This window comes from Tachyglossus aculeatus, chromosome 1, assembly GCF_015852505.1.
Source record: "Tachyglossus aculeatus isolate mTacAcu1 chromosome 1, mTacAcu1.pri, whole genome shotgun sequence".
Classification (NCBI taxonomy): domain Eukaryota; kingdom Metazoa; phylum Chordata; class Mammalia; order Monotremata; family Tachyglossidae; genus Tachyglossus; species Tachyglossus aculeatus.
The window spans coordinates 91250501-91827216 of NC_052066.1; the positions used below are offsets into that span (position 1 = coordinate 91250501).

Here is a 576716-nt window from a genome sequence, read left to right on the forward strand (position 1 = left end):
AGGAAGAAAAAAGTTTTAATGCCCATTTTACAGATGAGGAAACTGTAGTGTAGGGATATTCAGTGACTCCTCCAAGGTAACAGTAATAATAATAATGATAACAATAATAATAATAATAATAATGGTATTTATTAAGTGCTTGCTATGTGCCCGGCACTGTACTGAGCACTGGGGTGGATACAAGCAAATTGAGTTGGACACAGTCTCTGTCCCATATGGGGCTCACAGTCTCAATTCCAATTTTATAGATGAGGTAACTGAGGCCCAGAGAAGTGAAGTGACTTGCCCAAGGTCACACAGCAGACAAGTGGCAGAGCCGGGATTAGAACCCATGACCTTCTCACTCCCAGACCCGTGCTCTATCCATTACACCATGCTGCTTTTTTGTAGGCAAATGGCTGAGTTAGAATCAGAACCAGGATCTCCTGACTCTAAGCCTCATATTTCATTTTCCTGCAAGAGCACTTCCAGACCATGTTATTCATTTAGAGGAGCAGCGTGGCTCAGTGGAAAGAGCCCGGGCTTGGGAATCAGAGGTCATTGGTTCAAATCCCGGCTCTGCCAATTGTCAGCCGTGTGACTTTGGTAAGTCACTTAACTTCTCTGTGCCTCAGTTACTTCATCTGGAAAACGGGGATTAAGACTGTGAGACCCACATGGGACAACCTGATCACCTTGCATCCCCCCAGTGCCTAGAACAGTGCTTTGCACATAGTAAGTGTTTTACAAATGCCATTATTATTATTATTATTTATTCATTCATTCAGTCAGTCATATTTATTGAGAGCTCACTGTGTGCAAAGCACTGTACTAAGAGCTTGGGAGAGTACAGTATAAAAGCAGACACATTCCTGCCCATAATGAGCTCACAGTCTAGAGGGGGAGACAGACATTAATATAAACAAGTAAATAGATCACTAAATTGATTACAGATATATATGGAAATGTGCTATGGGGTTGGGACGGAGGAGTAAGTAAGAGCAGAGCAGAAGGCAGTGGGATAAGTGGAGAGGAAAGGAGGGCTTAGTCGGGGAAGGCTTCTCGGAGGAAATGTGCCTTCAATAAGGTTTTGAAGTTGGGGAGAGCAATTATCCATCGGATATGAGGAGGGATGGTGTTCCAGGCCAGAGGCAGGATGAGGGCAAGGGGTTGGCAGCGATATAGACAAGATTGAGACACTGTGAGAAGCTTAGCACTAGAGAAACAAGGGGCTGGATTGCAGTAGGAGAGGAGCGAGGTGAGTTAGGATGGGGCAAGGTGACTAAGTACTTTAAAGCTAATGGTGAGGAGTTTTTGTTTAATGCAGAGGTGGATGGGCAACCACTGGAGTTTCTATGGGATCTTATAGGATGGGAAGCCGACCATTTTATGCTGCTTATGGGAAGCAGGATGGTGTAGTGGATAGAGCTTGGGCCCGGGTGTCAGAAGGTCATGGGTTCTCATCCTGGCTTCACCACTTGTCTGCTGTATGACCTTAGGCACATCACTTAACTTCTCTGTGCCTCAGTTACCTCATCTGTGAAAAACGGGGACTAAGAGTGTGAGCCCAATGTGGGACAGGGACTGTTTCCAAACTTAATTACTTGCATCTACACCCGTACTTAGTACAGTGTTTGGCACATAGTAAGCATTTAACAATTACCATTATTATTATTATTATCTTATTTAGCCCAATGGAGCATGTACAATACTGAAAGAGTCCATGTAACTTGCCAAAGTCCTTTCTTACCCTATACTCAAGGAGAAGCTTAAATATCCTGAGAAATTAGTTTATTAAGTGGGTTACAATGGTAAACTATGCTAGAGCATTAAAACTTTGAACATTTTGAACCTCCTGAAATCTTGGCACAATACCTAAAAGCAAAGACCTTGGCTATCTCGTACTCGGGAATATTCTACCTGGTTTAAATATTGGGGAAACTTCCAACTGTCTTGCCACTCAAAATCGGACACCTGCATTTGAAAATGACATAAGCATTGATGAGTATGTAAAGCCCGTCAACCCCTCAGTAAATAAGGACACATAGTGTTGCCTTTGATTAACATGACTATTAGATAAATGTGGACTCTTAGATAAACTGGGGAAATCAAATACAGTAGATCCTTTTCTATCTATTATCACCTTGCTCAAATGTTTCAGAAGCAATTGAGTTGGCTTTTCTGCTAAATGGGAATTAACAAAATTGCAACCACCTTTAACATAGCTGATCTTGCATGATCTTGCATGATCTGATCTTTAACATAGCTTATCTTGCATGAAATAAAAAAGGAAGAACCTGGGATATTTTGCAAAAGTTGTACATAGTGACATGTTTTGCCTGTAAAAATGTTCCCCTAATGACATAGCTCGATTTCCAGAGGTGTTCTTTCCCACTGTGATGTATTCCTTTCTTGTTTTGAGCTGTTCCACCCAGTAGCAAGATATTGATATTCTGGATTTTGAATCTGAAACCTCAATTTTAGGGTATGAACAGAATGTACTGTGCCAATCTCCCTTCCCCTAAACCATCTTCCCTGAGATCATAGTTCCTTTTATTTCCTGAACTTAAATTACCAAGTTCTTTGGTTATAATATAGAAGATGGATTGACCTTCCTGTTGTTGATGATGATTTTATGATTATTCAAAAGTTGTACTTAGTTTTGTGGATGGAATATTGCAGCGAGTCACAGTTTCTTAGATTGTAGTGGTGAAGGGAGTGCCCTATTGGGAGCACTCAGTCTAAATTCATGACATTTTGGTGGAACTAAATTCACACATTTATTTCTTCTATTACCCTCTTCTACCTGTAGTCATCTTGATGTATTCTCTAGGTTATTCATCCACAATGTGGGCTTTTACCTTCTCTTTTAAAATGTCTTTCATTTCTCTCAGTGATGTTGAACTTTGTATTTCTTCCAGGGAAGGAAAAATGAATGATAGCTTAATTTTTTAAGAACTTATGCACATTTATAAAGATTATATAAAGGAATTAAGTGTGCCTATAAACTCAGTCTGCTGCACTTGCTTTGCTGCTGGGTCTCTGCTCACATATATTCAAGGGGCACTTAAATGAATTTGATTTGCTGGAATTAGTAAAACTTAAGTGGTCACAAGTAGCAAAAGGTTGACTGATTTAATAACTTAGACATTAGTGGTATTTGGGTGGCAAGCCCTGGGAGCCCAAAAACGAATCCTATATATTGATTTCCCTACTCAAATAACTTTATTTTCACATTCCATGATGCACCAGATATCACATAGCAAGGACACTAAGAGCTATAAGTGCTGAAAGGATATTAAATTAAGGTCACCAATGACCTCCTTCTTGCCAAATCCAATGGCTCTATCCTAATCCTCCTCGAGCTCCCAGATGCCTTCGACACTGTGGACCACCCCCTTCTCCTCAAGACGCTATCCAACCTTGGCTTCACAGACTCCGTCCTCCCTTGGTTCTCCTCTTATCTCTCCGGCCGTTCATTCTCAGTCTCCTTTGCGGGCTCTTCCTCCCCCTCCCATCCCCTTACTGTAGGGGTTCCTCAAGGGTCAGTTCTTGGTCCCCTTCTGTTCTCTATCTAAACTCACTCCCTTGGTGAACTCATTCGCTCCCACGGCTTCAACTATCATCTCTACGCTGATGACACCCAAATCTACATCTCTGCCCCTGCTCTCTCTCCCTCCCTTCAGGCTCGTGTCTCCTCCTGACTTCAGGACATCTCCATCTGGATGTCTGCCCATCTTGGAATATGTCCAAGACTGAACTCCTTATCTTCCCTCCCAAACCCTGTCCTCTCCCTGACTTTCCCATCACTGTAGACGGCACTACCATCCTCCCCATCTCACAAGCCCACAATCTTGGTGCCATCCTCGACTCTGCTCTCTTGTTCACCCCTCACATCCAGTCTGTCTCCAAAATCTGCCAGTCTCACTTCCTCAATATTGCCAAGATCTGCCCTTTCCTCTCCATCCAAAACGCTACCTTGCTGGTTCAGTCTCTCATCTTATCCCAACTGGATTACTGCATCAGCCTCCTCTCTCATCTCCCATCCTTCTGTCTCTCCCCACTTTGGTCATCTTTGTGCAGAAACACTCTGGGCATGTTACTCCCCTCCTCAAAAATCTCCAGTGGCTGCCTGTCAACCTACGCATCAAGCAAAAACTCCTCACTCTTGGCTTCAAGGCTTTCCATCACCTCGCCCCCTCCTACCTCACCTCCCTTATGTCCTTCTACATCCCAGCCCACACCCCCCGCTCCTCTGCCGCTAACCTCCTCACTGTACCTTGTCCTCGCCTGTCCCGCCGTCGACCCCCAGCCCACATCCGCCCCCCCCCCCCCCCCCCCGGCCTGGAATGCCCTCCTTCCACAGATCCACCAAGCTAGCTCTCTTCATCCCTTCAAAGCCCTACTGAGAACTCACCTCCTCCAAGAGGCCTTCCCTGACTGAGCCCCCCTTTTTCTCTCCTCCTCCCCATCCCCCCAGCCCTACCTCCTTCCCCTCCTGAAGCACTTGTATATACGTTTATACAGATTTATTACTCTATTTAATTTTACTTGTACATATTTACTATTCCATTTATTTTGTTAATGGTGTGCATTTAGCTTTAATTCTATTTGTTCTGACGACTTGACAACTGTCCACATGTTTTGTTTTGTTGTCTGTCTCCCCCTTCTAGACTGGGAGCCCGTTGTTGGGTAGGGACCTTCTCTATGTGTTGCCAACTTGTACTTCCCAAGTGCTTAGTACAGTGCTCTGCACACAGTAAGCACTCAATAAATACGATTGAATGAATGAATGAAATTACTAAATCTAATTACTAAATCTTGCAGATGTCACTGCAGATGGTTCGGCTGAGGAAATAAACTAATGACATATAGCTATTGTCATTTCTAAGCCATTGTTGTGAATGAATGAATGAATGAGGATTGCCAACCGTTATTATTTTTAATAAAATGAGTTGAGGATTCCTAGTTCTTTCCAGAGTCCAGAGACTTCATAAGGAACTGAAATTACCAGCCATGCAAGCCTCAGTTGGATCAGAATCTGTTTATTCATTAAACATTAATGATTTCTATTTGAACACCAACATATACCTCCTTCCCCTCCCCACAGCACCTGTATATATGTATATATGTTTGTACGTATTTATTACTCTATTTATTGATTTTATTTGTACATGTTTATTCTATTTATTTTATTTTGTTAATATGTTTTGTTTTGTTCTCTGTCTCCCCCTTCTAGACTGTGAGCCCACTGTTGGGTAGGAACCGTTTCTATATGTTGCCAACTTGTACTTCCCAAGCACTTAGTACAGTGCTCTGCACACAGTAAGTGCTCAATAAATACGATTGAATGAATGAATGAATGAAAGGTGGGAGAGGGATAATGTTTTTTCCCCAGGAAAATTGTTCAACTACCTCATAAGCAGAAATGGTTTTTTTTCACAGGTATCACCAGATCTGTACAATAAAGCTTGGGTTAGAAGGTCCAGCTCAGAGTTGATGAAAACATTTTTTTTTTACTTCTTCCATATAGAATAGGTCTCCAAACAATCAATCAATGATATTTTTGAGCATTTACCGTGTGCACAACACTGTACTAAGTGCTTGGGAGAGTACAGTATAACAATATAACAGAGTTGGTAGACAAGGTCCCAGCCCACAGTGAACTTACAGGCTAGCCAGTGTCAGTGTTGATTAATTGTACCAGGGGAAGCATTGGCATGGTTAGAGATAGAGACCAACAGAATTGAAACTGAAACCTGAACACGAGAGCAGATAAAAGGCCTCAGGGGACCAGAAAGCTAGCTTCAGGTGAATGAAATCAATGCTGTCTTTATGAACCAAGAAGGGGAAATGAGAGATAGGAAGCATAGAGAGATCAGGGAAACTGCCAGGGCTTTTGTCCTTTGGAATTTGGGGGGAAATCAAAAAAGCCATTACGGTTTCTGCCTTAGGTATATCCTTAGGATGTGATAGTAATGATATCTCTGATAAGCAATGCCAGCTCTGGGTTATCATTCATTCAATCGTATTTATTGAGCCCTTACTGTGTGCAGAACACTGTACTAAGTGCTTGGGAAGTACAAATTGGCAACATATGCAGCCGAGGATTCTGTCTCAAGCAGGAAAAATGGAATGCTAGGAGGAAGAAGGTGGTGTTAATCTTCCTGGACCCACCTCTTCATAGCTAAGGACGTCCTTTCCAAAATCCACACCGTTTCCCTCTAACAACACAAGTCATTTAACTTCTCTGTGCCTCAGTTACCTCAACTGTAAAGTGAAGATTGAGACTGTGAGCCCCATGTGGGACAGGGACTGTACCAATCCAATTAGCTTGTATTCACCCCAGCGTTTAGTACTGTGCCTGGCACACAGTAAGTGCTTAACAAATACCAGAATTAGTACTAATATTATCTGTGAAGCTCTTTCCACATGACTTTTTCATGCATTCTAATGGGGAAAGACGGAGAGAAATGTTTTAGCTAAGACCTGAGAGATGTTTTGAACTCTCTTGGAGAAGAGGACAGATTGGATTTTCATCTAACTTCGGCTGCTTCCATTCATTCATTCATTCATTCAATCGTATTTATTGAGCGTCTACTGTGTGCAGAGCACTGAACTAAGCACTTGGGAAGTACAAGTTGGCAACATATAGAGATGGTTCCTACCCAACAACGTGCTCAGAGTCTAGAAGGGGGAGACAGACATCAAAACAATTATCTATATAGTCTATTTCTCCTCTTCTAAAGGGCAAAGTGTTCTGCTCCCGTTGTTAGATGGGACTTTGGTATTTCTTACTGCGACCTCCTGCAGTTCCTGCAACTTTTGTCAGATCTAAAGATAGCAATTTCCCTGGGCCAGAGCGCTAGATGGAGAAAGCTGTTTGTAGGTCTCCCACCAGAGATAATCATGCGGCTTTCTGAATTAGGCACTGGCTTTACACAAAAGTAAAAAGAACGAACAATGCTCATGTGTTTCCAATTTTCTCCTAAAGGAGACTTTTCTATGGATGGTCGGAAGGAAAAAGTCCATTGAGAAAGGTCCCTTGTTTACTTCACCGTGACTACTGAGGTAACCTGGGGAGTTAGTGATGAGCTGGGTTTTTGTTCTTTATTCCTAACGGGACTTCTGGAGGAGAATTGACAGAATATCAAGAAGTGGAACTCAGTGAATAGTGTTTCGGACAAAAGAGGATATTCTGGGTGGATAGATGAGTGGGTTGTAAGAGAGTCCTGAATTAATAATAATAATGGTATTTGTTGAGCACTTACTGTGTGCCAGGCACTGTACTTAGCACTGGGGTGGATACAACCAGATCGGCTTGGAAACAGTCCTAGTCCCACGAAGGGGTCGCAGTCTCAATCCCCATTTTACAGATGAGGTAACTGAGGCCCAGACTAGTGAAGTGACTTGCTTCACAAAGTGGATAAATGGAAGAGCTGGGATGAGAACCCACAACCTTCTAACTGCCAGGCCTGTGCTCTATCCACTACTCCATGTTGCTCCCCTGAACTGGGAAGAACATTCTTCTTATGTGGCTCCCAAGGCTTATCCCAATGTCACCTTCCTCAAGACCCTGAAAAAATCCTCTCTACTTCTCTGCTTTGCAAGCAGTGGACTTCTAGACTGTGAGCCCACTGTTGGATAGGGACTGTCTCTATATGTTGCCGACTTGTACTTCCCAAGCGCTTAGTACAGTGCTCTGCACACAGTAAGCGCTCAATAAATACGATTGATTGATTGATTGACTCTAAAGCTACATGGCTAAGTGGAAAGACCATGGCCCTGGGAGTCAGTGGGCCTGGGTTCTATGCCCAGCTTTGCCAGTTGCCCACTGGGTGACTTAAGGAAATCATCCAACTTCTCCGTGTCTCAGTTTTCGCATTTGCAAGATGGGGATTCAATACCTGTTCTCTCTTCTATTTTGACTGTGAGCCCAATGTGGGATAGGGACTGTGTCCATCCAACCACATACATTTTTATAATAACAATAATTTTATTTATTAAGCACTTACTATGTCCCAAGCACTGTACTAAGAGCAGGGGTGGATACAACCAAATTGGTTTGGGCACAGTCCCTGTCCCACATGGGGCTCACAGTCTCAATCCCCATGTTACAGATGATGTAACTGAGGCCCAGAGAAGTGAAGTGACTTGCCCAAGGTCACACACAGGAGACAAGTGGCAGAGCGGGGATTAGAATCCATGACCTTCTGACTCTCAGACACGTGCTCTAGCCACTACATCATGCTGCTTCTCTTACACTGTGCTATATCTACCCCAGTGCTTAGTAAAGTGCTTGGCACATAGTAAATGCTTAAAAATATCATTCATTCATTCAATCGTACTTATTGAGCACTTACAGTGTGCAGAGCACTGTACTAAGCGTTTGGGAAGTACAAGTTGGCAACATATAGAGACGGTCCCTACCCAACAACGGGCTCACAGTCTAGAATGGGCTCACGGTCTAGTCTATCACAGTCACAGTCTATTATTTATTATTTATTATTATTACTATTATTATTATTATTATTATCCTCAGGGAAGTAGCCTAGTGGAGAGAGCACGGCATTGGTAGCCAGGAGATATGGGTTCTAGATTCAGTTCCACCACCTGCCTGCTAAATTGTCTTGAGCAAGGCATTTAACTTCTCTGTGCCTCAGTTCCCTCATCTGTAAAATAGGATAAAATAGCTCTTCTCCCTTCTTATTCTGTGAGATCCATATGGGACAAGAGAATATGTCTAATAATAATTATTATCATTATAATCATGGTATTTGTTAAGTGCATATTATGTGCAAGACGCTGTACTAAGTGCTGGAGTGGATAGAAGCTAATCGAGTTGGACACAGTCCCTGTCCCACGTGGGGCTCACAGTCTCAAATCTCCATTTTACAGATGAGTTAACTCAGCCACAAAGAAATGAAGTGACTTGCCCAAGGTCACACAGCAGACAAGTGGCAGAGCCAGGATTAGAACCCATGACCTTCTCACTCCCAGACCTGTGCTCTGTCCGTTACACCATGCTGCTTCTCATAATAATAATTGTGGTATTTATTCAGCACTTACTATATGCCAAGCACTGTACTAAATGCTGGGGTAGGTGCTTGTAGATGTAGACCGACAGGAACCAAATCCTGTCAGTCCCACCTTCACAACATCGCTAAAATCCACCCTTTCCTCTCCATCCAAACTGCTACCACGTTAATACGATCACTCATCGTATCCCGTCCGGATTACTGCATCAGTCTTCTTGCTGACCTCCAAGACTCCTATCTGTTCCCACTCCAGTCCCGATCATTTTTCTACAAAAATGCCCAGGACGTGTTTCCCCACTCCTCAAGAAACTCCAGTGGTTCCCCATCCACATCCATATTAAATAAAAAATCCTCACCGCTGGCTTTAAAACACTCAATCACCTTGCCCCCGCCACTACCACCTCACCTTACCCCTCTCCCACTGCAACCCAGCCCGCACACACTAATGCTAACCTTCTCACTGTGCCTCAATCTCAACTATCTGGCCTCCAACCCCTCACCCACGTTCATTCAATCGTATTTATTGAGCGCTTACTGTGTGCAGAGCACTGTACTAAGCGCTTGGGAAGTACAACTTGGCAACATATAGAGACAGTACCTACCCAACAACGGGCTCACACTCTAGAAGGGGGAGGCAGACAACAAAACATGTACACAGGTGTCAAAATCGTCAGAACAAATAGAATTAAAGCTATATGCACATCATTAATAAAATAAATAGAATAGTAAATATGTACAAGTAAAATAGAGTAATAAATCTGTACAAATATATATACAAATGCTGTGGGGAGGGGAAAGAGGTAGGGTGAGGGGGTGGGGAGGAGGAGAGGAAAAAGGGGGCTCCGCCTGGGAAGGCTCCCTGGAGGAGGTCATTCATTCATTCAATCGTATTTATTGAGTGCTTACTGTGTGCAGAGCAATCAATCAATCAATCAATTTATTGAGTGCTTACTGTGTGCAGAGCACTGTACTAAGTGCTTAGGAAGTACAAGTTGGCAACATATAGAGACAGTCCCTACCCAACAGTGGGCTCACAGTCTAAAAGGGGGAGACAGAGAGCAAAACCAAACATACTAACAAAATAAAATAAATAGAATAGATATGTACAAGTAAAATAAATAAATAGAGTAATAAATATGTACAAACATATATACATATATACAGGTGCTGTGGGGAAGAGAAAGAGGTAAGATGGGGGGGATGGAGAGGGGGACGAGGGCCTGGAACGCGTTCCCTCCTCAAATCCCACAGACAATTACTCTTCCCCATCTTCTTCGCTGACCAAGTCCCCCCTTTCCTCTTCTCCCACTCCCTTCTGCGTCACCCTGACTTGCTCCCTTCGTTCATCCCACTTGCCAGCCCATAGCACTTATGTACATATCTATAATTTACTTGTTTGTACTGATGTCTCTCTCTCCCCTTTAGACTATAAGCTCGACGTGGGCAGGGAATATGTCTGTTTATTGTATTGTTTGCTCCCAAGGGCTTAGTACAGTGCTCTGCATATAGTAAGCACTCAATAAATATAGTTGAATGAATGAATGAGCACCTTGGCCAAAACAAAGTCAAATTGATTCTGACAGAGTAGGACTGAATTCATATTTAGCAACAACAGAGCTTCACTACAAAATAAACTGAAATAAAATTGCTTGGGAAAGGGTCAGATATAGGAAAATCATCCCCAACTTCTGAATCACCAGCAGCTTGTTTCTTAGCATTGTTTTACGTTTTCTTTGTTAAACTTAGTGAAACTGGAGATTGACGAAAATCTCATGATGTGGCTACAGGGGATGTGTTCAATATGGTGGCCATGTTAACAGATGTTTCCCATACTGTATTGTGAAATGTTAGATATTAGACATCAGTGCGCATTGATAAACAAGCTCTGAACATCACAAACCTGAAACTCTATCAGAGTAGGACTGAATTCATATTTAGCAACAACAGAGCTTCACTACAAAATAAACTGAAATAAAATTGCTTAGGAAAGGGTCAGATATAGGAAAATCATCCCCAACTTCTGAATCACCAGCAGCTTGTTCCTTAGCATTGTTTTACGTTTTCTTTGTTAAATTTAGTGAAACTGGAGATTGATGAAAATCTCATGAAGTGGCTACAGGGGATGTGTTCAATATGGTGGCCATGTTAACAGATGTTTCCCATATTGTATTGTGAAATGTTAGATATTAGACATCAGTACGCATTGATAAACAAGCTCTCAATATCACAAACCTGAAACTCTATCAGTGTCCTGGTGGGAAAAATTTCCGGCAGAGTTAATAAAAGCATAATAACTACAGGCAAAATCTAACTCAACAGTTGATAAAGACCATAATATAAAACTTAGAATAGCCATTGAGCAATTATATTTTTTATTATCTGGACTCCTGCCGATCCCTTGTGGAGTTATGGTGCATAGAATATGTAGGCCCAGTGAGGCAGAACATAATTCTAATAAACTGCCTGCTCTGATTTTTCTACTGATCCCCTAAAGAATAGACTGTATAGTTTAGGTGAATTATAAAAACAGGCTTTGGTGTAGAAAGAGAGCAGTGATACAAGAGGTGAAAATTGTTTTAAACCTGTTCCTGGGCCCAGTAATTTACATTTAGTGAAGTAGCATGGCATAGTGGATAGAGCATGGGCCTGGGAATCGGAAGATCATGGTTCTAATCCCGGCTCTGCCACTTATCTGCTATGTGACCTTAGGCAAGTCACTTCACCTCTCTTTGCCTCAGTTACCTCATCCGTAAAATGGGGAATAAGGCTGTGAACCCTACGCAGGACAGGGACTGTGTCCAACCGGATTTGCTTGTATCCACCCCAGCGCTTAGTACAGTGCCTGTCACACAGTAAGCACTGAATACCATAATTATTATTATTATTATTACATAGTAACACTTAAGAAAAAGAGACACCAGATTGGACATATTATAAAAACCAACTGATTGGGTAGTGTACAGTACTATAATTCCCAGACTAAGCCCTCCTTTTCCTCTGCTTCTCCTCCCCTCCCCTTTGCCCTGACTTGCTCCCTTTGCTCTACCCCCCTTCCCATCCCACAGCACTTATATTTATTTATATTAACGATGCATATATATCAATGATTCTATGCATTTATATTGATGCTACCCATGCCTGTTTACTTGTTTTGTTGTTTGTCTCCCCGCTTCTAGACTGTGAGCTTGTTGTGGGCAGGGGTTGTCTCTATTTGTTGCTGAATTGTACTTCCTAAGCACTAAGTACAGTGCTCTGCACGCAGTAAGTGCTCAATAAATACGACTGAATGAACGATCTCCCTGAATGCAGGGATCATGTCTACTATTTCTATTATACTCTCCCAAGCATTTAGTACAGTGCTCTACACACACAATAGCTGCTCAGAACTATTGATCAGCAGTCGACATAAACTCTTTCCCCCCTTCATGTCACCAAGACACACTCAACTTTTCCTTCAAAGCTATCCTACATAGCTACCTCCTCCAGGAAGAATTTCCCTGATTAATTCCCCCACCTCACTGGTCATACCAACCCAACAATCACTTCAGCACTCAAGTAATAATAATAATAATAATAATAAATAACTGCGGTATTTGTTAAGTGCTTACTATGTGCACTGTACTAAGTGCTGAGGTAATAATAATTAATAATTATGGTATTTGTTACTTACTATGTGCCAAGCACTGTTGTAAGCGCTGGGGTAGACACAAGGTAATCAGGTTGTCCCACATGGGGCTCACAGTCTTCATCCCCATTTTACAGATGCGGTAACTGAGGCACCGAGAACATAAGTGACTTACCCAAAGTCACACAGATGACAAATGGCAGAGCTGGAATTAGAACCCACGACCCCTGACTCCCAAGCCTGTGCTCTTTCCTCTCAGCCACACTGCTTCTCTGCAGCATAGACACAAGATAATCTCTGCAGGGTGGATACAAGATAATCAGGTCCCACATGGCTTACAGTCTAACTAGGAGGGAGAACAGGTACTGAATCCCCACTTTTGCAGATGAGGAATCTGCAACGCAGAGAAGTTGCTTGAGTTGTTCACGGTCATTCAGCAGGTAAGTGGCAGAGCCAGGACTGGAACACAAATTCTCTAACTCCCAGGACTGTGCTCTTTCCACCAAGCCGCATGGATTCTCAGTAGTTATGTTTATTTGTTAATTGGTTTCTTTTCCGGGCCTATTTTCTCCCTTTACTGTGCATTAATCACTTTTTGCCCATGCTCCACCCAATAAATTGTAAGTGCCTCAAAGACAGGATTGTGCCCTTTTATGCTGGTTTTGTTCTCAAGGCCCTTACCTAATACAATGTTCTACACCCAGTTGGGAATCAATTATATTGTTGCTACTTCTACACACATGCAAACAACCAGGACGGCAGGTGTGATTCATTTCTGATGATGATGCTTCTGACCATGAGATGTTACGAGTGTCTAATTAGAAGATGGCTAAAGAACAATTCATTCCAATTGCTATACACATAAAGATTTCCCTTTGCCATCCATCTCCCAATGTTTCCAAGCAATGTCTTTCCTTACATCCATCTCCCAATGTTTCCAAGCAACATCTTTCCTTACTGTTCAATCAATCAATCGTATTTATTGAGCTCTTACTATGTGCAGAGCACTTTACTAAGCGCTTGGGAAGTACAAATTGGCAACATATAGAGACAGTCCCTACCCAACAGTGGGCTCACAGTCTAAAAGTCTGTTCCATTCCGTGCTAGTCTGTCCCCTGGAGTTGTTCCCACTGGGTGGCCATGCGCTTTGCACCTAGTAAGTGCTTAATAAATGCTATTATTATTATTATTATTAATGAATCAATCAATGGTATTTATTGAACACCGCATGCTGAACACTGTACAAAGCACTTGGGAGAGTATAGTACGATAGAGTTGGTAGACAAGTTTCCTGCCCACAAAGAGCTTACAGTCTGAAGGCATAAGATATCTGATAATGGGGTTCTTTGTGTCTTTAAAATTTGTGTTGCTCAACCTGATTTTGTGTCCCATTTTTTAATCTCAACATTCTAAAACTATAGCATTTCCTTCTAATGATCTTGACCATCAATCAATCAATCAATCGGATTTATTGAGCACTTACTGTGTGCAGAGCACTGTACTAAGCGCTTGGGAAGTACAAGTTGGCAACATATAGAGACGGTCCCTACCCAACAGCGCGCTCACAGTCTAGAAGGGGGAGGCAGAGAACAAAACAATACATATTAACAAAATAAAATAAATAGAATAGATATGTACAAGTAAAATAAATAAATAAATAAATAATATGGACAAACATATATACATATATACAGGTGCTGTGGGGAAGGGAAGGAGGTAAGGCGGGGGGTGGAGAGGGGGAGGATGGGATCCTAAATAAAATAAATAGAATAGATGTGTACAAGTAAAATAAATGAATAACTAGAGTAATGAATATGTACAAACATATATACATATGTACAGGTGCTGTGGGGAAGAGAAGTGGGTAAGGCGGGGGGGTGGAGAGAGGGAGAAAGGGGTCCTGCCAGGCCAAGTTGTGTTGTGATCAGCATTATCTTTCTTTCACGGTATTTCATAAGCACTTACTTTGTGCCAGGTGTTGTACTAATCACTGGGGTGAGCACAAGCTAATCAGGTTGAACACAGTCCACGTCCCACGTGGGGCTCACAGTCTCAATCCCCATTTTACAGATGAGGTAACTGAGGCACAGAGAAGTGAAGTGACTTGCCCAGGATCACACAGTAGACAAACGGCAGAGCCGGCATTAGAACTCAGATCCGTTTGACTCCTAGACCGGAGCTGTATGTGGTAAGGCTGCACTGCTTCTTCAAGTGTTCAGGAAATAATAATGGCATTTTAAATGCTTACTATGTACCGGGCACTAAACTAAGCACTGGGGTAGATACAAGCTAATCAGGTTGAACACAGTCCCTGTCCCACTTGGGGCTCACAGTCTCAATCCCCATTTCACAGATGAGGTAACGGTGGCCCAGAGAAGTGAAATGACTTGCCCAAAGTCACACAGCTGACAAGTGGTGGAGCCGGGATTTGAACCCACGACCTCTGATTCCCAGGCCCCTGCTCTATCCACTATACCATGCTGCTTCTCTTTGTGGATGTTGTGTGGTTTCTAAGTGACACTGAGGAAGCCAGAGAAGCAGTGTGGCTCAGCGGCAAGAGCCCGGGCTTTGGAGTCAGAGGTCATGGGTTCAAATCCCGGCTCCGCCACTTGTCAGCTGTGTGACTTTGGGCAAGTCATTTCACTTCTCTAGGCCTCTGTTCCCTCATCTGTAAAATGGGGAAGACGACTGTGAGCCCCCCGTGGGACAACCTGATCACCTTGTATCTCCCCCAGTGCTTAGAACATTCATTCAATTGTATTTATTGAGCACTTACTGTGTGCAGGGCACTGTACTAAGAACAGTGCCTTGCACATAGTAAGCACTTAATAAATGCCATTATTATTATTATTATCTGAGAAGGCGAGCTAGGAACCACTGAACACGTAGCTACAGGAGGAAATGGAATCTGCTGCTGGAATCTGCTGGAATCTGCTGGAAGTGGAATCTGCTGCTGAAGCAGCAGCGTGCCTCAGTGGAAAGAGCACGGGCTTTGGAGTCAGAGGTCATGGGTTCGAATTCTGACTCTGCCACATGTCTGCTGTGTGACCTTGGGCAAGCCACTTAACTTATCTGGGCCTCAGTTACCTCACATGTAAAATGGGGATGAAGACTGTGAGCCCCACGTGGGACAACCTGATCACCTTGTATCCCCCCCAGCGCTTCGAACAGTGCTCTGCACATAGTAAGCGCTTAACAAATACCATCATTATTATTATTATTATTATCTGATCCTACCTGCTTTCAGGGGGATTAATGACATCTCTTCTTCATAAAAACTACAAAGCAATGTCCCGATTACTATGTGCTCTGCACGTAGTAAGTGCTCAATAAATATGATTGATGATTCATCTCTTTGACAGTTCACCGTCTGCTACGTTCCTCGTTTTCTCTCTTTAGTATGTTTTCGAAGATTTGTAAATCTAGCATCAGTAACTTGGCACGTTGACGGTATCCAGGAGAATCGGGCTATGGGCTTGGCCCAAGACTAGGGATGGCTGAGGATACCGAGGAGAGAGGAGCGTATCCTCACCAGAGACACTTTACTTGGGGTCTCGAGGCTGCAACTGAAATTTGGGGTTGGTTCTCTCTCCCCTCCACCTCCCTTAGCAGTACTGCCTAGGACTGTGACCCCGCTGTTGGGTAGGGACCGTCTCTATATGTCGCCGACTTGTACTTCCCAAGCACTTAGTACAGTGCTCTGCACACAGTAAGCCCTCAATAAATACGAGTGAATGAATGAATGAATGGAAAGAAGCTGGATCTTGGAGTCGGAGGAAGTGAGTTCTAATCCTGACTCTGCCACCTGCCTGCTGGGTGACCTTGGGCAAGTCACTTAACTTCTCTGTGCCTAAATTTCCTTATCTGTAAAATGGGGATTAAATCGTATTTATTACTCTATTTATTTATTTTACTTGTACATATCTATTCTATTTATTTCATTTTGTTAATATGTTTTGTTTTGTTCTCTTTCTCCCCCTTCTAGACTGTGAGCCCACTGTTGGGTAGGGACCGTCTCTATATGCTGCCAACTTGTACATCCCAAGTGCTTAGTACAGTGCTCTGCACACAGTAAGCCCTCAATAAATACGAGTGAATGAATGAATGAATGGAAAGAAGCTGGATCTGGGAGTTGGAAGAAGTGACTTCTAATCCTGACCCTGCCACCTGCCTGCTGGGTGACCTTGGGCAAGTCACTTAACTTCTCTGTGCCTAAATTTCATTATCTGTAAAATGGGGATAAAATGGTATTTATTACTGTATTTATTTATTTATTTTACTTGTACATATCTATTCTATTTATTTTATTTTGTTGATATGTTTTGTTTTGTTCTCTATCTCCCCCTTCTAGACTGTGAGCCCACTGTTGGGTAGGGACTGTCTCTATATGCTGCCAACTTGTACTTCCCAAGCGCTTAGTACAGTGCTCTGCACACAGTAAGCGCTCAATAAATACGACTGATTAATTGATTGATTGATGTTCATCCTCCCCCTTGGACTGTGAGCCCCCGGGGGGCGGGGGTGGGGGGGGGTAGGGGCAGGAGAGACATGAACTGCGTGTGACCGTATTTTCTTGTATCTACCCCAGTGCTTAGCCCATAGTAAGTGCTTAAAAATAGCACAGTTATCATTCATGTAATGTCCCAAGCTTCTGCTGGATAAAAGGAACCCAGTCATAAGCACCTGTATATATGTATATATGTTTGTACATATTTATTACTCTATTTATTTATTAATTTACTTGTACATATCTATTCTATTTATTTCATTTTGTTAGTATGTTTGGTTTTGTTCTCTATCTCCCCATTTGAGACTGTGAGCCCACTGTTGGGTAGGGACCGTCTCTATATGTTGCCAACTTGTATTTCCCAAGCGCTTAGTACAGTGCTCTGCACACTGTAAGCGCTCAATATATACGATTGATGGATTGATTGATTGATAAGTTTTGGGGAAGAAGGGAAAATAGGAGGGGTTTCTTCGAATGCTTTCGGAACTCTTTAAGAGAGATTTTCAGACGCTCCTATTTTTAAAATGGAACTTGCCATAAGTCATTCTCTAAAATATAGCTGTAGTTTATTTATTATGTCTGTAATTTATTTATGTACATTAACATCTGTCTCCCCCCTCTAGACTGTGAGCTCGTTGTGGGCAGGGAACGTGTCTGTTTGTTGTTATATTGTACTCTCCCAAAATCTTGGTACAATGCTTTGCACACAGTAAGTGCTCAATAAATATGATTGAATGAATGAATAAAAATCAAAATAAAAACAGCCCAAAATGCCTGCTAGAACGTAATCAGTCAATCAATCCATTGTATTTATTGAGCACTTACTAGGTGCAGAGCATTGTACTAAGCACTTGGGATAGTATAATACAACAGAATGTCCCCTGCCTATAGCAAGCTTAAAGCAGCGTGGCTCAGTGGAAAGAGCACGGGCTTTGGAGTCAGAGGTCATGGGTTCAAATCCCGGCTCTGCCAATTGTCAGCTGTGTGACTTTGGGCAAGTCACTTGCCTTCTCTGGGCCTCAGTTCCCTCATCTGTAAAATGGGGATGAAGACTGTGAGTCCTCCGTGGGATAACCTGATCATCTTGTAACCTCCCCAGAGCTTAGAACAGTGCTTTGCACATTGGAAGCGCTTAATAAATGCCATCATTATTAAAAACAAGAAGGGATGAGAATGCTTGCTGCAGGAAGGTTCGGTCCAAGCCAGGTGTTTGTTTCCAGTAGCCCTGGACTCCCATGAAGAGTTTCTTTGATTCAATCAATCAGTCGCTGGTATTTATTGAGTGATAACTGTGGGCAGACCGCTTTATTAATTGATCCATTTCATAGGCTCTAAAGTTCGTTTTAATCCAAACCAATTTGGAGTTGACTAGAAAGCGCTTAACAAATGCCATCATCATCATTATTATTATTGTTTTGAAAAGATCCTGCCACCAGGTAGCCATCAGTGGGCCCGCGACCGGGGATGCTGAGGCAGGAGGGCAGCCCAGGCAACACTTGGTGCTCAGGCCTTTCCCGTTCCCCCTTACCGCCTCTCCCCATGAGAAGCAGCGTGGCTCAGTGGAAAGAGCCAGGACTTTGGAGTCAGAGGTCATGGGTTCAAATCCCTGCTCTGCCAATTGTCAGCTGTGTGACTTTGGGCAAGTCACTTCACTTCTCTGGGCCTTAGTTCCCTCACCTGTAAAACGGGGATGAAGACTGTGAGCCCCATGAGGGACAACCTGATCACCTTGTAACCTCCCCGGCGCTTAGAACAGTGGTTTGCACATAGTAAGCGCTTAATAAATACCATCATTATTAAAAACAAGAAGGGATGAGAATGCTTGCTGAAGGAAGGTTTGGTCAAGCCAGGTGTTTGTTTCCAGTAGCCCTGGATTCCCATGAAGAGTTTCTTTGATTCAGTCAATCAGTCACTGGTATTTATTGAGTGATAACTGTGGGCAGACTGCTTTATTAATTGATCCATTTCATAGGCTCTAAAGTTCGTTTTCATCCAAACCAACTTGGAGTTGACTAGTAAGCGCTTAACAAATGCCATTTTTATTATTATTATTATTGTTATTGTTATTATTATTATTTTGAAAAGATCCTGCCTCCAGGTAGCCATCAGTGGGCCTGCGACCGGGGATGCTGAGGCAGGAGGGCAGCCCAGGCAACACTTGGTGCTCAGGCCTTTCCCGCTCCCCCTTACCGCCTCTCCCCAATCCATCAATTGATCGATCAGTGGTATTTATTGGGCGCTCAGTGTGCACAGATTGGTGTACTGAGCGCTTGGGAGAGGACAAAACTGGTAGATGCCATCCCTGCCCTCAAGGCGCTGACAAGTTTCAGTGTCTCTCTCTCTGTGTCCTGGCCCAGGTTCCCACACCCTGGCCTCCCGGCCCCCATGAAGGGTCTCCTCATGGAGTGAGCAGCGTCGCCCACTCTCCTTCCCGACCCCCGTCCTTCCCTCCCTCCACGGCTCCCTCCCCTTGTCCTTTTCACAGCCCCTCGCCTCGTGCCCCCCTCACCACCATGCCCTTTCCCCACCGGTCGCCCTCTCTCCTCCTCCCCGCCCTTCTCTTCGGTCCCCCTCCCCACTCCTCCCTCCTGCCCCCTGCCCCCATTCATTCATTGAGAAGCAGCGTGGTTCAGTGGAAAGAGCTCGGGCTTTGGAGTCAGGGGTCATGGGTTCGAATCCCAGCTCCGCCACTTGTCAGCTGTTAGACTGTGAGCCCACTGTTGGGTAGGGACTGTCTCTATATGTTGCCAACTTGTACTTCCCAAGTGCTTAGTACAGTGCTCTGCACAAAGTAAGCGCTCAATAAATACAACTGATTGATTGATTGTGACTTTGGGCAAGCCACTTAACATCTCTGTGCCTCAGTTCTCTCATCTGTAAAATAGGGATGAAGACTGTGAGCACCACGTGGGACAACCTGATCACCTTGTATTTACCCCTGCGCTTCGAACTGTGCTTTGCACATAGTAAGCGCTTAATAAATGCCATCATTATTATTCATTCATTCAATCGTATTTATTGAGCACTTACTGTGTGCAGAACACTGTACTAAGTGCTTGGGAAGTACAAGTCGGCAACATAGAGAGACGGTCCCTACCCAACAACGGGCTCACAGTCTAGAAGGGGGAGACAACAAAACAAAACCTGTGGACAGGTGTCAAAATCGTCAGAACAAATAGCATTAAAGCTAGAAGCACATCATTAACAGAATAAGTAGAATAGTAAATATGTACAAGTAAAATAGAGTAATAAATCTGTACAAATACATATATATATACATATATATTCAAGTGCTGTGGGGAGCTCCACCCCCCTGCCCCCAGCTCCTCCCCCCAGGTCCCCCCTTCTCCCAGCTCCTCCTCCTTCCCAGCTCATTCATTCATTCATTCAATTGTATTTATTGAGTGCTTACTGGGTGCAGAGCACTGTACTAAGCGCTTGGGAAGTACAATTTGGCAACATATAGAGACGGTCCCTACCCAACAGTGGGCTCACAGTCTAGAAGGGGGAGACGAAGAACAAAACAAAACATATTAACAGAATAAAATAAATGGAATAAATCTGTACAAGTAAAATAAATAAATAAGTTAAATAAATTAAATAAATAGTAAAATAAATAAATAAGCAAAATAAATAAAGAAATAGTAAAATAAATAATCAAATAAGTAAAATAAATAAATAAGCAAAATAAATAAATTAATTAATAAAATATGTACAAGTAAAATAAAGAGTAATAACTATGTACAAACATATATACATATATACAGGTATGAAGCAGAGTGGCTCAGTGGAAAGAGCACGGGCTTTGGAGTCAGAGGCCATGGATTCAAATCCTGGCCCCGCCACTTGTCAGCTGTGTGACCTTGGGCAAGTCACTTCACTTCTCTGGGCCTCAGTTCCCCCATCCGCAAAGTGGGGATGAAGACTGTGAGCCCCCCGTGGGACAACCCGATCACCTTGTATCCATCCCAGTGCCTAGAACAGGGCCTTGCACACAGCAAGCACCCAACAAACACCAACATTATTATTATTATTATTATTATTATTATTAAATAATAATACTGTAAATAATATTATTATTTTACAGTTGAGGAAACTGAGGCCTGGAGAAGTGAGGTGACTTGCCCAAGGTCACAAAGCAGCTAGGCGGTGGAGGTGGGATTAGAACCCCTGACCTTCTGTCTCCCAGGCCTGGGCTGTAGCCACTAGGCCAAGATGCTGCTCACAGAAGGGTGATCTTGAGGGAGAGGGATGGAGAGGCACCCCCCTTGCCCCCCGACCCACCCTGGACCCCCAGCAGCCCCCCACCGACCCTCACCGGGCCTCATCCTTGGGCTGTCTGGGGGCCGGGGCAACGATCTTTTAGACTGTGAGCCCACTGTTGGGTAGGGACTGTCTCTATATGTTGCCAACTTGTACTTCCCAAGCGCTTAGTACAGTGCTCTGCACACAGTAAGCGCTCAATAAATACGATTGATTGATTGATCCGGGGCTGGGCGGTCAGCACCACCTCCCCCAGGCTGGCCTCCACCATGATGTTCCGGATGATGTTCTCCAGCAGTGATTCCAACAGCTTCCCGAAGGCCGGCATCCCCTGCCCCCCCAGCTCCTCCCCCCAGATCCCCCCGTCCCCCAGCTTCTCCTCCCTTTCCTCCCAGCACCTCCCCCCAGCTCTACCTCCCCCTCACCCCAGCACCTCAATCAATCAATCAATCAATCAATTGTATTTATTGAGCACTTACTGTGTGCACAGCACTGTACTAAGTGCTTGGGAAGTACAAGTTGTCAACACATAGAGATGGCCCCTACCCAACAGTGGGCTCACAGTCTAGAAGGGGGAGACAGAGAACAAAACAAAACATATTAACAAAATAAATAGAATAGATATGTACAAGTAAAATAGAGTAATAAATACGTACAAACATATATACATATATATACAGGTGCTGTGGGGAAGGGAAGGAGGTAAGGCGGGGGGTGGAGAGGAGGAGGAGGGGGAGAGGAAGGAGGGGGCTCAGTCTGGGAAGGCCTCCTGGAGGAGGTGAGCTTTCAGTAGGGCCTTGAAGGGAGGAAGAGAGCTAGTTTGGCAGATGTGGGGAGGGAGGGCATTCCAGGCCAGGGGGAGGACGTGGGCCGGGGGTCGACGGCGGGATAGGCGAGAACGAGGCACGGTGAGGAGATTAGCGGCAGAGGAGCAGAGGGTGAGGGCTGGGCTGGAGAAGGAGAGAAGGGAGGTGAGGTAGGAGGGGGCGAGGTGATGGACAGCCTTGAAGCCCAGGGTGAGGAGTTTCTGCCTGACGCGCAGATTTGATTGGTAGCCACTGGAGATTTTTGAGGAGGGGAGTAATATGCCCAGAGCATTTCTGGACAAAGACAATCCGGGCAGCGGCATGAAGTATGGATTGAAGTGGGGAGAGACAAGAGGATGGGAGATCGGAGGGGAGGCTGATACAGTAGTCCAGACGGGATAGGATGAGAGCTTAAATGAGCGGGGTAGCGGTTTGGATGGAGAGGAAAGGGCGGATCTTGGCAATGTTGAGGAGCTGAGACCGGCAGGTTTTGGTCACGGCTTGGATGTGAGGGGTGAATGAGAGAGCGGAGTCGAGGATGACACCAAGGTTGCGGGCTTGTGAGACGGGAAGGATGGTAGTGCCGTCAACAGTGATGGGAAAGTCAGGGAGAGGGCAGGGTTTGGGAGGGAAGACAACGAGTTCAGTCTTGGACATGTTGAGTTTTAGGTGGCGGGCAGACATCCAGATGGAGATGTCCTGAAGGCAGAAGGAGGTGCGAGCCTGGAGAGAGGGGGAGAGAGCAGGGGCAGAGATGTAGATCTGGGTGTCATCAGCATAGAGATGATAGTTGAAGCTGTGGGAGTGAATGAGGTCACCAAGGGAGTGAGTGTAGATCGAGAACAGAAGGGGACCAAGCACTGAACCTTGGGGAACCCCCACAGTGGAAGAATGGGAGGGGGAGGAGGAGCCTGCAAAAGAGACTGAGAATGAACCACCGGAGAGATAAGAGGAGAACCAGGAGAGGACGGAGTCTGTGAAGCCAAGGTCAGATAGCGTGTTGAGGAGAAGGGGGTGGTCCATAATGTCGAAGGCAGCTGAGAGGTCGAGGAGGATTAGGACAGAGTATGAGCCGTTGGATTTGGCAAGCAGGAGGTCATTGGTGACATTTGAGAGGGCGGTTTCCGTGGAATGAAGGGGACGGAAGCCAGAGTGGAGGGGGTCGAGGAGAGAGTTGGTGTGAGGAATTCGAGGCAGCGCGTGTAGCCGACTCGTTCAAGGAGTTTGGAAAGTAATGGTAGGAGGGAGATGGGGCGATAACTAGGTGAGGTGGGGTCGAGATGGTTTTTTAAGAATGGGAGTGACATGGGCATGTTTGAAGGCAGAGGGGAAGGAACCAGTGGAGAGTGAGCGGTTGAAGATGGAAGTTAAGGAGGGGAGGAGGGACAGAGTGAGAGATTTCATGAGATGAGAGGGAATGGGGTCAGAAGCACAGGTGGCCAGAGTAGCACTTGAGAGGAGGGAGGAGAGCTCCTCTGAGGATACTGCTGGGAAGGATGGGAGAGTAGCAGAGAGCGTTGAGAGCCGGGGGGTTGGAGAAGGGGGTGGGGGAGTGACTTTGGGGAGGTCGGACCTGATGGATTTGATTTTATTAATGAAGTAGGAGGCCAGATCGTTGGGGGTGAGGGAAGGAGGAGGGGGAGGAACCGGGGGCCTGAGAAGGGAGTTGAATGTATGGAAGAGCTGACTGGGATGATGGGTATGGGTGTCAGTAAGGGAGGAGAAATAGTTTTGTCTGGCAGAGGAGAGGGCTGAGTCGAGGCAGGAAAGGATAAACCTGAAGTGAACGAGGTTGGCATGGCGTTTAGACTTTCGCCAGCAGCGTTCGGCAGCTCTAGCATAAGAGTGAAGGAGGCAGACAGTGGCAGCGATCCAGGGCTGTGGGTCAGTGGTACGAGAGCGGCGAAGGGAAAGGAGAGCGAGTGAGTCTAGCTGAGTAGAAAGGGTAGAGTTGAGAGCAGTAAACTGATCATCAAGACTGGGCAGAGAGGAGAGGGAGGCGAGGTGGGGTGTGAGGCGCTCAGAAAGACGGATGGGGTCAAGAGAGTGGAGATCTCTGTGAGGGAGTAATATGGATTTACAGGGGAAAGGAGTGTGAGTGAGGAGGCAGGTGAGAAGATTATGATCAGAGAGAGGGATTTCAGAGTTGGTGAGGGTGGACACAGGGCAGCGGTAGGAGATGATGAGGTCGAGGGTATGACCAAGTTGGTGAGTGGGTGAGGTGGGGTGGAGCAAGAGGTCGGCAGCGTTGAGGAGAGATAGAAGGCGGGCGGCAGAGGAGTCATCAGGGATATCCATGTGGATGTTGAAGTCTCCGAGGATCAGAGTGGACATGGAAAAGGAGAGAAGGAAGGCGAGGAAGGGGTCAAAATCGTTAAAGAAGTTGGAGGTGGGGCTGATAGATGAGGGCTACAAGAATCTGGAGGGGGTGGTAGAGGCGAATAATGTGGGCTTCAAAGGAAGGGAAGAAAAGGGAAGGGGGAGGAGGGATAGTGCAAAAGCGACATTGGGGGGTGAGAAGGAAACCGACACCTTCTCCTTTTCCTGTGAGTCTGGGGGAGTGGGAGAAGAAGGAGAGGCCTCCTCTGGAGAGAGCAGCAGAAGAGACCGTGTCGTCCGGAGACAGCCGTGTTTCAGTTAGGGTGAGGAGGAGGAGGAGGAGGAGGAGGAGGAGGAGGAGGAAGAGGAGGAGGAGGAGTAGAGAGCTGGAAAGGAATAGGTCCAGGATGAAAGGGAGCTTACTTAGAACGGAGAGGGGGGCGGGGGGGGCTCCCCCTCCCCCCCAGCTCTGCCCCCCTCCTCCCCCTGCCCCCAGCTCCTCCCCCTGCCCCCAGCTCCCCCCTTCCCTCAGCTCCTGTCCCCAGCACTTCCTCCCCCTCCCCCCAGCTCCCCTTCCCCTCAGCTTCTCCCCCTGTCCCCAGCACCTCCTCCCCCTCCCCCAGCCCCCCTCCCCTTAGTTCCCCCCTTCCCTCAGCTCCTCCCCCCCCGCTCCTCCTTCCGCTCCCCCAGGTCCTCCTCCCCCTCCCAAGAGCTCCCCCCACCAGCACCTCCTCCCCCTCCCCCCAGCTCCCCCGTTCCCTCAGCTCCTCCTCCTCCCCCCAGCTCCCCCATTCCCTCAGCTCCTCCCCCTTCCCTCAGATCCCCCCAGCTCCCCATTCCCTCAGCTCCTCCCCTTCCCTCAGATCCTCCCAGCTTCCCCTTCCCTCCTCCCCCCAAGCTCCCCCCTTCCCTCAGCTCCTCCCCTTCCCTCAGATCCTCCCAGCTTCCCCTTCCCTCCTCCCCCCAAGCTCCCCCCTTCCCTCAGCTCCTCCCCTTCCCTCAGATCCTCCCAGCTCCCCCTTCCCTCCTCCCCCCCAGCTCCCCCTTCCCTCAGATCCTCCCCCTGCCCCCAGCTCCCCCTCCCCCCCAGCTCCTCCCCCTCCCCCAGCTCCTCCTCCCCCTAGTTCCCCGTTCCCTCAGCTCCTCCCCCTCGCACCTCTTCCCCCTGCTCCCCCGCTCCTCCTTCTGCTCCCCCCAGCTCCCCCTCCCCCAGCTCCTTCCCCTCCCCCCAGCTCCCCCTTCCCTCAGCTCCCCCTTCCCTCAGCTCCCCCTTCCCTCCTCTCCCTCCCCCCAGCTCCCCCGTTCCCTCAGCTCCTCCCCCTCCCCCTAGTTCCCCCTTCCCTCAGCTCCTCCCCCTCGCACCTCTTCCCCCTGCTCCCCCGCTCCTCCTTCTGCTCCCCCCAGCTCCCCCATTCCCTCAGCTCCTCCCCCTTCCCTCAGATCCCCCCTTCCCTCAGCTCCCCCCTCCTCCCAGCTCCCCCTTCCCTCAGCTCCCCCTTCCCTCCTCTCCCTCCCCCAGCTCCCCCGTTCCCTCAGCTCCTCCCCCTCCCCCTAGTTCCCCCTTCCCTCAGCTCCTCCCCCTCGCACCTCTTCCCCCTGCTCCCCCGCTCCTCCTTCTGCTCCCCCAGCTCCCCCTTCCTTCAGCTCCTCCCCCTCGCACCTCTTCCCCCTGCTCCCCCGCTCCCCCTTCTGCTCCCCCAGCTCCCCCTTCCCTCAGCTCCTCCCCCTCACACCTCTTCCCCCTGCTCACCGGCTCTTCCTTCTGCTCCCCCAGCTCCCCCTTCCCTCAGCTCCTCCCCTTCGCATCTCTTCCCCCTGCTCCCCCGCTCCCCCTTCCCTCCTCCCCTTTTCCCCAGCTCCCCCGTTCCCTCAGCTCCTCCCCCAGCTCCCCCTCCCCCTAGTTCCCCCTTCCCTCAGCTCCTCCCTCTCCCCCAGCTCCTCCTCCCCCTCCTCCCAGCTCCCCATTCCCTCAGCTCCCCCTTCCCCCCTCCCCCTCAGCTCCCCCGTTCCCTCAGCTCCTCCCCCTCCCCCAGCTCCCCCCTTCCCCCAGCTCCCCCTTCCCTCAGCTCCCCCCCTTCCCCCAGCCCCCCCCTTCCCCCAGCTCCCCCCCCCGCCCCAGCCCCTCCTCAATCCATCAATCCATCCATCCATCAACCGCATTTATTGAGCGCCTACTGCGCGCGGAGCGCCGTACTGAGCGCTGGGGAAGTCCAAGCCGGCACCACAGAGAGACGGTCCCTACCCCCCAGCGGGCTCACAGTCTAAACGGGGGAGACGGAGAACAAAACCACACGCACCAACGGAATGAAATAAATAGAATAGGTAGGTGCGAGTAAAATAAATAAATAATAGAGTAATAAATCGGTACAAACATCTACACAGCTGCTGTGGGGAAGGGAAGATGGGGGGGGGGGATGGAGAGGGGGATCAGCCCCTCCCCCCGCCCGTCCTCGCGCTCCCTGCTCCGCGCAGGCGCGTCCCCTCAGCCCGGCGCGCGCCCCCCTCTCCCCCTCCCACGCGGCAGGCGGGCGGCGTCGGGGCCTCGCGCGCATGCGCGCGCATCGCGTGGCCGCCGGGGCGGGCCGCCATCTCGGCCGGCTGAGGGGAGCTGGGTCCCGGCCGGCAGCCGGACCGACGGCCCGCCGCGACAACGACAGCGACAACGACAAGGCCGCCGCCATCGCCGCCGCCGCCATGAGCTACGAGCGCCGGCACGGCTGGGGCCGCCGGGGAGGGTCCGGGCCGGGGGCCGGACCGGAGCCGGGCCCGGGCCCGGGCCCAACGGCCGGCGGGGGCCGGGGCGGCGGGGGCCGCGGCCGCCATCCCGGCCACCTCAAGGGCCGCGAGATCGGGCTGTGGTACGCCAGGAAGCAGGGCCAGAAGACCAGGGAGGCCGACAGGCAGGAGGTAACCCTCATCATTCTCATTATTATTAGTCGTTATTATTAGTCAAGCAGCGTGGATCGGTGGAAATCAATCAATCAATCGTATTTATCGAGCGCTTCCTGTGTGCAGAGCGCCGTACTAAGCGCTTGGGAAGTCCAAGTCGGCGACGCGTAGAGACGGTCCCTCCCCGACAGCGGGCTCACAGGCTAGAAGGGGGAGACAAGGAACAAAACCCAACATACTGACAAGATAAAATAAATAGAATAGATATCATCATCATCAGTCGTATTTATTGAGCGCTTACTATGTGCAGAGCACTGTACTAAGCGCTTGGGAAGTCCAAATTGGCAACATGTAGAGACAGTCCCTACCCAACAGTGGGCTCACAGTCTAGAAGGGGGAGACAAGGAACAAAACCAAACATACTGACAAGATAAAATAAATAGAATAGATATGTACAAGTCATCATCATTCATTATTATTAGGGAAGCAGCGTGACTCGGTGGAAATCAATCAATCGTATTTATTGAGCGCTTACTGTGTGCAGAGTGCCGTACTAAGCGCCTGGGAAGCACAAGTCGGCAACACGTAGAGACCGTCCCTACCCGACAGCGGGCCCACAGTCTAGAAGGGGGAGACGGAGAACAAAACCAAACATACTGACAAGATAAAATAAATGGAATAGATATCATCATCATCAATCGTATTTATTGAGCGCTTACTATGTGCAGAGCACTGTACTAAGCGCTTGGGAAGCCCAAATTGGCAACATATAGAGACAGTCCCTACCCAACAGTGGGCTCACAGTCTAAAAGGGGGAGACAGAGAACAAAACCAAACATACTAACAAAATAAAATGAATAGAATAGATAGGTACAAGTAAGATAAATAAATAGAGTAATAAATATGTACAAACATGTATACGTAGATACAGGTGCTGTGGGGAAGGGGAGGAGGTAAGGTGGGGTGGGGGGGAGGGGGAGAGGAAGGAAGGAGCTCAGTCTGGGAAGGCCGGAGAAGCAGCGTAGCCTAGGGGTTGGAGTTCAGGCCTGGGAGCCGGAAGGACCCGGGTTCTGATTCCGCCTCGGCCCCTTGTCTGCCTGGGCAAGTCACTTCTCCAGGCTTTGGAGTCCGAGGTCGTGGGTTCGAATTCCGGCCCCGCCACCTGTCGGCTGTGTGACCTTGGGCAAGTCGCTTCACTCCTCTGAGCCTCGGTGCCCTCATCTGGAAAATGGGGATGAAGACTGTGAGCCCCCGTGGGACAACCTGATCACCCTGAAACCGCCCCAGCTGTTAGAACAGTGCTTTGCACACAGTAAGCGCTTAATAAATCCCATCATCATCATCATCATTATTATTATTATTATTATTATTATTCTCCACGTGGTTACTCTTACGGTCTCTCCTTCTCCAGCCCAGCCCGCACCCTCCACTCCTCTGCCGCTAATCTCCTCACCGTGCCTGGTTCTCGCCTGTCCCGCCATCAAACCCTGGCCCACGTCCTCCCCCTGGCCTGGAATAATAAAAATGGCATTTATTAAGCGCTTACTATGTGCAGAGCACTGTTCTAAGCGCTGGGGAATTTACAAGGTGATCAGGTTGTCCCACGTGGGGCTCACAGTCTTCATCCCCATTTTACAGATGAGGGAACTGAGGGCCAGAGAAGTTAAGTGACTTGCCCAAAGTCACACAGTTGACAAGTGGTGGAGCCGGGATTTGAACCCTTGACCTCGGACTCCAAAGCCCGGGCTTTTTCCACTGAGCCATGCTGCTTCTCTCAAATGGAATGCCCTCCCTCTGCCCATCCGCCAAGCTAGCTCTCTTCCTCCCTTCAAGGCCCTACTGTGAGCTCACCTCCTCCAGGAGGCCTTCCCACACTGAGCCCCCTCCTTCCTCTCCCCCTCGTCCCCCTCTCCATCCCCCCATCTTACCTCCTTCCCTTCCCCACATCACCTGTATATACGTATATATGTTTGTACATATCTATTACTCTATTTATTTTACTTGTACCTATCTATTCTATTTATTTTATTTTGTTAGTATGTTTGGTTTTGTTATCTGTCTCCCCCTTTTAGACTGTGAGCCCACTGTTGGGTAGGGACTGTCTCTATATGTTGCCAACTTGTACTTTCTAAGCGCTTAGTACAGTGTTCTGCACACAGTAAGTGCTCAATAAATACGATTGATTGGTTGATATTTATTACTCTATTTTACTTGTACATATCTATTCCATTTATTTTATTGTGTTAGTATGTTTGGTTTTGTTCTCTGTCTCCCCCTTTTAGACTGTGAGCCCACTGTTGGGTAGGGACTGTCTCTATATGTTGCCGACTTATACTTCCCAAGCGCTTAATACAGTGCTCTGCACACAGTAAGCGCTCAATAAATACGATTGATTGATTGCTATTTATTGCTCTATTTATTTATTTTACTTGTACATATCTATTCCATTTATTTTATTTTGTTAGTATGTTTGGTTTTGTTCTCTGTCTCCCCCTTTTAGACTGTGAGCCCACTGTTGGGTAGGGACCAGCTCTACATGTTGCCAACTTGTACTTCCCAAGCGCCTAGTACAGTGCTCTGCCCACAGTAAGCGCTCAATAAATACGATTGATTGATTTATTATGGTCGTTACCATTGTGGGGAGCAGCGTGGGTCGGCGGAAAGAGCCAGGGCTTTGGAGTCGGACAGGTCGTGGGTTCAAATCGCAACTCGCACTTCCCGAACACTTGGCACAGTCCTGTGCGCACAGTAAAGCGCTCAGTAAATACGATCGAATGAATGAATGAAGGAATCCCTTCTCCGCCACTTCGCTGTGTGACTTTGGGCAGGCCACTTCACTTCTCTGGGCCTCGGTTCCCTCATCTGTAAAATAATAATAACGATGGCATTTCTTAAGCGCTTACCATTTTCATTCATCCATTCAATCGTACTTATTGAGCACTTACTGTGTGCAGAGTACTGTACTAAAGCTCTTGGGAAGAACAAGTTGGCAACATCTAGAGACGGTCCCTACCCAATAGCAGGCTCACAGTCTAGAAGGGGGAGACAGAGAACAATGTGCAGAGCGCTGTTCATTCATCCATTCAATCGCATTTATTGAGCACTTACTGTGTGCAGAGCACTGGACTAAGGGCTTGGGAACAACAAGTTGGCAACACATTCATTTATTCAATCGTATTGAGCGCTTACTGTGTGCAGAGCACTGTACTAAGCGCTTGGTAAGAACAAGTTGGCAACACATTCATTCATTCATTTATTCAATCGTATTGAGCGCTTACTGTGTGCAGAGCACTGTACTAAGCTCTTGGGAAGAACAAGTTGGCAACACATTCATTCAATCGTATTTTTTGAGCACTTACTGTGTGCAGAGCACTGTCCGAAGCACTTGGGAAGAACAAGTTGGCAACATTCATTCATTCATTCAATCATATTTATTGAGCGCTTACTGTGTGCAGAGCACTGGACTAAGCACTTGGGAAGGACAAGTTGGCAACATATAGAGACGGTCCCTACCCAACAGCAGGCTCACAGTCTAGAAGGGGGAGACAGACAACAAAACCAAACTTATTAATAAAATAAGTAGAATAAATATGTACAAGTAAAATAGAGTAATAAATATGTACAACCATATATACATTCATTCAATCGTATTTATTGAATGTTTATTGTGTGCAGAGCACTGTACTAAGCGCTTGGGTAGTACAAGTCGGCAACATATAGAGACGGTCCCTACCCAACAGCGGGCTCACAGTCTAGAAGGGGGAGACAGACAACAAAACAAAACATATTAACAAAATAAAATAAATAGAAAAAATATGTACAAGTAAAATAAATAGAGTGATAAATATGTACAAACATGCATTTATTCATTCAGTCATATTTATTGAGCGCTTACTGGGTGCAGAGCACTGTACTAAGCACTTGGGAAGTACAAGTTGGCAACAGATAGAGACGGTCCCTGCCCAACAGTGGGCTCACAGTCTAGAAGAAGGAGTGGAGATGCCGGGATTGAACCCGGGGCCTCGTACATGCGAAGCATGCGCTTACCACTGAGCTACATCCCCCCCGTTATTATTATTGGTGTTATGAAGCATTGTGGCTCAGTGGAAAGAGCCCGGGCTTTGGAGTTAGAGGTCATGGGTTCAAATCCCGGCTCCGCCAATTGTCAGCTGTGTGACTTTGGGTAAGTCACTTCTCTGGGCTTCAGTTACCTCATCTGTAAAATGGGAATGAATAATAATAATAATGACGGTATTTTTAAGCGCTTACTATGTGCAAAGCACTGTTCTAAGCTCTGGGGCGGTTCCAAGGTGATCAGGTTGTCCCACAGGGGGCTCACAGTCTTAATCCCCATTTTACAGATGAGGTAACTGAGGCACAGAGAAGTGACTTGACCCTAAGCCGCACAGTTGGCAATTGGCAGAGCCGGGATTTGAACCCATGACCTCTGACTCTTTTCCACTGAGCCATGAAGACTGTGAGCCCCCGTTGGACAACCTGATCACCTTGTAACCGCCCCAGCGCTTAGAACAGTGCTTTGCACATAGTAAGCACTTAATAAATGCCATCTTTATTATTATTATTATTATTATTATGATCGTTATTGTTGTGGGAAGCAGCGTGGCTCAGCAGAAGGAGCCCGGGCTTTGGAGTCAGAGGTCGTGGGTTCAAATCCCGGCTCTGCCACTTAGCCGTGTGACCTTGGGCGAGTCATTTCACTTCTCTGGGCCTCAGTTACCTCATCTGTAAAATAATAATAAATAACGATGGCATTTATTAAGCGCTTACTATGTGCAAAGCACTATTCATTCATTCATTCAATCGTATTTATTGAGCGCTTACTGTATGCAGAGCACTGTACTAAGCGCTTGGGAAGAACAAGTTGGCAATACATTCATTCCTTCAATCGTATTTATTGAGCGCTTACTGTGTGCCGAGCACTGTACTAAGCACTTGGGGAGAACAAGTTGGCAACACATTCATTCATTCAATCGTATTTATTGAGCGCTTACTGTGTGCAGAGCACTGTACTAAGCGCTTGGGAAGAACAAGTTGGCAACATATAGAAACGGTCCCTACCCAACAGCGGGCTCACAGTCCAGAAGGGGGAGACAGACAACAAAACAAAACATACTAACAAAGTAAAATAAATAGAATAGTAAATATGTACAAGTAAAATAAATAGAGAAATAAATATGTATCAAACATATATGCATATATACAGGTGCTGTGGGGAAGGGAAGGAGGTAAGGCGGGGTGGGGAAGGGGAGAGGAAGGAAGGGGCTCAGTGTGGGAAGGCCTCCTGGAGGAGGTGAGCTCTCAGTAGGGCCTTGAAGGGAGGAAGAGAGATAGTTTGGTGGATGGGCGGAGGGAGGGCATTCCGGGCCCGGGGGAGGACGTGGGCCGGGGGTCGATGGCGGGACAGGCGAGAGCGAGGTACGGTGAGGAGATCAGCGGCGGAGGAGCGGAGGGTGCGGGCTGGGCTGGAGAAGGAGAGAAGGGAGGTGAGGTAGGAGGGGGCGAGGTGATGGACAGCCTTGAAGCCGAGGGTGAGGAGTTTTTGCCTGAGTTTTTGTCCCAGGTCGTGGGGTCAAATCCCGGCTCTGCCACTTAGCTGTGTGACCTTGGGCAAGGCATTTCACTTTCCTGGGCCTCAGTTCCCTCATCTGTAAAATAATAATAATAATAATGATGATGGCATTTCTTAAGCACTTAAAATGTGCAAAGCACTGTTATAAGCGCTGGGGGGGTTCCAAGGTGATCAGGTTGTCCCACGGGGGGCTCACAGTCTTAATCCCCATTTTACAGATGAGGTAACTGAGGCACAGAGAAGTGAAGTGACTTGCCCGAAGTCACTCAGCTGACAATTGGCGGAGGGGATTAAGACCCTGAGCCCCATGTGGGGCAACCTCATTACCTTGTAACCTCCCCAGCGCTTGGAACAGTGCTTGGCACATAGTAAGTGCTTAACAAATGCCATTATTATTATTATTATTATGTGTACTAATCCTGTTGTATTCTCCCAAGCACTTAGCCCAGCGCTCTGAACAAAGTAAGTGTTAAAATTAATGCTAATCATTGGTTAACACTTAGAGCACTGTACTGAGATTTTGGGGAGAGAACAATACAATAGAATTAGTAGTGACGGCATTTATTAGACATGATCGCTGCCCTCATCATCATCAATCGTATTTATTGAGCGCTTACTATGTGCAGAGCACTGTACTAAGCACTTGGGAAGTACAAATTGGCAACATATAGAGACAGTCCCTACCCAACAGTGGGCTCACAGTCTAGAAGAGGAGATGGATATTAAAGACAGACAACCTTATCACCTTGTAGACTCCCCAGTTCTTAGAACAGTGCTTTGCACATAGTAAGCACTTAATAAATGCCATTATTATAATTATTATTGTTACCCCCGCTCCTCGCCATCCATCCGCCCGCTGGGCCTCGGCTCGGGCGTGGCCCAGGAGCAAGAGCCCGGCTTGGGAGTCAAAGGGCGTGGGTTCTGATCCTGTCTCCTCCACTTCATCATCATAATAATAATAATTTTGGTATTAGGCGCTTACTCTGTGCCAAGCACTGTTCCAAGCGCAGGGGACAATACAGGGTAATCAGGTGGTCCCACGCGGGGCTCACACTGGTAATCCCCATTTTCCAGATGACGTCACTGAGGCGTTGAAGTGACGTCCCCAAGGTCACACAGCAGACAAATGGCAGAGCCGGGATTAATAAGAATGATTTTGGTATTTGTTAAGCTCTGGGGGAGATATAAGGTGATCAGGTTGTCCCACGTGGGGCTCACAGTCTTCATCCCCGTTTTCCAGATGAGGTCACTGAGGCACAGAAAAATGAAGTGACGTGCCCAAAGTCACACAGCAGACAAGGGGCGGAGGCAGGATTAATAATAATAATTTCGGTATTTGTTAAGAGCTCACTATGTTCCAAGCCCTGTTCTAAGCGCTGGGGGTGGTACAAGGTAATCAGGTTGTCCCACATGGGGCTCACACTTTTAACCCCTATTTTACAGATGAGGTAACTGAGGCACAGAGAAGCACAGTGACGTGCCCAAGGTCACACAGCAGACGAGTGGCGGAGGTGGAATTAGAACCCACGTCCTCTGACTCCCAAGCCTGCGCTCTTGCCACTAAGCCACTTAGCAGCCGACTGACGGGTCGGTATGTGTTAAGCAGTTACTATGTGCCAAGCACTGCTCTAAGCGCTGGGGGAGATCCACGGTCATCAGGTTGTCCCACGTGGGGGTCTCGGCCTTCATTGGAAGCAGCGTGGCTCAGTGGGAAGAGCGCGGGCTTGGGAGTCAGGGGTCGTGGGTTCTAATCCCGGCTCAGCTGTGTGACGTTGGGCAAGTCACTTCATTTCTCTGGGCCTCAGTTATCTCATCTGGAAAATGGGGGTGAAGACTGGGAGCCCCACGTGGGACAACCTGATCACCTTGTGTCATCCCCCCCCTCCCAGTGCTTAGAACAGTGCTTGGCACATAGTAAGTGCTTAGCAAATAACATGATTATTATTGCTATTATTATTTTACATCATTTTACATCATTCATTTTACATCCCCACTTTACAGATGAGGTAATCTCCATCTGTAAAATGAGGATGAAGACTGAGCCCCAACAGCACTTAACAGATACCATCATTATGATTACTACCTTGAGCCCCAGGGGCCAAATTAACCTGAGGGCCACCCACCCCAGGGAAGGATCATGGGCAGCCCCCGGGGGAGGGCCGGGACACCCCCCCAAACCCCCCTTGCCTGCCTTTGCAGTAATAATAATAATAATAATAATAATGGTATTTGTGAAGCACTTATTATGTGCAAAGCACTGTTCTAAGCGCTGGGGTTGATACAGGGTAATCAGCTTGTCCCACGTGGGGCTCACAATCTTCAGTCCCGTTTTACAGATGAGGGAACTGAGGTACAGATTAGCTAATCGGCTTGCCCAAGGTCACACAACAGACGAGTGGTGGAGCAGGGATTAGAACCCACATCCTCTGACTCATTCATTCAGTCGTATTTATTGAGCGCTTACTGTGTGCAGAGCACTGTACTAAGCACTTGGGAAGTACAATTCAGTGACAGATAGAGACGGTCCCTACCCAACAACGGGCTCACAGTCTAGATGGGGGGAGATGGACAATACATCAAGTAGACCAGCAGCAATAGCATCAAAATAGATAAGTAGAATTATATTTACATCATTAATAAAATAAATAGACTAATAAATCTGTACATATATACCCAAGTGCTGTGGGGTGGGGAAGGGGGTAGAGCAGAGGGAGGGAGTCGGGGCGATGGGGGCGGAGAGGAGCAGAGGGAAGCCGGGCCGGGGGGGAGGCTCAGTCTGGGAAGGCCTCCTGGAGGAGGTGAGCTCTCAGTAAGGCTTTGAAGGGAGGAAGAGAGCTAGTTTGGCGGATGGGCGGAGGGAGGGCATTCCGGGCCCGGGGGAGGACGTGGGCTGGGGGTCGATGGCGGGGCAGGCGAGAACGAGGCACGGTGAGGAGATTGTGAGCCTGCTGTTGGGTAGGGACTGTCTCTGTGTTGCCGACTTGCACTTCCCAAGCGCTTAGTACAGTGCTCTGCACACAGTAAGTGCTCAATAAATATGATTGATTGGTTGATTAGCGTCGGCAGAGGAGCGGAGTGTGCGGGCTGGACTGGAGAAGGAGAGAAGGGAGGTGAGGTAGGAAGGGGCGATGGGATGGAGAGCTCTGAAGCCAAGAGTGAGGAGTCCAAGCCCGTGCTCTTGCCACTGAGCCACGTTCTCTCCTTGTTTTGGGGTAGTGTCTCGTCCTTCAGTCGGAGAAGTGTTTTGGAATTTCTGGCCAGCCACATCATGCCATCATGCACTGCATTTATTCATCCCGCCCAATCCCAGCTCCGCCACTCGTCTGCTGGGAGATCTTGGGCACGTCCCTTCACTTTTCTGGGCCTCAGTTCCCGCCATCGACCCCTGGCCCACGTCATCCCCCGGGCCTGGAATGCCCTCCCTCTGCCCATCCGCCAAGCTAGCTCTCTTCCTCCCTTCAAGGCCCTACTGAGAGCTCACCTCCTCCAGGAGGCCTTCCCAGACTGAGCCCCTTCCTTCCTCTCCCCCTTGCCCCCCTCTCCATCCCCCTCATCTTACCTCCTTCCCTTTCCCACAGCACCGATATATATGTATATATGTTTGTACATATTTATTACTCTTTTTATTTATTTATTTTACTTGTCCATATCTATTCTATTTATTTTATTTTGTTAGTATGTTTGGTTTTGTTCTCTGTCTCCCCCTTTTAGACTGTGAGCCCACTGTTGGGTTGGGACTGTCTCCAACTTGTACTTCCCAAGAGCTTAGTACAGTGCTCTGCACACAGTAAGCGCTCAATAAATACGATTGATGATACTATGTGCCAAGCACTGTTCTAAGCACTGGGATAGATACAAGGTAATCATGTTGGGCTCACAGTCTTCATCTCCATTTTATGGATGAGGTAGTTGAGGCAGAGAGAAGTGAAGCGGTTTGCCCAAGGTCACACAGCAGACAGGTGGCGGAGGCGAGATTAGAACTCACGTCCTCTGACTCCCAAGCCCGTGCTCTCTCCACCTAAGCCACGCTGCTTCTACAGCGTGCGGATTGAGACTGGGAGCCCAACGTGGGATGGGGACGGTGTCCAACCCGATTTGCTTGGGTCCAGTGCCTGGCACACATTAAACGCTTGATGAATACCACTGTGATTGTTACTATTCATTCAGTTGTTTTTATTGAGCACTTACTGGGTACAGAGCACTGTGCTAAGTGCTTGGGAGAGCATGATACAACAATAAAAAGACACATTCCCTGCCCACAACGAGTTTACAGTTTAGAGGGGGGGAGAGTGTAATAATGATAATAAGGATGGTATTTCTTAAGCGCTGACTATCAATCAGTTGTATTTATCGAGCGCCTACTGTGTGCAGAGCACTGTACTAAGTGCTTGTGTGTGCCAAGTATTGTACTAAGCGCCGGCACATAGTTTCGTGTTCCCAAGCTCCTCGTGTCTGTTACTTCATGCCATCTGCACAACAGTTTTGTGACTTAGAGAAGCAGCGTGGCTCAGTGGAAAGAGCACGGACTTTGGAGTCAGAGGTCATGGGTTCAAATTCTGGCTCCGCCACTTGTCAGCTGTGTGACCGTGGGCTCTGTTGGGGTACAGGATAGATTTTCAGGAAATGGGTGTTTGGAAGAGCGAGAAGATGAGAAGCTTGTAGTTGGGTAGATGATAATACAATTCACATTGAGTTTCCTGCTTTTAGCCTAGTTGTGCCCATTATTTATCCTTATTAAGCCCCCTTCTTTCTGTAGTTACTAGTAATTGTGCCTGGGTTTGAATCAGCACGATTTGAAAAAGTGATTGAGTCTTCATCACAAGTATCAAATAGTTTTACCATTTTGGCCTATTTGCTAAGCCTATGGTATGGCATGGTCATACCATTGTTGATGAGCTTGATACTCCGTGGCCCTCTTGAAATCCTTGGGAGACCTCTGGTGCCCGCAACTGTCTCCAGACTAGATTTGTTTAATCACAGTAAATAACTGCACTCTTCATCTTGACTCCTAAATCCACACCTCCTGCTAACTTTCCCTTCACATAGTAATAATGAGGATGGTGATGGCATTTATTAAGCGCTTACTATGTGCAAAGCACTGTTCTAAGCGCTGGGGTGGTTACAAGGTGATCAGGTTGTCCCCCGGGGGGCTCACAGTCTTAATCCCCATTTTACAGATGAGATAACGGAGGCCCAGAGAAGTGAAGTGACTTGCCCAAAGTCACACAGCTGACAATTGGCGGAGCTGGGATTAGAACCCATGACCTAACTCCAAAGCCACTCTTTCCACTGAGCCACGCTGCTTCTCTGTTCACATTCGAAAACACCTCCATCATTCCTGCCTGGAAAACAAGGAGCCTTAATATCATCCCTGACTCTTCATCCCCTCTCAGTTCTCACCCGCAACCAGTTCCTAAATCCTGCTGATCTTTCCTTCACAACATGTCCCAGCTCTGTCCCTTCTGTCCCACCCAAAAGGCTACCACCCCGATTCAGGAGCTTGTCATATCCCTGCTAGCCTCCTCACTGGTTTCCCTGTCTCCAGCTGCTCCCTTCACCAGTCCTCTCTTCACTCTGTTGCCTGGGTCATTTTTCTAAAGCATTCCTCTCACAAAATCCACAATGCGTAATCATTCCTCCTGGCCTCAAGCAGCAGTTCTTGACCATTGGCTTCGAGGCATTCCAGCCCTCTTACCCATCAGTTCTCTTCGCCACAGCTCACACTTTTCATATCTCCCTAGCTAAGCTCATCAATAAATGTGATTGATGATGATGACTCTGCTTTGTTTCTGGTTGATCCTCCCCTGACCCCTTGTTCACCCCTTTTCTTCTATTTGGAACATCTCATTCAAGACCATCTACCAGGCTGTAGCTGTTCAAGGAACTCCTAAAATCTCACCTCCACCAGGAGGCATTCCCTGATTAACTTTCTATTTCAGGGTCACATCTTTCCAGCTACCACCTCAACACTTTGTCACTCACAGAAACATGTACCGCTGTTGTGCGTTTATAGATTTTACATTCTCTATCATTCCAGCACTTACTTAATCATCTGTTTATCTTTCCTGCCTAGTTCTGTGTCTTTCTCCCCTGTTGGATTGTAAGCTCCTCGAGGGCAGGGATGGCACCTCCTACCCATCCCTTATTCTCTCAAGTGAGCCCTGCTGTTGGTCCCATAGAAAGAGCACTGCTTTGGGAATCAAAAGGCCTGGGCTCTGTTCCCAGTTCTACTTGGAGCTGGGTAACGTGAATGAAAATCACACAAAACACTTGCCCATCTTGCTGTCCTCCTGACTGCCTTTTTATTGCATGCCGTGCCCCAGGGGGACCAGATAGGGGAGAGAGAGTGTCAGTGGTGATGATTGAGATGATGGAATTTGTACATATTTATTACTCTATTTATTTTACTTGTACATAGCTATTCTATTTATTTTATTTTGTTAGTATGTTTGGTTTTGTTCTCTGTCTCCCCCTTTTAGACTGTGAGGTAGGGACTGTCTCTATGTGTTGCCAGTTTGTACTTCCCAAGCACTTAGTACAGTGCTCTGCACATAGTAAGCGCTCAGTAAATACGATTGATGATGATGATGATGATGATGATGGAGTGCCTTAAAGCCAATGGTACAGAAAGGAATGGACAACCAAGGCGGGTTTTGTGCGAGTGGGAAGGAGTGGGAAGAATTGCATTTTAGAAAAACGATCTGGGCACCAGCGAGAAGTGAAGTACTCCTAATAATTGTAGTAATTGGTAAGGGCATACTATGTGCCAAGCACTGTATTAAGGGCTGGTGTAGATACAAGATAATCATTGGACACAGTCCCTGTCCAACGTGGGACTCACAGTGGAAGGGAAAACAGGTATTTCGAGTCCCAATTTTACCGAGACACGGAGAAGTTCATTCATTCAATCGTATTTATTGAGTGCTTACTGTGTGCAGAGCACTGTACTAAGCGCTTGGGAAGTACAAGTTGGCAACATATAGAGACGCTCCCTACCCAACAGTAGGCTCACGGTCTAGAAGGGGGAGACAGAGAACAGAACAAAACTTATTAACAAAATAAAATAAATAGAATAAATTTGTACAAATAAAATAGAGTAATAAATACGTACATACATGCATGTATATACATATATACATGCATGTATGTACGTATTTATTACTCTGTACACATGTATATATTGATATATACAATATATAAAATATGCACAAACGTATATATTTTACCATGGGTAAAATTGTATTTAGGAAGAATGAATTATTATTGTTAATACTTTATCAAAATCAATTGACAGGCTTTTACAATTTTTATATTGTGTTTACTTTTGGAAGCTATTTTTCTTTATTCCTAGATAGGTTGAATCAAGTAGGTTTTGTGGAGAAGTTAAGTGGCTTGCCCACAGTCATACAGCAGACAAGCAGCAGAGCTGGGATTCGAACCCAGGTCCCTTGACACTTGATGATGATGACGACGATGGCATTTGTTAAGCACTTAGTATGTGCAAAGCACTGTTCTAAGCACTGGGGGAGGTTACAAGGTGATCAAGTTGTCCCACAGGGGGCTCACAGTTTTAATCCCCATTTCACAGATGAGGTAACTGAGGCACAGGGAAGTGAAGTGACTTGCCCAAAGTCACACAGCTAACAGTTGGCAGAGCCGGGATTTGAACCCATGATCTCTTGACTCCAAAGCCCGTGCTCTTTCCACTGAGCCACGACACTTCCCATTGGGCTACACTGCCTCTGTTTAAAGTGATACACAAAAGGATTCTGTCGAAGTTAGTGGCACCAGCCTGTATTGTTGAGTTTGTTGCCATGTGGGGTGCCGTCTCCACCCCCACTGACAGTCCGGCTCCTGAGCCTTTGCATTCCCCACTCAGATTCCTGTAAAACACGGATGCCGCTTCCGAGCCGGGGGACTTGGAGGCAGGAAGCAAGGAAGAAGAAGACGGGGTGTTTAAAAATACAATCCCAGATATAAAGACATCGGGTACTGTCCGCGCTACACAGCGGACAGACTGGGCCATCTGAAATCTGGACTGTTGGGTATAGATCAGACACGAATGGCCACCCTCGTCGGGGGCAGGCACCATGCCATATAGTTCTGTCTGCTTTTTCATTAATTAAAAAAAATATTTCATACACTCCAGCTTCCCTATGTCTAGCTCTCACTACGTTGATCTGCAAAATCCTTCAGCCATGCCAGTCCCTTTGCTTGTGGACCTACCTTGTCCTTCTGTTGTTCAGTTTCTTCCTCAAAAGCCTTAAAAACCTTTCTTGGTTCGCTGAAATCCCCCTGCTGTTAATTACACGCTACAAAAGATTTTAGTCATCAATCTGCGTTACCATTTTCTTTTTTCAAGAATATTTCAGTTCTGCTTCTTGTCTTTAATATTTTATCCATCTTTTTAATGATAAAGGCTGGCCAGTAGCTGCTTACATCTGAGCACCGTCGTCATTATTGGTGTGTGATAGACGATTACTTTTCGATCAGTGTCATCTATCGAGTGCTGCTGTGTGCAGGGCACTGTATACTAAGTGCTTGGGAGAGTGCAGTACAATAGAGTTGGTGGATGCGATCCCTGCCCATAAAAGAAGCTTTCAGTCCAGCGTAGTGGCCGTGCATGATTCGTAAAATGCTTAATTTGTTTTTCTCGTGGGAAAATCGACCCTCTACAGCTGAGTGGGTAGGTATCTTCCAGACCTTAATATGATTCTCTAATAATGGTGAAACTGGAGAATTTCATTCTAAAAGTTGAGCCTCTCTGGATTACTGACAGTGAAGAGCAGGATGAAAGGCAGCCTTCTGTGGAGGAGAGAATGTTTTTCATCTCAAACTGCATATATAATCAAAGTAAAAATAGTCATTTTCCGTAGTTTAAAGAAATGATTTCAAGGCACTTTTTATTTTCCCCTTTCCTTCAATTAGAGAGCTGTTGTGCGCATGGATGAACGTCGCGAAGAACAGATTGTACAGCTCCTGAACGCAGTCCAAACCAGAAATGATAATGACACCCAGCCGCCAATATCCTGGTTTTCCCCTGAAGACCACGGGTAAAATTGTATTTAGGAAGAATGAATTATTATTGTTAAGAATGCATCAAAATCAATTGACGGGCTTTTACAATTTTTGTATTGTGTTTTCTTTTGGAAGCTATTTTTCTTTTTTCCTAGATAGGTTGAATCAAGTAGGGTTTGTGGAGGCTGAGGAATGTGTGCGTGTGTGTATACGTATGTGTATGCTCGGCGCTTAGTGTGTACAGAGTACTGTACTAAGTGCTTGGAAAAGTACAACAATATAACAGACATATTCCCTTCCCACCAGAGCCTTCAGTCTAGAGAGGGAAACAGACTTTAATATAAATAAATTACGGACATGTACATAAGTGCCGTGGGGCTGGTGGGAGGGCGGTGGTGAATAAAGAGGAGCAAATCAGGGTGACACAGAAGGGAGTTAAGAGAAGAGGAAATGAGGGTATAGTCAGGAAAGTCCTCTTGGAAGAGGCGTGCCTTCAAATAAGGCTTTGAAGATAGGGAGAGTAATTCTCAATTATGAAATGGGAGGCCATTCCAGGTCAGAGGCAGGACATGGGCAACAGGTCAGCTGTGAAATGGATGAGACTGTGGTACAGCCTGTGGGTTGGTATTAAAGGAGGGAAGCGTGTGGGCTTAGTTATAGTAGTAGATTAATGAGGTGAGGTAAGAGGGGGCAAGGTGATTTGAGTGCTTTAAAGCCAAGGAATTTCTGTTTGATACGGAGGTGGATATGGGCACTGTACTGGAGATTCTTTCTCAAACATGGGCTGAAGGTTTTTGAATACGAGTGTAGTTATTGTATGTGTATTCCTGTATTGTATAGGTGTATGGATGGATATATGTGTGTGTATTCTTTCCATAACGGAGCAATAATTGTGTTATTTTTTAAGTGCTTACTATATTCCAAGCGTTGTACTAAGCACTGGGGTAGGTACGGTTGGATCAGGCACGGCCTCTGTTCCACATGGGGAAAATAGGAGTGGGTTGTGAGGGAGGGGAGAATTCTGGGGAGATGAATTAAGAATAAGACCCAGGAAATAAGTGTTTCTATTTGAGGCTTTCTGATTACTGGCCTCGTGCCCAAAGGAAATCCAAGTCTTCCTCACATCTCTGCGTTTTAAAAGGCGACCTCACCTATGGTTTAAATGGTCCTTTGAGAGAATTGGGGGTCCTCTGAGAGAATTGGGGGTCCTGTGTTGTAGGTATGGTGCTAATGTTCCTGTCCAAAGCAAACCAACCTCAGAGAAGAAGCTTGGGGACCAAGAAACGAAATTTGTGGACCGAGAAAAGAAAGTCATAGACCGAAGAAACCTGTTCACGGACCAGGGGAAGTCATTCTTAGACCGGGATTCTGAATATCTCTTGCAAGAAAATGAGCCAGATACTGATTTAGACCAGCAACTTAAAGATGACCTGCGAAGGAAGAAATCTGAGCCCCGATATATTGAAATGCAGGTAATAGAAAATAAGCCAAGATTATTTCTTTTGAATCGGATGCTCTTGTTAAAAGTAGATAAAAACAAGACATGGAGGGATTTCATTCAAATGAGCACAATTGTGGCTGAATTATGAATCATTTTAGACATTTTTATGAGAAACACAGCTGTAAGAGTCTCAAAACAATCAAGAATGTCTTGCTTCTGATACCAATATACACAAGTTAACATTTGGAAGCTAATTTTTTGGCCAACACCTCCATATAAATGCTGTCATTCTAATATTTGCATATTATAATAATGATGACATTTATTAAGCACTTACTATGTGCAAAGCACTGTTCTAAGCACTGGGGAGGTGACAAGGTGATCAGGTTGTCCCACGGGGGGCTCACAACATTAATCCCCATTTTACAGGTGAGGTAACTGAGGCCCAGAGAAGTTAAGTGACTTGCCCAAAGTCACACAGCTGACAATTGGCGGAGCCGGAATTCGAACCCACGAACTCTGACTCCAAAGCCTGTGCTCTTTCCACTGAGCCATGCTTCTTCCCTGTTCTCATGCCATGTTCTCATGCAAGTTTGTAGGCTAGATGGGAATAGTAGGAAGTTCAGGAGTAAAAATAAGGAACGGTATGCGTGGTAGGTTTTTCCTAGAATGTTCTCATATTTCTGTTTGTACCTAGATTTATGTTTCCTTGGTTATATTGGCTATATTTTTAAAATTTCTCCTTTAAAAAACTGCAAAAATCAATGTCACCTTTCTTTTAGAGATTCCGGGAGAAGCTGCCTTCATATAGAATGCAAAAGGTAATCTGTATTATGCACATATGAATCCTTATATGAGTGATTTTGTAAACCAACTCAACCTATATGCCCAGTAATTAGGAAGAGCATTGTTTTTTAGGTACAGGTCCTGAGCAAGAAACACAATAGACATTTTTTTTTCAGATAATATAAATGTTTCATGGGTTTCCATTAGACTTGCACTATTGGCCTAAATGTCGCGTTGACCTCATGTGCAACCAAAGTAAAAATTCCTATGTGAACACTAGATTTGAGATGTCTTGGTCCGAAACAGCTTCCTCGTATAAAGTGACTGCACACAGTAAGCTCTCAGCCAATACTATTGACTGGTTTCAATCAATCAATCAATCGTATTTATTGAGCGCTTACTATGTGCAGAGCACTGTACTAAGCGCTTGGGAAGTACAAATTGGCATCACATAGAGACAGTCCCTACCCAACAGTGGGCTCACAGTCTAAAAGATTTCGATTTGGGGGAAATACATCCTGTATTCTGGATTTAGGATTAGGGTATTCGGTCAGGTATTTTAATACTACATTGTAATGTTTTAAAACGGTTTGTCCTTGAATTAAATGAACTTCAGCTTGAGGTAGAATTTTAAGTGTATTAGAACAACATTTTTGGATTTTTCAGTCAGATACTCTGAATTTTGTTTAACGGTGTGTTTTATTGCCCCCCCCCCACCCCATCCCATCCCCCATTTGATATAGGAATTGGTGAACTTAATAAATAGTAATCAAGTTACTGTAATAAGTGGTGAGACTGGTTGTGGGAAAACTACCCAGGTGACTCAGTTCATTCTGGATGACTATATCGAGAGAGGAAAAGGGTCGGCCTGCAGGATTGTGTGTACCCAGCCAAGGAGGATCAGTGCGATTTCGGTAAGTGAAATTTTACTTTTTACATTTCCTCCTTTTGAGACTAGGTGGAGATAGCATGGCCTACTGGAAAGAGCCCGGGCCTGGCATCCAGCGCTTAGAACAGTGCTTGTCACATAGTTATTATTATTATTCAGATGACCCAAGTTCTAATCCCAGCTCTGCCACTTGTGTGCTGTGTGGGCTTGGGCAAATCGCTTCACCTCTCTGTGTTTCCGTTACCTCATGTAAAATGGGGATTGAGACAGTGAGCCCCATGTGGGACAGGGACTGCGTCTAATCTCATTAGTTTGTATCTACCCCAGTGTTTAATGTAGTGCCTAGCCTACTGAAAGAGCTTAAAAATACCATTGAAAAATAGTATTTCTCTTTCAAAGACTTGGCAGGATTTGTCCAGATGCTTGTAATCGTGACTACAGAGTAGAAGTAAGCTTGTTGTGGGCAGGGAATGTGTCGGTTCTTACATTTCACTCTCCCAAGCGCTAGGACAGTGCTCTGCACAAAGGAAGTGCTCAATAAATGCAATTGAATGAATGAATACAAAAATGGCCCCATTTGCCTCAATCAGCCATCTGATTATTTGAGTCTCTACCAACAAAATGCGTAATATCTGTTTTCTTCAAAAATGTCATTTTTCTGCATTTTTAAAAATCTTCTTGGATTCATTCAATTTGCCATTATTAGCCTGCTTTAAAGAACTGTAAATGCAGCAAAATGTTTTTGAAGACTGTTTAAATGATTGATTCAGTATTTATTGAACCTCTACTGTGTGTAGAGCACTGTACTCGGAAAAGTACAATAAAAATAAGATGTGGTCCTTGACTTCAAGGAGGTTACAGTCTAATATCAGCACTTTGTCAAATGCTTTCAATGTATGTATCCAAATGCTAGCAAATATGGGTCAGAAGACAGTTGCCCGGAGGAAATAAGGCTAGGACTAAGGTACTGGTTATATAATAATTTTAAGGGATGTGATAACTCAATCCGCATACTTTATGTCTCTGATTCATAGCTATTAGATGCATTAAGTTTGGGAAGGCTTGGAATGTTTTTGTGGGACTTGAATACACATTTTTAAAATGTGTCTCCAGCTATACGTATTTTAACCCTGTCCACCCATAAGCCACATATCCATACATCTCCATTCATTCCCCAATAGCTCTAACTGCAGTTTACTTTTGACTTTAAGGTTGCAGAGAGAGTGGCAGCAGAAAGGGCAGAATCTTGTGGTAATGGCAACAGCACAGGATATCAAATTCGTCTCCAGAGGTAAAGAGGGTTATCCTATTTGGGTTGATTTTAGGAAATTAATTTCTGCGAGTGGGTAAAAAAAAATAGACTTTGAAAGTGTTACATATATTGATTTTCCCCATACCCCTATGAAGCAATTGCATTTTTTAATTACTGTAACCAAGAATTGTAGAGGCTGATATTGTGAACAGGTTCAAAAAGGGGTTTGGTAGATTCAGAGCCAGTGGATATTTGGAGGGGGAAATTATGCTTATTTAGAGGGAACGTTTGCAAGTATGGAGGGAAGGAGAGCGTCGTTTTTACATTTTCTTCCCAACATTTTTATGCGCACAGAGATAAGACTGTGCTGAATGGACTGGCATTTGTCAATCCTCTAGGAGTTTAGCACAAACACCTAATCACATCCACTTTCTACACCACCTCTGTGTTGGAGATTTTCAAGTTAAAAAAGTGAAGTGAAGTGAAAATTGTAGTTGCAGATTTAGATTTATCATTAAAAATATATGAAGTGATATTCTGCTTTGAAGCTTTCAGAGGACTCAGTGAATTGTGAAAAAGTTCAAGAATTCGTAATGCGTGTCTTTTCATTCATAGTCGGTTACCAAGGAAACAAGGCTCTATTTTGTACTGTACAACAGGAATCATCCTTCAGTGGCTCCAGTCAGACCCGTAAGTATGTTTCTATTAAGAAAAATTAGTGAATGTGTCCTTTACCGAAAGATTAAATGAGTGAACCAAGCTTTACTAATTATTACTTAACTTTCAGAGTCTTCATTTTCATAATGTGGTGTTCAGCTGAAGATGTTTTGCCCTTCTTTTTAGGCAATTATCCAGTGTTAGTCATGTTGTACTTGATGAAATCCACGAAAGAAATCTGCAGTCAGATGTTTTAATGACCGTTATTAAAGATCTCCTGGACTTTCGACCCGACCTGAAAGTAATTCTGATGAGTGCAACTTTGAATGCTGAGAAGTTTTCGGAATATTTTGGTGGGTGAGATATTTTTGGTATTGTGTAATAAAAGCCCACCTTTAATTGAGATTTTTAGAACCAAGGCCCTCCATCAGCCCTCTTCATTTCACACATCAGGTCTCTACACCCTCAATCAATCAATCAATCGTATTTATTGAGCGCTTACTGTGTGCAGAGCACTGTACTAAGCGCTTGGGAAGTACAAGGTGGCAACATATAGAGGCAGTCCCTACCCAACAGTGGGCTCACAGTCTAGAAGGGGGAGACAGAGAACAAAACCAAACATATTAACAAAATAAAATAAATAGAATAGATATGTACACGTAAAATAAATAGAGTAATAAATATGTACAAACATATTCCCAGCTCCCACCCTTCTCCCTTCTGAAATTCTCCTCTTAACTACCTCCCTCTCAGCTCACCTGCCTCGAATCCACTTGCTCAAAGCTGCCTCTTCCCTTCTTCCCTCCCTTGTCAGATTGCAGCCCTCCCCATCTTCAAAGCCTTCCTAAATTCCTTTTTCCTCCATTTTTTCTCTGTCACCTCAACAGCTGTGTCCAGCTCTTGTATGCTTTTCCCACTATCATTTCTTTGAGCCTTCAAGTTATTCTGATTCCACTGTATGTAAAGATTTTTAGGTATGTTTCCCTTGTGAGTGAACAGCATGTCTTTTGCTCCTTTTGTACTCCACAAAGACTTGGTACAGTGCATTGTGCTCAAGACTGTGAGGCTTGACTGAGCTCATTGTGGGCAGGGATCATCACTGTTTATTGTTTCCCAAGTGCTTAGTACAGTGCTGTGCACACAGTGAGCACTCAATAAATACAGTTGAATGAATGACTTTCAGTAATTACCATTACTAAGTTCTGTGGTCAAGGAATGTGTCTGTGTCCAAGCGCTGTACACAGGACACAGTGCTCTGTACACATGAAGCGCTCAATACTGCTGATCGATTACTAAAGGTAGAGTACTTTGGTTGAATTGGGTGGTCTCTTGAAATGCACAAAACACTTTCTAGAATTACAAGTTGCCTTTTCTAAAACATTCATAGATGATTAGCTGTGAGATAGGGGGGTGTTTGGAAATATAGCCCCTTATATTTCCAGGTCTGGGAAACAAGGAGTCGTCTCGATGATATTCCTAAAAACAGACAAGTACAAATCAAAACTTCAGGTCGTGATAAATATAATTCCATTCAGGGCTTTTCTGATAAAGTATAGTGAAGGATATCCAGCATCCCGAGTAAACACCACTTAATGCCTGCATTCAGTAATGTTTTTTAAGGATTTTTGTGTATGCAGAACTCATTCTAAACCCTTGGGCAAGTATGAAAAAAGTTAAAAAAAGTCCCCACCCTCGAGGAGTTTATATTTTCCACAATTATCTTGTCACTGTTTAATGATTCAAAAGTCTTGAGGAATTCGTTTTTAAGCAGTCTTTGTAATAGCAATAGTAAAAAAAACAATTGGCTGTTTACACCACTGGTATTGTCCAAAGGATGGGGCAACAGTGTTTATAGGAACCTAGGTCTGGATGTGAAATGTCATAGGATTTTCTTTAATAATTATTATAAATTGTTGCATTAATTGCTTATTCTTGTGCTGGGGCTGGGATAGGTTTAAGGTAATCAGATAAGATGCAGTCCTTGTCCCACATACGGCTCACAGTCTTTGTTTTATGCTTTTTTTTATATAAGGAAATTTTGGATACAGCATCCTTTTTGACTGTCCTTAGAAACACTGTGATTTCCTTTACGTTGCCCTCCAGAAAAACTTTGTAAGTTTTGCATTTCTTTTGGCAACTGCTCCAGCATTGACATGAAAATGGGATACATTGGACACAGGACAATAAATTAACTTGCACCTCCGTAGAGACATGCTGTACTGCCATTGGCCAGGCTGGGACATGTATCTACTAGGGCATTATGTACTGGAGAAGCAGCGTGGCCTAGTGGAAAGATCACAAGCCTGGGAGTCAGAAGGACCTGGGTTCTAAACCTGCTTCCATTGCTTGTCTGCTGTGTGACCTTGGGCAAGTCACTTCACTTCTCTGTGCCTCATTTGTAAAACGGGGATTAAGACTGTGACCCCCTTGTGGGACATGAACTGTGTCCAATCTGATTATCTTGTATCTACCACAGTGCTTAGTCTGGTACCCGACACACAGAAGGCACTTTCAGCAGATACCATAAAATTGCTGTCAATTAGGAAATGAAATAGGAGATAAAATTGAATGCATAGGTATGATTCTTTCCTTCAAAGCAAATCAGCCTCTATATTTTTCCCCACTGTACTAGATGAACACAAATCAAATCAGTGGTATGATAGTTCTTGGGAAAATACAATAGAAGCAACTGAATCTGTTGTATTATACTCTCCCAAGTGCTTATTACAGTGTTCTGCACATAAGTGCTCAAATACCAATGATTGACTGCAGATATTCATTCAGTCATATATTCATTCCCTGCCTTCAAGACACTTATAATCTAAAGGTGGAGGCAAGCTGTTTACAAAGTGTGCAAGAGGCTATAACTGGACGTGGTTTGAGCGTATATAGGTGAAGTGAAATAGTTGGATGGGAAAAGATAAAATATATATGAAAGTACTTAGATGGGGAAGGTAAATGAAATACGTTGGTGCTAAGGATGTTCCCTCTAGGTCTTATTCCTCCAGTTACCACCTAGGCATTTCTGCATCAATATCAATCAATCAGTGGTATTTATTGAGCACTTACTAAGTGCAGAGCACTGTACTAAGCTTTTGGGAGAGTACAGTATAACAAAATTAGTAGACATGATCCTTTCCCACCGCTTACAGTCTAGAGTCAATAGTGCATCCCCCACCCCCACCCCTGCCTGCACATAATGATGAACAAAGACTAAAATTCAAGCACCGACATCTATGTATTCATTTATCCTTTCTTTCCTTTTGTCGCAAAATTAATTCGTCTTCGCTACTACTCTGTACTCAGAGCTCTGCCCACAGTAAGCACTCAAGTACCATTAACTTTTAGGTTGGTGCAATTAGGGTATTGTGAATTAATCACAGAAGCATTCCTCTCGGAGGGATGATTTTAAGAGGGCCTTGAAGGTGGGCTGAGCAGTGATATGGCAGATTGGAGGAGAGAGTTTCAGGCTGGCGAATAGCAGGGGTGAGAGGAGACAGAGTCAAGCGGTGCACAGTTATGAGGTGAACTTAGAAGGAATGAGGAGTGTGAACACGTTTTTCTTCTCTCCAAGTCACATCCTCTCTACGGTCAATTCAGCCCTTTGCTTCTCCCTTACAGCTTATGTTGTCAGTCAGTTGTATTTATTGAGCGCTTACTGTGTGCAGAGCACTGTACTAATCCATTGGGAGAGTTTGATATAGCAATATAACAGACAAATTCCGTGCACTCATTTTATACATTTTCTTTTACCTGCTCTACTGTCTACTGCTCCTATTGGTAAATCATTTTATGAATCAATCAATCAATCGTATTTATTGAGCGCTTACTGTGTGCAGAGCACTGTACTAAGCGCTTGGGAAGTACAAGTTGGCAACATATAGAGACAGTCCCTACCCAACAGTGGGCTCACAGTCTAGAAGGGGGAGACAGAGAACAAAACCAAACATATTAACAAAATAAAATAAATAGAATAGATATGTACAAGTAAAATAAATAGAGTAATAAATTTGTACAAACATATATATAGGGGGCCTGGGGCTCAGGGCTGGTAATTTCTCAGTTCATCATCATCAATCGTATTTATTGAGCGCTTACTATGCGCAGAGCACTGTAGTAAGCGCTTGGGAAGTACAAATTGGCAACATATAGAGACAGTCCCTACCCAACAGTGCGCTCACAGTCTAAAAGGGGGAGACAGAGAACAAGACCAAACATACTAACAAAATAAAATAAATAGAATAGATATGTACAAATAAAATAAATAAATAAATAAATAGAGTAATAAATATGTACAACCATGTATGCATATATACAGGTCCTGTGGGGAAGGGAAGGAGGTAAGATGGGGGGGATGGAGAGGGGGACGAGGGGGAGAGGAAGAAATGCCTCCCCTACTAGAATTGTAAACTCCAGGTATCATATTGTCTTCTATTATACCCTTCCAAGTCATTTGCTTGATTGGGAGTAGCAGATAGAATGTGTAGCTGATAGACTGTGACTATCTTGCATCTCCTCCAGCGCTTAGCATAGTGCTTGGTGTACTAGGTGCTTACCATTATTGCTATTAGGGAGAGCTGATGTGTAGAAGGGAGAGGTGGTGCAGCACCTCGCTGTTACATTCTGTACATTCTGTAAGCTTTGTGGTGTTACAGTACCTGGCCAATTCCATGGTACAAAGTTGACTCTTAAGAACGGCTGTGGATTTTGTGAGAGGGTGGCAAGCATCTGTGTAGCATTAGGAACTCACTCTGGAGCAGCTGGAGCTGTGAGGTTTGTCTAAGGGTGACTTTTGGCTTCCTCAGATTGGCAGGCGGTCAGTCTTTTCATTCATTCATTCATTCAATTGTATTTATTGAGCACTTACTGTGTGCAGAGCACTCTGCTAAGCACTTGGAAAGTACAAGTTGGCAACATATAGAGACAGTCCCTACCCAACAGCGGGCTCACAGTCTAGGAGGGGGAGACAGACAACAAAACAACACATATTAACAAAATAAAATAAATAGAATAGTAAATATGTACAGGTAAAATAAATAGAGTAATAAGTCTGTACAGACATATATACAGGTGCTGTGGGGAGGGAAAGGAGGTAGGGCGGGAGGAGGGGGAGAGGAAGGAGGGGGCTCAGTCTGGGAAGGCCTCCTGGAGGAGGTGAGCTCTCAGTAGGGCTTTGAAGGGAGGAAGAGAGATAGCTTGGCGGATGTGTGGAGGGAGGGCATTCCAGGCCAGGGGGAGGACGTGGGCCGGGGGTCGGCGGCGGGACAGGCGAGAGCGAGGCCCGGTGAGGAGATTAGCGGCAGAGGAGCGGAGGGTGCGGGCTGGGCAGTAGAAGGAGAGAAGGGAGGTGAGGTAGGAGGGGGCGAGGGGATGGACAGCCTTGAAGCCCAGGGTGAGGAGTTTTTGCCTGATGCATAGGTTGATTGGTAGCCACTGGAGATTTTTGAGGAGGGGAGTAACATGCCCAGAGCGTTTCTGGACAAAGATGATCCGGGCAGCAGCGTGAAGTATAGATTGAAGTGGGGAGAGACAGGAGGATGGGAGATCAGAGAGGAGGCTGATGCAGTAATCCAGTCGGGATAGGATGAGAGATTGAACCAGCAGGGTAGCGGTTTGGATGGAGAGGAAAGGGCAGATCTTGGCGATGTTGCGGAGGTGAGACTGGCAGGTTTTGGTGACGGATGGGATGTAAGGGGTGAATGAGAGAGCAGAGTCGAGGATGACACCAAGGTTGCGGGCTTGCATTTTTCATTGCAAGTGGTTGACGTAGCTCCTCGAGATCTGAAAACTAGTGCTTTTAGTCCTTGGGAGGTGGCATATGCTTGGTTAGGGCACTCTTCGCTATCTTGTGATGTTGAAAGTTGCCAAAACATTTTTTGGCACTTTGGAGCCTGACCTAAGAGTAGAGCCAAGGTAGTTAGTTACCATCTCATCTGAGACCTTGAGAACATTTTGCCCAGGGTTTTAGAAGTGGGAAAGTGGTGTGGCCAGAATAAAGGCAGAGTTTTCTCATTTTCACCTTGAATGTACAAAATCGCTTTTTTACGCTAGCAGGTATGTCTTGGGACAGATGAGCTCTGGCATAATGGGGTGGAACTAAAAATGGACCATATTTTTCTCTCAGATTACATTAGAGAATAAAGATCCTTCTGTAGGATGAAGTGTCCTTAACACACCCATAGTTTGTGGTTTTTGTTTTTTTTTTATTTTGGGGGTGGGGACAATTTTTGGTGACTTCTTTTTTTTCCCCTCTACAGATCACAGTCCAATGATACATATTCCTGGTTTTACTTTCCCTGTTGTTGAATATCTTTTGGAAGATGTAATTGAAAAAATAAAGTGAGTAGAATTCAGAATATGTTGACATGGGATTTAAAAGAAAACCAAGTGTTACATTGTGTAATTTGATCACTGGAAATCAAGAAGATGCAAACCCCTTTAGATATGTTTTGGGAGTGTTTGTAAAAAATGGGTGCTCCGTGGGAGGTTGTGAATTTAACACTAAACACATTAACACACTAAAACTGTTTTTGCAAACTTTAGTTTTCTAAAATTTAAGATGAAAAGTCTTACTCTTTCATGTTCAGGGTGTTAAAGCAGTAGTAAGAAGTGGTCTTTTATGTTTCATTTTTAATTACCAGAAATACTTGCTCCTGTCAAATGACTCCTATATGTTGTCATTTTCAAAGTGGCAATACTTCTTTTAGTATTGTGGATGGATTTTACCAATATTTAGGGCTCTGCCTTTTGATAGTCCAGCTATTTTTAGATGGAATTAAAGTTTGTTTGTTTATGTTGTAGGTACACTCCAGAAAATACAGATCGCAGACCCCAGTTTAAAAGGGGTTTTATGCAAGGGCATATAAGTAGGCCAGAGAAAGAAGAAAAAGAAGCCATCTATAAAGAGCAATGGCCAGATTATGTACGGCAGTTGCGAGGAAGGTAAGTAGTATTTTTGTTACTCTGTATCCTATCCTCTCAAATGCTTAATACGGTGATCTGCACGCAGGAAGTGCCATTGGCTGATAGCACTTTGTCGTGGCATATTAGGCAAAGCAGGAGAATGATTGCTTTTTAAAATTCATGTCAGAGTTGAAGCTCAGCTGTGAAATACACTTGGGCCACCTGGATACTACTCCTGTTTGCCAGTTGCCACCACCCGTGTTGTCCAGAGAGTTGGGACAGAAGCAGCCTAAGAACTACCCTCCCTGAACCAGGGAAGAAGTTTCATGGGGCTTTTACACATCCTCAGAACACACTAGATGATTTCATTTACAGTTAGCCCTTGGGAAACATCTAGAGGTTCCTGCGATGTAACATCTACATATAGGTAACCTCAAAGCTGTAATTTGCTTTTCCCACCATAGAATAATGTGATAAGCCGTGTTATACTATTAAAGGGCAAGGACAAGGGTTGCATCTTATATTTCTCCTCTGGGTTCCCCAAGCGCTTTGTATATATTGTTCCACGCACAGAGGTTCAGTAAATACTATTGATAAGGCCTTTAACAAAACATATTATTCCCGGTGTTCTTTTTTGAATTAAATATAATTGAAGGATTTTTTATCTCAAATATTGCTAGGTATTCTGCAAGTACCATTGATGTTTTGGAAACGATAGATGATGAAAAGGTTGATCTGAATTTAATAGCTGCACTTATCCGACACATTGTTTTAGAAGAGGAGGTAAGTTTCTGTAGAAGTAATGGGCTGAGTCCAAACCTACTGTCTTGGGTTTGAGCGTCTTGTGGGACAGGGATCATGTCTGAACATGTCTTTGTGTAATCACTCCAGCACTTAGGACTTTATACATTGTAAGTGGTTAGGAAATGTTTATATTGAAAATTGGAAAGATGGTAGCAATGAAATTAATTGGCAGTGAAATTGTATATAAGCTTACATCTTGAAAGTGGAGAAAGTTGATACATTCTTTTAAAGAACAGTGTTTGGGGCAGTGGAATTTTAACGGCAAAGGAGTGTCATGCTTTTTTGGTAGTAGAGGTCAAACTGCCTTCCAAATCAATGCAGACGCATGCTGCATTTCAAAGGCCTACCGTAATCAGTGTGTTGGAGTGGGGAAAGGACAGAATAGGCTAGGCGCCTGCAGGTTAGCTGAGTTATGGAGTCCTTCTTCTGCCATGTTTGGCAATAAAAATCTTACAGGATATACTGAAAAACGGAAAAAAGTAAAAGAAGAAGTGATGATCAGGCACAGTGATAAAGGACAGATAGCTGCAGTGCCCTGGGGTGCAGCAGGAAAAGCCAAATGGTAATCAATCAATCAATCAATCATATTTATTGAGCGCTTACTGTGTGCAGAGCACTGTACTAAGCGCTTGGGAAGTACAAGTTGGCAACATATAGAGACGGTCCCTACCCACCAGTGGGCTCACTGTCACTTGAGGTGCGCTTAAGGAGCCTAATTTATTGTGGCATGTTCCCTTCCAGATTTCACTGGGCTCCCCACAAGTTATAAGCCTCTGTGGAGCTGAACCTGCATAGAGCTCTGCCCCTGGATAATTATAATGGTGGCTTTTCCTCTGCTCATTTTGCTGAGGCACGTTCTGGTATTAAAAAGGGCAATGGGACTGAGATTCAGGGCGTGAGGGTTTGGGCCCAAGTTCTGCACTGACTGTCAGTTCCTCCATCAGGGAAATGGTCCAGTTTACATGTTCTACCTTTCACTGGGTGAAACAATGTGAAAGATTTCTGATGTCTTTGAAAGAAAATTGTGGTAACAGTGTAAGACAGCAGTAGTTGGACAGGAGGTCCTTCTAAGCAGATGTTTGATTGTCTAAAATGTGGTCAGACGAAGTGTGTGCAGCCTAAACTGTGGTATGTTCAAGTTCACACTGATCTTTTGTTACCCTTCGTGGACGGTTCTCACTGCATGTTTTACAGGTTGGGATGAAGTGGCCTCATCCTATTGCTTCTGAGGTCATTCTCTAATTCAGAGAGTTCAGTTCATGTTAGCCTGGATACTGGAAATTAAATTGTAATTTCTGGAGAATAATGAATGGGGTTTCTTTAGAATGAAGGGGATTTGTATTTTAAGGTAATGCTTTCCCTTAAATGTATGCTGATGTGAAGAGAATTAAGGCAACTACTCATTACTTGTTGAAATTTTATCATTTTATAATGAGAGCTTCTTTTTTCATCAATACAGGATGGTGCAATTCTGGTTTTTCTCCCAGGATGGGACAACATTAGCACTTTACATGATCTTTTGATGTCACAGGTCATGTTTAAATCAGGTATTGTGTATTTATCTATTCATATTAATGTCTGTCTTCCCCCTCTACGCTGTAGGCTCACTATGGGCAGGGACTGTGTCTGCTGATTCTGTTGTATTGTACTCTCCCCAGCACTTAGTACAGTGCTCTGCACATAGTAAGCACTCAATAAATGCAGTTGATTTTTATGTCGAAAGCATTTCTGGGAGCAGCATTTGAATCCTGCCAGCAAAGGCAATGACAGTAGGCTCGCTATTTTTAAGAGCTTTTCTGTGTATGCTCAAAATGTACTACGGAGACGGGTAGAAATAAACTAGCATTGTATTTGTAAAGATTTTTGTAGGTCCCACAAAGGCACATAGCCGGAGGAGACAACTGTGCATGTGTTCCACAAGCTACTGTAACTTGGTGGTTTGACTCCTTTGAAATTTATCTTGCAAAGCTTTTTAATCTCTCAAACAAGCTGTGACTTACATGATGCAGGTATTATGTTTTTCTGGATCTTTCTCTTCAAGGAACACCTCATAAAATTATTCAAGTTTTATATATTAACTGAGTTTTTTAATGAGGGAGGGTATTTACAGAAGATTTATACTGTGAACTCTTGTTATTACTGGATTCTGGCTTTTTAAGATCTAAAAAAACAGATTGAGGTTTCACTTTTTCTGTTTAATGGTTTTTCTGCCAAGGGAGTGAGGTAGGAAAGGACACCAATGCACTGTACCTGAAGGGGCACGTTGAGGGATGTTGATAGGGATTGGGCCGTGTGGTGGGTGGGATTCTGCAGCTTGGTCTCTCTGGTAGATGACCCTCCTATGTCAGGGGAGTGGCAGGAAAGAATGGGAGGCTCTGCCGAACACTTCCTTCCCTCTTCCTTCCGTGTCTGTCTATCCCCCATGCACATCTCTAATCTCCCTGTCCCCTCCCTAAACGCGTGCTCACGTTCCCTCCCTCCCTCCCTCCCGGGGTTGCTCCTTTAATAGCCTCTGAGTCAGGACAGTGGGGAATGGAAGCAGGATATTTGGAGTGGAGAGAAGAGTGGAGGATGGAGAGTCAGGCATAAGGAGCAGTGGCAAGCAACAGAAGCAGCAAATTATTTAATGAGTGCTTACTGTGGGCAGAGCACTGTACTAAATGGAAGAGAACAATGTTCAGGGCATGTCACCCCCCCTCCTCAAAAATCTCCTGTGGTTGCCCGTCCACCTCTGTATCAAACGCAAACTCCTCACCATTAGTTTTAAAGCTCTCCATCACCTTGCCCCCTCCTACCTCACCTCCCTCTCTCCTGCAGCCCAGCCCTCACACTTCGCTCCTCTGGTGCTAACCTTCTCACTAGGCCTCCATCTTGCCAGTCTCATTGCCGACCTCTGGCCCACGTCCTGCCTCTGGCCCGGAACGCCCTCCCTCCTCAAATCCACCAGACCATTATTCTTCCCCACTTTAAAGCCTTACTGAAGGCACATATCCTCCAAGAGGCCTTCCCCAGACAGAGTCCCACTTTTCCTCAACTCCTACTCCCTTCTGCGTCACCCTGACTTGCTCCCTTTGCTCTCCCACCTGCACCACAGCACTTACGACTGTATCTGCAATTTTTTTTATATTGATGTCTTTTTACTTGTGTTGATGTCTGTCTCCTCCCCCCACCTCAAGATTGTGAGCTCCTTGTGGGCAGGGATTAGTACAGTGTACCAATTAGTACAGTGCTCTGCACACAGCACTCAATAAATACAGTTGACTGAATGAATTAATATAATACAACAGACTTAGCAGGCATGGTCCCTGCCCATCATGAGCTCACAATCTAGAGGAGAAGATAGACATTTAATATGAGTAAGTGTTTTATAATATAAAATCCCAGAACTCGGGGGGTTTAACATGAATTTTTAAAACCAGCCAGAATAAAATTCTGGGTAAAGCCTGAAAAATCCATACCCTGGCTGAAACAAAATACCAGAGTGATGAAAAGGTATTTTCAAGAATTTATGTAATATACTTTATACACATTTCAAGGATTTTTAGTCACACATATGCTTGCCTCTGAGTCACTTCTCATTTCTGGTGATGGAAGGAAGTAGTTGAGTTGCCATGCAGTTCAGAGGCCAGAATGTTTGGCTCTCCTTTGCTTGGTTATGCCAGAAAATTAGACTGTAAAATAATATGTTGGATATTATCAATTTGGGCATTGGGCGCGGTAAATGAAGTCTTGGGTGGTGTTGTGGCCATTTGCTTAAAGTTCCGTTTTTGCTGTTTAATTTCAGATCGGTTCATTATCATACCGTTGCATTCATTGATGCCTACTGTTAACCAGACACAGGTGCGTTCTGGTTCTGCACTGTTCATGGGTCCAGGTATAGTACGTGTGAAGTGCAATTACCAATCCAGTCTGGTCTATAATTTGCAGTTGGAAGATGGTATTGGGGATGTGGTGGTCACTGCCAGTGGTGTTTCCACCACATGGTGATGTACTGTGACTGCCCCACGTCTTTGCAGCTCAGTTGCCCACAGGTCATAGGGCAGTTACAGCTTTTGTGCGTGAGAACCACGGTCACCTGTAGGAAGTAAGGGATTTTGTTTGTGGGATTTTGCCGATTGGCCTCGGGAGGGTGGAAAGAACTCTTAGGAATGGAGAGCCGTTGAGCTAAGGTTAATTAGTAACATTCTCAATATTTAAAAGGCTGAGAATCTTGGTTCAGATTGATATTCCCTACCTACAAGTTAAGGCCCAAGGAATTTCAGTAGGAAAATTCTTACCATGAGGCCTAGAATTCTTAGGGTGCTTTGTGCTTAAAATTTTTTTAAAAAGTTACCTATTTCCTGAGTTTGTAACTAAATTTTCCTTTCCATCTTTCTCCCAACATCTAGAGGAAGCAGCATAGACTTTTCAGGCTTTACACAGAATTTTATTCTGGCCGTTTTAAAAAAATTCACGTTAAACCCCCATAGAAAGAGCATGGGCCCCACTAATCCCGGCTCCACCACCTTTCTGCTGTACCTTGAGCAAGCCATTTAACTTCTGTGCCTCACTTACCTCATTTAAGTGGGGATTAAATCCTATTCTGTCCTAGTTAGACTGTGAGCCCCATGTGGGACAGGGAGTATGTCCAACCGTATTGTCCTTTATCTACTCCAGTACTTAATACAGTGCATGGCCCGTAGTGAGCACTTACAGATATGATTATTATCTAGTGATCAGTATTTCCATCATTTGGTCTTTTTAAGCCTGCTCACTTTTAGCAAGGGATGCAGGATAAATTCAAGTTATCACAACTAGCTCTGTTTTGTTTTGCTATCAGTTGATGCTACTGAGAATGATTTGCCGACAATTGGAAGGCCTTTCGAATAGACCAATTTTTTGAAATATTGGAAATTTTAAGAGTGTAAGATAGTTGGAAAATGTCAACTCAAAAGTTAGTTGGTGGTTTCAGAAAGACTGGGTGAGAAATGTGTCCAAATTTTTGTAAATGTTGATTTTGATTAATTATTCTTATAGGTTTTCAAAAAAACCCCTCCTGGTGTTCGGAAAATAGTAATTGCTACCAATATTGCAGAGACTAGGTAAAGTTGTTTTTCATGTTTATTACAAAACAGAAACATTTGTGGATGCCCAAAAGTTCATACCTAAGCAACTCATAAAAGTTATGAACAGCTAGAACAGTGACTGTCTTCAATCTGGTTTTTAAATCCTTGAATTTGAATGTGTGGATATAAAATGTTTGTAGTGGAATGTAATTTCTGAAAGTTGGCTCCTCTCTTGGTGAAGCTGCTTAGACAGGCAAAATAATCTTTGTTTCTGTTCCTTGAGCCATGAATTCTCTATCTAAATAAGGTGATTTCTGCCCCTTTTTATTCATTTGGAAGAGGGCCTTCTGTACCATTCAAATCTGAGAGCATTCTGGTGGAAGATAACCCACATGCACACAAATTGGCCCAGGCTCACAAATTGCACCCCTCACAGAAAATCGGTGAGTTCTAAAAAGAACAAGACAGCAAACGTAGAACTGAAAATCCATTCAAATGACACTGAACTGCTCACGGTCACTGACCATGCCGCGAATGCATTTAGTTTGTTACTCTAAAAACCCGAGTGAGGTAAAATGTAATCATAAAGTTAAAAAAAAAAACCCGGAACATGGCTTTTGTATGTGACTAGGATAGCATTAGTGATTGATTGTTGGCTTTGGCATGTTTATAACTTTTTTCTACAGCATTACTATAGATGATGTAGTTCATGTGATTGATGGAGGAAAAATTAAAGAGACCCACTTCGATACCCAGAACAACATCAGCACAATGGCAGCAGAATGGGTTAGCAAAGCTAATGCCAAACAACGAAAAGGCCGTGCAGGAAGGTAAGATGTTGGTTTAACGATGGGGACTTATGTTTAGAAACTTTTCCCCACTGGAAACTTAAAATCATTTTTCTTCCCTCACTGTGGTTCCCTTCACTGATTCTTTTTCATCTGGAGCAATAGCTAATATGGTACTGATCTGGCATTTGGTTTCTTCTCCCCCAAGTTAATGGAGCTTATTTTCTGTAGAACCCAGTCCCCATGGGTTAGCAGCATCTTGTGAAACCATTGGGATTGACTACAGTTTTATATTGGTTATGATTCACTGAACAGAAAGGGAAAGACAGGCACATAGACAGCAAAATTGAGTGGGGTTATAGAGTGGTGAGAAGGAGAACTGAGGCTAATATGGAGTTGTTTTCTTTTGTTACTGTAACAGGAAAAATGTAGCATGTCAGGGTATCCTGTAGACCAGTTGACAATTGACCCTAAAGTTCAGGAATCATGGTATTAGTATTGGGTGCACTGGGGAAGTGTAGAATGAAGAAATGATGCATTCTGTGCCCACAAGGAACTTAGACTCAAAGAGGGGAGACAGACCTAAAAATATTTACCAGGAAACAAGTCAAAATAAATAGAATGTACAGTAATTGCTCAATAAATACCATTGATTGAATAAACTTTTGAGAGACAGGTAAGGAAGGGTGTGCATAAGTGCCTAAATGCTAGAATTGGCAGATAGGCTCTTAGTTATGAGGAAATAATCAGGGAAGACTTGGAGTAAGGTATTAAAAATACTTTAGTCTGAAAGTATCCCCCTTCTAGACTGTGAGCCAGTTGTTAGGTAGGAACCGTCTCTATATGTTGCCAACTTGTACTTCCCAAGTGCTTAGTACAGTGCTCTGCACACAGTAAGTGCTCAATAAATACGATTGAATGAATGAAGAAAAGGTTTTCCTTGCTTAGCTGGATATTTGTCTTATTGTCAATTTAATTTGGCTAGTGATAACATGACTATTGTTGGACTGTAGTGGGAGGTTAGCGAGTTAAGATGGGGAGACCTAATTGAATGCCTTCAGGATTTTCTCTTTGATGTGGAGATGGATGGGCAACTATTGATTTTTTTTTTTTTTTTTTTTAGCTGTGGGGAAATGTGAACTGAATTTTTTTTAAGGAAATTATCCGGGCAGCAGAGTGAAGTGTGGACTGGAGTAGTCAGAGGCTGGTGTAGTAGTCAAGTGTTGGATCAACAGAAGCAGCTTGGCTCAGTGGAAAGAGCGCAGGCTTTGGAGTCAGAGGTCTTGGGTTCAAATCCCAGCTCCGCCAATTGTCAGTTGTGTGACTTTGGGCAAGTCACTTAACTTCTCTGTGCCTCAGTTGCCTCATCTGTAAAATGGGGATGATGACTGTGAGCCCCACGTGGGACAACCTGGTCACCTTGTAACCTCCCCAGCACTTAGAACAGTGCTTGGCACATAGTTAAGTGCTTAATAAATGCCATTATTATTATTATTATTATTATTATTATTATTATTATTATTATTATTAGAGGAAGTGGCGGATTCTGGAGACATTATGAAGGAAGAACCTGAGAAGCAGCATGACCTAGTGGAAATGGTACAGGCGAGGGAGTCAAAGGACCTGGTTCTAATTCCAGCTTTTCTTCAGCTGTAAGATGGGGATTCAAAACCCATTCTCCCTTCTGATCAGACTGTAAGCTCCATGCTTGACAGAGAGACAGTGTTCAAACTGATTAATTGTTTCTATCCCAGCACTTATACAAAGAATGCTTGACACATAGTAAGTGTTTAACAAATAGCATTTAAAAGGAAACAAAAAACGTAGTATTTGGTGACAGCCTGACTGTGAGTTAAATGAGAGTGGTGAGTCCAGGAAAATGCCAGGATTATGGACTTAGAGGTCAGGGCTGGAAATGTAGATCAGGAATCATCCACATAGGGATGGTGCGTGAAACCACTGGAGCAAATGCTTTCTCCAGCGGGATGGGAGTAGATGGAGAATAGAACGGGACCAAAAACTGACTCTGAAGGGACTCTTCAGTTAAAGAGTAGGAGACAGAGGAGGAGCCTCTAGACTGTGAGCTTCTTGTAGGCAGGGTACATGTGTACCAACTCTGTTATATTGTACTCTGGGGAAGCAGCGTGGCTCAGTGGAAAGAGCCCGGGCTTTGGAGTCAGAGGTCATCAGTTCAAATCCCGGCTCCGCCACTTGTCAGATGTGTGACTTCGGGCAAGTCACTTCAATCAATCAATCAATCAATCAATCGTATTTATTGAGCGCTTACTGTGTGCAGAGCACTTTACTAAGCGCTTGGGAAGTACAAGTCGGCAACACATAGAGACAGTCCCTACCCAACAGCGGGCTCATAGTCTAGTCTTCACTTCTCTGGGCTTCAGTTCCCTCGTCTGTAAAATGTGGATTAAGACTGTGAGCCCCCCGTGGGACAACCTGATCACCTTGTAACCTCCCCAGCTCTTAGAACAGTGCTTTGTACATAGTAAGCGCTTAATAAATGCCATCATTATTTATTATTATTATTACTCTCCCAAGAACTCTACACACAGTTGCCACCCAATAAATATGATTGATTAAGCCTGTGAAAGGCTAAGAATGAGTGACCAGAGAGATAGAAGAACCAGGAGAGGACAGTGTCAGTGGAGCCAAGTTTGGGTAATGCTTCCAAGAGAGGGTGGTGGTCTACCTCAAAGGCAGTTGAGGTAAAAGAGGATTTTTGGGGCAGTAAAGGCCACTGTATCTGGCAAGTAGATCATTGCTAACCTTGTGGCTAAGCTATGGTTTCGGTGGAGTCGAGTGAGGCAGGCAGAAACCAGATTGCAAGGTGTCAAGGAGAGAATTGGAGGAGAGGTAGTGGAGGCAGCGGGTGTAGACAGATTTGCTCAAGGAGTTTGGAGAGAATGGTAAGGGGGAGATAGGGTGATAACTGGATGGACCTGTGGGGTCAGCAGAAGGGTTATTAGACAAGGGGTTGCATGAGCAGGTTTGAAAGCAGTGGAGGAGGAAAACCTGGAAAGTGAAGAGCATTGAGTATGGTGGTCAGGAGAGAAGAACAGCGGTGTCGATCTTCATAAAAGTGCAAGGGGATGGGGTGGAGTTGCAGGTCTTGGAAGGGGTAGATTTTTGAGAGGCGGCAGGAGATCTCTTGAGCAGCATGGCTTAGTGGGACGAGCACGGGCTTGGGATTCAGAGGTCGTGGGCTCTAATTCCGGTTCTGCCACTTGTCTGCTGTGTGACCTTGGGCAAGTCATTTAACTTCTCTGTGCCTCAGGTACCTCATCTGTAAAATGGGGGTGAAGACTGTGAGCCCATGTGGGACAACTTGATAACCTTGTATCTACCCCAGCGCTTAGAACACTGCTTGGCACATAGCAAATGGCGCTTAACAAATGCCACTATTATTATTATTATTGAGATACTGCTGGGAAGACGTAAAAAGAATGTCCATAAGTGTATCCGAAAGTAGACCTTTTTTGAAAATAAACTTCCTTTAGCAAAGCACTTAATTTTACCTCTCTTTTTCTATCCCCCTTTTTCAAATGTATTTCAGAGTGCAACCAGGTCACTGCTATCATTTATATAATGGTCTTCGAGCAAGCCTCCTGGATGATTATCAGTTGCCAGAAATTTTGAGAACTCCTTTGGAAGAGCTGTGTTTGCAAATAAAGGTAAACTATTTGGGTGGATTTCTCAAAGTTGTGTGGTTGTTTCGGTGTGAAGTTAATTTTTCAGTGAAAGAGGAACAGTTCCAACTCTTAATATTTAAAATGTATCCACATGGATCCAAAATTGTCACTAAGTGCAGTTTCAGCTGTTTTGTACTGTATAAAAAAGTAAAACCTAATTCTTTTAGCAGTAATGGTTGCAAAAGTTACGGTGTTAAGTATTTTAATCACTGTCTTTAATGAAAAAAAAGTAATTCAGTATTAACCTCTTGGCTATATTATCATTATCTTCTTTCTTGAATATAAAAGGGTACATAGACCCTGAAGATTAAATGATCATTTAAATTCTCATTTCATTTTATGGGATTTGAAATAAGACTGCAGCCATCGTGAAGAGGGATGGAGGGAGAAACGGTCATGTTATTGAGCCCTGGATATTTCCTGTTGAAGTAACACGTTCATCAGTGCGACCCTCTTGTTTTTCCCTTTTCCTTCTCTACCTCCTTTTCCCTTTCTCTCCTATCTTCCTGTATGAGAGCACACTTATATGCAACAATTAATTGCATTAAAAATATTTTTTTCTTTCAGATTTTAAGATTGGGTGGAATTGCTTATTTTCTCAGCAGATTAATGGATCCACCATCTCGTGAAGCAGTGATGTTATCCATAAACCATCTAATGGAACTGGTAAATTGATACTTGAATTTGGTGTCCCAAGCTTTTGGTTTACATGTGAACCATTATGCCTTGCACTTAACTAACCAAAATACAGCTGGGCCTGGATTATGTGGACTTCTTTAGTATACTTTAACCATTATGCTCTGCATGTCATATGTCTGTAAAAAAAATAATAAAATAGTTGGGGAAACTTATATTTATGCATATAAACTGACAAGTTTAGCAGAGTACTGTGGTAAGGTGGGTCAGCATACTCTCAGTTCAACTTTCGGGAGGCATCAGCAATACTCACCTTAGTTCCCCACACTTATGTCCAAGCCCTTTTATTCTACCATTTCCCCTATCTCTAATGTTTTAATGTCTGTCTCCCCTGTAGGTATCAGCTTTTTGTGGCCAAGGATTGCATCTGCCATCTCTGTTGTACGGTTCTTTCCCAAACGCTTGCACACAGTAAATGCTCAAAAACCATGGCCGATGGAAAGGCAGTGCATCCTCTAAATTCTACCTAGGGGATTGGGGAATGGAGGGTATTCCCACCTCTCACGTCGCTCCTGGTTGATCCTGCGCCTTCCATTTCAGAACGCTTTGGACAAGCAAGAGGAACTGACCCCTCTTGGAGTTCACTTGGCCCGATTGCCCGTGGAGCCACATATCGGAAAAATGATTCTCTTTGGAGCTCTCTTCTGTTGCTTAGAGCCGGTGCTCACCATCGCAGCCAGCCTCAGCTTCAAAGACCCCTTCGTCATTCCCTTGGTAAGAGATTTCCAGGGAAAAGTAATTAGCTTTTTGGGAAGGCAAATCATACTTATAGGGGAAGATGCTTCAAATTTGCCCGTTTTGACGGCATGCTTTTCCTCAATGCTGGGTCTTTGAAACGTTTGCAAGGTTTTCCAAGGGCCTTTAACCTCTGCCGCTGGGTTGTAGCGAAGAAAAGGAATGGAGAGAAATAAAGTAGCCCTGTGGCTTGTTTTTAAAGTCCAGTGAAATGCTGATGAGTGTATGTTTTTGCTTCTAGGGCAAGGAAAAAATAGCAGATGCAAGAAGAAAGGAATTATCCAAAAATACAAAAAGCGATCACCTGACAGTTGTGAATGCCTTTGAGGTAATGCCATTCTGTGTACAAGGGATCCAGTAGTAATTGACTAGGAAAAGTGGGGAGTGGAGAACAGCTGTGGGCAAAGCACCCCTTTGAAATTTGATTGACATCCCAAAGTACCTCCTTTCTGAAACTCTGTCAGTCAGAGGTAAATAATTGAATTCACATTTAGGAAGTTGTGACCTGCCACTGGCTAAGCAATTACTATTTCATTATCTCACTTACTATTTGTGTCTGCCATTTATAAAAGTTCTAGGAAATTGTCTTGCTTCTAAAAAAAAGGTAACTTTGAGACCAAATTTTTCTCCCTCTGTCTTCTAGGGATGGGAAGAAGCCAGGCGCCGAGGCTTCCGATTTGAAAAGGACTACTGCTGGGAGTATTTTCTGTCCTCAAATACCCTCCAGGTAACTAGTACTTGTGGTACATCAAGTGGTAGAGTTGAGTTGAGAGCCTCTTGTGTGCAGGGTGCTTGAAAAAGTACAATAGAGAAAGACACAATCCCTGTCCTCAAGGAGCTTATAGTATAGCAAGGGAGGCACGTGGTGTCATTCAGATGGAAAAGAAAAATAGATATGCAGGTGAGAAAGTGCTTAAATAGCAGAGCATATAAGTTGTTATGTGCAGAAGTGTGGAAGAGGTAGTTATCAGTCAGTGGTATTTTTCGAGCACTTAACTGTGCAAGGTTACTGTACTGGTGTGTGGATTTGGGGGTTATGACCTAGGGAGAAGAAAAATTAATCGGGAAAGGCTGCTTGGAGGTATGATTTCGGAAGGATCTTGGCAATAGGTAGCGCTTTGTTAATGATAATGATATTTGTTAAGCACTTTTTGCTAAGCACTGTTCTAAGCACAAGGGTATATACAAGGTTATCAGGTTGGACTCAGTCCCTGTCCCAAGGGGGCTCACAGTCTTAATTCCCATTTTACAGATGAGGTAACTGAGGCAAAGAGAATTAAGTAACTTGTCCATGGTCACATCAAAGATAAGTGGCGGAGCCTGGATTAGAAGCCAAATCCTTCTGGCTCCCAGGCCGTACTCTGTCGTCATCAATCGTATTTATTGAGCGCTTGCTCTATCCACTACACCACCCTGCTGAAACCAGAATAAATAAACTATTCCTTTGAAATATGCACACAAAGTGCTGAGTGTCTTGCAGGAGTAATGACAGTTCCTTGCCTCCAGAGCTTACATTTTAGGGAGGAGATAGGTTGACACTGACAATCCATCCTTCATCCTAGAAGTCATGGGTTCAAATCCCCGCTCTGCCAGTTGTCAGCTGTGTGACCTTGGGCAAGTCACTTAACTTCTCTGTGCCTCAGTTACCTCATCTGTAAAATGGGGATTAAGACTGTGAGCCCCATGTGGGACAACCTGATCACCTTGTAACCTCCCCAGCGCTTAGAACAGTGCTTTGCACATAGTAAGTGCTTAATTAATGTCATTATTATTATTATTATTATTATTATTATCCTTGCCCTTCTCCCACCAATGCTGCAACTCCCGCCCTTAGAGGTCTCAGTGTCAAAGACAGTATTTCCTTTAATGAGGGGTTGGTTTTTGGGGAAGGTAAAACTGGTTTAACCTCATTTGTTGCTTCCCTTTGTAACTTAGATGCTGCATAATATGAAAGGGCAGTTTGCTGAACATCTACTTGCAGCTGGTTTTGTGAGCAGTAAAAATCCTAAAGACCCCAAGTCAAATATAAATTCAGGTAATTCAGTAAAATGTGAATCAGTGACCAACTGAAGGTTTACTGTCATGTAGTATTTACTTTGCTTATTCTTCCTCACAGATAATGAGAAGATCATTAAGGCTGTCATCTGTGCGGGCTTATATCCAAAAGTTGCCAAAATCCGACCAAGTTTTAGCAAGAAGAGAAAAATGTAAGAATTAATAATTGAGGTTCATTAATTCAGTTCATTCATTCATATATATTGAGTGCTTACTGTGTGCAGAGCACTGTACTAAGCGTATGGAAAGTACAGTACAGCAGTAAAGAGAGGTAACCCCTGCCCACAATGAGCTTAATCTAGAGTCTTGAGCCAACAACTAGTTGGTTCAAAGTGGCTTTCATTGCAGTCAGGCATTCAGCAATGTTTCCAAATATTGTATCGTTTGTAGCTCTGGGCTGTCAAATATTATTTATTTTCTATTTTGCAAAGTCTTCCTTAGTCCCAAGCCCATCTTTTTCCTATATCTATTCTGTAGAGTCGTTTTGGGAAATAAGAGCGATTAAAATGATGGTGTTTTCCTGTCACTCATTTTCTACAAAAAAAGTCATTCTTTTTACCTTGTACCTTGTTATTCTTTTTACCTTTAGGCTAAATTATACAAAGCCAGGTTTCAGGATTCCTTTCCTAGGTAAAGTCAGTCACTCAATTGTATTTATTGAGCACTTACTGTATGCAAAGCACAAATTGGGAAAGTACGAGTTGTTAATATTATTCCTGTCCTAGACTGTGAGCCCACTGTTGGGTAGGGACTGTCTCTATATATTGCCAATTTGTACTTCCCAGGCGCTTAGTACAGTGCTGTGCACATAGTAAGCGCTCAATAAATACGATTGAGGATGATGATGAGTTTACATTCTACAGGGGAAGACAGACATTAGAATAAATTAGAGATAGAAATAGAGTATAAGAATATTCACCCAAGTTCTGGGGCTGGGATGAGTATTCAAGTCCTTAAGAGAAGCAGTGTGGCTCAGTGGAAAGAGCATGGGCTTTGGAGTCAGAGGTCTTGGGTTTGAATCCTGACTCCGCCACATGTCTGCTGTGTGACCTTGGGCAAGTCACTTAACTTCTCAGAGCCTCAGTTACCTCATCTGTAAAATGGGGATTAAGACCGTGAGACCCACGTGGGACAATCTGAGCACCTTGTATGTCCCCCCTGAGCGCTTAGACCAGTGCTTTGCACATAGTAAGAGCTTAACAAATGCCATCATTATTATTATTAAGGGGGTACACAGAAATCCTTAGACAAAGGATATCTTGAATTTTAAATAGGCAGAGGGTAGAGAGTGCTATTAAGCAGAAGTAGTTTAATAGATGCCACATAGAGGGCCTTTACCAGTTTTCTAAAGTTTAAGAAGTAGTTTGGGTAATCTGTGGCAAATGTCCAAAGGATTTGCAATTAAGACCAAGTTAAGGGTTTCATTTATTACTTGTTTTTCTTAGGGTGAAAGTCTGCACCAAAACAGACGGAACAGTCAACATTCATCCGAAATCCGTTAATGTGGAAGAATTCCAGTTCCATTATAACTGGCTTATTTATCACCTCAAGATGAGAACCAGTAGCGTAAGTGAAAACTTGCAGTGATTCCCAAACCTGTGTGCTAATAGGAAAGATCTCTTGAAAATTGGTTGCATCCTCATCTTTTTTTTTTTTTTTTATGAGTCAGGCTCAAAAATGAAATGGATTTAAATTTAAGATATTTTTTCCACTCAGTACTTCTTCTTGAAGCTTACGTCTGCTTGCTGAGTAAAGCTCCGAATCACAACACGTGTTCCCCCAGCGTGTAGGGGAATAACTTGGTGGGGGAACTCCTCTCCTAATGCCCTTTACTAGTTTTGGGCTGGGGAGCCACTGGGTCCTTGTTGTCCATGAGTGGGACTGGGACCAGGCCCATGCCTGGTGTTCAAAACCTGATGCAGCACAGAGTTGAATTATTCCCCTAACCTTTTCAACAATCTCTTCCATGTAGTCTCCCATTTAACTGAGTACTCCCCAAGGCTGTTTTGACCAGCTTTTGCTGCCCATTTTCACATCATTAATAAGCAGTTGGCCCGCTGTCTTCGCTCCCTACTGCATTGTTTGTTAACAGGAACCGAAGCCTTTGAAATCCGAGTGACCTCTCTGAGTCACAGATTCGGTGTAGCTTATTTGGAACAGGGTCTGTGTGTCTTCCGGGGCTTTTGGGTTGGCGGCGGGGGAACGGGCTCATCTCGGTGAGCCACTCTGCTTTGGGGATGCCAGTAATTGCATTGTTAAGGCCAACATGTTGGGATTTTTGGATCAAAAATAGCTTCCTGCCGCAGTCCGCAGCAACAAATTGACTTTTGCAGATCTACCTGTATGACTGCACAGAGGTCTCTCCGTATTGCCTCTTGTTCTTCGGTGGCGATATTTCCATCCAGAAAGACAAAGATCAGGACACCATTGCTGTTGACGAATGGATTGTCTTTCAGTCTCCGGCAAGAATCGCCCATCTCGTTAAGGTGACCATCCGCTTGAATGCTTTTTGTGTTTTGGTGTTTGGGCTTTGTTTGTGAGGGGCTGATACAGGCTGGCACTCCCAGTTGTACCCGCCCAGGGGCTACCAGCCAGCCGCTGGTGTAGACTGGCAAGACGGTACCCATCAATGTCAGTATCTCCAGCAGCCTGGGGAAAACGGCACCCAGGCAAGCGATTACTCAGTTGCTCTGGCCAGAATAGTTTTGCTCAGTGGAGTGGAAGCCCGTGTGCTTAGGGATATGATGCATTCCCAAGCTAACACACCAGAGCATGGTAATGTGGTCCTTGAGAGGCAAAGATAGTTGACAGAATTCATTACAAGTATCATCATCATCATCATCAATCGTATTTATTGAGCGCTTACTGTGTGCAGAGCACTGTACAAAGCGCTTGGGAAGTACAAGTTGGCAACATATAGAGACAGTCCCTACCCAACAGTGGGCTCACAGTCTAAAAGATGGTGCCTTTGGCACAGCAGTAGCTCCAGGTGCTTGCCTCCTTTGTGACACGAATGGTTTTAGATGCACCTTTCCTAAGTTTTCACATTTTTCCAATCTTAGGAATTAAGGAAAGAACTAGATGTCCTTCTCCAGGAAAAGATCGAAAATCCACACCCAGTGGACTGGAAAGACACTCAGTCCAGAGACTGTGCTGTGCTGACAGCAATTCTCGACTTGATCAAAACCCAGGAGAACGAAACGGCCAGGAACTTTGCCCCCCGCTTCCAGGATGACTATTACAGTTGACGACTCCCTGCGGTTGTACAACAAGAGAGCGTGGTAACAATCTTCTGCTCCGACCTCTGTTTTGGGGTTGAGAATGGACTAAATACCGTGCGGAGTGGAGAAACGTTCAGTAGATAGAAGTGACGATGTGCATGATGTCTAGTGTTAGTTGTAGCGCTTCAATGTTCCATGAACTGCAGTCGCATTTGAGACAGTGCTTTCTGTATTTTGCTGTTGTCTAAACTTTTGGGTTGCCGATGAAGCAGGTTAGATTTAATATGTATTGCTAAAATTGTGCTTTCACAGTTAGGAATTAGCCTTGTCCTAAGACGTTGACCCTGCACTGTCTTATTTTTTACAGCCTTGCCAGAGAGATGGTAATTTAATTGAATGTGTGAGAGCACATAATGAAATAAAGTGTACAGTGGAGTACTTAGCCCTCACTTGTAGCTAACTTGTTTCATGTTCTTTCCACCAAACTGTTCTTGGGTAAGAAGCCGACAGCTGGCCTTTCACCCGTCTTTTATGTCCTTGAACTAAAGGTAAAAGTCAGTGCCCCACTGGAGACCACCTAGAAGAAAGGGGAGTGTGGGGAGAAGCTGAGGAGCTCCCCGTATTTCTTCCCTCTTGGAGAGGATCCATGCACCAAGCGGGCTGGAGCTAAGGTCAGAGCAGGATAAAATTCCCTTTTCCTTCTGCCCTCCGATTAGTTGTCGTCTCACGTAAGAAGCAAAGACAAATAAGGTAGTGTGCTGCCACTACACGTAGGTGTCCAGGGCTTATAATCAAATGATGAAATTCAGCTCCATCTCCCTCTCTGGGATATGGTATGGGTCTAGGCATTGGGGTAAGATTCGTCTGGGTTTTTTTTTTTAATGTAGACTATGTGCAGATAGTTCTCAGTTCATGGGTTCTTTGAAATAACCTTTTCCTCACTTCTGAACAAGAAGAGGTGGGTGCCATTTCCTTGGGAAGATCACAGGAGTGTGCAGCTGCCTGGCCCCCTTCATCTTCGAATCCTTCTGAAAATCCACTTCCTCTGAGAGGCATCTCACCTGGTCCTTATTTCCCTTATAAAGAGAAACAGAGAAGCAGTGTGGCTCAGTGGAAAGAGTCCGGGCTTGGGAGTCAGAGGTCATGGGTTCGTATCCCGGCTCTGCCACATGTCTGCCGTGTGATCTTGGGCAAGTCACTTCACTTCTCTGAGCCTCAGTTACCTCACCTGTAAGATGGGGATTAAGATTGTGAGCCCCATCTGGGACAACCTGATCACCCTGTATTCCCCCCCTCAGCACTTAGAAGAGTGATTTGCACATAGTAAGCGCTTAACAAATGCCATTATTATTATTATAACTTTATGCCCGGTGCTGTACGTAAACCATCACTCACTGCTAGGACCCTCCAGTTCTTCGGCTGAGAGCAGCCATACTATATCGTCAGTGTTTACAGAGCACCCGAGGACATGTTCCTGCTTTAGAGAAGTTGCAGTGTACAGAGGGAGGCAAGCAGATACAAACTACGTTTTAAGAGAAGGGAAGAAAATATTTAACTTTAAATGACACTTCACACAAAGTTGAAGATCAGTTAGGCTGTTGGACTGCCCTACTTTCTGTGTGGCTAGAAGAGCTGGACCTACTCCAGAAAATACATCCAGCAGTCACACCAGCTTCACTTGCGAACTCACGCGCGGCATTAAACGACAGGGCAAGATGACCAACAGTGAGGCTGTACAATGCAGTCAGCTCACCAGCACCGAAGCGGTACCCACAGCAGCACAGCTCTGCTGTGTGAAAAGGATGGACAACAGCAGGATAGCCAGGCATCTGCTCTGCGGTAAGCTGGAAGGGGGTGTATGCAAGCTGGGAGGGCAGAAGAAACGACATAAAGACAGAGTTCAGCCTTCCCAATGGGAGATAGACCCTGAAGCAGGGAGACCAGCCCGCTGGACTGCATTTGGGAAATGGGTTTCACTCTCCTCGAGAGCGATGGCTGTGTGATGCTCGAGATCCCAAAAGGCAGGCTCAAAAGCGGACTGTAGGAGGGGGTCAGTGTAATTAGCCCAGCAAGGATCTATCCTGAAATTAATCCCTCGAGGGCCTTTCAGCCAAACACTAAAATCCACACATGGAAAGGATCTTATTGTCAGTTGTTAGGATTGCTGCAAAGGTGAACGAACAAGCAGTGTGGCTCAGTGGAAAAGAGCCCGGGCTTTGGAGTCAAAGGTCATGGGTTCAAATCCCAGCTCCGCCGATTGTCAGCTGTGTGACTTTGGGCAAGTCACTTCTCTGGGCCTCAGTTACCTCATCTGTCAAATGGGGATGAAGACTGTGAGCCCCCCGCGGGACAATCTGATTACCTTGTAACCTCCCCAGCGCTTAGAACAGTGCTTTGCACATAGGAAGCGCTTAATAAATGCCATCATCATCATCATCATCATCAAATCCCAGCTCTGCCGATTGTCAGCTGTGTGACTTTGGGCAAGTCACTTCTCTGGGCCTCAGTTACCTCATCTGTCAAATGGGGATGAAGACTGTGAGCCCCCCGCGGGACAATCTGATTACCTTGTAACCTCCCCAGCGCTTAGAACAGTGCTTTGCACATAGGAAGCGCTTAATAAATGCCATCATCATCATCAACAAGCAACAATACTACTACTACTACTAATACCAATACTACTAAGACTGAGCCCCACCTGGGACAACCTGATCACCTTGTATCCCTCCCAGCGCTTAGCACATAGTACGTGCTTAACAAATGCCATCATTATTAATTATGGTGTTTGTTAAATGCTTCCTATGTGCCTGGCACTGAACTAAGAGGTGCAAGCAAATCGAGTTGGACACAGTCCGTCGTGCACAGGGCTCATGGTCTTCATCCCCATTTTCCACATGAGGTAACTGAGGCAGAGAGCGTGGCTCAATGGAAAGAGCACGGGCTTTGGAGTCAGAGGTCATGGGTTCAAATCCCGGCTCTGCCAATTGTCAGCTGTGTGACCTTGGGCAAGTCACTTCACTTCTCTGGGCCTCAGTTACCTCATCTGTAAAATGGGGATGAAGACTGTGAGCCCCCAGTGGGACAACCTGATCACCTTGTATCCCCCCAGTGCTTAGAACAGTGCTTTGCACATAGTAAGCGCTTAACAAATGCCATTATTATTATTATTATTAAGGTCATACAGCAGACAAGTGGCAGAATTAGATTCCATGACCATCTGACTCCCAGAACCGTGCCATCTCCACCATACCAAACTGCTTCTTGAGACATGGCATGTGGGAAGCTTTTTCCTACCTGTCACTGGGTTGATCAATCAATCAATCGTATTTATTGAGTGCTTACTGTGTGCAGAGCACTGTACTAAGCGCTTGGGAAGTACAAGTTGGCAACATACAGAGTAATAATTTTGGTATTTGTTAGGCACTTACTGTGGGCAAAGCACTGTACTAAGCCCTGGGGGTAGATGCAAGAGTTAGATTGGGCATTGTCCCTGTCCCACATGGGGTTCACGCTCTTCATAGGAGGTAAACTATGTGTTGAATCCCCATTTTGCAGATGGGAAAACTGAGGTACTAAGAAGTCAAGCGGCCTGCCCGAGGTCACACAGCTAGGATTAGAACCTAGACTTCCACACCTGTGGCTCTGTCCGCTAAGCCACGTGGCTTTTCTAGATTAGGAGTCTATAAAATCGCTAAAATTGCCAGGAGGAAGAGCCCTGGACCCCAGGGCTGGATGACTACAGTTTTTCCTTCCGTCTATTCCTGGTACACCAGGACGTCGGTCGGCAGTGAGATCATCATCATCATCAATCAATCGTATTTATTGAGCGCTTACTGTGTGCCGAGCACTGTACTAAGCGCTTGGGAAATACAAATTGGCAACATGTAGAGACAGTCCCTACCCAACAGCGGGCTCACAGTCTAAAAGGGGGAGAGGTCACAGCAGTTAGCACCTTCCGCACTATGAAAGTCGGAATTGCTAGATCAGAGCCGAACAGCCAGCAGTTAACGTTGTACTGGCCGGACTGCAGTAATGGGGACCACAGGAATGACTGCCCACCACTGAGAATAAAGTAAAACTTTACAGTAATGGAGAGACAATCTGAAGTTAAGAATAATAGAAAACATCATCGATGTTCTGGTAATAACGTAGTGCCTTCCCTTAGTGTAATGGTTTCTGTTGAGACCATTTCTGTTCTGTTGTCTCTATATATTGCCCATTTGTACTTCCCAAGCGCTTAGTACAGTGCTCTGCACATAGTAAGCGCTCAGTAAATACGATTGATGATGATGTTGAGGCTTTTTAGACTGTGAGCCCACTGTTGGGTAGGGACTGTCTCTATATGTTGCCAATCTGTACTTCCCAAGCGCTTAGTACAGTGCTCTGCACATAGTAAGTGCTCAATACGATTGATGATGATGCTGAGGCTTGACATTCCCGAACAGCAGTAGTATGAGCCCAAAGAGGCAGTGCAGCCTAGTGGGAGGAGTGCTGCCTTAAGCATCAGATGACCTGGGTTCTAAGCAGTAGCAGAATGGCTTAGTAAATAGCACATGGGCGTAGGAATCAAAAGGTCCTGGGTTCTAATCCTCACTCCACCACACGTCTGCTGTGTGACCTTGAGCAAGTCACTTCTAGTATAGTAAGGGCTTAGGTGGCTCAGTGGAAAGAGCCCGGGCTTTGGAGTCAGAGGTCATAGGTTCGAATCCTGGCTCCGCCACATGTCTGCTGTGTGACCTTGGGCAAGTCACTTAACTTCCCTGAGCCTCAGTTCCCTCATCTGTAAAATGGGGATGAAGACTGTGAGCCCTACGGGGGGACAACCTGATCACTTTGTAGCCCCCCCCCCAGTGCTTAGAACAGTGCTTCGCACATAGTAAGCGCTTACAAATGCCAACTTCTCTGGGCCTATTATCTGTAAAATGGGGATAAGAGTGTGAGGCCCATGTGCACCAGGGACTGTGTCCTACCTGACTAACTTGTATTTATCCCAGTGTTTAGAACAGCGCTTGGCACCTAGACTTTAATAAGTACCATAATTTTTACAATTACTAATATCAATAATCCCAGCTCTGCCAATTGCTTTCTTGGGTAACTTTGGTGAGCAAGTCACATAACTTCTCTGTGCCTCAGTCTCCTCAATTGTAGGCTAGGGCTGTTCCCCTTCCCTCCTAGATTGTGAACCCCCTGTGGGACAGGGACACTGTCCAACCTAATAAATTTATATCCACCCCAGTGCTTAGAACATAGTAAGTGCTTAACGTAAAATAATAATGATAATCTTAGTTATATCAACAGCTGAAGGGGCTCCTCCCCACCTCCAAATTGGTGAGAAACATGTCCTAAAGTCCCCTCGAACCCACTTGACGGGATACATAAGCCGGGAGCTGTTTCTCCAAGTAGGAGCTTGTTGATTTAGCACGAGTGCGGTAACAGAGGCTGCACAAAGCACTTACCTTATCTAGGTCTTTTCTCTCGAATCGAAATGGGATGAGACATTTATTACTCTATATATTTATTTTGCTTGTCCATTTCTATTCTATTTATTTTGTCAGTATGTTTGGTTTTGTTCTCTGTCTCCCCCTTTTAGACTGTGAGCCCGCTGTTGGGTAGGGACTGTCTCTATAGGTTGCCGACTTGTACTTCCCAAGCGCTTAGTACAGTGCTCTGCACAAAGTAAGCGCTCAATAAATACGATTGATTGATTGATTGATTGGAAAGGGGAACTCACGTTTGCCTGATGCGCCTGCTCCGTCGTCCGCTTGAAAGTGGAAGTTTTCCTCTTCAAGATGAGGGTTGATGAGCATCAACTGCATCCATTTCACTCGATTCCTCCTCTTCGTTGTGTTCTTCTGGCATGAAATCAATATGCCCGCCTACCCCCATCTCCTTCGGGGTGTCAGGGAACCACTTCCTCTCACCCGGTGCAGGACCTTTCCCAGCTCCTCTGGTCACCCAAAAGGGAATTCCTTTGCCAGGTCAGCACCTCCCTGGAGACTGTAAATTCCTTGTGAAGCAGCGTGGCTCAGTGGAAAGAGCCCGGGCTTTGGAGTCAGAGGTCATCGGTTCGAATCCCTGCCCCGCCCCATGTCTGCTGTGTGACCTTGGGCGAGTCACTTAACTTCTCTGTGCCTCACCTCATCTGTAAAAGGGGGATTAAGACTGTGAGCCCCCCGTGGGACAACCTGATCACCTTGGAACCTCCTCAGCGCTTAGAACAGTGCTTGGCACATAGTAAGCGCTTAATAAATGCCATCATCATCATTGTGGGCAGCCATCATGTCTGCCGACTCTATGTATTTTCCCAAGTGCTTATCTTCAGTATTCTGCAGCCAGTTAACACTTAAACATACCATTTATTGTTAGGAAAGAGAGGAGCCTAACTCGGAGCAGACAGATAATCTTTAGACCAGCAGTTTCTTGTTCCTCAGCACCTTCTCATTTTTTTTTTTGGTTTGTTTTTTATGGTATTTAATAATTCTGGTAGTCGTTAAGCACTTACCGTGTGCCAGGCACTGATGATGATATTTGTTAAGTGCTTACTGTGTGGCAACGGATATAAGCATAGTGGGTTGGCCACAGTCCCTGCCCCCACATTCTGCTCATAGTCTCAAATTCCCATTTTACAGATGTGGAAACTGAGGCCCAGAGAAGTGAAGTGGAAAGAGCCCGGGCTTGGGAGTCGGAGGCCATGGGTTCTAATCCTGGCTCTGCCACTTGTCAGCTGTGTGGCTTTGGGCAAGTCCCTTAACTTCTCTATGCCTCAATTACTTCATCTGTAAAATGGGGAATAAGACTGTGAACCCCACGAGGAACAACCTGATTACCTTATAATAATAATAATGTTGATATATGTTATTACCTTATAATAATAATAATGTTGGTATTTGTTAAGCGCTTACTATGTGCCAAGCACTCTTCTAAGCACTGGGATAGATACAAGGTAATCAGGTTGTCCCACATGGCCCCATTTTACAGATTAACTGAGGCACAGATAAGTTAAGTGACTTGCCCACAGTCACACAGCAGTCATGTGGCAGAGGCAGGATTAGAACCCATGACCTTCGCCTCCCAAGCCCATGCTCTTTCCACTAAGCCATGCTGCTTCCACGTACTGCGTGCCAAACACTGTTCTTAGCACAGAGGTAGATGCGAAGTAACCAGGTTGGACGGACACAGTCCATGGCCAACATGGGGCTCACAGTCTTAATTCCCATTTTATAGATGAGGTAACTGAGGCACAAGACAAGTGAACTTACAGACTGTGAGCCCATTGTGGGCAGGGACTGTCTCTGTTGCTGAATTGTACTTTCCAAGCGCTTAGTACAGTGCTCTGCACACAGTAAGTACTCAATAAATACGATTGAATGAATGAATTGCCCAAGGTTACACAGCGGACAAGTGGAGGAGCGGGATTAGAGCCCAGGTCCATCCCTCAGGCTCTACCCTCAACCAAGCTTTTTGTGGGAAGGGAATGTGTCTGTTGTATTGTACTAAGCGCTCCCAAGCGCTTAGTACAGTGCTCTGCACACAGTAAGTGCTCAATAAATACAAATGCCCCCGAGGCCTTGCTCCACACTGCTGTGCGCAGGTGTGGTGGCCAATGCCTCATTTCCCACCTGGGCCTCATATCCACCTCAGCCCCTACTACAGTGCCTGGCACACAGTAAGCGCTTAACGAATACCATAATAATAATGGCATTTATTAAGCGCTTACTATGTGCAAAGCACTGTTTTAAGCGCTGGGGAGGTTACAAGGGGATTAGGTTGTCCCACGGGGGGCTCCCAGTCACTCCCCGTTTTACAGATGAGGTAACTGAGGCACAGAGAAGTTAAGTGACTAGCCCAAAGTGACGCAGCTAATTGGCAGAGCTGAGATTTGAACCCATGACCACTGACTCCAAACTGGGGAGGTTACAAGGGGATTAGGTTGTCCCATGGGGGGCTCCCAGTCACTCCCCGTTTTACAGATGAGGTAACTGAGGCACAGAGAAGTTAAGTGACTAGCCCAAAGTCACGCAGCTAAGTGGCAGAGCTGAGATTTGAACCCATGACCACTGACTCCAAACTGGGGAGGTTACAAGGGGATTAGGTTGTCCCATGGGGGGCTCTCAGTCACTCCCCGTTTTACAGATGAGGTAACTGAGGCACAGAGAAGTTAAGTGACTAGCCCAAAGTCACGCAGCTAAGTGGCAGAGCTGAGATTTGAACCCATGACCACTGACTCCAAACTGGGGAGGTTACAAGGGGATTACGTGGTCCCACGGGGGGCTCCCAGTCACTCCCCGTTTTACAGATGAGGTAACTGAGGCACAGAGAAGGTAAGTGACTAGCCCAAAGTCACGCAGCTAAGTGGCAGAACTGAGATTTGAACCCATGACCACTGACTCCAGAGCCCACGCTCTTTCCACGGAGCCACGCTGCATTGTTATTATTACTAGGACCAAGCAGTGGCCCCACCGAGGTCCCAGCTCTCGCTCCTGTTCTTCAGACACCAAGGAGGCCGTCCAGCATCCCCTCCGCTTTCCCTCCACCCCGGGGCCTATGGCTAGTTACCCCCATCATCAATCGTATTTATTGAGCGCTTACTCTGTGCAGAGCACTGTACTAAGCGCTTGGGAAGTACAAATTGGCAACATATAGAGACGGTCCCTACCCAACGGTGGGCCCCAGACCAGTCTAAGTGCGCGATGAAAAACCCATCAGCTCGCCCGAAGTCCACCAGCAGTGAGCACCTCCCTGAGTCCGACCGAGGTTCCTCCCGGCCGCGTGTCCTGCCTCCAACGTTGGCGATGGCGGGACAGGCCGGACAGCCCGAGGAGGTTTCCGTCCTGAGGTGCCCGTTCTTTGTGAAAAGCTGCTTCTTTGTGCCGTCTCCCTCCCACTTAGCCTGTCCATGGAGGACAGGGACTGTGTCAGCGCCTAATCGACCTGTGTCTACCCAGAACAGTGCTTTGCACATGGTGAGTGCTTAAAAATGCCATTATTATTATTATTATTATTTATTATTATCATTATCATTATTATCATTATTATTATTACCCCAGCACTTAGAACAGTGTTCGACACGTTAGGAGGCCTTCCCAGACTGAGCCCCCTCCTTCTTCTCCCCCTCCTCCGCCTCTCCATCCCCCCCGCCTTACCTCCTTCCCTTCCCCACAGCACCTGTATATATGTTTGTAAGGATTTATTACTCTATTTATTGATTTATTTTACTTGTACGTATTTATTCTACTTATTTTATTTTGTTAATATGTTTTGTTCTCTGTCTCCCCCTTCTAGACTGTGAGCCCCCTGTTGGGTAGGGACCGTCTCTAGGTGTTGCCAACTTGGACTTCCCAAGCGCTTAGTACAGTGCTCTGCACACAGTAAGCGCTCAATAAATATGATTCATTGATTGATTGATTGCTCTGCACACAGTAAGCACTCAATAAATACGATTGAATGAATGAAAAAAGCGCATTCTTCCCGAAGCATTACCTTTGCAATTGGACTGAGTGCAGTCTTTGAGGAAGGCCAATTGTGGCTTTAATAGTAAGCACCAGTCAATCAAATGTATTAAGCACTGTACTAAGCACTTGGGAGGGTACAATAACTGAATTAGCAGGCGTGTCCCCTCCCCATAACGAGTTTACAGTCTAGAGGGGGAGACAGGCTTTAATCCACATAGTCCTTAGGCTTCTGCTGCCAGGGAACATCTCCCAGCAAACGTGTCTATCAACTCCGTTATAGTGTTATACTGTACTTTTCCAATCAATCAATTGTATTTATTGAGCGCTTACTGTGTGCAGAGCACTGTACTAAGCGCTTGGGAAGTACAAGTTGGCAACATATAGAGACAGTCCCTACCCAACAGTGGGCTCACAGTCTAAAAGTTCCAAGCACTTAGTACAGCGTTCTGCACACAGTAATTGCTCAATAAGTATGATCATCATCATCATCATCATCAATCGTATTTATTGAGCGCTTACTGTGTGCAGAGCACTGTACTAAGCGCTTGGGAAGTACAAATTGGCAACATATAGAGACAGTCCCTACCCAACAGTGGGCTCACAGTCTAAAAGGGGGAGACGGAGAACAAAACCAAACCTACTAACAAAATAAAATAAATAGAATAGATATGTACAAGTAAAATAGAGTAATAAATATGTACAAACATATATACATATATACAGGTGATCAGTTGATTGATTGAAAAGCCCTTCTGTGTTAGCGTGAATGGAGGAAGGAGCAGCACTGACTTACCTTCCCAAAAGTCTGATTCAATATCCCTGCAGTCATCATCCTAAGGAAATAACAGGAATTGAATCCCGTAACACAGATGAGGAAGCTGAGGTCCAGAGAAGTTAAGTGACTTGGCCACAGTCATAGCAGGCAAGTGATAGTGCTGGAATTAGAACCCGGATCCTCTGATTCCTAGGCCGGTCCTCTTTCCACTAGGCTACACTCCCATAGCAAGCCCCAGCCCTAAAACGGCTTGGTTCAGAACAGGTGCTCAGCAGACAGAATTATCACATCTGCATTCCAGGCCCCTTAGATAATGACCGCAACATCACAAAACCCACAAAGCCAATTCTATCCCAACAAGGCCTCTTGCAAAGAAAATCATGCTAAAAGGAGAGCTTTGTATATTCAGGACGTGAAAGCAAATGTTTAATATTGCTCTTTTCATTTCATTGTTCCCCACTGGATTTGTTTATTGACAAACACCAAAAACGCATAGGGATCTTGTACAGCAGGTGAGAAATGAACACAACAAAAGTCCGGCTCATGTTCTATGAAGAGGATTTTACAGTTCCGTCTATTGATCCATAAAGGCGTCATAGAGTGCTTTAGCGCATCTTTGATGAAACTTGTCTACCCACTTTCAAAGGGAGGGCATCAAAGCGTAACTGAATGAGTCACAACTTACCTCCTCTCAGGGGCAGTTTTTCCTTGCTCCCCGGAACGGGGGGAATATAGCCGTGACTCCTTTCTGGGGCAAATTTAGACCCAATATGAATGCACAGATTTGGGGGCTTCATCTTTGTTTCAGCAGGTCATCGCTACCACATTGGGTGATAAAGTCAGAGTGGTTCAAGCCTGAGGTGGAGCAGACAGAGCCCGGTGCTACCTGGTACCTGATCCAAGCTCAGCCAATTTGGATGATAGCCCGAACTCCTGTAAGTCAAGCAGATCAGAGGCTGCCTGCATGTTTGGGTCTGGGTTATGATTGATGATGATGATGATGGGTTGGCAGTTCCCCAGGAGACCGAGAAGGGGGTCACACCGAGCGAACTCCCCGCAGCCTATGTGGGGCGGTGGTCTTAAGAGACACCGAGAGACCATAAGCGACCTCAAATGTGAACGGATGGGAGCTCCCTTCCACCCCAGTTAGTCTTCTAATAAACCATCTGGCTCACAGCACACCACCCATGCTAGGCTGTACGTCAATGTCACTGGCAAGTTTGCCCTCTTCAGTAGAAGTGGGCTTAGCTAAAAAAAAAAAAAAAAAAAACACAAAAAATCAACTTGTTAGCAAAAATGGACAGTCGTGTTATGGAAAGAGTCCTCTGCCTGCAGGTGGATTTAGAAAGAAAAGCCTAGAAAGAAAGAAAAAAATTAGAAAGAAAAATCTGTCTGCCCCTTTGGGAAACTGACCTGGCCTGGGAGACTGCAGCTTCTGCCTGGAGGAAGCACGGATCGGGTCTGGCGGCCTTGCACGTGACAGTGGATTTTGTTTTGCTTCTGTACAACTGGGTGGGGAGTTCAGAAAACATGTTTGAAATACACAGAGTCCATCTCATTGCTAGCTAGGTATAAAAAGATACACAGTAGCACTTTAAAACTATACAGCATTCGTAGCTTGATGTATATACATTAAGTTATGGTATTACGCACCTGCCAGTACAACAATGCACCTTTGTTAGAATTAGCAGTACTTCAGACTGTTAAAAAGGACTGTTTTTCACCATCTATGAATTTTCATTACCACAAGTCTACATATAAATTAATTCACAGGATTCACATTACCGCTTTCTAGCTTCCGTCGTTTGGCTGGCTTGTCCTAATCTCGTTATGAAGCTGAGAACTTCAATCCCGTTTATCAACAGTGCGGCTGAAATATATTAGTCGGCAACCTCTCCTCCACAAATACGGCGACCTCATTTTCAGCCAGAGGCCTTCTCCCACTCCGCTGACCGCTGGGCCGATCTGGTGCGCGGTGATTTATAGCGCTCCCAGAATTTTCTGACTCAACCTCATTTGCTGAGAAATTTCAGTTTGGCTAATGAGGCAGGAACGGGGCCTGGAGGCCCTCCTGCTGAGCCTCCCGCCGCTTCTGGCCAGTACGGCCTCTGGTCACTGATCAGCAGCGCTGAACCACCGAGAGAGGCAAGGCACAAGTGTGGCTGGGTTGGTTGTGAGCAGGGAATGTGTCTATTTATTGTTGTATTATACTCTCCCAGGCGCTTAGTACCAGTGCTCTGCACACATTAAGCACTCAATAAGACAATGAATGAATGGGAGCTTAGCCAGAAGACTGGCCACCCCCCTCCTGAGTAGCATGGGAGAAGAAAAATAAAATTCCTCCCTGTCCCCTAAACAGCTTCCATCCCTGGTATCATAAGACTGACTGAATGAATGGGAGCTTAGCCAGAAGACTGGTCACCCCCCTCCAGAGTAGCATGGGAGAAGAAAAATAAAATTCCTCCCTGTCCCCTAAACAGCTTCCATCCCTGGCATCATGAGGTTCCAGGAAAAATAAACCCCAAAGTGTTTTTAACTGACTTCCCGTTTCCCTCTGAAACTTCCATTAGGCAGGGGTAGTTCTTGGGCAGGAACGCTTCTGACTTCCAAATTCAACCAGCCGAGCTCTTTGTGCCCGTGGAACTGAGCCCTGTTTGGGACAAGGACTGTGTTCAACCTGATTTCCTTGTGTTCACCCCACCGCCGAGAGCAGTTCCTGGCTGGCCCATAGTAAGTGCTTAACAAATACACAATTATTTATACGTTAATACGTCAATGTAAGGCTTGGGCATTCCACATCTCCAACAGGATCCTTTGGGTCCCGATTGCTTTTAGACTGTGAGCCCACTGTTGGGTAGGGACTGTCTCTATATGTTGCCAATTTGTACTTCCCAAGCATTTAGTACAGTGCTCTGCACATAGTAAGTGCTCAATAAATACGATTGATGATGATTGCCCTTCCCTGGTTCCTGCAGGGGGAGGATTTTCATCATGAGGGGATGTTGACAAAATGAGCAAACCCTTTAATTGGGAGGCTCAAACTTGTCCCCTCGATACCCTCTTTGCGGGGGCGGGGGGTGGATGTGGAGCCAATTTCTGCGGAGCAAGGAGACACAGACTGGGATGCAGAACCCCATCTAACTGGCTACTCACTAGAGAAGCAACGTGGCTCAGTGGGAAAGAGCCCGGGCTTTGGAGTCAGAGGTCATGGGTTCAAATCCCAGCTCTGCCAATTAGCTGTGTGACTTTGGGCAAGTCACTTAACTTCTCTGTGCCTCAGTTACCTCATCTGTAAAATGAGGAGTAAGACTGTGAGCCCCCCCGTGGGGCAACCTGATCACCTTGTAACCTCCCCAGCTCTTAGACCAGTGCTTTGCACATAGTAAGCACTTAATAAATGCCATCATTATTATTATTATTATTACCATCAATTGTGCTCAATGCACAGCGCTGAGTCTTATTCAGAGATAAATCCAGCCCTGCTCAGAAGGATGCCAGGAACCCAACATCCTAGAAACTCCTTCTGCACTTTTCCTCTTGGGCAAATCCCCGACACTTCATCCCTTCTCCCATCTGGCCGTCCCCTGGACCGCCTCTGCTTTACCTTGAGATTCGGCAGGATTAAAATCATGTTTTAATCAAAGTTAAAATGTCCACCTGCGGCCTCCCTGATGCAGAGGCCGGATCAGAGGGCAGGGAGGGCACAACAGAAGCGGGAAGGTTGGCTGACGCTCCCTGGTAGGACATGGCTCAGGCAGGAGAGAGGCTGAAGAGGAGAGAAGGAAAGAGAGTAGCCAGGCGTTTGCTGTCGTTTGTAGGCATAACGTGCTGCCCAAGGACAGCACGCGTTCCCCCAGTGTACACCATGTGTGCACAGGGGACATCGCGTGCACTGCCTTACCCTGGGCTACACACACCCCGCTAGTCTCCTGAGAGAACACAGCAGCTTTTTACAGAAAACGGACTTCTGTTTTATTGTCGGTCAATAAAATAGGCCGAATTTTAAGAAGCCAAGAATCAGTCCCGGCCACAGCCCAACCCAGCCCGACACTGGGCTGCGGTGTAGATGTCACTGGCGAGGTTGGGGCGTTAAGAGGGGAGAGCCCGAGGGGGCTACACGTTGGTTTCGAGTCCGAGCAACCGTCCCATCCGCTCCATGTTCTTGTCTATGGTGGCGCGGCAGGTGATCTCCTTGGCGCATTCTGTGGGAAACCAGCCCCGCTCTCCATCTCGCAGCCGCTCCCCTTCATACCAGCCTGGGAGGGAAAGGAAGCAGAGCAACGTCATGCCCGCCCACGTGCCCTCCGTGAGTTCCAGCGCAGTGTGCGGGGAAGGAGACATGCCCGTTGGCCCACCCCCAGCCCCCCACCCCGAGACTCGACTATTCCCAAGCTCCCTCTGGGCCAAGGGTAAGGAGCAGGTAATAATAATAATTATGGTATTTGTTAAACACTTCCTATGTGCCCGGCACTGTACTAAGCACTGGGGTGGTTACGAGCAAACGGGGTTGGACGCAGTCCCTGCCCCACATGGGGCTCACAGTCTCAATCCTCATTTTACAGATGAGGAAACTGAGGCACAGAGAGGAGTGAAGTGACTTGCCAAAGGTCACACAGCAGACAAGTGGCAGAGCCGGGATTAGAATCCATGCCCTTCTGACTCATCATCATCATCATCAATCGTATTTATTGAGCGCTTACTGTGTGCAGAGCACTGTACTAAGCGCTTGGGAAGTACAAGTTGGCAACATATAGAGACAGTCCCTACCCAACAGTGGGCTCACAGTCTAAAAGGGGGAGACAGAGAACAAAACCAAACATACTAACAAAATAAAATAAATAGAATAGATATGTACAAGTAAAATAAATAAATAAATAAATAGAGTAACAAATATGTACAAACATATATACATATATACAGGTACTCCCAAGCCTGTGCTCTACCCACGACACAATCAAGGGACCATCTCTACATGTTGCCGACTTGTACTTCCCAAGCGCTTAGTACAGTGCTCTGCACACAGTAAGCGCTCAATAAATACGACTGAATGAATCAGCTCTGCCCTAATCTTTGCAGGGCACAGGTCCTAAACCGTCAGCTCCTGGTTGGCAGGGACGGCGCCTACCAACTATGTTGTAGTGTACTTTCCCAAGTACTTAGTACAGTGTTCTCCACACAGTTGACACTTAATAAATCTACTGACTGTTAATACATCTACTGACTGAGACGGGCAGCCCATATGAGGAACACAGACAGCCTCTGGGTTCAAAAACGCGTCCACCAGCCGGACATCGAGTTTCTACCCGAAACAATCTACCCACCCTCGGCTGGACACACTCCAAAAGCAATTACTTAGCAATCAGCATCATCATCAATCGTATTTATTGAGCGCTTACTATGTGCAGAGCACTGTACTAAGCGCTTGGGAAGTACAAATTGGCAACACAATCAGCAGGGCCAATCATGACCATGAGCAGACCGGTTTTGAGCTCCAAGCTGCGATTTGCGAGGCCCATATTATGAGAGCAGCGAGCAGGAGACCTCCTCCTCCTCCTCCTTGTACTGCCTGGCCGGCTGGGGACCTGGGCCGCTACCGAGAACGCTCACTCACCGTCGCTTACTCGCTGATAAACGAGTACCACGTCAGCCATCTGGAGAGACAGCTCGTCTGGCTGTTTGGCAGTGTATGTTCTGATGATTTCCACCTGAGTCAACGCTGAGGAGGAAAAGGAACACACCACTTCAAGGAGCAGCAGAGGACGGAAGAGTTATTTATATTTTTAGGAAATCAACACTGTCACCCTCACATCTTTGGCGGATTTCAGGGCCTACGTATCGGAAGAGTTATTTATAGTTTTAGAAGATCAACACTGTCATTCTCACATCTTTGGCAGTTACATATACATATATGTATATATGTCTAATAATAATAATAATAATGTTGGCATTTGTTAAGCGCTTACTATGTGCGAAGCACTGTTCTAAGCACTTGGGGGGATACAAAGTGATCAGGTTGTCCCACGTGGGGCTCACAGTCTTAATCCCCATTTTACAGATGAGGACACTGAGGCTCAGAGAAGTTAAGTGACTTGCCCAAGGTCACACAGCAGACATGTGGCAGAGCCGGGATTCGAACCCATGACCTCTGACTCCAAAGCCCGTGCTCTTTCTACTGAGCCACGCTGCTTCTCTACATATACATATACATATATGTCTACATACAGCAAACTCTGTGAACAAGACTCGGGAGATCCTCAGGAGAGCATTTGTCAACTTGAAAATTTGTCATAATGAAAACGGTTTGACTAATACGTGGTATAGGTTGAGCACTTACTGTGTGCAGAGCCCTGTACCTTTAAGCACTTGGGGGAGTGCAACAATAGAATTGGTAGATACAATCCCTGTCCTCAAGGAGCTTACAGTCTAGAGGGGAGATAGGCATTAAAATACATTACAGGGAGGGGAAGTGACAGGCTAAAAGGATACACACATAAGTGCTGTGAGGCTAAGGGTTGGGTGGATATCACACAGATCCATGAGCAAAGGGAATGTAGAACATCATCATTTGGAAGTGTTTCTAACAATGGTGAAGCTAGGCTGGGTGTGACACATGAAGAGAATGTAACAACAGGATAAAACAACTGCCGTACGGGGAGCTGAAACGGGGAAATTAAAGGCAAGGAGGGCAGAGGAAGCGTTCTAAGGATACGGCAAAACAAAGCCACAGACTCCGCTGCACCCCGGCTGAAAACCGGCAGTCAATTGTGGAGGACAGACGTTGACCCCCTAGCCATTTTTTGCACCTCTCCCGAGACTTTGCAACACTAAGTCGATGACACAGCAGCTAGGCTAGTGAAATCACCGGAGGATTGGCTCTTTCCCAGCCAAAGCTCTGTAGGGAACGAAAGACGGGGAGGTAAAAGAGAAAAGAGCCCAGGTGCTGCCAACATTAAGCACAACAACCCAAGGGATGGACAGCCTTCTTGGGTGCTGCGGCTGTGGGTCTTGCGTTGGCTTCTACGGTCACACGTGAACTCAGAGGTGAAGTTCTTGCAGACCAAGGATATCTACATAGAACAATGGATGGCTTGTCTTTGTGGTATTTCTTAACACGGGAGTTATTAACTCTACAGTGAAAAATGCTGGGCAAGGAGCCAGTTTTCCCCAAGTGCAGCAAACCTGTTTGTGAGTAGCAAAACCACAATGAACCACAACCCCTTCTAGACTGTGAGCCCACTGCTGGGTAGGGACCGTCTCCATATGTTGCCAACTTGTACTTCCCAAGCGCTTAGTACAGTGCTCTGCACCCAGTAAGCACTCAATAAATACAATTGATTGATTGATTGAGAGATACGAAACTCAGACTGGACTTCTAAAAAGTCTTAGAAAATGCTTTTTAAACCCACTTCTGGAAACAGATGAAACTACATCAGAAGCTCACTGAGGAGGCTTCCTAAATACGAGGATTTCGTCTCCAATCTGAGTTGTGGATCCATTCAGACCCTTCCCTTCAAAAGGATGCTCATGTTACAAAATGAAGTTACACAAGGTCGGACTGTGATTGACATCACGTATCTACTCCATCACTTAGTACACGATTTGGCACAGAGCAAGCCCTTAGCAGATAACACAATATTATGAATTTCCCAAACTATATCGCAGATCCAGGATACTCAGTTCCCTGCTAGTGTTCCATAGGAACAAGGGCATGTCCTAAAAACTCTGCTACCCATTCGGGATTCTTGGGAGACGTACAGGCTCACAGTCAGTGAATTAGAGAGGCATCCAGCCACAGCACTGTAGCCATGCAATCCTGAAGAATCCAATTCACCGCCACAGTTTCCATTTTTAATCAATCAATGGCATTTATTGTACTTTATGATACTTACTGTGCTCAGCACACAGTACTAAGCGCTTGGGAGAGTCCAATACAGCAGGGTAAACAAAAACCATGGCCTCAGGGAGCTTACGACCGATCAATGGTATTTATTGAGGGCTTACTGTGTGCAGAGCACAGTACTAAGCGCTTGAGAGAGTCCAATATGACAGAGTAGGCAAAAACTGTGGCCTCAGGGAGCTTATGACCAATCAATGGTATTTACTGAGGGCTTACTGTGTGCAGAGCACTGTACTAAGCGCTTGGGAGAGTCCAATATGACAGAGTAAGCAAACGAAAACCCTGGCCTCAAGGATCTTATGATAAACCATGGTTTTTACTGAGGGTTTTCTGTGTGCAGAGCATTGTACTAAGCACTTGGGAGAGTCACATTCAACAGAGAAAGTAGGCATTATCTCTGCCTGCAAGGAGTTTATAATCTAGTGGGGAGCTAATGTTTGTCTAATGGGTGGAAGAAATGAACTTGAAGGATACTGAATGAATGAAGAGTTTGGGTATTGAGAAAATGGGGCATGCACCAGGACCAAGGTAATGAAAATGAGTTAAGGATAAAAGATCACGCATTTTAAAATGAAGCGTCTTTGCCGGGGAAATCGCACAAGCCGTTAACGAAGCGATGTTTCAGCGGTCCTGGAAAGTTCTTGTACTCACTTGTTCGGTCTGTGTCCTGTCTGTCACTGCTCTGCCCCAGGGCAGTTATCCAGCGGGCACGTTCATTCCTGGAAGCCAAAAGGGAGATTTCGAAAATGACCTGTGACCCTTGGACTATGGGCTAGAAACTCTGGCTCATTAAACAAAAAAAAGAGGTACGTCATTGCTGCTAAACACTGTTTTCCCCGGCAGCTGAAAACCTTCATAGTCCTCCCCTCCCCACGTCTCATTCAGCCCACCTGGTACTTTTCAGGCTGGTAGGCCCCAGGGTAGGCACTGATCTTCGAAGTCCAAATACAATGAGGAGCCCTGAATGATCCTACAATTTCTACAGTCCTCCCTCCCACCATCACCCCAATCCATCCCTGGCTTCCCCCTCACGTCCCCACAACTCTCCACAATCCTCAGATAATAATAATAATAATAATAATAATAATAATAATGGCATTTATTAAGCGCTTACTATGTGCAAAGCACTGTTCTAAGCGCTCGTTCTCGCCTGTCCCGCCATCGACCCCCAGCCCACGTCATCCCCCGGGCCTGGAATGCCCTCCCTCTGCCCATCCACCAAGCTAGCTCTCTTCCTCCCTCCAAGGCCCTACTGAGAGCTCACCTCCTCCAGGAGGCCTTCCCAGACTGAGCCCCTTCCTTCCTTTCCCCCTCGTCCCCCTCTCCATCCCCCCCATCTTACCTCCTTCCCTTCCCCACAGCACCTGTATATATGTATATATGTTTGTACATATTTATTACTCTATTTATTTATTTATTTTACTTGTACATATCTATTCTATTTATTTTATTTTGTTAGTATGTTTCGTTTTGTTCTCTGTCTCCCCCTTTTAGACTGTGAGCCCACTGTTGGGTAGGGACTGTCTCTATATGTTGCCAACTTGTACTTCCCAAGCGCTTAGTACAGTGCTCTGCACACAGTAAGCACTCAATAAATACAATTGATTGATTGATTGATTGATTGATTGGGGAGGTTACAAGGTGATCAGGTTGTCCCACGGGGGGCTCACAGTCTTACTCCCCATTTTACAGATGAGGTAACTGAGGCACAGAGAAGTTAAGTGACTTGCCCAAAGTCACACAGCTGACATTTGGCGGAGCCAGGGTATGTACCCATGACCTCTGACTCCAAAGCCCGTGCTCTTTCCACTGAGCCACGCTGCTTCTCAGATCACCCCCACCAATTGTCATCATGGTATTTTTGGTTCCCATTTTGTTTAAAGCACCGTATGAGCTCCTGAAAGGGAAAGATAATACAAGCTTCCTGCCCGGAAGGACCTTACAGTCCGAAGTCCTATCTATATCTCCCTGTTCCCAACTGTTTTTTATTCCTCTGCTCCTTGCCCCGAGAGGGTAGGAAGAAGGGCACTGAGCTTCTCCCCTGCGGAGAACACGAACACCAAACCCTCCTCCCCCAATATATCCCGGGGGTGAGTGAGGGGACGGCAACTGAGGCACAGGAGTTAAGTGACTTGTCCAAGTTCACACAGCAGACAACTGGTGGAGCACCTGACAGTACCTGAACAGCAGCTTGACCTGAAAGGAAGCTGATGAAACACAAACATCGCTTGCCCATCTTTCCTCTCTCTGGAAAACAGAACTTTATATCTTTCCACCCAAACCCTGGCCTTTCCCTGGCTTTTCCATCACTGTAGACAGGACCACCATCCTTCCTGTCTCACAAGCTCATAACCTTGGCATCATCCGTGACTGCTGTCTCTCATTCAACCCACATATTCAGACAACCTCTAAATTATGTTGGTAAAACCTACACAACATCACTAAAATCCATCCCGACCTCTCCATCCAAACTGCTACCACATTAATCCAATGTACTTATCCCATCTCATGTACTGGATAGAACCCAGGCCTGGGAATCAGAAGACATGGCTCCACCGCTTGTAGGCCATGTGGCCTTGGAAAAGTCACTTCACTTCTCTGTGCCTCCGTTCCCTCATCTGCAAAATGGGCATTGAGACTGTGAGCCCCATGGGGGATAGGAACTGTGTGCAACCTGATTTCCTTGTCTCCATCCCAGCCTGGCACAGAGTAAGCGCTTAAAAAATACCACAATTATTATTATTATTATTCCGAATTGATTACTGTTTCAGTCTCCTAGATGATCTCCCTGCCTCATGTCTCTCGTCACTCCAGTCCATACTTCACTCTCCTGCCCGGATCATTTTTCTACAAAAAATGTTCAGTCCATGTTTCCCAACTCCTCAAGAACTGCCTAGCTTCTGAGAAGTGAACTTTTATTCCTCCATTCATTCAATCGTATTTATTGAGTGCTTACTGTGTGCAGAGCACTGTACTAAGCGCTTGGGAAGTACAAGTTGGCAACATATAGAGACGGTCCCTACCCAACAACGGGCTCACAGTCTAGAAGGGGGAGACAGACAACAAAACACGTGGACAGGTGTCAAGTCATCGGAATAAATAGAAGTAAAGCTAGATGCACATCATTAACAAAATAAATAGGATAGTAAATATGTACAAGTAAAATAAACAGAGTAATAAATCTGTACAGCTAGACTGCAAGCTGCTTCTGCGTAGGGAATGTGTTTACCAACTCTGTTCTGTATATATATATATAATTTTATGATATTTATTAAGCACTTATTATGTGCTAGGCACTGTACTAAATGCTGGGGTAGACTCAAACTAATCAGGTTGGACACGGTCCCTGTCCTATCTGCTATTAAGCAATCTCTACGCATAGGAAGGGGACTTCTCCTGACTTTTTCTTTTTAAATGGTATTTGTTAAGGGCTTATTATGTGCCAGGTACTGTACTAAGCACTGGGGCAGAACAAGCTAATCAGGTTGGACACAGTCTATGCCCCATGTGGTGCTCATAGTCTCAACCCCCATTTTACAGAAGAGGTAACTAAGATACAGAGAAATTAAGTGACTTGTCCAAGGTCACGCAGCATTATGTGTTAGTGAAGCAGCGTGGCTCAGTGGAAAAAGCATGGGCTTTGGAGTCAGAGGTCATAGGTTCAAATCCCGGCTCCACCACTTGTCAGCTGTGTGACTTTGGGCAAGTCACTTAACTCCTCTGGACCTCAGTTCCCTCATCTGTAAAATGGGGATGAAGACTGTGAGCCCCACGTGGGACAACCTGATCACCTTGTAAATTCCCCAGCGCTTAGAACAGTGCTCTGCACATAGTAAGTGCTTAATAAATGCCATTATTATTATTATTATTATAGTCTCCTTAGACTTTAGTACAGTGCTCTGCGCCATTCATTCATTCAATCGTATTTACTGAGCACTTACAGTGTGCAGAACACTAAGTGTTCAATAGATGCCATTGATTGATAGGCTATCAACATGTAGCGATGTGGCTTCCTTGATGACCAAGGGGCGGTCGTCACCTCCTCCATCCTCAACTGCGCCGGCTGAGGAGAAACACCAAGGGAACAGGGGGGTTCATGCCGCCTTAATAATAATAATAATAATAATGATGGCATTTATTAAGCGCTTACTATGTGCAAAGCACTGTTCTAAGCACCAGGGAAGTTACAAGGCGATCAGGTTGTCCCTCAGGGGGCTCACAGTCTTAATTCCCATTTTACAGATGAGGTAACTGAGGCACAGAGAAATTAAGTGACTTGCCCAAAGTCACACAGCTGACAATTGGCAGAGGCGGGATTTGAACCCATGACCTCTGACTCCAAAGCCCGGGCTCTTTCCACTGAGCCACGCTGCTTCTCTAGGGCCCCTTCCGCACGGGCCCTTCCTCCACCAGTGAGGCAGCCTGCTACCGGAGCCCCAGGCGGACTGGGAGGACGCTAGCGATCAGCCGGTTATTTGCTGCTGCGTCGGCAGGAGTTTATCACTTTCATCACTGTTTTCCATTCTCTCTTTTGCAATAGTTCACACAACAAAACTAGAACTGCAACCTGATAGAACGGATAGAACTGAGAAGCAGCGTGGCTCAATGGCAAGAGCCCGGGCTTTGGGGTCAGAGGTCATGGGTTCAAATCCCGGCCCCGCTGTCAGCTGTGTGACTTTGGGCAAGTCACTTCTCTGGGCCTCCGTTCCCTCATCTGGAAAATGGGGATGAAGACTGAGCCCCCCGTGGGACAACCTGATCACCTTGTATCCTCCCCAGAGCTTAGAACAGTGCTTTGCACATAGTAAGCGCTTAATAAATGCCATTATTATTATTATTATTATTATAGATAGTCTGTATCCTTGAGGGCCCAGGATGTGGGATGTCACAGAATGTGTCACCTTTTATCCCCCCCCAGCACATAGAACACTGCTTTGCACCAAGTAAGCGCTTAACAAATATCATCATTGTTACTATTATTATCATTGTTATTATTTATCATTTCGATTTGGTATGGGGCCCTCGTTAGGAAGACCTCACAGCACGTTCATGGCTCACTTTTTCTTCACAGAAGCGGGGAGGCAGGGAGACGGCAGGGAACTTCCCCCTTTTTAGAGAAAGGGAAACTGTGGCAAAGTAGCATGGCCTAGTGGGTGAAGCATGGGCCTGGGAATCAGAAGGACCTGAGCTTTAATCCTGGTTTCGCCACTTGTCTGCTGTTTAACCTTGGGCAAGTCACTTAACTTCTCTGTGCCTCAGTTACTTCATCTGTAAAATGGGGATTGGGAGAGTGAGCCCCATGTATATATGTATATATATACATATATACCTGTATATATATGTATATACGTTTGTACATATTTATTACTCTATTTATTTATTTTGCTTGTACATATCTATTCTATTTATTTTATTTTGTTAGTATGTTTGGTTTTGTTCTCTGTCTTCCCCTTTTAGACCGTGAGCCCACTGTTGCATAGGGACTGTCTTTATATGTTGCCAATTTGTACTTCCCAAGTGCTTAGTACAGTGCTCTGCACATAGTAAGCGCTCAATAAATACGATTGATGATGATGATGATGTGGGACATGGACACTGACCGCTTTGGTTATCTAGAGAAGCAGCGTGGCTTAGTGAAAAGAGCACAGGCTTGGGAGTCAGAGGTCATGGGTTCTAGTCCTGGCTCTGCCACTTGCCAGCTGTATGACTTTGGACAAGTCACTTAACTTCTCTGGGCCTCAGTTACCTCATCTGTAAAATGGGGATTAAGACTGTGAGCCCCACATGGGCAACCTGATAACCTTGTATCTACCCCAGCTCTTAGAATAGTGCTTGGCACACAGTAAGCTCTTAACAAATACCATCATCATCATCATCTTGTACCTACCCCATTGCTTAGTACAGTAGCTGGCACATAGTAAACAATTAGTAAATGGCATAAAAAAAAAAGATGGTCAGTTGCCAAGCTCACAATATGTTTTTCCATTCCTCAAACAACCAGAACTGTTCCCCAGTTCCACACAGAAACCCCAGGTGCTCCTCACTATGACTTTAACACACTTATCAGCTCTATTTCATATTTATCTGCTCTCTGCCCGCTACACTCCAGCTCCCCCGTTCATTCTTCTTAAACCAATCGGTAGTATTAATGGACACCTACTCTAATGATGGCATTTGCTAAGCACTTACTATGTGCAAAGCACTGTTCTAAGCGCTGGGGGGGATACAATGTGATCAAGTTGTCCCACGTGGGGCTCACAGTCTTAATCCCCCTTTTTACAGATGAGGTAACTGAGGCTCAGAGAAGTGAAGTGACTTGCCTAAGGTCACACAGCAGACTTGTGGTGGAGCCGGGATTCGAACCCATGACCTCTGACTCCAAAGCCAGGGCTCTTTCCACTGTGCCACGCTGCTTCTCTACTCTGTGCAAAACACTACAACAAGCACTTGAGAGAGTATAATAGAATTAGTAGTTGTAATCCCTGCACTCAATAATAATAATGATGGTATTTATTAAGCGCTTACTATGTGCAAAGCACTGTTCTAAGCACTGGGGAGGTTACAAGGTGATCATGTTGTCCCACGGGGGGCTCACAGTCTTAATCCCCATTTTACAGATGAGGTCACTGAGGCCCAGAGAAGTTAAGTGACTTGCCCAAAGTCACACAGCTGACAATTGGCAGAGCCAGGATTTGAACCCATGACCTCTGACTCCAAAGCCCGGGCTCTTTCCCACTGAGCGACACTGTTTCTCTACATTATAGTGGGAGATATAAGAAGCAGCGTGGCTCAGTGGAAAGATCACGGGCTTTGGTGTCAGAGGTCAGGGGTTCAAATCCTGGCTCCGCCAATTGTCAGCTGTGTGACTCTGGGCAAGTCACTTCACTTCTCTGGGCCTCAGTTCCCTCATCTGTAAAATGGGGATTAAGACTGTGAGCCCTCGTGGGACAACCTGATCGCCCTGTAACCTCCCCAGCGCTTAGAACGGTGCTTTGCACATAGTAAGTGCTTAATAAATGCCATCGTTATTATATAAGACCCTAAAATAAATTTCAGGTAGGAGGAAAAAGAGGAGGAATCCCAGTGGCCCACGTTCTCAACTTTCTAGCCTCTGACCTTCTGCTCTCGCCCCTCCCACTGCCTGGGAGCCCTCCCGCTTCAAATCCCGCACACACTCCTCTGTCACAGGAGAGCAAAATGTCCCCTTTCAGCCCTCCCACCATAGCTGAGGACCTCCCTGAAGGTCCCCAGCCCAATGTGTGAGCGCTAGAACATGGATAAAAGCTGCTGCTTCGCCTTCTCATCACCTCTTCACCTTCAGAGCTAAACAGAACATCTGACATTTGAGGCCTCGCCTTCCTGGCTGCTCTCGGCTTCCCTCACCACGGCCGAACTAATCGGCTGCCCTCCCTGACACCAGCTCCCTTCCGCACCATCAAGGAGACCCCATTCTATTTACTATTTGCTATAAATGCTATTCTATTTATCTTGTTAATCATCAATCGTATTTATTGAGCGCTTACTATGTGCAGAGCACTGTACTAAGCGCTTGGGAAGTACAAATTGGCAACATATAGAGACAGTCCCTACCCAACAGTGGGCTTACAGTCTAAAAGATGTTAATGATGTGCATCTAGCTTTACTTCTATTTATTCTGATGACTTGACACCTGTCCACATGTTTTGTCGCCTGTCTCCCCCTTCTAGACTGTGATCCCGCTGTTGGGTAGGGACCGTCTCTATATGTACTTCCCAAGCGCTTAGTACAGTGCTCTGCACACAGTAAGCGCTCAATAAATACGATTGAATGAATCCCATCTTGTTTTGCATCGGCCCGGTGGGAACGAGAACGGTGCTTGCAGCACGAGGCCTCAGAGAACCTCCAAAGTGCTAGTGGCCTCAGTAACAGTTCCTGAGGACTCTGAATCATGAGGAAAATTTCAGTTCCTCTAGTCACAGCTCCCTACTGACTTTTGGTTTTATTTTTTGTATTGTGTATTTGTCATTGTCCCTCATGCTGTTTCTATTGATTTATTCATTCAAACACATTTACTGAGGGCTTAGAGGAGAAATGTGGCTTAGAAAAAAAAAGAGCACAAGCTTGGGAGTCAGAGGACATGGGTTCTAATCCCGGCTGTGTCACTTGTCTGCTGTGTGAAGTTGGGCAAGTCACTTCACTTCTCTGTGTCTCAGTTACCTCATCTGCAAAATAGGGATTAAGACTGTGAGCCCCATGTGGGGCAACATGATTATCTTGTATCTACTCCAGTGTTTAAGAACAGTGTTTGGCACACAGTAAGCCCCTGGCAAATACCATAATTATTATTATTACTGTGTGCAGCACTCTTGGGAGAGTACAATGCAACAATCAGTAGAGACATTTCCTGCCCACCTTGAGCTTACATGATGCTTTAGTGTTCACTACTCTCAATGTGTCATTCATTCATTCACTCATTCAATCGTATTTATTGAACGTTTACTGTGTGCAGAGCACTGTACTAAGCGCTGGGGAAGTACAATTTGGCAACATACAGAAACGGTCCCTACCCAACAGTGGGCTCTCAGTCTAGAAGGGGGAGACAGAGAACAAAACAAAACAAAACAGTGTCCATCTCTAGTTCTCCTCAACACCTTCATTTAAAGATTGAGAGTCCCTTGAGAGACAGGGACCATGTCTCATTTCCAGATATATACTCTTTCTCAACATTCATCACAGTGCTCTGCACACAAGTATTTTAATGCAATTACTACTAGCACTACTATGGCTCTCACCATTTTCAATTGCCCTTCTGAAATCCCATCACCCCTCTCTGGCCCCTTGTGATTTTCTTCTCCCTAGATCACACCCTCCCAAACACCCCAGGTCTGATCATTAATTTACTGGTAGTCCTCAATCAATCAATCATATTTATCAGTACAGAGCACTGTACTAAGCACTTGGGAGTCGGTAGACACATTCCTGCCCACAGAGAACTTGCAGTCCTCGACTGACATCTTTAGAGTTGCCATCAACAACACGGAGGACATCTACCCATTTACCCTGTTTTCCCAGACTGATGACACCAGCCCAGATTTATCGACATCAGGCCCATTTAGTTTGTAAAACAGGTAATTCCGCCCCCTCCTCTCCAGCTTTTCTGTCCTCCTCTCTGCACACTCCTGTGAGATCATAATAATGACGATATTTGTTAAATACTGTTGGTATTTGTTAAGCGCTTACTGTGTGCCAAGCACTGTTCTAAGCACTGGGGTAGATACAAAGTAATCTTCTAGACTGTGAGCCCCCTGTTGGGTAGGGACCGTCTCTATATGTTGCCAACTTGTACTTCCCAAGCGCTTAGTACAGTGCTCTGCACACAGTAAGTGCTCAATAAATGCGATTGATTGATTGATTGATCAGGTTGTCCCATGTGGGGCTCACAGTCTTCATCCCCATTTTGCAGATGAGGGAACTGAGGCCCAGAGAAGTTAAGTGACTTGCCCAAGGTCACACAGCAGATAAGTGGCAGAGTCGGGATTTGAACCCACGACCTCTGACTCCAAAGCCTGGGCTCTTTCCACTGAGTCATGAAATCAATCAATCAATCAATCAATCGTATTTATTGAGCACTTACTTTGTGCAGAGCACTGTACTAAGCGCTTGGGAAGTACAAGTTGGCAACATATAGAGACAGTCCCTACCCAACAGTGGGCTCACAGTCTAAAAGGGAGAGACAGAGAACAAAACCAAACATACTAACAAAATAAAATAAATGGAATAGATATGTACAAGTAAAATAAATAAATAGGATAATAAATACGTACAAACATATATACATATATACAGGTGCTGTGGGGAAGGGAAGGAGGTAAGATGGGGGGGGCGGTGGAGAGGGGGATGAATGTGCCAAGTACTGTACTAAGTGCTGGGGTGACTACAAACAAATCAGATGATTGGACACAGTCCCACTGGGGACTCACAGTCTCAATCCCCCTCTTACAGATGAGGCAACTGAGGCCCAGAGAAGTGAAATGACTTGTCCAAGGTCACACAACAGACAGAGCGAGGGTATGAACCTTGTCCTTCTGACGCCCAGGCTCGTGCTCTGTCCACTTTGCCTTACTGCTTCTCATCTGTTGACCATGTTGGTGCTGAGGGCTCCTCTGGGGCCTGTGGTTCCCACCTTCTGGGGTAACAAAGGCCAGGGGCTGGAGGGGCAGGAAGGGGAAGGGGACCAGTGATAGTGATTGCAGGAGCAACCGAAGCAGCAGCTGTGGGGCGTGATCGGGACACTCTTCTCCTCTCCTTCCCCATCACGGTAGCACACAACCCCCTCTCTCCTCTTTGCTGACAACCTCATTACTCAATCAATCAATCAATCAATTGTATTTATTGAGCAATTACTGTGTGCACAGCACTGTACTAAACGCTTGGGAAGTACAAGCTGGCAACATATAGAGACAGTCCCTACCCAACAGCGGGCTCGCAGTCTAGAAGGGGGAGACAGAGAACAAAACCAAACATACTAACAAAATAAAATAAATAGAATAGATAGGTACAAGTAAAATAAATAGAGTAATAAATATGTACAAACATATATACATATATACAGGTGCTGTGGGGAAGGGAAGGAGGTAAGATACGGGGAATGGAGAGGGGGACGAGGGGGAGAGGAAGGAAGGGGCTCAGTCTGGGAAGGCCTCCTGGAGGAGATGAGCTCTCAGTAGGGCCTTGAAGGGAGGAACAGGCTACTCCTGTTTAAAGCGCTCACTCAGCTCTCTCCCTCACCCCTTACCTCTCTGATAATAATAATAATAATGGCATTTATTAAGCGCTTACTATGTGCAAATCACTGCTCTAAATGCTGGGAAGGTTACAGGGTGATCAGGTTGTCCCACGGGGGGGCTCACAGTCTTCATCCCCATTTTACAGATGAAGTAACTGAGGCACAGAGAAGTTAAGTGACAATAATAATAATGATGGTGTTTGGAAAGCACTTACTATGTGCAAAGCACTGTTCTAAGCACTGGGGGGATACAAAGTGATCAGGTTGTCCCATGTGGGACTCACAGTCTTAATCCCCATTTTGCAGATGAGGTAACTGAGGCACAGAGAAGTGAAGTGACTTGCCCAAAGTCACGTAGCTGACAACGGGCAGAGTCGGAATTTGAACCCATGACCTCTGACTCCAAAGCTCGGGCTCTTTACACTGAGCCTCATTGCTTCTCCAACTGATCTACTACAGCCTGGCTGGCACACTTGGCTCCTCTGGTGCCCGCCTGCTCACTGTACTCCCATCTTGTCTGTCTTGCTCTCAACCCCTTTCTCGCATCTTCCCTGCGGCCTGGAACTCCGAATACACCAGATCACCACTCTCCTTACCTTCAAAGCCTTATTAAGATCACATCTCCGTACTTCCCAAGCTCTTAGTACAGTGCTCTGCACAGAGTAAGCGCTCAATAAATACGATTGATTGATTGATTGATCTCCTCCAAGAGGTTCTCCCCAGTTAAGCCCCCTTTCTCTGATTCCCTCTCCCTTCAGCATCATCTATGCACTTGGGTCCATACCCTTCGGTTATTTGGTATTCACTCCACCCTCAACCCCACAGCATTTAGACAACTATCCATAAATTATTTATTAATATTAACGCCTGTCTCCCCCACTAGACTGTAGCTCATTGTGGGCAAGGATCAAGTCTATCAATTCTGTTGTACTGTACTCTTCCAAGTGTTAGACTAGGGCTCTGCACAGAGAAAGTGTTCACTAAATACCATTGATTGACTGATCTTTGATTGAGTACACAAATCTGGGAAACTGGTAAAAATTAGCAAGGAAACCTAGCAAAAAAAGAAAGCAGCATGTCCCAGTGGAGAGAACACAGGGTTGGGAGTCTGGAGACCTGGGTTCTAATCCTGGCTCTGCCTTTTTCCTGCTGTGTGACTTTGACTAAGTCACCTGACTTCCCTGTGTCTCAGATTCCTCATCTGTAAAATGGGGATTAAATACATATTCTCCCTCCCCCAAGGACTGTGAGCCCCATGTGATAAAGGGACTGTGTTTCAGTTGAAGACATATCTACACAGGACTTTGCACAGTACTTGGTGCATTGTAAGCACTTACTGCTATACCACAGTTACTGCTAAATATATAATACCAAACCCTTGCTCAGGAGCCAATCCCCAAGCTAAGGCGTTGTTCCTTATGGGAAAATTTATTCCACATTACAACATTTTAAGATTAGGTTACAGGAGCCAGTTGTATCACAGATTGGAGGAAGACCTTTATTCCACCTGTCCATCTGCCCAATCTCTTTTTCCTATTGGAAATTCATTCTGTGCCTGCCTCCCTTACTGAAGGCACATCTCCTCCAAGAAGCCTTCCCTAAGCCCTTCTTTTCTCTTCTTCCACTCCCTTCTGAGCTGCTCTTACTTGCTCCTTCATTCATCCCCCGTCTTATACCCACAGTAGATATAGCCGTATATAGCTGTTATTTATTTATTTATATTGTATCTGTCTCCCCCTCTAGAACGTGAGCTCGTTGTGGGCAGGAACGTGTCTGTTTGTTGTTATATTGTACTTGCCCAAGCTCTTAGTACAGTGCTTTGCACACAGTAATCGGTCAATGCAACGATTGAATGAATTAATTAATTTGACTGCAGTAGCACTTCTAACATTCCCCCAAGTGCTGAGCGTACAGTGCTGGGCGTGTAGCAGAGTTCAATCAACAATACTAAAAAAATTAGGCACCCAAATTTGGAGGTGATCCCGGCCCCTGCTTTCCCCCACTCCAGCCTCCGCTCTTTCCAGCACATGGTGATTGAGGGTTGCTCCACGCTGGATTTCGATCAGGAAACTCAAGAGTACTCTCACCCTCTCCTCAGCACTTCCATACACATATAGCCTTGTACTTGGTCGATTCTCTCAACTGCAACTTTCTTTATTATCATTAATAATAATTTAATAATAATTATTAATAATAATTTATTTTACTTGTACATTTCTATCCTATTTATTTTATTTTGTTGGTATGTTTGGTTCTGTTCTCTGTCTCCCCCTTTTAGACTGTGAGCCCACTGTTGGTTAGGGACTGTCTCTATGTGTTGCCAATTTGTACTTCCCAAGCGCTTAGTACAGTGCTCTGCACATAGTAAGCGCTCAATAAATGCGATTGATTGATTGATTGATTAATAATAATTGGGGTATTTAAGCACTTACCATATACCAGGCACTATGGGGTGGGTAAAGGCAAATCAGATTAGACACAGTTCCTGCCCCATATGGGGCTCACAGCCTTAATCCCCATTTTACAGATGAGGTAACTGAAGCACAGAAGTTAAGTGACTTGCCCTAGGTCACACAGCGGATAGATGGCGGAGATGGGATTAGAATTCAGGTCCTTCTGACTCCCAGGCTCTGTCCACTAGACCATGTTGCTTCTCCAGCATCTGTCTTTAATGTCCGTCTCCTCCATTAGACTAAGTTCTTTGAGGGCAGCAATCATGAGAAGCAGCGTGGCTCAGTGGAAAGAGCCCGGGCTTTGGAGTCAGAGGTCATGGGTTCAAATCCCGGCTCCACCCCTCGTCAGCTGTGTGACTTTGGGCAAGTCACTTAACTTCTCTGGGCCTCAGTTACCTCATCTGTAAAATGGGGATTAACACTGTGAGCCCCACGGGGGACAACCTGATCATCTTGTAAATTCCCCAGCGCTTAGAACAGTGTTCTGCACATAGTAAGTGCTTAATAAATGCCATTATTATTATTATTATTATAGTCTACTAACTCTATTTTATGGTTCTCTCCCCCAAAATCTTAGTACAGTGCTCTAATTGCTAACCAATGATTAGCATTAATTTTAACACTTACTTCATTCAGAGTGCTGGGCTAAGTACTTGGGAGAATACAACAGAATTAGTACATGTAATAATAATAATAATAATGGCATTTAAGCGCTTACTATATGCAAAGCACTATTCTAAGCGCTGGGGAGATTACAAGGTGATCAGGTTGTCCCACATGGGGCTCACAGTCTTAATCCCCATTTTACAGATGAGGTAACTGAGGCACAGAGAAGCTAAGTGACTTGCCCAAGGTCACACAGCTGACAATTGGCGGAGCGGGGATTTGAACCCATGACTTCTGGCTCCCAAGCCCGTGCTCTTTCCATTGAGCCACACTGTTTCTCTTACACATGATCCCTGCTCTCAAAGAGTTTACAATCTAGCGGGGAGGCACATACTAAAAGGAATCACAGGACAGGGGGAAGAAATAAAGTATAAAGAGTACAGAAGTGCTTAACTTCTCTGTGCCTCAGTTACCTCAACTGAAAAATGGGGATTTAGACTGTAAGCCGCAAGTGGGACAATCTGATTACCTTGCATCTACCCCAGCTCTTAGAACAGTGCTCGGCACATAGTAAGCGCCTTTATTTCCTTTATTATTTTCTTTTAGACTGTGAGCCCTATGTTGGGTAGGGACTGTCTCTATATGTTGCCAACTTGTACTTCCCAAGCGCTTAGTACAGTGCTCAGCACACAGTAAGCACTCAATAAATACGATTGATGATGATGATGATGAAGCGCTTAACAAATACCACACAAAAAAAATGGGGAATGTGAGTGGCCAAATGCCTATGTGAATGAGAGGGCCTGCAGCGACAGGAAGGGGGTGGAAATCATAATAACAATGATAATTGTGGCATTTGTGCCAGTCTACACTATATGACTGTGTCACTATATGATTCCCCATTTTAAAGCTGAGGTAACGGAGGTACAGAGAAGTGATGTGACTTGCTCATTGTCACACAGCAGATGACTGGTGGAACTGGGATAAGAACCCATGACCTTACGACTCCCAGAGGGGATGAGAGATAATAATAATAATGATAGCATTTATTAAGCGCTTACTATGTGCAAAGCACTGTTCTAAGCGCTGGGGTAGATACAAGGTAATCAAGTTGTCCCACGTGGGGCTCACAGATTTAATCCCCATTTTCCAGATGAGGGAACTGAGGCCCAGAGAAGTGAAGTGACTTGCCCAAAGTCACACAGCTGACAAGTGGAGGAGCTGGGATTCGAACCCATGACCTCTGACTCCAAAGCCCGGGCTCCTTCTACTGAGCCACGCTGCTTCTCTAAGCATCTGAGAGATGAATCAGGGAGGCCTCCTAGAGGAGACGTGACTTCAGAAGGCCTGTGCAGATGGGGAGCGCATCAATCTGCAAGATGTGAAGGGGAAGGAGGTTCTGGGCAAAAGGGAGGGTTGTGAGTACGAGGTTTTTTTTTTTTAATGGCATTTATTAAGCGCTTACTATGTGCAGAGCACTGTTCTAAGCGCTGAGGAATTTACAAGGTGATCAGGTTGTCCCATGTGGGGCTCACAGTCTTCATCCCCATTTTACAGATGAGGGAACTGAGGCCCAGAGAAGTTGGATGTGAATGAAACAAGGATAAGATGCTATGAGTAGGTTGGCTTTAGAAGATCAAAGTGTGTGAGTTTAGTGGGAGAGGAGCAAGGATGAATAGGGAGAAGAGAGCTGTTTAAAGCTAATGACCAAGAGCATCCACTTGATGCCAAGAGCCACTGGGACTTCAGAATGCTAAAGTGTAAGCATCGTCCATTCAATCGTATTTATTGAGCGCTTACTGTGTGCAGAGCACCGTACATCAGTTTAATAACAATGGAAAAGCTAGAGAGATCTCCCTTCAATCAATCAATCATATTTGTTGAGTGCTTACTGGGTGCAGAGCACTGCACTAAGCTCTTGGGAGAGTACAATACAACAGAATTAGCAGACATGTTCACTGCCCGTAACGAGTTTACAATCTAGAGGGGTAGGTGGACATGAATATGAATAAATAATTTACAATATGCAATTCAAAGATATGTACATAAACATATCCCTTAAACAATCATCTCCATGGTGGCTGGAGTTCTTTTCCTGAATTGCAAGCTAGTTAAGGGTAGAACTTGTTAAATGCTTCCTTTGTGCTAAGCACTGTGCTAGGAGCAGCATAGTGGATAGAGCACAGGCCTGGGAGACAGAAGGACCTGGATTCTAACCCCGGCTCTGCCACTTGTCTGCTGTGCTACCTTGGACAAGTCACTTCACTTCTCTGGGCCTCAGTTTCCTCATCAGTAAGATAGGGATGAAGACTGAGCCCCATATGGGACAAAAACTGTATCCAGCCTGATTAGTTTTTATCTAGAACAGTGCTTGATGCATGGTAAGCACTTCCCCCCCATCTTACCTCCCCATCATCTTACCTCCTTCTCTTCTCCACAGCACCTGTATATATGTATATATGTTTGTACACATTTATTACTCTATTTATTTATTTTACTTGTACATATCTATTCTATTTAGTTTATTTTGTTAGTATGTTTGGTTTTGTTCTCTGTCTCCCCCTTTTAGACTGAGAGCCCACTGTTGGGTAGGGACTGTCTCTATATGTTGCCAACTTGTACTTCCCAAGCGCTTAATACAGTGCTCTGCACACAGTAAGCGCTCAATAAATGCGATTGATTGATTAAATATCATCACCATCATCATCAATCAGCTGAGACCCAGTCCCTGTCCCATATAGAGCTCCCAGCCTAAGATGAAGGGAGAACAAATACTTTATCTTCATTTTAACAATGAGGAATCTCAGACCCAATCAGGCAAGTGGCAGAGCTGGAATCAGAGCCGGTATCTCCTGACTCTCGGGCTTATGTTCTTTCCACCAAGCCACACTGCCTCCCCCAAAGTTAGCAACCAAAGGATATTTTTAACAAGCTTAAAAACAACACTTCCAGCAGCCTCACTCAGTGATAGAAGCATCAATCACCCACTGGGGTCTGGGGACAGACTTGCAAAAACTTGCAAAGAGGTCATTTTCAGTCAATATACATTTCTACTCTGCAGTGTCACCAGAGCAGGGAAGAGCCAAATCTGCCTCCCCTATTAGAGAACAGGCTCTTCAAACAAACCGTTCATCAACCCGAGCTCCTTTCAGGCTGATTCCCAGAATGGGAAGCGAATCTCAAGCCTTCAAACTCTCCTAGCAAGGGCGGGTCTGGGGTGTTGGGTGGCCAGGGTTTGACTAAGTGGGCTCCCTGCCTGCCTCTGCTCTCCACCGGGATGGCTAGAATCTCTCAGTCTTGTGGAACACTGCTCGGAAGTGAACGGCATCTCAGGACCCGGTGGCCTCTCCCAGGCATCTGCCAAGGACAGAACAAAACTCTTCTTGTTACTGCTGGCTAAAGTAGAACACTTCTTGAAGCTGTTCCAGGAGGGCTGGAACCAGCCCCTTTCTCTGCCATTAAAACGACCCGGCTTCCCCCGTGGCTATGGAGAATGCTTCCAGATGGCGCCTAGTGTTTAATAGACAGCTCTGTGCCCCACTGTAGCATCTGAACAGTACCGTAAATAATGCCGCGAGATGGTATTCTCAGAATAAGAAACATGGTGCCACACAAGCTAGGCGTCATTAAAAACCTGTATTTTGGATTCAGTCGACATTTATTGATTGTCTGTCTGTCTCCCTCTCTAGGCTGCAGACTTGTTGTGGGCAAGGAATGTGTCTGCTCTATTGTATTGTATTCTCCTCAGAGCTTACTACAGTGCCCTGCTCACAGTAAGCACTCAATAAATACAACTGACCAAGGTAAATTCTGAAATACCAGTGAAAAGTTATAACCCAACCACGGCTGAGGCCATAGGCCAAAAAGGAAATCTGCCGAAAGGCCGGATTGATAAAATGGGAAGAAGTGCCAGGTCTATGCTGTACTTTGAGACTCTGGGGCAGATTTGGAGATGTATTTCAGATTCAGTCAACAATTATTGATTGCCATTTTCCTGGGGTAAATTCCAAAGGACCACCGAAAAGTTATAACCCAAACCCCAGTTGAGGCCACATACTAAAAAGGAAATCCACCATGAGCCAGGATTGATAAAATGGGAACAAGTGCTGGGTGTATGCTGTACTTTGAAACTCTGGGGCAGATCTGGAGATAAACTTTGCTCAGAATATGAAAACGAACCCTTCATTTTCAGGTTCTACTACACTGGCACTCTGGAGATCTTTACAGGGGCTTACTCTGAATACTTTATGAATCAGAACAGAATTGCAGTTCTCTTGTGTTGAATTTTGGTGTAAGAAGAATTATTATTCTAATTAAAGACTATAAGCTCCTTCTGGGCAGGAATCATTTCTACCAAGTCCAGTATATTGTATTCTCTCAAATGCGTAGCACAGTGCTCTGCACAGAGTAAAAGTGCTCATTAAATACCCTTGATTGATAAAAAGTAAGATGGATAAACTTTGCTCAGAATATGAAAACGAATTCTTCATTTTCAGGTTCTACTACACTGGCACTCTGGAGATCTTTACAGGGGCTTACTCTGAATAATTTATGAATCAGAACAGAATTGCAGTTCTCTTGTGTTGAATTTTGGTGTAAGAAGAATTATTATTCCAATTAAAGACTATAAGCTCCTTCTGGGCAGGAATCATTTCTACCAAGCCCAGTATATTGTATTCTCTCAAATGCGTAGTACAGTGCTCTGCACAGAGTAAGTGCTCATTAAATACCCTTGATTGATAAAAAGTAAGATGGCAAAGATTAGTTTGTATAAGGTCTCTTTCTAAAGGACTGGTGCTACTGGTGACTCGACCCTTCTGATGCCGTTTGAACAGACTCCAGGATCCACGGTTGAATGGACTTACGGAGCCTTCTGCAAGAGCCTGGGGTCAATGTGGCTCTGAGGCATGTCTGGTCCCAGTCCCTGAGACTGCAAGCCCTTTGCGGGCAGGGAACATGTTTACCACTTGCTAAACACAAGCACATCGGGCTGGACACAGTCTCTGTCCCACATCTCACAGATGCAATCCTCATTTTACAGATGAGTAACTGAGGCACGGAGAAGTAAAGTGACTTGCCCAGGGCAACACAGCAGACAAGTGGCAGAGCCGGGATTAGAACCCACAACCTTCTGACTTCCAAGCCCGTGCTCTATCCACCACACCTTGCTGCTTCTATTTTCCATCTACACTCACTCCCTTAGAGATCTCATTCCCTCCCATGGCTTCAACTACCAACTCTATGCAGATGATACCAAAATCTACATCTCCAGCCCTGATCTCTCTCCCTCTCGGTAATCTCACACTTCCCTCTGCCTTCAAGACATCTCTACTTGGATGGCCACCCATCAACTCAAACTTACTTGTCAAAAACAAAACTTATCTTCCCATCCAAACCCTGTCCTCCCCCTGACTTTCCCATCACTGTAGATGGCACCACTATCCTTCCTATCTCACAAGCCTGTAACCTTGGTATTATCCTTGACTCCTCTCTCTCATTCAACCCACATATTCAATCCATCACTAAATCCTGTCAGTTCAACCTTCACAGCATTGCTAAAATCTGCCTTTTCCTCTCCATCCAAACTGCTACCACGTTAATCCAATCATTTGTCCTATCCACCTTTATTACTATATCAGCCTCCTTGCCAACCTCCCAGCCTCCTGTCTTAACAAATGCCACAATTAAGACAATCGGGTTGGACACAGTTCCTGTCCCACACAGAGTTCACAGTCTTAATCCCCATTTTACAGATGAGGTAATAGGCACAGAGAAGTTAAGTGACTTGTCCAAGATCACACAACGGACAAGTGGCAGGGCTGGGATTAGAACCCAGGTCCTTCTAACTCCCAGGCCTCTTCTCTATCCACTAGGAAATGCTGCTTCTCTTCCCTTGTGACTGAAAGCTACTTGTGGGCAAGGAATAATAATAAGAATAATTATGGTATTTATTAAGTGCTTACTATGTGCCAAGCACTGTTCTAAGCACTAGGGTAGATACAGGGTAATTAATTGATCCCCCATGAGGCTCACACTTTTAATCCCCATTTTACAGAGGTAACCGAGGCACAGAGAAGTTAAGTGACTTGCCCAAGGAAACACAGCAGACAAGTGGCTGAGGAGGGATTAGAACCCATGTCTTCTGACTACCAAGCCCGTGTTCTTTTCACTAAGCCATGCTGCTTCCCTATGGTGCCTGTCTGCCAAGTGCTTAGTTTAGTGTTCAGCACACAGTACACAATCAATATCACTGATATATTGAGTTAAAACTAGAAAACACACAGATTTTCCCAAGTGAATTAATCACAGCTAACAGTCAACTGTATTTATTGAGTGCTTACTGTGTGCAGAGTACTGAACTAAGCCCTTGGGAGAGTACAATATAATAAACAGACACATTCTCTGTCCATGACAAGCTTACGGTCTAGTTCCTTCTTAAATTTGTTCAATCTCTTTAATACCGAGACACTCCTAAAATTCTGATGAATAGCCCCATCTTAAATATTCCAGTATTCACATTCATTAATGTTTGTTCTGGGAAAAAAGATCTGATTAAAGAGAAAACAAGCGTAAAATCCACTAATATAGCATTGGCTAACTTTCCTCCAAATATACACACCACACACACGTGTCTGCGTGTGCGCGCGCATGTCGTCCATGTTCATGCTGCCTCTTGTAGGAAGCAGTTTCCCAAAATATCAATGCATTTTTTTGAAGTTATTCACTTCCTGTGGTTAATTAAGCCATTACCAGTGGCAGGAAGAGTTGCTGAAAACAATGCCCCTTTATCAAAGGAGCCCGGGAATTAATGATTTGGATGGCTTGCAGGGTCAAAACCATGTTCATCCCACCCCTTTCAAATGGGTTTTGTGTATCTGTGTGCATATGTCTCTGTGTGAGAGAAAGTAAACTTGAGAAAAATTTCCCAATGACCACATCAAATTTCCCATTTCCTAGAGACAAATGTGTCTTGTGAACAGCGCCAGAGAGCATTTCCTAAGTGTTCACATCCTTTGGGAGCGCCTGGAGACAAACTCAGCCAAGCCAGAGTCTTCGGCAAACTCAGGAAACTGGGGACGCCATGAGCTGCTACAGTCTCTGGTGTCTCTGTCGCAGCTGCGGCTGTTTGTATTCCAGGCTTGCTCAGGGACACAAAGGGCTTTCCTGGTTCCCACTCCTCTTGGATGGTCCAGGAAAATGAAGTTTGACGTAGTAAAACATTCTGACTTTGTGCTTTCGAACCGGGGTCTATGTGTAAATATATCCAGCCTTAAACGCGGTCCTGTTAACAATCCCAGCTCGTTACAAGATGAACAGATAGACTTTATATAATGGTCACATCCAGGAGAAAGCTTGAGATCAATCCTTAGAAGTCGGAGAAGTCAATGCCACAATACAAGAGAAACATAAATAGTCCAAAACAATAGAGATGAGGGGGAGATTGGTTTCCGACACGCTTGCCAAGGCTGGGGTAGGAAGGATGTCATGTATAACTGCAGGAGAACTTAAGAAAATACCCTTCCTTATTCTCCTACAGCCCTTTGAATTTATCTGCTCCCATGTTCTTTCCTCATTTCCCGCCTCAGTTTTGGAGATGGATCTATTTTCCTGGAGCACAGGAATATGGGGCTTAGGCCGTTTTTCACTACTCCTCAAGAAACTCCAGTGGTTGCCCATCCACCTCCACATCAAACAAAAACTCCTCATCATTGGCTTTAAGGCACTCCATCACCTTGCCCCCTCCTACCTCAACTCACTACTCTCCTACTACAACCCAGCCAGCACACTTTGCTCCTCTATTGCCAACCTTCTCATTGCACCTCCATCTCACTTATCTCACCGCCAACCCCTCAACCACATCCTGCCTCTGTTCTGGAACACTCTCCTTCCTCAAATCCGACAATGACTCTCCCCTCCTTCAAAGCCCTTTGAAGGTGCGTCTCCTCCAAGACGCCTTCCCTAAGTCCCCCTTTCCACTTCTCTGCGTCACTCTGACTTGCTCCCTTTATTCATCCCCCTCCCAGCCCATGAGGGCTTATACATTTATCTGTAATTTACAGTATTGTTAGTCTCCCCCTCTAGACTTTAAGCTTGTTGTGGGCAGGGAATGTGTCTGAGCAGCGTGGCTCAGTGGAAAGAGCACGGGCTTTGGAGTCAGAGGTCAGGGGTTCAAATCCCAGCTCCGCCAATTGTCAGCTGTGTGACTTTGGGCAAGTCACTTAATTTCTCTGGGCCTCAGTTACCTCATCTGTAAAATGGGGATTAAGACTGTGAGCCCCCTGTGGGACAACCTGATCACCTTGTAACCTCCCCAGCGCTTAGAACAGTGATTTGCACATAGTAAGCACTTAATAAATGCCATCATTATTATTATTATTGTTTGTTATACTGTACTCTCCCAAGCACTTAGTACAGTGCTCTGCACATAGAAAGTGCTCCATAAATATGATTGAATGAATGAATTAACAAAATGTGTTATTTCCAAAATTTAGAGTATGCTGCCATTCCTGGTGAGTTAATTATCCTTTCGTTCCATTGCTCCCTGTTTATCCAGATCATGCCCCTGAAATGGAGCTGGGAGCATGCATTCTAAACACCTTACAACCTCCTTCACTATTTCCCCCCTTTTCTCTTTAGTGTGGAGTTTACTGTTTATCCTCCGAAACCTTAATTCCAAAATTTTCCGTTATTTTCTTTGGTATGTCCTACTTCCAAACAAGTCCCTCCCCTAACAGCGGTCCAGTTAACAAATACCACTATCATTATTATTATTATTATTATTAAGTGCTTACTATGTGCCAGACACTCTACTAAGCGCTGGGGTAGATACAAACAAATCAGGTTGGACATGGTCCCTGTCCCACTTAGGGCTCCCAGTCTTAATCCCCATTTTACAGATGAGGTAACTGAAGCCCAGAGAAGTGAAGTGACTTGCCGCTGCTAATAGGGTTAGTAGACAAGTAGCAGAGTCAGGATTAGAACACATGACCTTCTGATTCCCAGGCCCGTGCTTTATTCAGTTCTGCTTTGTCACAATCATCCGTGCCTCTCGTCATCCCTACCTTCCCGTTATCTGCATCTTTCCTTCATGACAGGGATTGTATCTATCAACTCTATCATATTACTCTCTCCCAAGTGCCTAGTACAGAGCTCTGCACAAAGTAAGCGCTCATTAAATCCTGTTGATTGATTGATCTCCCTTCCAGGTCGGGCTACCCATAGCAGGTTTGGCTAGGACTATAACCTCCATCTGACTTTTAGCTCTACCAAGGCTCCACAATCAATGGGACTAGTTCTCAATAAAAATAATAATAATAATAATTATGGTGCTTGTTAAGTGCTTACTACGTGCCAAGCGATGTTCTAATCACTGGGGTAGACACAAGTTAATCAGCTTGGGCGCTGTCTCTGTCCCCATGGGGCTCACACTCTTAATCCCCATTTTACAGATGAGGTAAGTGGGACCCAGAGAAGTGAAATGAGTTGCCCAAGGTCGCACAGCAGATAGGTGGTAGAGCCGGGATTAGACCCCACGATCTTCTGATTCCTAGGCCCATGCTCTAGCAACTAAGCCATACTGCTTCTTCCAAGATGGGCAAGACCGGGCAGAGATGCTGAGAGCATGAAAATACACGTACACATATACACAGGCAGCTGCATTATCAACGTAAAAAACACACAGCCTTGCACAAAAGTCACTGCCACTTGTCTACTGTGTTACGTTGGGCAAGGCACTGAACTTCTCTGTGCCTCAATGACCTCATCTGTAAAATAGCGATTAAGACTGGTGCCCCAAATGGGACAGGGATAGTGTACAAACTGATTGTAACTACCCCAGTGCTTAGTACAGTGCCTGGCAAATAGTAAGTGCTTAAATACCATTAAAAAATGGGTCAAAGCTCCACTTGGCTAGGCTTCCCAAGGGCTGCAATGTTAGGTTGGGGGGGAGAGTCAGTGGGAAAACTGCCAATGAGCCCTTTGAGAAAAGATTTTCCAGCCTGCCTCTTTACTGAAACTACTTCCCTTTTCCTACAACAGGCACTTACAGGGTTGAGGTGTGGAAGAGCCAGGTTAAATGAAACTTTTGAAAAGTTTTGTGTGAAGAGCCAACCAAAAAACGTAAACTGAAGAGGGGAGGAGAGGAAGAAACCAAAGGTAAGGGGAAAGGAGAGGCAAATGAGGGGAGCAGAGCACATTCCTGGTTCATCTGGGAAGGGTGAGGGTAGATAATAATAATAATGGCATTTATTAAGTGCTTACTATGTGCAAAGCACTGTTCTAAGAGCTGGGGAGGTTACAAGGTGATCAGGTTGTCCCACATGGGGCTCACAGTCTTGATCCCCATTTTCCAGATGAGGTAACTGGGGCACAAAGCAGTGAAGTGACTTCCCCAAGGTCACACAGCTGGCAATTGGCGGAGCTGGGATTTGAACCGATGACCTCTAACTCCAAAGCCGGCTCACAGTCTTGATCCCCATTTTCCAGATGAGGTAACTGGGGCACAAAGCAGTGAAGTGACTTCCCCAAGGTCACACAGCTGGCAATTGGCGGAGCTGGGATTTGAACTGATGACCTCTAACTCCAAAGCCCGGGCTCTTTCCACTGAGCCACTCTGCTTCCCAGGGCAGAACACAGTGTCTGTTACTGTTGTGTCTCCCTGTCCCCACCCCCAGTCCCCAACGCCATGACTACTGTGGACGTGCCTCATTCATTCATTCAATCATATTTATTTTTAAACTGTGAGCCCACTGTTGGGTAGGGACTGTCTCTATATGTTGTCAATTTGTACTTCCCAAGCGCTTAATACAGTGCTCTGCACATAGTAAGTGCTCAATAAATACGATTGATTGATTGATTGACTGATTGAGTGCCTACTGTGTGCAAAACCTCATGGGAGAGGACCATCTTTTCTTCTAGTGTTTGTGGGGAGCGGGGGCTGCCCTTGCCCTGTGTGTTTCCCTGCTCAGAGGGCAGCTAACTCCTACCGCTGCCTTCCTACCAGTGCCCACGGTGCCCTTGGCACCACTTAAGCTTGCAGCAACTTGGCAGGGAGTGGAGAAGGGCAAGAGCTGCTCCATCTTACCTTGTGGCCCGTGATGACGTTGGGGATCCCACGGTCCCCCAGGCCCAGTCTGCGTCCTGCTGGCAGAGGCCAAGGAATGGAGCAGCATCTCGACCCCCCTCCAACTCCCTTTCCAGCTCAAAGAGGAGGGGCAGACAAGCTACTTCCTGCTCAGAAAGATGAGTGGGAAGTTCCAGGCCCATGCTCTATCTGCTAGGCATGAAAGTCAGAAGGACCTGGGTTCTAATCCCGGTTCTGCCACTTGTCTGCTGTGTGACCTTGAGAAAGTCACTTCCCTACTCTGGGCCTCAGTTACCTCACCTATAAAATGGGGATTAAGACTGTGAGCCCAGTGTGGGACAGGGGCTGTATCCAACCTGATTAGCTCATATCTACCCCAGCGCAGAAGCAGCGTGGCTCAGTGGAAAGAGCCCGGGCTTTGGAGTCAGAGGTCAGGGGTTCGAACCCCGGCTCTGCCAATTGTCAGCTGTGTGACTTTGGGCAAGTCACTTCACTTCTCTGGGCCTCAGTTACCTCATCTGGAAAATGGGGATTAAGACTGTGAGGCCCCCGTGGGACAACCTGATCACCTTGTAACCTCCCCAGCGCTTAGAACAGTGCTTTGCACATAGTAAGCGCTTAATAAATGCCATTAAAAAAAAAAACAGTGCTTGACACATAGTAAGAGCTTCACAAATAGCATTATTACTATTTACTATTAACTTCAGGATGGCAGCTTCTGCTACCTTGAAAAGTCATTGCTCATGGGCCATAGGCACCCGACCCCTGCACTAGAAAAAACATAGGTCGGGGATAGATTGCTAGAAAGTTTCCTGCAATTGTTGATTTCAGATGCACGCTACAGTGACAGTGGCACATCACACACACCACCCAATCCCTCTGAAGTGTTTCCTCGCTTTTTTGGGGGTTTTTAGTGGTATTTGTTAAGCACTCGTGCTCTATCCACTATACCGTGCTGCTTCTCTTGCTGAACTGGACGTGCAAACCACAAGTAAATTGTACTCCCTGCTTTCTAGAGAACTCATCTGAACATTATTTTTGAGGATGTACTTAACACATTTTCAGATTTCCCTTCTCCTTTTCTCTTCCCAGTTTGGCTCTCCCAAAGCCCAGAGCCCCCATCCCCCATCCAAGATGGAGGGAGAGGGGATGCCACTAAATGGTTTAGAATAAAATAATGATGGCATTTGTTAAGCGTTTACTATATGCAAAACACTGTTCTATGCACTGAGGGCCTTGTCCTGGAGTCCCATTGCTGCAAGCAGGGGTGGGCTGCCTGGCTTAGTTAATAATAATAATAATGGTATTATAATAGTGGTATTTGTTACGCGCTTACTATGTTCTAAGCACTGGGATAGATACAGGGTTAACAGGTTCATTCATTCATTCATTCAATCGTATTTATTGAGCGCTTACTGTGTGCAGAGCACTGTACTAAGCACTTGGGAAGTACAAGTTGGCAACATATAGAGACGGTCCCTACCCAACAGTGGGCTCACAGTCTAGAAGGGGGAGACGGAGAACAAAACAAAACATATTAACAAAATAAAATACATAGAATATGTACAAGTAAAATAAATAGAGTAATAAATACATACAAACATATATACATATATACAGGTGTTGTGGGGAAGGGAAGGAGGTAAGGCAGGGGGGGTGGAAAGGGGGAGGAGGGGGAGAGGAAGGAGGGAGCTCAGTATGGGAAGGCCTCCTGGGGAGGTGAGCTCTCAGTAGGGCCCACATGGGGCTCACAGTCTTAATTCCCATTTTACAGATGAGGTAACTGAGGCACAGAGAAGTTAAGTGACTTGCTCAAAGTCACACAGCTGACAAGTGGCAGAGCTGGGATTAGAACCCACGACCTCTGACTCCCAAGCTCGTGCTCTTTCCACTAAGCCAGGCTGCTTCTTAGTTCTACTGCTCTTGGGACCCGTCACTGGTAGAACAGGGAAGAGGGACTTTATATCGCATAATTTCAAGATCAGGCATGACAGAAAAGCACCCACTTTGCTATGTAGGTCTTTCTAAAGCAAAACCCCACAATTCTTGCGAATGTGCAAGATGGAAAGAATGATAAATAGCATTTAAATTCCTTCCAACATGCCCCTGCCCTGGACTTTGGGGTCAGAAGAACATTGGCTACCCTTTGAGTTCCCTAGGGGCCTAGCATCACTTCAAAAAGGTTTAGGCAAAACTCCAAATATGCTTTGCAAGGACTTGCCTTATCTTCAGTTTCTCAAAGTCACTGGAAACTCAAGGGAAACGAAGCCTCATCTGGGCCTGGTTTGGCTATACTCTGTTTGTTGGTTTTGTTCATGAGCCAGCTAGTAATCCAGGAAGCCTTCCTGAATATCGCCTACCCCCCACCAACCCAACCCACCTGCGGCTCTTTTTTCAAGTAAGGGGTTAGATGGAACAAGTCACTTATTACACAGGTTCTCAATGTGAATTTGAAGAGGCAGAGAGCGAGAGAGGGGAGAGTGAGAAGAATAGGGAAGTAGCATTGTCTAGTGGAAAAAGCACAGGCTTGGGAGTCATAGGACTGGGTTCCAATCCTGGCTCTGCCACTGGCCTGCTGTACGACTTGGGCAAGTCATTTAACTTCTCTGTGCCTCAGTTATAGCTCGTGTAAAATGGGGATTAAATCTCATTCCCTTCTGCTTATACTGTGAGCCCCATGTGGGATAGGGACTGTGTCTAACCTGATTTTTAACATTTTTTGGTATTTGTTAAGTGCTTAACATGTACCAGGCATGGTACAAAGCACTGAGTAGATACAAGGTAATCATGTTGGACACAGTCCCTGTCCCACATAGGACTCACAGTCCTAATCCCCATGTTTCAGTGAGGTAACTGAGGCCCAGAGAAGTGAGGTGACTTGTCCAGGGTCTTAGAGTAGACAAGTTACGGAGCAGGGATTAGAACCCAGGTCCTCTGATTCCCAGACCCGTGCTTTTTCCATTAGGCCATGCTGCTTCTCATTACCTTACACCCCCACCAATGATCAGAACAGCGCTGGGCATATAAAAAGTGCTTATTAATTGCCATAATTAATAGAGGAACACCAGCTCTTCCAAAAGGAATTCTGATTCTGTGAGCGTTTGCCATCTTCCTTATATCTAGGGCCACAATGACCAGAGAGTCAACTAAAGCTGAAAATAAACTAATAATAAATAGAAAGCACATTCTATCACTGCCGTGGTCTCCCGAATTTGGGTATCTGTGCTCAGTACTCATGGAGAAGCCCACTTGACTAGCTAGGCCATTTGGATTTAAAGAGAGCTGCTCCCTGATAGACTCCTTTCTGGGTAAAAGGGCTTGACATTGAAGTGCGGGTGGAAAATTTAAACAATCCTTGGTTCTAAAACAGTGCCCCTATTGCTGACTGAGAATCAATCAATCAATCATATTTATTGAGCGCTTACTGTGTGCAGAGCACTGTACTAAGCGCTTGGGAAGTACAAGTTGGCAATGTATAGAGATGGTCCCTACCCAACTGCGGGCTCACAGTCTAGAAGGGGGAGACAGAGAACAAAACCAAACATATTAACAAAATAAAATAAATAGAATAGATATGTACAAGTAAAATAAATAAATAAATAGAGTAATAAATATGTACAATCATATATACATATATACAGGTGCTGTGGGGAAGGGAAGGAGGCAAGATGCGGGGGATGGAGAGGAGGATGAGGGGGCGACGAAGGAGGGGGCTCAGTCTGGGAAGATGGCTGATGGTTTTAGGAAGCTAGAACATGGGCTTGGGAGTCAGAAGGACCTGGGTTCTAATCCTGACTCCACCACTTGCCTGCTGTGTGACCTTGGGCAGGTCACTTCATTTCTCTGTGCCTCCACTAGACCATGCTGCTTCTCTATTCTTCTCACTCTCCTTTCTCACGCTTCCTGCCTGTTCAAATTCACGTTGAAAACTGATGTAATAGCTGACTTGCTCCAACTAGCCTCTTGCTTGAAAAGAGAGCTGCAGGTGGAAAATTTGATTTAAGACTGTGACCCTCATGTCGAACAGGGACTGTGTCCAACTTGATTAGCTTGTATCTACTCCAGCACCGAGTACCTGGCTTAGTTAATAATAATAATAATAATAATGATGGTACTTGTTATGCGCTTACTATGTGCCAAGCACTGTTCTAAGCACTGGGATAGATACAAGGTTATCAGGTTGCCCCACGTGGGGCTCACAGTCTTAATCCCCATTTTAGAGATGAGGTAACTGAGGCACAGAGAAGTTAAGTGACTTGCTCAAAGTCACACAGCTGACCAGTGGCGGAACTAGGATTAGAACCCATGACCTCTGACTCCCAAGCCTGTGCTAGGTGTGTACAGGCACCTAGTACAGTGCCTGGCACATAGTAAGCACATAATACCATATAAAAACAAAATGTAGTCACTTATAGCATATTCTGGAAGGCCCATAGGGCCAACTGGGGCTATTGCTGATACAAACTATGGATGAAGAAAGATACTTTAGACTGACCCCTCTGGGAAGGGTTTTCATCCTTACTTTGGGGTGTATAAGGACACTGTTTCAGGGCTGGTATATCCCTTGATAGAAATCCAAAGGATGCAATTGATTTGTTTGCAATAACTATCAAAGAAGCACTAGAGAACTGCTCAGAGGCTGATGTTTGCAAACTCTTCCATAATTTACGCGAAAAGAAATCTCCACAAAGTGGGTTTCAGCTGATGGGATGGGCCCTGGGGCTCTTTGAGTGAAAGAGTCATAAGGCGAGAGAGACAAGGGGGAAAAAGAGAACACAACATCAGACGCAGCCAACAGTGAGTACTAAAGGACAGCGTGGCGTAGTGGATGGAGAATGCGCCTGGGAGTCAGAAGGTCATGGGTTCTAATCCCAACTCCGCCACTTGTCTGCTGTGTGACCTTGGGCAAGTCACTTCACTTCTCTGGGCCTCAGTTCCCTCATCTATAACCAACGTGGGACAGGGACTGTGTCCAATCTGGTTAGGTTGTATCTACCCCAGAGCTTAGAACAGCACTTGGCATGTAGTAAGCATTTAGTACTATTATCATCATTATTATTATTATTATTGTTATTTTTGAATGCATGACGTTGTTGGGACTGCGGGTCCCACATTGACCTTTTCACCCTCACACACAGTCACAGATGATGGCATCATCAGTGACATCTTCCTCTAATATGAAGGACGCCTAGACATGAGGAAGTGTCCCAGGTAAATGCAGAGCCGTTTGGAAGCCCTGATGCCAAAGGTAGCTGTCTTTCTGCATCAGGTTTGTTAACTGTGAGGAAATAGAGATTTTACCAAAAAAATTGTATGTTTTCTCCATTGAGGTAAAGTTTCCCAAAGAGGCACCTCTCTGAATCCACTGCCTTTCACCTAGTGTGGATCTTGATGGGAAGAGAAATAATGATAATAATAGTGGTATTTGTTAAGTGCTTACCACCCTCTGCTCCTCTGCCGCTAATCTCCTCACCGTGCCTGGTTCTCGCCTGTCCCGCCGTCGGCCCCCGGCCCACGTCCTCCCCCTGGCCTGGAATGCCCCCAGTCCCTCTGCCCATCCGCCAAGCTAGCTCTCTTCCTCCCTTTAAGGCCCTACTGAGAGCTCACCTCCTCCAGGAGGCCTTCCCAGACTGAGCCCCCTCCTTCCTCTCCCCCTCCCTCCTTCATCCCCCGTCTTACCTCCTTCCCTTCCCCACAGCACCTGTATATATGTTTGTACCTATTTATTACTCTATTTATTTATTTATTTTACTTGTACTTATCTATTGTATTTATTTTATTTTGTTAATATGTTTTGTTTTGTTCTCTGTCTCCCCCTTCTAGACTGTGAGCCCACTGTTGGGTAGGAACTGTCTCTATATGTTGCCAACTTGTACTTCCCAAGCGCTTAGTACAGTGCTCTGCACACAGTAAGCGCTCAATAAGTACGATTGATTGATTGATTGATTACCACAAGTTAAGCATGGTACTAAGCAGATATAGGCTAATGAGGTTCCACCTGGGAACAGTCTAAAGAGGAGGGAGAAAGAACAGGTATCGAACCTCCATTTTCCACATGAACAAACTGAGGCCCAGAGAAGTGACTTGCCCAAAGTCACACAGCACGTACGTGGTGGAGTCAGGAGTAGAACCCAGGTCCTAGGACTTCCAGGCCTGTGGTCTTTCCATTGGGTCATGCTGCTTCTCCCTCTCCATCCCCCCATCTTACCTCCTTCCCTTCCCCACAGCACCTGTATATATGTATATATGGTTGTACATATTTATTACTCTATTTATTTATTTATTTATTTATTTATTTATTTATTTATTTTACTTGTACATTTCTATCCTATTTATTTTATTTTGTTGGTATGTTTGGTTCTGTTCTCTGTCTCCCCCTTTTAGACTGTGAGCCCACTGTTGGGTAGGGACCGTCTCTATGTGTTGCCAATTTGTACTTCCCAAGCGCTTAGTACAGTGCTCTGCACATAGTAAGCGCTCAATAAATACGATTGATTGATTGATTGATTCTCAGGACTCCTCAGAGAAATCTACGTTCAGCTACACCCAGTGGGCCGACAGCTCTCCCCGAAAGGCCAAGCTGGGGCCGGGGACTGCTCCATTTCTGCCGTGTATATATATACATATATATATATGCATATATATATATACGGCATATATTTTTTCCCCTCCCTTCCGGCTCCGCCATGGAACTTACTGAGTCTCAGTCCCCAGCAGCAGTTCGGTCCTCTCGTTGGCGTGGTTGCTGAGGACGGTCAGGGTGAAGAGGTGGCCGGCGGAACTCTGGCGGGAATACAGGATGGGCGTGCTGTTCTTCACCGGGGAGGAACTGGGCTCCTCTACCTCATACTGCTCCACTACCAGTTGGTCCCGTAGGGAATAGTCGGTGACGTTGTAACTTTCTTCGCTGTGAGAGACAGTGAAACAGAGGTCCTGAGTGCCATGTTCCTGCTCAAATAATCAATCAATCAATCAATCAATCGTATTTATTGAGTGCTCACTGTGTGCAGAGCACTGTACTAAGTGCTTGGAAAGTACAAGTCGGCAACGCATAGAGACAGTCCCTACCCAACAGTGGGCTCACAGTCTAGAAGGGGGAGGCAGAGAACAAAACCATACTGACAAAATAAAATAGAATAGATATTTACAAGTAAAATAAATAGAGTAATAAATATGTACAAACATATATACAGGTGCTGTGGGGAAGGGAAGGAGGTAAGACGGGGGGATGGAGAGGGGGATGAGGGGGAGAGGAAGGAAGGGGCTCAGTCTGGGAAGGCCTCCTGGAGGAGGTGAGCTCTCAGCAGGGCCTTGAAGGGAGGAAGAGAGCTAGCTTGGCGGATGGGCAGAGGGAGGGCATTCCAGGCCGGGGGGAGGACGTGGGCTGGGGGTCGACGGCGGGACAGGCGAGAATGAGGCCTAACGGTGAGGAGATTAGCGGCAGAGGAACGGAGGGTGCGGGCTGGGCTGGAGAAGGAGAGAAGGGAGGTGAGGAAGGAGGGGGCAAGGTGATGGAGAGCCTTGAAATCAATCAATGGTATTTATTGGTATTTATGTATTTATGGTATTTATAGTATTTATTGAGCACTTATTGGTATTTATTGAGCACTTCCTGTGTGCAGAGCACTGCACTAAGCACTTAGGAGAGGACAGTACGCAGAGTTGGTAGTCGTGTTCCCCGCCCACAAGAAGCTTACAGCCTAGAGAGCCCCCAAGTGCTGCAGGACAAGCTGGGGAAAGCAGCGTGGCTCAGTAGAAAGAGCATGGGCCTGGGAGTCAGAGGTCATGGGTTTGAATCCCAGCTCCACCACTTGTCGGCTGTGTGACTTTGGGCAAGTTGCTTAACTTCTCTGTGCCTCAGTTGCCTCATCTGTAAAATGGGGATTATGACTGTGAGCCCCACGTGGGACAACCTGATTTCCTTGTATCTACCCAGAGAAGCATCTTCACAGAGAAACAGCATGGCTCCGTGGAAAGAGCATGGGCTTTGGAGTCAGAGGTCATGAGTTCAAATCCCAGCTCCGCCAATTGTCAGCTATGTGACTTTGGGCAAGTCACTTAACTTCTCTGGGCCTCAGTTCCCTCATCTGTAAAATGGGGATTAAGACTGTGAGCCCCCCGTGGGACAACCTGATCATCTTGTGACCTCCCCAGCGCTTAGAACAGTGCTTTGCACATAGTAAGTGCTTAATAAATGCCATTATTATTATCATTATTATTATTATTATTACCCCAGTGCTTAGAACAGTGCTTGGCATATAGTAAGTGCTTAAATACCATTACTATTATTATTATTATTATTATTATTATTATTATACTGAAGTCTGAGCCTACTGCGTTTGTCTCTCAATTAACTTTTAGAAGAGACTTTATGATGGTGAGTCCCGAAGGACAAGGGCCATGATTAATTCCCACCTGGGTATTCTTTCCCATCGATTAGTACACTGCCCTGCACTCAGTAAGCACTCAATAAATATCATTGATTGGTTGATAAATACTACTACTACTAATTAGCAGTACTCACTTTCAGGTATAAAACAAATTAGTACCTAAAGAGATGAGCTTGAAGAAGATTTCATGACTTAATTTATTGATTCACTTGGTGATACTCTTTGGTCCCTTTTGTTTCCACAGATCCTAGCAAACCCAAAGTACCTACTTCACCGGTTTAATATTGATGCTTTTTCTACTTTTTTAAAATGATATTTGTTAAGTGCTTACTATGTACCAGGCACTGAACTAAGCACTGGGGTAGGCACAAGCTAATCGGGTTGGACACAGTCCATTTCTCACAAGGGTCTCACAGTCTTAATCCCCATTTTACAGAAGAGCTAATTGAGGCACGGGGAAGTTAAATGACTTGCCTAAGATCACCCAGTAGACAAGTGGTGGACCTGGATTTAGAACCCAGATCCACTGACTCACAGGCCCAAGCTCTTTCCATTAGGCCACACTGCTACTTCAGTGGTTGTTTCTCCTACCGCATAGTAGTTGCCTTCCTGCAAACCCCTGTGATCTAAAAGTTGTGTTCTGTCAACAATTGCTTCATTGGGAAACAGAAGTAGCATGGCTCAGTGGAAAGAGCCTGGGCTTTGGAGTCAGAGGTCTTGGGTTCAAATCCCGGCTCCACCAATTGTCAGCTGTGTGACTTTGGGCAAGTCACTTAACTTCTCTGTGCCTCAGTTACCTCATCTGTAAAATGGGGATGAAGACTCTGAGCCCCCCGTGGGACAATCTGATCACCTTGTAACCTCCCCAGTGCTTAGAACAGTGTTTTGCACATAGTAAGCGCTTAATAAATGCCATCATTAAATCAGTTGGACCAGCACATGGTTTCTATCACATCAGATCACTTTCAAGATGAAAAAGCTCCTCGGACCTGGTTTCACCTCAATTTTTTTGACTGATAGAACCTGTCTTGTACTTCACTTGCACTGCTCAAGGTCAGTTAGCCCACAGTTGGGTAGGGACTGTCTCTATATGTTGCCAACTTGTACTTCCCAAGCGCTTAGTACAGTGCTCTGCACACAGTAAGCGCTCAATAAATACGATTGATTGATTGATTGATTAAGTACTTGTAACGGGTACCTTTTACAATGCTAACTGAAGGACTGACAACAGGACTTCTACACATCATCTTGAAACAGCATTAATAACAATAACAATAATTGTGGTATTACAGTGCTTACTATGTGCCAGGTGCTGTACTAAGCACTGAGCTAGTTACAAGATAAGCAGGTTGGACACAGTCCCTGTCCCGCATAGGGCTCACAGTCTTAATCTCCATTTAACAGGTGAGGAAACTGAGGCACAGAGATGATAAGTGGTTTGCCCAAGGTTGCACAGCAGACAAGTGGCAGGGCCAGGATTAGAACTCAGGTCCTCTGGCTCCTAGGCCCATGCTCTACCCACTAGGCCACTCCGGTTCTCTGTTCCGGACAGAGCCCCATCACCATATAGCCAATTCACAGCCATGTTGTTCCAAGTATTTTCCCCCATTCTTCCAACCAGTTCTACCCAGATCATAGACTGAAAACACACATTAGAGCAGAAATGATTTCAGTTAACCTTTAAAAATGCATAACAACACTAAGCCACTTATGCAGCTGTATTTATGTATGGATGAAGTTGCTAATTCTACAAAATGCCTCCAAAATTAGAAAACAGCATCATTTTTGTTTCAATTTTTAAAATTTTCCTCAAGAGAATGTTCATTTATTCATTTAATCATATTTATTGAGTGCTTACTGTGTGCAGAGCACTTTGCACTTGGGAGAGTACAATATAACAATAAAAAGATGCATTCCGTGCCCATAACAGACAATATAAATGAATTACAGATATGTATATAAGTGCTCTAGGGCTGGGTGGGGGGATGAATAAAGAGAGCAGTTCAGGATGACACAGAAGGGAATGAGAGAAGAGAAAAGGAGAGCTTAGGGAAGTCAGAGAATGTTTATACAGTAACATAACACTGAGCTACACATTTACTCTGAAGCAGCGTGGCTGAGAAGCAGTGTGCTCAGTGAAAAGAGCCCGGGCTTTGGAGTCAGAGGTCATGGGTTCAAAGCCTGGCTCTGCCAAATGTCAGCTGTGTGACTTTGGGCAATCCACTTAACTTCTCTGTGCCTCAGTTACCTTATTTGTAAAATGGGGATTAAAACTGTGAGCCCCCCGTGGAACAACCCGATCACTTATAACCTCCCCAGCACTTAGAACAGTGCTTTGCACATAGTAAGCACTTAACAAATATTCATTATTATTATTTATTGTCTCGGTTGCCAAATCGTACTTTCCAAGTGCTTAGTTCAGTGCTCTGCACACAGTAAGCGGTCAATAAATATGATTGAATGAATTTATTGAGCCCTTACTGTGTGCAGAGCACTGTACTTCGCACTTAGAAGAGTACAATATTATTCCCCCGAATTGTACTTTCTAAGCCCTTAGATCACACAGTAAGCACTCAATAAATATGACTGAATGAATGAATGAGTACAATATAACTGAGTTGGTGGACTTGTTTCCAGCCCAGAACAAGGGAAGCAGTTTGGTATAGTGGATAGAGGGTGGGCCTGAGAGTCAGAAGGTCATGGGTTCTAATCCCGGGCTCCACCACTTGTCTACTGTGTGGCCTTAGGCAAGTCACTTCACTTCTCTGTGCCGCAGTTACCTCATCTGTAAAATGGAGATTGAGACTGTGAGCCCCACATGGGACAATCAATCAATCAATCAATCATATTTATTGAGCGCTTACTGTGTGCAGAGCACTGTACTAAGCGCTTGGGAAGAACAATCAATCAATCAATCAATCGTATTTATTGAGCGCTTACTATGTGCAGAGCACTGTACTAAGCGCTTGGGAAGTACAAATTGGCATCACATAGAGACAGTCCCTACCCAACAGTGGGCTCACAGTCTAAAAGGGGGAGACAGAGAACAAAACCAAACATACTAACAAAATAAAATAAATAGAATAGATGTGTACAAGTAAAGTAAATAAATAGATTAATAGAGTAATAAATATGTACAAACATATATACATATATACAGGTGCTGTGGGGAAGGGAAGAAGGTAAGATGGGGGGGATGGAGAGGGGGAGGAGGGGGAGAGGAAGGAAGGGGCTCAGTCTGGAAAGGCCTCCTGGAGGAGGTGAGCTCTCAGTAGGGCCTTGAAGACTGTGTCCCGCCCAATTTGCCTGTATCCACTCCAGCACTTAGTACAGTGCCTGGCACTTAGTAAGTGCTTAACAAATACCACAATTATTGTTATCATTGTTATTATTAACAAGCTTTGCATCTGAAACTGTGCCTATTGAAGATGCAGCTTTCTGAGGGCATAGGTGTGACTTCAAGGGTGGGGCGGCTACCAGGGCAGAATGCCCAGTGGCCTTCATGTAGGTCACCCCTCTTAAATGGGTACAAAGAAATGGTGGGGATGATGATGTACGGACATCGAACGGGGCACTGCTTGGCACCTTGCCCAGCTGCACATCAAAAGCAGTACCTACCACAGCCCTTAGAAAAGACTTCTCTCAGATTCATTATTACTCTGAAAATGGGAGATCCTAACCAATCACGGGGATTCAACATCTTCCCTCTCCTTTCAACTGTGAACCCCATGGGGACAGGGACGGTGTTCAACCTGATTAACTTACATCTACCCCAGTGCTTAGTCCAGTCCTTGTTAATCAGTAAGCACTTAAACAACATAATCATTACTACTGGTGGAAAAACAAGTGAAAACTACGAGACAGAAATCAAGCAAGGACTTCAAGTCAGAATCATAGCAGCAGGACAGAGGTGATCTTTACATGCTTGCAGGGGTGTGTCCAATTGGAAGAGCATGGGCCTGGGAATTAAAGAACCTACGTCCTAATCCCAGCTCTGCTACTTGGTTGCCATGGGAACTTGGGCACGCCTCAATTTCTTTATCTGTAAAATGGGGGTTCAATTCCTGGTCTTCCTCCTTAAACTATGAGCCTAAGGGGCCATGTCCCACCTGTGGATGTTTTATCTACCCCAGTGCTTAGTACAGTGTTTGGCACATAGTAAGAGCTCTGGATTTTAAGCTCATCCTATAGACTGTAAACTCATTATGAGCAGGGAATGTGTCTGTTTATTGTTATATTTTACTCTCCCAAGTGTTTGGTAATAATAATAATAATAATGTTGGTATTTGTTAAGCGCTTCCTATGTGCAAAGCACTGTTCTAAGCGCTGGGGGGAACACAAGGAGATGAGGTTGTCCCATGTTGGGCTCACAGTCTTAATCCCCATTTTACAGATGAGGGAACTGAGGCACAGAGAAGTGAAGTGACTTGCCCAAGGACACACAGCAGACATGTGGGGGAGGCGGGATTCGAACCCATGACCTCTGGCTCCCAAGCCCGCGCTCTTTCCACTGAGCCACGCTGCTTCCTACAGTGCTCTGCACACAATAAGTGCTCAATAAATATGATTGAATGAATGATCTTAACAAATACCGCTATTATTTTTATTATTAACAGTAATAATAATAATGATGCTAGATTGTCAGTAATGCTTCTGTGGAGTCAAGCATACACATTTAAATTCTCACGGTCACCAGCTCAATTCTGACCCCAAAGGTCAGCTATATATTATCCAAAGGATCCTCCCAGTACTTGAATTAACCCTGGAGAATAAATGAGATACTTTCGGAGATGCATAAACTATTTTGGGAGGCCAGACTAGCTGTGAGCATTTTGCAGTTGGGATTTTCTCAATGAAGGCCCAGCATCCCTGAGGTTCTCCTGGGGAATAATTTCTACAACACGAGCATCTGCCGGCACTAAGACAAAACTCGCTAACAGATGCATGCAAATATTAAAAAACAAAACCAAAAAAAAAAAACCAAGAAAGGAAAAAACTCTCCTGTGAGAAAATACTCCACAAACTACTGGTTAAGATGAAGGAAATCACAAGATCCAGCACTTGGACAAAAAAAAAAAAAAGAAAGAAAGAAAAAGAAAGGACTGTTAGTGAAAATATTCCCAACAGTTTTTAAGATCAGCCTGTAAATAAAAACAGGCAAACATGCCCAAAAATTCAGTCTTGAAGGTGCATTACTGGTATTAAAGCATTCCAAGAAAAATATACAAACTGGCTGTTACTGTCTGATGTAACAACAGATTCAAGTTGCCACCTGGGAGAAGTCAAACTAAAGACATTGTATGCTCCTTGAGGGCTGGCTATTTTATTGTATTCTCCCACATGCTTAGTTCAGTGCTTGGCACACAGAAAACACTTGCTAAATATCATTGACTGATTGACTGAGCCAAGGAAGCTGAGTGAGTGGCATCAATGCTGAAGAACGAACTAGTCCCCAATGATTCCTGGAACTGGCATTTACGTCTTTACCTGTTTGGTTTGGGGAAGGAAATGGTAATGGTGCCAAACACTAAAAAATAAGAATTGCTTTCTTATTTTGTTTGGGATAACTGCCTTCCAGAACAGTAAATTTACTAAACCTACTAACCTCCGGCTAAATGAAAAGTCTCTTTTTTATACTGGAATGTCCATTAGAGACCATACCTCTTGGTATTGATATCCATCAGGAAAGAAGAGTATTTTGAGAATAATCTTTCAGCTGTTCAAAAGAATGCATCCATTGTTAGATCAATAGGTGTGGGGGTGGAGGGAGATTAGGGAGAGGCCCTTAGTTATGTTCAAATACTTTCTGGTTAGATATACCCTGCAGAAATCTTAAAAAAGTCTTCATTTCCTCTATCTTACCTCCCAACTGACCACGCAGTTTAATCAATCGGTCGGTGGTATTTACTGAGTGCTTTACTGATGCAGAGTGCTGTACTAAATGATTGGGAGAGTACAACAAAGTCAATAGACATGTTCCCTGTCCACGAGAAGTTTACAGTCTAGAGGATTTACCTCTCAAGCACTTTGATACTCAACCCAGTCCTATAACACTTATTTATGTACCTACCCTTAAACTGTTTCTACAATTTGTATTTTATTTTATTATTTCAATACCTGTCTTCTCCCATAGACTGCAAGTTCCTTGTGGGTAGGGTTAGTGTCTTTTTTATAGTATTTATTAAGCACTTACTATGTGCCAGGCGCTGTACTAGCTGCAGCAGTAGATACAAGCTAATCAGGTTGGACACAATCCATGTCCCACATAGGGCTCTCATTCTTAATCCCCATCTTGTAGATGAGGTAACTGAGGCACAGAGAAGTGAAGCAACTTGCCAAAGGTCATGCAGTAGAAAAATGGCAGAGCCAGAATTAGAACCCAGGACCTTGCATTATATTTTCTCAAGAGCTTAGTAAGGTGTTCTACACACAATATTCATTCATTCAATCGTATTTATTGAGCGCTTCCTGTGTGCAGAGCACTGTACTAAGTGCTTGGGAAGTACAAGTTGGCAACATATAGGGATGGTCCCTACACAACAGCGGGCTCGCAGTCTAGAAAGGGGAGACAGACAACAAAACAAAACATATTAACAAAATAAAATAAATAGAATAAATATGTACAAAATAGAGTAATAAATATATACAAACATATATACATAGTGACTTGAATATAGGTAGCACACCCCTCTAAATGTTTATCACAACCAAAAATTTGGTAACCCAGTTTTCTGGATATGCATATGCTAGGTATCTAAGCAAGGGGACTTTCCTTTTTTCAGAGCAGTAGTTGCCCAAAATCAATTAACCAATGGTATTTATAATAATAAGAATAAGAATGGCATGCATTACGTGGTTACTATGTGCCGAGCACTGTTATAAGTGCTTGGGAGGTTACAAGGTGATCAGGTTGTCCCACGTAGGGCTCACAGCTTTAATATCCATTTTACAGATGAGGCAACTGAGGCACAGAGAAGCCAAATGACCTGTCCAAAGTCACACAGCTAACAAGGGGCGGAGCTGGGATTTGAACCCATGACCTCTGACTCCAAAGCCCGTGCTCTTTCCACTGAGCCACGCTGCTTCCCCGAATTGAGTACTGACTGTGCAGCGGTCTGTACAAAGCTCTAGAGAGACAACATAACAGAGTTGGTAGACACAAGCATAAAATCTGGAGATGAGTTTACAGTCTAGAGAGCAGCTTACCGTCTACCCTAACTTTGAAACTCCTGGTGCTCCCCTATTGCCCCTACAGTGACATTAGGATCATTTGAGGGGAGGAGGAGCAGAGGAAAAGGGGGGCTCAGTCTGGGAAGGCCTACTGGAGGAGGTGAGCTTTCAGTAGGACTTTGAAGGGGAGAAGTGAGCTAGTTTGGCAGATGTGAGGAGGGAAGGTATTCCAGACCAGAGGTAGAATGTGGGCCAGGGGTTGACAGCGGGACAGGCGAGAACATAGCACAGTGAGGAGGTTAGTGGCAGAGGAGCGGAGGGTGTGGGCTGGGCTGGAGAAGGAGAGAAGGGAGGTGAGGGGATGGAGAGCTTTGAAGTCAACAGTGAGGAGTTTTTGCTTGATACAAAAGTTGATAGGCAACCACTGGAGATTTTTAAGGCTGGGGTGACATTCCCAGAACATTTCTGTAGAAAGATAATCTGGGCAGCTGAGTTTAGTAAGACTGAAGTGGGGAGAGACAGGAGATTGGGAGATCAGAAAGGAAAGAGTATCTGACTGGTCCACGTGGAGACTCCCAGCATTCTTTCCTTACGGTTGTGGTTTCCCCACAACTTATTCATTCACGTTTAATAATACAGCTGGGTGGGAGCAGAAGGTTGGAGGGGCGGTCAGGAGAGGGAAAAGGAAGGAGATGGAACATTTCTTGCAGAGGGAAGCTGGTGATGATTAAACTTCCGCACATCTTTAAATCATTTACCTCTGTTCTTTTAATGAGCACACAACTTTTATAGTCTCTGAAACAAATTGTGTCATATAATTAGGAAGAGGAATTGTTCAGAAAGACATGGGCCAGTGGGGAAAAAAACAAACTATTTCCCTTGAAAGAAGTTTATGGGGAAATTTCCTTTGATTGTCTTACAAGTACTAGTAAGCTCACCAGCTGTGGGCCCAGCCCACCTGCAACAACTGATCATTCTCAAGCCACTCAACCAGATTTATATAAACGTGTGGCACTTGCTTGTAAACAATGATTTTGGTTTCATTGTAGAAAGCTCTGCTGTCAGAATGCCTTTCTGCTCATGAGACAGAGCATCAGATGATTAACCCTCAACTTGCTAACTGGTTTTTGTTAAACTAGATGTACTATGCCTCCATTGCTTTCATACATCTCTCCAACAATCAGGTGATTTCTGTGAAGCAATTCTAGAAACAGGAATAGTTAGCTGAAGAAACAACCTGTGATGAGAGTCTGGAAGCCCGCTCTCTCCTAATAATGCTATTTAATAAAATCCCCATTTTATAGATGAGGTTACTGAGACACAGAGAAGGTAAGTGACTTGCCCAAGGTCACACAAGAGGTTGATGGTGAGAGATGAGAATGAGGCCCAGGTAGGCTTGAGAGAAACAAAGCATGAGCAGTGGCTCATGAGCAGCTGCCAGGTTAAGGGCAGTCCAATCTGGTCATCTGATGGGTGGGGTATCAACAGCATTTATTGAGTATTTTCTGGGTGCAGAGCACTGTGCTAAGTGTTTGGGAGAGTACACTAAAACAGAATTGGTAGACATGTTCCCTGCCCACAGCAGTTTTACAGTCTAGAGGGGGAGACAGACATCACTATAAATAATTGTCAAATTTAACTCTCCAGTTTCTGAGTAGTTCCTCAATCAATCAATCATATTTATTGAGCGCTTACTGTGTGTAGAGCACTGTACTAAGCGCTTGGGAAGTACAAGTTGGCAACATATAGAGACGGTCCCTACCCAACAGTGGGCTCACAGTCTAGAAGGGGGAGACAGACAACAAAACCAAACATATTAACAAAATAAAATAAATAGAATAGATTTGTACAAGTAAATTAAATAGAGAAATAAATATGTACAAACATATATACACGCCCTCACCCCAGGCTCGAGGGTCTCGTTGCCCCCGGGCTCATCTACCTTGCTGTGAGGGCTAGATTCTTGCCAAATGATTGCGATTTAGATAGAACAAAGTGAAGCAGTTCCCCCTAATCATCTTTTACAATAGTGTACGATATAGAAAACTGAAATGCTGTATTTACGAATCCTTTATCAGAATATTAAGAACTGTTATTTACACTGAAAGTCTTGGAGGTAAAGTCCAAAATCTGTTGGGTGAGCAAGAACTCTGTGAACGCGCATCACCCTAGGCACTGTTTAATCCTCCCTGTGGATCACCCAGGCAGGTTTTAAAGTCCTCAATGGTCCCTAGGTTGCCCTTCCTCCGTTTTTTTTCTCCCAGTACCCGAGGGTGGCTCCCCTACCCATAAAGGCATACGAGGGGAAGAAGGGGAAGAACAAGGATAAATAGAAGGGAGAGAACTGACTCAGTGCTTTAAAACCAATAGGAGTTTCTGCTTGTTAGGGAGAGGTGTTGTATTGTACTCTCCCAAGCTCTTAGTACAGTGTTCTGCCCATAGTAAGCACTCAAATACCATTGACTGATCAAATGAATGGGCAAAAATTGGAGGTTTCTGAGGAGCGGCATCCCCAATCCCTACCCTCAAGGAACTTACAATCAATCTAGCAAGGGGTGGGAGATGTCTTCTGCGTGACTTTGGGCAAGTCACTTCACTTCTCTATGTCTCAATTACCTCATTAGTAAAATGGGGGTGAAAGCTGTGAGCCCCAAGTGGGACTTCGACTGTGTCCAACCTAACTTGTATTTACCCCAGCGCTTAATACAGTGCCTGGTACAGAGTAAGCGCTGCACAAATACCATTAAAAAAGAAAAGACAGTCATTAAGATTAAGACATTAAGATAGTGACTTAGGGGGAAGCAATTGAGCATAAAGATATGCACATAAGTCCAACGGCAATTAGGGTACCTTAGTCCTTAGGGGATTCGGACTCAAGTGCATGGGTGACAATCCATTTGCAGCAGGTAATTTTGTTTCCCCTTGTTTGTGTATGGTATATGACTGAGCTCAACAGATGGTGGTGGGCAAAAAACAATTATCTGCCTGAAAACATTTAACTCAATTCTTTACAAAAATTGCCCAAGTGAACAATATGAACTATAGAAAATATTTCCTATTATAGTAAAACTTAAATAATTGGCTGTGTTGTCTAAATACCTTTGTTAAGCTTTGAGATGAAACCATCACTTTCAACTGTTTAATTGCCCCCACCCCACGTTGTCTCTTTTCCAAGCAGAAAATTATAAAAACAAATACTGATTTCATTCCCAAGTCATCTCATTTTACATTTTTATCCCAGTATATAAGCACCAACCTCAGGGGAAACAATAAGCATCCAAATGACCCTAAACATTCAAAAAGATTTTCCCCTCACCTTTGGCCAATTATTCATTAGGAACTCCTCCTCTGAGGATCACTATAAATTTCAGAGGAACCTTTTTAATCTCATCTCATGGATGGTGATCTACAAAATTTTACAGGTTGACACTTGCTCATTCTTGTTTCCTGAGTTTAATCAAAACTTCTCACCTGGATAATGGCAGGGTTTGATTAGTGTTAAGACTGTGCAATTCCTTAGTTCAAGTAAACAGATTTTTTTAAAAAAATCATTCTACATCCTTTACAGGAACAAAATTTCACTTGAAAAATCCGTTTCAGAATTCTACCAACCATTTTGTTGCAAATTAAATAGTGGGAGCCACTCTTAGTGCCTTAAGAGTACCATTTCTCAAAATTTGAATGAATCTCTGTGAACTTGAGGGGTACTGCCCAGTGGTTTAAAAGGGACACTGTTATGGAAGACTCAGAGGCCACTCTGGCTCAGCTCTGTGCAAGTCTAGCGACCAAATTGGGATGCCCAATCTAGCAATGTCCTAATATAGAATTCCTAGCACTTTGCTATTCGGCTCTGTTTCATGGCTTGGCAACCGTCCGGCTTGTAGAAACAAATCACCGTGTGTGATCAGGATCTCCTTTCAAACATCCCTCCTTGCTCAGACTCACAGCCTGCCTCCAGACTAATGGGCCAGATTTGCTCTGTCTCACTATCTGAAATGCAAGCTTGTGATAACAATCATTGGGTAAGAAACAATAGTTGCGCTCTACTGTGAATATGGAAGAAATAATGATAGAGCTGAGATTGGAGGCTCTTCCCTGCCCAACCCCAAAACCAACACACACACACACACACTCTCTTTCTCTCTCAATCAATCAATCAATCGTATTTATTGAGCACTTACTGTGTGCAGAGCACTGTACTAGGCGCTTGGGAAGTACAAGTTGGCAACATATAGAGACGGTCCCTACCCAACAGTGGGCTCACAGTCTAAAATACCACACACACACACACAAGCACACACACTGGCTCACCCCCCACCGCCCAGGTTCTTGGGGACCGGTGGGGGGTGGGAGGGGGGGGCGGGGGAAGAGGAGAAAGTGCCAGCATGAAGCATGGACAAGCTGGTCCAGGAATGTGTCTACCAACTGTTATACTGTACTCTCCCAAACACTTAGTACAGTGCTCTGCATACAATAAGCTCTCAGTACTTACTGAGTACCATCAAGGCGATCCCTCAGTATGGAAAGGTGGGGGCAGAGGTGCACAAGATCCGCTGGACAGTTCGATGCTGGGAAGTCCTGATTAAGACCAAGAACTGTGCTACTCGCTTTGAAGCAAGGAATCTTGTGACTAAGGGGAAACTAAGTCAGCAAATCAATCAGTAAATTAATGGTATTTATCGAGCTTTTATTATGCAGAGAGGACTGTATGAAGCACTTAGGAAGGTGCACTACAACAGATTTGGTAGATACGATCCATGTCTGCAAGGAGCTTATAGTTTTAGAGGGGGAGAGAGATTCAATTAATGTTTATTCTCCTCCAGGAAGAATTCACCAAGTAAACTCCCTCACATGTTTATTCACCTACTCTTAGCCCTTCTGCATATTCTCAGTTTGTGTCAACTTGCACGCATCTATCTACCTATCCTTACATGCTGCTGCTATCAGCAGAGACAGACTTGTTTCTTTCTCCTCCTCCAACTAAATGCAAATGGTTTGTACCTGTCAGCTTCCCTGGTTTGTCAGTCAATCACATTTATTGAGCACTGACTGTGTGCGGGAGCATCGTACTAAGAGCTTGGGAGAGTAGGATATAACAATATAGCAGATGTAGAGCTAACACTCTTATTATAAGCTCAGGGGCAGGACCATGCCTCATGCAAGCGTGCCGATGATGTACTATCCTGTCTTGGATGACGGATGAGTTCCAATTCTGAACCTTTAAGATGAGAACTTGTTTGTCCCTCTTATTAATAATAGTAATAATAATTGCGGTATCTGTTAAGCGCTATGTGCCAGGCACTGTGCTAAGCACTGGGGCAGAGGCAAGGTAATTGGGTCGGACACAGTTCCTGTCCCCAGCTGGGCTCATCCTTCTTAATCCTCATTTTACAGACGAGGTAACTGAGGCACAGAGAAATGACTTACCCAAGGTCACACAGCAGGTAAGTGGAGGAGTCAGGATTAAAACCCAGGTCCTTGTGACGCCCAGGGCTGTGCCCTATCCACTAAGCCACACTGCTTTTCACTCACTGTTTCCTGCCAGTTCTGTTCCCAGCAGCGTAGGGAGAGCAATGAGTGCCTAGGCGGGCAGGGGTGAGGTGCGTTGCCCAGTGCATGCACAGGGTTTGTAATGTGTGGGATCTATTTAAGGTCAAGATGGGCATGGCAGAATGCTTATGCTATGTCCGGGTGCTAATGTACTCTCCCAACCCCTTAGAACCCTGCTCTGCATCCAGGTGGCACTCAATAAATACCACTGGTTGGTTGGTGGGAAACAGGTGAGGTATTTTTCACCCTGCTGTCTCAGGGTAGGTATGGTCACAAAATGAAATCAGTTCGGGTTGGGCAAGAATTAGAAGGTACGAAAAAAAAGAAGGGAGATGGTTGTGGGCAGGGAATGTGTCTACCCACTCTGGCATATTGTATAAACGCTCAATAAATATGATTGATGGATGCGGGATAGCTGTAGGCATTCAATTCACAGAAAATACTCTCCTCATGGTTCAGATTCATTTGAATTTAATAATAATAATAATGGCATTTATTAAGCACTTACTATGTGCAACACACTGTTCTAAGTGCTGGGGAGGTCACAAGGTGCTCAGGTTGTCCCACGGGGGGCTCACAATCTTAATCCCCATTTTACAGATGACGGAACTGAGGCACAGAGAAGTTAAGTGACTTGCCCAAAGTCACACAGCGGACAATTGGTGGAGACAGGGTTTGAACCCATGACCTCTGACTCCACAGCCCGTGCTCTTTCCACTGAGCCACGCACCTTCTCTACATTCAGAAAAATTTGCATTTTTCTGAAATGGCATTTAATATCCAAAGCCTTGTGAGCTTGATTGGAAATAGAAGATCAATTTCGGGGCCCAAGGGATAAAATATCACATATAGGGTACTAGTTAAATGATTAAAAACCCACCCACCCAAGAGAAAAAAATCCCTGAAAGTCTGTATGAACTCTTGGACTGTTCTTTACATTTAAAGGTACCACTGCTGATGGGGAACTACTTATCTTTAGATTTCTGCTTTCTATGGATCTGTAGTTAGTAAAATCTAATACAAAAGGTTCTTTAAGACCCTTAAGTTAGGCTGAAACGTTTACCTTCATTTTTGCAGTTATCAAGCTTACTGATCTCTCTGTGTTCCTTTTGTTTTCTTTTTAAATTATCCAGAGCCCTGGGGTAGCTTTTCTAGAAACTCTGCACAGGCATATCAAGACATTGACTTTTGTGCTAGTTCCTCTTTACGAACTTCGGCTACAGACCATTCCTAGCACTATTTGGGAGTTGACAAAGCGTGTAGCTATTGCAGCATGGTACATGCATCTCATATTAGTGGAAATTCAAACGAACAAAGAACTACAGTAAAGTAGAACTACATTTGATCAGAGCCCAGTTATTCTTGAAACTCTACTGGCAGCATCCAAGTCTTCTAAGAATCCATTCAAGTTTCCCTTTGCTAACCATGGAGGTTGACCAACCTATGACTGGAGAGACTGAAGGGCTCATGGAACAAATGAACTGTAGGAGACCATTAGACTTGGTAAGTTTGTGACTGTCAAAAATTCAAAATCCAAGCCTGCCCCAAATGTCAGTCAACCCATATGGGGAATATAGGGAAAAATACAAAAAATTAGGATCTCATGGCAGGAAATTTATCATTATTAGGGATAATAATGATAGTTATGGCATTTAAATGCTTATCATTTGTTAAACACCACACTAAGCACCAGGGAAGATACAAGATAAGTAGGTCCCACTTGGGGCTCACAGTCCAAGTATGAAGGAGCACAGGTATTCAATCCCCATTTTGCAGATGAGGTAACTGAGGCACAGAGAAATGAAGTGACTTGCCCAAGGTCACACAGCAGAGAAGTAGCAGAGCTGGAATTAGAACCCAGGCCCTCTGACTCTCAGACCAGTGCTCTATCCGCTAGGCCACTCTACTTAACTGTGCGAACATAACCTGAGGCAGTCTGCACAGTGTCTAGATTCAGTCTATGTGATCCGTACCCTAGGAGTGACAATGATGGCAGTACCCCTTCTCCTTTACCACAAGAGGTGCATATTTGCATAACATCAAGGAAAACTCACCCATTCCAACATGCCGGGTACGGGAATAGCAGCTTAACCCAGCAATGGGTCACACTGAGTCTGCAGGCTTGCGCCGTCTGGAGAACGTTCATTAGCTAGTTGGTCACCAGGCCAGGTCTCCTGAGAGCCAGTTCCTCTGCACCCACCCCTCCCAACAATATCAAATATCCAAAATTAGTTGGAAGCCCAAGAAGGCACAAGAACTAAGCTATTTTGCCACCTCTTGGAATGAGAGAGACACACATAGAGAGACACATCCACCTTCTAGACTGTGAGCCCGTTGTTGGGTAGGGACCGTCTCTATATGTTGCCAACTTGTACTTCCCAAGTGCTTAGTAGAATGCTCTGCACACAGTAAGTGCTCAATAAATGCGTTTGAATGAATGAATGAACATAGGGAGAGAGAGAGAGAATGGGGAGGTGGAGGAAGGAAGGAGAAGAGAGGGAGAGGGAGAGAAGTAGATATATAGAGAGAGAAAGATGGGTGAACAGAATACTATTCCTATCTGAGGTGCAACCTGTAAATGATCATACTAAGAAACAGGGGAAAAGAGAGTCAGAGCACTATCAGAAGATATTTTCTCTGACGATCCCAACCTAGGTCAGTTTCCCTGAATGCATGCTTGCAGTAAATGCACTGTGGCCAGAAAGCAAAATGTACCACCTTCAGGGATGGGGAAACAGTTTAGTGTAATCAGCAAACTAAACTGATAAGGCCAGAATACTTTCTAGTGAATCCTTGTCTTGGAGAGATTTTTGCAAAGCCAGGCAGTAAGAGATTAGCCCCGCAATATACTATTAAGGGGCAGTTACGGAGTCTCTTACTCCTCTCTACAGCATGCTGTAATGTTGACCCATCTATGTCTCACTTGCCCTTTATCTTCTCATTACAGCCAAACCTAAATTATTCTCATTACCCAAATGCTGATGCATCTCTTCTACGGATGTTTTTGGCATGTGAAGCATTTGCTAATGTTTCCTTGAAGAGATGGAGTAAATAGGGCTCTGCATACTGCACATTGTTAAACCCACCTTGCTTATCAGCTGTCTGGAGACTATTTTATCCTACCCCATCCACCCAAGCCTTAGTCACTCCCCCTTAAAGTGGTCAAATTCTAAAGAAATAGGGTAAACTTGGTGCAAGAAAAAGTGAACCCCCAAACTGAAAAGTGGTAAAACATTCACCAGGGTTACCAAGTAAGTAGAGGCAGTCTTGCAAAGAGGTGATGAGCCTCATCACTCATTCTAGAGAGCAAATAAAGTGAAATTCAAATGCAAATATACTTTGACCTGAGCAAATAAACATGAATTAGCTAGATAAGCAATTGAATGCCAAAGACTTGAGGTTGAGGACAGAATTATATCAGGAAGTCTTGAGGTTATCTGAAAGAAGTAAATTTGGCAATAATTTAGGAAATAGCTGTCATGGAGGATCATGAGGAATCCTGAGGTTTTGACTAGTGTAAATGAAAGGATCATAAAAAAGAATACATAGTGATGACATATATTTGTTTGGAAAGGACTAGGTTCTGAGAGTGTAGTGATTGTAAAGGTTTTATCATTTAGATCAAATTTTTAGTTAGAACTTGGGTCCACTGGAACTTAGTCAATATTTTAACAGCTGGAAGACATTAGCTATGGAACTCCAAAGTTTAAACAGGAATACTTAATTACGCCCCTCCCCCCAAAAAAAAACCTCTTTCCTAGAAGCTGGGGTTGTTTAAATAAGCTATCTCATAGGAAACCAACAAATAACATAACAAGAGAAGATAGAACTCTTCACTAATCTTTTTTTTTTTGGAACTGTTACTTAGATAACTTGAGACTTATGTTGTTCCCACAATAAAATAAATAAGCTCTTCTTGAATATATTGCGGTACTTTTCTCACAATTAGGAGAACCACCAACATCTAAGTATTTATTCATTCTGTTATGACTTTCAGTGCAGAAAAAAATAACTGCTTTCCAATTCAGTCCATTTCCTTTAATCTACAAAAATAATTTCAAACTGATGGAGGGATGCAAGAGAAAACATAACTAACTTCCCTTTTTTACCTACTGTCATGCTGGAAAGACTGGAAAAATCAAGCGTGACACATTGTTAAATAGGTTCACAACTGGTATAAAAGAAAATAATTTAGTTTATAGTGACATAATGAGATATTTTCATTCTGCCACAAAGCTCATTCCCAAAATATACTCTCACTTCTCTACCTTAATTCATTCCAACCCAAATTGATTACTCACAGGTTATAATTTTGGGGTGATCTTAGGCTTGATAAATATAAATTTGAATGCACTTATACAGACACATAAAAGGTAGAAATGGTCTTCAACTAGCTCAGCAAAAACCATTTCTACATTTGAGAGGGGCTCTAAAAATGGCTCCCAGGGGGTGACTAGTTGAAACAACAATAACAATGATAATAGTATTTGTTAGTTGCTTACTGCCCTCTCAAAGGTCACCAATGACTTCCTGTTTGCCAAATCCAATGGCTCCTACTCTATCCTAATCCTCCTCGACCTTTCAGCTGCCTTTGACACTGTGGACCACCCCCTTCTTCTCAACATGCTATCCAACCTTGGCTTCACAGACTCTGTCCTCTCCTGGTTCTCCTCTTATCTCTCCGGCCCTTCATTCTCAGGCTCTTTTGCAGGCTTCTCCTCCCCCATCCCATCCCCTTACTGTAGGGGTTCCTCAAGGGTCAGTTCTTGGTCCCCTTCTGTTCTCTATCTACACTCACTCCCTTGGTGAACTCATTCGCTCCCACGGCTTCAACTATCATCTCTACACTGATGACACCCAAATCTACACCTCTGCCCCTGCTCTCTCTCCCTCGCTTCAGGCTTGTGTCTCCTCCTGCCTTCAAGACATCTCCATCTGGATGTCTGCCCGCCATCTAAAACTCAATATGTCCAAGACTTCCCTCCCAAACCCTGCCCTCTCCCTGGCTTTCCCATCACTGTTGACGGCACTACCATCCTTCCCATCTCACAAGTCCGCAACCCTGGTTTCATCCTCGACTCCGCTCTCTCGTTCACCCCTCACATCCAAGCCGTCATGAAAACCTGCTGGTCTCAGCTCCACAACATTGCCAAGATCCACCCTTTCCTCTCCATCCAAACCGCTACCCTGCTCGTCCAAGCTCTCATCCTATCCCATCTGGATTACTGTATCAGCCTCCTCTCTGATCTCCCATCCTCCTGTCTCTCCCCACTTCAATCCATACTTCACGCCGCTGCCCGGATTGTCTTTGTCCAGAAACACTCTGGGCATATTACTCAATCAATCAATGAATCAATCAATCATATTTATTGAGCGCTTACTGTGTGCAGAGCACTGTACTAAGTACTTGAGAAGTACAAGTTGGCAACACATAGAGACAGTCCCTACTCAACAGTGGGCTCACAGTCTAGAAGGGGGAGACAGAGAACACAACCAAACATATTAACAAAATAAAATAGAATAGATATGTACAAGTAAAATAGAGTAATAAATATGTACAAACATATATACATATATACAGGTGCTGTGGGGAAGGGAAGGAGCTAAGACGCCGGGGATGGAGAGGGGGGCGAGGGGGAGAGGAAGGAGGGGGCTCAGTCTGGGAAGGCCTCCTGGAGGAGGTGAGCTCTCAGTAGGGCCTTGAAGGGAGGAAGAGAGCTAGCTTGGCGGATGGGCAGAGGGAGGGCATTCCAGGCCAGGGGGATGACGTGGGTTGATGGCGGGACAGGTGAGAACAAGGCACGGTGAGGAGATTAGTGGCAGAGGAGCGGAAGGTGCGGGCTGGGCTGGAGAAGGAGAGAAGGGAGGTGAGGTAGGAGGGGGCGAGGTGGTGGACAGCCTTTGAAGCCAAGGGTGAGGAGTTTCTGCCTGATGCACAGATTGATTGGTAGCCACTGGAGATTTTACTCCCCTCCTCAAAAAATTCCAGTGGCTACCAATCAACCTACGCATCAGGAAAACACTCCTCACCCTCAGCTTCAAGGCTGTCCATCACCTCGCCCCCTCCTACCTCACCTCCCTTCTCTCCTTCTACAGCTCAGCCCTCACCCTCTGCTCCTCTGCCGCTAATCTCCTCCCCGTGCCTCATTCTCACCTGTCCCGCCATCGACCCCCGGCCCACATCAACCACCTGGCCTGGAATGGCCTCCCTCCGCACATCCGCCAAGCTAGCTCTCTTCCTCCCTTCAAGGCCCCACTGAGAGCTCACCTCCTCCATGAGGCTTTCCCAGACTGAGCCCCCTCCTTCCTCTCAATCAATCGTATTTATTGAGCGATTACTATGTGCAGAGCACTGTACTAAGTGCTTGGGAAGTACAAGTTGGCAACATATAGAGACAGTCCCTACCCAACAGTGGGCTCACACCCCTCCATCCCCCCGCCCTACCTCCTTCCCCTCCCCACAGCACCTGTATATATGTATATATGTTTGTACGTACTTATTACTCTATTTATTTTATTTGTCCATGTTTATTCTATTTATTTTATTTTGTTAATTTGTTTTGTTCTCTGTCTCCCCCTTCTAGATTGTGAGCCCACTGTTGGGTAGGGACTGTCTCTACATGTTGCCAACTTGTACTTCCCAAGTGCTTAGTACAGTACTCTGCATACAGTAAGCGCTCAATAAATATGATTGAATGAATGAATGAATCCTTGACTCCGCTCTCTCGTTCACCCCTCACATCCAAACTGTCACCAAAACCTGCCAGTCTCACCTCTGCAACATCGCCTAGATCTGCCCTTTCCTCTCCATCCAAACCGCTACCCTGCTGGTTCAATCTCTCGTCCTATCCCGACTGTATTACTGCATCAGCCTCCTCTCTGATCTCCCATCCTCCTGTCTCTCCCCACTTCAATCTGTACTTCACACTGCTGCCCATATCATCTCTGTGCAGAAATGCTCTGGGTGTGTTACTCTCCTCCTCAAAAATCTCAAGTGGCTACCAATCAACCTACGCATCAGGCAAAAGCTCCTCACCCTCGGCTTCAAGGCTGTCCATCACCTCGCCCCCTCCTACCTCACCTCCCTTCTTTCCTTCTCCAGCCCAGCCCGCACCCTCCGCTCCTCTGTCGCTAACCTCCTCACTGTGCCTCGTTCTCGCCTGTCCTGCTGTCGACCCTCCTCCTGGCCTGGAATGCTGTACCTCCGTACGTCCGCCACGCTAGCTCTCTTCCTCCCTTCAAAGCCCTATTGAGAGCTCACCTCCTCCAGGAGGCCTTCCCAGACTGAGCTCCCTCCTTCCTCTCCCCCTCCTGCCCCTCCCCATTCCCCCTGCCCTATCTCCTTCCCCTCCCCACAGCACCTGTATATATGTTTGTACATATTTATTACTCTATTTTACCTGTACATATTTACTATTCTATTTATTTTATTTTGTTAATATGTGTTGTTCTGTTATCTGTCACCCCCTTCTAGACTGTGAGCCTGCTGTTGGGTAGGGACCGTCTCTATATGATGCCAACTTGTACTTCCCAAGTGCTTAGTACAGTGCTCTGCACACAGTAAGCACCCAATAAATACGATTGAATGAATGAATGAATGAATGAAGCTCTGGGGTGGATACAAGGAAATCAGTTTGGATTCAGTCCCTGTTCCCCATGGTGCTCGCAGTCTTAATCCCCATTTTCCAGATGAGGGAACGGAGGCCCAGAGAAGTGAAGTCACTTACCCAAGGTCACACAGCAGACAAGCTGCAGAGCCGGGTTTAGAACCCAGGTCCTTCTGATTCCCTGGCCCTTGCTCTTTACACTAGGGCATAAAATCATGTGATGAGCAGGACTGCTCAAGTTGGGGAAGGAGGAGAAAAACCCACAGAGGAAGAGAATGAGGGTGCCAGGGAAGCAGAAGGAATGAGGCCTGAGACACTGGAATTGAATCCCCATTTTACAGATGTGGAAACTGAGGGATAGAGACATTAAGCGACTCTGCTTAATCGCTGCTGAGAGCTCACCTCCTCCAGGAGGCCTTCCCAGACTGAGCCCCTTCTTTCCTCTCCCCCTCGTCCCCCTCTCCATCCCCCCGTCTTACCTCCTTCCCTTCCCCACAGCACCTGTATATATGTATATAGGGTTGTACATATTTATTACTCTATTTACTTATTTATTTATTTATTTTACTTGTACATTTCTATCCTACTTATTTTATTTTGTTGGTATGTTTGGTTCTGTTCTCTGTCTCCCCCTTTTAGACTGTGAGCCCACTGTTGGGTAGGGACTGTCTCTATGTGATGCCAATTTGTACTTCCCAAGCGCTTAGTACAGTGCTCTGCACATAGTAAGCGCTCAATAAATACGATTGATTGATTGATTGATTGATTGGAGCATTCAGAAGCTGTAGGAGAGTAGTAGTAGTGTAAAGTAGTGATAGTAACAGAAGTGATTCCAGGCATACTGGAATGCCTGGGGCGTGGCTCTGGCTCAGTGGAAAGAGCATGGGCTTTGGAGTCTGAGGTCATGGGTTCAAATCCCGACTCCACCAATTGTCAGCTGTGTGACTTTGGGCAAGTCAGCTAAGTTCTCTGGGCCTCAGTTACCTCATTTGTAAAATGGGGATTAAGACTGTGAGCACCCCCGTGAGACAACCTGATCAGCTTGTAACCTCCCCAGTGCTTAGAACAGTGCTTTTCACATAGTAAGTGCTTAATAAAAGCCATTATTATTATTATTATTATTATTATTGCTCCAGAGTCAGGACAGCTTGCAGCACAGAAAATCCAGAGATCCACCATGCACTAATTGTGACCATGCTCCAGGATCCACAAGCTCCGCCCCAACACAGTATTCCATTGCTACAGCAAAGTCCAATTCAAATTAGTGACATGCCCTAGGCCACAGCCTAGCATTTGCTGGGCTACTGCTGCCACTTTAGCTGCCACCCACTCAAGTCATTACTGCTCCTGCTGTAAGTTGCCCTCAAGTGTAGCAAGACCATCCACGTTTTTCCCAAAGCCTGTGACACGTGTTCAACCTAATACTGGGCTTCTTTGGCTGCAATTACATCCTGTAAGGCACAGTCCGGCCCACCCGCAAATATCACCAGATAATAGTGGCATTTCTCTGGAAAGTGAAATTTTTGGACTCAAAAGAGTGTTTTTCCCTCGCCCTAGAAATTTATACTGTGCTAATCCCCAATTAATTTCCAGGCCCCCATATGATGGTAACCTCCCATTATCCTTTGCCCTAGGGCACATATTAATTCTCATCCTTGACTCTTTCAATAATACATCGGTAATTTATTTTTATTAATGTCTGTCTCCCTTCTAGATAATAAGCTCATTGTGGGGAGGGAATGTGTCTGTTTATTGTTGTACTGGACTCTCTCAAGCGCATAGTACAGTGCTCTGCACACTGTAAGTGCTCAATAAACATGATTGAAAGAGAGAGACCCCCCCCTCACCCTTCAGTTGCCCATGGTAAACTCAACTGCCCCCCTCCATAGCCCCTGCCATGGGAGTTGGGGTGGGGACAGTCCAGGACAGGATGGGAATTCAACGGCAGGTGTTTCTGTGCCCTTGTACTAAGCCTCCCCCACTGCTCTTAAATACAATTGAAAGGATGATTGACTGCTCTCTTCTCCTTTCTGGCTGGGGCTGGGACAGTAGAGGGGAGGGGTGATGTGACAGAGTTAGCCATACTGGCAGCAACAGTTGTTCCTATGAACCAAGTTAAAAAAAAAAAATGACTGGAGCATGGGGGTGGGGACTCAGGGAAGGAGGGATCCAAGTTTGGATCTGGATAGGCCCTGGGAAATTGGGGAGGAGAATACATGATGATATGAAGGCGTGGCTTGGCTAGTGCAATTTTTACCCACCTGTAGGGTTTGGTCATCTTGTTGAGCCTGGTTCTGGAATGGAAGCTAACAGATTGCTTGTAAGACTCTGGGACAATGCATCCCATGATACAGCCATTCACGATACATCCACACATTCAAAGAGCACATCACTGCTGTGTTGTGGGAGGCACCTGTATTTAATGTGTGTCTTCGGCACGCATCACACTCTACCAAGAACTTGGAAAGTATAACAGAAGACACATTCCTTTCCCACAAAGAGTTTTCATGCTAATAGGGGAGATGGACAGAGAAATATTCACATGGAGTGGAATCCAAATAAAGAAATGTGACTGTTCAATCAAATATGCACATAGACTAAAGTGCTGAGATTGGGCAAAATTCAAAACTACATGCATAAGTGTAAAACAAGATAGAGGTTTGGAGCAATGACAGTTAGTTCAAATAAAAAAAAAACAAAATCAGGAAAGTTGGGGCAGATCTGGCTAGTGGGCCAAGACTGGTTCTACGGTGAACAAGAACCCTGGTGCTTAGATTTATTTCGCTTTCAAAGATGAAGTCATGGATGGCGAGATTCACCCAAGGATGTGTACAAGGCTAGAAAGTCCAATGCACACATGAAGATTTTCCTTCACTTTTTGCTGTACTGCCACGTGTATTGGTCTTTTTGTACTATTGATCCTCTGGAAACTTTGGCTCAAAAAGAGCCACCATATATACTTATACTAGGGCAGAACAACCAAGCCCCAGATCAAAACTGCATCAATCTCACATAGATTTGGTCTGCCCTGAAAACGTGAAAACGCTTTCTGATTTGGGGCTGGGCAGCTAAAGAGGAATCAGGGAATGGGGCCGGGAGAGGCAAAGAGATGATTCAGAAGCACTGAAGCCAGTTGAAGAGAAACAGAAATGGATCCTGAGAGACAAACAAATGCTAAGGATAGGGGAATAAGGCAGATAAAGAGCTACAGGAGGAGAAAGGTAGTGGGGTTGGGGGGAGAGGAAGAAGAGCTGGCGATGACGATGGAGGGGGCCACAAACCCCCCATCATTGTTTCATGGTAATCCAGTAGAAATTAGCAGTTTCCAAAGAGCTTTATGCACTTTACCAAATTATCTTTGACGCTGACAATCTTGTCATAAGAAATAAGTTTTGAAGTTTTGAAGAGTTCCAACAACTGTAAAAACCTGAAGATGCATATGATGATCACTTGCCTCACACCTACTTTAATACCTGTGGAGTGCTTATTTCCCCAGCCCACACTCAAAGCACGTAAGGACATGAAGAACAACGTGTGGCCTAGCAGTGGCTCGAGCATGTTTCAAGAAGTTAATTTCTGATAACTTAATAGATTCGAGAGCCCCTTACCTCTTCTTCTTTGTGATGATGAGAACATCATTGAAGAGGAAGAAGTAGACCTGCTGCTTAGATGTCCTTCTTGAGAAAAGCACGGTGTCTTCTACGTAGGCAGTCAATTCCCCTCTCTTCACTAACCACCGGGAGGAGGAGACCAAGGGAAATGGCTAAAAAAAATTTTCAAATTGCACCATTACATTCCCTCAAGCACAGCAGTCTTACTACCACCCAAAGTTCAAGTGATATTGAAAACTGATGAAATCCTGTTATATATTAATATTTTGTGAAAAGTTCCTTTCAAAAATCATTCCTTCTGAAGCTACTTCATATGTATCCACTCAACTAATTCAGAGAACATTCTAAACAATAGGTGAAATTTCAGTGAAGCTGTAAAGGAAGGAAGGAAAGCTATGAGTTGTGCCAGGAGGAAGAAAAGGGGGATGATGTGACAAAAGATGGAATCGGGAAAAGGAAACCAGGATGAAATGGTAGGTGGTGGATAAGGAATTAGGAGAAATAAAGGAGCTAAGGAAGTCTAGGGCAACCTGCTAATCAATCAATGCTCTAAATCAATCAATCATTTGTATTTGTTGAGAGCTTTCTGTATCAGACCACTGCACTAAGTGTTTGGGAGAGTGCAATATAACAATACAACAGATACATTCCCTTCCCACAACCAGCTTACAGTCTAAACTGGGAATGAGTAGCAGGTCTTGATTGTGAGTCAGTGTAAGACCTCTGAAGAGAAGGAACCAATCAATCAATCCAGGTACTTATTGAGTGCCTACTGTTCGCAGAGCACTATCCAATCAGTCAGTCAATTATATTTATTGAGTGCTTGTGTGCAGAGCACTGCACTAAAGTGCAATATAACAAGAAACAGACACATTCCCTGCCCACGAGTTGTTTCTGCCCTTGGGAAGTTGTCCAATCTGTGGAAAAACATGGCAAACCATACATACAGTAGCAGCAAGAATGACTATATAAATAGAATAGGTAAAGCCAGGTGTAAATAGATAAATTAAATACAGAAATCAGTTATTCCGTAAGTCCTAAGGATGGCTTTGGGGATGGCACTACCAGGAGTTGTGGAAAATAGTTGTGGAATGCCTTATGGAGGAGAGGAGTATTTCTAGAAACCTTGAAGGTAGTGAGACGTGGTTGGGAGATTTGAAAGGGATCACAGTTTCAGATAGGGAGAAAAGGCTTAGGCAAGGAAGGGGAAAGAGATAGGAGAATCAAACACAAAGTATAGTATGACAGCCTGGAAAAAGCAGAGTGTAAGATGAGATGTCAGCCTGAAGAGAATAGGCAAGTAAGATGGAGAGAATTGGTGAAGAACAATGAAACAAATAGTTTGGAGTTTCTGTTAGATGCAGAAGGAAATGGGAAGCCACCGGTAGTTCTAGAGGGGTGCAGTGATGAGTTGGTGGCATAAAATGATTGACTCTAGGATTCAGAATGGATTTTTAGGCACAGATAGAATCAGGTATTTGGTGAAGAAGGGAAATTAACAATAATAATAACAATAATAATAATAATAATAATAATGACAGTATGTTTGCTAGGCACTTCATATGTGCCAAGCACTGTACTGTGTGCTGGGATAGATGTAATTAATGCGGATTGGGCGCACAGACTCAGTTCTACATAGAGGTCTAATTAGAAGAAAGAACAGGTATCAAATCCCCATTTTGGAGGTGAGGAAATTGAGGCCCAGATAAGTTCAGAGGGAGGACCAACAGGCAAGTGGCAGAGCCATGGTTAGAACCCAGGTCCTCTGGCCTGTATTTTTTGAGTGCAGAACACAGTGCTAGGCACCTTGGAGACACAATAGAGCATGTAGATTGGCATTTAGGGAAAAATATGAAAACTATGATCTATGTGAAATCTTCAAATCCCTCAATAATAATAATAATGATGGTATTTGTTAAGCACTGTTAAGTACTTGTGGAAAGCACTGTTCTAAGCACTGCGGGGATACAAGGTGATCAGGTTGGCCCACGTGGGGCTCACAGTCTTCATCCCAATTTTACAGATGAGGTAACTGAGGCGCAGAGAAGTGAAGTGACTTGCCCAAAGTCACACAGCTGACAACTGGCGGAGCCGGGATTTGAACCCATGACCTCTGACTCCAAAGCCCATGCTCTTTCCACTAAGCCACGCTGCTTCTCTCAAGAGTGCTGCTTCTCAAGAGTGGTTAAAAACAATGTGGCACCTTTATATATCACAAAAATTAAAGAAATGACAAAAAATCTTTAAATTGAAAAAGTAGATCATCTTGTCTTCTTTTAAGCATTTTGAGGACAGCTGCATTGTTTCGTTCTGAAAGCATCTTTTTTCATGCTTATGTACGATAAGCTCGTTGTGTGCAGGGAATGTGTCTGTTGTACTCTCCCAAACGCTTAGTACAGTGCTTTGCACACAGTAAGCACTCAATAAATAGAAATGAATGAATTAAATGTCCACTTTCTACTGTCATCTCTCACAAGCCTTAATTTTTGGAATTACCCTTCCTAAGCCTTTAAATCATTTTAGTTGGGCTTTTTGTGAAAATGCTCAAATTTTTCAAGAAAAATGGCACTTCATGGACTAGTGGATAGATCTTGGGTCCGAGAGTCAGAAGGACCAGGGCTCTAATCCCAGCTCTGCCACTTGTCTGCTGTGTGACCTTGGGCAAATCACTTCACTTCTCTGGGCCTCAGTTCTCTCATCTGGGGATTGAGACTGTGAACCTTGCATGGGATAGGGACTGTGTCCAGTATGATTTACTTGTATCCACCCCAGTCCTTAGTACAGTTCCTGGCACACAGTAAGTGCTTAAATACCTCAATTATTATTATTATTATTACTATTTCTATTATTCACCCTGCCCTGAACCAACAGTCAGTCCTCAAAGCTCTCAATCTGTGGTTTCAGAAGTGAAAATAATCAGAGTATCAATAATCATGAGTAGCTCGTTGTGGGCAGGGATTTTCACTCTTCGTTCCTGGATTGTACTTTCCCAAGTGCTTAGTATGGTGCTGTGAACACAGTAAGGGTTTAATAGATACAACTGAAAGAATGAATGAATGAGTATGCCTATTACTTACAAAGTATATAGGACTCAATATCACTGAGATCAAAGAGCTTTAGATCAATGAATTTTCCTAAGGTGTATAGTGCACATTTTCAAAATAAGGAAACAGAGTTATGAAGTGACTCCATGTTTTGCTGAAGAGCAAAAAGAGGCCTTCATTGTAAGAGGCCAGGATTCCCACAACCCAATCAATCAATCAGTGGTATTTGCTGAGCACTTACTGTGTGCAGAGAAGTGCACTAAGTGCTTGGGATAATACAGTATATTAAGTACACATGATTCCTACCCTTCAAGACCTTATTATCTAGCAGGAGGAACAGACATAAAAAGATAGAAATGATTGCCTTTCCTCAACACAAAAAACATATATCATGTCATCTTCTTTCTGCCTGGCTATCCAGACTAGCAATGTCTAAAATATTAGCAGTTGCTGTTTCCCTTGTGAAAAACTGAAGTGTAGAATTTTAGCAGCAGAGGTCATAATCTGCTACCTAAATTTTATTCCAATGAAGTCACCAAAAGCACAACTTAAGTAAACATGACTCTTATTGCCCAATACGCCAATTGACACAAAGAGCTACGATGCAAATGTCAAGAGTCTCATCTAGAGATGTGATGCTCAACAACCCCATAAAGCTGGACACAGTAAGCTTTGCACACAGTAAGCGCTCAATAAATACAACTGAATGAACAAAGAAATAGAAGTATTCCACATCAAACAAGTGAATCAGATTGCACATGACTAATATCTCTCAAATGATGGTGCCTACAGCATACATTAAAACAGTTAAGAAAGGAAGGGTGGTCACAGCCATGCATACCTACATTCATTTCATGCACCAGAGGAAAAATTAGTTTATTTGCTTGAAAAAAATGCCCAACGTGGTTCTCGGTGTTTTATCTGCCTCCTACCTCTTTGTTTATACTCCTGAGAATATGTGTGTTCTTATTGTCCTCCCTTCCACCCATCAAAAATGGTAAATGCATCTCATTCTTCCTTCTCCCTCTCTCTCTCTCTCTCTCTCTCTCTCTCTCTCTCTCTCTCTCTCTCTCACACACACACACACACACACACACAGCCACCCTATTTTCACAGATTAGACTGAAACCATGGTAATGTGCTTTTAATTAATACTGTTGCCAGAACAGAATGGTCTTTTATGATCCAAATGGAAAATGACCAAACCAGAGAAAAAAAATATTACCACCAAAAGACTAGTTTTAAGATATAAAAGGGTACGCTGCCAGAAAAAGCAGTGATTTAAAAAAAAACCAACATTAATGAGTCATATATAAAATGAACAAGGGTACTTGAACACCCTGTACATATTCTATCTAGAAGAAAATATCACTGTGGATGTTTTAAATTGTTTCTTCAATTGTTAAATCCCTTGGGAGAAAGTATTTACTTTTAAAAATAAATATTTTTTTTTAAATAAAATACCTCAGTATATTTCTTACAAACAATTCAAGACTTCCAAAGCAGAAGACCCAACCCTTTTTACAAAGATTAGCTCAAGCAAGATAATTAATAGAATGACCAGTTACCATAATGTAGCAAATCATAACTATTTTTCAAAGAGCAGAACAGATTGTAACAGGGACTCTGTCTGATCTGATTGTATTATATATTATTTATATTACTCATACTAGACTATAAGCGTGTTGTGGTCAAGGAACATGTCTAACTCTGATGTGTTGTACTCTTCTACTTAGCACAGTGCTCTCCACATAGTGAGCACTCAATAAATACCATAGATGATGATTATATCTTTCCCAGGCCTTAGCATAGTGCATGGCAAAAAGCATAAGCACTTAATAAAATTGCATTTTTGTTTGTCCTCCTTAGTTAATGTGTAAGTGCTCTTATAATGCAACTAAAGCAAGGCCCTTTTTTGTATACTCTTTTTGACAGTAAAGGAGCCTTGTGTTACAGAGAAAGAAAGAAAATTTCAGTAAAAATATAATCCATAAACATATCTTTGGACAGTTTACCGTGAAGCAGCATGGCTTAATGGAAAAAAACACGGGCCTGGGAGTGAGAGGACCTGGGTTTTAATTGTAACTGTTCCACTTGCCTGCTTTGTGACACTGGACAAGTCACTTAACGTCTACGTGCCTCATTTTTCTCATCTGCAAAATGGGGATTCAATGCCCGTTCTCCTTCCTGCTTAGACTATGATCCCCATGTGGGACAGGGACTATGTCCTACCTGATTACCTGCATATACTCCAAAACTTTAGAACAGTGCTTGACACACAGTAAGTGCTTAATATAAAAATGATAATAATAATAATATCCAACCAAGCACTGAAGGTTCTAATAAAAGAATGTTTGAAGTTGCAATTGACCAAAGCCTCATTTTGGAAGGAATCTCTCAGCACGCATCTCATTTCAGCTCATTATTATACAATGAGGAACAGATTTTGTAGACTTTGCAAGTAGGTGGTCAGAGAAATAGAGTAGTCCCATCTCCTTGGGCTGCAGATGTCATAGAGTATATAAGTAGAGAAGAAAGCACCATCTGGCACCCACAGATATCAGCAAATTATACAAATTGATGCTTAATGCAGACAAATGGACCTATACCTTGGATTTTTATGGCTAAGCAATGTAATTTATGCATATATCACATTTTCAGTCTTTCTCATATGTTTCTAATTTACTTTGTACTGCAGTAGATTTGGTTTCTGATTTCACACAGTTGAACAAATAGTTTGAGCAAGGGAGGCCATGATTTGGATGAACTGCATAGTGCAATAAACACACCCTGCTACTGCCAACAATGCACGGGAAGTGAAAAGTCTATAAGGACAACCTGGATATCTCACATAAATCGCTAAACTTTAGAATTAAATCAGGAGCCAGCCTACCTTGAAAGGGCAATGCCAAAAGTTAGGGAAAAGATGTGGAAAAGAGATGCGGAAACAATTAATCAGTGGGATTTTTGTGATGCCTACTCTCTGCAGAGCACTAGATTGTAAGTTAGTTGTGGGCAGGGAATTTGCCTGTTTATTGGAGGCCTTCCCTGACTAAGCCTTCCTTTCCTCTTCTCCCATTCCCTTCTGTATCACCCTGACTTGCTGCCCCTTCCCAGCCCCACAACACTTATGTCCATATCTGTAATTTACTAATATTAATGCCTATAGCCCCTCTAGACTGTAAGCTCACTGTAGGCAGGGAATATGTCTAGTATTATATCATACCCTCCCCAGCACTTTGTACAGTGCTCTGCACACAGTAAATGTTCAATGCAACTAAATGAATGAAAGAGCTTAGTTTCCAGGTGCCCCACAGGAGTCTATTTATCACAGGTTAATTGTCAAAACATTTCGCACGACACCTGGGCTAATATTTGCAAATTCTTAGAGGACTGTGGGGTGAAGGAAGCAAGACTGTGAGCCCGTTGTTGGGTAAGGACCGTTTTCTATATGTTGCCAACTTGTACTTCCCAAGCATTTAGTACAGTGCTCTGCACACAGTAAGCGCTCAATAAATACGATTGAATGAATGAATGAATGAATTTTCATAATGTGGTACAAGATTCCTTTTAACCTAATTTTGGGCCGTGGGCCAGCAGCTTTCCATGATATACACAGGTTCACGTTTTGGGAAGAGGAAGGAGGAAGTAAGAAAAAGGATAGAGGTAGATCCTCATTAGAAATAATTTTGTTTCTTACAATATCAGACACAAGCTAAGGAGAGATGAGTTTTCTCTCAGTGTCCTGAGGCATTTTTTTTTCAAATGAGATAGTTCCAGAGTCTTTATGGTAGGTGCTTTTCAAACCCAAGAGCAAAACACCTTGCAGGATTCACTGAGGACTACACTTCCCTACATGGGATAATAGCTCGCCTGTGCCTGTGCCTTTCCCTAGGATTGGTGACTACATCTCCAAGGGATTTGGGAGGGTCCAGATCCATTTTAATAATAATAACAACAACAACAACAACAATAATAATAATAATAATAATGGCATTTATTAAGCACTTACTATGTGCAAAGCACTGTTCTAAGTACTGGGGAGGTTACAAGGTGATCAGGTTGTCCCACAGGGGGCTCAAAGTCTTAATCCCCATTTTACAGATGAGGTAACTGAGGCACAGAGAAGTTAAGTGACTTGCCCAAAGTCACACAGGTGACACTTGGCAGAGCTGGGATTCGAACCCATGCCCTCTGACTCCAAAGCCCAAGCTCTTTCCACCGAGCCACGCTGCATTCTAATCAGGAGTGGAACTCTGGCAACTGGGTTCTGTTACCCCCAAGTTCCCAGCTTCTTCATGGCATGAACTTACAGCCCCATGGAATTTTAACTCATCTGTGTCTTTCTCTGGTTTTGAAAGCTGGAAAATCACTCTCTTCCTCTTCGAAAGAGCTAAAGGAGCACCATGGTTTACTGGAAAGAGCACAGGACCGGTAGTCAAGGGACCTAGGTTCTAATCCTTACTCCACCATTTGAGTGCTGTATGATCTCGGGCAAGTCACTTGACTTCTCGGTACCTCAGTTATGTTATCTGTGTAAATGAGGTTAAGACTGTGAGCCCCATGTGGGACAGGTTCTGAGTCATCATCATCAATCATATTTACTGAGCGTTTACTATGTGCAGGACACTGTACTAAGCGCTTGGGAAGTACAAATTGGCAACATATAGAGACAGTCCCTACCCAACAGTGGGCTCACAGTCGAACTGATTAGCTTGTATCAATCCCAGTGCTTAATATGTAGGAAGAGATTAGGGCAGGGAATGTGTCTGCCACCTCTGTTATATCGTATTCAGTGCTTAGAACAGTGCTTTGCATATAGTAAGCACTTAAGTAAGCACTTCTATTTATTTTATATTGTTAGTATGTTTGGTTTTGTTCTCTGTCTCCCCCTTCTAGACTGTGAGCCCACTGTTGGGTAGGGACTGTCTCTATATGTTGCCAACTTGTACTTCCCAAGTGCATAGTACAGTGCTCTGCACACAGTAAGTGCTCAATAAATATGATTGATTGATTGATTAACAAATTCCATTATTATTATTATTCTCCCAAATACTTAGTCAGTGCTCTGCACACATGGATCAATAAATATAATTAACAAATACCATAAAAAATGGTTATATTCCTTCTGTTGAGCTGCACTAACTTGCACTACTTACTCTGCCTCTGACCACCGCCCAACTTAAAACCCTGATAGGGCACAGTGAATTAGTCAGACAAGAGAAGCTTCAGTACCTTGATTTTAAATTCCAGCTGAGAATTAATTGTGTACATCATTTCAGTTCTCTCCATCTTCCGTGCTCCTTCATTGCACAAGCGGACCAACTAGGGACAAAAAGTAGAATGAGATATTAGTGAACATGCCCTCGTACTTTCTTTTCACCATTTTCATAGAAAATTCAAACACAAACTCCTACAAGGCTCATTTATATGATTATCCAAGACAAAGCTCCCTGTGGGCAAGAAACAGGTCTTCCAACTCTGTCATATTGAACTCTACCAAGTGCTTAGTACAGTGCTATGGACCTACGATTTTCTCCCCACCCCCAAATCTTTATGTACATATCATTGAATTAAATGTTATGAATTATTTATTCAGATTAATGCCTGTCTCCCCCTCTAGACTGTAAGCTTGTTATGGGTGGGAAATGTGTCTGTATTAATTCTGTTGTATTGATCTCTCCCAAGTGCTAATAAGCACTCATTAAATACCACTGATTGATTGCTAAGCATACAGCACTCAATACAATTGATTGATTGCATAGAGGAATAGGTAATCAATAGACAGTGTTCCATTTGAAATGGTTGCAGCATTCCCATTCAACTGGATGAGGGACACATAATGCAGCATATTTATTTTTCTTGTAGTATTTTGAAGTACTTCCCATGAACCAGGTACTGTATTAAGTGCTGGGGTAGATGCAAGCGAATCGTGTTGGAAACAGTCCTTGCCCCTCAAAGGACTCACAGTCTTAATCCCCATTTTTGAGATGAGGAAACTGAGGCAGAGAGAAGTGAATTAACTTGCCCAAGGTCACCCAGCAGACAAATGGTGGAGCCGGGATTAGAACATAGTTCCTCTGACTCCCAAGCCTGTGCTTTTTCCGGTTAAGCCACTGTGCTCTTTTGGTTCCAGAAGGGTGGGTGTGTATGTGCATATATACATATATATATATATATATATATATCGTTATTATTATTACTCTTCTTCAGTAAAATGCACATGTGTACACATACACACACACATATATATGTCTATATATATATATGTCTATATATGTGTGTGTGTGTGTACACATGTGCATTTTACTGAAGAAGAAGAGTAATAATAATAACAATTATCAATCTATCAATCATATTTATTGAGCGCTTACTGTGTGCAGAGCACTGTACTAACAATTATGGGGTTTTTAAGTGCTTACTGTGTGCCAAGCATTGTTCTAAGCACTGGGATAGATACAAGGTAATCAGGTTGTCCCACATGGGGCTCACAATCTTAATCCTTGTTTTACAGATGAGATAACTGAGGCACAGAGAAGTTAAGTGGATTGCCCAAGGTCACCCAGCAGATGTGGCAGCACCAGGATTAGAACCCATGTCCTCTGACTCCCAGGACCGTGCTCTTTCCATTAATAATAATGTCGGTATTTGTTAAGCGCTTACTACGCGCAAGGCACTGTTCTAAGCACTGGGGGGAATACAAGGAGATGAGGTTGTCCCATGTGGGGCTCACAGTCTTAATCCCCATTTTACAGATGAGGGAACTGAGGCACAGAGAAGTGAAGTGACTTGCCCAAGGTCACACAGCAGACATGTGGGGGAGGCGTTGAGTATGCTAAAGATCTGTCAGTGCAACTTCCCTCATTTTAACCTATGTGACTGAAAGCGAGCCTGTGGAGTGACAAACCTTCCTGCTGTTAAGGCGGCACAGTGAATTTAAAAAGGGAGATGTTGGAAGAAGTAACTGTGGGAGGAGTGGTTAGAACAGAGGCAGGGGTGCTTGTCTCTTGCTTGTCTGCCGCTAATCTCCTCACCGTGCCTCGTTCTCGCCTGTCCCGCAGTTGACCCCCGGCCCACGTCATCCCCCGGGCCTGGAATGCCCTCCCTCTGCCCCTCCGCCAAGCTAGCTCTCTTCCTCCCTTCAAGGCCCTGCTGAGAGCTCACCTCCTCCAGGAGGCCTTCCCAAACTGAGCCCCCTCCTTCCTCTCCCCCTCGTCCCCCTCTTCACCCCCACACCTTACCTCCTTCCCTTCCCCACAGCACCTGTATATATGTTTGCACATATTTATTACTCTATTTTACTTGTACACACCTATTCTATTTATTTTATTTTGTTAATATGTTTTATTTTGTTGTCTGTCTCTCCCTTCTAGACTGTGAGCCCACTGTTGGGTAGGGACCGTCTCTATATGTTGCCGACTTGTAGTTCCCAAGCACTTAGTACAGTGCTCTGCACACAGTAAGCACTCAATAAATACGATTGATTGATTGTCTCAAAGGGTGGTCCTGGAATTCTAAGGCCAAAGACCTTGGAGTCAGGAAGAGGGTTCCCACTGTTCTAGTCATGAACAGCAGTTCCAGCGTCTTTCAAAGGCAGCCTCCGTCTTGTCTTGACTTGATACAGGGGCACATAGCACCCTTCTAAAACATTTTTCTAGTTACCTGCCTCCACCTTTCTGCCTCTCTCCCTGTCTCAGGTTAGGAAATCTAGGAAATCAGACTTCATTCATTAGTGCTCCAGGAATCATGTCTATTATTCCATTAATTCTCTCCCAACTAGGGCTAAATGAATGCAGGGGCTCATGGGGGTGAAGCCCTGAGACCTTAGGCTAAGGAGGGGTACCCAACCATCCCTGTATATATGTATACATGTTTGTACATATTTATTACTGTATTTATTTATTTTACTTGTACATATCTATTCTATTTATTTTATTTTGTAAGTATGTTTGGTTTTGTTCTCTGTCTCCCCCTTTTAGACTGTGAGCCCACTATTGGGTAGGGACTGTCTCTATATGTTGCCAACTTGTACTTCCCAAGCGCTTAGTACAGTGCTCTGCACACAGTAAGCGCTCAATAAATATGATTGATGATGATCCCACAATGCAGCCACCATTGCTGCCTCCACCCTTGACAAAAAGTGCCTTCTGGGGAGACTGGATGGAGCGGGCTTCTCCCAAATCACTCCCACAACCCATCTCCTTCTGCTCCCACCAGCTTTGACTGACTGCGGAGAAGCAGCGTGGTCTAATACATAAAGCACAGAGTCAAAAGGACCTGGGTTCTAATCCCAGTGCTGCCATTGGTCTGCTGTGTGACCTTGGGCAAGTCACTTCACTCCTCTGGGCTTCAGTTACCTCATCTGTAAAATGGGGATTAATAATTATTATGGTACTTGTTAAGCACTTACTATGTGCCAAGCACTGTTCTAAGCACTAAGGTAGATACAAGTTAATCAGGTTGGACACAGTCCCTGTCACACATTGGGCTCACATTCTTAATCACTATTTTGAAGGATTGTCGTTTAGTAGAAAGAGCACGGGCTTGGGAGTCAGAGGTCAGGGGTTCAAATCCCTGCTCCACCAATCAATCAATCAATCAATCATAGTTATTGAGCGCTTACTGTGTGCAGAGCACTGTACTAAGCGCTTGGGAAGTACAAGTTGGATCAGCTGTGTGACTCTGGGCAAATCACTTGACTTCTCTGTGCCTCAATTACCTCATCTGTAAAATGGGGATGAAGGCTGTGAGCCCCACGTGGGACAACCTGATTACCTTGTATCTACCCCAGCGCTTAGAACAGTGCTCAGCACATAGTAAGCATTTAACAAATGCCATTATTATTATTATCATTTTACAGATGAAGTAACTGAGGACCAGAAGTGACGTGACTTTCCCAATAATAATAATAATGATGGCATTTGTTAAGCACTTACTATGTGCAAAGCACTGTTCTAAGTGCTGGGGGGGATACAGTGTGATCAAGTCCCCAGTGATCAAGTTCCCAAGGCTGCAGGGCAGACATATGGTAGAGTCAGAACTAGAACCCAGGTCTTTCTGTCTCCCAGGCCCATACTCAGACAGGTACTGTATCCAACCTGATTATCCTTTATCTATCCTGGTGCTTAGAACAGTGGCTGGCACGTAGTAAGAGCTTAACAAATACCATTTACAAAAATGCAGAGGGGCGTGAGTGGGCACGTCCTTAGCCAAGCTGGCTCAACTTCTGTAAATCGGGAAAGGAAGAGAGTCCCCACATAGAGAGGAAGAGAGGTGGGGCCTGAAGAATCCCCCACCATGTTTACTCTCCTCCCCTTCCTTTGCCCCCAAAACCCTGGTTGGGAGGGAATTGAGCCAGAGAGAGCTGGACCAGCTGTGACCCCAAAAGAACCCAATCCTGTGCCAGCTGAACATGCTTAAAGTTCCATCAATTATCATGGACTCACTGATGGGGGCATTTAGTGGTTGTTAATGGGAGTGAGGCCTAGGGTATAGCAATCACTCATCACTCGGCTGGGAGACTGGCCCTGGGAATGGGGAAAGAAGGCCTCCCACTAGGAACCAATTAGATTAAGACAGGGAGGCTGCCCAGTCACATATTGTGGAGGCAGACCCCTCAACGTCCATAGGTCCATGGTGGGGATTAACACGGTCCTCCTTTCAAGCACTTGGTAATGATAATAATAATAATGGTATTTGCTAAGTGCTTACTATGTGCCAAGCACTGTTCTAAGCCCAACGATAGATAGAAGATAATCAGGTTGTCCCACATGGGGCTCACAGTTTTAATCATCATCATCATCATCAACATCATCAATCGTATTTATTGAGCACTTACTATGTGCAGAGCACTGTACTAAGCGCTTGGGAAGTACAAACTGGCAACACATAGAGACAGTCCCTACCCAACAGTGGGCTCACAGTCTAAAAGGGGGAGACAGAGAACAAAACCAAACACACCAACAAAATAAAATAAATAGGATAGATATGTACAAGTAAAATAAATAAATAAATAGAGTAATAAATATGTACAACCATATATACATATATACAGGTGCTGTGGGGAAGGGAAGGAGGTAAGATGGGGGGATGGAGAGGGGGACGAGGGGGAGAGGAAGGAAGGGGCTCAGTCTGGGAAGGCCTCCTGGAGGAGGTGAGCTCTCAGTAGGGCCTTGAAGGGAGGAAGAGAGCTAGCTTGGCGGATAGGCAGAGGGAGGGCATTCCAGGCCCGGGGGGATGACGTGGGCCGGGGGTCAATGGTGGGACAGGCGAGAACGAGGTACGGTGAGGAGATTAGCGGCGGAGGAGCGGAGGGTGTGGGCTGGGCTGGAGAAGGAGTGAAGGGAGGTGAGGTAGGAGGGGGCGAGGTGATGGACAGCCTTGAAGCCCAGGGTGAGGAGTTTCTGCCTGATGCGCAGATTGATTGGTAGCCATTGGAGGTTTTTGAGGAGGGGAGTAATATGCCCAGAGCGTTTCTGGACAAAGATAATCCGGGCAGCAGCATGAAGTATGGATTGAAGTGGAGAGAGACACGAGGATGGGAGATCAGAGAGAAGGCTGGTGCAGTAGTCCAGACGGGATAGGATGAGAGCTTGAATGAGCAGGGTAGCAGTTTGGATGGAGAGGAAAGGGCGGATCTTGGCAATGTTGTTGTAAAATCCTCATTTTACAGTTGGGTTAACTGAGAAGCAGTGTGGCTCAGTGGAAAGAGCCCGGGCTTTGGAGTCAGAGGTCATGGATTTGAATCCCAACGCTGCCAATTGTCAGCTGCGTGACTTTGGGCGAGTCACTTAACTTCTCTGTGCCTCAGTTCCCTCATCTGTAAAATGGGGATGAAGACTGTGAGCCAACCATGGGACAACCTGATCACCTTATAACCTCCCCAGCGCTTAGAACAGTGCTTTGCTTAGTAAGCGCTTAACAAATGCCGTCATTCTTTTATTATTTTTATTATTATTTTAAATGGCTTGCCCAGGGTCACACAGCAGACAAGTGGCTGAGCTGAGATTAGAATCCACATTTTCTGACTCCCAAGCCCATGCTCTTTCCACTAAGCCACACTGCGTGCTCTGCCCCCAGTAAATGCTCAATTACACAGATTGCTCTGCACATAGTAGTTGCTCAACTAAGCTCTTGGGAGAGTACAATACAAGAAAAATCAGCAGACCCGTTCCCTGAACATAACAAGCTTGATTCAGTTACTCTCTAAAAGATGATATCCAGACAAGGAACCTCTACCTAAACTTATTTTTTTAAGGGTGGTCAAAAAGTCCAAGTTTTTATGTTGACAGAAGGAAGAAAAGGATCTTGGGGAAACCATGATAAAGAACTACTTTATTCTTCTTGTGGGCCCATAAAGAGTTATCAGATTCTTTCAATTCCAAGTCAGGGTCTTCAGTCTTAACAATAATGAAATCCTAATGGATTCTCTGAATTTCTCAGATCCATACATTCATTCAATCGTATGTATTGAGCACTTACTGTGTGCAGAGCACGTACTAAGCACTTGATACACATGGGATTCACAATAAAAAACTGTTTTAACAACACACTGTTGGCTAGAGATTTTTTCTGACAGGACTTGTGTGAGTAGGGCTGGGGAAGGTTGGAAATGACTTGTAACCACCTATGAATTAAAGCATAATTCTTAAAGGAATCAAACCTTTTATTAATTTCCACTAGAACAGTTTCTGTATTTGGCTAGGCAAACAGGAAACAGTTGAGCATTTTGATTGAATTGGTAAGACCTAATGAGTCATTTTGCTAATGAATCAGCTAACAATGATAAACTCCAGAAATGCCTTCCTCTATTCAGCACAGTGGAGTAGTTTCTCAAAGAGCAGTTTAGCCACTTTAAGAGCAATATGGAATGACTAGTCTATTTGAATAGCTATTGATGGGAAAAAAAAGGTCTACAGGTTCAAGAAAAGCAAATTGATATTTTAATCCTTCATGGAAGTCTTGCCTTTCAATACATAAACAGATGTTTTCACAGGCATGAATAATTTTAGGTAATAATAATATTATATGTACTTGTTAAGTGCTTACTATGTGTCAAGCACTTTTCTAAACACTGGGGCTGATCATCAGTTATCAGATTAATTAGGCACTGTTCTCAACACTGGGATAGATAATCAGTTATCAGATTAATCAGATTGAGCACAGTCTCTGTCCCACATGGGGCTCACAGTCTTAATTCCCATTTTACAGATGAGGCAACTTGCTCATGGTCACACAGCAGACAAATGGCGGAACTGGGATTAGAACCCAGGTCCTCTGACTCTCAGGCCTGTGCTCTTTCCACTAGGCCACAGGTAGAATGCTTGGTTCTTTTGGCAGAATCAAATCCAGTTCTATCATGGGGGGGTCATCTTAGCTCTAACAATCTGATGACCAATACACCCAATCTGACTCTCTCAAGTATACGATATTTGCTTTGATTTTCTTGGATTTCAGAAATTCATCAATAAGATTTTGTGTCTCCATTTTCAACTGTATATGCTCTTTTATGGGTGATTTAGCATTTTATTTCATTCATTCATTCATTCAATCGTATTTATTGAGCACTTACTCTGTGCAAAGCACTGCACTAAGTGCTTGGGAGAGTACAATATAACAGACACATTCCCGCCCACAAAGAGCTCTCAGTCCACAGGCATTTTTACTAGTCCTAATCAATCTATTAATGGTATTTATTGAGTACTTACTGCATGCAAATCAGGGTACTAAGCACATGGAAGAGTACAATTCAATAGAATTGGTAGACATGACCCCTGCCCTCAGTAATAATTATAGTATTTGTGAAGCACTTACTATGTACCAGGCACTGTACTAAGTGCTGGGGTGGATACAAGCAAATGAAGTTGGACACAGTACCTGTGCCACATGGGGCTCACAGTCTCAATTGCTATTTTACAATGAGGTAACTGAAGCACAGAGAAGTGAAGTGACTTGCCCAAGGTCACACAGCAGGCAAGCGATGGAGTTACGATTAGAACCCGTGACCTCTTGACTCCCAAGCCCGAGCTCTAGCCACTACACCATGTTGCTTCTCAAGGAAACAGAGAAGCAGAGTAGCCTAGAAGAAAGATCACAGGCCTGGGAATCTGAGGACCTGGCTTCTAATCTCGGGTCTGCCAACTGTCTGCTGTGTGAAATTGGGCAGGTCACTTAACTTCTCTGTGCCTATACCTTTTCTCCCTCCTATTTAGATCCATTCATTCATTCATTCATTCATTCAATCGTATTTTTTGAGCGCTTACTGTGTGCAGAGTTTGTGAGCCCCATGCCTGGACAGGGACGGTGTCCGACCTAATTAACTTGAACCTACCTCAGGGTTTAGAATGGTGTTTGACGAAGTAAGTCTTTAACAAATACCACAAAAAAAGTTACAGGTAGGGGAAGCAACAGAGTACAATGCTATAGAAACAAATTATGAGGGGGTTGGGATCAAAGTGCTTAGGGGGTAATAATAATAATGATGATGGTATTTGTTAATAATAATAATAATAATGATGGTATTTGTTAAGCGCTTACTATGTGCAAAGCACTGTTCTAAGCGTGATCAGGTTGTCCCACGTGGGGCTCACAGTCTTAATCCCCATTTTGCAGATGAGGGAACTGAGGCACAGAGAAGTTAAGTGACTTGCCCAAAGTCACACAGCTGACAATTGGCAGAGCTGGGATTTGAACCCATGACCTCTGACTCCAAAGCCCGGGCTCTTTCCACTGAGCCATGTGCTTACTATGTGCAAAGCACTGTTCTAAGTGCTGGGGGGATACAAGGTGATCAGGTTGTCCCACATGGGGCTCACAGTCTTCATCCCCATTTTACAGATGAGGTAACTGAGGCCCAGAGAAGTGAAGTGACTTGCCCAAAGTCCCACAGCTGACAAGTGGCAGAGCCGGGATTAGAAGCCATGATCTCTGACTCCCAAACCTGGGCTCTTTCCACTGAGCCACACTGGGGTACAGATTTAAATGCATCGATGATCCGGAAGGGAGGGAGAATAGGGAGAGGAGCTGAGAGATTAGTTAGGGTAGGCTTCCTGGAGGAGATATGATTTAGTAGAGATTCCAGGTAGGGAGAATGGTGGTCCATCAGATACAGCAGATGAGTTTTCCAAAACCCTTCCAGTAGTTACTAGTACTTTTCAATGCATTTTCCAGTAACCTGAGAATTATAATGCAGGTGGTTTGGTCATATATGTGCAAACCTAATTAGAATTCCTGTCCGGGTTAACATTTAAATCTAACGTTTCAAGACCAATGTTTCATGTCTTGTGAAACTTGAGTTTGTACTAATTTGTATTAGAAAAGCTGAGTCTGTATAATGATTCTCCTTTTATCACATCTAGTCTTTCATTTTAAAGAACACTTTAAAAATTGTTTTTATCTCTATGTTACTGAGCAAAAGAATCTATTTTAATACAAAAATGTTCAAATTTACCACAAATCTATGTACTCCTGAGGTTGCTTAAAATAAAAATTACTGCTAAGATAGGAGCATAACAATTGCGTTCATCTCTAGATTGTGAGCTCCTTGTGGGCAGGAATGTGTTTGCTTGTTGCTATACTCTCCCAAGTGCTTAGTACACAGTGCTTTGCACACAGTAAGTGCTCAATAAATACAGTTGAATGAATGAATCTCCGTTATCTGGAAATCAGATCAACTCATCCTAATTATAATGATTATGGTATTTGTTAAGCACTTACTATGTACAGGCACTGTACTATGCGCTGGAGTAAATACAAGCTAATCCTGATGGACACAGTCCCGTGTCCCAAGTGGTGCTCACAATCTCAATCCCCTTTTTACAGACGAGGCAACTAAGGCACAGAGAAGTTAAGTGACTTGCCCAAGGTCACACAGCAGACAAGTGGCTGAGCCGGGATCAGAACCATGACCTTCTGACCTAGGCCTATACTCTATCCACTATGCCATGCTGCTTCCTACTCAACAAGATTATTCAGACAATCAATGGTATTTATTGAGTGATTTATTGGACACAGAGCACTGTACTAAGTGCTTGGGAGAGTACAAAACAGTGCTTAGAACAGTGCTTTGCACATAGTAAGCGCTTAATAAATGCCATCATTATTATTATGTTCCCTGTCCAGAAGGTGCTTACAGTCTAGAGGGGTAGACAGTAGAGAGGCGTAGGTATGTAAGTGCTGTGGGGTCGAGGGTGGGTTGAATATTAAGAATTTAAAGAGCCAAGAATACAAGTAAAGCAGCGTGGCTTAGTGGAACAAGCATTGGCTTGGGAGTCGGAGGTCGTGGGCTCTAATCCTGCCTCCACTGCTTGTCAGCTGTGTGACTTTGGGTAAGTCACTTAACTTCTCTGTGCCTTAGTTACCTCATCTGTAAATGGGGATTAAGACTGTGAGCCCCCCATGGGACAACCTGATCACCTTGTATCTACCTCAGAGCTTAGAACAGTGCTCGGCACATAGTAAGTGCTTAACAAATACCACTATCAAGAGCTTAATATAGTACTCTGCACACAGTAAGTGCTCAATAAATACGATTGAATGAAAGAAGAGCACAGGGGATGCAGAAGGGAGAGGAACTAAAGGAATTGAGGTCTTAGTTGGAGAGACAGGTAGAAACTCAGTAAGTTGGTTGAGTGAACTGTAGTAGGAGATCAGTGAAGTAAGGGAGGAGGGGGCAAGGTGAATGAGTGCTTTAAAGCCCATGGTAAGGAGTTTCTATTTGATGCGGAAGTTTGGGCAACCACTGGAGGTTTTTGAGGACTGGGGAAACATGGACTGAATGTTTTTGTAGAAAAATGTTCTGGGCAGCAGAGTGAAGTAAAAATCAATTACCATCAAGATAAATTCATTTCACATTTTTCCCCAAAATGTTTTTAGGCTATAAAGGCAACAGGACCCAAGAGTAACCAGATGGGGCCCACAAGGCAGAAAACCAAATCTTTCCCCTCTCCCTGCTCCAACACATGGAGAGAGACACTCACTCTCTCTCTCTCCCTCTCTCTCTCCTTGAACAACCAGCTCCTGAGTATGTGTTTCAACAACTTACCTTGCTAACTTCCTTTAAGGCCCTTTTGCAGACTTCATACTGCGGTGAGTCTTTACGTGTTTTCTGACAGATGGTCTGAAATGAAGAAGCAAATGCTCACAAAGTGAAACCACTGGGTTTATCTTCAAGTGAACTTCAGCTAGCTCTTCACTTTATTTACACCCTCCTTAGCACTCATTTATTTATATGTACTCCATTTATTTTGATCACTTGAATTGTAATGCTTGGAATGTAAGCTCCTTGACAGCAGGGAGTATGTCATTTACCTGAGCCTACTATGGTGTTTCATAACAAGTAAGCACTAAATTTCACCCCAAATATTATTCTTAGATGAGTATTCATGAATATCATAATCAATCAGTGGTATTTACTGAGCTCTTACTGTTTGCAGAGCATCAACTAAGCACTTGGGAGAGTATAATACAACAGAGTTGGTAGATATGTTCCCTGCCCAAAAGGAACTTAGTCTAGAAAGGAGCTACCATAGCACGAATTGTACTTTCCAAGCACTTAGTACAGTGCTCTGCACACAGTAAGCACTCATTAAATATGACTGAATGAAATTCAATAACTTCATAATCCATTTGAGAGAGTCAATCCAAAAAGACCCCTTCAGTATTATCAAGAATGGGGTCTAATATCAGTAACTCATTATTACCAATGAGCGATGATGATGATAATAATAATAGTTATTATTATTACTATGGTATTTGTTAAGCTCTTACTATGTGCTAAGCACCGTTCTAAGCGCTCAGGTAGACACAAGGTGATCAGGTTGTCCCACATGGGGCTCACAGTCTTAATCCCCATTTTACAGATGAGGTAACTGAGGCACAGAGAAGTGAAATGGCTTGCCCAAGGTCACACAGTACACAAGTGGTGGAGCTGGGATTAGAATCCACATCCTCTGACTTGCAAGCCATCTTTTCACTAAGCCATGCTGATGTTGAACTTGTTCTTGTCCATGCACTGCTTATCAGGTCAAACTTTATACTTTAAAGTGGGGTTCAGAGAGCTCTGACTCTGGGAGAAAAAAATAATTTTCATACTCTCTCTTCTTGGCCGTAAGCCCTAGTGCAGTATTTTTCTAATTGGACATTTCCAAACTCTGCTTAGTGGAAAATGTATGGCCTGGGAGTCACAGGACCTTGGTTCTAATCCTTACTCTGTCGCTTGCTGTGTGACCTTGGGCAAGTCACTTAACTTCTCTGTGCCTGAGTTCCCTCATCTGCAAAATGGGGATTCAAAGCCCGTTCTTCCAATTTAGACTGTGAGCCCCATGTGGGACCTGACTTTCTCCTTCTAGACTGTAAGCTCATGGTGGGCAAGTACCACCTCTGTTATAATGTACTCTGCCAAATGGTTAGTGCAGTGCTTCGCACACAGTAATCACTCAATAAATACAATTGTTTGATTAACTGAACTCCAGCTAAATTCCAGAATGAGGTAAAATGAAGTGGTGGCTTTTTAACCAGATTTTGATTCTGCCCACACTGTTTTCACAAAGTGACTAAGGAGAAGCTATAAAAAAATTATTACTAGTCATTAGTTTTCTAAATTTGCCTTGCCCTGAGTACAGAGTATATGTAATTGTGAGATGAAAACACAATTTTTAGTTCCTAACTGGAAAAAAACCCTCTCAGACTGTTGAATTTAGGAGTGTCACATTAAATGAAAAAAGTGAACAACAAGGTCTTACATTTATGTCTAAGACAAATATACACTGTAAAATAAAAAATCTCAAATACTGTAGAAATAAAGGTCCTGTTTAAATAAAGATTTTTGAATCCATATGTTCGTGTTGAACAATGTGATGTTTTATGGTTTTGGCAAATTTTACAATAATATTTTAAGTATACAGAGTAAAAATATCTCCCACCACACAAAAAGATGTACTGCCAGATGTAATTCTGTGAAAATTCTCATTTTACAGAAAAGTGTGCAATTTGCAACTGGAGTGTGGCATTAGACGAACAGCACGGCATAGCGGATAGAGCACAGGTCTGAGAGTGAGGAGGTCATGGGTTCTAATCCTAGCTCTGCCTCTTGTCTGCTGTGTCACCTTGGGCTAGTCGCTTTTCTTCTCTGGGCCTCAGTTCCCTCATCTGTAAAATAGGGATGGAGACTGTGAGCCCCGTGTGGCACAGGGACTGTGTTCAACTTGATAACCTTGTATCTACCTCAGTGCTTACAGCAGTGCTTGGCACATAGTAAGCACTTGAAAAATGCCATTATCTTATTATTACTATTATTACTGCCACTTAATCCAGTGCCTCTGCTTTAAGAACATTCCACCCTCATCACAAATCCTCCAGATAATTCTCCAGTTGGTAGCTCTGATTGGATAGTACATTCCCCTCTAATCCTCACCCTTCCACCCCCACCCCCAAGACTGTAAGCTCACTGTGGGCAAGAAATCTGCCTGTTTACTGTTGTATTGTACTCTCCCAAGCATTTAGTAATAATAATAATAATGATAGCATTTGTTAAGTGCTTACTATGTGCCAAGCACTGTTCTAAGTACTGGGGCAATAATAATAATAGTATTTGTTAAGTACTTACTATGTGCCAAGCACTGTTCTAAGTACTGGGGTAATAATAATAATAATAATAATAATAATAATAATAATAATAGTATTTGTTAAGTGCTTACTATGTGCACAGCACTGTTCTAAGCGCTGGGGGGATACAAGGTGATCAGCTTGTCCCACATGGGGCTCACAATCTTAATTCCCATTCTACAGATGAGATAATGGAGGTACAGAGAAGTTAAGTGACTTGCCCAAAGTCACACAGCCGATAAGTGGCGGAGCCGGGATTAGAACCTATGACCCCTGACTCCCAAGCCTGTGTTCTTTCCACTAATCAGGTTGCATGGGGCTCACAGTCTTAATCCCCATTTTACAGATGAGGTAACTGAGGCACAGAGAAGTTAAGTGACTTGCCCAAAGCCACACAGCCGATAAGTGGCGGAGCTGGGAATAGAACCTATGACCTCTGACTCCCAAGCGCATGCTCTTTCACTAAGCCATGCCGCTTCTCTATAGTGCTCTGCAGACAGTAAGTGCTCAATGAATATGATTGAATTAATTAATTTTCCAGAGAAATTAGGGAAATATTAGATTATCTGGAAAGAACTGAAAATCTGGTATTTCACATTGGTTGAAAAAAAATTGTTAATGGCATTTACTGAGTGCTTACGGTGGGCACGATAATAATGCCTCAAAAAGGTTACATACATGGGTATTTGGACGGGGGGGATCATCGAGGAGCAGGAGGGGAGATGAGAGGATTAGGAATTGAAAAAGAGATGGAAGCGAGGAGGTAGAAGGAAAGGTAAAGGGGTGTCTAGAGGGAACTGGGTGGGGATTGTGGGGTATGAGAACTTCTGCTCCTCCTCTCCTCCCCATCACCCCTACTCCCTCCCTCTCCCTACTTCCTCCCCCACCCCAGCACTTGTGTATATATGTACAAACTTATTATCCTATTTATTTTATTAATGATGTGCATATATCTATAATTCTATTTATTTATATCGATGCTATTGATGCCTGTCTACTTCTTTTGTTTTGTTGTCTGTCTCCCCCTTCTAGACTGTGAGCCTGTTACTGGGTAGGGATTGTCTCTGTTGCCGAATTGTACCTTCCAAGTGCTTAGTACAGTGCTCTGCACACAGTAAATGCTGAATAAATATGATTGAATGAATGAATGAATGAGAAATAGGGTGTGAGGCTGAGTGAAAGAATGTGGAAGATGAGAAGGGGAGGGAGATAAAGGGAAAGAAGAGAAGGAGGAGGAGGCTGAGCAAAAAGGGCCCAACTTGTACCCTGGGGAAGTGTGGAAGGGGATGGCTAAATGTAGCAACACATTAGCCCTGCTCTCCCCCATCTATTGACTCTGTTGTATTCTCCCAAGCACCTTGCACAGTGCTTTGCTCACAGTGAGCGCTCCATAAATGCCATTGTTTGATTTTTCCTCAGCACAAACCACCCAGTAGCATTTCCCCAATAAGAAGTCCAGCCTGCCAGTTTGATTCTGTTATCACGCATGATGCTATGACAGAGGTTTTCAAAACAACTTCACAGTGACCCCTTTAGGGATCTTGCAACAAATGTGAAATCCAAAACAATTAGCACTCGACAAGTAATCGATGAGACTGACATACTCGCTGCTGTGTCTTCAGGGCGGTACATGTTTTAATGGGAGGACACAAGAAATGGTGTGAGAAGTGAATAAGAGGATTGAAGATGACTGAAGGAGTATGACTGAATATCTTTTGAATTAGGATAGTCGGAGAAGCACAGGACTTTAGGGACTTGAAAAATGGAGACTGAGAGAGTATTGAAGCCTACTAAATCCCAAAATAGGAGGGCACGATAGGCAACTGTTGTTCAGCAAGTTCCACATACCAGGATGAGGGAACATCTATTGAGGTCTAAAGGAGGTAGGTTTAAAAGAAATACTTTCTTCTACAGCAGGTGGTAAAAATGTGACATTTTACCACCACAGGAAGCTTTGTGAGGTAAAAATATCAGTAGGTTCAGGAAGGGTTTGTATAAACTCATGAATGAGTGGTTCATTATGAGTAACCAGAGGAAAAAGGATGTTAGATGAAACATCCCTAAAAACAATTGGGTGGAGGTCAGGGAAGGCCAAAATCATATCGTTTGTCCGAGAATCCGGTTGCCATTGTTGAAGGCAGAATACTGGTTTGATAGATTGTGAGTCTGACCCAATAAGGATTTCTTACAAAAGGTCACATATGAAATGAAGAAAAAAAAAAAGGCAGACATGGTTGTCCATAGGCCACAGCAGTGAGGAACCCCAATTTTTTTAACAGTTGTTGCAGTAAATATTCCCTTGGTTAGCAATAGATCCACCCACATTCCACCTCGGGCTGTCACAAAAGGAATTTAATAGGTTTCACGGGTGAGAACAGGCAAAATCACCCAAACATAAGGTTATTATTCTATTATACAATAGGTAACCCAACCCCCAATACAAGAAGGATTTCTCTTACATCCATCAGCAACGGTAGACGTGTAACCCTTTGCATGGGGAGTATGAGGAAAGAGATCATGGGCAGGTTTCCGCACTCTTCCTGAGATTCGATTCGTGATAACACTTCTTTAAAGGATGGATTAGTAGCTCTGAAGAAGAAAACATGACAGTTGTTTTGTGGTGCTGATTCATCATTTGAAATTTAACAATTTAGAGGATGACAATGTCAAAACTCCAACTCAATTTAAAACTATATGAGAAAACCATCACTACAAAACCATTAGGCAGCTATCAAGTAGTCTTTCAACAGTGAATTGCACAAATCTGATTTTAGCCTCAGTTGTGAAGATAAAGAAGTAGACATTCTTAAGTTACAACTTTGGAGATGAAAAAAACTGAGCACAAGTTAATGTCAAATGGAGACAAAATAACAGACAACTGCATTCATAAAAACACCACATTCGACCAACTCTTCTCAATTCTCACTCAAAACATGTCTTCTGGATTAGAAGGTTAAAAGACCGTGGGAACCCAGTGGGCAACGGGGAGGGGTGTGAGGTGAGGGAAAGGGTATAGAGAAAGGAGAAGAATTAAAATATTCGGAAATGACATAAAGCATGTGTACTGTAGATTCTGTTGTGGTCTGAGGTCTCACGTTACTTCAACCTATTTAGGGGTGTGTGTGGAGAGGGAGGAAGGGTGATAGGGAATGTGAGGCTCCAGTCTCCCGCCCTGTTCAGGTATCCTTACAATGGGTTAAAACCTTAACTATATACAAATGACATGGAGACTTAGGAGAGAGTGGAGACAGCCCATTACTTATGGGGTAAAGGGTTTGGTTCATTCATTCAATCATATTTATTGAGCGCTTACTGTGTGCAGAGCACACTGTACTAAGCGCTTGACCCCTAAAGTCTGCCAAGTCTACTCTGCTTTCCCTGCTTCCTGAGCCATGTGCTTCAGGAGGGGCCAGATCCCCCTGGACCAGTGTCCCCACTTCCTCTTGCCCTGTTTCCCCACTTCCTCCTGACCCACATCCCGACTTCCTCCTGGCCAGCCTACCGCACCAAAATGGGGTTTGTAGGTTGTGGAACTAAAGCCATGAGGTGTAACTGATTCTCAAGGAATTAAAAATGGAGAACTGGGAAGAAGAAAAAAAGGTGAGTAGAACTTGATTCATTCATTCATTCATTCAATCACATTTATTGAGTGCTTACTGTGTGCAGGGCACTGTACTAAGCACTTGGAAAGTTCAATTCAGCAATAGAGACAATCCCTGCCCATGCTCTTAACTCTCCAGTGTCCCACTTTACTAAGTGCTTAGAACTGTGCTCTGTACACAGTAAGCGCTCAATAAATACCATTGAACGATTGATTGACACACACGTATGCCCCGTGTAACCTTTCACTGACTTGTTAAGAGCAGTCATGTGACTGTAGATCCACAGCTATGACATTATCTTTATTCCAAATTCTTTGGGCCAGCAGCCAAACAATGGCAAAAGTCAGAAGTGAGTTTTCTCCCGCTTGAGGAGAATCACTTCCTCGTAGGCATACCTGCTATACTACAGATAAGGCCAGAGCTTAACAGAATCACAAAACACCCGCTTATCCTGGAATGTGAGAGTTGCATCCTTATAAAATCCTGAGTGAGGAAAAACTCACACTGTAATACCTGTTCAAATGCTGACTGCTCACAGACAAGCAGTTTCTTCAACAACGCAGCATATAGAGACTGACCAGGCTTCTCTTAAAATTCATTGTTATATTTTCTGATCCTAAAACACTAACTTTTGAGATAACTTAACCTTAAAGGGCTTTATCAATAGCTTCTAGGACATCATCCAGAGGTTGGATCAACAAAATCTTTAAAATACACTCCGTCTCTGCTTACATTAATGTTGCTTACATTAATTTCTGGAGAGTTCGTTGTTGATAGACTTCATTTGTGCAATACTTCACATACGGATCAAATGTTGTTGATGTATGTTTTTCCACAATATCACTTATGTCATCTATGAGGATATTGTTCTGATGCCTTTCTTCCAGCTCCTTAAAGAATCTGTAAAAATAATACATGCATATTAGCGGGAGATGCCTAGAACCTTAAAGAAAGGACAACAGTGATTCTCATATGTCTATTTTTTGAAGACTGTTTTCAGCTCTACGGATGACATATTGGTTTCACCAAAAAAGGGTCTTTTTTAGTTTGGAAATATACAGATTCAAACTTTAATATAAAACCATGAAATTCCAGTATGTTCAAATAGGTAACTAAAGAGTTCCCCAATAGCCAAATCCTCCACAAAAACTCAAGGATGTTCACTACGTTCTCAAATTTAGAACTATAGTAAGGTTCAATTGCATTTACCCACATGCTATTTTCTATGACATCGCTTATCATTGCCAAAGAACCTGAAAGATAATCAAGTCTTTTTAATGTTGATAAAAATAAAAAAAAATCAATATCGCTGAAGTCAAATTAAAGTTTGCAATGGATTTTGACAAAAAATAAGTAGAACAAAATACAGCTAAAAGCTCCTTGTGGGTAAAGAGCATTTCTGCCAATTCGATCACATTGTACTCTTCCAAGCGTTATAGTGGTCTCCACACAGTAACCACTCAATAAACACGATTGATTGTAGAAAGCTCAAGCCAGATGGAAAGGCAAAGAACAGAGTCAAGAGAAGAATACCTATTTTCTTATGTCAATTACATGTCCTCAGAAAACCCAACTAAAGAATTCTAACCCTCCACCTCCTCCTTATATTGTGACACCCTTAAGGGACAGGGACCGTGTCTAATAGCTTTGTAAGTCTCTCCTAGTGCTTAGTGCAGTGCTCTGCACATAGGAAGCACTGAAGTATTATTACTACTACTATTCCTGCCCACAAATACCAACGTTCCCATCTTCCAACATTTAGAAAATAAACAGAAAATGCATTCATATGTGGCCTAGACAATCTCATACAATATTGATACCGGCCAGGGGGCCTGGAGGGGAAGGGCACCCCCCTCCACTCAAGGTCACCTCCGCTCGACTGTCTCCTGCCTCAGTTTCCCCCAACTGGAACCATGGGCCTGGAAGTCAGAAGGTCCTGGCTTCTAATCCCGCCCTCCCGACTTGTCTGTGGTGCAACCTTGGGCCAGTCATTTCTCTTCTCCGGGTCTCACTTCCCTCATCTGGAAAATGGGGACTGAGACCGTGAGCCCTGTGGGGACAGGGGCTGTGTCCAACCGGATTATCTTCTAGACTGTAAGCCCACTGTTGGGCAGGGACTGTCTTTATATGTTGCCAACTTGTACTTCCCAAGCACTTAGTACAGTGCTCTGCACACAATAAGCACTCAATAAATACGATTGATTGATTATCGTGTATCCACCCCAGCGCTTATAACACTGCCTGGCGCATAGGAAGCACTAATAAAAGTAATAATAATAATGATGGTATTTGTTAAGTGCTTACTACATGCCAAGCACTGTTCTAAGTGCTTAACAAATACATTATCATTATGATCACCTCCCCCTTCTATTCATTCATTCATTCAATTGTATTTATTGAGCGCTTACTGTGTGCAAAGCACTGTATTAAGCATTAGACTGTGAGCCCATTGTTGGGTACGGATTGTCTCTATCTGTTGCCGAATTGTACTTTCCAAGTGCTTTGTGCAGTGCTCTGCACACAGTAAGTGCTCAATAAATACGATTGAATGAATGAATGAACTGAGGCAAGGAAACATGGCTTCCAGTTTATTTAGATTTTGAAACAATGTATCTTTTCCTAATGGTGATCTGGGGAGCAAATTGCCTCTTAGAGAGACCTGTCAATTTTCATGACAATCTAACTTAACTTGAACGGTAATTTATTAAGAAAATAGCCTTCCATCTTCACTTTAATGTTCAATGCCAAAATGTTTAATAAAAAAAAAACCACAAAGCCATATTTTTGGACAATTTCCTTCCTCCACCTGCACTATGAAATGATCATTAATCAAATTCAAGAACAATGTTTACCTCTCTAGGTGAACCTTTCCTGGATAAGATAGTTACCCCCTTGTTCCACACTATTTTTTTCTACAATTTTTTTCTTTTCAAAAATATCTTACATGGTTTTCTTAATGTGAATTTGAGTGTCACAGAAGCATGAGACCAAAAAAAAATCCCCAAAATGACTAATCCAATACAAAAATAGTTATTTTCTCACACCTGAATTATATCTCTGCTACCCCTTCAACAGCTAGGCTTGAAAGAAGGGAAAATTTTTAGGCTTTTAATAAAGCATCATTTTCATCCACATATGTAAGCACTGGACCAACATCTGGAACACATCACACTGGAATTAACATTCATTGCCATCAATTTGACAATTTATTTTTATTTTTTTGCAGTCTGCCCAGCGAAATAGGTAACATCACCCAATACTACGTCATTGAAGAGAAGGGAGGAAACCAAAGACACTCTATCCATATAGGTGAAGATTACTATAAACAGTTTTATTTTCCATTCTGCTTCATGTAACAGCTGGGGAGAGAGCCAATACATCTTACATGTGCAAATAATCATAATTGAAGTATTTATTTTAGCTGGTACTGAAATAGCAAGAGAGAAAAATGAGCCCTCCTTTCTCAGCGGTATGACTTTTATTCAAATGGGATCAAAGTTAAACCTGAAAAGTTTCTTGGGGCCAGAAAACAAATGCCTCGAATAGCAAGGTACAGGTACCCAAATGTGTAATGACAAACTCTCGGTTTGGTGTGTATGAATCTTGAAGTAACAAGCTCTCTTATGAAAATGAATAATCTCTTTTATAAGGGGGAAAGAGAGTTAGGACAAAAGCAGCGGGGAAGTCCTTCAAAAGACAACAATCTTGCCTTAAAAACACTTAATGTATGGTACACACATAACAAAAACCAGAAGTTCATGAACCATTGGTGGGGGGTGGGGGAGGGCAACTCATTTTTCCAGAATTTCTTTGCTCTGGAAAGTCATGTCCGTGTTGAAGAAGTTTTCTCCAGTCTTTGACCCTGATTACATCATCCGTCGGCCCCCAGAAATAAAACAGCAGCCCGCACTGTTCTTAAAAGGCTTTGGGGTTAGAAAGGCAGCTGGTTTCAATCAATCCCTAGTATTTATTGAATGTTTACTGTATGCAGAGCACTGTACTAAGTGGGGTGGGTAGACACGATCCCTGATTTCAATGAGTTTACAATCTAGTGGGGGAGATGGATGTTTAAATAAATTACAGTTAGGGGAAACAACATGTTATAAAGATATGTACCTAAATGGGGTGATATAGGGTAGGGGTGAGTAGCCAAGTGTTTAGGGGTTACAGACCCAAGTGCTTTTGGGACTCCGAAAAGAGGAAGAATAGAATGGGGAGATGATAGATGAGTTAGAGAAGGCTTCCTGGAGGAGGAATGCTTTTAGTTATAGCTTTGAATCTGGGGAGGGTAATGCTCTGTTGGATAAGAAGGCAGAAGGAGTTCCAGACAGGAGGGAGGGAGTGAACAAGGAGCAAATTCATTCATTCGATTGTATTTATTGAGCGCTTACTGTGTGCAGAGCACTGTACTAAGCACTTGGGAAGTACAAGTCGGCAACATATAGAGATGGTCCCTACCCAACAATGGGCTCATAGTCTAGAAGGGGGAGACAGACAACAAAACAAAACATGTAGAATCCCCACCCAACAACAGGTTCACAGTCTAGAAGGGGGAGACAGACAACAAAACAAGTAGGTAGGCAGAAGCAAGAGTGACAGCAGTGAGACACAGTGGGTAGGGTGGCGTTAGAGGAACCAAGTGTGTGGGCTGGAGAGGAGCAAGAGGAGGGTGTACAAAGAGAGTTCATTGAGATTTCAGTGGGGAAAACTCCCCTAGCTCCCAGCAGAAGTGAATTTCATTCCAGTTCCATTTCTCCAGGAAATCTCCTTAATCTATAGTGATGAAAGAACACGGGGCTGGGAGTCAGAAAAAGCTAATAATAATAATTGTGATATTTGTAAAGTGCTTACTGTGTGCTAAATACTGGTCTAAGGGCTGGGTTAGATGCAATCAGGTCAAATAGGGCTCATAGCCAAAAGGGTAGGTATTTAATTATTTATTACAGATATTTAATTCCCATGTTATAGATGAGGGGACTGGGGCACAGAGAAGTCAAGTGATTTGCCTCATCCTATCCCGACTGGATTACTGCATCCTCCTCCTCTCTGATCTCCCATCCTCCTGTCTCTCCCCACTTCAATTTATACTTCACTCTGCTGCCTGGATTATCTTTGCACAGAAATGCTCTGGGCATGTCACTCCCCTCCTCAAAAATCTCCAGTGGTTGCCTGTCAACCTACGAATCAAGCAAAAACTCCTCACCATTGGCTTCAAGGCTGTACATCACCTCGCCCTCTTCTACTTCACCTCCCTTCTCTCCTCTACAGCCCAACCCGCACCCTCCGCTCCTCTGCCGCTAACCTCCTCACTGGGCCTCGTTCTCACCTGTCCCGCCATCGACGCCCGGCCCACATCCTCCCTCTGGCCCAGAATGCCCTCCCTCCACACATCTGTCAAGCTAGTTCTCTTCCTCCCTTCAAAGCCCTACGGAGAGTTCACCTCCTCCAGGAGGCCTTCCCAGACTGAGCCTCCTTTTTCCTCTCCTCCTCCTCCAACCCCGCCTCTGTCCTACCTCCTTCCCCTCCCCAAAGCACTTGTATATACTTGTACATTACTACTCTATTTTACTTGTACATATTCATTATTCTATTTATTTTATTAATGATGTGCATATAGCTACAATTCTATTTGTTCTGATGATTTTGACACCTGTCTTCATGTTTTGTTTTGTTGTCTGTCTCCCCCTTCTAGATGGTGAGCCCGTTGTTGGGTAGGGACCATCTCTACATGTTGCCCACTTGTACTTCCCAAGCGCTTAGTACAGTGCTCTGCACACAGTAGGCCCTCAATAAATACGACTGAATGAATGATTAATTTTCCCAAGTCCACATTGCAGGCAAGTGGCAGAGACAGGGTTAGAATCTGGTCTCTTCACTAATCCCAGCTCTGCTATTTGCCTGTTGTGTCACCTTGGGCAAATCACTTATCTACCCTGTGCCTCTTTAAAATATGAATTCAATATCTATCCTCCCTTTCACTTAGGCTGTGAGTCTCAAGTGGGACAGGGGCTGTGTCCTACCAGATAATCTTATATCTACCCTGATGTTTAGTACATTGCATGGCACATAGGAAGCACTTAAATACTACAATTATTAGTAGGTTTATTAAGGGCTAGGCTATGATCCAGATAAGCGCCATTTGCTTCCACTCCTGCACTGCAAACACAGAAGCACCATCAGGTTCTTTGCATGACCAGTGTCAATCCTGCAAGATTTCATATCTGTACATCGGTGCTGGTATGTAGTTTGTTGCCTCTGCAATGTCTATACGTAGCTGAAATCCTATTACAGAACACCTCTGGGAATTAAAATCACTCATTTATGTACATATCTGTAATTTTAATTATTTATATTAATGTCTGTCTCCACCTCTAGACTGTAAGCTCATTGTGGACAGAGAACGTCTGCTAGACTGTAGTCTCCCAAGGGCTTAGTACAGTGCTCTACAAACAATAAGCGCTCGATAAATCCAAATGACTGACAAAATACGATTTTGTCTTAAATGGGCAAGTCTCATTCCTTCCCTTGTCCCAGTTCCCTTCAGGTCGGCATTCTACCCATTCAATATTGGACTCCCTCCCTCTTCTTTCCATCCTTAACTCTCTAACGTTGTTCTTAATTTTCTCTACCAGGCCCTGGAGCAGGGGACTCAGAATCCTGAGACCCAGGACTGAACTGAGGTCCTGAAGGGTGGAACCCCTCTGGTGGAAGACCCAAAGGGACGTGCCTCACTTCTGGGAGAAGTAAATGCTCAATACATACCATTGACTGATTAATTGATGGAGCAAGCCGCAAATGAACTGCAGCTGCCATATTTGCTGGGAAATGCTACTCCCTCCAGTTCACTGAGCGGGCTCAATATGAGGACATGTGTCCTCCACATGGAATTATTCTCTGTTTTATCCCACTCCACTCTGAGCCGGGCTGCCAAGAAGCATAACTGTGCTCTCATTCCTCCCAACTCCATTGTTCTTTTTCAATGGGATTTGTAAAGTACTTAGCATGTACCAGGTATTGTTCTAAGCACAGGGGTAGATACAAAGTAATCAGGATAGATACAGTCCATGCCCCACTTGAAGCACACAGTCTTAATTCTCATTTTACAGATGGAGTAACTCAGGCACAGAGAAGTTACGTGACTTGCCCAAGGTCACAAAGCAGACAAGTGGCAGAGCCAGAACTTGGTATAGTGCTGGCACATAGTAAGCGCTTAACAAATGCCATCATTAGAACCCAGATCTTCTGACTCCCAGGTACACGGTCTATCCATTGATTGATTCATTCAGTCATATTTATTGAGTGCTTACTGTGAGCAGAGCCCTGTACTGAGCACTTGGGCGAGTACAATATGACAATGAACAGACATATTCCCTGCCCTATCTGCTAGGCAGCACAGCTTCCTCCGACTACTGGGTATAGAGATTACCCTGAAAAGTAAGGGTTCTGACTGGAGAAACAAACAAACTGGGAAAACAAACTCTAAAGCACTCAGGTAGGCCACTGGGCTGGGAGTAAGGAAGAGGCATGTTTGATTTTAGGCAACTGAATGGCAGGCTTCATCCTCTAGTTTAGATTCAGTGGGTCTCCTCAACTCTGGGATCAGCTTTCTTGCTTACTAGACAAGAAAAAGTGGCTTAAAAAAAATCAGTGTATAAAGTCTTGCTGATTTGAGGCAGCAGGACTGACGTGAAAGGCAAAGGGAAGACTTGTGTTTGAATTACCCCAGTTCTGGGATTCGTGAGGTTTGAATTATTGAGGTTTTACTACATGAGACTTTAGACTCAAGTTCTTCATGCCCCTGCAGGAAATTGCTCACCATCAATCGTTTCACAGTTCTAGGAAATACCGTCCAGTGTTCTAAATTGGTGCTTTTCCACGAGTGGGCCACTATGAGCTAAAGAGTTCCTTGGTGGGCTGTGAAGATTTTAGAATAATAAGAAAAAAGTTTACCAGCCGCCAACCTCCAATGAATGTCACCTCGATGAAAAGCTCAGCAAAGACTTGCATGAGTGGACGTTGGGAGAAGAGTGAGCCAGATGGCAGAAGGGAACTTTTTCATTTATATTTTATAAATATAAATATATTTATATTAATGTCTGTCTCTCCCTCTAGACTGTAAGCTCATTGTGGGCAGTTCTGTGCACTGGGGTAGGTTCAAGTTAATCAGGTTGGAGACAGTCCCTTTCCCATATGGGTCTCACAGTCTTAATCCTCATTTTACAGATGAGGGAACTGAGGCCCAGGGAAGTGAAGTGATTTGTCCAGGTCACAAAGCGGACAAGTGGCAAAGCTGGGACTAGAACCCAGGTCCTTCCGATTCCTAGGTCCGTGCTCTATCCACTAGGCTATGCTGCTTTCCTGCTGATGTGTGTACTGTCTTTGGGGGTTACCCTCCCTGATCCACTTGGCCATAGAGTCTAAATTCATTTCCAAGTGTTGCATATTGAAAGCTCTCTCTGAGTTGTTTTGTCTGCAGAAGGTCCTGTACATTTCTGAAGAGGATGTTTTAGATTGCTACATTTGCTTAGAGCCCAAGTTTGCCTGGGGAAAAATCTGGAAATCCAAAAATGTGAAGATTGCAATTTGGATGTAAAATAAGTGGTTTTGGAACTACACAATAAAATCATAATCATGGTATCTGTTAAGCGCTTACTATGTGCCAAGCACAGTATTAGGCTCTGGGGTAGATACAAGATAATCAGGACTCTGAGTCTAAATAGGAGGGAATGCAGGTATTTAAATCCCACTTTACAGCAAACAAGTGGCAGAGCCGGGTTTAGAACTCAGATCCTCTGACTACCACCCTGGTGCACTTTCCACTGCTACATGTCCCCAAAGGACAACTTGCTGAATGGTAAAAAGCAATTCAGGATTGTCCATCCCCAAATTCCTCTGACTGGACCAAGCTTCACTGGTGCAATGGGAGCAAAAAAGGAAATCTTGCAAGTGGAGAACAATTCCGATGGGAAATAGTCTTCAATCATTCATTCATTCATTCAATCGTATTTATTGAGCGCTTACTATGTGCAGAGCACTGTACTAAGCGCTTGGGAAGTACAAATTGGCAACATTGGCAACAGCGGGCTCACGGTCTAGAAGGGGGAGACAGACAACAAAACACGTGAAAGTACAATTCGGCAACAAATCGAGAAAAGACTTCAATCCCATCACCACAAATGGAAGCAAGATTCAAAATAAAAAGGCATAATATAGCTAACTGATTGAGGACTGTCTCTCAACACAGAGCAGCTGTGTTGCCCAATGGGTAGAGCACACGACTGGGAGTCAGAAAGACCTGGGTTCTAATCCCAGCTCCTCCATTAACCTGCTATGTGATGCCATGCAAGTCACTTAACTTCTCTGTGCCTCAGTGCCCTTATCTGCAAAAATCAATCAATCATATTTACTGATCACTTACCACATGCAGAGAACTGTACTAAGCACTTGGGAGAGTACAATGTAACAGAATTGGTGGGCACAATCCCTGCCCACAACAAGCTTAAGGTCTTTTAGACTGTAAGCCCACTCTTTTAGACTGTGAGCCCACTGTTGGGTAGGGACTGTCTCTATATGTTGCCAACTTGTACTTCCCAAGCACTTAGTACAGTGCTCTGCACACAGTAAGCGCTCAATAAATACGATTGATTGATAGATGGGATTCAATATCTGTTCTCCCACCTAATTAGACTTGTGAGTCATATGTGGGACATGATGATCATATATTTACCCCAAAGCTTTGTACAGGACTTAGCTCATAGTAAGTACTTAAATACCATAATTGTTATTGTTATTATTGAGAGCTGAGTCGGATCTGCCCATTGATGGATAGCGACCGTCTCTATATGTTGCCGACTTGTACTTCCCAAGTGCTTAGTACAGTGCTCTGCACACAGGAAGCGCTCAATAAATATGGTTGAATGAATGAATGAATCTGGATAGAGAAGCAATGTGGCTTAGAGGAAGGAGCATGAGCTTGGGAGTCAGAGGTCATGACTTCTAATCCCAGCTCCACCACTTGTCAGCTGTGTGACTTTGGGCAAGTCACTTAACTTCTCTGTGCCTCAGTTACCTCATCTGTAAAATGGGGATTAAAATTGTGAGCCCCACGTGGGACGCCCTGATTACCTAGTATCTACCACAGCGCTTAGAACACTGCTCGGCACATAGTAAGTGCTTAACAAATACCAATATTATTATTATCTGGAGTAGATCAAGAGACAAACCCTTTGTCCAACTGACAGCAGTACGTAGAAGAAAAAGACCTTAAATTTAGTTCATTTTCCCATCCAATACTGATGAGAATTCTCTGTTGGAATGACATCATAGAAGAGGAGAACATAGGCCATCTGCCCCTCCGGGCAGCTGTCAGTCAGGAAATGCCCACAAGGCCACAATATTTCAGCTCACAGTAACTCAATTTACCATTCTGGGTCCCATTCCCATTGAATTCCATTTCCCTCTGGACTGTTAGCTCCTGGTGGGCAGGGAACACCTACCAACAGAGTACTGTTGTACTCTGCACTCCCAAGTGTTTAGTAAAGTGCCCTGCACACGGTTAGCACACAACAAATACCAAGAAATTTGCAACAGATACTCAACAAAATACTCAACAAATACCATATACCAAGGCCTCCCTAAACCCGCCTTACCTTTTCTCCTACTCCCTTCTGTGTTACCCTGACTTACTCCCTTTATTCTTCCCCCATCCCAGCTTCATAGCACTTATGTACATAGGTGTAATTTATAATAATAATAATAATAATAATAATGATGGCATTTATTAAGCGCTTACTTTGTGCAAAGCACTGTTCTAAGCGCTGGGGAGGTTACAAGGTGATCAGATCGTCCCACGTGGGGCTCACAGTCTTAATCCCCATTTTACAGATGAGGTCACTGAGGCCCAGAGAAGTGAAGTGACTTGCCCAAAATCACACAGCTGACAAGTTGTGGAGCCGGGATTTGAACCCATGACCTCTGACTCCAAAGCCCAGGCTCTTTTCCACTGAGCCACGCTGCTTCTCATTTATTTATATTTATATTTACATATATATAAATATAAATATATTATGTTTATATTTATATTTCTATCGTATATTATTTAAATATATTTTAAATAAATATATTTTAAATATATTTATATTTATATTCATTATAACATTTATCTATGTTAATGTCTGTCTGCCCCTCCAGTCTGTAAGTTCATTGTGAGCAGGGAATGTGTCCATTTATTGTTACACTGTACTCTTCCAAGTGCTCAGTACAGTGACCTGCACACAGTAAGCACTCAATAAATATGACTGGATGAATGAAATACCACTGATTACTTGAATTGTGACAAACAAATCAGATGTTCACTCAATCAATGGTATTTACTGAGCACCTAATGTGAACAGAGCACTGAACTGAGCATCTGGAAAAGTACAGTAATAATAGAGTTGGTAGAGATGATCCCTGCTCTTTGTGGGGATAGAGCTTACATTCTATATGGGGAAACAGATACCAAAATAAATTACTGGTGCAGAAATGGCAGAGTGTAAGGATATATACATAAATTCTACGGGACTCAGGGTCAGGTGAATACCACGTGCATAGGTGACACAGAGGGGAGATCAGGTAGGGTGAATGAGGGCTTAGTCAGGAAAGGCCTCTTGGAGAAAATGTGCTTTAAGGATTTGATTTTGTCCATGTCCAATTCATCCTAACTTGCTTTAACTCTGGCCTCTCCTCCATCAGCAGCATTTCTCCATCCTTATTGACTCCCATATCCATTGTCCATATCAGTTGTTTTAAATGTTTAACTCCCTCCTCAAACCTCCTGTCTCCCCACTCCTTCTCCTTTTGACCCTAATAATCTGGCCATATACTTTATTGATTAAAAATGAAACCATCAGGCGTGATCTCCCTAAAACCTTCCCTGCTCCTCTCAAATCACCAAGTCAGCCAGAAGCTATAGGCAGACAATAAATCTAAAGGAAACTAAGGTGATGAATCAGACTGACCAGGGAAGCCATATGAGAAGCAGCGTGGCTCAGTGGAAAGAGCACGGGCTTTGGAGTCAGAGGTCATGGGTTCAAATCCCGGCTCCTCCAACTGTCAGCTGTGTGACTTAGGGAAAGCCACTTAACTTTTCTGTGCCTCAGTTACCTCATCTGTAAAATGGGAATTAAAACTATGAGCCCCCTATGGGACAGCCTGATCACCTTGTAACCTCCCCAGCGCTTAGAACAGTGCTTTGCATATAGTAAGTGCTTAACAAATGCCATTATTATTATTATTATTATTTTATTATATACACAACCAAGAATTTACATTGCTGAGAAGCAACATGGCTTAGTGGATAGAGCACAGGCCTGGGAGGCAGAAGGCCATTGGTTCTAATCCTGGCTTCACCACTTGTCTGCTGTGTGACCTTGGGCAAGTCACTTAACTGCCTCAGTTCCCTCCCCTGTAAAATGGGGATTAAGACTGTGAGCCCCGTGTGGGACAAGGATGGTGTCCAACCCAATTGTCTTGTGTCTACCCCAGCGCTTAGAACAGTGCCTGGCACATAGTAAGCACTTAACAAATACCATAATTATTATTACTATTACATTGGCAATACAGAGCTAAAAGCTGTGACAGAATTCTGCTATCTAGGCAGCCTACGGACCAATGACGCAATGACAAACAAGCAACTAGAAAACAAAATCAACAAGGCCAATGCATTATTTGATATGTTCCGTACACCATTAGCACACAACAAATACCAAGAAGTACGATAGAACACGGGCCTGAAAGTCAGAAGGACCTGTGATCTAATCCTGGCTCTGCCACTTGTACTCAACAAACACTCAATAAATACACTCTGTGTCAAGCAAGGTGTGGCAGCAGCACTGTAACAGGCTCCAGGTCAAACTGAAGTTTCACAGAGCTGTAATGTTGTCCAACCCTCTGTACAGGTGGGACAACTGGACTGTACACAAGTGTCTCATCCCTCTCCTTGGCCAGTTCCATTGGTGTCAACTAGAGGAAATACTCTGTATCAAATGGCAGGGCAAGATCATGAACAGTGAAGCTCTGCAACATAACCATTTCCTAACCTGAAGCCATGTTCCCTTTAAAATATAACAATAATGGTGGTATTTGTTAAGTGCTTACTATGTGCCAAGCACTGTTCTAAGCACTGGGGTACATACAAGGTAATCAGGTTGTCCCACATGGGACTCACAGTCTTAATCCCCATTTTACAGGTGAGGTAATTGAGGCACAGAGAAGTGAAGTGACTTGCCCAAAGTCACACAGCAGTCAAGTGGCAGAGGTGGGATTAGAATCCACGACCTCTGGCTCCCAAGCCCATGCTCTTCCAACTGAGCCATGCTGCTTCCCTGGTAGGAACATCTGGGGATGATTAACAACAGCAGGATACCCAAACAGCTGCTGCATGGAGAGCCGGAATTAGGAAAACAAAAGCAAGGAGGGCAGAGGAAACATTTTAAGAACAGGATGAAACAAAGCTTTAGATAATGCTGACTCCCTGCTGAACACCAGGAGTCATTTCGCTAAAGAGAGACCTGCATGGACCACTGTCATCGTGAAGGGACTGACTCCCATTCAGCATAATCTTTGTGTGGAAATTCAATCAATCAATCAATCAATCATATTTATTGAGCGCTTATTGTGTGCAGAGCACTGTACTAAGCACTTGGGAAGTACAAGTTGGCAACATATACATATAATCAATATTATGTATGAGTAAGCATGTGAGTTCAAACTGTTTGCAGAACACTATATTAAGCACTATATTAAGAGTACAGTACAATAGAGTTGGTAGACATGATCCCTTCCTTCAAGAAGTGGCTTCATATAATAATAATGGTATTTGTTAAGCACTTACTATGTGCCAAGCTCTGGAGACAAGGGGGCAAAAAAAAAAAACCATTGCCAGACACCACAAACATTAGGCAATTGTTCCCCCTTCCTACTTAGGTTGTCAACCCTGTGTTGGACAAGGACTGTACCTAACCTAATTATCTTAACGATGTTTGTTCTTCTTTTACACACTTACTATGTGTCAAGCACTTTTCTAAGCACTGGGGTAGATACAAGCTAATCATTTGGACATAGTCCCTGTCCCACATGGGGCTCACAGTCTTAATCCCCATTTTACAGATGAAGGAACTGAGGAACAGAGAAGTTGTGACTTGACCAAGGTCAAAGTCACAAAGCAGACAAGCTGCAGAGCCAGGATTAGAACACAGGTCCTTCTGATTTCCAGGCCCATGCTCTATCTGCTATGCCATGCAGTGTTTGACACATTGTAAGAGCTTAACAAATACCACAAATATTGTGATTATTAAGCACTGAACTAAGCATTGGCATAGATACAAGTTAATCTGGTTGGACACTGCCTGTATCCCACATGGGGCTCACAGTTTAATGGTGGGGGAGAATAAGCATTGACTCCTCATTTTACAGATGACGAAACAAGGACCCAGAAAAGTTAAATGACATGTCCAAGATCACATAGCAAACAAGTGCCATCACATAACAAACAAGTGCCTCGATCTCGTCTATCTCGTCGCCAACCCCTTTTCCACATTCTCCTTCTGGCCTGAAATTCCCTCCCCCTCCATATACACCAGACCACCACTCTCCCCACCTTCAAAATCATATTAAGATCTCATCTCCTTCAAGAGGTCTTCCCCTCTTAAGCCCTCTTTCCCTCGACTCTCTCTCCCTTCTGTGTCATCTACACACTTGGATCTGTACCCTTTGGGTACTTGGTATTTACCTCACCCTCAGTCCCACAGCACATATGCACATATGCATAATTTATTTATATTAAATCCTGTCTCCCCATCTAGACTGTAAACTCATTGTGGGCAGGGCACAGGTTGAACAACTCTGTTGTGTGGTAATCAATCATACTTACTGAGCACTTAATGTGCGCAGAATGGGAGAGTACACACAATATAGTACAGTGCTCTGCACAAAGCTCTCAATAAATACCATAAAAAAGGGGTAGAACCTGCCTTTGAACCCAGCTCTTTATATTCCCAAACCTGTGCTCTTCCCCTATGTCACACTGTTTTAGGACAGAACTAATGGAGAATCAATGGTCAGGAAATTCTGCTTAGGGCTGGGAAGAATGGGCAACCATTGGAGGTATTTGTGGAAAGGAGAGACATGTGGAGAAAGACTTTTAGAAACATAACCAAAAGGAACGCAGCTATAAAACAAAACAAAACAAAAAAAAATCCCAGCAATGTGGTATTTTCCGATGCAAAAATAAATTTCCTTTTCAACTATAAAATTTTCCAGTGAACAAGATGCGAAACAATGAAATAGCTGCTTTATATTACTCACCCAACAAAAAATCCCAGTAAAATCAGTCAAATTTAACACACTAAAATTGTGTAATAAAAAAATTTGCACAACAATCCCCACTAGACATTCAACAGAACTAATATAAGTGCCATTTTAAGTATTATTATTCCAGTGACCAGGAATGACTGTGAACATGGAAGCCAAAATCAAATGAAACTAAAATCATTTTGGCAGTACCAATGAAAACTAAGTAGATTCAAGAATAATCTGGCATATTGCAAACTACAGGTTTTCTTGTTAAAATAATTTTTTCTTCAAAAAAATACTTCACACGCTGAAAAAACTCAGAAGTGGTAGACTGTATTTGAGCTGGTGCTTTTCTAGATATTTCTATTAACTCAAGGCTCTCCCTTCCCAGATTCCTGAGGACAGAAAATTCCAACTAGAGACATGTGCTCCATGAAGGGCAGTTCCAAGTATCAGTAGAAGTTTACTGGTGATGATGGTGAGGGCCATGGATGCTCCTGCTGTTGCTGGGCTGCTTTTGTCAGACTCCTGAAAGGGAGATGACTCCAGGGAGCAAGCCATAGACTAAGCTGAAAATAGAAACCGCACTGAGGAAGTGGTATTTGTTAACTGCTTACTATATGCCAAGCCCTGTATTATGCACTGGGATAGATCAATGCCAACTCTCTCCTTGACCCCCTCCAATCTGGCTTCCGTCCCCTACATTCCACGGAAACTGCCCTCTCAAAGGTCACCAATGACCTCCTGCTTGCCAAATCCAACGGATCATGCTCTATCCTAATCCTCCTCGACTTCTCAGCTGCCTTCGACACTGTGAACCGCCCCCTTCTCCTCAACACGCTATCCAACCTTGGCTTCACAGACTCCGTCCTCTCCTGGTTCTCCTCTTTTCTCTCCGGCCGTTCATTCTCAGTCTCTTTTGCAGGCTCCTCCTACCCCTCCCATCCCCTTAGTGTAGGGGTTCCTCAAGGGTCAGTTTTTGGTCCCCTTCTGTTCTCCATCTACACTCACTCCCTTGGTGAGCTCATTCTCTCCCACGGCTTCAACTATCATCTCTACGCTGATGACACCCAAATCTACATCTCTGCCCCTGCTCTCTCTCCCTCCCTCCAGGTTCAAATCTCCTCCTGCCTTCAGGACATCTCCATCTGGATGTCTGCCCACCACCTAAAACTAAACACGTCCAAGACTGAACTCCTTGTCTTCCCTCCTAAACCCTTCCCTCTCCCTGACTTTCCCATCACTGTTGACGGCACTACCAACCTTCCCGTCTCATAAGCCCACAACCTTGGTGTCAGTTTCGACTCCGTTCTCTCGTTCACCCCTCACATCCAAGCCGTCACCAAAATCTGCAGGTCTCAGCTCCGCAACATTGCCAAGATCCGCCCTTTCCTCTCCATCCAAACCACTACCCTGCTCATTCAAGCTCTCATCCTATCCCGTCTGGATTACTGTATCAGCCTCCTCTCCGATCTCCCATCCTCCTGTCTCTCCCCACTTCAATCCATACTTCACGCCGCTGCCCGGATTGTCTTTGTCCAGAAATGCTCTGGGCATGTTATTCCCCTCCTCAAAAATCTCCAGTGGCTACCAATCAACCTACGCATCAGGCAAAAACTCCTCACCCTCGGCTTCAAGGCTCTCGATCACCTCTCCCCCATCTACCTCACCTCCCTTCTCTCCTTCTACAGTCCACCCCGCACCCTCCACTCCTCTGCTGCTAATCTCCTCACCGTGCCTTGTTCTCACCTGTCCCACCATCGACCACCAGCCCACGTCATCCCCCTGGCCTGGAATGCCCTCCCTCTGCACATCCGCCAAGCTAGCTCTCTTCCTCCCTTCAAGGCCCTACTGAGAGCTCACCTCCTCCAGGAGGCCTTCCCAGACTGAGCCTCCTCCTTCCTCTCCCCCTCCTCCCCCTCCCCATCCCCCCACCTTACCTCTTTCCCCTCTCCACAGCACCTGTATATATGTATATATGTTTGTACGTATTTATTACTCTATTTTATTTGTACATATTTATTCTATTTATTTTATTTTGTTAATATGTTTTGTTTTGTTCTCTGTCTCCCCCTTGTAGACTGTGAGCCCACTGTTGAGTAGGGACCTTCTCTATATGTTGCCAACTTGTACTTCCCAAGCACTTAATACAGTGCTCTGCACACAGTAAGTGCTCAATAAATACGACTGAATGAATGAATGAATGAATGAAAGCTAATCAGGTTGGACAAAGCCCATGTTCTACTTGGGGCTCACAGCCATAATCCCCATTTTACAGATGAGGTAACTGAGGTCCAGAGAAGTTAAGTGACTTGTCCAAGGTCACACAGCAGACAAGTGGCAGAGCCGGGATAGTACAATACAACAGAATTGGCACATACCCCAACCACTCAAGCATGTAGCTCAATGAGAAGATTTAATTTTGTTCAAATTAAATAGGTGCACATTTTGCTAATGCCAAAGCTAAAAAAAATATTTGAAATAATCCACTCTTGCTCAATTATCCCAGTGGGGAGTAAGTGCAGATTCAACACAAAAATCTTCTGATATTGAAGTGTCTACCTCCTCTCCAATCAAACCATTTGCCAGAGATGCTAACAGATAACAGTACAGGCTTTTCTTAGTTCATCTCTTTTCTTGCCTCGGAGAACTCATCCGCTCCCACAGCTTCAACTACCACCTCTGGGCTGATAGTTCTCAAATCTTCCTCTTCACCACTAACTTCTCTCCTTCTCTGCAATCTCGCATTTCCTCCTGCCTTCGGGACATCACTACCTTGCTATCCCACCGACACCTCAAACTCAAGATGTCCAAAACTGAACTTCTCAGCTTCCCTCTGAAACTTTCTCCTTTCTCACTACCATCTCTTTTGACAGCATCATTATCCTTCCAGTCTCACAAGTCCACAAATCCTGGCATTATCATTGACATATCTTTCCCCTTCAAACAGCATATTCGGTCAGACACTTAATCTTGTCAGTTCTATCTCCACAACCTCTCAGATTTACTCCTTCTCCATCCAAACAGTTACCACTTTGGTTCAAGTGTTTGTCATATTCCCACTCTACAAATGTATCAGCCTCCTTGTGGACCTACCTCCAGTCTGTACTTCACTCTGCTGTCCAGATCATTTTTCAAAAAACAGAATATTTCTATGCACATCTCTCCTACTCCTTAAAGGCTTCCAATGGTTGTCCATCTAACTCTGCCCCTTTACCACTGTATTTAAGGCAGTCAGTTCTCTCCTCCTTACTTGTTTCTCTCCCACTAGCCCCCAGCCTGCACATTTCACTTCTCTATTACCAATCCACCACATTTGAAGAAGGAAGCATGTCCTAATGGAAAGAGTGAGCTAGGTGGAAAGAGCTCACTTGTCTGGGTGTCAGAGGACTTGGGTTCTAATCCCAGTTCTGCCACACACCTGCTCAGTGATCTTGGGCAATCACTTAACTTCTCTGAGCTCAGATTCCTCATCTGCAAAATGGAGATTTAATATCTAGTGTCCTTCTACACTTTTTATGGTATTTGTTACATGCTTATTATGTGTCATGCACTACACTAAGCACTTGAATAGATGAAGGCTTATCAGGCTGGATACAGACCAAGCCCACATGGGGCTCACAGTCTAAATCCCCATTTTACAGATGAGATAACTGAAGCACAGAGAAATTAAGTGACTTGCCCAAGGTCACACAGCAGATGAGTAGTGGAGCTGAAATTGGAACCCAAGTCCTCTGACTGCCAGCTCATTGTAGACAGGGAACATGTCTGTTATTTTGTTATATTGCACTCTCCTAGGCACTTAGTACAGTATCCTGCACACAGTAAGCATTCAATAATAAATACAATTGACTGGCTGACTGCTTCTAGGCCATGCTGCTTCTCATTGCTTCACTTAGACTGGGAGCCCCGCCTGGGATCTGATTATACTGTATCTACTTCACTGCTTAGAACGGTGCTTGGCACAGATCAAGTGCTTAACAAATACCACAGTTGTTATTATTGTTACTCACTAACCCTTACTCTTACCTCACCCACTGTTGACCCCTTGCTCACCTCCTCCCTCCTGTTTGGAACTCCCTCTCCCTACATATTAGACAGATTAGCCTTAGCCCTACTTTAAAAGTCCTATTAAAATATTTTTTTCTTGTGGGAAGGCTTTCCTAAGCTCTCATCTCCCCACCCTATTTTCCCTCTCTACTGCCTCTCCCTTGCACTTACCATGGACAAATCACTTCACTTCTCTGTGCCTCAGGTTCCTCATCTGTAAAATGAGGACAGTCTCATCCCCTAAGCAGTCATGTACTTGGTGCTTCTGTACATATTCTTATACTCAGTTACTCCTCTTACCTGTAATTCTATTTTCATGTCTGCATCTTCCACTAGATTCTAAACTCCTTGAGGGCAGGGATTGTCTACCAACTGTATTGTACTCTCCCAAGCACTCAGTATAATGCAATGCACAACGTATGAGCTCAGTAAGTACCTCTGATAGATGCCAATGTTCTGCAAAATGTCTAAAAGACAGGTAGCAGAAAGGAGGTAGAGATGCCTGAATAGCCTGTTTAGTTAGGTACCACAGAGGCTTAACTACAGTACCAGGACTGTGAAGGGTTGTAGTTACAAAAAGTTTAACAAAACTATAAAATACTAAAAAAAAAGACATTGTAAGATTAATAATAATAATAATAATTGTGGTATGCGTTAAGCGCTTATTATGTACCAGGCACTGTACTAAGCACTGGGGTGGATATAAGCAAATCGGGTTGAACACAGTCCCTGCCTCACATGGGGCCCACAGTCTCAATCCCCATTTTCCCAGATGAGGTAACTGAGGCCCACAGAAGTGGACAGGCCCAAGATCACATATGGGATTAGAACCCATGACCTTCTGACTCCCAAGCTCATGCTCCACATATTATTAGATTAAACAAAAAGCTATAACATCCAGATTCATTGTACAAAAATGCATACATTTGGGATGAACTGTATCTCTTGATTCCGTATTGAGCAAGTGGTGATAAGTAGGTTTTAGGCATATCCCAGACATCTGGACTTATTTGGCAACATAACTAATTGAAAAGGTGTATGGCTCCATAATACAAATCCTAAACTTTCTATAAATTATGTGTAAAGGAAATGATGCCACTACACGGGCATGTTAAAATTAATTGCACTCCTTGTGCAAATAAAGGTAAGAATCCTTACTAGGCATAGAATAGTAGAAATTTGTAAAAAAAAAAAAATCCATTTGGTGTTGCTGCAGTTGCAAAATTAGGGAACCGCACTCTAAGTATTGCAAAAAAATGGAATCTACCCTACTTTCCTGGAACACATCCCAGTAGAACTTGGAAATGTGGATGATTTTGTTTGATAATTAACCAAAACAGTTTGGGTCCTGCTCTCCTCTTGCAGTTTTGCAGGTGAGGGTAAATCTCAACAGGGAGTCTCCTCCCTGCCCATTCCTTCTCTCCCATCAAATCCTTGTATTTTTTGTGGAAACTTCTGTTCCCACATTGGCAAATTATCACTAAATCCTGTAGATTCCACCTTCACGATGACATCGCTAAATCTGCCCTTTCCTCTCCATCCCAACTACTACCATGCTAATACACTTGCTTATCCTATCCTGTTTCTACTACTGTATCAGCCTCCTCGCTGACCTCCCAACTTCCCGTCTTCCCCACTCTGGCCATATGTTGCTCTTCTGCCCAGATCATTTTTCTACAAAAAATGTTCACAATACGTTTCCCCACTCCTTAAGAAACTCCAGTGGTTGCCCATCCACCTCCATAACATCCACCTCATCCACCAAGCTAGCTCTCTTCCTACCTTCGTAGCCCTACTGAGAGCTCACCTTCTCCAGAACTTCCCAGACTGAGCCCCCTTCTTCCCCCCCACCCTACCTCCTTCCACTCCCCACAGCACTTGTATATATTTGTACAGATTTATTACTCTATTTTACTTGTACATATTTACTATTCTATTTATTTTGTTAATGATGTGCATATAGCTATAATTCTATTTATTCTGATGATTTTGACACGTGACTACATGTTTTGTTTTGTTTCCTGTCTCCCTCTTCTAGACTGTGAAGCCCATTGTTGGGTAGGGACCATCTCTATATGTTGCCGACTTGTACTTCCCAAGTGCTTAGGACAGTTCTCTGCACACAGTAAGCACTAAATAAATATGATTGAATGAATGAATAATATCAAACACTCCTCACCATTGTCTTTAAAGCACTCAATCAACTTGCCCCCCTCCTATCTTACCTTGCTACTCTCCCACTACAACCCACTCCTCGAATGTTAACCTTCTCACTGTGTCTCAATCTCAACTATCTCACTGACAACCCCTCTCCCATGTTCTCTCTCTGGCCTGGAACAACTCCCTCCTTCATTCATTCAATCGCATTTATTGAGCACCTCCTCCAATCCAACAGACAATTACTCTTACCCCCTTCAAAGCCTTATCAAAGGCACATCTCCTTCAAGAGGCCTTCCCTGGCTCAGCCTCCCTTTCCTCTTCTCCCACACCCTTCTGTGTGGCCCTGACCTGCTCCCTTCATTCATCCCCCCTCCCAGCCCCACAGCACTTATGTACATATCTGTAATTTATTTATTTATATTCATGTCTGTCTCCCTTCTAGACTATAAGATCATTGTGGGCAGGGTATGTTTCTGTTTATTATTATATTATACTGTTCCAAGAGCCTTAGTACAGTAAGTGCTCAATAAATACTATTGAATGAATGAATGAGGTGGCACTGTTTTTTTTCTGCTGCAATTTACCCCATTTCCCTGACTTTCTACCAGGGGCTGTGGTGTCTTGCTGGTAGCAAAGATATTTGTGTCAACAAGACAACTGTCTTTAGCACACACCTGACATCCCAGCTTGTGATCTGTGTAGGTGTATGGGTGTGTGACTAGTGGAGGAGCTGGAGAGAAAGAGAAGAGAAATGCTTTTCACCTTTCTGTCTCTGGTGATACATCCAAGTAGAGATGTCCTGAAGGAAGGAGGAAATAAGAAACTGCAGCAAAGGGGAAAGATCAGGGCTGGAGATGTAGAACTGGGAATAATTGCAGAGAAGTGGTCGTTGAAGCCAGAAAAGTGAGGGAGTTTTCCAAGTGAGTGGGTGTAAATGGAGAATAGAAGGGAATCCAGAACTGAGCCTTGAGGGATTCCCACAGTTAGGGGATGGGAAGCAGAGGAGGAGCCCACGAAAGAGAGTGAGAATGAATGGCCAGGGAGATAGGAGGAAAACTAGGAGAAGGAAATGTCAGTGAAGACAAGGTTCAATAATGATTCCAGGAGAAGAAGGTAGTCCACAATATCAAAGGCAGCTGAGAGGTCAAGGAAGATTAGGATGGAGTAGAGGCCATTGGATATGGCAAGAAGGAGACTACTGGTGATCTTCGTGGGGGCAGTTTCTGTGGGGTAAAGGGGACAGAAGCCAGATTGGAGGGGATCAAGGAGAGAATTGGAGGAGAGGAACTGGAGACAGTGGGCATAGACTACTAGCTCAAGGAATGGTAGGAGAGAGATGGAGCAACAACTGGAGGGAGCCAAGGGGTCAAGGGAGGGCTTTTTTTAGGATAGGGGAGACATGAGCATATTTGAAAACAGTTGGGGAAAAAGCCATTGGAGAGCAAATAGTTGAGGATAGCAGTCAGGGAAGGAAGAAGGGAGGGGACAAGTGCTTTGATAAGGTGTGAAGGAATAGGGTCTGGAGGCAGACTTTGAGAGGAAGCAGGAGATTTCCTCAAGATATGGCTGGGAAAGATGGGATTGTTGAAGAAGGGGAAGGAGATGAGAGGGGTTGGAGAGGAGGAGGGGAGATTTTAGGGATATTACACCTGATGGTTTCAGTTTCCTCAATAACGTACATGGCCAGGTCATCAGGGGCAAGTAATGGGAGGACAGGGCTTGAGGAGAGAGTTAAACACCTGAAAGAACTGGTGAGGGCAAAGGGCATGAATCAGTAATATGCAAGAGTTTTTCAGCTTCTTAGAAAGACAGGCTGCAATATTTTAAAATCCAAGGCATTGTTATATTGTGATGCTTTTACTACCTATGCCCCCCAGCCTCTACACGTACTCTTCTAATGGTGGGATTCTTTCAAACCTGGAGTTGCAAACTATTAGGTTAGGGGTGGCAGACACCCAACTGGTTGAATTTCTTGAATTTTTAAGCCGTCCGTAGTGCTGTTCTAAGCATTTGGGAGGGTAATAATAGTAATAATGATGGTATTAATTAAGCACTTACTACGTGCCAAGCACTATTCTAAGCACTGGGGTAGATACAAGGTAATCAGGTTGTCCCACATAGGGCTCACAGTTTTCATCTCCATTTTACAGATGAGGTAACTGAGGCACAGAGAAGTTAAGTGACTTGCCCAAAGCCATGCAGCTGATAAGTTAGTACACACAACTCCTGCCCTCTAGAAATGTAAAAGGTGGTGGGGTTGGGGGTGGGGAAATAGACATTATAATCAATTACAAGAATTACAAGTAGTGAGAGCAACAGAGTTTAAAGGTGTGTGTATAACACAAATGAGAAGCAGTGTAGCTCAGTGGAAAGAGTACAGGCTTGGGAGTCAGAGGTCATGGGTTCTAATCCTGCCTCTGCCACTTAGCTAAGTGACTTTGGGCGAGTCACTTAACTCTTCTGTGCCTCAGTTACCTCATCTGTAAAATGGGGATTAAGACTGTGAGCCCCATGTGAGACAACCTGATTACCTGGTATTTCCCCCAGCACTTAGAACAGTGCTTGGCACATAGTAAGCCTTAACAAATGCCATCATTATTATTAACTGCTATGGGGGAGAGGGGTGAGCATCTAAGTGCTTTGGTGGGGAAGACCCAACCCACCCCAAGCACCTGAAAAGCCACCACTATTGGATGCGAGTTGGATAAGGAGCCCCTTCCAAACGGGCATAGTAATAAAAATAATAAAAATAATAAAGCGTTTACCATGTGTCTAGCACCGCTCTCAGCTCTGGGGCAGGTGCAAGTTCATCAGTTTGGATACCAACCCTGTTCCACAAGGGGCTCCTAGTCTAAGTAGGAGGGAGACCATGCACCGAATCCCTATTTTAGAAATGAGGAAACTGAGGCAAAGAGAATTTAAACAACTTGCCCAAGGTCACATAGCGCTTGAGAGGTGGAGCCAGGATTAGAAAGCAGGTCCCCTTACTCCCAGGCCTGTGTTCTTTCCACTTTGACCACATCACTTCCCTCGATTGGGCCATGAGATAAAATGTGTGGGAACCGATATTCCAGGCTTTGTATTCTCCTGCTTCTGGTCATGGGAACCCCCCATCTCCCACCCTCAGCAATAATGATGCCCTCCAACCTGAATGCAGCTCACTCTTATGCTCCCACTAAAACCGTCCCAAGAAGCCTACACGACGCCTTCAGAGAAGCGTCCAAAGAGATGCCGCCAGGGCCGGTTGCCAACATTTACCTCATTTGTTAGTCATTACCACCCCTTATGGCAACATTGATAGCAGATGGCAAATGGATGTCTATAAGTGGAATTGTCCGGTACTAAATATAATAGTCTTTCTTCAAGTTAAGCCTGTTTAAAGCAGTTTGTTATTTGGGAGACTGAGGAATACGAGCCCCAAACTGTTGAGAATATAACTTGGACAGACGGGGGACCAAGACTGAAAACCTCAACTTTGTTCAGAATAGATTGGTTTTGATACTGATCTTTGAATAGAAAGAAGATTTTATTTAAATATATTGACTGCTCTGCTCTCGCTCCTTCTCTCACTTGGCTGCGGGCAATCTTCAAGGAAAAAAGGAGAAAATGGGTGCTTCCTATTTCTGCCCCTACCTAAAAGACAGAGAGGAGCTATTAATTGCCCACTCACACAAGTATTTATTAGGCAAGGAAAACCTGTTGATGAAAATTGAAAATCTATATACCATAACCCTGACATTATATTACTTCATTTTACAGATGTTCAATGCCTTCAGGTGCATTAACTTTAGGACCAGGCAAGACAACTTTCTGAACATTTTGTGAAAATGCTCAAAATAGGTTTTATGGGGATTTTAGACATTTTGAACCCACTGCAAATCTACCTAAGAATTTTCCCTTGGAAACATCAAAAATGTTTCCTACCCAGTGACCATCAGGGTCAACACTGATGTTTGACTGTGCAAATGATAAGCTTTTGGCTGGAAACTGGACTTTGAAATTCTGAAAATATACCCGAAACAAGTTGCTTTCCTCTGAAAAGCAATTAAATGACAGTGCAGTTTTATGATCTCTACACTGATGACACCCAAATCTACATCTCTGCCCCTGCTCTCTCCCCCTCCCTCCAGGCTCGCATCTCCTCCTGCCTTCAGGACATCTCCATCTGGATGTCTGCCCGCCACCTAAAACTCAACATGTCCAAGACTGAACTCCTTGTCTTCCCTCCCAAACCCTGCCCTCTCCCTGACTTTCCCATCACTGTTGACGACACTACCATCCTTCCCGTCTCACAAGCCCGCAACCTTGGTGTCATCCTCGACTCCGCTCTCTCATTCACCCCTCACACCCAAGCCGTCACCAAAACCTGCCGGTCTCAGCTCCGCAACATGGCCAAGATCCGCCCTTTCCTCTCCATCCAAACCACTACCCTGCTCGTTCAAGCTCTGATCCTATCCCGTCTGGACTACTGCATCAGCCTTCTCTCTGATCTCCCATCCTCGTGTCTCTCCCCACTTCAATCCATACTTCAAGCTGCTGCCCGGATTGTCTTTGTCCAGAAACGCTCTGGGCATGTTACTCCCCTCCTCAAAAGTCTCCAGTGGCTTCCAATCAATCTGCGCATCAGGCAGAAACTCCTCACCCTCAGCTTCAAGGCTCTCCATCACCTCGCCCCCTCCTACCTCACCTCCCTTCTCTCCTTCTTCAGCCCAGCCCGCACCCTCCACTCCTCTGCCGCTAATCTCCTCACCATGCCTCATTCTCGCCTGTCCCGCCATCGACCCCTGGCCCACATCATCCCCCGGGCCTGGAATGCCCTCCCTCTGCCCATCCGCCAAGCTAGCTCTCTTCCTCTCTTCAAGGCCCTACTGAGAGCTCACCTCCTCCAGGAGGCCTTCCCAGACTGAGCCCCTTCCTTCCTCTCCCCCTCGTCCCCCCTCCATCCCCCCGTCTTACCTCCTTCCCTTCCCCACAGCACCTGTATATATGTTTGTACATATTTATTACTCTATTTATTTTACTTGTACATATCTATTCTATTTATTTTGTTAATATGTTTGGTTTTGTTCTCTGTCTCCCCCTTCTAGACTGTGAGCCCAGTGTTGGGTAGGGACTGTCTCTATATGTTGCCAACTTGTACTTCCCAAGTGCTTAGTACAGTGCTCCGCACACAGTAAGCACTCAATAAATACGATTGATTGATTTTAACCAAGTCACACCTATTCCTGGAACATGTCTTCATTTTTTTTCCTGCCCTAGGAATTCCTTTAACACCATGATCCCACCTTCAACTTTACTTAAACGGGAATTCTTTCCAGAAATTCCCTTTCTTCAGTAATTGTGGTAGTTGTTTAGCACTTACTCTGTGCCAAACACCGTACTAAGTGTTGGGATAGACGCAGTATTATGAGGTTGGACACAGTTGCTATCCCCACCTGATGCTCGTAGTATTTGTAGGAGAGAGAACAGATATGGAAACCCTGTTCTTCAGATGATGAAATTGAGGCACCCAGAAGTTAAATACCTTGCCCAAGATCACACAGCAAGCAAGTGGCAGAGCCAATATTAGAATTCAGATCCTTTAATTCACCGGCCCATGCTCTTTTTTTTTTTAAATGGTATTTGTTAAGTGCTTACAATGTGCCAGGCATTGTACTAAACACTGGAGTAGATACAAGTTAATCAAGTTGGACACAGTCCATACCCCACATGGGGCTCCCAGTCTTAATCCCCATTTTACAGATGAGCTAACTGAGGCACAGAGAAGTGAAGTGACTTGCCCAAAATCACACAGAAGACAAGTGGCAGGGCTGGAATTAGAATGCAGGTCCTTCTGATTCCTACATCTGTGCTCTTTCCACTAGGCAACACTGCTTCTGTCCCACTATCCTTCCTTTCTCACAAGCCCATAATCTTGCTGTTGTCCTGACTCATCTCTCTCATACAACTCTTATTCAGCTGTCACCAAATCCTGTGGGTTTTATCCTTCACACCGTCACAAAAATCTCCCATTTCTTCTCCATCCAAACTGCTACTATTCTGATCCAAGCACTTATTCTATCCTGCCTTGACCACTGCATCCTCCTCCTCCTTGATCCCCCCCAGCCTCCTATTTCTCCCCACATCAGTTCACACTTTACTCTGTTGTCCAGATCATTTTCCTAAAAAAAAAAAAAAGTTCAGGCCACTCCCTACAAGCCTCTAGAGTGGTTGCTCATCCACCTTAGCATAAAACAGAGACTCCTCACCATCAGCTTTTAAAGGCCTCAATCAGCCTGCCCTCTCCGTGGCTCAGTGGAAAGAGCACGGGCTTTGGAGTCAGAGGTCATGGGTTCAAATCCCAGCTCCGCCACTTGTCACCTGTGTGACTTTAAAGTCACTTAACTTCTCTGGGCCTCAGTTCCCTCACCTGTAAAATGGGGATTAAGACTGTGAGCCCCCCATGGGACAACCTCATCACCTTGTAACCTCCCCAGTGCTTAGAACAGTGCTTTGTACATAGTAAGCACTGAATAAATGCTATCATTTCCTTACTGATCTACTTCAGCCCATTCATTCATTCATTCAATTGTATTTACTGAGCACGTACTGTGTGCACAGCACTGTACTAAGCACTTGGGAAGTACAAGTCGGCAACATATAGAGACGGTCCCTACCTAACAATGGGCTCACAGTCTAGAAGGGGGCCATACTTTGCTCCATTAGTGCCAGCATGCTCACTGTGCCCCAGTTTCATCTATCTCATCGCCGACCCCTTTCCCACATCCTCCCTCTGGCCTCAAACTCCCTCTCCCACTATATACACCAGACTGCCACCTTCAAAGCCTTACAAAGGTCACATCTCCACAATGAGGTCTTCCCAATTAAGCCCTCCTTTCCCCAATCAATCAATCGCATTTACTGAGCGCTTACTGTGTGCAGAGCACTGTACTAAGCGCTTGGGAAATACATGTTGTCCCCAGCTCCCCCACCCTCATCTATGCACTAGGATTTGTGGCCTGTGTCCAACCTGATTGGTGTGTATCCACCCTAGCACTTAGTACAGTGCCTGACACATAGTAAGCACTTAACAAATACCATAATTATTGTCGTTATTATTATTTGTGACCTTTGGGTACTGGATACTATCCCCACCCTCAGCCCCACAGCACTTATATACATATCCATTAATTATATATTAAAATTGTTATATTAATTACTACATTTATTTATTTTATTCATGTCTGTCTCCCCCTCCAGACTGTAAGCTCATTGCATTGTACTCTCCCAAGTACCTAGTACAGTGATCTACACATCATAAGCACTGAATAAATACCATCAATTGCTTGTTGTGGGCAAGGAATGTGTTTATTGTTATATTGTTCTTTCCCAAGTGCTTAGTACAATGCTCTGCACACGGTAAGTGCTCAATAAATACAACTGATTATAACAATGATTGATTCTATAGGGGTTAAGCACTTGGTACAGTGCTCTGCACACAGTAAGTGTTCAGTAAATACAATTGAATATGACAATGACTGATTCTGTAGGTCAAGCACTTAGTACAGTGCTCATCACACAGTAAGCGCTTAATATATAGCATTGATTGATTGGTTTATTGATAGGCCTGCCTGGCTCCTGTTTATCATATACCTCAGCATGACCTTACAGTTGATGAGTCAGTGGGCCTGTGGCCCAAGCAGCATGGCTTAGTTGGAAGAGTACAGGCTTGGGAGTCAGAGGTTGTGGGTTCTAATCCCAGCTCTGCCACTTGCCTGCTGTGTGACCTTGGGCAAGCCACTTAACTTCTCTGTGCCTCAGTTACCTCATCTGTAAAATGAGGATTAAGACTGTGAGTCCCATGTGGGACAACCTGATTACCTTGTATCTACCCCAGTGCTTAGAACAGTGCTTGGCACATAGTAAATGCTTTAATGCCATTATTATTATTATTATTATAAAATATTTCCATCAGTGCCAGCTGTTTTCAGTGAATAATGAGTCAGGTCAAGCTCTCCACCCCCTTATCCCTTTCCTTCCCTCTCCCAGCCTGACTTTAATACGGAAGACTCTACTGTATTCCAGGAGGATCTTGGTGTTTCTATGCTTGCTATCGAATGACAGAAATCTGGGGGTCTGGTTACAATCAACACTACTCCGAGCTATTAAAATATGGCTCTCTTTCTGAGCAAGGCATATGTTTCAAGGTACTTTTCCTGTGTTAATGCCCATATGCCCATAGGAGAATCATGCTACTTCTGGGCTTCTTTCTAAGAACTAAAAATGATCTGTCAGTCTGGATGGTTTATTTTCTGCCAGAGAGAGAGAGAGGAAAAAGCCATGCTCATTCACCTAGGTCAAAACTGTTACAATAATAATGTATAATGATGGCATTTGTTAAGCACTGACTATATACAAAACACTGTTCTAAGCACTGTAGGGAATACAAGGTGATCAGATTGTCCCATGTGGGGCTCAGTCTTAATCCCCATTATACAGATGAGGGAACCAAGGCTCAGAGAAATTAAGTGACTTGCCCAAGGTTACACAGAAGACATGTGGCAGAGCAGGGATTAGAACCCATGACCTCTGACTCCCAAGCCCGTGGTCTTTACACTGAGCCATGCCATAACTGGTTGGTTTCCAGTGTCCTACTGCTATTGAAACAGAAATCATAACTTCATTAAACAAAGGAATATTTCTGATTAGTCCTGGTGTAATGTATGCCACTCAGAGAAAAATATTTTCCAAACAGAGTACTGGGACATTCTGTACTACCAGAATAAACTGCAGTGCACTACTGATTTTTCTTCTTCTTCGGATAGTTGGTGCATCAATTCTAAAGGGGGGGGGGGGGGGAATTTAATTGTTTTTAAGCCATTCCATCAACAATAATATAAAGTGGACAGGCTCACAATAGAAGCAAAGGCTCATTCCATTCCAGACAGAAGAAGAGGACACCAGCCCTCAATGTACAATAGAAACTTGCCATGCTCACCCTGCTCTTTCACTTAGAATTGATTAGTTGACCTAAATCAATACATGTAGATGGTAATGAGGAGCAAGAAATTAAATGACTGAGAGGTGAGGACAAAAGGAAATGGTTTCCTGCTCTTCCTTCTGCTTTGGTAATTATTAATCTTCCTCCACAGTCTCCCACTCCTGTCCTAAAACATATCTGTCCTTTAGCTCCAAGATGACACTGTTGATGGGCAGAATAACTCCATGAGTGTGTAAGAGAGACTCTCTGCACTTACTTCCACACTGTCCATGAAAATGCAGTCACACACTTTTCTGTTCTCTTGCCATCTGGGTGAGCCTTGCTTAGACCCCAAAGATTAAGATGGGGTGGTTAAGTCCCACTGCCAGCTGGACATGGGCTTGCATTGCTTTTTTATCCAGTTGTGGAGTGGGTTTGCACTGAATCATCCACACTAAGTTGAAGAGATGCTCCTGACCCTTATTAAGCTAATTAGAGTATGGTACTTCAATCACTCAGTTGACTACAACAGAGTTGGTGCGTCTATTCTCAGGATGTTTACAATCTAGCACTAAATTACAAGTAGGGGGAAGTGACAGAAGTTTAGAGCTATGCATAAAAGTACAACCAGAGGTGAGGTGTGTGGGGGGTGTGGGGAGGAAATGAAGGGGAAGTGATGAAAGGAAGTGAGTTCCCAAGTTCTTAGGTGATGGAGAAGTGTTGAAGTGCAGTGTTGGGTAGGGGCAGAAGAACCTGGGGATGGGGAGGGAGAGCAGAGATGTGATTAATCTGGGAAGGCTTCCAATCAATCAATCATATTTATTGAGTGCTTACTATGTGCAGAGCACTGTACTAAGCGCTTGGGAAGTACAAGTTGGCAAGTTGGCACACCTCCAGGAGGAGGTGTGCCTTCAGATGGGCTTACAAGATGATTTACCAAATGGGTGAGGGATTCTGCTCTCTCATTCACCCCACACATCCAATCCGTCACCAAAACCTGCCGGTCTCACTTCCAAGATCCGCCCTTTCCTCTCCATCCAAACTGTTGCCTTGTTAGTTCAATCTCTCATCCTATCTCGACTGGATTACTGCATCAGCCTCCTCTCTGATCTTCCATCCACCTGTCTCTCCCCACTTCAGCCCGGATCATCTTTGTGCAGAAACACTCTGGGCATGTTACCCCCCCTCCTCAAAAATCTTCAGTGGCTTCCTGTCAACCTATAAATCAAACAAAAACTCCTCACTCTCGGCTTCAAGGCTGTCCATCACCTCGCCCCCTCCTACCTCACCTTCCTTCTCTCCTTCTACAGTCCAGCCTGCACCCTCCATTCCTCTGCCACTAACCTCCTCACTGTACCTCGTTCTCGCCTGTCCTGCCGTCATCCCCCAGCCCACGTCCTTCCCCTGGCCTGGAATGTCCTCCCTCAATGCATCTGCCAAGCTAGCTCTCTTTCTCCCTTCAAAGCCCTACTGAAAGTTCACCTCCCCAAAGAGGCCTTCCCAGACTGAGTCCCCTTTTTCCTCTCCTCCTCCCCACCCCCCGCCCTACCTCCTTCCCCTCCCCACAGCATTTGTATATTTGTACTAATTTATTACTCTATTTATTTTACTTGTACATATTTACAATTCTATTTATTTTGTTAATGATGTGCATACAGCTTTAATTAATAATAATAATGGCATTTATTAAGTGCTTACTATGTGCAAAGCACTGTTCTAAGTGCTGGGGAGGTTACAAGGTGATCAGGTTGTCCCATGGGGGGCTCACAGTCTTCATCCCCATTTGACAGATGAGGTAACTGAGGCACAGAGAAGTTGTGACTTTCATTCATTCATTCATTCAATCAATCGTATTTATTGAGTGCTTACTGTGTGCAGAACACTGTACTAAGTGCTTGGGAAGTACAAGTTGGCAACATATAGAGACGGTCCCTACCCAACAGCAGGCTCACAGTCTAGAAGGGGGAGACAGGGGTGCCCAAAGTCACACAGCTGACAACTGGTGGAGCAGGGATTTGAACCCATGACATTCTGACTCCAAAGCCCAGGCTCTTTCCACTGAGCCACACTGCTTTAATTCTATTTGTTCTGATGATTTTGACACCTGTCTACATATGTTGTTTTGTTGTCTGTCTCCCCCTTCTAGACTACGAGCCCATTATTGGGTAGGGACCGTCTCTATATGTTGCCGACTTGTACTTCCCAAGCATTTAGTTCAGTGCTCTGCACACAGTAAGCACTCAATAAATGATTGAATGAATGAATTAATGCCGCTGTTGAGATCTCAAATATATTCTATGACCTCAGGCTTCGTCCATTCTCCCTTCCCACCTTACCCAATGTTTGGTCTTTGATCTCCTGAATATATGTTAATGTGTTCACTTTAAAATGCCCTAAAAAACTTTCAGGCCAGAAGAGTCCTGAGACTATGAGCCCATTGTTGGGTAGGGACTGTCTCTATGTGTTGCCAACTTGTAATTCCCAAGTGCTTAGTACAGTGTTCTGCACACAGTAAGCACTCAATAAATATGATTGAATGAATGAACATACACAGGTGTACACTGAAGGGGGGTGGGAACCATGGTGGTCATTGGGTGGGAGGCCACAGCAGCATGCAGACAGGGTGGCAAAAAACAGCTCAGAGTGATGTTTGCCAGCAACAAGGGAATCAGAGTAGCCTGAACCTCCATAGCTCCTCCCCAGCGCTTAGAACAGTGTTTTGCACATAGTAAGCGCTTAACAAATGCCATCATTATTATTATTATAGCTGTGCCCACCCCACCGCCACCATGGCTGCCACAGCTGTGGCCCAGGGGGCAGGGCCCACAAAGCATCAGAGCTGTATGAACGCCACCACAGCATGGTGTAGTGGATAGAGCGTGGGCCTGGGAATCATAAGGTCATGGGTTCTAATCCCAGCTCCGCCACTTATCTGTTGTGTGACCTTGGACAAGTCACTTCACTTCTCAGGGCCTCAGTTCCCTCATCTGTGAAATGGCGATTGAGACTGTGAGCCCCACATGGGACAGGAACTGTATCCAACCCAATCTGCCTGTATCTGCCCCAGTGCTTAGTACAGTGTCTGAAACATAGTAAGCACTTAGATACCACAATTATTATTATTCCCTCATTTTTAGTCTCTGGGACCTTCAGGATAGTGGGCCACTCCAGTGTGACTGCTCTGGCCTTTTTGGATGGTGCCACTGTTTCATCCCTTTTGGAGCTAGATGCAATGGGCACAGCAGCATGAATTTAGGGAGAGTTGGCAATCCTGGCAAGGAGGGTGATGGGGGCGCAGAGGGCAGGAGAGTCTTCAATAGGAGCTTCAACAGGAGCTCTGACTGCCTTTCCCAGCGTGGCTCAGTGGAAAGAGCACAGGCTTTGGAGTCAGAGGTCATGGGTTCAAATCCTGGCTCCATCAACTGTCAGCTGTGTGGCTTTGGGCAAGTCACGTAACTTCTCTGTGCCTCAGTTACCTCATCTGTAAAAAGGGGATTAAAACTGTGAGCCCCCGGGGGACAACCTGATCACCTTGTAACCTCCCCAGTGCTTAGAACAGTGCTTTGCACATAGTAAATGTTTAACAAATACCATTATTATTATTATTATTATTTCCCGGACCCACCAAGCAATGCTCTCCAGGGATGTGGCATGGCCAGAGAAGAAGCACGGCCTAGAGGATAGATTGTGGGCCAGAAGGTAATGGGGTCCAATCCCGGCTCCACCACTTGTCTGCTGTGTGACCTGGGGCAAGTCACTTCACTTCTCTGGGCCTCGGTGGCCTCATCTGTAAAATGGGATTGAGACTGTGAACCCCACGTGGGACAAGGCCCGTATCCATCCTCATTTGCCTGTATCCACCCCAGTGCTTAGTACAGCACCTAGCACATACTAAGCGCTTAACAAATACCACAATTATTACTATTATTATTACATCACACAAAAACATGGAAAACCTAGCAGTTAACAAAGAACACCAAGGCCAGTCCCTAGGAACAAAGAGGTTCCAGCCTAAAGAGCAAATTTAAAGAAAGAATTTTCTGAGCGTGGTTCACAAAAATCAAGCAAAGGACAGAAACCACTGAGATTTGTTCCCATAGCAACCTCTCAAGGGTCCACAGCTTTCGTTTCAGGCACACAGGCATGCAAGTATTCATATTCTAATTTCTCCTGGAAGAAAGAGAGTGAAGCTCTAATGACCAAGAGAGAACATCTGTCAACACTCTTGTCAAAACTTCTTCTGAGGAAGATGAGAGTCACTTGTCCATATGGTTCCAAATGGTCTGGATTACAATGGAAAATTTCACTGTTCTCATTGCTGTTGTTTGGATTCGGGAAGGATGAGGTGATTAATTTCTCGAGTAAATTAGACCTGGGTTCTAATCCCAGCTATGTCACTTACCTGCTTTGTGACTTTGGACAAGTCACTTCACCTCAGTTCCCTCGTCTATAAAATGGGGATTAAGACTGTGAACCCCATGTGGGGCATGGGCTGTGTCCAACCTGATTAGCTTGTATCTACCTCGGCTCACAGAACACATTATGCACATAGTAAGCATTTAAATACTAATATATATATATATATATATATATATATATATATATATCCAACATATATTAATATATATTTTTCTGCATATACATATACATATATGTGTATGTTTATTTATGTGTGTGTGTGTGTGTATATATATATATATATAATATAATATATATAATTCTGAGTTTCCCAAGCTCGAGGCAACTATGGGTAAACTCGTTATCAAGACAAGTATGAAGCCTCAATGTCTAGGACATGAAAAGAGAGCTGATATCAGCGTGGGAGATGTTTTTTTCTACAAAGCACTGGCTAGGAGCCTTAGGAACACTTTCTCGCATGTCCCGGCACCTGCCACACTAAGAACTATTTCCCTGGGTTGCCTCTGCCCGCTATTTTGACCCTGGAACCAGGGTATTATAATAAAAATAACAATAATAATAACGATGGTATTTATTAAGTGCTTAGTATGTGCAAAGCACTGTTCTAAGCTCTGGGGAGGTTCCAAGGTGATCAGGTTGTCCCACGGGGGGCTCACAGTCTTAATCCCCATTTTACAGATGAGGTAACTGAGGTACAGACAAGTGAAGTGACTTGCCCAAAGTCACACAGCTGGCAATTGGCAGAGCCAGGATTTGAACCCATGACCTCTGACTCCAAAGCCCGTGCTCTTTCCACTGAGCCACGCTGCTTCTCAAACTTCTCAAACTGATTCAGTGTCAGAGGCAAACACTTTCAGCTGGGCATACCCAACTCTCTTGCTACCCCTGTGTAAAATGTGCAGAAGACATCAGAGTGGAAATACATATGGAGCAGAGCAGGGGTGGTCACTGTACAAAAGTCCCCTCAGAACACTGGGGCCCCTTCTATTGGCAAGGGAACAGGCTCGTTCATTGCCACCTTTCACTAGTACCAGTCCAATCCAGAGAACTTCAGGGCATTTATTCCGTGGAAAGAATTGGCACTGAGTTCCATGTGGGTCAAGGGCTGTATCTGACCTGATTACCTTGTATCTATCCCACTGCTTACTGCAGTGCTTGGCATCTAGTAAACACTTAACATATATCACAGTTATCACAGGGCCAGGGACTGCTACTGGCATCCAAGTGACAGCCATTTTAAAAATAATCAAATCCTTATCTTCCCACCCAAACCCTATTCTTTCCATCACTGTAGACTGCACCGCCATCCTTCCTGTCTCACAAGTCCATAACCTTGGAATTATCCTTGACTCCCCTCTGTCATTCAACCCATCACTGAATCCTGCCAGTTTAACCTCCACAACATTGCTAAAGTATGTCCTTTCTTCTGGAGCTAAACTGCTATCATGTTAATTCAAGCACTAATTCTATCCCACCTTGATTACTGTATATCAGCCTCCTTGCTGTACTTGCTCCTTGCTTCTGTATATGAGCCCCTTCCCTCCTCTCCCCCTCGTCCCCCTCTCCATCCCCCCATCTTACCTCCTTCCCTTCCCCACAGCACCTGTATATATGTATATATGGTTGTACATATTTATTACTCTATTTATTTATTTATTTTACTTGTACATTTCTATCCTATTTATTTTATTTTGTTGGTATGTTTGGTTTTGTTCTCTGTCTCCCCCTTTTAGACTGTGAGCCCACTGTTGGGTAGGGACTGTCTCTATGTGTTGCCAATTTGTACTTCCCAAGCGCTTAGTACAGTGATCTGCACATAGTAAGCGCTCAATAAATACGATTGATTGATTGATTGATTGCTGACCTCCCTGTCTCCTTTCTCTCCCCACTCCAGTTCATATTTCACTCTGCTGTCGGGTCATTTTTCTACAAAAACGTTCAGTCCATGTTTCCCCACTCCTCAAGAACCTCCAGCGATTGCCCATCCACCTCCGCATCAAAACAGAAACCCCTTACCATCGACTCAATCACCTTGCCCCCTCCTACCCCACCTCACTACTCTCCTACAACAACCCAGACCACACACTTCACTCTTCTAATGCTAACCTTCTCATTTTACCTTGATCTTACCCATTTCACCAGCAAACTCTCACCCATGTCCTGTCTCTATCCTGGAATGCCCTCCTTCTTCATATCCAACAGACAATTACTCCTTCCAGCTTCAAGACCTTATTGAAGGCACATCTCCTCCAAGAGGCTGTCCCTAAGCCCTCTTTTTCTTTTCTTCCTGCCCCTCTGCACTGCCCTGACTTGCTCCCTGTATTCATACCCCACTCCCAGCCCCACAGCACTTATGTACATATCTGTAATTTATTTATTTGTACTAACATCTGTCTCCCCCTCTAGACTGTAAGCTCACTGTCGGCTGGGACTGTGTCTGTTATAGTGTACTCTCCCCAGTGCTTAGTACAGAGAAGCAGCATTGCTCAGTGGAAAGAGCCCGGGCTTTGGAGTCAGAGGTCATGAGTTCAAATCCTGGCTCTGCCAATTGTCAGCTGTGTGACTTTGGGCAAGTCACTTCACTTCTCTGGGCCTCAGGTACCTCATCTGTAAAATGGAGATTAAGACCGTGAGCCCCCTGTGGGACAACCCGATCACCTTGTAACCTCCCCAGTGCTTAGAACAGTGCTTTGTACACAGTAAGAGCTTAATAAATGCCATCATTATCATTATTACAGTGCTCTGCAAACAGTAAGCACTCAATAAATAGGATTGACTGATTTATTTTTCTTCTCAACTTTCTCTTTGGGAAATTGACTCAGTGCACTTCAGGAGAGATAATTTGTGTGGTCAGGATAGCAAATCAGCTTCCCCACCCATAGCAGCTTAGGAAGGATGCTTCCTGCTTGGAAGAAGGAAATAGAAAAATCCAGCATTAAAATGAGCTGCGGCACGTAATGGGAACTACATTCATTGGCATGAATGGACATGAAAAAGGAATACCTTGCTTTTGGCTTACTCCTCTGTATTGTTCCCTTCACTTCCCTTAATCTCTGATCTAGAATGTTATCAACTCAGCCAAGAAATTTTCCACATAAGTGGAATTTCACATTTGAATTTCCATATATGCAACAGCAGCATGGTTCAAAAGGTGGGGAGGCCAGCTGAGAAGACAGGGACAAGTTCAAATCTTGGCTCCACCCTTGCTTGCCTGCTGGGCAGCTTCTGTTAACAGGCTCCTCTATTTCCTCACCATGAGGAGGGCAGCCAAGGAGGAGATCTGGTTAAACATTCATTCCAGCCTTGGAAAGCAACTCTCTCAAAGAACAAAATTTCCTAGCATAGAAACGGAATTGGACAACCACACCAGGGAGATGGAAAAGGACTCAAGTCTACTTCATAAACTTGTAATGGGGTGGGCAGATGGGTAAATAATATGATTCAGATGACTACCTAGAGCTCCTTGTGGGCAGGAAACATGTCTACCAACTCTATTTTACTCTCCCAAGGGCTTAGTACAGTGCTCTGCACAAAGCAAGCACTCAAGAAATGATTGATTGGCAAGCTAATCCCTTGGTGTCAAGCCTTTCATTTCTCTCTGCAGTGTCAATGAATTCCCATATTTCAACTCTTTACGATAGGCACCTTAATTTTTTTGCTTATCCACCTCTACAAGAAACCGTGTCACAGGGAGGACAAAACACCTACTAGTAGCTAAATAAACTTTTAGAAATAAATTTGGAATTGGCAGAGTTCACTTCGCAGTCCCAAATCTTTTCAAGAAACATCCATGAACCCCTCTGAGAGTTCTGTCAATTGAGCACAGGATCCGTATTTGTGAATGTTACTTGCTACTCGCACAAGGCTCCAGCTGCTCTTTCCATTCTTTTAACGAAAGCCACTTTAGGCTTTTATGATAGTTGGCCCCATTCCTTTGAGATGAATTGATTCATTCCTGATTAAAGCTGTTATGTTCATTTCATTAACCCAGTTTTATTTTACCAGTGTCAGCTACAATGTCCGTCTCCCCCTATAGTCTGTAAGTTTCTGGTAGGCAGGAATTGTTACTATTTACTCTGTTGTATTGTACTTCCCCGAGTGCTTAGTATGGTGCTCTGCAGACAGTAAGTGCTCCAAAAATACAACAGATTGATTGATTGCTATCTTCTAAATTGCTTTTTAGGCTTTCGTTGCCTTGAAAGCCTGTATATATGTATATATGTTTGTACATATTTATTACTCTATTTATTTATTTATTTTACTTGTACATATCTATTCTATTTATTTTATTTTGTTAGTATGTTTGGTTTTGTTCTCTGTCTCCCCCTTTTAGACTGTGAGCCCACTGTTGGGTAGGGACTGTCTCTATATGTTGCCAACTTGTACTTCCCAAGCGCTTAGTACAGTACTCTGCACACAGTAAGCGCTCAATAAATACGATTGATTGATTGATTGATTGAACACTTCACCAGTTGTCCCATCCATTAATCCTTCCATTCATCAGCTCAGAGATCCTTCCCTTTCTCTCTCTTTCCAAAAAAAAAAAAAAAGCTCAGGTCCTCATCATCACCCTCCTAGACTTTTTTTTAAAAAAAAATGGTAGTCGTTAAGTGCTTACTCTGTGTCAGGCACTATACTAATCTGGTTGGACAGCGTCCATGACCCATACGGGGCTCATAGTCTTAATCCCCATTTTACAGATGAGGTAACAGACTCAGAGAAGTGAAGTGATTTGCTCAAGGTCACACAGCAAAACAAGTGATGGAGCAGGGATTAGAACCCATGACCTTCTGATCCCCAGGCCCAAGCTCTATCCACTATACCATGCTGCTTCCCACGGGTAATTGAGGAATAGTGAAGTGACTTGCCGAAGGACACACAGCAGACAAGTGGCGGAGCGGGGATTAAAACCCTATCCACTAGTGCTCTATCCACTAGGCTATGCTGCTTCTCATTATTGCTGTTTTATTGTAGCTTTCTCTTTCATCCTGAGCCAATTAAAATCCTGTCACCAAATCATCTTAATGCTCACTGCAGTTTGATGACTCCTTTCCCCAAAGTTTTTTAATAGTTTATAATTTCCCCGTGCTCCATGTGTGAACTCCATACCCTGAATTTTACACCTTCACCACCAGACACCTTCCCCTCCCCCTCTCTACTTAAGTAGGGAAGGGAAAGCTTTTCTAGGCACTTTAGCCAGTCAAATTTCCTTAACCCTCTCCACCTTGCTATGCTTCAGACCTTTGCAAAGGCTCACCAGATAGCAGAGATAAAAAAAAATAGGTAGGGGCTGCTTTTCCTTGAAAGAAAGATGCTATTTAAAAAAAAAAAACTACAAATACAGCAAATTAAAGGTAACATCTGGAGGAAGCTGTCACTACAGACCTGATGTTTCTCTGATAAAAAACAGACGATGTGGCTGCTATTTTTACTACTTAAGCTCAAGGAATTCCCAGGTGCTGAGAACAACTTAAAAAAAAAGCTGCAAAATTGTTAGCAGTCAGTCCCAAATTTCTAGGAAAGCACCGTCAATTCAGCTGAGGAAGGAAAACAAAGCATTTGTTTTGGTAAGATGAGAGAGAAAATGGTCATAAAGTGTTCTTCCTGTAAATGAAAGTCAAGCTGGCCTCTGATGTTAAATGCCCTGTTTTGGTTCAGTTAAAAAGACTATAATCTTTTCACCATAACAGAAACATGACAAAAGTTACAGAAAAAAACTGCAAAACGAGTTAGTGAAGCTATGGTATTTTGCTCCACAAAATACAGTGAACTATCATTCCACAGTGAGATATTTTGAGGAACTTTAAATAAAAGCTCAAAATGTAATGGCTACTTTCACAGAGATAATTAACTGCGAGGAAAATAAATGCTAGTTAACAGTTCTGACTGCATTCTTAAAATCAACATTATTCACCCTCTGAAGAAGAGTGGCTCGGGCAAACCGCTCTAACCTTTGATTGCCACTTAGTAACTCATAGGTGGGGCCTAAAAAAAATATTGAAACTGTTTCCTGCAGGGACCACGTTAAAAAAAAGTCAGTCCTCTTCACCACTGACTCATTCATTTCCAAGCACTGTGCTCTCTGGAGCAATTTTCAGATAACAGTGCCTGATGTACAATCACTTTCTGCAGCGTTTAACATCCTTTTCATTAATGGCAGCCACCAGCATAGGATTGATGTCCTGAGGACATACCTAGAAATAGTACTAGCTTTTCTTTCCTCCTGCCAAACCTTGGACCGTCCAAGTTGGTCAGTAAAACTAATCAGAGTACCAAAAACTGAGCCGGCTGTAGGAGGATCAATTTAAGTAGAATTAGTAGCGTACAACTGATTCAGCATAATATAGTCTCAGGTAAGAGAATCTAAAGTTTTCACCAGTATCATTATCAATCAATCAATCGTATTTATTGAGCGCTTACTGTGTGCAGAGCACTGTACTAAGGGCTTGGGAAGTACAAGTTGGCAACATATAGAGACAGTCCCTACCCAACAGTGGGCTCACAGTCATTACTGCCAGTTAGAATGATGCTCTGATAAGGACAGGCTGATTGCAATTAGTATGCTAAACCCAATAAAGGGTATTTCCATCTTGTATAAAATCAGCATAAACATTAGAGGTTGCCAATAAACACTGCTTTTAAATAGAAGATGATCCCTGAACTTCTTGATGAAGATGTCATCCCCACATCACCAAAAGAGTTTTACAAAGTTATATGCCAATTTATTTTTGAGATATATTCACGTAATCAACTCAGTGAAATTCAGGCTAGAATTTTTAAAAAATAGAATCATGCATTTATAGCCCTGTTACACTTCATTATTTTGTGACCATTTTTCACAAAACCCCTTATTCAAATTGCAATAAGATACCACAATCCAGGAACTGCTCATTTTTATCCAGTTCCCAGAAGAAACAACCTACCGCTCAAAAGAAAACATTTTTACAAATGTGTTGTCCATATGCTCAAACTTAATTTTCCTTTTTGTCTGGACAATTGCACAAATCTACACATAGTGCCACTACCTTAAATTCATAAGAGCTATTAATGAGAATATTTCTGCTGCAATTGGCAGAAGAAATGCTTGCATTTTCAAGGTTTCCAAAGTTTGCCTGTATAACAACAGAAACCTGTAGAACTTCATTTAATTTGAAATTCTCCCTGTGTAATTTTAGAATTAACAATTAATGATAAAATTTATCTAGAAAGTTATCTTTTCCAAGGCCTAATGCAGGCATATTTAATGGAAATTAACCAAAAAGTCCTGTCACCTTATTATCACTAGCCTGGTCTAGGAGAAACAACATCAGAAGATAAATCCAACAATTTACAGTGAACTGGTAAGTACCCAGAGCAGTAGAATAATAAAAAAAGGGCTCCATAGCAACCTTGCTAATAAACACTCTTACAATAGCATTCTTGAGATAGTGAAGAGGGTTTCACAGTATCCATTTGGATTCAGTGGAGGCTTTCCCAACAGAGATGTCTCCCATGTCTGGTGAAATAACTCACGTTTGGGCAGAAAGTGATAAATGCATGTTATTCTTGCATGAGGCACCACCAGTAATTTATTTATTAGTATTGACGTCTGTCTTCCTGCTCTAAACTGTAACTCACTGTGGGCAGGGCAGGGCATGTGTCTGTTTATTGTTGTATTGTACTTTCCTAACACTTAGTACAGTGCTCTAACACAGTAAACCCTCAGTAAATATGATTGAATGAATGAAAGAGGAAACCAGCACAAATCTGCATTGTCCTAGAAGTCTTGAACCAGACCTGTTTCCTACAAAATAAACCAGAAGGTTTCTGGCCTAGTTTGGCAGTAAGTCTTGGGGCGCATTTAAGCAGGACATGGAAGTCTGATATAGAATTTATGATTTTCAAAAAGGCAACTAGGCAACAGGATATTCTAGGACATGGAATCCTTACTACCCAGGATGACAGGGAAGAATAATCTCAGGAACCCATGCCAATTTGAGTCAAAGATAACAACATGGCACCCCCTTCACCTGTCAATGGTGACTTTTGCTGAAAACTGGAACCAAATATTCAGTAATTTGTAAGCAATTAATCTTCAGGAATTTAATTCACGATGACTGCTCACACAGCCTTTTAATTTTCTTCTCGTCCGTGAGACCTGTCCAACCTCCTTCACTGATAAGATTTTCTTTCTTAAACACCTGGTGGGTAGGGATTATGTCTACCAACTACTGTACTCTCTAGGGTTTTGTATTTTGCTCCACAAAACACAGTGAACTATCATGTCACGGTGAGCTACTTTGAGGCATTTAAATAAAAGCACAAAATATAATAGCTACTTTCACAGAGATAATTAACTGAGAAGAAAAAAAATGCCAGTTATCAGTTCTGACTGCATTCTTAAAATCAACATTATTTACCCTCAGAAGAAGAGCGGCCAGGGCAAAACGAAGCCTAGAATCATTTCATCCTGGTAGCTCAAGGTGGGTCTCAAACCTTAGAACGTTTTAATATAGTGTTCCCTACGGAGAAGTTCTCGATAAATACCCCTGATTGAGTGATTCTTCCCTATCTTTGTTCACTTTTCCATCCTTCTTCCCTTGGAAAACTGCACATCTTTCCCTAGTGAGAAGTGTATGACAGGGATGAAATAGGTAGTAGAAGGAGTTGGAAATACGACATGTACATTCTGCAAGTGGATATGAATGCAGCGTGGCTCAAGAGAAGCAGCATGGCTCAGTGGAAAGAGCACGGGTTTGGGAATCAGAGGTCATGGGTTCTAATCCCGGCTCTGCCAATTTATCAGCTGTGTGACTTTGGGCGAGTCACCTAACTTCTCTGTGCCTCAGTTACCTCATCTGTAAAATGGGGATTAAGACTGTGAGCCCCATGCAACCTGATTAGTGGAAAGAACACGGGCTTGGGAGTCAGAGGTCATAGGTTCAAATCCCGGCCCTGTCACTAATTGGCTGTGTGACTTTGGGCGAGTCACTTAACTTCTCTGTGCCTCAGCTCCCTCATCTGTAAAATGGGGATTAAGACTGTGAGCCCCACGTGGGACAACCTTGATTACCTTGTATCTCCCTCAGCACTTAGAACAGTGCTTGGCACATAGTAAGCACTTAACAAATACCAACATTATTACTATTATTATTATTATTAAAGGAGTGAAGTGCTGCAAAGATCCCAAAAGTGTAAGCAGGGTTACCATGAACTTCCACACAGAGTTCTCACATGAATCTGTGTTAAACGGACTAACAAATGGCCCACTCGCTTTGCTACACACATCATAAGAATCACTAAACCACTGGCATTAAGTGCTTACTGTGTGCAGAGCACTGTACTAGGCATCTGGGAGAGTACAGTACAATAAAGTTGGTGGACACATTCCCTATCAATAAGGAACTTACAGTCTAAAGCAGGGAGACAGACATTGAATTACAGATAGAGGAAATAGAAGAGTATAAGGCTATAGAAGTGCTTTCAGAGAGTATTTGCTCTATCCTAAGACCAGGAAGGGGCACCTATCCTTTTCTTCACCCATCTATAATTTGTTTACTAATATTAATGTCTCTCCTAGTTAAGGAATGAGGTGAGAGAAGCATCAGCCTAGGAAACTGAGAAGGAGCAGTCAGAGAGGCAAGAGGAGAGCCAAGAGAGTGCAGAGTCAGTAAAGCCAAGATCCACTAGCATTCTAAGGAGAAGGAGGATGAGAAGAATTAGGATAAAGTAGAACCTATTGACATTCCTTTGAGAAGGTCACTGATTTCTTTGGTGACTCCAGTCTTGGTGGAGTGAAGGGGAGAAGATAAGCATGGCAAGTCAAGAAGAGAGTTGGTGGAGAGGAATTCACCTTTGGAGAGAAATCAAGTTTCCCACCTTCTTTTAATAGCATTTGTTAAGCACTTACTATGTGCTAGGTGTTGTACTAAGTGATGGGATAGATACAAGCTAATCAAGTTGGACACAGTCCATGTCCCACATGGGACTCACAGTCATAATTCTCATTTTCCAGGTGAGGTAACAGAGACAAATTCCTCTTAAAGAACCCCAAATTAGTCCCAGAAATCTAGTAAATGTCTGAGCGCTGCAGTCTTGGAATAAAAAAGAGTTAACTACTTTTATTTTATAGTTACTGTTAAGAACTTACTATATATCAAGCACTGCACTAACTGTTGGGGTAGATACATGTTAATCGGGTTGGACACAGTTCCTATCACACATATGTTCCCTTCTCCCTTCACATATTAATGTAAACATTTATACATACATAATGCTAAAATACCACTCGGTTCTTAAGAGTGGTCCAATTATAATTTGGACCAAAGATTTGCCCATTGTTAAATGAATTCTAGAAAGTGAATACCCAGAAGTCACAATTACATAAAAAAACCTACTTCATCAAATTCTTCACAGTTGAGATGAAGTGATATTTCATTTACTCATTTTAATAATTTTGGGTGTTTAACCAAAAAAAAGGATCTCATCTAGAAGTGCAATTTATTGCAAACTTTATTTCCAGGATCCTTGTGCAGTAATAGTGCCCAGTGCATTTCAAGTCTGTTTAGGTTATTGAGCTTTTCTTATTTTCAGTAATATTTCACAATTATTTATGGAACACCTATGTGCAGAGCACTGTACTAAGCACTTGGGAGATACAATAGAAATATTCAACATAACTCCCGCTCTCGAGGAGCTTACAATTTAGTATGGGAAGCAGACACTAAAGTAAATTATAGAAAGGAAGAACAGAATATAAAGATATGGACATATGTGTTATGGTGGGGTTGTAATTCCCCAAATGCTTAGGTGGCTCTGGGCTGCTGACAAGGCAGTTGGGGCCATCTAGGATGAGGGAGATGAGAAATCATTTGGGGAAGGCCTCCTGGAGGAGACATAATTTCAGAAGGGCTTCAGAAGGTCTGGTGATGGGAGTTCCAAACAGGCGGGGGGATGTGAACAAGAGATCAGCAGCAGGAGAAATAAGAATGAGGCAGAGGGAGTAAGATGGCTTGAGAAGAACAGAGTGCGTGAGCTGGAGTGTAGTGGGAGAAGAGAGTTTGAGGAGTAGAGAGGTGCGTGTAATATGAAATTTTAGAAAAACAATCCTGACAGCACAGCGAATGAAGTTTGGGCCTGGAAATATGAGAAATTAGAGTCAGAGAGGCCAACGGGGAGGCTGAGGAGGTAATCAAGCTGGGATACATATAAAACATAAGACCATCAGTAGTGTCAATATAGGTTAGAACAATGGACTAACCTGGCCAGTAATTTATATATCTGATTCATTCATTCAATCATATTTGAGCGCTTAGTGCATGCAGAGCACTGTACTAAGTGCTCGGAAAGGATGATATAATAGAATTAGTAGACAAGATCCCTTCCCATAAAGAGCTTACAGTCTACAGTGTGTGTTGGTAGCAATAGATTGCTTGGGGGAACCAGGTAATGGCTGTCCTCCTTGACATCCATTCAAATGTCCAGGTATCTTTTCTCCTCTGCATTCTCATCTTTCTCTCTAGGAACTCATTATGGGCCATTCAGTTTTCCACAAATTTCTTTCATGCTAAACAAAGTTAATGAGTAGTCATATAGTGTTAAGTCCCAAACTAATAATAATAATAGTAATTGTGGAATTTGTTAAGCTCTTACTGTGTGCCAGGCAAGCATACAAGCAAATAGGGTTGAACACAGTCCCTGTCCCACATGGGGCTAACAGTCTCAATCCCCATTTTGCAGATGAGGTAACTGAGGCCCATTCATTCATTCATTTATTCAATCATATTTATTGAGTGCTTACTGTGTGCAGAGCACTGTACTAAGCACTCGGGAAGTACAAGTTGGCAACATAAATACGATTGAATGAATGAAATGAATGAATGACATATAGAGATAGTCCCTACCCAACAACGGGCTCACAGTCTAGAACGGGGAGACAGACAACAAAACAAAACATGTGGATGGGTGTCAAGTCATCAGAATAAATAGAAATAAAGCTATATACACATCATTAACAAAATAAATAGAATAGTAAATATGTACAAGTAAAATAGAGTAATAAATCTGTAAAAACTTATATACAGGTGCTGTGGGGAGGGGAAGGAGGTAGGGCCGGGGGGAGGAGAGGAAAACGGGGGCTCAGTCTGGGAAGGCCTCAGAGAAGTGAAGTGACTTGCCCCACTTCACACAGCAGACTCCATCCTAAAGATGGAGCCCAGTTTAGGAATAATGACTTCCATTTGTTAGGGGAAGCAGTGTGACCTAATGGAAAGGACACAGGCCTGGAAGTAAGAGGACCTTAGTTCTAATACCACCTCTGCAATGTACCTGCTGTGTGACCTCAGACAAGTCACTTAACTTCTCTGTGCCCTCAGTTCCCTCATTTGTTCTCCCTCCTATTTGGACTATGCGCCCCATCTGGGACCTGATTTTCTTTTATCTATCCTTGCACTTAGTACAATGCTTACTTGGCACATAGTAAGTGGTGAACAAATACCAAATTATAAGAGAAATGACAGAGCTTAAGAATGAATTCTAATGGTTAAACCATTACTAATGTGGAGTTAGGCATTCATAGGATTATATTATTTCATTTGAATGTGGAGTTAGGCATTCATAGGATTATAGTATTTCATTTGCACTAATGATGTACTGAAATGAAACCTTGAGTTAAAGGAGCAACATTTTTAAAAAAATTACTGAGTCTTAGAAATGCTGTAATCACGTCCTTTTATACCATGTATATCCAGGATTCATGAGGTATAAAGCAGACACTATTTTTTTCTAGAAAAATGAACAATGGCTGAATTCCTGAAGGTCACACATCTTCCAAATAGACACATATATATGAAGTGGGAAATCTTCATACCAGAAGTACATTCTGTATTGTAAAACTTGAGACATGAAGCTATCGAAGCGGGAAAAGAAAGGCTCTACGCTTTGTTAAATCTCACCATCTCTAAGGGGTTTTAGAATCATACCTTTCCCCACCCTAACAAGATAAAATATAGCATAAGATCTATGTGTAACATATTTTTTGAGATGTTAAGATGCTTTTCTCTAAGTCAAGATAGGGTTGAACTGTTATCTGAATTGTTAAAGCCATCATTAGGTACCAAAGCCAAGTGTCACTTATAAGAAATGTTCCCCCCAAATCTTAATTTGGAAACATGGGCCTTCTAAGAATTCTACAGTTTACCCATTGACATTTACAGTTCAACACTCATGTGCCTATTTAGAAGCAGTTTTTCAAGATTTACGATTTAAATACCTTTTAAAACCACTGGCACAAGGCCATTCATTACACAGCCTGCTTAGAATGAATGAGTTGGAACTGGAAGGGTTCTCAAGAGGTTCAGTCCCCTGCTTCCAGGCAGGTCTCTCGCTAAACTATTCATGGCAAATAACTGTTCAACCTATTTTTAAAGCTCTCCAACCTGTCTTACACCCTGTTCCAGTGGTTATCCGTAAGTGCAGTCAAGAGAATAAATTTAATTTTGATGGAATGCTTCTGTTTTTTCTCCTTAGTCAGCCGTTCAATTGTATTTATTGAATGCTTTCTGTGTGGAGAGCACTGTACTAAGCGCTTGGGTGAGTACAATATAACGGACACATTCCTTGCCCGCAACGAGCTTATAGCCTAGACTATAATCTCCTCGAGGGAAGGACCTGGTCATATCTTATTTGTAACTTTTTTTAGAGCCAAGAAACGAATTCTATTATAGTAATATTTTTTAAGCACTTACTATGTGCCAAGTACAGCACAGGTTGGATACAGTTCCTGTCCCACATGCGGCTTACAGTCTCAGTAGGAGGGAGAATAAGTACTGAATCCCCACTTTACAGATGAGGAAACAAGCACAGAGAAGCTAAGTGTCTTGCCTGAGATGACACAGTACAAAATTGGCAGGGATGGTGTTAGAACCCAGGTGTTCTGATTCCCAGGCCTGTACTCTTTTCACTTCACCAGGCTACTTCTGATAGTGATGATGGTGGAGAAAAGATTCTTTAACCAGAGAGTCCCTGGGCAGAGCTCAGTACTTCACTGAATGTGAGGGACAGAGAAATACAATGGACTCTACTGCAAAAGTAAGAGCACAACGGACAATGTGGGTTAGTTAGTACTACTACTACTAATAATAATGGTATCTACTGAGCCCCTACTGAGAGCAGTGCACTGCACTAAGTGATTGTGAAAATAAAACAGAAGAAGGAAACATACTCCCTGACAACAAGGCTCTCCCACCCTCATCCACAAAGGGGGATTTTAAAATAGTCAATCAATGATATTTATTAAGGGCCTCCTGTGTGCAGAGCATTGTGCTAAAAGCTTGAGAGAGTACAAAAGAGCTAGTAGACACTTTCCATAATGGGTTTACAATCTAGAGATGAGCTAACAGGCTAGAGGATCACCATCAGCAAAGTGCTTCATGCACTCAAGTTTGTTTTTAAAGAACAAACGCCTCCCCACATCCAGTATTAAGTAAGACTCAAGGGAAACTGGATTTCTAGTACCAAATCTCTCACTTTACCATGCTTGCATTGTTTCCCTTCCTCCCTCCATCTTCCTGAGTTAGACTGTTCTTTCTCCCCAGCTTTATTCTTTGACCCCTACCTCCGCTCCGCCTAATCCGATTAGCAGTTTTATCGAGTATAGGACATGGATTGGAAGTTGCAAACTCAGTGAGGAATCGTGTCTGCTTATTCTACTGGACTCTCCGAAGTGCTTAGTAAAATGCTCTGTACACAGTAAGCGCTCAATAAATACCATTGACTGACCAACATATTCTTTGCCCCAGCATCAGGCATTCTGCTCAACATGCAGTCCTGATAAAAATCAGAGCACATCACTGTAAGCAGGAGAGATCAATCAATTAATGGTATTTATTGAGTGCTTACCATGTGCAGAACACTGTACTAAGTGCTTGAAAGAGAACAATACAGCAGAAATGGTGATAGAGGGACTCAGGTAGAGGTAGAATGAAAAGGTTAGGGGCAGGGATAGAGCAGCGTCCTGGAATAGGGAAAAGGAAATATTTTTTACATGTTCTAGAAAAAACTGATTATATTGTCTTCTGGTATCTTTTCCTAGAAAATAATGGAAATAATGAAATTCAATGCATTATGATAATAATTGAAAGGGTGGCATTTGTAAAGTCCTTACTATAAGCCAGGGCTGTAAGAAGCTATTATGACTCTCTCTATAGGTCAAAACAGAGAAGTAGCATGGCCTGGTGGATAGAGCGTGGGCTTGGGGGTCAGAAGGACTTGGCTTCTAAATCCTGACTTCCCAACTTGTCTGCTGTGTGACCTTGGGAAAATCCCTTAACTTCTCTGTGCTTCAGTCACCTCCTCCGTAAATTGGAGATAAATACCGTAAGCCCCATATGGCTCAGGGACTGTGTGTCCAACCTGATTATTTTCCCAACTTGTACCTCCCAAGCTCTTAGTACAGTGCTCTGCACACAGTAAGCACTCAATAAATATGATCGAAAGAATAAATGAATGATTAACCTAGCTTGGTGTAGCATCTGGTACATACTAAGTGCTTAACAAATACCATAAAAAGAACAAAATGATAAAACCAAATCTCAAGGGAATTGGGGAAAAGAAGACTTAAATAAGGAGAAGACCTCTTGGAGGAGATGTGATTTTAATAAGGCTTTGAAGGTGGGGAGAGTGGTGGTCTGGCATATATGGAGGGGGCTGGAGTTTCAGATCTGGGGGTCAATGGGGGAAAGGTGGTAGGGAAAATGAGATCAGGGCCTAGTGAAGAAGGTGGCCCTAAAGGAGGGGAGTGTATGGCCTGGGCTGTAGCAGGAAATCAGTGAGGTTAAGTTAGAAAGGAGTGAGCTGATTTCTCAGGCAAAGTCCCAACACTATTACATTCAAGTCCTATAAAATCCCAGCTCACAATTACATGCACTGCAGGCACACCCCAATCATTAACCTAATGAAAACCCTGGGGATCTGGGAGTCACTGATGACAAACCTTTTATTCGAGTGCACCTGGGAAATAAATTGCACATTTGATTTTATTATCGATAAGCTTGAATGCTGCAAGACAGAGACTGCACATACAGAACTCACAATGGAGATTAAATTAAGTACCCAATTAAACCATTGGGTCGAGGAACGTTTGACCCTAGGACAGAACCTGCTGGTTAGGAGAGGGTAAACTGCTGTTTTTGGCAGGCACGCTGATTTCTCGGGGACTGAGGGAATCATTTAGGGGCCTAAAGGAGGTCATTTGGGAAATTAATCCTAGTAGCCCTGAGCAATAAATTCAAGCACAAAGAAGTGGCCCCTAGACTCTCTCCTGGTCAGTAGGATGATCTCTTTGGGTTGATCAGAACACAAGCTTTTTATTAACACTTAGCTCAGGTAGTTTACTTTCTTTTTAAATAATTTTCTGGCCTTAGGTGACCAGAGGCATACTACCAATGCATGTCACCACTGTCATTACTGTTAAGTGTATGAGGCACTTGGGGACTTTTAACCCAATTAAAAGATCTAGGCCCCATCATTGCAGATCCTATAAATCAGCAGGGGAGGCATGCAGGCAGAGTCTGCCAACATTCAATAGGTGAAAGCAATCACTGGTATTTATTGAGTGCTTACTATGCTCAGAGCACTATATTAGGTGCTTAGGAGAGTACAGTACAAAAGAGTACAGCAGCATGGCGTTGTTAAGGAGCACGGGCCTGAGAGTCAGAAGGTCATGGGTTCTAATCCTGGCTCCACCACTTGTCTGCTCTGTGACCTTGGGCAAATCATTTAACTTCTCTGCGCCTCAGGGACCTCATCTGTAAAATGGGGATTAAGACTGTGAGCCCTACGTGGGACAAGGGAGTGTGTCCAACCCAATTTGCTTCTATCCACCACAGTGCTTAGTACAGTTCCTGGCACATAGTAAGTGATTAACAAATACCATAATTTTTATACATTCCCTGCCCACAAGGAACTTACAAGTCTAGAGGGGGAGAAAGTCACTAAATAAGTTATGGATATGTACATAAGTGCACAGGTACATAAAGGTCCAGGGAAAGAGTAAAAGCAGATGCTGATGCTGAAAGCAAAAATCATCAAATAATGGTATCTATTGATCACTGTGTGCACAGCACTGTGCTAAGCACTAGGGAAAGTACACTAGAGTAGGTAGACCCAAACCTTTCCTACAAGGAGCTTATAGTCTACATAATAAACGATTCAATAAGCTATTAAACCAACAAAGAATTACAGGTGACTGCTAAGCTTTCTGAAAGGCTGGCATCATCAGGAAGGTGGAGATTTGCTGCCAGAATTCGAAACTTTAGTGCTGCACAAGGTGATTTTACTTAAAATTGGTACATACATTTGGGTCTTTAATGTCCAATTGCATGCCCTAATTAGGAAAGGCTTCCAAAAACATTCTGTTTTACTTTCACGCAAAGTCAGATCTATAAATTTAAGCATTATCCCATGTCCCACAGGAGGCTCACAATCTTAATCCTCATTTTACAGATGAGGTAACTGAGGCTCCGAGAAGTTAAGTGACTTGCCCAAGGTCACACAGCAGACATATGGTGGAGCTGGGATCGAACCCATGAACTCTGACTCCAAAGCCCGGGCTCTTTCCATTGAGCCACACTGCTTCTCCCTCCATGACCTTGCCTTGGAGCTAGTTGGAGTTTGTTGTTCATTCATTCTATTGTATTTATTGAGCACTTACTGTGTGCAGAGCACTGTACTAAGCGCTTGGAAAGTACAATTCAGCAACAAAGACAATCCCTACCCAACAATGGGCTTACAGTCCAAAAGGGGGAGACAGAACAACAAAACAAAACAAGTAGACAGGCATCAATAGCATCAAAATAGATAAACAGAATTATAGATAAGTACACATCATTAATAAAATAAATAGAATAATAAATATGTACAAATATACACAAGTACTGTGGGGAAGGGGATAGAGCAGAGGGAGGGAGTAGAGGCGATGGGGAGGGGAGGAGGAGCAGAGGAAAAGGGGAGCACAGTCTGGGAAGGCCTCCTGGAGGAGGTGAGATCTCAGTAGGGCTTTGAAGGGGGGAAGAGAGATAGTTTGGCAGATGTGAGGAGGGAGGGCATTCCAGGCCAGAGGTAGGATGTGGGTAATTTAATGTGGGGAAAACTCTGGTCTGTTTGTGGAGAGTGGGACAGTTTGAGGCCAAGTAAACAACTTGGGAGAAGGTGAGAGATGTCAGATCAGGGTACATTTGGAAGTAGAGCTTGAGAGGAGTAAGGAGAGCAAATCTGTAAGGCACATCTCCTTCAAGAGGTCTTCCCCAATTAAGCTCTCTTTTCCCTGTCGCCCTTTCCCTTTTGTGTCATATGTGACCTTTTGGAATTTGATATTTGCCCTACCCTCAACCCCACAACACATATGTGCATATCTTTATAATATAAATGTATTTATATTAATGTCTGTCTTCCTCTCTAGACTGTAAGCTAGTTGTGAACAGGGAACAGTTTTCCCCATATTAAATGCCCTCCTAAAATTCCACTTCCTCCAAGAAGCCTTTCCCAGTTAGTTCGCAGCATCCCTTGCCAAACAATCCACCAGTGATCTTCAACACTTACCCAATTATTTATATCTGGCCTGAGACTTCTGTATATACATTATTCAACAGACCATTCAATTACTTACTTTGATGACTCCATTTGTAAACTTTCTGTCTTTCTCCCCTATTGGTGCATAAGCTCCTCGTGGCCAGGGTCAGGGAATGTCTCACTTTGTTATTTTGTACTTCCTAAGCATATAGTACAGTTCATTGCATCCAAGGATGTTCAATGAATACGATTACTACTATTTCCACTAAAGTATAAACCAGGAGTAATTGGACAAGCACTGCCTCCCTCTCCCCCCACCTCAACTTCTCCCTCTCACCTCAGTTGGCCTTGACAAAATTTTGCTGACAAAAGTGAATCTATCAGGTTAGATGACCCCAAAATATCTTCCTCTCTCTACCTTCTATCCACACTCTCATCCATCTCAGGCATCTCTCAAGAAACGTCCCAACTGCTTTTAAAAATGTTCCTTCTCCACTTCTGACCCCTTTCCTTCTTAAGACTCCTGCACCCACTCTTCTTCCCTGTCTGACCAACATCTGCAATTACTCATTCTCTGATGGTTCCTTCTCCCCTCCCTTCAAAAACGCCCACCTTTCCCTTATCCTAAAAAAAAACAAAAAAAACGCTTCTCTGGATCCCACTGCACCTGTATCCCACCTACCACTCCATCTCCTTCCCCATCCTGTCCAAATTCCTCCAATGGGTGATATACACCTATTGTCTCCACTCTCCAACTCTCTTCTTGACTTCCGGCAATTTGATTTTTCCCCTCTGCACTCCACTGCTACTGCTCTTTCCAAGATCACTACTGACTTCGACTTACTGTATCTAATGGGCTCTGACACCGTGGACCACTCCCTTCTCCTGGAAACACTAGCCTTAGTTTAACTAAAACAGTTCTCTCCTGGTTCCACTCTTACCTCTCCAGCTTCACCTTCCTGGTCTCTTCTGCCATTTCTTCCTCTGAAACCCATTATCCCCTATTTGTGAGTGTCCTCAGAGCTCCATCATGTCTCCCCTACTTTTCTCACTTTACGCTCAGTTCCTTGGGGAGCTCATCTACTACCATGGCTTCAATTACCCTCTCTACACAGATGGCTCTCAAATCTACCTCTTGAGTCCAACCTTCTCTGCCATCTCGCATTCCCTCCCACCTTCACATCCACGGGTGTCCGGTTGGTACATCAAGCTCATTATGTCCCCAGTGAACTCTCTGTCATTCCTCCCAAAAGAGTTATTCCACCTAACTTCCCCATTACCGTTGGAACATCACCACCTTCTGCGCATAGGAATCCAAACATGTCAAGGACGGCAATAAGATGCATTAGAAAATAAACTCTTAAAATTCCGGAGGATATCCCCCTCAATCCTCTCCCCACTAAATTATATAGCACAGATATTTTTAAAGCCATTTTTAGAGAGTTGTATTCTCTTTTATGTAGTTTGGATATTGCAGAGGAACATTGTCAAGTGCAAAGACTATGGGATAGGGAGTCAGAAAATCCAGATTCTAATCCCAATTCTGCCACTTGCCTTTTATGTCACCTTGGGCAAGTCACTTAACTTCCCTGGAATGCAGTTCTTCATATGGAAAATGGATATTCATTACCTGTTCTCTCCCTCCTACTTAGACTATGAGCCCATATGGATTAAGAACTGCGTCCAGCCTGAATACCTTGTATTAATGCCAACACTTAGCACAGTGCTTGGCACATAATAAGCACTTAAATACTATTATTACTATCTTACCATATCTGCCAGTTGTCTGCAGTGTGACCTTGAACAAATCATAACCTCTCTGGGCTTAACTCTCATCTGAAAAAAACTAGGGAAAGGATACCCGCTCTCCATATTCAAATTGAGGCTCACTTGAGATAGAGTTTGTGTCTAGTCTTTCTTGTACCTAACTGAGTTCTTATCACTGAGTACTTGGTCACATGGTAAGTGCTTAATAAATATTATTATTGTTCCTATTAAAGCAGATAATCCATGTAAAGGCTCAAAGAGGACATTATTGTTTGTTGGCCAGAGATTTCCATTTTACCATTCTGTTTTTGTGTACATTTAGCAGTGTAAAGATCCAAGGGAAAAAGACAGGCTCGAGAACCCTAATATATATAAAATAATATTTGTCATCTTTACAGCTGATCTTTTCCTTCATAAGGCTCAGATATTTCACTTAAACACTCTAGAAAAGGTAACACAAAGGCTTGGACATGGGAGATAGCTCTCAAGAGATATATTGCTGAGTTTTGCAGACTTGAGAAGTTTGGGTTTCATTTTCACATCCGGACTACTATATTAGAATCCTTTGGAAAGCCAGGAAAAGTTGGTGAGCTTCAGGAGTCTCTAAGTTTTTGTTTTTTTTTAAATCTTCCCAGCCACAAACTAGATTTCCTTCTGTTCTCTCTTCCTCCCTCCAAAAATGCACCCAAGTAAATTCTCTTTTGACTGATTCAGTGCCATTTGAATTTGAGAAAATGATTAACAGATATGTTGGAAGCCCTTTCTATTTAGTGCTTTACCTCAGAATTTTACTTGAATTTTCAAATGTAACCTATACAATATGAATATCTAAACACATGCTAAGCTCATACATGATAGAGATTAAATTGTGAGCACCACATGGTAAAAAGACTAGCAGATAGATACAAGTGCCCATATTGTGTGCAGCTCTGTTATTCACATTGCTTTTCTCTGTTAGAAAAGAAATTCCACTCAACTCCTGATACAGACAGGTTTTTTTTTTCCCCTTGTCTGTATTCTGTTCATTATAAAGGGATCTTTGTTTAGATCTCCCACAAACAGCAAGGCCATTCCTGGCCTGCCTGCTTTTCCGTGGAGCCTTTCCACCAAATGTTTTCTAATTTCTAAGTCCTCTTCCAAATGTCAGTGAAATCCAAAGAAAATACCATATAGATTAATTACCTGTTAACTGTTTGAACAAATAGCATTTTGGCTGGGAAGATAATTCCCTTTCAAATTCTACTTCTGGGGGGAAAAAAAAGCTTTAATTTTCCCAAAAATGTGAGATGAATCATTTTGAAAATGTTGGTTAAGAGGGCCTAAATGCAGAAAGTAGCATTTCAAACTAAATTGTTTCACAGATTCCAAAAAGCTCATGACTAGAAATCAAATATAATTTCATCTAGGTTCCAGTTGGGTTGATTGACCTTCCCCTTTGAGAATTATTTTGAGCATTTAGGAATTAGGAAAAATAAAACCAAAATCTAATGTGCTTGACGCTTTCTGGGACACTTTTGTTCCCTTAGAGGACTGTGAAAATGATCTGACTGAAAATACGGCCAACGATTGTTGCCCATTTATCTAATATAAGAAAACCAATAATTCTTATTACTTGATATTTGAGGGTCATCAGTGTTAAGGTTGTCATCCTACTCATAAGAGATAGGAGATCCTCGAGACTTCTAATTCCCACTAAAGCAAGTCAGACTCTAGTATCAGATGGGACTAGGCACTTTCTCCAAAAGAGTAACTCAGCTATGAATGGGCTACACAAACCAAAATGCTTTTAGCCGTTGTCATCAGACTAAACTAGTGACTTTCAGCACTTTTCATGACCTAATATAGAGCCAAGGTTGATGTGATAGTAAGTATTCAAGGGGCTTCTGTCCCTCACAGAGAGGCAGTATGGCCTAGTGGATAGAGCAGGGGCCAGAAGGACCTAGGTTCCAATCCCTGCCCTGCCACTTGTCACCTGTGTGACGTTGGGAAAGTCACTTCACTTCTCTAATCCTCAGTTACCTCATCTGTAAAATGGGAATTGAGACTAGGAGCCCTATGTGGGGACAAGGACTGTGTCTAACCCGATTATCTTGTATCTACCCCAGCACTGAGTACAGTGCCTGGCACATAGTAAGTGCTTAACAAATGCCACAATTATTATTATTATACCTCCTGCCTTCCTCTCACCTAATAACTACAGAAATTAACGGCATTTATTGAACATTAGTTAATAATGATAGCATTTATTAAGCGCTCACTATGTGCAAAGCACTGTTCTAAGCGCTGGGGAGGTTACAAGGTGATCAGGTTGTCCCACGGGGGGCTCACAGTCTTAAACCCCATTTTCCAGATGTGGTAACTGAGGCCCAGAGAAGTGAAGTGACTTGCCCAAAGTCACACAGCTGGCAGTTGGCGGAGTCGGGATTCGAACCCATGACCTCTGACTCCAAAGCCCGGGCTCTTTCCACTAAGCCACGCTGCTTCTCTATTTGTTCTCTGTTTGTTCTGGGTAGAACAGTGTACTAGGCTCTTTGGGGGTAGAATAAAATGAGTAGACATGATTCCTGCCTGCAAGGAACTTACAATCTAGTGGGAGAGATGGATACTGAAATAAATTACAAGTAGAAAGAAGCAACAGAGCATAAGGATATGTATACATGTGCCTGGGCCAGAGGACTCAGGTGACTTTGGTGATTCAAAATTGTTGAAGTGGCAGTAGTGAGGCAGGTGGGGTGGCAGGGAAGCTAGAGAAATGAAAGTTCAGTCAGGAAGAGAAGGCCTCCTTGAGATAGTGGGAGAGGAGCAAAGATAGGTGGTGAGGAGACAGCTGATTGAGTGCTTTAAACTAGATGGTCAAGAGCTTCTGAGAAGCACGAGAAGCAGTGTGGCTCAGTGGAAAGAGCACGGGCTTGGGAGTCAGAGGTCATGGGTTCAAATCCTGACTCTGCCGCTTGTCTGCTGTGTGACTTTGGGCAAGTCACTTAACTTCTCTAGGCCTCAGTTACCTCATTTGTAAAATGGAGATTAAGACTGTGAGCCCCATGTGGGACAACCTGATTACGGTGTATCTCCCCCAGGGCTTAGAACAGTGCTTGGCACATAGTAAGCGCTTAACAAAAGTCATCATCATCATCATCATTCTGCTTGATGTGAGGAGGAATGGGTAGTCATTGGAGGATTTTGACGAGCTGAGAGACTTGCACTAAAGCATGTGTTAGAGAAATGGTCTGGGCATCCGAGTCAAGTATGGACTGGACTGAAGCACTTAGTACTCTGCACACAGTAAGCGCTTAAACCAATAAGATGGAGAGGGGAGAGCCGCGAGGCAGGGAGGTCTGCAAGGAGGCTGAAGCAGCAGTTGAGTCGATGTGTGATGGGCTCCTCTCCTTCAGTACATACCCTTCATTTAACAATTGTCTCCCCCACTAGACTGTAGCCTCTTTGAGGGCAAGAATTGCATCTAGTTGTATTCTCCCAAGTGCTTCGTAGAGTGTAAATGCTCAGTAAACACCATTGATTGAGAAGCAGCATGGCCAAGTGGAAATAGCATGCATCTGAGACTCAGGGGCCCAGGGTTCTAGCGTCGAGACTGTCACTTGCCTGCTCTATGACCTTAAGCAAGTCATTTCACTTCTCTGTCTCTTAGTTTCCTCATCTACAAAATGGAGATTCAACATCTGTTCTCCCTCCTACTTACTCTGAGAGCCCCATGTTAAGAATAACAATAATAATTATATCATGTATATAACATAATGTGTTATTATTATTGATAATTATGGTATTTGTTAAGTGCTTACTATGTACCAAGCACTGTCCTAAGCTCTGAGGTAGATACAAAGTAGGTTTTTGCACGTGGGGTTCACAGTCTTAAACCCCATTTTACAGATGAGGTAACTGAGGCCCAGAGAAGTAAAGTGAGTTGCCCAGGATCATGCAGCAGACAAGTGGCAGAGCTGGGATTAAGACCCATGACCTTCTCACTCCCAGGCCCATGCTCTATCCACAGTGCCATGCTGACACTGATTATCCTGCATCTACCCTGGTGCTTAGTATAGTACCTGGGATATAGTGCTCCGCACACAGGAAGCACTCAATAAATACGACTGAATGAATATAGTAAGAATTTAAATATCATTATTACTGTTATGATTATTGATAATATTAATAGTAATATTGCTAATATTATTAGTAGTATTATCATTAATAATTGCATCTTGGGAATAGGAGGTTGCCAGGGGAGGAGGGAAGAAAGGGACAACGAATGGGAGGAAAGAAAAGAAAAATGAGGCCTGAGAGCTTTGCTTAGGAATGAGGGAGCTCTATTGAGAAGCAGCGTGGCTCAATGGAAAGAGCCCGGGCTTTGGAGTCAGAGGTCATGGGTTCAAATCCCGGCTCTGCCAATTGCCAGCTGTGTGACTTTGGGCAAGTCACTTCACTTCTCGGTGCCTCAGTTCCCTCATCTGTAAAATGGGGATTAAGACTGTGAGCCCCCCGTGGGACAACCTGATCACCTTGTAACCTCCCCAGCGCTTAGAACAGTGCTTTGCACATAGTAAGCGCCTAATAAATGCTATCATTATTATTATTATACTGTCAGTTGTCCTGTTTGAAGAGACCAATCAATGGTATTTGAGGACTTACTGTGTGCAGAGCACTATACGAAGCACTTGGGAGAGTACAGTGTTGATAGAAGGTATGGAGGCTTTAAAAACTGGTAAAAATGAGAATCTCTGAAGCTTTCCATCTTCTTGTACTCAAAGACAACGTTAAAAGTGAATGACACAGAGTTGGACCATTAGAGGCACTTCCATTTTGGTTCCGGGCTTCCAGATTGTCACCTCGAGTCCCTCCTTCACTGACACACACAGGGCCTTCTGTGACTGCCAACTAGACACCAGGTGTATCCGGAACTAAAAGACTATGCATGTTAATGGGGGGCCCTCACCACCTGGACACAAACCGGCAGTTCGATGCTTTCAGCGGGCCAGGAAGGATGTCAGCAATGAGGATCCTATCTGAAGGACTTCTAGAAAAGCTGCTTGGGAGCCCACTGTTGGGTAGGGACTGTCTCTATATGTTGCCAACTTGTACTTCCCAAGCGCTTAGTACAGTGCTCTGCACACAGTAAGCGCTCAATAAATACGATTGATTGATTGATTGCAGAAAGCCCTGCAATCCCTGACTATTTAGGCCACTGTAATCTTCTACAGCCCATCAACAAGAGATGCCTTGCCTAAGTCCACATTTATAATTAAACTCATGTTTGACTTTGGGATTTCTGTTCGGAAGTACATTTGTTTTCCCATAGGTGTTTTAAAAGATTCTGCTATTGTTCTATTTCTGAAATATTTACAAACAAAAATTACTTTTCTCCTTTCACTAAAGAAACAGAAAATAAGCTACTTTTCTTCAGAAGGGGCATCTTGGTCTTGAGGACCAGAGGCTGCTTGTTGTCGTGATCCCCGATTTTTATCCTCCCCGAACATATACACAACTGTGTCTACACACAGAAGTGTAAGGGAACCCCACCCTGGAATAATTCACTTTTTATTTTCTCCAAAGTACTTTAAAAAAAATCAATCAAGGGAATCTTCTGAGCGCTTACTGTGCGCAGACCACTGGGAGAGTACAATAGAATTGGTAGGTATGATCCCTGCCCACGAGGAGCTTACAGTCTAGAGGGGGAAACAGACATCAAAATAAACTACAGATAGAAAACACTAAACGTATTTTAATTGAGAAGCTCTGTGGTCTAGTGGAAAGAGCAAAGGCCTGGACGAGGACCTGTGTTCTAATCTTGCTCCACCAGGCTGCTTCTCAAGCAAACAGTGAATATTTCCATTTCAACCTCTCCCTGGCTCAGCAGGTCAGAGACCTCCCAAAGGGAGTGCTGATTAGGAGCATTATGAATCCACTTGGCATACCACTTCTGCAGTCGTGGGATGTTTATGCCAAGCCAGGGCCTGCCCAGTCCAGACCTTGTTCAGGAGAACAGTGTGGCTCAGTGGAAAGAGCCCGGGCTTTGGAGTCAGAGGTCATAGGTTCAAATCCCAGCTCCTCCAGTTCTCAGCTGTGTGACTTTGGGCAAGTCACTTAACTTCTCTGGGCCTCAGTTACCTCATCTGTAAAATGGGGATGAAGACTGTGAGCCCCCCATGGGAGAACCTGATCACCTTGTAAGCTCCCCAGCGCTTAGAACAGTGCTTGGCACATAGTAAGTGCTTAATAAATGCCATAATTATTATTATTAGTAACAAAAGGCATGGAAATGCCACAGAAAAGCCTCCAATAGGAACTACCAGTTAATGGAATTGATGGTAAAGGGGAGATGAGAAACAGCTTGGCCTAGTGGGTAGAGCACAGGACTGGGGTTCTAATCCTGCCTCAGCCACTTGTCTACTATGTGACCTTGGGCAAGTCACTTCACTTCTCTGGGCCTCAGTTCCCTCTTCTGTAAAAATGGGGATGAAGTCTGTGAGCCCCATGTGGGGTGTGGACTGCGTGTAACCTGGTTAGCTCGTATCTACCCCAACGCTTAGTACAGTGCCTAGCACATAGAAAGCGCGACAACAAAAAAAACAAGCAGAAGGAATTGATTCAGTCACACAGCCACAGCTCAGCAGTAGCTGAGCCTACTGGGGGACATTAATGCTGGGGTCACCCCTCCCCCAGATACAGTAAGGGCATGATGAGCTAATATCAGGTTGCATTCTGTTCTGACAATTTTGACACCTGTCTACATGTTTTGTTTTGTTGCCTGTCTCCCCCTTCTAGACTGCAAGCCCATTGTTGGGTAGGGACCGTCTCTATATGTTGCCGACTTGTACTTCCCAAGAGTTTAGTACAGTGCTCTGCACACCGTAAGCGCTCAATAAATATGACTGAATGAATGCTTCTGAAAGAGTCAGAAGACAGGCTCTCTGCCACTCCCTGTAGCAAACAGGGAGTCTGGAGGCAGGTTCTCCAACAAAGGTCAGGGCTTTAAGATACCTTGGGGTCTCTCACATCATCCCAATCTCACCCAACTCAGACCAGGACTCAGGGGTTCTTGTGCAACTCTGATCTGTGTTAAAAGATGAAAGATCTGATCTGATCTTTTAGACTGTGAGCCCACTGTCTTTTAGACTGTGAGCCCACTGTTGGGTAGGGACTGTCTCTATACGTTGCCAACTTGTACTTCCCAAGCGCTTAGTACAGTGCTCTGCACACAGTAAGCGCTCAATAAATACGATTGATTGATTGATCTGTGCTATAACTGTGGCAGAAAGCAATCAGTCATTCTGTGTTATTGGTAACATAAAACTTCTCAGCAAAATGACTGGAATTTGTAGAATCTCACCTTTGGAGGACAAAGTGCTTCTGTATCAGATTATTCATCCCATTTAAATCAATAGGATTACAAATCACAATATAATGGGGTTGGGGGAGGACAAGTTAGGGGGAGGATGTGGGGGCATGTAGATTTCATTTAAGAAGCAGAGCTAAATAAAAGCCTATCTTAAAAATGAAATTCACTCTGCAATCTCAGGTTGTAAATCAGTCCTTTTACCATATTTCACTCTGGCCTTCAGAAATTAATGTACCAAATAAAAACGATTAAAAATACAATGAATTAGATTCTGAAATGGGGAACAATTTGCTCTTCAGAACAGCTAACATGAATGTCAACTAAATTTCCATTTTTTTCCACCTTGTTTATTTCAACGATGGCATAGTAACAAAGAAAAAGCTACCATCTGTCAGAAAAGTTCCAGAAAAATGTCATGAACTACCCATTAATGGGTAAAAGTACCCAGATACTAGGTAAGAAAAATGAGGTGGCAGTGTTATTTACCAAGGATGGTCTGTTAAAATGGAATATCGTAAGCTGTGTGTTTTGGGAACAGGGAAAGTAAATTTGCTAATTAAAAACTTTCACAAGAGCTATCACTTTAAGACAACTTTGAAACAGTTCCAACATGTTTAAAAAAATACTACTTTCTTGCCAAGTTCAACTTAATATGCCAAATACAGTAAATTTTGTGTGTAACATGGATTTTGGGGAACACAGTTCTCCCTTTCCCCTCCTCCTCTCAACCATGGGAAAACTGAAGAGATCTTGTTCCCATTTCCAACCATGGGTCCCCTGGATCCCAAACCAGAGGCTATAAAGTGGGAGTCAGGTAGGGTACCCTGCAACTCATTTTCTCTCATCAATCACTCAATCGTACTTATTGAGCGCTGAGTGCAGAGAACTGTACTAAGTTTAGGAAAGTACAATACAACAGTATAACAGAGTTAATAGACATGTTCCCTGCTCACAATGAGTTTATAGCCAGCGTGGCTCAGTGAAAATAACATGGGCTTTGGAGTCAGAGGTCATGGGTTCAAATCCCAGCTCCGCCAGTTGTCAGCTGTGTGACTTTGGGCAAGTCATCTAACTTCTCTGTGCCTCAGTTACCTCATCTGTAAAATGAGGATTAAGACTGTGAGACCCCCATGGGACAACCTGATCACCTTGTAACCTCCTCAGCGCTTAGAACAGTGCTTTGCACATAGTAAGCGATGATAAATGCCATTATTATTATTATTATAGCCTAGAGGAGCTGGAAGAGATCATCTTAAGCTGCCTCACACAATACCCAGTGGTTTCACTGAGTGTCTGGTTCCACTAAAGCACCCAGAAAACCCGGGGATTTTACTAGTGAGTAGAATAATAACAATAATAATAATAATAGTATTTCTTAAGTACTTACTATGTACAGAGCACTGAATTGAGTGTTGGGGTAGATCCAATCTAAGCAGGTTGGACACAGTCCCTGTCAGTCGGTCAATGATATTTACTGAGCACTTTCTGTGTGCACAGCACTGTACCAAGCACTTGGGAGAGTACAATTAAACAATAAACAGACACATTCCCTACCCACAAGGAGCTTACAATGGGGTTCAGTCAAAGGGGAAGGCAGATCAGGTAATACAATCCCCATTTTAGCACAGAGGAAACAGACAGAGAAATTTAGTGAAATTGAGTGAAATTCACCCAAGATTGAAACCCAGATCATCTGACTCCCAGCCCTGTGCTCTTTCCACTAGTCCATCTTGCTTCTGGGAAATGCAGTATAACCTCGTGTATTATAACCAAACCTGCTGTATTATTCATTCATATTTACTGAGTGCATACTGTGTGCAGAGCACTACATTAAGCAATACAAGAATGAACAGGCACATTCCCTGCCCACAACAAACTTTCATTCTAGACAGGGGGAAACAAACATTAATATAAATAAATTACAGATATGTACATAAGCCAGATCATATTTCTACAAAAATGTTCAGGACGTGTCACCCCTGCTCCTCAAAAATCTCCATGGTTGCCCATCCACCTCTTTATCAAACAAAAACTCCTCAGCATTGGCTTTAAAGCCAATCAAGACTGGGCCCCTTCCTTCCTCTGCCCCTCGTCCCCCTCTCCATCCCCCACATCTTACCTCCTTCCCTTCCCCACCGCACCTGTATATATGTATATATGTTTGTACATATTTATTACTCTATTTATTTATTTATTTTACTTGTACCTATCTATTCTATTTTATTTTGTTAGTATGTTTGCTTTTGTTCTCTGTCTCCCCCTTCTAGACTGTGAGCCCACTGTTGGGTAGGAACTGTCTCTATATGTTGCCAGCTTGTACTTCCCAAGCGCTTAGTACAGTGCTCTGTACACAGTAAGCGCTCAATAAATACGATTGATTGATTGATTTAAAGCATTCCATCTCCTTTCCCTCTCCTATCTCATCTCACTTTTCTCCTTCTACAACCCAGCCCTCACACTTTGCTCCTCTAGTGCTAACCTTCTCACTGTGCCTTGATCTCTCCTGACTCGCTGCCCATCTCTGGCCCACATCCTGCCTCTGGCCTGAAATGCCCTCCTTCCTCAAATCCCACAAACAATTACTCTCCCCCCTTTCAAAGTCTTATTGAAGGCACATCTCCTCCAGGAGGCCTTCCCAGACTAAACCCCACTCACTTTTCCTCATCTCCCACTCCCTTCTGCATCACCCTGACTTGCTTCCTTTGCTCTTTCCCCTCCTCAGCCCCACAGCATTTATATATAAATATATATCTAATTTTTTTGTATTGATGTCTGTCTCCCCCACTGTAGACTGTGGGCTCGCTGTGGGAAGAGAACGTCACTGTTTATTGTTGGACTATCCCAAGCACTTAGTACAGTGCTCTGCCCACAGTTAATGCTTAAAAATTACAATTGAATGAATGAAGGAGGGGAGAACAATGGGACCTACTGCAGTGTAAAGTTCATCGTTCAAGAAATGGGTCATGTTTCATTTGCTTTAAATTTGCTTCACAAGCAAAAGTAATACTTACTGAGCACTTACTGTGCCAAGCACTGTGCTAAGCCTGATACCATGTTTATTCATTTATTTGTCCCACTTTTTGCATAGTTGTTGCAATCACCCCAAAAAGAGGGGCTATTAATCTGGGAATTAAGCCTAGCAATAAGAAGTGCAGGAGGAAAAAAACAAGAAGTGGCATTTACTGAGTATTTCCTGGGTGCAGAGCACTGTACTAAGCCACTGGGAGAGTACAACGGAGTTGATGGACACAACCCCTGCCCTCAAGAATTTTACAATCTAGAGGCAGAAGCAAACATTAAACCTCAGGGGAAAGGGAAGAGCAGAGGGATATTTACAAAAGTGCTGTGGGGTTGGCGCTGCTGTATCAATGTGCTTAAGGAATACAGACCTAAATGCACAGTTGATGGGGAAGGGAGAGTGAATAGGGTAGGGAAATAAGTGGTTAGTCAATCAACTGTGTTTATTGAATGCTTACTGTGTGCAGGGAACTATACTAAGTGCTTGGGAGAGTACAGTATAACAGAGTTGGTATTATTATGGTACTTGTTAAGTGCTTACTGTGTGCCAAGCACTGTTCTAAAGACTGGGGTTGATATGAGTTAAACAGGTAGGACACAGTTTCTGTCCCATACGGGGCTCACACTCTTATTCCCCATTTTACAGATGAGGTAACCGGCCCAGAGAAAAAATAAAATAAGAAAAATGATGGCATTTGTTAAGTGCTTACTATGTGCAAAGCACTGTTCTAACCACTGGGAGGGATACAAGGTGATCAGGTTGTCCCACGTGGGGCTCACAGTCTTCATCCCCATTTTACAGATGAGGTAACTGAGGCTCCGAGAAGTTACGTGACTTGCCCAAGGTCACACAACAGAAGTGACTTGACCAAGGTCACACAGCAGACATGTGGCAGAGCCAGGATTAGAACCAAAATCCTTCCGACTCCCAGGCTCATGCTTTATTCACTAAGCCACCCTGCTTCTCCATGCTTTCTGCCTACAACGAGCTTACAGTCTAGAGGGAGCTTACAGTCCAGAGAGGGAAGACTTTGGGGGGAAGATGTGATTGTAAGGGGACTCTGAAGGTGGGGAGAGTGGTGGTTTGTCAGATATGAAGAGGGAGAGAGTTACAGGACAGAGGGAGGGCAGGAACAAGGGGTGGGTGGAGAGATGAGATCCAGGCACCGTGTGAAGGTTGGTGTGAGAGGAGCAAAAAGAGAGAAGAGAAAGGTAAGAGGGCACTTGAGACTGCAGTATCTTATTACTACTGCACTTCTATTGTGCATACAATAGGTCCTCAGATCAATTAACTTCTCTTCCCTTCTCTTCCTACCCTGTGTATCTGCGTACTTCACACATCCCAACTCTTATCTTCTTCCTACCAGGCTGTTATCATTGCTTACAAAAATAATCTTTTATTTCCTCCTCCAACTGTGTGTGTGTACACATGGGAGGGAGAGGAAGGGATTATGAAGTGAAGACAATTATGCCAGTAAATACGGTAATCAGATCAGACACAGTCCCCCCCAGTCCTATATGGGATTCACAATCTAAGAGGAAGGAGGGCAGGTGTCTTGACCCCATTTGAGGGGTCAAATGACTTGCTGTAGGTCACTCAGGGGCTAATGGTGGAGCTGGGAGGAAAGTCCAGGTCTCCTGACTCCCCATCTCAGGCTCTTTTCACTAGGTCCCCTGATAGCATTTTAAAAGTCTGTCAGAATTTGAGCAAACTAGGCCTTTTTAATATTCTGACTTCACTAATCAGTAGTTTCACATGAATAACAAAAGCTACCACTGTTTTACAATAAAAATCAACTACTTGTCATAGACCATTTCAAAACAGTGAAATAAATTTTGTAAACGTGTCCATTTTATGTTCTGATCTTTTTGAAAATCCCATGTGGACTTAATTTGTGTACAGCTGTCTTCAGTGTGTGAAAGGCAATCATTTGGAAAATAAGTCGCTGGGAAAACATATTTTGTACTAAACTTTACTATGTCCATAAAAAGGAGAAATGGGAAGGGGGGTAGGGGTTGGACATCTGTCATTCTCCTAGTCATATTGACCACTCATCGGGAAGTTTTAAGGTGGGTAACCCTGTTACTCTTCATTTTTACATTTCTCCAACATATTTAATAATTATGGTATTCATTAAGCACTTATTATGTGCAAGGCGCTGTAGCACCTTCATATGTGCTTCCATTCTCTACTGGCCCTTTCTCTTCCTTTCTCAGTCTTTCTCTTAATGGCATTTATTAAGCGCTTACTATGTGCAAAGCACTGTTGTAAGCACTGGGAAGGTTATAAGGTGATCAGGTTGTCCCACGGGGGGCTCACAGTCTTAATCCCCATTTTACAGATGAGGGAACTGAGGAACAGAGAAGTTAAGTGACTTGCCCAAAGTCACACAGCTGACAAGTGGTGGAGCCAGTATTTGAACGCATGACCTCTGACTCCAAAGCCCATGCTCTTTCCACTGAGCCATGCTGCTTCTCTCTTCTCTCCCTCATTTCTCCTCCTCTTTCCATGCCCTTAGAACACAAGAGGATGAGCAAGGCCATTTACTGGGTCCAAGCAATCGCAAGCTCAGTGTTCTGCCAACAGGCTGCCTGGCAGAATAGTGTGACAAATGTCTCCAATACTCAACCTCTCAATTAGGCAATGGTACTTTTCACATTTCTTTTCCCTAACTTTCCCTAATAGCCCATTATTGAGACCGTGAGCTCCCTCTGGGACAGGGACTGTGTCCAATCTGATTTGTTTGTGTCCACCCCAGCACTTAGTACTGTGTCTGGCACAAAGTAAGTGCTTAACAAATACCAGAATTATTATTATTATTATTACAAGTCTTTTGTGCATGATTACCCAAACCCTCTTGAAGCTATTGATATTTTCTGCCTACACAAGTTCGTGGTAATAAATTCCATATGTTTACCACCCACTCTGTGAAAACCTCTCTTTTGTTTCCCCAGAACCTATCTCTTCCAAGCTTCTATGGGTGTGTCCACATATGGATAGCAATTCTGAGTTCAGTTTGACAACACCCCTCATGAGCTTGTAGACTTCCCAATTTGTAGAGTTTTGTAGTCTTCCTCATCACCCTTTCCCTGTACTTACTCTCCATGTTACCAGCCCTTCCCCAGGTTTAATTCCTTCCATTATCCATCTCCTCCATAGACTTCTAATTTCTCCTTCATTCTGTCATCCTTGTCTACTTCACCCCTCATTCCTACCCCGGTTTTCCCTTTCCACTCCCTTTCTCTGCCTTTCATAGACCTTTCTATTCTGTTCCCCAGAAACACTTTCTCCCAGTGCCTCTCCTTTTCTTCCCTTCTTTCTGTCTTCACGTTATGGACAGAGAAAATGTCCACTAATTCTGTTATATCGTACTCTCCCAAGAGCTTAGTACAGTGCACTGCACATACTAAGTGCTCAATAAATACAGTTGCTTGGTTCACTCCTTATGCCTTTTTCTCCCTCCCTTTTAGGTCAGCCACTCAGTGGTATTAATTGACTGCTTACTGTGTGTAGAGCACTGTACTCAGCACTTGGGAGAGTATAACAGACACAGTCCCTGTCCATGAGCGTACAGTCTAGAGGTCCTTCTACCTTCTCCCTTCCACATCTCCCCCTTCAGATCCTAGGTGCTGGCACCCTAGAGCTTTTTAGCTGGGCCTGGATCCTCCCTACATTTCCTCTCAGTCCAGGGTCTTAGGGCTCTGGGCAGCAGCAGATCATGTGCCTCAGTACTGCCAAGGACCCCAGACCCAGTTCCCTTTGTTCCACCCCTTTTTTTTTTTTTCTGAAATGGTGTTTGTTAAGTACTTACTATATCCCTCCTCTAATTCTCTTCTTGAAGCTCTCTGATCTGGCTTCTGTCCCCTTCACTCCACAGAAACTGCCCTCTCAAAGGTCACAAAATCATCTCCTTCATGCCAAAACCAACAGCCTCTACTCCATCCTAATTCTCCTCCACTTCTCAGCCACCTTTGATACTGTCACCCACCCCCTTCCCCTGGAAACACTATCCAACCTCAGCTTCACTGACCCTGTCCTCTCCTGGTTCTCCTCCAATCTCTCTGGCTGCTCAGCAGGCTCCTCCTCTGCTTCCCACCTCCTATCTGGGGACGTCCCTCAAGGCTCTGTTCTGAGTCCCCTTCTATTCTCCATCTACACCTACTCCCTTAGACAACTCATTCACTTGATTGACTTCAACTACCACCTCTATGCAGATGATATGAAAATCTACAACTTCTGCCCTGATCCCTCTTCCTCTCTGCAGTCTCACATTTCCTTCTACCCTTGAGACATCTCTGTTTGGATGTCCTCCTGTCATTTCAAACTTAATGTGTCTAAAATAGAACTTACCTTCCTGCCCTAATGTTGTCATCCACTTGACTTTCCCCATTACTATAGATGGCACCACCATCCTTCCTGTCTCACAGCCCATACCTTGGCATTATCCTTGACTCCTCTCTCCTATTCAACCCACATACTCAATCCATCACTAAATCCTGTTGGTTCAACCTTCACAGCATTACTATCAATCAATCAATCGTATTTATTGAGCACTTACTATGTGCAGAGCACTGTACTAAGCGCTTGGGAAGTACAAATTGGCATCACATAGAGACAGTCCCTACCCAACAGTGGGCTCACAGTCTAAAAGGGGGAGACAGAGAACAGAACCAAACATACCAACAAAATAAAATAAGTAGGATAGAAATGTACAAGTAAAATAAATAAATAAATAAATAAATAGATAAATAGAGTAATAAATATGTACAACCATATATACATATATACAGGTGCTGTGGGGAAGGGAAGGAGGTAAGACAGGGGGATGGAGAGGGGGACGAGGGGGAAAGGAAAGAAGGGGCTCAGTCTGGGAAGGCCTCCTGGAGGAGGTGAGCTCTCAGCAGGGCCTTGAAGGGAGGAAGAGAGCTAGCTTGGAGGAGGGGCAGAGGGAGGGCATTCCAGGCCCGGGGGATGACGTGGGCCGGGGGTCGATGGCGGGACAGGCGAGAGTGAGGTACAGTGAGGAGATTAGTGGTGGAGGAGCGGAGGGTGCGGGCTGGGCAGTAGAAGGAGAGAAGGGAGGTGAGGTAGGAGGGGGCGAGGTGATGGACAGCCTTGAAGCCCAGGGTGAGGAGTTTCTGCCTGATGCGCAGATTGATTGGTAGCCATTGGAGGTTTTTGAGGAGGGGAGTAATATGTCCAGAGCGTTTCTGGACAAAGATAATCCGGGCAGCAGCATGAAGTATGGATTGAAGTGGAGAGAGACACGAGGATGGGAGATCAGAGAGAAGGCTGGTGCAGTAGTCCAGACAGGATAGGATGAGAGCTTGAATGAGCAGGGTAGCAGTTTGGATGGAGAGGAAAGGGCGGATCTTGGCAATGTTGCGGAGCCGAGACCGGCAGGTTTTGGTGACGGCTTGGATGTGAGGGGTGAATGAGAGAGCGGAGTCGAGGATGACACCAAGGTTGCGGGCTTGTGAGACGGGAAGGATGGTAGTGCCGTCAACAGAGATGGGAAAGTCAGGGAGAGGACATCCTTTCCTCTCCATCCATATTGCTACCCCGTTAATCCAATCTCTCATCCTATCCTGCCTTGATTATTGGATCAGCCTCCTTACTGACCTCCTACTAGTCTCTGCTGCCCAGATCATTTTTCTAGGAAAAAAAAAAGTTCAGACCATGTTTCCCCTATCCTCAACAACCTCCAGTGGTTTTCCATCCACTTCCACATCAGAAACTCCTTACCATTAGCCTTAATGTACAATCACCTTGAACCCTCCTACTTCACTTCTCTGCTCTCCTACTATAACCCAACCCACATACTTAACTCCTCTAATGCTAACCTTTTCAATGTACCTTGATCTGGTCTCACTGCTGACCACTCACCCCCCTCCTGTCTCCGACTTGGAATGCCCTCCCTCCTCATATCTGACAGACAATGACTCCTGCTTCAAAGCCTTACTGAAGGCACATGTCCTTCAAGAAACTTTCCCTAAGCACTCCTTTCCACTTCTCCCACTCCCTTCTGCATCACCCTGACTTGTTCCCTTTATTCATCCACCCCTCAACCCCACAGCACTTACATGCATAGCTGTAATTGATTTATATTAATGTCTGTCTCCCCCTCGAGACTGTAAGCTCATTGTGGGCAGGGAATGTGTCTGTTTATTGTTATAGTATCTTCTCCTGCATACTTAGTGCAGTACTCTCCACACAATAATGACTCAAATACGATTGACTGATTATGTGTCAGGCATTGTACTAAGCTCTGGGGTAGGTACAAGCTAATCCAGCTGGACACAGTCTCTGTCCCCTACAGGACTCACAGTCCCAAACCCATTTTACCGATGAGGTAATGGAGGAACTACCTCTCAGGATGGCATCTGGAGAGCTTCCAGTACTCTATCAATCTCAACTATGGGAAGGAGAGACAAGCAGAGGCCTACCCATTCCATTCCTATCTTGGGCAATGGCTAGCGAGTGGAAGGCAATCTGCTACAGGTCAAAACTCACTCATGCTGGGCAACATTCATTCATTCAATCATATTTATTGAGCACTTACTGTGTGCAGAGGACTGTACTAAGCGCTTGGGAAGTACAAGTTGGCAACATATAGAGACGGTCCCTACCCAACAATGGGCTCACAGTCTAGAAGGGGGAGAAAGACAACAAAACAAAACATGTGGACAGGTGTCAGGTCATCAGAATAAATAGAAATAAATCTAGATGCACATCATTAACAAAATAAATAGAATAGTAAATATGTACAAGTAAAATAGAGTAATAAATCTGTACAAACATATATACAGGTGCTGTGGAGGGGGAAGAAGGTAGGGCGGGGGGGGTGGGGAGGAGAAGAGCAAAAAGGGGGCTCAGTCTGGGGCAGTGGCATGGGAAAGAGTCAAGGGCGGAGACCCAAGTTTACTGCGAGGAAGGAGGCAATGGTAAACTGCTTTTGTAGTCTTACCAAGAAAACTCTATGGATCCACTACCAGAACAATTGCAGATGGAGGTGGGGCATTCGGGGAGAGATGTGCCTATGGCGTCACTATGGGCCGGACACGACTCGACAGCATAAGACAACAACAACAACTGAGGAACAGACAACTTAAATGACTTGCCCAAGGCCACACCAAATGGTATAGCTGGGCAGGTTCTTCCAACTCCCAGGCCCCTGCTCTATCCAATAAGCCAGGCTGCTTTTCTGCTGCACACGTAGGCCATAAAAATTGTGAGAGTCAGCAGTTACTACATTAGCCAGACTAGACTACCAAGCTGGATACTAATTTAGATCCTCGTGACTCCTGAATCATGTAGGTGAATAGATATCTTTTCTAGTATCACAAGCAGAAGACATACTTTAGAATTCAAAATTCCTTCCATAGATATCACTATCTTAACTATGCAAAAAGAAAAAAATATTTTGGAGGTCTTCAGTTCTAAATATTTATGTTATATTAAGGGGTTCGGAAATCTCTGTTCTTGAAAAATAATCAAAAGTAAAATGTGATGGTTAGTTTAAAAAACAAACCAAGTGCTTAAAGGGTAATATTAATTGTGGCATTTGTTAAGAGCTTATTATGTGCTGGGTGCTGTACTAAGCGCTGGGGTAGATATATGCATTCAATCACCTTGCCCCCTCCTACTACACCCAGTCCACACACTTCAATCCTCTAATGTTAACCTTCTCACTATGCCTCATTCTCGTCTATCTCACTGATGACCCCTCACCCAAGTCCTGCCTCTGGCCTGGAATGCCCTTCCTCCTCAAATCTGACAGATAATTACTCTCCCCTCCTTCAAAGACTTATTGAGGGCACATCTCCTCCAAGAAGTCTTCCCTAAGCCCCCCTTTTCTTCGCCCACTCCCTTTGGCATCACCCTGACTTGCTCCCTTTGTCCATTCCCTCTCATGGCTCCACAGTGCTTATTTACATATTTACAATTTATTTATATTAATGTCTGTTCCTCCCCCCACCTCTAGACTGTAAGCTCATTGTGGGTAGGGAATGTGTTTGTTTATTGTTGCATTGTACTCTCTCAAGTAATTAGTACAGTGCTCTGCCCATAGTAAGCACTCAATAAGATTGAAAGAATGAATACATGATAATCGGGTTAGACATAGTCCCTGTCACACATAGGGCTCACAGTCTTAATCCTCATTTTACAGAAGAGGAAACAGGCACAGAGAAGTGGAGTGACTTGCTCAAGGTCACACAGCAGACAAGTGGTGGAGCCAGCATTAGAACCCAAGTCCTCTGTCGCCCAAGCCCGTGCTCTATCCACTAGACCATGTTGCTTCTCCACAGATAAAATGCATAGGCAATGCAGAAGGGAGAGGGAGTAGGGGAAAAAAGAGGGCTTAGAAGGGCAACGTGTAAGTCTAAGTGAACAAAGGGCACAGTTACAACATTCAGTATGGTATTTTGTAAAACTTCTTGAAAGCAGCAGGCAAGAGCAAGCAGAAATTCTGTCTCCCAACATAAAATGTTACCAATCCCAATACCAAATATTTTAAGAAGACCTTTCAATTGTTACTTCTCAACTACTTATTAATACACTCAGTGAGCTACTCGAAGATCCAACCCAAATTGCTAGAGGGAAAATAGTTATGTATCTTACTAAAGTGGATCCTAAGGGAGATAAAAGACACATTGTTTCTGTTGCAGTTAAACATTAAATCAGCAACAACCAGCCTTCACAATTTTCCACCACCTAAAAATAAAAATCCAGAGGCAGTCCCACTTGAAACTGCTTAAGGGTATGCCTTCTCACATAAAGTGTAATGCCTCAACTCCAATTCCTAAACTCCAAATTCTCTCATTCCTTATTTCTGTTTTTTGTGCCTTAAAATGTCTAATTGTTAAGCTTTACAAATTCTGAAGTACTGTAGATTTAATAGCAGGTGCTTCAAAAGCCAAATAAAAAAGTATGGATTTTACTGTAGGAGTTTAACATTTAAAATTAGTGGCACTGCATATTCAATATTCCAATCCAGCTCTATGCTCCAAACTAGTAGACTCCTGAAAGTCGCTGAATCCAGGAAAGTAGAAAAGCCTGGATCCCAAACTAACTGTGGCAATTGTTCCAGATGCTGGCAAGTGGCAAGATATAAAGCAAAATTCGGGAGGGGCAAGTGCTAGGGGAAGAGATAGAGGTGGAAACGAAAGTGGGTGAAGACCAGCATAGCTTAGTGAGGGGCAATATGGTCTAGTGGAATGAAAGTGGAACTGGGAATCAGAAGACCTGGTTCTAATCCCAGCTCTGTCATGTGACTTTGGGCAAGTCCCTTCACTTCTCTTCAGTTTCCACATCTGTAAAATGGGGAGTCAGTGCCTGTTCTCCCTCCTACTAAGACTGTTAGTCCCTGTGGGACAGGGACTGTGTCCAACCTGATTATCTTGTATCTACCCCACCCTTTAGAACAGTGCTTGGTACATAGTACGTGCTTAACAATAATGATAATAACAGCCATTCTGTTAGGACCTCTTCACCTCACTCTTGTCCCTCCATATTGGGGCACTCCACTGCCCAGCTAGGCTGCTTGATAGGACCTGGCAAGCAGGGACACAGTTGAGAAAAGGGCCTAAAATGAGACTCAGCTGACTCTTGGTTCGGGGACAGCTTTATTCAGAAGCTGGAGTGGGAAACAAGTTGGCAAAGAAGAACAAGCTGTTCTGGACTTGCCATGTTCCACTAAAGATGACAGCAGCACACTCCAAACTAGGGAGGTTTTGAAATTGAGAAGCATGGGTTTTGACAAGGGTAGGAATCTTGGAGAAAGAGTGAGACTGTCAGATCCTTGTGGGCAGGGATCGTGTCTTTCAACTCTGTTGTACTGTACTCTCCCAAATGCTTAGTACAGTGCTCTGCTTACAGTAAGGGCTCAATAAATACCACTGATTGATAAAAATTTAATACCACAGAGAGCTGTGTGTTCCTGATCCATCTCTCCAGCAATCCAAATGCAAGGAAAAATCCATAGTTCTCTCCTGCTAACTAGCTGACTTTCCAGTCTTCCACATTACAACTCAAGTGGCCCCTTGGGAGTCTGTTAGCTTGTTGGCCCCATGAAGCCACCCACCTTGGGGCTGGAGGAAGCACAAGTTGCACTACCAACAAGATGCCCCCTAGCTAGCCATGGGCAAGCTGCTTGCCCAAAGAAAACAGGCCCAAACCTGGGTCTAGACCCAAACCAATGACTGTGCGGATCTGGGCCCTAACTGATTTTGAGTTAAGAAAAGGGTGAACTTCTGGGGCTCAACATTTTACAGTAGTAATTACTATCATGGCATTTATTAGGCAGTCAGTCCATCAATCCGCATGTAGAGCACTGACTAAACATTTGGGAGCTTACAATATAAGAGACATATTCCCTGCCCACATTGTCCTTACAGTAGGGTAGATACAAGTTTATGAGATCGGCTCCAGTCCCTGTCCCATATGAGACTCCAAATGTAGCTCAGATCCATTTTTATAGATGAGAAAACTGAGGCCCAGAAAGGAAGAATTAACTGACCCAAGTTTACCCTAAACTGCAAGCTCCTTGTGGGCTCTATTGTACAACTCTATTGTATTGTACTGCCCCAAACGATTAGTCCAGTGCTTTGCACATAAGCAGCTCTCAATAAATACTACTGATTAAATGACTCCTGGCAGAGTTGGACCTAGAACCCTGGCCTCCTTACCCCCAATCCTGAGCCCTTTCCACTAGGCAACACTGTCTTAGAAGACAGTGTTACCTCTTCCCATGCTCAAAAACTCATCCATTGGGAAGGGGCTGCTAAGAACTGTAGTCCACGAGTCAGAACTACTCCAGGGCAGGCACAATGTTATGGCTACCCAAGAGTCAGTTCGAAGCATGTCACTTATTCAATCACATTTATTGAGCACTTACTGTATGCAGAGCACTGTACTAAATGCTTGGGAGAGGACAATCAAACAATAGACACATTCCCGGCCCAGCAACAGTACCAGAAGGCCTGAAGCAGGTGCAGTGTGAGCAAAAGCACTTTAGCCTGAATGCTGTCCCCTCATGCAGAGCTTTTTTTTAAAAAAAATTATTTGTTAAGTGCTTACTAGGTGCCAGGCACAGTTCTGGGGGTAAATACAAGGTAGTCAGGGTGGACATAGTCCACATCCCACATGGGGCTCAGTCTTAATCTCTGCTTACAGATGAGATAACTGAGGCCCAGAGAAGTGAAGTGACTTGCCCAAAGTCACACAGCAGACCAGTGACAGAGCCGGGATGAGAACACGGGTCCTTCTGACTCCCAAGCACATGTTCTATCTCACTAGGCAATCTCTCCCACCCCTGAAAAGGGAAGAAGTCTGTGGCAGGACTGTCACTGTGTGCTCTGGTTGGTTTGCTGAGAAAGGCCCTGGGGACCCACTGCTTCAGGGAGAGGCTAGGGCAGCTGCCTGATCCCTTATTAGCAATCCCGAAGAAAAGGAGCCAAAGAGTTGAATTTCACCCTCTTGGCAAAAAATGCTAGCAGTTTTTTCAATAACCATAGTGATCAAGGCACAGGCTGTCCTTCTAATGAATTAGAATCCCCTAATGCCATTCCAGAACAGCCTTGCATTCCCAATAGGAAGAGGGGAAAAAAGGCAAGTGGCTTCTTTGCCAATACTAATTTAGCCTATCAGCAACCGGCAGCAAAGGGGAAAAGTGCACAGCAACGGGAAAAGGGGCGGGTGCAGGAGTTGAACCCTGCCCTATGGTAACACTGCTCCTGTCTCCTCAGGATTCAGAGCCCAAAGAGCAAGATACAAACCTCAGAAGAGCCAAGTATCTACTCCTGGAACCCCCCCAAAATAATAATAGTAGTAGTTGTTAAGCACTTACTATGTGCCAAGCATTGTTCTAAGTGCTGGGATAGACACACATTCATCAGGTTGTACACGGTCCCTGTCCCACATGGAGCTCACACTCTTATCATTCATCCATTCATTCGTATTTATTGAGTGTTTACTGTGTGTAGAGCACTGTACTAAGTGCTTGGGAAGTACAAGTTGGCAACATATAGAGATGGTCCCTACCAAACGGCGGGCTCACAGTCTAGAAGGGGGAGACAGACAACAAAACATATTAACAAAATAAAATAAAAAGAATAGCAAATATTTACAAGTAAAATAGAGTAATAAATCTGTACAAACATGTATACAGGTGCTGGGGGGAGGGGAAGGAGGTAGGGCAGAGGGGATGGGGAGGGGGAGAGGAAGGAGGGGGCTCTGTCTGGGAAGGCCTCCTGGAGGAGGTGAGCTCTCAGTAGGGCTTGGAAGGGAGGAAGAGAGCTAGCTTGGCGGATGGGCAGAGGGAGGGCATTCCAGGCCGGGGGGGACGTGGGCTGGGGGTCGACAGCGGGACAGGCAAGAACGAGGCACGGTGAGGAGTTTAGCAGCAGAGGAGCAGAAGATGCGGGCTGGGCTGTAGAAGGAAAGAAGGAAGGTGAGGTAGGAGGGGGAGAGGTGATGAAGAGCCTTGAAGCTGAGGGTGAGGAGTTTTTGCCTGATGCGTAGGTTGATTGGTAGCCACTGGAGATTTTTGAGGAGGGGAGTAACATGCCCAGAGCATTTCTGCACAAAGATGATCCGGGCAGCAGCGTGAAGTATAGACTGAAGTGGGGAGAGACAGGAGGATGGAAGATCAGAGAGGAGGCTAATGCAGTAATCCAGTCGGGATAGGACGAGAGACTGAACCAGCAGGGTAGCAGTTTGAATGGAGAGGAAAGGGCAGATCTTGGCAATGTTGCCAAGGTGAGACCGGCAGGTTTTGATGACTGAAATTTTCACAGATGAGGTAACAGGCAGAAAGAAGTTAAGTGACTCACCCAAGGTGGCATAGAAGACGTGGCACAGCCAGAATTAGAACACAGGTCCTTCCAACTCCTAGGTCAGTACTCTACCCACCAAGCCATGCTGCTTCCTCATTCTCACTTCCTTTTCAGGCTGTGTTACTATCCAGCAGCACAGCATTACAACAGCTGAGTAACAGAAGGTCTCCCCTTCACTGTTTAGGAGAATAACCTTTGTCACTTTGCTCTTTAACCAGGATCTTAACTAAATCCAATCAGCTGGAGAGGCATGCCCCCTACATCAGAGGGATATGTCCCAAGCGTATTTACAACCAGAATGATGTTGCCAAGGATCTAGAGTCAACCCTACACACATATGAAGAGAAACAGCGTGACTCAGTGGAAAGAGCATGGGCTTGGGAGTCAGAGGTCATGGGTTCAAATCCAAGCTCTCCCGCTTGTCAGTTGTGTGAATTTGGGCAAGTCGCAACTTCTCTTTGCCTCAATTACCTCATCTGTAAAATGGGGATTAAGACTGTGAGCCCTACGTGGGACAACCTGATCACCTTGTATCCTCCCCAGCACTTAGAACAGTGCTTTGCAGCGCTTAACAAATGTCATCATCATTACTATGAGGCACGCTATACCTCATATAATCTAATACCGTCCCCTTATCTGCAATTTGTTATGCATCTGTCTTCCCCCCAAGATTGTATGTTTCTTTGCGTGGATCCTGCGTGGCTCAGTGGAAAGAGCCCGGGCTTTGCAGTCACAGGTCATGGGTTCACATCCCGCCTCTGCCACTTGTCAGCCGTGTGACTTTGGGCAAGTCACAATTTCTCTGGCCCTCAGTTACCTCATCTGTAAAATGAGGATTAAGACTGTGAGCCCCCTGTGGGACAATGGGATCACCTTGTATCCCCCCAGCGCTTAGAACAGTGCTTTGCACATAGTAAGTGTTTAATAAATGCTATCATTATTATTATTATTATTACTAACTCTATTGCACCCTTCCAAGCACTAAATCCAGTGCTCTGACCACAGCAGGTACTCTGTAAATACTATTGACTGATGATTTAAGGAATTAGGAGAAAAGTCTGATAAACCCAACAACTTTTATACTGTACTCTTCACTAACACTTCCTTGGTGGCCACTAAAGGCAAACTTTTCAATCATTCATTCAATCATACTTATTGAGAGCTTACTATGTGCAAAATACCATACTAAGTGCTTGGGAGAGTACAATATAGCAATAAACAGATGCATTCTCTGCCCACAATGAGCTTACAGTCCAGAGGGGGAGACAGGCATTAATATGAATAAATAAAACAAAACTAAAATAAACTAAAGAAGGTTCTAGATTTGACCAAGCACTTACTTTTGGCTGGCCTCGCAAACGTCAGCAATGTTGGAGAAGAGGTGGTGGCTCTCAGTTTTGGTCATTGTGTCACTCAGTTCCTTCGAATTTTTGAACATCCGTATGAGGATTTCCAAGCTAAGTAAATATGAATGTTCTGAAGATATCACTTCAAACATAGCCTGTGGAAAATAAACATTATGTTGTTTTTTTTGCAAAGTCTTTACAACAAATCACAGTTAAATCGACCACCCATATATCATAGGACAGCTCACCGCAATTTGGAACAGGTCAGATCTGGGCTGCATGTCTGATTTTTTACTCGGCACCACAGAGAATAGTGATGTCTGAATGTGGAATTTTTTTTAAATACCCCAAGTAGCATCATGTCTCACCACAGCTGAGTGGACAGAGGATGAATCAATTAATCAATCGTATTCATTAAGCACACGCTGTGTGCACAGCACTGTACTATTGGCAGGGAATGTGTTTGCTAATTCTGCTGTAGTGTACTCTCCCAAGTGCTTAGTACAGTGATCTGCATTGTAGTAAACAACCAATAAATATCATTGACTGATGACAATAAAACAGAGTCTATACAGAGATTCCCTGTGATAAAGAGCTCATGGACTAGAGATGCTGAGCACTTTACATCGGATAAGCCTCCAAAGTGGAACGAATGGGAAAGTGTATAAAATGTGGGTGCTCAATAAGTATTTAAGATAAACATCTTTGAAATGATACCAGAAAAGAAGAACCTGCTCAAATGCCAATATTAAACATCTAATGTGACTCCTGTGGTGAGAAATAATAATGACGATAATGATAATAATAATGATGACATGAGAAAAAAGTGAGAGGCTTGGATTTTATTAACTAGTGGTATTTACTGAGCCTTTATTGTGCACAGAGCACTCTACTATGCACTTTGGAGAGTACGATAGAATAAGTATGCACAATTCCTACCCTCAAAGGAGTTTATAACCTAGCCGGGGAATCAGACATTAAAATTAATTACAGGAAGGAGAAGCAACAGATTATAAGAATAAGTACATACGTGTTGTTGGGGGAGAAGGTAGGGTAAATGTATGAAGGCTTAGGGGTTACAGACTCAGGTGTGTCAGGGAATGTTAGAGAAGTAGCGTGGCTCAGTGGAAAGAGCCCGGGCTTTGGGGTCAGAGATCATGGGTTCAAATCCCAGCTCCACCACTTGTCAGCTGTGTGACTTTGGGCAAGTCATTTAACTTCTCTATACCTCAGTTCCCTCATCTGTAAAATGGGGATTAAGACTGTGAGCCCCATGTGGGACAACCTGATCACCTTGTAACCTCCCCAGCACTTAGAACAGTGCTTTGCACATAGTAAGCACCTACTAAATGTCATTATTATTATTATTGTTATTATTATTATATGATTTCGGTAGAACTTTGAAAATGGGGAGAACGGTGGTCTGTTGGATATGAAGATGAGATTGAGGCACCGTGAATAGGTTAGTCTCAGAGAGCCAACTGTATGGGTTTGGTTGTAGTGGGAGAGGAGTGAGGTTAGGTAGCGGGAAGAGAGTTTAATAATTAAATTTGACCTATAAGACTAATATAAGTATATTTATGTTTGTCTCCCCCATTAGAGTGCAAGCTCCCTGTGGACAGGGAACACAACACTTTATTATTCTGCATTTTCCAAGCAACTGGTACAGTGCACCATACTAAGTGGGCACTCAATAAACGTTGCTATTTCTACTACTAATATAACTTGATTATGCAAAAACAATCATCTTTTCTAACCTTAAGCTCGTTAAAAATGCTGGTAATCAGTTTTCAGGGCCACTGTCTAAAATGGCTTTCAAACATTTGCACCTCCTTTGAAGTCATCTAATAGTGGTTGTGTTACTTAAACTCTTACAATGTGCAAAGTACTTTGCTAAGCACTGGGATTGATACACTTTAAACAGATCAGACAGTGCCTCTCTTACATGGGCCTCAGAGCCTAAGAGGGTAGGAGAACAGTTATTTAATCTCCATTTTACAGATGAGATAACTGTAAACTCATTGTGTGCAGCAAGTGTCTACCAAGTTGTATTGTTCTCTGCCAAGTGTTTTGTACAATGCTCTGCACACAGTGTGCACTCAATAAATACAATTGAATGATTGAGGCTTGGAAGTCAAGTGACTTGCCCAGAGTCACTCAGCACACAAGTGGCAGAGCTGGGATTAGAACCCAGGTCCTCTGATTCCCAGGACTGTGCTCCATTCACTAGGACATGCTGCTTCTCTGTCATAAAACAGAAAACTGAACAAAAGATTCAATAACAGCAGGCCTAAGAATTCCACAAACTGGGAATGTACTAGAGAGCAGATAAAAGAAGGGGCTTGATTGCATCAAAAGATGAATTCAGCAATAGGGCTGAAAGGGTGAATATGATAGGAATTAAGGTGTTATGGTAGTCTTACCACAAATTGTTTAAAGGATAAGTACTGCTAAATAATATCTGAAAAATATAAAATTGTTGCAATGAAGGAAAGAAAAAAATAATCTTTCAAGGATGAACATGAACATGAAAGTAGAAGATAAATCTAATGTTCCAATTTTCTTAAAGTTTGAGAGTTAAAGGAATGAATAGAACGAAATAACTTCCAATGGAAAGCAGTAAATGATGAATAATACAAAAATAGGATGATACTGATGGCATATATGAGACACTAAAGGGCAAAACATAGTGCTAAGCACTGGGCTGAGTGCAAATTATTCATACCTTTCATACAATGTTCTGCACCCAATAAACACCATAGACTGATAGATCAGACACAGTCCCTGTCTCACAAGAGGCTGTGTCCAAATGAGGAAACTGGCACACAAGTTAAATGACTTGCCCAAGGTCACACATTAGGCAAGCGATGGAGAGAACCAGAATTAGAACTAGAACTCTGGTCTCCCAGGTCCAGATTCTGGGTTCCATCCAATCAAGTTCTTTTTTTTTTTTTTAGAATTCTTACTAATTTGAAAATATCTTGCTTGAGATGAGACTATCACATTCTACTTCAAAAATAATATAAAGGAAAGAACTTCAAAATATTTTCTGTTTGCTCCTATAAAGGCAATTGTTAAGAGCTTTCTATGTTTTGTAGTCTGTCTCCCCCTTCTAGACTGTGAGCCCGTTGTTCGGTAGGGACTGTCTCTCTATGTTGCCGACTTGTACTTCCCAAGCGCTTAGTACAGTGCTCTGCACACAGTAAGCACTCAATAAATACAATGAATGAATGTGTCAAGCACTGTTCTAAGCACTGTGGCAAATTCAAATAAATCAGATGAGAAACAGTCTGTGCCTCACATGGGGCTCATTTTCTAAGTAGGAGGGAGAACAGGAATTCAATCTCCATTCTGCAGCTGAGGAAACTGAGGAACAGAGAAATAAAGTGACTTGCCCAAGGTTACATAGCAGGCAATTGACTGAATAGGGATTAGAATGCAGGTCTTCTGACTCCCAGCACTGTGCTCTTTCCACTAGACAACACTACTTTTTTCATAGCAAAGAAGTGTATTAAATAGGGAAAACAACACACCGCACAATAGTCTATTATTCTAATGCAACATTTGACATACACAGTATAAAAGCTTACCTCTTGCCTCTTTCTTTCCTCCTGGCTAATTGTTTGAGATAAACCATTCCTTTTCACCTAAACAACAAACAGAAAAAAAAAAATTCCAAGTTGAAGGCAGTTTTAGTTATACTGTGTATATATTGCTTACTGTATACCTTGCAACAAATAGCAGTAACAGTTCATCAAATCAACAAGACATTTACTCCAGGAGTACAATTATCTTATCTTAAGCACCTCAGGATGTTTGACTTAGAAAAATTAGCACGAGGTTAAGAACACCTGAATCAGTTCAGGAACCATCAAAACTGGAATCAAGGTTAGTCAGGATAATAAGCTGTTGATAATGGTATGTTGAAAAGCCTCGATACAATTATCCTTCCTGGTTAGTCTGATAATGCTAGCTGAAATCAGAATAGAGTCCCATTTTTCTTAAAATTATCTCCCAGTTAGGTGGAGGGGAGCCCCACTGAAACTAAAATTTATTACAAGAATTAAAAAATAATCCCAACATGAAGATTCCAAATGAAAGGAATTTAAAGCCCTTTCAAAACCATAATCCTCAGATCAGTCAGAAACTTAAATTTGGCTATATAGCATAAACACTATACTCAGTTGTTCCCTTGAGAAGCAATTATGTTAAGGTATTTAAAATATTTCCCCTTAATCTTGTATTTTTCAACTGTACCATTGCAGTTTCTATTTCATCACCTCTCACTTCTTACTGTACATGTTTCAATGCAATATTCTTTCTGAATCAAGGTGAGGTTTTCTTTTTGCAATTCCTACTACTGTGCTTGTCATAGATTTGTGAAGTAAATAAAGCTAACCAGTGATCACAATCAAATGGAAATGTAAATTCAGAAGATAGAGCCTTACAAAATATATTTTAAACAAACATTTTTAATTGAAAAGCGTTTGAGAGAGCAAATAAGAATTACATTTCAGTAATGAGTGTTTGCAGCTGCGTGTGAGCCTCTGGATCTGCCTTTGAAAAGGGGAAAATAGAGCCCTCATTTTTCTCTTTTCGGGTAAAGTTGCTCAGTCTTCAGCTCTATTTTAGGACCATAACTTTGCAAATCTCTAGTACTTAGGGGTTAGGATTCACAGAAGCAGACCACACAAGCAAGTTAGTCACTGACCTTTCTATCGGAGTCACAGGAGATACTGGACAAGGAGAGGGGAAGCATACACAGAACATTCCAGAAAACAGTCATTTACATTTAGGCACACAAACCCTGACCCAAAGTGGTTGGGGGGCCTCTAGTCTTTATTAGTCCATCCACGTGGCTGTAGCAAAGAACTGCGGCTCCCATGACCTTAGTTTCTAACTGAAATCAGCATACTTAAAAGGGAAACTGTTTAGTTCATGATCATGGATATTTGAGCTTATTACTGGTGTTACATTAGAAGAGATAAACCAGAGTTCAGAAACGAAGATGGTGTTTATACTGCCAGGGGCTATTCATCTCAAGGGCTTCTACCTGGAGTCTATTTCTTCAACATAAGGGGAGCAGCCAGTAAGCATTTAGTTTGTATGCAGGCTACTGTAGGATGTGGTTAATTTGTCCTTGGACAAAAACAGTACTCTGGGTGATGAAATTGGTACAAGGCTGGGAAACTCTCCTTAGCATTTTTGTTTTCTTTCTGAGACTACTCCAAGTCCTAGCTACAGCAGATTGGCCAGGGGCCAGTTTGCCAGGGAGGAATTCTTGGCTAATGGGGAGATCTTCCTCCTGACCCATGCTGGTTTTTCCCTATGGCAACCACTCCTCCTTTGTTTCTGCTGAGTGCTGAGATTTTTCCACTAGAGCACAGGGAAGACAGGAATCTCTCAAGATTTCCTGCCCATCAGGAGACTTCCCAGGTGGCTATGTTAGCCCCATGCCCAAAGGATCTAGAGAAAATGTCTGGCTTTAGGTTCAGAGCACACAACGATATTTATTTACTGCTTACTGTATGCAAAGTACTACTGAGCACTTGGGCAAGTACGACATAACTCCTTATGGGCAGGGAACATGTCTGCTAATTTTGTATCGTTTTCTCCCAAATGCTTAGCACTACGTGCCCTGCACATAGTAGGAGCTCAACAAAAATACCATTGATTGATAACAGAGTTGGTAGGCACATCCCCTGCCCACATCGAACCTACAGTCACCACACCAGGGCAAACGTAACCTTCTAAGGAATTGCTGACTTTCCTGCAGTTTCTTTGAGATTATGGGTGAATCCAAACCAAAGAAGACTAAGATTAGTTACTGCAATGACCTTTTTGGCTTGATTAATCAAAACTGGGAGTTCCTGATCAGCGGCCCACGCAGGACTTTTATGACAAAAAAAAAAAAAATCCACAGAGCAAAGCCTGATTGTTGTTAGTAAAATGCCAAGTGTCATACATACAGCCCTGAGAGGGCCTACTCCAAAGGAGCCTGGAAAACCAGCTCCTCTGGGCCGACTGCCAGGAGACAGGCCCTCCCACTTGCAGTTCTCCTGTGGAGCCAAGCCTCATACCTGGCTCTGCCGCACCCCACGTTTGAAAGAGACTCTTCAGACTGCACTTATGCCACAATGAGGAATGAAAGACAAAACCGAAAGCTTCTCTGCCCCAACCTGAGCCCAGTGACTAATTTTATGTCCCTGAACCAAGTGGGGACTGCAATGTAGAGGGGGCACCTGACTTTGGGGGGAAAAAAAATGAAATAGGTGAAGAGGAAATTATTTTGATGACTGGGAAGTTAAAATTCAAACAAAGGCATTTAGAAAAAGGGAGAAATGGGGGCAACTAAGGGACTGGCTGAAAAGATAATTGATGTCAGAAAAGAGAATTGTTAAAGCAAAAATAAAATTTAACAGAAGATCAGAAAGAGCAGCTGCCATGTGTTATGGTGACTGAACTAGTATCTTAGGTTTTTAAATCAAAATTTCATGACTTGGATATTGAAAACAAAGCATCCTTCACACCTTCTTAAACTTTTTCATCTACACTCAGAGAGTTGCCATTTATTTCCATGGTAGGGGCCAGGAGGGAGAGGGGAATAGAAAGCGAGGTGGGGTATGCTCTTCAAGGGGCTGAAAGGAAAATAATAATTCTGCTATTTAAGCACTCACTGTGTACCAGGCACTAAGCACTGGGGTCGATATAAAAAAATCCCAGATGGGACTCAGTCTTAATCCCCATTTTACAGGTGAGGAAACTGAGGCACAGAGAAGTGAAGTGACTTGCCCAAGGTCAGTGGGGGAATCCTGAGAGGTGTAGGGTGCAGGCAAGATGGAACTTTGGAACAATAGGCAAATGATGACATCATATTCATTGAGCACTTACTCTGGGCAGAGCACTGTGCTAAGGGCTTAGAAGAGTATAATACCTCCGAAGCGCTGGGGTCTTATGAGAGACCGGGGATGAGGAAGGCTGGAAGACTACCCCAAAAGACAGAGGGGTGAAAAATGACCTCACCCCACAGCTGGAAATTCATGAGAACAACATTCCCTACTTCTTCTTCCCTCCCACCCCCATGGAGATGGTACCTATGCCCTTAGACAATGAGCTTCAGGCAGGGAAGAAACACAATCTGATAATTACAATGTTTTGGGGTACAGATGTTTCCCAGATAGAACAAATGGAGCTTCAACAAGCAGGTTGCACTATTTTTTAATGAAATGCAACACTTTCAAGGGCCAGCTCATCGACAGAACTGCGGCCACTAAAGTAACTTGAACACCTAGAGCAGAATTCACCTAGTAGATCATCTTGATATTGAAAAATCTAGTGTGAAAAAAAGAAACAAACAAGGACAGCAAAAACCTTTCAACTTAGCCCTACCAAATTCCTAAGGCAAACTCCTAAAAAGCACATATGATTGCAAAGGCAACACTGGCTTTTCAAAAGTATGTGACAGCCACTCATACTTATTGTTGTTCCACTCTATTCAAATTACCTTTTTCACATTTTTATTGGTCATTTTCAGAAGACAACGAAAAGACCGATCTTAGTATAAGAATGCTGGGATTTTCCCCCAGTGGAGCCAGCACAATTGTAATTCTTTCATTCATTCATTCAATCATATTTATTGAGGGCTTACTGTGTGCAGAACACTGTACTAAGTGGTTGGGGGAGCTCAATATGACAATAAACAGACATGTTCCCTGCCAACAAGGAGCTTACAATCTAGAAGGGGAGCCGGAATTCAGTTGGGGATGATGTGCTTGGGGAAGCCCTGACAAAGAGGGCTGAGGGACTGGAGGATTATTTCTTCCCAACATAAACTGCCTGAGCACATTTTTATAAAATTTTGAGCTGCTGAATGTAATCTTTCATTTGATCATTCTTTATACATTTTCTCTGCCTGTCCATCTGCTCCTACAACCACCCTGCCTCCAGTCTCTTACCTTTCTATGGGACATAGATCTATAAATGTCCATGGATCCTCCCCAGCCTTTAGTGCAGTGCTTCATACACTGCAGGTGCTTGATAAATGATTGCAATGGACTAATAGGTTTCTGGTCTTGATTCTGCTCAATCAATCAACGGTGCTTGTTGAGTGCTTTCTATGTCCAGAGCACTGTACTAGGCACTTGGGAGAGTACTTCTATTTATTTATAAGAAGACTCTAAGCTCATTGTGGACAGGGAACCTATCTACCAACTCTGTTGTACTGTACCCTCCCAAATGCTTAGTTCAGTGCTCTGCACTCAGTAAGCACTCAATAAATTACTTTGATGATGATGATGATAAATTGTGGTATTTGTTAAGTGCCAAGCGTAAATGATTGCAATGGACTAATAGGTTTCTGGTCTTGATTCTGCTCAATCAATCAACGGTGCTTGTTGAGTGCTTTCTATGTCCAGAGCACTGTACTAGGCACTTGGGAGAGTACTTCTATTTATTTATAAGAAGACTCTAAGCTCATTGTGGACAGGGAACCTATCTACCAACTCTGTTGTACTGTACCCTCCCAAATGCTTAGTTCAGTGCTCTGCACTCAGTAAGCACTCAATAAATTACTTTGATGATGATGATGATAAATTGTGGTATTTGTTAAGTGCCAAGCGCTGTATTAAGCACTGGAGGAGATGCAATATAATCAGGTTAAACACAGTCCCTGTTCCATAAAGGTTGCACAGTCTTAATCCCCATTTTACAGATAAGGAAAATGAGGCACAGAGTAGTTGAGTGAGTTGCCCAAGGTCACGTAGCATGCAAGTGGTGAACCCTGGATTGGAACCCAGGTTCTCTGACTCCCAGACACATACTATTTCCACTAGGCCATTCTACTTTTTGGAGTAATGGTGAAGAAAATATTCTCCAACATGACGGAACCCGGGCAATAGTTGGGTTTATAGTTTGAATTTACCAAAGTCATGGCAGTGAAGAAAAAAAACAACAACGCCACCTTAATAGGAAAGTCTTTAAAACTAAATATACCAAAGATAGTAAATTCAATTTTTGCTTTTTGCTTTCACCAGTTAATGGGATTTTTTTTTTACTTACGTCACTATTTTAAGCAAGAGACTAAGATTATTGGCCCATTAGTTTCAGCCTGAACAGAAACATTGGCATTACTAGTCTAATAGAATGTTTCTTTTAGAATAACTGTATCATAAGTAAAATAAAACAGTAAGGAACACCAGGCCTGATTTTGTATATAAAAAGAGGACCTGCTAATAAGAGATGCAGTAAATATCTAAACTGTGTTCATAAGGCTTGGCACATATAAGAGTTTATAAATTTCCTTTGAGTCATGTTTTTCTCTAGTAAATAGCTGTATTTTCCTAAAAATAAAACAAAAAAATGGAGCTTTATGAAAGAAAAAAGGTAAAAATGAAATGCTAAAGGGAAAAATAGAATATTAAAAACCCTAAAACCTTGAATGGCACAACGGGACTATCCTCAATCCATCAGCCCAGTCACTTTTGTCTCCTGTTTCTCTACTCTATTCAGTCACAAAGCACTAGACTGTGTCCCTTTCTGCTCATCCTTTGACCTTACATTCAAGATTAGCAGATCTTGAAAGTCTCAACTTATTTGGACCTCATTCAGGAACCTAGAGTAATCTGTCCCACCCTCTTAAAAATGAGACAAAATGAAATAGAGAAAAATCTCTAAATGCCCTTCCCCAGAGAAGGCACAGCTCTTAGCCCAAAGATAAAATGTTTTTGAGTCATGAGGCCATTTTTTCTATATAACACCAAACCTAACTTTCTTTTTTTCCGCCTCATTTTCTTTGACTAGGTTTCCTACCTACAAAATGTCGTCATTGTTGCAAGGAGTGTACAAGTAAAGGCAAAACCATGGACTAAACTCCACAGGATACGAATAAGCTATGCAGCAAGAGCTCATCAGTAATAATATAATTAATCATCATCATAATCATAATCATCTGCACTCACTCCCTTGGTGAACTCATTCACTCCCACAGCTTCAACTATCATCTCTACGCTGATGACACCGAAATCTACATCTCTGCCTCTGCTCTCTCTCCCTCTCTCCAGGCTCGTATCTCCTCCTGCCTTCAGGACATCTCCATCTGGATGTCTGCCCGCCATCTAAAACTCAACATGTCCAGGACTGAACTCCTTATCTTCCCTCCCAAACCCTGCCCTCTCCCTGACTTTCCCATCACTGTTGACGGCACTACCATCCTTCCCGTCTCACAAGCCTGCAAACTTGGTGTAATCCTCGACTCCGGTCTCTCATTCACCTCTCACATCCAATCCATCACCAAAACCTGCCGGTCTCACCTCTGCAATATCGCCAAGATCCGCCCTCTCCTCTCCATCCAAACCGCTACCCTGCTCATTCAGTCTCTCATCCTATCCCTACTGGATTACTACATCAGCCTCCTCTCTGATCTCCCATCCTCCTGTCTCTCCCCACTTCAATCTATACTTCACGCTGCTGCCCGGATCGTCTTCGTGCAGAAACGCTCTGGGAATGTTATTCCCCTCCTCAAAAATCTCCAGTGGCTACCAATCAACCTATGCATCAGGCAAAAACTCCTCACTCTCAGCTTCAAGGCTCTCCATCACCTCGCCCCCCCCACCTCACCTCCCTTCTCTCCTTCTCCAGCCCAGCCCGCACCCTCCGCTCCTCTGCCGCTAACCTCCTCACTGTGCCTCGTTCTCGTCTGTCCCGCTGTTGACTGCCAGCCCACATCATCCCCCTGGCCTGGAACACCCCCCCTCTGCACATCTGCCAAGCTAGCTCTCTTCCTCCCTTCAAAGCCCTACTGAGAGCTCACTTCCTCCAGGAGGCCTTCCCAGACTGAGCCCCCTCCTTCCTCTCCCCCTCCTCCCCGTCCCCATCCCCCGCCTTACCTCCTTCCCCTCCCCACAGCACCTATATATATGTATATATGTGTGTACGTATTTATTACTCTATTCACTTATTTATTTTACTTGTACATATTTATTCTATTTATTTTATTTTGTTAATATGTTTTGTTTTGTTGTCTGTCTCCCCCTTCTAGACTGTGAGCCCGCTGTTGGGTAGGGACCGTCTCTGTATGTTGCCAACTTCTACTTCCCAAGCACTTAGTACAGCACTCTGCATACAGTTAGCACTCAATAAATACTATTGAATGAATGAATGAATAATAATAGTATTTGTTAAGCACTATGTATCAAGTGCTGGATTAGATACAACCTCCTCACTCTTGGCTTCAAGGCTCTCTATCCCCTCACCCCCCTTCTCTCCTTCTACAGCCCAGCCTGCACCCTCCACTCCTCCACCGCTAATCTCCTCACCGTACCTCGCTCTCGCCTGTCCAGCCATCGACCCCCGGCCCACATCATCCCCCGGGCCTGGAATGCCCTCCCTTCACACATCCACCAAGCTAGCTCTATTCCTCCCTTCAAAGCCCTGCTAAGAGTTCACCTCCTCCAAGAGGCCTTCCCAAATTGAGCCCCCTTTTTCCTTTCCTCCTCCCCACCCCCCCCACCTCTGCCCTACCTCCTTCCCCTTCCCACAGCACTTGTATATATATTTGTACAGATTTATTACTCTTACTTGTACATATTTACTATTCTATTTATTTTGTTAATGATGTGCATATAGCTTTAATTCTATTTGTTCTGACGATTTTGACACCTGTCTACATGTTTTGTTTTGTTGTCTGTCTCCCCCTTCTAGACTGTGAGCCGGTTGTTGGGTAGGGACCGTCTCTATATGTTGCCAACTTGTACTTCCCAAGCACTTAGTAATAATAATAATAATGATGATATTTGTTAAGCGCTTACTATGTGCAAAGCACTGTTCTAAGCGCTGGGGAGGTTACAAGGTAATCAGGTTGTCCCACAGGGGGCTCACAGTTTTAATCCCCATTTTACAGATGTGGTAACTGAGGCCCAGAGAAGTGAAGTGACTTGCCTAAAGTCACCCAGAGCCGGGATTCAAACCAATGACCTCTAACTCCAAAGCCCGGGCTCTTTCCACTGAGCCACGCTGCTTCTAGTACAGTGCTCTGCACACAGAAAGTGCTCAATAAATACGAATGAATGAATGAATACAACCGAATCAGGTTGGGCACAGTCCCTGTCCCACCTAGAGCTCAGAATAAGGATTTAGTGCCTATTTTACAGATGAGGCACAGATTAGTTAAATGATTTGCCCAGCATTACAGACCAGGCAAGTTGTGGAACCAGGATTAACTAGAACCCAAGCCCTCTGACTCCCAAGCCTGTGCTCTTTACCCTAGGCCACACTGCTTCTTTAGTACCACTTTTACTGAGTGCCTACTTGGCACAATACTTGGGAAAGTCCAACAGAAGCCTGCCCAAAAGGAGCTTGCAATCTATAATCGCAACATCAAAACCCAAATCATGTTGTTTCAAAATTCTGCTAATCACATATTGCCAATGTGGTTGCACAGAGGGTATTTATTGAGCACGGAGTGCACTGTCCTGAACTAAGCACTGAGATATACAAGATATGTTCTCTCCCCATAAGGAGTGATGTATTTTCTTCATGCTTCTCTGCTTCTACAAGAAGGCAAAACCAAAGTGAGGCTGGAAGTAGGAGATAAAGGGAAGAATGGGGATTCCTAGCAAACTGGAGATCAAGCACTGAAGAAGAGGTGGCAACATGGAAATTAGCATGTACAAAAAATAAGGAAGAGCAGGTCTGAATCAAGACGTGAATCAGGAAGGTGGGCATGGCTATCTTACCCAAGATAAGGCCTTCTGCCTCAAAGATTTAGCTAAAATGAAGGGGTTAAGATAACTGATCTTTTGATACAAGCTCCAAAAGCTTGCAACGGGGTTAAAGCAGAGATTAGTAGCCTTGGGCATCGCTCAGGGGATCTCAGGAAAACATTTCAGGCAGCTCAGCAAAGCTGCCCTCCTAGGCCATTTGTTCAGCCTTGGCTTACCTCAGGTTCCAAGGGGCCCTGTGGAACTATGTCCTCCCTAGTGTCCCCTGAGCCATGTCCATAGCCAGCACGGTGGGACTTGAGCTTCTCTGCAGAAGTCCCCCATTTCCTTCCCCCAAAATAGGGGGGCTGAACAGATCATGCCTGTGTGAACCTCCGCTAAGCCATCCAAGACCTGGAAAAGCAGACGATATAGTGGATAGAGCACTGGCCTGAGAGTCAGAAGGTCATGGGTCCTAATTCCAGCTCCACCACTTGTCTACTGTGTGACCTTGGGCAAGTCACTTCACTTCCCTGTGCCTCAGTTACCTAATCTGTAAAATGGGGATTGAGACTGTGAGCCCCACGTGGAACAGGGACTGTGTCCAAACCATTGTTTCTACCCCAGAGCTTAGTACAGTGCCTGGAACATAGTACGCACTTAACAAATACCATAATTATTAAGAGCTAAGCCGACCACCCGAACCTCAGTTGAACTTTTAGGCAAGGGCCCAGTTAATAATAATAATAATGATGACATTTGTTAAGCGCTTACTATGTGCAAAGCACTGTTCTAAGCACTGGGGGGATACAAGGTGATCAGGTTGTCCCATGTGGGGCTCACAGTCTTCATCCCCATTTTACAGATGAGGTAACTGAGGCACAGAGAAGTTAAGTGACTTGCCCGAGGTCACACAGCAGACTTGTGGCGGAGCCGGGATTCTAACTCATGACCTCTGACTCCAAAGCCCGTGCTTTTTCCACTGAACCACCCAGTTCTGTGCATCATGAGCTGGTATTTAATCAGTGGTGTTGGCTGAGCATCTACTATGCATAGAGCACTGAACTAAGTGCTTGGGAGAGTATTTTCAAGGTAGGCAGTTTGACAAACTGTGCCCATGTGATTTCCATTCAAATGTGGTCCTGAAAATCCACATCTTCCCACAGTGCCCTGGGAGGAGGATGCCAAATTGGGCACATGAAGCCTCGGCTAATTGGTTCAGGTCCTCATTTGCTCAGGCCTAGTAGATTCAGCAGGACTGTTTGGTTATGGTTCAGTGGACCCCAGAGGCTTTGCTCAGGGATCTGGAACCCAATCTCTCCCCCCGAACCCCTAAATTAAACTGCCTGCACTTTTGCACTGCCTTTCACAGGACACAGTCCCAGGGCAAATTGGATATACCTGCACACAGCTACCATTCCCCCCAGCCCCCCCCATTCATTCATTCATTCAATCGCATTTATTGAGCACTTCCTGCGTGCAGAGCACTGTACTAAGCACTTGGGAAGTACTAGTTGACAACATACAGAGCCAGGCCATACCCAATAATGGGCTCACAGTCTAGAAGGGGGAGACAGACAGCACAACAAAACATGTGGACAGGTGTCAGGTCATAAGAATAAATAAAAATAAAGCTGCATGCACATTATTAACACAATAAATAGAATAGTAAATATGTACAAGTAAAATAAATAGAGTAATAAATTTGTACAAACATATATACAGGTGCTGTGGGGAGGGGAAGGAGGTCGGGCAGGGGGGATGGGGAGGAGGAGAGAAAAAACGGGGGCTCAGTCTGGGAAGGCCTCCTGGAGGAGGTGAGCTCTCGGTAGAGTTTTGAAGGGAGGAAGAGAGCTTCCCCCCCACAAGGAATGTAAATACTGACATTGCCCATAGGGCTTTGATCACAGGTCTCATTTGCTTCCAAGTGTCAGCTCAGAATTTATATCTGAACGGTATTTCATTGGGAAGATTTCAATTTTCTAAATGTAGTTTTGACAACCAAACCCAAAATCTCAACACTGTAAAAACAACTACTCAAGTACAAGTTGAACAGGCTAACACCTGTGTTTGGAAAATAATGAAAATAATAATAATAATAATAATGGCATTTATTAAGCACTTACTATGTGCAAAGCACTGTTCTAAGCACTGGGGAGGTTACAAGCTGATCAGGTTGTCCCACGGGGGGTTCACAGTCTTAATCCCCATTTTACAGATGAGGTAACTGAGGCACAAAGAAGTGAAGTGACTTGCCCAAAGTCACACAGCTGACATGTGGTAGAGCCGGGATTTGAACCCATGACCTCTGACTCCAAAACCCGGGCTCTTTCCACTGAGCCAAGCATATAACAGGGTGCCAATATACACTTCTGCTACAGCGTTTATGTAATAACAGTAATAATGATATTTGTTAAGTGGTTACTATGTACCAGTCACCATATCAGCACTGGGGTGGATACAAGCAAATCAAGCGGGACACAGTCCCTGTCCCACATGGGGCTCACAATTTCAGTCCCCGTTTTACAGATGAGTAACTGAGCAACAGAGAAGTGAAGTGACTCACTCAAGGTCACACAACAGACAAGTGGCAGAGCTGGGATTAGAACCCATGACCTTCTGACTCCCAGATCACTATGCCACTCCACTATGCCAGGCTGCTTCTCCACTACGCATTTCAACTGAGCTCTCCATTAAGGCTGGGGGTGGGGAGGGGCACCGCTCCTGGACCCCGGGCTCCAAATCCCAGTTTGAGGGAAAGGACCCCAGGAAATCTGCTTGCGAATCACCTTCCCTTCCTGGCTCAGTAGAAGTGAGCTGGGGAAGGAGGGAAGGGATGCATTGCCCAGCCATTTAACTGGTCTTCCAAGCTGGGAATGAAAGGTCCCCAGGATCACAAATCTGTGCTCTTCCCACTAAGCCACGCTGGTGTGAGCCCCGTGTTGGACAGGGACTCTATCCAACTTGATTAACTTGTATGTATCCCAGCACTTAGAACAGTGCTTGGCACATAGTAAGCACTTAGAGAAGCAGCGTGGCTCAGTGGAAAGGGCACGGGCTTTGGAGTCAGAAGTCATGGGTTCGAATCCCGACTCCGCCACATGTCTGCTGTGTGATCTTGGGCAAGTCACTTAACTTCTCTGGGCCTCAGTTGCCTCATCTGTAAAATGGGGATGAAGACTGTGAGCCCCACGTGGGACAACCTGATCACCCTGTATCCTCCCCAGTGCTTAGAATAGTGCTTTGCACATAGTAAGTGCTTAACAAATGCCAATTATTATTATTATTATTATTATTATTATTATCATCATCCTACCCTCCATCTCTGATCCCATCTCCTGAGGTGTGTCCCGGGGGAGTAATACGAGAGGTCGAGGAGCCATGGAGACTATTTCTGGAGGGGAAACCAGCCTGGGGAATCTTTCCCCGAAATCTACTGAAGCTACTTCCATTCCCATTCAATCAATCCAGAGTTTTTGTGTGCAGAGCACTGTACCAACATGGTGTAGAGACTCTGACCAGTTAGAATGGGCCATACTATATTATGGGAGGGTCGTTTTACTGGTTTTCAGATAATGAAGAAACTGCCACTACAGAACTATAAGCATTTATTTGGCTGCCGCCTCTATTTAAACAGCAGAAATACAAAGCTTAGTTTTGCAATACTGGTTCTGGAGCGAAGTGTCTCTTGGTAAACAAATGTGTTATCTTTGAAAAGCAATGAAAACACTAGCTCTTTATTCTAGAGAAACTGCCACATCCCTTCTGAAAGAGAAAAGGGAAAGCTTTAAATAGATTTACAGCAAGGTATTTGGAAGATAATGCAGTAAAGAATGTGGAGGGAAGACCCTAGAGTAAGTTATGTGAAAACCTGAGAAGCTAAGCCCTCGAACATGGCTGGCATTGAACTAGCAGCAACAACAATAGGCACAGAGTGTTCCAAACCAGGAAATTAATAAAATCAATATTTTCCTTTGAACTCCAAACAGTTCACAGAAACGTTGGCCCAGTGACCTTGATCATATACTCCATTAAGATTTATCATCCTTTGGGGGGGCGGGGGGGAGGGGGGGAGGGTGTACGTATGCGTGAGAGTTTTTGTATTCATTTTAAAATAATGAACTTTCTCAAGTCAGATTGCCAATTCAAGCACATAATATTTAGAAAACTCAGTATTTACTTACCAGTGTACCAAAAATTAAGAAACTTGCACACACTGATTGGTACGCACATTTTTAGCCAACGGAGGGACAAGAACCATGTCTAATTGCCACCTGTGTATTCTTTCCCAGCACTTAGTACAGCACTCAGGGCACGGTAAGTGCTCAATACTACTACTGCTATTACTGCAATTATTTCCTCTAAAAATCCACAGAAACATCAGAGTTTCAAGCTTCATGTTAGGAAGACCGATGATTCTAGCCAGTTTCAGTGGTTTAACCCTCACCTGATTAAAATGCCATTCGGTATGGCGTTTTTACCAACCAGATTAATTTCTTTTGCAACTGATGGCATGTCTTACAACTTAATGTTTCTGTCATTAAGTCACGGCTTTAACTGTTTCCTAACAGGTGGCCACAAAACTAGGTAGAATTCAACCTGCCACAGTTGTGCAAATGGTCAACTACTCATATACCTCCCAACGCCTGCAAGTTAATATGGTCTACGCACCTCCCTTTCAAAAAAGCACCTGCCTTTCTCTTCCAATAAATCTGTTGGAAAGATCGTAGAAAGCAAACAAGTTGAGACAAACCGTGCCACGTGTGGAGGAGTTTAGAAATCTTATGCAACAATTATAAATTATTTCAAACAGCACCTGTTAGCTGCTTCTTACTCTTGGCTGAGAAGTGAAGTCTCAGTGATCTGAGATGAGAGAGGTGTTGGCAAAATAGTTTAAGAGGTATCTTATAAAGGGGGAATCTTTGTAAAAAACCTTGACAATCACCCAAACATGCTTGCAGAGTAGGTACTTAAATGGATGCCTAAAACATGGCTGACTATTCTCCAGACCCCCACCAGTCCATTGTTTAACCGCCATGGCTTGCCCAAGGTCCCACAGCAGACAGGTGGTGGAGCTGGAATTAGAACCCATGTCCTCTGACTCCCAAATCTGTGCTCTTCCCACTAAGCCACGCTGGTGTGAGCCCCATGTTGGACAGGGACTCTATCCAACTTGATTAGCTTGTTTGTATCCCAGCACTTAGAACAGTGCTTGGCACATAGTAAGCACTTAGCAAGTACCATAATCTTTTTTTTTAAGGCTGTTTGCTGTCCAGAAGTGGCATGCCATACCACAGTGATGCATTCTAGGTGAATTCTGACATACGGTTCTGACTCATAGTGAAATCAGCTATCGAAGAGCAATTGAGAGAGGAATGGATTGAAGAGGGCAGGAATAAGCATTGGCACTGCTCCTCTCCAAGTCGACATCGAAACTCCCCAGGAATGTTGTAAGAAGGTGACCAGAAGCAGTTAAGGCTCTCATCATATCTAAGTCATTAAAGATAATAATAAGACTAACAACTGTGGTTTTTGTTCAGCGCTCACAAAAGGCTCACAACCCAAGAGGGTTAAGTATTGAATCACCATTTTACAGAGGAGGAAACAGGCATGGAAGTCAAATGACTTGCCCAAAGTCATACAACAGATAAGTGGCGGAGCCAGGATTAGAACCCAGGTCCTCTGGCTCCCAGGCCCTTGCTTTTTCCACTAGACTGCACTGCTTTTCAGCATGACCTAATGGAAAGAGATCTCAAGACCTCAAGATAGTTTTCAAAAGGGAAAAGCAGTCATCTCTGAGGGCCTGGTTAAGGTGCAACTTGTACAATTTGTTTACCTAAACTTTTTCTAAAAAGGCAGGTGGCTTTAATTATAATTCTGTGCTGTAATTCAGAGACAAAATAAAAAAGATCATTAGAGCTTTAGAAATACTCAGACCCAAAAATGGGCTGAAGCACTATAGGTGAACAAACAGCTGTTTCACTAAAACTCTAACCGGGAAGAAGAAAAATTATGAAAGGTGGAAAAACAAAGTTTCAAAGAGCCCCAAATAATGTCTCATAAAATCCGTAGTTTTTTAGTTTATTAAAGCATTAAAGATGTTGCTTTTCAAGTCACTCAACCACATAAAATGCTTAGCTCTATATTTTCCAATGAACGGTATTTACTGAGCACTTACTGTGTGCAAAGCACTGTACTAAGTGCTTGGGAGAGTAGAACAGTGCTTTGCACATAGTAAGAGCTTAATAAATGCCAACATAATTATTTATTATTATTGGTAGGCATGTTCCCTGCCCAAAATGAGCTGACAGTCTATCCTTTTGCCTGAGTATTCAAGGAAAAGCCTGCCCATTTATCACATTTATAGTATATCACCGCCACCGGACTCGAGTTTCAATTGCGGGACAAAGTAATCGTGAACCAGCTTGGCAAGTTGTTGGGATCTGGACGCTCCAAAGCACCCACACATGACTTTCCATTAGCAGTTCAAACAAAGCACACGGACTTTGCCCCAAGGTCAACACCGCACCCACCACACTCCACAGCAAACGCTCTGCAACCTCTCTTTCCTGAACCACAAAGCAGAGCCAACACTCTGCCCGGGCCCCAACTACCCGACACCTCAAATCCACCAACCAAAATCCACCACTTCAATGGCCTCTTGGGAGACGCTCAGTGAGACGTCACCCTGAGCATGTTCTTGCTTTAGGGAAAAAAACAAGTGAACAAAAAGCTGCTAGGAATCCCAGTAGGTGGAAAAGATGTCCTTTCTTTACATACCAATCAATCAGTCGTATTTATTGAGCGCTTACTGTGTGCAGAGCACTGTACTAAGCGCTTGGGAAGTACAAGTTGGCAACATATAGAGACAGTCCCTACCCAACAGTGGGCTTATATATGAACCTAGCTCTTCTGGCTTCTTGCTCTACAATGCCACACCAAGGAAAGAGTACATCAGCTTAGAGTATTGAAGATAAGGACTCAGCCATTGCTATCCAGTGCCCACGCAGCCCCTGCAGGTCACTGGGATCTCCCCTTTCCCTTGCCACTCTCAAATGCTGGGAACGGGGGACTACCACACATCCACGCAGCAGAACTTTGAAGGACCCTTTGGTGCTTTCCTCTAGGCTCTAAGCTCATTCTGGGCAGGAAATGTGTCTGATTTGTTTGTTGTATTGCACTCTCCCAAGAGCTTAGTACAGTGCTCTGCACACTGTAAGCACTCAATAAATGTGGCTGACTGACTGACTTTGGGAGTGGAAGGCAGGGGCGGGGAGAGGGAGGTGTCAAGGGAAAGAAAGGGCAAAGATGGAGAAAATCCTTCTTATCTTCCACTGCTGACCCAGGCTGTTGAAAACCTGATTCTATCTGGACCTCACAATCTAAGGCTGGCTGATTGGGAAACCCATTCCACAGAGCCGTGGGAAGGGGAAGGGGAAGAGTGAGCCTCAAAGTTTGAGGATAGAGCCTAGAGTCCCCCACGCTGTAGGAGGGTGATGAGGGTGGACTTCGTTAGGACATTCAAAGCAACCCGGCCTCTCCTATCCCTACACTCGGGTAGGAAAATGATGAAGAGATTTCCTCATGCAGTGCTGTCTAATAATTGTGGTATTTGTTAAGGGCTTACTATATGTCAAGTACTGTATTAAGTGCTGGGTTTAATACCTCCACATGGTGAACTCTGTCTACTTGAGAATGTATAAAACCTATAACAGGCTGCCAGGACACACACCTCTACAGAGTCTATAGAGAAGCAGTGTGACCTAGTGGAAAGAGTCCGGACCTGGGATTCAGAGGATCTGGATTCTATTCCCGGCTCTGCCACTTGTACACTTGTCTGCCGGGTGACCTTAGGCAAGTCACTTCACTTCTCTGTGCTTCAGTTCCCTCATCGGTAAAATGGAGATTAGAAATGTGAGCCCTATGTGGGAAAGAGACTGTGTCCAATCCGATTATCTTTTATATACCCCAGGACTCAGTATGTTGCCTGACACGCAGTAGTAAACGCTTAACAAATGCCATTAAAAACAAAACAGACCAAAAAAACCCAAAACCTGACAACCATAACCAAGTTAAAACCACTGTGTTGTATAATACTTGTTGACATCACCATTTTCCCGCTCTCTCAAGTCTGCAACTCCAGCATTATCATCGACTTGTCCCCATTTTGCCTTCTACCACATTCAGTTGGTCACCAAATACTGTTGATCCTTTCTTCACAACATCTCCAATACCTTGCGCTTCCTCTCCAACCAAGCTGTACTGAATTGGCCCTAGATTTTGTCTAATCCAGACTCAACATCTGAATCAGCCTCCTCACAGACCTCTCTGCCTCCAGCCTTTCCTGCTCATATTTCACTCTGCTGCCCGGATCATTTTTCTAAGGCATTTTGTGCAGGGCTTCTTACTCCCCCAAATCCCCTGGTGATTGCCCATTCCTCACCACATCAAGCAGAAACTCCTGCTCCCTGAAACATGTAGTACAGTGCTTTGCGCAAAATAATACTACTGACTGGTTGAAAAAAGCAAGTCAGAAAAAAGGGAGTATATAGGAATCTAGGAACTTAAAAGAAAGTTCATCAAGTCATGCCCAATCAAAAGGCAGATTCAGGTAGATTTAAAAAATACCCCAAAACAGTAACTATAAAATCTATTACCTTTGGGAAAGCATAATTATATGCCCAGACATAAGGCCGGAAGAAAGTTGTCATTATTTAGATGTATAATTAATTACCTTATGGGCATATTTCAGGGGTGGCTCACCACTGTTCTGTCTAGTAAATCACAGCAGGGTATGGGTCATGTGAAGTGGAAAAGAGGAGGACAAGGGGAAGGTGAGTAAAAGAGGAAGACTAAAGCTTGATTCACTTGCAGGCCCTCTAGCCTCCTTACGTAAGCAGGGAAACTGGGGCTGAGGAGAGCAGGGTCTGGGGCTGTCTACGCCTGTCCAAATCAACTACTGGCTGGGTCCCAGCCCAACAAGATCCATCAGGCTGAGAACTAGGAACCATGGAAAAGTCAGTTCTTCCATCATGCAGGAATAGAACACTGCTGTACAAAGAGGGAACACTTTTCTGGCAAAGATACGTCTCTCTGGATAGAACACGACGAGATGTTGAAATAAACGTTGGTGCTTGTAGCCGCAACATCACTACTAACTAAAACGTGAGTTTCCCTTAATGCAAGGGTTCTTAAAGAACAGAACCCATACATTAGAGCGGTGCTTTGCACATAGTAAGCACTTAACAAATACCATCATTATTATTAGAGAAGAACTGAACGGATATTCATCGAAGGTACTGTTCTTACTCCACGACATATCAAATCCCCTCTGAAGATCGCACCAGTCTCGGCTATGGGAAGAAGAGTCAAGCAGAGGCGTACCCATTCCATACCTAGTTTGGGCAGTGGCTAGCAAGCGGAAGGAAATCAGCTACAAGCCAAAACTCCCCTGTGCTGGCAGTAGCATGGGAGAGAGTCGAGGGTGGAGGGTGCATTGTACCAGTACTACCATTGGCTGTAGATTTTCTAAAAATCACTTTATGCTCTGGAGGAAACATGTTGCTAATTATCAGAGAGTTAGAGCTGTAGACAAATACAATACCTACTTAAGCGCTAAGTGCTTAGTACAGTGCTCTGCACACAGTAAGCACTCAATAAGTATGATTGATTGATTAAACAATTTCTAGTCTATTGCTTACTAGGATAGAACACAGTTAAGATACTCACCACTGAGAGCTGGCTCCATGTTGATCTCAATGGCTTATAGCAAATGACTATCTTCTCATTTGATTTTTGTTCTTTGGGCTCAGAATCTTCATCAGAGTCGATGTCTAGAGCTTTTTCTTTATAGTTCTGATACAGTACAGCATTTTCTATAATGACAAAAGCAAACTGTAAATTGGCTGGAAAACGATGGATATTTGAAAAATTTTTAAGCACCCACATTTTAATGATTTTCATTCTCAAGTTCTGTGTATGAGATAAACCGTATTCCACCTCTGCCTAATACAATAGGGTAACCACAGCATTTTTTAAAACTTACTTTCTCATTTCAACAGTTGTATCCTTAGCTGAATCAGGAGAAAAAAGGCATGTTTAAATAAATGCGGTTTCAACAATTTTGCATATTTATCTACAGACAATGCCTCCAGAGGCCGAATGGAGCAAAAACTCCTCACTCGGCTTCAAGTATCTCCATCCCCTCGCCCCCTCCTACCTCACCTCCCTTCTCTCCTTCTACAACCCAGCCCGCATGCTCCACTCCTCTGCCGCTAACCTCCTCACTGTGCCTCGTTCTCACCTGTCCCGCCATCGACCCCCGGCCCACGTCCTTTCCCTAGCCTGGAATGCCCTCCCTCCACACACCCACCAAGCTAGCTCTCTTCCTCCCTTCAAAGCCCTACTGAGAGCTCACCTCTTCCAGGAGGCCTTCCCAGACTGAGCCCCTTTTTCCTCTCCTCCTCCCCATCCCCTTTCACCCTACCTCCTTCCCCTGCCCACAGCACTTGTATATATTTGTACAGATTTATTACTCTATTTATTTTACTTGTACACATTTACTATTCTATTTATTTTGTTAATGATGTGCATATAGCTATAATGCTATTTGTTTTGACGATTTTGACACCAGTATACATGTTTTATTTTCTTGTCTGTCTCCCCCTTCTAGACTGTGAGCCCATTGTTGGATAGGGACCATCCCTATATGTTGCCGACTTGTACTTCCCAAGTGCTTAAGTACAGTGCTCTGCACACAGTAAGCACTCGATAAATATGACTGAATGGATGTGGTGATGTTTTGTATCAGTCTTAGAATTAAAACCTAAGTTTCAACAGTAGAAATGTTATATTTTAAGTTTTAAAAGAGTCTTTATTGGTAATCACCTTTGGCTCTTGATTGGCCTAAATTCTAAACCTGTCCATATTCTCTGCATCAAAAGATTCCCCAATTCCTTTTCCTTGGGACTCGAACCCCACGTATGTTAAAACAGCTGAAACACATGAAAGGAGAGTGCAAGCTTCAGGAGGAGGGTAAGGAATAGAAAGAAATGTGAAAGGACACGTAGGCATAACTGCTCCAAAAGAAGCATAGAATACTTGTCCTCCAATGCTGAAAAAGGTTTAATTTACATTTTTTTCTACTCAGCTGACATGACCAGTTTTTTTGCTTTTTTGTGGTATTTGTTACATGCTTACTATGTGTCAAGCACTGTTCTGAGCACTGGGGAAGCTACAAAATAATCAGGTTGGACACAGTCCCTGTCCCACATGGGGCTCGCAGTCTAAGTCAGAGAGAGGAAACTGAGTCACAGGGCAGTATTAAAGAGACTTGCTCAAAGTCACACAGAAGACCAGTGGGGGAGCTGGGTTAGAACCCAGGCCCTGACACCCAGGTCTATGCTCATTTCACTAGGCCAGACTGTTTTGCATTCTTTTAAGTGAAAGACCATTGATGTAATTAAACTCGTGGGTATCTTTCCTAAATTCTGTGATTCCCCTATTCAATTAAGATCCCCTTTCCCCAAATTTCAAAGCTGCTAAAATTTTATGGAAATTAAGAATAATGGGAATGGGAAAATGTTTTTCATGAAATCCAGCAAAGCTCACAGAACTTCTATAAATATCTTAGTCTGAGAAGACTGCAAAAAAACCACACTGTACTTTTTTAACTTATTTTATGTTTTTACCATGTTATGATTAGTTCAGAACACTGAGTAGTTCTGTGTTTAGAGATGGGCATGAAATACAAAGAATTCCATGAATTTCATTTTCTGCTAGTATTCGGTAACATTTTAACTCAGGGAAGAATCTTCACTTATGTAAGATGCCACAAAAAGGTAAAAATATGCCATTTCTGATTTAGCCTTCCTTGTTTTTTGAGTTCCATTGAATAATAATCTTAATCACACCAAACTAAGTGCAAAAAGCAAGTTGTTCATGAAAGCAAAGGCTTACCTTCCCCATCGAATGTCCCTTGTCCTTTCAGGATCTTCTTCTAAGAAAAGCGAGGCAAAAAAAAAAAACACATGAAAACCCCATTTGAGGCAGTTCAAGCTGCAGTTGTTTAAAGTAAATCAAAGTGGTTCTACTTTGCTCCAACTTTTTCCAAAGGCATTGAGCAGATTATCCCGACAAAGTGCAGGTAGTTAACAGATCATTCATGCGATCATCTGAGATTCATTCAGAAGGTGGAAAGGAAATGCATCCCACAAAAGTAATGTAGTAAGACTTCAACTGGCATGCAATTTAGTTCACTCCTACCAAACCATCTTCAACAGGTCAGTGTGACCATTTAAGGGAACTTTTTTCTCTTTGCAGGGTGGAAAAAGAAAAAAAAATGGACCGTAAAAGCTTGTGCAAACTCATTTCTGCACGACCATAGCAAACCCGCTAAAATAAAACAGACTTGCTTTTGTATTAGATGGATGACTTCTATATAGACTAGTTACAGTTCACCGACTAATTAAGAAAAGATGTAACTGCCAAAAGAATTGTCAGCATACAAGCTAAAAAGGAATCTCTGACCTAGTGCAATTGCTGTTTTGACTACTCTCCGGGGAAAGTACATTTTGCACATAAACACCCCACAATCTTTCCTCCAAAGTTTTCGTTTTCCTGAGAGCTGCCACGAAGTCGACAATTATTCTAGCCTAGTAAGCTTTACTCTTCTGGCCAAGTGGCCCTGCTGGAGGTTTTGTGCTATCCATTGATTAAAAGTACTCAAGGGGAAATGGGGACAGGGCACATAAAATACAATGGAAGGCCGACATCGGGGCAACCAACACTGTCAACCAAAACTTTTCTGAGCCTTTAGAGGGTTTTGCTTGGAACTTGCTTTACTTCATACTTAACCAGGATGGCAACACTCAAAACAGATTAAACTGAATGATTAGGATCCCAGAAAAATCAAAAGGACTGGCTCTAAGTCTGGCCTAGCATTCTTTCTCCAAATACACATCAATCAATCATTGGCATATATTGAGCGCTTTTTATGTGCAGAGCACTGCATTATGCACTTGGGAGAACACAATAGAATTAAGGGACACGTCCCCTGCCCATAACGAGCTTATGGTCTAGAGGGGGAGACAGAAATTAATATAAGTATTTCAAAACAGACTAAACTGAATGATTAGGATCCCAGAAAAATCAAATGGACTGGCTCCAAGTCTGGCCTAGCATTCTTTCTCCAAATACACATCAATCAATCATTGGCATATATTGAGCGCTTTCTATGTGCAGAGCATTGCACTATGCACTTGGGAGAACACAATAGAATTAAGGGACACGTCCCCTGCCCATAACGAGCTTATGGTCTAGAGGAGGAGACAGAAATTAATATAAGTATTTCACAGCATATGATTTATATATATATGCACTTTGGGGTTGGGGTGAATAGCCAATGTGCTGGCCTAGTGAAAAGAGTCCATGCCTGGCAGTCAGAGGACCTGGATTCTAATCCCTACACCGCTAGTTGCTTGCTGTGTGATCTTGGGCAAGTCACTTAATGTCTCTCTGCCTCAGTTTCCTCTTCTGTAAAATGGTGATCCAATCCTACTCCCTCCCCTATTAGACTGTGAGCCTCATGTGGGAAAGGGACTGTGTCCAAACTGATTCTCTCCCCATCTAGACTGTAAACTCCTTTGTGGGCAGGGAATGCCTCTACCTACTCTGTTACAGTGTAGTCTCCCCCCAAGCGCTTGGTACTTGCGCTGTATGTTTTGCATACAGAGAGCACTACGTGAATACGATCGATGGATTGTTGATTAAACCATGACCACTACCTCAAAACTAGTTGAAGAAATGTTGATATTACTGGTCACAATTTGGGTAAAGGACCCCCTAGTTCCCAGATATTATCTATATAAAACCCCACTAGGTTCACCTCTGAATTATTAACCAGTAGCAAGTTGTTTTGTAGTTTCACTTCCTCTCCGATTTGAGTTTCATCCCTTGTCGGCCTAAATGCTTCTTTACACACACTGGGCAAGGAGGAGGGCAAGTTTTAGATCCTCAAATGAACTCCAACCGGGATAATCACTTGTCATCTCATATCACACTGGGGGGACATCCATGGGTTATAGGCGCGCTACTGTTTATGAACAGGCCCGTATTTAGGGGCGCTTCTTCGCCCAGCCCAACTTTAACACAGAGGTGGCTTCCGCTTACCTTTATCCTCCCCAGGCTAGAAAACTTCTCCCTGTCCTCCACGACGGCTTTCAGGATGGGCTGGGACATGCGGTTTTTCTTCTTGGAATTTGTGGGGCTGTCAAAATCCAAGCCACTGACGACGGCTCTGCGGTAGGAGGTAGAGCGCAACCCCCTCCTCAGGGAGCCGGGGCTGTCCACCTCCTCTTCCACCTCTCTGTCCCCATCAGGCGAGGGGACGCTGTCCACCAAGCTGCGGACCTTGAGGACCCTCTTGTGGGGCTCGAGGTTCAGGCCGGCGGCCTTGCCGGTCAGTTTGATCTCGGAGGCGAGACCCTTGGGGATGATCTGCTGCTTGCCCACTTTAAGGGCGGCGGGGCTGTTGGTGCTCAAGATGACCACAGGCTTTTCAGGGACTTGTTGGGGGCTGGGAGGCGGCCTCTGGAGGGGCGGCCTGGGTCCCGGGATAGGGGACGAGAGCGCTGGGGACCCCCTCTCTGGGCCTTGGGTTGTCCGGCCTGACTGGGATGGTGGCCTGGGTCCTGGGGGAGGGGATGAGAGTGCCAGGGACCCCTTCTCTGGTTCTTGGGCTGCCTGGCCAGTCTGGGAGGACGGCCTGGGTTCCAGAAGATGGGATGAGCATGCCGGGGACCCCTTCTCTGGGTCTTGGGCTGCCTGGCCAGGCTGGGGGGACCACCTGGGTTCCAGAAGATGGGATGAGCATGCCAGGGACCCCTTCTCTGGGTCTTGGGCTGCCTGGCCAGGCTGGGGGGACCGCCTGGGTTCCAGAAGATGGGATGAGCATGCCAGGGACCCCTTCTCTGGATCTTGAGCTGCCTGGCCAGGCTGGGGGGACCGCCTGGGTCCCAGAAGAGGGGATGAGAGTGCCTGGGACCCCCTCTCTGGGTCTTGGGCTGCCTGGCCAGGCTGGGGGGACCGCCTGGGTCCCAGAAGAGGGGATGAGAGTGCCGGGGACCCCATCTCTGAGCCTTGGGCTGTCCAGCCGGGCTGGAGAGGCATCCTGGATCCCGGGGGAGGGGGGGAGGGTACCAGAGACCCCCTGTCTGGGCCTTGGACTGTCCGGCTGGGCTGGAGGGGTGGCCTGGGTCCCGGGGGAGGGGACGAGGGCGCCGGGGAGCCCTTCTCTGGGCCTTGGGCAGTCCGGCCAGGCTGGCGGGGTGGTGGGTTGTTAGGGGAGGCCGCGGGGGTGGGAATAAAGCGGGCGGGCGCCCCTGGGGCTGGGGGGCTGGGGGCCAGCGGTGGGCGTGCCGGCTCCCGGCCTGGACCCCCGACCCTCTGGACCCCGCAGACGCCAGCAGGGCCCCCGTTGGGCAGAGACCTCCCGGGGCAGTGCCAGGGCGGGGGGCTGCCCCCTGGCCGGGCCGGGGAGCCGGGGGGGCCGAGCTTGCCTCCTGGGCTCTGGCAGGACCTTGGCCGCACTTTGGTCCGGGCGGGCAGGGCGGGCACGGCTGGCAGGGCGGGCAAGGCTGGCAGGGGGCTGGATCGCCTCTTCCACAGCGGGGTCCCGGCGGGGGCGGGCAGGTCCAGCGGGCTTTCCCCGTCCATGGCCGGGCTCCGGCGGGGGCTCCGGCGGGGGTCCGGCCGCGGGCTCCTGGGCACGACACAGCCCGTCGCAATCAATCGATCAATCGTATTTATTGAGCGCTGACTGTGTGCAGAGCACTGGACTAAGCGCTTGGGAAGTACAAGTTGGCAACATATAGAGACGGTCCCTACCCAACAGTGGGCTCACAGTCAGAGGGTCGTCCTCCTCCCTGTCCTGCCCTGCCTCCCCTCCCCAAGCTCCCCGGGCCTCGTATTCAGAGTGGGGGGGTCCCGGGCTTGCGCACCTGCTCGGAAACCTGGTCCCGCCCCCACCTCCGGGCAGACCCCCGGGCTGCACCCTGGAGCCGGAGATCCGGCGGGAGCCCCCCACCCCAAGGGCACACACACACACACACACACACACACACACACCGGGAGCCCCCCCCCACCCAAAAAGAGAGATGGGGAGAAGGGGGGGCGCAGGGAGGAGGAGGAAAAAGGAGGGAGGGGAGTTTCTGAAAGTTTAGGAAATAAAGTTGAGAAGGATTTTCCCCCCTCTTGCCCCGCCCCCCATCCCTGCCGGGCTGGGGGCACCTTACCTCATCCCGGGGGGAGGGGGCGGCGCCAAGGGGGCAAAGCCCCCCGGGACCAGGAGGGGAGGGGAGGGGAGGGTCGGGTCTCCAAGGTCCCCAGGGTCTCAGCAGCCAGAGGGGACCCTGGTCCGGCCCGGCCCGGCCCTGCCCGCTCCGCTCCCTCCTGTCCGCAGTCCAGCCGGACGCGCAGCGCCCCCGGCCCCTTCTCCCTCCCTCCTCCTCCTCCCCCCTGCCCCCGCCCCCCGCCCCGCCCTCCCACTGGACTGCCCAATCAATCAATCAATCGAATTTATTGAGCGCTTACTGTGTGCAGAGCACTGGACTAAACGCTTGGGAAGTACAAGTTGGCAACATAAAGAGACAGTCCCTCCCCAACAGTGGGCTCACAGTCTAGACTGCCCCCTGCGCTCCGGGCTCCCCGCCCCGCAGGACCCCGGGCTCCCCCCGCCCCCCAGGACCCTGGGCTCCCCCAGCACCCCAGGCCCCCCGGATTCCCCCTGCCCCCCGGGCTCCCCCTGCACCCCAGGAGCCCCGGACTCCCCCTGCCCCCCGGGGGAGCTCCCCGCCCCCCGAGGACCCCGGGCTCCCCCTGCACCCCGGGCTCCCCCTGCACCCCAGGACCCCCGGACTCCCCTTGCCCCCCAGGTCCCCCGGACTCCCCCTGTCCCCCGGGCTCCCCGCCCCCCAGGTCCCCTGGGCTCCCCCTGCACCCCGGGCTCCCCGGACTCCCCGAACCCCTAGATCCCCGGGCTCCCCCTTCCCCCCAGGCTCCCCGCCCCCCAGGCTCCCCCTGCACCCCAGACTCCCCGGACTTCCCGAACCCCGAGATTCATTCATTCAATCGTATTTATTGAGCGCTTCCTGCACACAGTAAGCGCTCAATAAATACGATTGATTGATTCCTCTGTGCAGAGCACTGTACTAAGCGCTTGGGAGGTACAAATCGGCAACATATAGAGACGGTCCCTACCAGACCACGGGCTCACAGTCACAGTCTAGATCCCCGGGCTCCCCCTGCACCCCAGGCCCCCCGGACTCCCCGAACCCCGAGATCCCCGGGCTCCCCCTGCACCCCAGGACCCCCGGACTCTCCGAACCCCGAGATCCCGGGCTCCCCAGACTTTCCGAACCCCGAGATTCATTCATTCAATCGTATTTATTGAGCGCTTCCTGTGTGCAGAGCACTCTACTAAGCGCTTGGGAAGTACAAATCGGCAACATATAGAGACGGGGCCTACCAGACAACGGGCTCACAGTCACTGTCTAGATCCCCGGGTTCCCCCTGCACGGGGCTGCAAACTTTGAGGGGGGCCCCGGCTGGGCCCGGGGCATAATGGACTCTGCTTCCCACCCTCACCCCAAACCCCAGGGCCGCCCTCCTTTCTGCTTTTCCTTCCCTTATTAATAATGATAATAATGATGGCATTTGTTAAGCACTTACTATGTACCAAACACTGTTCTAAGCGCTGGGGGGTGGGGTGGGGGGAATACAAGGTGATCAGAGTGTCCCACGTGGGGCTTCATCCCCATTTTACAGATGAAGTAACTGAGGCCCAGAGAAGTGAAGTGACTTGCCCAAAGTCACGCAGCTGACAAGTGGCGGAGCCAGGATTAGAACCCATGCCCAGGCTCTTTCCACTGAACCACGCTGCTTCTCTAAAAATAATAGTATTTGTTAAGCACTTACTATGTGCCAAGCACTGTTCTAAGTGCTGGGGGCGGGGGGGGGGGGATATAAGGTCATCAGGTTGTCCCACATGGGCTCACACTCTTAATCCCCATTTTACAGATGAGGTATCTGAGGCCCAGAGAAGTGAAGTGACTTGCCCAAAGTCACACATCTGACAAGTGGCGGAGCCAGGATTAGAACCCATGCCCAGGCTCTTTCCACTGAGCCACGCTGCTTCTCTGCTTCCCTTCTCTTCCCCTTCCTCCCTCCCTTCCTTCCTTCTTAATGGGCACTCACTGGGCGCAGGGCACCAAAGCAGCCTGGTTTAGGGGCAAGAGCCCAGGCTGGAGAGTTACACTTCGTGAGCTCTGCCACTTGTCTGCTGCGTGACTTTGGGCAAGTCGCTTCACTTCTCTGGGCCTCGGTTCCCTCATCTGTCAAATGGGGACAAAGACTGTGAGCCCCATATGCGACAGCCTGATGACCTTGTATCTCCCCCAGAACAGTGCCTGGCACATAGTGAGTATTTAGCAAATACCATCATCATTATTATTATTATTCATTATTATTATTTGTTAAGCACTTACTATGTGCTAAGTGCTTACTTACTTAGCACTTATATACCATTAGAGCCTGTTGTAGGGTAGGGATTGTCTCTCTGTTGTCAAATTGTACTTTCCATGTGCTTAATACAGTGCTCTGCACACAGTAAGTGCTCAATAAATGTGATTGAATGAATGAATGAATATTATCATTCACTATTATTATTATTTGTTAAGTGCTTACTATGTGACAACCACAGTTCAAAGCGCTGGGGTAGATACACAGTAATCTGGTTGTCCCACGAGGGGCTTGCTGTCTTCATCCCCATTTTACGGATGAAGTAACTGAGGCCCAGAGAAGTGAAGTGACTTGCCCAGAGTCACACAGTTGATAAGGGTCGGATCCGGGATTAGAACTCACGACCTCTGACTCCCAAGCCCGGGCTCTTTCCACTAAGCCACGCTGCTTCTCAAATACCATTATCTTCATCATCACTGTACTAACTGCTTGGGAGTGTAAAATGCACCAATAAACAGACACGTTCCCTGTCCACAACAAGCCTACACCCTAGAGAAGGGCAGATTACAGTCCTCCCTGTCTACTGGCATGGCTGGAAGACCAGAAGGAGGAATTTAGAGAAGGAAAATTGTGGGATGGCCTGAGAGCAAGCTTGCCTACGTGGGTACATGGAGGACGATATCACCCTGGAAGTCAGAAGGAACTGGGTTCTAAACCTGACTCTGCTGGGTGACCTTTGTCGGCTCTGTAACCTTGGGCAAGTCAAATTTCTCTGTGGCTCAGATACCTTATCTGTAAAATGGAATTAAGACTGTGAATCCCAGGTGGGACAGGGACTATGTCCAACCTTATTAACGTCTATCTACTCCAGTGCTTAGTACAGTGCTTGACATAATAATAGACACTCACTGAATACCTGCTGGGTAGGGATTGTCTCTATCTGTTGCCGAATTGTACTTTCCAAGCGCTTAGTACAGTGCTCTGCACACAGTAAGTGCTCAATAAATTCGATTGAATGAATGAAATACCTTTTTTTTAAAAAAAAAAAAAGTGAACATTTTAAGATGTTCTAGTTCTAGACTATGAGCCCGTTGTGGACAGGGATTGTCTTTGTTGCTGAATTGTACTTTCCAAGTTCTTAGTACAATGCTCTGTACACAAACTCCTAGACTGAGCTCCCTCCTTCCTCTCCCCCTCCTCCCCCTCCCCATCCCCTGCCTTACCTCCTTCCCCTCCCCACAGCACCTGTATACATGTATATATGTTTGTACATATTTATTACTCTATTTACTTTACTTGTACATATTTATTCTATTTATTTTATTTTGTTAATATGTTTTGTTTTGTTGCCTGTCTTCGCCTTCTAGACTGTGAGCCTGCTGTTGGGTAGGGACCGTTTCTACATGTTGCCAACTTGCACTTTCCAAGCTCTTAGTACAGTGCTCTGCACATGGTAAGTTCTCAATAAAAACGATTGAATGAATGAATAAACCCTCAATAAATGTGATTGAATGAATGAATGAAGATTCAGGTGGAAAGCCATGGAGTGTGCCCTTGAGAACACTTTTAACCAACTTAAGTGCCTCCCAACAGAGACCCAACCTGCCTGCTCATCCTGGTTTGCCTAGATGATTCCCTGGGAGGGGGCGGGGATCATAATGAAATAATAATAATAACAATAATAGTCATAATAACAATAATTGTGATATTTGTTTAGCACTTACTATGTACCAGGCACTGTATTAAGTGCTGGGGTGGATACAAGCAAATCGGGTTGGACACTGTCCCTGTCCCACTTGAGACATACAGTCTCAATCCCCATTTTACAGATGAGGGAACTGAGGCCCAGAGAAGTGAAGTGACTTATCTAAGATTCATTCATTCATTCATTCAATCATATTTATTGAGTGCTTTTAGTGTGTAGAGCACTATACTAAGCGCTTGGGAAGTACAAGTTGGCGACATATAGAGACGGTCCCTACCCAACAACGGGCTCACAGTCTAGAAGGGGGAGACAGACAACAAAACATGTGGACACATGTCAAGTCATCAGAATAAATAGAATTAAAGCTAAATGCATATCATTAACAAAATAAATAGAATAGTAAATATGCACAAGTAAAATAGAGTAATAAATCTGAACAAACATATATAGAGGTGCTGTGGGGAGAGGACGGAGGTAGGGTGGGGGGAATGGGGAGGAGGAGAGGAAAAAAGGGGGCTCAGGCTGGGAAGGCCTCTTGGAGGAGGTGAGCTCTCAGTAGGGCTTTGAAGGGAGGAAGAGAGCTAGCATGGTGGATATGTGGAGGGATGGCATTCCAGGCCAGGAGGAGGACGTGGGCCTGGGGTCGATGGAGGGACAGCTGAGAATGAGGTACAGTGAGGAGGTTAGTGGCAGAGGAGCGGAGGGTGTGGGCTGGGCTGGAGAAGGAGAGAAGGGAGGTGAGGTAGGAGGGGGCGAGGTGATAGAGAGCCTTGAAGCCGAGATTGAGGAGTTTTTGCTTGATGCATAGGTTGACAGGCAGCCACTGGAGATTTTTGAGGAGGGGAGTAACATGCCCAGAGCGTTTCTGCACAAAGATGATTCGGGCAGTAGCGTTAAGTATAGACTGAAGTGGGGAGAGACAGGAGGATGGGAGATCAGAGAAAAGGCTGATGCAGTAATCCAGTCGGGATAGGATGATACATTGAACCAGCAAGGTAGCGGCTTGGATGGAGAGGAAAGGGCAGATCTTGGTAATGTTTGGTTTTGGTTTTGTTCTCTGTCTCCCCCTTTTAGACTGTGAGCCCACTGTTGGGTAGGGACTGTATATGTTCCCAATTTGTACTTCCCAAGCACTTAGTACATTGCTCTGCACATAGTAAGCGCTCAATAAATACGATTGATGATGATGATGATGATGATGTTGCGGAGGTGAGACCGGAAGGTTTTTGTGACAGATTGGATGTGAGGGGTGAACGGGAGAGCAGAGTCGAGGATGACACCAAGGTTGCAGGCTTGTGAGACGGGAAGGATGGTAGTGCCGTCTATGGTGACGGGAAAGTCAGGGAGAGGGCAGGGTTTGGGAGGGAAGATAAGGAGTTCAGTCATGGACATACTGAGTTTTAGATGGCAGGCAGACATCCAGATGGAGATGTCCTGAAGGCAGGAGGAGACACGAGCCTGAAGGGAGGGAGAGAGAGTAGGGGCAGAGATGCAAGATCACACAGCAGACAAGTGGCAGACCTGGGATTAGAATCCAGGACCTTCAGCCTCCGAGGCTCGTGCTCTACCCACCAAAACAGGCGTAGGGCAGCAGGCTCCAGTCCCTGCTTCCAGCTCCTACCTCTGCTCGCTGAAGATGATGAGCACAGACCTGGCTGAGACTGTAAACTCACTGTGGGCAGGGAATGTGAGTACCAACTCTTAGGCTGCACTTTCTTAAATTCACAGTACAGTGCTCGCCACACCCTTAGCGCTTAATAAATACGATTGATGGAAGGAGAAACCAAGAACGAGACGACCTACCTGCTTGCTGCTGTCCTTGCACTGTCAGGTCAGGGCAGATGAAGAAAAAACCGGGGAAAAGTTGAACTAAACCGGGATGCAGGCCATTTCAGACAGAAGTGGATCTCCAGACTTTCACCTCCGGCAGAGGCCAGGCTGAAAAAGGAAAGCAACAACCTCCTTAAATTTCCTTCAGCATCTGAGTACTCTAATAGGGTAGTTAGCGCCTTAAATTCATCAACACTGTAAGGTTCTTCAAATGGATTAAGGCAATTAACTAGACCAGTGATTAACACTTCGAGGCAGAAGATTAAAAACTCTCGTTAAACCTATTGTTCACGTATTTTTTTCTTAATTGCATCGAAATGGTTGCCTTGAAACTCAGAATTACTTTCTTAGTGCTTCGAATTTTGAAAAAGAATCCTTGCAAAATGATTTTACCCAACCACTTTCTATTCTCTTCCTCAAAGACTCTAGGATCCCAGCAATAGTTTCCAGTGTATTTGGGGACCTCAAACAAAATGAAGAATCCTTTAGTCAGGATTTTCACAGGCTGCAAAGTTCAACCATTTTCTTTTTCTGCTAATGCGTAGAAATCTTGCACCAATAGAAATGCGAGTTTTTCATCCTACTGACCTCCAGTTTGGAAGAAAAATGGTGAATTATCCAGTTGCATTCAAACCGGAGTCATTTTTGTCCTGTGGTGATCCAACTGAAGATCCGTTTAGAAGGTTTGTAATCTAGTTTTTCATCTGAATTTAATTTGATTTATAATCTGACACAATTAGTCAAAATGGAAAAAAAGCTTGCCTGAGCAGAAATTTTCACACGTTGCAAATGAGCACTTGTGAAAGTACTGTATTAGTAAATACTAGAAAAAAAATAACCTTTTAATTTCATCTAATAGTGTATGCTTGAGGAGCCTGTCTTCTGGATGAATGCCAAATTAGCTGAATGATTTCTCTGGAAAGAACCTGTGTATTCATAAATTTACTTGTAGGCAAACAATTTGTTCACATACACATCTAGGAATAATACACCTGCAATTAGATATTTTTTTTTCTAGAGAGCTTATAATTGGTCTGTAGTGAAACTGCTTATACTGAACAGCCAAGCCAACAGTGATAACTAGGGATACCAGCAGTTTGAAAGATTGGCAACATTTTGCACACATGCTAATTTGTGGTAACTCTCCCTCCCATTGAGAACCACACAGACCAAGAGTCAAATTTAACCAATTCAAATTGCTTCTACTTGCCTGCCAAGAAAAAGATGAAACAAGTTGAGAGAGACACAGAATTCTTTGATAAGAAACAGAGAACAATTTGGTGGGTTGACTTCTTAATCCCAACAATTTAAAACAAGTGTACTCTCTCAGTTCTCCTACAGCATAGGAGTTATGTTCTTTAAAAAAAAAAAAACTCTGTAAGGGAAAACTGTCAGTGTCATCATTGATATGATTAAGGGAGTAGGTGGCTTGAAGAGACTGACATTGTTCAATATAAATTCTTACATGATTGTTTATTTCTTCCTCACTAGAAGACCACTTTATACCCTTACCACTCATTGCTGTTTTACTGGATTAAATACTGTAAAATCGCAAAAACACAAGGAAAAAACAAGCACTGTGTGGTGCAGAGCGGAAAGGCTGAGAGAGGAGGGAGGTTTAGCAACATCATGCTTCAACTACAGACGGTGCAGGCGCTCAATTTCCTTTCTTTACCAAATCTTCTTGTGCCAACATGTGGACTGTGTTATACCCAGAACGGGCTCATATTATGGGAAGAATGCTACTCTAATTCTTCCATGTGTTATACCCAAATCGGGCAATGAGAAAATCTGTTCAGGGCAGAACTATTTTACAACTCATATTTGGACACACAGTGCCACTTCATAGTTAGAAAAGCTATGGCATGGATTCATCTTCTGTTTTACGCTTCTTCCTCTTGGTTTAACCAAACAAGTTATTAAATGACCCTTACTACTTGTAGATGAAAACTTTACTGTGTGTATAAGAAACTAATGATAAAAATAACAATATTTTTACTTTGCAGGGAAACCACAGATTGGAAATCAAATGGAGGGAGAAGGGCGAGACAGAAAACTGGGGAGAGGGGAACTGTTCTTAATTCTGGTTTACACCTAGAGTTTTTTGCTACTCAAGTTAGTTTTGAAACATAAGGTCTTTCTGAAACTGACCTTAAGAAAGCAGCTGAAGAAAATTAAGCCAATGGATACCTGGTTATGTATTCACCCAGCTTTCCTTGCACCTGGCTGAAAACATACTTTGCTTTTATTACCTGTGAGATTTGAACTTGATTTTACCACAGGTTTTAACTTAAAAACTGGTAGTGGAATAAAGCTTTGACACACAAACCTGGGCTGGGAGCCAAGCTATTCTACTAGATTCAATTTGGTAAATTCTTTCCAAAACTGAGATCCGCCACCTAGCAACCATTTTGAAACGTTTCCTTTTTAGTATCCCCAAGCCCTCTACCCAGTCCAAAAAAAAAAAAGAAAAAGAAAAAGAAATTTTTGTTGGATCATAGGCATTTTTAATACACATCAATTGGGAATGAGAGTGATTAGAATGTTGTTCTTTGGGAAAAGGCATCAACATTAAGAGAGTTGTTTCACTTAGTTCTGCTACTAACAAAGATGAAGAAAAAACATCCATTTTGAAAAGTATCTTTGAATAACGAATACATCTTGTTGATATTTAAAGCCCTCATTTCCTCTTCTCCCACTCCCTACTGGATTGTCCTTGCACTTGGATTTGCACTCTTTATTCACCCCTCTCTCAGCCCCACCGCACTTGAGTACATATCTGCAATTTATTTATATTACTGTCTGTCTTTCTAGTCTGTAAGCTCATTTTGTGCAAGGAATCTGTCTACTAACTCAATTACATTGTACTCTCCCAAGTGCTTAGGACAGTGCTCTAGATGCAGCTCAATAAATACGATTGATTGATTGATTTCTGAAGCAAAAAGTGGGTTGAAAGATTCAGCTACAAAGAGAAACAGAAACACTTGCCCAAGCAGTCAGGTGCAACAGCCATATGCACTCACTCATCTGTATTTATTGAGTGCTTACTGTGTGCAGAGCACTGTACTAAGCACTTGGGAGAGTCCCATATAAACAGACGCATTCCCTGCCCACAATGAGCTTACAGTCTAGAGGGAGCATCTAGAGGAGACTCAGGTATCCACCCACTGTACACATGCTGCAGAGAGGAGTAATAGCCACACGAGGTAAATGACAATACCTGACACAGCAGCAGCCAATGTCTGCTCAGAATCTCCACTCTGGAGCAAGAGGAAGTTCTTCCATGGACCAGCACAAGAATTACTGCATGTTGCCGGGTCTTCTGTCAGGATGAAGGACCAGGGAGTATCCAAACGAAGGCCAGAGCATTCATTTATTTAAGCAGTGTGGCTTAGAGGAAAGAGCACGGGCTAATCCCAGCTCCACCACTTGTCAGTTGTGTGATTTTGGGTAGGTCACTTCACTTCTCGGGGCCTCAGTTACCTCATCTGTAAAATGGGGATGAAGACTGTGAGCCCCATGTGGGACAACCTGATGACATTATATCTACCCCAGAGGCAGTGCTTGGCACATAGTATGCATTTAACAAATACCATCATCATTATCATTTTTATTATTTATTTAATTGATGTGCGGGACAATGTGGCTCAGTCAACATTACTTATTGAGTGCCTGACGTGTGCAGAGGTGGAGTGTGAGAATGTTTCACACACAGGCAGGGGGATGAAATGCGAAACCAAACACTGTTTCTGGTGCAGAGGATAGGAAGCAAAGTTCCCTACCAAACTCCTTAACCTAAAGGTGACAGCTGGGTCCATTTGTTTCACCATTGTGGAGTCAGAAACGCTCTTAATAATAATTACTGTGATATTGGCTAAACTAAAATCTGCTAAACACTGTGCTCTAGATAATCAGATTGGACACAGTTCCCGTCTCACACTGGGCTCATGGTCTAAATTCTATCTTCCATAGTCTAAGGAAAGCTTCCTTGTGATGGAGAAGCAGTGTAGCCTGTCAGAAAGAGCATGGGCTTCAGAATCAGAGGTCCTGGGTTCTAATCCTGGCTCTGCCACCAGCCTGCTGAGTGACCTTGAGAAGTCACTTCACTTCTCTGTGTCTCATTTTCCTCATCTGACAAAGTGGGGATTCAATATTTGATATTCTTCCTACTTAGGCTGTGAGTCCTGTGTGGGACAGGGACTGTGTCCAACCTGTTAATTCATATATGCCCCAGGACTTAGACCAGTGCTTGACACATAGTAAGTGCTTAACAAATACCATAATAATTATTAGCCTGCCACAGGTTAGCATAGGAGGTTGGGGAACTTCTTACTGTATCACTCTTTCAGAACAGGGTAAGCAACTATGTGCCTTAGAATTAGGAAGAGATAGTCTGAGAGGTCCCTTCAAACCCAGGAATCTTTGTTCCTGTGAACCAGAGATATCTTTGATTTTGGGCTCTTTGGTGCAACATGATCCAATTTCAGGTTACTCTTAACCTGAGACTGGATGGTAAATAATAATAATGGTACTTTTAAGTCTTTTGTGAATACTATGGAGTGTCCGAAAAACAAAGGGATTTTGGAATAAATTAAACCCAAGTGGTCTTTGGAAGGCCAAATGACTCGACTTAGATTAGCATATTTTGGGCATACAATCAGGAGGACTAATTCTCTGAAGAAGACACGAATGCTAGGAAAAGTCTAGGGAAAACATGGAAGAAAGAGACCGGCAGCTACATGGATAGAGACCATAACAATGATAACAGAAGAACCATTAGAAAGGTTGCGGATTATGGCAGAGGACAGGACATTCTGGAGAAAGTATATCCATGAAGTCACCATGAATCGGAAATGACTCAATGGCATTTAATAAAAACTTGTTAAATGTTTATAATAATAATAATAATAGTAATGACGATGATGGCATTTATTAAACACTTACTATGTGCAAAGCACTGTTCTAAGCACTGGGGAGGTTACAAGGTGATCAGGTTGTCCCATGGGGGGCTCACAGTCTTAATCCCCATTTTACAGATGAGGTAACTGAGGCACAGAGAAGTTAAGTGATTTGTCCAAAGTCACACAGCTGACAATTGGCAGAGCAGGGATTTGAACCCTTGACTTCTGACTCCAAAGCCCTTGCTCTTTCCACTGAGCCACACGGCTTCACTGCTTCTCTTATTTTGTGCCAAATACTGGTCTAAGCACTGGGGTTGATACAAGTTAATCAAATTGGACACAGTCCCTGTCCTATATGGGGCTCACAGTCTTAATCTTCATTTTACAGATGAGGCAACTGAAGTGCTGAGAAGTTAAGTGACTTGCCCAAGATCACAACAGCAGAAAAGTGGTGGAGTGGGAATTAGAACCCAGAACCTTCTGACTTTCAGGCCCACGCTCTATCTCATAGCCACTTACATAGGTAGATGCCCTGTGGTTGTGGAGGGGACAGTTGTCCCCATGGGTTTTCCGGCTGTGAGGCATGTCACTGTTTTCACCCCCCACAAGTGTTTGGATTGAGGTTCTGACCACACTCTCCAGATTTCTCACCAAATTTCAGCTAGATTGTAAACCCCTTGAGGGCAGGGATCATGTCCATTAACTCTATTGTAGTCTCCCAAGTGCTTAGAGAAGCAGGGTGGGCTAGTGTATAGAGCATAGGCCTGGGAGCCAGAAGGACCTGGCTTCCTCTGCTACTTGACTTTGGGCAAGTTGCTTCATTTCTCTGTGACTCAGTTACCTCATCTGTAAATTTGGGACTAAAACTGTGAGCCCCATGAGGGACAGGGAATGTGTCCGACCTGATTAGTTGTATCTACCCCAGTGCTTAGTACAGTGCCTGGCACATAGTAAGCACTTAACAAATGGCATAAAAAGAAAATATTCATTAGAAAGGTAACAGATCCCACCCGCTTCTTACCTGGCCTAAGGGACCCCTATTTTCAAGATTATGGAAAAGGGATTATAATGTAGTATTTTTGATTGCCATTCATTATGGTAGGATTGGACAAAGCTGCCTTGGGCTTAGACAGACAAGCAAGGGATCCACGGGATTTGTCAGTGAATTGTATTTCCCCTCTCAAGGTTGCACCTGGAGAGTTTCCAGTACTCTACCAGTCTCCACTACTGGAGGGAGAGTCAAGTAGAGGTATATGCGTATCCATTCCATTCCTAGCTTGGGCAGTGCCTAGCGAGTGGAAGGCAATCTGCTACAAGTCAAAACTCACCTGTGCAGGGCAGCAGTGGAATGTGATAGAATCAAGGGTGGAGACTCAGGTTTACTGCGTGGAAGGAGACAATGGTAAACCCCTTCCTTATTTTTACCAAGAAAACTCCATGGCTACACTCCCAGAATGATTGCAGATGGAGGTGGGGCATTCTGGAAGAGATGTGTCCATAGTGTTGCTATGGGTCAGGGATGACTCGATACCATAAGACAAGACAATCGTATTTATTGAGTGCTTACTATGCGCAGTGCACTGTACTAAACTCTTGGGAGAGTAAAATACAGCAATGTTCCCTGATCACAATGAGCTTACAGTCTAGAACTTAGAGCTTAGATTGCTTCTTGATGTCTATCATCTCAATAGCCCTGAGTCAGCATTATTGGGTTGGTGCTTGGGGATTCTGGTGGCTTCATCCTCATCTCACTATTAATTTAATTATGGTATTTGTTAAGTGCTCATTATGTGCCAAGCACTGTTCTAAGCCCTGGACTCTGAAAACAGTGCTGACGCCACTGGCCCTCTGCCAAGGCGAGGGGAATCTTCCTGTCTCTCCCCACTTCAGTCTATACTTCATGCTGCTGCCCGGATCATCTTTGTGCAGAAACGCTCTGGGCATGTTACTCCCCTCCTCAAAAATCTCCAATGGCTGCCAGTCAACCTGCATCAAGCAAAAACTCCTCACTCTCGGCTACAAGGCTCTCCTTCACCTCGCCTCCTCCTACCTCACCTCCCTTCTCTCCTTCTCCAGCCCAGCCCGCACCCTCCGCCCTTCTGCTGCTAACCTTCTCACTGTACCTCATTCTCGCCTGTCCCACCATCGACCCCTGGCCCATGTCCTCCCCCTGGCCTGGAATGCCCTCCCTCCGCACATCTGCCAAGCTAGCTCTCTTCCTCCCTTCAAAGCCCTACTGAGAGCTCACCTCCTCCAGGAGGCCTTCCCAGACTGAGCCCCCTTTCTCCTCTCCTCCTCTCCATCCCCCCCACCCTACCTCCTTTCCCTCCCCACAGCAACTGCATATATGTTTGTACAGACTTATTACTCTATTTTACTTGTACAAATTTACTATTCTATTTATTTTGCTAATGATGTGCATCTAGCTTTATTTATATTTATTCTGAGGACTTGACTCCTGTCCACATGTTTTGTTTTGATGTCTGTCTCCCCCTTCTAGACTGTGAGCCCGCCGTTGGGTAGGGACCGTCTCTATATGTTGCTGACTTGTACTTCCCAAGCACTTAGTACAGTGCTTTACACACAGTAAGTGCTCAATAAATATGATTGAATGAATGAATGAATGGAAAGTTTGACATACTGCCAGCCAATCAGGTGGCCATGGCGACATCAGGGTTTCTGGGGCAGCCAGGCTAATGCTATGGGACTCAATCCCCACCACTGTCATTTAGGCATTCGGTCTGAGGTTAGTCCCAGGCAGATTTGGGAAAAACATCAATAATTTATGTAAAAAAAGTCTTTTCCATAAACATTGAGACAGTGACAGAATGGAGAATGCCATTACTGACCTTCATTCTTCAGTTCCATTCACTGAGCTATGTATCTTCTCAGTCCAAAAAAAACAAAATAAAAGAAAATAATTTCTGGCCCTGTGGTCTTTTGTACAACTGAGCCCATCATTTTAATGGTGGTGATTTTTCTGAGCTGGCTAGCAATGAACTGCTACCCCCTAACCTTCTACACTTCCAAACCTGAACTTTTTTCTCCAAGTATGAGTTATTTAAATAGTGTATGTTCCAAAACTGTCTGAATTTATCAACAAACAGAACCGGGGAGGGAGCTGTTCTGCACCTGTGTGTGGAACTTGGCCAGATGTGACAGAAGAATCCTGGCTGAACTGCAAGCACCCCACAACCAGTCACTGACCTACATTTGATTCCACCCTGCTGTCCAGCTGTTGGTTAACACACAGAAGCTCATCGGAAACTACTTTCGCTGTTCAGAAACTATATGACTGGGAGAAGGTCTAGCTGGGTTCATCTCTCCTGATGTGTGGCCCTGGGCCAGAAGTTCCATCCTAAACCAGGGACTTTCCTGCTGAAAGACCCTGGGAATAAGAGGAGATGGAGTGGAATTCTGCAAAGAGGTGGGTGGTGGAGGTTGGAAGAGACAGCATAGCCTGGACCCATCTGATTACCCTTCCACAATGAATGGCATGGGCCATTCAGGAAAGGAATGGACCTCTCCAAGCGAAAACTTCCTATGGACTACAGGATAAAAGATAAGAGGATAAAAAGACCGTCAATGGTTACAAACATCGAATGTAATTACATAACGAGCGGCAAAATCTCATCTCCTCCAATATGCCATCCACACTTAATTCCCAAACCCAAACTTGAATTCATCAAACAGTCACTTTTAGCACATATTTATCCTCAGTACTTATGCATCTATGTACAGCAATTGCACAATCGATTAGACATTTAGCCATTTTATCCAAAAGTACTTGGCTCCTACCTGTTGTAACCTTCTTCTTCCTTCTGGCCCCTCTATGCATGAATAATCCATGTCTTCTTGTCTCCCCTGTTAGACTAAGTATTGAAAGTTCCCTAAGGGCAGGAACTGTGTCTATAGCCAGGGTCCACAGTGCACAGCACTTAGAACGGTGCTTGGCACATAGTAAGTGCTTAACAAATACCATCCTTGTTATTTCATCTTTATACTCTCCCAGCACTTAATTTCATTTTCACCTTATGTGCTTAATAAATGCTCATGACAATTAGGATGACTTTTGGAATGAAGAGAGAATTGACCTTTATAAAACTGAGTTGACATGGATCTAAGTTGGTAAAGCTCTTGAATGGAATCTGTAAGAATTGGTATGGCAGCAAAGTCTAGTCTAGATCTAGACTAGCTCTGGTTCTAGATCTAGTCCAAGATGTCTACACTATAAACTCATTGTGGGCAGGGAACCTGTCTGTTATATTGCACTCCCCCAAGTGCTTAGTACAGTGGTCTGTACATAGTAAGCGCTCAATAAATACCACTGACTGACTGGCAACTCTGCTCTTTCACCAATGAGTTCCCAAGCTTGGGAGCATTCCTAACCCAAACGTGGTGAAATCAAAGAGGTAGCATCAAAATCCATACAGCTACTCACTTGAAAAATATGGGGAAGACAGTGCAAGTAAAATTCATACTAAGGGATAAACAGCAAACATTTTCAACGTGTTCATTCCTTTTGCTCTCAGAAACAGAGAAATCTCAAAATCTTTCTACCATCTTTAAATATTCTGAACTTAATTCAGAATGGAGAATAACTATGATCAGAAAATGTGAACGAAAATACAACAACACCAGACAACTTTCTGCTACGTATCTAGCCTCCTTTATGAAGAACATTTATTGACAGTACTAATAAACATAATAACAATTCTGGCACCTGTTATGTGTTTACTATGTGCCAAGCACTGTTCTAAGTGCTGGAATAGACACAAGTCAATCAGGTTAGACACAGTTCCTGTCCCACATGAGGCTCACACTCTCAATCCTTATTTTTGCAGATGAGGTAACTGAGGCCCAGTGAAATAAAGTAACTTGCCCAAGGTCACCCAGCAGACATGCGGCAGAGGCAGAATTAGAACTCAAGTTCTTCTGTCTCCCAGGCCTGTGCTCTAACCATTAAGCCATGCTGCTTCCTCAGCTCTCCTCAGGCTCGGGAAAAGGTCATCGGGTGTAGAGACTGTGGATTGTCTAGATGACCCCCAGGGAGGCCGGTCAGACAAAAGGACAGAAAACTTTCTTTAACTGTAAGCTCCCACAATATAGCATGGCCAAGTGGGAAGCAGTGTGGCCTAATGGAAAGAGCACGGGCCTTGGAGTCAGAGGACCTGGGCATTAATCTCAACTCTGCCACATGACTGCTGTGTGACCTTGGGCAAGTCACTTCTTTGTGTCTAAATTACCCTGTCTGTAAAATGGGGATTAAATCCTACTCTCCATACCAAGTGTCTTAAAACACATGCTTCTCCTACTTGGAACAGGGTAAGCACTTAACAAATATGAATATTATTATTACCATTACTCTTTTGCAATTTCCAGCACTCATTGGCATCCAGAGTAACCAATCCATGTAAGAACTGAATGGTTCCATTGAGGGAAGCAGCTTGGCCTAGTGGATAAATCACAGGCCAGGGTGCCAGAGAAGCTGGGTTTTTATCCTGGCTCCACCACGTGACCTTGGGCAAGTCACTTAAATTCTCTGTACCTCAGTTTCCTCTACAGCAAAATGGGGATTCAATACCTCTTGTCCTTCCTACTTGGACTGCAAGCCCCATGTATTTCCAAATGATTAATTTGTATTTACCGCAGCACATAGAACAACGCTTGCCACATAGTAAGCACTTAACAAATACCATAAAAAAGGGTAACCCATCCCCATAAGAACTGAATGGTTCCATTTTTAAAAGCTGGACAAGACCCCATAGCTCAGCCTCAGACAAAAGATGACTGTTCCTATTTTTACCCATTAGATATGGGAAGGAAAACTATTTTTGGCAAGACATTGCCCACAAGCAGCACAATTAAAACACATATAGTAATTACAACACCATCTGCAGAGTCTCATGGTGGAAAAAGAAAATTTGGAAACAAAGAACTGTGAACTCGATGAAATTCATCTCTCAACATTGTTATTAAGCAACTAAATAACTCATTTACAAAATTCACTGGCAAAGAAAGGAGAAATCTTCCCTTGTATTCCCAAAGGAATGACTTTGATGAATCGATTCTTGGCTGTACCTGTGTCATGTAACCCCTTTAAGCCAAAATCAATCAATGAATGGTATTTTTTTTGAGTGTTTAGTCTGTACTAAGAGCTTGGGAAAGTACTCTGTGATAGAGGTGGTAGACACAAGCAGTTCACAGTCTAGAAAAGGAGACAGAAATTAAAATGAATTATAGGTAGAGGAAATGGTTGAGTAAGGATCTGTACTTAAGTACTGTGGGGCTGAGGTTGGGCTGATTATCAATTGCTTAAGTATAGATCCAAGGGCATAGGTGATAGCAGAAGGGAGAGTAGTAGGGGAAATAATAATAATAATAATAATGGCATTTATTAAGCGCTTACTATGTGCAAAGCACTGTTCTAAGCACTGATGAGAGCTTAGTCAGGGAAAGCTCCTTAGAGGACATGTGATTTCTGAAGCGTTTGAAGGTGGGAAGAGTGGTAGTCTATCAGATGTAACGGGGAAGAAAGTTCCAGACCAGAGGTAGGTTATGGGCCAGGGTTGGCAGTGCAGTAAACAAGAGTGGGTTGGGGTATGTAGTAAGAGGTCAGTGAGTACAGGTAGGAGGGAGGAAGCTGATTGAATGCCTGAAAGCTGATGGTAAGGAATTTTTGTTTGGTGCAGAGGTGGATGGGAAACAATTGGAGGTTTTTGATAAGTGGGAAGATTTTTTTTGAAAAATGGTCCAGGCAGCTAAGTGAAGTATGGATCAAAAAGGGGAATGACAAGAGACAGGATAGTAAAGGTGGGAATATTATTATTATTATTATTAATAATAATAATGGTATTTGTTCCTGCTGTACTAAGCAGGAAATAAGAAGTTCTTGGATCAGTGCAGTAGCAGTTTGGATGAGGAGGAAGGGGTGGATCCTCGAGATCTTGTGAAGGTGGAACTGAAAGGATTTGGTGACAGATCGAATGTGTGGGTTGACAGAGAGAGATTAGTTGAGGGTAATGTCAAGGGTTACAGGCTTGTGAGGCAGGGAGGATGGTGATGATTTCTAGTGATGGGTGGAAAGATGAAGTATTCTGTTTTACACATGTTAAGTTTGAGGTGTTGGCGAAGCATCCAATGTAGAGACATCCTGAAACTAGGAGGAAATGTGAGACTGCACAGGAGAGAGGGCAGGGCTGGGGAGGGAGATTTGGGAATCATCCATGAAGAGATGATAGTTGAAGCCATGGGAATGAATACTCCAGATTACACTGCTAATGCTACACTCTCTCTTCCTGAAATGCCCTGACCTCGTCATGTCCTCTCATTTCCCTCCCTCTGATCAATCCATCCCTGACCCCTCTCTCAGCACCCACCCTTATTTGCCCCCAAGCCAGCCTCCTTCAGCTCACTCCCATCCAACTCCTCCTCATATTTACTATTCTATTTATTTTATTTTGTTAATACGTGTTGTTTTGTTGTCTGCCTCCCCCTTCTAGACTGTGAGCCCACTATTGGGTAGGGACCATCTCTATATGTCACCAACTTGTACTTCCCAAGTGCTTAGTACAGTGCTCTGCACACAGTAAGTGCACAATAAATACGATTGAATGAATGAATGAATCCCTTGGGCAGCCCCCTCAACAGCCCCTTATCCCATCCCTGTCCTTCATTCCCAGCATCACACCTCATCCCCGTTTCTGCAGGCTCCCACGGCTGCCATTGCTGAGGGTTGGGACATCCATGGAGCAGTAGCTGAGAGCCCAGGGTGGGGACCCTGGGCCGGCCCGTTCATGCAATAGCAACCATCTCAGGAAATGGGGGCTTCCCTTCATCTAGAGGGGTGAGGTGGGGCAGGCTGCATGACTAAACCCGCCTTTCCTCTTCTCCCACTCCCTTCTATATCACCCTGACTTGCTGTCTTTATTCATTGCCCCTCCCGGCCCCACAGAACTTATGTACATATCTATCATTTATTTATACTAATGTCCGTCTTCCACTCAAGACTGTAAGCTCTTTGTGAGCAGGGACTGAATCTGTTATCTTGTTTATTCTCCCAAGTGCTTAGTACAGTGTGCTGCACACAATAAGTGGTCAGTAAATATGATTGACTGACTGACTGAATGGAGGTGGTCCCTTCTTCCATCAACCTTTCTCCTTCCCAAAGGTACTTGGAGGCAAAGGCTGAGCTGGGCTGAGCAGGAGATCATTGCATGGACAAGGGGAGTTGCAGGAGAGATACATTTATTCATTCAATCATATTGTCTGCAGAGCACTGTACTAAGCACTTGGGAGAGTATAATATATCAATTAAAAAAACCACATTCCCTGCCAGCAACGAACTTACAGGTCCTTTTCTCAGGAATGGAATTGGGGTGTTTTTCCCCTGGAAAGAAACATTTTATCGTAGATAATCTCCTGGACTGAGAGAACAGTCATTGGATAGATGGGTCCTGATAGGACAAACTTAATAGCAGGTTAAAATGTTTTTACATCTCCAGATTGGCATCTTAAAAAAAAAAATGGTAAAAGAAAGAGATCTTGCCCAATAGGGTGTCAGTATAGGAGAAACTAATGTTAGTGCTTTGTCATAGTTACTCCTGGATGGATCCATAATAATAATATTTATATGTGTTAAGCTCGTACTATGTGAAGCAGTGTGGCCTAGGGGAAAAAGCACATGCTCAGGAGTCAGAGGACAGGTGTTCTAATCCTGGTGCTGCAACATGTCTGCTGTGTGACCCTGGGCAAGTCACTTATCTCCTCTGCCTTAGTTACCTCTTCTGTAAAATGGGGACTAAATCCTCTTCCCTCAAATTTAGACTGTGATCCCCATGTGAGACAAGGGCTCAGTCCAACCTGATTATTCGTATCTATCCCAGTTCTAAGAACAGTGCTTGGTAAGTGCTTAACAAGTACCATAATTGTGTGCCAAGCCCTATCCTAAGCAGTAGGTTAGGTAGAGCACAATGTGATCAAAGAGTCCCTGCCCAACCTGGAGCTCACAATCTAAGAGGGAGACAGGATAATTCTTTCATTCCTGGTTTGCAGATGAGGAAACTGAAACACAGAGCAAGGTCACACAATAGACAAGTGACAGAGCCGACACTGGAACCCAGGTCTCCTGAGTATATAATATATATAATTCAAAGATATGTAGTTAAGTGTTGTGGGGTTGAGGGTGGGGGTGAATATCAAATTCCCAAAGATCACATAACCAAATGTTTAGACCAGGGCTTAACTGGGGAAGGCCTCTTGGATGAGAAGTGACCTTAATAAGGCTTTGAAGGTGGGGAAAATGGTGGACTGACAAATACGGAGGGGGAGGAAGCTCCAGGCTCGGTGGAGGATGTGGATAAAGGCTCGACGGCAAAATAGACAAGATCAGGGCACAGTGAGCCAGCTGGTGCTAGAGGGCAGTGCTGTGAAGGTTGAATGGTGGGATCTGGAGACATATTGACTATGCAAGTGGAATGAGAGAGATGAATTGAGGACAACACCATGGTTAGGAGATTGTGAGATAGGGAGGATAGTGGTATTGTCTACAGTGATGGGAAAGACAGGAGGAGGACAGGGTTTGGGTGGGAAGTCACCAAGTTCTGTTTTGGATGTGAATTTTGTGTTGCTCAGGTAGAAACTTCTGTCCATGGCTACCATCACTCGTAATTATCAGGATTTAACGCAATGCAACCTAAGATGGAGTCAGTGTGCCATTAGGTGGAATACCATATTTCTAGGGTCCATCCACTTAAGTATTTACACCTCAGATATTTCCAGTTCTCTAAATAGAGCTTGTCTCTCGGCTTATTTCCATCAACAACTTTGGAGCTAAGTTATCTGTTGTTCTTCTATTGTTCAGATTTTTCTTATTATTAACTCAATCAACTCCAGAAACAACAACTCCATTATTGAATTTGGCTTCTTCTGTGTTACCTTAAGAACTCGCAATATCCCATAGCACTTATGTATGTATTTTATAGATCTTATTGCTTAAGGAAGAACTCACATTCATACCCCCCTATTTCTCTTTCTTCCAAGCTGGCAACTATTTCAGTGTTTTGTTTCCCCTGCTAGAATGTAAGGTCCTTGAGGAAAGGGACAGGTGATCTGTATACCTACTCCGTTGCACAGTACTCTCCCAAGTTCTTAGTACAGTGCTTGACGTGCAGTAGCTACTCAGTAAATACCATTGATGGAAGCTTTTTTAAAAGATATGGAATCTAAGTTCTCTTTTGCTCAATCACTTTACACTCTCCTACCTTAACGCCCTGATTGTCTAGTATGACCTGGCCAGCGCACTTTGCTCCTCTAATGCCACCTACTCACTGTACCTCAACCTCATCTATCTTACCACTGACCCCTCACCCACATCTTGTCTCCCGCTGGGAACTTTCTCCCACTTCATATCTGACAGACCATCACTCTCCCCACCTTCAAAGTCTTCTTAAAAGCACATCTCCTCCAAGGGGCCTTCCCCAACCAAGATTTCTCTCTTCTTTTCCCACTTCTGTGTCACTCTTGCACTAGGATTTGCATCATTTATTCACCCCACCCTCAGCCCCACAGCTCTTATGTATGTGTCTGTAATTCATACTATTCTATTTATTTTGTTAATGATGTGCATCTAGCTTTACTTCTATTTATTCTGATGACTTGTCACCTGTCCACATGTTTTGTTGTCTGTCTCCTTCTAATAATAATAATAATAATAATAATAATGGTATTTGTTAAGCGCTTACTATGTGCAAAGCACTGTTCTAAGCACTGGGGGAATACAAGGTGATCAGGTTGTCCCACGGGGGGGCTCACAGTCTTAATCCACATTTTACAGATGAGGGAACTGAGGCACAGAGAAGTGAAGTGACTTGCCCAAAGTCACACAGCTGACAATTGGCAGAGCAGGGATTTGAGCCCCTGACCTCTGACTCCAAAGCCCAGGCTCTTTCCACTGAGCCACGCTGCTTCTAGACTGTGAGCCTGTTGTTGGGTAGGGATCGTCTCTATATGTTGCCAACTTGTACTTCCCAAGCGCTTAGTACAGTGCTCTGCACACAGTAAGTGCTCAATAAATACAACTGAATGAATGAATGGATTTATTTAGAATAACGTCTGTCTCCCCCTCCAGACTGTAACTCCCTTGTGAGCAGGAAACATGTCTACTGACTCTGTTATATTGTACTTTCTCAAGCTCTTAGCACAGTGTTTTGCACATAGTAAGTGCTCAATAAACATGATTGATTGACTTTCACAAAGGGCATACCCTGTTATTCTGAAACCAAGTGAATGCAGATAATAATAACAATACTGATAATAAAAGTAATAATAATGACATCTGTTAAGAACTTACGAAGTGTCGAGGACTGTTCTAAGTACTGGGGTAGATACAAATTAATCAGGTCATACACTGTTCCTGATTGATAAGGGGTCTCCCAGTCTAAGTAGGAGAGAGAACAGGTATTGAATCCCCATTTTACAGATGAGGCATGGAGAAATTAAGTGACTTGCCCAGGGTCGCACAGCAGGCAAATGATGGAGCTGGGATTAGAACCCAGGTCCTCTGGCTTCCAGGCTCTACGGTTTTTCCACTGGTTTTTCCAATGATTTAAATTCATTGCCCTTTCCTCTGGAAGAAAACACAAACACACACCCTCCAACACCTCCCTCCACAAAAACTAGTGCTTCAGTGAAAAAAGTAATTTTACTCAGGCATTAACTCTCTCACCCCCACACATGACACATCCACAAATTCTTTACTTCTAATGCCTCCTCTTGTTGAAGTCAACGCTAACCACAGCATCGTAGTTTGAGAAGGGCCCAACTGTTGGGCTTTCAAGTCTCATTCATTCAATCATATTTATTGAGCACTTACTGTGTGCAGAGCACTCTATTAAGTGTTTAGGAGAATACAGTACAATAATAAACAGACAGATTCCCTGCCCACAGTGAGCTTCTGCAACAGAGAGCTTCAAGGTAATAGGTGCTAGGATAGACTTTGAAGTTCATTCACTCATTAATTAATTCAATTTAATTTACTGAGCTCTTACTGTGCAACACAGAGCTTTAAGCTAAAAGGTGGTAGGATAAATTTTGAAGTTCATTCATACATTCAATTATATTATTGAGAGTTTCCTGTGTACAGACCATTGTACTAAGCGCTTGGGAGAGTCCAGTATAACAGAGTGGGTTGACACGTACTGTGCCTACAAAGAACTTACACTCCTGGGGAAGTGAGGGAGCTGGCAGGAGAGGGGGCTGGTGAGAGAGAGGCCTTCTTCATAACTATTTCTTAAATATCCATCTTAATAGTTATAATAATTATAGTTTTTGTTACGTGCTTCCTATGTGCCAAGCACTGCTCTAAGTGCTGGGGTAGATGGACAAGCAGCATGGCAGATAGTGGATACAGCATGGGCCTCGGAGTCAGGAGATCATGAGTTCTAATGAGCTCTGCCACTTGTCTGCTGTGTGACCTTGGGCAGGTCACTTAACTTCTTTGTGCCTCAGTTACCTCATCTGTGAAATAGGAATTGAAACTGTGAGCCCCATGTGAGACAAGGGATCATGTCAAACCTGTATGTTTGTACGTATTTATTACTCTAGTTTACTTGTACATATTTATTCTACTTATTTTATTTTGTTAATATGTTTTGTTTTGTTCTCTGTTTCCCCCTTCTAGACTGTGAGCCCACTGTTGGGTAGGGGCCATCTCTATATGTTGCCAACTTGTACTTCCCAAGCGCTTAGTACAGTGCTCTGCACACAGTAAGCGCTCAATAAATATGATTGAATGAATGAAAATGAATGAAATGAAAACCTGATTTGCCTTTATCCACCCCAGCGCTTAGTACAGAGCCCTGCACACAGTAAGTGCTCAGTAAATACTATTGAATGAATGAATGAAAGTGCTTAACAAATATCACAATTATGAGAAGCAGCATGGCATAGTGAGAAGCAGTATGATATAGTGAGAAGCAGTATGGCATAGTGGATAGAGCATGAGCCTGGGATTCAGAAGTTCATGGGTTCTAATCCTGGCCCTTCCACTTGTCTGCTGTGTGACCTTGGGCAAGTCACTTCACTTCTCTTGGCCTCAGTTACCTTATCTGTAAAATGGGCCTTGAGATGTAAGTCCCATATGGGAACAAGAACTGTGTACAACCCTATTTGCTCGTGTCTACCCCAATGCTTAGTACAGTGCCTGGCACATAGTAAGTGCTTTACAAATGCCATAATTTTCTATAATAATTATGGTATTTGTTAAGTGTTTACTCTGTGCCTGGCCCTATACTAAGTGCTGAGGTGGATACAAGCAAATCAGGTTGGACACAGTCTCTGTTCCCATGTGGGGCTCACAGTCTCAGTCCCTATTTTACAGATGAGATAAATGAGGCACAGAGAACTTACGTGACTTGCCCAAGGTCATGCAGCAGACAGGTGGCAGAGCCAGGATTAGAACCCACATCTTCTGACTCCCAAACCCGTGCTGTTTCCACTAAGCCATGCTGTTTCACTAAACGACCCACTGTTTGGTTTGGGAGCTACGTAAATATAACAATTTCATATTTCCATAAGTTTATGTTCTATGTACACTGAGAAAAGAAACTTCATAGAAAAGAAACCCTCACTGCAAAGTATCTTCAATAGGAAAATAAATCTATATGTATATCTGTTTATATATCTATCTATATATATTACATACACACACATATGAACATTTAAATTGAAAGAGCTCTAAAAGGATCTTTTCATAGTGAGAATGTCAGAGGTCAAGAAGAGCACAATGTTAAAATCCTGAAGCTAAGTTTCAAAGCTGACAAACCTGGTAATCGAGAACCAAATTGATGTGAAAAGCCAAGAAACAAAGAGATCAGCCAGAAAAATCTGCCTGCTTATTGGGTGGGAGTTATCATGAGTAAACAAAACTAACTTTCCCATGATCTTAGTGATGAAATAGTTCAAATCCACAGACGATGTTGTCACAAGTCACAGTGCAATGCGATGGGATGATTCCTTCATTCATTCAATCGTATTTATTGAGCGCTGACTGTGTGCAGAGCACTATACTAAGCGCTTGGGAAGTACAAGTTGGCAACATAGAGAGACGGTCCCTACCCAACAACGGGCTCTCTGATCAGATGGAAAAGAGAAGGTAGTGCAGATATCCTGGACAGACAGGACTAAGTTGTTGACAGACTGTTGTCTTAGAGGCCAACTGCAATAACATATTTTGTTTCCTAATTCACTGAAATCAGCAGTCATCAGGGTAAATAGAAAAAGATGAAAGTTCCAGCTTGCAGACATGCTCCAAAACAACCTAGCTCTGCCCTCTAGTGATCATCAAGCCATTTATGTGTCAAACTGTAATCACCTTGATCAAGGTAGAATCCCAGGCTTTGAAGAGACTTTAATCAATCAATCAGGCATATTTATTGAGTGTTTACTGTGTATACAGCACAGAACTAAGCACTTGGGAGAGTACAACATAACAGAATTGGTGGACATGTTCCCTGCCCTTGCTGAGCTTACAGTTTAGAGGGGGAGACAGACGTTAATATAAATAAATTATGGATATAGCCGTAAGTGCCGAAGGAATGGTGAATAAAGGGTGCAAATCCAAGTGGGAGTGGGGTGTAGCAGAGAGTGGGAGAAGAGGAAATGCGGGCTTAATCAGGGAAAGCCTCTTGGAGGAGATGTGCCTTCAATAAGCCGTTGAAGGTGAGGAGAGTGATCATCTATAAGATAGATATGAAGAGGGAGGGCATTCCAGGTCAGAGGCATGATATCAATCAATCAATCATATTTATTGAGCGCTTACTGTGTGCAGAGCACTGTACTAAGCGCTTGGGAAGTACAAGTTGGCAACATATAGAGACAGTCCCTACCCAACAGTGGGCTCACAGTCTAAAAGAGGGAGCTCACAGTCTAAAAGGGGGATATGGATGAGAAGCTATCGGTAGGATTGATAACACTGAGGTACAGTGAGTAGGTTGGCATTAGAGGAGTGAAATGTGTGGGCTGAGCTGTAGAAGGAAAGCAGTAAGGTAATGCAGAATGGGGCAAGGTGACTACTTTAAAGATTGGACTCAAGATTGGACTTCAAGATTGGACTCTTGATGACTTGGGTGGTAGCACCTTGAGGGCCCTTCAGTTTCCCTTTGCCACTGGACTTGTTGGACTCTGAACTTTGTGGCATTGTTTTTGTATTTATATGAATTGATCTTTTCTACTGTGAGCCCCTGAAGGGGCCAAGGACCATGTCTCATTCTCTGCACACAGTAAGCGCTTCGGAAATGCTGTTGCTACTACTATTCCCCAACTATCCAGCAGCGCTGAATGGGACATGTGAGGAGAATGACAGACAACATGTCGTCCAAACAGCTGCTGAATGGAAAGCTGAAACTGGGAAACTGAAGCAAGGAGCGCCGAGGGAGCGCTTTAAGGGCAACATAAAGCAAAGCCTCAGGTGATGCTGAATTCCAGTAAACTGCAAATCCACGGCAGAAGACAGACCACCATGGCACACTGCCTTCAAGAAGGGAGTGGCTCTCTTTGAGCCAAAGCTTCATGGGAAAAGAGACATAGAGGTAAATGAGGAAACAACATCAGGTGTTACAAACACTAAAGATAATAATAATAACGGTGTTTATTAAGCACTATATGGCAAGCACTGTACTAAGCACTGGGGTGCATATAGGCAAATTAGGTTGGACAACAGTCCCTGTCCCACGTGGGGCACACAGTCTCAATCCCCATTGTACAAATGAGGTAACTGAGGCCCAGAGAAGTGAAGTGACTTGCCCAAGGTCACACAGCAGATGTGACAGAGGTGGGATTACAACCCATGACCTTCTGACTCCCAGGACCACATTCTATCCACTACACCATGCTATGTATGACACCACAAGGGACAACTTTTTTTACGGGACCAACCTGGCCAGGAATGTAGCTCCCACATTGCCCTTTTCAGCCATACGCACACTTATAGGTGAACTTCACCAACAGTGATGTCTTCCATTAGGGAGGACAATCAAATTTGTACTACTCAAGAGATCAGCTACCTATCTCCAGGGAAACCTAATGGCAAAAAAAATAATATTAATAATGGTACTTGTTCAAGGAGGTACAAGTTAATCAGGTTGGACACAGTCCCTGTTCCATACTGGGGCTCACACTCTCAATCGCCATTTTACGGATGAGGTAAGTGAGGCACAGAGAAGCGAAGTGACTTGCCCAAGGTCACACATCAGACATGTGGTGGAGTCAGGATTAGAACCCAAGACCTTCTGACTCTCAGGGCTGGGTGCTATCCACCAAGCCACACTGCTTCCCAATAGGGAAGACAATCATATTTATATTACTTAAGAGGTCAAGCTAGTAATAATAATACTAATAAATGTGGTATTTGGTAAGTGCTCGCTATGTGCCAGACACTGTAATAAGCAGAGGGGTGGATACAAGCAAATTGGGTTAGACACAGTCCCTGTCCCACGTGGGCCTCACAGTCTCAATCCCCATTTTACAGATGAGGTAACTGAGGCCCAGAGAAGTGAAGTCACTCAGCAGACAAGTGGCAGAGCCAGGATTAGAACCCATGGCTTTCTGACTTCCAGCCCTATACTCTATGCACTATGTAAAGCCCTTACCTTCAGGGAAATGCAATGCTTAAATAACACTAAGTGTCAAACTCACATGCTTGTTTTATACCCCATAACATCCACAAAACAATTTATGTTACAAAGATCTATAGCTTTGTTTCCAAAATGATTGACTCAAATTTGACCGAACTCCAATTTCTTAAGAGCAATAAAGAAAAAAATATTGAGATTGTCCAGACAATGCTATGAGAGGATAGCATTTGTTTATGCATTGCAATGTTCCAGATCATTAGTAAGTTAATCTTATCCAACCAAATTCTTGTAAATTTCGGTTAGCTTTCATATGGGTATTTCTTTTGCTTTCAAGAGTTAGTCAGTGAATCTTTTGACTTTTTAATTAATACTTGACATTTCATTTTTTCCCCAGTTCTTTATTTTTACTTAAATGTCAACTGCCATGTACTTCTACTGGTGCAAATTTGGTCATTTGAGCTAACAACTGCTTAATATAGTGTTGGTGTGGTTCAAATAAACGAGAAACAACAACTTTCTTTTCATTTATGACTCAGGGGGCTTGTTTGCAGTTTGCTAGAAATAATGGAGACTTCCTTTGGCAGAAGAGTAGCATCGAACCCTGCCAGGCAATTAGCATTCATTGTGATTGACACCCATATCCTTCCCTCACAGTCTAGGAAAATCTCCACTAAGTCAGGCTGTCAGGACAGATGTCGTCAGCCCATTTCGGTGAATGAGAGGAAACAAGGAAAACAGACAGGCAACCAAAAGACCCACAAACCACCAGTGAACAGACTCTCATTTTCCTTTCCTTTGCTCATTTTCCTTTCCTCGGACTCTGAAGGCAAGCAGCAGGGAGGCAGGTTCACTCAGGTAAACACCTGCCAAGATCAGAGGCTTAGAAGCTCTAATGAAAGAAGAGAAGTTTTGAAATCAGAGCAGTATCATTTTTCTATGCAGGTAATAATAATAATAATGGCATTTATTAAGTATTTACTATGTGCAAAGCACTGTTCTAAGCACTGGGGAGGTTACAAGGTGACCAGGTTGTCCACGGGGGGCTCACAGTCTTAATCCTCATTTTGCAGATGAGGGAACTGAGGCCCAGAGAAGTTAAGTGACTTGCCCAAAGTCACACAGCTGACAATTGGCGGAGCCGGGATTTGAACCCATGACCTCTGACTCCAAAGCCCGGGCTCTTTTCCACTGAGCCACGTATGTAGTCTGCTAGATGGTCTTCTAGGATTCTGCCTATAATTTATTCATTTAGGGGGCACTTGAAATGTATAAGATTAAGTTCATAAAATGGACCTTATATCCAACATTTCCATTTTGCAGTAACCAAACTGATTTCATTAATAATAATAATAATGGTTTTTATTAAGTACTTACTATGTGCAAAGCATTCATTCAGTTGTATTTACTGTGTTTATTGTGTGCAGAGCACTTTACTAAGTGCTTAGGAAAGGACAATACAACAATAAACAGACATATTCCTTACCCACATTGAACTTACAGTCTAGAGCTGGGGAGATGGACATTAATATATAGATATGTACATAAATACTTTGGGGCTGACAGTAGCGCGGGGGGTTGAACAAAGCGAGCAAGTTGGAGTGACACAGAAGGGAGTGGGAAAAGAGGAAAGGGGGGCTTAGACAGGGAAGGCCTCTTGGAGGAGATGTACCATCAATAAGGCTTTGAAGGAGGGGAGAGTAAATGTTTGTTGGATTTGAGGAGAGAGGGCATTCCAGGGTAGAGGCAGGATGTGGCCCAGGGTGAGATAGATGAGACTGAGCTACAGTGAGAAGGTTAGCATTAGTGGAGTAAAGTGTGAGGGCTGGATTGTAGTAGGAGAGAAGCGAGGTGAGGAAAGAGGGGTAAGGTGATGGAGTGCTTTAAAGCCAGTGGGGAGGAGTTTTTGTTTGATGAGGAGGAGGATGGGAAAATGCTGGAGGTTTTGAGGAGTATTTTTGTAGAAAAATGATCTGGGCAGCAGAGTGAAGTATGGAGTGAAGCCACTGTGCTTCTGACCCCATTCCCTCTCATCTCATGAAATCTCTCGCTCTGTCCCTTCTCCCCTCCTTAACTTCCATTTTCAACCACTCACTCTCCACTTGTTCCTTCCCCTCTGCCTTCAAACACGTCCATGTCTCTCCCATCCTAAAAAAACCCTCTCTTGACCCCATCTCACCTTCTAGTTATCGCCCCACCTCTCTTCTACCATTCCTTTCCAAACTCCTTGAATGAGTTGTCTACATGCGCTGCCTAGAATTCCTCAACACCAACTCTCTCCTCGACCCCCTCCAGTCTGGCTTCCATCCCCTACATTCCACAGAAACTGCCCTCTCAAAGTTCACCAATGGCCTCCTGCTTGCCAAATCCAATGGCTCATACTCTATCCTAATCCTCCTCGACCACTCAGCTGCCTTCAACACTGAGGACCACCCCCTTCTCCTCAACACGCTATCCAACCTTGGCTTCACAGACTCCATCCTCTCCTGGTTCTCCTCATCTCTCTGGTGGTTCATTCTCAGTCTCTTTTGCAGGCTCCCCCCCACCCCCCAATCCCCTTACTGTGGGGGTTCCCCAAGGTTCAGTTCTTGGTTCCCTTCTGTTCTCAGTCTACACTCACTCCCTTGGTGACCTCATTCGCTCCCACGGCTTCAACTATCATCTCTGTGCTGATGACAACCAAATCTACATCTCTGCCCCTGCTCTCTCCCCTTCCCTCCAGGCTCGCATCTCCTGCTGCCTTCAGGACATCTCCATCCGGATGTCTGCCCCTCACCTAAACTCAACATGTCCAAGACTGAAATCCTTGTCTTCCCTCCCAAACCCTGCCCTCTCCCTGACTTTCCCATCACTGTTGATGGCACTATCATCCTTCCCGTCTCAAAAGCCCGCAACCTTGGTGTCATCCTCGACTCCACTCTCTCATTCACCCCTCACATCCAAGCCATCACCAAAACCTGCCGGTATCAGCTCCACAACATTGCCAAGATCCACCCTTTCCTCTCCATCCAAACCACTACCCTGCTCGTTCAAGCTCTCATCCTATCCTGTCTGGACTACTGCATCAGCCTCCTCTCTGATCTCCCATCCTCGTGTTTCTCCCCACTTCAATCCATACTTCATGCTGCTGCCTGGATTGTCTTTGTCCTGAAATGCTCTGGGCATGTTACTCCCCTCCTCAAAAATCTCCAGTGGCTACCAATCAATCTGCGCATCAGGCAGAAACTCCTCACCCTGGGCTTCAAGGCTGTCCATCACCTCGCCCCCTCCTACCTCACCTCGCTTCTTTCCTTTTACAGCCCAGCCCGCACCCTCCACTTCTCTGCCGTTAATCTCCTCACCGTGCCTCATTCTCACCTGTCCTGCCGTCGACCCCTGGCCCACATCATCCCCCTGGCCTGGAATGCCCTCCCTCCCAACATCCACCAAGCTAGCTCTCTTCCTCCCTTCAAGGCCCTACTGAGAGCTCACCTCCTCCAGGAGGCCTTCCCAAACTGAGCCCCCTCCTTCCTCTCCCCCTCATCCCCCTCTCCATCCCCCCCGTCTTACCTCCTTCCCGTCCCCACAGCACTTGTATATATGTATATATGTTTGTATATATTTATTACTCTATTTTACTTGTACATATCTATTCTATTTATTTTATTTTGTTAATATGTTTGGTTTTGTTCTCTGTCTCCCCCTTCTAGACTGTGAGCCCACTGTTGGGTAGGGACTGTCTCTATATGTTGCCAACTTGTACTTCCCAAGTGCTTAGTACAGTGCTCTGCAAACAGTAAGCACTCAATAAATATGATTGATTAATTGACTGATTGGAGTGGAAAAGGGAGAAACAGGAGGCTGGGAGGTCAGCAAGGAGGTTGATGCACTAAGCCAGGATGAATAGGGTGAGTGATTGTATTAAAGTGGTAGGAGTTTGGATGGAGATGTAAAGGCAGATTTTAGCAATGTTGTGAAAATGTCCCCCAAGAAGCCATAGGTTAGATTAGCTCCAGATAACCACCAGGACCCAGGCTTCTAGAAAAAACTGGTTGTTTCAGGGCTCCTTCCTCCTCCTTCCCCTCTCCCCTCCCTTCTCTCCCCTCCTACTCTCATCCTTCTTCCCCTCCTCCTATCCCCCAACTCTATCCCAGCCCAACCTAGCCCATTCCTGTTCAGGCTGCCCTGAGCCCAGTCTGGGTTGGCAATGACATGACTCAGCCTGAGTGCTTAGGTCCTCAGAAGCCATGTATGGGGTTCATAAACACACTGATCTGGTTGGTTGTCTTGGGCCTCTCATCCATTATCATGGGGGTTTCCTACAGAAGCATTAATGTTTCATCATACAGCAGGGAAAATCTGCACAACAAAAAGCCAGGGATGTTTTTTGTTTTAATTTTGAATCACACTGTAGTCATTCAGTTATTCAATTGTATTTATTGAGCATTTATTGTGTGCAAAGCACTGTACTAGTCACTTGGAAGTGTACAATATAATAATAATAGTGATATTTAATAATAATAATAATATTAGTATTTGTTAAGCACTTACTATGTACAAAGCACTATTCTAAGCACTGGGGGGGGGTTATAAGGTGATCAGGTTGTCCCACGTGGGGTTCACAATCTTAATCCCCATTTTACAGATGAGGCAACTGAGGGACAGAGAAGTTAAGTGACCTGCCCAAAGTCACACAGCTGACAAATGGCTGAGCCTGGATTAGAACTCATGACATCTGACTCCCAAACCCGGGCTCTTTCCACTAAGCCATGCTTACTGTGTGCCAGGCACTGAACTAAGTGCTGGGGTGGATATAAGCAAATTAGGTTGGACACAGTCCCTGTCCTATGTGGGGCTCACAGCCTCAATCCCCATTTTACAGATTAGGTCACTGAGGCACAGAGAAGTGAAGGGACTAGCCAAGGCTACACAGCAGACAAGTGGCAGAGCTGGGATTTAGAACCCATGACCTTCTGAGTCCCAGGCCTGTGCTCTAGCCACTGCACCATGCTGCTTCTCAATAAACAGTCACATTCCCTGTCCATAATAAGCTAGAGGGGAAGACAGACATTACTGTAAATAAATAAATTATAAATAAATTGTACATAATGGTCAGTCCTAGTAGTAGTGATTCTTTTGTCATGTAACCTACTACCAGGATGTACCTTCTGTGGACCAGAACCCTCTATAACTATAATGGGAATAAACTCTGGGGATTTTTTGTTTGTTTTTTGTTTTGACAAGAGGGCTGAACTCTTTTCTTTTTGCTTTTAGAATTCACACAGTCCTTAAGATAGCTATAAAAATCATTTTTCTTCTTGAAACAGAGGGAGATTCACACACAAATCTCTGAGTCATGAGATGGCAAAAGCTTGCTCCGCACATGGCAGTGACGGTTCTGTACTCATCTACAAGACATTCATTCATTCATTCGTATTTATTGAGCGCTTACTGTGTGCAGAGCACTGTACTAAGCACTTGGGAAGTACATGATGGATGCCAGGACATGCCAAGTCACCAACCTGCTAAGCAGTGTTTTGAGAGTGTGTCCAATTGGATGGAGATGAAATTGCTCGGCACTAACAAAGTCACTATTCATTCATCCAATCATATTCAATGAGCGCTTACTGTGTGCAAAGCACTGTACTAGGTGCTCATTAACACAGAAAACAGTCAAAGCCCCTTGCCTCAAGATGTGTTTCATGTAAGTGAATTAATAATTCCATTTTGGCCATGGGTTCGAATCCCAACTCTCCCACTTGTCTGCTGTGTGGCCTTGGGCAAGCCACTTCACTTCTCTATGCCTCAGTTACCTCAGCTGTAGAATGGGGATGAATGCTGTGAGTACTGTGAGAGACAGGGACTGTGTCCAACCTGATTTGCTTGTATCCAACCCAGCGTTTACTACAGTGCCTGGTACATAGTAAACATTTGATAAATATCATTATTATTACTGTTATTATACATATCATAAGAATGGAATAGTGGGCAGGGAATGTGTCTGTTATATTATGGCTATATTCTCCCAAGCCCTGCACACATTAGGACTCAATATATACAATTGGCTGAATTATGGTAGGGAAAAGGCTACGTGAAGAAACTTTTGAATGAGGAGAATGAATATCAAGAAAGAGAAGATGAATTTCTCCCACAGTATAATATTTTTTTTTGCCTAACTGCTACCAAATAGAAGAGACATCTATTAGCAAATCTGGTAACAACTAATTATGGGGCGGCATTTTGTCTTCATTTCATTTAATCATATTTATTGAGTGCTTATTGTGTGCAAAGCACTGTACTGAGCACTTGGGAGAGTACAATATAAAAATACAAGGATACGTTCCCTGACCAAAATGAGCTTACAGTCTACAAATGGGGACAGACATTAATTCATCTGGGCAGGGACTGTATCCCACCTGATTGATTTACATCTATCCCAACTCTTATAATAGTGTTAATACATAGCAAGCATTTAACAAATACCACATAAAAGATGTTGTGGAGATAGAACTGACAGTATGGCTCAGTGGAAAGAGCACAGGCTTTGGAGTCAGAGGTCACGGGTTCAAATCCCGGCTCCGCCACTTGTCAGCTGTGTGACTTTGGGCAAGTCACTTAACTTCTCTGTGCCTCAGTTCCCTCATCTGTAAAATGGGGATTAAGACTGTGAACCGCACGTGGGACAACCTGATCACTCTGTAACTTTCCCAGTGCTTAGAACAGTGCTTTACACATAGTAGGTGCTTAATAAATGCCATTATTATTAAGGAGAGGGATGAGTCATGGGTCACATCACAGTTATTGCCTTGTGAGACAGAAAGAATGGTTGTGTTACTTACAGTAATGGGAAACAGTGTGGGGAGAGAGTCTGGTAAGGAAGACAGGTAGTAAGGAAGATGAGTAGTTCAGTTTTGGACAAGCTGGGTTTGAGAGGACAGAGAGACATCTAAGTAGAAATGTTCTGAAACCAGGAGGAAATATGGGATGGCATAGATGGGGAAAGGTCAGGGCTGGAGACGTAGACTTGGGAGTCATCAGTGTAGAGATGATAGTTGAAGTTATGGGAGTGGGCATAAATAGAGAATAGAATAGAGAATAGAAGGGGATACAGGAATGAACCTTGAAAGAGCCCCACAATTAGAAGATGGGATACAGAGTGGGAGCTGCCCAAGGAGAATGAAATCTACTCCTTTTCCATTCAAACTGCCACCACGCTGGCCCACCCACTTGAAATATCCTATCTCGATTACCACATCAGTCTCACCACTGACCTCCCTACTTCCAGACTCTCTTCTCTCCTGCCCATATTTCACTCTGCTGTCTAGATCATTTTCTAAAAAAAAATATTCTACATATCTCCCACTCTTCAAAAATCTCCAGTGATTGGCCTTCTTCTCTTCATCAAGAAGAAACTCCTAACAATTGCCTTTAGGGCACTCAATCAGTTTGCCCCCTTCACCTATCCTTGCTCTTCTCCTACTATAGCCCATCCCTCCTTTAATACCAACCTACTCTCTGTACCTTGCTCTTTTTTCTCTCTCTATACCTTGTTCATGCTCTCCCTTCTGACTGGAACTCACTTCTCCTTTACATGTGACAGATCAGCACTCTCTCCACCATCAAAGCCCTACTCAAATTACATTTCCTTAGCTAATCTCTCATCTCCCCATCTTATTATTCCTCCCTTCTGCATAGCCTACGATCCTGAGTCCTTACCTCCTAAGCATTTATATAGTCTCTCCTTTCTCATCCCTACCATATTTATGAACATAATCCCATGTTTGGTTGCCTTCCCAATCTGTAATGTGTTTTAAAGACTGTCTTTCACACTAGATTGTAAGCTTCTTGAGGGCAGAAATCAAGTCAACTTCCCTCAGACTGTGAACCCCATGTGGGACAGGGACTGTGTCCACCCTATCTTGCATCTACCCCAGAGCTTAGAAGAGTGTTTGACAAATGGTAAGTGCTTAAACACCATATTGATTATTATCTGTTTTACTCTCTCAAGAATTAGTACGGTGCTCTGCACCTGTCCATATGTTTTGTTTTATTGTCTGCCTCCCCCTTCTAGAAGATGAGCCCGTTGTTGGGTAGGGACCATCTCTATATGTTGCCAACTTGTACTTCCCAAGCGCTTAGTACAGTGCTGTGCACACAGTAAGTGCTCAATAAATAGGATTGAATGAGTGAATACAAGTGCTCAGTAAATACCATTGACTCATTGATTAAAATTAAAAATGGGAGGAGATGACAGAATATTAAGACAGGAACATAAGTGCTACCAGGTAGGGTGGGGTGCAGAGTACCAAGCTGCATAGGTGACACAGAGGTGTAAGTGGAAGAAGTGTGGGCAATGGGAGATTAATCAGGGAAAGCTTCTCAGAGGAGATACGATTTCATAAAATGCTTGAAGATTGGTAGAGGATAACCTTTGCATCTCTTCTAGGAATGAGAAAAACAACTTTATTCTTGTGTGACCCATAACACGGCAGTACATTCTCTTTAAAAGTTTGACTAGCTGAAGAACACTTATGTAATTCTTATAATAACGGGTGCTGCCCAAGGGAATTTTACTAGACTTCAAAATACTCAAGAAATAGTAGGCAGCAGTATTATATAAAAAATAAACATATAAAGAAATTCATTTTTCCTTGGCTATAGTCCCATTATTTTAAAAGCTTTTTTAAAATAAATCATCTTATAAGGCACTTTATTATGTTAACTATAGTACTTCAAGATGGCATCTTCTTTTTTTTTTTTTAAAGACATTTTTCCCTGTCAGGCAAACTGGCAAAACAGAGATAAATATCTTTTGAGCACAGTTAGCACATTTTGTAAATCCATTTTTGATTTACCATCTGCATCCATCTACAAAAGCCTATTTACACAATGCCCCGTTTTCTAATCATTCCTTTGAATACTGCCTTGCTCAAATAAAAAGAGCTTCAAAGAACATTTATTTATATTCAGGATCCTGGATATAACTTCTGGCACATGAACAGAGTAAAACAGATATTATGAAGGATAAATGAACTTGGCTGGATGTGAGAGGTCAAAGAGTTCTGCCAGGGCAGCGTGGGAGGAGAAAGAGTTTCTTGGAAACTCTTGACCATTGGCTTCTAGGGTCCCCACCATTTCCCTCCCTCTTACTTATCAGCTCTCTTCACCCCCGAGGTTTCAGCTCTCACTCTTCATCCCTCCAATGCTCATCTTCTAACTGTACCTTGCTTTTGACTTTCCTTTCAGGAATTGCCTCATTTCCCAATTCTGCTAAACCAAACAGCGTGGCCTAGGGGATAGAGCATGGGCTTGGAAGTCAGAAGGACCTAGGTTCTAATCCCAGCTCTGTCACTAGTCTGCTGTGTGACCTTGGGCAAGTCACTTCACTTCTCTGGGTCTCAGTTACCTCCTCTGTAAAATGGGGATTAAAACTGGGAGTCCCATGGTGGACAGGAACGGTGCCCAAACTGATTACCTTGTATCTACCAAGCTAGCTCTCTTCCTCCCTTCAAAGCCCTACTGAGAGCTCACCTCCTCCAAGAAGCCTTCCCAGACTGAGTCCCCTTTTTCCTCTCCTCCTCCCCATCCCCCCACCCTACCTCCTTCCCCTCCCCACAGCACCTGTATATATGTTTGCACAGATTTCTCCCCCTTCTAGACTGTGAGCCCACTGCTGGGTAGGGACCGTCTCTATATGTTGCCAACTTGTACTTCCCAAGCACCTAGTACAGTGCTCTGCACACAGTAAGCACTCAATAAATATGATTGAATGAATGAATGAATTTATTACTCTATTTTACTTGTACATATTTACTATTCTATTTATTTTGTTAATGATGTGCATTTAGCTTTAATTCTATTTGTTCTGATGACTTGACACCTGTCCACATGTTGTGTTTTTTTGTCTGTCTCCCCCTTCTAGACTGTGAGCCCGTTGTTGGGTAGGGACCGTCTCTATATGTTGTCAATTTGTACTTCTCAAGTGCTTAGTACAGTGCTCTGCACAAAGTAAGCGCTTAATAAATAGAATTGAATGAATCTACCCTAGTGCTTAGAATAGTGCTTGACACATAGTAAGTGCTTAACAAATACCACCATCATCACCCTCATCTTCAAAGTCCTCCTAAAATCCAACTCCTTCAGGAAGACTTCTCTGATTATTTCTCAACATTCCCTCTCCCTGCCCAATCAACCCAAAACCACTCTTGACACCTTTTCATTTCACTCTCCTTAACACTGATCTTACACATCCCCCATTTTTTTACGGTATTTGCTAAGCGCTTACTATATGCCAGGCACTTTTCTAAGTGCTGGGGTAGATATAAGGTAATGAGGTTGGACGTAGTTCATGTCGCACAAGGGGCTCACAGTTCTTAATTCCCATTGTACAGATGAGGTAACTGAGGCACAGAGAAGTTAAGTGGCTTGCCCAAGGTCACACAGCAGAATAAAGGCAGGACTGGGATTAGAACCCACATCCTCTGACTCCCAAGCCCATGCTCTTTCCACTAAGCCACACTGCTTCACAAGTACATATCTGTAATGTATTTATTTATATTAACGTCTGTCTCTTCCTCTAGACTGTAAATTTGTTGTGGGCAGGGAACGTATCTCTTGATTGTGATATTGTACTCTTCCAAGTGCTTAGTACAGTGCTCTGCACACAGTAAATGCTCAATAAATATGATTGACTGACAGTCCAGGCCTGAGAGGGAGGGAGGAAAAGCCTGAATACAGTACCTTTCCATGGCCTTCCCTGGCTCTGTGGGTGGCTGTCCTGGAGAGGGAGGGGAGGAGGCTGCAGTTGGGGAAAGGGCCAGTTCAGCTGCTCCTGGACAGATACGATGTTCTTTAAAAGCAAAACCAAGAAAAATCTCCAGGTAGAAAAGCAAAGGTCCTCAGGAAGCTGGAAATTGGGGAGACAATTTAGGAGGAGAAATTTGGGGGAAGATTAGGGAGGGGTGGGTGGGGTTATATAAACTATTTTCCCTGAAGCACTGCACTACTGAAGGTGGCAAACAGGGTTAAATGGAGCTAGTACCATAGTGGAGGCTAATGATGGAAAGTTGGTACCTGTGTTGTAGAGCTGAAACGGGGTGTTAATTTTGAAAAGGGAGGCGGCCTGGTCCAGTGGAAATAGCATGGGAGTCAGAGGACCTGGGTTCTAATCTCAGCTCTGCAACTTGACTACTTGTATGACCTTGGGCAAGTCGTTTAATTTTCTGTGCCTCAGTTACCTTATCTGAAAATGGGGACTCAATACCTGTTCTCCCTCCTATATAAACTGTGATTCCTAGGTGAGGCAGGGATTGTGCCTAGCCTGATTATCCTCTATCTACCACAGTGCTAGGCACACAGTAAGTGCTTACATGCACCACAATTATTATTAAATAGGGAAGGTGGCATTTATCCGAACTAGAAAAGTCACAAGTTGAGAACTGTTCCATATTCAAGTGTGGGCCACTGAGTTTTAAAAACTGATCTCCAAGCCCAAACTAGTCCTAGTTCTCAGTAAAGCCAACTTGAAGGCTGGGAAATTGTGTCACTGGACCTCCTGAGAGTTGAGAATTGAATGGAGTAATTCTGGACTCCTTTCAATTTTCTTTCCACCGGAAGCCAATTTGGGGATCTGCTCATATTTCACAAAAATGCTCCTATATTTTTTTTTCTCATTTCATAGGGAGCAATTCATCCTGGAGAAAAGCCAGAGAGATGTTTTTTTAATCAGAAAAAGAGATGCCTGATATGTTTTAAATTTGATAAGTTTTTTTTTTTTGAAGGAACATTTCACTTCTCTTTAAGCCTATTCTTTGTTCCAAACAAAAACCCAGCAGAGCTTTTGCCCAGCATTACACACACACATAAAAAAAAAACCCTCCCCAGAACTATCAGTACCTCAGTTACCTCATCCTTAAAATGGTGAAGAGGATTGTGAGTCCTCTGTAGGACAAGGACTGTGTCCAACCTATCGTTGTATCTACCCAAGTACTTATTACAGTGCCTGGCATATAGTAAGTGCTTAAGAAATACCATAAAAAATTATATTTGTCTCATATCTTGAAAGTTGACAGGGTGAACATAATCAAAATTCCTTATTGTTACAATTCCATAACTGCATCGCTTCCTCTTTCTAAAGTGTGATCATGATGTAATTCTTCTTTGGACTTGTGATTAAACTCTACCACAGAGCATAATGCGTGGCCTAATAGAAAGAGAATGGTCTTGGGAGTTGAGGTGCATGGGTTCTAATCCCAGCTCCAACACTTCCCTGCTGAGTGACCTTAGACAAGTCACTTAACTTCACTGTGCCTCAGTTTCCTCATCTGTAAAATGGGGATTAAATAGCTGTTCTCCTTCCCCCATATTCTGAGCCCCAAGTGGGACAGGGATTCATTCTGATCTGATTATCTTGAATCTACCCCAATACTTAGTACAGTGCTTGGCACATAGTAAGTGCTTAACAAATGAAATAATTATCACACCAAGTATTTCCACAAACCTCCCAAGTGGATCGTTCTAGTTGCTCCTCCTCCCATTACACACTGGTAAGGAAGAGGACCTGGCCTCAAAGTTGAGCATTAAATTTAAATTGCTTCTCCATACATTTTATTCCCCCATCAACTGAAGCCCCCTAGACATTTTATTGTTGGGATATTAAGCACTTTCAGGTTAACCGTCCAACAAATTGGCATTGGAAATGGAAATGTGACATTCAGTTGCTGTGATTATTCCTCATGGTTGCCACTGGAAACTGAACCAGTTTTGGAGTAATAATAAGTATAATAATAATCGTGGTATTTATTAAGCGCTTACTATGTGCCAGGCACTGTTCTAAGCACTGGGGTAGATACAAGTTCGTCAGGTTGGACACAGTCCCTGTCCCACACTGGGACTCACACTCTTAATCCCTATTTTACAGATGAGGTAAGTGAGGCACAGAGAAGTGAAGTGACTTACCCAAGGTCACACATCAGACATGTGGAGGAGCTGGGATTAGAACCAGGTCCTTCTGATTCCCAAGCTGGTGCTCTTTCCACTAGGCCATGTTGCTTAAACCTGAGCTTGGGTGCCAGAGTCATCACTGTCAGCCTTTCCTTTCTTTCCCTCATGATTTATAGGCATCACTGATGAGTGAGTCAAGGTGCTGCACCATGAGGGAATGCTAACAAGCAGCTTGTTGGAAACCCCGGAAAGACTTCAGGGTTTCCAACAAACCTTAAATGTTAGAAAAACTAACAGTGGAAAGGAAGGGGGCAGCATTGGGGGAGGAGACAAGACAGAATTTGTGGGCACTTTGTTCCTTTTATTCACCCCTCCTTCATCCCCACAGCACTTATATGCAGATCCGTAATTTATTTATTTATATTAGCATCTGCCTCTCCCCCCGCCCCCCAGACTGTAAGCTCATCGTGGGCAGGGAATGTGTTTGTTTCTTGTTATACTGTATCAGAGAAGCACCGTGCCTCAGTGGAAAGAGCACGGGCCTTGGAGTCAAAGGTCATGGGTTCAAATCCCGGCTCTGCCAATTGTCAGCTGTGTGACTTTGGGCAAGTCACTTAATCAATCAATCGTATTTATTTAGCGCTTACTGTGTGCAGAGCACTGTACTAAGCGCTTGGAAAGTACAAGTTGGCAACATATAGAGACAGTCCCTACCCAACAGTGGGCTCACAGACTAGAAGGGGGAGACAGAGAACAAAACCAAACGTACTAACAAAATAAAATAAATAGAATAGATAGGTACAAGTAAAATAAATAGAGTAATAAATATGTACAAACATATATACATTTATACAGGTGCTGTGGGGACCGGAAGGAGGTAAGATGGGGGGGATGGAGAGGGGGACGAGGGGGAGAGGAAGGAAGGGGCTCAGTCTGGGAAGGCCTCCTGGAGGAGGTGAGCTCTCAGTAGGGCCTTGTACTTCTCTGGGCCTCAGTTACCTCATCTGTAAAATGGGGATTAAGACTGTGAGACCCTCGTGGGACAACCTGATCATCTTGTATCCCCCCAGCGCTTAGAACAGTGCTTTGCGCATAGTAAGCACTTAACAAATGCCATTATTATTATTGTTCTCCCAAGCACTTAGTACAGTGCTCTGCACACAGTAAGTGCTCAGTAAATAGGATTGACTAACTGGTATACCAAGACTTCTCCTTTGCAGTTGTCAAATACAATCACTGAATCAGATTTTGATATCTCCTGCTGCTATTTTTCCACATCTCACCCATCCTGGGTATGTTCTTCAACACCCGGTCTGGCTTAAGAATTAAATTCAACACTTTTCTTCCACTAGATGCATTCTTCAGGAGGGATTTTCTATTACAAGTCTTTGGGGGTTTCCAAGCAGGGATGTGGCAGGTTGGAAAAGGAATGGAGTTGTTTTAGAAACAGTTTTAAATCTGGTTTTACCCTCTTTAGGGAGAAAAGTATGGTTTAAAAAGCAATTTTGTAAACGCTTTCAATATGTGTGTTGACTATGGATTAACTTGCTCTACAGGCTGGTAGCCAATGTTCTATGTGCCTGAAATTTGGACTATTAAAGTTAGTATTCCAGGTCACAAAAGGGCAACAGGATCTAAGAGGCAGTTGGGAAAGATTTGTTTTCGCATCCTTGGCCTGAGCCCAGGCTGAAAAGTTTCTGGTGCCTAATTATGCCTTACCCAAGGACCAAATGGCACAAGGGAATGGGAGTCAGCTAGAAAACTTTGGGACTGGAGACAGTAAAGTCAGCCAAATTGGGTAATTCAGGGCTAAAACATGCATTCCTTATCAGGGAAAGGCTTCCAGCAGGAGGTATGGGCTCTGAACTAGGACTTAGAGGAGGAGAGGGAGCAAGCAAGCAGACCAGAAGCGTATAAAATAGCTTGGACCAAGGCTTAAAGTTAGGGAAGAAGGAAGACCAAGGGCAGGAGAGGAAGGCTCCCCTTATCACTTAGTGCAGTGCTCTGCACACAGTAAGTGCTCAATAAATACAACCGAATGAATGAAAGGGTGCAAAAAAAGCAAGATAGGTGGAAGCAGAAGGGATCGTTCTGGGGTGTAACGAGTCTGAGGACCTGGGTTCTAATTCTGGCCCCACCATTTGTCTGCTGAGTGACCCTGGGCAAGCTGCTTTACTCCTCTGTGCCTCAGTTCCCTCATATGCAAAATTGGGATTCATTACCTGTTGTCTCCCCCTACTTAGAATGTAAACCCCATTTGGGACCTGATTATCTTGTATCTATCTCAGTGCTTAGTGCAGTGCTTGGCAGAGAGTAACTACTTAACAGATATTATTATAATGATGATGATGAGGAGGAGAAACTGCTGGAGAGTGGTGCCGAGCTGAGTGGTGTGATCACATGAGGATCAAATGGAAATGGGATCTCTGAGAGGGTCTGTTAGAGATCGAAGATGTAATATTCTGAAAAAATGGCTGGGCAATGGAACCGAAGCCTGCAAGGTCCCACTTTTGTCCTCCGAAAATAATAATAATTGTAATTGTAGTATTCGTTAAGCATTTACTATGTGCCAGGCATTGCACTAAGCTCTGGGGTGGATACAAGCAAATTGGGTTGGACACTGTCCCTGTCCTGTGTGGGGTTTACAGTCTTAATCCCTATTTTTACAGAAGAGGTAATTGAAGCACAGAAAAGGGGACTGACTTGTCCAAGGTCACACAGCAGACACAAAGAGGAGCCGGGATTAAATCCATGATCTTCTGATTCCCAGGCCTGTTCTCTATCCAGTAGGCCATGCTCCTTCTCCTTGGCCACTCAGGATCCTTTTGCCAGGCTCCTGTACATTCTCCCGGAGCCAGGAGGGCACCTGGCTCCAGGAGAAAACCCCTCACCTTGGGCTGGAGACTTCTGTGGCAGCATGGATTTCCAGTACAACTCTACAGCTCCACAAGGATCAGGTAGATACTAGAATGCAGTAGTATAACCAGGTTGTTTCTCAGTCTTGCATTGCTGTTGGCCTAGATCACGGCCTCATCCTCAAACGGAACTGGGAAGTGAGGTTTATGATCGTGCTTGGGAGCTCTACCTGGCACCTCCAGTCTCAAGTATTTGCAGGGAACTATTTTGTCCTCTTCATGCAGACAGGAGAACAAAGTGACCCGGAGCTGGACAGGAACTCCAGCACTTAGTACAGTGCCTTGCACAAGGTAAGCACTTAAACACCAAATTATTATTATTGTGTGCTCCCTTAGTCCATTCCCTAACTTCAGGCAGGCAATCAGTGACGCTTATGAGCCCACTGTTGGGTAGGGACTGTCTCTATATGTTGCCAATTTGTACTTCCCAAGCACTTAGTACAGTGCTCTGCACATAGTAAGCGCTCAATAAATACGATTGATGATGATGGTTCACTTCATTCATTCATTTAATTTCATTTATTGAGCAATTACTGTGTGCAAAGCACTGTACTAAGCACTTGGAAAAGTACAATATAACAATGAACAGATACAATCCCTGGCCACAACAAGCTTATTGTCTGTGTGCAGAATGCTGAAGTGCTTGGGAGAGCACAATACAATCAATGGTATTTATTGAGCATTTACTGTATGCAGAGCACTATACTAAGCACTTGAGAGAGTACAATATACCAATGTTACAGACACGTGGTGGATATGTTTCCTGCCCACAAGGGGCTTTCGGGCTAGAAGGGAAGAAAGACATTAAGACATATTATGGACACATATGTGAGTGCTGTAGGGCTGAGGGTGGGGTGAATATCAAGGGCTGAAAGGGTAAAGCAACAGAATTCAGGAAAGCCAGATGGTTGGTCTCCCATTCAGAATAATGAAAGAAGCAGTGTGGCTAAATGGAAAGCGCACAGGCTTTGGATTCAGAGGTCATGGGTTCAAATCCTGGCTCCGCCAGTTGTCAGCTGTGTGACTTTGAGCAAGTCACTTAACTTCTCTGTGCCTCAGTTTCCTCATCTGTAAAATGGGGATGAAGACTGTGAGTCCTACGTGGGACAACGTGATCACCTTGTGTCCTCTCCAGTGCTTAGAACAGTGCTTTACACATAGTAAGCGCTTAAAAAATGCCATCATTATTATTGTTATTCAAGGACTAGGCCGATTCGGACCTGTTTAGTTCTCAAGACTGGATAAAGTTCAGGCCTTTTACTTCACTGTGATGTATAACCCTGGGCAGTTTTTCAGAAGCCAAAGGTAAGCAGAAGAAATAAAAGTAAGATACTATTGGAGTTTGTGGGTTAGTTATAGAAGCAATAGTGGGGATGGGGTGGTCTGCTTAGGAGAGTATCCACTCACTCTTCCTGCTTTAAGAAAAAAATACTCAAAAAATATCATTTCCCGCCTGTTCCTGCCTTTCCTCTCTCACCCACCAGCCTGGGAGGAAGCTCCACCCTTCAGAGTGGGAAGTGGGTTAGCCTTCATTCTTTGGGAATATTTTGAAAATTCCCATTCCCCCAGCCCCCATAAAAAAGAAATCCACAACTATCCAGGAACCCCTAGGGTTGGGAGCAAGGCCAATGAGAAGCAGCTAGGTGTAGTGGATACAGCACAAGCCTGGGAGTCAGAAGGTCATGAGTTCTAATCCTGGCTCCTCCACTTGTCTGCTGTATGACCCTGGGCAAGTCATTTTACTTCTCTGGGCCTCAGTTTCCTCATCTATAATACGGGGATTCAGACTGTAAGCCCCACTTGGGGCAGGACTGTGTCCAACCCAATTTGCTTGTATTCACCCCAGTGCTTCATGCAGTGCCTTGCACATTGTCAGCACTTTTCAAATACCATAATAATAATAATTATTATTATTATTATTAAGATGAGAGGTTCTGCCACACTGTCCCTTATATGGATGGCTCATCACTGTTCATTTATTCATTCATTCATATTTATTGAGTGCTTACTGTGTGCAGAGCACTGTACTAGGCCCTTGGGACAGTACAATACAACAATAAACAAACACATTCCCTGCCCACAATGAGTTTATAGTCTAGAGGACAAGCTTACAGTCTGTTATTCTGAAATCCTTTGGCATTATTGAGAAAAACCACATACAATCTTGGATTGTAAGTGAAGAGGAAAAAAGAGAAAGGAGACAGGAGAGCAAAAGAGAAAAATGAGAAACAAAAGTGAAAACAGGGAGGGAAAAGCAGAACATAAAGGAAGAAGACGCAGGCCACAGAAAAAAGAATAGAAGGAGAGGACATGTAACCTTCTCACCTGCCTCCTCACTCACACTCCTCCCCCCTGTAAATCTATATTACTACCCCACAGAGACCTCCTCCCTCTCGAACCCATCCATCTTTCTCGGCGCATCACACCTCACCTCGCCTCCCTATCCTCTTTACCCAATCTTGATGACCAGATTACAGCTCTCAATTCCACCTTTTCTACTCAACTCAACTTACTCGCTCCCCTTTCCCTTCGCCGCTCTCGCACCGCTAACCCACAGCCTTGGATCACGGCCACTGTCCACCTCCTTCGCTCTTATGCTCGAGCTGCTGAATGCTGCTGGCGAAAGTCTAAACACCAAGCCAACCTTGTTCACTTTAAGTTTATCCTTTCCTGCCTTAACTCTGCCCTCTCCTCTGCCAGGCAAAACTATTTTTCCTCATTCATTCATTCAATCATATTTATTTAGCACTTACTGTGTGCAGAGCACTGTACTAAGCACTTGGGAAGTACAAGTTCGCAACATATAGAGACGGTCCCTACCCAACAACAGGCTAACAGTCTAGAAGTGGGAGGCAGACAACAAAGCAAAACATATTAACAGAATAAAATAAATAGAATAGTAAATATGTACAAGTAAAATGAATAGAGTAATAAATTTGTACAAACATATATACAGGTGCTGTGGGGAGGAGAAGAAGGTAGGGCGGGGGGATGGGGAGGGGGAGAGGAAGGAGGGGGCTCAGTCCGGGAAGGCCTCATGGAGGAGGTGAGCTCTCAGTAGGGCTTTGAAGGGAGGAAGAGAGCTAGCTTGGCGGATGTGCAGAGGGAGGGCATTCCAGGCCAGTGGGAGGACGTGGGCTGGGGATCGATGGTGGGACAGGTGAGAAGGAGGCACAGTGAGGAGGTTAGCAGCAGAGGAGTGGAGGGTGCAGGCTGGGCTGTAGAAGGAAAGAAGGGAGGTGTGGTAGGAGGGGACAAGGTGATGGAAAGCCTTGAAGCTGAGAGTGAGGAGTTTTTGCCTGATGCGTAGGTTGACTAGTAGCCACTGGAGATTTTTGAGGAGGGGAGTAAAATGCCCAGAGCGTTTCTGGACAAAGATGATCCGGGCAGCGGCGTGAAGTATAGACTGAAGTGGGGAGAGACAGAAGGATGGGAGATCAGAGAGGAGGCTGATACAGTAATCCAGTCGGGATAGGATGAGAGATTGAACCAGCAGGGTAGCGGTTTGGATGGAGAGGAAAGGGCGGATCTTGGCAATGTTGAGGAGGTGAGATCGGCAGGTTTTAGTGACGGATTGGATGTGAGGGGTGATGGGAAGGTCAGGGAGAGGGCAGGGTATGGGAGGAAAGATAAGGAGTTCAGTCTTGGACATATTGAGTTTTAAATGGCAGGCAGACATCCTGATGGAGATGTCTTGAAGGCAGGAGGAGACACAAGACTGAAGGGAGGGAGAGAGAGCAGGGGCAGAGATGTAGATTTGGGTGTCATCAGCATAGAAATGATAGTTGAAGCCTTGGGAGTGAATGAATTCACCAAGGGAATGAGTGTAGATAGAGAACAGAAGGGGACCAAGAACTGACCCTTGAGGAACCCCTACAGTAAGGGGATGAGAGGGGGAGGAGGAGCCCACAAAGGAGACTGAGAATGAATGGCTGGAGAGATAAGAGGAGAACCAGGAGAGGACGGAGTCTGTGAAGCCAAGGTTGGATAGCATGTTGACGAGAAGGGGATGGTCCACAGTGTCGAAGGCACTCCTTTATTGACACCCATGCCCATCATCCCCGCTAGCTGTTCCGTAAATTTAACTCCCTTCTCAGGTCCCCTGTTCCTCCCCCTCCTCCATCCCTCACCCCCAACAATGTGGCCTCCTACTTCATTAGTAAAATTAACTCCATCAGGTCTGAGCTCCCCAAAGTCACCCCTCCCCCTTCTCTATCCCCTCGACTCTCAACCTTCTCCGCTACTTTCCCATCCTTCCCAGCAGTATCTTCAGATGAGCTCTCCTCCCTCCTCTCAAGTGCTACTCCATCCACCTGTGCTTCAGACACCATTCCCTTTCATCTTTTGAAAACTCTTGCCCCTTCCCTCCTTAACTTCTATCTTCAACCGCTCACTCTCCATTGGTTCCTTCCCCTCTGCCTTCAAACATGCCCACATCTCACCCATCCTAAAAAAATCCCTCTCTGGACCCCACCTCCCCTTCTAGTTATCGTCCTATCTCCCTCCTACCCTTCCTTTCCAAACTCCTAGAATGAGTCATCTACACTTGCTGCCTCAAATTCCTCAATGCCAACTCTCTCTTTAACCCCCTCCAATATGGCTTCCATCCCCTACACTCCACCAAAACTGCCCTCTTAAAGGTCACCAATGACCTCCTTCTTGCCAAATCCAATGGCTCCTACTCTATCCTAATCCTCCTCGACCTCTCAGCTTCCTTCGACACTGTGGATCACCCCCTTCTCATCAACACGCTATCCAACCTTTGCTTCACAGACTCCACCCTCTCCTGGTTCTCCTCTTATCTCTCCGGCCATTCATTCTCAGTCTCCTTTGTAGGCTCCTCCTCCCCCTCCCATCCCCTTACTGTAGGGGTTCCTCAAGGGTCAGTTCTTGGTTCCCTTCTGTTCTCTATCTACACTCACTCCCTTGATGAACTCATTTGCTACCGTGGCTTCAACTGTCATCTCTACGCTGATGACATACAAATCTACATCCCCACCCCTGCTCTCTCTCCCTCCCTCCAGGCTTATATCTCGTCCTGCTTTCAGGACATCTCCATCTGGATGTCTGCCCGCCATCTAAAACTCAATATGTCCAAGACTGAACTCCTTATCTTCCCTCCCAAACCCTGTCCTCCCCCCGACTTTCCCGTCACTGTAGATGGCACTACCATCCTTCCCATCTCACAAGCCGGCAACCTTGATGTCATCCTCGACTCTGCTCTCTTGTTCACCCCACACATCCAATCTGTCACCAAAACCTGCCGGTCTCACGTCCGCAACGTCGCCAAGATCTGCCCTTTCCTCTCCATCCGCACTGCTACCTTGCTGGTTCAATCTCTCATCCTATCCCGACTGGATTACTGCATCAGCCTCCTCTCTGATCTCCCATCCTCCTGTCTCTCCCTGCGCTTCATTCTATTCTTCACTCTGCTGCCCGGATTATCTTGTGCAGAAACGCTCTGGGCATGTTACTCCCCTCCCCAAAAATCTTCAGTGGCTGCCTGTCAACCTATGAATCAAGTAAAACCTCCTCACTCTGGGCTTCAAGGCTGTCCATCCCCTCGCCCCCTCTTACCTCACCTCCCTTCTCTCCTACAGCCCAGCCCGCACCCTCCACTCTTCTGCCACTAACCTCACTGTGCCTCGTTCTCACCTGTCCCGCCGTCAACCCCCGGCCCACGTCCACATCCCCTGGCCGGGAATGCCCTCCCTCCACACATCTGCCAAGCTAGCTCTCTTCCTCCCTTCAAAGCCCTTACTGAGAGCTCACCTCCTCCAGGAGGCCTTCCCAAACTGAGCCCCCTTTTTCCTCTCCTCATCCCCATCCCCCCTGCCCTACCTCCTTCCCCTCCCCACAGCACTTGTATATAATTGTACAAATTTATTACTCTATTTATTTTACTTGTACATATTTACTATTCTATTTATTTAATGATGTGCATTATAGCTATAATTCTATTTGTTCTGATGATTTTGACACCGGTCTACATGTTTTGTTTTGTTGTCTGTCTCCCCCTTCTAGACTGTGAGCTCATTATTGGGAAGGGACAATCTCTATATATTGCTGACTTGTACTTCCCAAGCACTTAACACAGTGCTCGGTATACAGTAGGCACTCAATAAACATGATTGAATGAATGAATGAATGAATGTGGAAAAAGGAAAGGGAAGCCTAATTATCTTGTATCACCCCAGCACTTAGTATGACGCCGGGCACAGAATAAGAGCTTAACAAATGTGATTAAAAGTAAAGGATAAAACAAGAAAAGAATGAAGAGAGGAGGCAACCCAAGGAAACATTTTAGGACTAGGAATTGAAGAATGGATGGATGGGATAAAGTGATTGGGAAGATTTATTGAAGACAGCAGGAGAGGGAGTGAGCATAGGACAGTGTGAATTGAGCTGAAAAAGTAGATAGGTGTGGTTTTGGAATTACTCAATCTCTGAATATTTGATTTAGGACTATGCCAATTATGAAAATCTAAATTTGACTGTGATAACTGGGGTCAGTACAACATTGTAGCAATTCTGGATTCTATCTCTGGTCCAGGAGGGAAAAAAATGCAAGAAATATTTGCCCTTGTAATAAAGGGAAAGTGCAGTTTTGAGTAAACTGAATAGAAACAACATGCAAGCAGGATTTAAAGGATATTAAGTCAAAATTCAATAGGTGTTAACAACTTTATTGCTATTCATTTTCACTCCCTACTCCTATAAACCAGTCCATTTTTCACCTTGGTACAAAATATGTCTTTACCGTAGCAGAGGATTTAGTTATTTTCCAGTTCAGATTTAAAAAGCTGAGTGTTATCTGAAAGCCTGTATCTGAAAGCCAGTCCAATTCCCTTTCCCCAGGAAAAGCTTCTTTGATTTCATTATAGGATCAAATTTGTATGTGCTTAAGAACCCTCCAACATCAGGCAGTGGATTAAAAAAGAATAAATTGAATATGCTTTCTCTTTCCTCTCTATTATCCAATTTGCGTTTTTTTTTAAATGAGAATTAAATGGAAAGATCCTTTAGGCCAGGGATTGGGTCTTAAACTTCTCCTAAATATCATAATCCTGTCTTCCCCCTCTCCTTTCCCCCACCACCTAAGGGCCTAGTGACATCGTGCATGCAGTAAACTTTCTTTGAAAGGTTTTTTAGTATGAGGCAAAGATTTACGTTTCCTCAGTGTAGATATTGGGTTTATGAAAGACAGGAATGGGCCCATATTGCCAAGGATGGAAAGTTTAGATGATCCTAGTAAATATTTTGCAAGCATTTCATATTTTGGCTGGGCTAAAACTTTTGGTTTCCAATTTTAATTTAAGGTAAGTGTAGGCTGAGGGGCACTAGAATTAATCAATGTCATTTAGTGAGCACTTACTGTGTACAGATCACTACACTAAGCCCCTGGGAGACTACAAAAGAGTGGTAGACACATTCCCTGCCCACAAGGAGATTAGTCTAGAGGGACGATATATATTCAAATACATAAATTATGGTTATGTGCATAAGTGCTGTGGGGCTGAAGGTGGGGTGAATATCGAGTGCTCAAAGGATGCATATCCAAGTGCGTAGGTGATGAAGAAGGGAAAGAGAGTAGGGAAATGATGGAAAAATTGAGGAAGACCTCTTGAAGAAGATGGGCTTTTAATATGACTTTAAAGGTGGTGAGAGTGGTAGTCTTTTTTTGGCTCACGGTGGACTTTCTCTCTGCTCCGCTGCCATTTTTGGAATTTGACTTTCATTTTAGGGACTTCTGTGTGTGCTAAATGGGGCCCAAGATCTTAATCTTCATTTTTTAGATAAGGTAACTGAGGCCCAGAAAAGTGGAGTGACTTGCCTACATCACACAGCAACAACAATAATAATATTGGCATTTGTTAAGTGCTTACTATGTGCAAAGCACTGTTCTAAGTGCTGGAGGGGATACAAGGTTGTCCCACGAGGGGCTCACAGTCTTCATCCCCATTTTACAGATTAGGTAACTGAGGCTCAGAGAAGTTAAATGACTTGCCCAAGGTGACACAGCAGACATGTGGCAGAGCTGGGATTAGAACCCATCACCTCTAACTCCAAAGCCGGTACTCTTTCCACTGAACCATGCTGCTTCTCTGGTGGTGGAGCTGGGATTAGCAGCCAGGTCCTGTTGACTCCTTTGCCCAGGGTCTATCCATTAGCCCGCGTGGCTTCACAGCCCATATGGAGAGTCATCCTCAAGCCCTATCCTGCTCAGGTTCTAGCTTTCTCATTCTGGGCCAAATGCAGCATCTGACGAAGCTGAATTTCCCCTCTAGACTGTAAGCTCCTTGTGGGCAGGGAACGTGCCTACCAACTCTGTTGTATTGTACTCTCCCAGGTGCTTAGTACAGTCCTCAGCAAACAGTAAACACTCAATAATACCAGCGATTGATTGACTGAAAGAGTGGGATTGACAAGTTATGATGCTGGAAACTGTAGAGAATCAGGACAGGCATCTCTCCTTCACCAGGTGTGCAGAGACATGGCTACTCAGTATATTAGGGCCTGGAGGAGACAGGTTATTGAGGAATAGGCCATCAAGTTGAATTTCCACTTGTGATTTTCACTGTTTACTGTGCACAGAGCAGAACAGATTTAACTGACATCATTCTGTCCTCAAGGGGTTTACACTCTACCATCTTGTCTTATGCTGTCAAGTCGTTTCCAACCCATAGCGACACCACATTTGTTCTGATGATTTTGACACCTGTCTACATGTTTTGTTTTGTTGTCTGTCTCCCCCTTTTAGACTGTGGGCCCGTTGTTGGGTAGGGACCTTCTCTGTATATTGCTGACTTGTACTTCCCAAGAGCTTAGTACAGTGCTCTACACACAGTAAGCTCTCAATAAATACAATTGAACGAATGAATCTCTCCCAGAACGCCCCACTCTCCATCTGCAATCATTCTGGTAGTGTATCCAGAGAGTTTTCTTGGTAAAAATATAGAAGTGGTTTACCATTGCCTCCTTCCTCACAGTAAACTTGAGTCTCCACCCTCAATTCTCTCCCATGCCCCTGCTGCCAAGCAAAGGGGAATTTTGAGTTGTAGCAGATTGTCTTCCACTCTCTAGGCACTGCCCAAGCTAGGAATGGAATGGGTATGCTTCTGCTTTACTCTCCTTCCTATAGTCAAGACTGGTGGAGTACTGGAAACTCTCCAGGTGCAACTCTGAGAGGGGACACTCTACTGTAGGAACAACAAATGGATGTTTCAGGTGAACCTTATCTGATAGGCCCTAAATCATCATCATCGCTATTAATTGGGCACTTACTATGTGCAAAACATTGTACACTGAGAGAATCAACAGGAGACAGACATACTTATTCCCCTGAATTGCTTATAAATTTCTAGGGAGGAAATGAGCTTAAACAGATGAACATGCAATCAGACGAGTTGAACACAAATGCAAACAAATGAGTTGAACAAATGCAACCAGATGAACATAAATGCAAATAACAGAAATATGTATATATGTCTCTCCCTCTCTCTCTATATATATCTTCACACATATATCCATATATGCAAATAACAGGAATATATATACATGTATGCAGAGAAGCAGTGTTGCTTATTGGGAAGAGCATAAGCTTGGGAGTCAGAGGACATGGGTTCTAATTCCCGCTCCACCACTTGTCTTCTGTGTGACCCCGGGTAAGTCACTTCATTTCTCTGTGCTTCCGTTACCTCATTTGTAAAAATGGGGGTTAAGACTGTGAGCCTCATGTGAGACAACCTGATTAGACTGTATTTAACCCAGCACTTAGAACAGTGCTTAGCACATAGTAAGTGCTTAACAAATACCATAAAAATTTGTATGTATTATGTAAGGTGATGGGAACATGGCCATAATTCTCTTGTATTGTAGTCTCCCAAGCACTGATAACAGTGCTCTGCACATAGTAATTACTCAATAAATACCACTGAATGATTGATGTACACAGGGGTATTGAAATGGCTGTGGCTTGGCTATTCCCAAAATGACCAAACATGACTCTGAAGCAAAGGCACTTTGTTGTCATCATTAATACAAATAACCCAACGATGATGAAAAGCAATGAGGAGAAAGAGCAGTTCTCTAAGCACCCAGTTAGATGTATCAGAGCAACTGTGAAAACCAACAAAGTGATGAAAAATGGTAAAAGTCCTTAGATCTGATGACATTCCTGTAAAAATTTGCAAGCAAGGAGCAAGCCTAATCTATTAGACACCTGCACAAGCTTTTCAGAAAGGCTAGCATGGTTTCCTGCTGATTAATAGAGGCAACTATGGGACATTAAGTTCCACACCAAAAGACAGGTCAGTCAGTAAGTCAGTCATATTTATTGAGCTCTTACCATGTGCAGAGCACTGTAGTAAAACACTTGGGCAAGTACTATATAACAATATAACTAACACATTTCCTGCCCACAAAGATCTTACAGTATAGAAGGCGACCTTACAGTTTAAAGGTCTATAAGGTTGTCATGGGCTTCTACCTTCCATATACTTGGATCTATATCTCTTAAAGCACCTGGTATTCACCCCAGGCCCAATCCCACAACACTTAAATACATATCCCAATACTCTTCCATTTCCCTCATCTATTAATTTATTTTCATGTCTAGACTGTAAGCTCCATGTGGGGCAAGGGTAATACAGTGCTCTGCACACAGTAAGTGCTCAATAAATATGACTGAATGAATGTCTCCCAACTCTGTTATATTGTACTCTCCCAAGTATTTAGTACAGTGCTCTACACAGTAAGTGCTCAATAAATAGCGTTAATTGATAGAGACCAGGAGCTACTACAGATACACACTTAACTTCTTCAGCGATTTTACCAACATAGCCCATGAATCATATTCTACCTCAAATGTTAGGATAAGATAGTATTGAGGTCTTGAAAAGTAGTCAGTTCAGTCAGTTCACCACCACTGAGGCAATGCTGGATAGAGCACGTGAAGAGAATGGATGACAGCATTTGGATCCATGACTTTAGAGCATTTGATATTCACCCCACTCACAGCCCCATCACACTTATGCGCATATCTATAAATCTCATATAATTTATGTATATTCATTCAATCATATTTATTGAGTGCTTACTGTGTGCAAAGCACTTTACTAAGTCCTTGGGAGAGTATTATGCAGTAACAAACAGTACAACAATACAACAACAAAATTAACAGATACATTCCCTGCCCACAGTGAGCTCACTTTCTCCCCTCTAGACTATAAGCTCTTTGTGGGGAGAGAACATAGAGAAGCAGCGTGGCTCAGTGAAAAGAGCCTGGGCTTGGGAGTCAGGTGTCATGGGTTCAAATCCCAGCGCTGCCACCTGTCTGCTGTGTGACTTTGGGCAAGTCACTTCACTAGGCCTCAGTTACTTCATCTGTAAAATAGGGATTAAGACTGTGAGCCCCACGTGGGATAACCTGATTACCTTGTAACCTCCCCAGCGCTTTGAACAGTGCTTTGCACAAAGTAAGCGCTTAACAAATACCAACATTATTATTATTATTATGACTACTGACTTTGATATTGAACCCTCCCAAGAGCTCAGTACAGTGTTCTGCATATAGTAAGCACTCAATAAATACCACTGACAATGATGGTGCCAGCAGGATAACCAAGCAGCTGCTGTATAGGGGACTGAAAGGGGACATGCAAGCAGAGAAAACAGAATAACTGTCCTAAAGACATAGATAAACACCAGAGCACATCTCTTCCATGAGGCTTTCCCTGACAAAGCCTTCCTTTCTTCTTCTCCCACTTCCTTCAAAATCACCCTGACTTGCTCCCTTTATCCATCCCCTCTCCCAGCCCCACAGCAGTTACATACATATCTGAGACTTCTTTATTTATATTAATGTCTGCCTCCCCCTCTATACAATAATCTCAATGTAGGCAGGAAATGTGTCTGTTTTTTATTATACTGTACTATCCCAAGTGCTTAGTACAGCATTCTGTGAACAGTAAGTGCTCGAATATCACTGACTTTTAGACTGTGAGCCCACTGTTGGGTAGGGACTGTCTCTATATGTTGCCAACTTGTACTTTCCAATCGCTTAGTACAGTGTTCTGCACACAGTAAGCACTCAATAAATACAATTGATGATGACTGACTGACTTCCCAAATAAGGTGATGCAACAGTGGACTGTTGAGAAACCATCATGGCAGACAGACCAGCTTCCCAGATGGCATTCTGGCAAAGGTGGTGTGAAGATCGGGGTTGATATCAAGAAAGGCAGGCCCTATATGGGATAAACGCTTCCACACAGTAAGAAATGATCCAAGTGCATTCATTCATTCATTCAATCGTATTTATTGAGCGCTTACTGTGTGCAGAGCACTGTACTAAGCGCTTGGGAAGTCCAAGTTAGCAACATATAGAGACTGGTCCCTACCCAACAGCAGGCTCACAGTCTAGAAGGGGGAGACAGACAACAAAACATATTAACAAAATAAAATAAATAGAACAAATATGTACAAGTAAAATAGAGTAATAAATATGCACAAACATATATACATAGTGACTTGAATATAAATAGCACACCCCTCTAAATGTTTATCACAACCCAAAATTTGGTAACCCAGTTTTTGAGGGGCTAATCGGGGAAGGAATCCTATCACTGTCTATTTTACCTCTCTCATCTCCTTCTACCATTTGGCCTGCATATTTTGCTCCTCTAATGCCGACCCGTTCTCTGGACCGTGATCTCATCTGTCCCCCTGCTGACCCCTCATCCACCTCCTCCCTCTGGCTTGGAACTCCATCCCCCTTCATATCCGACAGACCAGCACTCTCCCCACCTTCAAAGCCACAGCTCTAAGGTCAATGTCCACATCTCCTTCAAGAGGCCTTCCCCGACTAAGCCCTCAGTTCCCCCAGCTCCCGCTCCCTTCTGCTTCACCTGGGCACTTGGACCTGTTATCCTTTCCAGGAAGAGGGTTTTAATCCTGCTTCCGCCATTTCATTCATTCATTCATTCAATGGTATTTATTGAGCGCTTACTGTTTACAGAGCACTGGACTCAGCGCTTGGGAAGTACAAGTCGGCAACATATAGAGATGGTCCCTACCCAACAACGGGCTCACAAGGTAGTGCACACAAGGTAGAAGAGAACGCCAGCTGCATAACATTCTTTTTAGACATATCCACACAGTGATAGGATCCGGGTCACTAATGCTACCTCTGAAAACCAAGGGAAGCTCTCTGTGTGCCCTGGTATAGGTGGTCAATTGTAAAACAGCAACCACCTCACAGTAAAATAATTGGCAGTCAAGGTGAGCAGTGAGTTACTGTACTGAAGAAATCCCTCTCGTCATTACAAGCGAATAAGGGAGAATCTACTGCTGACTGAAGTGGCCTGGATTTACCAGGCCTAGTTAGAAGAAAACCCCTCAAACTCTTTAGGCCCTATGTTTCCAACCTGCAAAATGGACAGAATTACTTCTCCCCGCCATGTTTCCATGCGTTTATTAGGTGTTTGGAGATGTTTTCTGGAAAGGAATATATACCCTGTATGAACACATTACAAACTGGTATAGGACTGAGAAAGTAGTCAGACTTTTTTGGAGGTCAGGGATAGAGGTAAAAGATCCACAGCAGCTTGGCCAGGTGGATAGAGCACGGGCCTGGGAATCAGAAGGTCCTGGTTCTAATTCTGGATCCACCACTTGTCTGCTATGTGACCTTGGGCAAGCCACTTCACTTCTCTGTGTCTCAGTTATCTCAACTATAAAATGGGGATTGAGACTGTGAGCCCCATGCAGGACAAGGACTGTGCCCAACTGGATTTGCTTTGCACTCACCCCAGCTTAGTAAGCCCCTAACAAACATCATTATTATTATTATACACATGCACCTCCTGTGGTCTGCTCTTCCAGCTTTCGGAACCCACCACAAGAAGAAGAGGTCCAACTGAAAGAGAAGCAGTATGGTCTAGTGGATAGAGCACAGGCCTGGAAGTCAGAAAGACCTGGGTTCTAATCCTGGCTCCACCACTTGTTTGCTGTGTGACCTTATGCAAGTCACTTCACTTCTCTGTGCCTCAGTTACATCGACTATAAAATGGGGATTGAGACTGTGAGCCCCAATGTGGAACAGGGACTGCATCCAACCCAATTTGCTCGTGTTTAACAAATAGCATTAAACAAACAGAAATGTGGTAATATATTTCTTTTTGCCTAAGCTATATTGGGGGTTTGAGGGACACAAGGTTGAGTTGATATGTGTTATTTTAGACTAAACCCTTTCTCCAGTCCTTTTCCCAAGCATAGTCTCCAATCAGCTTGATAACAAAAGCTTGTGGTGCCTGATGTCTACTAATCAGTCAGTCAACTGATGGTATTTATTGAGTGCTTACTGCATGCAGAGCACTCTAAGTGCTCGGGAGAGTACAGACAAACAGAGTAGGTAGACACTTTCCCGGTCCACAAGGAATTTACAGGCTAAAGGGGGAGATAGACATAAAACTAAAGATATGAACCAAGTACCAAGGGACTGAGGGTGGGGTGAATATCAAGTGTTAAAAGAACACAGATCCAAGAGTATAGGTGACGCAGCAGGGAGAGGGAGTAGGGGAAATGAAGAGTTAGTTGTGGTAAGCCTTTTGGAGGAGATATGATTTTAGTAAGGCTTTGATGAGGTCCCAAGCAGCTGGCCTCCTACCCTCGGAGGGAAGATGAGAGAGGAGGAGGGTACTGGGGAGGAGAAAGCAGGTCGGTAATCAGATCACCCGACTTGGCCCTTGAAGTTCCGAACCTCAGTGGCTATAAATGCTATCTTGTCGACCTGGACTTTGGTATTTTCTGCTATTATCCTTTCCATTTTGTGATAGCAATCTGGTCAATATCTTGTTTGGAAATCTGCTTTAGCCATGACCATCAGGGCTTTCATAGAACTCTCAGATGGGTTCTGGCTTCAACTTCAATCCCACAATGTCCTTGGATCATCCAAAACACAGGGTGACTAATTTTGCTCTTAGTTCTGCCATTACACAGCTAAGCAGTCCCAATTTTGATCCCATGAAACAAAAGCTTTGGAGTCTAATAATGACATAAAATACAGCCCATTATTGGAACCTGCCCTATTCTTTCCAATTTGAGAAGCAATAATTCTTGGCTGGAGGAGAGAGTGAGTTCACTTTTCTTTTTCATGTATAGAATTTGTGGTTTAAATGAAGTGATAAAACCTACCCATATATTGATTTCAGCATTCAGTTTGACAGTACTTAACTGTTTTTGTGCCAACTCTGGAGAAGAAATGCCAACAACTCCCTAAGACATTATGTAATTACTGAAGTCAAGTCCAGCACAACATCAGCAACTGAAATGTTGAAAGATGGAATTACTTTCCTCTAAAATAATTTTTATGGTTGTTAGTTATACCAAGGAAGCATTCTGATGGGTGTGCCTATCATGGCCTGATGCAGTGTTTTGTTCCTCTGTCTATAAATGCAGATTGAAAAGAGGAAAATCCCAGTAACTGGAAAAAAAAACCATCGGAACCTGAGAACCAGTGTGGCCTAGCGGATAGAGTAGGGGCCTGGGAATCATCAGAAGGACCTGGGTTTTAGTTTCAGCTCCACCACTTGTTTGTTGTGTGACCTTGGGCAAGTCACTTAACTTCTCTGTGCCTCAATTACCTCACCGGTAAATTGAGGATAAAGATTGTGAGGTCTATGTGGGACACGGACTGTGTCCAAATTGCTTAACTTGAATCTACTCCAGGATTTAGAACAGTGCCTGGTACATAGTAGGAGCTTAACAAATAGCACAAACACAAAAAACACCTTGAGTGTTTCTCTGGGGGGCCTCTTGACCCCCACAATCGCCCAAGATTTTATGTTCCCCTCCCAGGTTTCGCTGATCATGGACATCACTTCCTGTTCCTCCCTCAGACTGTGAGCTCTATGTAGACCATAGACTTTGTTTGATCTGATTGTACTACATCTACTTCATAGTTTAGCACAGAGCTTTATACATAGTAAAGTATCACCATTATTATTCTTAGGGTTGGGCATTTCAAATAAAAAAATAATGGATATAAATATGTGGGATCCAGAAGTAATGGCCTTACTGGGGAGCAACAATCCAAACCTCCACCATCACTTGAACCATATCCATCTGACAAAAAAATCTCCTCTAAAAATCCTCTGTAGGTAATAAAATTCTGCTGATCACTCAATATTCCTTATTTCTAAAAAAATAACCACCATGCTATAGTGGTAGTGAAGCAGCATGGCTCAGTGGAAAGAGCCCGGGCTTTGGAGTCATAGATCATGGGTTCAAATCCCGGCTCTGCCAATTGTCAGCTGTGTGACTTTGGGCAAGTCACTTAACTTCTCTGGGCCTCAGTTACCTCATCTGGAAAATGGGATTAAGACTGTGAGCCCCCCTGTGGGACAACCTGATCACCTTGTAACCTCCCCGGCACTTAGAACAATGCTTTGCACATAGTAAGCACTTAATAAATGCCATCCTTATTATCATTAGTAGTAGTAGTAGTGGTGGTAGTAATAATGGTATGTACTGAGTGCTCAAAGGTGCCATGCTAAAAATCTTTGAAAGTACAAAAGACATAAGAGACATGATCCCCACAAGGAGCTTATACTCTAATGTAGGAGGCAGACATTAAAATAACTACAATCTACAGTTGCCCTTGGTACTCAAAGAAGACAGCATTGATCACAGAGTTCACCTATGATTTCCAAATAGAGTAACCGGAATAAATTATTGAAGGTGCATTTGAATATCTGATGATGGAGTCTCCTGTAGGGAGTGATGGATGAGCAAACTGAAGAGGAATTCATGATCACGTTAGTGGTTTGTGCAATACCACTCACATTGTCTTTTACCTGGGACACTACCTTTCGCTGAATTATGGATTGCGGTGACCACTCAGTTAATCAGAAGCATTTCTTGAGTGCTTAAAGTGTGCAGAGCACTGTACTAGCATTTGGTTTGATTTGTTCTTTCCAAATGCTTAGTACAGTTCTCTTCACACAGTAAGCGCTCAATAAATATGATTGAATGAATGAATTTGGGAGAGTACAATATAACCAAGTTGGTAGACACATTCTCTACCCACAAGGAGCTTACAGTGTAGAAGAGGTGACAGACATTAACATAAATAAATACATAATGGATATGTAATGTACATGCTGTGGGCAATTCAGGCTGGAAAGGGTGGGGCAGCACATTGTGATGTGAACATGGCAGATTTTTACAAATAGTACTATTTGCAGTTGAATAATAATAATTGTGATCTTTGTTAAGTGCTTACTGTGTTCCAGGCACTGTACTAGAGAAGTAGTGTGGCTCAGTGGAAAGAGCATGGGCTTTGTCGTCAGAGGTCATGGGTTCAAATCCCAGGTCCTCCACTTGTCAGCTATGTGACTTTGGGCAAGTCACTTAACTTCTCTATTCCTCAGTTCCCTCATCTGTAAAATGGGGATTAAGACTGTGAGCCCTCTGTGGGACACCCTGATCACCTTGTATCTCCCCCAGCACTTAAAACAGTGCTTTGAAAATAGTAAGCACTTAATAAATGCCATCATCATGATTATTATTATTACTAAGTGCTGGAGTAGATACAAGGTAATCAGGCTGGACACAGTCCCTTTCCCACATAGGGCTCACAGTCTATCTCCATTTTACAGATGAGGGAACTGAGGCACAGAGAAGTGAAGTAACTTATCCAAGGTCACACAGCAGACTACTAGTGACAGAGCTAGGATTAGAACCCAGGTCCTTTTTATTCCCAGGTCTGTGGTCTATCCATTAGACCTTGCTGTTTATAATAATAATAATAATAATAATAATGGTACTTGTTAAGTGCCTAATTTGTGCCAGGCACTGTACTAAGTGCTGGGGTGGATACAGGAAAATTGAGTTGGGCCCAGTCCCTGTTCCCTGTGGGGCTCAAAGTCTCAATCCCCATTTTACAGATGAGGTTACTGAGGCACAGATAAGTGAAGTAACTTGCTCAAGGTGACACAGCAGACAAGTGGAGGAGCGGGGATTAGAACCCATGACCTTCTGAATTCCAGGTCCATGCTCTATCCACTATGCCATGCTGCTTCTCTTTAGTGCCTACGCTCTGCCACGAACACCACCAGCCAGCTTGCAGTTGCCTCAGTCGCTGCTGTGTTCTTTGTCGCCCGTGTTTGCTAGCTATCTTTCAGGACTACTGCTAGACCCGTCTACCTTGCAGAATGTCCTAGGTGATTTTGCTCTGAAACTTTCACCACTGATGGCACTGTTCCAGTAGAGAAAACAACCATTATGGCACTTGTAAAATACTTACTACGTACTATGCACTGTTCTAAGCTCTGGGATAAATACAAGTCAATCAGGAAGATCTGCCCTTTCCTCCCCATCTAAACCACTATCTTGTTAGTACAATCACTCATAATATCCCGACTGGATTACTGCATCAGCCTTCTTTATGATCTTCCAACCTTCTGTCTCTCCCCACTTCAGTCTATACTTCACTCTGCTGCCTGGATTATCTTTCTACAGAAGCACTCTGGGCATGTCACCCCCCTCCTCAAAAATTTCCAGTGGTTGCCTGTCAACCTTCACATGAAGCAAAAACTCTCGACTTCAAGGCTCTCCATCAACTCGCCCCCTCCTACCTCCCCTCCCTCCTGTCCTTCTCCAGCCCAGCCCACACACTCTGCTCCTCTGCTGCTAACCTCCTCACTGTGTCTCGTTCTCTCTTGTTCCACCATCAACCCCTTGCCCACATCCTATCTTTGGCCTGGAATGCCCTCTCTCCTCACATCTGCCAAACTAGCTCAATTCCCCCTTTCAAACCCTACTGAAAGATTGCGGCCTCCTGGAGGCCTTCCCAGATTGAGACTCCTCTTTCCTCTGCTCCTCCTCCCCTCCCCATCGCCCTTACTCCCTCCCTCTGATCTACCCCCCTCCCCGCCCATAACACTTGTGTATATATGTACATATTTATTATTCTATTGATTTTATTAATGATGTGTGTATATCTATAATTATATTTATTTATTTTGATGCTACTGATGCCTGTCTACTTATTTTGTTGTCTGTCTCCCCCCTTCTAGACTGTGAGCCTTTTGTTGGGTAGGGATTGTCTCTGTTGCCGAATTGTACCTTCCAAGCTCTTAATACAGTGCTCTGCAAACAGCACAGTAAGCTCTCAATAAATATGATTGAATGAATGAATATAGTCCCTGTCCCACATGGAGCTCACATTCTTAATCCCCAATTTACAGATAAAAAAGCTGAGGCCCAAAGAAGTTAAGTGATTTGCCCAATTGCCAGAGATGAGATTAGAACCCAGGCCCATGATCTATCTACTATTCAGGCCCAGAGCCCAGGTCTTCTGATTCCTAGAATTGTGTTCTTTCCACTAGACCAATAACAGGGCTATTAAAGGGCATTGTTAAAATAAGAATATTTGATATAAAAATCCATCATTTTACAGGAAAGCAATCACTGAATGTACAGTGCCTCTGCACCACTGCTTCACGTAAAACATCCATTTGTTCTAGTGAAAGCATGTGTGTTGTCCCTCTATTAGAGAATATTAGTAGAATAGAACACTAGAGAGAAGTAGCATGGTCTAATGTATACAACCCGGGCTTGGGAGTCTCCCAGACTAAGCCCTACCTTCCCTCATCTCCAACTCCCTTCTGCATCACTCTGACTTGCTCCCTTTGCTCTTCCCTCCATCCTAGCCCCACAGCCCTTATGCACATATCTGTAATTTTATTTATTTGTATTGATGTCTCTCTCTCCCCCCCAAGCTCGTTTTGGGTAGGGAATGTGCCTGTTTATTGTTGTATTGTACTCTCCCAAGTGCTTAGTACAGTGCTCTGCACTCAGTTAACACTCAATAAATATGATTGAATGAATTAGTGAATGAGTCAGACCGACCTGGATTCTAATCCTGACTCCATCACTTGTCTGCTCTGTAACCTTGTGCAAATCACTGGACTACTCTGTGCCTCCTTACTTCATCTTTAAAATGGAGATTAAGATTGTGAACCCTTTGTGATGCAGGGACTGTGACCAACCTGATAGCTTGTATCTATCTACCCAAGGCTTAGTACAATGCCAAACACATAGTAAGTGCTTAACAAATACCATAAAAAATAAACAAAAAACATGAAAACCCCTCAGAACTCAGGTTTTCATTTTGACATTTCTGAGAGCTTCAGCTCAACAGATTCAGCATTTCTGATTGATTTTTCTAATATAAAACTACAAAGTAAAATATTTGTGCCTTTGCCTTATTGCTTCACATCTTTTCAATATCTCGCACTGGCATGTCTTTTCTATATCAGCCTGTGTTAAATAGCGTTTCAATTCACTCATCTGGAGGTGCAAAAAATTATTTTCTAGAGAGTGGTCTGGATACTGCAAGCCCTCAATAAATACCATTCACTGATTGATTGCTGGATCTAAAACCTTCTCCGCCAAAGTTACTGTTATCATGAGTTGTCAGTAAAAAGATTTCAATTCTGGTGAACTTAATCTATGAAAATGTCCTAAACAATAATCTAAGGCTATTTGTGAAGCTCTCAAAATACTCCTCCTCCTCCTGCTTCTCTCAGGATGGCACCTGGAGAGTTTCCAGTACTCTACCAGTCTCGGCTACAGGAGGGAGAGTCAAGAGGAGGCATACCCATTCCATTCCTAGCTTGGGCAGTGGCTAGCAAGTGGAAAGCAATCTGCTATAAGTCAAAACTCACTCGGGCTGGGCAGCAGCAGCATGGGAGAGAGTAGAGGGTGGAGACTCATTTACTGCATGGAAGAAGGCAATGGTAAACCACTTCCATACTCTTACCAAGAAAACTCTATGAATGCACTACCAGAATGACTGCAGATGGAGGTGGGGCGTTCGGGGATAGATGTGTCCATGGAGTTGCTGTGGGTCGGAAATGACTTGACAGCATAACACATGACAGCTACTACCAATAATAATTGTTAAGCACTTCATATGTGCCAAGGACTCTCAAGTGGTGGAGTAGATAAAAGATAATTAGGTTGGACACAGTCCCTTTCCCACACAGCATTCATAAATAAGAGAGGAAGGAGAACAGGTACTTTCCACTTCATCCAAACTGATCTCGGTACTTTGAACTCAGCTATCTTACTGCTAATAATAAAAATAGTGATAATAATAAATAATAGCAATAATGGTATTTAAGTGCTTACTATGTGCCAGGCACTGTAGTAAATGCTGGGGTGAATACAAGCAAACCAATTTGGACACGGTCCCTGTCCCAGGTGGGGCTCACAATCTCTGTCCCCATTTTACAGATGAGGTAACTGAGGCATAGAGAAGTGAAGTGACTTGCCCAAGGTCACACAGCAGACAAGTGGCAGAGCTGGGATTAGAACCCATGACCTTCCAACTCCCAGGCCCACACTCTATCCACTATGCCATGCTGCTTCTCTGTAATAGTTATGGTATTTGTTGAGTGCTTACTATGTGCCAAGCACTGTACTAAGTGCTGTGGTGGATACAAGCAAATGGGATTGGACACAGTCCCTGTCCCACGTGGGGCTCACAGTCTCCATTATCATTTTCCAGATGCGGGAACTGGGGCCCAGAGAAGTGAAGTGATTTGCCCAAGGTCACACAGCAGGGTTGTGACAGAGCTGGGATTAGAACCAATGACCTTCTAACTCCCAGGCCTGTGCTCTATCTGCTATGCCAGGCTGCTTCACAACCCCTTGTCCACATTGTCTTTCTGGTCTGGAACTCCATCCCCATTCATATATGACAAATCACCACTCTCCTTACCTTCAAAGTCCTCCTAAAAAAATCACATTTTCTCCAAGAGGCCTCGCCCAACTAAGTCCTCATTTCCCCCTCTCACCCTCCCTGCTGCAATGTCTAGGCACTTGGTATCTACCTTTTAAGCACCTGAAATTCACTCCACCTTCAGCCCTACAACATGTATGTACTTATACTCCCTTCTAGACTGTGAACCCACTGTTGGGTAGGGACCATCTCTACATGTTGCCAACTTGTACTTCCCAAACGCTTAGTAATAATAATAATGATGGCATTTATTAAGCGCTTACTATGTGCAAAGCACTGTTCTAAGCGCTTTGGAGGTTATAAGGTGATCAGGTTGTCCCACGGGGGGCTCACAGTCTTCATCCCCATTTTACAGATGAGGGAACTGAGGCACAGAGAAGTGAAGTGACTTGCCCAAAGTCACACAGCTGACAGTTGGCGGAGCTGGGATTTGAACCCATGACTTCTGACTCCAAAGCCCGGGCTCTTTTCCACTGAGCCATGCTGCTTAGTACAGTGCTCTGCACACAGTAAGCACTCAATAAATATGATTGAATGAATGAATGAATGAATCCTTAAACTCTGTCATCTGCCACATCTCTCATCTATTTAAGGCCAATCTCCTCTTCTAAACTGTAAACTTCTTGTGGGCAGGAACATAACTACCAACTCTACTATACAGCACTCTCCCAAGCACTTAGTACGGTACTCTGATTGATTTTGCTGATGAGGAAACTAGAAACAGAGAAGTGAAGGAATTTGCCCAAGTTGTCACAGCAGCCAAGTGGCAGAACCGGGATTAGAATACAGGTCCTCTGACTCTCAGGCCAGTGTTCTTTGTGCTATACCATATGCTGCTTCTCACTAAGCCATGTTGCAGAAGTGGATAACCTCATCCTTTCTGATAGTGTACAGATCATTTTTTATTAGATTTAAATGTATCAAGTTTAACTTTTTGACTAAAATTTAAATATTCCTTTTTAACCTAGTTTAATTTGTCCCCTCATTGAATTTCTCTTTCAAAACTAAAAATTAACTTACAAAGCAAATTGATTGTGCTCAAGAACAGAAAACTTTCTGATCCAGAAATGTCAATTACTAGTGGAAGCAAATGCTGTCTCTTTCATTCTCCATAACAGAGTGGTTTGGGGCAGCAAGAACTTTTCCAGTAATTACCTTGATTGCTCAGATGACCTGGGGATTATTTTGCATGATACCTCCATATTTATGGACACAAAATGGCCACTTTGAGGACAGTTCTGTAGTTTTAAACTTTAAAATGCCAGTGAGGCTGAGGAATGAAATAGAGGGATATGGAATCCTCACTTTTATGATAATGATAGTAATAATAATAATAATAATGATAGTAATGTTAAATGCTTATGATGTAGCAGACACCCTAATAAGGGCTGGGATGGATCCAAGCAAATCGGGTTGGACACAGTCCCCGTACAACATGAGCACACAGTCTAAATAAGGAGGGAGTAGGATTTAATCCCCATTTTACAGATGTGGTAACAGACACAGAGAAGTGAAGTGACTTGCCCAAGGTCACACAGCAGAAGAGTGACAGAGTCAGGATTAGAACCTAGGTCCTTCTGACTCCCAAGCCTATACTGTATTCACTAGGCCATGCTGCTTCCCCTTATAAAGTTGAAGTTTCTTCTTCACATGTCCGGTTAAGCAGTCTGAGAAAATTCCTCATATTTTAAAATGATACAAAGCTTCTTGTAGGGATAAAGGCCAAGAGGGTAACTGAAGCACCTCTATCATATTTGAAAGCCCTTCTCAAGGTTAAAAGAAAAACTCACCATGTGATTTCAAAGCTGCACTTTGAAAAAAGCTCTTCAGGCTAGGCAGGAGCAGAGAAGGCTAGAGCTATTCTCTGCTTCACAGGAAAAACAAACCATTGTCTTTTGAATCCATTTGCAAGAAGGCTTGAGTGCTTCCTTAAAAGCAGCATTTTTTCTACAAGGTTACATATGTGGACAACTTCAATTCTTTATTCCTCACATTTTGTCCATTGTATTCAGCTGCCTATCTTTGAAGGTGTAAATGGAAGAGCTTCTTGGAAGACAGGAAAATCTGAAAGCATTTTGAAGGTGACATTTAGAGTAAGTGCCAAAGCAACTCCTCAAGACTCAAAACCTGATATCCACTGACAGTGGTTAGTAGAGAGGGAGAACTGAGGAAAATATGTGGTTGGAGACATTGCCAAGGCGTGGGCGAATGAAACTGGTTTAACATCAACCAAGAATGTCCCTTGGTTATTAGAAACTGCCACTTTTGTATTCAGAATGGAATGAATTAGAGGACCTGGGTTCTATTCCCAGCTCTTCCACTAGCCTGCTGTGACACCTTGGGAAAGTCCTTTGACTTCTCTGTGCCTCAGTTTCCTAATCTGGAAAATGGGCTTTAAAAACCCATTCACCATCCTAATTAGATGGTGGACCCCAAGTAGGATGGGGGCTGTGTCCTACCTGATTATCTTATATCAATCCTGTGCTTAGCTGGGTGTCTGGCAAGTAGTAAGCATTTAATACCACAGTTATCAATCATTGGTATTTGAAGGGCTTACTCTGTGAAGAATACTGTATTAAATGCTGGGAAGAGTACAGTACAATAGAGTTGGCAGACACGAGCCCTGGAAACAGGGAGCTTACAGTCTTGAGGAGGAGACAGACAAAATATATTTCAGATAGGGGAAATGATATAGTGTAAGGATATATACACAGGTGCTGCAGGGTTAAGGGTGGGATGAATAGCAAGTGCTTGAGGGGTACAGATCCATGCACAGAGGTGATGCAGAAGGGGAGGCAAATAGAGGAAATGAGGGCTTAGTCAGGAAGACCTCTTGGAGGAGATGGGATTTTAACAGAGTTTGAAGATGGGGGATATAGGTAGCCTGTTGGCTATGAAGGGGGAGGGAATTTTAGGCTGGTTTTTGAAGAGTGAAGTGTGCGGACTGGGTTGTAGTAGGAGAGTAACAAAGTGAGTTAGGAAAGGGGCAGAGTGTTTGAGTTCCTTAAAGCTGATGGTAAGGTGTTTCTGTTTGATGCAGAGGTGGATGGGCAACTAATCAGATGTTCTTGAGGAATCATGGAATGAACTTTATTTTAGAAAATGATCCAGGAAGCAGAATGAAGTATAGGCTGGAGAGGGGAGACACAGGAGGAAGGGAGGTCAGTGAAGAGGCTAATAGTCAAGACATGCTTGAATCAGCATAATAATTTGGATAGAGAGGAAAGGGGAGATTTTAATGATATTGTGAAGGCAGAACCGACAGGATTTAGTGACAGACCAAATATGCAGGTTGAATGAGAGAGACAAGTCAAGGAAAATGCCAAGGCTCTGGGCTTGCGAGACTGAGAGGATAGTGGGGTTATCTACGGTAATAATAATAATAATAATAATAATAATAATAATAATAATAATAGTATTTGTTAAGCACTTAACTATGTGCCAGGCACTGTAGTAAGCGCTGGGATGGATACAAGCAGATCGGGTTGGATACAGTTCCTGTGCCACATGGGGCTCACAGTCTCAATCCCCATTTTACAGATGAGGTAACTGAAGCACAAAGAAGTGAAGTGACTTGCCCAAGGTCACACAGTAGACAAGTGGTGGAGGCAGAATTAGAACCCAGGACCTTCTGACTCCCAGGCCCATGCTGTATCTACTATGCCATGCTGCTTCTCTAAAAGATACAGGGTGGGTTTGGGTGGAAATCAATCAAATTTATTGAGTGCTTACCGTGTGCAGATAACTGTACCAAGTGATTGGGAGAGTACAGTATAACAATGAGGAGTTCTGCTTTGGATATATTAAGTTTGAGTTGTCAGTGGGAATATCCAATTAATCATTTGTATTTATTGAGCACTTCCTGGATGCGGAGCACTGTTCTCAGCACTTGGGAGAGTACAACACAGTTTAACAGACACATTCCCTGCTCATGATAATCTGATAATCTAGAGGGGGAGACAGACATTATATGACATTTATATGACAGACATTAATATAAATAAATGAATTATGAATACATACTTAAGTGCTGTGAGCTGGGAGGAGGATGAATAAAGGGAGCAAGTCAGGGGGATGTAGAAGGGAGATGAGATGAGGAAATGAGGGCTTGGTCAGGGAAAGCCTCTTGGAAGAGATGTGTCTTCAATAAGGCTTTGAAGTGGGGGGAAGAGTAACACTCTGTCGGGTATGTAAAGGGAGGGCGTTCCAGGCCAGAGGCAGGACATGGGGGAAAAGTCAGTGGTAAGATGGATGAGACTGAGGTACAGTGAGTAGGTTGGCATTAGAAGAGCAAAGTGTGGGGGCTGGGTTGCTATAGTAGAGGAGAGGAGAGGTAAGAGGGGCCAAGGTGATTGAGGGCTTGAAACCCGGTGGTAACAAGCTTCTGTCTGATGCGGAGATGGATGGGCAATCACTGGTGGTCCTTGAGGAGTGGGGAAATGTGGCCCGAACATTTTCTAGAAAAATGATCCAGGTAGCAGAGTGAAGTATGGACTGAAGTGAGGAGAGACAGGAGGCAAGGAGGTCAGCAAGGAGGCTGATACAGTAATCTAGGTTGGATAGGATAAGTGCTTGGATTGATGTAGTAGCAGTTTGGTTGGAGAGGAAAGGGCAGAGTTTAGCAATGCTGTGGAGAAAGAGGAGTCAAAGCCCACACCCAGGTTATGGGCTTGTGAGACAGGAAGGATGGTGATACCGACTACAGTGATGGGAAAGTCAGGAGGAGGATAGGTTTTGGGTGGGAAGAGAAGGAGTTCTGATTTGGACCTGTTTAGTTTGAGGTGACAGGAAGACATCCAAGTAGAGGTGTCTTGAAGGCAGGAGGAAATGAGAGACTGCAGAGAGATCAGGGCCAGAGGTGTACATTTGGCAATCATCTGCATAAAGGTGGTAGTTGAAGCCATGTGAGCAATCGAGTTCTCCAAGGGAGTGGGTGTAGATGGAGAATAGAAGGGGCCCAGACCTGACCCCCCACAGTTAGGGGGTGGGAAACAGAAGAGAAACCCACGAAAGAGACAGAATGAGCGACCAGAGAGACACGAGGAGAATGAGAGGCCAGTGTCAGTGAAGCCAGGGTTGGATAATGTTTTCAGGAGAAGGGGATGGTCAGCAGTGTCAAAGGCAGCTGAATGGTCTAGGAAGATTAGGATGGAGTAGAGGCCGTTGGATTTGGCAATCCCAGTAGAGATGTCCTGTGTTTTATGAAAGGAGAGAAGGTTAGCTCTCCCCTTGAGAAGGATGAAGAGGTCCTAGTGGCCTTTACAATACATATATGGTTAAGGCACTGCCACCTACTTCATCTAACCAAGTTTTCAAGAAGTAGCATGGCATAGTGAATAGAGCATGAACCTGGGAGTTAGAAGATCATGGGTTCTAATCCCAGGTCTGCCCCTTGTCTGTTGCATGACCTTGGGCAAGTCATTTTACTTCTCTGTGTCTCAGTTTCCTCATCTGTAAAATCATCAATCGTATTTATTGAGCACTTACTGTGTGCAGAGTACTGTACTAAGCGCTTGGGAAGTGCAAGTTGGCAACATATAGAGACAGTCCCTACCCAACAGTGGGCTCACAGTCTAAAAGATAGGGATTAAGAATGTGAGCCCCACTTGAGAGAGGGACTACATTCAACTCAATTTGCTTGTATCCACCCCAGTGCTTAGTACAGTGCCTGGCCCATAGTAAGTGCTTAACAAATGCCATCATTATTTATTATCATCAAGGCAGGGCAATCCTTCTTCTTCTTATTATTATTACTATTATTATTTTTTATGAGTTTCTGCCTAATCCATAGCCACTCTCCCTGCTGCCCAGAGGGTGGCAGAAGCAAGTGAGGGAGAGGAGCTCAGGGTGGTGAATGGGGGGTGTCTTGAAGAGGAGGGGACAATTTGTCACCGCTTCTACCACTCTATTTCTGGGGAGCTGATGTGGGGGATGGCAGAGTTGGGCTACCTAACGCTGGTTCTCCATCCCTCCTGCCTCTCCTCCCTCAAGATCCCTATGGCTGGCTACCTCTCTGCAGTCTCTACTGCTGTTTCCCCAAACACCTCACTAATGTTCTTCATAAATTGTGGTATTTATTAAGCTCTTGCTATGTGTTAGGCACTGTGCTAAGTGCAGGGGTGGATACAAGCAAGTTGGGTTGGGCACTGTTTTAACCCCCATTTTCACAGATGAGGTAACTGAGGCAGAGAGGTGAAGTTTTTTGTCTCAGGTCGCACTGCAGAAAAGTGGCAGAGCCAAGATTAGAACCCAGGTCCTTCTGACTCCCAGGCCTGTGGCTCTTTCCAGTAGGCTGCTTCTTTCAGTTTGACCAAACTCTCATTTGAGAAGAAAATGGTCAATAAATAGTATTTACTAAGCAGTTACTGAGTTCAGAGCATGGTATAAGAACCGGGAAAGATTGCACAGTTGGGATTTAACCATTTTTTTCTAAGGTGATAACATTGCTTGTATCATGTCGAGTGCATTTTCATGAACATCGGCATGACCTTTCTTATGCATAAGTATTCTGAGAGTTTCTAAATGACAACAATGACCATAAAAAGGAATTAATGAATGCAGTATGCCTAGTGGAAAGAGCAGTTCTATTCACAGCTCTACCAATTGCTTGTTTTGTGATTTGGGGTAAATCACAGCTTCTCTAGACTTTAAGCTCATTGTTGGCAGGGAACATACCTGCCACCTCTGTTGTATTGTACTGTCCCGAGCACTTTATGTAGTGCTCTAGACTGTGAGCCCGCTGTTGGGTAGGGACCGTCTCTATATGTTGCCAACTTGTACTTCCCAAGAGCTTAGTACAGTGCTATGCACACAGTAAGCGCTCAATAAATATGATTGAATGAATGAATGCTCTACACATAGTAAGTGCTCAGTAAATGCCACTGATTGATTAATTTTCTGGGCCTCAGTTTCCTCATATGTAAAATGGGGAATCAATACTTTTCTTCCTTCTACTTAGACTGCATTCTCCTTATAGCACAGAGTGATGTACAACCTGATTAAATTGTATCTACCCTGACACTTAGACCAGTGCTTGGCACATAGTAAGTGCTTAACAAATGCAATAATAAAAATGATAATTATAATAATATTTTATAGTCCTTCATAAAAAGAGGGCAACATAGTTGTTAAAGCAATTAATTCTAACATGAAAATATAAGGATTTCATAAACACGTGTGAGACATTCAAGGTCTCATACCAAATTAGTAAACCGTTTCCTCTGTAAGGTTGTTTATCAAAACACCATGTTCTTATGGGAAAAGTATGTAGGATGGATTAGAAGATGATTGGAAATTCAGAAAGTTAAATATATGACAAGAACATACAGTTCCAGATTCCCTATCCTGTTGGCTAAAAACACGCTCACTGAAGTTGAATGGCATATTAATTATTTAAATAAAGAGCTCATTCACAATTACATTTCTGTGGTGTGGGAATGCAGTTTCCAAACGAGCTTCCTATGCATCTCATCCACTAGTTCAAAATTAGACTGTAGATTTTGGCAAGGGTCCTTGCACTTCCTATAAAGCAAGAGTTCTCCCATTTAGGCCACGGGGGAAAAAACTCCAAAGGAGCATTGTAGAAACAGCTGTTGCTCACTGAGAACAAAATGGCTGAACCTGGGGAATCAGTCAGTCGTATTTATTGAGCACTTACTATGTTCTGAGCAATGAACTGCTTGGAAGTACAGTGTAACAGACACATTCCCTACCCACGATGAGCTTACAGTCTAGAGCGTCCAAGTGCATCTACTCGTAAAGCAAAGGAAAAACTCCCAAGCCAGTCATCTGGCTGTCTGAGGGAGGACCAGGTGTGAAAGGCCCTGCCCAGGTTTTGCATTCAGCCAGGAGGAGCTTTCATTTTTGCCAGTCTGGTTTAAGAAGGTATGCTTCAAAACTGAAACCTCGATTTCATGTCTCTGGACCTACTTTGGAGCATCAGAAAAGGCGGATTGAATCTACAGGCATTTCAGATAACCAGAAATCCCTAGTGGATAGAATGGGCACCATCTTATAATAATAATAATAATAATTATAATGACATTTATTAAACACTTACTATATGCGAAGCACTGTTCTAAGCATTGGGGAGGTTACAAGGTGACCAAGTTGTCCCATGGGGGGCTCACAGTCTTCATCCCCATTTTACAGATGAGGTAACTGAGGCACAGAGAAGTGAAGTGACTTGCCCAAAGTCACACGGCAGAGCCGGGATTTGAACCATGACCTCTCACTCCAAAGCCCGTGCTCTTTCCACTGAGACACGCTAGTAATAATAATTGAGGCATTTTTTTTAAGGGCTTACTTTGTGCCAAGCACTTTACTTACTGGCACTGTACTAAGCACTGGAGTAAAATCCAAGATAATCAGGTCAGATACAGTTTCTGTCTCACCTGGAGCTAACAGTCTAAGGAGGAGGGAGGACAGATATTTAATTTCCATTTTACAGAAAAGAAATCTGAATCCCAGAGAAGTGACTTGCCTAAGGTCACACTGCAGGCAAGTGGAGGTGTCAGGATTAAGACCAGGTCTTCTGACTCCTGGTCTGTGTCTTCCCATTTGAACTGGCTACCCAGACAGTGCTGAGTTAGCCCTCCAAAGTCCCGGTTTTGAACATGGGCGGAGGCAGGGGTTGGGGTGGAGGCAAGAACTGGGGTGGAAGGGGAAGCAGCGTGGCTCAGTGGAAAGAGCCCGGGCTTTGGAGTCAGAGGTCATGGGTTCAAATCCCAGCTCCACCATTTGTCAGCTGTGTGACTTTGGGGAAATCACTTCACTTCTCTGGGCCTCAGTTCCCTCATCTGTAAGATGGGGATGAAGACTGCGAGCCCCACATGGGACAACCTGATGATCTTGTATCTACCCCAGCACTTAGAACAGTGTTTGGCATATAGTAAGCACTTAACAAATACCAACATTATTATTATTAAGGGGGGGGGGGCTTTGACAGAGGAGTAAATAGGATGGATTTGTGAGGCTGGGGTAGAGGCAGGGAGCAGAAGCTAAGGCTGAGAACCAACAGCCAATGAGATGCTGCCCCTGTTAATAATATTACTTGTTCATTCATTCATTCAATCATATTTATTGAGCACTTACTGTGTGCAGAATACTGTTCTAAGCACTTGGGAAAGTACAATACAACAATAGATACAATCCCTGCCCACAGTGAGCTCACAGTCTAGAATGGGGGGGGGGGGGGGAGACAGACATCAGTACAAGTAAAGAGACCTCAATATAAACAAATAAAATTACAGATATATACGTAAGTTCTTTGAGGTGAGGAGAGGGAGGAAAAGGAAAGGGAGCAAGTCAGGATGATGCAGAAGGGAGTGGGAGATGAGGAAAGGTGGGGATTAGTCTGAGAAGACCTCTTGGAGGAGATGTGCCTTAAGTCTTTGAAGGGGAGGAGAGTAATTATCTGCTGGATCTGAGGACGGAAGGCGTTCCAGACCAGAGGTCAGTGGCGAAGAAGGAGGGATCAAGGCACAGTGAGGTGGTTAGCACCAGAGGAGGGAAGTGTACAGACTGGGTTGGAGGAGAGAAGCGAGGTGAGGTAGGAGGGGGCAAGGTGATGGAGTGCTTTAAAGCCAATGGTGAGGTGTTTTTGTTTGATATGGAAGCACTTACTATGTGCCCAGGCACCGTACCATTCTTTCACCATCGTAGGTTTAAGCCCATGGAAAATATTGTAACAAATGTGGTATTTGTTAAGCTTCAACTATGTGCCAAATATTCATTCATTCAATCATATTTATTGAACGCTTACTGGCTGCAAAGCACTATAACAAAGCATTTGGGAGAGTACAATACAACAACAGACACATTCCCACAGTTCCTGTCCTGCATGGGCTCAAAGTCTGAGGGGAAGGAAGGTCCTCATCTACAGATGAGGAAACAGACACAGAGGTGGTTAGCAATTGCCTTAGGACATACAGCAGACAAGTGGCAGAGCTGGGATTAGAACCCAGGTCCTCTGATTCCCAGGCTCATGCTCTTTTTATTTGTCCATGCTGTTTCTCCCATTTCTCTCTCTCCAAGACAGAGAAGAGGTTGAATTTCTTGTTTGCTGGAAGTTGTTTCTCTTGCAGTAAATTTGTCTGGATTGATTTATGTCCAAATTTTCAGGCACCAGACACCCCTATTTAGCCTGCTTCCCTAAGAGCTTGGTCAGTTTCATATTCAAGATCTGCATAATATTACATGGGTGTTTCACTAAATCAGCTAAAGTCAATCAGCAGATCAGTGAGCTAGAAGAGATAATTTCACTGAAGGTGAAGTAGGTGGGAGGATACTGAGACCAATTGGCTCAATTATCAGATACCACAGGGTTAAAACAGGTAAATGCAGAGAAAGGTGACTGAGGTTTTGGAGGGTGGAACTGTGATATCCTTTCACAAACACAAAGAATTCCCAGTCATTTTCATCAACAGAATGCTTAAGTTTCCTCCAGTCCAGTATTGGACTGGTGTAGGCACTGAGGAAGTTTTCAAGGAGATTTTGTAAAAGGCACTGTCCCTGCCCCAGAGAAATTCAGAATTTAGGAGTGAGGAGGGAAAATGCAATGAGAAAATGTCAACTCACAACAAAGGGAATCGTGCAGGATTGAAAATGGAACCAAACCCCCTGAACTGATAAAACAATCAAAATAGGCCTCCTGGAACCAAAAAAGGGATCTTGTCTGTTTAGGTCACAGCTTCTACAGAGGCTGATGCTCTTATGTTAGCAAGAGGAAGGACAAGCTTTCTCCAATGGGGAAGTCAAAGACAGCCTGGGGAGACCTAGAAAAAAGGCTAGCTGGTGCCAGACAGGTAATTGAGAAGCAACATGGCCTAGTGAATAGACCACAGGTCTGGGAGTCAGAAGATCATGTGTTCTAATGCTGGCTCTGCCGCTTTGTCTGCTGTGTGACTTTGGGCAAGTCACGTCAGTTCTCTGGGCCCATCTGTAAAATGGAAATTGAGACTGTGAGCCCTACGTGGGACAGGGACTCCGCCCAACCTGGTTTGCTTGTATCCACTTCAGTGCTTAGTTCAGTGCCTGGTACATAGCACTTTTCCAATACCATTATCATCATTATTATTATTATAATCATCTGAGTATTCCAACCCAGTGGGAGGGCAAGCTTCCATTTGCTCTCTGCACCCCTGGAGGAGAGATTTTTTTTTCCCTTGAAAGTGGGAATGAGTAACTATAAATGCACTTTGAATAATAATAATAATGATGGCATTTATTAAGTGCTTACTATGTGCAAAGCACTGTTCCAAGCACTGGGGAGGTTACAAGGTGATCAGGTTGTCCTACAGGGGGCTCACAGTCTTAATCCCCATTTTACAGATGAGGTAACTGAGGCCCAGAGAAGTGAAGTGACTTGCCCAAAGTCACACAGCTGACAATTGGCAGAGCCGGGATTTGAACCCATGACTTCTGACTCCAAAGCCTGTGCACTTTTCACTGAGCTACGCTGCTTAAGACAACTGCATGAATCAATCGGTGCTATTTACTGAGCACTTACTGTGTGTAGAGTGTTCTCGTAAGCACTTGGGAGACTACAATACACAGAGTTGGTAGATGTGATCCCTGTCCTAAAGGAGCTTACAGTCTAATGGGAAAGATGGACATTAAAATAATCAACTAATGGTATTTATTGAGCACTTACTGTGTGCAGAACACTGTACTAAGGGTTTGGGAGAGTACAATACAGCAGAATTAGTGGCCACTTTCCCTGCCCATAACAAGCTCACAGTCCATGGTTTACTGTCTAATACATTACAGCTAGGTGAAGCAACAGTGTACAAGGATACTGTGAAACCGTTATTGAGTAGGGATTGTCTCTATCTGTTGCCAAATTGTACTTTCCAAGTGCTTAGTACAGTGCTGTGCACACAGTAAGCACTCAATACAATTGAATGAATTAATTAAGTGCTGCAGTCGGGGAAGGGAGGGTGAACATCAAAGTTGTTAGGGCCTACAGACCTAAGTGCATAGGCAACATGGAAGGGAGGGAGAAAAGGGTAGGTTAGTCAAGGAAGGCTTCCTGGAAGAGGTATGATTTTAGTAGGGCTTGAAAATAGGGGAGAGTGGGGATCTTTCCAGGGGAGAGAATTCCAGGCAGGAGGAAGGACATGAACAAGGGGTGGGGGGTTAGAGATGAGAATGAGGGTCAGTGAGTGGATTGGTGTTAGAGGAGTGAATTGTGCAGGTTGGGTTGTAGAGGAAGAGGAGCAAGGCTACATAGGGAGGAGAGAGCTACTTGGTGCCTTAAAGATGATGATATAGAGTTTCTGTTTTCTGTTTGATGTGGAGACAGGTGGGAAACCATTGGAGGTTATGGAGGAGTGGGGAGACAGGCACAAAATGATTTTTTTTTTTAAATGACCCAGGAAGCAGAGTGTAATATGGATTAGATGAAGGAAGAGGCAGGAGGCAATGAGGTCACTGAAGAAGCTGATGCATGATTCAAGGCAGGCTATGTCAAGGCCTCCGATAAGCATGGAAGCAGTTTGGGTGGAGAGGAAAGGGCGTATTCTAGAGATGCTCACAGCAAGCGCTCAATAAATATGATTGAATGAATGAAATGGAGTCGACAGGATTTTATAGCACTGAATATGTGGGTTGAATAATGACTTGAGGATAAAGTCAAGGTTTTGAACTAGTGAGACAGGGAGGATGGTGATGTTTATCATGACAGATAATTGGCAGGGAGGAGAGGGTTTGGGAGGAAAGATGAGATCTGTTTTGGACATGTTAAATTTGGGGTGTTGGCAGGACATACAAGTAGAGATAACAGAAGGTATGAAGAAATGTGAAACTAGAGAGGAGAGAGGTCAGAGCTGGAGGTGTAGATTTGGGAGTCATTCGGGTAGAGGTTGTAATTGAAGTCATGAAAGCAAATGTCCTCTCCAAGGGAGTGAGTGTAAATGGAGAATAATAGGGGACCCAGAACTGAACCTTGAGGGGCTGCCACATTTAGGGGGTGGGAGACAAGGGAGCCAGTGACAGAGACTGAAAATCACTCCATCATATTTATTGAGCACTTACTAGGTGCATAACATTGTACTAAGCATTTGGGAGAATACAATCTAACACAATTAGCAGACACGTTCTGTGCCCAAAAAGAGCTTACAATCTTGTCTTATGCCGTCAAGTCATTTCCGACCCACAGTGACACCGCAGGAACATCTCTCCCAGAACACCCCACTCTCCATCTGCAATCGTTTTGGTAGTGCATCCACAGAGTTTTCTTGGTAAAAATATAGAAGTGGTTTACCATTGCCACCTTCCACACAGTAAACTCGAGTCTCCCATGCCACTGTTGCCCAGCATGGGTGAGTTTTGACTTGTAGCAGATTGCCTTCCACTTGTTCCCCATTGCCCAAGCTAGGAATGGATTGGATAGGCCTCTGATTCACCCTCCCTCCCATAACCAAGACTGGTAGAGTACTGGAAACTCTCCAGGTATGATCCTGAGAGGATGCTTACAGTCTAGAGGGGGAGAAAAAGAGGTCAGAGAAATAGGAGGAGAACCAGTAGAGGACAGGGTCAGTGAAGCCAAAGTTGGATAATGTTTCCCTCAAAGCCAATAGGAATTATTTGCATAGTTAAACCTTTCCTTTTTTATTTTTAATTTCATTTTTTATGGCATTTAAGCGCTTACTATGTGCCAGGCACCATATTAAGCACAGGGTTGATACAAGCTAATCAGGTTGGACACAGTCCACATTCCAAATAGGACTTACAGTTTTAATCCCCATTTTACAGATGAGGTAACTGAGACACAGAGGAACTAAGTAACTTGCTTAAGGTCACACAGCAGTCAAGTGGTAGAGTTTGAATTAAAATCCTTGTACCAAAGTTAAACTATCTGAAACATTTCCTTGGAACCTATAACTCCCATGAGTCACAGAAGTTCCTATATAAAAGAGTTTTCAAAGATAGATTTTAAAAAGGCAGTATTTCTTGACAGATGAAAGATCATTATTAACCTCTCTGTTCTTCGCTACCAAAGTTTGCACCATGATGACATTCAGTAAAATAAACACATAATTTGATTTTAACCCCTCTGTTATTGAAGAGAAATACTTTATGGAGGTAAAAAATTCAAATAATTGCTTCAATTATACCAATTCATGTATTTAAATGCATTTCTCTCATTAGCTCATTGAAATGACTTCTTGCTCCCTCTCCCCCAACTTAAACACAGTTTTCATTCATTCAATCATATTTATTGAGCGCTTACTGTGTGCAGAGCACCGTACTAAGTTCTTGGGAAGTACAAGTTGGCAACATATAGAGACGGTCCCTACTGAACAACGGCTCACGGTCTAGAAAACTGTTTTCAATTTTAACTTTAAAAAATAATTTCAAGATTGAGATATGAGTTTTATGACTGACATTTTTATTAGTATTCCTCCAATAACATAAAGAAGCTATAAAGCAGCAGGGAAATTTATATCACTATCAGAGTAAATGTAGGGAAGATTTTAATCACGGCATATCCTATCTGCTCCGACATGTAAAATCCGGGCAGTTGAAAACAACATTAATTCAAATTTACAGAGATGATTCATGCTTATTTCAAACGGGGATTTTCAACCCCTTTTTTAAGAACAAGAAGAATAAAGGAACCAAACTTGTTGCTTGGAGAGTGCAATGAAAATTCAACCTTTATGGAGGCCTGGCCAGAACATTGGTCCCTTGGTAACTATAGATCTTTAGAGAAGACATACATATGATCCAATGCATTCCCCAGCCAGATAGTTAGGAGGCTTGGGACTGGAAACAGAACTTCGAGTATCCAGTGCTTGGACATGTGAAGCCACAATAAGCAGTGTGGCCTAATGGATAGAGTAAGGACCTGTGAGTCAGAGGACCTAGATTCTAATCCTAGCTCTACCACTTCTCTGTTGTGTGACCTTGGGCAAGCCCCTTCAATTCTCTGGACTTCAGTTACCTCACCTGTAAAATGTTTATTAAAGACTGTGAGCCCCACGTGGGACAACCTGATTACCTTGTATCTACCCCAGTGCTTAGAACCGTGCTTGGCACATAGTAAGTGCTTAATAAATACCATTATTAATTGATCAGGTCTTCTGACTCTGTGCCTCAGTTACCTCACCTATAAAATGGGGATTAAGACTGTGAACCCCAAGTGAGGAGGGGAGAAGGAAGATGTGGGATGGGGACATGGTGATAACCTTCAAGGAACTAATAAGACAGAAAGGTTGATTTGGCTTTTTTTCAGTTCCACCTGGAAGCTCTCAGGTCTGCCAGAGACCTGGGATCTTGAGTTGCCCCAACTGCCAAGGGGAAGACAGTGGCTGTGTCCCCACAGTTGGAAAATCAGAGGATATCAGCCCCCACAAATTGGCCCATGCTGAGGGACTCAGAGTATGGAATGAGCCATATGGGATATGAAATGTTGGGATATGGAAGTCCAAACACAGTGAGCAGGAACAGCATGAGACTAGTAAAAGATAACTAGATTGGGCATAGTCTCTGTCCCTTATGGGGATCACACTCTGAGGAAAGGAGAAAAGACATTTCCCAGTTTATGGGTAAGAAGCCCAGAGTGGTCAGATGACTCACTCAAGGTCACACAGCTAACAATCAATTCATAATATCTATTGTGTGCTTATTGTGCGAAGACCACTGTATTAAACACTTGGGAGAGTATGATGTAACAGATTTAGTAGAGGTTCCCTGCCCATAGTGAGCAAACAATCATTCATTCATTCATTTATTCAATGGTGTTTATTGAGCACTTACTATGTGCAGAGCACTGTACTAAGCGCTGGGGAAATACAAGTTGGCAACATATAGAGACGGTCCCTACCAAACAACAGGCTCGCAGTCTAGAAGGGGGAGACAGACAACAAAACAAAGCATGTGGACAGGTGTCAAGTCACCAGAATAAATAAAAACAAAGCTAGATACACATCATTAACAAAATAAATTGAATAGTAAATATGTACAAGTAAAATAGAGTAATAAATCTGTACAAACATATATACGGGTGCTGTGGGGAGGGGAAGGAGGTAGGGCAGGGGGGATGGGGAGGAGGAGAGGAAAAAGGGGACTCAGTCTGAGAAGGCCTCCTGGAGGAGGTGAGCTCTCAGTAGGGCTTTGAAGGGAGGAAGAGAGCTAGCTTGGTGCATATACAGAGGGAGGGCATTCCAGGCCAGGGGGAGGACGTGGGCTGGGGGTTGATGGCGGGACAAGTGAGAATGAGGTACAGTGAGGAGGTTAATGGCAAAGGAGTGGAGGGTGTGGGCTGGGCTGTAGGAGGAGAGAAGGGCGGTGAGGTAGGAGGGGGCAAGGTGATGGAAAGCTTTGAAGCCGAGGGTGAGGAGTTTTTGCTTGATGCATAGGTTGACTGGCAGCCACTGGAGATTTTTGAGGAGGGAAGTAACATGCCCAGACGTTTCTTCATAAAGATGATCCAGGCAGAAGCATGAAGTATAGACTGAAGTGGGGAGAGGCAGGTGGATGGGAGATCAGAGAGGAGGCTGATGCAGTAATCCAGTCGGGATAGGATGAGAGATTGAACCAGCAAGGTAGCAGTTTGGATGGAGAGGAAAGGGTGGATCTTGGCGATGTTGCAGAGGTGAGACTGGCAGGTTTTGGTGACGGATTGGATGTGAGGGGTGAACGAGAGAGTGGAGTCGAGGATGACACCAAGGTTGCGGGCTTGTGAGATGGGAAGGATGGTAGTGCCGTCAACAGTGATGGGAACATCAGGGAGAGGGCAGGGTTTGGGAGGGAAGATAAGGAGTTCAGTCTTGGACATATTGAGTTTCAGAGGAGAATCTAGAGGTCATACAATATAAATTACAGATTTCGATCAATGTTATTTATTGAACACTTACTATGTGCAGAGCACTGTAATAATTGAGAGAGTATGATACAATAGAATTAGTGAAAACATTCCTTGCCCAAAGAAGCTTACAGTCTAGAGGGATATGTTCTTAAATGCTGTGGGGCTGAGGGTGGGGTTCCATGAAGGATCTTATTATTTTGCATCAACCCCAGCACTTAGTACAGTGCTTGAAGCATAGTAAGCACTTAAACACCACAATTATCATAAATAAGTAGTACATAGGTATTCTACTCCTTTGTTCTTTCTACTAGACCGTACTTCCAAGGGGCCAAGAGATCTGCCATAACCTATACTAAATTGCAATGGGCTACAATCATTCTATTCAAGTCAGTCAAAGCACAACAGAAGGAGAAGGAAAGTGTTTAAGCCAAGAAAAACTTTGCAGCATTATTTTTAAATGAGAGCCAACCTCTTTGATAGTATCATCAAAATTCACTAGTATTATTCCAAAAGAGTGTTTAAAAGAAGGTAAGATTGCTGAAGCATACATGTCTTTTGATATGTCATTGATGATGAAATTTATCATGCTATTACAGTAGTATCAGAAGCTTAGCACTTCTGTGAGCAAAATTAATCTGTAAACTTAAAGTGTCCCATAGGAACAGAAAGAGCTCACACCTGGATTTCTGTCAACATGAGGGTCAGCATCATTCTCAAATCTGACGCGAGAAATTGCTTTTTTGATAGGAAGTTCAAAAAAGAGAAGACTGAACCATTGGGTTTCAAGGATAGGGACAGCTCGGGGGTGGGAGGGTCAACTCTTCATTTCAGTGGAGCAAGGGAGAGCAGAGCTTTAATTGGGGAGCAAGTGGGACAGAGGTTGGAGGTGGCTGGAAGCTGAGCTATGGAAAGGAAGGTTCGGAAGGGCAGGATTTAGGTCTTTTCAGAGCTTCTTGGAAGCTCTCAAGTCCTGTAGAAAACTTGGGATGAGCACCCCAAACAAGGAAGGATGGACCCCATTGCAAGGAGTCATGAGGGCCATAGAGAAGCTTTTCCTAACAGCCTTTCTCTCCTCTTCTCTCACTCCCTTCTGTGCTGCATTCATCCTCCCTCCCATTACCACAGCACGTATGTATATATATAACTGTTAATCATTTATTTATATTAATGCCCGTCTCCCCCTCCAGACCGTGAGCTCACTGTGGAAAGGAATGTGTCTGTTGTTATATTGTACTCTACCAAGTGCTTAGTACAGTGCTTTGCACACAGAGTAAGCACTCAATAAATATGACAATGAACGAATGAGGGCAATGGGTTTGGCCCCTAGACATTCAAAATGAGCCTTATTTCTTCCTCTAAAGAGGAAAGGGGGACTTCAAGAAACAGATGTGAACTGTAAACCTGATCACCTCTTGAACTTGGCAGCAGCAGCAGTATTTACTGGTCACCTGCAGTATACAGAACACTGTACTAGACACACACCCAATCCACAAAGAGCTTAAAAACAGCAAGTTCATTATCACTGATGGTATTTATTGAGGGCTTGTTGTGTGCAGAACACAGTACACAGAGCAATCAATTGTATGTGTGTGAGCTCTTACTGTGTACAGAGCACTGTACTAAGCACTTCTCCCCCTTCTAGACAGTCAGCCCGTTGTTGGGTAGGGACCATCTCTATATGTTGCCGACTTGTACTTCCCAAGCATTTAATACAGTGCTCTGCACACGGTAAGCGCTCAATAAATATGATTGAATGAATGAATGAAGCACTTGGGAGAGTATAAGGTAATAGAATTGGTAGAAACATTTCATGCCCACAACCAGTTTATGGTCTAGAGGGTGAGGCAGACATTAACATAAGTTACAGATACGTACACAAGTGTTGTGGTGCTGAAGGAGAGATTAATACAGGCGGCAAATCCAAGTGCAAGGGTGACACAAAAGGGAGTAGGAGAAGAGGAAATGAGGACTCAGTTGGGGAAGGCCTCCTGGAAGAAATGTGACTGAAATAAGGCTTTGAAGGTGGGGAGAGTGTTGTCCATTGGATATGAAGAGGGAGGGCTTTCCAGGCCAGAGGTCAAAAGAAAGATTGAGGGTACAATACAATGGAATTGACAGACACATACTCTCCCCACAAGGAGCTTACATTAGAGAAAATCAAGTCTATGCAAGACCATAGTGACTTCAGCCCAAAATGAAAATGTCGTGACAATTTTCAGTGTTCCCACTCTTCTTTCAGTTGTATTGAAATGGGAGAAAACCTATTTTAGCTAAAATACAGTACTACTCTATTGTACTGTACTCTCCCAAGTGCCTAGGACAGTGGTTTGCAAACAAGTGCAATACTGCTGATTGAAGAATGGCAGTATTACTCAATTGTATTTACTGAGCACTTACCGTGTGCAGGGCACTATCCTAAGTATCACACAATATAACAGATATTACAGCAATGTGCAGACAGGCTAATGTCTGAATTTCCAGAACTTTTTAAAGGAATATTTTTTGGGGGGGGGGGTTATGTCCCTACTCATCAAAATAGGGCCATACATCCCCTCAAATTCTCAGCAGGAACAACTGAAAAATCTAAAATGGATTTGGATTCATGTCAGTTCAGATTTTACTGAACTGAACTTTAGAATGTGCTCCAGAGTTTGGGGGAAAGGGTAAAGGCCCAAGCCAATCTCTGTTTCCCCCTTTGACATTTGCTAAGGAAATTTCATGCAGTATTTACTTTGGGGAGCTGGGCACCATATACCCAGCCCACAGTGAGAAGTGTCAGGTCCAGAGGAGCTGGAGGTAAGAACTGCCAAGCCCTGTTCCTGCAAACCCCAGCACAATCAACCAATCTATCATTTGTATTTACTGAGCACTTACTGTGTGCAGAGCACTTTACTAAGTGCTTGGGAGAGTAATGATGATGATGGTATTTGTTAAGCACTTACTCTGTGCCAGGCTCTGTACTAAGTGGTGGGGTGGGAACAAGCTAATTGAGATAGACACAATCCCTGACCCACGTGGGGCTCGCAGTCTCAATTCTCAATTTACAGTTGACGTAAGTGAGGCACAGAGAAGTAAAGTGACTTGCTCAAGGTCACACAGCAGACAAGTCGCAGAGTCTGGATTAGAACCCATGACCTTCTGAGACCTAGGCCCATGCTCTTTCCACTATGCCATACAACACAACAAAATAACAGACACATTCCCTTCGCAAACCAAGTTTACAAACTAAATCCTGTTTCCCACTGCCCCTAACCTAAGTGAATTTTGCCTACGTCTGGAATTGGGGTTTAGCTCAGTATTCAGAGTGGTATTTCTCAAACAACATTTTACTACTATTACTACTACTAACTGTGGAACTTGTTAAGTGCTTACTATGTGCTAAGCACTGTTTTAAGCACTGGGGTAGATACAAGCTAATCAGTTTGGACACAGTCCCTTATCCTACACTGGTCTCACCCTGTTAAATCCCATATTTTAGAGATGAGGTAACAGGCACAGAGAAGTTGTGACTTGTCCAAGTTCACACAGCAGACAAGTGGCTGAGCAGACATTAGTACCTGGGTCCTTCTAACTCCCAGGCCCATGCTCGATCCACTATACCATGCTGTTTTTCCATTCCCAACATTCTGGTGATGGCAATTTTATAATAATAAAATGATAGTATGATAGTAACGATAGTATTTGTTAAGTGCTATCTGCTGACATTTGCACTAAACTCTTGGCTAATCCCTGTCTCACATGGGGCTCACAGTCTAATGGGGAGGGAAATGATAGGAAAACTGAGGCACAGAGAAATTAAGTGACTTGCCCAAGGTTACACAGCAGACAAACTGCAGGGATTAGAATCCAGGTTCTCCGACTCCCAGAAAAGTGCTCTTTCCACCTGGCCATGCCTTTAATGAGATCAAGCTCTTCCACTTCCAAAATCCTCCCTGCCCAATCATCAGCAGGATATAGGCTAGGGATGGAGGGTAATGGGGAAAGGATTGGGAGAAAAAACGTCAGAAAAAGAGATAAAATGGGGAGATAGAAAGGAGGTGGGAAAAATGAAAATATGGGAGTATTTATTGTGCTCTTACTCTTTTCAACTCTTGGGAGAGTTAAATAGATTAAGTAGCTATGAATGCTGCCCACAAGTTGATTACAAAGCTGGAAGAAATGACTTCACTCCTTCCTCATGTGACATTCTCACACTCCTCTCCCATTTAGGTTTTGGCCTCTCTTTTCGTGCACTCCAGTCAATCTCAATCTCTCCCACCTTTTTTTTTTATTATTAATGGTATTTCCTAAGTGCATACTATGTGCCTGGCACTGTATCGGCATAGATATAAGCTAATCAGGTTGGACCCAATCCATATCCCACATTCATTCATTCAATTGTATTTACTGAGAGCTTACTGTGGGCAGAGCACTGTACTAAGCGCTTGGGAAGTACAAGTCGGCAACACATAGAGATGGTCCCTACCCAACAACGAGCTCACAGTCTAGAAGGGGAAGACAGACAACAAAACAAGTAGACAGGTGACAATACCATCAAAATATTATACAATTATACAATTGTATATAATATATATATTATACAATTATAGTTATATACACATCATTGATAAAATATAGTAAATACGTACAAATAGAGTAATAAATATGTAGAAATATATACAAGTGCTGTGGGGAGGGGAAGGGGGTAGGACGGGGGGGCAATGGGGAGGGGAGGAGGAGGAGAGAAAAAAGGGGGGGACTCAGTCAGGGAAGGCCTCCTGGAGGAGGTGAGCTCACAGTCTTTATCCCCATTTTCCAGATGAGGTAACTGAGGTCTAGAGAAGTGAAGTGGCTTGCCCAAGATCACACAGCATACTGGTGGTAGAGCTGGGATTAGAACCCAGGTCTTTTTGACTCCTAGGACCATACTTTATCCACTAGGTCAAGCTGCCATTCATTTAGCTCTAAAGCACTGGCTGCTGCTTTTGCCTTAGAGTTACTAGGCTCTCAAATGGACCCGAACCCCTCTCCTTTCACCACCCCTCAATTTTTCCCAGAGTCCCAACTATTTCTAGCATTGCTTTCCTCTCCCACTTCGCCTACCACCCCCAACCAGCTCTGTGGGGGCTCTGGGCCAGCGTTTCTCGATTTCAACCACCCAAGTGGCCATACAAAATACTTTGGTGATGGCACTTGAGAAACTTTGCTTCAGATGCTGAGAAGGCCCTGTACCTTCTCCTCTAAGGACATATAGGAAGTGGAGAAGTAACTGCAAACCTACGCGAACATTCACTGCTCATGGGAAAAATGCATTTGACAAGTTTTTAAAATAATTTTTCACCCTAGCTTCCTCCAGAAGGCAAATGGAGTTCACAAACCACCCAAAATGTCAAGGTGTCTCAGCAAAGTTTCTCATTTGTGCTACAGGCCTGTAGACTTCATTTAGAGTTGTAGAGAAAAATGATAGTTCTAGAGAACCATAAACATTTCCAGTACTAATGATGTGAACGAGAAGCAACGTGGTCTAATGGATAGAGCATAAGCCTGGGAGTTAGAAGGACCTGGGTTCTAATGCCAGCTTCACTATTTGTCTGTTATGTCACCTAGGGCAAGTCACTTCTATTCTCTGTGCCTCCATTACCTGATCTGTAAAATGGGGATTAAAACTGTGAGCCCCAATTTACTTGCATCCACCTCAGTGCTTAGTACAGTGCCTGGCACATAGTAAATGCTTAACAAATACCACCATTTAACTTTGACTTTCTTCAAAGTTACCATTAATCCTGTAGACTTCATTTAGAGCTGTAGGGAGAAGGAGGTAGTTCTAGAAAACTACAAAAACATTTCCTGTACTACTGATGTGAACAACAAGTAGTGTGGTCTAGTAGATAGACCATGGACCTGGGAATCAGAAAGAACTGGGTCCTAAACCCAGCTTTGCCATTTGTCCGCTGTGTCACCTGGGGCAAGTCACTTCACTGTGCCTCAGTTATCTTATCTGTAAGAAGATGATTCAGACTTTGAGCCCCATGTAGGACAAAGACTGTTTCCAATCTGATTAGCTTGTATCTACTCCAGCGCTTAGCAAGGCCATCTGCATCTAACAATACAGAGCTGGTAGACACTTTTCCTGCCCACGACAAGCTCGCATGGACAAGAAATAAATCCATCCAGATCATCTAGTCCATTTCCTGCTGCATCTACATGGCAATCAGGGACCACTGAGAATAATTGAATTGTGCATCATATCCATGGGGCCTGTCAGTGAGAATGTAGGAAGTCACAACTTGGAATCTCACACTGCACACCACCAGTTGTTCTTGTGTGCCTTTTGTTCTCCATCTATCCATGATAGGCTTACCCCCCAAAATTAAATCTTTCATTTTTTTTGTTGTATTTGTAAAACACTACGTGCCAAGGCACTGTATTAAGCCCTGGTGTAGATAGAAGCTAATCAGGTTGTACACAGTCCCTGTCCTAAATGGGGTTCACATTCTTAATCCCCATTTTATAAGGTAAGGTAACTGACAGTTAACAACAGAAGGGCTTAACATAGTTCACTAGATTCTGCTACAGTGTATGTTTTCACTTTGTGTTCTGTTAAAAAAATTAGAAAACTTTTGCCCATTGGTTCCAGCCAACGGGAAAAGAGTTCCCTGCCATGTCAAAAACTGTGCATGCTCCCAGTTAACCAAAGTACAAACAAAAAAACAACCCCAGCATTTTAGGATAACTGGGTACATAAGATCCCACAATTTAATCATGATAAAAGCTAAAGGTGACCAAAATACACCCGGAAGTAAGTGGGTTTGTTTTTGCAAAATAATTTGTCAGGCAAAGGAAAAACCCCACTTTCAAAGGATTATTAAAAGCACATCTCTTCCAAGAGGACTTCACCAACTATGCCCTTATTTCTTCTTCTACCATGACCTTCTGTGTTACCTTTGCACTCAGATTTGCCCCTTTTATTCACCCCTCTCTCAGCCCCATGGCACGTACGTACATATCTGTTATTTATATTAATATCTGTGTCCCCTTCCAGCCTATAAAGTTATTTTGGGCCGGGAACGTGTCTCCAACTCAGTTCTATTATACTCTCCCAAGCACTTAGTATGGTTCTCTGCACACGATAAATGCTTAATAAGCATGATCGATTGATTGAAAGGAAAAGTAAGAGAGCAGTTCACATTTGAAAAAAAAGCAAAACTACTGAGCCTTCCCATTTCAGCACTTGTTCATGTAGCAAGAAAGCAGCGTGGCCTGGTTGGAAAGGTCAAGGGCCTGTATGTCTGAGGACCTGGGTTCTAGTTTTGGCTCTGCCACCTGCTTGGTTTGTGACCTTGTGGAAGTTAATTAGTTTCCCTGTGCATCAGTTTCCTCATCTGTAAAATGGAGATTCACAGCCTGTTCTCTCTCCTACTTAGTCTGAGCTTCTTGTGGAATAGGGATCATGTCCAACCTGATATCTTGTATTTGTCCCAGCTCTTAGTAAGTGCTTAACAAATACCACAATTATTATTAGTTATATTATTAGTGTCAGGAATGGAGATGATCCTGGAGATGATCTTTCACTGTGAAGTTCTCAGTGGAGTCTGTCCACTGATCAGTTGAGAGAATGAAATACAAATGGACGGCAGATCATTCAGAAGCAAAATACATTAACAATCAACAGTATTTACTGATCACTTGCAGTGTGCAGAGCACAATACAGAGTTGGTATACACTTTCCCTGCCCACGGCAAGCTGGCATTGGAGAAGCAGCGTGGCTCACTGGAAAGAGCATGGGCTTGGGAATCAGAGGTCATGGGTTATAATCCCGGCTCTGCTGCGTGTCAGCTGTGTGACTTTGGGCAAGTCACTTAACTTCTTTGTGCCTCAGTTACCTTATCTGTAAAATGGGGGATGAAGACTGTGAGCCCCATGTGGGACAATCTGTTAACCTTGTATCCCCCCAGCACTTAGAACAGTGCTTTGCACATAGTAAGCGCTTAACAAATGTTATTATCATTATTATTATTATTATAAGAAATAAACCCATCCAGATCATCTAGTCCATTTCCTGCTTCAGCTACTTGGCAATCCGGGACCAGTGAGAATAATTGTATTGTGCATCATATCCATGGGGCCTGTGAATGAGAATGTAGGAAGTCACAGCTTGGAATCTCACACTGTACATCACTAGTTGTTCTTGTGTGCCTTTTGTTCGCCATCCATTCGTGATAAGCGTTCCAGGCACTTATTCATTCATATTGTATTTATTGAGTGCTTACTGTGTGCAAAGCATTGCACTAAACACTTGTTTTGTGGATCTCCTCTCCCTTCTTAAAGGTGACTGGGATAGCTGTTCAATGTGTTAAACATTAGGAAGTAACCCTTCTCAAAAAGTAACATGCATAAGTAAAGACTCTCCCTTAACCTATTCTCCCTCCTGCATTGATTATGAGCCCCATATGGGACAAGGATTGGGTTTAATTGCATTCATTCATTCATTCAATCATATTTATTGAGCACTTACTGTGTGCAGAGCACTGTACTAAGCGCTTGGGAAGTACAAATTTCAAGGTATCTACCCCAGTGCTTAGCACATAGTAGTGCTTAATGCCATTATCAATAATTGTAATATAATAACATTTATTGTTATAGTATATAATTATAATAATGATAATCCATCTGTGGTATGTATTGAGAGCCTACAATGTGCAGGGCTGTACCAAGCACTCGGGAGAGTACAACATAATTAGCAGAAACATTCCCTATTCATAACGAGTTTACAATCAAGATACAAACATTTAAAAGCCCTCCGGAGTGGATAATAGTTCCTGTGAAGGATTTGGCCATTTAGGGTACAGTGATTTCCTCCAGCACCTCCTGTATGGTAATCAATTGTATTTATTGAGTGTTGACTTTGTGCAGAGCATTGCACTAAGTGCTTGGGAGAGTATGACAGGATCACAAGTCCCTTTTAGACTGTGAGCCTGTTGTTGGGTAGGGACCGTCTCTATATGTTGCCGACTTGTACTTCCCAAGCGTTTAGTACAGTGCTCTGCACACAGTAAGCGCTCACTAAATACGATTGAATGAATGAATGCATGAGTGAACATCTCCTCACTGTGCCTAGATCTCCTCTAACTCACTGCTGACCCCTTGCCCATGTCCTGCCTCTGGCCTGGAAACGTCCTCCCTCCTCAAATCTGACAGACAACTGCTCCCCCTGCCTTCAAAGCCCTGTGGAAGGCACATCTCCTCCAAGAGGTCTTCCCTGACTAAGCACCCTCTTTGCTCTCCTCGTACTCCCTTCTGCGTGGCCCTGACTTGCTCCTTTTTTCATCCCCTCCCCCAGTCCCACACATTTATTTACAAATCTGTAATATATTTACTACAACACTCAACACTGTGGACCACCCCCTTCTCCTCAACACATCTGACCTTGGCTTCACAGACTCCGTCCTCTCCTGGCTCTCCTCTTATCTCTCCGGTCGTTCATTCTCAGTCTCTTTTGCAGGCTCCTCCTCCCCCTCCCATCCTCTTACTGTGGGGTTCCCCAAGGTTCAGTGCTTGGTCCCCCTCTGTTCTCGATCTACACGCACGCCCTTGGTGATCTCATTCGCTCCCACGGCTTCAACTAGCATCTCTACGCTGATGACACCCAGATCCAGGCTCGCATCTCCTCCTGCCTTCAGGACATCTCCATCTGGATGTCTGCCCGCCACCTAAAGCTCAACATGTCGAAGACTGAACTCCTTGTCTTCCCTCCCAAACCTTGCCCTCTCCCTGACTTTCCCATCTCTGTTGACGGCACTACCATCCTTCCCGTCTCACTAGCCCACAACCTTGGTGTCATCCTCGACTCCGCTCTCTCATTCACCCCTCACATCCAAGCCGTCACCAAAACTTGCCGGTCGCAGCTCCGCAACATTGCCAAGATCCGCCCTTTCCTCTCCATCCATACCGCTACCCTGCTCATTCAAGCTCTCATCCTATCCCGTCTGGACTACTGCATCAGCCTTCTCTCTGATCTCCCATCCTCGTGTCTCTCTCCACTTCAATCCATACTTCATGCTGCTGCCCGGATTATCTTTGTCCAGAAACGCTCTGGGCATATTACTCTCCTCCTCAAAAATCTCCAGTGGCTACCAATCAATCTGCGCATCAGGCAGAAACTCCTCACCCTGGGCTTCAAGGCTGTCCATCACCTCGCCCCCTCCTACCTCACCTCCCTTCTCTCCTTCTACAGCCCACCCCACACCCTCCGCTCCTCTGCTGCTAATCTCCTCACTGTACCTCGTTCTCGCCCGTCCCGCCGTCGACCCCCGACCCATGTCATCCCCCGGGCCTGGAATGCCCTCCCTCTGCCCATCCACCAAGCTAGCTCTCTTCCTCCCTTCAAGGCCCTACTGAGAGCTCACCTCCACCAGGAGGCCTTCCCAGACTGAGCCCCTTCCTTCCTCTCCCCCTTGTCCCCCTCTCCATCCCCCCCATCTTACCTCCTTCCCTTCCCCACAGCACCTGTATATATGTTTGTACATATTTATTACTCTATTTATTTATTTTACTTGTACATATCTATTCTATTTATTTTATTTTGTTAGTATGTTTGGTTTTGTCTCCCCCTTTTAGACTGTGAGCCCACTGTTGGGTAGGGACTGTCTCTATATGTTGCCAATTTGTACTTCCCAAGTGCTTAGTACAGTGCTCTGCACACATTAAGCGCTCAATAAATACGATTGATGATGATGATGATATTAATATGTCTCCCCACCTCAAGATTGCAAGTTTGTTGTGGTCAGGGAATGTGAATGTCTTTATTGCATTGTACTCTCCCAAGTGCTTGATACAGTGGTCTGCACACAGTAAGCACTCAATAAATACAATTGAATGAATGAATGAACTCCTGGCCCAGTCAGTCACCCAGAGACCATCTGAGAAACGCAGCATGGTTTGAACCTTAAGGCTCAGCGTTTCCCCAATCTGACCTCAAGCCATTTGTCAAGCCTCAATTCACAAAAGCAAACAGACTTTCGTCTGCTAACCAGACGGGTGTGCGTTCCAGCAAGGGTGACTGAGAAGCGTTACACAAAATGTGGTGCAGATTAACTGCAGGGAGGGACTGCATGTGGGATAAGTAACCGCTAGAATATCCCCTGGGATCCCAAAATAGCTTTTCTGGAAGCAATGTCTCTGCATCAGCTAATCTGCATGTCTGCCCCAATAATACACATCCACAGCAATGAGAATTCATCTCACTTTTGCCATATTTGGTCGGAGCCTGTGGATAGGCACCAGGGGCAAGCTTGTGGATTGGAAATTTGAATTACACAGAATGAGGGAGATAAATATGGAAAAGAAATTCTAGAACATTTAAGGGGCATTTTTCCCCAAACACCAGATGATACAAAAGAAAATCTACAACGTAACATTCAGGTTCCTATTTTGGCTAGACCAGGCTGAGTTGTTTGCTTCTACAATGCCTATGGTCCCAAAAGGTTTCACATAGAGAGCAGAACAGATACTGCCCAGCCAGTTGATAAAACTTTGGCTTCGGTCCCGGTAGTGATTTCCAAGTATGTGAATGTGCTTTGTGTAAGGGCTAATGGATTTAAGTGAATATTACCCTGCATGTGTCTCAATAGTGATAGCCAGGTAATAAGAGGGGGATTTGTTAATTGTCTGTCAACTGTGATTCAGAACTGGCAGGCTGAAAAGCTAAAGGGGTAGGTCATGCCAATCGTTGTTGGATATGCCTTCTAATTGGCCCACAAGGCTCTTTGATTGACAGCTCCTGTACTGTGCCTCATTCTCACCTATCCTGCCGTTGACCCCTGGCCCATATTCTACCTCTGGCCTGGAATACCCTCCCTTCTCACATCCTCCGAACTAGCACACTTCCCGCCTTCAAAGCCCTACTGAAAGCTCATCTCCTCCAGGAGGCTTTCCCAGACTGAGCCTCCCTTTTCCTCTGCTCCTTCTCCCCTCCCCATTGCTCCCTCCCTCTGATCTACCCCCCTGCCCCACAGCATTGTATATATGCATATATATATATATATATATATATATATATACACACACACACACAAGTTATTTTGCTGCATTGGAATGTAATGATAGGGCACTGTTCTAAGTGCTGAAGTAAATACAAGGTAATCAGAGTGTCCCGCAGTCAATCCCCATTTTACAGATGAGGTAACAGGCACGGAGAAGTTAAGTGGCCTGCCCAAGGTCACACAGCAGACAAGTGGTGGAGCGGGGATTAGAACCCACATCCTCTGACTCCCAATCCTGTGCTCTTTCCACTAAGCCACACTGCTTCTTATTGTGGCTTCACAGTCTTACCAACTGGAGCTTTTAACTGGCTTGGCAGAAGCTGGCTTCAGACTTGTAACCAACTTGATCCCTGCCCATGTGAAATATCTGCAGGTATATCGTGCAGGCCTTGCATATCTTCAGAAGTCTTGATGGTCTCCATTTTTAATGGTATTTGTTAGCACTTATTATGTTGTTAGGCACTGTACTAAGAACTGGGGTAGATACCAGTTTATCAGGTTGGACACGTTTCCTGTCCAATGTAGGGCTCACAGTCTTAATCACCATTTTACAAATAAGGTAACTGAGCCACAGAAAAGTTAAATGACTGGCCCAAGATCACACAGCAGACAAATGGCAGAGCTGGAATTAAAACCCAGGTTTCTGACTCCCAAGCCCATGCTCTATCCACTAGGCCACGGTGCTTCTTCTTGTTTGAGTTCACTTGTAAATAGCCTTAATAATGGACCTCTCCCCTGTCCTTCAGAGCACTGGACACAATGATGTTTATGGTATTTGTTAAGCGCTTACTATGTGTTGGGCACTGTACCGAGCACTAGGGTAGATAAAAAGTAATCAGATTGGACAGAGCCCCTGTACCACATGGGGCTCACAGTCTTGATCTGCAGTCAACAGATGAGATAACCGAGGCCCAGAGAAGTGAAATGACTTGCCCCAGGTCACAGCAGACCAGTGCCAGTGCTAGATTTAGAACCCAGATCCTTCTGACTCCCAGGCTCCTCGTCTATCACTAGGCCAAAATCTGGGCCTGTTAGTACAATAAATTGCTTAATTCATTCAATCATATTTATTGAGCGATTACTGTGTGCAGAGTACTGTACTAAATACTTAATTGTTCACCCACATGTGCTTGACATGGCATTGGACACACTACAGGGGAAGCAGACTGTGATCCTTTGATGGGAAAATTGGAGGAAGAATATTTTCCTTCCCAAGCTCAGATAGGCCTTAGGGCTTCCTTTGACAGCCTCTCCCTCCCTCATCTTCCAGGTTGACTATCAGGGTTAGACAAAGGGCACCATCAGACACTTTGTAACTTCAGTTTGGGTCACTATTGCTCCTGCTGCAATGAGGGCTGCATCTACACCAATCAGTCAATAGCACTATTGAGCACTTACTATGTGCAGAGCATTGCACTAAGCACTTGGGAGAGTACACTACAATAGAATTAGCAGACACGCTTCCTGCCCATAACGAGCCTACAGTCTAGCAATGCTGCAGGGGAACTCGAGCGAACAAGGAGAGACTAGAGAGAGAGGCTCCTTCTCAGGAGAATCTTACTATGCCTCATGCAACATTATGCCCCTGACACCACTGGTGATCCTCCTTTCTCTCCCCACTTCAATCAATACTTCATGCCACTGCCTGGATCATCTTTGTGCAGAAATGCTCTGGGCACGTTACTCCCCTCCTCAAAAATCTCCAGTGGCTACCAATAAACCTATGCATCAGGCAAAAACTCCTCACCCTCGGCTTCAAGGCTGTCCATCACCTCACCCCCTCCTACCTCACCTCCCTTTTCTCCTTCTACAGCCCAGCCTGCACCCTCTGCTCCTCTGCCGCTAATCTCCTCACTGTGCCTCATTCTCACCTGTCCCGCTGTCGACCCCTGGCCCACGTCATCCCCCTGGCCTGGAATGCCCTCCCTCTGCACATCTGCCAAGCTAGCTCTCTTCCCCACTTCAAAGCCCTACTGAGAGCTCACCTCCTCCAGGAGGCCTTCCCAGACCGAGCCCCCTCCTTCCTCTCCCTCTCCTCCCCATCCCCCCGCCTTACCTCCTTCCCCTCCCCACAGCACCTGTATATATGTATATATGTTTGTACATATTTATTACTGTATTTATTTTATTTGTACATATTTATTCTATTTATTTTATTTTGTTAATACGTTTTGTTGTCTGTCTCCCCCTTCTATACTGTGAGCCCGCTGTTGGGTAGGGACCGTCCCTATGTATTGCCCACTTGTACTTCCCAAGCGCACAGTACAGTGCTCTGCACACAGTAAGTGCTCAATAAATACGATTGAATGAATGAATGAATGAATGGTGATGCCATCTCTGTCACATCCTTATCCCTCTATCCCCAAATCTGGCTGTTCTTTTCTCTCTACAGTATGTCTCGGGTCTGTCCCCTCCCAGCTTGTGTGTCCCACAGGCAGTCCTTGAGAAGCAGTGTGGCCTAGTGGGTAGAGCACAGGCCTGGGACTCAGAAGGACCTGGGTTCTAACCCCAACTCTGCCATTTGGTTGCTGAATGGCCTTGGGTAAATCCCTTAACTTCTTTGGGCCTCAGTTACCTCATCTGGAAAATGGGGATTGAGACTGTGAGCTCCATGAGGGAAAGGGACTGGGCCCAACCTGATTAGCTTATATCTACCCCAGCATTTAGAACAGTATTTCACACAGAATAAACACTTAAATACCATTATTATTATTATTATTATTATTATTATTATTATTAGTAGTAGTAGTAGTAGTAGTACAATGCTTCAAGTTTCAAGAAACAACAGTTACAGTACTTCTAAATGGGCCGGCCGGGTCAGTTTTACAGCCCCAGGTGGGACAAGAACTGTGTTCTACCTCATAATCTTGGGTCTACTCGGCACTTAGTACAACGCTTAGCATAAAGTAACTTCTTAAATACCAAGTTTTCAACACATCACATGGATTTCAGTTTTAGAGAAACAGCGTGGCTCCGTGGAAAGAACACGAGCTTGGGAGTCAGAGGTCTTGGGTTCTAATCCCGGCTCTGCCACTTGTAAGCTGTGTGACTTTGGGCAAGTCACAACTTCTCTGAGCCTCTGTTACCTCATCCATAAAATGGAGATTAAGACTGTGAGCCCCACGTGGGACAACCTGATCACCTTGTATCCCCCCCAGCGCTTAGAACAGTGCTTTGCACATAGTAAGCGCCTAACAAATGCCATTATTATTATGACTAACCCCTCTTAGGGAATGTACTTACCAAGTCTGTTGTATTGTACTCCCCCAGGTACTTACAGTGCCCAGCACATAGTAAGCACTTAATAAATATGGGCCTAGTAGAGCCAGGCCTGGGAGTCAGAAGGACCTGCGTTGATAATGATGATGTTGGTATTTGTTAAGTGCTTACTATGTGCCAAGCACTGGAGTAGATACAACGTAAGCAGGTTGTCCCACATGGGGCTCACAGCCTTAATCCTGGCTCTATCACTTGCCCAAAGTCACACTACAGCCAAGTCACTTCACTTCTCTGTACCTCAGTTACCTCATTGGTAAAATGGGGATTAAGACAGTGAGCCTCATGTCAGAAAGGGACTGTGTCCAACCTGATTAGCTTCTATCAACCCCAGAGCTTAGAACAGGGCTTAACACATTGGTTGATTATGACACTAGCTCCTCGAACCACAGTGAGTACAGGGCTGCACTGGGTGTAAGATAGCCATGTCAACCCTTCCATCCTCTCTTCTCCCTCACCCTCTTTGGGTCTCCTCACCTTTTCTCCCCTACAGCTCCCATGCTCTTCCTTTCCCTCATAACCCCAAATCTGCACCCCTCTCGGCCATGCCCCCTCTCTTATCTTTTCTACAATCCAGACCTGTTAAAAAGAAAAAAGTCAGTACATACTTGTTTCAGGGCTACAGTCCACGCCTCCTCAACTTCCAGGAACACCACTGCCCCAAGGACCAGACCAGGTTGGACTGGGAGTAGGAGAGGAAATCAAAGAAGGGAGCTTCCAATCTCACAGTCCTGAGAATGTCACAGACAGGGGGAATGGGTTGAGTGAGGTTGAAGGAAGAGGAAGGAGGGCTATGACCACCATCCTCTCCCAGGTCTCCTTCCTAGACCTAACACATCCAATCCTTCGCTGTGAAGATCCTAGCTGGGCAAAGCAGCTGGGGAGAAAAAGGCTGGAGTTGGGGGAGGGACTAGTCTGGCCAAGAAACAAGTGGAGAAAGTGTAAAGAAAGAGAAGAAAAACGGGACAGCCATAGGGATAAAGAGGAGAAAGGGGTTCAGTTAATGGGTGACTCAGGCAGAGTTGCCAGGGAGCGACCTTGGACAAGTCACTTAACTGGGCTTCATTTACCTCAATTGTAATACGGGCATTGAGACTGTGAGCCGCACTTGGGGTAGGGAGGATGTCCAACTTGATTTGCTTGTATCTACCCCAGTGCTTAGTGCAATGCTTGGCACACAGTAAGCACTTAACAAATACCATCATTATTATTTGACCCAGCCATTTTTCTTCCAATGAGGTGAAAGTCAGCTACCTTATAGTGGCTTCTCTCTGACTTATACAAACATTCATGTAGCTTTATTGCTCACTTTTAATGGAGTATAAAATTCTGGATACTTTAGGTAAAAAGAGGATTGCTGACCTTAGTTAACAAATCCCCCATTTACTATATTGTTTTTATGAGGAAAATTGGTCCCCAAATTGCAACACTTCACCTTTTAAAAGGCACACGTTTCAGGATCAATTGTGTTATAAGTCTAAAGACTGCCTGTATTTAAGGCAGCTGTGCAGAATGGAAATATCAGTAGGTCCATGAAGGGCCTGGAAAAATCACAGATGAATGGTCCCTAATGTATTACCAATAGGAAAGTTAGGGATGGAGAGAGAAAAAGTGAATTCCATCTGTGAATTGGAGATTAAAAGTGTGAGCCCCATGTGGGCTCACCTGTCCAACCTAACTTGTATCTACCCCAGGGCTTAGAACAGCGCTTGGCAAATAGCATTTAACAAGTACATAATTTTTGATTATTATTATTACGTGTGACCATTGGGATTGACAGCAAAGACGGCAGCCATCCTGTGATTCCTCCATTCATTCAATCATATTTATTGATTGCTTACTATGTGCAGAGCACTGTACGAAGTACAAGTTGGCAACATATAGAGACGGTCCCTACCTAACAATGGGCTTACAGTCTAGAAGGGGAATAATGATGGCATTAAGTGCTTACTAGTGCAAAGCACTGTTTTAAATGCTGGGGAGGTTACAGGGTGATCAAGTTGTCTCACGGGGGGCTCACAGTCTTAATCCCCATTTTACAGATGAGGTAACAGACACAGAGAAGTGAAGTAACTTGCCCAAAGTTACACAGCTGATAATTGGCAGAGCAGGGATTTGAACTCATGACCTCTGACTCCAAAGCCCAAGCTCTTTCCACTGAGCCACGCTGCTTCCAACAGCAACTTGTTGCCCTGAGACTGGGTTGAGAGGGCCATGGGTCGGCTGGGTCTGACCCAGTAATGAATGACATTATTTCATATGGACAAGGGTAGGCAGTCAGCTTAGCAGAATGCTGGGATGGATGGGCGGAGGTAGTCCAGATGGGCTCTACTCTGACGTCTTCACATTGAAACCCCCAAAACTGTAGGTGAGGCCAGAGAGTCCCACAGACAATCCATCGATCGTATTTATTGAATGCTTATTGTGGACATGAGCACTGTACTAAGCACTTGGGAGAGTACAAAGCAATGGAGTTGGTAGACTCGTTCCCTGCCCACAAGGAGGTTGCAGTCTAGACAGGGAGACAGATATTGAAAGAAATTACAGCTACGTGAAATGGCAGACAGAACTGGGGGATGTTGTCTACCCACCTTTATGCTGGGTCCCCCACCACTGCTGAAGCTTCTGCAACCTCTCCTGGTATATAGTAAGTACTTAATTAATAATTAATTAATGATGGCATTTATTAAGTGCTTATTATGTGCAAAGCACTGTTCTAAGCACTGGGGAGGTTACAAGGTGATCAGGCTGTCTGTCCCCCACGAGTTCATAGTCTTAATCCCCATTTTACAGATGAGGTAACTGAGGCAAAGTGACATGTGATGGCATTAAGCGTTTACTACTACAAAGCACTGTTCTAAGCACTGGGGAGTTTACAAGGTGATCAAGTTGTCTCACGGGGGACTCACAGTCTTAATCCCCATTTTATAGATGAGGTAACTGAGGCACAAAGAAGTTAAGTGACTTGCCCAAAGTCACACAGCTGACAATCGGCGAAGCCGGGATTTGAACCCATGACCTCTGACTCCAAAGCCCGTGTTCTTTCCACTGAGCCACGCTACTTCTCCAAATGCCTTCTTCTTAAATACCATAATTATTGTTATTGTTCCCCCACATCCAACCACCATTTGAAGAGCTCTCCCATGGAAAGACAGGGTTTTCTAGGGGAAAAAAAAAAAATCAAGGGCCTGGTAGAGGACAAGGATTCTAATCCCGGGTCTGCCACTTGTTGGCCGTGTGACACTGGGGAAGTTGTTTCACTTCTCTGGGCCTCAGTTTCCTCATCTGTAAAATGGTAATGAAGACTGCAAGCCCCATGTTGGGCATGTACTGTGTCCAACCTGATTATCTTGTATCTAACCCAGCCCTTAATACAGTGCCTGGCACATAAGTGCTTAGCAAATACCATTAAAAAAAACCCCAAAACACAAACACACACACCCCCAAAAACAAGAAACTGCCACCAGTGTTACTTTGGAGTTTTAACCCTCCTGGAAGGGATAGGTCAGCGATTGGTGGAGTATTTGGGTGGTGGACAAAGAAGGAAGCTGATGCATTTCTGGTTGAGATGCAGGGAAGTGGGCCTGGGTGGTGGTCATAATAATATAATTGTGGTATTTGTTGAGTGCTTACTATGTACCAGACACTGTACTATGAGCTGGGGTGGATACAAGCTAATCAGGTTTGACATGGTCCATAACCCACATGAAAGTCAGTCTTAATCTCCATTTCACAGATGATGTAACAGACAAAGGGAAGTAAAGTGACATGCCCAAGGTCACAGCAGGCAAGTGGTGGAGTCAGGATTAGAACCCAGGTCCTTCTGACTCTCAGGCCCATGTTCTACCCATTAGGCCAGGTGTCCATCTGCTAGAGTGGATGTGTCTGGGAAGCATCTGACTGCAAGGTTTTGGTGGAGGAGAGGGCTGCATCAGTTTATTTCAAAACTAAGAAAGTTCAGTGCAACTGCTGCCTATGAGACAAGCTCAAGAGACCCTTTTCTAAGTGTGACTGAAAACAAAAATGCTTTTCATTTTCTGAGGGGAGAGAGGAGACGGAAGAGAAGGCTGGAGGTTGAGGGGAGGAAGTGAGGCTAAGGATAGGAAGAGGGATGGGAAGGAGGAGGAAGGTCGAGGTTGGGAGGTGGGAGAGGGAGAATGCCTGCTGTATACTAAAAAGGGGCAAGAGAGATTAATTGCCTACCTCCCATAAAGATTCAGAGAAGCAAAGGGGAAAAATAGTCTCATTGAGAGTAGCAATTGAAATTGCTGAAGGCTGAGAATTGACAGGCAGCCAAAAAGCATGCCAAGTGAAGGAGCAGACAGAGATTGCAAGAAATTGGCAGGCATTTACCATAGGGGAAGCCAAAAAAGAACACACAAAGAGACTGAAGTGAGTCAGACTTCATAAAAGGAAATGTAAGAGAGGAAAAAAATGCAAAGCAAAGTGGAGAAAAGCAAGGAAGAAATCAAGACTGAACAACTTTAATAAGAAGTGATTAAAAATAGAGAAACCAATACTCCAGAGCCTAAGGAGGAGCCGGTTAGCAATTTTTTGGAGAAAAAAAAAACAACAACAAAAAAAACCTCTTCTCAGGCATGACCTAATGTTGTCATCCAACCTCTAGGAGATGGCAAAAACAATGTGGAGATGTGTTCAGAATGAAAACCTTTTAAGAGTGAAGGGCCCTGGGGCCAAACTCCATTTGGGGAGACTTGTTCCCAGAATTCCATTTGGCTTCAGTGCTCTGTAATGTGAAGAGGAGAATTCCGGTCACAAATTTTAATAGAGCAAATCTGTTCCATGAAAGTAGTAACTCCAACATTAAGGAATGCCATGTTGGTTCCATCTCCAGCAGCTTCTACAGGCTTTGTTTCTTTGTTCCTACCTACAGGCTGTCAGGGTAACCCTCCAGGGCTGCCTGGAGATGAAGGGATGAATCAATCAATCAATCATATTTATTGAGCGCTTACTGTGTGCAGAGGAGGAATGTAGTGAGCCCAACCAGATTTGGAAGAGGAGACTATAGATTGGTCTGAGACCTGCCTACTGAAACTGGCCATGGAGTTGCTCCCTGGACCCGAGCACATCTACATAGCGGGAATCACACTGCCGCTCAGATCCTGAACTCAAGGTTGTGATAACAGAAGGGTGAGAAGCCCAGCTGTAGTCGGAAGCACGCCTCCTCCCTGGCAACACAATAACCTGACATTTCACACATTTTTTGGACATCCTGGCTGACAGGAAGAGGATTTTTCAACTCCCTTGGGGTAGTCTTTACAATAGGTGTTGCCCGAGCCAAGAATTGGCCACGAAAAATGAGAAAAGTGAAGCAAAGGGAAAAGGGAACTCACGTTTGTTCTTGGCAGTTTCTTAAAGAGTCTCCCAAGTTCCAGCCCCTGTCAAGCAGCTTTTGGGCCAGGCCTCATTAGAGGCAGGGGTGGGAGTGAGGGAGAACTGGTTTGAAAATTCAGTGTCAGGGCACTGGTTCTGGCTTGAATGACTGCAGAGAGGAAGATTTCTTTTATTTTTTTCCCCACTTTTGGCTTCCTGGCAGGGTGGTGAGCTGCACTAGCCTCCCTACTAACATTAGTGCCAAGGAGAGCAGCCTCTGCTCTGAAGCAAAACCCTGGCTTGCTGAAGGTCTGGCAAGCCCTGTACTTGAAGCTGCACTATTGGCTCCAGCAGCAAGCCAGTATGTCTCCACACAGGGCCTCCCCTGGGTGCGATTAAAGGGAAGTGAACCTGAGTGGCCTACTGAATAGAGCCTGGAAGTCAGAAGGACCCTGGTTCCAATCCTGACTCTGCCACTCATCTGCTGTGTGACCTTGGGCAAGGCACTTATTTTCTCTGTGCCTCAGTTATCTCATCTGTAAAATGGGAACGAAGACCCTGAGCCCCATGTGGGACAGGGACTGTCCAGATTGGATATCTTGTATCTTGCCAGCACTAAGTATAGTGTCTGGCACATAGTAAGTGCTTAACGAATACCATAAAAAACACCATACACATACAGAAATCCCACATTCCTGCTATTCCTGCTCTGTGGAGTGGAAGGATACAGGGTCTTAACTGGCCTGGACTTCAGGATGCTTACCCCTCATCCGTATAGGGTTGCAGAGAGAGCCTGAGTCTTACTGCCCTGGTGTGGAAGGCCCTGCTTCTGTCTGCTTCCAGCCCCACACCCAAAGCCTCATCTTGGAAGGATGGACAGGATCTTCAATGCCTTGGCCCCTGCTTCTGCATGACTTAATTTTTCACTTTTGGCCTGATCAGAATCCTTGTGCTGCTGTGGGAACATTTCACCACTCCACTTAGGATCAAGACAAAAATTTCACCTTTGCTTTCTGGCACAGTTTCATTTCAAGCCTTTGACTCACTTCAATTTAACGGGCAATTAAAAAGTAATAACCTGACAATTTGAACCAAGTGAATCTGTCTTTTGAAGAAGACTGGGAATCTCCATTAGTTTAATTTTCAGTTGTCATATATCTACTGCATAACTTTGATATTTATTAGATTTTCCTAAAAAAAGTATTATTATGGAAATTGTGAAGGGCTTGCTATGTGCCAAGTAGTAAGAGACAATTTTTCTCTCCTGGGATTGATAATCAATAATAAAGGAACTAGTAGTCACAAAATACACCAAAGATTAATGTTAGGAAGATTTGCTATGAAGACTCAGGAAAAAATAAATAAATGATGAAATGTGCTGATGCAGCAATTGCCAGAAAAATACAAATTGTCAATTCTACAGTGTTTCCAGTGACAATGTATGGATCTGACAGCTGAACAGTGAAAACACAAGATAGAAAAAGCATTGACTCTTTTGAAATGTGGTGTTGGAGAAGGCTTTTGCCAATACCATGGACTGTCCGAAAAACAAACAAATGGGCTTTGGAGCCAATTAAGCCAAGGTGGTTTTTGGAAGGTGAAATGACAGATTAGCATACTTTGTGTGCTCAGTACAGTTCTCTGCACACAGTAAGCACTCAAACATGATTGAATGAACATACTTTGGGCACAACCTCAGGAGGTCTAATTCTCTGGAGAAGACACTAATGCTAGGAAAAGTCCAGGGAAAATGTGGAAGAGGCCGACCAGCAGCTAGATGGATATAAATCACAACAACAGTAACAGAAGAACCACTAGCAAGCTTACGTGTTATGGCAAAAGAAAGGATGCTCTGAAGAAAATGTACCCACAGAGTCTCCATGAATCAGAAATGACTCGACAGCATTCAAAAATAATAATGTACCGAACACTATATGGAGGACTGGGTTTGATATAAGATCATCAAGTTGGACATAGTACCCCATTCTTCCTCAGGCCTGGAACTCCTTCCCCATTCATGTCCTGCAGCCCACCACTTTCCCACCTTCAAACTCTTCCTAAAATTACATCTCTTTTAAGATGCTTTCCCAGATTAAACCCTCTATTTCCCCTACCTGTTTATTCTCAGTCTCCTTTGTGGGCTCCTCCTCCCCCTCCCATTCCCTTACTGTAGGGGTTCCCCAAGGGTCAGTTCTTGGTCCCCTTCTGTTCTCCATCTACACTCACTCCCTTGGTGAACTCATTCGCTCCCACGGCTTCAACCATCATCTCTATGCTGATGACACCCAAATCCACATCTCTGCCCCTGCTCTCTCTCCCTCCCTTCAGGTTCATGTCTCCTCCTGCCTTCAGGACATCTCCAGCTGGATGTCTGCCCACCAACTAAAACTCAATTTGTCCAAGACTGAACTACTTATCTTCCCTCCCAAACCCTGCCCTCTCCCTGACTTTCCCATCACTGTAGATGGCACTACCATCCTTCCTGTCTCACAAGCCACAACCTTGGTGTCATCCTTGACTCTGCTCTCTCGTTCACCCCTCACATCCAGTCCATCACCAAAACCTGCTGATCTCACCTCCGCAACATCGCCCTTTCCTCTCCATCCAAACCGCTACCCTGCTGGTTCAGTCTCTCATCCTATCCCGACTGGATTCCTGCATCAGCCTCCTCTCTGATCTCCCATCCTCCTGTCTCTCCCCACTTCAGTCTATACTTCACGCTGCTGCCTGGATCATCTTTGTGCAGAAATGCTCTGGGCATGTCACTCCCCTCCTCAAAAATCTCCAGTGGCTACCAGTCAACCTACGCATCAGGCAAAAACTCCTCACTCTCGGCTTCAAGGCTGTCCATCACCTCGCCCCCTCCTACCTCACTTCCCTTCTTTCCTTCTACAGCCCAGCTCGCACCCTCCACTCCTCTGCCACTAACCTTCTCATTGTGCCTCATTCTCACTTGGCCTGCCATCAACCTCTGGTCCATGCCCTCCCCCTGGCCTGGAATGCCCTCTCTCCACACATCTGCCAAGCTAGCTCTCTTCCTCCCTTCAAAGCCCTACTGAGAGCTCACCTCCTCCAGGAGGCCTTCCCAGACTGAGCCCCCTCCTTCCTCTCCCCCTCCCCATCCCTTCTGCCCTACCTCCTTCCCCTCCCCACAGCACCTGTATATATGTTTGTACAGTTTTATCACTCTATTTTACTTGTACATATTTACTATTCTATTTATTTTGTTAATGATGTGCGTCTAGCTTTACTTCTATTTATTCTGATGACTTAACACCTGTCCACATGTTTTGTTGTCTGTCTCCCCCTTCTAGACTGTGAGCCCGTTGTTGGGCTCTATGTGTTGCCAACTTGTACTTCCCAAGCACTTAGTACAGTGCTCTGCACACAGTAAGCATTCAAGAAATATGATTGAATGAATGAATGAATCCACTCTGCATCCACTGTGAATTTGGCTGTGAACTTCTTAAGCACCTTGATATTTACTCTTGGTCCACAACACTTAGATAAATATTTTTATACTCAACCATTTTCCCCCCCATCACTAACCTACTTAAATGCCTGCCTCCCCCTGAAGATTGTAAGCTCCTTGAAGGCAGGTATCACACTTATCAACTATTGTATTTTCCCAAGCACTTAGTACTGTGCTCTGCACACAGTAAGTTCTCAATAAATACCATTGATTCATTGATTGATTGGGCTTCCAGTCAAATTAGCAGGGAGACCAGGAATTGAATTCACATTTTACAGATCAGGAAACAGAGGCCCAGAGATGTTAAATGACTTGCCCATGGTCACACAGCAGGTAAGAGGAAATGTACTTTTAAAAATTTCCCCAGATGAATTAATTTATTATGCTCAGGAATAGGTGCTCAGGAGTAGGAAATGGAAAATGTCATTGGCCTAGATCGGGGGTTGAATACAAGCTTAATAATAATAATAATAATTATGGTATTTGTTAAGCACTTACTATGTGCCAAGCACTGTTCTAAGCCCTGGGGTCGATACAGGGTAATCAGGTTGTCCCACTTGGGGCTCACACTATTAATCCCTATTTTGCAGATGGGGTAACAGGCACAGAGATGTTAAGTGACTTGCCCAAGGTCACACAGCAGACAAGTGGCGGAGACGGGATTAGAACCCACATCCTCTGACTCCCAGGCCCATCCTCTTTCCACTAAGCCACAATGCTCGATCTTCCTCTATACTGTACTTGTGGGCAGGGAATTGGGTCTACCAACTTTGTCATACTGTAGCCTCCCGAGCGCTTAGTACAATGCTCTCCACACAGTAAGTCCTTAATAAATACCACTAATTAATTGATAAGCATTACCCCATTGTAATAATAATAATAATAATAATAATGGCATTTGTTAAGTGCTATGTGCAGAGCACTGTTCTAAGAGCTGGGGAGGTTACAAGGTTGATCAGGTTGTCCCACGTGGGGCTCACAGTCTTAATCCCCATTTAACAGATGAGGGAACTGAGGCACATAGAAGTTAAGTGACTTGCCTAAAGTCACACAGCTGACAATTAACAGAGCCAGGATTTGAACCCATGACGTCTGATTCCAAAGCCCGGGCTCTTTCCATTGAGTCACGCTGCTTCTCTACACTTGTACACTTTCAATTACTACAATTGTACACTTTCAAGTATGGCTACAGGGTTTGGACCTGGCTTTTTCTAAACTGCAGAGGGGCAGCCCAGTATAAGAGTTGATAAGGTTAGAGATGGTACAATGTATAATGAGGAGGAGAGCCAGACTGTGGCCCAGATAAAGAGTGGGTGAGATGAGGTAGAAAGGGAGGTCAGAGTTGAGGAGTGAGAGGAAGCAGGCAATGGAAAGGTAGTAGAACACAGCCAAGTGGGTATTGAGGTCCTGAGGGATCAGGGTACGGATGGAGAAAGAGTAGCAAAGTGAGAGGGGGATCATAATGATTCAATAATGATTATGGTACTTGTTAAGTGCTTACTATGTACCAAGCACTGTTCTAAGCATTGGGGTATATACAAGTTAGTCAGGTTGGACACAGTCCCTGTCACATAGGGCTCACACTCTTAATTCATCACTTTACAGATGAGGTAACTGAGGCCCAGAGAACTGAAGGGACTGGCCCAAGGTCACACAGCGGACATGTGGTAGAGTCAGAATTAGAACCCATGACGTTCTGAATCCCAGGCCCATGCTCTACCCACTAAGCCACTTGAGAGGCTAGTAGTTTACAGATACTGAGGCAAATGACTGGGGTTTCAAAGAAAAAGAAGGTGAGAGGTAGAGGGGGTGAGATAGCGTGAAAATGGCATATCGGAAGACTGAGGAGTTGGCCGATTCCTCTTCACCCCGCCCTAGTAGGGAGGATTAATATGGTGAGGCCCTCTGGAGAGAGTGTGGTCAGGAGACGGTATCGCCTGGAGTGAGACAGGTCTCAGTAAAGGCGAGGAGCAGTTGCTGGGTCAGGAATAGGTCAAGGATGAAGGGGAGTTTTCCTACAGAGAGCAGTATTTCCAAGAGATGCACATAAAGGGGACAGAGCTGGAGGTGGGGTCGGGATGGTGGGTGTGAGATGAAGTGCGATGCTGGGGACAGGTAGTCTGGGATGGTTGCGAGAGAGAGGATGGGCAGCGAGAAGGTCATGGAGACATCCTGCAGCATCTGGTCTCCGGTCCTATGTAACTCCGGTTTTTAAACACTTCCGGACTCTGCTCCAGAATTCCTGCTGCAGCCTCAGTCTCTACTTCAACAAGACTTGGAGGAACAGAAGCTTGCCTTAAAAATCATTTGATGGGTCAGGATGTTGGGACATTATGAAAGACAGGCCTGGAACCTTATTATTATTACAGTATTTATTAATCACTATGGCCACATAGACTGTAGCTCCAGTACTGATTAATTTGTATCTACCCCAGTACTAAGGACAGGGTTTGATACGTAAGGACTTAATAAAAACTATAAAATAAAATCTGAGAAACTCTAATGGGACGGTGTGGCTGATTGCTCTAAGGGATCAGTTAGTAGGTATCCCAGAAGGATCCAAAACATCCACGACCTGGAGGATTAGCCAGAGATTCTTCAACTTGAGAAGTAGCATTGTCAGAGGACAGAGCATGGGTTTGGGAGTTAGAAGGATCTGGGTTCCAACCCCAGCTCTGCCACTTGTCTGCTGTGTGACCTTGAGCAAGTCACTTCACCTCTCTGTGCCTCAGTTACCTCATCTGTGAAATTTGGACTAAGACTATAAACCCCATGTGGGACATGGACTGTGTCCAACATAGTTAACTTTTTTCTATCCCAGAGATTAGTCTACATGTGCCTGGAACATAGTAAACACTTAAATACTGTGAATATATACATGCCTGTGTACATGTTACTCCATATACATCTGAGAAGCAGCATTGTGTAGTGGATAGAGTTATAGGCCTGAGAGAAGATTATGGTTTCTAATCCTGGCTCTGCCACTGGTCTGTTGTGTGGCCTTGGACAAGTCACTTCACTTCTCTGAAGTGAAGAGAAGCTTCACAAGAGAAGCAGCGTGTCTCAATGGAAAGACACCGGGCTTGGGAGTCAGAGGTCATGCGTTCAAATCCTAGCTCCGCCACTTGTCAGCAGTGTGACCTTGGGCAAGTCATTTCACTGGGCCTCAGTGACCTCATCTGGGAAATGGGGATGAAGACTGTGAGCCCCACGGGGGACAACCTGATTACCTTGTATCCCCCCAGCACTTAGAACGGTGCTTTGCACATAGTAAGTGCTTTACAAATGCCATCATTATTATTATTCTCTGTGCCTCAGGTACCTAATCTCTAAAATGAGGATTGAGACTGAGTACCACGTGGGGTGGGCTCTAACCCAATTTTCTTTTATCCACTCCAGCGTTTAGTACAATGCCTGGCACACAGTAAGTGCTTAAATACCACTGTTATTCTTAACCACATCTGCCTTTAATCCCTCATTCGATTTCAGCTGTGATTATTGAAATTTCCACGAGGCTGTGCTGTTCATCCGGGTTTCAACCAGCCAGCGTTTTCCAAATCTAAAGTATTTCTCCTTTTTCTGAGAAGGGAGATCTGTACCTGCATGAATTTTGTCATCACGATGACCCAAAATTACAGTTCTGACCCAGGGTATGGTGGGCTGTTCACAGGGTTGAATTTCTGAATCACTTACCCCACCAGAAGCTGAAGCTAAGGGTGTCAAACATATTCTCCTGAACACAGAGTGTGCAACAGCCAATGTAGAATGAACAGGAGCTATTATTTCTTTTTTTTTTCCCCTGTATTAAAGCCAATGTCGTCCTCAAATTTTGACCTTAAATTATAACCTGGAATTTTCCTTTTGGAAATACTGCAGAATGAGTCTCTATGGCCTCCACCTAGAAATCTGTCTACCTTACAAAAAGCAAAGGGAGAAATTGCAAGAACAAGTTACCTTTATATAGCACCTTTCCACTGAATCTGTGGGGTTGTTTTTTAAAAAAACAACTCATCAGAACCATGGAAAAGCAAGCAGCACTGAATCCTGGCATTTTGAAAGCTTCCTCATCACCACTTTCATAGTGTAGGGTGAAAAAGAAAAGCTTGGGAAACAAGCACATACTTAAGCATTCTAGTGTACCAGTTTTTTTTTTTAAATTGTATTAATACTTTTTTGTTGTTGTTAACACATACAGAGGAGAGAGGAAGAATTTCCACCTACAACACTGCAAGCCTGAAACAAGCACCACTAGTGGGAGGTAAAATTCTTGTTTGTCAGGGAGCCCACAGTCAATCAATTAAATTTATTGAGCATTTATTGTGTGCAGTGCACTGTACTAAGTGTTTGGGACAGTACAATATAACAACATAATAGAATTGGTAGGCACATCCCTTGCCCACAATGAGCTTAAAGTCTAGAAGGGGTCACAGACATTAATAGAAATTATGGATACATACACAAGTGAGAAGCAGCGTGGCTCAGTGGAAAGAGCACGGGCTTTGGAGTCAGAGGTCATGGGTTCAAATTCCGCCTCCGCCAATTGTCAGCTGTATGACTTTGAGCAAGTCACTTCACTTCTCTGTGCCTCAGTTACCTCATCTGCAAAATGGGGATTAAGACTGTGAGCCCCCTTGGGACAACCTGATCCCCTTGTAACCTCCCCAGCACTTAGAACAGTGCTTTGCACATAGTAAGTGCTTAATAAATGCCATCATCATCATATGTGCTGCAGGGCCAAGGGAATGGTAAACAGAGAGCAAATGCAAGATTCAATTTCTGATTAATGCAAGGCAATTTGGGAAAGGCAGTGTGGTCTAGTGAAAAGAACACAGACCTGGAAGTGAGGAAACCTGTGTTCTAGAACCAGTGTTGCCACTGGCCTGATGTGTGTCTTCGGATGCCACAATCTTTCTGGGACTCACTTTCCTTATCCATAAAATTGAAATAATCAATGGTATTTGAGCACTATGTGCAGAACACTCTACTAAGAACTTGGTAAAGTTCAATACAATGGAGTTGGTAGACACATTCCCTGTCCACAAGGAGCTTGAGAAACAGTGTGGCCCAGTTGCAAGAGCACGGGCCTGAGAATCAGAGGACCTGGGTTCTAATTCAAATTCCACTACTTGTCTGCTTTGTGAACTTTGGCAAGTGACAATCTCCATTTTACAGATGATGCAATTGAGTCACAGAGAAGTTAAGACAGTGAGCCTAACGTAGGGTATGGACTGTGTCCAACCTGATTGGCTGGTATCTACCCCAGGATTTATTACAAGGAAGGAATGTGGAAAAGTATTACTTCATCTGTAAAATGGGGATTAAGACTGTGAGCCCTGTGTGGGACAGGGGCTGGGACCAACTTGATTAGCTTGTATCAAACCCAGCACTTAGTACAGAGCCTGGCATATAGGGAGCATTTAAACACCATTAAAAGCAAAACAAAATGAAAGAACAAAAAAACCAGTAAGGATTAAGTACCATAAAAAAAGAGTTTACAGGCTACAGGTGAAGACAGATAAAGTAAGTTAAGATAGGGGAAATATAGCCAACTTGGATAGTTGATTCAGATGGTATTGGTTAAGTGCTTACTATGTGCCAAGCACTGTTCTAAGCATTGGGGTAGATACAAGGTAATCAGATTGTCCCATCTGGGGCTCACAGTCTCCATCCCCATTTTACAGATGAGGGAACTGAGGCACAGAAAAGTTAAGTGACTTGCCCAAAGTCACACAGCTGATAAGTGGCGGAGCTTGGATTAGAACCCATGACCTCTGACTCCCAAGCCTGTGCTCTTTCCACGAGCCTATGCCACGCTGCTTCTCTTGGGTGAGTGGGAGAAAATGAGGGTTTAGTCAGGAGAGCTTTTTGTACAGTGTTCGAGAGCTTAGTAAAGTGCTCTGTATGCAGTAAGCACTCAAATACAATTGAAATAATAATAATGATGGTATTTGTTAAGCACTTACTATGTGCCAGGCACTGTACTAAGCGCTGGAGTGGATGCAAGCAAATCGGGTTGAACACTTTCCCTGTCCCATATAGTGCTTAGTTGTATTCCCCATTTTACAGATGAGGTACCTAAGGCACAGAGAAATGAAATGACTTGCCTAAAGTCACACAGCAGACGAGTTGCGGAGTCAGGATTAGAACCCATGTCTTTCTGATTCCCAGGCCCATGCTCTACCCACTACACCATGAATAGAAGGCCTCTCTGGAGGAATCTCTAACCAGCTCACTGGGAATGTATTCCAACCTGATTACCTTGAGACTACCCCCAATGCTTGGCACATAGTAAACGGTTATCAAGTTTGACGATTACCATTAGGATGGAAGTGTATTGAAAAGAATGTACTATATAAATTCAACCTTATTAAACATTTCTGTCATGATATCTACAGTTCAGGTAACTGCTAAAGAAGGAGGTGGACAATCATGAAGTTACAGGGTCAAAAAAGACAAACACACAAGACCACTCCTAAACAAGGATATTTTAGGAATGTGCTCCCTAAAACTTTGAAGTGGGCATTGATTCTGTATCAAATGATGCATACAATTTATTTCACCACACAGTTACAATCTGCGAGTGCAATTAGTGGTCATCTAATTTTAACCAATTTTATCCACATCTCTTTCCATTTGAGTAATCAGTGCTTTCATTAAGAAATGAAAGTTGTTTTAATGCCACCTCAATATTTTGCAACACAAAACAAAAAAAACCCCAACAACCCAAAATGTAAGTATGAGTACATAAGTGCCAAGGAAGATCATACGCCTAGGTCCTTGTGAGGGGTGAATTTGCCTTTGTCCTCTCACCTGGGGTGACATTTTGCCTAGAGAAATAGCTGAGTGTGGGATTCCAATATCACAAGGATCTGTTTTCCACATCACTCCCAATGCTAAGCATTTTGCGAGGGGAACTTAGAGAGGGCTTTGCTGAGAAATCTACAGAAAAGGGAAGCTGGGTATATCCCAGCTTTCACAACTCCTATTTGCAAAGGTTGCCTTTTCTTTTCATAGCACAAATTCACTCTGCTTGTGACTGGTACTCCTGGCATCAGGAATAGATAAGAGACATCAATATTAATCATAGTCCCTTGAAATTAAAATCATCCCCTGTAGAGCTGAAGCCCCCTTTCAGGGTCACATCTAGAGAGTTTCCAGGACGCTACCAATCAATCATATTTATTGAGCACTTACTGTGTGCAAAGCACTGTACTAAGTGCTTGGGAAGTACAGGTTGGCAACATATAGAGACAGTCCCTACCCAACAGTGGGCTCACAGTCTAGAAGGGGGAACCAGTCTCGGCTATGGGAGGGAGAGTCAAGCAGAGGCCTACCCATTCCATTCCTAGCTTGGGCAGTGGCTAGCGGGTGGAAGGCAATCCGCTACAAGTCAAAACTCTCTCATGCTGGGCAGCAGTGGCACAGGAGAGAGTCAAGGGGAGAGACTTGAGTTTACTGCATGGAAGGCGGCAATGGTAGACCACTTTCATATTTTTAACCAAGGAAACTCTATGGATCCACTAACAGAACAATTGCAGATGGAGAACAGGGTGTTCCCAAGCGCTTAGTACAGTGCTCTGCACATAGTAAGCGCTCAATAAATACGATTGATTGATTGATTGTTCTGGGAGAGATGTGTCTGTGGTGTCGCTATGGGTTGGAAAGACAAGACTGGAAGCTCCTTGAGGTCACGGATTGTGCTTCCAATTTTTTTTTTTTAAATGGTGTTTTTTACACGCTGCGTGCCAAGCCCTGTACAAAGTGCTAATGTAGATACCAGCAAATCAGCTGGACACAGTCCATGTCCCACACGGGACTTACAGTCTTAATCTGCTTTTTACAGATGAAGTAACTGAGGCATAGAGAAGTGACTTGACCCTGGTCACACCACAGACAAGTGGCAGAGCTGGTATTAAAACCCAGGTCCTTCTGACTTCCAGGCCCATAGTTTACCCACTAGACCACACTGCTTCATAGTCTATCATATTGTACTTTCCCAAGCGCTTAGTACAGTGCTTTGCACATGGGAAGCAGAGTGACCTAGTGGCAAGAGCACGGGCCTGGTAACCAAGAGGACCTGAGTTCTAGCTCCTCCACTTGTCTGCAGTGTCACCTAGGGCAAATAATAATAATAATAATAATGATGGTATTTGTTAAGCGCTTACTATGTGCAAAGCACTGTTCTAAGCACTGGGGAGGTTACAAGGTGATCGGGTTGTCCCACGGCAGGCTCACAGTCTTCATTCCCATTTTACAGATGAGGTAACTGAGGCCCAGAGAAGTTAAGTGACTTGCCCACAGTCACACAGCTGACAAGTGGGCAGAGCCAGGAGTAGAACCCATGACCTCTGACTCCAAAGCCCATGCTCTTTCCACTGCGCCAAGCTGCTTCTCTTCACGTCTGTCTGCCTCAGTTACCTCATTTGTAAAATGTGGATTGAGACTGTGAACTCCATGTGGGACATGGACTAGGTAACCACTAGATACTTTTAGACTGTGAGCCCACTGTTGGGTAGGGACTGTCTCTATATGTTGCCAATTTGTACTTCCCAAGCGCTTAGTACAGTGCTCTGCACACAGTAAGCACTCAATAAATATGATGATGATGATACTGGATTACCTTGTATCTACCCCAGTGCTTAGATCAGTGCCTATCAAATAGCCAAAAAAAAGGCACTCAAATACCACTGATTTCTCATCTCCTCCCCCTTCTGCATCACCCTGACTTACTCCCTTTGCTATTCCCTGCTCCCAGCCCCACAGCACTTTTGTACATAGTAATTTTATTTATTTGTATTGATGCCTATCTCCTCTGCCCCTGACTCTAGACTGTGAGCCGGTAATGTCACTGTTGCGGTGTACTTTCCCAAGCACCTAGTGCAGCACTCTGCATACAGTAAGCACTCAATATATATGACTGAATGATCCACACATATTCCAACCATCAGCTGGTTTCTGCCCCACCCCTGGCATTCCCCCATTTGGTGACATCATTCAGGGCATTTCATACTTTCTGTTGAAAGGCCTTATTTTGGTTTCCTAGTGAGTCACTTTGGGATTAAATAAACCCCAAGGGACTTGCTGGCCTATGGTTGACCCAGTCACTGTCAACTCAGAATAAAAACAACCCTGCCTACACTTTGTCGTCTGAACCAGTCTGCCTTGTTGTTTGTGGGCATAAGCTCACCACTTCACAATGTACAAAAAGGGTCCTGACCAATAGCAGGACCAGAGAAGCCAACTGAGCAGACTGTCTGCTTTCCTCCCCCTCCTGACGCTTGTCTGTTGTGTGACCTTGGCTAAGTCTCTTCACTTTTGCCTCAGTTATCTCATCGGTAAAATGGGGATTTAGTGCCTATTCTTGCTCCTTAGACTGTGAGCTACATTTAGAACAGGGATGGTGCCTGAACTGATTATTTTGTATCTACCCCAGTGTTTGGCACACTAAGTCTCAATCCTCTAGACTGTAAGCTCACTGTGGGTAGGGAACAGATCTAGCAACTATTGTATTGTACTCTCCCGAGGGTTTTAGCAAACTGCTCTGCACACGGTAAGTGCTCAATAAATACCATTAACCAATACCACAGTTATAACTGTGAGGAATTATTTGAATAGTCTCTATTAATAGCTTTCCTGTTTGCCTTTAATTCATGCATTAAAAAAACCCAACTTAAACCCCAAGAGAGAAAGAATTAAATTGTAAGACAACTGAAACAAAATCCTTTTATCATCAGTGATGAGGTTAGGTTCAATGAGAAGACCTTAAAATGAAATCATGAAGCAAGTTTAATCTTCATTAGCCATAAAGATATTTGCTATGGGACACTGAGGCCATAAAGATCCATGCAGCTTCTTGATGCATTGATGAGTTTTGTGGCAGCTGGAATTCATATTAACTTGAGGGTTGTATGCAGTAGCCTCTGTACAACAAAAAGCCCTCTAATTAGAAAAGTTGTCATTTCCTTAGAAAGTGGTTTGGATTCTTCTGCTTTATAATAGAGGAAGGTCCATAAGTAATAATAATAATAATAATAATAACAACAATAATGGTATTTGTTAAGTGCTTACTATGTGCCAAGAACTGTTCTAAACACTGGGGTAAATGCAAGGTAATTAGGTTGTCCAATGTGGGACTCACAGTCTTCATCCACATTTTACAAATGAGGTAGCTGAGGCACAGAGAATGTAAGTGTTCTAGTACTATTTGTACATATTTTTTACTTGTAAATTTTTTTTGATGGCATTTATTTAGTGCTTACTATGTGCAAAGCACTGCTCTAAGTGCTGGGGGAGATGCAAGGTAATTAGGTTGTCCCACGTGGGGCTCACAGTCTTCATCCCCATTTTACAGATGAGGTAACTGAGGTAGAGAAGTCAAGTGACTTGCCCAAAGTCACACAGCCGACAATTGGCAGAGCTAGGATTTGAACCCATGACCTCTGACTCCAAAGCCCATGCTCTTTTCCACTGAGCCTACTCTATTGTATTAGTGATGTGCATATAGCTATAATTCTATTTATTCTTACAGTTTGACACCTGCCTACATGTTTTGTTTTGTTGTCTGTCTCCTCCTTCTAGACTGTGAGCCTGTTGTTGGGTAGGGACTGTCTCTATATGTTGCCGACTTGTACTTCCCAAATGCTTAGCATAGTGCTCTGCACACAGTAAGCACTCAATAAATATGACCGAATAAGTGACTTGTTCAAAGTCACTTAGCTGACAAGTGGCAGAGCCAGGATTAGAACCCATGACCTCTGACTCCCAAGCCCGTGCTCTTTCCATTGAGCCATGCTTCTTCTCCTTCACACTGGCCTTTGGATAATTTAGTGGTTGGTCTATAATTCTATGAACTAAGGTAGAACACGCACTTGAGGCCCTCTACATTCTTAAGAGAAGGAGTGTGGTGTAGTGGATAGAGTCTGAAGGTCATGGGTTCTAATCCCAACTCTGCCACTTGTCTGCTGTGTGACCTTGGGCAAGTCACATCACTTCTCTGTGCCTCAGTTCCCTCATCTGTAAAATGGGGCTTCATACTGAGAGCCCCATATGGAACAGGGACTGTGTCCAAACTGATTTGCTTTGTATACACCCCAGCTCTTAGTACAGCACGTGGCACATAGTAAGTGCTTAAAACATGTCATAATAATAATTATTATTATTTTTAAGCTCTGGAGCAGGATCCCAGACCACCTCCCAGGCTGAGGCCAGTAAAGCAGACAGAGAGTAGAAACCAGGCACCAGCCAGAGAGACTTGACTGAGGGCTGGCTGGGGTTTGGAAAAGCAAGGCAACCATTGTACTCAGAGACAGACTGTCCCCCATTCCCTCTAGACTGTAATCTCATTGTGGGCAGGGAATGTGAATGTGTCTGCTTATTGTTGTTTTGTTCTCTTCCAAACCTCTTCTCAGGATGGCACCTGAAGAGTTTCCAGTACTCTACCAGTCTCGGCTACTGAAGGGAGAGTCAAGCAGAGGCATACACTATTTATTTTATTTTGTTAGTATGCTCGGTTTTGTTCTCTGTCTCCCCCTTTTAGACTGTGAGCCCACTGTTGGGTAGGGACTGTCTCTATATGTTGCCAACTTGTACTTCCCAAGCGCTTAGTACACTGCTCTGCACACAGTAAGTGCTCAATAAATACGATTGATTGATTGATTGATACACGCTCCATTCCTACCTTGGGCAGGGTCTAGCGAGTGAAAGGCAATCTGCTACAAGTCAAAACTCACCTGTGCTGGGCAGTAGCGTCATGGGAGAGAGGTGAGGGCAGAGACTCAAGCTGACTGAGTGGAAGGAGGCAATGGCAAACCACTTCGGTTACCAAGTAAATGCTATGGATACCCTACCAGAGTGATTGCAGATGGAGGTGGGGCATTCAGGGAGAGAGTAGCATGGCCTAGTGGATAGAGTCAAGGGTTTGAATCCCAGCTCTGCCACTAGTCTGCTGTGTGACCTTGGGCAAGTCACTTAACCTCTCAGTGCCAGTTACCTCATCTGTAAAATGGAGATTGAGACTGTGAGCACCATGTGGAACAAAGGGACTGCATCCAATCCGATTTGCTTGAATCCATCCCAGCATTTAGTACAGTGCTTGGCACAAAGTAAGCACTTAATACCATTATTATGGTGTTGCTATGGGTCGGAAATGACTCAACAGCATAAGACAAGACTCTCCCAATCACTTCGTACAGTGCTTTGCACACAGTAAACACTCAAACACAATTGAATGAATGAACCCCAGGTCTGGTTTAGCCCCTGGCTCCCTCTGCTCCAGGGAGCCTCCCCCAGGCCCCTTTTCCTTCCCTTAACTGCCTGTTCCAATTCAAAGTTTGCCCACCTATGGAAAGGACACCCTGGAGCTGGTCTGCCTTCCAGGGCTTGCACTGTCAAGGACCTCTTGGGGATTCCAACTGGCCCTGCCCCTTTCCCTCTAGCACTTCCAGGTTTGGGAGCAGGGTTGGGGTGAATAATAATAATAATAATGATATTTGTTAAGCTCTTACTATGTGCAAAGCACTGTTCTAAGTGCTGGGGAGGTTACAAGGTGATCAGGTTGTCCCACGGAGGGGGCTCACAGTTTTAATCCCCATTTTCCAAATGAGGTAACTGAGGCACAGAGAAGTGAAGTGACTGGCCTAAAGTCACACAGCTGACAGTTGGCAGAGCCGAGATTTGAACTTTTGACCTCTGACTCCAAATCCCATGCTCTTTCCACTGAGCCGCACTGCTTCTCCATAAGTAGGTGGTGCTAACTGGACACCAAAGGGAAGCAGCATGGCCTAGTGGTTAGAGCACAGGCCTAGGAGTCAGAAGACCTGGCTTCTAATTCTGGCTCTTCCAGTTGTCCGCTGTGTGACGCTGGGCAAATCACTTCACTTCTCTGTGCCTCAGTTCCCTCATTTGTAAAATGGGGGTTAAGAATGAGCCCCCTGTGGGACAGGGACTGTGTCCAACCTGATTAGTTTGCATCTATCCCGACACAATACAGTGCCTGGCATAAAATAAGCACATGGCAATCAATGATATTTATTGAGTGTTTACTATGTGCAGAATACTGTACTAAACACTTTGGAGAGTGCAGTTCAGCAGAATTAGAAGGCATGTTCCCTCCCTCAAACGAGTTTACAACTGTGAGCCCACTGTTGGGTAGGGACTGTCTCTATATGTTGCCAACTTGTACTTTCCAAGCGCTTAGTACAGTGCTCTGCACACAGTAAGCACTCAATAAATATGATTGATGATGATGATGACAGCAACAACAAAAGTATAGTAGGCATGCCCACTGGTGCCATTACATTTAGAGTGGCCATACAGATTTGAAGAAGTGCCCACTGAGGTCCTCATAGGAATGCTGAGCTTTAGAGTAGGTATAACAATGATTGAATCAGTCACCGTCCCTGTCCCACAATCTAATAAATCGGGAGAATGGGTATTGAATCCCCACTGAGGCCCAGAGAGATTAAGCGACCTGCCAGGGGGAAAGAACAGGTCAGAGACAGATCAGGTCCTATGTAATGTCTTGTGAAACCCAAACAGTGTTCCCAAGGAGAACAATAATTGGTTATAAATACTTAAAATACTACAGGCCCAGATACTGTTCTCCATTTGTCCTTTTTATTCCTGGGTTATGTGCACTACATTTACAGTGCAAAAATCAATACTTAAGATCAATGAATTCCCTGAGAGTATCGATCTTCCACATGCTTAGCTTCCACCAACTCCTTTCTCCTAAGGAGATCTCATAGGACTGGGCAGAAGAAACACACTCTAATGATTAATATTCTAAACTTAGTCTTTTTAAAAGAATATGAAAGGGACTTTGTTATACCCAACTATTAAAAAACCAAAAAGATGGGAAGTAATTTCATCGTGACTCAAACACCACCTCTTAGATCTTTATTTGACCTTTAGTTTAAAATAAATATACATATATTTGCCATTCCCATAGATTCTCTCTCTCTCTCTCTCTCTCTCTATATGTGTTTGTACACCACCACACAAATATTTAGCATGTATATTATCTCTGTCACATTCAAAGATGATACCTCTGATGTTGGGATTTTATCAGTTTATGATGAGAGAAGCAGCATAACCTAGTGGAGAGAGGCTGGGGTTGGAAGTCAGAGGACCTGGGTTCTAATCTAATCCCAGCTCCATCACTTACTGTGTGACTTTGAGCAAGTGAGTTACCTTCTCTGTGTGGTACCTCAACTGTAAAATGGGGATTAGGAGTGAGCCCCATGTGAGACAATCTGATTATTTTATACCTACCCCAGGGCTTAGAACAGTGCTTGGCACAGTAAACACTTAAATCCCATTATCATATTCACTCATTCAGTAATTAAACACTTGCTGCAGACAGAGCACTGTAATAAGCACTTGGGAGAGGTCAAGTACAAGTGGACATGATGCCTGCTTTCAACAAGTTGACAATCCAGCAGGGGAGAGAGACATGAAAATAAGCTACAAGTAGAGGAAGCAACTGCATAGAAGGATATGAATGCAAGGCTGTTAGGGTGGGGCAAGTACTTAAGTCTTAAGGGGTAAGGACTAAAGTGATGAAGTAAGGAGGGAAAGGGGTGATAAGAATAGTCAGGGAAGGCTTCCTGGAGGAGAAAAAAGGCTTTGAAGATGAGGGGAGTGGCAGTCTGTTGGATATGAAGGGTGGATGGAGGAATTTCAGGTCAGAGGGAAGTTGTGAGCAAGGAGTTAGCAGAGGAGAGCAAGACACAATAAATTGGTATTAGAGGAGCAAAGTGTGCAAGCTGGTTGTAGTGGGAGAGAAGTGAGGATAGGGGAGACCTAATTGAGGGCCTTAAATCCAGTGGCGAGGAGTTTCTGCTTGATGCAGAGAGGGACAGAAAACCACTCGAGATTTTGGAGGCGTGGGCAGATGTATGCAGAATTTTTTTTTTAAGAAAATGATCAAGGCAGCAGAGTGAAGAATGGACCGGAGAGGAGAGAAGCAGGAAAGTCAGCCAGGAGGTTGATGTAGAAGTCAAACTGGGATTTGACAAATGCTTGGACCGGCATGGTAGCAGCTTGGAGGAGAGGAAAGGACAGATTCCAGAGATGTTGTGAAGATAGAATCAGCAGGATTTGGTGACTGACAGAATGTGCAGGCTGAAGGAGAGAGATGAATCAAGGCTAATGCTGAGGTTGTGAGCTTGTGTGATAGAGGGGATGGTTCTGTTGTCAACAGTGATGGAAATGTCATGAGGAGGAGAGAGTTGAGTGGGGTAATGAGTAAAATCCTGGCCTTCCCTAAGCCCTTATTTCCTCTTATCCCACTCCCTTCTGCATTGCCCTAGCAATTTGATTTGTACCCTCTGTTCATCCCTTCCTCAGCACCACAACACTTGACTTACATATCTGTAATTTATGTTTATGCCCATCTCTCCCTCTAGACTGTAAGCTCATTGAGCAGGGAATGTCTACCAACTGTTATATTGTTCTCTCCTAAGTGCTTAGTACAGTGTTCACCAGAGTGTACTTAATACAATTGATTGACATGCTGCAGCATGGCCTAGTGGATCGAGATCAGGCCTATGAGCCTGAAGAACCTGGGTTCTAGTCCCAGCTCTGCCATCTGTGTGACTTTGGCCAAGACATTACCTCTCTGGGCCTCAGTTACCTTATGTAAAATGGGGATTGAGACTGTGAGCCCCATGTGGGACATGGACTGTGTCCAACCTGATTAACCTGCATATACCTGTGCACTTAGTACAGTGCCTGGCACATAGTAAGTTCCATTTAAAAAATGTTGTTTTAATAATAATAATAATAATAATAATAATAATAATGATAGCATTTATTAAGTACTTACTATGTGCAAAGCACTGTTCTAAGCACTGGGAAGGCTACAAGGTGATCAGGTTGTCCCAAGGGGGGCTCACAGTCTTAATCCCCATTTTACAGATGAGGTAACAGGCACAGAGAAGTGAAGTGACTTGCCCAAAGTCACACAGCTGACAATTGGTGAAGTCAGGATTTGAACCATGACCTCTGACTCCAAAGCCCGTGCTCTTTTCCACTGAGCCACACTGTTTCTCTTTTAAGTGATAGAGGATATGCAGTTAGGAATATTCTGAAGGCAGGAGGAGTTGCGAGATTGCAGAGATGGAGAGAAGTTGTGGCTGGGGATGTAGATTTCAGGGTCATCCAGCAGAGATGGTAGTTAATGAAGTTGTGGGAGCATTTTTTTTAAAATGGTATTTGTTAAGCACTTACCATGTGCCAGTCGCTGTACTAAGCACTGGGGTAGATACAAGTTGATCAGATTGGACACAGTCCCTGTCCCACATAGGGTTCACAATCTTAATCCCCATTTTACAAATGAAGTAACAACCCAGAAGTAAAGTGACTTGCTCAAGATCACACAGCAGACAAGTGGTGGAACCAGGTTTAGAACCCAGGTCCTTCTAACTTCCTAGTGCTCTATCCACTAGGGCAAGCTGCTAAGTTACCTGAGAGAGTGGATGTAAATAGAGAGTAGAAGGGCACCCAGAATTGAGCCTCGAGAGACCTTCACAGTTAGGTGGAGGGAAGAAGAAGAGGGACTGGTACTGAAAAGAGACTTGTAGTATCTCAGCCCCTTGGATTCCCGGCTGCATCACCGAAGCCAACTTCCAATTCTGGTTCTACAGTGTGGGTAGGGAGTGAGGCCAAGTTGGGGAATTTACCCGGTCCTGCAGTCAGTCAGTCAATTGTATTTGAGCACTTGCTGTGAGCAGAGCACTGAACTAAATGCTTGGGAGAGTACAACAACAACAGACAGGCACATTCCCTGCCCACAGTGATGATGATTATGATGGTATCTGTTAAGCTCGTACTATGTGCCAAGTACTGTTCTAAGTGCTGGGGTAGAGACAAGGTAATCAGGTTGTCCCACATGGGGCTTACAGTTCTTAATTCCTATTTTACAGGTGAGGTAGCGGGCACAGAGAAGTTAAGTGACTTTCCCATGGTCACACAGCAGACAAGTGGCGGAGCCAGGATTAGAAACTACATCGTCCGACTCCCAAGCCCGTGATCTTACCACTAAGCCATGCTGCTTCTCTAATCATACAGTCTACAGGGGGAAACAGACATGAATATAAATGAATTATAGATATGTACACTAGTGCTGTGGGGTTGGGTGCGGGGGATGAATAAAGGGAGCTAGTCAGGGTGTTGCAAAAAGGAGTGGGAGAAGATGAAAGGAGGGTTCAGTCAGGGAAGGACTAGGAGATGTGCCTTCGATAAAAGCATCATGGCACAGTGGATACAGCACAAGCCTGGGAGTCAGGTGGTCATGGATTCTAATCCTGGCTCTGCCACTTGTCCGCTGTGTGACCTTGGGCAAGTTGTTTCACCTCTCTGTGCCTCAGTTACCTCATATGTGAAATGGGGATTAAGATTGGGAGCTCTATGTGGGTCAAGGACTGATTACGTGATTTCTACTCCAGAGCTTAGAACAGTGCTTGACACATAGTAAACACTTGAATACTATAATTAATAATAATAATAATAATAATGCTTTGAAGGGGGCAAGAGTCATTGTCTGTCAGATATACAGCCCTTAAAACCTGAGGCTCCCAGTTCACATAACTGTGAAATAATGGAAACTGGCCTGTCATTGGAAGTTCAAGGGTGAGATGGTTTGGTATGGTGGAAATTCCATCTGCAACCCTCACCTCAACTTCTGGGGTGGGAGGTGCTGGAGAATGAACCCCAACTCCTGGAATAGTACCTTCAAGCTGGCATATGCCTCTCCCAGAAGCCTTGGAGGCAGGCAAACCTCCCAAGCTGAAACTTTATTGTCCACTTGTGTAGTAGCTCGGGCATGGTCCTCGAAGCCCAAAGCCCTAGAATCCAGTCCCATCTTCGCTATAGGCCAACTCTGGTAAGCTACAAACTCTCTCTGGGCCACATTCTCTAGATCTGTAAAATGGGGTTAATCATAGCTGCCCTGCCAAGCTCGAAGACACTTAGAGTAGAAACGGCTACAATCCTTTGAAAAGATTTTGAGCCTTCTTGTGGAAATCCAAATAGGACAGTCAATTCAGATTGCCATTGTTCAAGATGAGTTTCAAAAATAAGCTGAGTCTGTAAAAGTACAAATTCTGCAAAAGATGATGAAAACTACCAACTCAGTCTAGACTAATAAAAGACATCCATTATTTATTAGGGATAAATCAATCGTATTTATTGAGCACTTACTGTGTGCAGAGCACTGTACTAAGTGCTTGGGAAGTACAAGTTGGCAACATATAGAGACAGTCCCTACCCAACAGTGGGCTCACAGTCTAGAAGGGGGAGACAGGGAACAAAACCAAACATATTAACAAAATAAAATAAATAGAATAGATAAGGAATGACGATGCAGCCTACATGTACATCACACATAATGTAAATCAGTTCATAAAAGGATAAACAAAGCATCTTTTTCTGAAACACAAAAATGTGATGAGATCCAGACTATATTCATTCATTCAATCATATTTATTGAGCACTTACTATGTGAAGAGCACTGTTCTAAGTGCTTGGGAAGTACAGGTTGCAACATATAGAGATGGTCCTTACCCAACAATGGGCTCACAGTCTAGAAGGGGGAGACAGAGAACAAAAAACATATTAACTAAATAAAAATAAATAGAATATGTACAAGTAAAATAGAGTAATAAATACGTACAAACATATATACAGGTGCTGTGGGGGAGGGAAGGAGGTAAGGCTATAGGTACCTGACTATAGGTACTGCATACCAAGTAAACAAGAGCATTTGGAAATTATGCTATCCCCATTGTATGGTTCTTTTTCAATATTTGAAATCCCATATGGTGCTGTAAAGAGCTTTCAAACATTACTGAATGCAATTCCCCAAATTCACTTTACATGCAAAGCAGTAAATTCTGCCTTGAGACACTCACGTGCCACTTCTAAGCCAATGAGATATGTGTGTAAGTATCTCAGGGCAGAATTTGGCCCAATTTGTTCTTTAAAAAATGAGGCTTCCTGTTGGCAAAAGAAAATGGGATGATGAAATGGGAAAAAGGAATCGAGAAAGTTAGCAAATCTGGCCTTCACCCTATCATGACCGATCTTAACCGATGTCCATTCATTGCCAAACCAATCACTTCCTCAACACTTTAGAGATTGTTGATGATTTCTCCAACTTTTATTTTGGCAAATCCTCTGGCCATGGATTACTGAAGCCAAAAGCATTCCAGATCTCGACTCTACTGGGAATGAATTCTTTCTGAAGTGGCAATCCTGTAAGCTATTCTAGTTAGCTCAATCAAGCAATACTTATTTAGACATAGCCAAAGGATAAAGTACTGTCTTTGCAGAAGTTCCCAAGTTGCTCAAAAAGGAGACATTGGATATTGAGGAAGTGTACAATTGGCCATGGAAAAAATATGGCTCAGAGCTTTTTCACATCTGTCTTCTTTCCTCCTATACTCTAGTCAAAGAGGAAAAACATGACAATAGGAACTGTGGTATGTTACGCACTCACTCCATGACAATAATAATGATGGTATTTGTTAGGCACTTACTATGTGCCAAGCACTGTTCTAAGCATTAGGGTAGATACAGGTAATCAGGTTGTCCCACATGTGGCTCACAATATTAATCCCTATTTTACACATGAGGTAACTGAAGCACAGAGAAGTTAAGTGACTTGCCTAAGGTCACAAAGCAGACTAGTGGCAGAGCTGGGATTAGAACCCACATCCTCTGACTCCCAAGACTGTGTTTTTTCCATTAAGCCATGCTGTTTCTTGGTTCTGTGCTAAGCATTAGGGTGGATACCTTATCCCACATGAAAGCCACAGTCTAAGGGTAGAAAGAACAGGTATTTAATGCCAGATTTACAGATGAGGAAGCTGAGGTATAGTGACATAATGTGACTTGCGCAGGGTTCCTCAGAGGTAAGTCACAGAGCAGGGTTTGGAAATCAGGTCTCCTGACTTTCAAGTCCTGCTCTTTCCATAAGGCCACCCTACGTTTCCCTTTTACACTCAAAGTGATGACCAGAGAAAAAGTTATACTGAGATATTCAACCCGAAGTTTGAATTATCACCAACAGCTGAGTCCACCTAGGGGGAAAAAAAAATTCAAGCTTTTTGGGAAAACATATCAGATCGAAAGCTACTCAAAGTAGGGAGCAGGTCTTTAATTATATGCTCCCAAGACAACAACTTGGGCAGTGCTGTGCATACTGTCGGCAGTCAAGAAATAATGATGATATCAAGAATCCCTGAATGAACATGTTCCTTATTAGCAAAAGTCAGAAGTAGCCTCATTTTCAAGGAAATGGGGATGTGCCACTCACTGTAAGTTTTGTTCTGTTGGACTGTTTGAAAGCCATAATTGAATATGAGCAGATGGCTATTTTTGGCCTTGTGGCAGAATGCTCATGTGTGCCTTCTGATTGGGCTGGTAGTCCAAGGAGTTATTGGAACAGTTACCTTCCCAGGGGTGCTGGGGGCTCTGCCTACCCCTCTCTCCCAAGAGGCCTTCCCTGATTAAGCCATTCTTCAGGCCATGTTTCCCCACTCCTCAAGAACTTCCAGTGATTGCACATCCACCTTCCCAAACAAACTCCTCAACATTGACCTTAAAGCAGTCAGTCACCTTGTCCCCTCCTATCCTACCTGGCTACTCTCCTAAAACAACCCAGCCTGCGCAGTTTGCTCCTCTAATGCTAACATTTTCACTATGCCTCCATCTCTTCTACCTTGCCACCAATCTCTCACTCATCCTGCCTCTGGCCCAGAATGCCCTCCCTCTTCATATCCAGCAGACAATGACTGCCCCACCTTGAAAACCTTATTGAAGGCACATCTCCTCCAAGTAAGTGACCTTAAGTCCTCCTTTCCTGTTCTCCCACCCTCTTCTGTGTAACCCTGACTTTCTCCCTTTATTCATTTCCTCTTCCAGCCCTAGAGCACTTATGTACATACCTGTAATTTTATTTATATTAATGTCCATCTCCCTCTCTATACTGAAAGCAATGTGGGCAGGGAATGTGTCTTACATTGTACTCTCCCAAGCCCTTAGTATAGTGCTTGTCACACAGTAAGAGTTCAATAAATGATTGACTGACTTCTCTCATTCTTGAGCTTGTTACCACTTGATTTGGGTTATGGAGTGGTGAGGAAGCTCCCCACTGAAATAATAGGGCATGGGGTAAATCTTGTGGGGGAGTCGGTTAAAACAACTTAATCCACTTAGTAAATGGGCTGTTATCATTGTTCCTGAGGCAGGCTCTCAAGACTGCAAGCTTCTCTCTCTCTTCTTTAAAGTGGTATTTGTTAAACTTTTTTTTATAAAATGGTATTTGTTAAGTGTTTATTGTATGCCAGGCACTGTACTAAGTGCTGGGGCAGATACAAAGCTCATCAAGTTGGACACAGTCCCTGTCCCACATGGGGCTTATAGTCAATCTCCATTTCCCAGATAAAGTAACAAGCACAGAGAAGTTAAGTGACTTGCCCAAGGTCACACAGCAGACAAGTGGTGGAGTTGGGATTAGAACTCAGGTCCTGACTTCCACGTCTGTGCTCTAGCCACTAGGGCATACTTCTTCTCTCTAGACTGTAACATCCTTGTGGGTGGGGAATGTGGCTACCAACTCTGTTATACTCTCTTAATAATAATAATAAATAATAATAATAATGGCATTTATTAAGCACTTACTATGTGCAAAGCACTGTTCTAAGCACTGGGGAGGTTACAAGGTAATCAGTTTGTCCCACGGGGTGCTCACAATCTTAATCCCCATTTTACAGATGAGGTAATTAAGGCCTAGAGAAGTTAAGTGACTTGCCCAAAGTCACACAGCTGACAATTGGCAGAGCCGGGATTTGAACCCGTGACCTCTGACTCCAAAGCCCAGGTTCTTATCACTGAGCCACACTGCTTCTCTAAGAGCTTCGTATAGTTTTCAGCACACATTAAGTGATTAATAAATATCACTGATTGATTGAGTGGAGTGGGGAAGCTTCAATTCCACAATGCTACCCTGTCTGATCAGATCTCTTCTCGCAGATGACGGAACGCATAGTGCTAATCTATTGCCTTTTTCAGATTTGGAGTACCACTGGAAAAATCCTCTCCCAAAATATATTTGCCCTGAGTGGACTTGGCCAATAAAATATGGGAAAGGGGGAGCTACCTGGCCTCAAAGCTATATTAGTAGGCCTATTCATTCATTCGTTAAATCACATCTACTGAGCTCTTACTGTGTGCCAAACACTGTAGGCCCAGGTGCCCCAATCAGGAAGCTCATGCACGGAGAATGGCCTGACAGCTCCATCTTGTTCCACTAACACTGCTGACATGATACTGACCTTCCAACCTCCTGTCTCTCCCCACTCCAGTCCATACTTCACTCTGATGCCCGGATCATCTTTCTACAAAATGTTCAGGGCATGGCACCCCCCACCACACCCTCAAAAATCTCTAGTGGATGCCTACCCACTTCAGTATCAAACAAAAACTCCTCACCATAGGCTTTAAAGCAGTCCATCACCTTGCCCCCTCCTACCCTCCTTCTACTACCAAGGCCACACACTTAGCTCCTCTGGTGCTAATCTTCTCACTGTGCCTCCGTCTGGCCTGTTTTTGTACTGATGTCTGTCTCCCCCTCTCTAGACCGTGAGCTCGTTGTGGGCAGGGATTGTCACTGCTTATTGTTGTATTGTTCTTTCCCAAGGGCTTAATACTGTGCTCGGCACACAGTAAGTGCTTAATAAATACGATTGAATGAATGAATACTGCTGCAAGGCTCTCCCTCCTGCTTAGACTGCAAGCCTCATGTGGGACACAGACCGTGCCCAATCTACATACTAGAATCAACCCTAGCTCTTAGTACAGTATTTGGCATATAATAAGAGCATGATATGGTGGTGTTTACTAGCCTCATCTTCTTGAAATGTCGCTCAGCACGCATCTTTCCACTCCTTAAGAACCTCCAATGACTACTCATCTTTCTCTCTACATCAAGCAAACACTCATAGCTGGCTTCAAGGCTCTCCAGCATCACTCCCCATCATATGTTAGTACTCCTCACTGATTGCTCACCAGCTCGCCTTCTTGATTCCTCCCACATTCCTCTTCTAACTTTGCCTTGCTCTGGACTCTCCCTCCTCCATCCCTTCTTTCACATTGTTCCCACAGGCTGAACGCCCCCCCCCCCCCCCCCCACAACTTAAAATCCCTCAGACCACAGCTCTCCCACTCTTCAAAGCCTTCCTAAAATTTCACCTCCTTCAGAAACTTCCTTGAATAATTCATAACCCCCTAGTTGAAACTGTCACCCTTAGTACTTATTTTATTACTTTCCCCAGTAAAAATGTACATTTTTGTGCATTTCCCTCAGGCTGGATTCATGCAGGGGCTTTAACAGTTGATGCCCTGGGCCTTGTACTAAGGCGGGGTCCCCAAACACCCCATAGTGTGGCCCTCAGAGGGACTGAGCCATGGAAGGACCTAACCCCCCAAAAGCTGTGTGCAAGTACATTGAGGCTACTTTAATAATAATAATAATGGCATTTGTTAGGTGCTACCTCTCTGTCAGACACTACTAAGCACTGGGATGGATACAAGCAAATCAAGTTGGGCAAAGTCCCTGTCCCATGTCGGACTCACAGTCTCAATCCTCATTTTACAGATGAGGTAATTGAATCACAGAGAAGTCAAGTGACTTGCCCAAGGTCACACATAAGACAAGTAGTGGAGCCACAGTTAGTATCCAGGACCTTGTGACTCCCAGACATATGCTCTATTCGCTATGCCATACTGCCTTTCCCCAATTATTCACCCTGCCCCAGAGGAACTCTATGCCCTATCTGTGGCATAGCTCCCTGCAGCAGAAGCCTGCTTGGCCATTTGCACCTATTGCTGGGAATCACTGGCCACGGGGGTAGACAGATTGGCACTGCCAGTGCAGCCGGTCCAGGTGGCACAGCTTGCCACGCTCAGCTGGAGGGAGGGACAGGGCAGAGAAGGATGTCAAAAAGGTGAGGGTGATGGGAAGAGACAGGACGAAACCTCTGCTGGCCCAGAGGGGAAGGAGAAAAGGGAGTCCACACATGAGCTGGCTCCCATCCAACCCAAGGGATCAAGGAGCAGAAAATCCAAGACAAGGGCTATGCATAAAGGTGTGGGAGAAGAGGAAATGAGGGCTTAGTCAGGGAAGACCTGTGGGAGATGATGTGCTTTGGGCTTTGAAGGGAGGAAAAGTGATTGTCTGTGGGATATGAAGAGGACAGGAGTTCCAGGTCAGAGGCAACAAGGAGGCTAGAATGTGAGTGGGGGTGGGCAGGATTGAAGTGAGAAGCACTCAGAGAATGGATGTATTTTGGCTACATGGGGGTCAATCAATCAATCGTATTTATTGAGCATTTACTGTGTGCAGAGCACTGTACTAAGTGCTGGGAAGTACAGGTTGGCAACATATAGAGACAGTCCCTACCCAACAGTGGGCTCACAGTCTAGAAGGGAGAGACAGTGAACAAAACCAGACATATTAACAAAATAAAATAAATAGAATAGATACGTACAAGTAAAATAGAGTAATAAATATGTACAAACATATATACAGGTTTCATCAACAGTTTCTGACATGGACGCTTTCACTTTGCTCTCTCCAGTAGGCACCTCCCAGCTTGGTAAGTTGTCCTATTCCTGAGAACTTGAGGCCCTTCCTCCCACCTCCTGTTCTATAAACAGTGGCCTAAAAGATCTCAGGAATAGGAGGTTGTGTGTCTCTCCAGGAGGCCAAAGCCAAGAATGAAAATGTATGTTACCCAGGTAATGGCAGCAAGTGCTCTGGGTTGACTAATAACTCTAAAAATCATACACTGTATTGAAGGTTGAGAATAGCAGCAGCTTTCTGAAGGAGAGCAAAATGCCAATAAGCAACACAGAGATGTGGTGTTGGGAAGGCTGCACTCAACCAGGTATAGGTTTTTCAATGTCTCAGCTCAGACATTGAATCCGTATTTTACAGATGAGGGAAATGAGGCATGGAAAGGTAAGATGTCTTGCCCAAGGTTACAGATAAGACCAGTGGTGAAGCCGAGATTGGAACCCAGGTCCTCTGACTCCCAGAGTCCCAGTGACTCAGAATCCACTAGACCTCATTACTTCTCTAAATCACAATGCTTGATTGCGTGGAGTTTTTTTGAAAATAAACAGTGGTATAACAATTCCCTTTTTCATGCAGCTTTGTGTGTTTCAATGAATTTTTTACCCTTGAGGCATAGTGTGATGGATTCTTAACCCTATTAACAGTTAACAACATTTCCCTGGCAATTACTTCCATCTACAATGAGGTACATGATTATTTTTTAGGCCAAACAATGTACAGTTTATGCTCTCCCTCATTCCCTGACCCTTTTTTCCAGTGACAATATTTCCCCTTAATTCCTTCCTTTGTCTTTATGCTAATGGATATGGCTTCTGGGAACAAAGTTTTGTGAAGAGGGACAACAGGCATCTATCCCAAGGTGACCCATCTCAAGGTCAAATTCTATCATTTATTCAACCATATTTATTGAGCACTTACTGTGTGCAGAGCTCTGTACTAAGTGCTTGGCAAGTACAATTCAGCAACAAAGACAATCCCTACCCAACAACAGACTCACAAACTATAAGGGGGGTGACAGACAACAGAACAAAACAAGTAAACTGGCATCAATATAAATAGAATTATAGATATATACACACACATCAATAAAATAAATAGAATAATATGTGTACACACACACACACACACACACACACACACACACAGAGTGCTATGGGGCGGGGAGGGGTTAGAACAGAGGGAGGGATTAGGGGCGATGGGGAGGGAAAGAGCAGCAGAGGAAGAGGAGCTCAGTCTGTGAAGGCCTCCTGGAGGAGGTGAGCTTTCAGTAGGGCTTTGAAGGGGCAAATGTGCTAGTTTGGCAGATAGGAGGGAGGGCATTCCAGGCCAGGGGGATGACGTGGGCCGGGGGTCGACGGCAGGACAGGCAAGAATGAGGCACAGTGAGGAGGTTAACAGTAGAGGAGCCGAGTGTGTGGGCTGGGCTGCAGAAGGAGACAAGGGAGGTAAAGTAGGAGGGGGTGAGGTGAGGGAGAGCTTTGAAACCAATAGTGAGGAGTTTTTGTTTGATGCAAAGGTTGATAGGCAACCACTGGAGATTTTTGAGGATGAGGGTGTGTGACATGCCTAAAGCATTTCTGTAGAAAGATAATCAGGGCAGCAGAGGGAAGTATAGCTCAAGCTAGAAAAGTGGAACACGGAATTGTGGGTGGGACACTGCCCCCTGCCCCCCCCCAACCCATCCCGCCAGCCAGCCAAAGCTGCTCGATAGACATTCCAGGCCAGGAATATAGAAGGTGTCCCTCATCCCTGTGCCAACCAAATAAGGTAGAGGCCAGTGGGGTTTGGAGGGGAGGAAAGGAGATTGGGCAAGCAGAAGCCAGAAGCTTGAAAAGCTCAGAAAGACAGATGATAAATAGATGCCACCTCCTACATTCTGGGCAGGGAATCAAGACTTGTAGTAGCTGGCTGTGTGTCACCTTTGCCCAGAGCTTGGGATGCCCGCTCTGCCTGCACTATGAGGAACCATGGGATGGCTGAGTGTCCTGCTGAATGCTCACGGGGCTGAAAGCTACGGCGCCTCCTCACAGGCATATAATTATGGTATTAAGTGCTTACTATGTGCAAGGCACTTTACTAAGTGCTGGAGTGGATACAAACAAATTGGGTTGGACACAGTATTTAACACATTAGTATATTCCTCCTGAGAGGGAAGGGTTCATGGGTGGGAGCTAGATGCTTCTCCATGTGCTAGTAACACAAGTGGATTCCTCCCGAATGGGAAGTGTTCGTGGTTGGGAGCAAGGTGCTCCATCATGTGTGAGTAAAGCATAAAATTCCTTCTGAGTGAGAAGCGTTTGTGGTTGGGGCTAGGTGATTTGCCACACACGTAACGTATAAGTGTATTCCTCCCCAGAGGGAAGTTCAATTCTCCGCATGGAAATAACTAAGGGTATTCCTCACAGAAGGGAAATTCAATTCACCATGTAGAATAAAATTTGGACTGCTTAGCCTCTTTGACCCCATTCTCTCCCTCTCACGGGGCTGATCGTCTAACCTATCCCCATGCAATGGGTTACAGCATCTATGAAAATGCCATATCAGGTAGAGGAAAAGGGACCTTAGAGTTCAACGTGAATGCTTAATGATAAGTCCAGATCAGGATTTTGGCCTGACTCCATGCTGTAAATAATAATAATAATAATAATTGTTAAATACTATATGCCAAGAACTGTTCTAAGCACTGAGGTAGGTACACAGTAAGCAAGTTGTCCCATGTGGGGCTCAGTCTTAATTCCCATTTTAAAAATGAGGTAACTGACACACAGAAGATAATAATAGTTATAATAATAATAGTGGTATTTGTTAAGTGCTTCCTATGTGCCAAGCACTGTACTAAACACTGGTGTGGATATAATCAAATCAGGTTGGACACAGTCCCTGTCCCTCGTGGGGTTCACGTCTCAACCCCCATTTGACAGATGAGGTAAATGAGGCCCAGAGAAGTCAAGTGACTTGCCCAAGGTCACACAGCAGACATGTGATAGACCTGGGATTAGAACCCATGACCTTATGACTCCTAGGCCCATGCTCTAGCCACTAGGACATGCTGCTCTTTAAGTTAAGTGACTTGCCCGAAGTCACACAGCAGACAAGTGGCAGAGCTGGGATTAGAACCCATGACCTCTGACTCCCAAGCCCAGGCTCTTTCCATACACCATGCTGCTTCTCATGAATTTCTTGAATCTCATGTATCTCTTGAAGCTAAGGCCTCAGTTTACTTTGAAAAATAAAGTGCTGAGTGGAAAGAGCTTGGGACTGGGAGTCAGAGGATCTGGGGTAGAGTTCCTGTTCTGCCACTCACCTATTGTGTGACCTTGGGCAGGTCACATAATCTTTCTGGTTCTCCATTTGCTCACCTGTAATATGGGGGATAAGATAGATTGGTAAAATGAAACAAAAGCCTGATCTCACAACCTGGCAGCCACCTCAATTAATCGTGTTTATCGAGTGCTTACTGTAGGCAGAGCACTTTACTGAGCACTTGGGAGAGTACAATAGAGTTGGTAGACACATTCCCAGTGCTTAAGGAGTTTACATTCTAATGGGAGACACTGACATTGAAATAAGTTACAAATAGTGGAATCAGCAGAACATAGGGATACAGCATGGCTCAGTGGAAAGAGCCCGGGCTTTGGAGTCAGAGGTCATGGGTTCAAATCCCAGCTCAGCCGATTGTCAGCTGTGTGACCTTGGGCAAGTCACTTCACTTCTCTGGGCTTCAGTTCCCTCATCTGTAAAATGGGGGTGAAGTCTGTGAGCCCCCACTTGGGACAACCTGATTTCCTTGTACCTCCCCCAGTGCTTCGAACAGGGCTTTGTACATAGTAAGTACTTAATAAATGCCATCATTATTATTATTATTAATTATATACAAGAATGCTGTGGGGGTGAGGATTGCATGAGTGTTAAGAGTACAGTCCAAGTGCACAGACGATGCAGAAGGGAGAAAGAATAGGGTGGGAAGTTGTAACTTTAATTGGGCTTTTTAGATTGAGAGAGTGTTGATTTTTCAAATACGATGGGGAGGGTGTTTCAGGCAGGATGAGATAGTCTGCAAGAATGATGCAACTGAGGCACAGTGAGTAGGTTAACATGAGAGGAGTGAAATATGCAGGCTAGGATGCAGTGGTAGATGAGTGACATTAGGTAGAACAGGGAGAGCAGATTGAGTGCCTTAAAGACAATGGGGACTTGACCCCAGCACTTAGCTCATAGCAAGTCTTTAATAAATGCCAGTGATTAAGCGTGGTTGGATTTATTTTGGATTTCAGCCAAGGTATCCACAGGAGCAATGGTAGATTGTGACAGAACAAGTTTAAGGGAGTAAGGAGAGCCAGGAAATGGGTAGAGTCACCATCTTTAGTAAGAAAACATCTCAAACTGGGATGGGGGCGGGGAGGGAGAGCTCATCGATAGATGGGGAATGAAATTTTGGGTTCTAGGGTGGAACTGGGGGAGTCACTAATTGTGCATGAGCCTTCAGGCATTGAATAAAGCTCACTTAGAAAAGTGTCCGGAGTTTGCCCGACCTTCATTCAACTCAGAGATAGGAACCACTCAAATGAGGCATAGGTTAATGGGAGCTCAAGGAGGCACAAGTCAGTACCCAAGGGAAATATATTTCTTTTGCTATTTTGTACACATGACATTAGCATCACAGAAGGTAGTCCCAGGCCTCAGAGGAAGAATAGTGAGCTTTCCTCTGTGTACCTAGAGAGAATTCTAAAATTGCAGTATTATTCTTAGCTACTTTGCAAAGCAAATTCAAAAATCACAGGTAGTTTTTATTGCCCAAGTAGTTTCAGACAGATCACATTATGGGTGTCCAGAATGAAGAGCCAGATCATGAAATACAGATGGTAGTAGATTAGACAGGAAAAAATCAAAGTATAAATCCATGGCATTGGTTGTTTACAAGCTTTCAGGAAGTATTGGATTTTTGATAAAATGACTGTGTGGGTCTACCTAAAAGACAAATGGCTTGTCTTTATTCAGAATCAAGTTCTAAATGATTCTTTATTTATTAATTACACACGTTTCCTTCAGATGCATTTCCCATTCTCTACTGGGGGTAATTTAGTTCAGTTTTTTCCAAATCAGTTGGTTAAATCTGGCCCTATCAGAATTCAGTTCTTTGTCATATTAGTAACAGAACATTACTGAGACTAATACAGAGCTTTGCACACATGGTAGGTGGCAAATAATAAAAGTTGAAGAGAATTATGGAGCAGGTACATAGTGACATGAGGGACAGGTATCCTACTAGAGCACTGCAGTAAAATTTTTAGGTTGTGACATCTTCATCCAATGTGATTCCTGAGAATTGACCTTCTCTACAGAATGTACCTAACCTGTTGCATGCATGTAAGATTTATTATTCTCAGAATGTACAGTGTTGGTTTGTTTCCTCCCACAGTCATTTAATCCAGATTTCTCTAAACATCTACAGGCTGATTTTCAGACACACATCACTGATGCCATAACTTCAGTACTGCTTTATGATCCTGAACTTCAGGCCCTGGAAAGATGCTGAAGAAATGAAGAGAAACTTGGATACAAATGTCTACAAAAGAAGCCGGCCAGAGGAATGATCCATCTGCCCCGTCATCTGCCAGGAGAACCAACCCAAGCACATAGTTACCTACCCATTAATGGTAGCTCTTATTTGAAGATTATGCCACTGGCTGTGAATTACTCCCTGGGGAAGAGTGCAAGTGTCTGAATCAGTGGCATTTGAGAGTTGTGTACAGAGCACTGTACTAAGCACTTGGGAGAGTACAATACATATTACCATGACTTGACACCTGTCCACATGTTTTATTTTGTTGTCCGTCTCCCCCTTTTAGACTGTGAGCCCGTTGTTGAGTAGGGACAGTCTCTATATGTTGCCAACTTGTACTTCCCAAGAGCTTAGTACTGCACACAGTAAGCACTCAATAAATATGATTGAATGAATGAATCTACCTTGCCCTCCAGACTTTAAGTTTGTTGTGGTCAGGGAGTGTGTCTATCGTTATAGTGTGCTCTCCCAAGCACTTAGTACAGTGCTCTGCACATATTAAATGCTCAATAAATATGATTTGAATGAATGAACACAGAGTTGGTAGACACTTTCCCTGCCTACAAAGAGCTTACAGTCTAGGGAGAGAAAGGCATCAATATAAATGCATTATAGAGATGTACACCAGTGCTGTGGGGCTAAGAAACAAAACCCTAACCAACAGCCTCTTGCCACTGTAAACAAATATTTGACCTTTGCTCCAGGCTGAAGCTGCCCCTGCAAAGTAGAGCAACTTCGATTGTACCTTATTTTTGCGGTCCAGGGAAGCCAGCCCATTTCTGACTTCTGCTCACCAGACCAAACTGCCACTTTTTTTTTTACCCACATCTGCATTCCAGAGTGTAAGATCCTCCACTAGACTGGTGGCTCCTCGTAGGCAGGGATCTTGTCTATCTACTCATATTGTGCTCTCCCAAGTGCTTACTACAGTGTTCTCAACAAGGTAAGCACTCAATAAATATCATTGATCAACTACATCGACGCGGCTCTTCCAGTATGGGGGATTGAGCTCACTGCTGGTGACAATACTCTTTCAGAAATCAGATTTGAACTGCAACTACGGCAACTTTTCTAAGGCATCAACCACCTCCGGATAAAAGCATTTTTCACACATTTCACTCATGTGGATATTAAAAATAATGCTCTTCCAATAGCAGGAACATAATAGGATAGCCAGGTAAATTGGCAAGAAACATAGCAAAGTGAAAATTCAATCCAGTGCCATAGTAGAAAATTTTAAAATTAAGTGAGAATTCTCTGATTGTTATCAAAAAGATAAAGCCTTTCAAAAATGTAGATCTCACCTTCTCTAGCTACCCCAAAGATGGGAAAGCTCATTATAATGGGGATATTTGACACCACAGTCGCTAGGTTTCTCATATCAACTATACAGAGTAATAAGCAGATATTCTACTTTCCTCCTCCTTTACACTTCTATTATCTAAATACAGCCCAGAAAAGATACATTTCATCATTCTTCCATACTGTGTAAATGACAATGGAAAAAACAAAATAAGTGTATTGGTTAAGGGCTCACTATATGCCAGGCACTGTACTAAGTACTTGGGTAGATAAAAGTCATTTGTGTTAGACACAATCTCTGTTCTACATGGGGCTCATGGTTTTAATCCTCATTTTACAGATGAGGTAACTGAGGCACAGAGAAGTTAAACAACTTTCCCAAAGTCATATAGCAGACAAGAGGCGGAGCTGGGATTAGAACCCAAGTCCTTCTGATCCCCAGACCTGTGCTTTATCCATTATGCCATGCTGTTCCTTATCAAGAAAAAAAAAAAATCCACAATCTTTCCAGAGACACCAAAATTCATAAATTTCCTAATAAGAAAGCCCATGAGCATGAGATTTTTTTACCTCATTTCTTCCCTCATCCTATTTTCCATTCAGATGGACTTTCAACTGCCCATTATGGGCAGGGATTATCTCTTTCTGTATTGTATTATCTAAGCACTTAATACAGTGCTCTGAACACAGTAAGTGCTCAATAAATATGACAATGAATTGCAGAAAGCCCTAATGGCCTGGAATGCCCTCCCTCCCAGCATCGGCCAAGCTAGTGCTCTTTCTCCCTTCAAGACCCTACTGAGAGCTCACCTCCTCCAGGAGGCCTTCCCAGACTGAGCCCCCTCCTTCCTCTTCCCCTCCTCCCCCTCTCCACCCCCCGCCTTACCTCCTTCCCTTCCCCACAGCACCTGTATATATGTTTGTATGTATTTATTACTCTATTTTACTTGTACATATTTATTCTATATATTTTATTAATATGTTTTGTTTTGTTCTCTGTCTCCCCCTTCTAGACTGTGAGCCCATTGTTGGGTAGGGACCATCTCTATATGTTGACAACTTGTACTTCCCAAGCGCTTAGTACAGTGCTCTGCGCACAGTAAGCACTCAATAAATACGATTGATTGATTGATTACGGGAATAGGTAAGTTGAGAAATTGACTCTCAAACTCACAACAATTGTGGCTAAACTTTAAAGGAAACTTGCACAACAAGACTTATAAAGGATCCCACAAACATTTTGACCACACAACCCTACCTTCCGATCAGCAGACCTTAAAAGCTGGAAGGGGATTCAGAAGTCAGAGACTCTCAGTTCTTCTGTCTCACATAAGTCACCCCCTGCGGCTGCTGTGGTTGGTGCTACCTTTCCCAAACTGTTTGGAAATCTGCAGTGTTTTTCTCCCTCCCTAGAGTTGACTGGACACTGAAGAATTAGACCATCCAGAATGACTGTCTGCTTCAGCTTTGTGCATGGCTAAGAGTTCAGAGGAGCAGGCAGCATCTGGGAAGAGCCCAACTGGTCCAGAGTCCTCTGCAGGGGCCCGTGTAGCATGGAGTGGGCAGAAATCTTGCTGCTGTCTTGGACAACACTACGCCACCATGGCCCAGTTCCTCTGCTCCTTAACCCAACCTCCTGGCATCAACTCCCACTCGGAGTTGGGTGAGGTGTGGAGGCAGCAATAGGTAGGAAAGCTGGCAACAAAGCACCATGGCCCAGTGCAATGAACATAGGGCTAGGAGCCAGAGAACCTGGGTTTTAATCTTGGCTCTACCAATTTTTTGCTGGCTGACCTGAGCAAATCAGTTCAGTTCTCTATGTCTCAGTTTCCTCAGCTGAAAAATGGGAATTAAATCCTATTCACATCTACTTCCACTGTAAGCCCCATTTGGAAGAGTGACTGTGTCCAACCTGATTAACTTATACCTACCCCAACATTGAGAACAGTGCTTGGCCCATAATAAGTACTTAAAAAATACCACAAAACAAACAAGGCTCCTCTGAGGACTGAAAGTGAGCCCCTTCAACCCATGCCCCCCTGCAGATTTCCTTAGCCAGCAATCACTCCTGCTGACCAGAGGGATGGTGGGAAATGTGAAAGACAGAGCTACTCCCACCAGAGATAAGCAAGCTCATTTTGAGACAGATTTATCAGGAAAAAAAAATTCAATCCACCACTCCTTGGGCTCACCTTCCAGCTTCTGTAATGGTTTGGGATTCCTCCTGCTCCAACTGGAGGAATGAGTCACCAAAGGGAAAGAATTGGGCAGTCCCATCCCACTACCCCTCCACACTGTCCTTTAAAGAGGCAGCAGGCACAGGTGCCAGCCCTGGAGGTGTAACAGTGATCATTGGAGACACCTGTTGAGAGCTCACATGACTTTAACTCAGGGAATTCTGTTTGTTTTCTCAAATAGGAAAGACACTTCTCCCTAGTTTAAAGGGGACTGATGTAAATGGAGACACTTTTCTTTAATGAATTTAAAACACTTTAGAGTAAATATTTCATCACAAGAATTTCACATTTAAAGGAATTAGTAATTAAAATAACTGCTCCTAACTTTACAAAATGCCACATGAATGCTTGATGCTGAAATCTACCCTTCTCTCTCTTGACACCACTTCAGGCTTTGATTATGCTCCTAGTTTTCAGAATTTTTTTTTGAAGATCTTTTAACAACTGAATAATATCACGATTCATTGAACTTGCAACACTTTTACACACATTGTAGTTTTTAAAATGGATGAGCCACAGCTTAAAATGAGCGCCAGTCAATATTTAATTTTTAATCTAATTAATTGATTTAGCCTATTTGGTTTCTAGTTGCTTCCTTTGAATTGCCTTGTGAGAAGCAGTGTTGCTCAGTGGAAAGAGCCCGGGCTTTGGAGTCAGAGCTCATGGGTTCAAATCTTGGCTCTGCCAATTGTCAGCTGTGTGACTTTGGGAAAGTCACTTAACTTCTCTGTGCCTCAGCTACCTCATCTGTAAAATGGAGATTAAAACTGTGAGCCCCCCATGGGACAACTGTTTCACCTTGGAACCTCCCCAGTGCTTAAAACAGTGCTTTGCACATAGTAAGTGCTTAATAAATACCATTATTATTATTTTTATTTTGAAACCAAGACAGTTTGAGAGAAGCAGGAAGGGGTTTTTAATTATTATGTTGAAATGATTAGACCATGTCCTGAGTGAGATGAAGAGCGTCTGAGAGACAATGCTGACAGATTCAACTTTCCCCACTCAGCGTCGCCACAAGACATCTAAAAGTCTCACTATTCCTTAGCAATTTATAAAAATCCAAACTGAATTACTAGTTAGCTGCTTTATCAATCACTCCCATTTATTGAGCTCTTAGTGTGTGTGGAGCACTGTACTAAGCACTTGGGAGAGTACAATATAACAATATAATAAACACATTCTCTGCCCACAGGAAGTTTACAGTCTAGAAGGGGAGACAAACATTAATATAAATAAACAAATTACAGATATGTATGTAAGTGCTGTGGGGCTGGGAGGGAGGATGAATAAAGAGAACAAGTCATGACGATGAAGAAGAGAGTGGAGAAAAGGAAAAGAGAACTTAGTCAGGGAAGACCTCTTGGAGGATATGTGCCTTCAATAAGGGTTTGAAGATGGGAGCTTAATTTTCTGTGGTTATGAAGAGGGAGGGTGTTATGGGTTAGAGACAGGATGTGGGTGAGAGGTCTTTGGTGAGATAGACGAGATTGAGGAAATGTGATTAGGTTGGCATTAGAGGAGCAAAGCATGTGGGCTGGGTTGTAGTAAGAGTAGTGAGGTGAGATGGGAGGGGACAAAGTGATTGAGTGCTTTAAAGGTGACAGTGAGGAGTTTTTGTTTGTTATGGAGGTGGATGGGCACCCATTGGAGGTTCTTGAGGAGTGGGGAAACTTGGACGAATATCTTTATTAGAATGCACTGTGGAAGCTGTAATCTGAAACCCAGAATCTGAAAATCTGAGAATTGTGAACACCTAAATTGAAGTCTGGCTTTATTTGAGAAGAGCTGTGAGCAAGTTGGTAGAAATATGAGTGGCTAGAATTCAGTGGCCAAGAGAAATGTCTCTTAAATAAACTTGTTAAAATACCACACTGTAAGACTTCCTAAGGAGATCAGGAAAAATGATTTTAGATCTCAGTCTAACTAGACCTGAGATGAGAGACTTTATCCCTCCACAGTACTTTGTAATTTTTTCTTCCCCATTTCAACATTTCAGGAAATGCCAGAATCCTGTCTGGCCTTTAGCTGCCAGGAGACAATACATTTAGAGTTCTCATGTAAGAGCCTGTGGACTACTTTGCCTCAACAAAAAAAACTAAAAGCAAACAACAAAAAACAGTTTGGGACCAATGCAAACATCCCTCATATGATTGACAACAAAAGGAAGTAAAAGCTGGGAGTGATGATGAAAAACAAATGACTGGAGATAGACATTTTTGAGATATTAAAAATTAAAGTTTATTTCTTAAGCACTTACTATGTGCCAAGCACTGTACTAAGCACAGGGGTAGATACAAGATAATCAGGCTGGACATACATAGTCCCTGTCCTATATGGGGCTCACAGCCTAAGTAGGAGGGAGAATGGGTAATGAATCCCTAGTTTACAGATGAGGAAACTGAGGCCCAGAGGAATTAAGTAACTTGCCAAGGTAACACAGCAGGTAGAGCTGGGACTTGAGCTCAGGTCTTCTGACTTTTAGGCCCACACTCTTTCCAGTAGGTGATGCTGCCAAACCCAAAACCCAAAACTGTGATGGAAATATATCCTTATAAAAATAGAATTAAATTTCCAGATGATGATTATGTACTTAGTTCGGAAGCTAGGTAAAATAGTCACTTGTTCTGGTACAAAGGACAAGGCAGTTTGAGGCCAGGATACAGAGAGACCCCTGCCACTGCCACCTCCCATCCCCCCTGCCCCAATTCCCCTGCTCCTCATCCATTGTGGAGTTTATTTTCCATTTCATTTTGTTGAGATGATACGAAGTTGGAATGACATTTTAGAAATCAAAAGCCTGATTCAGCCATCACTTCCCAGGAATGCTATCCAGCCGATCTTTTTGATATCTGCATGGGTCTAAAAAACCTTGTGACTTTTCGGAGTCTCTAAAATTCTCCCCTTAATGGCCAAGTATGTCTGATATATGAGGCTCCACTCTGTTTCCTAGCCTACAGTAATGATTTTTTTTTCTGTATGTAGTGAAATCATACCTCATTCTACTTGAAAAGTGAATATCGCCTAACCCATTTTACAGGGACCTGGAAAATATTTCACACATCAAAAAATGTGATCTGATTTCAAATTTTCCTTATGATTCATCTTTCATCATTTCTTCAGCATATCTTTCTTTTTTCATTTAAGATCAAATCCCATATTGGATTTTCTTAGTTCTCTTCATTTCTTAACATTTCTCAGAAAATCCAGTTTATCAAAACTTTTAATTTATTCATTCCAAATGATGATATTTAAGAATCTGCTTTAGGATACTGAGGGATCATTCCTATATCGTTGGGCTAAATTGCTTGAGACTACTGATGTGAGTAAACCCACGGGTGACTGACAGTATGTAGTTTAGTGGAAAGCAGCATGGCCTCATGGATAACGTCTGGGAGCCAGAGGACCTGAGTTCTAATCCCAGCTCTTCAGCTTGACTGCTGTGTGACAACTTCTCTGTGCCTGTTTCCTCATCTACAAATGAGGATTCAATACCCGTTCTCTGTCCTACGTAGACTGTGGCATAGTGGATAGAGCATGGGCCTGAGAGTCAGAATGTCATAGGTTCTTATCCCGGCTCTGCCCTTGTCTGCTGTGTGGTCCTGGGCAAGTCATTTCACTTTTCTGTGCCTCAGTTACCTCATCTGTGAAATGGGGATTGAGACTGTCAGCCCCATGTGGGACAGGGACTGTGGACAACCTGATTTGCTTGTAACTACCCTAGTGCTTAGTACAGTGTCTCACACATACTAAACACTTAACAAATACTATTATTATTACTATTATGTGGGACAGGGATTGTATCCAGCCTGATTAGCTTGTCTCTACCTGAGAGCTTAGAACAGAGCTTGTCAATAGCAAGTGCTTAACAAATCCCATTAAAAAAAAATGTCCTCAGGTTTGGGAATTTAGGGGACCTAGTTTCTAGATCCAATCACTGACAGTGATCCATTTCAATCTTAGACAAGCTTTTGAAACTCTCTAAGCTTCAGGTTTCCCACCTGGGAAATGGAGTTATTGATTCCTCCCTCTCCTTATCTCACAGGGATATGTAAGAATAAGATGAGATAATGGAGGTAGAAGTGCCTGGGGAAAATCAAAGCACTGTGCAAAAATCAAGGTAGTGTGATAATATTTCATTAATGATATTATGAAATGAGATGACACACAGAACATATGTCCCAGTATTCCTTACAAGTTTATGTGGGGTGGGGTAGGGGAAGTTTCTCTCTTATAGGAAGCAGCATGACCTAGTGGAAAAAGCCAGATCTGGAATTCAGAAGACCTTGGTTCTAATCCCAGCTCCACCACTTGTCTTATATATGTGACTTTAGGTAAGTCACTTAATTTCTCTGTGCCTCATCTGTTAAATGGGGATTCTCTACCTGTTCTTCCTCCTATAGTGTGAGCCCCTGTGGGAAGGGACTGTGTCCAGCCTGATTATGTTGTATCTACCCGGTGCTTGGCACATAGTAAGTGCTTAGTGACTTAGTGGGAAGAGCACGGGCTTGGGAGTCAGAAGCCGTGGGTTCTAATCCTGGTTCCACCCCTTATCAGCTGTGTGACTTTGGGCAAGTCACTTCACTTCTCTGTGCCTCAGTTACCTCATCTGTAAAATGGGGATTAAGACTGTGAGCCCCATGTGGGATAACCTGATTACCTTGTATCTCCCTCAGTGCTTAGAACAGTGCTTTGCACATAGTAAGCACTTAACAAATACCATTATTGTTATTATTATTATGCAATGAAATTATGTGCCATATTGGAGGATAGTGCAGAGAGGAACAGCCACGAGCCCTTGACAACTTTTAGAGCCACTCTGTCAGCTAGTCTGCTCCCTTTGGCTGAAAACATTTTCCCCATTTTTAAATAATCAGTGGTATTTATTGAGTGCTCACAACATCAGAGCACTGTACTGAGCACTTGGGAGAGTACAATACAACAGAATTAACGGACATGTTCCATATTCAAAAAGAGTTTACAGTCTAGAGGGCAGTCACATTCCCTGCCCACAATGAGCTGATCAAATTGGACACAGTCCGTGTCCCACATGGGGCTCACAGTCTTAATCTTCATTTTACAGATGAGGTAACTGAGGCACTGAGTGACTTGCCCAAGGTCACACAGCAGACAAGTGGAAGAACTGGGATTAGAACCCAGATTCTTCTGCTTCCCAGGCCAGTGTTCTGTCCACTAGGCAAACCTGCTTCCCATTGGCTCTTTAATTCATTCAATCGTATTTATTGAGCACTTACTGTGTGCAGAGCACTGTACTAAACCAGTTATCTATAAGACCCAGACCTACCACTGGTCTAGGGGAAGGAATACTATTCTGGAACTCAGGAGCCCTGGGTGGTGGTCCCTAATAGCTGGGTGAAAATCACCTTTGCACTCTTCCATGTGCTTCCCATCACCCCTTCCTCCCCCACTCTCTGGCCTGCCTACTAGTTCACTGTATTCATTCATTCATTCATTTAATCGTATTTATTGAGTGCTTACTGTGTGCAGAGCACTGTACTAAGCGCTTGGGAAGTACAAACCGGCAACACACAGAGACAGTCCCTACCCAACAACGGGCTCACAGTCTAGAAGGGGGAGACAGATAACAAAAAAAAAATATGTAGACAGGTGTCAAAACCATCAGAATAAATAGAATTATAGCTATATGCACATCATTAACAGCATGGCTCAGTGTAAAGAGGAAGGGCTTTGGAGTCAGGGGTCATGGGTTCAAATCTCAGCTCTGCCAACTGTCAGCTGTGTGACTTTGGGCAAGTCACTTCACTTCTCTGTGTCTCAGTTACCTCATCTGAAAAATGGGGATTAAAACTGTGAGCCCCCCATGGGACAACCTGATCACCTTGTAACCTCCCCAGTGCTAAGAACAGTGTTTTGCACATAGTAAATGCTTAACAAATACCATCATCATTATTGTTATTACTATTATTAACAAAATAAATAGAATAGTAAATATGTACAAGGAAAATAAATGGAGTAATAAATCTATACAAATATATACAAGTGCATCCCAGTGAAAATTTGACCAGCAGGGACCAATCAATGTTACTTACTGAGCACCTACTGTGTGAAGAGCACTGTTCAAAATGCTTGGGAGAGTACACTCCAACATGAGAGAATGGGAGTGGCTCTGCAGAAAACTCTACAACTAGAGACAATTTTTTCATGCAGTTCCTGGTCCTGAAGCTTCGGTAAAGAGAGGCTCATCCACTGATTCTGGTGAGGAAAGTTCAGAAATCTGTTTATAGGCCTGGTTGCAGAAATGCAGAGGACCCGGAGACTGCTCCTTCTTGGGGGCCCCCAAGAACTGAGGAAAAAGAAGTAGGGGATCTCTCCTGATTGGTTCTGGAAGGGGCAAGATTTTAGCCTTCAGAGTCCCAAGGAAAGAATAGGGTTCCAAAGTGACTTGATCCTGTTCTGGAGAAGGGAGCTACTGTGTTCACAGCTCTGGAAAACAGCTATCTAGGGTGGGAATTCAGAGGGACTGGCATGTTGATCTCTGGATCAAAAAGATGTAATGGCAAGTGTCTTTGAAGGGAGTTTTTAGTGACCACAAGACTTGATAGGGTTAGGATCCCTAGAGTTAAATCTTCTGTTGAGGGAAGGGGGCTCGGCTTTCCAGTCTTCTCGCGCTGGAACTTCTTCCCGGAGTTTGATATATTCTGCCAGTCAGTCAACCTCATTTATTGAGCACTTACTGTGTGCACAGCATTGTACTAAGTGCTTGGGAGAGTACAGCATAACAATAAATAGGCACATTCCCTGCCCACAAAGAACTTACAGTCTAGAGGACGAGTTTACAGTCTAGAGGAAGCACTGAAACATTGAGAAACCTTTGGCCAAAGCTGTTTGTCAGAGCCTGGGACAGGGCCAGAAGTTCTTGTTAAAGACCACGGTTGGGAAAATGCCCCTGCACTGTCAGTAGAAGTAATGCCCTCTGCTCTGGCTAGATTCAATCCATAGCATTGCTGCTCTATTGATTCAGTTAGGATCATCAACATTCCAGGTCAAAAAGCAAGGATGCTGCAATCTCTCCTGTGCTTTAAGCAATCTATGGTATTCATTAAGTGCTTGCTGTGTGCAGAGCACTGTACTAGGCACTTGGGAGAGTACAGTGCAGTAGGGTTTGTAGATACAATCCCTTCGCATAAAGAGCTTATAGAGGGAGGCAGACATTAAAATCAGTTACAGATAGGGGAAATGGGAGTGTATAGCACTATGTGCATAATTGGTGGGGGGAAAAAATCAAGTGTTTTTAAGGGGTACACAGCCAAGTAAGAATTGAAAAATAAATAGACTGTCTACTTTTCATAGGACTGGGCACATTCTTGTAGCCCACCTACACGGAGGGGGACAAAGCCACAATTAATTTTTCCTCCATAAGCAGTTTTAAAAATGCTGAGGTGAACTCTTTAGCAATCACATGACAGGCACAGGGAAGACAGGGAAGCTATTTGAAGTGGTCCCAGCAACAACCCATTGCTCAGCTACCCACAAACCCACATGCTGGGCTCTCTAAAATCACATCCTTTTATTCCCCCACAAAATAGAAAGCCAGGATATTTTTTCATGCTGTTTCTTCGGTGCCTTTAAAAACCTCTCGGTTGCCTGTTCTGAACAAAAACTCATGGTAAAAAGGCATTTTCATTCAAGTCATTTCTCAACTAAAACCTTTTCTTTCTTCTCTTCCGTTCATTTCTTTTCACCCGACTATTTCTCAAGAAAGCACTCCCCAGGAACAATAATAATAATACTAATAACAGTGATAATGATGATGATGGTGATAGTATTTGTTTTGGAGAAAAGTAACAATCATACACCGCATTTTTGAGTCTTCAGGGATAAGACTCTCGATTGGGGTCTCAAAGCAGGGCATTCTTGACAGCATCGGTTATATTCTGGGTGTTCTGGTGATGCTGTTCTGGCCACTGAAACAGGCACCGTTACCTGTATATGCTCTGCTCTTTCGAGCCTGCTGTCTTTAGATGTCTGGTCAGCCCAGTTGGGTGAAGGGCAACTGTGTATTTTTTTGTTTGTTAATTGATGTTGTCCTTTGGTTTATTTTTATTGTTTTATGTGCATTTGCTTTTTTCCAAGCAAGTGGAAAGCTCTTACTGTAAACCTTGCAGCTTTTATTCATTCATTCATTCCATCATATTTATCGAGCACTTACTAGGTGCCCACAAAGGGTTTACAATCTACAGTCTAGGCCTTCTACTAAGGCACTCTGACTATCATAACTAGACACTCAATGATATTTTTGAGCACTTACCATGTTCAGAGCACTGTACTAAGTGGTTGGTAAAATACAATACAATAGAGTTGGTAGATATGATCCCTAACTAAATGGATGAGGAACTAGTGATGTCTGCTGTTCTTGAGACACCAGAGACATTCCCAGCATGGCCTAGTGGATAGAGCACAGGCCTAGGAGCCAGAAGGTCATGGGTTCTAATACTGGCTCTTCAACTAGTCTGCTGTGTGACCTTGGGCAAGTCACTTAACTTCTCTGTGCCTCAGTATCCTCATCTGTAAAATGAGGATTAAGATTGTGAGCCCCGTGTGGGACAGAGATCATGTCCAACCCAATTATAATTATGGAATTTGTTCATCACTTACTATGTGCCAGTGACTGTACTAAGCACTGGGGTGGATAATAATGATGGAATTTTTTAAGCATTTACTATGTGAAAAGCACTGTTGTAAGTGCTGGGGAGGATACAAGGCGATCAGGTTGTCCCACGTGGGACTCACAGTTTTAATCCCCATTTTACAGATGAGGTAATTGAGGCACAGAGAAGTTAAGTGACTTGCCCAAAGTCACACAGCTGACAATTGGCAGAGCCAGAATTTGAACCTATGACCTCTGACTCCCAAGCCTGTGCTCTTTCCACTGAGCCAAGCTGCTTCTCTGCAAATACAAACAAATCGAGTTAGATAACAGTCCCTTCTCCCCACTATCAAAGGTCTCCTAAAATCACATCTCCTCCAAGAGGCCTACCCCAACTAAGCCCATGGTGTAGTGAATAGAGCATGGGCCTCGGAGTCAGAAGGTCAGGGCTTTAATCCCGGATCCACCGTGTGTCTGTTGTATGACCTTGGGCAAGTCACTTCACTTCTCTGAGCCTCAGTTCCCTAGTCTGTAAAACGGGGATTGAGACTGTGAGCCCCATGTGGGACAGGGACTGTGTACAACCTGATGATTTTTTAACTATCCCATGCTTGGTACAGTGCCTTGGACATAGTAAGCACATAACAAATGCCTTAAAAAAAGAAAAAACCCTTAAGGAGTGGTTTGCAGGGAAGAGTTATTGAAGAAGGTACTAATTGTGAAAGTAAAAAGCAGTCAATCAGTAGTATTTATTCAGCACTGATTGGATGCAGAACACCAATGCAAAGCATTTGGGAGAATAAAATAAATAGACACAGTCCCTACCCTCAAATATTTTATGATCTAGTGGAGTGCTGGTAGGGAGACGAAGACATTAAAATAAATGACAGACAGGGGAAAGGGCAGAGAATAAAAGGGAATAGATGCAAGTGCATAGGAAAGTAGCATGGCCTAGTGGAAAGGGTATAGCTCTAATCCTGGCTCCACCACTCATCTGCTGAGTGACCTTGGATAAATCACTTAACTTATCCATGCCTCAGTTCCCTCATCTGCAAAATAGGGATTCAATACCTGTTCTTCCTCCTAGGTAGACTGTGATCCCTATGTGGGAACAGATGATTATATACCTACTCCAGCACTTAGTACCGTTTTTGAAACAGTAAGCACTTCATTCATTCATTCATTCATTCAATCATATTTATTGAGCGCTTATTGTGTGCAGAGCACTATACTAAGCGCTTGGGAAGTATAAGTTGGCAACATATAGAGATAGTCCCTACCCAACAGCGGGCTCACAGTCTATGATTCTTAGTGACACATTAGGGAAGGAAAATTAGGTGGGAACACAATCAATAAATGGTATTTATTGAACACTTACTATGAGTACAGCACTGTGCTAAACACTTGGTAGAGTACAACGCGAGTTGTAGATACGATACCTACCCACAAGGAGCTTACAGTCTACAATCTCTATTTACCTTATTATTGAAGAAGAGGCAAAGAGTTTTATTATACTAGTGTCTATACAAGTCCCTGGTGGCTAGAATGGCAGCTTCAGAAGCTATTTTAACTCATTCATTCATTCATTCATTCATTCATTCATTCAATGGTATTTATTGAGTGCTTAATGTGTGCAGAGTACTGTACTAAGCACTTGGGAGACTACAACACAACAATATACAGACATGTTCCATTCCCTGCCCACAGTGAGACTACAGTCTAGGAGGATAATTGCAGTAAAAATAATAATAATAATGATGGCATTTATTAAGCGTTTATTATGTGGAAAGCTCTGTTCTAACCACTGGGGAGGTTATAAGGTGATCAGGTTGTCCCACAGGGGGCTCATAGTCTTAATCCTCATTTTACAGATGAGGTAACTGAGGCACAGAGAAATGAAGTGACTTGCCCAAAGTCACACAGCTGACAAGTGGTGGAGCCGGGATTTGAACCCACGACTTCTGACTCCAAAGCCCGGGTTCTTTCCGACATCATATCCTGCAGTCATGAAAGACTTAACATAACTAGAAGCACAGCAGAAATGGGAGGGGATTGTTTCAAAGAAAATTACCTCTTCTCAAGAGAAGCAGTGTGGCTTAGTGGAAAGAGCACGGGCTTTGGAGTCAGAGGTCGTGGGTTCTAATCTCAACTCTGCCACTTGTCAGCTGTGTGACCTTGGGCAAGTCACTTAACTTCTCTGTGCCTCAATTACCTCATCTGTAAAATGGGGATTAAAACTGTGAGCCCCACGTGAGACAACCTGATTACTTCATATCTACCCCAGCGCTTGGCACATAGTAAGTACTTAATAAATAACATCATCATCATCTTCCTATCCACCAAACAGGTCTGAGGAGACCCTCCCCCAACTCCAATTGTTTCGAGTTTTGTGGTATTTTTAATGTGTTTACTATGTGCCAGGCACTATACTTAGTGCTAGGGTAGATACAAAATCATCAGGTTGGACACAGTCTCTGTCCCACGTGGGCTCACTATCTTAATCCCCATTGTATGGATGAGGTAACTGAGGCACAGAGAAATGAAGTGACTTGCCCAAAGCCACACAGCAGACAAGTGGCAGAGTTAGGATTAGAACCCAGGTCTTCTGACTCCCAGTCATTCATTCAATCAATCGTATTTATTGAGCACTTACTGTGTGCAGAGCACTGTACTAAGTGTTTATAATAATGATGGCATTTGTTAAGCACTTACAATGTGCCAAGCACTGTTCTAAGCACTGGGGGAGATACAAGGTAATCAGCTTGTCCCATGTGGGGCTCACTATCTTAATCTCCATTTTACAGATGAAGGAACTGAGGCACAGAGAAACTAAGTGACTTACACAAAGTCACACAGCTGATAAATGACAGAGCCGGGATTAGAACCCACAACCTCTGACTCCCAAACCCGTGATCTTTCCACTAAACCACACTAATTAGGCCACACTGGTACTCAACTGATAAACTGGAGCGGACATGCATGTGCTAATCTCAGAAAGTGCCCACCTCATATTGTACCTTATAATTTTTATTATTCATAGAAAATTAATAAGGCCTAGTAGTAGTAGGGAAGCAATAAGGCCAGGAAATCAGAGGACTTGGATTCTAATTTTGACCCAGCCACTTACCTGCTGTGTGACCTTGGGCAAAGCATTCAGTTTTCTGTGCCTCAGTTTCTGTAAAGTGGGAATTCAATACCTGCTCTTCTTTCTGTAAACTCCTTGTGGGCACAGAACATATCTCCCAACTCTGTTGTATTGTACTTAGTACATTGCTCTGCGCATAATATGCCCTCGGTAAATACAGTTGATTGATCGATTAGTTATAATCTGAACTCTGTGTCTGACCTGATTATCTTGTGACCACCCCAATGTTTAGTACAGTGCTTAGCCTATAGTACGCATGTCACAAATACAGCAGCTATTATTATTTTTATTTAACCTTTCTGAGCCTATTTCCCTATCTGTAAATTAGTGATGAAATAACTATTCTCTCTACCTCTAAGATTATGAGCTCCCTTTGGGGCTGTGTCTGATCTAACTATCTTGTATTAACCCCAATCCTGAGCACAGTGTTTGGCACAAAGCTTTTAAAAAGGAGAAAAGGAAGTTGCCATTTTGAAGCAGCTTCCTCAAAGCCCCATCCCAGAAACAAAGCCTTCAGAGGCCTTCATCCCTTATAGCTCTTCCTGCCACTCTGAATATTTGCCTGGACTACGTTATAGAGATAGGTTGGAAGCAGTGTGGCCTAATGGACAGACCACAGGCCTGTGAGTCAGAAGGACCTGGGTCCTAATCCTGGCTCTCCCACTTGTCTGCTGTGAGATCTTGGGCAAGTCACTTCACCTTTCTAAGCCTCGGTTACCTCATCTGGAAAATAAGGATTAAGACTCTGAGCCCCATGTGGGACAGGGACTGTGTCCAACCTGATTATCTTGGATCTACCCCAGAATTTAGTACAGTGCCTGGCACATAGTAAGCACTTAACAAATATCATAAAAAATATACCTTTATTACCAGGATAATCAGTGCTTTGAAAATCTCTTCAAGCCTCAACCATTGAATAGGAAGTGCAACAGGTCCCTTTAGAAATTGCAGGATGATCCTTTTCTAGCCAAAGTTATGAGAGAGGAAAAATATTCTTACCCTGTGCATGGAAAAGTAACACCATCAGAAGTTAGAGGAAGGGAATTTTTAATTTCTCCCAATACTTTTTACCAAGTAAAGCACAATAGCAATTTTAAGGCTTTTCCCCTCTCCAGCAAATCCCTGCTGGAAATACAAAGGCCATTATTATTCATAGAGTCCAAATGACTCATGCAACAAAAGTTGTCAAGGTAGAAAAATTCAAAAAATTATCCAGCAATATATTTTATTGGAAAATGAAAGATCAGCTAACCAAATAATGCCTTAATGCCAGATCTATCCACTTTTCCAAGATTTAATTGAGACATATAATTTTAATGGAGAACTTTGGAAAATAAAGTGATTAGATTACAAAGAACTGATTACACTGAAGCTTAGTTGTTTTGGGGGTGAGAATTAACCACAGTATAATGTCCCTAGATGCTTCAAATGCTACACCCACGTTCTGCCTCTGTCCTGGAATGCCCTCCCTCCTCAAGTCCGACAGACAACTACTCTCCCCCTCTTCAAAACCTTATTGAAGGTACATCTCCTCCAAGAGGCTTTCCCTGACCAAGACACCCTTTCCTTTTCTTCCACTCCCTTCTGCATCACCCTGACTTGCTCCCTTTATTCAACCCCCCTCCAAGCTCAAGGCACTTATTTACATATCTGTAATTTATTTATTTATTTCTACTAATGTCCTTCTCCCCCTCTAAATTGAAAGCTCGTTGTGGGCAGGGAATGTGTTTACTTGTTGTTATATTGCACTCTCCCAAGCACTTAGTATGGTGCTTTGAACTCAGTAAGCTCTCAGTAAATAAGATTGAACAAATGAATGAATGAATGAATGAATATATCAACAGTTTTTGAGCCCCATGTGGGACAGGGACTGTGTCTCATTTGATTGACTTGAATCTACTCTAGCACTTAGTATGGTGCTTAACACAATGTAAGTGCTTAACAAATACCACAGTTATTATTCTTACTATTGTTATTATTAATGTTGGTCTCCCCCTCTAGACTGTAAGCTCATTGTAGGCAGGGAATGTGTTTACCAACTCTGTTGTACTGTTGTACACTGCTCTGTGTAGGGTACGCCCTCAATCAATACCACTGATGATGGTGATAATGATGATGATGATTAATAGCCTTGAAATAGCCCACTTCCTGATGTGCAGCCCCTGATTCATAAAGCTCCCACATGAATAGACATTCGTAGCTTTAGATTAAAAAAAATCTTCAACAAGGAGAATGCATAAGAGGCATACAAGAAAGCTTGAGAGCTACCACTAGCAGTAGACCAAAACCAGAGCCAGATTCATCTGCTAATAGTTTAATCAGCCAATCAGCCAGTCAATCAATGGCAGGGTGGCTCAGTGGCAAAAGCACAGGCTTGGGAGTGAGAGGACATGGGTTCTAATCTCGCTCTGCCTCTTGGGCAGGTCACTTCACTTCTCTGACCCTCAGTTCCCTCATCTGTAAAATGGGGATTAAGACTGTGAGTTCCACATGGGACAACCTGACTACCTTGTAACTACCCCAGTGCTTAGAACAGTGCTTGGCACATAGTAATTGCTTAACAAATACCATTATTATTATTATTATTATTATTGTTATTATTTATTTTGTCAAGAGCACTGTACTAACTTCTTGGGAGAGCATACTACAGTTGGAAGACACAATCTCTGTCCTCAAGGAGCTTAAAGGAACTGGGATTTCAAAAAGCATTCAATGCCTTGTTTGCATTTCAATCAAGATACACAATGTGATTCCAGGAATGAATAAAATATAAACTGGATGGTGAGTGGAGAAAGAATAGCAAAAATTCTGTAATTTGGACTGATTGGGAATGCTACTCATGAGAGGGAGGTGCAGAGTTTGCCTTGCTCCTGAGAGCTTCGGTATTCCTAAACATTGCCACTTCCTCATTGTTTAACAGATTTCACCTAGTAGATCCTGAAGAGTAGCTTTAATCTGTTCAATTTGAGATTTCAGGACTGCTGTTTACCAAAGAGTGGTATACAAGAAGCTAGCAACTCTGCTAATAATGACAGGGTTGGACACAGTCCCTGTCCCAAGTGGGGCTCACAGTCTCAATCCCCATTTTACAGATGAGGGAACTGAGGCCTAGAGAAGTGAAGTGACTTGCCTAAGGTCAGACAGCCGACAAGTGGTAGAGTTGGGATTAGAACCCATGCCCTTCTTCTCTGCAAGCGATAGGCTTCCAGGAAATCTCTGTTGTTTGGTTCTTCCAATTTAAACACTGGTTTTCAGTCTGTACCTCTGACCACACTCCTCTGATTGGTTTCCCCCAGACAGGATCTGATTAGTGAACAATTGACCTGTTGAGCCTGGCTTTGCCCTGAGCCCTGCAGGAGGAGAGAAGGGAAGAGGAGTGGGTCCAGAACTCAGGGAGGGGCCCCCAGGGACGGTCCCCCAGAGAGGAGGAGCAGACCTCTTGGAAATGTGGGGCAGCTGCACCAAACTCCGACTCTCTGCCAAACCTGACAGTGGAGGGAATCCCACCGTGCTTCCTCCCCTGCCCTGGTCCCTCTTCGCTAGCAGCCCCCAAACTCAACCTTAGTTCACTTGAGAAATGGAATGGCCATTTTGATAAGCTATCTTGTAAACAGACAGTCTTTGAGCAATCTGCCTAACTGAAAGATCACTGTCCATAAAAAAGGATTGACTACATGGCACCCCAGAGACCCATGAGACAAATGGAAAAAATACTCTTCAGATGGATCGGGCAGAGGCTGATTCTGTTGCCATCAATGGTATTTATTGAGAACTTGCTGTGTGCAGAGCTCTCCACTAAGTGCTTGGTAGAGAAAGAGAACAGACTCGGGAGTCAGAGGAAATGGGTTCTAATCATGGCTCTGTCATTTTTCTGTGTGATGCTGGGCAAGTTACTTCACTTCTCTGGGCCTCAGTTACCTCATCTGTAAAATGGGGATTCAGTTCCTGTTCTCCCTCCTACTTAGACTGTGAGACCCATGTGGGACTTGATGATCTTGTATCTAAACCACCACTCAGTACAGTGCTTTGCACATACTAAGCACTTAACAAATTCCACAATTAAGCAGCATGGCTCAGTGGAAAGAGTGCGGTCTTGAGAGTCAGAGGTCACGGGTTCTAATCCCGGCTCCTCCACTTATCAGCTATGTGACTATGGGCAAGTCACTTAACTTCTCTGTGCCTCAGTTACCTCATCTGGAAAATGGGGATTACGACTGTGAGCCCCACATGGGACAACCTGATTACCTTTTTATCTCCCCCAGCATTTAGAACAGTGCTTGGCACATAGTAAGTGCTTAACAAATACCGAAATTATTATTATTATTCTTATAATTTATAATACAACAGAGTTGGTAGACAAGATTCCGGGCCACAAGATGTTTACAGTAGAGATGGAGAGAGACATTAAAATAAAATGCAGATAATCAATCAATCGTATTTATTGAGTGCTTACTGTGTGCAGAGCACTGTACTAAGTGCTTGGGAAGTACAAGCTGGCAACATACAGAGAAAGTCCCTACCCATCAGTGGGCTCACAGTCTAGAAGGGGGAGACAGAGAACAAAACCAAACATACTAACAAAATAAAATAAATAGAATAGATAGGTACAAGTAAAATAAATAGAGTAATAAATATGTACAATCATATATACACATATACAGGTGCTGTGGGGAAGGGAAGGAGGTAAGATGCGGGGTATGGAGAGGGGGACGAGGGGGAGAGGAAGGAAGGGGCTCAGTCTGGGAAGGCCTCCTGGAGGAGATGAGCTCTCAGTAGGGCCTTGAAGGGAGGAAGAGAGCTAGCTTGCCTAGATAAGGGAAATAGGAGAGCATAAGTACTGCTGATGATGAAGAAATGGGCCACAGGAAGCAGGCTGGCACTGGAGGGGTGAAGTGAGACTGTTGGGTTGGGCTGCAGTAGAACAGCAAGGTGTAGATCATTTCATTACTGGGATCAGGCCACTCACAAAGGAAATGCACACAAGTGCAGTGGGCTGGAGGTGGGGTGACTCTCACTGAAACTATAATAATCATAATAATAGTATTTGTTAAGCACTTACTATGTGCCAGGCACTGCACTAAGCACTGGAGTGGATACAAGCAAATCAAGTTGGATCCAGTCCCCTTCCCACATGGGGCTCACAGTCTCAATCCCTATGACACTTATCTACTTGTTTTGTTTTGCTTTCTGTCTCCCCCTTCTAGACTGTGAGCCCATTGTTGGGTAGGGACCGCCTCTATATGTTGCCGATTTGTACCTCCCAAGTACTTAGTACAGTGCTCTGTATACAGTAAGTGCTTAATAAATACGATTGAATGAATGAATTTTACAGATAAGGCACAGAGAAATGAGCTCTGCCGCTTGTCAGCTGTGTGACTTTGGGCAAATCATTTAACTTTTCTGGGCCTCAGTTCCCTCATCTGTAAAATGGGGATGATGTCTGTAAGCCCCATGTGGGACAATCTGATTACTTTGTATGTCCCCCAGTGCTTAGAATAGTGCTTGGCACAGAGTAAGTGCTTAACAAATACCATCATTATTTATTTATTTATTTATTTATTTATTTAAGTGGCAGGACTGTGATAAGAATCCATGACCTTCTGACTTCCAGTCCTTTGTTCTATCCACTATGCCAACCAGAGCTGCAGTTTTCAAACTTGCTCTAGCAAGTTCCTTTATTAAAGATCCAATTATGTTTGGAATAAGAAATGAGGCCTAAAGAAAAAATAAACTACTTGTTATGGGCGAACGGATCTAAACAAAACCGTTGTTGGGTAGGGACCGTCTCTATATGTTGCCGTCTTGTACTTCCCAATTGCTTAGTACAGTGCTCTGCACACAGTAAGTGCTCAATAAATACGATTGAATGGATGAATGAATTTAAGTATGGCAAAGAGATGACGCTAATTGACCCCAAAGGCAGAAGGCAGAAAACAATGACAAACCCAGTTATTTGGAAGACGGGAACCAGAATTAGCCCAACGTTCATCCAACAAGAAATTATGGAAACTAGCATGGAATAGTGGATAGAGCAAAGTCCTGGGAGTCAAAAGGTCAAGGGTTCTAATCCCGGCTCCGCTACTTGTCTGCTGTGTGACCTTGGTCAAATCACTTGACTTCTCTGTACCTCAGTTACCTCATCTGTAAAATGGGGAATGAGCCCCATTTGGGACAGGGACTGTGTCCAACCCAACTTGCTTGTATCCAACCCAGCGCTGAGTACAGTGCTTGGCACATAGTAAGAACATAACAAATATGATGATAACCATAAAATTATTATTAATTATTATTATAATAGTGAGAATAAAGATGCCAGTTCAGTGCAAAACATGTGGTGAGTTTAAAGGTCTATTGTAGAGAGATCCTTGAATTGGTAAAGTAGGTCAAGGACATGATGGATGGATGGAATGATAATGATAATGGTGTGTTTTAAGCCCTTACTATGTTTTTTTAAATGGTATTTGTTAAAGGCTTACTATGTGCCAGGCACTGAACTATACTCTGGAGTAGCTACAAGCTACTCAGGTTGGACACAGTCCATGTCTCACATGGGGCTCACAGTCTTTATCCCTATTCTATGATAACTGAGGAACAGAGATGTTAAGAAACTTGTCCACAGTCACATAACAGACAAGTGGTGGAGTTGGGATTAGAACAAAGGTCCTACCATGTGCCAAGCACTAGATCAGCACTAGGGCAGATAAAAGATTATCAGGCAGGACACACTCCCTTTCAGAGCTTAACAAATACCATTGTTATTATTATTATTATTTTTCCCAACAGGAAGCTCTTCTTCTAAGTAGAAAGGAGAATGGACACTGAATTCCCATTTTACAGGTGAGAAAACTGAACTGCTGAGAAGTTAAGTGACTTGCCCGAGGTTACATAGCAGATCAGTGGTATAACTGGTACTAGGGCCCAGGTCTTCTGACCCCTAGACCCTTGTTCTTTCCTCTAGGTCACACTGCTTTCCCCAAGGAATGATTTTGCATTAGTTTGTTAGACTAAAAGGAATCCAGGACTCAAAAAGAGGCAGCACGTACAGTCGATTAAAATGACAGTTTCACACTTGAGTAGTTTACTGAAAAAGACAATTGGGGACCTGAAATGGCAAACTTGATAATGGGAATCATTTATAACTACTACTAGTGAGAGAATGAACCAGCAACCATGTCCAAATCTGGATATTAGGAACACGAGTCTGAGAATCTCAAAAAGGGTTGTAATACAGGTAAAAATCTAGGGAAGAATGACAATATTGAGGGAGAAGAAAATAGGGAAGGACTAAGGTCAACTAGAATGAGAAGATAGCCCAGAAGAGTAATTGACATCATTGAAAGTATTGAGGATTTATGTTAGTGTTGGATGATAAAAGTCTGATATTATCTTTAAAGGGAAAAGTAATGATGATATGTACCTTTGGCAGAACAATTATTTTCTGGAGGAATCCAGCAGTTGCCTCATCTGTAAAATGGGGAATAAGAGTGTGAGTCTCATGTGGGACAACCTGATTGCCTTGTATCTACCCCAGTGCTTGGAACAGTGCTCAGCACATAGTAAGCGCTTAACAAATGCCATCATTTTTTTTTGCTTCTCCATGCCTCAGTTACCTCATCTGTACAAAGGGGGTTGAAACTGTGAGCCCCATGTGGGACAGGGACTGTGTCCAACCTCATTTGCTTGTTCCCCCCTCCGCCCTCCCCCCAATGCTTACTACAGTGGCTGGCACATAACAAGTGCTTAACAAATGCCACAAATGTTATTTTTGCATACTCCTTATGGTCAGGGAGCATGGTTTGCATGCATTCAGTGGTCAGTACATAGTATGGAGTGACCCAACTTATAAGCTTGTTAGTTGGAAAATTGTGTTCTAGCAATTATTATTGAAGATTTTGCTTTCTTTTGGAACCTGTGGTAGTTTGAATAAAATACCTTGTTATCTTGTATTCCTGCTTCCTCTGACCTGACTTTATTGCCCCTCTTCCTCCAAGATTGTAAATTTCTTGGAGGATAGGGATCGTGTCTTTTATTGCTGGTGCACTCTCCCAAGCGTTTAGAACAGAGCTGTGCATGCACCCAGCAAGCACTTAATAGTGCTATCGAATGGGAGATGATTTCAAGATATTACCATAAATATGTGGCTTAGTGGAAAGAGCAGGGGCTTGGAAGCCAGAGGTCGTGGGTTCTAATCCCCGCTCCACCACTTGTCAGCTGCATGACTTTGGGCAAGTCACTTGGTTTCTCTGTGCCTCAGTTACCTTATCTGTAGAATGGGGATTATTAAGACAGTGAGCCCCATGCGGGACAACTTGATAACCTTGTATCTACCCCAGAGCTTGGAACAGTGCTTGGCACATAGGACGCGCTTAACAAATACCATCATCATAAGTACCCCCTTCTAGACTGTGAGCCCATTGTTGGGTAGGGACCGTCTCTATATGCTGGTGACTTGTACTTCCCAATCAGTACAGTGCTCTGCACACAGTAAATGCTCAATATATACAATTGAACAAATGAATGAATGATATCTGAGGGCAGCAGAACAGAAGAGGAGACAACTACTACTACTACGACTAAAACTAATAATAATAATTATGGTATTTGTTAACTACTTACTGCATGTAAAGCACTGTACTAAGTGCTGGGGTACATACAAAGCAATCAGATCCCACATGACTAGACTATGAGCCCCCTTTCTAGACTGTGAGCCTGTTGGGTAGGGATTGTCTCTATTTGTTGCCGAATTGTCCCTTCCAAGCACTTAGTACAGTGCTCTGCACACAGTAAGCACTCAATAAATACGATTGAATGAATGAATGAATGAGCATGGGATTCGCAGTCTAAGTAGAAGGGAGGGAAGATATTGAAACCTCATTTTGCAGATGACAGAATGGTGGCACTGAGAAGTGAAGTGATTTACCCACGGTCACGCAAATGGTAAGTGGAGGAGCCAAGATTAAAGAACCCAGGTCCTCCGATTCCCTGACCAGTGCTCTTTCCACCAGCCCAAGCTGCTTCTCGGGGTTCAGTGTACATACTTTAGTTTCCTTCTAGAAATAAATGGAGGAGGAGGGGGAGGAGCAGGAACAGGAGTAGAAGGAGGAGGAAGATTTTGACTTCTATCGAAAACAAGGGTTCAGACTTGATTCCTCAGTATCAAGAACCTGAGAAACAGCATGGCCTAACAGATAGAGAACCGGCCCCAGAGTAAGAAGAACTTGAGTTCTAATTCTGACCCTGCCACTTGTCTGCTAGGTAACCTTGGGAAAGTCACTTAACTTCTCTGGGCCTCAAGTTACCTCATCTGTAAAATGGGGATTAAGACTGTGAGCATCGTGTGGGGGCATGGATTGTGTCCAAATTGATTTGCTTGTTTCTAGTAATAATAATAATAATTATAATAATAATTGTGGTATTTGTTAAGGACTTACTATTTGCCAGGCACTGTACTAAGCACTTGGATGGATACAATCAAATTTGGTTGGAAATAATCCCTGTCCCATGTGGGGCTCACAGTCTCAACCCCATTTTTAAGATGAGGTAACTGAGGCCCAGAGAAGTGAAATGACTTGCCCAAGGTTACATAGCTGACAAGTGGCAGAGCCGGGATTAGAACCCACCACCTTCTGACTCTCAGGTCTCTGCTCTAACCACTATGCATGCTGATTCTCAGGTTTTTGATCCTGAGAAACCATGGCCTGACCCTTGTTTTTAATAGTGATACCTACCCAAGTGCTTAGAACATTGCCTGGAACATAGTAAGCGCCTAACAAATATCTTAAAAAAAACTGCACAGAGGAATTGATTATCATGATGGCGCTTTGTTCAGTGCCCCCTGCATCCTCTCATCCCCTCCAATCAGGTTTTTGGTGATAATTATTAATAACAATAATGGTATTTGTTAAGTGCTTACTGTGTGCCAGCACTGGAGTGGATACAAGCAAATTGAGTTGTACACAGTCCATGTCCCACATAGGGCTCACAATTTCAATCCCATTTTACAGATGAGGTAATTGAGGCCCAGAGATGTTAAGTGACTTGCCCAAGCTCACAGAGCAGACAAGTGGCAGAGCTGGGATTAGAACCCATGACCTTCTAGCTCTCAGGCCCATGCTCTCTCCACTACCGCCATGTGGCTTCTCTAACAAGCAAGCAAGTAGACAGGTAGAGATGAAGCACATTGCAAAGTAGACACGAGAGGGTCATGTACAAACCCATTTGAGGCTGAAGGGGTGAGCCCACTGTTGGGTAGGGACTGTCTCTATATGTTGCCAACTTGTACTTCCCAAGTGCTTAGTACAGTGCTCTGCACACAGTAAGTGCTCAATAAATATGATTGATTGATTGATTGATTGATGCAGAGTGCCAATACTGGGCTGTAGCATCATAACCCAATGGCCACCGTGGCTTCTGTTGCCCACTTTTTCCAGTTAATTTCAGGAATCCTGCCCCTTCACAGAGCCTGCTGGGTGGTTCTTCAGTCAAAAACCTTCACCACTAAAAATAATAATAATAGCAATGGCATTTGTTAAGTACTTACAATGTGCCAAGCACTGTTCTACACACTGGAGTAGATACAGGGTAATCAGGTTGGACACAGTCCTTGTCCCACAGGGGGTTCACAGTCTTGATCCCCATTTTAAAAATGAGGTAACTGAGGCATAGAGAAGTTAAGTGACTTGCCCAAGGTCACGTAGCAGACATGTGGCGGGGGCAGGATTAGAACCCTTGTCCTCTGACTCCAAAGCCCATGCTCTTTCCACTAGGCTAGTGATAATTACCACATCAGATACTCCACAACTCTGACTGCATTTCCATACCCATGGGAGATGGTCAGTGGACGTTGGGGGTACTATAAATGTACATCTATACAATATGTCCATATTTGTAATTTATTCATTTATATTAATGTCTGTCTTTGCCTTTAGACCATTAGCTCCTTGTGGGCAGGAAATGTATCTGTTTATTATTATATTATACTCTCCCATGTGCTTAGTACAGTAAGTGCTCAATAATTACAATTAGCTGACTGACTGAAAAATGCATAGTTATTGGTTGTTTCATACAATCTTCGGGGATTGTTTCTCTCTTCACATTAGCTGAGATGCTCAAAAACTGGGGACCAGGGAATGACTAGAAAAGGACAGAAGACTCCCCAGAGGGAAATGTCCCCATTCCTGACAATTGTGCCTCAAGATACCTTCGGGCCCGATAGCAAGATTGGATTATGCAGCTATAATTCCTCATTCACAAGCCTTGAAAAAAGCTAATTGCGTTGACCCTAGCTGAAACATTTCTATTTCCCAGTACCAGTTTTAAATATAAATGATGTGAATACAGCACTTCTAAGTCATCCTAACAGCCCCAAATTTAAAGGAAGACTTATATTTAGTTACAAATCACACGAGGCCCTTAAAGACTGCAGGCTCCCAAAGTTTAAAATGCGATTGAGGACACAGTCATTCTCTCACAGCATTCTTGCCATTTGGCTAGTCAGTTTCATCTACTGAAAGGAAAAATGTCCCAGTAGGTAGAAAATTTCTTGATTCTCAGCCAGCAGATGGGGGCAGGCCCTGCTGGGAATTCTGGAATCAATCAATCAATCAGTGGTATTTATTGAGAGTTTACAGTGTGCCGAGCACTGTATCAGACACTAGGGAGAGTGCAATATCACAGAGTTGAAAACATTAGTAGTGACATTTATTGAGCACTTACTATAAGCCAAACATTGGAGTCGATACAAGATATTTCAGATCAGACCCAATCCCTATCCTACATGGGGCTCACAGTATAAGGGAAAAGGAGAGTAGTTATTGAATCCCCATTGTATGGATGAAGAAACTGAGACATAGGGACATTAAATGACATCCCACTTCACACAACAGGAAAGTGGTGGAGCTGGGATTCAAACCCAGGTCTCCTTATCTTCCAGGCCTGTGCCCTTTCTGCTAGGCCACACTGCTTCTCATTTAATTTTTCTTTGTTCATTCATTCATTCAATCGTATTTATTGAGCACTTACTGTGTGCAGAGCACTGTACTAAGTGCTTGGGAAGTACAAGTTGGTAACATGTAGAGACAGTCCCTACCCAATAGCGGGCTCACGGTCTAGAAGGGGACTGAAATTGTTCCTGAAATTGTTCCATTTAGTGCCAAAGCACTTTCCAATACTAATCTCAATTTAACCCTCACAACACCCCTGTAAGGTAGAGGTATTATCCCCATTTTACAAATGGGGAAACTGAGGTATGGGGAAGTTAAGGGAGGTAAAATGCGGAGGTTAAGGCTCAAGGTCACATGGTAAACAAGTGGCAGAGCTGGGACTAGAAGCCAGGTCTCCCAGCTTCCACTACCACACATTTTCCTCACTGCACTGCCTGGAATGAGTCTTAATTGAATAGTCTGAGGAACATCATCCTTCTAGGAAATAACTAGACATATGTGATGAACACTGATGTCTACATTAATGAGTTAATTGGAGGATCCTAACTCCCCTGCTTTGAGAAAGGGTACTGTACCTTGAAGGATGATTCCAAGGCTGGAATCAGCCTTGCTTTATTATTATTATTATTATTATTATTACTAAGTGCCATCGAGTCATTTCCAATTCATGGCGACTCCATGGATATCCTTTTTCCAGAATGTACTGTCCTCTGCCATAATCCACAACCTTTCTAACGATTCTTCTGTTATCATTGTTATTGTCTCCTATCCATCTAGCTGCTGGTCTGCCTCTTCCACGTTTTCCCTGGACTTTTCCTAGCATTAGTGTCTTCTCCAGAGAATTAGTCCTCCTGATTATGTGTCCGAAATATGCTAATCTAAGTCGAGTCATTTGGCCTGCCAAAGACCACTGGGATTTAATTTGCTCTAAAATCCTTTTGTTTGTTTTTCCAGTAGCCCACAGTATTCACAAAAGCCTTCTCAAACACCACATTTCAAAAGAATCGATGTTCTTTCTATCCTGTTTTATCACCGTCCAGCTTTCGGATCTCTGCATTGTCACTGGAAACACCAGAGAGTGGACAATTTGTATTTTTGTGGCAATTGTTAAGTACTTGCACATTTCAAAACCTTGCTTTGGGTAGGGCAAAATCTGAGGTTCAAAAGTCGTTCTTGATTTTACCACAAAGTGGCACTAGAGTAATTTCTATCCATATCTCCTGAAAGCTGGATTATTGGGGTCCTTCTGCTCAGTATGAATCATTAGCTGTTATCCCCAGAACACTCTGTACTAGCTCATGGAGGGTTCATTAAGTATGCACACTCCACTTAGGTGGTAGTTTCCTTGTGCTTTACTTTAAAGACCCATTGTCTCCATTCATTAACCACTTCCCTGGACGCTGTCCCGCAGCCTCTGGCAGGTGGCCGAGTGGTACTCCAGCCAAAACGCTGTTGTATGGAGGGCGAAAACCAACTCCAAAAATGAAAGACAGAGGGCTGCCTATCTGGAGCGTTGATTCCACAATGCGGCGTGTTTCTGCGATGGCGAAACAGACACGGAAGAGACATTGATTCTGAAAAAGGAAATTTCGTTGGTATTCAGCAACAGGTTTCAAGGAAAAGAAAATGCCTTGTGTGTGACCTCTTCCATGCCTCCAAATGCTACACATGTTATGGGGAGGAGTGAGAACCATCATAGCCTCTGGGAGTGGAGATGTGACCCTGGTAAGGATGACCCCTGGCTTCTTACATCTTGACTAAACAACAGGGCCTTGGGGAAACAAAACGGGACAGTGAGAATCAAGACACCTGGGTTTTATTCCCAGCTCTGCCACTGCCATGCTGGGGATCGCGGGCAAGTGGAAAGAGCACCGGCCTGTGAGTTAGAGGTCATGGCTTCTAATCCTGGCTCTGCCACGTGTCTGCTGTGTGACCTTGGGAAAGTCACTTAACTTTTCTGTGCCTCAGTTACCTCACCTGTAAAATGGAGATCAAGATAATGAGCCCCATGAGGGGACATGGACTGTGCCCAACCTGATAATCTTGTATCTACCCCATTGCTTAGAACAGTGCTTGGCACATAGTAAGAGCTTAACAAATACCACAGTTATTATTATTATTAAAGTCACTTCACCTCTCTGGGCCCTGTTTCCTCATCTATAAAATAAGGATAAAATTGATTGTGAGCTCCGCATGACCCTAGTGTTTAGCAAATAAAAAATACTTAATAAGTGTCATTATTAGGGTGCTAAAATAATAAGAATGAGCTTTGCTCTGCTCTGCTTCTCCAGCTCATTTTGCTACATTCATTCATTCATTCAATCATGTTTATTGAGCGCTTAAAGTGTGCAGAGCACTGTACTAAGTGCTCGGGAAGTACCAGTTGGCAACATATAGACGGTCCCGTCTATAAGGGTGCTACACACATAGTGCTGTGGATAGAGTATAGGCCTGTGAGTCAGAAAGTCATGGGCTCTAATCCTGGCTCAGCCTCTTGTGCGCTGTGTGAGCTTGGGTAAGTCACTTGACTTTTCTGGGCCTCAGTTTCCTCATCTGCAAAATGGGGATTGAGACTGTGAGCTCCATGTGGGACAAGGGAACGTGTCCAACCTGACTTGCTTGTATACACCCTAGTGCTTAGTACAGTACCTGTCACATAGTAAGTACTTAACAAACACCATAAATATTTATGATTTATTAATATACACAGCAGAACCTGGGAGCCTAGGCTTGGAGTAAGTCTTCCCCTTCCCCTAGGGCCTTCAATCAATCAATCAATGGTATTCATTGAATGTTTACTCTGTGCAGACCATGAGGTCTACATGTCATGGGTTCTAATCCCAGCTCCGCCACTTGTCTGCTGTGTGACCTTGGGCTGGTCACTTTACTTCTCTGTGCCTCAGTTACCTCATCTTTAAAATGGGATTTGAGACTGTGAGCCACACGTGGGACATGGACTGTGTCCAACCTGATTACCCTGTATCAATCTCAGCACTTAGAGCAGTGCTTGGCACATAGTAAGCGCTTAACAAATGCCATTATTATTATTATTATTATTATTATGAAGATTACAAGCTGGAGTGTAGTGGGAGAAGAGTGGAAAAGTGGGAGGGAGAGGTATGATTTAATATTTTAAAGCCAATAGCCAGGGGTTCCTTCTCATGTCTTCCTACTCCTGCCCCCTAAATTATTGTAGTTTATTATTACAGTTTGAGTTCTAATCCCCGCTCCACCACATGATGATGATGATGGTATCTGTTAAGCACCTACTATGCCCCAAGCACTGTTCTAAGTGCTGGGGTAGCTACAAGGTAATCAGGTTGTCCCATGTGGGGCTCACAGTCTTAATCCCCATTTTACAGATGAGGTAACTGAGGCTCAGAGAAGTTAAGTGACTTTCCCAAAGTCACACAGCTGATAAGTGGCGGAGTCGGGATAAGAACCTGCCACCTCTGGCTCCCAAGCCTGGGCTCTTTCCACTGAGCCATACTCTTTCTCTAAGTCTCATGTCTGTTTGTGTGACCTTTGGCAAGTCAATTAACTTCTCTGGGCCTCAGTGACCTCATCTGCAAAAGGGGGATTAAGAGTGTGAGCCCAGTGTGGGACATCTCCAGTGGCTACCAATCAATCTGCGCATCAGGAAGAAACTCCTCACCCTGGGCTTCAAGGCTGTCCATCACCTCGCCCCCTCCTACCTCACCTCCCTTCTCTCCTTTTACAGCCCAGCCCGCACCCTCCACTCCTCTGCCACTAATCTCCTCACCGTGCCTCGTTCTTGCCTGTCCCGCCATCGACCCCCCAGCACACGTCATCCCCCTGGCATGGAATGCCTTCCCTCTGCCCCTCCGCCAAGCTAGCTCTCTTCCTCCCTTCAAGGCCCTACTGAGAGCTCACCTCCTCCAGGAGGCCTTCCCACACTGAGCCCCTTCCTTCCTCTTCCCCTCATCCCCCTCTCCATCCCCCTCATCTTACCTCTTTCCCTTCCCCACAGCACCTGTATATATGTATATATGTTTGTATATATTTATTACTCTATTTATTTATTTTACTTGTACATATCTATTCTATTCATTTTATTTTGTTAGTATGTTTGGTTTTGTTCTCTGTCTCCCCCTTTTAGACTGTGAACCCACTGTTGGGTAGGGACTGTCTCTATATGTTGCCAACTTGTACTTCCCAAGCGCTTAGTACAGTGCTCTGCACACAGTAAGTGCTCAATAAATACGATTGATTGATTGATTGACAGGGACTGTGTCCAACCTGATTAACTTGTATCCACCCCAGCGCTTAGAACAGTACTTGGCAGATAGTAAGAGCTTAACAAGTACTATAATAATTATTATGATTATTAGCAGTAATGTATTTAGTAAACACTTACTGAGTGAAGCACACTGTATTATGTGCTTGGAGAAAACCACAGGTGGGAATTAGATATTGTCCTTGCATTCTGTAACAGTTTGGGCACAGAGGGGAAAGAAATGAGGAGGAGCAGGAGAAGTGGAGCACAATGTGATAGTTCTGCATACCTTAAGAACCCAAAAGGGAGGGGACAAGGGGAATGTCTTCAAGTATGGGGGTGCTATATCCATTGGGGTGCTTCCATAGTGGTGTCTAAAGTGCAAGAGAGAGGGCAAAGACCTTGCCTTTCCTCCTGCTCTCCAGGGCAGAACCCACTTCCGCTTTAACCTCCAAACTGCTCTCTCACTGCAGACAACAACAGGGTGACCTCAAAGCAGCAGAAGGTATCTCAGCATGTTGCTACCATCAGGAGACTCCTAACTCTTACCTGCCACTTTTCTCCTCGCAGAAGGCCTGGCTTTCAGCCTTTTCCTTACAAAGTGAAGAATGGTTTACTCAGAGCAACAACAGAGCAGTTTCCCCTGCCTCTGCTTCTCTGAAATGCAGAGGAAGCACCCTGTTTCCTGTCAAAATGGAATCTGGCCTCCTGTCTCTCCTCCACTCCTCAAGGCAACTGAGTCTCTCTGTTAATCAATCAATAGTATTTATTGAGCATTTAGTGTGTGCAGAGCACTGTACTGTTTGGGAGAGTACAATAAACAGGCACATTCCCTGCCCACAACGAGCTTATAGTCTAGAGGAGGAGACAGGCATGGATATAAATACATAAATTACAGATATGGACATCAGTCCAGCACTTAGAACAGTGCTTTGCACATAGTAAGCGCTTAACAAATACCATTAAAAAAAGTGCTGTGGGATTGAGGGAAAGGTCAATGTAAGATCATTCTCTAGACTGTAAGCTCGTTATGGGCAGGGAATGTGTCTGCTATTTCTGTTGTATTGTACTCTCCCAAGAGCTTAATATAGGGCTCTGCACATAGTAAGCACACACTAAATACCATTGATTGATTGGTTGTTGTTGTTGTCTTATGCTGTTGAGTCGTGTCCGACTCAAAGTGACGCCATGGACACATCTCTCCCATAACGCCCCACTCCATCTGCAATTGTTCTAGTAGTGTATCCATAGAGTTTTCTTAGTAAAAATAGAGAAGTGGTGCCTCCTTCCACGCAGTAAACCTGAGTCTCCGCTCTTGACTCTCTCCCATGCTGCTGCTGCCCAGAACAGGTGAGTTTTGACTTGTAGCAGATTGTCTTCTATTCACTAGCGACTGGCCAAGCTAGGAATGGAGTGGATATGCCTCTGTTTGACTCTCCCTCCCATAGTCAAGACTGGTAGAGTACTGGAAACTCCACAGGTGCGACCCTGAGAGGAGGATTGATTGGTAAAGGGAGCAAATCCAAGTGCAAACATGTTACAGAAGGGAGTGGGAGAAGAGGAAATGAGGGCTTAGTCAGAGAGAGTCTTTTGTAGGAGACATGCCTTAAATAAGGTTTGAAGAGGGGAGAGTCATTGACTGCCAGTTATGAAGAGGGAGAGTGTTGTGGAACAGAGGCAGGACTTGGGCAACAGGTCAGAGGTGAGATAGACGAGATGGAGGGATAGTGAGTAGATGGGCTATAGAGACACAAAGTGGGTGGGCTGGGTTGCCATAAAGACTAACTTGGGATGTGGGTTAGTTATCATACCGCAACTGGATCCGCTTCCTTTACACCAGCCTGCTCTCTTGACTGATTAATCAATCAATCAATCAATGGGCTGATCTCCATTTGCATGTGCATGAGTTCTTATCCACTTTGTCAGACAACTCTTCTGAAAGGAGGTTGCTTTCTCTCCCCAGCAACATTGCAGAGGGACACAAGGGGATTCTCCAGGACAAGAGCAGAGATGGGTTTGATCTGCATAGAGCAGCCCAAGTGGAGTGACCCTGTCAATCAATCAATAAATGGGATTTCTTCATTCATTCCATTGTATTTATTGAGAGCTTCCTGTGTGCAGAGGACTGTATTAAGAACTTGGGAGCATACAATATAACAATGAACAGATACATTCCCTGCCCACAACGAGGTGTCAGTCTAGAGGTGGAGAGACAGACATTAAAATAAATAAATAAATTACAGATATGTACATAAGTGCTGTGGGGCTGGCAGGCGGGAATGAACAAAGGGAGCAAGGCAGGGCAACCCAGAAGGGAGTAGAAGGAGAGGAAAGGGAGGTTTGGGGAAGGCCTCTTGGAGGAAATGTGCCTTCAATAAAGTTATGAAATGGGGAGAGTAATTGTCTGTGGGATATGAAGAGGGAGGGCGTTCCAGGCCAGAGGCAGGACAAGCGAGAGAGGTCAGCGGTGAGATAGGTGAGACTGAGGAACGGTGAGAAGGTTAGCAATAGAGGAGCAAAGTGCCTGGGCTGGGCTGTGGTAGGAGTGGGCAAGGTGATTGAGTACTTTAAAGTCCTGCTCTGGGAGAGCCGACCTAAGTGCAGCTGTATCAGTTATGCTGTAATCTCCTTGTGGGCTGGTATCACACTCTTTTAGAATGTACTTTACCAAGCATTCTGCACACAGTAAACACTCAATAAGTACTCTTGATTGATTGATCGATTCACCAGATCCCACTACTGAAGCTTGAGAGAGAAAATAATTCACAAAGCACTGGTGAACCTAGAGAATTACTAGCCAAAGGAGTTACTTGGGGGGCTGAAAATATCTAGAGGGACTTAGCTAAATTAATGATGAAGACAATAGGTTTTCGATAATGCTGCTGCCATTGATCAATCAATCTCATTTATTGAATGTTTACTGTGTTTCTGGGCACTGCACTAAACCCCTGGGAGAGTACAACATGACAATATTACAGATACATTCCCTGCCCACAATGAACTGATGCCAAGTGATCTGTAATAGGTTACTAAAGGGAAAGATTTTAAGTTCCTTGAAGGCAGGAATTCATGTCCACCAACTGGGTATGAACCATTTCTACCAATTCTAGTGTATAGAGCTCTCCCAAGTTCTTAGGACAGTTCATACAGTAAGTGTTCAATCACATCATCACCATCAGTGCTATTTCTTGAGCAGCTACTGGGTACAGAGCACTGAACTAAGCGTTTGGTTGGTTCTCAGTCAGTCGACAAATCCAAAGCAGTGTGGCTCAATGGAAAGAGCATGGGCTTGGGAGCCAGAGGTCATGGGTTCTAATTCTGGCTCTGCCACTTGTCAGCTGTGTGACTTTGGGCAAGTTACTTAACTTCTCTGGGCCTCAGTTACCTCATCTGTAAAATGGGGATTAAGACTGGGAGCCCCACGTGGGACAACCTTATCACCTTGTATCCCCCCCCAGTGCTTAGAGCAGTGCTTCACACATAGTAAGCTCTTTAAAAATAATGTTGAAACATTGGCTTTGGGGCCAGGACTAAATTCTTCTTCAAAAATATCCACCCAATGACATCCCTTAGACTCTGTCCTATCACCTTTTGGCTTAATACTATTAATAGTAATGGTATCTATTGACAAAGTTGATTACAATCCCCAGTCCCAAGGATTTAGGAAGTTACAACAAAGACACAAGGCACATTCCTTGCCCAAAGGACCTTACATTCTAAGACCTTGGTTCCCTACTCTCACCCTAAAGTTAAGAGGATGAGGTGAGAGAAAAAGAAGATTTTCTAGTGCCTGGAGGGGTGACAAGACATCATTTCCAAAGCAGTGAATTGCATGAAACAGTACAGCTTTGGTTAAATTTCAGAAGGTATTGAGTAGATTGGCTCTTTCTAACACTTTAATGGACATCTGAAGGCCACGTGCAGTTTGGGCCTCAGGATCCAAATGTCTGCAATTGAACACACCAATTTACTAGCTCAGTGCTTATGCATAGTTAGAATCTTTTCCACAGGGCTCTATGTTGGTGGCTCCTTCAATTAGTCCAGAAGGCTCTGGTATGATAGAAAAAGCATGTGAGAAAGTGAAATATCTTCCCTACATATTTTTTCTGGGAGCATATTTGGGGGAACTCAAAGGCAGCTCAGCTCCTTACTGCTGAGAGGATCTCCTTATCTATGGTTAGCTTGGACAGTAAGCTTAATGATGATAGTAATAATAATATTAATAACAATGATAACTATTGTAATAAACTATTTATTATTATAATGATATTTAAGTGATTAGTATTTTTTAATGGTATTTGTTAAGGGCTTACTATGTGCCTATGTAAAAATAAAAATAATAATTAATGGTATTTGTTAAGCACTTACTATATACCAGGCACTGTAGTAAGTGCTGGGGTGGATAGAAGCAAATCGGGTTGGAAACAGTATCTGTCCCATGTGGGGTTCACAGTCTCAATCCCCATTTTACAAATGAGGTAACTGAGGCAAAGAGAAGTGAACTGATTTGCCCAAGGTCACACAGCAGATATGAGGCGGAGCTGAGATTAGAACCCCATGACCCTATGTGCTTACTTTGTGGTATTATTATTATTTTGTTGTTTCTTCTATTGGGTGTTGGAGAGGCATGGCTGAGTTCAATCCTCCCAACTGTGAGGGTCATTGAGCCCCATCTGCCAGGCAGGCCCCCTGTTGCTCAGGGGCACGTCAATCAATCTACGGTATTTACCGGGAACAGCGTGGCATAGTGGATAGAGCACAGGCTGGGAATTCAGAAGGTCATGGGTTCTAATCCTGTCTATGCCACTTGTCTCCTGTGTAGCCTTGGGCAGTCACTTCACTTTTCTGTGCCTGTTACCTCATCTGTAAAATGGAGATTAAGACTGAGCCCCATGCAGGACAGGGATTGTGTCCAACCCGATTTGCTTGTATCCAACCAAACTCTTAGTACAGTGTTTGGCACACAGTAATCACTTAACGAACACCACAGTTATCGTTATCATTATTATTATTATTATTATTACTGAGTACTTTTTGAGAGCAGAGCACTATATAAGTACTTGGGAAACTACAATATAATAGAGTTGATAGTATCTTAACCTCTCTGGGCCTCAGTTTCTTCATCTGTGAAATGGGAATTCAGTACCTGGTCTCCCTTCTACTTAGACTGTGAGCCCATGTGAGACAGGGACTGTGTTTAACTTGGCTATCTTGTCTCTCCCTCAGTGCTCAGAACAGTGTTTGGCATGTAATAAATACTTAAAATTATTATTATTTTATTATTATTATTATTATTATTATTATTAATTATTATTTCCCCAGTCTTCCTTGACATGCTGGATTTCTGGGAACCCCATAGCTGCAACTACTTCTCAACCTGCAGTATTTACGGTAATCAAAACAACAATAAAAACAACAATAATAATTTTAATAATTATAATAACAACAACAATAATAGTATATGTTAAGTACTTACTATGTGTTAAGCACAGTACTAAATGCTGGGTAGATACAAGATAATTAGTGATTAATGGGGTTTAAGACCGTGAGTACTGTGTGGGACAGACACTGTATCCAACCCCAGCACTTAGTATAGTCATTGGTACAAAATAAGCACTTAAAGAATACCAAAAAAAGCTCAAAACCTTACAAATGAGGGAACTGAGGCACAGAGAAGTTAACTGACTTGTCCAGGGCCACATAGCAGGCAAGTGGGGAAGTTCTATTATTTCCTATTTCCATTATTCCTTGTTTTTTCAGAGTAGGTACTCAGCCAATACTGGTCACAGATACTGAGATTCTATCACAAAGGGATTTACTTGCAACAGACCTGCTTCCTTTAAGCTGCAAACTCATCTCTCTACTGTAACCTCATCTCTAGGACTGTATGCTTGTCTCTGAAATGTAAACTTATAGGCAGGGAACATATCTACCAACTATGTTGCCTTGTATTCTTCCAATCATTTAAACACAGTGCTCTGCATGCAGTAAACACTCAATAAATACCATTGATCGGTTGATTCCTCTTCATGGATTTCTAGTGGCCAAGTTGCCCATGGACTTTCTGCACCCTTGTCCCTTCTAGCTCCTCTTTGGTTCGGTTCTCCCTCTTGGCTTCGACACTGTGGACCACCCCCTTCTCCTCAACACGCTATCTGACCTTGGCTTCACAGACTCCGTCCTCTCCTGGCCTGGTTCTCCTCTTATCTCTCCGGTCGTTCTTTCTCAGTCTCTTTTGCGGCTCCTCCTCCCCCTCCCATCCTCTTACTGTGGGGGTTCCCCAAGGTTCAGTGCTTGGTCCCCTTCTATTCTCGATCTACACGCACTCCCTTGGTGACCTCATTAGCTCCCACGGCTTCAACTATCATCTCTACGCTGATGACACCCAGATCTACATCTCTGCCCCTGCTCTCTCCCCCTCTCTCCAGGCTCGCATCTCCTCCTGCCTTCAGGACATCTCCATCTGGATGTCTGCCTGCCACCTAAAGCTCAACATGTCGAAGACTGAACTCCTTGTCTTCCCTCCCAAACCTTGCCCTCTCCCTGACTTTCCCATATGGTTGTACATATTTATTACTCTATTTACTTATTTATTTATTTATTCTACTTGTACATTTCTATCCTACTTATTTTATTTTGTTGGTATGTTTGGTTCTGTTCTCTGTCTCCCCCTTTTAGACTGTGAGCCCACTGTTAGGTAGGGACTGTCTCTATGTGATGCCAATTTGTACTTCCCAAGCGCTTAGTACAGTGCTCTGCACATAGTAAGCGCTCAATAAATACGATTGATTGATTGATTGATTGATTGACGGCACTACCATCCTTCCCGTCTCACAAGCCTGCAACCTTGGTGTCGTCCTCGACTCCGCTCTCTCATTCACCCCTCACATCCAAGCCGTCACCAAAACCTGCCGGTCTCAGCTCCGCAACATTGCCAAGATCCGCCCTTTCCTCTCCATCCATACCACTACCCTGCTCATTCAAGCTCTCATCCTATCCTGTCTGGACTACTGCATCAGCCTTCTCTCTGATCTCCCATCCTCGTGTCTCTCCCCACTTCAATCCATACTTCATGCTGCTGTCCGGATTATCTTTGTCCAGAAACGCTCTGGGCATATTACTCCCCCCCTCAAAAATCTCCAGTGGCTACCAATCAATCCGTGCATCAAGCAGAAACTCCTCACCCTGGGCTTCAAGGCTCTCCATCACCTCGCCCCCTCCTACCTCACCTCCCTTCTCTCCTTCTACAGCCCACCCCACACCCTCTGCTCCTCCACTGCTGATCTCCTCACCGTACCTCGTTCTCGCCTGTCCCGCCATCGACCCCCGGCCCACATCCTCCCCCGGGACTGGAATGCCCTCCCTCTGCCCATCTGCCAAGCTAGCTCTCTTCCTCCCTTCAAGGCCCTGCTGAGAGCTCACCTCCTCCAGGAGGCCTTCCCGGACTGAGCCCCTTCCTTCCTCACCCCTCGTCCCCCTCTCTATCTCCCCATCTCCTCCTTCCCTTCCCCACAGCACCTACATATATGTATATATGTTTGTACATATTTATTACTCTATTTATTTATTTATTTATTTTACGTGTACATATCTATTCTATTTATTTTATTTTGTTAGTATGTTTGGTTTTGTTCTCTGTCTCCCCCTTTTAGACTGTGAGCCCACTGTTGGGTAGGGACTGTCTCTATGTGTTGCCAACTTGTACTTCCCAAGTGCTTAGTACAGTGCTCTGCACACAGTAAGTGCTCAATAAATACGATTGATGATGACTGATGATGGCTCTTTTTTTCATTGGCTTGGTGTTTCTCTGTGCTACATTAGTTTTGGCCATGTATTTTTAAGATCAGAACTTATTACGTGCTAAATCATAAAGGTGGCCCTGACAACTTTTGCCATCAAAACCTTAGCTCTCCTTTAAACGCTTTCTCTTCTGCAAAAAAATAATTTTCAAGCATCTCAGTGATCTATAGTGACAAAGCCTATTGTTTCAGTTTGTGGTTAAATTAGAGTACATATCATATTATGGTAGGTAATGGAAATAAATGCATTGTCAAGTAATTATTTTCCTAATAGTACGATTCTGTTAGTTCCAAGGTTACATCCATTCTCTGATGACTGTGTTATGGCAGGATTAATATACTGAATAAGGATTTAATTTCAGCTGAATTGTTTATCTGCTTAAAACTGGTGGAAATGATGTTCTTAAATAGAATTTTACTCTAGGCAAAGATATAACTTTGAAAATACATTTTTTTTCTAATGAATTGCATTTAAAAAGTGATTGTAGATTAAATATTGCAGATTTCCATTTTCCAATCAATCAACCAATCAACCAATCATATTTATTAAACACTTACTGTGTGCAGAGCACTGTGCTAAGCATTTGGGAGAGTACAATACAACAGAATTTGCAGACATGTTCCCTGCCCATAACGAGATTACAGTCTAGAGGTGGAGACAGACATTAATATGAATGAATAAGTAATTTATAATGTTTAATTTAAAGATATGTATATAAGTGCTGTAATGTTGGGGGTGTGGTAAATATCAAATGTCCAAAGGTCACAGATCAAAGTGCATAGATGATGCAGAAGGGAGAGTTAGCAGGGGAAAACAGGGCTTAATCAGGGAAGGCCTCTTGGAGGAGATTCATTCACTCAGTCAATCATATTTATTGAGTGCTTAATTGAATGCTTATTGTGTGCAGAGCACTGTACTAAGCACTTGGAAGAGTACAGTTCAACAATGTTTTGTTTTGTTGTCTGTCAAAACAACAAAACATGTTTTGTTTTGTTCTCAGTCTCCCCCTTCTAGATTGTGACCCGTTGTTGGGTAGGGACCATCTTTATATGCTGCCAACTTGTACTTCCCAAGCGCTTAGTACAGTGCTCTGCACACAGTAAGCACTCAATAAATACGATTGAATGAATGATTGAATGAATAAACAGACATATTCCCTGCCCACAATGAGTTTACAGTTTAGAGGGGGGGATACAGATTTTAATCTAAATAAATAAATTACAGACATGTACATAAGTGTTGTGGGGCTGGGAGGAGGAAATAACAAAGGGAGCAAGTCAGGACAATGCAAAAGGGAGTGGGTGAAGTGAAAGGGGGGTTGCTTAGTCAAGAAAGGCCTCTTGGAGGAGATATGCCTTCAGTAAGGCTTTGACTGGAAGGAGTGTCATTGTCTTTCAGATTTGAGGAGGGAGGGCATTTCAGTCTAGAGGTAGGACAAGGGCCAGGGGTTGGCAGGGAGATAGATGAGATTGAGACATAGTGAGAAGGTTAGCAATAGAGAAGAACAGTGTGTGGGCTGGTTGTAGTGAGAGAAGCAAGGTGAGGTAGAAAGGGGCAAGTTGATGGAGTGCTTTAAAGCCAAAGGTGAGGAATTTTTGTTTGATGAGGAGTGAATGGGCAACGACTGGAGATTTTTGAGGAGCGGGGTGACATATCCTGAATGTTTTTGTAGAAAAATGATTTGGGTAGCAGAGTGAAGTGTGGACTGGAGTGGGGAGAGGCAGGAAGTTGGGAGATCAGCAAGGAGGCTGATGCAGTAATCCAGGCAGGATAGAATGAGTGATTGTATTAGCACAGTAACAGTTTGAATAGAGAGGAGATGGCAGATTTTATAGATGTTGTGAAGGTGGGACTGATAGGATTTCATGACGGACTGAATATGTGGGTTTAATGAGACAGAGATATTGCTAAGGTTATGTGCTTGTGAGACTGGAAGAATGGTGGTGCCATCGACAGTGATGGGAAAGTCACAGGGAGGACATGGTTTAGGTGGGAAGATAAGGAGTTATGTTTTGGACATGTTAAGCCTGAGGTGATGGGAGGACATCCCAGGAGAGATGTCTTGAAGGCAAGAGGAAATGTGACACTGTAGAGAGGAAGAGAGATCAGGGTTGGAGGTGTAGATTTGGGTATCATCCACCTACAGGTGGTAGTTGAAGCCATGGGATCAAATGAGATGGGACCTTAGTAATGCTTTGAAGGTAACAAGAGTGGTGGTCTGGTGTTTTAGAGTTTCAGACTAGGGAGAGGTCATGGGAAACGGGTCAACAGAGAGATAGACAAGATTGGAGAACAGTGAGTAAATTGGGGCTAAAGGAGCAGGGTGTGTGGGCTGGGCGGTAGTAGATTAGTGTGGTGAGGCAGGAAGGGGTGAGCTGACTGAGTTATTGGGTTTGATTAAAACCAATGGTAAGGAGTGTCTGTTTGAAGCAGAAGTAGAGAGGTGGCTACCGGGCAGCCATTTCCCCCCATCATCCAAGCAAACCATCAACGATGCTAGTTTCTGACCACATGAAACCAAAAGGAAGTATCTTCCTGAAACCTCTGAATGCTGAAGCTCGGTTTCCAGAATCAGATGATGCCATCAAAAGGAGCTAAAATTACAACAAACCCAAAGCAGTTAGGTGACTCATAGGCTGAGGTATCTGAACTACCTGTATAACAGAGGACAGATCTGATGGAGTTGGAGCTTTAAGGGGCCTTCTCTCCTCACCCCAAAAGTCCGATGGAAAGAATATGCTATACAAATTATTTTAGAGTGAGAAGTCAGCAGGACTGAGATGAGTAAAGAGAAATGCAATTGGAATCAAAAAGAGAGAAGTAGTGAACAGAATCGTGTGTGGTGGGGAGGGGCGTGTCTGGTGGTTAGAGACTGTGCCTCTTGCATCTTTATTACAGGCCGATGAGACTCAATAAATACCATCACTCTCCACTTGTTAGTCCCACTAAGCAGGGGAGAGGAGACAGGAGAAAACTTTCAGAATAAGAGCAAAGGCACTGTAAAATGCTGTCTAAGTCTCTCTGTTCTGAATGGCTTTCTGCTGCTACAAAATAGCACTGTCAATTTGGACCCGAGGGATGAGAAGCACCCAGTGAAAATTAGACCAGCATTCATTCAGTTCAGCTCATAGAGTCACAACATTCTTTGACCTTTAGAGGCAGATTGAGATGCGGGTGGGACAAGCCGAGGAAGGAGTGGAAGTGGGGGAATGGATTATAAAATGATTATGGCAGGGGTGCGGAGCAGAGTATTTCACTGACATCAAGGCCTGCTGATTTCCAAATACTTCAGCTCCCACTAATAAATATTCTATATGAGCTCATCTCCCAATTCACACTGTATGCATTCCTTTGGAGCTTATAAAAGACTCCACAGAAGACTCATTGTATTGCGCTCAAATCATCCACACATTCTGAAGTGAAGGCACCCAAATAGAAATGATCTCATGGCTAATGAATCAAGACTCAGAGACAGGGGGAAAAGGCCGGATTATCATTGCAAGAAACTAGAGCTATGAAATAGCTCACTATTTTTGATTAATATGAGCTGTGCCCAAACCATCGTAATGAACTACAGATTAGTACAGCTGGCTGTGAACAGGAATGAGTACATCTTTGCCTTTGTCTTGAAGTAGTCCAGATCACATTCTTCTCAGAGGATAAATTAAAATAACAGAATGCAACTCAAGTAGTTAGAATGAGGCACGATTTACATAAGAACAGTTTCCCAAAGCTAAAGAGTTGGGGACTGCTTTGCATTCATTCAAGTTTCTGTCAGAGGGTTGTAGAAATTTACCCCAAATTACAGAAAATCCAACCTTACGATTTAATCAGACCACGTCTGGTCAATTAATAAATCAATCAATCAGCATGCAAAGCACTGTACTAAGCACTTGAGAGAGTACTATACAGCTGAATTGGCAGACACATTCCCTGTCCATGAAGAGTTTACAGATCATCTTTGGGGTTACTGTGAGAGAATTCACACTTCTGGGAGGTGGAGACCCTGGTTTCATGACTCCCATGCTGGACCCTGATTGGTGAATTATGCAGATGGAAAGAAGTTGACTTGCTTCATCCTCATAATCCAGGGAGGCTCATGCAGGTTTCCATGGGAACTTGGGGTGGAGGAAGGAAAGTGGAGAGGATGAACAGAGGATGAAAGGAGCTTGAGGGTTGCTGGCTTGGATGTTTCATGCTAAAATCGTTTGGAATTCTCCTTGCTCCAAATCTAATCCAATGCTTAATATATAACAAAACAGAGGCCAGGGCTAGAGCAGTAATGTAATTTTACAGTTTAAATATGCAATGATTTTGATGGTCCCAATGGCACCATTGCCATAATTACCAATGGCCAAAATCCTGTCGCTAATTAGGTCATAACAAGTTTATTTGGACTAGCCTACTAGCTCAGTGATGTTTGTGATGGAGTCTCCTATTGAGAATGATGGACGAGCTTCAATCCTGAGGCCTCAGGAGCAAAAACTTGTCAGAAGGAATTTATTCTATTTCTAGTGATTTGCCCAGTACCACCTGCAAACTCTCGTCCCTAATAATTGATAACAGTAATGATAATTGAGGTATTTTCTAAGCATTTAATATGTGTCAAACTCTGTGCTTAGCACTAGGGTAGATATGAAGTACTTTTTTAATGGTATTTGTTAAATGCTTACTCTGAGCCAGGGACTTACCAAGCACTGGAATAAAAACAAGCCAATGAGTTTGGACACAGTCCATGTCCCACGAGGGGCTCACATTCTTAATCCCCATCTTACAGATGAGGTAACTGAGGCACAGAGAAATTAAGTGACTTGCCCAGGGTCACACAACAGACAATTGGTGGAGCCGGTAGGGCTCAGAGTCTGAGTAGAAGGGAGAGAGGGTGTTGAATCCCCATTTTTCAGATGAGGAAATTGAGTCACTGTGAAATTAAGTGACTTCCCAAGGTCACACAGCAGGTAAGTGGTTGAGCTGAGATTTGAACCCATGTCCTCTGACTCTTAGGCCCTTGCTCTTTCCACTAGGCAACACTGCTTGTGTTCCTTCTCGGCCAGAGTGCAACGAGTGAATGGCCAGGATGTGGCGAGCAGGCATGGGGGCAGGATAATAATAATAATAATAGCATTTATTAAGCACTTACTATGTGCAAAGCACTGTTCTAAGTGCTGGGGAGGTTACAAGGTAATCAGGTTGTCCCACGGGAGGCTCACAGTCTTAATATACAGATGATGTAACTGAGGAACAGAGAAGTGAAGTGAGTTACCCAAAGTCACACAACAGACAGTTGGCAGAGTTGGGGTTTGAACCCATGACCTCTTACTCCAAAGCCCGTGCTCTTTCCACTGAGCCATGCTGCTGGATGGGGGGAGAGCAGTGGGGCAGCAGGTTGTGAAGGGGACACAAATTGTTTTCACATACAGGACCTATTTGCAGCTGAACTGAGTGCAGCACAATGCCAAGGCTGAGCTCTTTTATTTTTATTTTTTTAATGGTATTTGTTAAGCATTTACTGTGTTCCAGGCACCGTAATAAGCTCTCAGGTAGATTCAAGTCTAATCAGTTTGGACACAATTCATATCCTACATGGGGCTCATGGTTTTCATCCCCATTTTATTAGATGAGGTAACTCAGGAACAGAGTAGTTAGTGATTTGCCTAAAGTAACACAGCAGATAAGAGGTGGAGCCAGACTTAGAACCCATGTTCTTCGGATTCCCAGCCCCTTTTTCTATCCACTAGGCTATGCTGCTTCTCTTGCCCTAGAACCCAGAGGACAGTTGCCTTGGTAACCTCTGCTGTTTCTGCCACCTCCATCCACCAGCTATTTTTCAGAATTCCTGCTGGACCTAGTCAACTCACAGAAAAACCCTTGGTAGTTCTACCTTTACCCATAACAGCAACAGCCCCAGCAGTGCTACCCTACCCTCAAAGCTTGGCCTGCATCTCTGATCTTCTAATTCCCAAAACCCTGCTCTCTCTAATGAACCGATAGTGAGGCTCTGAACCCAATCCTGTGTGAGTGTTAGATGTTTGCCACATCCAAAATCCTGACAAACATCAAAGAGAGATTTCATTTTTTTCTAACCAATATGACAATCCCAGAGGGATAGAGTTTAATTCCAGAAAGCCCTTGCCCTGATTTGCTCTCTTTATTCACCCCTCCCTCAGGCCCACAACACTTACGTCCATATCCATAATTTATTTATTTGTATTAATTTCTGTCTCCCTCTTTAGACTTTGAGCTCATTGTGGACAGAGGCAGTGTCTTCCAACTCTGTTCTACTGTGCTCTCCCAAGCACTTAGTCCAGTGCTCTGCACACAGTAAGCGATCAGTAAATACGATTGATTGACTGATCTCCCTCCCTCCATTTCTTACCAAGGCTTCCTTCTAGAAGCATATCCATTCCTTAATAAAATCCAAGTACAAAATCCTGCCATGTAGAAACTACAGATGAGTAATCCTTAATGATATTAAATTTCAAGTACTCCAAGAAGAAAAAGTGTATGACATACAAACTGGCTAGTGCGTTAGCGAGCAGACGAGTATTCGGAGGGTATGGAGAGTACTTTTCCTTTCAGGAGAACAGAGTGATAGGTTTGTCACAGTTCCATTCAGGGAAATCTGCTCTATATGCTGTGCTGGGGTCCTGGATGAAGGGTGGTGATCAGGAAGTGGGCATATTCTGGGCGTCACCTAGCACACCATGTCTATGCTTTAAATAAATACACCCACATAGAATATTTAGTTGCCGGGATGAAAGAAGAGCTTCAACTCTGAATTTAGTGGCTTTGGTAGAGCTGTTAGTTCTTTCATGTTATTTTTATACTCCTTTATTTTCAGTACAGTATGGATGCTGATGTGTCATGTAATTGTGGCCCCGCTGGGGTAATTACTCAGCACAAGGGTAATTACTGAAGCAAATACCAAAGCGACCGATCTAACGACTGGAAGTGCATTCCAGACCTGTCCTTTAGCAGCCTTTTCTGCTTAGTCTATTTTTTCTCTAAAACACCCGCGTGCGCAGTCTCCAGGAGAAGTCAGCTCCACTGGGACCGTGGAATAGTGAGGAGAGGATGAATCACAGGTGGGTGGGTCTCATTACTCAGAAACACACCCACTTTCTTGGAGTTGGATCTCTGGAAAGCTCTTCAAATGACTATTTCTGCCTCTAATCTCCCTTTTCCGTGCAAACAGTGGGAGTCTGACAGAGATTAGCATCAATATTGAGTATGTTATTGGAGAGAGCATGCAAATCAATCCAAGGCCAAGTTCCACTGGGGGCCCCAGCCACTTTTTCATAGGTGCAAAATTACACTCCAAATTGGATCACTATGGAAGGAATCAGATCCAGGCCTTTGTTGTTCATTCATTCATTCAGTCGTATTTATTGAGTGCTTACTGTGCGCAGAGCACTGTACTAAGCACTTGTTAGCATCTGGTTGGGCAAATGCTGGCCCTCAATTCATTCATTCATTCAATCACATTTATTGAGCACTTACTGTGTGCAGAGCACTGTAGTAAGCACTTTTGTTAAGTGCTTACTATGTGCCAAGCACTGTTCTAAGCACTGGGATAGTTGCAAGTTATCAAGTTGCCCCACGTTGGGCTCACAATCTTAATCCCCACTTTACAGATGAGGTAACTGAGGCACAGAGTAAGTAATTTGCCCAAAGTCACACCTGACAAGTGTTAGAGGCGTAATTAGAACCCGCGACCTCTGACTTCCAAGCCCTTGCTCTTTCCACTAAGCCACGCTGCTTCTCTTGAAATGAAAAATGAAAAAGAAACACTTTTTTACACAATGAAAAAGAGACACTTGGAAGAAGTAATTTAAAGATGGTAATGACCCAGTTGGGAAAAACAAAGAAAAAAAACCAAAAAACAAAAAAAAACTTCAGGCTTAAATCTTCAGGAACCAATATAGTTGCACAGCATCTGTGAAACTACAGGGAAAGTTTTCATTGATCTGATCTAAATGGATAGTCAAATGCTTGATCCAGAGAGATTTTTTTTGCTGAAGCAGCATGGCTTAGTGGAAAGAGTATGGGCTTGAGAGTCAGAGGTCATGGGTTTTAATCCTGGCTCCACCACTTGTCAGCTATGTGACTTTGGGCAAGTCACTTAACTTCTCTGTGCCTCAGTTACCTCATCTGTAAAATGGGGATTAAGACTGTGAGCCCCCCGGGACAACTTGGTCACCTTGTATCCCCCACAGCGCTTAGAACAGTGCTTCACATATAGTAAGTGCTTAACATTATTATTATTTTATTATTATTATTATTATTAAAGAAGGATTGGTAATTGTCAGTGGCCTAAATACTGCCTAAGTGGATGATTTTCCTCATCTGCAAAATGGGGATGGAACTGTGTTCCCTCCTTCTAGACTATGAGTCCCATGTGGGACAGGGACTGTGTTCAAACTGATACCTTTGCTTCTATTTCTGCAGTTAGAACAGTCTTGGTACATAGGAAGTACTTAACAACTTAACAAATCTCATTAAAAAAACAACAAAAAGCAAACAAACTGTTTTTTCAAAGGGGAGGTGGGAGGAAGTTCTTCCTTCTCCTTTTCCTCTCCCGGTCCCATGTACATGCATAAATGTGCCCCTCCCTTCTCTACAACAGCTGAAGCTTTGTTTAGAATACTGTTTTAGAAAAGATGGAGTGGTGTTCTCAAAGCAGGAATGCCGATATCATCAACAGCACCTCTCTCCACCTCCAACTAGCCAGGATTTCCCTTCGCAGTCTTGTTTGGGTTTTGCTTTAGGTTTTAAGTCCTGTGTCAGCAGAGAGTGTGTCTGTGAAAGCTAGATTCCTTGAATCAAAGTGGACAGTTGCTGTCCAAGATAAAGTCAAGATGGGGTGTTAAAATACATTCCAAGAACATTCACTATGAAGCAACTATGTAGCCTAGTGGCAAAAGCACAGTAATGGGGAGACCCTAGTTCAAATTTTGGCTCTACCTCTAGCCTGCTATGTGATCTTAGGAAAGTCACTTCTCTTCCCTGGGCCTCATTTTCCTCTTTTGGAAATAGGGAATAAATACCTGTACTCCCTTCCCCTCTATGAGCCCTGTGTGGGACAGAGACTGTGTCTGTACTGCATATTCATTCAGTCATATTTATTGAGTGCTTACTGTGTGCACAGCACTGTACTAAGCACTTGGAACGTACAATTTGGCAAAAGAGACAATTCCTACCCAACAATGGGTTCACAGTCTAGTCTAGCCTAGTCTACTGTTCCCCAATGCTTAGCACATTGCATGACACCTAGTAAGTGCTTAACAAATGCCAAGGCTATGATGATGATGATGATGATGACGACGATGATGAAGAAGAATTGTAAGCAGAATGGGAATTCCTACTACCCATTCAGAGGTAATTTGAACTGGAGTTCAATTTTTATGAAGCTCAGAGCAAAAATGTGTTGTTTACGTGACAATTTGATACAATTTTATGAACCTATAAATTTTGGGCTTGGTTGCAACATAAAGATCCGTATGGCAGCTTGGAAGAACAATAGCTTTTCCCTCACAAGAGAAGGATATCTTTGTTCTCAATCAATGATTCTGGATGTGGTCTGAAGAAAGATGGCCTGACTCTTGCAGAATAGTGTGGCCTAGTGTATAGAGTCCAGGCCTGGGGGTCAGAAAGACCTGGGATCTAATTCCGGTCCACCACTTGTCAGCCGTGACCTTGGACAAATCACTTAACTTATCTGAGCCTCAGTTACCTCATCTGTAAAATGGAGATTATGACTGTGAGCCCCTTGAGGGTCAGGGACTGTATCCAACCTGATTAGCTTGTACCTACCCCAGCACTTAGAATAGTATTTAGCACATAGTAAGTGCCTAACAAGTATCATAATTATTAGAGAAGCAGCATGGTTCAGTGGAAGGAGCACGAGCTTTGGAGTCAGAGGTCATGGGTTCAAATCCCGACTCTGCCACTTATCAGCTGTGTGACTTTGGGCAAGTCACTTCACTTCTCTGGGCCTCAGTTCCCTCATCTGTAAAATGGGGATTAAGACTGTGAGCCCTACGTGGGACAACCTGATCACCTTGTATCCCCCCAGCGCTTAGAACAGTGCTTTGCACATAGGAAGTGCTTAACAAATACCATCATTATTATTATTATTATTACCATAATTATTATAATGATGCCCTCCCCCATCTCTACCTGGAGGAAATTTACATGTGCAAATGAGGCTGTTACATGAAGTGCTTTGAATTCATTCAATCATATTTATTGAGCGCTTACTGTGTGCAGAGCACTGTTCTAAGCGCTTGGGAAGTACAAGTCGGCAGCATATAGAGACGGTCCCTACCCAACAGGCTCACAGTCTAGAAGGGGGAGAAAGACAACGAAACAAAACATGTAGACAGGTGACAAAATCGTCAGAATAAAGAAATGCTGCAGCTTGAGGTGACAGTCCAATGGAACCATGAAAAGTGAGAAAGAGTTGATACCTCCTTGGGAGTCTGGGCCTGGATTCTAATCCCAGCTGTGATGTTTGCCTGCTGTGTGACTTCACATCTTTAAGCCTCAGTTTCCTCCTCTGAAAAATGACATCAAATACTTCTTCTTCCTCCCCCTTAGACTGTGAACCCCATGTGGGACAGAGGCTGCGTCCATTGTGATTATCTTGTATCTACCCCAGAATTTAGCACAGTGCTAGGCAGGTAGCAAGTGCTTAACAGATATTACTACTACTATTATTATCATTATTATTGTTTTTATCCATTGCTTTATTCAAGCAGCCTGTCATAGAAGCAGCATTGCCTAGTAGATAGAGCACGGGCCTAGGAGTCAGAAGGACCTGGGTTCTAAACCCGGCTCCGCCACTTGTCTGTTTTGTGACCTTGGGCAAGTCATTTCACTTCTCGATACCTCAGTTACCTCATCTGGAAAATGGGGTCTAAGGACTTGGACTGTGTCCAACCTGATTATCTTGTTTCTACATGCCTGGCATATAGTAAGTTCTTAACAAATACATTGCCAACTGTGTGACTGGGCAAGTCGCTTAACTTCTCTGGGCCTCAGTTACCTCATCTGTAAAATGGGGATTAAGACTGTGAGCCCCCCATGGGACAACCTGATCACCTTGTAACCTTCCCAGCACTTAGAACAGTGCTTTGCACATAGTAAGCGCTTAATAAATGCCATTAAAAAAAATACCATTTAAAAAAAACAGAAAACATTCCATGTGAAGCAGGCTGAGGTCTACTTCCCAACGGAGACACAAATCCATCCTTTGTGCTTTTCAAGTACTTAGTACAGAGCTCGGCACCCACTAAGTGCTCAATAAATACTGCTGATGAACTAATTATAGAAAAACTCCCATGTGCTCCTGTGGTGATTTCACCACATGTTCTAACAATCAGTTTCATTTATATATCAGAAATCTTCAAGCACTGCATCTCACATAATTGGATTTTGCTCCCACTTTGAAGTTCCTGTATCAACTGAAAATTTGTAATTTTAGCTCCTGGTAAGGCAATTCACCAGAAACAGTTGGACCCAAAGTTATACAAATGGCCGTTTGGTCTTCTTGAGAGAGAATACATGTGATGTAGTACCTAGTAGCAATTCATAAATGATAAACAAAACAATGAAATGCCACCCTACGTCTAGCCTTGCACAGAACTCCTACTGTGGCTCTGATCTTCGCCCGTCTGTCAAGCCAACTGGAAAGAACAGGCAGCCATTTACACTATCAAGCTAAATGGAAAGATCAAATAGCCTTTCACACTACAGAGCATCAGAGACATGGCGCACACTGGACACTATGGTACTGTGGCAGGGTTGTGCTATGTTGTGGGGGTCTCCAGAGGACACCGATGTGAAAAAAATCCCTGATTATTGGAACTGGTTAAAAACTCGTTCATCTCAGGCTGTCAAGTGCATCTCTTTCAAGTAATCTGCCCTTTGGATTTCAACTTATCAGAAGCCTATGAAATAATAATAATAATAATGATGGCATTTGCTAAGCACTTACTATGTGCAAAGCACTGTTCTAAGTGCTGAATGTATTGACTTCTCAAGCTGTTTTGTTTTTTTTTTTGAGGAATAAGCTGCTAATCAACTGTAATAATAATAATGATGATGATAATACCAAATAATAATAATAATAATGGTATTTGTTAAGCGCTTACTATATGCGAGGCACTGTTCTAAGCACTGGGGGGATACAAGGTGATCAGGTTGTCCCACGTGGGGCTCACAGTCTTAATCCCCATTTTACAGACGAGGGAACTGAGGCCCAGAGAAGTGAAGTGACTTGCCCAAAGTCACACAGCTGGCAAGTGGCAGAGCTGGGATTTGAACCCATGACCTCTGACTCCAAAGCCCGGGCTCTTTCCACTGAGCCACGCTGCTCCTCTACCAAATGCATCAAATACCATTGATTGATTATAATATTTGTTAAGCACTTACTGTATGCCAAGCACTGTGCTGAGCACTGGGGTAGATGCAGGATGATCAGGCTGCTACTTAACTGTACTAACAATAATAATAATAATAATTGTGGTATTTATTAAACACTTACTATGTGCCAAGCACTATGCTGACCACTGGGGTAGATACACGATAATCAGGTCAGACACAGATCATGTCCCATCCAGGGTTCACAGTTTAAGGGGGAGGGAGACTATAATTCCTAAATTAGGACTTCTTTTTTCCCTTTATGTATCCCAAACATTTCCAATTTACCCACTTCACTCAGGCATTAGAATCACATCCTTCCTTTCATTCACAGTCCTCCAGAAACCTACCTCTTCCAGGAAGCCCACCTTGGTTTGACAGGGAGGTGGGAGAGGCAAACCTCTCATCCCAAACAACAGTGGCATTTTATTAATTAAAAAGAAAAAAGGAAAAGGACTTGCTGGTATTTTGGTCAGTCTTGCATCTTCAAAATGTGAATACTAAGCTGCATTCCTTGTGCCTGGTCTGCTAAGCACAGTGTAGGGGATCAACCAATAAAAATAAAATGAAAACTCTTCCGTTCTAATAAACAAATTGTAATGTACAATGGACTGGTATTCTCAGGAAAAAAAAATCTTCCATTGTTAAAGCCTTGTTTCAGATAGAAGCCTACTATGCATGGCTTGTGTAGGGAGGTAGCGTGGCTCAGTGGAAAGAGCCTGGGCTTGGGAGTCAGAGGTCATGGGTTCAAATCACAGCTCCACCACTTGTCAGCTGTGTGACTTTGAGAAAGCCACTTAACTTCTGTATGCCTCAGTTCCCTCATCTGTAAAATGGGGATTAAGACTGTGAGCCCCACTTGGGACAACCTGATCCCTTGTATCGTCTCCAGCGCTTAGAACAGTGCTTTGCACATAAGTGCTTAACAAATGTCATTATTATCATTATTATTGTGTTGAATCTCCCTTGTTTATTCTTTCCTTGAACTTGACCAGTGAATAGAGACAGAGTGTTAATGAATAAGACTGTCAATCTATGTGCATATTGCAGGACTTAAAATATCACTGGGCAGAGAATGGACTTTAAGCAAACAAGAGGTGATTCGATTCTGAGGTATCAGTGCAGGAATGATGACTTGCAGTATAATGAGGAGTAAGAAGGGAAAGAAATGCTTCCATCACTAACTCATTCGGCAGTTTCTGGTTTGGTTTAAATGCTGTCAACTAACATTGAATACAAGACTTTAAAGGATGATTCAAATGGTCACAGGTGACGTTACAGATTAGTTCTTTTCCTCAAATGGTGGCCTGGTGGATATAACATGAGTCTTATAGTCAGAAGTACCTGGGTTCCAATCCTAGCTCCACCACATCTGCTGTGTGACCTTGGGCAAGTCACCTCACTTTTCCATGCCTCAGTTACTGTATCTATAAAATGGGAATTAAGACTGTGAGGCCTATGTGAGCTGGATTCATTTTTACAGTGCCTGGCACATAATAATAATAATAATGATAATAATAATAATGGCATTCATTAAGTGCTTACTAAGTGCAAGGCACTGTTCTAAGTGCTGGGGAGGTTACAAGGTGATCACGTCGTCCCATGGGGGGCTCACAGTCTTAATCCCCATTTTTACAGATGAGGTAACTGAGGCACAGAGAAGTTAAGTGACTTGTCCAAAGTCACATAGCTAACAAGTGGCGGAGCCGGAATTTGAACGCATGACCTCTGACTCCAAAGCCCGGGCTCTTTCCACTGCGCCATGCTGCTTCTCACATAGTAAGTGATTAAAAGAAACATTAAGAAAACAACAACAACAACAACAAAAGCTCTTCCTTAAGTGACCTGAAGGTTTTGTCTGTTGCCACTTTGGACAATTGCCAGGCTTGCAGGACATCTAACCAAAGACTTTTTGGTTACCCCACCTGCAAGCTGATCCCAGTTCTGGTAAATTGCTTCATTGATTGTGGCTTGGAAACCAAGATGGGAAAATTTCTGCAACTGACACTCCCTCTACCTGAGAAGTTATTGAGCGTCACCTACTCAGGCTGCATATTTGTTAATGTGTAGATTCTCCCAGTGCATAACATAGCCTGGAGGGTTCCACTGCAGCTTATAAATTTGTTGTGTCACACTGTGAGAAGCAGTGTGGCTTAATGGAAAGAACCCAGGCTTGGGAGTCCCCACCTGAGACAACCTGATAACCTTGTATCTCCCCCAGTGCTTCTAGCAGTGCTTGGCACATAGAAAGCGCTTAACAAATACCATTATTATTATTATTGTGGACAGGGAATGTGTCTGTCATATTATTACATTATACTCTCCCAAGTGCTTAGTACAGTGCTCTACTAAGGGTGTTCCCTGCCCACAGGGTGTTCCCTGCCCACAACAAGCTTACAGTCTAGAGGGGGAGCCAGACATTAATATAAATAAATAAATGACAGATATATACCTAAGTACTGTGGGGTTGAGGAATGGGTGAATAAAGGATGCAAATCCAAGTGGAAAAGGCGATACAGAAGTGAGTGGGAGAAGAGGAAATGAAGACCTAGACAAGAAAGGCCTCTTGGAGGAGAGGCAATTCAAATAAGGGCGTGACAGTGATTGTCTGGAAGGAGCCAGCAGCTCCACCTCATTGATTGATTAATTGATTAAATAGATTAGATTAGACTATCCCCGAAGGGCTCTGATCCCCTGAGACTTTCGAATATTCTAGGGGCTAGTCCAGCCCTGGCTTGTGCTGAACTAAGAAACCTACAGTCCTTTATCTGAAACTCCTTCTAGGCCGAACAGAAATCAATCGGTCAATCAATCATTGCTATTTTTGAGTGCTTTTTATGTGCAGAGCACTGTACTAAATGCTTGGGCAAATACACTACAACAGAATTAGCAGTCACATTTCCTGGATGAAAACCATGCGCAGAAGGACAGTAGGGAAGCAGTGTTGCTCAGCGGAAAGAGCATGGGCTTTGGAGTCAGAGGTCATGGGTTCGAATTCTGGCCCCACCACATGTCTGCTGTGTGACCTTGGGCAAGTCACTTAACTTCTCTGAGCCTCAGTTACCTCATCTGTAAAATGGGGATTAAGACCGTGAGCCCCACATGGTACAACCTGATCACCTTGTAACTCCCCAGCGCTTAGAACAGTGCTTTGCACATAGTAAGCGCATAACAAATGCCATCATTAATATTATTAAAGCAAATGAATTTCCCCCTATTTGATTCATTATTCTTCACTTTGCTTTATGGCGAACAGTTCCTTTTCAAGCTTTCCTTGAACAGTGGATGTGCAGTGTGATCAGTGCAGATGCAAGCACTCACCTGCTTGCCAATTAAACAACGATATTTTTTAGAAACGTCATCATGGTGCCAGATTTTTCCTGTGGCTCCTCTATGTTGTTTCTGCTCCTGACAATCCCACTTGCTCCTGCAATAGGCTCTTTTCTTTGGTTTGGGCGTGTTCAATTGTGAGACATGATTTGTTCTTCAATTCCATCCAATTATTAAGCAGCACTTCAAAATTAAAATTTTCGGTAGAAAAATTATCTTCCCTTTCCCACCCCCCAGTACCTGCAACTCCCCTTTTTCCCTCCTATGAGCCTTAACTTCATCCCTTTAATCTTGCCACCAGGAAAAACAACCTTTTTTTTTCCTGGTACTACGGCTCTCTTCCCCCTCCTCCTGCATCCTCCAAGGGTCTGCTACATGCTAATCTTTTTCCTGGCACTGAGAGATGCTTCCTGTTCTTGAATAGGTACAGTGTGAGGGGATTGGGGTTGAGGCGATACATATCCATTTTCAGCAACAACCTTCATTTCTGAAAACGAACAGCTTTTTTTTTCTTCACTTTTTAGTTTTCGCACAAATATCAGAGCACATATCAGAGCACAAAGAGACTGATTTCCCTGGCTTTGCATAAAAAGGAAAAAACAAAACAAAACAAAAAAGAATTGTGCCCTGGATGTTTAAGCTCATTTGCTGTTCATTCAGCTAATGAAAGGACAGATCCATTCCTCGGCTTGCAGCTGTTTGGAGCCTGCTGTGCCTCTGCTTTTTCACTCATCTGCATGGACAGGTTATGATTAATAACCATTAATAATGGAGAGATACTTTTCCGTTGTTGTTCTAAAGGAGGCTGTAACCCATTTGTACTCTCCCCCAGCCCCCAGCACCTTTCAAAGGAAAGAAAGCAGAGTGGCTCAGTGGAAAGAGCCAGGGCTTGGGAGTCAGAGGTCATGGGTTCTAATCCCGGCTCTTCTGCTTGGGCAAGTCACTTAACTTCTCTGTGCCTCAGTTACCTCATCTGTAAAATGGGGATTAAAACTATGAGCCCCATGTGGGGCAACCTGATCACCTTGTATCCCCCAGCGCTTAGAACAATGATCTGCACCTAGTAAGTGCTTAACAAATACCATTATTATTATTATTATTATTATTTGCATCGAAGGTTGGGATGCCAACTTCAATGTGAGGTTATAGCACTAAGACACTGAGGGACCGTCAGAGAGGAAATAAGTAAATGAAGATTTTCCACTGTTACAAGCATGTTAAATGAAGAGTTGACATCTCCTACTACAACCCAGCCCATATACTCGATAAATATGATAGAATGAATGAACACTCCGCTCCTCTAATGCCAATTTTCTCACCGTACCTCAATCTCGTCTGTCTCGCCGCTGACCCCTCACCCACGTCCTGCCTCTTGCCTGGGCTGCCCTCCTTTTTCCTATAATAATAACAATAATAATAATGATGGTATTTGTTAAGTGCTTACTATGTGCCAAGCACTGTCCTAAGCACCGGGCGGAATGCAAGTTAATCAGGTTGTCCCACGTGGGGCTCAGAGTCTTAATCCCCCTTTTACAGATGAGGTAACTGAGATAGAGAAGTTAAGTACTTGCCCAAAGTCACACAGCTGATAGGTGGTAGGGCCAGGATTAGAACCCATGACTTCTGACTCGCAAGCCCTTGCTCTTTCCACTGAGCCATGCTGCTTCATTATCTGACAGACAATAACTTTCCCCTCTTTCAAAGCCTTACTGAATGCACATATCCTCTAAGAGGTTTACCCTCCCTTCTCCCACTCCCTTCTTTGTTATCCTGACTTGCCCCCTTTATTCATCCCCCCTCCCAGTTCCATAGCACTTATGTACATATTTTTCATTTAATTTATTTATATTAATGCCTGTCTCTCCCTCTAGACTGTAAGCTCATTGTGGCAGAGAATGGTTCTATTATATTGCTATATTGTACTCTCCTAAGCACTTAGTACAGTGATCTGCACGCAGTAAGTGCTCAAAAAATGCAGCTGCCTGACTGTCTGCCTGATTGCAGTGCAGAGCAGAGAAGGGCCGGCTTGGCTTGGCTAAGCCATCACATTCATGTAAATCTCCTCTTCATTTTTTGGGACCTGGGCTTGCATCAATTAAAGAGAAACTGCTCTTGCTTCCAGGAACCCTCCCACAACTCTTCTGATAAAGCACTTTATTTCTATCCACCCTTCAGGGAGGGGAAAGTCTGTCTGACCTTTGAAAACCCGAATCTGTGCTCGACCCCACACGAAGCAGTTAATAAATAATATTCTTAATGGTGCAATACTTAGATTGGTGACGGTGAGCACAAACTCCATCTCTGTCTCTTGATGTGAGCTTTATGACCTGAGGAATTTAGAACTGTAGACAATGTCAGCCTCATTTGAAAGCCATTAAGTTTTCTTTTATTTACATCTTAGAATTCATTTACTAGACCCTTTCAGTCATGAGACCATTCCACAATCAATCAGTACCAGGGTTGGTCTCTGAAAGCCATTCTTTAACCGAAGGTTTACTCAGGGAGACAGTGAACCAGATTTCTCTCTGCCACCCTCCTTTTTTTCTAGGAGGGCCTCGGGCAATCTTTCGGAAAGGTCAGTTCGCCTTCATTAAAAAGGGCATTCCAAGGGAAACAAAGAAAGCGTTTTGTCTCAAGATTTGGGATGCCACTGGCTACTGGAAAGGGGATCATTTTGGACTCTAGGGAGGGAGAGAATGCTACCTTTTTTATTCCTATGGCATTTTTTAAGCGCTTAATATATTATATGTCAGGCACCTTGCATATATTATATGTCAGGCACCTTGCCGAGTACTGGAGTGGATACAAGGGAGACAGCTCCTGTCCCACATAGAGCTCACAGTCTTAATCTCCATTTTGAAGATGAAAAAAATGAGGACAGAGATGTCAAATGATTTGCCCAAGGTCACACAGCAGCCAAGAGGGGAATCTGGGATTACAATCCAGGTCCTCTGATTCTCAGGCCCATGCTCTTCCTGCCAGGTGACACTATTTCTAGCTAAAATACATAAGAAGATAGGCAATTCCATTTTGGCATCAGACCAATGGTCTACCCAGCCCAGAGTTCTCCCTCTGACAGTGGCATCAAAGGATGCCTGGGGGAATAGTGTCATAGTTGCCCTCTTAGACATCAACCTTTGTGGCCAGGCCTGCCCCTTCTAGATCCTTAACTTATGTCTTTGATTCTACTCACCTTCCTGCATCTTCAATTTCTCTAATATCCCTGATTTTTCTAGTAATTTCTCTAGTAACTCACTTATGTACCTTTCAAGCATGCATTTATACAAACTCTTCTTTGAAATATTAATACCTGGTACCAAATCATTTAAGTTCAGAGGGACAACTCCACAATCATTAAATCATTATGTACATACCTGTAATTTATTTATTTATATTAACATCTGTCTTCTCTCTTGACTGTAAGCTTGTTGTGGGCAGGGAATGTGTCTGTTTACTATTATATTGTACTCTCCCAAGCGCTTAGTACAGTGCTCTGCCCACAGTAAGCACTCAATAAATACAATGGAATGAATGAATGAATTGAATCTTTGATTTCACAAGTCCAGTGACTATCCTTCATGGCACAGAGCACCAGGGCAGTTTAACACAGCTCTGTCCTACTTCTCAAAAAGAGGTTATTGTTCACTATATAAACACTTTCTGTAGCATCACTCTTTTTTTTTTTTGTTTCTTCAGGTTTCAGTTCTTGGAGTCATCTTCATTTTTTTTGTAATCTTTCAGCAATAACTGTAAAACTGTCTCATATATCAGTCATTTGATCCACAGCAAATCACTGTCTTAAGCATTTGGAAGCATACCAAAGATTGTGCTCTCTTTAAATTGCAAGCTTGAGGGCTGGGATAATCTAATTTGCTATTGTTATATTCTCCCAATAACTTAGTACAGTGTCTAGCCCTTAGTAAGCCCTCAGTGAATACTATTGATTGATACAACAGAAGTAAGGCACATATTTCATCATCAATCGTATTTATTGAGCACTTACTATGTGCAGAGCATATTTCTTGCCCTCAAGAAGCTTACACCCTAATAGGAAAGACAGGCAGAAAAAAAATATTTACAAATAGAGAAAGTGAGAGGAATAATTCAAGGATATAACAGGAAATAGTATAATTGGAATGAAATCTTTGATTAAATAATTGAATATAGAAATAAATATAGGAACACAATGTGTAGATAAAGCTGTGGAGAGGAATGCAATACCAAAGTGCTAAGGGTGGCTGTTACATTGTCACAACCAGAGTATTGTGAATTTCTTTTTTAATGGTATTTGTGAATTAATTGCAGAAGGCTTTCTCGAGCAATGTGCATTTTTTAAATGGTATTTTGTTAAGTGCTTACTAAGTGCCAGATATGTACTAAGTTCTGGGATAGTTACAAACTAATTAAGTTGTACACAGTTCCCATGCCACATGGGCTCACAGTCTTAATACTGTTAGTTATGCAGCATGGCATAGTGGAGAGATCTCAGGCCTGGGAGCCGGAAGGACCTGGGTTCTAATACAGCTCCGCCACTTGTATGCTGTGTGACCTTGAACAAGTCGCTTCACTTCTCTATGCCTCAATGACCTCATCTGTAAAAGGGGGATTAAGACTGTGAGCTCCACGTGGGACAGGGACTGTGTCCAACCCGATTTGCTTGTATCCCCCCCCAGTTCTTAGGACAGTGCCTCACACATAACAAGTGAGCAGCGTGGCTCAATGGAAAAAGCACGGGCTTTGGAGTCAGAGGTCGTGGGTTCAAATCTCGGCTCCGCCACTTGTCAGCTGTGTGATGTTGGGCAAGTCACTTCAATTCTCTGGGCCTCAGTTCCCTCATCTGTAAAATGGGGATGAAGACTGTGAGCCCCTCGTGGGACAACCTGATTACCTTGTATCTACCCCAGCGCTTAGAACAGTGCTTTGCACATAGTAAGCGCTTAACAAATGCCAACATTATTATTATTATTATTAAGTGCTTAACAAAAACCATTATTATTATTAAGCACTTAGTACAGTGCTCTGCACACAGTAAGCGCTCAATAAATACGATTGAATGAATGAATAATATCCATTTTACAGAAGAAGTAATTGAGTCATCAAGAAGTGAAGTGATTTGTCCAAGGTCACACAGCAGACTTATGGCGGAGTCAGAATTAGAACCGAGGTCCTTTTGACTCTCATGCCTGTGCTCTATCCGCTAGGCCATGCTGCTTCTTTAGGTCACGCTGCCTCTTTGCTTCTCATTTGTCTTAATCTTCAACTGCCTCTCCATGGGTCTTACCTTGTCTTATGCTGTTGAGTTGTGTCCGACCCATAGCGACACCATGGACGTGTCTTTCCCAGAATGCCCCACCTCCACCCTCAATTGTTTTTGTAGTGTGTCCATAGAGTTTTCTTGGTAAAAATATGGAAGTGGTACTGCCACCTTCCACACAGTAAACTTTAGTCTCCACCTTCAACTCTCTCCCATGCCACTGTTGCCCAGATCAGGTGAGTTTTGACTTGTAGCAGATTGCCTTCCACTCGCTAGCCACTGCCCAAGCCAAGAATGGTAATGCCTGTGCTTGACTCTCCCTCCCATAGTTGAGGCTGGTAGAGAACTGGAAACTCTCTAGGTGCAACCTTGAGAGGAGGTCTCCAAGGGTACCACTACTTATTTTGACCAGGATTCTATTTATGCTATCTGCACCCTTGCAAACAGAATGGTATAGTGGATAGAGCATGGGACTGGGAGTCAGAAGGTCATGGGTTCTAATCCCAGCTCTGGCACTTGTCTGCTGTGTGGCCTTGGCTAAGTTACTTCACTTCTCTGTGCCTCAGTCCCCTCATCTGTAAAATGGGGATTAAGACTGTGAGTCCTATGCAGGACAGGGACAGAGTCCAACCCGATTTGCTTGTATCCAACCCAGCACTTTGTATAATGCCTGGCACAGATTAAGCGCTTAACAAATGCCGTTATTTTTATTGGCTTTATTTGTCACCTCCAAAGTAATCTTCATCAGTTGCTTTGAAGCAGTGAGGCCTAATGGAAATTGGTCAATTGATAAATTGCATTTATTGAGTGTTTACTGTGTGCAAAGAACTGTATTAAGCTCTTGGGAGAGTGCAATACAACAGAGCTGGCAGATATGTTCCCTGCCCACAACAAGCTTGCAGTCTAGAGGGAAAGAGAATGGACTGGAAGTCAGGAAACCTGAGTCCTAATTATTACTATTATTATGGTATTTGTTAAGTGCTTACGATGTGCCAAGCACTGTTCTAAGCACTGGGGTAGACACGAGGTAATCAGATTGTCCCATGTGGTGCTCACAGTCTTCATCCCCATTTTACAGATGAGGTAACTGAGGCCCAGAGAAGTAAAGCGACTTGCTCAAGGTCACACAGCAGACAAGTGGCTGAGCAGGGATTAGAACACCCATCCTCAGACTCCCAAGCCCAGGCTATTTCCATTAATCCATGCTAATCCATGGCCCTCCACTTGCCAGCTGTCTGAATTTGGGCCAATCACTTAACTTTTCTGTGCCCTAGTTTCCTCATCTGTTAATTGGGAATTAAATACCAGCTCCTCTCCCTTAGACTTTGAGCCCTCTTGGGGTAGAGACACTTTCTTGATCTGATTGTATTGAATTTACACAGTGGTTAGCAAAGTGTTTGGCACATAGTAAGTGCTTAACAAATCCACAACCCATGACAATGATGACGATGATGGCTATCTTCTAAGGATCTGTAATTTAGAGAGAACTGAGAAACAGAGGAAACAGGAGCCCACGTGGGAGAAAAACATGGTTAAAGGCAGGCATGAAATACAGAGACAGGCTGAGGAAAGGTAGAAACTCTGAAATGCTCTTGTCAATCTGCCTATTCTGCTGATGATAGTGTCCCTGTGTGGCTGCAAAGTAGAAGGGTAAATCCACAATTTACCCAAATATTACCAAATACAATTGTCTGATCCACTCTTCTCCTTTGTCTTCCACAAGCACTGTAGAGCTCCTGCCCTTGGAGGACAAAGAGGACAGTACTGAAGGTCAAATTGAATCTTGTTAGCTGAAAAGCTGAGATGAGAGGAGTTTAATAATAATAATTGTAATAACTGTGGTATCTGCTAAGGGCTTACTATGTGCCAGGCACTTTATTAAGCACTGGCAGCGTGGCTCAGTGGACAGAGCACAGGCTTTGGTGTCAGAGGTCATGGGTTCAAATCCCAGCTCTGCCAATTGTCAGCTGTGTGACTTTGGGCAAGTCACTTAACTTCTCTGAGCCTCAGTTACCTCATCTGTAAAATGGGGATTAAAACTGTGAGCCCCCTGTGGGACAACCTGATCACCTTGTAACCTCTCCAGCACTTAGAACAGTGCTTTGCACATAGTAAGTGCTTAATAAATGCCATTATTATTATTATATTACAAGGAAATCGTGTTGGACAAAGTCCACATGGGGCTCAGAGTCTCAATCCCCATTTTACAGATGGGGAAACCGAGGCCCAGAGAAATGAAATGATTTTCCCATGATCATGCAATCGTGTTGGACAAAGTCCACATGGGGCTCAGAGTCTCAATCCCCATTTTACAGATGAGGGAACCGAGGCCCAGAGAAATGAAATGATTTGCCCATGATCATGCAGCAGACAAGTGGTAAAGCCAGTTTTAGAAACCATGACCTTCTGATTTCCAGACCTGTTCTCTATGCACTACATCATGCTGCTTCCTGTGGTTTGTGTGGTTGGAATGGACAGAGATAGCTGGGATTTCCAGTCAGTCTCTCACCCAAGCCTCTGCCAGAAGTGGGGAAATCCTGGCAGAACATCACCTAATTAGACTCTCTGGAAATGTCTTTTTCAAGCACATATTCATGTGGAGAAGTTTTCACTTGGGTTCTGTCCACACCCGGCAGAGGGATTGGATTTCATTCAATCATATTTATTGAGCGCTTACTGTGTGCAGAAGCTCTTCGGAAGTATAAGCCTGCAACATATAGAGACAGTCCCTACCCAACAATGGGCTCACAGTTTAGAATGCTTTCCAAGATCCTGTTCAGCCAATAAGCTTTTATTTTCTATTTTTTTTAATGGTATTTGTTAAGTTACTATTTATCAGGCACTGTACTAAGTGCGGGTACATACAAACTAGTCAGGTCGGACACAGTCCTTGTCCCACAGTCTTAATCCCCATTTCATAGATGAAGTAACTGAGGTCAGGAGAAGTGAAGTGACTTGCCCCAAGGTCACACAGAAGACATATGGTGTAGTCAGGATTAGAACTCAGGTCCTTCTGTCTCCCAGGCCTGTGCTCTATCCAATTGGCCATGCTGCTTCCTCTAAGCTTGATTCTGACTGTAATCTTGATGTGGGCAGGGAATATGTCTGCCAACTCTGTTGTACTGTACTCTCCCAAGCATTTAGTACAGTGCTCTGTACATAGTAAGTGCTCAATAAATACAATCAGTTGATTAATTATGGAAGGAAGAGATTGTTACCTTTTCCTTAAAGGTGGAAACCTCCAGAGCTCCCAGCAGAATTCTAAGTTTAGCATGGATGTGGCTTACAGGGATTATGAATTATTTGGTTAATTTAGGGAGGAAGGGACAAAAAAACCCAACTGTAGCAATTCTCAGATATTGACTTTTGTTCCTCAGTAGAAATGGTACACAACTTCCAGGTTAGTGTACAAGATAAATCAGCTAGCACGTGGATTGCAATAACTTTCCCTACAGTATAAATACAGTTAACCAGAGGAGGAGAATCTTTGATTTCTATCATTTCATGCTTATTTTACTTTTCCCCCATGACCAATGTCAATATTTTTTTTCCACACTGTAATAAAAGTAAACTTGTCCAAGAAAACATTCATCAGTTTTGGATTGAGTTTCCTCTTATGGGTAGGGAACACGTCTATCAACTCTATTATATTGTACTCTCCAAGATGCTTAGTACAGTGTTCTGAACACAGTAAGCACTGAATAAATATAATTAATTGATTAATTGTCACTGATTTTGGAAATCTGAAAGCCAACATCTATACCACTTTTGTTTTCATTAATGTGCTTTTAAAACGAAAACAAAACCACTGTAGTATTTCATTAAATCTCATTTATTGAGCGCTTACTGTGTGCAGAGCACTGTACTAAGCACTTGGGAAGTACAAGTCGGCAACATATAGAGATGGTCCCTACCCAACAATGGACCTACAGTCTAGAAGGGGGAGATAGACAATGAAACAAAACATGTAGACAGGTGTCAAAATCGTCAGAACAAGTAGAATTAAAGCTATATGCACATCATTAACAAAATAAATAGAATAGTAAATATGTACAAGTAAAATGAATAGAGTAATAAATCTGTACATATATATATATATATATATATATATGTATATATATACATACAAGTGCTGTAGGGAGGGGAAGGAGTTAGGGTCTGGGGGATGGGGAGGAGGAGAGGAAAAAGGGGGCTGTCTGGGAAAAGGGGGCTCAGTCTAACTAAAGTTGTATTTTTGGAGTTCAGCAGAGGGTTACATGTAGAGACTTGCACAGTATACCTATCACCTGTACCGTCCTTGCCCCTGCAGATTTCATGTTTGACCTTTACCCACAAAGGAAGCTCACCTACCCAGCCTGACCCACAGTTTGGCTGCAAGTACATATAGGTCAGTTTGGCGATATGATGGATAATAATAATAATAACAATGGGCTCACAGTCTAAAAGGGGGAGACAGACAACAAAACAAAACATGTGGGTAAGTGTCATCATCAGAACAAATAGAATTAAAGTTAGATGTACATCATTAACTAAATAGAATAGTAAATATGTACAAGTAAAATAGAGTAATAAATATGTACAAACATATATATATAGGTGCCGTGGGGAGGGGAAAGAGGTAGGGCGGGGGGATGGGGAAGAGGAGAGGAAAAAGGGGGCTCAGTCTGGGAAAGCCTCTTGGAGGAGGTGAGCTCTCAGTAGGGCTTTGAAGGGAGGAATAGAGCTAGCTTGGCGGATGTGTGGAGGGAGGGCATTCCAGGCCAGGGGGAGGACGTGGGCCGGAGGTCGACGGCAGTACAGGCGAGAATGAGGTACAGTGAGGAGGTTAGCGGCAGAGGAGCGGAGGGTGCGGGCTGGGCTGGAGAAGGAGAGAAAGGAGGTGAGGGAGGAGGGGGCGAGGTGATGGACAGCCTTGAAGTTGAGTGAGGAGTTTTTGCTTGATGCGTAGGTTGACTGGCAGCCACTGGAGATTTTTGAGGAGGAGAGTAACATGCCCAGAGTGTTTCTGCACAAAGATGATCCGGGCAGCAGCGTGAAGTATAGAATGAATTCTTATTCTGGCTCCATCACTTGTCCGCTGTGTGACCTTGGGTAAGTTGCTTCATTTCTCTGTGTCCCTGTGTGGAACAGGGACTGTGTCCAACCTAATTACCTTGTATCTACGCCAATGCTTAGAACAATGACTAGCACACAGTAATCCCTTAACAAATACCATTTAAAAAAAACAAGAGAAGTGAAGCAACTTGCTCAAGGTCATACAACAGAGCTGGATTAGAACCCATGTCCTCTAACTCCCAGACTTGGACTCTTTCCATTAGGCCATGCTGTTTCTCATACAGATGGTCCAATCGAAAGGGCTCTCAATTCAGCCAGTCAGTCCTATTTCTTGAGTGCTTTCTGTGAGCAGAGCATTGAAAAAAGCACTTGGGAGAGTACAATGTAACAATAAAAGAACATATTCCCACCCACAATGAGTTCTCAGTCTGGAAGGGGAGACTAAATTTAAATGAATAAATTCATATAAAATTCCACAGTTTTAAATGAAACCTGCGTTAATGGGCTGACTGCAGTGGGAAAAATCAACTATTATTTGGAAAGGAATCCTGAATCCACAAGTTTCAGAAAGAAATAAATGAAAATAACCTTATTTTTTATTAAATGTAACAGGAATTTTCAAGGTCATTATTTGGGGTACAGTTTGTTCAGATTTGGCTGAAAAACTTTAGTCTTTGACCATGTAGGCTGTAGTGTTTGCTTACTAATTACTTACTAGTAACTTAAGTAACTAGTTACTTACTAGTATCTTACAAGTTATCAGTTTGTTCACTAGTTACTGCATTCTGTTACACATGTATAAACACTGTACTTAGTGCTGGGATTGATATAATATAAGCATATCCACAGTCCTTGTTTCACATGGGGCTCACAGTCCAAGAAGGAGAACAGATATTGTATTTCCATTTTACAGATGAGGTAATTGAAACACAGCTAAGGTAAGTGACTTGTCCAGGGTCACACAGCAGGTGAGTGGCATAGCTGGGATTGGAAACTAGGTCCTCTGACTCCCAGGCTTCTGTTCCTTCAACTTGGCATGCTGCTTCTCTAGTTTTCTCAGTAAGAAGATTAGGAAGTCAAAGGATGAGAGAGAGAGAGGGAAAGAGAGAGAGAGAGAGAGAGAGAGAGAGAGAAAGAGAGAGAGAGAAGCGTGTCTGTCTTTAAACTGATGCTTCTTCCAACCTGTAATTTATTTCAGTATCTGTCTCTCCCCCTAGATTGTACATTCCTTGAGGGCAGGGATTAAGTCTACACTCTCTATGAAGCTCTTAGTACAGTGTTCCATGTAAGTACTCAGTAAGTACTATTGATTGCTTGACTGGTTTTTTTAGAATCTGATGATAATAATACCACCACTTATAATGGTATTTTTTAAGTGCTTACTACGTATCAATCATTATTCTAAGCACTGGGGTAGATACCAGTTAATCATGTCGACAGAGCGCCTGTCCCACAAGGGACTCAGAGTCCAAATAGGAAGCAGAGTAGTATTGAATCCACATTTTACAGATGAGGAATCTGAGGCACAGAGAAGTTGCCTCAGTCACACAGCAGGCAAGTGACAGAGCCGGAATTCGAACCTGGTTCCTCTGACTCCCAGGCCTGAGCTTTTTCCACTAGGCCACACTGCCGGTGACAATGACACCACTGATGGTCAGAATTCTTCCTCAAGTGTAGTTGTTGAAAGGCAGTACCTTCCACTCCTAGGTATATGCACATACAAAAAGTAGGACCTCTTTTCCAGCCCCCTACCCAAGAAAGGATCGGGATTCTAAGAGGGAGAGACAGGAGGATCAACCTTGTTGAAAACGGCTCTAATGGCTAAAACAAAAAATATATCCTGTTTTTGACTCAAATGGCTTCTTGAAACTTTAGGAATGTCTTTAATCAATCAATGAGTGGTATTTATTGAGCACTTATTGTTTACAGAGCACTATACTAAGAACTTTTTTTTAATGGTATTTATTAAGTGCTTATTATGTGCAAAGCACTGTTCTAAGCACTGGGGAGGTTACAAGGTGATCAGGTTGTCCCACATGGGGCTCACAGTCTTAATCCCCATTTTACAGACGAGATAACCGAGGCCCAGAGAAGTGAAGTGACTTGCCCAAAGTCACACAGCTGACAAGTAGTGGAGCCGGGATTTGAACCCATGACCTCTGACTCCAAAGCCCGGGCTCTTTCCACTGAGCCACGCTGCTTGGGAATGCACCTACACTTTAGCTGGTAGACATGAGCCCAGCCCACAAGACTAAGGGAGGAGATGGACATTAAAATAAATTACAGATAGGAGTTATGGAAGAGTATAAAGATATATTTTTAGAGCTCAGAATGCCCCAATTCTTCACATAACTCCTATTACATGATCATTATGAAACTTTTCCAGATGAGCCAGGAATAGAGCACTGGTCCCTCTGATTCCCAGGCCCATGTTCTATCCACTAGGGCACATTGCTTCTCAGATTCTCTGATGAACTTAAACAAGGGAAGACTAGAAAAGAACTTCACTAAAAAATGACATCACTAAAATCAGGTAACTTAATTATGTGAACCTTCAAATATAGATGCCATTAACAAGGCTTGAATGCAAATGCCTACCCTAATTACACATTTACATATGGAAAACACCCTCATTAAGTATTGATGGAGTTAACCCTTTAAGCCCAGCCAGAACAGGTCAATCATTTGCAACCTATTGTTCACTCTGACAGAAAATGGGCAGACTGAAAAACTAAGGGCTAAATTCAAACCATATGGACAATAAGGCAGCATAGCATAAAAAAATAATCATTAGGTCTCACAGTAATGTTTTGGGTAGTTCCTCTATACTGTAAGCCGCTTTGGACTCTAAACCCCCTCTAGACTGTAAGCCCCCTCCAGACTGTAAACTCCCTCTAATCTTTAAGGTCCTTCTAATAATAATAATAATAAATAAAATAGTATTTGTTAAGCTCTTACTATGTGTCGGGCACTGTTCTAAGACCTGGGGTAGATACAAGGTAATCAGCTGGACACAGTCCCTGTCCCACATAGGGCTCAAAGTCTTAATCTCCACTTTACAGATAAGGGAACTGAGGCACAGAGAAGTTAAGTGACTTGCCCAAGGTCACACAGCAGATGAGTGGTTGAGCTAGGATTAGAACCCATGACCACCTCACTCAGGGTCCCATTCTCTACTAGGCCATTCTGCTGCTTAACTGTAGACTGTAAACTTCTTAACTTGTAGACTGTAGATTCATTCTGGACAGGGAACATGTCTTCCAATTTTGATATATGTACTCTCCCTTAGTGCAATGCTTTGTGTATAGTAAGTGCACAAAAAATATTCTTCAAGAGAAGCATCATGGCCTAGTGGATAGAGGAGGTGCCTGGGAATTAGAAGGACCAAGGTTCTAATCCTGGCTCTGCCATTTGTCATCTGTGTGACCTTCGGCAAATCATTTCACTTCTCTGTACCTCAGTTACCTCATCTGTAAAATGGAGATTAAGACTGTGAGCCCCAAGTGGGACATGGACTGTGTTCAACTTGATTAACTTGTCTCTACCACTTAGAACAGTGCCTGGCATATATTAAGTTCTTAACAAATACCATAAAAAATATGGTTGATTATTCATTCATTCAATCATATTTATTGAGCGCTTACTGTGTGCAGAGCACTGTACTAAGTGCTTGGTCAGTTTCGGATGTTATGACCAGTTATGAAACCTACCACATATTTCTATAATTTCTTTCAATTAACTCTCCAGGCCAGGGGTTATGAACTGCCATTGTTCATATCTCATTGTTTATTGTTCATGTTTGTGTATACATCTACAATTTTATATATTTTGATGGTATTGACACCTGTCTACTTGTTTTGTTGTTTGTTTCCCCCTTCTAGACTGTGAGCCCATTGTTGGGTAGGGACCGTCTCTATATGTTGCTGATTTGTACTTCCCAAGCGCTTAGTCCAGTGCTCTGCACACAGTAAGCGCTCAAGAAATATGATTGAATGAATTGAATGAATGAATGAATCTCACATTTGGCCCACTGGCTTAGTGAATAGTACACAGACTTGGGAATCAGAAGGACCTGGATTCTAATCCTGGCTCGGCCACAAGTCTGCTGTGTGATCTTGGGCAAGTCACTTCATTTCTCTGGGCCTCAGTTATCTCATCTGTAAAATGGGGATAAAAGTGTGAGCCCCATGTGGGACAGGGACTAGGTCCAACTTGATTAACTTGTATCTTACCCCGGTGCTTAGAAAAGTGCTTGGCACATAGTACTTGCTTACAAGAATCATAATAATAATTATTATTATGTTGAATCCTGCCAGTTATTTTTGCTCAACATCTTCTGGATCTGTTTCCTCTCTACCCAAACTGCTACCTTTTTGGTACAAACTGTGGTCACAGTATGGTTTGACCATCACATTGACCTTTTCGTTGGTCTTCCAGTCTCCAGCCTCTCCCCATTCCAATCTACACTACACAATGCTGCACAGATGATCTTCCTGAAGCACTACTCAGTTCAGATCTCTCATCTCCTCAAAATCTTCTACAGGTTTCCTGGGTCCCGTAGCATTAAACAAAAACTGCTTAAAATTGGCTTCAAGACTCACCATCATCTGGCCTCACTTTACTTATCTCACTATTCCCTAACTTGCTGACTCTGTTTCTCCCAAGCCATTCTTTCTAGCTGCACATCATTCATTCATTCATTCATTGTCAGTCATATTTTTTGAGTGCTTACTGTGTGCAGAGTGCTTGGGAGAATACTATAAAACAATAAGCCAAATTGGACTTTCCAAGTGCTTAGTACAGTGCTCTGCACACAGTAAGCGCTCAATAAATATGATTGAATGAATAAGCAGGCACATTCCCTTCCCACAACCAGCTTACAGTCTAGAGGACAGGCTACTGCTTCATGCTACATGCATGATTCATGCTACTTCCCTTGCTCTTCATATCACACAGACCACAGCTCTTCCCACCTCAAATCCCTCCTAAAATCTCACCTCCTGCAACAAGCTTTCCCTGATTAATTTCCCACCACCTTGAGCCATGTAATCCTTTCTTTCAACTCAGCACCTATGAACAGAGAAGCAGTGTGCCCAAGGCTCGAGCTCAGGTCTGGGAGTCATTGGGCAAGTCATTTCATTTCTCTGTGCCTCAGTTAACTCATCTGAAAATTCAAACTGTGATCTCCTTGTGAAATGATAATCTTGTTTTATGCTGTCGAGTCATTTCCAACCCATAGCGACGCAATGGACGCAACTCTCCCAGAACAATCCACCTCCATCAGCAATTGTTCTGGTAGTGTATCCATAGAGTTTTCTGGTAAAAAAACTGAAGTGGTTTAACACTGCCTTCTTCCACGGAGTAAACTTGAGTCTCCATCCTAGACTCTTTCTTATGCCACTGATGCCCAGCACAGGGAAGTTTTGACTTGTAGCAGATTGCCTTTCATTCAGTAGACGCTAGCCAAGCTAGGAATGGAATGGGTATGCCTGTGCTTGATTCTCATCATCATCATCATCAATCGTATTTATTGAGCACTTACTATGTGCAGAGCACTGTACTAAGCGCTTGGGAAGTACAAATTGGCAACATATAGAGACAGTCCCTACCCAACAGTGGGCTCACAGTCTAAAAGGGGGAGACAGAGAACAAAACCAAACATACTAACAAAATAAAATAAATAGAATAGATATGTACAAATAAAATAAATAAATAAATAAATAGAGTAATAAATATGTACAAACATATATACATATATACAGGTGCTGTGGGGAAGGGAAGGAGGTAAGATGGGGGGGATGGAGAGGGGGACGAGGGGGAGAGGAAGGAAGGGGCTCAGTCTGGGAAGGCCTCCTGGAGGAGGTGAGCTCTCAGCAGGGCCTTGAAGGGAGGAGGAGAGCTAGCTTGGTGGATGGGCAGAGGGAGGGCATTCCAGGCCCGGGGGATGACGTGGGCCGGGGGTCGATGGCGGGACAGGCGAGAGCGAGGTATGGTGAGGAGATCAGCGGTGGAGGAGCGGAGGGTGCGGGCTGGGCTGGAGAAGGAGAGAAGGGAGGTGAGGTAGGAGGGGGCGAGGTGATGGACAGCCTTGAAGCCCAGGGTGAGGAGTTTCTGCCTGATGCGCAGATTGATTGGTAGCCACTGGAGATTTTTGAGGAGGGGAGTGATATGCCCAGAGCGTTTCTGGACAAAGATAATCTGGGCAGCAGCATGAAGTATGGATTGAAGTGGAGAGAGACACGAGAATGGGAGATCAGAGAGAAGGCTGATGCAGTAGTCCAGACGGGATAGGATGAGAGCTTGAATGAGCAGGGTAGCGGTTGGGATGGAGAGGAAAGGGCGGATCTTGGCAATGTTGTGGAGCTGAGACCGGCAGGTTTTGGTGACGGCTTGGATGTGAGGGGTGAATGAGAGAGCGGAGTCGAGGATGACACCAAGGTTGCAGGCTTGTGAGATGGGAAGGATGGTAGTGCCGTCAACAGAGATGGGAAAGTCAGGGAGAGGGCAAGGTTTGGGAGGGAAGACAAGGAGTTCAGTCTTCGACATGTTGAGCTTTAGGTGGCAGGCAGACATCCAAATGGAGATGTCCTGAAGGCAGGAGGAGATGCGAGCCTGGAGAGAGGGGGAGAGAGCAGGGGCAGAGATGTATATCTGGGTGTCATCAGCGTAGAGATGATAGTTGAAGCCGTGGGAGTGAATGAGGTCACCAAGGGAGTGCATGTAGATCGAGAACAGAAGGGGACCAAGCACTGAACCTTGGGGAACCCCCCCAGTAAGAGAATGGGAGGGGGAGGAGGAGCCTGCAAAAGAGACTGAGAAAGAACGACCGGAGAGGTAAGAGGAGAACCAGGAGAGGACGGAGTCTGTGAAGCCAAGGTCAGATAGCGTGTTGAGAAGAAGGGGGTGGTCCACAGTGTCGAAGGCAGCTGAGAGGTCGAGGAGGATTAGGACAGAGTAGGAGCCGTTGGATTTGGCAAGCCGGAGGTCATTGGTGACCTTTGAGAGGGCAGTTTCCGTGGAATGTAGGGGACGGAAGCCAGGATTCTCCCTCCTGTAATTGAGACTGATAGAGTACTGAAAACTCTTCAGGTGCGACATTGAGAGGGGAACCTTGTATCTACCATAGTGCCTAGCCCATAGTAAGCACTTAACTAATTCCATAATGAGCACACATTTTTTTTACATATATTTATTTGTATGTTTATAAACTCCTTCTGCACAGAGAACATAATAATAATAACGATTGTATTTGTTAAGCTCTTCCTATGTGCCAGGCACTGTACTGTCTACTAACTCTGTTATGTTGTGCTCTCCCAAGTGCTTAGTACAGTGTTCTGCACACAGTAAAAATAATAATAATAATAATAATGGTGGTATTTGTTAAGTGCTTTCTATGTACCAAGCACTGTTCTAAGCACGGGTAGATACAAGGTAATCAGGTAGTTCCCACATTGGGCTCACAGTCTTAATCCCCATTTTACAGATGAGGGAACTGAGGCAAAGAGAAGTTAAGTGACTTGTCCAAGGTCACACAGCAGACAAGTGGCGGAGCCAGGATTAGGACCCACGACCTCTGACTCCCAAGTCCGGGCTCTTTCCACTGAGCCATGCTGCTTCTAAGTGCAGTAAGCACTTAATATATATGATTCATTGATATGCATGTATATAAATATACAGAATAAATGGAGTCCATTATATATGAATAGTATAGCATATACTAGAGTATACACTCTCTCTCTCTCTATGTGTGTGTATATACATATATACATATATATGGGCTCTAATTCTGACTACTCTAGTGGTAAATACGTTTATGTTTGCTTCCTCCATTTGAGTGAAAGATTCTTATGAGTAAGGAAGTTGTCAGCTCTTTGCTCTGAACTTCTCTTGTGGTTTTCAGCAAATTCATCCACTACCATTACCACCACTAGGTCTGTGACTCAAGCAGAGAGAATGATTTGGGAATAGGATAGGGAAGTTTCAAGAGAGCATTCCATTTGTATGAAACAAAAGAAAGGGGAAACTCACAATGTGAGATTAAAAGAAATATAAACAGTGCCAATCGGTGTTTACCCAGGGGCCACTTCCGGTTATATGAAAGATATTACATGAGAATTCTGTCCATATTTACCTAGTTTGAAGACTATTCTCAGGTAAAATTTTAAATTGTTTGTATCTCTTCTGGGGTTCTCATAATAGGCAACCCATTTGCTTTGGAATGATTAGGTCCCTCTCCAGTCAGGATCTCCCCATGCTATCACCGGTGAAAGGGGGATTGCTCTGTTTACTGAGCGCATGTAGTTTGTGCAGTGGGATGCACTGACTGCACATGCTCAGATCAATGGTTACGTGGATTTGTGTTATGGGTTGAGTGCCCCCAGAGAGCGTGGCATTATACCAGGTGAAACTGACTAGGTATGATAGCTGAGAGAGCTCCACTGGCCCACCCCATGATAGAAGTCGGTACATAGAAGGCAATTTGAATATGAATAAAAACTGAAAATACCACACACAGGAATGGCATTGCCTGTTGATGCTTACTGATGTAAAAGGCCTTATTGCTGTAATTCAGATAAGGTTAGGAAAAGCTGAAGTAAAATATCAGCTGCCTGGAAAGTTTTCTGAAACCTCTCTAAAGCTGTAATAAATGCCATCTTCTAGCTCTGTGATATTAGAGTGTTATATTTCTGTCTGTACAATAAACAGCCAGCTCTATTTTGAAAATATCAGGTATTTCCTAGTAATAAGTGGGTTGTTCATCATGTTTCTTTAAAGTCAAGCCTCTTCATGGAGTATGTCAGGGTGTTCTGTTTTTGCTAAACAGAAGCTGACATTTTGAGAGTTTTAGTGATAAGTGGTCACAGTAGTTTCTATCTTGTTTTGAGCAGGGCATAAACAGCTTTTCCATTAATATAGCCTGGCAGATATTTGTAGATATCATCTGCCCTTGGAGGTGAAACCAGTTTCCCTGACCATTTGTCTTGTCTTATGCGGCCGAGTTGTTTCCGACCCATAGCGACTCCATCTTTCCCAGAACACCCGACCTCCATCAGTAGTCATTCTGGTAGTGCATACATAGAGTTTTCTTGGTAAAAAATACGGAAGTCGTTTACTGTTGCCTCCTTCCGCACAGTAAACTTGAGTCCCCACCCTCGACTCTCTCCCATGCTGCTGCTGCCCAGCACATGGGAGTTTTGACTTGTAGCAGATTGCCTTCCACTCACTAGCCACTGGCCAAGTTGGGAATGGAATGGGTAGGCCTCGGCTAGACTCTCCCTGCCATAGTCAAGACTGAAAGAGTACTGGGAACGCTCCAGGTGCGGTCTTGAGAAGGGACCTGACCACTTAGCCAGTGTGAATCGAGAACTCCACCCTAACCTCAGGACTACAGGGAGGAGGCTGTGGGTCTTGGCCATCCCACAGCAACACATGTAGACTGGGAATTCATCCTGCGCCACTGGCTGAAGGACTTAGGAACCAAAGCCCCACCCGAGATGTTCCATCCAGTCAGCTCTGTCAGTTCCTTTCCTGCCCCATCCTCTTCTCACCCTGCTGTCTTCCAAGCAGCACGGCGTAGTGGATAGAGCACAGGCCTGGGAATCAGAAAGTCAAGGGTTCTAATCCCGGCTCCATCACTTGTCTACTGTGTAGCCTTGTTCAAGACACTTCACTTCTCTGCACCTCAGTTCCCTCATCTGTAAAATGGAGATTAAGACTGTGAGCCTAAGATTTGTTTATATCCACCCCAGCATTTAGTGCAATGCCTGGAACACAGTAAGAGCTCAACAAATACCATAGTTATCGTTAATTAACATTACCTTTTCCTGTTCCGAGCAGTTTTCCTCTTCCTCTACTGTATGCCCAACTTCTCTCTCCTCCAGTCTTTCTCTCTTACCCCAGTATTTCAGTACTTTATATTCTCTTTTGAAAATGTAGCACACATATAGCTGCCACTGTAAGCCCTTTTTCTTTCCCCTCCTTAATCGCTAGTGACTGCCAGGTCACAAGCTGGGGAGAGGAGGGGAGGGGAAGGGAAAGGGAGCGGGTGGGGGGAGTGGCAATGCTGGCAGTGGGAAGAATACCCGTAGCAGTGGCTACTGCCTCCATTCCTGTTGCTAGGGCTGGGCCTGGGACAAGCAGATGGGGCTACAGTAGGAAGGAGAAGAAGAAACAGCGCAGCCTGAATGCTTGCAGCAGCAGTGGGGCTTCATCTGGGACTGGAGCATGTGGAGAAGAGGCATGGTGTAGTAAATAGAATATGGGCCTGGGAGTTAGAAGGTCATGGGCTCTAATCCCTGCTCTGTCCCTTGTCTGCTGTGTGACCCTGGGCAAGTCACTTTACTTCTCTGGGCCTCAGTTACCTCATCTGTAAAGTGGGATTTGAGACTTTGAGCTCCACTTTGCACAGGGACTGTGTCCAACCTGATTGGCTTGTATCCACCCCCTCCCCGGCACTTAGGACAGTGACACACAGTAAGTGCTGAACAAATACCATAAAAATAAAAATAATAATTATTATTATTATGTGGGGCTACAGCAGGAAGGGGAAGGAGGAACACTGTAGCCTGCATGGCTTGCAGCAGCAACAGGACTGGAAAGGGGAGTTTGGACCATGCTGTGTCTGTTTTCTGTGGCAGCAGTCATACAAGGTGGTTTGGGGCAGTACAGCATTAGAGAAACAGCAAGGCATAGTGGAGAGAGCATGGGCCTGCGAGTCAGAAGGTCTTCCCAACCCAACCACATGTCTGCTGTGTGACCTTGGGCAAGTCACTTCACTTCTCCGGGTCTCAGTTCCCTCATCTGTAAAATGGAGATTGATAATGTGAGCCCCACGAGGGACTGCATCCAACCCGATTTGCTTGTAGCCACCCCAGCAATTAGTACAGTGCCTGGCAACATAGTTAAGCACTTAACAAATACCATAATTATCATTATTATTATGCATCACTAGTTTCTAAAGAGAAACAGAAAGTATTGGAGTGGGAGTGAATCAGGAGCTGTTGAGCGGGAAGACATGTTTGGGCGTGGGAGAGGGGAGTAAAAGGCTTAGAACAAGGGATAATGAGGTTATACTCTCCCAAGCATTTATTACAGTGCCATGCATACAGTGGACATTCAACAAACACCACTGATTGACTAATTGAAGGGCGTTGGGCAAAGGAAGGAGAGCCCAGTTAAGGAATTGAGGAGCACTGTGGCCTAGTGGAAAAAGTATGGGCCTGGGAATCAGAGAACCTGGCTTCTAATCCTGGATCTGCCATGTTTGACCCTGGGCAAATCCCTTGGCTTCTGCGTGCCTCAGTGTTCCCATTTGTAAAATAATGATAATAATAATAATAATGATGGTATTTGTTAAGCCCTCACTATGTGCCAAGCACTGTTCGAAGTGCTAAGGTAGATACAAGGTAACCAGGTTTTCCGACTTGGGGCTCACAGTCTTAATCCTCATTTTACAGATGAGGGAACTGAGGCACAGAGAAGTTAAGAGACTTGACCAAAGTCACACAGTTGACAAGTAGCAGAGCTGGGATTAGAACCCCCAGCCTCTGATTCCCAAGCCCATGCTTTTTCCATTAAGCCTTGCTGCTTCTCAATCGATCAATGATATTTATTGAGCAATTATTATGTGCCGAACATTGTACTAAGTGCTTGGGAGAGTACATCGCAATGGAATGAGCAGACACATTCCCTGTTCATAACAACTTTACAGTCTAGAGGGGGAGACAGACATTAATGTGGAAATTAAATGCCTGTTTTCCCTCTTACTTAGTCTAGTGGCCACATGTCTCACTTATTATCTTGTATCTACCCCAGCTCTTAGAAGAGAGTTTGACAGATAGTAAGAAATTAAGGAATGACACAATTATTATTGCTAAGTGACTTATCAGCAGTGATTGGTTGCAATCAATCATGGTATTTATTGAGTGCTTACTGTGTGCAGAGCACTGTACTAAGTGCTTGGGAGAGTACAGTATACAGAGTTGGTAGGCATGTTCCCTGCCCACATTGAGCTTTCAACATTGTTGCTGATTTGTACTTCCCAAGCGCTTAGTAAAGTGCTCTGCACACAGTAAGCACTCAATAAATGCGATTGAATCAATGAATGAATTAGGGGTGGGTCTTGTGGATGTTCGCTTCCATCAGCAAATAGTACACAATGTATTTTCTGTTTGGCATGTATTGTGGATTGTCCATAGCCTGAGGAATGCCTGAATATTGTTTGGTGGGCGTTTTCATTCAATGCTAAGTGATTTTTACCGTTCTTACTAGGTAGTTGACAATCCTTTTGTTTTTCAGGTCCTTCATGAAGTTTCTATTAGATGCTCACCCACTTGATTTTCTCCTGCTCTCTGTCCCCAGGGTGAGTCTCACTTCGTCTTGGGAAAATTCTAAGTAACATCCATTTCCCTTGTTTTTGTGGGGAGGATGCTCTTTTTGGAGTTCACACAAAGAAATCCTGGAGTCAGAGGGTAGAGAGGAGGCTGGGGACTGTAGATTGAAATCTTCTTGTGGGCAGGGAATGGTTCTTCCAACTCTATTGTACTGTATTCTTCCAAGTACTTAGTCTAGTGCTCTGCATATAGTAAGCACTCAATAAATACTATTGATTGATTGATTGTGGAATCAGAGTCAGAGGAGGGGCAGAATGCTGCTAGGATAAAAAGAGGGGAAGGAGTGAAGAGAAGAGGGTTGAGGGAGAAATTTACAGTGTAATTTTTGTTTACCTGTAAGTCTCAGCTGTCAGAACAGGGCTGGTTCTGAAACGAAACCTTATCAGCTGCATGTTGTCTATGAGAAAGATGCCCCGTGATGCAGCCATTCATAATTCATCCACATTTTCAGGGCCATCACTCATCTGGGACACCATTATAGCTATTTTCTGGCTTTCAGAGGCATGGGATTTGCCCTTCGAGCCTCCCATTCATTCATTTTGGGTTAATAATAATTGCAGGTCACTTAGAAAAGTTGGTCTTATGGAATATTTACTTCTGGACAGAAATGATATTTTGGAAAGACTTCCATGTTTTGCAACATGAACAAACTAGTTTTCTTTTCAGGATTAAAAAAATAGAACTTTTCATCTTTACCTGCTTTATTATTTTCTGTGGGTGAAAGAAGGGAAATTAACTAGAAAAAATGATGTTTTCTTTCATGTCGAGAAAAATAAGTCATTTTATTGGATACAGTTTGGGTATATCTACTTCAAAATATTTTTAATGGCTGTGGTAAAAATGTTGATTTTTAAAGGTCCCAAACAGTATTCTTTTGTTTCATTTCTGCCCTTCCAGTTTTATTGGTAGTGGACCAAGCTGCCACATTCAATTCTACAAGAATTTGGCCCTGACTGGGTGAAACTCCCGTGCTGGAAATCAGGGATGTTGAAGAAGGAAATTTAACATCTGGACTCTGAGGAGAAAAGGCACAGATTGTGGATAACTCTATGCTGGCCCAAGCAGTCATGCTAGTAGAGAAGCAGCATGGCTCAGTGGAAAGAGAACAGGCTTTGGAGTCAGTGGTCATGGGTTCCAATTCCGGCTCTGCCAATTGTCAGCTGTGTGACTTTGGGCAAGTCACTTAACTTCTCTGTGCCTCAGTTACCTCATCTGTAAAATGGGGATTGACTGTGAGCCCCCGTGGGACAACCTGATCACCTTGTAATCTCCCCAATGCTTAGAACAGTGCTTTGCACATAGTAAGCACTTAATAAATGCCATCATTATTATTTGTAGTAGTAGTAAAGAGGGTTCTCTTTTCTTCCACACAGAATGAGTAATAATGATAATCATAATGATAATAATAACGGTGGTATTTGTTAAACACTTACTATATGCCACAACCTGTACTAAGCCCTGGGGCCCTCATTTCCCTTATGAACTCTCTCTTCTGCGTTGCCCTTATATTTGGATTTGTACCTTTATTCACCCCACCCTCAGCTCCACAGTACTTAGGTCCATGAGAGAAGTAGCATAGTGGATAGAACAAGGGCCTGGAAGTTAGAATGATCTGGGTTCTAATCCCCACTCTGCCACTTGTCTGCTGTGTGACCTTGGGCAAGTTACATCACTTCTCTTTGTCCCAGTTACCTCATCTGTACAGTGGGGATTGATACTGTGAGCCCCATGTGGAACATAATAATGATGGCATTTATTAAGCACTTAATTTGTGCAAAACACTGTTCTAAGCACTGGGGAGGTTACAAGGTGATTAGGTTGTCCCACGGGGGTCTCACAGTCTTAATCCCTATTTTACAGATGAGGTAACTGAGACACAGAGAATTTAAGTGACTTGCCCAAAGTCACACAGCTGACAATTGTCGGAGCCAGGATTTGAACCCATGACCTCAGACTCCAAAGCCAGTGCTCTTTCCACTGAGCCAAGCTGGACTGTGTCCAACCTGATTAGCTTGGATCTACCCCAGCGCTTAGTACAGTGTCTGGCAAGTAGACAAATACCATAAAAAAATGGGTCCCCCGGCTGGAGTGTGAACTCTTAGTCAGTCAGATGTTAGGCCCCTTGAGCACATAATCATATAATTCATTTTAATCTCTATCTCCCCCCCAGACTGTAAACTCCTTGTGAGCAGGGAATGTGTCCACCAACTCTGTTATATTGTACTCTCCTAAGCGCTTAGTAAAGTGCTCTGCCCACCGTAAGCATTCAGTAAATACCATCGGTCGATTGAGACTTTCTTTCCCTCATTAGGCTCACAATCTAAGTAGGATGGAGAACAGGTATTTCATTTCTATTTCATAGATGAGGACACTGAGGCAGTGAGATGTCTCTGAGGTCACACAGGGAGCAAGTGGCAGAGCTGGGATTAGAACCCAAGTCCTCCCAGGCCTGTGCACTTTCCAATGGATGAAACTGACAGAGTATATCCAGCTCTCCTCAAACGTGGAGATTGTGTTCTTGCAAGACCCTACGTTCTAGAAAATTTGCACTCATTAGGTCAGGTGTGCGTAAGCTCTTAAAGAGTAAGGATCGTGTCTACCAACTTTATTGTACTATTCTGATTATGTAACAGTGCTCTGCATGCAGTTAGTGCTCAATGAATACCACTGAATGATAGCAATACCATAGCACACTGTATCCAAATAAGCTTGCATTGCTCAACAAGTATTTCCTGATTCTCTGACAAAGTCTGAAGCCGGAACATGTAGTGAAAGGCCTTATTTTGGCAGAACTGAGTGTACCTATTAAAACACTCAAACCAAGGGGATACCTGTTTTTATCCCTACATTTCTGGCTTGGATTTGAAAGGTACAGTTTTTGAACAAATTACATCAATTAGTCATGTAGGTGCAGCATTACAATGGAAAGGACTTCATTGCGATAGGAGTCTCTCCACCCACGGAGCATTTCCAAGGAAACGGCTTCAAAGCACTCAGGCACGTTGGAGAAATTAAATGAATCAAGTGCCTTTGGAAGGAAATGCACAAAGTATTAAATTGGTCCCCATTCTTCTTAATGGATTGTATTTTTCCCACTGAATGTAAAAGGTGGGCAGCCTCTTCAGAGCTGAAGAAGCACTGTCACAAAGATACCATAGAGACAGTTTGTGCTGAAAACATTCCAAAAGAACTTGGTCTAATTCCTTTACCTACCAGAGGCTTTGACAATGTTCTTGCACTTTCTTCCTCCCTGCCTTATATAAATAGCAACAATAATAAAAATGGTATTTGTCAAGCACTTACTATGTGTCAGACACTGTACTAAGCACTGTACTACATCTTAATCCCCATTTTCCCGATGAGGGAACTGAGGCACAGAGAAGTGAAGTGACTTGGCCAAGGTCACCCAGCAGACACATGGTGGAGCTGGGATTAGAACCCAGGTCCTTCTGACTCCCAGGCTCTATCTACTAAGCCATGCTGTTTCTCAATAAATATTTCCAATCTCAATTTGGACTCACAGAATTTGATATTTGTGTGTGTGTGTGTGTGTGTGTGTGTGTGTGTGTGTGCATGCATGCAGCATACATGTGTGTAGATTGGTCTTCAAAAATTTCTTTATTGCCATGAGGATGGAACGCTCTTCATTATTTATTGATTAATCATTAGTGTCCTGAGGAAAACCTGGGCAATACTAGTAGCAATAGCATTTATGAAATTCTTACAATGTGCAGAGCACTGTACTTAATGCTGGGAAAGAATATTCAAATGGGAATTAAGACCCTGCCCCTCGATAGTTAAAAAGTTCTGGCTTATAAATGGCATTTGTGTTTGGTTTTATGGGGCTTCCTGGGGGAAAGATGGAGTTGGACTCCATCCTCCTACCTCAATTTACTTGGGGTAGGGGGAGAAGACTGATCAAGGGGGAGGAGCTGTTGAAAGCTGGGAGGTTTGGTGAAGCCCCTGTAACCTGGACCAGCCCTGATCAGGGGACCAGTGGTCCATTCTGTTCTGCCTTATAATAATAATAATAATGATAGTATTTTTTAAGTGTGTACTATGTTCCAAGCACTGTTCCAAGTGCTGAGGTAGATACAAGGTAATCAGGCTGGACACAGTTCTTGTTCCACTTGGGGCTCACACTCTTAATCCCCATTTTAATAATAATAATAATAATAATAATGGCATTTGTTAAGTGCTTACTATATGCCAAGCACTGTTCTAAGATCTGGGGGGGATACAAGGTAATCAGGTTGTCCTACATGGGGCTCACAGTCTTAATCCCCATTTTACAGCTCAGGTAACTGAGGCTCAGAGAAGTTAATCAGTCAATCAATCTATCGTATTTATTGAGTGCTTACTATGTGCAGAGCACTGTACTAAGCGCTTGGGAAGTACAAGTTGGCAACATATAGAGACAGTCCCTACCCAACAGTGGGCTCACTGTCTAGAAGGGAGACTAGAAGTTAAGTGACTTGCCTAAAGTCACACAGTTGACAAGTGGCAGAGCCAGGATTAGAACCATGTGAGTACTGGTGGCTTGTTTGACAGAGCATAACTGCCCTTCTGGTAGATCTCGTCATTCTGCCTGGAAGCAGGAGCCTAGACCAGATAATCTCTGCAGCTGTCTGTGAAGAATGTCACCTCCCACAAGTGTACTAGTTACAGTGACAAGCTGCTGCTCCACAGAGACAACTCACGAACCTTCTCGAGGCAACTTCTGTATTTTTAGCCAAATGGAGGAGTTCCATTAATGAAAAACTGGCAAAGTATGAAATATTGCCAGCATTATGTCTCTATGATCTGATGACATGTAGCCACCCATGGAGCGGGCACCGTGGTGATGTTGCCTGTGTCCATAGGCAGTGCCCAAGGATTTCTGGGGGTTATTTGCTCATGTGATGTGGAATTGGCCATTGTTCCCTATCAGGTCACCACTTCCCCACCCTTCCTTGGTCTCTGCATTCACCTTTCTGCTCTGCTTCCTCCTCCAGAAGCTGAGAGTCCATTCTGAACTGTCTTAGCAACTGCAGGATGACACTTTAGCTGGAGCTCACTAGCTGAAGACCATCCTCCACTAACTAATGGACTGCAAGCTTGTTGTGGTCAGGGGTAATATGAGAAGCAGCATCCTTTTCCAGCCCAGCCCACACCCTGCACTCCTCTGCTGCTAACCTCCTCACTGGGCCTTGTTCTCACCTGTCCCGCCATCGACCCCTGGCCCACGTCCTTCCCCTGGCCTGGAATGCCCTCCCCCCACACATCTGCCAAACTAGCTCTCTTCCTCCCTTCATAGCCCTACGTAGAGCTCACCTCCTCCAGGAGGCCTTCCCAGACTGAGCCCCTTTTTCCTCTCCTCCTACTCTCCCATAGCTCCCCCTCTGCTCTACCCCCTTCCCCTCCTCACAGCACTTGTATAGATTTGTACATATTTATTACTTTATTTTACTTGTACATATTTACTACTTTATTTATTTTATTAATGATGTGCATATAGCTATAGTTCTATTTATTCTGATGGTTTTGAAACCTGTCTACTTGTTTTGTTCTGTTGTCTGTCTCCCCCTTCTAGACAGTGAACCTGTTGTTGGGTAGGGACTGTCTCTATATGTTGCCGACTTGTACTTCCCAAGCATTTAGTACAGTGCTCTGCACACAGTAAGCACTCAAAAATTATGATTGAATGAATGAATGAATGGAAAGCAAGGGCCTGAAAATCAGAGGACCTGGGTTATCATTCTAACTCTGCCTGCTCTGTGACCATGGACAAGTCACTTAACTTCTCTTGGTCTCTGTTCTCTCATCTGCAAAATAAGGACTCGGTCAATCATATTTACTAAATGCATACCGCATGCAAAGCACTGTACTAAGGTCTTGGGAGAGTACAATATCTTGGAAGAGTACAATATAACAACAAAACAGATGCATCCCCTGACCACAACAAGCTTACAATCTAGAAGGGGAGGCAGAAGTTAATATAAATAAATAATACTTCTCTCCCTCCTTCTTAGATGGTGAGTCCCATGTGGGACCTAATTATCTTGATTCTACCCCAGAGTTTAGTACAGTGCTTGGCACATAGTAAGAGCTTCACAAGAGAAGTAGAGTGGCAGAGTGGAAAGAGCACAGGCTTGGGAGTCAGAGGTCCTAGGTTCTAATCATGGCTCCACCACTTGTCTGCTGTGTGACCTTGGGCAAGCCACTTACCTTCTCTGGGCCTCAGTTACCTCATCTGTAAAATGGGGATTAAGACTGTGAGCCCCATGTGGGACAACCTGATTACCTTGTACCTGTCCCAGAGCTGGGGACAGTGTTTGGTGCCTAGAAAGCACTTAACAAATACCATTCTTATCATTATTATTAATAAATAGCACAATTATTATTTTTAATATGTGCTCCTTGAGCACCTAGTACAATCCTCTGCACTTGGTGTTCCAGAAGTACTGTTGGAACAGGACTGTACATATGTATACATGTTTGTTCATATTTATTACTCTATTTATTTTACTTGTACATATTTATTCTATTTATTTTATTTTAATATGTTTTGTTGTTTGTCTCCACCTTCTAGACTGTGTGCTCACTGTTGGGTAGGGACCGTCTCTATATGTTGCCAACTTGTACTTCCCAAGCGCTTACTACAGTGCTCCGCACACAGTAAGCGCTCAATAAATATGATTGAATGAATGAATGAATGAATGTTGGTTCTGAGCTTCATACAGCTCCAGTAGGAAACTGTCTGGGGCTTATATCTGGTCCCCTTTCCCAGAAAGAGCAATACTTTAAGAGTGGATCAAAATGGAAGACTCAGACTTTAAACCTTAACAATTCTTTAATTTGGATTGAAATCTGTGAGGAGGTAAAAATCAATGTGATTTTTTAAAAAAAACAGTAATTACAAGTGGGAAAAAATCAAGTCGATTCCTTTAGGACAAGAAGGTCAAGAAGCCAAGGACTGAATATGTATCAAGGGTGGCCCTCAAAATAAAAGGAAAACTTTAAACTCAAAGCAAAAATGAAGGAACAGTTATTAGGGGCTGTATTCAACCACATGTATATCTCTGGCTTTATGAAGCAATGAGGATATGACACCTGCATTTACTGTTGATGTTGACATGTCTGGGTAAGTTTTACATCCAGATGTAACTGCATGCAAAACTTTTTGTCCAAATCAGGAAATATCGTACATGAAAAGATTTCCATTAAAACAGTACTGAGCTTTTCTAGAAGAAATTAAGCTCTTAGTTTGTGCCAGAGAATAGGAGTTGACTCTGAATACAAAGGACACTTTGTAACTCTGAAACTTTGGTTAGTCAGTCAATCGGTGGTATTTATTGAGTGCTCATTATGTGCAAAGTACTGGACAAAATTTTTGGGAGAGTACAATAGAATACAGTAGAATATGCAGATGCAAACCCTGCCCACAGGGAATTTACAGTCCACTTGAGTTAGTAAATACATTTAGTTTAAAAAAAGAACAATCTGGGTGAACTTGCTTAAAAAGCCAGTAGGAGAGAACATATGTTTCCCTTGAAATATATGGGTGGGGTGAGATTTGGTTCATTAAAACTAGGCACCTTAGGCAGTGTGGTCTAATGGAAGGAGAGTTGGATTGGGAGACAAGAAATTCTGGTTCTGGTCCTAAGACTGTTATTTGCTTGCTGGGCAAGACACTTAACCTTTCTAACACTCACTTCCCTTACCTAAAAAATGAGGATAAGTTAGATTCTGAGCCTGTGTGGGACAGGGACTATGTCTAATTTAGTAATTATCTGCCCCAATGTTCAGCACAAACTTCAAAAAAAAGAAAAGGAAAAACAGACCAGAGTGGCACAATCTTAGTTTTTGTTCAGTTCTGCAAGGGCTAAGGTGGTCAGCTAATCCCAATAGTAATAATGATGATGGTAATACTAATAATAACAACAATGATAATAATGGTATATGTTATGGGTCTGTCATAATAATAATGAAGGCACTTCTTAAGCACTTACTATATGTCAAACACTGTTCTAAGCACTGGGGTAGATACAAGGCAATCAGGTTGTCCCACGTAGGGCTCACAGCCTTTATCCCAATTTTACAGATGAGGTAAATGAGGCACAGAGAAGTTAAGTGATTTGCCCAAAGTCACCCAGCTGATAAGTGGCAGAGCCAGGATTAGAACCTACAACCTCTGACTCCGAAGCCTGGGTTCTTGTCACTAAGCCAAGCTGCTTTGTCCAAAAACTGTACTAAGTGTTGGGAAAGATACAAAATAAGTCTGGTAGGATACAGTCCCTGTCCCACCTGGGACTCACAATCTAAAGGGGAGAGAGAACAAGCATAGAATTCCCATTTTATAATAATAATAATAATGGCATTTATTAAGTGCTTACTATGTGCAAAGCACTGTTCTAAGCGCTGGGGGGTTACAAGGTCATGAGGTTGTCCCACGTGGGGCTCACAGTCTTCATCCCCATTTTACAGATGAGGAAACTGAGGCCCAGAGAAGTGAAGTGACTTGCCCAAAGTCACACAGCTGACAAGTGGCGGAGCCAGGATTTGAACCCCTGACCTCTGACTCCAAAGCCTTGGCTCTTTTCCACTGAGTCACGCTGCTTGGAAACTGAGGCACAAGTAAAGTGAAGTAACTTGACTGAGGGCACACAGCAGGCAAGTGTCTAAGCTGGGGGCAGAACACCGGCCCTCTGAATCCCAGACCCATGCTCTTTTCATTAGGCCACAGTGCTCTCCTTTTTTTATTATAATGGCATTTATTAAGTGCTTACTATATGCAAAGCACTGTTCTAAGCACTGGGGAGGTTACAAAGTGATCAGGTTGTCCCACGGGGGGCTCACAGTCTTCATCCCCATTTTACAGTTGAGGGAACTGAGGCCCAGAGAAGTGAAGTGACTTGCCCAAAGTCACACAGCGGACAATGGGCAGACCCGGGATTTGAACCCATGGCCTCTGACTCCAAAGCCCAGGCTCTTTCCACTGAGCCATGCTGCTTCTCTCCTTGGAATTCACACTTCATTTTGGGCCTCTAAAACAAAGCTGGGAGATGGACCACAGGAGGAATATACACTCTGTTTTAGGATAATGTGGGCAACCAAGTCCAGTAAGCAAACACTAATAAGATTAAACATCATCATCTTCAACATCTTCATCACCATCATCATCATTTATTGAGCATCTGCTCAATTACAAGGGAAGCAGCATGGCCTAGTGGCAAGAGCACAGGCTTGGGAGTCAGAGGTCGTGGGCTCTAGTCCTGGCTCCTCCACTTGTCTGCTGTGTGACCTTGGGCAAGTCACTTAACTTCTCTGTGCCTCAGTTACCTCATCTGTAAAACGGGATTTAAGACTGTGAGCCCCATGTGTGACAGGGACCGTGTCCAACCTGATTAACTTGTATCTATCGTACTGTTTAGTACAGTGCCTGGCACATAGTAAATGCTTAACAAATACCATAATAATAATAATAATTATTATTATTATCATTATTATTATAATCTGCTCTGTGCCAATCCCTGTATTAGACTTCTGAACACATGCAGTAGCAGTAAGCTATAGTAAACTCTAGACTGTAAGGGAGTGGGTCTGCTTATTGTTATATCGCACTCTCCCAATCACTTGGTACAGTGCTCTGCACATAGTAAGCACTCAATAAATACGATTGAATAAATGAATGAGGCACCGTCCTTGTCCTCAAGGTGTTTATAATCTAAGGAGTAGATAAACAAGCACACATTACAGATATGCACTAAGTTACTAGGTTACCTGTTTACTTGTTTTGATGTCTGTCTCCCCTTATCTAGACTATGAGCCTGTTGTGGGCAGGGATTGTGTCTATTTGTTGTTGAATTGTACTTTCCAAATGCTTAGTACAGTGCTCTGCACACAGTAAGAGCTCAATAAATATGGTTAAATGAATGAACGAATCTTAAAGATTAAGAGTAAAGATAAACGTATTAGAAAATAATTGGGTAAACAAATTCATGAATAAATAAAGATACAGATTCAAAACTAGAGTTCTAAGGTGGCTCTTGGGATGGCAAGACCAAGAAGGTGGAGATTAGTCAAGTGGCTTTTTAAATGGGAAGTATGTTGGCTCCATGAATTTGAGGAGGGAAGGAGTTGTGGGCAGGGAATAAAAATCTACAGAAAAAATGGATAAAGCACACTACTCAAAAGAGGCGTAGGAGAAAGGAGCCCTTTCAGATGAATTTCCTTATTCTGAACCTATATTTTAAGCCAGTGTAACCTCGGGCAAGTCACTTCATTTTTCTGTGCTTAAATTCCCTCATCTGTAAAATAGGAATTAATGCTATGAGCCCCATGTGGGACGAGGACTGTGTCCAACCTGACTGCTTGTGTCTACCCCTGTACTTAGTCCAGTGCCTGGCACGTAGTAAGTACTTAATGAATGCCATAAAAAGAAAACAAAACAAAATGAAAAACTACAAACATCTCAGAAGTACTCTCTTTCTATTGGTCGTTTTTGTCCTAAATAGCCAAGAAGTCTCTAGTTCTAATGAAATTTATAAGCAAGGATGGAATTTGGAAAGTGCCTCCTGCGTGTTCAGCTAGGGCAGACACAAGATCTTCAGATCGGACCCAGCCCTCTTCCGTCACGAGGTTGAAGGGTTCGATGCGATTTGCTGTTGGGAAAGTAGGAGCTCATCTCCTCTCCGGCTCATCTTTCCGATGTCCATTTCCTTTTCCTTTTTTACCTCACTTTCCTAACAACTATCCATTCATACATTCACTTGTATTTATTGAGCGCTTACTGTGTGCAGAGCACTGTACTAAGCGGTTGGGAAGTACAAGTTGGCAACATATAGAGACGGTCCCTACCCAACAGCGGGCTCACAGTCTAGAAGGGGGAGACAGACAACAAAACATATTAACAAAATAAAATAAATAGAATAAATATGTACTAATAAAATAAATAAATTGAGTAATAAATATGTACAAACATATATACATATATACAGGTGCTGTGGGAAGGGGAAGGTGGTAAGGCAGGGGGATGGGGAGGGGGAGAAGGGGGAGAGGAAGGAGGGGGCTCAGTCTGGGAAGGCCTCCTGGAGGAGGTGAGCTCTCAATAGGTCTTTGAAGGGAGGAAGAGAGCTAGCTTGGCGGATGTGCGGAGGGAGGGCATTCCAGGCCAGGGGGAGGACATGGGCTGGGGGTCGATGGTGGGACTGGTGAGAATGAGGTACAGTGAGAAGGTTAGCGGCAGAGGAGCGGAGGGTGTGGGCTGGGCTGTAGAAGGAGAGAAGGGAGGTGAGGTAGGAGGGGGCGAGGTGATGGACAGCCTTGAAGCCAAGAGTGAGGAGTTTTTGCTTGATGCGTAGGTTGATTGGTAGCCACTGGAGATTTTTGAGGAGGGGAGTAACATGCCAAGAGTGTTTCTGCACAAAGATGATCCGGGCAGCAGCATGAACTATAGATTGAAGTGGGGAGAGACAGGAGGTTGGGAGATCAGAGAGGAGGCTAATGCAGTAATCCAGTCGGGATAGGATGAGAGACTGAACCAGCAGGGCAGCAGTTTGGATGGAGAGGAAAGGGCAGATCTTGACGATGTTGCGGAGGTGCGATCGGCAGGTTTCGTGGTCTAGTGGAAAGAGGTGAGACAGGCAGCATGGTCTAGTGGAAAGAGCCTGGGCCTGGGAGTCAAAGGACCTGGGTTCTAATCCCGGCTCCATCGCTTGTCTGCTGTGTGACCTTGGCCATTCACTTAATTTCTCTGTGTCTCAGTTTCCTCATCTATGAAATAGGTATTAAATCCCACTCCTTCTTATTTAGACTGTGAGACCCATACAGGGCGGGGACTGTGTCCAATCTGATTATTTTGTATCTACCCCAGTGCTTAGAATGGTGCCTGGCATACAGAAGGCTCTTAAGTGCCATGATTATTATTAAGAAGACATAATCCCACTTTCAAAGACTCAGTTCTCCTTGTAGGTGAGCAGTCAGGCAAGTTCAGATCCCTGATTCACTGAGCAGGACAACCTCAAAAAAGCCCTGATTGGATTCTAGTTTGTAGTACACATCACCATTGGTAAATACTTTCTGAGACTGTATTCGACTAATGAAACTCTGAAAGATATTACAAGACCATAATTAACCTTTAATTGCAATGGATGGAGGTAGGATCAAGATTTATTCTTCCTGTAAAATTTATGTCGGTCTTTTTATGGATCATTTCTCTAAATAATAAATATTAATGAAGTGGTTTTGGCCCTTGAAAGCTGAAACCTCCTGAAGGTAATTAACTGAAATAATTAAGAGAATGACTAATTCTAATGCAGAATAAAAATGCAGAGAATAATTGTTCTCTACTAGAGCAAGTAACCTTTTTAAAGACCGGAGCACAATGACTCCTAGAAGAGTGGAGCCTTTAAACTGACTGAAGTCAGAGGCTCCGCCAGGTGAGAAACAAACAATTCTGGTTTTCTCTTTAGCGGATAAGTTCCCATCATTTTTTCCTCAATTAGTAGTAATTGTTATTTACGGGTTTTTTCATGAATCTCAAAACATGTTGGAGACTCGATACTGCTCCTTCCCTTAACCCAGGGAGATGAAGGAAGAGGCACTCTCCCTGTTCTGCCAGTGAGGAAATTGGGATACACAAAGGTTGTTGACTTGTCCCAAATCAAGAGAGACACAGCATAGTGTGAGGATAAAATATGGGCCTGGGAGTCAGAAGGTCATGGGTTCTAATCCAGGCTCCACTACTTGTCTGCTGTGTGATCTTGGGCAAGTCACTTAACTTCTTCGTGCCTCAGTTACCTCATTTGCAAAATGGGGATTGAGGCTGTGAACCACATGTGGGACAGGGACTGTGTCCAACTTCATTTGCCTGTATCCACTTCAGCACTTAGTACAGTGCCTGGCACATAGTAAAAGCTTAACAAATACCATAAAAAAACCACTCAGGCAGGCAGAGGCCAAGTTCCAAATAGAACTCAGAAATCCTTCCCTCAGCTAGTGCCCAAAGTCAAGCCGAAACACAAGGTTTTGATTTGTACCTAACAAGATAATGGAAAGAATGATATTGAAACAGTACTAGATAAGCCAAGTCTGTAATTCTCTTCACACCTCAGATGAAATTGGCTAATTGCAAATTGCCAGATGAAGAGAAGCAAAAAAACGAGCTCTCTCTCCTTCCTCCTTCCCCCATCCCAACTTACAAGTCCTGCCAGAACAGTTCCATTATATCTCAGGCAAACCACTGTGACGTTGTAACAAGCCCAGGGAACGTAAACAGATTTGGTTTACTGAAAACGGGACTTGATTGAAATAGAAAACAGGATACTTTAATCAGGTCTCTCTTAGATCAGACATATGCATATTCTGTCACTGGGCAGTTGGTCCTTGGCAGAGTCTGGGCTGTTATTGATGGTGGCGGAAGGGGAGGGAGGAGGATAGATGCAATATAATGAGAGCCAAAAGACAAGATCTTAGGAGAACAGATGGTGTTTGGGGGAAAGAATAAAACAGCCATACATTTCCATCGATCCAGTGATGACGCGTCAACTGCATTTCATGATAACATGATTCCATTAACACATCATGTTCCAATGACTACATGTCTATGGAAAACAATTCCTCCCAGGAACACATTCTGGCATGAAGCATGATTTGAATGCCATATTATCCCAGGAGATGTAATAATGCCGAGTCTCGATCTTGAGCTGCTTTTCAGATGACTCCCACGCTCCCCTCAACTTTTTTTTCTGCATTTCAAGATTTTCCCGCATTTTAAATGTGTGCTTGTAGACTATCTGAGGTTAATTTTAGCAAAATCATTAAATGTTTTGAGAATACAGATGAATGGACAACTATTTTACAAAGACCTCATAACAATTAGGACCCACTCTGTGCTGCAGTAACTGGAATATCTGCAAACATCTGGAGAAATCAGTAGCTTGTCAATTCAGGCATATTATTTGCAGCCATGCAATTCAAATCCCAAAGGCCATCAGGTTGCCTCACAAGGGATTGCAAATGGTTTGAAAAATTTCAACTCATTGAGGTGGGTTTGGACTCAAATTGTTCTGGTATGTGACAGATTCTACTCATTTCTACTCTGATGCAAGGCTTTCTTTGTTTATGCAATTTGTGACTACAGGGTTAGCGAAACTGCATCCTTTCATTTGAGCCTGCCTAGTCAACAATACAAGGATTATCGTGAGCACTTTGGAGGAAAGCTGCCATCTCAAAGTATTTGTTTTATTTATGGTACTTTTTAAGCAGTTATCATGTGTGAATCACTGTTCTAAGCACTGGGGAGGATACAAGTTCGTTCATTCATTCAATCACATTTATTGAGCACTTACTGTGTGCAGAGCACTGTATTAAGCACTTGGGAAGTACAAGTTGGGAAGTACAAGTTATGTTGGACATGGTCCAACATCTCAGTCTAACAGTCCATCATGTGTAATAAGGTCAAATTCAAGCCCCAACTGTGGCTGCTCCAAACCAGTGCTTGGATACTGCTCATAATAATGATAATAATAATAACAATAATGATTATGGTATTTGTTAAACACTTACTATATTCCAGGCACTGTACTAAGCACTGGGATAGATACAAGCAAATCATGATGGACACAGTCCCTTATCCCACATGGGGCTCACAGTTTTAATCTCCATTTTACAGATGAGGTAACTGAGGCACAGAGAAGTGAAGTGACCTGCCCAAGGTCACATAGCAAAAAGTGGCTTATCAATCAATCAATCGTATTTATTGAGCGCTTACTGTGTGCAGAGCACTGTACTAAGCGCTTGGGAAGTACAAGCTGGCAACATATAGAGACAGTCCCTACCCAACAGTGGGCTCACTGTCTAGAAGGGGGAATCACTCATCACTCTGGCTGCCAATTCTCAGTCTCCTTTATGGGCTCCTCCTCTGCCTCTTACCCCCTAAGTGTGGGGGTCCCTCAGGGCTCAGTTCTGGGTCCCCTTTCTATTTTCCATCTACAACCATTCCCTTGAAAAACTGATTTGCTTTCATGGCTTCAATTACCACCTCTAGGTGGATGCTACCAAATCTACATCTCCAGCCCCAATCTCTCTCCCTCTCTGCAGTCTCACATTTTCTCTTGCCTCAAGACATCTCTACGTGATGTCCCCACATCACCTCAAGCTTAACACATCCAAAACAGAGCTCCTTATCTTTCTATCCAAAACCTGTCTTCCCCCTGACTTTCCCATTACTGAAGAAAACACCACCATCCTTCCTGTCTCACAACCCTGTAACCTTGGCATTATCCTTGACTCCTTTCCCTCATTCAACCCATATATTCATTCCATTTCCCTAGTTCTTACTCCTGCTTTTTCAAGTGAGTTAAGAAATAATAATAATAATTGTTGTATCTGTTAAGTGTTTATGTGCCAAGAACTGTTCTAAGTCCTGGGGTAGATACAACATGATCAGGTTGGAAACAGTCCCTGTCCCATCATATTTACTATTCTATTTAGTTTATTTTGCTAATATGTTTTGTTTTGTTGTCTGTCTCCCCTTTCTAGACTGTGAGTCCATTGTTGGGTAGGGACCGTCTCTATATGTTGCCAACTTGTACTTCCCAAGTGCTTAGTACAGTGCTCTGCACACAGTAAGCACTCAAAAAATGATTGAATGAATGAATGAATAATCCTCCTTTTACAGATGAGCTGGGGCCCAGAGAAGTTAAGTGACTTGCGCAAGGTCACACAGCAGACATGTGACTTAGCAGGATTAGAACACATATCCTCTGACTCCCAGGCCCATGCTGTTTCCAGTAGGCCATGCTGCTACTTGAAACACCCCTTAAATATTTATTATAGTGGCATGTACATATCTCACGCCCTTACCCAATAAGAGGAGAATATATGAGGTGGGGATATGGGTTGAGGATATATGAGGTGGGAATATGGGGTGGTGATATGGGGTAATAATAATAATAATAATAATGGCATTTGTTAAATACTTTCTATGTACCACACTGTTCTAACTGCTGGGGGGAATTCAAGATAATCAGGTTGTCCCATGTGGGGCTCACAGTCTTAATCCTCATTTTACAGATGAGGTAACTGAGGCCCAGAGAAGTTAAATGACTTGCCCAGAGTCACACAACTCACAAATGGTGGGGCTGGGATTAGAACCCATGATCTCTGACTCCCAAACCCGGCCTCTTTCCACTGAGCCAGGCCGCTTCTCAAAAAAATTGGGTTGGACACAGTCCATGTCCCACATGGGGCTCACAGTCTCAATCCCCATTTTACAGATGTGTTAACAGGCACAGAGAAGTGAAGTGACTTGCTCAAGGTCACACAGCAGACAAGTGGTGGATCTGGGATTAGAACTCATGACCTTCTGACTCCCAGGCCTGTGCTCTATCCACTAAGCGATGTCTCTTTTCTTTACAACTTGCAAAACTCCCTGAACTGAGGCCAGGTTGTCACTCCTTATAAAGCCTCCTGTAGCTCCCTATCCATTTTTAACAGCATTACCTCTGGTGACTGGGAAATCATCTGACAACATGAAAATTACAAGATGGCTCTTGTGGTCCAAAGGCTCAGGGAATGGCTGTTGGAATTAAATTATTGGCCCTCGAGCACAGCACCTGTGGTCTCAGCCCGGAGAGGTCCCGGCACACACTTTTAAAAAGGCAATTTCCAAGGAATAATAGTAACAATAATAATTGTGTGGTATTTGTTAAGGGCTTACTGTGTGCTAAACACTGTACTAAGCCCTGGGGTAGATACAAGCTAATCAGGTCCCACATAGGGCTCACAGTCTAAGTAGGAAGGAGAACATGTTTTGAATCTCAATTTTACAGTGGAGAAAACTGAGACACAAGGAAGTTAAGTGACTTGACCAAGGTCATGCGGCAGGTAAGTGACAGAGCAGGGACTAGAACACAGGTTCTCTGTCCCCCAGCCCCATGCTCTTTCTACTAGGCTATGCTGCTTTTTGACCTTCACCTGTGACCTTAGAATGTGGGCCCCATGTGGGACAGGGACTGTGTCCAACTTGATTACCTCATGTCTACCTCATGCTTGGTACAGCGCTTGAAACATAGTAAGCACTTAGCAAATTTTATTATTATCATTATTATTATTGTAATTATTGTCATTATTGTTGTTATTACCATTATTGTTATTATTATTATTCTTCCCTGGTAGCCTTTTGGATTCTTTTTACAACCTATTTCTTGAAGTTGGAAGTCAGCAAGTGTTGAGAAATTACCTGCTTTTAAAAAGATACGAACTCCCTCTTACTTTGTAAATTAGCTACTGGCAGGGGGGGGCAAAAAAAAAAAAAGGTATGTTTAATTTCAGGAGGTGTGTTGAGACGATGGTACCAAATGTGCTCACTTTTTCCATCAAAAGTCTGGTTTCCACGGTGACCAACTCAGCCTCATCTGCTGTTTTGCAGCCCTTTCTGCATAGCACCCACCCTGACTCTGGCATGACAAAACAAGCCACAGAACACAGAGCTATCCTGGCAAGCATATACACTTTCTAAAAATACAGAAGCTGAAGACTTTAGTGCATAACTCAACACCCACCAGTCCGGTTTTCATGCCTCTGAATGCTCTTTAACCTTCTGAAAATACTGACAAGAAATCATTCCCATTTGACTATTTGCTCTGAGCCTCCCCATCATTTGTAACAGCATTTCCTCAGATACTGGGAAGCAGTATGGCCTAATGGAAAGAGACTGGGTCTAGGAGTTAGAGGACCTGGGTTCTAATCCCAACTTTACCACCTGCTTGCTTTGTGACCTTGGGTAAGTCGCTTCACTTCTCTGAACCTCTGTTTTCTCAAGTGCAAAGTAGGGATGAAATACCTATCCTCCTTCTTATTTAGACTGTAAGCTCCACATGGGACAGGGACCGTGTCTTTTCTGACTATCTTTTATCTATCCCAGCACTTAGAACAGTGCTTGACAAATAGTAAGCTCTTAAATACCATAAAAAACCGACAATATGAAAATTGCAGGGTTGATCTTGTGTTTTGTCTTGTTTTATGCTGTCGAGTTGTCTCTTACCCATAGTGACTCCGTGGACATATCTCTCCCAGAATGCCCTACTCTCCATCTGCAATGGAGATGCAGATGGATCTCCGTCTGGTAGTGTATCCAGAGTTTTCTCGGTAAAAACACAGAAGTGGTTTACCATTGCCTTCTTCCATGCAGTAAGCTTGAGTCTCCACCCTCGACTCTCTCCCATGCCGCTGCTGCCCAGCACAGGGGAGTTTTGACTTGTAGCAAATTGCCTTCCAGTCACTAGCCACTGGCCAAGCTAGGAATGGAATGGAAAGTCAAGCCTCTGCTTGACTTTCCCTCCCCTAGCCGAGACTGGTAGAGTACTGGAAACTCTCCAAGTGCAATCTTGAGAGGGGCTGATCTTGTGTAGGCAGAGGTATATATGATTTTGAAGAGTCAACAGACTCTGGTTACCAGAGATCTCAAATTGGTTGAAGATATCTGCGCATCAGGTGGAAAACATTAATTAGCTCCAATTGATGTATAGAAATAATTGTGGCATTTGTTAAATGTTTACTATGTGCCAGGCACTGTACTAAGCCCTGGCGTGGATACAAGCAAATCTAGTTGGACACTGGTCCTGTCCCACTTGGGGCGCACAGTTTCAGTCCCCATTTTACAGATGAGGGAACTGAGGCCCAGAGAAGGGAAGTGACTAGCCCAAGGTCTTACGGCAGATAAGCGGCAGAGTGGGATTAGAACCCAAGACCTCCTGATTCCCAGGCCTATGCTCTGTTCACTGTGCCATGAGGCTCTCTCCCCTAGTTTATGCCATTAGAAGGAATGAGATGTTGGAGTCCCAATCTACTGCGTTACCTGACAGATCAAGAAGGTGGTCTCACATTCAGCTCATTCTTAAATGTACAGCAGAGAGACATAACACTTTTTAGTTCTGTCTGTTGAGGATGAGTCTACTAAGTGCAGATCTTTTTTCCTTTCAGTGTTGTTTTCAGATTTATGAATCCTGCTCTCTCTCCTGTTATTTTTCTTTTTCATGGTATTTGTTCAGCATTCACCAGGTGCTAGGCATTGTACTATGTGCTGGGGTAGATACAAGCTAATCAAGTTGGACAGAGTCCATGTCCCATATGGGGCTTCCAGTCTTCATCCTCATTTTACAGATGAGGTAACTGAGACACAGAGAAGTTAACAATAATACTTAATAATAATTGTGGTATTTGTTAAGCTCTGTACTAAATGCTGGGGTGGATACAAGCAAATTGGGGTGGACACAGTCCCTGTCCCATGTGGGGCTCACAGTCACAGTCCCCATTTTACAGAAGAGGTAACTGAAGCCCATAGAAGTGAAGTGACTTGCCCAAGGTCACATAGCAGACAAGCGGTGGAGCTGTGATTAGAACCCATGACTGTCTGGCTCCCAGACCCATGCTCTATCCACTCCACCATAAATAAAATAATGAATAATAATGGTATTTGTTAAGCACTTACTATGTGCAAAGCACTGGGGTAGATACAAGGCAACCAGGTTGTCCCACATGGGTCTCACAGTCTTAATCCCCATTGTACAGATGAGGTAACTGAGATACAGAGAAGTTAAGTGTCTTGCCCAAAGTCACACAGCTGACAAGTGGTGGAGCTGGGATTAGAACCCATGACCTCTGACTCCCAAGCCCATGCTTTTTCCACTAAGCCATGCTGCTTCTCAGTGGGTAAGTGACTTACCCAAGGTCACTGGGCCTCAGTTCCCTCATCTGTAAAATGGGGGTTATGACTGAGAGCCCCATGTGGGACAGGGATATGTCCAACCCGATTATCTTGTAGCTACCCCAGTGCTTAATACAATGCCTAGCACATAATAAGCACTTGAGAAAAAAACAAAATAAAAAGTAAGAAGGTAGAGTTTGGGATGCAGAGAGTGTGAGGTCAAGAAAGCCATTGTGAGCAAAGAGGTAATGAGGGGGATGTAAAGGGAAGCTGGGATGGAGAGGGATTGTAGAGTAACTGAGCAAAAGAAAGGCTGACAGAGTAGCTGAGAGTAGGAGACTACCAAATTGTAAGGACAGGTTATGGAAAGATCCTAACTAATTACATGTAAGTCTATGGGAAACCCTACCCCACGATACAACCATTCCCAGTACAACCACATTTCAAGGAACGTAGTCCAATTGATTCAGGGGCATATCTGTACTTACCATAGCAAGTCACAGTTTCTCATTAGTTTATTCAGGAAACAAAATGTTTTCAGTCTTTAATGTTTTTCTCTGTTCAGAGAGCAGCATCACTCCCTGTCCTCTTTTTCATTTCCTAGATTCTTTAGTGCCTTCTGTCACTGAACTTCCGAGCAAGTCTCTAGCTATGAAGAGCAGTTGTTTCACATTAATGGAAGCCATTATAAAACCATGGAATACCCTGAAGTCATCTGCCAATGATTATCCTCAACAATAGAATTCATGCCAGTTAAAATATTAGGACATATGGTGTCTTTATGACACAGTAAAATTGAATAAGAATTATATATCCCAAATACAAGAGTGATGCAGTACAGAGATAGCTAGACTATTGCAATGTAAAATTCACAGGACAGACCCCTGGAGGTACCGTTAATTTTTAACATATTAATTAAGCAGAAACTGGGCTAAACAGTTTAAAATGCAGATCATCATGCTTATTCCAGAAAGAATATAATGCAGAGCTGAGACACAAAAGAATATTTCTTTCAGGGCACAGTGATTTTTTTTCTAAGACCACATGAATTCTTGAACTGGTGCTTCTCCCATGAGAGTCATAATTCTATGATCATACAAACAAGCTCACAAAAACAGATGTGGCCTCTTTTTTAACATAAATATAGCCCAAGACTACAGCAGTTAAATCTATTTCTCAGCTGCATCTTCAGAACCACAATTGGGCATCAATCACTAATTTACCAAACTGAAAAAACAGAAGGCAGGAAAAATTATGGGACATTTCTCTAGGTATTATGCTGATTACACAGATTCACCAAGAACAAGACAGATGCTAATTTGTAGGTAAAATGCGTCCCTCTAATGGGAAAATATACATTAGTTTAAACAAGGGCCTGGTGGACTGAATATATTTACAGGGAAAATTTCAAGTGAAAAGCAAGAACTCCTCTCATTGCATTTACAAAAATCTCTAGATGCAGCCTGATAGAAAAATCATTGAAGTAAACATGTGTACAAGGAACTAGATTGTTCAAGGGTTAGCAATCAGTTTTGGCAGGGAACATGTCTACCAAATTTGTTATACCACCCCCTCCCAAGTGCTTAGTATAGTGCTCTGTTAACAGTAAGCACTCAATAATTGTGATTGATTGTTACTGATTTATTTATCTTGTAAATCTATTATTTATTTGTCCTCTCACTGTCCTCTTCTATTGTATGTTCATTGGTTTGGGCCTGCTAGTCATCACCATTAGATTACTCATCTCCTTTAGAGTAGGGATTGTGTTTCATAATCAGTAGCATTTCTTATGCACTTATAATATCCCATCCAATCTGGCTTCTGTCCCCTTCACTCCACAGACACTGCTCTCTCAAAGATCACCAATAATCTCCTTCTTGCTAAATCTAACAGCCTCTATTCCATCCTAATCCTTCTCAACCTCTTAGCTGCCTTTGAGAGCACAGACCACCCACTTCTCCTGCAAACAATATCTAACCTTGGCTTCACTGACACTGTCATCTCCTGGTTCTTCTTCTATCTCTCTAACTGCTCCTTCTCAGTTCCTTTCCCAGGCCTCCTCTGCCTCCCACCCTCTAAATGTGTGTGTGTGTGGGGTCCCTCAAAGCTCAGTTCTGGGTCCCCTTCTATTCTCCATCTACACCCACTCCCTTGGAGAACTCATTTGCTCCCACAGATTCAACTACAATCTCTGTGTGGATGACTCCAAAATCTATCTCTCTCACCCTTATCTCTCTCTGCAGTTTCACTCTTCCTCCTGTCTTCAGGACATCCCTATCTACATATCCCATTTACACCTCAAATTAAACTTGACCAAAACAGAACTTCTCATCTTTCCACACAAATTTTGTCCTCTCCAGTCTTTCCCATCACTGTAGACAACACCACAAACTTCCCTGCCTCACACGTGTGTAACCTTGGCAGTATCTTCCACTTACCTCCCTTATTCAACCCACATATTCGATCTGTTCCTACAAATCCCATCAGTTTTATCTTCACAACATTGCTAGCACCTGCCCTCTTCCCTCCATGCAAACTGCTATTTAGCTGATTCAAGCATTTATCACAGCCTGGCTTAATGACTGAATCAGCCTCCTCTCTGACCTCCTTGTCTCCTGTCTCTCCCCTTTCCAGTCCTTACTTCACTCTGCTGCTTGGATCATTTTTCTAAAAAGTGTTCGATCCATGCACGTCTTTCCACTCCTCAGAAACCTTCAGGGGTTGCTTGTCTACTTCGGCATCATACAGAAACTCCTTACCATTGACTTTAAAGCACTCAATCAGCTCATCCCCTCCTACCTTGCCTTGCTGATTTCCTACTACAATCCAGTCCACACAATTCATTCCTCTAAAACCAACTTACTTACTATAACTTTATTTCATCTACCTTGACCAACCCCTTACCCATATTCTTCCTCTAACCTGGAACTCCCTCTTTCTTCAAGTAGGGTAGACCACCACTCTCCCCACCTTAAAGCCTCCTTAAAATCACATCTCCTCAAAGAGGGCTTCCTTGAGTAAGCTCTCTTTTCCCCTACTTCCTTTCCCTTTTGCATCACCTTTGCACTTAGCTCTGTACCCTTTGAAGTACTTGATATTCACCCCACCCTTAGCTTCACAGCACTTATGTACACATCTATAATTTATGTATTCATTTTAATGTCTATCTCCCCCTCTAGACTGTGAGCTCCATATTTTTTTAATGGCATTTGTTAAACATTTACTACGTGTCAAGCACTTTTCTAAGCACTGGGGTAGATACAAGTTATATGACTTCTCCTTGGGCTTTTCTTCTCCTCCTTCATGGGCAAGTGAAGAGACAAAGAAGACCAGAGCAGCATTGCCTAGTGGATAGAGCCCTGGCCTGTGAAACAGAAGGACATGGGTTCTAATGCTGGCTCTACTATTTGCTTACTATATGACCTTGGGCAAATCATTTACCTTCTCTGAGCCTGCTACTTCATCTGTAAAATGGAGATTAAGACCACCCACAATCCTGTCTTTGAAAACAATTTTAACATTACCCTGTTTGCTCTCTCTTCTGAGCTGGTCAGGGAGTCATATGATGAATGAGGCTGGATTTCCCCCTCCCTGTTGAAGTTCAGGGCTCTGGAGTAATGATGAAACAGAATGGGGAAAGTCACTTGATTGTTCTAATCAATGGTTTCCCCCACTGGAGTGTAAACTCTTCGTCAATCAGGAGCTGGGCAGCACGAGCCCATAATCACATGATAAATAATCCACATCTCCCTGGGGCAAACCCAAGAGGTTTAGTGAGATCCCCAAACTTATTATTAGAATTACTATTATTATTATTATTAGTAGTAGTAGTAGTAACAAGAATAATAATTACATTTGTTAAGCCCTTTCTTTGTGTCAAACACTATTCTAAGTGCTGGGATAGACACAGTCCCTGTATCACATGGGCTCAATGTCTCAGTGGGAGGGAAAATATATATTCAATCCACACTTTACAGATGAGGGAACTGAGACCCAGAAAAGTGAAGTGACTTGCCTAAAGGCACACAGCAGGCAAGTGGCAGATCCCAATTTAGAACCCGGGTCCTCTGACTCCCAGGCCTGTGCTCTTTCCACTAGGAAAGAGCTGCTCCTTCAAACTAGGATTGGATTCTTTAAGCAACAAGAGTAATTTCCTCATTATCTTTGGCTTTTAGTAAAAATGGAGTAAGAAACACTTGTACTGTTAAGAAGTCGTTGTGGTCTGGATTATCTTTTTAATTAAAAATGGTTTTATCCTCTGAAGACATCCCATTTGATAAACCTGCTTTCTGAATGGCATGATGCACTCAGAAAAATGAAATAGCACTTTAGAATTTGCAGACAAGCTGACATGACATTTATTGCCACAGGTAGATTGTAATTAGCCAGGACAAATGACTTCTGCTTTCTGCTCATTTCAAGACAATGGAATACCGAGACTGGCAGGGCAATTTCAGACCATTGAGGGCTAGCTGACCTCTTAGGGAAATTGATTTTTCCATCTGCCATTCTGAGACTTTCTAATCAGATTAAGCCATGTCAAAATTGCCAATTATCTCATCACTGCCTATGCCAGACGTACTGCCTTTTTTGGTGTTGGCTGCCCGAAGCCGTAGTCTGGGCTTGATAGATACACTCAGATTATTCTGTTCATGAGGAAAAAGGCTTTGTCACTATGCAGGAGAACACAAACTACTTAACACAAGTGAAGTGATAACTGTGGAGACGAACTAGACCCAAGAACTGGAAGGTGAATAATAGAAAGAGATATATTTTTCTGTTCATTCAAACTATCTTGACATCCCAGTTTTACTATGTGTTAAGAGTGTCTCCAGAGATACTAGGATGCTGCTGTAATCTAAATTTCTGCTAGTCAGTTGTATATGATTGGCAGAAAAATTATTTTCCTAATATATCATTGGTATTAATAGTAATTATTTTGTCAATATTATTAATTCATATTACTATTTGCAGAAATGATTTAACATTAAGCATAAATATATGGGAAATAATGTTATTGAAACTGCTATGCTGTTGAATGACACAACAGTCAATCATATTTATTGAATTCTTACAATGTACAGGGCACTCTACTAAGCCCTTGGGAGAGTAAAATGCAAGAGACTTGGTAGACGTGTTTCCTGCCCACAACAAGCAATACCTTCAAAAATCTATATTCAGTTCCAATAAGTCTTACTACCCTATCTCTGTCTTCTAATTTCCACACAGATATCTTAGGAATGAATTTAACTGATGGGCTGATGATGCAGCTTTCAGTAAATACATTTTTACTAAGCACTGTAACAAACACTAGAAGTAAACCTTATAGAACAAATTCTCTTTCCTCAAAATGGTTGCAGTCTAACTGAATAGAGAATAAATCAGTCATACATACACATACTGTTTGCAGGACACTGTGCAACACAACTATATAGAAGACACAATCCCTGCCCAAAATAGAAATTATATAGTTGGAATAGCTAAGCACATATATGTTTACTTTTAAGAAAAAGTGAAAGGAGAAAAGTAGGTCAGGGAATACTCCTGGTGGGTCAGGAAATGGGAAAAATTAAGGAGAACTTCCTAGGAGGTAGACCCTCTTCTGTGATTTTATGGAGGGAAGGAGTGAGGTTTGTAAACAGAGAAGTTGGAAAGAGTAGGAAAAAAGCTGGTGAAAGAAAAAGGTAAGCTTGCTAGGCAGAGTGCAGTGCTGTAGTATCATGGGATGGGTGAGAAAATGGAAAAGAGCTTGAAGGACTCAGTATCTTCCTTTTCTTGCCTACTCTTGGCTCCAGATCATCGGCAGATCAATATTACAATGATGTGGCAAACATTTACTTCTACCAGAAGCAAAGTAGTTGTGCCTAACTAGGCTGGCATTCCAGTCAAAAAACAGATAAGTCCACTCTTTCCCAGCTCATTCTTCTCTTCTATTCTGGTGCCTCCCTTGCCCTTCAAAAAAAAAAAAAAATTTTTTCCCCTTTCCCCCTAGTACTGTGGCTTTAAAATTTTTTTTCCCAGTTTTTGCATAGCTTTCTATCACCTCCTTACATCCCCCATCCTCAAAGTCCCTCCCACTCCCTTGCCCTCTCCCTGAGCTAGGACCCCCATAGCCTTGGAGAAGACCACCTCCACCCCCCGTCTTCCCTAGCCCACACCAATCCAGCCTGGTTTCTTCAGTGGTATCAGTCACGGAGACTTCTGGCAAACGTAAAAGCTAAATATTGGTATATTGTTAAGTGCTTACTATGTGCTGAACACTGTACTAAGCCTTGGGGTAGACATAATAATAATAATAACGGCATTTGTTAAGCGCTTACTATGTGCAAAGCACTGTTCTAAGCGCTGGGGGGGGATACAGTGTGATCAAGTTGTCCCACGTGGGGCTCACAGTCTTAATCCCCATTTTGACAGATGAGGGAACTGAGGCTCAGAGAAGTTAAGTGACTTGCCCAAGGTCACACAGCAGACTTGTGGTGGAGCCGGGATTCGAACCCATGACCTCTGACTCCAAAGCCCGTGCTCTTTCCACTGAGCCACTCTGCTTCTCTGCATAAGATAATAAGACATAAGATAATAGTCATTAGTCTAAGTAGAAAGAAGGACAGAAATTTAATCCCCATTTTGCAGATGAGGAAATTGAGGCACAGACACATTAAGTGATTTGCCAAAGGTTACCCAGAAGGCAGGTGGTGGAGTGGGGATTGGAACCAAGGTCCTCTAATATCCAGGCCTGTGTTCTTTCTATTAGTCCAAACTATTTCCCAGAAAAGCCAACCACATTATTGCCTACCTGATTCTGGGACCAACACTGATTCAGGGTGGTAAAGTTCAGAAAATTGTTCACAGAAAAACACAAATGTTTCCATTTGTAAAAGGCTTTTTGTGACCTCGCTTCTGGCTCACATAATGTGGAATCTAGACTACTGAGAGAAGGAGCTTGGTGTAATAAATGAATAGAGCATGGGCCTGGGAGTCAGAAAGTCATGAGTTCTAATTCTGACTCCATCACTTGTCTGCTGTGTGACCTTAGGCAAGTCGTGTCGCTTCTCTGTGCCTCATTTACCTCATCTGTAAAATAGGGATTGAGATCGTAAAACCCCACATGGGACAGAGATTATGTCCAACTTGATTTGCTTGTACCCATCCCAGTACTTAGTATAGTGCCTGACACATAGTATTTGCTTAACAAATTACCATGATTACAATTATATGCTTTGGTTAAAGAGAAAGGTGAGAAAGGTTTGGGTGGAAGATCTGGGTACCTAACTCATCCTCCAGAGGTAATTAATCAATAGCCCTGAACCTAATCCCTAGACCAATCATAATTAAAGCCTTGGCATCAATTTGCTGCCGAGAGCATTATTTTGGGGAGAGGAAGGCCTATTTTTTCCTATCAATGTATTTCTAAAGTACCTTCACCTGGAAGCTAAATGCCATAGTACTAATTAATTAAAAATCTTAACACATTTTCTCGGAGAATTGAAATGTTTTGCAGACATTCCATCTCAACCAAGGCCATCTCCTCCCTTCAAAAATGTTCCTGGGCTCTAGTCTGCTGCTTTATGACTAATCATATTGGATTACTTTTCAGTAGCTAGCAAGATACTCCTGAACACTGAAATTTGCAGGATCAATCACTCAATTAATCAATGGTATTAATTGAGTGCTTACTGAATGCAGAGCACTGATGCTGAGCAAACATACATTTGAAAGAATAAAAACCAAAGCACATGTTCCTGAATGGTACAAATGTCTATATCCTCATTTTCAGCACAACTGGATGCTTATGTAATCATTTAGGTGGATTGACTGAAATTGTTATCTTGAGGTTGTTCAGGCAAGAATTTTTGATCGTGAGATTATTTTCTTGGGTGTATCTCCTGATTGGCTCTCAAGTTTACTTGATTGACACCTGCAGACCATGAGTGTTTGATGATCTGTACAGATCTCCTCACTCTGCCATCCTCCTTCCTCTGGAGACTGTTTGAGGGGTTTCCCCTCCCTCTCTGTTGTCCCCATCACAGGTGGAGAGGTAGGATTGGGCCAAGCAGACCCCAAAACACAATCTGCTGATAGTTGGGCTGAAGCCACAGGCCTGGAGTTGACTTAAAAACAAGTTCAGTGCTACGTGGCTCTGAAACCATGACCTTTGCCTATGTGGGTACTCTTTTTCTAAATATTTGTCTGGCTTTGGGTCAAAGATGGATATTGCCAGGAAAAAAAAAATTAAAACATACTCCACAAATGTTCCTTAGAGTTACTGTATTTGAGATACTTCAGGGTTATATTTAAGGTGAACAATTATTTTTCAAGATGAATACATCATGTCAGTGTGCAGTCCCGAAACAACAAATACATTTTTTTATTTTTTCTCACAATGTTGCAGTCATTCTTGTCCAGTACATACTCAGTCCTTCACCTTTTTCACATTTTCCCTCCCATATCCATTCCTCTTCTATTTTTCTACCACCATATTCAATCAGTGACCAAATCCTGTCAGTTCTTTGTTCACATTTCCAACCAAACTAACACCATGCTGATCCAATCACTCATCATATCCTGATTGACTACTGCATCAGTCTCCTTGCAGACATCCCTGGCTCTAGTCTCTCCTCTTTCCAGGCCACACTTCCCTCGGCTGCCTGGATCATTTTTCTAAAACATAATTCTGTGCATGTCTCCCCTTCCCATCAAAACCTTCCAATAATTGTCTGTTCCTTCCGTCATCAAGCAGAAAGTCCTGCCTAGTAGATTTAAGTCATTCAATGAGTTCTCTCTCCGCTCCTCTCACACTACATCCTGGCATCCCGGCTTAGTTCCTGTCAAATCTACTTGCTTACTGTGCCTCATTCTCATCTTTCTCACCTGTGACTTGCTTATTTTCTTCCTTCTACCTAAAACTCCCTCCCCTTTACATCTGGCAGACCACTGCTAACCCCATCTTCAAAGCCCTTCTGAAATCACATTTTCTCCAAGAGGCCTTCCCTGATTAATCTTTCAACTTCCCTCCCTATTCTCCCTCTCTGCTGAACTACTGCCTTTATAGGAGAAACAGCAGGGCCTAGTTAAAAGAGCTTGGGCCTGGGAGTCAAAAGACCTGGGTTCTAATGCTGCCTCTGCCACTTACTTGTTGTGTGACCTCAGATAAGTCATTTAACTTATCTGTGCCTCAGTTTCCACAGCTGTAAAATAAGGATTCATCTCTGATTCTGATTTCTTGGGGGACCATTCTCCATTTATTTATTCATTCAGTTCATTCAATCATATTTATTGAGCACTTACTGTGTGCAGAGCACTGTACTAAGCACTTGGGAAGTACAAGTTGGTAACATATACAGACGGTCCCTACTCAACAAGGGCCCACAATCTAGAAGGGGGAGATAGACAACAAAACAAAACAAAATAAAGCAAAACAAAAACTAAACAAAGACAACAAAACATATCCATCTTAAACTAACCTTTAAAATATGACTACTTGGCCATTGTAGAAAAAACATTTACTGTGCTAAATGATCAGATCGGAGTACGAGATTTTTCAAGATATAAAACCACTTCTCTCTACAACCAGAATCATTTCATATAGACATTTTCCATTATTCAAAGCCTCAACTCATATTTCAGTTGTTTCTTTACAAAGACTAGTCAATGTTTCTATTTGGTAACGGTGTCCAGGACGTAACGGGTCAAGCATCCTGATCTATTCAGGGAAATCATCACATTTCTGTAATCAAGGGAATGTAGATTTTTGAAAATTATTTGCCCAAAATAACTTTCATAAATTTCAAGGCATTTAAATAAGTAACTTTATGCTATTCATCTTTTAGCTCTTTGTTCTTTGAAAATCCTGAAAAAAGGAAAAAAAAATCATTACAGATCAACTGACATAATTTCTCCCAGGTGATTAGAAGCCTCATCTTCCATTTGACTAATATTCCCAGTTACAGTGCCCTATAATAATAATAATAATAATGATAATAATAATAATAATGGCATTTATTAAGTGCTTACTGGTGCAAAGCACTGCTCTAAGCACTGGGGAGGTTACAAGGTGATCAGGTTGTCCCATGGGGGCTCACAGTCTTAATCCCAATTTTACAGATGAGGGAACTGAGGCCCAGAGAAGTTAAGTGACTTGCCCAAAGTCACACAGCTACGTGGGGAGTCTGAATTTGAACCCACGACCTCTGACTCCAAAGGCTGTGCTCTTTCCACTAAGCCACACTGCTTCTCTATGCAACCCAGAAACTGGTGGGTGTGGGGATTTCTGTATGGTTGAGAAGCAGCATGGCATAATGGTTAGAGCCCAGACCTGTGAGTCAGAAAGACCTGGGTTCTAATCCCAGTTCTGCCACTTGTCTTCTGTGTTACCTTGGGCAAGTAACACAGAGAAGCAGAGTTGGCTCAGTGGAAAGAGCATGGGCTTTGGAATCGGAGGTCATGGGTTCAAATCCCAGCTCTGCCAATTGTCAGCTGTGTGACTTTGGGCAAGTTACTTAACTTCTCTGCACTTCAGTTACCTCATCTGTAAAATGGGGATTAAGACTGTGAGTCCCCTGTGGGACAATCTGATCACCTTGTAACCTCCCCAGCATGTAGAACAGTGGTTTGTACATAGTAAGCACTTAAATAAATGCCATTATTATTATTATTATTATCTTCTCTTTGCCTCAGTTACTTCATCTGTTAAATAGGGATTAAGGCTGTGAACCCCATGGGGGACAGAGGCTGTGTCTCCCCTTTAGACTGTGAGCTCACTGGGGGCAAGAATGTGTCTGTTGTTATATTGTACTCTCCCAAGCGCTTTAGTACAGCGCTTAGCACACAGTAAGCGCTCAGTAAATATGACTGAAGAACTTAATTAGCTTAAATCTACCCCAGTGCCTAGTACAGTGCCCGTCTCATTGTAATCACTTAGTAAATGCTACTTAAAAATGTTTTCAAAACACTTAATAATAATAATGATGGCATTTATTAAGCACTTACTATGTACAAAGCACTGTTCTAAGCGCTGGGGGGATACAAGGTGATTAGGTTGTCCCACGTGGGGCTCACAGTCTTAATCCCCATTTTACAGATGAGAGAACTGAGGCTCAAAGAAGTTGTGACTTGCCCAAGGTCACACAGCTGACAAGTGGTGGAGCAGGATTCGAACCCATGACCTCTGACTCCCAAGCCCGGGCTCTTTCCACTGAGCCATGCTGCTTTGCAGTGCTCTGCACATGGTAAGCGCTCAATAAGCGCTGAATGATTGAATGTTGGTATTAGAGGAGCAAAGTGTGTGGGAACATTATGTTACACTATAATCATAGTTAAATTATATAAGGGGAGGAAGATCTCAGCACTCAAAGATGAGGGAGTTGACCCTGTTCTACTACAGTTTGTGTTTGGAAAAAAAATTTTTAAATAGCATTTATAAAGTGCTTTCTATGTGCCAGGCACTGTACTAAGACCTGGGGTAGACATAAGTTAGTCAGGTTGGACACAGTTCCTGCCCTACATTGGATTCACAGCTTTAATCCCTATTTAACAGATGAAGTAACTGAGGCACAGAGAATGTAAGTGACTTGCCCAAGGTCACACAGAAGATAAGTGGTTGGAAATAGGATTAGAACCCAGATCCTTCTCACTCATGACTCCGGGCTCTATCCACTAGGCCATGCTGCTTCCCAACCATGCATTCCTGGGAAGCAGCAGTAAAGTTTCAGATCTTGTACTGCTATCCCTGCAGCACGGGCCCTAGCAGCAGAGGAATTTGGAATATTCCTGAATATGGAATGGGGTGGTGGAGGGTTGAGGGGAAGGAAGAGAGAATAAGTCGGAGAATGAAACAATAGCTGTGGAATTACATTACTCATCAGCTCTGATGTTGAGATTCAAACAGCATGGTCAAGATAGAAATTTGTTCAATTCAATAAAGTGCATGACTTCTGTCTCATCAGAGATAAAAAGATCTTAAGAAGCAGCATGACCTGGTGGATAGAGCATGAGCCTGGAATTCAGAAGAACCTGGATTCTAATTCTGGTCGCGAGACCTTGGGCAAGACGCTTCACTTCTCTGTGCCTCAGTTACCTCTTCTGGAAAATGGAAATAAAGACTGAGCCCCACGTGAGACAGGGACTGTGTCCAACCTGGTGATTTTATATCTACCCCAGTGCTTAGGACAGTGCCTGGCACATAGTCAGTGCTTAACCAATACGATTATCAATATCATAAATACAAAGTATTCCCTAGCTGCCTTGGCACTCAGTGAGGAGATAACAACTCATAATACTACTACTACTACTAATAATAATGGCATTTGTTAAGCGTTTACTAATGCCGAACACCATTCTAAGCACTGGGGTAGATACAAGGTAATCAGGTTGTCCCACGTGGGGCTTACATTCTTAATACCCATTTTACAAATGAGGTAACTGAGGCACAGAGAAGTCAAGTAACTTGCCCAAAGTCACACAGCTGGTCAGTGGTAGACCCGGGATTAGAACCCACAACCTCTGACTCCCAAGCCTGGGCTCTTTCCACTAGGCCATGCTGCTTCTCATGAGTTGGTTTGTGGAATGAACAAATTCTCCCATGGATATAATGATCATTCTTCCTTATTTGTAAAAGTAATATAAGCCCAGGTGAAAGGTAGTGTATGGTTATCACTATATAGTATTAGATTTTCTGTAAAACTCAAAAGAACACATACATACATTTGGTAACATGGGGGTTAATAGTAAACATGCCTTGATCAACGTCACAATAATGGGCACAAACATTTTTCAAATGCCACTTCATAGCTGTCTACCCAAGGTAGACATGCATCATCAGAAGAACATTCCCTAACTCCTTAAAAAATTGTTCTATGCAAAATGCAGTGTGAAAAAACCCATTTCGAAAGAAATGAGTGTACCTTAAGAATATTCAAGAAAATGGCAGTTTTCTAGGGCTATACTTGTGTCAGTGGTTTCACTCTAAACTTACTTTATAGAAGCTCCACTGGCAGGAAGAATATTATTTGCTTTGAGGCACACATGTTCTATTAAAGGAAATCATCTCAGAGCACTGGGATTTGACAATGCCTAAGGTTTTTCTTTTTTTTTTTTTGGTAGACTGTCATTGCAGTAATACTCCTCTTTACAGTTTCCATGGATCAATTACATGCTCAAAACAAAGAGAAATCTTTTTAGATAAAGAAACTGAACATTCAAATAATCAAGTTCTTTCTGCATTCAGCTGTTTTAAAATATTAAATTTCTTTGGGATGAAGGATAAGTATATATAGGCTATATTATGGCATATATTCTACATCTGTTCTTTTTCAGACGCCAGTTAGATCCCATCCACCTGTGCTAGTGTGGCTGAAACAAAACAATGTGAGACAATGTGAAATAATGTGTATGATATTAATCAATTGGTCAGTCAATCAATGAATCATATTTATTCATTCAATCATATTAATTGAGTTCTTACTGTGTGCAGACCACTGTACTAAGAGCTTGGGAGAGTTCAATAAAACAGAGCTGATAGAATTTCCTTGCCCACACCGAGTTCCAGTCTAGAGGGAGAGACAAACATTAATATAAATAAATAAATTACACCTATGTACATAAGTGCTGCTGGGCTGAGGGAGAGGTGAATAAAGGGTGAAATGCCAAGTGCAAAGGAGATTAGACTCGGATTTGTCCACCTGAATGGGAAATTATGCTGGCTGAAGTGTAGGTCTGAATAGCAAGAGCCAATGAGCTGGGTGACTTTTTCCTGATTTGGCTAGAATTCTTCATTCATTTGTATATTTTGAGCACTTACTGTGTCGCTCTACTAATCCCTTGGGAGAGTACAATGTCACAATAAACAGACACACTCCATGCCCACAATGAGCTTACAGTCTAAAGAATATATGCTACTTGATAAGTGCTTACTAAGTTCCAGGCACTGTAATAATAATAATAATAATAATGATGATGTCATTTGTTAAGTGCTTACTATGTGCCAAGCACTGTTCTAAGCACTGGTGGGGTGATACAAGGTGATCAGGTTGTCCCACGTGGGGCTCAGAGTCTTAATCCCCATTTTACAGGTGATGTAACTGAGTCACCGAGAAGTTAAGTGACTTGCCCAAGATCACCCAGTAGACATGTTGGGGAGCTGGGATTAGAACCCATGACCTCTGATTCCCAAGCCCGTGCTCTTTCCACTGAGCCACGCTGCTTCTCTAGCACTACAGTAGATACAAGATGTTGGAAACAGTCAATGTTCCACATGGGGCTCACAGTCTTAATCCCTATTTTAGAGATGAGATAACTGAGGCACAGAGAAGTAAAGTGACTTACCCAAGGTCACACAGCAGACAGGTGGCAGGAAAGAACACCTAGCTACTTTGCTCTTGCTGGGCAGACCAACCTCAGGTGCAGCTGTCACCAGCCACAGCAATACCATTTCTACTTGGAGCCTAGGAATTGAGATTATTCTTCTTATTATTATCATTATATTTGTTGAGTACTGACTGTGTATCAAGGACTATTCTGAGCACTGGAGTAGATAAAAATTAATCAGGTAGATTACAATCCCTGTCCCACATGGGGCTCGCAGTCTAAGAAAGGGGGAGAAAAGGCATTTTCATGAATGTGCGAGGTGTCTTTCCAGCCAGCAGAACCCAAATCATTGCATACACTGACTGAATTTTGCAAAGCTGTCCTCCAGCTGGTGGAAATGTTGTGTCTGTCCTTCAGGTGACCTTTCAGGAGCTGGGAAAAGTGGATCAATCAATCAAGCAGTCCGGGAAATTTATTGAGGGCTTACTATGTGTAGAGCACATGCTACTAAACGCATGAGAGAATACAAATCTATACAATATGTAGTGGCTAGAGAATGGGCCTAGGAGACAGAAGGACCTGGATTCTAATTCCGCTTCACCACTTGGGCAAGTTACTTCACTTCTCTGGGCCTCAGTTCCCTCATCTGTAAAATGGGGATTAAGACTGTGAGCCCTATGTAAGACAGGGACTTTGTCCAACATGATTATCTTGCATCTACCTCAGCACTTAGAACGGTGCCTGGGACATAGTAAGTGCTTAACAAATGCCACAATTATTATTGTTATTATTATAATTTAGTAGAATTGGTAGACATGACCCCTGATCTCAAGGAGGTTGCAATCTGGTGGGGGAGACAGATATCAAAATAAATTATAGATTGGGTACATAGCAGAGAGTAAGGATAGGTATATTCACTCATTCATTCAATTGTATTTATTGAGCACTTACTGTGTACCGAGCACTGTACTAAGAGCTTGGAAAGTACAATTCAGCAACAGAGACAATCGCTGCCCACAACGGGCTCACAGTCTAGAATAGGGAGACAGATATCAAAACAGGTAAACAGGCATCAATAGCATCAATATTCGCAAATATATTTATAGATACATACACATCATTAATATAAATAAATAGAATTATAGAATAGAATATATGTACATATATGTATATGTATATATATATATATATATATATATATATATATATGCACATATGTACATATATATACAAGGGCTGTGGGGCAGGGAGGGGGAGGTGAGGGGGAGCAAAGGAAAATGGGGCTTAGTCTGGGAAGGCCTCTTGGAGGAGGTGAAGTATATAAGTGCTGTACGGCTGGGTGTGGATTAAGCATCAAAAAGCTTAAGGGGTACAGACCCAAGTACATAGCTGATGCAGAAGAGAGGGGGAATAGGATGGTGCAATGTGGAGTCAGTCAGGGAAGGCCTCCTGGTGGAGCTATGGCTTTAGCTTGTCCTCTAGACTGTAAACTCATTACAGGCCGGGATTGTGTCTGTTTATCAAATCTGTTTTATTGCACTCTCCCAAGTGATCCCAAGTGCACACAGTAAGCACTCAATAAATACGATTGAATGAATGAATGAAGTCTAGCTTTGAAGGCGAACAAAGCGGAGCTCTGCCAGAGTTTTAGGCCAGAGGGCAGATGTGGGCAAAGGGTTGGTGGAGAAACAAAATCTTACTTCTCACCATATATCTCTTGTGCTTTTCAGAACAGCATCAAAATGGGAAAAGAGTAGTCCCCAACTTGCTTCCCAGCTGGAGGGAGATCTCAACGTGCCCAATCCTACCTCACTGAGAGCAGTGTGGGAGCTAGCAGTGCATGAAGAAATTCATTAGACAAAGAAATTGGATGTGATTAATTTTTTCTTAACACTGATTGACTAAGACAGCATATTTCACTAACATTTATACTACAGTAAAGCCTAATTATGGATGATTTTAGCAAGAGACAAACCAGACTGACATAAAATATACAGTGAAAGGGCAGGTTATCTCCTTCTAATTGCTCTGTAATTGCTTTCCAATTTTATTCAGAAATCCATATCTACGAGTAAGTCCCAAGTCTTAAAGTGAATTAAAAACACAACACAGACAGGCAAAGAAAAATTGGGAAACAACTTTCCCATTGAAAAATTAATAAAATAGAAACACACACATATTCACTCACCCTTAGACAATAAGCCCCATGTGGGACTGTGTCCGATAGATTATATGCATGCCAGTGTTTAGCAAAAGGTATGACACATAATCAGTGGTTAACAAATTCCACAATTCTATTATGTTTCAGGGCCCTCTTTATTGGAGGTAGTTGCACAGGTTGCACAACATCCAGAAGGAACTACAGGAGATGGATCAATCTGCTAATAATAGTAATAATAATAATAATAATTGTGGTATTTGTGAAGTGCTTTTGTGTGCCAGGCACTGTACTAAGCTCTGGGGTAGATACAAGCAAATTGGGTTGGACACAGTCTCTGCCCCTTCTGGGGCTCACAGCCTCAATCCCCATTTTACAGATGAGGGAACTGAGGCCCAGAGAAATGAAGTGACTTAATAATGATAATAATAATGATGGCACTTGTTAAGCGCTTACTATAAGCAAAGCACTGTTTTAAGTGCTGGGGGGGGATACAAGGTGATCAGGTTGTCCCACGGTGGGCTTACAATCTTAATCCCCATTTTATGGATGAGGTAACTGAGGCTCAGAGAAGTTAAGTGACATGACCAAAGTCACACAGCAGACATGTGGTAGAGCTGGGATTCGAACCCATGACCTCTGACTCCCAAGCCCGGGCTCTTTCCTCTGAGCCATATAGCAGACAAGGGGTGGAGGCTGGATTTGAACCCATAACCTCCTGATTCCCAGGCCAGTGCTCTGTCCACTATACCACACTGCTTTCCCAGCAGCCAGGAACTCCGCAGATCCACACTGATGGGAGCATCCCAGAATGCTGCAGGCCCAGGGGCGATCAACTGGGATTAGTCTTTTCATTGGAGAGCAGAGGACCTGAACTCTACCTGGAGGAGGTCAATCATTCATTCATTCATTCAATTATTTATTGAGTGCTTACTGTGTGCAAAGCACAGTATTAAGCACTTGGGAAGTACAAGTTGGCAACATATAGAGATGGCTCCTTCCCAACAACGGGCTCACAGTCCAGAAGGGGGAAACAGATAACAAAACAGAACATGTAGACAGGTGTCAAAGTCATCAGAACAAATAGAATTAAAGCTATATACACATCATTAACAAAATAAATAGAATAGTAAATATGTACAAGTAAAATAGAGTAATAAATCTGTACAAATATATCTACAAGTGCTGTGGGGAATCAATCAATCGCATTTATTGAGTGCTAGAGCACTGTACTGATCATGGTCTCTCACTGAGTCCTCATGTGGGCTTTTTTTACTATTATCCACCAGAGAAGTATTCGTTCCCCGTTGGTTAGTCACCTTTCCTCTACACCTAACTCCCCTGCATCCTTCCTATTTGGATGGGGGCTAATCTGGGGCGATTGAGGAGCCCACTGCCTGCACTGGCATGCTCCGTACCCCAGTTACTCTGCCTCCCCAGAAACAGGTACAGGCTCCCCTCCTCGCCATCAAGACTCCCATCTCATCTTGCTTTCTTCCACCCTGGAGGAAAAGGGGAACAGCACCTATGGAAAGAGGCCTCCCTAAAACCCTGGGAAGGCAAGTGGCCACGATAGCCATCACTGTGGCTTCGAGTATGCCGCAGGCTCAGAATCATAAGGAGTCTGAAATTCTGCTCCTCCAGCCCCAGCTCTCTACTGACTTTTGTTTTTATTTTGTGTATTGTGTATTTGACAGTGTCCCTTATGTTGTTTTAATGCTTTATTGTTTGGTTGCTCCCGATGAGTCTATCTCAAGTCCTCTCCCCAACCTTTATTATTAATATTATTAATGATAATTATAATAATAATAATGGTGGCATTTGTTAAGCACTTACTATGTACCAGGCACTGTACTAAGCACGTGGATCGATAAAAGCAAATCGAATTGGACACAATCCCTGTCCCACAAGGGGTTCATAGCCTTAATTCCTGTGTGACAGATGAGCTGAGGCCCAGAGAAGTGAAGTGACTTGCTCAAGGTCACACAGCAGACAAGTAGCAGAGCCGGAATTAGAACCCAGGCCCTTCTGACTCCTAGGCCAGTGCTGTATCCACTAGGCTATTCAGATTGTGAGCCCCTCAAAAGACAGGGCCCTCACCTAATTTCCACTTGTGTACTCTTTCCCAGCACTTAGTATAGTGCTCTATACATGGTAAGTATATAATAAGTACTATTACTACTACTACTTTGGGCTCAGTTTGGCAGATGATTATTTATTTGGTTTTAGTTCTTGTTGCGGCTGGCTCTTCCTGCTGACTTGTGCTTGCTCATGTTAGTCCCCTGAGCAGTAAACATTTTTTCCCCAGAATCCTCTCCTTTGCTTGGGGCCCTCCCTTAAAATTCTCTCTGGCAGAAATGTCTACCTTTGCCAGTATGTGGATGTTTTACCTCATATGACATTCTGTTTACTTTCTTACTGCAGAGCAGTAGCCTAATATATTCTTTCATCAAAGCTGTTGCTCATTTATTGCCTCTCTCTGTTTGCTTTTGACAGCGATTAAGGGATTTAAGACCCTGCTTTATAAATTAGTTAGGCTAACAGAAGATGCTTCCTGTTTGTTAGAGCATCACACCTTTCGCTTGAAAAGGAGCATGCTGCATAAAAAAGAGCATTTTTCAGGGGAAAAAGAGCCATAGGAGATCTTTACATTGAGAGTTGAGAATCCAATTAGTGAAACTTTAGTTCTGTGGCTTGAATTCATATTTGTGAATTGCTCCTCCGGTATGAGATGATAGCATAATTTTTGGTACAGAATATGCTAGTAAAAAATATCAGGGGAAAATAAGTGCAGAATGGGCTGATTTTGCACACTAGACTGAGTTTCAACCAGCTCCCTCGGCCCTGAAGATTCTCTAGCGGTAGTCAAATTTGTGGGGAAAATAGCACATCACCTAGGGATAGTGATAGGGAGAGGAGAGAGGGTTAGGTAACTCTATTCAATGAGTGGTCATGTGTCTAAGTCCTAGAATGTCCACATGTAATTTCTAGTCCATTCATCTCAGTGCATCAAGAAAAGCCCCATTGCTCCATCTTGCTTTCAACAATGATGGTGACAATCAATACTGAACACAGAACTGCATTAAATAAGTCTTAACTCTGACCACTCTGGCTACTAAAAGAATTTACCTAAGTCCTCTTAACCCTCTCAGGGTCACATCCGGAGAGTTTCCAGTACTCTATCAGTATCGACTATGGGAGGGAGAGTCAAGCAGAGGCCTACCCATTCCAGTGGCTAGAGAGGGGAAGGCAATCTGCTACAAGTTAAAACTCACCTGTGCTGGGCAGCAGTGTCATGGGAGAGTTTACTGTGGAGAAGGAGTCAATGGTAAACCACTTCTGTATTTTTACCAAGAAAACTCTATGGATACACTACCAGAAGGATTGTAAAAGAAGGTGGGGTGTTCTGGGTGAGATGCATCCAAAACATTGCTATGGGTCAGAGATGACTCAACAGCATAAGACAAGATGAGACAAGTTCTTTCAAGACCTCTAGCTATTATTATCGAGAACCCCTGAGGTCATAGGGGCTACTGACTCATTCTCAGGAAAATGTTTTTGTTTCTGCCCTGTCACACTCGATAGATTGATTGATTGATTATCACATTGAATCTGCACCCTTGTCTGTCTGATCTCCATTGTGGATTGTTACACTCAGTCCTCCCACAGTGAGTGTTTCTGCTTGGATAGAATGCTGTTAGGGAACTCGGGAATTTTCTTTTGACAACACTTTCTATCTTGAGAGAACTCCAGTTAGAACTCTAACTTTATTATAGCTTTGTTATTATTTATTATAGCTTTAATTCTATTTGCTCTGACGATTTTCATACCTGTCTACATGTTTTGTTTAGTTGTCTGTCTCCTCCTTCTAGACTGTGAACCTGTTGTTAGGTAGGGACTGTCTCTATATGTTGCCGACTTGTACTTCCCAAGCACTTAGTACAGTGCTCTGCACACAGTAAGCGCTCAATAAATATGATTAAATGAATGAATGAATGAATGAACTCTGAAAAGCAGTGTGACCTAGTGGATAGAGTATGGGCCTAGGAGTCAGAATCAATCAATCAATCAATCAATCAATCATATTTATTGAGCACTTACTGTGTGCAGAGCACTGTACTAAGTGCTTGGGAAGTACAAGTTGGCAACATATAGAGACAGTCCCTACCCAACAGTGGGCTTATCTAAAAGGGGGAGATGGAGAACAAAACCAAACATACTAACAAAATAAAATAAATACAATAGATATGTACAGGTAAAATAAATAAATAGAGTAATAAATATGTACAAACATATATACATATATACAGGTGCTGTGGGGAAGGGAAGGAGGTAAGATGGGGGAGATTCTAATTCCAGCTCCACCACTTGTCTGCTTTGTGACCTTAGCCAAATCACTTCACTTCTCTGTGCCTCAGTTACCTCACTTGTAAAATTGGGATTGAGACTGTGAACCCCTTGTGGGATACGGATTGTGACCAACCTGATTAGCTTGTATCTGCCCCAGCACTTAGTATGGTGCCTGGCACATAATAAGCACTTGTAAGTGCTTATCAAATACCACTAAAAAAGCAAAACAAAACTCAGTGCAGTGTGGGAAGAAATGGTTTGGAGCACTGTATGTGGCATTGGTCAAGCTGAAATTTTTCATCAAGAATATGACCCCTGAGTCACACACAAGATCTGAGTGGTTTGGGAACCAGAGCGCCGTCATTTAGGATAACAACCAGAAAAACGGATTTCGTTATTGTGTAAGAAAGATATTCCTCTACAGCAGACCTCTGAGCTTTATGAAGAGAAATTTGTGTTTGAAAAGCAATTTCAGTCTGAACCTTTTATTCCCAGAAAAGAGGATGGCTAATAGATACTGATGGTCAACTATTTCCATTTAAATCCATTCAGTTCACTGGACTGTGATAAGTTCCCAGCTTCATGTGCATGACTAAGTAGATGTGTTTCATGAATCTTGTTTTAAATCAGAAAATGCCCAGTCAGAAATGCATAGCTCTATGACAGATGAGGTAAAAGACGGCCTTGAGTCCCATTCACAGTGCTTGGCACAGTGGATAAAGCACCGGCCTGTGAGTCAGAAGGTTGTGGGTTCTCATCCGGACTCTGCCATTGTCTGCTTTGTGACCTTGGGCAAGTCGCTTCACTTCTCTATGCCTCAGTTACCCCATCTGTAAAATGGGGGTTGAAACTGTGAACCCCATGTGGGACAGAGACTATGTCCAACCCGATTTTCTTGATTCCACTCCAGCTCTTAGGACAGTGACTGGCACATAGTTAGCTCTTTAGAAATCCCAGAATTATTATTGTTATTATTATTGTTATTGAGAGAGTCTAAGATAACCATTGAGATGAGGAGGCCACTTAGCACTGCTGGGTTGAGGAGACATCGGTCCAGTGCCATTTCAAGGGCACTTGCACCTAGACCCAGCCTATTCCCGCCTGTCATCTCTCAGCCACTTACTTCCTGGGTGACCCTGGGTAAGCCACTTACCTTCTCTATAGCTAAGTTTCCTCATCTGTTAAATGGGAATTCAATACCAGCTCTCCTTGCCCCTCAGACTACAAGCCCCATATGAGACAGGGATTGTGTCTGATTATCTTATACCTACCCCAGTGGTTAGTACAGTGCTTGAACCATAGTAGGTGATTGATGACAAGCACTATTGCTATTGTTATTATCATCCTCATCATTACTGTTATCATCAACATTATTATCTGAAACCCCAGTATGATCAGAGGTGGTTGGTGAGAAGGGAAGAGAAATAGGCAAAGGGACAGGAGGACTATGCTCATGTTAATAATTGGAATATTTAAACAATGAATGGGAGCCTGAAATTTTTAGTAAATCAGTTATAACATTTATAAGAAATAGAACTAGGACATATGAGCCTATAAACTCCTTGCCCCCATTGCTCAGCTCCAACCCCAGAAATTTAAGAAAGAGCAGAGCTGAGAAAGTAAAGAGAAGACTGTGGCCTAGTGAATAGAGCATGAGCCTGTATGTCAGAGGTCACTGGTTCTAATCCCGGCTAATAGGTGGAGGCACTTATCTACTATGTGACCTTAGACAAGTTGATTAACTCCCCTGTTCCTTAGTTACCTCATCCATAAAATGGGGATGAAAACTTTAAGCCCCAGGTGGGACATGGACTTTGTCTAACCTGATAAGTAGTATGGCTCAGTGGAAAGAGCATGGTCTTTGGAGTCAGAGGTCATGGGTTCAAATCCCAACTCCGCCAATTGTTAGCTGTGTGACTTTGGGCAAGTCATTTAACTTCTCTGAGCCTCAGTTACCTCATCTGTAAAATGGGGATTAAGACTGTGAGCCCCCCAAGGGGCAACCTGATCACCTTGTAACCTCCCCAGTGCTTAGAAGAGTGCTTTGAATGTAGTAAACACATAGTAAGCACTTAATAAATGCCATCATTATAATATAAGCTTGTATCTATCCCAGCACTTAGTACAGTGCCTGATAGTAAGTGTTTAACAAATATCATAAAAAAAGACAAATGACAATAACCAAGGGGAAGGAGAAGGTAGGTTGAAAAGATTAAGACTCTTCAGCTTTGAAATATCAATAATAATAATAATAATAATAATAATAATAATGGCATTTCTTTGCCCAGACTCCTGTTTTTAAGTCAGGATGAGTTACAGTGGGCCAAACTGCAAACTGCAAATGTCAGGTATTTCCCTGTGGGGGACTTGAGAGGTTTCTCCTCAGACTTGGGTCCTGTAACTGCATCTCTATAGCTGATGCAAAACTGGGCCTGGTTGGCTCTAGCAAGGATGGAGTTGGGCTGGTCCAGACTTGGGCTGGGCAGAACAGTCTCCTTCCTCCCCTCCTTCCCATCTGGTAGCCTGGTTTTACTGCTTTTAGGACAATCTTTATCCTCAGTAAGCTTGCAACCTAGCAGGAGAGGTGGTACTAAAATAAATTACTGTCAGGGGGAGCATCAGACAAAGTTGATTCACCAGTTCTGGGTAGCAGTGGCATGGGATTGATGATGATGATGATGATGTTCAAGTGATCAAAATGTGGATCAAAGACAACAGCAGAGACTGAAATTTGTATTGTGTGGAAGAAGGCAGTGGTAAGCCACATCCATATCTTTACCAAGAAAACTCTACAGATACATATACCAGAATGACCTTGTGGCAGAAGATGGGACATGAAGAGGGTGAGTCTATTAAGTCTCTATGGGTCGGAAATGACTTGATGACATTTGAAGAAGAAGAGGGGGATGAACAGAGTTTATACAAGTGTGAAGGAGGGGAAAAGATTGGTGAGTACCACATCTTTAGGAGGTACAGACTCAAGTGTACAGGTGATACAGTAAGGAGTGGAACTGGGTGAGGAGAAGAGAGATTAGTCAGAGAAGGCTTCCTGGTGGAGATGTAATTATAGGAAGCATGTGAGAATAGTAATCTGTGCGTATGAACAGGGAGGAAGTTCCAAGCAGGAGGGAAGGTGAGCAAGACAAGATAGAAACACCATTCGCTCTATTGTATGCTCCTCAAGGACTTAAGTACATTAATCTGTGCAGAATATAAATTCAATAAATGCCACTGATTGATTATTGTGGTGATGCACATTTGGGGACTGATCGCAGTAGAAAAAACAACTGAATCAATTAATCAATTTTTTGTACTTGTTAAGCACTTATTATACTGAGAACTGGGGTATATATACAAGATATTTGGGTTGGACAGAGTCCCTGTCCCACGTGGGGAAAACAGTCTAAGTTAGAGGGAGAACATTTTAATCCCCATTGTATACATGAGATAACGGAGAAACAGACATGCTAAGTGATTTGCCCAAGGTCATACAGCAGACAAGTGGCAGAGGTAGGATCAGAACCAGGGTCCTCTGACTCCCAGCCCAATGCTCTTTCCACTAGGCCACTCTGCTTCCCCTATTTATTTAGCAGATATTTACTGAGTGGAGCACTTGGGAGAGTACAACAGAGTTGGTAGACATGGTCTCTGCCTACAAAGTGCTTAGAATCTAATCCTAAAAATGGCTCTGCAGTCCTCCGGGAGTCTAGAGATTGCACACCTAAACAAAAACTAAGAACTGATAATTTCTTTGGTTAAGAAATAGGTCAAAATCTGGACTTCGTAAGATGAAAGATGGAAGATGAAAGTGGGGTGGTCAGCAGCAATCTGAAGGAAAAATGAGGTGGGATCATTTGGGTACTAAGTGAATGTTCTTTATTTTGATTTTTAATGGTATTTGTTATGTGCTTCATATGTGCCAGTCACTGTTCTAAACTCTGGGGTAGATACAAGCCAATCAGGTTCAACACAGACCACATCCCACATAGGGCTCCCAGTCTTAATCCTTATTTTACAGATGAGGTAACTGAGTCACAGAGAAGTTAAGTGACTTGCCCAAGATCACACAGCAGACAAATGACAGAGATGGGATTAGAATCCAGGTCCTTCTGACTCCCAGGCCTGAGCTCTATCCATTGGGGAAAGCTACCCTTTATCAAGAGTTCTTAAAATTCCCGTGAACTCAATTTATACATTTCAAAAAAGGCTTTCTGGAATATGTCTGATCCTCACAATCCCCCATTAAAAAATGGAGTAAGCGCTCCTTGAAAATAAGGAAGAGGGCTGGTTGATTTGTCCACCAAGCCAATTACTTCTGTTGACATGACTATCAATATTCACTGACTCAATGAGAAAATAGAGATTAAAGTAATTAATTCAGTCATTTAAATAAGCATAGACATGCCGTAGCATTTGTAGGAGACCAATATGCAGAGCGTTTGGACTTTTTATTTTATTACACACTATATGCTTTGTCCCCCCCAAAAATACTGAGGAGGATTATCTTTAAAATCTACAAGCTACAAAGATCTAATGATGGCTTTTATGTTGAATATACTGGGAGAGTTTTGTTGTAAAATTTATTTCAAAAAAGTGGAGACAAAACACTCTGCATGTGGCTTTTAGGGGTGGAAATAATATGAACACTGTACTCTCTTTTCCAGACTCCAATGCCAAATCTATCAAGATACATATACCACAGTGCTATTATTCATACTTAACAAATGGCTTTGATTAGATCTGAATTCCAAGCTATCAAATGTAATAAGGCAGCCGCTTAAATAATTTACGATAATGTGGACAGCCTACATACATTCTTCAATCCTTCCACTTATCTTGGAGTATTTTACATACAATCTTACAGCGTCCAAATTACACCGTTGGAAAATCTTGTACAATGCAAATGAATAAGAGGTTGTCAAGTAGTCCTGAGAACTGGCAAGAGGAATAATGTTGGCAGTTTTGCAATCACTGAGTACACAAAAGATGATGGTACAATGCCTCCTTTCTACCAAATGGAAAAATAGCAATAATAATAATAATAATGATGGCATTTGTTAAGCTCTTACCATGTGACAGGCACTGTTCTAAGTTCTGGGGTAGATACAAAGTAATCAGGTCAGACACAGTACCTGTCCTATAAGGGGCTCACAGTCTTAATCCTCATACTACAGATGAAGTAACTGAGGCACAGAAAAGTGAAGTGACTTGCTCAAGGTTACATAGCAGATGAGGTGGATCCTGGATTAGAACCCACATCCTCTAACTCCCAGGCTGGTGCTCTTTCCATTATGCCATGCTGCATGGGTGGTACTGGTGCTCTTTCCATTAAGCTGTGATGCATGGGTGATAATGCTACATGGTCGTTGTGCTTAGTACAGTGTTCTGCAAACAGTAAACGCTCAACAAATGCCACTGATAATGATGCTGATCGGAAGCAGATGAAAATGCACCACTCAGTGCATTGGTTTGATTACTCTGCTTGCTGATTAGGGTAAAAGGAGGAACTTTATAAGGATACCGAAATTAATCACAATTACAATCATTTGTACAGGATGCAGTCTAGTTTGAGAGAAGCAATGGGTCTCTTTCCCTTACAGTGAATGGAAACTTCTTTCAGTCAGTCAGTCAGTAAATTGTATTTATTGAACCCTTACTGTGTGCAGAAGACTGTACTAAGCACTTGGGAGAATACAGTACAACAATATAACAGACACCTTCCCTGCCCATGAGCTAACAGTCTAGAGGGGAAGACAGAAATTAATATAAATAAATACAATGACAGATATGCTCATACGTACTGTGGGGCTGGGAGGGGGGATGAATAAAGGGAGCAAGTCAGGGTGATGCAGAAGGGAGTGGGAGAAGAGGAAAGGAGGGTTTAGTCAGGGAAGGCCGCCTGGAGGAGATGTGCCTTTAATAAAGCTTTGAAAGGAGGGAAAGTAATTGTCTGTAGGATATAAAGAAGTAGGGTGTTCCAGGTCAGAGTCAGGAATGTGACCAAGAGATCAATGGTGAGTTAAAAAACATCAAGGTACAGTGAGAAGGTTGGCATTAGAAGAACAAAGTATGTGGGCTGAGTTGCATTAGGAGAGGAGCGAGATGAGGTAGGAGGGTGCAACGTGATTGAAGCCAATGATAAGGAGTTTCTGTTTGATGTGACGGTAGATGGGCAACCACTGGAGGTTCTTGAGAAATGGGGGAACATGGCCTGAACATTTTTGTAGAAAAATTATTTGGGCAGCAGAGTGAAGTTTGGACTGGAGCAGGGAGAGACAGAAGCTGGCACAGTAATGGAAGCGGGACACGATAAATGATTGGATTAATGTGGTAGCAGTTTGGATGGAGAGGAAAGGACAGATTTTAGAGATGTTGTGAAGGTTGGGTAATAATAATAATAATGATGGTATTTGTTAAACATATACTATGTGCTGGGCACTGTAATAAGCACTGGGGTGGATACTAGCAAATTGAGTTGGACACAGTCCCTGCCCCATGTGGGGCTCACAGTCTCAAACTCCACTTTAAAGATGAGTAACTGAGGCACAGAGAAGTGAAGTGACTTGCCCCAGGTCACACAGCAGATAAGTGGTGGAGGCAGGAATAGAACCCATGAATTTTTTACTCCCAGGCTCGTATTCTATCCACTGCACCATGCTGAACTGACAGGATTTATTGATGGATTGAATATGTGGATTGAATGAGTAGGAGGAGTTAAGGATGGAGACAGTGTTATGGGCTTGTAAACAGGAAGGATGGTGGTGTCACCTGCAGTGATGGGAGAGTCAGGGGAAAAACAAGGTTTGGGTGGGAAGATAAGGAGTTCTGTTTTAGACGTGTTAGGTTTGAGGTGATAGCAGAACCATGGGGAAGCAACATGGCCTAGTTGAAAGAGCACGGGCCTGAGAGTCAGAAGGTCATGCGTTCTAATCCCAGCTCTACCACTTGTCTGCTGTTTGACTTTGGGCAAATCACTTCACTTCTCTGGGCCTCAGCTCCCTCATCTTTAAAATGGAGGTTAAGAACGTGAGTCCCATGTGGGACTGGGACTATGTCCAACCCGATTTGGTTGTATCTACCCAAGCACTTAAAACAGTGTTTGACACATAATAAGTGCTTAACAAACACCATCATTATCAACATCCAAGTAGGGATGTCTTGAAGGCAGGAGGAAATGTGAAACTTCAGAGAGTATGAAAGATCAGGGCTGGAGATGGAGATTTGGGAATCAACCATGTAAAGGTGATAGTTGAAGCCATGTTAGCGAATGAGTTTTCCAAGGGAGTGGGTATAGATGAAGAATAGAAGGGGACCCAGAAATGAACCTTGAGGGACACATGCAACCACAATTAGGGGGTGTGAGGCAGAGGAGGAGTCCATGAAAGAGACTGGGAATGAGCACCCAGAGAGATAGGAGGAGAACCAAGAGAGGACAGTGTCAGTGAAGCCGAGGTCAGATACTGTTTCCAGAGAAGGGGAAGGTTGATAAAGTGTTGGAGGCACCTGAAAGGTCAAGAAGGGTAAGAATGGAGTATAGACCATTGGATTTGGCAAGAAGGAAATCATTGTTGACCTTTGAGAAGGTAGTTTCTGTGCAGTGAAGGGTATAGAAGCTGGACTGAAAAGGGTCAAGGAGAAAATCGAAGGAGAAGAACTTGAGACAGCGGGTGTAGAAAACTTGCTCAAGGAGTTTGGAGAGGAATGGTAGGTGAGAGATGGGGCAATAACTAGAGGGAGCTGGGGGGCCAAAAGAGGGTTTTCTTAGGATAGGGAGGACATGGGCATGTCTGAAAGCAGTGGAGAAGAAACCATTGGAGAGCAAACAACTGAAGATGGTGGTTGGGGAAGGGAGAAGGGAGGGGGGCAAGTCTTTTGATAAGGTGCAAAGGGATGTGGTCAGATTCTCAGGTGGAGGGGTGGATTTTGAGAGAAGGTAAGAGATCTCCTCTTGACATACAGCTGGGAAAGATGGGAGAACTGAAGGAGGGGGGAGGGGTATGGGAGATTTTGGTGAGATCAAGCCTGATAGTTTCAATTTTCTCTATAAAGTAGGTAGCTAGGTCATTAGGGGCAAAGGATGAGGGGGCGGAGGGGGCAGGGGGTTGAGGAGGGAGTTAAACATCTGGAACAACTGGTGAGGGCAATAGGCATGGGTGTCAATAAGGGTGTAGAAATAATTTTGCCAGGCAGGGGAGAAGGCAGAGTTAAAGTAAGCAAGGATAAATTTAAGTGGACGATATCAGTCTGATATCTAGATTTCTGGCTCCTTCACTCTTAGGCACGAGTTGGACTGTAGAGGTGACCCAGGACTGTGTGTTAGTGGCATGAGATTGACAAAGGGAGAAGGGAGCAAGTGAGTTGAGGTCAGTAGAGAGGGTGGTTTTGAGAGTGTCAATTTGGTCATCAAGGGAAGATAGTTTGGGTATGGAGGCTAAATGGGGCATGATGACGAGATCATTGGATGGAGTCAAAAGATCAGAGGTCTCCATAGTGGAACAGCACAGATTTGTCGGGAAGATGTGTTTGGGAGAGAAGGCAGGTGAGGAAGTTGTGGTCAGATAGAGGGATTTCAGGGTCAGAGAGGGTAGAGATGTGCAGTGGTGGAGATGATGAGATCGAGTGCATGTGCAGGTTGGTGAGTTGGAGAGCTGGGGTGGAGTAGGAAGTCAGTGGAGTTGAGGAATGATAGAAAGTGGACAGTGGAAGGATCATCAGGAGCAAGGATCAATGTAGGGATGGAGAAAGAGAAAAGGAATGTGAGAAAGGGATCAACTTCAGGTTAGCTGGCCAGTCAGTCAACCAGGCTACCTACCTTGTTGGAGGACAGCAACCTGACTGTCAGATGGCCAAGATCCTGAGAGTTTGTGACCCCAGATGGGTAAGTGCCATCCTCTAGATAGATTACCTAGGTGGTCCGGGAAGCCATGAGGAAGGGACACAGAAAGGAATTGGAAGACCAGGAAGGCAGTGTCACAGTCAACTGGTCTTTGCCTATGCAAGTTTTTTTGTTCTTTTTCCTTTCAAGAATCTCCTGTGTTTTTCTGCAAGTCCTTGATTTACGTTTACAGGTTTCTCCGTCTCCTCATGACTCCAGCTCTTTTAATGCCAACCTGACGCAGAATCATTCAGACTCCTTGTAGGCAGGGGATGTGTCTACCAACTCTGTCATTCTATACTCTCCCAAGCGCTCTGCACATGGTAAAAACTCAGTACATCCATTCGATTGATTGATAAGCTGATTGGAAAGTACCATTTCTGCCCAATGAAGACCATTTCTACACTAGGGAAGCAATTCAATTAGTGTGGCAATCTGAACAAATTTAATACTATTGGTGAGACTGTCCTCTATGACAAACAAAATTCTGAGCAAATTTTCCAATTTTATAGGCTACATGCTAGTTCACACATTACTAAAAAGAATTACAAATAAACTGTGGGATTCATTGAAAGACACAAGACACTTAGCTAGGTGGAGTAAATTCAGTTATAAGGATCACGGTTGTCTTGGTCCAGTGGTTTTTATTCCATAATAGTTTCTTCAGAAGCCAAATCAGACAGAATTACTAGTGAATGAGGGTATTTTGCAGCTATTTTCATGATTTATTTTCATTGAGAAATAATCTTTGGAGAAAGACCAATTGCTCAATAGAATATTCCAGGAATGCTTTGTACCTAAGTGAATCAGCAAGTGTTAATTGAAATGGAAACTATATTGTTTTCATCTTTTATCCACTCATCAGAACACAGATCAGGTAACTGAACCACCTGAGATAAACCAGTGTAAATTGATCTCATGTCCACAGGTGTTTCATGAGTAAGAACCTGTTTGGTGGGAAATTTTCCAACTCATTCATTTTAATGGGTGCAGCTACTTTTCTGTGATTTCCTGATATGGAGATCTGCCTACACTTTATGAACACACTTCCCAGACATCTTTCCCAGATGTGGTGTTGAAATACTTTGAGTGTTGCTAGCTATGACTCTAATCTGTGTTCCTAGTGCATTTAGTTCCTGCACTGACTTTCTCGAGACTTATGTACTCATTTGAAATTTATTGGCACTTTCCTGAATGCCTCAACAGTGTTCAATGAAACCAACTCCTACTCAAAGAACTCCATCATTAAAATGGGGATTTTGTTCATATTCAGTTTGGAGTCTGAAGAACCCATAGGAAATTAAAATGGAGGAAGTGGGCCTGAGACCTTCCATTTTGCACATAATGGATGTAGACACATCGTGAGAAATGCTGTCATCCATACATTGACCTCAATCTAGTTTCCTGGGTTTTTAAGGAGGTTGTGTTCCCCAAACATTCTGCAGACACACACACACACACACACACACACACACACACACACAAATAACGATGTCTCTACAGGCAAGCATGTAATTTAAAACAGAGGTTTCTGGTGTACATTTATTTTATGGCCTGTATCTGCACAGGGGAAATTCCAGGTTTAAATCCTTTGCTTATGATGGGAGCCCTGGACAGACAGAGTACTCTTCTAGCACTGAATACTACTTATTTTGGCCCAGAGCATAACCCAAGGAAGAGCTCATCTTCTAACAGATGGAGTACAATGCTTAGTTTGGATTTAGTGTAGCACTTTGCACAGTTTTCTGCACACAAGTGCTCAATACATACCATTAATTGATTGATTGTTCTTGTAGCTAGTTTCCTGTTCTGTCTTTGAATCTTCTGTTTGCACTCAGCCCTGCTGATTTAATGTAGAAAAAGGGATTTTTCATCCAATGAATGGTATTTAATGAGTACCAACTGTGTGCAGAGCACTGTATTTAGCATTTTTGTCACTGTCTCCATTTATCCTCTCCTACCCTCCCTCTAAGGTACAGGAGAGAGCAAAGGACTATGGGAAAGAAGAAGGCAAGGATGAAACTGGAGATGTTAAACCTCTCAGTACTGGAAGATGTGACTACAAACAAAAGGCAGCTGTGTGACTGGGCAAGTCACGTAACTTCTCTGGGCCTCAGTTACCTCATCTGTAAAATGGGGATTAAGACTGTGAGCCCCACATGGGACAACCTCATCACCTTGTAGCCTCCACAGTGCTTAGAACAGTACTTGGCACGTAGTAAGTGCTTAATAAATGCCATTATTATTATTATTATTTATATCTGGAAAATTAATACTTCCATGACAATAACTGGTCTCTAACATTAAGAGAAATGGGTAGAGTTCTCTCTTATCTGTATTACTGTTTGGATACATCCACTAAAGTCTTGCCCTTTGCCTGTAGAGCTCAATAAAAGCATTATCATGTACATGTAAACAAACATGTCTCAAGTTGTACGGCATTTCCTTTTTCTAAGAGGGGATGGGAGCTTGCAAATGATAGACAGTGCATTAAACTGGAGTCTTGTTGAGGGCAGAGTATGTCTCTTGTGCTTCTCCAGTTGCTTAGTAGAGTGTCTAGCACTATGTGGACATTTACTAAACAGCACTGATTGATTGAAAAATTGATATGGCATATTCATACAGGAGGTACACAAAATGTAGTTTCATGGTCAAAAAATCCACAGAGCATCCCAATGCCTCAGGCAGATACTGACGTGAAACGAATTAATTTTAACCACGGGTCCCATTTTTCTATCTCCATGTATTTTGACTGAAAAACAGTGCATAATAATAATGATAACAACAATTGTGGCATTTGTTAATTGCTTACCTTACCAGGCACTCTACTAATCATTGTCGTGGATACAGGTAAATTCATTCATTCAATTGATTAAATTATATTTATTGAACACTTACTGTGTGCAGACATTCTACTAAGCACTTGGGGAAGTACAATACAACAGTAAACAGTGACATTCCCTGCCCACAACAAGCTTGTTGGACACAGTCCCTGTCCCACATGGGGCTCACAGTCTTAATGCCTGTTTTACAGATGAGGTAACTGAGGTGCTGAAAAGGACTTGATTTGCCAAGGTCACACAGCAGACAAGTGGCAGAGCTGGGATTCAAACCCAGGTCCTTCCGACTCCCAGACCAGTGCTCTATCTACTAGGGCATACTGCTTCTAAGTTGCTTGCTCCAATAAGAAATGTCCTTTATTTTGGGAACACACTCTGGTTAGGCCATAATCATGATAAAAATAATAGTGGTATCTTTTAGGTACATACTGAGTACTAAGCACTGTTCTGCAGTTTGTAAGCCCCTACTTAGGTTAGTGTGACAACATATCTGACCAAACGGGATCCAGGTAGTTAATACCCTCTAGAAGTGAGCTCCTTATAGTCAGGGAATGTGTCTACCAACTTTATTATATTGTGTTCTCTGAAGCGTTTAAGTACAGTGCTTAGTACAGTACATGGTAAGCTCTCATAAATACAATTGACTGATCAGTTTTTAGTTTCCCAGACAGGTCTTTCTGGCACAATTTCAAGAAAAGTAATAGATGAAGAGTAAAACAGTCAACTTTAACAATATACACCAAAATTGCAGGTTTTTCCATTTAAAGAACACTAAAAATGATGTTTGCCCTTGAACTAAGCTGTCAGTTATTCTGAATATTTAGAATATGGAAGGTACCACATTTCCAGAGTCACCAGAATTTAGGAAAGAAAACACAAGGATTAACAGAGATTTAAGTGTTAGAAAAACAAAACATTCTAATCCTTTTGGTTAAATGCACTCAGCTGAAGCTTGTATGAAATTCAGATGATGGCTTTACTGGCTTGAATTGGCTCAGAAGTTCTCCCCATTTTCTTTTCTCTTTCATTCTGTTTTGTTTTATGGGTTTTTAAAGTGTTAACTATGTGCCAGACACTACTAAACTCTGGGGTAGACCCACAGTAGTCAGATTGGACACAGTCCCTGTCCCACATGGTGCTCACAGTTTTAAACTTCAAATTCCAGATGTGGTAACTGAGACCCAGTAAAGTAAAGTGAGTTCCCAAGGTCATTCATCAGACAAGAGGGCAGAGCCAGGACTAGACCCCAGGTCCTTCTGAATTCCAGGCCCACTAGGTCACACTGCTTCACCTTAGGAAACGGGGACAGAATGAAGATCTCCTGTGGATGGAGTAATCACTCACCATTCTGGGAGAGAGTGCCACCCAGCATTTTACTGTATAGGCTGCCCCTTGCCTTGAAGCTCAGCGGGTTTTCTGAAACAAAGCAGAAGGAAAGGATGACAAATTCCTAACTCTGGGGCTCCAGGAGTTCCTAGAAATCAGCTAAGGAGCTATCATAGTTCTGCTGATTTGGCTTTGTCGCTTTGATCTCCTCCAATCAATCAATGCATCAGCAGTGTTCACTGAGCACCTTATGTTCAGAATACTGTATTAAGCTTGCAGGAGAGTACATGCTGCCCAGATCATTTTTCTTCAAAAATGTTTAGAACATGTCTCCCTACGCCTCAATAAACTCCACTGGTTGTCCATCTATCTTCACATCAAACAAAAACTCCGCACCATTGGCTTTAAAGCATTCAATCACCATGGCCCCTCCTACCTCTCCTTGCTACTCTTCTACTACAACCCTCACACTTCACTCCTCCAGTGCTAATCTTCTCACTGTGCCTCAATCTCACCTGTCTCTCTGCCGACCCCTCTCCCAGTCTGGCCTCTGGCTTGGAATGTCCTCCCTCCTCAAATCTGACATTTACTTTCTCCACTTCAAAACCTTATTGAAGACACATTTCCTTCAAGAGGCCTTCCCTGACTAAGCCCTATCTTTCCTCTTCTCCCACTCCCTTCTGTGTCATCCTGATTTGCTCCCTTTGTCTTCCCTTCTCCCAGCCCCACAGAAGTTATGTACATATCTGTAATTTATTTATATTAATGTTTGTCTCCCCACTCTAAACTGTAAGCTTATTGTGGACAGGGAATGTGTCTATTACTGTATTGTGCAACAATACAGTACAGTGCTCTACACCCAATAAGTGCTCAGTAAATACAACTGAATAAATGAATGAATGGATTAGAGGTAAAAACAAACCTTGACGTCAAAAGAGCTTAAAATCTAATGGGGAAGACAGCCATAACGGGATTTACAGCTAGGAGGAAAAAGAATGGAAAGATGGAAGGGTAGACAAATTGGTGCATACACAACATAGTGAAAGAATTAATTTGTACATCTCCCATTCCACAAGTGGGCCTTTAGAGGCAACCCAAGAGAGTGATGTGAAGGTAACTGAGGAAGGGAGAGGCAGTTTTTTCAACTGCTTCATCCTGATGTGTCTGTATTGCTTCCTGCTTATGCCGATTCTTCCTCCATATTTAACTATCTGAAAATAAATTGTGTCTGTCTCTCTTATTAGACTGCAAATTTGAGGACAGTAAACTCGAGTAGCAGGCTATGTTATACTCAGCCAAATGCTTAGTACAGTGCCTAGCACATAGTACATATTCAACAAATGCCACTGTTTGAGAGGGACAGTGGAAAATATCATGAACTTCATCTTTACCCCTACCAGGTTTTATTTTACCAGGAGATTGGCCAATATTTTGAGACCAGACTATGCTTCCCTGAAAACAAGGGGGCATCATGGGATTTTCTAGGTTGTGCATGGCTCAGTGGAAAGAGCCCGGGCTATGGAGTCAGAAGTCACAGGTTCAAATCCCGGCTCCTCCAATTGTCAGCTGTGTGACTTTGGGCAAGTCACTTAACTTCTCTGTGCCTCAGCTACCTCATCTGTAAAATGGGGATTAAGACTGTGAGCCCCACGTGGGGCAACCTGATCACCTTGTATCCCCCCTGTGCTTAGAACAGTGCTGTGCACATAGTAAGCACTTGACAAAATCATCATTATTATCATCATTATCAAAATCATCATCATTATTATTATAGAGAAGCAGCATGGCTCAGTGGAAAGAGCATGGGCTTTGGAGTCAGAGGTCAGGGGTTCAAATCCCAGCTCCACCAATTGTCAGCTGTGTGACTCTGGGCAAGCCACTTAACTTCTCTGTGCCTCAACTGTAAAATCAGGATTAAGACTGTGAGCCCCATGTGAGGCAACCTGATCACCTTGTATCCCCCCCCAGTGCTTAGAACAGTGCTGTGCACATAGTAAGCACTTAACAAAACCATCATTATTATTATTATAAGATCATATAGAAGACTACAATTAATGCCACGCTGGTCAGAAGAATGATCCTTCCAGCCAGTATTCTATCTCCATGAGAGACAACATGATGCTTGGAGGAACTGCAAATTGGTTGCCCTCCTTGTAATAATAATAATAATAGCAACAATAACAATAAAATTTGATAAGAGCTTGCTTTGTTCTAGGCCCTAAACTAAGCAGTGGGGTAAATACAAGCAAATCGTGTTGGACACAGTCCCTGTGCCAAATGGGGCTCACAATCTTAATTCCCACTTTACAGATGGGGTAACTGAGACACAGATGTTAAGTGATTTGCCCAGGATCACACAGCAGACAGATGGCAGAGCTGGGATTAGAACCCAGGTCTTTCTGGCTCCCAGGTCCATGCTCTATCTACTAGGCCATGCTGCTTCTCTTAACATCCATCGTTATGGCTCTGTGTATCCCATTTCATTCATTCATTCAATCGTATTTATTGAGCGCATACTGTGTGCAGAGCACTGTACTTGGCGCTTGGGAAGTACAAATTGGCAACATATAATATAGAGACAGTCCCTACCCAACAATGGTGTAGAAGTCTAGAAGACATTTAACATCTCTATCTGATCCCTTAAGTATTCCCATTATGAATTGCTAGTCCTCAAATTTAATTGAACCTTTCTTGATCCTGTTGATTTATTCATTCAATCATATTTATTGAGAGCTTACTGTTTGCGGAGCACTGTACAAAGCACTTGGGAGAGCAGAATACAGTAATAAAAGGACACAGCATTTTCTGCATTTACTTTCTCATCTCTCTTAAGTCTATACTTCATCTGCATATTCCCTAAGCACTTAGAGCAAAGTCCAACTCAGAGTAAATACTCAATAAGGAAAGTTATTGGAGATAAATAGGATTCACCCTTTAGAACTTCCCAAGTCATTCTGCACCCCAAGCTCTCACAGACCTGGAAAGTCTGATACACATGAGACAAGCTTTGGCTGCACACAGGAATGGATGTGAGTGATGTGATCTGCAAACCATTAGATAGGCCTACTGTTGAGGGAAAAATCAATCAGTCAATCAATCATATTTATTGAGCACTTATCATGTTCAGAGCACTGTATTAAGCACTTGGGAGAGTACAATGCAGCAGATTTGGTAGCCATGTTCCTGTTTAATTGTCCCCTATTTGGAGGAATTGAGGCCAGTAATTTTTCTATTCATCCAAATGAAAACTGATTCATTATTTCTTAATGGGAGGCAAAAAAAACCCATAAATTTTTACTTAGAAACAAACATCTTGGAACTACATTTTTAGGATTGCTGGTAAGAGAAGACTTGATTTATCTGTGGCAATACTGGCATTGTTGTTGCAGCTGCTAATGGTGATATTGATTTCCAATTTTCTATTTGGTTGGGGAATAGACAAACTGTGTAAACATATGGTGGCTTCTCTCTGAGTTTCCATCCAGGGGGCTGGGGGAGGCAGAGGAGGAGAGGAGGAGAGGAGAAGAGTTTTGATCATCTCTTTGTTCCTTGAGAAGGGAGGCTGGACTCATCTATGTGGTAATAATAATGATGATAATGGTGGTATTTGTTACTAGTAGCACTGGAGTAAACGCAGTCAGATCTGATACAGTCCCTATTCCACATGGGGTTCACTGAATAAGGAGGAGGGAGTACAACTATTCAATTCCTATTTCACAGATAAGGAAACTAAAGCACCGAGAAGTTCAGTGCCTTACCCAAGGTCACAATGTAGGCAAGTGGCAGAGTTGGATTTAGAACCCATGTCTTCTAGCCCCAAGGCCTGTGCTCTTGCCACCAGGTTCCACAGGCCCTCATTGATCACTGGAGAGGAGTAAAATTTATTCTTAAATAGTTCCCTTAATTTAACTTCCTGCAGGTCCATATGAAGGGTGAAAATGTTGTTGGCCATTTTCAGACAGGCATTCTTTATTTGTTAGGTTAAGTGACTCTTAAAAGAAAACACAATGCAAAAAACCCCAAAATACATTTGATTAAAAACTCATATACAAACAAATGATCTATTTATTGCCTTTTGCCTTGGCTACATTTTGGAAATTAACTCTTATGTAAAGGTAAAAATCATTTATATTAATCCAAACACTAAAATGTCACCCTCCTACAGCTTTTTGCTTTCTCTGTAAATGATTGCATTTGTTCTGACCTAAATTGCTATGAAATCTTCAATTCAGCTATATTTTAGAATTAGACTGTAAGCTCTAGAATGTAAACTCTATGTGCGCAGGGACTGTGTCTGCTTATTGTTATAGTTTACTCTCCCAAACGTTTATACAATGCTCTGCACACAGCAAGCACGCAATAAATACGATTGAATGAATGAATCAATGAAAGAAGAAGCATGGCTAGAACTCGGGCCTGGGAGTCAGAAGGTCATGGCTTCTAATTCCAGATCTGCAACTTGTCTGTTGTGCCACCTTGGGCAAGTCACTTCACTTCTCTGGGCCTCAGTCACATCAGCTGTAAAATGGGGTTTGAGACTGTGAGTCCCACGTGGGACAGGGAATGTGTCCAAGCCAATTTGTTTGTATCCACCCCAGTGCTTAGCACAGTGACTGGCACATAGTAAGCGCTCAACAAATATCATAATTATTATTATTCTTATTAAACAGCATGCATATAGACCTTCCTTTTCAAAACATGTTACCTTAGGCCAAAATCTTCCTTCATAAGTAGGAACCACAGTAAAAAAAAAATCCTATTATTAAATCTGCCTTTATGTAAGTGAAACAAACTACTCAAATCAAAAATGTCTTTATCCTTGAAACTGACCTCATCTTAGTCATGGATTGCTGGCATTTAATATTCAGGCTCCTTAATTCTTTCTTGAAAGGCTGTCTCCAGAGTAGTGTGCCATAGAATATATAATGATTTACTGTTTCTCAACAGTTTTTTCTTCTGGGAATGGAAGAAATGAGACAGGAGACAGCAGATTTTTCTGGATTAATGAAGGGAAACACATGTGAATTGATTTTAGCCATAAACAAGAGCTTTGTTTTAAACCATATGCATATAGCTTGTGAATGTGTTCTAATTATTCCTACACTTAAAATATTTGGAATTTGACCCTTAAACTAGTGCCACACAAAGAGTTTTGATTCTTCACACTGTTCTGTGGGAATCTACTATTCAGTTCATTCGATTAGCAAAGCTAGTCAAGTCAGGGCCAATGATGAATTTCCTCCCTTTCCCAGGGCCACTAACATTCACCAAGCTAATGATCTGGTAGGAAAGATCATTAGCTCCCAAGGGACATTAGTGAATTTTGGGTCCAGGGCACATAGCTGGCTGGTGATTGGTGGTCCAGGGGACACTGACCCCAAAGAGCAGCTGACCTAAAGCCTGGGCCTCCTGCTTCCTGAGGGTGGGCAAGGAATGGATGAGGAGTGGAAGAGAAGGTGGGCACCCCCTGCTAAAACATGGCTTTTCTCTCAAATCACCTCTCCTCCAGGAGGTCTTCCCTGATGGACTTCATGGGGCCTAGTGGGAAGAGTTAGGCCTTGGGAGTCGGAGACCTGGCTATAATCCAGGTTCTGCCACTTGTCTGCTATATGACCTTGGGCTAGTCGCTTAAGTTCTCTGTGCCTCGGTTTCCTCACCTGTAAAATGGGGATTAAATCCTACTTAGATTGTGTGCCCCGTGTGAACAGGGACTCTGTCCAACCTGACTACCTTTTTTTTTCTTTTTTTAAATGGCATTTGTTAAGTGCTTACTCTGGGTCAGAATCTGTTCTAAGTGCTGGGTTAGATAATAACTGTGGTATTTGTTAACCACTTACTATGTGCCGGGCACTGTACTAAATGCTGGGGTAGGTACAAGATTGTCGGGTCTCAATCTACATTTTGCAGATGAGGTAACTGAGGTGCAGAGAATTTAAGTGACTTACCCAAGGGCACACAGCAGAGCCAGTATCAGAATCTGTCCTTCTGACTCCCAGGCCCAAACTATATCCACTAGGCCATGCTGCTTATCCCCAGTGCTTAGGACAGTGTTTGGCTCAAAGTAAGTAGATAACAAGTACCATAATTATTTTTACTCTCCCTACCTACCATCCCCAGCCGCCATCTCAGCATTTACACCTCTCCTATAAACACTTCAGTACTCACACCTCTCCACAGCAATGTACAAATCTTTTTTGCTTCACTACATCCTCCTACCTGTAATTTGTTTTGGTGTCTTACTCCTTCAACGGATTGTAAGTCGGTAAGCACTTTGAGGGCTGAGAGTATGTTTTCATTTTTCCGGTCACCAACCTCTCGCTTATCCTCCCACCTATAACTCTCTCCCCTTCAAATTTGACAGACTACAAGTCTTTGATCTTCAAAACCTTTCTGAAATGATGCCTCCTCCAGGAGGCCTTCACCAATTAATTTCTAATATCCCAGGATTATATCCCCACTGCCACTCCAGCACTTCAAAAGCACTTGCACACCAGTGAAATCACAACCTCCTGTAGCACTTATGCTTCATCAAATATTCATAGCTTTCATACTTCATCACTGAAACACAAATCCATATTCATGTCCCCTTTTCCTTTTTCTTCCACTTGTAATTCATTATAATGTCTGTGACTCCCATTAATGATGGTATTTGTTAAGTGCTTACTATGTGCCAAGCATTGTCCTGAGCACTGGGGTAATACAAGGTTATCAGGTTGTCCCACTTAGGGCTCACAGTCTTAATACCCATTTTACAGATGAGGTAACTGAGGCACAGAGAAGTTATGTGACTTGCCCAAACTCACACAGCTGACAAGTGGTGGAGCTGGGATTAGAACCCATGAACTCTGACTCCCAAGCCCATGCTCTTTCTACTGAGCCACGCTGCTTTTATAAGAACTTTGAGGGCAGGGATTGTATATTTTAACTCTACTGTACTCTCCCCCAGTGCTCAGTATGGTGCTCTGCACTAAGTCCGATGGACTGACTAATTGATTAGAGAAACCTGCCCCAGTGTAGAGTTACTCTTAATTTTGGGGTTGTGTAGCATTCTTCCATGTATGCATTGGTCTCTTATGCAGAGAAGCAGTTTGGATTAGTGGAAAGAGCAAGGGTTTGGGAGTCAGAGGTTGTGAGTTCTAAACCCAGCTCTGTTATTTATCAGCTGTGTGACTTTGGGCAAATCACTGAACTTTTCTGTGCCTTGGTTACCTCATCTGTAAAATGGGGATTAAGATTGTAAGCCCTATGTGGGGCAACCTGATTACCCTGTTTCTACCCCAGCACTTAGAACAGTGTTTGGCACATAGTAAGTGTTTAACGAATGCCATCATTATTATTATTATTATGTACAACAAAAACACATCTACTGCTCACTTATTTTACTCTCTTTCTCCCCCTCCAGGCTCTATGCTCATTGTGGGTAGGGAATGTGTCTACCAATTTAGTTGCATTGTACTCTCCCGAGTGCTTAATACAGTGCTCTGTACACAATAAGCGCTCAATAAATACCATTGATGATGATGATGATGACAACCGTTAAGTAGGTATAGTGTCTTCACAATTTCCTCTTCTATCAGCAGCTAAAGATCAGTGTTTTTTATTGAGTGCTTACTGTGTGCAGAGAGCTTGGGTGAGTACACTAGAACATAAATATTCCCTGGCCACAAGGAGCTTACAGTCCAGAGGGTCTATATCAGTGTGGTCTACTGAATAGAGCACGGGCCTGGGAGTCAGAAGAACGTGGACGCTAATCCCAGCTCTGCCACTTCTTTGCTGGGTAACCTTGGGCAAGTCACTTCACTTCTCTAGGCTTCAGTTACCTAGTCTGTTAAGTGAGGATTAAAACAGTGAGCCCCATGTGGGACGGGGATTGGGTCCAACATGATTTGCTTGTATCCATCCCAGGGCTTAGTACAAGTGCCTGGCATAGAGTAAGTGCTTAGCAAATACCAAAATTATTACTGTTATTATTATTATTATCATCATCATCCAAAGATATCCCTAGCTTCCCTGGAAGCTCAGTCAGAAGAAAGATTGGCAAATTCCAAGAAAAATAAATGAAAGTATGATAACTAAAAGATTTTTTTTCTTTTTTTTTAGTCCAGCTCTTATGACAAGAAATCAGGCTTTAAAAAGAAATAACCCACCTCTGACCAAAAGAGGAGGCACATCTGAGATAACGGTATATGGCAGGGAGGGGTCTTTATCCTTGGATTTCTGAGATAATTTTCCCAAGGGAAAATTGTTTAATACCAATTTTGGTTTACTCCAGAATGCAGAGAGGCAGCATTGTAATAAAGGTTCGGGAAGAGGAGGAGAGTTGGAAGAGCTGCAGGATGAGGCACATTTATGCCTCCATTCAGTTCTGTGCAGCTGGGCCCAGCTAGCAGGACAACCATCGACCAATTTACATTTTAAAACATTTTTTGCAGTGGCAGAAATCAGAACCTTAATTGCTTTGATTCAGAAATTACAAACCCTCTTAAGTGACAGTCTGCTTCAACTAAGCTTTCATTTTCCTAAAAGAAAATCTCTCAATATGTTCTTTCATATCTTTGGCAGATGTTGAACAGATGTTTTTGCAACAGACACATGGGGACTTTAAGAAACACACACCCAACACCCTCCTAATTACTTAAAGTGGCAAAAAGCCTTGTTGCATAACTTAGCAATGGAATTAAGAAAAAATGATTCACAGTCGGAAAATCAGCCCAAAACATAGGAATTTAGTTTCTCTTCAAATTGCCAAGAATATTATCATGGAGGTAAAACAAAGTATCATATTTCTACATTGAGATGGATATGTTCAGGATGGTTAGACAATGGGTTATTTTTTCTCAAAAACTCTTAAAGATGCACTGGTCTCAAATATTTAGTAAGGCTTAACACACCATTTTCATTTCAAATTTCCTAGCATGATGTCATTATGCCTTTAGTTCTAGTAGTTGCTGAAAAAGCCACAGTTTACAGCAGATGTGTTGTTCTAAGAAGACAAGGAAATTTCCTTTTCTCAGGTTGTGTAGGAGGGTTGAGATGATGCATGAGAGAAGTCCATCTTCCAAGGCTCAGAGATTTCAGCCTGTTTTCAGCCCAGAATGGAAACCGCCAATAGCCCTCATCCGTCTTTCAGAAATAAGGATTTCAGTCAAAATAACTGACCCACCGTCATCTGAACCAGATTTTCTAGATATCCTAAATGGATGTCAGCTGGCAAAGGCAGGCTTCTGTTTCTTTGAACATTCAGACTTACATGAATTAAGACAGATAAATCATTAATTCACTTTCTGTCTCCAAATAACTTTCCTTGATCAGCCGTGATCACTACCACACTTGGGAGTTGGGCATTTTAGTTCTTTGTTGGAAGAAAAGGCTAACAAAAGATGGAAAAGGAGCAGCACTTCAGCTCTGTAGCATTACGGATCCCCCAAATCAATCGACTTGTGATCCAAATGCATTATTATTTTCAGTCCCTCTGAACTATGAGTGTGTGCTGGGTTTTGAGCAGGAAGACGAACTATGCACGTCCAGTTTTTGAGAAGGTATTTGGGCTCTTCCCCCAGCCCTCCAAACCCCTCTACTTAGAAGACAATCAATAATGAGAACTAGAAATAATCAGCCAATGACAAAAAGCATTTTTCTGACAAGAATTTTCTAGGGAAAAATTCTTCTTTAACTTGAACCTGCCTGAAACAAGTCCTCCCTTCGGTGCCAAGCTAAGGTTGGGGAGACAGCCCACGGTATTAAAGGGGTCATGGTTTTTTTTCGGTGCTGTGTCCTTGGTGGTACCTCAGCTCTGACTTGGGAATTCTGAGATCAGCAATCCACCTGAAGGACAGATGCTTCCTGGCTTTGCTAGCCACACTCCTCATCCATTCAGTCTTTTTGTTCTCATTCTTGTTGCAGCCCTTGGTGGTCTCAGAGCAATCTCTGGAGTCCATTCAGGTTGGGAGGGAGGATAGGAATAAGACAGACCTTGGAAGAGTTTGATAGAGGTCAAGAAAAGGAAGAGGAGGAGGGGGACGTCTGCTGAAGTTGCTTTTGCTCTGCTCCTGCTCCTTCTCCAGGTCTGAAAAATTTTAGGTATTTCAGCGAGTTGTTTTACAAAGTGAGGATTTGCCTTCTTCTTCTCAAAGAAGACTAAGCACAAATAGCAAATCTTTTGTAGGTAAGAATAAAATCCTTACTAGTCCTGAGTAGCAGGTGCCAATCTGACCATCCCACAGACCAATCACGATCATACCCGAGGATGAAATCTCACAAGAAAAACTAAATGCATTCAACCCTAACCTAATGCCCAGAAGCAGCATGGCATAGTGGATAGAGCATGGGCCTGGGAGTCAGAAGGTCATGGGTTCTAGTCCTGACCCCACCACTTGTTTGCTGTGTGCCCTTAGGCAAGTCACTTAACTTCTCTTGGCCTCAGTGACCTCATCTGTAAAATGGGGATTAAGACTGTGAGCTCCATGTGGGACAAGGGACTGTGTCCAACCAGATTTGCTTGAATCCACCCCAGCAGTTAATACAGTGCCTGGCACATAGTAAGTGCTTAACAAAGTGCCACAGTTATTATTATTATTATCATAATACTCTCCTGTGATTGTTGAAACAAAAAAAGTTCCAGCAGCAAATAACCCCTTCAACCTTCTAGACTGTGAGCCCACTTCTAGACCATGAGCCCACTGTTGGGTAGGGACTGTCTCTATATGTTGCCAACTTGTACTTCCCAAGCACTTAGTACAGTGCTCTGAGCACAGTAAGCACTCAATAAATATGATTGAACTGAATTAGGTTGAAATTGAGATTGATAACATGAGCATGGTACAGAAATATGTAGATTCATCCACTGAGTTAGGGTGACAGACAACATTCATTTCAGTTCTGTGATGATCACTTCTTGCCTAGCAATGATTACTCTAAATCACCAGGTGTAGCCTGATACTGTGGAAAGAGCATGAGATTAGGAGTCGGAGGGCCAGGATTCCCATCCTGGTCCCGCCGCTTGCCTGCTGGTCAAGCCATTTAACTTATCTCAGTTTCCTCATCTGTTAAATGGGGGTTCATTACCTGTTTCCCCTTCCCTGCTAGACCTACATCCCCATGTGGGACAGGAATTGTGTCAGAGATAATTGTACCCATCCCAGTGTTTAGCACAGTGCGTAGCACATAGTAAACTCTTAATACCAAAATAATAATAATAATAAATTTTTGTCATCATCATCATTATCATCATTACCAGAACTTTTAAGAGCTGGGACAAATTCCCTTCCTGAAAATTCCAGCTTAATAGCAAAGACAATGTCACAGCATGGACCTGAGATTAGTTTCTCCAGTGGCTACCAATCAATCTGCGCATCAAGCAGAAACTCCTCACCCTGGGCTTCATGGCTGTCCATCCCCTCGCCCCCTCCTACCTCACCTCCCTTCTCTCCTTCTACAGCCCACCCCGCACCCTCCACTCCTCTGCCGCTAATCTCCTCACCATGCCTCGTTCTCGCCTGTCCCGCCATCGACCCCCGGCCCATGTCATCCCCCGGGCCTGGAATGCCCTCCCTCTGCCCATCCGCCAAGATAGCTCTTTTCCTCCCTTCAAGGCCCTACTGCGAGCTCACCTCCTCCAGGAGGCCTTCCCAGACTGAGCCCCTTCCTTCCTCTCCCCCTCGTCCCCCTCTCCATCCCCCCATCTTACCTCCTTCCCTTCCCCACAGCAACTGTATATATGTATATATGTTTGTACATATTTATTACTCTATTTATTTATTTATTTATTTTACTTGCACATATCTATTCTATTTGTTTTATTTTGTTTGTTTGGTTTTGTTCTCTGTCACCCCCTTTTAGACTGTGAGCCCACTTTTGGGTAGGGTCTGTCTCTATATGTTGCCAACTTGTACTTCCCAAGCACTTAGTACAGTGCTCTGCACACAGTAAGCGCTCAATAAATACAACTGATTGATTTCTGCCTTGAGGGAAGGGTCTAGGCACTCTAGCTTTAGGAGACTATGGCTTTGTGGAAACAGAAGGAGCTTAGGAGGCTAATTTTGTTCCATTTCCGGCCCAGGATAAATGATTCAAGTTTTTAACTGCTGGCCTCTAGAAATTAATGATATTCAACTTCAATTTCCTTTCTCTTAACTTGTTCTCTCATTTAGTGTTATCATTCATTGCACCAGGTTAAATAAATTTGTCATCCTTGGTCAATAATCTGACTAAATTTCAATTTGGATAATTAGAATATTGATTTTAACATTAGAATAGAGTGATTGATGAGGTATTTTTATAGATGCATGTATTCTAAATGGTAGAAAGAAAGCAGCAGTTTTGATACTGCTTTGTACATATTTATTACTCTATTTATTTATTTATTTGTTTATTTATTTTACTTGTACATATCTATTCTATTTATTTTATTTTGTTAGTATGTTTGGTTTTGTTCTCTGTCTCCCCCTTTTAGACTGTGAGCCCACTGTTGGGTGGGGACTGTCCCTATATGTTGCCAATTTGTACTTCCCAAGTGCTTAGTACAGTGCTCTGCACATAGTAAGCGCTCAATAAATGCGACTGATGATGATGATGATGATGATGGTACTGAAAACGTTTCTGTACATGCACCATATGCTTGCATAATTGCCTCCAACACATAGTCTGCTTGTAAAAATGGGGGCAATTTAGTGAGTAAATACGGTAGAAGCGGCGTGGCCTAGTGGATAGAGCATAGGCCTGGGAGTCAGAAGGACCTGAGTTCTAATCCTGACTCTGCCACCTGTCTTCTGGGTGAACTTGGGCAAGTCACATCTGTGTGATTCAGTCCCTTCATCCGTAAAGTGGGATTAAGACTGTGAGGCCTATGTAGGACAGGGACTGTGTCCAACCCGATTATATCTACCCCTGTGCTAAGAACAGTTCCTGGCACCTAGTAAGTGCTTAGCAAATAAACAATTATTATTATTACTAGCCCAATTCAACTGAAGGCCCCATCTAATGACCAAAGGCAAAAGAGGCAGGGTTGGGGGTGTGTGGGGGGGTTTGGAACCATGACATTGAGGGTTGTGGTGGCTGGGGGCTGTGACTTCCATAGTGGATGGCAGAAGAGGCAGCTGCAGAGAACCAAATTCCAAGGAGGTCGAGGGGAGAAGAAGAGGCAGACTGGAGGAGACCTTGTCAATCAATCAATCAATCAGTCAATTAATTAGTGGTATTCGCGAAGCACTTACTGTGTGCAGAGCCCTATACTGAGTGTTTAGGGGAATATACTACAACAGCGTTGGTAGACATGTTCCTGCCCTAATCCGGACCTAAAAGTTATGCCCACAAACTAAATGGGAAGACAGACATTAAAATAAAATAGGGATAGGGCAAATAATAGAGTATAGGAATATTTACATCAGTACTGTGGGCTGTGATAAGTAGCAAAGTGCCTAAGGGGAGGGGAGCCTGATTATGATTGCTTGTCCCTATCTCTCTGCCTAACTCCTCATAGCTCTAGACTATAAGGTCATTGTGGGCAGGGAATGTATCTGTTTATTATTCTATTGCACTCTCCCAAGCCGTTAGTACAGTGCTTTGCATAGAGTATGCTCTCAATAAATATGACTGAATGAATGAATGAGCTTGGTCTCTCTCCTTTGCCCCCTTGGCATTCCTTTCCAAAGATCTCCTGGCCCATTATCTCTTCTGTACGGGCGGAGGGGTGGGCAGGGGTGATGGATCACGACAGGATGAGAGTAATGTTTCAGCAACTTCTGACATATGTGCTGAGGATCCCGACAGCCAAGGAACATCTTTACTACTTGAGTATAATAGTAGAGAAAGATTTTCTTTGAAATGGTATTTGTTAGGTGCTTACTCTGAACCAGACACTGTACTAAGTGCTGAGGTAGATACAAGGTAATCAGGTTGGACCCAATCCACGTCCCACATAGGGCTCACAGTCTTAGTCCCCATTTTACAGATGAGGTAAATGAGGCACAGAGAAGTTAAGCGACTTGCCCTAGGTCACGCAGCAGCAGACAAGTGGTGTAGCTGGGATTAGAACCCAGGTCCTTCTGACTCCCAGGCTCATGCTCTATTCACGAGGCCATGATGCTTCTAATTGCAATTTCCCTCTTGCATTTATTCTTGACTAGTGGACTAGTGTAAAGAGCATGGGCTGAGAGTCAGGTGACCTGGGCTTTAACCCTAGCTCTTCCATAAGCCGCTGCGTGACTTTGGTCAAGTCGCTCAATAAATACCATTGATTGATTTGATTGATTGCTTTGATTTTGAATGACTGATTGATTGTTTTAGCTCAAAACCAATTAAAAAATCCAGAGCTTTACTAACCAGGCCCTGGCTTGTACGGCTTTTTAACATTTGTTGACTTGTCTCAGTTTTCTAACCCCTCTACCTGATAGAGGACAGGAAAGATATCAATAGCAGTATTATTTATTGAGGTTATACTGTGTGCAGAGTAATGTATTAAGCACTCAAAGGGCATAAGGTAAAGTATAAAATTTGAAATGAATCCCAGGCCTGTGCTCTTTCCACTAGGCCATGCTACTTCCCAAGATATGCCACCGTGCCACAGCTGCTGCTCAGAGAGCTGAAATGGGAGGAATGTGTGCTCTCAGACAACACGGCAGACAGACCAACTTAATATACAGTGCATTCCCCCCAATGGTTTGCTCAATGATACCATGCTATCAGAATTATACTTAAAATTATCATTATTTTTCTTATTATTATTTGCTAAGTGCTTACTGTGTGTGTCGAACACTATTCTAAGCCCTGGGGAAGGTACAGGCTAAGTAGACTGGACTCTATCCTTCTCCCTCATGATCCCACAGTCTAAGTAGGAGAGGGAATGGACATTGAATCCCCATTTTACAAATGAGGAAACTGAGGCCCAGAGATGTTAAAAGACTTGGCCTGGGTCTTTCTGCAGAGAAGTGGGCATGAGAACCCAGATCCTCTGACCTCCAGGCCCATACTCCAGCCAATGGGCCATGCTGCTCCTCTAGTCTTTCTTCCTGGGACAACAAATCCAGGAAAGGAACCCTTTTAGAGCCTTGACGTCGAGAGGATCAAGAGTCAGGGGCAAAATGAAGACAATACCAGGTACTGTGAAAAGCAAACACCTCTATACAAAGAGGGAAAATATTTTTTATAGATTTTCTATATATACCCAGTAACCCAGTAGTAGCAGCTTTCCATTTTTTTGGTATTTATTAAGCACTTTATGTGTCAGGCACCGTACTAAGCCCTGGGGTTGAACACAGTCCCTGTCCCACACAGGCTCACAGTCTTAATCCCCAATTTACAGATGAGGTAACTGAAGCACAGAGAAGTACAGTGATTTGTCCAAGGTAACAAAGCAGACAAGTGGCAGAACAGGGATTAGAACCCAGGCCCTCTGATTCCCAGGCTCATTCTCTTTCCACTAGGCCACACTCCTCCATTCACTAGCAGACCTCTACAGCTACACTTCCCTATAGACTCTAGCTCTCAACATGAAATATAACTTTAAATAAGAGCAAAAAAGTAGTACTTATTTGGTAGGCAGCCTTATTCAGGTCACCCAATATTTCTACCTATTCAAGAAACCCCAGGACAGTCATAGCCTGCAGTCATTGTACCTGAGGAAACAATATGCCCAGGAAAGCCTGAGGGATGTTATCTGGCATTTCATATGCATTCATGGAGAAGCAGCATGGCCTAACAGAAAGAGCACAGGCCTGGAAGGGAGAGGACCTGGGTTCTAATCCCACTTGGCCATTTAGCTGCTGTGTGACCTCAGACAAGTCTCTTAGTTTCTCTGGGTCTCAGTTTATTCACTTGTAAAATGGGGATTCAATCCTACTTAGACTGTGAGCCCAGTGTGGGACAAAGACTATCTCGTATCTACCCTAGCACTTAGTTCGATCTTGGCATATCCTAAGTGCTTAACAAGTACCATTATTATATTCAAGGGCTTATGAAATCATATGTTCTTCTGGTTTTTATAAAGCTTTAAACATTGAAGCATCTTTCTATTCAGGATCACTGACAACTGCCTCACTTTTCAGTGATGTCTCTAAATATAAAAGACAACATTAGCATGATGTTCCTTCTAGTTCTTTACTGTTTCCAAGATTGTTATTCAGGATGTTCATACTTAAGATACCAGTAAAATATTCTGCATGCCACACTCCTGGTAGTGATCCCCTCCGTTGTCTAAATTGTAGAATGCAATGGAAATTGATCTCCTGCAAATTCAATCTGGGTTTGTTTTGCAGTTGGCAGGTGAAGGATAAGTCCCCTTTATGCTCTTTACTGCAGATGTAGTAAAATCAATGGACTTCCAAGAGGTCTTCCGGAACTAGAGATCCTCACCTGACTAAACCCTAAGTTCCTCTTTTCCCACTTCCTTCTGTGTCACCCTTGCACTTCAATGTCAGTCAATCAGTCAGTCAGTCACATTTATTGACCACTTACAGTGTGCAGAGCATTGTATTAAGCACTTGGGAGAGTACAATAGACCAAAAAGCAGACACCTTCCCTATCCACAATGATCTTACAGTCTAGAGGGGTAGACAGACATTAGTATAAGTGAATACTAAATGCTTAATAATGATAAGGATGGTATTTGTTAACTGCTCACTATGTGCCAAGCATTGCTCTAAGCTCTGGGGTAGATACAAGGTAATCAGGTTGTCCCAAGTGGGGCTCACAGTCATAATCCTCATTTTACAGATAAGGTAACTGAGGCTCAGAGACATTAAGTAACTTGCCCAAAGTCACACAGCTTAACTAGTACCATAATTATATTCAAGGGCTTAAGAAACTCATACACTTGAATTTGCACTCTTTATTCACCCCTCCTTCAGCCCCACAGCACCCATAATTTATTTATTTGCATTAATATCTGTCTCCTCTTCTAGACTGTAAGACCATTACTGGCAGGGAACCTGTCTACTAACTGTTATATTGTACTCTCCCAAGTGCTTAGTACAGCATTCTGCATACTGTAAGTGTTCAATAAATACAATTTATTATGTGGTTGATTGATTGATTGGACAGTGGACTTCATGTTCAGATTACATTTCGTTAAATTCTCTTTCTGAAAAACAAATTCAGAAGTGTCCACTAGCATCAAATAAACACAAAAAGCTAGCATTTTAGTACTTATCAAACATAATTGTTCTGGTTCTTTATAATTCTCTCCCACTGTTCCTAAACTTCCCTTCTACCACCAAATGGGCTGGAGGGAGAAGCTACAGCTCATTAAATATTAGGAGACTGATGATGAAGATATCCTTGTTACATTAGTTGTAAGTAACTCTGCACATGCCATTAAAAGAAGACAATTTTGGAGCTGAACCCTGGACTTGATTTAATGTCAAGTTAATGATTGAGCTGTTCAAAAGCAATCCCCTTACACCATATAGTTCAACATTCCTTTTTGACTTTGCATGTCCTCCTCAGCTCTCTTTTCTCCATTTCCACGTCTAACAAATTGGCTCATGCATCATTTTAAGTCACTCTTGGCTTTACTTAGATCTCTCAGCTTAGTTCAAAGCTTTGGGAAAATAAACAGGATCATATTTACAGATCTCGGTCGCTGTGCTAATTTCTCTTAAACCGCTTAATAGAAAATGTGGAGATAATTTTGTCTTTCAGAGGGAAGCAGCTGGACTGAGATCTGAGGAGGGTTGTCTACTGTGGATATGCAGTCCTGTCCCTGCAAATGGGGTAAAACAATCCCCGGAGTCAGAAATATCTCAAGGAATTGGTGGTTTCTTAGATTAAACGGATCGAATTACTTGGCTGCTTTCACTTAGGGAAAGGATTTTCAGAAGTAATTCTGCAGTTAGCTTGCTGCAAGCAATAATGATAGTGGCATTTATTAAACACTTACTAGGTGCCAAGCACTAGGCTGAACATTGGGGTAAGTACAAAATAATCAGGTCAGACACAGTCCATGTCCCACACGGGGCTCACAGTCTAAAAGGGGAGGGAGAGCAATGTCAGAGCTACTCATTATTAGGTGATTGCTATGTGCAGGGCACTGTACTAAGCACTTGGGAGAGGGGCTATATTGTGCAGTATAATACTATAACACACACATTCCCTCCCCACAGTGAGTTTACAATCTAGAGGGGAATCTTCTGTATACTCTCCTGTGTATAGAAGATCACAAGACAAAGGTTTTGGATATTGATTTCCTGTTAAAATAACTGAGAAATGTTCAGTTGCAGAAATAGCAAGTATGTGAGTGAAATCATGACATGTATTCTCTGATGAAACAAGCACAATGCATGCTACAGCTTTTCAAAAACACGTCAGTACAGTGTGAAATTACTCAATTACACTGCAGACGATACAGAGAATGGAAAAAAATAGGAATGTCTTTGATGAAAACCACAAAATTCAACCATATACTTGGACATTTGAGTTTCTTTCACAGCTCTTAAAACAAGTTCCTCCTTTCAAGAAAACAATATGGACCTTTTTTTTGTCCTTGGAACCAACATAATCAATCATTCAATCAAATAATGGTATTTATTGAACTCTATGTGCAGAGCACTGTACTAAGCACTTGAGGGAGTACAATGTGACAAAGTTGGCAGACACTATACCTGGGAGTATTTTATTTCATATGCTTCCTGCTGTCACCCTAATTCCTTCTAAAATCTCCTCTAAAATCTCATTTCTACAAAGATTTCTTCTTTTTGCCTCAATTTGTCCAGTGTCTCCAGTAGCCATTTTTGGATTGCAAGCCCAGTCTGCTGAGCACTAATCAGGAAGCAGCATGGTAAAGTGGAAAAATAAACAGGACCTGGGAATCAGGGGACCTGGGTTCTGATCCTGACCACCACTTGCCTTCAATATGACCTTGAACAATTTACTTAACTTCTCTGTGTCTTAGTTTTGGCACCTGTAAAATGGAAATGAAGTAAATTGATAGTATTTACTAAATGCTTACTGTGTACAGAGCACTTGGAAGAGTGTGTTACCATAAAGTTGGCAGACAGTCCCTGCCCACAAGAAACTTACACCTGTTCTCCCTCCCTCTTAGATTTATGAGCCACTAGTAGGACAGAGACTGTATACAGCTGATTATCTTGAGTGTACACCAGTGTTTAGTACAGTTCTTGGCACATAGTAAGCACTTAACAAATGCAATGATTATTAATTATTGGGGGTTTCAACTCGAGTAAAAGTTTGACGAGGATCTGGATTTGGATCTGTCTCATTAAAAGCAGGGATAGATCCCAAGTGGGGCAAACCCACCAGCATAGCTAGGGACTTTGTGAATGCTCACAGCAGACAGGATCTCTCTGTCAGCTGGTATCCTTAAAACCATGGAAATTGATAAAAATAAGAAGGCAAAACATTTCTTTATGTTCACATTAACCAGAGCACCACCCAAGGTTGACACACGGGCAGCATGGTGTAGTGGATAGAGCATGGGGGAAGTCAGAAGGTCATGGGTTCTAATCCTTACTCTTCCACTTGCCTGCTGTGTGACCATCGGCAAATCACTTCTCTATGCCTAAGTTACCTCATCTGTAAAATGGGGTTTGAGACTGTGAACCCCACATGGGACAAGGACTGTGTCCAACCCAATTTGCTTTTATCCAACCAAGTGTTTAGTACAGTGCCTGACAAATAGTAAGCACTTAACAAATACCATGTTACTTTTATTACCACTATTATTATTAGTTGAATTAATAATAATAATAACGATCATCATCCTCATCGTAGTTATTAAGCTCTTCTTATGTACCAAGCATTCTACTAAGCACTGAGCTGGACACAAGATCATCTGGTCTCACATGGGGTTTGTGATCTAAGTAAGAGGGAGAACAGGCTTTGAATCTCCATAGATGAGGGAACTGAGGCACAGAGAAGTTAAGTGACTTGCCCAAGGTCACACAGCAGGTAAATGGCAGAGCAAGGATTAGATCTCAGGTCCTCTGACTCTCAGGCCTATGCTTTTTCCACTAGAACACATTTTTTTCCATTGTATTCTTTGTATTCAACAATATACCTAATACGATGGCCATACCACAGTACTTGTGTATATATGTACATATCTATAATTCTATTTTATTTATACTAATGCCTGTTTACTTGTTTTGATGTCTATATATCTCTAATTCCATTTATTTATATTGATGCTAATTGATATCTGTTTACTTGTTTTGATGTCTGTCTACCCCCTTCTAAACTGTAAACCCAGTGTGGGCAAGGATTGTCTCTGTTGCTGAATTGTACTTTCCAAGTGCTTCGCACAGTGCTCTGCCCACAGTAAGCACTCAATAAATATAATTGAATGAATGAAAGAATGAACAAGGCTTGAAACAATTCTCTATTGAATCCACAGATGTAGAGAGAAATAGAGAAAGTGTTGCATCAGATCAGAAAATACCACTACAGATGATGAGATCCTACCATGAGTTTGTAGGTTTGTAGGTATCTAAAAAGGACCATTTGCAACCCACCATCTCCATGCCATGTGCAGATAAAAATTGTCATCTGTTCTGTTACTACTTTTGCCACTAGCAGTTTCTAAAATTCCTTTGGAATCTGTCTCAGTTTCCTGATGATCCCAGAGCCATCTAGCCTAGTGGAAAGAGCACAGGACTGGGAGTCATGAAATTTATCAAAGACTTACTGTGTACCAGGCACTGTACTAGAGGCTTAGAAGAATAGAATACAATAGAGTTGGTAGACACAGTTCCTCTCTTCCAGGAGCTTACAGTCTAGTGGCTCTAATTGGTTTAAATTGCCTCCAACATAAAAAAAATTGGTCAGTCAGCCAGTAAATTTTATTTACTAAGCACTTACTGTGTGCAGAACACTGTGCTAAGTATTTAGGAAGTACAATATAAAAATAAATAGACACATTCCCTGTTTATAGCTCAATTCATTTTAGGATCTTTGTTCAACCCTAAGAAAAGAGGATTCAGTCTCTTCATCATTCTCTCACTGGGAATGAAAACTGTGGGTGACTAGAAAGTCTCCTTATTGTCCATGTTTCTATGCCAGAAAGATAAGGCTGGGATTTCCAGTTTTCTTTATAGATGCATGTTGGATTGGGATTTCACTGTGCTTCTTTTCCTCTTCCCCAAGAGCCAAGGAAATCTACAGGTCTCCTAGGTACTTTTGGAATTGTCACTTGCGAACACTTGCAATTAAAAGTAAAGACTGACAAGCACTTTAAACAAGATTAAAGCATAATTTTGAAAATAACAGGCCCATCGCTATTGCTTTCATAATTGGAAAAAGCTTTGGAACAGTAAAAACACTTTCCAAACACATAAACATGCTGAGATATAGGGCCCATTCAATATAGTATTAATAGTATTAGCAGCAGAAGTAGTAATAGCATTTACTAGAGACACAGCACATTGTAGAGCACCGGCCTGGGAGTCAGAAGGTCATGGGTTCTATTCCCGGCTCTACCACTTGTGTACTGTGTGACCTTGGGAAAGACACTTCACTTCTCTGTGACTCAGTTACCTCATCTATAAAATGGGGATTGAATCTGTGAGCCCCACATGGGACAGGAACTGAGTCCAGCTTGATTTGCTTGTATCCACCCCAGCGCTTAGCACACTGTCTGCCACATAGTAAGTGCTTAATCAATCAATCAATCAATCATATTTATTGAGCGCTTACTGTGTGCAGAGCACTGTACTAAGTGCTTGGGAAGTACAAGTTGGCAACATATAGAGACAGTCCCTACCCAACAGTGGGCTCACAGTCTAAAAGAAACACCCTCATTATTATTTATCAAACACCTCTTGTGTGTAATAAGCCCTGGGAAATAAATATATTTGTGAGAATTGGGCTCAGTTCCTGTCCCTTGAGGGGCTCAGAGTCTGAGAGGAAGGCAGGGAGGGGTTTGGCAATAGAAACAATAAGAAAGATAAAATTGTATAAATACAAAAACAACATAAAAGAAGATCTCAGAGTCCACCAAGTCAGGTAAAAAAGGGGGCTGATGGAGATCTTAGGGTGCTTCCACCCAGGTATGGAGCATGTAATAACAATAATAATAATAATAGTAAAAATAATAATAATGGTATTTGTTTAGCACTTACTATGTGCCAGGCACTGTTCTAAGCCCTGGGGTAGATACAAGATAATCAGGTTGAATACAGTCCTTGTCCCACTTAGTGGTCACAGTCTTAATCCCCATTAACAGATGAGGGAACGGAGGCCCAGAGAAGTTAAGCGACTTGCCCAAGGTCACACAGCGGATAAGTGGCCGAGTCAGAATTAGAACCCATGACTTTATGACTCCCAGGCCCGTGCTTGATTCACAAAGCTGTGCTGCTTCTTCGTCTGATCACAACCAAAACTTTCCAGTGTTCTGAAAGGACAAAACCTGCTGCATTCATAATTTTCTTCTGTGACTTAGTGGCCTGGCTGGTATACCAGCTCAAAGTGATAAACAAACTTGGCTTACTTGATTAAAGATTCAGGTTCAGTTCTGGATGATTTGAGCTTATAGTCCACTAGACAGTCTTGATTCGTATCAGTTTGGAAGGACGAGGGGCTGTTCCATGAACTCATGGGTCTTCCTTCATTTTAAATGGAAGCAAAAGCCAATGTTTCTTTTCCCGATCCCCACAGTATTATGTTAACAGACAAAGCAAAATACCAAGCCTCTCATTTCTCAGAAGGGGATTAAAGAAAGAGCTACAGACCAGGTTGTGAAGCTTGAGGGCTGACATATTCCTGTAAAGAACTAACAGTTGAAGGATTGTTTCGCATCAAGAAAAGTTCAGGAAAATCCAGGAAAAACACTGTCGAGACACAGAAGTAAGGAAAATTGAGTACATCTCTGAGAGGCCAGTGGAGTATGAAAATAAAAATGGGACAGCACTATCTTAAGTGTTTGGTGTCTTGAATGGGCAAGACCTTCGTTAAAATTTAGTAGATTTCAGAGCCCTGAGCAAAAGCAGAATTGATAAGGAATGTCATATTTTCCCCAATTCAATTTCATGGTCACGTTTTCAGCCACTCCAGGCATTTATCTGACCAGACAACCCTGCAGCTCCAATTGACAAAACAGTGACAACACTTAAAGGCCATTTGCTTCCCTAGTGGTGCGTGCATAAAGCAACTCTGAATATAATGAAATGGGACAGATGTTTGAGGAAACAGAGTTCTGCCTCCTCAGGAAACCTTCTCGGTTCTCGATCAGAACAAGAATGCTGTATAAGCAATCTCATTTCTATAGGATCCTACTGATTGTGAAATAAAAGCAGCTTTTCTTTGTTGTTTGCCTGTTTTTTATGTAGTTTCACCTTTTCATTTGTGTCAATCAATTACATTTATTGAGAGCCTACTGTGTACAATACAGCAAAATGGCAGACAAATTCCCTGACCACAACAAGCTTTCAGTCTAGAGGGGGAGACAGACATTATAATAATAACAACAATAATAATAATAATATTTTAAATAAATGAATTATGTATAAATACATAAGAGCTGTGGGTTTGAGAGGTGGGAGGAAGTGGTGAATAAAGGAAGCAACTCAGAAGAGAGTGTGAAAAGAGGAGATTGAGGGCATAGTCAGAGATGAGCCATCAGTAAGGTTTTGAAGACGCTGAGAATAATTGGACCTCTCAGGGTCACACCTCAGGAGTTTCCATTACTCTTCCAGTCTCGGCTATGGGAGGGAGAATCAAGTAGGGGCCTACCTATTCCATTCCTAGCTTGGCCAGTGGCTAGCGAGTGGAAGGCAATCTACTACAAATCAAAACTCACCCATACCGGGCAGCAGCGGCTTGGGAGAGAGTTGAGGGGCAGAGACTCGAGTTCACTGCACGGAAGGAGGCAGTGATAAACCATTTCCATATTTTTACCAAGAAAACTCTATGTGTACACTACCAGAATGATTGAAGATGGAGAGTGGGGCGTTCTGGGAGAGGTATGTGCATGGTGTCGCTATGGGTTGGAAACAATTTGATGGCATAAGACAAGACAAGAGAGTAATTGCCTATCAGATTTGAAAAGGGAAGGTATTCCAGGCCAGAGACAGGATATGGGTGAGAGGTCGGTGATGAGATAGCTAAGATTGAGGTAAAGTGAGTAGATTGGCATTTGATGAGCGAAGTTCACTAGTTCATTTATTCATTTGATCGTATTTACTGAGCACTCACTGTGTGCAGAGCACTGTACTAAGTGTTTGGGAGGGTACAGTATAACAATTACAAGCATATTCCTTGCCTACAACTAGCTTACACTCTAGAGGGGGAGACCAATATTAACATAAATAAATAAATTACAAATATGTACATAAGTGCTGTGGGGCTGGAATGGAGGATGAATAAAGAGAGCAAGTCAGAGTAACACAGAAGGGAGTGGGAGAAGAGCAAAGGAGAGCTTAGCCAGGGAAGGCCTGTGTGCGCTAGGTCACAGTACCAGAGTAGTGAGGTGAGGTAGGAAGGGGCGAGGTGATTGAGTGTTTTAAAGCCGGTGATAAGGGGTTTCTGCTTGATACAGAGGTTGTTGTGGGCAGGGAATGTGCCTGTTTCATGTTATATTGCACTCTCCTAAGTGCTTAGTACCGTGCTCTGAACAGAGTAAGTGCTCAATAAATACAACTCATTGATTGATTGATTGGATGGGCAACCATTGGAAGTTCTTGAGCAGTGGAGAAACATGGACTGAATGTTTTGGTAGAAAAATGAGCTGGGCAGCAGAGTGAAGTATGGATCGTAGTGGAGAGAGACAGGAGGCAGGGAGGTCAGCAAGGAGGCTGTTACAGTAATTGAGGTGGGATAGGATGTGTGTTTGGATTAATGTGGTAGCAGTTTAGATGGAGAGGAAAGGACAGATTTTAGTGATGCTGTGAAGGGGGAACTGACAGGATTTAGTGATGGATTAAATATGTGAGTTGAATGAGAGAGAGAAGTCAAGGATAATGCCAAGCTCACAGAGTTGTGAGACAGGGAGGATGGTGGTGCTGTCTACAGTGATGGGAAAGTCATGGGGAGGACAGGGTTTGGGTAGAAAGATAAGGAATTCTGTTTGGACATGCTACGTTTGAGGCAACAGCAGGACATTCAAGTAGAAATGTTTCGAAGGCAGGAGGAAATGCGAGACAGCAGAGAAGGAAAGAGATCAGGGTTGGAGTTGTAGATTTGGGAATGATTTTCATAGACGTGGTAGTTGAAGACATGGGATTGAACCAACCATCCCACCACCTTATCTGAGATTGTGAGCCCCTTGTGGTAAAGGGACCATTTCTCATTCTCATCCGTGTACTTTTTTCTAGGGATTCTCGCATTCTACACAATGCTTTGTACACATTAGACACTTAAAAAACAGTACTACTGCTCTATGGTCCTATAAAGCCAATCTGATTTTATGGTCAGAGCGCTTCACACTTGGCAAATTCCCCACAGACTGACTGTGAGGTGGCTTTACAAAGTGACTATTCCCCTTCTCAAAGTCAACTCAGGCTCTGGCCCTGCTAGAGAAGAGTGGGAGGGGTGGAGGCGGATGTAGTAGGTGGGACTCCCTCTGCAGCCAGGTCTGGGGGTGGTGGGTGGGAATTCAGAATGGTGGGCCCAGCCATTTTTCGGGGATTCGCTTACAGCCAGAAAGGAGGGAAAAAGACACAGGCCCGCTTCTCTCTGGAGGAGCCTACGAAGTAGAAATGCCTAGGAGCAGTGTGACTTAGTGGAAAGAGCACAGTCCTGGGAGTCAGAGGACCTGGGTTCTAATCCTGGCTCTGCCACTTGTCTCCTTAGGTAAGTCACTGAACTGCTCTGGGTCTCAGTTTACTCATCTGTAAATTAGGGATTCAGTACCTCTTCTCCCTCCTATTTAGACTGTGAGCCCCATGTGGGATAGGGAACGTGTCCAACCTGATTAACTTGTATCTTATCCAGTGCTTAGTACAGTGCTTTGCACACTGTACGTGCTTAAGTAGTTCCATTAAAAACAAAAAAGCTGCTGATCAGTCAGATCCCGCCTGGAGATATCCATCCAATGGGGGCAGGAGGAGTAGATTATAAACAAATATTTTAAGTGGAAGAATTTGAACAGCAAAGATTTCACTGAAGCCTTCAATTGATCATGGGAGTCAAATAGTATCAGCAAACCTGTCTTGTTACTACTGTTACTGCTACTACTACTCATTCAGTCATATTTATTGCGTCCTTAATCTGTGCAAAGCACTCAATTCAGCTCTTGGGAGAGTACAACATTAGTTACTGTTTTTGGTGCTCTTGAGCTGTTAGCAATTAACATGATTTCCTAGATAAATTGCCATAGGTAAATTCATTCAATCATATTTATTGAGTACTTACTGTGTGCAAGGCACTGTACTGAGTGCTTGGGAGAGTACAAAATAACAACAAACAGACACATCCCTGCCCCCAACGCGCTCACAGTCTAGAGGGTAAATCAATGGCATTTGATCTCATACCCAAATGTAACAGAAAGACACACTCACAGTCTAGAGGGTAAATTAATGGCATTTGATTTCATTAGAGAAGCAACATGGTGTATTGAATACAGTCCGGGCCTGGGAGTCAGAAGGTCATGAGTTCTAATTCCTGCTCCGCCACTTATCTGTTGTGTGACCTTGGGCGAGTTACTTCACTTCTCTGGGCCTCAGTTACCTCATCTGTAAAATGAGGATTGAGACTGTGAGCCCCACATGAGACAACTTGACTACCTTGTATCTAACCCAGCACTTAAAACAGTGCCTGGCACATAGTAAGCGCTTAGCAAATACCATAATTATTATTACTACCACTACTACTACTACTACTACTACTACTACTACTACAACTTTAAAAGTGTGATTAAGGGCCATTTGAATTAGGTTGGGGAAATTCTTTGTTGTATTCCAGGGTGCAGATGAGTTAAATGTGTCAGGGAGATAAGAAGGGTTCCATTATGTGTTGGCACATTTTGCTCCACAAAACGCTATTCAAGCAAAACTCTTCAAGAAGTTAGAACAGTTCCTTGGTTTTTAATTTTAATGATTGATCCATCCCATAGTTTGCTTCTGTCTTCTGTGTGGCCTCAGACAAGTCACCTCACTTCTCTGTGTCTGTCACCTCATCTGTAAAATGGGGATTAAGACTGTGAGCCCCTTGTGGGACAGGGACTTTGTTCAACATGATTATCATGCATCCACCACAGCACTTAAAACACTGCCTGGCACATAGTAAGTGCTTAACAGATACCATAAAAATATAGTTTGGATTACTAGATGGTCTGATCTCCTGAGAAGGGAGTGGTGCCAAGAGAGAGGCAGAACTTTCTGGGAGCTGGGGAGAAATAATAATAATTATTGTGGTATTTGTTAAGCACTTACTCTCTGCCAGGCACTGTCCTAAGCACTGGGGTGGATATAGTCAAATTGGGATGGACACAGTCCCTATTCCACATGGAGTTCTCAGCCTTATGTTTTGCCTCTGGCCTGGAATTCCCTCCCTCCTAAAATCTAGTAGATGATTACTCTCCCCGACTTTCAAAGCCTTGTTGAGAGCACATCTCCTCCAGGAGGCCTTCCCAGACTAAGCCCTCCTTTCCTCTTCTCCCATTCCCTTCTGCATTGCCCTGACTTGCTCCCTTTGTTCTTCCCCAGTCCCAACCCCATAGCCCTATTACTTATCTGTAATTTGTTTATTTGTATTGTTGTCTGTTTCCCCCCCAAGACTGTGAGCTCATTGTGGACAGGGAATGTGTCTGTTTATTGTTGTATTTTACTCTCCCAAACGTTTAGTACAGTGCTCTGCACAAAGTAAGCGCTAAGTAACTATGATTGAATGAATGAATGAATGAATGAATGAATGAACTGAGATACTGAAAGTGAAGCCACTTCCCCAAAGTCACAAAACAGACAAGTGGCAGAGCTGGAATTAGAACTCAAGTCCTTCTGACTCCCAGGTCCGTATTCTATCATATCTATTCTATTTATTTTATTTTGTTAATATGTTTGGTTTTGTTCTCTGTCCCCCACTTCTAGACTGTGAGCCCACTGTTGGGTAGGGACTGTCTCTACATGTTTCCAACCTGTACTTCCCAAGCGCTTAGTACAGTGCTCTGCACACAGTAAGCGCTCAATAAATACAATTGATTGACTGATTGATTGATTCTATCCTGTGAGGGCAAAGCTGGAGGTAAGCCGTATGGCGGGGGATCCCTAGTCTGGTCCCCCACAGCCGGTTCCCTACTAGTTCCTCAGGAGGGTTTGTGTGGCCCATGTGGGCATGTGTGTATGTGTGGGTGAAATTGGAGCTGACCCCCACCATGTGGGGTTTCCCAATCTGAGTCACTGCAACTGGGGGTTCTCCCAACTGATCGTGGAGAGCTGCCATTGCTTCCACAGCCACCATCACTGTCACAAGGGACTGTGGGAGGGGAGGGAGCGAGGCCGGGCTTTTCCAGCCAGCAGCGGAGAGCTTTTGATGCTACTATGGCCAACCTGCGTGGCTGAATGGGGATGTGTGCACATGCAATTTCTACCAATGGACAAGGGAACAGAAAGGTGGGTCTGGCAGGGGCTGGAGAGGGGTTGTTTGCCCTCTCCTCAAAGAGCAAAAGTGGCACAAACTGAAAGAAGCTCAGTACTAGCTCCTGGGGAGAGTATGTGCTACCCGAGGGCCATCTCCCTATTTGTCAGGTTGAAGTGGTGAAAGCAGAATTGCACCTGTGAGAAGCCTCATGTTTGTTTCCTTTTTATTTCAAAATAAAGCAAAAATAAATCTCCTGGGTCCAGCAGTGATCTGAGACAGGGAAACACCCCCATCTCGGGGACCACTGGGACCACACAGTTGGTGGGGGTGGGTACTGGGCCAGATATGACAGGCCAGGGGAGGCGGCATCATGAGCAGGTCCGTGAGCAGGGGCCCAGGGGGTGGGTGGGGGCAACCCCATGTTGGACTGGGGACTATATGTTGCCAACGTGTACTTCCCAAGCGCTTAGTACAGTGCTCTGCACACAGTAAGCGCTCAATAAATACGATTGATTGATTGACTGTCTCTAT

The 576716-nt window shown here is 43.7% G+C and overlaps 2 protein-coding genes and 5 non-coding genes across 7 annotated transcripts; 4 read left to right on the forward strand and 3 right to left on the reverse strand.

The window, feature by feature from the left end:
- Positions 1-27146: 27146 nt before the first annotated feature.
- On the forward strand, positions 27147-71459 carry DHX36 (DEAH-box helicase 36). Its single transcript, XM_038768616.1, has 25 exons — positions 27147-27444; positions 41945-42069; positions 43254-43506; positions 44258-44296; positions 45005-45175; positions 46362-46441; positions 47018-47092; positions 47246-47412; positions 53317-53398; positions 53861-54001; positions 54643-54745; positions 56226-56313; positions 58551-58606; positions 59783-59847; positions 60498-60641; positions 64168-64285; positions 64871-64969; positions 65540-65713; positions 65976-66062; positions 66378-66461; positions 67670-67769; positions 67851-67941; positions 69235-69355; positions 70123-70275; positions 70852-71459. The coding sequence occupies exons 1-25, from the start codon at positions 27232-27234 to the stop codon at positions 71035-71037; spliced, it is 3015 nt and encodes a 1004-aa protein (XP_038624544.1). The 5' UTR covers positions 27147-27231; the 3' UTR covers positions 71038-71459.
- Positions 71460-84595: 13136 nt separating this feature from the next.
- ARHGEF26 (Rho guanine nucleotide exchange factor 26) lies at positions 84596-279825 on the reverse strand. The gene is made up of 14 exons (XM_038749398.1): positions 278266-279825; positions 276055-276094; positions 273826-273971; positions 254992-255048; positions 251396-251556; positions 172366-172518; positions 170476-170605; positions 165456-165530; positions 154649-154738; positions 146367-146521; positions 120739-120948; positions 89786-89853; positions 86849-86953; positions 84596-85493 (listed from the first exon to the last, which is right to left on the reverse strand). The coding sequence occupies exons 1-14, from the start codon at positions 279808-279810 to the stop codon at positions 85351-85353; spliced, it is 3078 nt and encodes a 1025-aa protein (XP_038605326.1). The 5' UTR covers positions 279811-279825; the 3' UTR covers positions 84596-85350.
- Positions 279826-292222: 12397 nt separating this feature from the next.
- On the forward strand, positions 292223-292366 carry LOC119935420. Its single transcript, XR_005453308.1, has one exon. It is a non-coding gene; the product is annotated as a small nucleolar RNA SNORA7 (small nucleolar RNA).
- Positions 292367-332566: 40200 nt separating this feature from the next.
- On the reverse strand, positions 332567-332704 carry LOC119934667. The gene has a single exon (XR_005452995.1). It is a non-coding gene; the product is annotated as a small nucleolar RNA SNORA7 (small nucleolar RNA).
- Positions 332705-344096: 11392 nt separating this feature from the next.
- Positions 344097-344234, forward strand: LOC119934089. The gene has a single exon (XR_005452859.1). It is a non-coding gene; the product is annotated as a small nucleolar RNA SNORA7 (small nucleolar RNA).
- Positions 344235-350517: 6283 nt separating this feature from the next.
- Positions 350518-350639, forward strand: LOC119936109. The gene has a single exon (XR_005453645.1). It is a non-coding gene; the product is annotated as a U6atac minor spliceosomal RNA (small nuclear RNA).
- A 161787-nt stretch (positions 350640-512426) lies between these two features.
- LOC119937841 lies at positions 512427-512568 on the reverse strand. The gene has a single exon (XR_005454233.1). It is a non-coding gene; the product is annotated as a small nucleolar RNA SNORA7 (small nucleolar RNA).
- Between the last annotated feature and the right edge of the window lie 64148 nt (positions 512569-576716).

Excerpts from the sequence above, each read along its gene's own strand:
- DHX36 (XM_038768616.1), top strand. The coding sequence starts at position 27,232 with ATGAGCTACGAGCGCCGGCACGGCTGGGGCCGCCGGGGAGGGTCCGGG. Across the intron at positions 67,770-67,850 it reads CAAGTCAAATATAAATTCAG|ATAATGAGAAGATCATTAAG; the intron begins GTAATTCAGTAA and ends TCTTCCTCACAG. Across the intron at positions 70,276-70,851 it reads GAATCGCCCATCTCGTTAAG|GAATTAAGGAAAGAACTAGA; the intron begins GTGACCATCCGC and ends TTCCAATCTTAG.
- ARHGEF26 (XM_038749398.1), bottom strand. The coding sequence starts at position 279,810 with ATGGACGGGGAAAGCCCGCTGGACCTGCCCGCCCCCGCCGGGACCCCG. Across the intron at positions 276,095-278,265 it reads CTAGCCTGGGGAGGATAAAG|AAGAAGATCCTGAAAGGACA; the intron begins GTAAGCGGAAGC and ends CGCTTTTCTTAG. Across the intron at positions 146,522-154,648 it reads AGCTGGAATTTAAAATCAAG|CCATTTCCCTTGGTCTCCTC; the intron begins GTACTGAAGCTT and ends AATTTTTTTTAG.